The 530,170-nt window shown below is 46.9% G+C and overlaps 1 protein-coding gene across 2 annotated transcripts; it reads left to right on the top strand.

Annotated features, from left to right (window-relative positions):
* The first annotated feature begins 212,647 nt into the window (after positions 1-212,647).
* Positions 212,648-486,419, top strand: LOC138488387 (uncharacterized). Of its 2 annotated transcripts, XM_069615326.1 has the most exons (3): positions 212,648-212,772; positions 278,732-279,218; positions 482,787-486,419. In XM_069615326.1, the coding sequence occupies exon 3, from the start codon at positions 483,799-483,801 to the stop codon at positions 485,299-485,301; it is 1,503 nt and encodes a 500-aa protein (XP_069471427.1). In that variant the 5' UTR covers positions 212,648-212,772; positions 278,732-279,218; positions 482,787-483,798; the 3' UTR covers positions 485,302-486,419. The 2 variants fall into 2 exon arrangements, with proteins under 2 accessions (XP_069471427.1, XP_069471428.1); XM_069615327.1 differs by lacking the exons at positions 212,648-212,772; positions 278,732-279,218 and adding an exon at positions 297,415-297,567.
* The last annotated feature ends 43,751 nt before the right edge of the window (positions 486,420-530,170 follow it).

Raw genomic sequence — 530,170 nt, 5'->3', positions numbered from 1 at the left:
ACAAGGATACTAATGAACTCCAAAAACTACTAAAAACCTCTCCACTCCTCACACACCTCTCACACTCCAACCTAACACAACCACTCCTCCTTAAAGCCACAGTAACCTGCACACACTTCACCACACCGCAGCAACAACCACACCACAAAGACCCCCAAACAGCACACGTCTCAGAACTGAGTACACCAATATGCTTGGTGAACAGTGTTAACCGAACCGAAGCTGCCAACAGTACTCCACAGCTCCCTTGTTCTTCTCCAAACGTTGTCCTACTAACACGCCTAACCAACCTCCCCCTTTTTTGTTTCAGATCTGCCAGGTGACCACTCCGGTGGTGATCGTGGGCAGTACAAATATCCTTTAACATTATCAAATGGGCAGGGTGCAACACAATATTTTCGTCAAATGGGCAGGGTGTGACAATCAATATTTTCATCAAATGGGCAGGGTGGGACAATATATTCATCAAATGGGCAGGGTGCAACACAATATTTTCATCAAATGGGCAGGGTGCAAACCCATTTGGAATATGTCATTTGAGGATATCGACAAAATGTGCTGAAACTTTGGATTTCTCCACTGAGGAGGCATCGGCAATCCTAGAACTAATTAGTGAAACTGCTATAGGCGCACACAGCACCACAGCCAAAGATCCTGCAAAACGTATAAAACAACTGGAATATCTTATCAGGAAAGAGATCAATAGAAAACGACATGCAATAACATTAGGACGCTACTTTAAGAATCAATGCATCCCAAGAGGATTACGGATACAATTGAGACCAATTTTGTGCAAGGAAAGTAAGGAATTCATCCGAAAGTGGGAATCAATTCTAAACAGATGCTCATTAGACTTGATCCTTTTAACCATCCAGGAAATATCTAAGAATCTAGTAACACTTAGTACCGAAATCACAGAGATTGAAAAAGAACTAGTTGAAACTTTAGGGAAAAAAGAATGACACTATATTAACAGAAATTAACAGCAAATTGGAAAGTTATAAAATGGATCTTGAACAGAAAAGTCAAAAAATGTAAACGAGATACGTATGACTACATAAATGAAGAGATCTACTCATGGATGGATAAGTATGGACCAGCTGCACCAAAGAAACTATTCAAATATACATCAGACAACACATCCAGCTCAGATTCGGAACCAACAAGAGAGATTGACCCGACACGTAACAGGCAGTTGAACACAGGTAATAATACGGAGAACACGAATGCCCACACCACTACTGCCCCAACCACAACACCTTTTTTAGGGCACGCTCAAAAGAACCCACAGGGGGAGGAGGAAACCCAAGGGTAGGTGCACAAACGAGACTGCAGCAGAAGAGAACTTAGTAGTCAATATCTCCAGCAGACCTTTAACACGAAGAGGAGAAAACACTGCAGAAAGGGCTGAGTTTTGTTCCTACATATGGCACCACCCTATTTGACAGTAAAATAGAACTTTATAAGTTCATAAGAAAACTGGAACTGAAGGTGTTTTTTGACAAACTAGATACCAGTGAACAACAGAAAAAAGAAGCGCCTAGATGGAAAGAATTTCTAGCAAAGAGTCGATTCATACCACCAATTGTGGTACCATCAATAGAAATATTTCAAAGACAAGTCATGAAAGATCTGGAAAGAATCAGTTACAAGGCACCACAATACAAGAATTTAAAACCAAATTAAATGAAACTGATCAGAGACCTGTATGGCACAAAAGAAATCACCATACGACCGGCAGACAAAGGGGGAGCTCTGGTGATTATGGATACCAGCGATTATGACAATGAATGTAATAGACAGCTCCAAGACCGCACTGTTTATGCTTCGATGGACAATGACCCCACAACACTTATTAACCCCTTAAGTGCCACCGACGAGCCGGCTCGTCGGTGGCAATCGCTCCAGGTTGCCACCGACGAGCCGGCTCGTCGGTTTAGGCACTCTGTTTTGCTCGATCCCTGCAACGCAACGCAGGGATCGAGCAAAACTGTAATCCAACCCCCGGGCTATGTGAGGGGGAGGTCCCCCCTCACTGCCAGGCAGCTGGATTACCTTCAGTTTCACGTCGGCGTGAAACAAAGTAAATTCCCCGCAGCAGCCATTTTCGGCTGCTACGGGGAAGAGAGAAGGTAAGAGACTGTCTTGTTCCGCCTCGATCTCCGGCTGTATTTCAAGCCGGTGATCGAGGCGGGTATCATTGGAAAGGGGCGATCCTCCCCTTTCCAACGATACCCATTGTGTGGCATTGCTGCCCGCGGATCGGGCGCAGGGCGTGTCCCCACACGTGTCCCAATGAAAACGGTACCTCACATGTGTGGGTGCACCTACCGGGGGAGCAAAAGGAAAAGGGTAACCCACTGGTAACCCCAAGCCTTTCGACACTGCCCATTTTATTCATGTGGGCAACCTACAGATTTGGGCCTAGGGTGTCGAAGCCAGCAAGGAAAACAGAGAACTCTATGCATTTTCCAAAAGAGGACACCCGTGGGAACCCACACATGGCCAAATTGGAGGGGCGGCCCATCTCATGTAGCCCTCCCCAGGGGCAGATAATGGGGGGGGGTATCCTGCACTCCTCCCTGGGCTCAGGCGTCCGTTCCTAGGATCAGATATGTGGTCCCAGGGAGGGCTGCATGACATGGCACCCACTCCATTGCGGGTGGGGGGGGGTGGAGGTGGTCAATGCCCCATCCCATTAGAAACTTCCCAGACCCGTTGGGGTGCCCCACAGCCCCCCCTAAAAAGCGTTCCACCATTTTCCATTTTTTTTGTTTACGAAACTTGCCTTGGTGCAGAGGGGCACATTGGTGTGCCAATCTGGCCCTGGGGTGCCCAAACCTTACTGCCCCACCCACTGGGGGGCCTGTCCCACCATTTTTGGGGGCCCTCTCCCCCCTCACCCCAACTGGGTGGCATGGGCACCTCATGCAGGCCTCCCTGGGCCTCCTACAAACGGCTGTGTGAGGTACACCCCCCCTCCATTTGGGTGGGGGGAGAGGGCCCCCAAAAATGGTGGGACAGGCCCCCCAATGCATGGGGCATTAGGGTTTGGGCACCCTGGGGGCAGATTGGCACACTAATGTGCCCATCTGCACCAAGGCAAGTTTGGTAAACAAAGAAAGACATTGACAGGCTGCCCTTTAGGGGGGGGCTGAGGGGCACCCTAAACCTCCAGGTAATTGTGTAATGTGAAGGGGGGTGGCCCCCCCCCACACCAAATAAAAGGGGGGTCATCTTAATCAGCCCTCCCTGGGGTTAGATGCCCCTTCCTAGGAGCAGATAACTGCCCCCAGGGAGGGGTGCATACCATGGCCCCCAGTCCATTTTGGGTGGGGGGACACCCCCTTTCCATAAAAACAATTCCCTGGTGGTCTAGTGGGGGGGCACTCCCCCCAACACCATAAATTCATACATGTTTTCCCAAATTAATTTTACTTTTTTTTTTCTCCAAATATCCCCCACCCTGGGGGCTGATGATAACCCATCTGCCCCAGGGGGGGGCCTAACCTGCAGGCCCCATCCTTTGGGGGGCCTGCACACTTATTCCTGGTGGCCCTCCCCCCAACCTCTCCAATTGGATGGGGGCCACCTCATGTACTCCTGCCTGGGGGCAGAAATCTGCCCCCAGTGAGGGCTACAAGGGATGGCCCCCCTTTCCACTAGGGCCACCACCCTTTCGTGTGTAAAAAAATAAATAAAAATAAAATAAATCCCTGGTGCCTAGTGGCCCACCATCCCAGTTGCATTTTTTCTTTTTTTTTTTTAATTCAATTTGCCCCCTACCCTGGGGGCAGATAATCAGCCATCTGCCCCCAGGGTTATCCATATGTGCCCCCATGCTTTGAGGTCCGGGGGGCTGCTTACTGTAAGCAACCCCCACCTCCCCCTGCTTCTAAAACAGATCCCTGGTGGGCATTGCTGGGCGCGGACCGAGCGCTCTGCGCCCAGCAATGCTACAAGAAAGGTGTTGTTGGAAAGGGGAAATTCTCCCCTTTCCAACGACACCTCCCTCGATCTCTGGCTTGAAATACAACCGGAGATCGAGGGGGAGAAAGGTGGAGACTCGCCTTTCATTTTCACTGCGGCAGCCCGAAATGACTGCCGTAGTGAAAATTACTTTCACGTCGGCATGCATTACCTACGCCGACGAAAAATTGAAGGTAATCCAGCCCCCGGGCAGTGAGGAGGGATCTCCCCCTCACATAGCCTGGGGGTTGGATTACTGTTTTGAGCGAGCCCTGCTTTGCAGGGATCGCTCAAAATAAGGTGCCTAAAAGGACGAGGTATCTGGTCCTTGGCAACACGGAGGTAATGTCAAGGACGAGATATCTCGCCCTTGGCACTTAAGGGGTTAATTTAAGAGGGTGTAGTGATGCCTTATACTATTACGTCCCATCCCCTTTCCCCCATACTGTATGGGCCTCCCTTGCGAGGGTCGGGAGACGGAACCTTTTTCACCAGAAAAATCTTCTTCCCCTTTAAATTTAGAGGTACGCAGGGGTGCGGCCCTTGGAGCATGCGCTCGCCTGACTCCACCCACCGGCACCACTCCACAGTCCCCTTTTCCACATCAACTGAAATGAGCCGATTTCACCAGCGCTCCTGGGTTTGGCTTCGGCCATATAATACCCAATGCTCTTCCCCGGATATTCTTGTGTCTTGTCTTTTCTTTTTCTTTTAGATACTTGGTCCTCCAATGCCACGCTCCTCCCAGGCGCATGTCGACTTCAGCGGGTTTCAGCAGGTGTCCAGCCTGCGAGGGGCTCTTCCCCACTTCGAACCCCCATGCCCTCTGCCTCTGCTGCCTTGGCCCTGTCCACGGCTGGGAAGGTTGCTCTGCGTGCAACGCCTTGACACCTCGGGCACTGAAGAACAGGCTAGCTAGGTGGAGGGAGCTCTTCAGAAGTCACCTCCGGAGGGCCTAAAGGACTTTGTCAAACATTGTTCAAGGCCAAAGGCAAGGCCTCTATTCACCGTCGTGCCACGCAATGGCGACTCCTTTCCGAAGAAGTGCCCTACCGGGTGGAGCCTGTCATGCTCTAGCACCAGCACACGTACCGAGGCTAGTCCAGCTACCCGCCTCATGGGCGAGGGCTCTCTGGATCCTTCCGGTATCACTGCTGAGGGGCCGCAAGGTTCTTCTACCGGGGTTACTCCTGAGGGGCAACGCCCTAGTACCGGCATCATGTCGGAGGGGGCGCCTTCACGCAGCATTACCGGCAGCTCTGCCGAGGGCAATACGCCTTCCAGGCCCCGGCCTGAGGTGCGGGATAGGCCTTGCATTCCAACACCAAGCGTTTTGGACAGGGCTGGTTCCAGTGAGCCCAGGCACCATGACTTTGGCACGTGGCATGCAGCTCGACAAAATGGCCACCGCGCCACACAAGATGGCCGCTCGTTTGATACCTCCTCTAGCAGAGCGGAATGAGTCACATGGTGGGACTGGTGTCAACCAGGTACATGGCCTACAGCTTATCCATCAGCAGCACAGGGCAGGTCCCCCTGCGCCCCAGGCAGAGTGTGCCCCGGCCAAAGTATCCCATAGCCCCTCCATCAATATCTCCTGCCACCTCTTCAGCCTCTGAAGACAGGTTCTTCGAGAGGTTTCTGGCGCTGATGCAAACACCCCAGATGGGGGCTATCCTTCGGGATACTATCAGGGACATGCTTCCTCAGGTCACCCCACCGGTACCCATAGTCATTCCTCCAATGGCACCAGTGCCACAGTCCCCCTTGTTTCCTGCGCTACCTTTGCCGACTCCTGTTCCGGCCCCCCTGCCTCCGGCAGTACAGGCGGTTCCACACCAGCCTCCGCAAAATCCTCCGGTTCCCACACCGCAGCCCACGGTGCCCAGTGCCCCCTCTGCCAGTTCTAGATCCTCCGAGCACTCAAGTGGACACAGACGAGGAGGACGACCCCGACTGTGTGTGTATGGAATGCGTGAGGAATGAAACGTGTTGGGTTGAATGGGAGTGAAAGAGTGTGAGATTTAGTAGTACATGTAGCCTTGTTATTACTCTATATTTGATAACCTAATTTTGTTTGGTTGTGCTTAGGAGCTGGCTGATTTAGAAACTAGTGTTCACGTTATTGCTTTCTTAACTGTATATTTTTTCTATGGTTTCTGTATACTTCGACTCCCGGTGTACTTAAATTGTCACTATTGTGGTTGGTTGTTTTTCTCCCCTTTTTTCTTTTTGTGCCGATTTTTTATGGACTGTGCCTAAGATCTGTATGAAATAATGAATTATGCCACTTTGGCATGTTTATGATTTTTATTCATTGTTGAATACCTAATAAAATTATGTGAATTTTTTGGTAATTGTATATTTTTGTGTATCCACTCTCCACGGTACAATCGCTGCAGTGGTTGTCTACCACTTATAGATATGGGAATTTGATCCCTTTTCCCCTTTAGCTTTCCTGTAAGCAAGGTGGGATATCTTACCCTGTGACAACATGCTGTTGACCAATTCTTTAGTTTAAGATATTTAGGTGTACCTAAAGTTAGGGGGGCAGTTTGGTCAAACAGTTTAAATTCCCCCACCTCTTTCGGTTTGGTTGGAGGACCCCGACATGCCATCTTCAGCAAAGGCCTTCCACAAACACCTTGCGGCCCTGGCAGAATACCTGGACCTTCCTCAGCCCGAGGTCCAACAGCCCGAGGAGGGGGTCCTGGCAGAAGTCCTCACCCTAAGGCCTCCCTCTAAGACAGGGATCCCGATGCAGAAGGACATTGTTGCCCTGTCCAAGAAAGGGTGGCTCAAGCCGCATTCGGCCCAACCTCTCAATAGGCGCCTCAACGACAAATACAGGCAGTTGGAGGGGGATACATTCTTGCTTTTGTCTCATCCTCCGCCTCACTCCTCAGTGATTGCTGTGGTGTCACTCTATTCTAAGCCTCAGTCGTCCTCGGCCACCTCGTCCTCGGCACTGCTAGGCAAGGAGGAGAAGATCTTGGAAGGGAAAAAGCTGTACTCCAACGCTTCCCTGCACCTGCGTCAAGCCAACGCCTATGCCATGCTGGCAGCTGTTAAACAAAGGCTATGGCAGGAAATTAAGGACTTCCTCCCGGAACTTCGGCCACAAAGCCAGGCTCGCTTCAAAGCGGGATTAGGAGAAGCTAGGCTGGTAGCGCAGGACATCATGGAGTCCTCAGTGGCCCATATCGATACCTCTGGCGGACCATCTGCATTGCCACGGACATGAGAAGGATGCCCTGGCTCCGGGCTACCAAGTTTAACCCGGATGTCCAGGAAGACATATTGGACCTTCCATCTGAGGGTATTAATGTCTTCCACTCCACCACGGAACGAAGAATTAGATAAAAAGAAGAGTTAACAAACCGCTAAGTCCTTATTCTTACGAAGGACACAACCAAAGCGCACACCCAGTCCAATCAACGCTCCGACAAAAGGGTGGGCGTCTGGAGGGTTCTGAGAGCGGAGGTCCAGACAACCTGACCATTCCCTGAGTCGGCATCGGAGGAAACAACAAGGGGGGGGGGGAGCTTTTTCCAATCCCCCTCTGCAACAGCCTCATGGGGAAAGAAGGCATGACACGCCCCTCTGGGTCCACGTGTCTCTGGTGGGGCGCAGGCTTGCTTTCCACATGCAATTTTGGCACCAACATTTTTCAGACACCTGGATCCTCTGTAGTCTCCACGGGGTACCGCCTACCAGTCCCTTCCTCTCCTCCCTCCTCTCCCACAGATTGGGACACCAACTCTGTTGGCGGACATCCAGTAGTTTGTCGAGAGCCAGGCAGTGGAAGAAGTCCCAGCCTCCCAGAGAGGATTGGGCTTCTGTTCCAGGATTTTCTCCATACAGAAGAACCACCAGGCTGGCCTGAGAGTTGTGTTGGACCTTTCCACCCTCAACCTCTCCCTTCCGCTACAAAAATTCAAGATGGTTAAGCCAGCTCTTATTCTGGTGACACTGAACAGGGGAGTCTGGATGTACTCCCTGAATCTGAAGGACGCGTATCTACACGTCCTGATTTGACAGCCGCTTCGGTCCTTTCTGTACTTCAGGATCATGGGCTGCCATTTCCAATACAAGGTGCTACCCTTCAGCCTCACTTCAGCCCCCAGGGTATTTACCAGATTGATGAACATAGTCGCGGCTATCCTCAGGGCCCATGGCCACCACGTGTCTACCCATACCTGGACGACTGGCTCATCCGGGCCTCATCTCCAGAGGCGGTTCTGCACACCTCCATGCTTATGAACACACTCCATCACCTGGGGTTTACTATCAACCTCAAGAAGTCTCAGCTGCAACCCATGTAGAAGCTGACCTTCCTGGGCTTCATCTGGGACACTGGTTCCGAGAGGGTTTTCCCTTCAGAGGACAAAATCACGGCCATCAAGAGAGCCACTACTTACTTCCTCTCCAGGACTGTGGCCTCAGCCTGGTTGTACCAGCACTTACTGATTATTATGTGGCGGTCCTGTTAGCTTTCCCCCACACAAGACTCAAGATGAGGAGACTGCAGCTGCACTTCACAGCCTCCTGGAATCAGGAGAGGGGCTCACAATCGTAGCCAGTGGACATTCCCATGTCTCTCCACCCAGACCTCACCTGGTGGTCTGCAGACTTCAACCTCCGGCAGGGCAAGCCCTTCCGGCAGCCTCTCCCTCAGTTCACTGTCACGACTGACTCCTCCATAGAGGGCTGGGGAGCCACCCTGGACAGCCACAGCATCCATGGAGTCTGGACCCGACAGGAGTCCCACATCAATTGGCTAGATTTGAAGGCCATATGGCTGGCCCTCAAGGCCTTCCTCCCTCTCATAGAGAGCATGACAATGCTTATCCAGATGGACAACTCGACCAGCATGTACTATGTCAAAAAGCATGGGGGGTACCAGGTCCCCTCCACTATTCAACCTCGCTGTCAGCATGTGGGAATGGGCTCCGGAGAACAACATCTACCTCGCAGCCGTCAACCTCCTGGGGGAGTCCAACCTGGAAGCGGGAAAGGCTGAGCAGACTAGGGGCAGACAATTACGAATGGCAATTGAACAACCTTATATTGAAAGAGATCTTCCTCAGGTGGGGGCACCCCCAAGTGAATCTGTTTGCCTCCCAAGACAACACGAAATGCCAGCAGTTTGCCTCCTAGCAGGGACAGGCCACCGGCGCCATGGGTGATGCATTTCCGATACCTTGGAACTACATGACGGCATACGCCTTCCCTCCCACTCCCCTGCTCCACAGGGTGATCTGCAAGATAAAGCAGTCTTGGCACCTCAGCCTCATTCTGATAGCTCCTTGGTGGCCGGTGAGACTGTGGTTCTCAGAGTTGCTCAGCCTATTGGACAGGCCTCCCATTCACCTACCGCTGGGCCCTGCTCCCCTCCTGACCCAGCAGGGGGGCAGAGTACTCCACCCAGCCCCTCACAAACTAGCCCTCGCAGCGTGGTTCCTGAGCAGGTCACGCTGAAACAGTTAAACCTATCGCAGGCTAACCTGGAGATCATCCAGGGCACCAGAAGCAAAGCTGCCAGGAGCCAATATAAGAGCAAATGGTCTAGATTCTGTCATTGGGCCAACTCTAAGGAGATTGACCCCCTTAAGTGCTCTTTGGATGATGTGCTTTCCTTCTCGGGACACCTCTCCCACTCCGTTGTGGAGGTCGACACATGCTGCACTTATCTGGCAGCCATAGGTGCCTACAGGAATTCGGAGGAGGATCTTTTTTCCTCCTCTAACCCGGTGGTCAAGCGACATCTGGTGAGCCTCCACAGAATTTACCCGCCTATAAAGAAGCCACACCCAGTGTGGGACCTCAATGTAGGTTGGGCGCCTTGGCGCACAAACCATTCGAGCCAATGGCGTCCACATACATCAGGCTTGTCACCCTAAAAACAGCTCTCTCGTGGGCCTGACCTCTGCTCGCAGAGTCAGCGAAATCCAGGCTCTCGTGGCATCAGATCCTTATACCACATTTCACAAGGATAAGGTGGTCCTCCGGACACATCCTGCGTTCCTACTGAAGGTCTCATCCGCCTTTCACCTAAACGAGGAGTTAGTCTTGCCTACCTTCTGCGCCGACCCCCAGGATGAGCCTCGGAGGGTTTTGCATTGTCTGGATGTCAGACGCGCTCTGAAGTACTACCTGGACAGGACCAAGGAATTCCGCAAGTCGGATGCCCTTTTTGTCACCTTTGGTGGTTCAAGGCCAGGGTATCGGGCTTCCAAGGCCTCCATTGCTAGATGGATGGTCGCAGCCATCAAGGAGGCCTACGAGGGGCAGCACAGGCCAGTTCCGGTTAATCTTCATGCCCATGTCGTCGGAGCCACGGCCATTGCGTTCCAACAGCATGTACCGTGGCAAGTCATCAGCAGGCCGGCTACCTGGGCCACCCCCTCTGCTTTTGCAATCACTGCTGTCTGGATGCCGCCTCTAGGTCAAACGCGGCTTTCGGTCAGGCGGTTCTAAGAAAACCTCTTTGCTTAAGGAGGGTCTCCTCTCCACCCTAGGGCTAAACTCAGTTGTAATCGCCCATACAGTATGGAGGAAAGGGGACGTGACGTAAGAGTAATCAATAGTTACTCACCGTAATGACTGACATACTCTTAGTCCATAGTCCCCTTTCCTCCATACATCCCACCATCCTTCCCCCTAATACTGGTGTCATTAGGCAATGTTGTATATTGTCGATGTGTCAATGGGGACTGAGTGGCGCTGGTGGGCGGAGTCAGGTGAGTGCATGCTCCCACGGCCATGCCCCTCTAAATTTAAAGGGGGGAAGATGATTTTTCTGGTGAAAAGTTTCCGTCTCCCGTCCCTCGCGAGGGGGCCCTACAGTATGGAGGAAAAGGGACTATGGACTAAGAGTACGTTGGCCACTACGGTGAGTAACTATTCATTGCTTCACACTTTCAAATTCCTTCTCCAACGTTTTAAGGTTAGTCTCTATTGCTGTCAATTTTCTCCTAATAGTTTTCTGCATACCTCCTTCCATTCCCAGACAATTACCCCTGATATAAACCTTACAGGTTTCCCAGATCGTGCACATTAATGAAACCAATCCTAGATTTGTAGCAAAATGGGGTAACTACAGCGTACACTAAATCACTTCAGAAGGCTACTTTGGGAAGAGTAACTATTTAAACCGCCATGGAACTCTCTTGCAGCTAAAAGGATCATAATCGGAGCCTGGACTCTTGAGTACGTTCTAGACAGCATTACACAGCTTGTTGTTTTATGCAGCATGGGAGTCGATGCTGGGTGCAAATCAATCAATCAATCAATCCTAGAATGCAGATCCTGGACTGTGGAGCAATGTGGGAATTCTAAAGCCTCTGGATTTAACGTGAATCACAGATCCACTAGGTTGACAGATAAAACCTGCATCTGTGGATCTCTTTTTCTGCCTGTATAAGATCTGTGTGTTTTTATTTTTTATTCAAGATGTCCATAGATATATCAAAAATCACCAACCCATACATATGGAGAACACACAAACTTCATGATTTTCTCATCAATTGTGTTATTTAACTGTGGTTAGTCTACGTTAGGGGCATATACATCAACTAGCGTTCATTTAGTGCCTGCCAAGGCCCCAGGAATGATCACTAATCGCTCATCCAGATCCATCTCATGCCCTCATAGATTAAACGGGTGAGTTTATGGATCAATGTTTGCATTCCGTGTGAATTGGCGGAATAAGAATTAAAAGAACCGAACGGTCCCCAAACTCCCACAAACTGTAAATTGCTCAGGCACCTTAAATAGGAATCATCACTATTTAAGCATCCTGCCTTTGATAGAAGTTGTATCTCACGAGCTTTAGTGAACCTCTTTAGCCCACGTACGTTCCAGATAAGTGCATTGATCCATAGGAAGTTTCTTATCACGTTGTACCACTCTATGTTGAATGCCTATACAATATACGTGTCTAAAGCCATTTTAGGAACTATGCTGGGACCATTTATTTAAATGTATAATGCCAACAGTGCTTCCATAGTCCATCCCCACTAACTTACCCCAACTTTTGGAACGCACATGAACTTGTGTTTTTCTGCTCTGCATGAGATGGAATGATTGTCCACTATCATTTCTCTTTCGATTGTTTTTAGCCACCCATTAATAATAATTTTTCTAAAATGTCAAGTATATCACACATACACGTTACACACATACAGAACAGGCCTGTGATTGTTGAACATCTTGCAGAGCGGTCTGCCTTTGTCCGACAGATTCAGGTTTTTTTCCTCGTTTTTTTCTCGTTTTTTTCAGGTTAAGCTCTTTTAAAACAACTGGGTTAGCCAGAGTCTTTGCTTGATACCGTTGTTGAGTGTTTTCTTCAGCGTCCTGAGGCCTCATCATGGCCTGAGTGAGTGTAAATATCAGTTGGGGCATGATGTGTTGGCCAGTCTCTGGACTGAAGGTCGAGGACATGGTCATTGTCCGGGGTAGGAGGCGGGCATGTTGGCCAATGTCTGCTCTGAAGGTTAAGAAGAGGTTTTTAGATGTGACTGTGTACTTGATATACTTCAACAGTTGAGTAGGAAGATGGGTGCTATTCTCTTCAAGGTGGTGGTGTAGCGGAACCTTGGTTTCCGTTCGGGTTGAAGGATAACAGCGAGATTGTTGGTGTTGGGTGAACACTTCCCTCCCTTTCCCCACCCCAAATGGAAGCATCCACCAAAATAAGAGCACCTCTACCTCTAGGGGTTAACGATGAAGTGCATTCAATCCCTCCACATTTTGGTGCATGTTTTGTATGTTTCAAATAGTTCACCTGGATACATGTTTTTCTTTGACCATTTCACATCAATTTCTCATTTAGGTAGGGATTTTTATTTTTAAAATTGCTTTTATTTATTTTTATTTATGTATTTATAGAGCGCAGAAAGCCCGCAGGCATCGGGGTGCATGACAAAAAACTGGGTTACTACATAAGACATATACAACCTAACCTGAACTGATCACCTTACTCATGATGGCCCTCCTTTACTTGAAGATGAATGTTTTTAGCCTTACTCTGAAGGTCCTATAACTGGTCTCGGGTCTAAGGGCAAGGGGGGGAGATTATTCCATTCCTTTGCTGGCAGAACAGGGAAAGCACTGCCCAGGCCTAATGCTCCTCTGTGTGTTAGCACTATAATCCTGCCCAAAGCCTCTGATCTCAAGGCTAGATTGGGGTGATAACGTGCCATTTATTCCTTAGATATTCTGGTGAAGTACCGTAGAGACACTTATGCACCAAAGTTAAGGATTTGAAATTCACCCGATCTTCAATCTTTAGACAGAGCAGTGCTATCTGGACCTTTGAGATGTGTTAACTGTTGGACTTTCCTTTTATTGTTGTAATTGCGTTGTTCTCCATGACCTGGCCTTTATCCAGGCAGTTCTTACTGGCCCCGAGCATGAGTGCATTGCTGTAATCCAAATGGGACAAAATGGTGGCTCTTGCAATTGTTGCAGTGTTCTTCTCGCTCAGGAAAGGCCGAATGGCTCTGAGTAGGCGGAGAAGATAGGAGTTGCTCTTATGCAGATGATGTACCTGCGCATCTGTTCCCAACAATGCTTCCATGACGAGTCCAAGATTTTTTACTTGCCCCAACACCTTTATGCGGTTGGCCTTGATGACAAAGGCCTCATAATCGGGCTCTAGTTTGGCTCTCGCTTGATGGGTGCCAAAAATCATCATCTCCGTCGTCTTGCTGTTGAGGCACATCCAGTAACTCTCCATCCAATTCTCAATGATGGCATCTTGATTTTAGTGCCGTCCTCCAGGAGCCGTCGCCCAGCTCAACCACTAACTGGGTGTCATCAGCGTAGTTTGTGAAAAACGCTCCGAACCCTTCCAGTACCTCACACAGACATCTCATATAGAGGTTGAAAAAGAGTGGGGATAAACTCACCACCTGCGGGACTCTGTACTTTGAGAGCTGCCTTTGAGAATTCCTCCATTCCCCACCCCTCCCCCCCACCTAGTGAATGTTGGCTTCTCTGTCGGCCAGGAAAGACGCCAGCCATGCAGATGCTTCCTTAGAGCAGTTTGCCACTTTTTCTAGCAACACTTGGAGCAATTGGTGGTCTACTAGATCGAATGCTGCACTCGGATCCAGCAGCATAAGCAACCCTGTCTTGCCTTTATCCAATACACTGAGCATGTGGGTCTGCAGAGCCAACATGGCTGTCTCCGTACTATGTGCGGTACGAAAGCCGGATTGTTGGTCGTGCAAAATGTGATTAACTTCCACATGCTTCTCTAGGTGAGCTGTCACTACTTTATCCATGACTTTCTACAGGAAATTGCAGTTCGTAATTGGTCGCAAATTCCCCAGGTCCTTGGGGTCTAACCATGGCTTTTTTTTTTATAAGGGGTGTGATAGTGACTGCTTTAATGCTCTTAGGCACAGAGCCTTCTCTAAAGGAGGTGTTTGCTATTTTGGTCAATACTGGTGCGAAGATTTCCTTATTCTCAAGTATTATTATTGGGCGAGTTACATTCTCAGCGCATGAGGTTGGCTTCATTGCTGCTAAAACCTTTGTCATCTCTTCTCAGATATGGGAAGGAACTGGAAGTTCTCTACCTCCAGCTGACGGTATTCCCCTACCAATATGGGAAAGGGTCCCAAGAAACGAGGAGATAGTTTAGAAGGATGTGTCCATCGGGGTAAGAACTTAGTGGACAACCACACCCTGTCTCCCGTCTTCCATTCAGGACAAGCCTTGCAATGTTTATCTGTGTGTATATTTTTCTCCCTATTGGGGATTTCCCTGGCTGTTATAGTATCTCTGGCCTTCTGAATTCTCTGAGCGAAGGCCTTTTGCACCATCTCAGCCTTCCTGGGTAGGGGGGAAAGGAGGAGACGGGCCCTGTGGCTTCTCAAAGGATTTTAAGATGTCGAGTAGTTAGTAGAATTGGATGCTGATGTAATCTGCTTGTTATCAAACAATATCTTGGCTTCCCCGATTTCATTTTTATAACATTTGAATGCCCTTCCACAAATCTTTGTTTACCTGTGTGGGATGTTTAAGCCACCTACTTTCCATGCCTCTTTTCTCTTTCTTAAGTTTAACTAGCTCACTATGGAACCATTTCTGATGGTTACTGTTCTTTCTTACCGTCTTTGATTTTAAGGGGGCCTGCTGCTCCACTAGCTCTTGTACCGTGTTGGAATATTTCAGTAACAGGGCTTCACAGGTGTCAACGTTCTGAAAACTCTCGTATCTTATTCATACACTGTTCCAATTGTGTAGACCTTAAGTATTTAAAATTCCTGCTTAGGACTTTTCCTTGGCTATTCAACGTTTTCTTCCGAGGGTGGCTAATTTTTACCTCAGAAGTGACCTTATAGTAGTCGGACTAGATGCATGGGGATGTTTCCACCACCTGAATCTCCACATTCTGTGCTATGACCCAGTCTAACTGTTTCCCCGTAGCTGTTGTGGGTTCCTTGTTATTGACCCTAAAGTCAATATTATTCAGCATTTTTTCTAGGTGGAGGGCATCCTTATCTATCTGATTCCCTCGCAATCTGTTGAAGTCACCCACTAGCAGTGTTGCAGCATATGGGGATCTCAGATTGTTTAGCTGATGGTTAAGTTTGTTAGTAAAATCTGAACTTGGAGAGGGGGGTGCCTGTATACAACTATGATGTTAATACAGTCCTTTGTAGTGGGGGTGAATTTTAGGTGAAAAATCTCACATCCTGCACCTATAGTGACAGCCGGGAACAGGTGTATGGAGTCCCTTACCATCACTTCCACCCCACCGCCGACCCCAGTTTCTCTATTATGTATTGTGTATCCTTCTGGTACGCAATAGCACTCAGGACCAGTTGGGTCTTGAAGCCAGGTCTCTGTTAGACATATAATGTCCAATTCCTCCTTGATGATTAAATCATGCACGTCTAGTGCATGTTTACATAGTGATCTAGTATTCAGTAAACAAGTGCTCCAGACGGTCGAGTCTTTCCCCTTTATGTAGGTTTTAACCTGTGCTGCATTATTACTTGGTACCAAGTGTTTGTTAGCTTTCCTGCTGCTGTTGCGCAATTCTATGATAACCTTTGCTTGTTGGTCTGTATAAAGCTGGGCGGGGTTGCTTAGTCTAGCCTTCTCCATGGCCTTCTGCGCATGGGATTGGACAAGCGCGATGCTGCACTTGCCCTGCAGCCTGTCTGACAGTGCCTTCGCCCCAATTAGTGGTGCCAGGAGCACTGCTTTAAACCACCCTCAACAAGGAATGTGATGTGGCATTTTAGGCCTTGTCTTGCCTGACAATATTATCTGCTGCTGAAATAAATCACAATGTCGTCTTGCACCACAATTCCTCCCCATCTTACCTTTTGGGAGGAATTTGCTGCAAGGCTGGGAGTCGAAGAGTGGGGAGTGCCGCGAAATGCTGTGGACAGCGAGGACCGGCAAAGACTGGCTTGGTTATGAAGCGCCGGTGCTGAAGTTCCTGATGTTTTGTTTTAATGCAAGCCAGGACTTCTGGGACTTGTAGTTCCTGGCGTGCACCTGTTGGATAACGACCACGCCGTCCGAGGAGATTCCAAGTGTATTACCAGATGCACACAGACCCCACAGATCGGTAAAAGAGCTGAGGGGATACTTTCTGCAACACTTGAACAACTAAAGGCTACTCACGCAGGATTAACAGAACACGGCAGTTTTAAAAAGTTCACAGCATGTAGCTGCGTGTCAGTGAGTTACGTGGTTCCAACCTGATTCAATTCAATCTAGTTGACAATGTTAACAAATACAGTTCCCTTGAACCACCCAGCAATCATGTTACAAATACTATGCAATTTACAAAATATCTGTTTCAATATTTCTCGTAATGAGTATTTGCTATCGCGAGAATGGCTGGTGGCCACAGAAACAATCTAGCCTCTCACACAAGGAAGCATCGGCAATGCCTAGCAACCACACTTCCTTATGAGGCAGCCAATTTCAGGAGTTTATAAGCAGAGGCCGGCGGGACCGGCGATGACCAGTTTGCCTATGAAGCGCCAGCGCTGAAGCGCCTGACTTTTGTTTTATGCCAAGCCGGGACTTCTGGGACTTGTAGTTCCTGGCGGGTACCTGTTGGATAACGACAGCACCATCCAAGGAGGTGCCAAGTGTATTACCAGATGCACACAGACCCCAGAGCTCGGTAAAAGAGCTGAGGGGATACTTTATGCAAGACTTGAACAACTAAAGGCTCCTCACGCAGGATTAACGGAACACGGCTGTTTTAAAAAATTCACAGCGTGTATCTGCGTGTTAGTGAGTTACTTGGTTCCAACCTGATTCAATTCAATCTAGTTGACAATGTTTACAAATACATTGCCCTTGAACCACGCAGCAATCCCGTTACAAATACTATGCAATTTAGGATCTTTGAATGCGGGTGTGAAACATGTCCACTGTACTGGATGCACTCAGTGTTTAAATGTAGTTTATTTATTGGATATATTTGAATTGGGATAATTGAATATAGAATCAAAACAGTAGCAGCTTTGCCCGTGTGTGCCCTGGTATTTTAAATCTGAATTACATGTGTGCTTGGGCTTTGGCATTCTCACTGGGCGGAGAGGAGATCTAATCGGCGTGTAAGTGCGCTGCAAACCCTGTTTGTTCAGTTGGATATACTGCAGGACAGGCAGCTTTGCTCTTTATGGATACTTCTGACATTGTCCTCCAAAACTGCTTTTCCTATCTGTTTTGTACTGCTATTCTACAGTACCCCAATCTATAGTCAAATGGACACAGTGCTATGGAGTTCTGTTTTGCATTGGTGTCTGCAGTGAATACACATCAAGTATTACAGAATACCCCACTGTTACCTTTGCCCAAGCGTCATAGCCAGAGTCTTATCGGTACAACTGATCCATGGAAAGAGAGACAATATTCCCACCGCCTGTTTAAAATTGTTTAATCTTATCTAACCGTGTGATGTGCAAGTCATATTTGAGCAAATACTTCCACTGCTACAGGGAGTGCCAATCTGCTTTAAGATTGTCACCACCAGGGGGTACAGAAGCCTGATCCGGCATTTCCTCCATTGAGGCTTACTCAAACCGACTGAGATCAGTATCTACTACAATTTCCCAAGCCTGCACCACGCGTTCCTGCTCATGACGACTCCGGGCACCTCCTGACCAAGTTTTATCAAGAACCACAAAAGGATTCCCCCTGAACGCAGCTCTTGGATCACAGCCGTGTGGGTGCTATCATGGTCTCCCGCCTACTCAAGATCTAACGCGTTGGAGCGCATTCGCGCTCCACAACTCCTGAGACTTGCCTCCAAGCCCTCACAAGACCTGACAGTGCACGTTTGCTTGTGTACTACAACGACCGGCACCTCGCAAGCCCCTGCCACCCCGAGCCTGAACAACGCATTGAACTGGACAATTGAGCCTCCCGCTCCTAAGTGCATATTAACAGGCATTTCACCAGAGCCGATTCTGACGGCCGACGCGTCAGCCTCACCCATCTTCAGCTGACCCTCCTTCCGGTGGCCCCTTGGCCGAAGCACATCACCCTGGGTCCTCACTGTGGGAAATATGGAACGCTCCACTCCAGCTTCCAGCGACCTTGACGCCTCCCACCGGCTGAGGCTGGAACTCTATTCATGCGGCGTTGAGCTCCCAAGATCTCCCGGCTCCACCTCCCGCCCTGCCCTCAACTGCGGGCTAAGGTCTCAGCCACTTACCTCAGCTGACCCTCCTCTCAGTGACCTCCGAACGAAGCACTACACTCCGGGTCATCTCCACGGGCTGCACTGGTCACCCCTGCGCGTTAACTGCCGACGCTGCAGGCAGCAACTGACTGAGGTAGGAACACCACTCCTGACGTGTGGATCCCCTTCGCTATCTTGACTGCACCTTCTGGGAAAGCTACCAGTCCATGCTCTCTGTGCCACCAGCACTGCGGTTTATCCACTGTGACTATATAGCGCCAATACTGCACCTGAGCCACCAACTTGGAGCACTGTGCCCATATTAGGCTAGTAATTACATCTGAATTAGCAATTGGGAAACTGGGAAACCTGTAAGTCTTTATCTGCCATCACTGCTCACCCCTTCCCACCCGCCCCTCCTGGTTAGCTCTTCCATCCTACTGTCACCATCGAGGGCACTGAAGCATTGGAAGTCAGCCAGCGCACATTGACCTACTCCGCTGCGTCCTCTGCACCGACTCCCGCGAAGTCCTCCTCCTTTCCTCACTTCAGCAGCTACCAGTTGGATCCATCTGTGGCTTCTACATCTCGACTCAGGTCCGCGTCTACATCTCGACTCGAGTCTCTCTCCGGAGGTTATCCGCCTACCTTCCCACTCTGCAACCTCCGTAGCTACTACTCTGGCGTTATTCTGCCCATATCTCCTCAACGCCACCTGTCTGGCCTGCGATCTACGCACCCACCCTGCTACAGCCGATTCCATCTGTGGCGTCTACTTCCTGACTCACGAGTTGTCCACCTACCCCCCGTGCAGGAACCGCTGCACCTACTGCTGAGGCATCACTCTGCCTGCATTTCTTCAATGCAACCTGTCTGACCTGCGACCTCGCACCCCCCTGCTACAATCTCCTGCCAGCACCATTCCTGCCTCTCCCGTCTGGTCCCACTAGGTCCGGACACCCAACTCTCCCACTCTCTCTCTACTCCCCCCACCATCCCATTAAAGTCGCTCTTAAGCACTCCAGTGACCATACTGCAAGTGTCACCTCACTTCTCTTCTGCCCAAGCTTCCACCCTACCAATCCGAGCATCAAACTCCTGCTCTTCTACTATGCCTTCACCTGCTCCTATTGCTCCTTCAGGCATGTGCGACCCCCAACTACCACTTCCCTCTACTTTCTCATCCCACTCCTCACTCAACTTCCTGGTCTTTCCTCAAAACCCTCTGCTTCATCACCATGACCATCTCCACACTTAACCTCCCCTCCCCACCCCCGATCAACCCAACACCCATCTACACTAACTCGCCGCCTCAACCTAATCTATCCCCAAATCGTTGAATCCTCCAGCATCATCAACCTTGCCCTATGGAATGCAAGATCTCTCTGTAACAAGACAGCCGCTGTTCTGGACCTGTTTCTACAGCTAAATCTTAATTTCCTATGCATCACTGAAACCTGGATCCCCCCTTCAAATCAACAGTACCTGCTTCACTCACTTCCTCCTCCTCTACTCACGTCTACCTCTCTTCTGGCTGTGGAGGCAGCATCAGTCTTCTCTTTCACCCCTAATGCCTGTCTACCCCCTGTCCAACTCCTCTCCCTGTCTTCCCCTATTTTGAATACCTGTACAAAATCTTCACCTCCCCCCATGCTATATCCTTTCTCATCATGTACAGCCCACCTGGCCCCCTCGCATCCTTCTATGATGACTTTGACCCCCTCCTCTCCCTCATCTCCCCCACCCCTAACTGTACTTATCAACTTTAACCTCCATCTGTCCACCACCCACCAAACCTCCCCCCTCTTATCTATACTCTATTCCTATCTTCTTATCCCCCTCCCTACTTCCTACACACTCTTCCGGTTCCACTCTTGATCTTATCTTCGTCTCTTCATACTCCTACGTCCCGTCCCCTTTCCTCCATACTTGTGGGACATCTCTCCATCCTGTGGGACGGGACCGGAGCACTTTGTAAAAAGCATCCAAATTTTTTTCCAAATATATGTCCCCCCCTCTCTTTCCCCGCGCATCGCCCATCAGTCCTTTTCTCCGCTCGATCGGGGTCGGACGCACTTGCATCCTGGGAACATTTTCTTTCCTTTTTTCCTCTTTGGCTCTCGCTAGCGTTCGTTTACTAGTCTGTCTTTCAAATTAGACTTTCCAGATTGTTCATCGTGTCACTGTCGCTTCACGAGTGCGGATCCTCATCCTCTTTGTTTAGAGTGTTTGGGTCCGGAACACCGTTGGGACTCCTGTTTTTACTGTGACTACCTTTCGGTCCGGGCACTTCAACGTTGGTTGGAGCGGTGGGAGGAGGTGTTCCGACGAACTCCTCCTTCGCATTTTCAGGCGTTCATCGACGAGAAAAAAAAACACCCAGTAAGTTCTTTACTTTTCAGAGCACCCCAACCGGGGGATACCTTCCCGGGTTCCTCTCAGTCCAGCAGGGGCGTTGATCGCTCTGTTACCGGGGTTCGCCCTGAGGTGCCCGTTGGGCCTAATAATTCTATAAAGTTTTCTCCGAGGGTCTCCGTAAGGGGCCTGTGAACACCGGAGCACGCTCTGAGGCCCTTCCTGTGGGGGCTGTTTGTAAACCCAGTTCTACTGAGTCGTGGGGTACCGGAGTTCGCTCTGAGGAGACTCTTGTCGGCTTCCCTCAAAAACAAAACCGGGGCTTGTAGTTACCGAACGGATGTTCAAGGCCCGTGCAGAAAAGGCTTTTACCGGGCCTGGGTCCGAGGTCCCTCGTACAGAGGCTAAAGCTACCAACAGTTCTGAGAGGCTGGTCAAGGCTTTTTCAGTGAAAGCGCACCGTTCCCGCTCTTGTGCTGACACCAGATCTGTTGAGGGGGCAAAGAAGCAAAGTTCTTCTTTTACCAGCAGTGCCGAGGTCCTTCCTTCGAAGGCTCAGTTGGTGGTTGGTATGTCACAAAAACATTCCAGGCCTCATAGTACCGGCTCAGCCGAGGTTCTTTATGTTAAAGCTAAGATTAAGACCCCTGTTCCATCGACGGGGACCCCTGCCTCCCTTCCTCACGTGCCGCAGTTCCCCTCAGATGAGGACAAAATGGCGCCCGTTCCTGCCATGACCACGGCAGCCATTTTAGGTGCTACCCCTACAACTACGCCATCGGTTTCTGGTGTAGGGCTCGGTCTCTTGGGTGAACCTAAGGTCCCTTGTGCGCATCCTTAACGGCCGGTTTGATTGCAACGCCCAGATGCCTCTTCCACAGAATGTTTCGTTGCCCGCAGGGGCGGCTCCTTTCATTTATGTGGATACGTCAGTGGAGGGGCAGGTGTAGCATCCTTCCCCGTTACGGCCCTGGATTTGTCCACCTCATGAGAGGCCTCCTCAGGTCGCGAAACAATCTCCTGAGGATGCCTTTTTCGGTAAATTTCAAGCGCTTATGCGCACCGACCCCATGAGGTTTATTTCAAGGGCTTTTCAAGGAGATATGTCCACCGGCGCCTCCAGCTCCACCTGTTCCTCCGGCGGTTCCTCTGGCACCTCCCTTGCCAATGGTGCCCACCCCTGCTCTCCCGCCTTTGCCTCCATTGTCCCCAGTGGACAAGGCAGTGCCTGACACGGCTCAGCAGGATCCTGACCTGTCAGATGACCCTCAAGGCGATCAGGACAACAAGGACCTTCCCCGCTCTATCAGAGCCTTTCATGGCCGGGTACTGGACATGATGAGTTTCTTAGATGTTCCGGTGCCCGGGGCACACGCTCCGCAGGAGAGCGTGCTTTCTGGGGCGTTCACCCTGTCTCCTTTGGACCATACCGGCCTGTTCCTGCAGAAGGACGTTCTGGCCGGGGTCCGAAGAGTCTGGGAAAAGCCACACTCAGGACTTTTTGTCAATAAAAAGATTGACGCGAGGTACAGGCTGCATTCTGCGGAAGAAGTGGCCCGGTCGTCTTGTCTGCCTCTCTCCTCCACAGTGGTGGCTGCGGCCACCTTGCAGTCCAGGCCTGCAGCATCCTCTTCCACGACGGCTACTCAGGTTCTGGGAAAGGAGGACAAGCTCCTCCACTCCCTCGGGAGGAAAATCTTCGCCAACTCGGCCTTGCAGCTCAGGCAGGCCAACGCCGAATTGATATTGGCGGGAGCTAACATGCGGATGTGGAAAGGTCTGTCAGAGTTTGAGGAGCACATCCCGGTCGAGAAGCTGGAAGATTTCAAAGGAGGCCTTCTGATGCCAGGGGCTTGGCCCAGGATCTCCTGGAGGCTGCGGCTCATCACGTAGACACCTCGGCTCGGGGCCTGATGCTTGTGGTTGATACCTCACGGCAGGCGTGGCTGCATGCCACTAAGTTTTCTAAGGAAGTGCAAGACAAGGTGTTGGACCTTCCATTCGATGGTAAGGAGCTTTTTCATTCTTCTACTGATGTAGAGCTCACCAAAACCAAGGATAGCACTCAGACGGCTAAATCATTGTCTGTTCTGGTTAAAGCCCCTTTCAAATCCCAGAGACCGTTGTCGCAAAGTCGACCTTCCTCTGGGTTTAGGGGCTTCCTTGACCACAAATCTCGCAGAGTGGATACTCCTGCGGTGAATAATCGCCGTAGACAACAGCGTACGTGGTTTTTCTCCCGCTCCTCAGCCTCTTCTTCAGGTTCAGGTGGCACCGCCACCGATAAGCCTGCCAAATGAGGGTTTTCCACGCTCGCATGAGACCCCGGTGGGAGGACGCATTGCGTCTCATTGGGAGGCGTGGCAGACCATCACAGAAGACAGATGGGTCTTGTCAGTCGCTCAAGTGGGCTTCCGCTTACCTTTACCCACTACCCCACCCCTCAACCCTCCTTTTCAGCTGTCTGGCTCATCCTCCCTCAAGGCCAAGGTTCAGAAACTTCTGGACCTCAGAGCTGTGGAACCCGTTCCCCTTGGGGAGCGAGGGGAGAGCTTCTACTCCCGGCTGTTTACGGTGCCCAAACCCAACCAGGCTGGCCTGCGCACCATCCTAGACCTTTCCCAGTTCAATCTTTTCCTACCCCAAGAGAAATTCAAGATGATCCTGCCCGGCCAGATTCACTCCTCTTTGCAGATGGGTGATTGGCTCAGCGTGGTGGATCTTCAGGATGCGTACATGCATATCCTGATTTGGAATCCACACAGGAGATACCTCCGCTTCTCTTTGGCAGAGGAGCACTTCCAGTTTCGGGTGCTTCCTTTTGGCCTCAGCTCGGCGCTGCGTGTCTTCACGAAGATGATGTCGGTGATTGCGGCCTATCTTCGTCTCCAGGGTATCCATGTGTATCCTTATTTGGACGACTGACTCTTACGCAGCCGTTGTCGGTTGGCAGCAGCGGGCAACCTCCAGTCTCTCCTTCAGCTCCTGTTCCATCTTGGGCTGTCGGTGAACTGGCGGAAATCCTCAATGACGGTCTCACAGGACCTGATCTTCCTGGGTTTTCGTTGGAACACCATCGACTGCAGAGTGTATCTGACCGGGGACAGAATGGCGGATCTGTTGGTCACGTGTCAGATGTTTGCGCAGTCGGAGAGCATGTCGGCCTGGTGGTTCCAGAGGCTTATGGGCCTCATGGCCTCGTGTGTTCTCGCTCTTCCTCTTGCTCGTCTCAAAATGAGACAGACCCAGATGGCTCTTCGGAATTCATGGCGTCAGGCAGTAGATCCGGATTCCATGCGGATAATGATTCCGGATTCCATGAGAGTGGACCTGGATTGGTGGTCATCTCTCAGCAATCTGTCTGGGGGCGCGGGGTTTCAGGACCCGGTCCCCACGGTGACGATCACGACTGACTCCTCCCTCCTCGGGTGGGGTGCGACGTTAGATCTTCATCAGGTCTCGGACCTCTGGTCGCCTCTGGACAAGCTCCTGCACATAAATCATTTGGAGCTTCTGGCGATCTTCCTAGGGCTCAGGGCGTTCAGACCGCTCATTGCCAACAAGGTGGTCCGCATAAGAATGGACAATGTGGTATCAATGTATTACATAAACAAGCAAGGGGGAACAAAGTCTCCCCCCCCTCGTGGACCTGTCCATCCAGATTTGGGAGTGGGCCGTGCTTCATGGTGTCTGGCTGCTTGCAGTGCACATCCCGGGCCAGCTGAATGTCACAGCGGATGCCCTTAGCCGGCGAACAGTGGTCAGCTACGAGTGGGAGATGAAAGCGGAGGTCCTCTCATGGATTTTCTCGCTTTGGGGCACACCAGAGGTGGACCTCTTCGCTACGGCGGTAAACAAGAAGCTTCCTCAGTATGCCTCCAGAGGGGGGCTGGGAGCCTTCTCTCTGGGGGATGCTCTCGAGATTCCATGGCACAACATGAGAGCTTACGCCTTCCTGCCTCTGCCTCTAGTTCATCAAGCAATTTGGAAGTTGAAGAACTCTGTGAACTGTTCCCTTCTACTGATGACCCTGTGGTGGCCGGCCAGGTTTTGGATCTCAGAACTTCAACACCTGTCGTTGTATCAGCCGATCAGGTTACCAGTAACAACTGATCTTCTTCACCAAGGGGAACAGATGTGGCCCCCCTCCCCACAATCGCTCAGCTTGGCGGCATGGTGCCTGAGTTCAAGTCTTTAGAGCATCTGAGTTTGTCTGCGGATAACATACGCATTATCCAGGCAGCCAGGAAACCCTCGACCAGATCTCAATACAGGAGTAAATGGCTCAGGTTCTGTCATTGGTGTTTGGAGAAGAAGTTGGATCCGAGGGTGGCCATGATTGACACGGTGCTGTCCTTCGTGTCCTCCCTAGCAGAGTCAGGTGTTCATGTTCTGTCATTCAGGACTTATCTCTCAGCGGTTTCCGCTTACCTTTTTACAGACCTGTGTACTTATTTTCTAACTAACCCAGTGGTGAAGAGGCATTTTTCTGGCTTGACGCGCCTCTACCCTCCGGTTCGTAATCCGCACCCGCCATGGGACCTAAATGTAGTCCTGACGGCGCTTTGCCATAAACCCTTTGAACCAATGGCTACGGTAGACCTCAAGTACTTGTCTTGGAAAGTGTCCTTTCTGGTCGCCGTTACGTCAGCGAGGAGAGTGCGTGAGCTCCAGGCATTGTCGGTGGAGCATCCTTTCATGGTCTTTCACAAGGACAAGGTAGTCCTTCGGACAAACCCGGCTTTGCTACCGAAGGTGGTGATCGAATTCCATCTGAATCAGTCGATCTCCCTTCCGGTCTTTTTTCTAAACCCTGCCTCAGAGGCTGAAAGAGTTCTACACTGTCTTGATGTCTGAAGAGCTCTTAAGTTCTACCTGGACAGGACTTCCGAGCTTAGGAGTTCTTCTCAACTTTTTGTGACCTTCGGTAACCCTCAGGGCAAGCCAGCGTCTAAGGCAACTATTTCCAGGTGGATTGCCGTCTTTCACTGTCCAAAGGCTGAAACCTCCTAAAGGTATCCATGCACACCTGGTGTGGGGCAAGGCAGCCACGGTTGCTTTTCAGAAATATGTTCCCTGGGAGTCCATCGCTAGGGCAGCTACTTGGGCCTCCCCATCTGCTTTCTGTAAGCATTACTATCTCGACATGAGCTCTAGAGCTGACGCTCAGTTTGGTCAGGCTGTGCTGAAGAACCTGTTTCAGTAAGGGGTATTTCCATCCACCCGTAGTTCCTGTAAGGAGTGCTTGGGAATCTCCCACAAGTATGGAGGAAAGGGGACGGGACGTAGGAGTATTACCAGGTTACTCACCATAGTGACCACCTTACTCCTAGTCCATAGTCCCCTTTGCTCCATACGCCCGCCCGCCGTCCCCTCTAATAAGGTTCCTCTGTTATTGTTAACAGGTCTTTGACCCGGCGATAGAAAAGGACTGATGGGCGATGTGTGGGCGGAGCCAAGGTGGGCGGCGTTAGGGCCGCGTGCCAGGCCCCACGCAGGAAAGAGAGGAGGGACACATTTTTGGAAACTTTTTTAATGCTTTTTACAAAGTGCTCCGGTCCCGTCCCACAGGACGGAGAGATGTCCCACAAGTATGGAGGAAAGGGGACTATGGACTAGGAGTAAGGTGGTCACTACGGTGAGTAACCTGGTAATTCTCCCCCTCCTTGGTTTCCACCCTCCCCAACTATCTATCTGACCATGCTCTACTCTTCTTCTCCCTCACTCCCCCTGTCTCTCCGCTCCCTCCCCTCTCTTACTCCATCTCTTTCTCTCGATGTGACCTCCGTAACTTTAACCCCTCTCACTTCTATGATACCTGCGCCTCCTCCCCCCCCTCTCTCACTTTTCTTCTCTCTGCAAATGACGCTTTATTTTTATTTATTTTTTTTTTTTATACGGTTTATTCAACCTTTAAAAAATTTTTGACAGACAAATCACGTCCAATCAACCACATATCCTTTTAAAATCCATTTCTCTCACCGCCGTTAAAATCCATTTCTCTCACTGTCTGTACACAGTAAAACAAGTGGCCTGAGTCTTGACGTTTGGACTACAAGGGCTCATTCGACTCCAGGCACTTCAATTAATTCCTTCAAATCCAATCTTGTTTTTATGACCTGGAGGAAGGTTATCAAATTGAACAGTACAGTTCGGTTGGAGGCTTCAAAGAACATTTCCCACCAGTTTTCCAGACTCCTTGAACTAATATTATGAATAATCGGTGAAAAAAGCCGTCCTCGTTCTTTCCCAAGACTCGGGCATGACATGATCAAGTGCTTTAGAGATTCCATATCAAAATTACAGAAACGACACCTTCGATCAATATTTGCATACTTAGGCCAGGAGCCTAATCGCTCTTTTGTGTTTAGAGCGTTTAGTCTGAATCTCATGTACAAGGCTCTGGCATGCTGATTTGGCAGATGGGTTAGATAAGAATGGCGTTGATTGAAGGCTTTCGCTTCACCTGGGACTTCCTGCATTAGCTTACATTTTGTTCTTTGCTCACAGGTCTTGATCCAATCTAACCGCCAAATCTTCATCTTTGCTGCATCTGGGTTTTCCACTAGCAAGGCAGAGGTAATATCGTACTCGCCTAGCAGGTCTTGACAGAGCTGATTCCACTTTGAGAGTATTGTATACTCTTTCGCAATGATGCTTTATCCACTCTATCCTCCTCCCTCTCTTCCAGTCTTGACCAAATGTACCCTATCTCCCCCTTCCGCCCCTCACGTTAACCCGCCCAACCCTGGCTTGCCCCTCACCTTTTGTCAATGCGCTGCTTTGAAAGACGCTGGCTTAAACACTGCTCACCCGCCAATCAAGCCCCCTACTTCTCTTACCACTCCCTTCATGACACCTGCCTCAGCTCAGCCAAAAGATCCTACTTCTCTAACCTTCTCCACTCTCAATCTTCCCACCCCCATGAATCTTCCAAACCCCAAACTAATCTTCTCTCCCCTCCCGCCCCTGAGCACTCCACTGCCTCTCCTCTCTCACCCTCTGACTTTGCCGACTTCTTCTCCTCTAAGATACTCACCTTACGCCAAAACATTCTATGCTCCCCCTCATACTCTTCCCCTTCCCACTCTCCCACCACCCCATCCTCTTGCATGTGTAACTTCACCCCAGTCTCTCACTGTTTCCCTCCTCCTGTCCACAACTCACCCTAATACCGCCCCCTCTGATCCTCTCCGCACCCCTCTGATTCCCAAAATCTACCCTCTTCTCATACCTTACCTCACCACTTACTTCAACATCTGTCTCACTACCGCCACCTTTCTCTCTGCCTTCAAACATGCTACTATCATCCCTATCCTGAAAAAACCCTCTGCTAACCCCCTCCTGGCTTAAAACTTTCGCCCCATCTCTCTTTTACCCTTCCTCTCTAAGCTCCTTGAACGCCTAGCCTACTCCCAACTCCCAGCATTTGTCTCCAACCTCTCTCTCCTCCCCCTTACTCAATCTGGATTTCCCCCCAAACATTCCACTGAAACTGGTCTCGCCTCTGTTCTTAACGCCCTCCTCACTGCTCACTACTCCAAACACTCTTCCATTCTCATTCTCCTTGACCACTCAGTCACCGTTGACACCGTTTTATCACCCCTTACTCCTCGACAATCTTTCCTTCTTTGGTCTCAAAGGCTCAGTCCTCAACTGGTTCTCCTCCTACCTTTCCAATCGCTCCTTTGCCGTCTCTTGGGGCAGCCGCTCCTCCTCAACCCACTCCCTCAACTTCGGTGTTGCCCAAGGTTCGTGCTTGGCCCTTTCCTCTTCTCGCTTTATACTTCCTTTCTAGCCCCAATCATCTCTTCCTTTGTTATCTTTCACCACTTCTACGCTGATGACACCCAGCTCTTCCTCTCCTTCTCTTCCTTCACTCCTGACATCCACCTCAAACTCTCTTCCTGTCTCATTGCTATCAAATCCTGGATGTCCTCCCACTTTCTCACCCTAAACACTGACAAAACTGAAGTTTTATTCCTTCCCGCCAACAAACACCCCCCCCCTGCCATCCTCTTTCCCCCTGCACAACCCCCATCTCTGCCTCTGCCCGCAATCGCGGCCTCCACTTCAACTCTAACCTCTCCTTTACTCACCATATCTCTTACCTCCCGTGCTTGTTGCTTCCATCTCTACAATGTTTGCAAAATCCAATCCTCCTTCACCTTCCACGCCACCAAATTCCCTTATCTTTTCTCGTCTCTTCTACTGTTCAGCTCTCCTTTGTCCTCCCCGCCTCTCATCTCGCCCCCCTCAAATCCTTCTACCATTCTGCAATCTGCAGTCTCTGCTCCCTCTCACCTCATGACTCCATGTCCTCTTCGCTTTCCTCACTTGGTTGGCTTTTCTTTCACTCTCAACTCAAATTCAACTTGTTTATTTATTTGTAATGCGCGCCAGACCCAGGGGTAACCGGGCGCAACAGAGAGAATATGCAAGGCTTACAATGTTACAGGAATTTACAATGTTACATAATTTACAGTGATACAGCGATAAGGTTTGTACATGCTTAACACTAATGCAGATATAACCAGTGGTTTATGGCACTAATGTCAAACGAAGCAATGAATTATATACAGTGTTAATATAGTTATCTACATTTGTGGTAATAATACATGTATACAGTCCAGATATGCTAGCACAACAAAGGTAACTAGCGGTACATTACACGTTATTGGAGTTGATATGTTTGATGAAATTCCTTCTAAAGTGTGAGAAGGGTTGGTCTACTCAATTTATGTGGCAGGGCATTCCACCATTTAGCAGCTAACACAGGGAAACTAATACCACCAATTTTGGCAAGTTTAAATCTAGGTACTAGCAGGCCGTTAGAGTTGGTAGTTCTTTTTTTTTAAACATTTTTTTTTAGAGTTGGTAGTTCTTGTCGGTCTGCTAGAGGTTTTTCTTCTTTTTATTTTGTCGATTAAGTAGCTGGGAGCAGCATTGTTGAGAGCTTTATGTGTCGGGGAGATCATTTTTAAGTGGATTTTATTGTCGGTGGAGAGCCATTTATATTGGTGTCTGATGAAGGAGCTAAGTTCCCTTTTATTTATGCCAAGAGCAGCTTTTAGGGCATTATTTTGTAAAATTTGTAGCCTTTTGGTGATGGCTTTACTGGCACCGACGTAGAGGGCATTGCAATAGTCAAGTCCGGATAATATTAAGGCTCTCGCCAGGATCATGCAGCGATCATTGGATAGGAAGGGCTTACCTCCTCTTTGAAGGTATATGCTGTAGTGGAAGCTAAGGAGTTAACCTGTTTAGTGAATGACATGGTAGAATCAAGATAAAAACCAAGCATTTTTACTTCCCTGGAGACCTTAATACTGTTGCCGTCTATATTGAACATGGAGTAGTCTGTGCCTAACTTGTTGATATTGGCCTGCGTGCCCAGGATAATCAGCTGTCTTATCATTCAGGCAGAGGCCATGGGATGCCATCCATGCCTGAATAATGAGGTACTCCCTATTCACCAACTCCCTGTCCTTACTGTGATCCCCAGAAAGTGGGATGAGAATCTGTGTATCATCTGCATAATTAGTGTAGGTGATACCTAGAATGTCCAGATCGTCGAAGAGAGGTTTGTGAATATGTTGTATAATGTTGGAGAAACACAAGAGCCTTGTGGGACTCCACATGTAATTGGCGTGGGGTCTGCTGCTGCCGAGGGGGAGAAAACTCTCATTGTTCTCTCGCTCAAGAAGGATTCAATCCATCTGATAGCTTGGGTGGAAAAATGGGCGGTAGAGTCCAAGTGTCTACAGAGGACCTTGTGGTCCACAAGATCGAAAGCAGCTGAGAGATCAAGTAGAAGGAGGAGTGCTGTCTTACCTTGATCTCTCAATTCATCTATTTGGGTCTTTAAATCAATGAGGGCAGTTTCGGTTCCATGAAGGGGGCGGAAGCCAGATTGTCTAGCTCCCAATAATTTGTGTAATTCAAGGTGTCTTTGAATTTGTGTATATGCAACTTTGTCCAGTATCTTCAGTAAGAAAGGTACCGTAGTAATGGGCCGGTAGTTGGTAGGGATGAGGGGGTCTAGAGTCTGCTTCTTGAGAAGCGGAAGCACCCATGATTGTTTTAAATTAGCCGGGATGTTGCCTGTAGAGAAGGAGGCATTAATAAGTTTGGAGATGAAAGGTGATAAGTCTCTGGCAGCGTCTTTTATTATTTGTACAAGGCAGAAATTACCTTTACAATTGGAGGGTTTGAGGGAGAGGATCATTTTCTCTACCTCTATAGTGGTAGTTTTTGTGAAGGAGAATTTGTTGGTAGGGCCGTTAATGGTATCCTTAAGCCGAGGCTTATTTGGGAGGTTTAAAGATTCTTTTTTTAATTGGATTTTGTTTTGGAGCGTGGTTATTTTATTTGCTAAGGCATGTTGGATGTCTGCGCACCATGTCTGGTCCTTAGTACAGGTATCTGGTGTAGCAATAGCAGACTCAAGTTCTTTCATTATGGAGAAGAGTTCCTTCATATTTGAATTGGAGTTGGCGATGCGATCATTGTAGGAATTTCGCTTTGCCGGGCAAATTTCATTTTTATAGCGGTGAGAAATATTGGTTGAGTTAACCTTGTTCTCATCAGTTGGGCATAGTTTCCACGTCGATTCACATTTTCTTTTTGTTAGGCGTAGGGCTTTGAGTTCTGGCGTAAACCATTTGTTTAAGTGTGCCTTAGGTTTGCTTGTTCGCATTTTAAGTGGGGCGACTTTGTCCATAGTGTCACGCATGATACTATTGTATTCATGAACTAGTGCACCAGGGTCTAGGTTATCTGGCAGTGCATTTAAGGTTGGAAGGATAGCAGGAATAATATTATCCACTGTCATATTCTTTTTATTTCTGGTAGGGCAAGATGGAGCCGTGTGTGGGGCTGGAGTGGATAGTATGGTAGTGTCATGATGCCTACCCCCGGGCATCAGGACCAAGGCCCTCAGCTCTGGGAGCAGGCATCCAGACATTTGTTTAAACCTCAGCAGCCCCGGCTAGGGGCTGTCTGGGTTCAGTCCTGGCACCTTAGGCGCCAGGCTCATCATAGAAATCAGTCTAGGCGCCAGGCTCATAGACTTTACTTACCTGATGCAGATCATGCTGCAAAAGAGTCCAAGCCTACATGAGGCCTGGATGGGACTATTTTGTTACAGGGACTATTTTTTACTCGAGCGTGGCTCTAGGGACTTCTTACCTGCAACTACTTTGGAGGCTATTTAAACCACACCCGAACAGCAGCACATGATTTGCGTTATTCTGCATCCAGCAGCGTGACGCTCACCGTGCCTGCCGCCAGCATCCAGTCTTCTGCCACGCCCGCGTGCCTGCAGCCAGCATCCAGTCTTCTGCCACGCCCGCCTCGAATCCGGAGCTCCTAAAATAAAGAGGAAAAGGACAAGGTTAGAAAACAAACTTATTTTCAAATTCCTCACCTAATTCCAGAACCATTTCATCTCCGGACCGGGAAAGTACATCAGTTCTGCACGCGTCGCTTCACCAGCTCCAGCACAGAGCCATACTCAACAGTTCTCACATCATCTTTCGATCCGGCACTGCATCATTTCTTCGCCGTAATCCGGCGCCTAGGGGACACAAGAAAAAACAAGGTGAGCCAAGACAATCAACAAATACAACCTCTTACCACCATAGACTTACCTGATTTACCACCGGCGGTATTATTCCATAACTCTCCACATTTTCATATGCCGCATCTGTAAAGAGGGAGAAAAACGACAAGTTAACGCATGCAATAATTACTGGACAGCGTTGGGTAACACAGACTCTTACCTGAACGCCAGCAGCAGCTACGAGACCTTCTTCTCACAAACTCAGTTGCAACTTAAGGAAGGAAGGGGACAAGAGTGAACATCGGGCACATTGAACTCTTTGAACTTGATACTTACCAATCCCGCCTGGGACTTCAGAGTCAATACTTACCGGAACTCTCCCAACGCCTTCAAACCAGTGAAGTAACTGGTATATACGCGCCCCTGCAAGACACGCAGGATGGAGAGCTAATTTTTTACGAACATACGGTGAGGTTACTAAGGGGATATCGGAGGTGATTAGTGGGGGAGAGCGAGAACAGTTGGGCGGCCATCACTAAAACCCACAGGTGGTTAATCCCTGTCCCCACTTGCAGGAAAATACTTCTTTGGGTCCAGCAGACAAGACTAGGCGGGCCAGTCCAGACAGTCATCTCTGCACTACGCATCAAGTTGAAGGAGACTGCAGCTGTCCGGGTCTGATCGACACCCCTGTGGGGTCCAGGTGAGCGTAACAGGTAGTTAATTAAAGGACACCAATGAGTGGTCGGTCCAGGATAAAGGCGTAATAGAGGAGATAGTGACTGTGCAGTTAGAGTCAGCGATCCAGTCTAGTATTCTACCCTTCACGTGGGTAGGAGTGTTGACTTTTTGGGTTAGGCATCTACTTGGTCATTGAAGCCAGGGTTAAAGTCCCCTATTACCAGCAGTTGTGATGTAGTTTTGACATTGTTGGTTAATAGGCTGTGCAGATCCTCCTCAAAGGTACCGAGTGGACCCGGTGGTCCGTAGATTAGGTGTATGGTTAGAGATTGGGTATTTATGGGGATTTTGGCGGTGAGGGCTTCACAAGATTGCATGATTTGGGTAGGGGCTAGTCTTAGCGATAATTTAGTTTTGGATATAATGGCAATCCCGCCTCCACGGGAGTCTTCTCGGTCTTGCCTAGATATGGTATAACCGTTGGGGATGGCCAACATAAGTGATGGTCCTGCCGCGTTGTGTAACCAGGTCTCGGTTATAGCAATGAAATCCAAATTAGCTTCTGTGATTAAGTCAGCTAGATCAATGGCATGTGCCACTAAAGATCTTACATTAAGGAGCGCTCCCTTATCGGAATGCCCTTCAGATTCCAATTTATTTTGAACGGTATTCGATGATGTGTTAGCATTGGTCTTAGAATTGAAAGTTTGGGAATTTATGTTGGCTAGTGGGGTATGAGGGAGATTGGGAGCATTACATACCCTGGTATGTTGGCTTTTTATTGTACGCTTTATAGCAGGAAGGAGTCTTCTGGGAAGCTCAGATAGTTTGTTGAGTCTGGCTCGTAGTTTGTGGTTTCTATCATGAGTTGGTCTAGGTTGAGAAGCATGGGCTAGTGGACCTGGTGTGACATGGTGCATGGGGCTGTTGTTGAGAGTTGTTAAATACCTTTGGTAAAGTAGGTAGGAGAAGGGGAGCAAGTACTGACTTGCATGGGGGGACTTCAATGTGGCAATTCTGGTTGCTGGAGACATGGAATGTGGACATCGCCATTAAAAAATAGATACTAAGTAAACTTGACATAGTGCAAAGCTGTCACTAGCAGCAATCGGTGCCACTTAGGAATGTGAGCAGGCCGAGATTTCAGGCAACCTAGATATGATTTACTAGAAATAATTCGAATATAGTAAATTCTAGTCAATCTAGGTGTAAATGTGCTGTAATGGCAGAAGTGGTAAAGTTAACAGGAATCTAAATGCAGTATGCTAGTTAGCTAAAATAGTCCTGGTATGGTAAATTATTTAGTCATTCTAAATCCAAATTAGCTAATATGGCGAGGATAGTCAGGTTCACAGCAATTTAAATACAATTTGTTAAGATGGTCCAACAGAATTGGTCAACTTCCTCTGTCTTGTCTTTAACCCCTCCTTACATTTTCTCCCTTCTCTCATTCTATTCTCCATCTCGCCCCTTCTGTTCTGCTGACCACTTCCTACTCACTGTCCCACGCGCACCCTGCGCCCCTTCCCGCTTCCGCTCCTTCCAGCTCCTTCCCCCACTACACTAGAACTCTCTACTTCTCCCTATCCGCTCCATCTCCTCATGCTCTTCTTTCCGCTCCTCCTTAAAATCCACCTTCTTCAATCTCCCTCCTGACAGCTCTCCACAACTTCCTCCCCTACTTCTCCCTTACTGAGGTTTTTAATCTAAAGATCTCAGCAAATTGTATTGTTCTGCCTACTGTTCCTGATTTTACTCATGACTTGTATTATATTGCTTCTAATGTATTCATGTTGTTTTATGACAAGCGCTTTGGCTTAAAGTGCTATATAAAATTTAATAAATACAAATAAATGTATCTTTTGTTGTTTCTGCTCAAACTGCTATGCCTGGTAGTCTAGAAAAGCCAACAGAACATTGCACTTAGACTGAGAAGTGTCACTAACCTGCAGCAGTGATTAAAACAACTTTTGCCTGCAACTGTATGTATTCAGATGTGCCCCTGCCATACTACCCATTAAATATCTTATAAATGTCACATTTACTCAATGTTTGGTTTCCCCAATGTTATATAGCTCTTTTTGCCACCAATAACCCTATGTCTATTTCAGACCAGTGTTACATTGGGAGACACAAGTTCATCCTTTATCATTACCACACATGCCAACGTGTTCCGTTCTATTCGGGAGACACCAGTCAAGACCTGGATTTAACTTTGCATTCTGGGACTTGTAGTCCTAGGTTTCTAATGGGGCAATCAAGGACTACAAGACCCAGAATGCAATGTAGAAACTGGACTGGTGTGTCCTGAATGGAGTGGATAATGTTTGCATGAATGCAGTACTGCAAGGCAGATTCTGGTTCTCAAATACTGTGCATTCCCACTATCGCCAGTGCACAACTTCAGCAGCGGTTGCAATGCAAGCAGTGTGTTTTATCTCCCAGTTTCTTTTTCAACCCACAAGTTGTATTAAAAGTTTTTGTTTCACTTTCCCATTTGGGGTGGAAGTAAACCCAACTTCTGTAATACCGAAGACCCCTCTGTTTACTTGCTTCTGCTAGCAGCTTGACATTGGGCCGAGGCCTATGAGTCATCAATGTGTGTGGGATCCACCCAGGGTAGGCACCAGTCAATATAGTGGATTGCGCCAAATATTCTATATTTTCCTTGCTGTGGATTCATAAATTGAGGAATCCCTCTGGGAACCCCAGTATACAAATTTTGCTTTATCTAGGCCCATCCTCTAGGCAAACTTGTTTTAGTTTGTCTTTTGATCTCACTTTCCCTGTTTGACGTTTCTTCAGGGCGTCAATTTTCACATCTTTCACTGCTTGGTTTGTTCAACTCCTGAGGTTTTTGAGCCATCTTATTTAGCTAAAACCTCTCAGTACTCATCAGTGTGTCTGTTTGGTATTTCATTTCCAGGTTTGAGGTCATTGCTGATTTTTCAACTTCTTTTTCAACATTTTGGACCCTGCAATGAAAGCATTATGCATAGTGCAAACAGACTTCCACGTTTTTGAGTGTCGTTTCTGCAGACTTATACTTTGCGTTTGGGTATATTTACAATGGTAGGATTTCAGACATGGCGACAACAGATACATCACCAGTGTTTAACAGTCAAAAACAACATATTAGACCTAAGTGGGGCACTTGGTGTTTCGGACCTGCTGAAATCCCTTAACTTGCACTTGACGTATGGTTTATTTTCTTCCTTTCCAGACAGACAGCCACCAAAGTGCTGCATTTGCCATAGAACCAACATCCGTGCTTGCTGCATTATGGATAAATCTCTTTCCATTTAGTACTGCTCCCAACCTAAGAATTTTGTATAGATTCTGTGTATTATTAATTGACCCTGCCTAAGCAACAGGGCTATCCTATTCTCAGATATTGTTTTTTCACCTGCTTGACCAAGTATAGTCCTACTCATGTTAGGCAAATTTGTTGGTAGAGTTTTTCAAGATGATGTATGTATATTGTTTGCCACAAAACCTGGTTCGAAATTATTTCAGTCCTGTTACTGCACTACGTTTTGCTCTACCTTTACATGGATTGGTGAAATAATATTCTCCAGAATGGGATCCTTCATAGATTCACATGCTTTGAATATTCCCGGTTGTGAGGCTGAGAATCCTCTTGCACACTTTCTATTTTACATCAATAAAGGAAAAACAGGTGCGTTTTGTAACCTGTCCACATTATTATAGGTGCTTTTGGTTCTGTCCAATGGGAATCGAGTGTCTCAAGTGCCACTCCTAGAGGTCATGTTCAGATTCTAACCGCACCTTGTGCTGAGATTAGTCGTCACACCTTTCCCTGAGGAGAAATGATTTTCAACATATTTCTTTCAGATAAGTGATTTTCGAAATACTATCTCTCAGATGGAGAGGAAACCCCTATTTAGGGTTTGCCCCACCTGTGGTTTAAAGAACGTTTGAGGGGGTTAAACATGATGACTGCATTTATTGTTTATACCCAAATCATGCCAGTGAGGATTGTGAAATATGCCAGGGGTTCAGTGCTAAAAACAAATGCTGAGGGATCTAAGAGTCATAGGAAAGCCCTCTACTCATAAATCTGTCAAAAAAGAAAAACAATTGACAGATGAGTGGAACATTTCAATACCTAACACAGTATTAAGCCCGTCAACAAGACTAAAATCAAAGTCTAACCAGTCAATCAGAGGCCAACCAACACCATCGAGGACAGGACTCAAAAGCCAGTTGACTGATACGTGGAGCCAAAATACAGAAAAGGTGGAAAGGAGGAGAACAGAACAGGAACTGCATTCTGTGCAAAGGCCTGGCTCACCACCAGCGTCACCAATTCTATACTCCGAGGTAACGCCTGACCAAATATTGAACACCACATAGATTTTGAGTTTGAAGCGCAACAAGGGTTCTCACCAGAATGATCAAACTCTGAAGACTCAGTGCTAATGGCTGAGGATTACTCAACCGCCCAGGCCTCAGAAGTTGCAGGAGCCTGCACCACCACAAGTTGCAACACTGCAAATGCTGGTATCTCTTGCCCAAATGTTTGTACCGGGACCAGGTATACATCCACAAATGTTACTGTCGATGCATGCTTTTGTCATTGCAGTCCTTAGTCTTGCAACTGAATAGGTGGATGCTGATTCCCCAATTACCTGTACCAACAACAGGAGGAACTCGACCAACATCAGGGTCACCCAAGCGGCAGTCAAAATTGCCTAGACTTAAAAACCCAGACAGTGTGGAGGGCTCAGAACACCCAAGGTCTAGATCTGAGGTGACTGTCCAGGTCGCCTAGACACCCAGATAGAGAGCCCATATGTTTGCCAGTAGCCCAGACGACCAGGAAGCAACACTTCTGCAGGTTGACCGAGATAATGGCCAAGTGACCTGAGTCCTCATCTTTGATATCAATTAGGGATGACAACTGGGACACAGTGACTTTGCCTTTGAGGTTGGAATCTGCGTAACTGGCAAAGCAATTATCATGGGATAAGTTGGGAGTGGCTAACGCAATAACAAAAGCGTGTGAAACATTTGGTTTAATCCCAACTGAAGAAAAGGATGGCTTCTTATTCGACCATATGAGTAAGTGCAGAAAGTCAGTGAGCTCCATCACTATTCTAGATAACGTGTGGAAGGAAGGGGTTGTTAACATGAAGAGCCCATTCTCTGAGCTGGCATTAAAAAGATTAAAGAAAAATGTTAGAGCACCAGACTCTGCACCGAAATGCCTTTCCGCACAACTCGCACCGAATCAGCGGTCTTGGTTGCGGCTGGACTTACAGCTGATTGCAGCCACAAAAAAAGCTTTCTCCCATCAGATAATGAGGGAAGGCAAACGGACGCTTTTGGGGAAAAAAGATCTCGCCAGATGAGCAACCACGGTAAAAACAGCAAATGCACCAGCCATAATGGCTCGATATGACAGAGAAATATGGAACAGATGGCCCCGATATTGAACACTTAGCAGCGGAAAAGATTCCCTACTAATACTATGTGAAGGAGAAGAGGCATCAAACCATAGCATAAACATGGCAGTTGACATTGCAGAAAGAGGGTTCAACAAATGGGTAGCGGGGCAGTGCCTGAAAGTGCAGATTTTCACCCAGAAGTGCTGATGAAATTTCAGAATACGCCATTTTGAATGGGATAAATTGTATGGAATTACATTTGATGAGGCCTTAAAAGCCAAGAAAAAAGATGTGGACACGGCAAGATAGTTGTCACTACATGGGAAAATAAAGTTTTGTCCCTTTTCGGGGAGCCTCAGGCTGTTCATCCGTCAACACAAAAGGGGTAGGCCATTCCAGCGCCACTCATGCTACACACAAGGATTCAGGAAGCGCTACCAAAGCTATCAGAAGCCCAAAGACTACAGGATGGTGCAAAAACACAGGACCACTTCTACACAATGAGTTAGCCCTAACAAACAGCAGGCGTGACTTGCCGGAAAACAAGGGTGACACACAAGCAAAGGTCGGGGGCAGACTCCTACATCACCTAGAACTATGGAAGAACATAACCAAAAACAAGTGGGTGTTGGACATTATACAATGTGGGCATGTTCTGGAATTCAGCTGAAAGCCCCCACATATACTACCAAAAAGTCAAAGATCGTCTCACATAAAAATATTAAGACAAGAAATACAAAACCTGATCAGAAAGAATGCAATACAAGAAGTTTTGAGGTGGCTTCAGGGTAATGTTACATATTCTATGCAGCTCTTAGTTAGGGACCCAGACAGGAAATGGAGGCCAATTCTAGACTGCTGAGCACTAAACAAATTCTTCAAAAGGCCAGGATTCAAGATGACCAACCTAGGAGATGTCATAAAGGCAGTTCAACCTCATGATTTGCTGGTATCGTTAGACTTTCAAGATGCATACTTCCACGTACCAGTGCACAAGGTGCACAGGAAGTTATATGGTGGGAAACAAACTTTACTAGTTCAACGTACTACCGTGTAGCCTAACCTCTGCACCCAGGACATTCCCAAAATGCCTTGCCCCAGTAGCTGCCCATCCGCGGCAAAGCAGTTACCATTTATACCTATACCTGGACGATGCGGTGATATGGGCACCTACAATCTGGCAAGTGACACATTCCTTGACACATGGTGAGCTATAAAAAGTCTTGTATGCAGCCCTGGAATCAATTGATCGTCCTAGGGTCTTCCTTCTTGGCATTGGAGGCTCTAGTAAAACCATCGCTGGGCAGAAACTAGGTCCTCATGGTACCCATGTTCAGACGCTGGACGCCTGTATCAGTCAGGAGGTGCATGAGGCTGCTAGGGACGATGTCGTTAATATCTCTGATCCCCAATTGCAGGCTCCAAATGCGGCCCATGCAACAGTTGGTAGCTGACAGATGTTGCAAACGAAGGACAACTGGGGTGAGAAAATATCACTGCAGCTCTAGTACAATGGTTGAAGTGATGGATGATAATGCACAACATTTAAAAAGTAATGCCATTACATGAACCACTGTATCAAGAGACCCTTGTCTGGATGGAGAGGTCATGTCGATCAACTATGCGTGAAGGGACATTAGATGCAGGGAGAGGCGACACTGCATATCAATATCCTCAAACTGAGGGCAGTAAGGTGGGCACTCCACTCATTCCTGTCAGTTCTGCAGTGGAAAGCGGTGAGGATAATGACCGACAACCATCTATGACATAAGGAAGCAAGGGAGTACCCTTTCCAGGCAGTTGTCACAAGATGCCTAATGGCTGTGGCATTGGGCAATTGCCAACAAAATAACCCTGTAAGAACCTTTTTAACTCTAGTCAGAGTCCTATTGCAGTGCGCCAACTTGTATTTGTTTTATCTTTTAAAATCATTTACACTGATGCATTTAACATTATTTTTTCAATTTTATTTTTTTTCCTTTATTTTGTTTTGTATTTTCATATTACAGTCCACCAATACTTTAGAACTATATGTCTGCCAATACTTTAGAACTCATTTTCAGAATGTGCCTTCCACAAGTCAATTGTACCTTCATTGATTGCTTTTACATTATATTTCAATACTCCAGTTTTTGCAAATTAAACACCTTCCACAAATCAATTTCTGTTTCATCGGGTGCCCTTGACTTTGTATGGTTGTTCCCCCCCCCCTTTCTCAGCACCAATCCAAAATATTTTCCAATGTGCCATTCTCAAATCAATTTTCACTTCATTGATTGTTTCCTTTCCACAATTATTCGGGCTTCTCTTTTTTCTCAGCTATTCAAGTTGTTCTTTCTCTCACAAGTCAATTTTAGCTTCATTGACTGTTTCCTTTCCACAATTTGTTCAAACTTAGCGCGGTAAGGACGCTGAACTGGACAATCGTATCCAGGAATTCATATATTAAGGCAATTAAATCACCACAAGTGTAAGGAAAACAATAGAACTACACAAGAAGTCAGAAGAAAATCTTAGAAAATAACTAAATAGGATTCTTTCCTGAAGAATGATGGAGACCATTCCATGGGGGGAACACGTGTTGAGAGAAGGAAAAATGTCAATAGTTGAGAAGGGAGAGGGACAAATTTGAATAATTGAGAAAAGGAAAGGTTTGAACAAACTGTGGAAAGGAAACGGTCAATGAAGCTAAAATTGACTTGTGAGAGAAGGAAAAATGTGAATAATTGAGAAAAAAGAGAAGTCTGAATAATTGTGGAAAGGAAACAATCAATGAAGTTAAAATGATTTATGAAAGGCACATTTGAAAATATGTTGGATTGGTGCTGAGACGGGGGGGGGGGGAAAAACAACCATACAAAGTCAATAGCACCCAATGAAACAAATTGATTTGTGGAAGGTGTTCAATTTGTAAGTGTAAATATGATGGACACTTACATAGTAAATTTTGGCAACTTTGTCCATGATACGGAGTTCATAAGGGAACCTGCCTTCTGGCAACGCCTCATGAACACTCAGAGTATGCAGTTGCAGATCGCCACCTTTAGAGTATGGTCGGAAATTGAAAGAACTTTGAAGATCTCTATATGAATTAGTTAAACAGCAGGTTATTGATTACGGTAGTGGTTCATGATCTCTGTTATATGTGTTTTAGTATTCTCAGTATGTGCAATCGTTATTAAGTTTGAATGATCTGAAGAATTGTAAGTGTAATAAGTCCAAACTATGCTGAGTTTAATGGTATTTTAAACATTTTTCTTTTTATTTTGATCTCTTATAATTGATTAGTTGACTAGCTGATTAGAAACAATGTGTAATATGTAATAAGTAATATGATGAACTTATATAATTTATCAGTATGTGTAAAGTTTAAATATAAACTGTAACACATTATTAATAAATAATAATAATTTGCAAAAACTGGCACTCAATGAAGCAGTAATTGATTTGTGGAAGGTGTTTAATTTGCAAAAACTGGAGTATTAAAATGTAATGTAAAAGCAATCAATGAAGATACAATTGACGTGTGGAAGGCTCATTCTGAAAATGAGTTCTAAAGTATTGGTTGATGGTAATGTGAAATACAAAACAAAATAAAGGAAAACAATAAAATTGAAAAAATGTTAAATGCATCAGTGTAAATTATTTTAAAATATAAAACAAATACAAGTTGGTGCACTGCAATAGGACTCAGACTACAGTTAAAAAGGTATTGTGCATTATTGTAACGGTCACAATAAACTGAGCTCAAGCATGCTGACAATACAAATATAAACAAATAGAAAGGATTTGCCCAGGAACAACACCTTAATTTGACCGGAATGTTCCAATTATAAACCTGTAAGAATACCAGTTGCCAGGGAATCCAGAACACCATCACAGACAAGCTCAGAAAAGTGGTCTTTCTGTATCATGAGTGGGAACTAAAAAAACTAACAGCTCACAAAGGTGTTCAAATGCTAAACTGCAACATAAATATAATTGTTTGCTACAAAATAGCATACCTCAGGGAAGGATCATTGAGAGATACTTTCTCAATCCCATGGAAGGGCTTGTGTCTTCCCTCAAATCCTGACCATTTGCAGAGTGATAGAAATTATGCAACAATATCCCTGTTTCCTCATCCTCATAGCCCTGGCATGGCTAAAGCAACCATGGTATTTAGACTTAATACGTGTAACGCTCACCTGATTCCCACGGAGGCGCCGGTCTTGGCAGGATGGTGTCTGTGACTCAAAGTGAAGTGCAGGACTCGATTGGCTTCCGGGGCTGAGCCTCTTCGCACTGTGTGTCTAACTCGAAGAGTGAGATATCTGCAGGTGAAAGAATATGGGGTTAATGATCTGGGGTTGTCGGGTATCTCTCCCTTTCCCTTCCTCGCTTTTCCGTGGAGCCCCAAGGTCAACGTGCTCACCTTAGATAGGTGAATGCTGGACTCTCCATCTGCGTCTGGTGCAGGGTGCCGTTGCCAGTTCCTTCACTGGGTGAAACGTAGGCCTCTTGACATCAGAGGATTGCTACCGTCGGTAACTGCACGAACGGTGAGTTTCCGGACACCTTTTAAGTCCTTACAGTCTTTAGGTGCGTGGGCACGTTAATGTGGAACAGGGCTCTGTATAATGCTTTTTCTATTTGTCTTGCAGGGCTCTTGAGGTAGAAGATGGTGTGAAGAAAGCCGAAGTTCGAGCCAGAGTCTTGGAATGAAGCGCTTGGAAATGCGTAAGTAAATGCCGGTTGCCTGCTTTTCAAAAGCTCTCTGTCTCTTTTCCCTTGCAGTTGTGAGTTTGGGTGTTGAAGAGACACTGGAAACGCCGGAGTATTTGCAGGCGCCCTATTGTGGCGGGCGCGATGGCGCGTAAGTAAAATACCTGTCTAATGTCTCTTCTTTTGTCTTTCAGGTGCAGGATTGCAGCGTTGAAGAAAACCGGAATTCGCGGAGTGCCGGTAAGTAATTCCACACAGGAATAACTATGCTTTTGTCTTCACAGGCGGAGGAGCAGCGTGAAGAGATGGTAGCTGCCGATGGATCAGGTGAGGAAAGCGCTGCGCGTGAAGGTTGCCGTGCTAACCTGTTGTTTCTTGTCTTTGCAGGTGCTACTGAATGCTGGATACAGGAATGGTAAGTGTTTGTTCTTGCAGGTTCAGGATCGGAAAGAAGAAAACTGGAACAGACACGGTGAGCGTTCTGCTGCAGATGCAGAATAACGCGAAGCACGTTTCATCAATCGGGTGTGGTTTAAATAGCCTTGGAGTGATGAGGCGTCTTCCTCCACGGCCTCGCCTAGGTAAGAAAAGAGTTCCTGTTCCAGAAGAGTTCCAGTGTTGTATCCAGGGAGTGGAGCTTGCCCCACCCAGGTAAGAAAGTAGTCCCGGCTCACAGAGGATTCCTATGTGGCTGGTAAGTAAGCAGCATGGCCTGCTGCAGGTAAGTCCACCCAAGCATCTTCATACAAATTATGAGCCCGGCGCTTCCAGTGCCGGGACCAGTGACTTTGATGAGCCTGGTGCCACCGGCGCCAGGACAAGGTCCAAAAGGTCCCAGCGGGGACCGGCTGGTGCCTAGGATGAAGGTTAGGGGCCTGCTTCCAAGGACGTTGGGCTGGTCCTAGCTCCTTGGAAGCAGTGATCATGACAGCACCCCCCCCCCCCCTCCCTCAAGGCCCCTCCTAAGCGTGTCTTCTCCGGGGGTTTTGGCTTGTCGGGGTGATTCAGATGGAATTTCTTGACCAGACGAGGTGCGTGGACATGTTCTGAGGGTTCCCAAGACCTTTCCTGGGGGCCGTATCCTTTCCAATCAACCAGGTAATATAATTTAGATTTGGTGATTTTGGAGTCTAGGATGTTCTTTACTTCGAACTCAAGTTCTCCATCCACTAGAACAGGTTCTGGGAGTTCGGTCAATCGGGTTTCTGGTTGTACTGGTTTTAGTAAGGAGACATGGAATACTGGATGTATTTTCATATGTGAAGGCAATTCCAATTTGACAGCCACTGGATTAATTATGGCAGAGATGAGATAGGGTCCTAAGTATCTCGGGATGAAGGTGCGGGGTCCTTTTAGAGGCAGGTGCTTAGTGGATAACCAGACCTGATCTCCCACTGCGTAGTGAGGGGCCTCTTTACGGTGTTGATCCGCTCCTTTCATGTATAGAGCTTTAGCTCTTTGCAGATGGGCAGTGGCTTCTTTAAAAGTACGAGTGATCACCGAGTGCAAGTGATCCACAGCAGGTGTTTCGAATTCTTGGGGAGGATCCAGGTTAGAGGTCCTAGGATGGTTTCCGTATAATGGGAAGAAGGGAGTCTTCCCGGTTCCAGAATGGGTCGAATTGTTATAAGCGTATTCAGCGATCCAAAGGATATCCTTCCAAGGGTTTTCAGTTTGTTGGAGCATGCAACGTAAATATTGCTCCAGAGTTTGATTTGTCCTCTCGGTTTGTCCGTCAGTTTGGGGATGGTGACTGGTTGAAAGTCTCACATCAATTTGGGCTAAGCGACAGCAACTTCGCCAAAAGTGGGAGATGAATTGACTTCCCCTATCGGAGACCAAAACCGAGGGAAAACCGTGTAACCGAACGATGTTTTCTAAGAATTCTCTGGCTAATACTGAAGCTGAAGGTAGGCCCTTCAGGGGAATGAAGTGAGCCATCTTGGAGAATAGATCCACGACTACTAAAATGGTATTATACCCTGAGCATGGAGGTAAGTCCGTGATGAAATCCATGGACAGGGTATGCCATGGACAGGGAGGGATGTCCAGTGGGTGTAAGAGGCCGGCTGGTTTCTCCTTCTGACTTTTATTCTGAGCGCACACACCGCAGGAGATTACAAAGTCTCTAATATCCTTCTTCCATGATGGCCACCAGAAATGTCTTTTGACCTTTTCCATGGTTTTGGTAATGCCAGGGTGACCCTCCATTAATGAGTCGTGATAACAGGAGATTACCTGTTTTTGTATTTTCTCACAGGGCAAGTACAATCGTCCTCGGAAATATGGTAGGTCTTGGTCCACTGAGAAATCCTTCCCCTTGAATTGCCAGTCCTGTAATTCTGCCGGAGTCAGGAGTGATTTGACTGTAGTCTCGATGTCTTCAAAGGATTGAGCGCTGACCAAGCCCAAAATCCTTTGTTCTGGGATTATGGGTATTGGTTCAGGATTGGTCAAGTGTTCATCTATTCCCATCCGGGAGAGGGCATCTGCTTTTCCGTTTTTACTGCCTGGTCGATAAGTAATTATAAAGTCAAACTCAGCCAAAAACAGAGCCCAGCGGAGCTGCCTGGAAGACTGAGCTTTGGCCGTCTTCAGATATTGTAAGTTGCGGTGATCTGTCATTACGGTGACTGTGTGTCTGGCTCCCAAAAGATAATGCCGCCAGGCTTTAAAGGCTGATCTGATAGCTAAAAGTTCCTTGTCTGTAATTGAATAGTTGATCTCGGGAGCCGAGAATTTGCGGGACCAAAAGGCTACAGGATGTAATTGGTGTGTGACTGGATCTCTTTGTGATAAAACTGCCCCCATAGCAAGACTAGAAGCATCTGTTTCTACGATGTAGGGGAGTTCTGGGCGAGGGTGTTTTAGAACAGGTGCAGAGATGAATTTAGCTTTTAAGTCCTGAAAAGCTTGTTCCGCCTCGGTAGACCACTCAAAACGTTTGTTTTTCTTTAATAGAGCGGTGATGGGCTGGACTATTCGAGAGAATTCAGGAATGAACCTGCGGTAAAAGTTAGCGAAGCCTAACATGCTTTGAACTTCTTTTACAGAGGTTGGTGAAGGCCACTTGATGATTGCATCGACTTTCTTTGAATCCATATGGACTCCGTTTGGTGACAATATGAATCCCAGGAACTCAACTTCAGTTACGTTGAAAACGCATTTTTCAAGCTTAGCAAAAAGGTTATGTTGACGTAATCTCTCGAGGACCTCTTTAACGTGTTTCTGATGTTCCTCTTCAGATGATGAATAGACGAGGATGTCATCAATGTAGACAACAACACACACATCTATGAGTTCTCTAAGGACATCATTCATAAAATACTGGAAGGCGGCAGGAGCGTTGCATAGTCCAAAGGGCATAACTTGATATTCAAACAGCCCATACTTGGTGCGGAAGGCCGTCTTCCATTCATCGCCCTCTTTTATTCGTACCAAGTGGTAGGCTCCTCTGAGATCCAACTTTGTATATATACATGCGTCTTTGACTTGGTCCAGGAGTTCAGGGATCAAAGGTAACGGGTATCTGTTTTTAACAGTGATTTGATTCAGGGCGCGGTAATCTATACAAGTCCTAAGGTCTCCTTCCTTTTTCGGAACGAAGAACAAAGCCGAGGAAGCTGGAGATTTTGAAGGACGGATAAATCCGTTAGCTAGGTATTGGTCCAGATATTGTCTGAGGTGAAGATTCTCTGGCTCGGTGAGGGCATAAATCCTACTGCAAGGAGGAGTTGTTCCGGGTATCAGATCTATTTGACCGTCGTAAGACCTATGAGGAGGCAGGGTGTTAGCTTGGTCCTTCCGAAAGACGTCTTGGAATTCCTGGTATTCGGGAGGTAGTTTGGGAACCTCAGAAGAGATTGCCGCCAGTGAAACATCAGGCCGAGGATAACAAGTGGAGATACATTCTGGAAACTGAACCGTCTTTGCTCGCCAATCGATCTGAGGATTGTGCTTCTCTAACCAAGGAATTCCCAGAATGATCTGGAACTGAGGGGCCTTGATCACATCGAACACTATTTTCTCCCGGTGTCCCTCTTGGCTCACTAACGTCACTTCTTGGGTGGCGTGAGTTACTGGTCCGGAGGCGATATCCGTGCCATCCACTGTAGTAATGACGTCTTTTACTGCCTTAGGGACAAGAGGTAGATTCATCCTTGATACCATTTCACGGTCCACATAATTACCGATTGCTCCGCTGTCGATGTAAGCTTCAATTGCATGCAAACAATCCGGACGTTCAGGGCTAATGAGGACCATAGGCACCACGAAATGCGAGGTCATGGAACAGATTTTAACGCTCGGCAAGAGGACCTCTACACTTGTCGGGCTAGGTTGTTTCCCTGCTCAGAATTTGTGGTACAGGTATCTGTGGCTCCTACAGCCTTCTTAGCTGGTTTCACCGGACAGTCTCGAAGAAAGTGCCCCGAGTTTCCGCAATAGAGGCATAATTGCAGCGGTCTTCTCCTTTCTCGCTCTTTTTGGGTTAAAGGTCCTTTCATGCCCCCTATTTGCATGGGTTCCACGGTGTCAGCTCCCCTAGTAGAGGTCTGCGGTTTAGAAAACACTCGGGTATCAAATTTGGAACGATCAGCCTTTCTGTTCTGTAATCTGTGGTCCAATTGAACAACTAAGTCACTATAGTCTGAGCATTCTTGTGGAGGATTCACAACTTGAGCTAACACATCCTTGAGCTCTCCACGCAGGCCTCTGTAGAAAAGCGTTATTCTTTTATCCTCAGGCCATTGAGTTTCCACTATAAGTCTGTTGAATGAGGCAATGTAAGTCAAGAGGTCTTGATTACCCTGTCGTAACGAAAGGAGTTCATTGTCCAAGGCCTGCCCTTGTGCATGTCTTGCGAACAGTTTCTCCATGCTGGACTGGAAGGCCTGGAAATCATGAAGAACCGGATCATCCTGAGTGACTAAAGGGATCGACCAATCTGCGGCACTGCCACTGAGATAAGAAAGCACAAAAGCCACCTTGGCCTGATCTGTTGGGAAGGCAGCTGGTCTACATAAGAAGTGTAGGCGGCACTGGTTAATGAACACTGCAAATCTCTTTGGGTCACCAGAAAAGCGTTCGGGCGGAGCCAAGGGCACATTACCGGGTAGATTGATTTGCACTGGATTTGAGGAGGATGCTGAAGGATAATTTCCTCCTGGAGCGGGCAAAGGTGTTTGTCCTGCCTGCGTTTGTAGCAATTGCCTAGCGAGGTCCTCTGTTCGCTCCTTGGATATTATCAGCTCTCTTCTTAGAGCGTTTGTTTCCTGACGAGCTGCATGTACTTCTGCTCTTAGTTCCCCAAGCAACTGGGCCAATTGATCAGTATCCGAGGTTTCCATTGCGCCTGGGTAGGAGTTTTGCGGTGGGCTTCGCGTTCTGTAACGCTCACCTGATTCCCACGGAGGCGCCGGTCTTGGCAGGATGGTGTCTGTGACTCAAAGTGAAGTGCAGGACTCGATTGGCTTCCGGGGCTGAGCCTCTTCGCACTGTGTGTCTAACTCGAAGAGTGAGATATCTGCAGGTGAAAGAATATGGGGTTAATGATCTGGGGTTGTCGGGTATCTCTCTCCGTTTCCTTTCCTCGCTTTTCCGTGGAGCCCCAAGGTCAACGTGCTCACCTTAGATAGGTGAATGCTGGACTCTCCATCTGCGTCTGGTGCAGGGTGCCGTTGCCAGTTCCTTCACTGGGTGAAACGTAGGCCTCTTGACATCAGAGGATTGCTACCGTCGGTAACTGCACGAACGGTGAGTTTCCGGACACCTTTTAAGTCCTTACAGTCTTTAGGTGTGTGGGCACGTTAATGTGGTACAGGGCTCTGTATAATGCTTTTTCTATTTGTCTTGCAGGGCTCTTGAGGTAGAAGATGGTGTGAAGAAAGCCGAAGTTCGAGCCAGAGTCTTGGAATGAAGCGCTTGGAAATGCGTAAGTAAATGCCGGTTGCCTGCTTTTCAAAAGCTCTCTGTCTCTTTTCCCTTGCAGTTGTGAGTTCGGGTGTTGAAGAGACGCTGGAAACGCCGGAGTATTTGCAGGCGCCCTATTGTGGCGGGCGCGATGGCGCGTAAGTAAAATACCTGTCTAATGTCTCTTCTTTTGTCTTTCAGGTGCAGGATTGCAGCGTTGAAGAAAACCGGAATTCGCGGAGTGCCGGTAAGTAATTCCACACAGGAATAACTATGCTTTTGTCTTCACAGGCGGAGGAGCAGCGTGAAGAGATGTTAGCTGCCGATGGATCAGGTGAGGAAAGCGCTGCGCGTGAAGGTTGCCGTGCTAACCTGTTGTTTCTTGTCTTTACAGGTGCTACTGAATGCTGGATACAGGAATGGTAAGTGTTTGTTCTTGCAGGTTCAGGATCGGAAAGAAGAAAACTGGAACAGACACGGTGAGCGTTTTGCTGCAGATGCAGAATAACGCGAAGCACGTTTCATCAATCGGGTGTGGTTTAAATAGCCTTGGAGTGATGAGGCGTCTTCCTCCACGGCCTCGCCTAGGTAAGAAAAGAGTTCCTGTTCCAGAAGAGTTCCAGTGTTGTATCCAGGGAGTGGAGCTTGCCCCACCCAGGTAAGAAAGTAGTCCCGGCTCACAGAGGATTCCTATGTGGCTGGTAAGTAAGCAGCATGGTCTGCTGCAGGTAAGTCCACCCAAGCATCTTCATACAAATTATGAGCCCGGCGCTTCCAGTGCCGGGACCAGTGACTTTGATGAGCCTGGTGCCACCGGCGCCAGGACAAGGTCCAAAAGGTCCCAGTGGGGACCGGCTGGTGCCTAGGATGAAGGTTAGGGGCCTGCTTCCAAGGACGTTGGGCTGGTCCTAGCTCCTTGGAAGCAGTGATCATGACAATACGAATGTCGGAGGGTCAACCAATCCCATTGTAAGTGACGCCGGACCTACTGTCAATGCTACGGGAAAAAGTGTTCCACCACAACCGAGGACGCTCAGGATCACTGCGTGGCTCCTGACTTTGGCAACTTAGAGGTGCTAGAGGAATGTAGAAAAATCCAACAGGCAGCATGGGCTATATCTATAAAGAGGTCATACAAAATCAAATGGAAACATTTCTGCACATGGTGTAGAAAGCAAGGCCTGCAGTCGCTGGAGGTGCATCAACTCCTGCTGTACCGGTTTAGTTTGGCAAAAGGAGGGATGTCCTACTCCTCTATTTGGGTACATTTGTCATCCATATCTGCGTACAGTTGGAAAAGGAATTCCTCTCTGTTTAGTGGGTGGGTAATATTGGGGTGGTCAGGAAAGGTTCCCACAATCAAGAGTTTCTTTTTTTACATATATGTGACTTGCAAACTGGGCACAATGTTGCAATTTCATATGTACCCAGTATAGTTAAATGTGAATGGATATGTTACTTTTTGGCTAAACTGATTCATATTAGCTTTGCACACGTGTAGAAAGACAAATGCTAAAACGGCCACATAAAATATAAACGCGATTCAGATATAATGTGTTATGGAGTGCGCAGAAGCAGGCCGTGAGGAATTTTTATAATGCGCATGTGAGAAAGGGGGCCTGTACTGCAAGAATCCACTAAAGGAAATATGGTATTTATTAAACATAAATGCACATTGAGAAAACATATGAATCTAGATGTAATGGTTTTTTTTTATAAACAGATTAAAACACAGCAGTAAGAAGTTGACTTTCTGAAATTGGTTCTGCAGAGTCTCAAAGGCCAGAGGATGTGAGAATAACTACGACCTTAGCGATGGTCAACTCAGCTGAAGGAGCCAGCCATAGTTTTTATGGTCTGATAAGTATTGCGTATAGCAGATGTAATCTCCGGAATGCATGAGAGCTTGGGTGCTGCCATGGCACCTAATCTTGCCAATTTGTATGTAGAATATTTTGAAAAAATGTTCATCTATTCTGTTACCAATCCATTAAAATGGCTTCGGTACATAGATGACATTTTTATACTAGGGGAAGGTCCAGCTGTAGAGGCAGAACTTTTTGTTGAATGTACAGAACCCTTTCTTAAAATTTACTAAGGAGATCAATGCACAGGAGATTAATTTCCTAGACATTACCATATTCCACCATGAGGGTCATCTTAAAGTTAAACCCTATAACAAAAGAACTGACAAAAATGCTCTCCTACACTTCTCCAGCCACCATGCTAATCACATCAAAGCTAATTTCCCATTTGGGCAATTTTTGAGGCTGAAGAGGAATAGCAGCTTACAGCAGGATTACAAAGAAAGCGCAGCTCTCCTGTCCAGAAAACTACGTAGTAAGGGTTATCCAGCTAAGTTGGTAAAGAGGTCTTCCAAAAGAGCTTTTAATAATAATCTAGAGGCATTATTAGAGAAAAGACAGAGACGACAAAGGAAATCGGATTGTATTTGTCAATACCTTTTCAAACTTGTCATATAAAATCAAAGGCATTATAAACAAGACATGGAGAAAAGTTTATAATGACAAATTGACTCCTCCACCTCTGGTGGCGTTTAAGAAGAGCCAAAACATCAGAGAGATGCTCATCACAAATGATATATCTATCTAACAACCATCAGAACCCTGACAAACCACACTGTGGGGTCTCCCACCTGTTAAGGGACATTTTCCTTGCGGAAAATGTGTTGTGTGCCACGACTAAAGAAACCAAACATATTATGTTGAATCCAAATACTAAGTGGGTACTGAATGAAATGACTAATTGCAACACTGAGAATGTTGTTTATTTAATCATGTGTCCTTGCGGATTACAGTATATAGGTAAAACTAACAGGAAATGTCATACACGCATGATAGAACATCGCAGTTGCATAAAAATCAAGTAGTCTTAGCACCTATTGTTAAACATTTTGTACAAATGAAACATTCCCACGAGGATTTCAGATGGGTTATTTTAAAGATCATCTGTGGAAAAAATAAAACGGAAATAGATGGTAAGCTTATCCTATTCGAACAAAAAATGATTTATAGATGCCAAAGTCATATCATTGGCCTTAATGAAGAAATTGATTGGCAACATACACCGAGATAAGGGGAGATTTGAGAGATGTACAATCCTGATGCTATGCAGTCAAATTTGATATGTCATTTAAACTTATGAGGAATATGAAGTCTTTCATTGGTCTAGTGCATCTTAACATAAATGGTATTTTGTGAAATAAAAATGCATCTGAAGCCTGAAAATATTAAGTCATGGATCAAACATGCTTCAGGAATTGAAAATGCACTGCTTTGTAAATCATCAGATGTTGTTTCAGTGGCTCCATGTGTCTAGAAAATTTTTGTCTAGAATATGGTTCAATTATGGCTCCTTTGTATGTTGTAATTATATGTGCTTTTGTATTCTGCTAGGCGGTCTCAGATACTTGGGTAATGAGGTTCTCCATCATGGAATCCAGTGCCTAACATATTTGTTGTAACAGTTCTGTATGCCATGGTGCGTGCATGGGTTTTACCCGGTATTTGATACATACTTGTTTATGTCCTCGCCTTTGGTATGGCGGTTGTGCTTATGCTTAGCCAGCGAGGGTGCACTATATGGCGTATAGGGTGCACGTCATTTTTTGTGCCGTCATTATTGACATGCTCTAGCGGTTTCATCTAGGTGGTATTTATTTCCCCTTTTTTGTGTAGTTATAACCCATATGTTATTCAAATTGGAAATTATTAGATCAGTGGGCATGCGGTGCAACATCCACTTAGAGACTTGGTAGACCAGCCGGGGCAACTCGCTGTAGTGGAGCGTAGTCCGCTTTCTACTTCCATGATACTAAGGAGCGGAAATCCGCTGTCTATTTCACTGTAACATAGGTTTTTAGTCCCTTGTTGATGTCGCAATTAACGCGCACGGCAGTGTAACTCCCACGCACAGCGCAAGCAGATCGCTGGCAGTCTTACCGCGGTACTAACTAGGAATTGAGTCCTGGATTACCGGAGCTACATTGGTTGGAAGTTCTGTATGTACACAAGGTAATAGCTGCTCACTTCATTGTAGACGGCGCAGTACGAGATGAAAACACACGGGGCACTTCAGCACGTGTATTGATTTGGTTTCTTCTGTTGTAGGTTGTATACTTTAGCAGCATAACAACGCTGAGGGAAGTGTAATTAACACTGTGTTACGCAGCGTCTGTGCAGAAGTACTGGCGGTGCAGAGGAGGTGAGGAGGTACTTTCTAATCAGTGATATCACCAGGGTGAAGGGTGCAGTCTTAACAGCACGGTATTAGTTGCATATGGTGGCTGCAATCTTTTTTGAACCACATTGGGACACGGTGGTGCATGACATAGGCCGGCATTCTTTCAGCACGTTTAGCAAAGCACAATAGGGTGCTTTTGGTGACGTGGTGTTGGGACCTAGTGAGGACAGTAGTGGTTGTGTTCACACACCACGGTGTGTTTTGTGTTTCTTTACAGCAGCGATCAGGATCCTGGTTACTTAAGAACCACCGAGAAAAACATTTACAGACTTTATGAAAAGGGTCTGAAGTTACTCAGGTGCATTTTGGCACACATACATTACGGAAATCCTACTTGTGAGGTATGTAGTGGTTATCTTATTTGTATAATCTGGAATATTACCAGTACATTGCATATATATATCAATGTGACTGGGGTTCAGTTAGTAGTGTGTAGCTATCTCTGACTTATATATTGGGATGATGTTGATGTGTAGTGACACCCCCTCGTTCTTGTCTTTGTGTATTATATGATTATAGGTGTACAATTTGAAGAGTCTTTGTGTGGCCCTGGATTACATGGTGGAGAATAAGAACAAAAGAGATCTTCCCCTGAAGAAGGTTCATGCATTTAGCGCAATGAGGAACTGAAACATGTCAGGTCTGTTTAACCTGAGCTAATAACACTCAGCGATTGGAAGTGTTAAAACTATTACATAATTTTATATGTTGATGTACTGTATTGTAATGTTATAGAAATTCATGTGTGTGAAATTAGTAATTTGTATTGTATGTGTACCCACCTTGTGGGTGTTGGGTCTTTTTAAGAAAATTCTGTTTTTAGAGTTGGTTTTATAAAGAAAAATTGGGTTGTGATAAACTTTATTAAAATAAACTGTCTTTTCATACTGTGAAAAAAACAACAAAGTACTAAGTCTATTTTTTCAAGACTATTGGTACAAGGAGGGTATTTCCACATCATACCATATGTATAGATCAGTATATAGTGGAGGAATGTAACTTTTGTCTCCTTTTATATAATTAAAAAATAAAAATGCATGAGAGCTTGACCAGCAGTAAAATATGGGGTGAGTCAATGCTCGGGCTATAGTAATTGAAACCCAGGAGTTTCAATTGTATTCTCAAGATGTGCTGTCTGTAATAAAAGGGCAGTTATTTAGATTCCAATGTTCTAATGGAAATGGGGAACCGGGGGATGAGATAGTTATCGCTAGTTCAAAGAACTGGTTTATTCAGCCTTCTTCTCATCTCTTGACGTATTTATGCAAACTGTATGCAATTAAGAGTTAAGGTTAAAAGGGCTTAGGCCAGTTATTACTAGTAATGAATTATGTTTGCACACAAATGTTTAACTGTCTGGTATCATGACCTTCCACGTACAAATCCTAAAAGGTGGTGTATTTTACATATGTGCTGAAGATGATAGTTAAGACGAGGCTACCAATGAGAATGAAGGAATTGGAGAAAGATGGGATTTTTTTTTTAAGAGGTTTTGTCCAATCACATGTTGGGGTGGATTGTAATAAAGTATCTGGGAGTGTTTTAACTATTGCAAAAATGTATAAAATGTATCAACTGATGTGGTTTGTTGAGACTTGGGTTAGTTTGGTTCCATGGCACCATCTGAACTGCTATCCGGACAATTGTATAATAAACTTGCTTTACGTACAAAATGTGCACTTGTTCCTCAGGTGGTAGGCATGCTTGGATTGAGGTAATTAGGGGTTCACCCCCTCAAATTGGCAAGCCAGCCAGGAGCCCAGGCTTTCCGAGAAGCTGGGGGTCTTCTGTCTGCACCACTTGGCTGTGGCACCTTGCTGTGGGGACCAGTCTTCCATGCATGACAAAGGAGAGGTCTGCGGATGCCATATTGGTTAAAGGTCCGTCTGCTCCCTGGAGGTGTGGTGCCGTGGCCCAGCTGGGCAGGACAACTTGACAGAGCACCACATAGGAGAGCCTCGGGTTCATGCGAGTGCACGTTAGGGGGGTTAAGCAAATGGGAAATGGTGGTAAAAGAGGATTGTTTCTTTGATTTAAGGGGTTTGGTAAGCATATACTTGGAGTGCATGTGGGAATTTATTCGAGGTTATGAGGATTGAAAGGGTGAGTTTTGAAGGAGTGAGTGAACTGTCTTGCATTGTAAGTCCTATATATATATATATATATATATATTTGTTTTTTATACCTAGTTTGTTATTTTAGAGGTGCGAGATGGTATCCCACCCAGTACTTCCATTGTAAAGTTTGTCCTGATACCCTTTAGTTTGCTTGTGTGGTTGGAGGGAGCCCTCACCGAGATGTGAGGTGGAATCTTATGTTCATCTACCCGTAGATCCCTTCCTGAAGTATACCCTTGGCATCTTTCATATTGTATTGACTGTGTGGGTGGAGCCCTCACCTTGATTCTCTTGGTTAGTCGAAGTAGTTAAGAGGAAACTTCCTGTAGTCAGGAAAAGATGGTTTTGTAGTAGAGAAGGATGTACTAGTAATGAAGAGAGCGAGAGCAGCAGTTCTGTAGTGAAAAGCATTGCGCTCCTCCTATGCTCGTGTGGGGGAGATAACTGAGATATTGGCCGGCGAGCGTTTTTGATAAAATGCTGTCTTTTGTGTAAGAGTGAGAATTAGAATTGAAGCAAGCAGCTGAACCGGGTAATTGCAGTATAAACAAGTACAGTGAGTGTGTCCCCATATGGCGGCTATCCTTTATCGCCAGCAGAGCGGTACACAGATCCTGAATTCGAACCACCATTTCCCCGAGCGGCCACTCTAGTGGTTGCGAGATGGAAACAGGTGATGCCCCATCAGCTGCAACATTCATTAAGTGGCATCTCGAGGAAAGTGGAAGTGTAACTCCTTCAATGGTTAGGGCTGCAGAGAGGTTGCAAAGGGAGAGCGGAAAGAGAATAACTTCCCCGACTGCTAGGTTAGCAGATAGATTACGGGTGGAAGAACGAGAGAGAGAGAGCGAGAGCGAGGCCGGCGGCTGGAAGATCGGGTGAAGGATTGAGAATGAGGGAGAAGGGGGAGGTTATGCCTTTTTCTGCTAGGATAGAGGATAGGCTGCAAAGAGTGGTAGAGACACAAGAGCAGGAAAATATGAAAGAAACACTCAGGCTAGCGGATGAAGAGCTAGTGCTGCTACTGTGCCAAAGAGATGAAGGGAGAAGACAGTTAAGGGATGTAGAAGAAGGAAGGTGGAGGCATGGGCAAGTTCTTGTTGGGTTCGATAAATCAGTTATCAAAATGGTTGAGGTGAATATGGAGAACAGGGTTGTTGAAACAGGTACATGGTTTGAGCAGGAAGGACGGCAGGCAGCACCCTATGGTAGTGATTATGCTTCTGTGACTGAAGAAGGGTCTGGAGATGTGGTAACTGGAACAGCAGATAAAGAGGAATGGGAGTCTGATGTCGAGCAAGGAGAGCGGGGTGTAGTCGCACTACCTCCCTCTCTAGTAATGGACCCATAGCATGCGCCAGGGTACTCGCATGGCTGTAGCAAGTAGTAGGAGAGCAATGGGGGAAGCCCCAGTAAAAACAGGTGTTATTCTGTTTCTGTTGCCCAGAAGGGTCTGGGAAAGGTGTATTATGTCCCATGGTTACAAATGGACTGGAATAATTTAATGAAGACTCTCCCTTCGCTCACTGCAGAGGCAGAGAAGTGGATATATGCATTAGAGAAACACACTGCCGGTGTCATGTTGGTCATAGGGGACAAAAAGTGTGTTCACAGCCCTAATGGGGAAGAAGTCACATGAGCTTTATTGGAGATCGGGGTATACGGGAGTTCAGTTGGATACAAATGCCCATGATGGAGCAGCTTTTAGTACTTGCAGGGTTTGGGCATGTGCAGCCTTGCGGATTATGTATCTCAATATAAATTAAATTCTAGCCAAAACGATGAAATGTAATGATGATCCTGCCAAACACATCCAGTTAATTCAAGAAAAGTGGAGGGCAGAAATGGGAGAAGCGTGGAATAAGAATGTGTCCATTTTTTACCACATGCTAAAGAAGGGACTTCCCAAGGAAGTTCAGTACAATCTAGATAAGGTGGTAGGAATGGAGACCAAATGTTGGACAGAAATTCAAGCACATATTGTGCATTTTTGTAAAAGGACGCAAGAGAAGGAAAAGAAGAGTATAGAACAGGCACAAAAGGCAGAGGCCAAGCTTGTTCAGAAGAAATTATCGAAGATTTGTTTGGAAGGGGTAGTAATTACTAACTCTATGGAGGGACAGCAGGGCAATTAGTGCAAAAGGGACAGGGTGAATTGGGCATGACGGAGGGGTAGATGGGCGGATATGCTCCAGGTCCAAGGCAAATGAGAGGGCCTCAAAGGGGCAGGGGAGGATTTCCACGAAGGGGTGGGTCCTTTGGCGGGATTGGAGGAACTAGTCTGGATTTAATGGGCCAGTGCGAAATAATTATGGAGGGTTCTATGGGATTCATTGTTGGTTGTGTAGAAGATTGGGGGACGTGTCATGAGATTGTCGTGACCGGCCACTTTATTTTAACATGGGAGCTCAGCAGATGCAATCTCTGACCCTGCCCAATGCCCCAGGCTCTGAGCAATGGCAGCAGGCATTGGTTGAACAGAACCCAGCAATTGGGGGCTGCACAGACCTATAGGATCCCACCAGCACATACATTGGCGCAGACATGGGAGAACAATCTTTTATCCCAGGGAACGGTTACTCACCACACTGGAGCAAGTGTTTTTGGAGGGAGTGCTTTTTTTTGCTCCCTAGTGCTAATATGTTCCAGGAGTAGGTCAATTCCTGTCCATTAGCACTGATCTGGAAGAGGATTTCTGGATTGCTCTGCAGGTAGGTGATCAAACATTTTCATTCATGGTTGACACAGGGACTACAAAATCTTGCATTAAGGAAGCAGAGTTTCCCTTGTCAGGCAGAACGATGGACACACAGATTCCCTGGGGCTATCCTGTTGGTTCCTTATACTTAAGATCTCTGTATTAAGGTAGGTACTCAAAATGTATCTGCCCCTTTGTTGTATTATCCAGACATCCCAGCAAATCTTTTGGGAAGAGACCTACTGAGAAAATTATAGATGTCGATTGCTTCACGGAGGAGGGTATAGTATGCTCAACTCCAGGTTTGTATCTTGTAAGAGAAGCAGCGTGTTTACATGGCTATTGTTGCGACAGCGCAATCAGTGGGGCCCTGTACATTCAACCTTGTTTCTTTATAGGGTGATGGTTTTATTAAATTGAGTCCCTGGGATCAGAAATCAGACATGGCGGGTAACGAATTTGGCCTGTTGAACCACAGGAAGTAACACCAGGCACCATTTTAATGATTCTTAGAGGTAGTAGTGATCAAGAAGAAAATGATGTTTCTCTCAGGCACATATGAGGAAAGCGTAGAATGGCGCACAGGATCTTACACTAAGGCACGTGTCCAACAAGCAATTGTTTGAAGACACAGGAGAGATGGTCATGGAAATTGGGGTAGGTTGCCAGATAGCAATAGAGCAAAGTTAAGTACCAAAGACCATGCTCCTCGTTAAAAATACATTGCCATATTGCAAAGCGGATTTGAGAAATGTGTTAGACCATTTGTGGGCCAGCAATCCTCAAGAATTTGGGCTGCTAAAGAGTGTTGGAGCACTGCGAATAAAAATTAAACCTGGTGCGACATTACCACGGGTTAAGCAGTACCCCATGTCTAAGGTGGCAGATCAAGTGATTTATGAGACCATTATGGCATTAAGCAGGGCATAATCCAAGCTTCAGTGTCCCCATGCCACACAGCCTTCTACCCTGTGAAGTAAGTGAAGGTGTCCAGTTGAAGGATGGACCAGGATTTGGGTCCCCTCAATATTGTTGGGGCGGAACTTCCAGTGGTACCAAATCCTGACGCCATTATCTGCAACATTACTACTTGGGCGACCCACTTCATGGCGACTGATTAAAAAAGAAAAAAAAATGTGTGTTCCCTTAGACCCCGATTCTAAGTACCTCACGGTATTAACATAACGTGGTCAGCGATTTGAGCGCACAAGGTTGCCGCAGGGGTACTGCAAATCTCAGTGGCTCTTTAACAAGGTGATTCAAATGGATCTGGAGAATTTACATGTGTCCAGTACCGTAATTCCATATGTGAACAATCTGTTGGTTTGTAGCACTTCAGAGGAGCAGTGTCGAGGAGTTGCAGTGAGGCCAGACAGGTAGTATATTTGGGGCAAGTACCATCATCTGCAGGAAGGAAAGTAATGCCACAGAGCCACCACAGTTCAGAATACGCCTCAGCCAGCCACAGTGATACGGATGCAGCAGTTTTTGGGGCTCTGTAACTACTGTATATCATGGATTTTGTATTATTATTAGTACATGTGGCCCTTATTGCAGTGGCATGAAAAAGTGCATTAGGTGAAAGGTCCGATAGAGTGGTCTGAGGAAATGGGGATTTGCTTTCTGGAACTCAAGGCTGCAATCAGCTATGCTCCGATCTTGGTGAAACCGTATTACAAAAAGCCATTTCTTTTGTGTTTACAATCAAACAGGCAGGTGATGACAGCGGTCCTGACCCAGCAGACTTCGTTAGGCCACAAACCTTTAGCGTATTACAGCGGACTCCTAGACACATTGATGCAGGGACAGTTCCCTTGTGAGCAAACTTTAGCGGCAGCTACTTTTGCGATTCAAATGTCTTCAACCATTACTATGGGTTGCCTGGTGATATTGTACATTGAGCATGCAGTCTTTGTGATTTTCAAAAAGTCTAAGTCAATGTTAACGACTCAGAGTTTCAGGGTATGAGGCCATTTCAGCAAATGCATCGATAAATCCCTTGCGGTGTCACCTAGTCGATCCCGACACATTTGTAGCGGAACCAGTGCAGCCTGATGACATTGTTCATAATTGTGCCACTTATGAGGGAGAAGAGGAAGAGAGGATAAATGTTAGAGGATGCACTGGAGGGAGGTGAGGTACTTTTTGTTGATGGGTGCAACTGTTGTGGGCCTTGTGGATGAGGAATATCTGGTCAGATTTAAGAAACGATTGACTTCGCATTACTCTATGCAAGTGGCGGAACTAATGGCACTATGGAGGTGCTAGAAATGAGTAAGGGAAAGGCAGTCACTATCTATTCTGACTCTGCATACGTCACCTGCACTGTACATTTTGGGTTATCACAGTGGCAGAGAAGAGGGTTTAGGAGGTCTGACGGGTCCCCTGACAAGCATGCAGTGCTGCTATCCCAACTGATTGAAGTGTTAACTTTGTCCGCAGAGAGAGGTTTAGTTAAATGCGCAGCTCATGCTAGCTGTACTAATACAATAACTCTCTGGAATTATGCTGCAGACAAGGCAGTGAAGGAAGCTGTGTTCTTACCATTTACAGATTCCCAGAAAATAGAAACCGTGTCCCAGCAGGTACAGTTGCCAGCCCCATAAACCGCAGACCTGGTGCTTCAGATCATATAGACGCAACGGAGAGCCACTAGAAAGGAACAGGAGCTCTGGAAGAAGAAATGATATGTTCTCTCACCTGTGGATTTACTATGAAAGACAGGAGTTTACTGGGAAGGTAGTAATGCCAGTAGAGCTGCTTCTTTTGGCTTCAGAGCAACTACATTACCCATCGCACACTTCTCAGTGACAAATTGCAGCAGAGCTCCAGGAAGAATGGTTTATCCTGAATCTACAGGATCAGTTAAGTAGATGTGTAGGCAATTGTGTAGTGTGCAAAGAGTTCCGTCCTGGAAACACCATGAGGTCAGTAAGGGGGTGGGGGGAGTCTTGCCTGGGCCCTCTGGACCATTCAGGGAGCTCCATATAGACGTTGTGGACATGATCACAAGGTGCTATTACTGTAGGTACTTGATTGTGATTGCTTGCCCTTTCTCCAGGTGGCTTAATATTGGTCCCTATGTACATCCTGATGCTAAATCAGCAGCAAGATTTCTGGAGAGGTATCTTCACAGCAGGAATTGGTGAGCTCTTTTAGGAATCAAGCACCGGTTGGGCTCTGTTTACCACCTGCAGGCCAACAGAATTGTGGAGAGGATCAATAGGGCCCTTTAGGCCTGTTTAGTGAAATGGTGTAATGACTTGAAAATGTTTTGGCACTACTGCCTTCCTCTTGTTTTATTTAAGAAATCAGCTAGTAAAAGACCTACATTTGAGTCCTCATGAAATCTTGATGGGGTGTAGGACACACACACACACACGCACACGCACAGCATCACTCACACACACACACACACACATATATATGCATGGCATCAGACGCACACACACATCCTCTCTCACCTGCACGCACGGCATCAGACACACACACCCTCTGTCACCTGCACACACAGCATCAGACACACACCCTCTCTCACCTGCATGCACGCATCAGACACACACCCCCTCTCTCACCTGCACAGATGGCATCAGATGCGCACACACCCTCTCTCAACTGTATGAACGGCATCCGATGCATGCACACACACACGCACCCTCACTCACCTGCACGCACAGCATCAGACACGCACACACAAGACCGCAGAGGTCCTAGGAGGGAAGTTTAGGGAGTACCATAGGTCTTTAATGAAAATTGTTATATCTTCACAGATTGTGTCTTCTCACCAACAGACTTCAGGAGAAAACGGCAAAGAAACCAACAATCAACGCAAGCCACAGCTCCTACCTGGAGACCAGATCTTTATACACAGCTTTGTGTGCGGCTGGAACGAACAGCGTTTCCACGGGCCTCGTTGTGTGATCTATGCCACTCTGACTGCTTTGAAGGTGAAGGGCAACAAGAATTGGATTCACCTTAATTATACGTGAAGGGATACTGGAATCCCTCAACTATGTGCCTGCTCCTTCCTATGCTGGTTAAGTATCCGCTAGGAACCCGCTGTTGAGTCCAGTGGAAAAGAGGGGTGCAAAGGAAGATCCGGAACTTGAATATTTGTGCTTAGGAAAAGAAGCAATGTATAAATTGGTAAAAATGTGTGTTTTTAAATACAGAAGGTTTAAATGTATCTTATTTTGTGGAATTTGAAGAAATAATGTCAAAAGAAAATGGAGATTTTAATATTGATTTTTTGGATACTGGGGATGATGAACTGGATCCTACAACAGGATAATATATACAGTGGATAATATATGGCATATCCATATGAGGAAGGTTAGGAGAGGGAGATGAGTAGCATATGCTACATCTGTTCTCTCACCCCCAATGCTTCTGGAATCCCTAGGGTGTTTATCCCGAAAGAGGTAGCAGATGCATTATTCCTAGTGCATCTAGCCTTGTGCAGGGTTTGAGGGCAGTTTAAAGGGAAATCAGTCGCAGCATCAATCCTACCTGTTCATGAACACTGCTCAGTAGAGCAGAAATACATATGGTGTATCCAGAGAGCCCAATGGAGTCTAAAAGAAGCTATTTGGGGGCGTGGCTTGGTGCCATGGCGGTCGGTCTGGCTCCGAGAGAGCTCTCGACTGTGTCCACGCACCTAATGAATTATGCCCCAGTGAAAGCGATCACAGTGAAATTTCCTCTGAAGATTACGGCTGCGGATGTACCACAGCACAGGATGGTGAAGTACTGGCTGGTGGAGCCGAGCAGTCCAGGATCGGTGTTGTGGCCGGGTCTTCCCAGGAGGGGACTGAGTCACCAGCAGCACCTCCAAAATGGTGGGCGCAGCACCCTCATCCAAGCCCCGCGGAGACTACCTCCAGGAGTGAAGCCGGCCAAGCCGGGACGGCTGAGCCCGGGGCAGTGGAGTAGCGAGCAGGAGAACAGCGGGGTGCTGCCCCACATCACCATCAAGCTGCCCGGAACGAGCCATCTCAACATCAGCACCCGGACGTGAACCCCGACATGGCCAGCCGGGGGAACCGAGCGATCTTTGTTGCACGGGTCTCTCGTGAGAAGGAGAGGGGGATCAGTCGGGAGGGCACCCGACCCGGCCCCTCCAGGCACAACACGGCAGCGTCGGGTGAATCCAGAGACCGCAGCACGCCGGGGGGAGCCGCGCACTATGCCGTCCAGTGGCCGGGGGTAAGGAGAGAGACCTGTTGCCACCTCTACCCGGCACCAACACCTTGACTTAACCCTCCCCCGGGAGGGCCGAAAAGCAGCAGCGAGGCCCCGCAGCCGAGCACCCTGAAGCCGGTAGCAACCTGGCCGGTGGTCCTGTCTTGAGGTGGGGTGGGATTGGGGCCCACCCGGTACACAAGCGGCCGAACCCCCAAACACCGGATCAGCCACAACACGTTGAGGCCCCCCCCATTGAAGCCACTCCAGCGTCAGGGGCGAATCCAGTCCCATCCAGCGCAGAGGCGGTTGGGCCCCTCGGAGGCAAGATAAGACTCGGGGCGGGCGTCCCATCGCCACCACAGCCACAACACAGCCACCACAGTGGACCCGCCACCCACAGCACCCACAGCACACCGAAGGAGATCTGTGCACCACGCCATGCGGCCCTGGGACGCTCCGACTGAGCGGGCCACAGAGGGAGATCCAGCACCCACCTACCTCTCCCCATTGCCATTGGCGGGACCTACCTGCTCCCCCCACCCACCCGGTCGGCTGAGACCTCTGGCGGGCCAGAGGCGAGGGTCAGGACTGAAAAAGTGGCAACGCAGCCTGGCCCCCGCACCCCTGGGGGTTCGGCCTAGCTCTAGCAACCATCTACACCAGCAGAAGAGGCTCCAGGTGGTGCGGCGTGTGCCGCCCTCCTAATTGTCGGCCTCCAAGAGCCCAGAGCGGGGACCCGCCCCCCCTTGGGTTGGCTACAGTCAGCGCTGGGTGTCCCTGCACCCTTTCCCCAGAAGTGAACCAAGGCTAACAGCACACCCTGGCACCCCCAAGTGACCCGGAGATTTCTAGGGGGGGTAACAGCTGGCCCTGCTTGGCAGACACCCGTGGTGGGGGGACGCTTACCCACCAGGCGCTGAACCCACTAACACAGCCCGAAAGGCGACTGGGAAACAGGGGCCCCAGGGCCCACCTTGATGACCTAGCCACCACAGCCTAACACTGGAACCTGGGGACCCCTTTACCACAGCACGCCCGCAGAATACCCCAGCACTAAAAGCAGCCACTCCCTCCTCTCAGGAAATTTAAGTCTCAGGGCAAGCAACCAACCAGAGTGGAATCCGTAGGACCTCCCCATTAGAACAGCTCAGGACACCAGCACCTGAGGCCTGTCTGGAAAACGCCACCAAAACTAAGCAGGCAGGATGTCCAGAAACCCCAAGCCCACGAAGCAAACAGACATCACCACCCTACTAACGCCCGCGATGGGGGAAAAAGCAAAGAGAGGGGAGCGAAACGAAGACTCAAACCCGGGACTGAGCGCAGAACATAGCCCCGACCAACCAACACAGGCGATCACTAAAGAAGACCTTCAAGACCTCCTGGCGGCCATAACCAAGGGATACCAAAAAGGGACAGAAGAACTAAAAGACAAGATGTCAACCCTGGACAAGCGTGTGGGGGAAATCGAAACCAGAATGGCAGAAATAGAAACCAAACTATTCGAACAAAGCTTCGAGATTGGGGAGGGGGCAGACATACTAGCGGCGCTAGAGGCCAGATGTGAAGCCCTGGAGATCAAGCAGGAAGATGCTGAAAATAGATCCAGACGCAACATCATCTACCTTCGTGGAATCCCCACAACCATCTCGGACGAGGAATTAGGGGCCTACGTGAACAATCTCTTGCGCTTCATCCTAACCCTCCCAGATGGAGCACCGCTGGAACTTGATAGAGTGCACTGATCTAGAGCGAAGCTAAGCACTGGCTCACCCCTGACGTCCTAGTAAGGGTTCACTTCTACAAAATCAAAGAGGAGATCATGAGGGAAGCCAGAGGTTCACCCCACATTCACTTCCGAGATGCAGCGATATTCCTTTACCAAGATCTGGCCACGGCCACCCTAGCCAAAAGAAAAACCTTGAAACCATTGACAGAATGGCTCCGTGAAAGGAAGATCACACACCGTTGGGGGTTCCCCATGTTGCTTTCCTTCCCTTGGGAAGGCAGAATCCATCACATCCTCTCCCTCAAAGAAGCTGAGGGCTTTATAAACCCAGGAGAGGCACCGGGCGAACCAGACCAACCCGAGCGGTGCGGGCAGAGGGGGGGCGCGAGCCACCCATCCCCTGGACCAGGGTCGACAGACGCCGCAGACTCTGAGGTCCCCCGACCAAGAACAGGAAGAACAACAATAACTGAACAGGCATACCATCCTCGAACATACCAAGGCCCGCAGCCCACAGCTACCCTAAACCTTACATAAAATGGGTGGCATCAATATGAACCTGGCTGGGCTAAGAACTCCGAAGCCTCTGTAGTCCTCCCAACTGCCCAGCCCAGGGAATCACGCTCTACCCCCCAACCCCCGCACCACCCGTCGGTCCCAAGGGCCAACCAATCCCACCGGCACCCCAATGGTCCCGGAGCCAGAGATGTGTGAGATGTAACTTGATTCTGCTTCACCGGAATTTCAAGAGTCACTGTTGCCTCCAGCGAAGTTGGCGCATTGGATTTGCCGCCTGCCCCATTGGCTGAAGGCTGGTCCGCAAGTCCTGTTATCCGTTTGGGTGGAGAAATGGAGGGGAGGAGACACTACGGAAGAAAAACAACCAAGACGAGATGGAAACAACTCGGCGGGAGACACCAGAGCAGGGTACTATAGTTTCCTCGATGGGATCCCAAGTTGAAACAATCACGATAACGACCTGGAACGTCCAAGGCTTGAATTCCCCAAGGAAGCGAAAACTGGTGGAACACAGACTTTGCAAATCGGGCCCGATATTGCCTGCCTCCAAGAGATTCATCTCATTGAAGCTGATAAAAAACGAATTCAATTCCGTCACTACCCAAAACGGTACTTTGCCTCTGCAAACCAAAAGAAGAGAAGAGTGGCCATCTTACTCAGTGGCAACTTGCCCCTAACACAGATCACAATAAAGAGGGCCCCAGAAGGGTGATACCTCCTCATAAGAGGCCTTCTGGTGGAGCTGCCCATAGCCTTAATGGCATTATACACACCCAACAAGCAACAAGGACAGTTCCTCCACAAATTGCTCCCAAACATAGCAGCATTTGCCAAAGGACACTTACTGATTGGGGGCGACTTCAACCTTCCCCCAGACCCAAACCAGGACAAAATGCTCCCCCTGTTAAGGGAAGACTTCACCAATGCCCTGGCCATGGTGGAATTCCTGAGGGAAATGGAAACCATTGACACGTGGAGATTCCACAATCAGGGTGGGAGGGACTATACTTTCTTCTCTCATATCCACAAAGGATATTCGAGGATCGACCTGCTTCTAGCTGCAAGCTCCCTCTGCCCTTGCGTGGAAGACATCCAAATAGGGAACATCATCATCTCAGACCACGCGCCAGCCACGCTAAGCCTCCGAGCGCAGGGACTCCCGAAGCCCGCTCCAAGACGATGGAAATTTCAATACCTGGTCCTGACGGATATAGCGGTCGGCGCTGAACTCGCCGAAGTGCTCACAAACTACTTTAACGAGAACTCAACCCAAGACACCCCAATAGCGACAGTCTGGGATGCAATGAAGCCTGCCATTAGAGGGGTAGCGATGGAGGCTACGGCAAGTTTCCGCTGACTGAATCAGCTGCACCAAACCAGGCTGGAGAAAAAGGTAGTGGAATTGGAGAGCAACCTCAAAAAATACTTCTCTAAATCCATAGGTCAAGAACTTAAAAGAGCGAAAGCGGCACTGGAGATGCACCAAGCAGACCAGGTAGCCAAAGCCCTGACCTACACCAAGCAATTCTATTAACTCAATAGCAATAAAGCAAACTGCCTCCTTGCGCATAAGCTGAAGAACTTGCAATCAAGGAACCATAATCCAAAGCCTGGCTGACGAGGAGGGAACCCTGCACCACACAGTGGCGGAGAAACTTGACTTAATGACCCGACACCACAAAGGGATAATGTCCGGACCCCCAACAGAGGTGGCGGCCCTACTCAAATATCTGGCCGCAGTCCCAAGGCAATCTCCTCTCCCATCGCTAGAAGCACTGGAGCGCCCGATATCGGCGGAGGAAGTAAGGGACACGATTCGCTCCTTGAAAAATGCAACCCCGGGCCCAGATGGGCTCTCGATTCTATAAGAAGTTTGCCTACATCCTGGCGCCACAATCAGCAAGCCTATTCAACTCGTTTCCAACATCGGGCTCCACCATGGCCTCCATGGAGGAATCAACAACGGTCCTTGTCCCGAAGCCCGGAAAGGACCCTACACAATGCACGCCGTACAGACCGATTATCCTACTAAATAACGCGAAACTGTTTGCAAAAATCCTGGCAAACAGACTAGCCCCCATCCTCCCAGACATCATCCACCTGGACCAGACTGGCTTCATTCCGGGCCGAAATACTCTGGATAACATTCGAAGAACCATAAACACAATTGAATCGGCAAACCGATCTGGATCAGAGCTGGTAATCCTCTCACTGGACGCACACAAAGCGTTTGATATGCTGGACTGGGGCTATATAAACGAAACCCTACTCCACTATGGATTCGGTCCTAACTTCACAAAATGGGCACTAGCAAATTACCAGAATACATCCACCTGCCTCAGGCTAAATGGGGCCAGATCAAACAAAATCAATATCACCAGAGGAACCAGACAAGGATGTCCCTTCTCCCCCCTCGTGTTTGCGCTCTCCATGGAGACGTTCGACAGCAGGACTCGCTGCAACCCAACGATCCACGGCCTGTAATTCAAGGGAGAATTATACAAAGTGGTCCTATACGCGGACAACGTGCTCCTAACATTAACACAAGCAGAGGAACCCATGGAGGCCCTATGGCGAGAGTTGGAAGAGTTCAAAAAAGTTTCTGGGTTTACAGTAAATGTGACAAAATCCACAGCAATGGGCATTTACGTTCCAGAGAGTCTAAAGGAGGAATTACAGGCAGTATACCGAATCCCATGGGCCAAATCCCAGATAAGTTACTTAGGGGTCAAGATCACAAGCTCCACCAAAAAACTGTATAAAGCAAACTTTCCACCATTGATCAAAGAGCTAAGATGCTGGCGAACGCAGGAAATCTCGTGGTTTGGGCGAATCACAGCACTGAAGATTAATCTAACCCCGAGACTTCTGTACATGGGCCTAGCCCTCCCAATACCCTTTCGAAACAAAGCTATTATCAAACTGCTGGGGGAAATACTAAGATACGTCTGGGAAGGTAAGAAGGTGTGACTCCCAAGGCGTATTATGCTCCGCAACCCGGTAGTGGGTGACTTGGGGGGGTCCCAGACGTGAACAGGTACTGCCTCGCAGCTCAGCTTTCCCAAGCCTTTGCCTGGAAAACGACGCCTAATTGGCCCAGATGGCTGAAACTGGAAGACTGGTGCACGTCCCCGATCGAGGCACTACCCCATATGAAGGAGCTCAAAAACGACCGGGACCCAGGCCCACTGTCAGCGACTAAGAATACAGTGAAATGCTGGAAGAAGGCAGCTTGCCTATGGAAATGCAGGAGCTCAATGGGCCCACTCACACCAATCTGGGGCAACACGGACTTCACTCCCGGCACCATTACAAATGGTTTCAACAAATGGGGCAAGGGCGGACTAAGGACCATAACCGACTTCTTAGAAAATGGCAACCCATGAACTTCGAGGCCTTTAAAACCAAATTTCAGGTGCCAGAATCGGAAAGGTTCAGATACACTGAACTAAGGCACTGGCTGTCTAACACACTCGTTAAGAAACATGGAAGTAGAGACCTAACAGCACTGGAAAGAACTCTGACCGCGAACCCGCCCAAAGGGAAAATATCAACGCTATATAAACTATAAAATAGATCAGACCCGGCTAAAAAAAAAAGAGCCCTACATGTTAAAATGGGAGAAAGACGTGGGCAAAACCATCGAACAGGAAGAATGGAACCACATATGGGCCCGCGCGAGCAGAAGCACAAAATGCATAACAAATAAAGAAGGTGCATTCAAAGTGTGCTATAGGTGGTACGGCACCCCAGAAATCTTGCAGAAATACAATCCGGCCATCCCATCACAATGCTGGAGAGGATGCCAGGACACAGGCTTGTTGTTTCACCTACTCGGGATTTGTCCGAAGGCCTCTCAATTCTGGGAAAAGATCCTCGAACAAATCAAACTAATAACTGGTATCACGATCCCATGGGACTCGGGAATCGTCCTCCTTGGAGCCACCGGTGAGGGCCAATTCCCCCTAACAGGCTGCATGGCAGACTTATGCTCCCACCTCCTAACGGGCGCAAAGATTTCCATCGCCAGACTCTGGAAAAACCCTGAAGGCCCAGCCACACAAATGTGGTGGTCTAAGTGCTGGGAAATGGTGTCGGCTGAGAAAATCACAGCCATCAGATTCGGCAATTTAGCCAAGTTCGCTCAGACATGGGCCCCTTTTCTAGACTACACACAGAAATTCCCAGGAGTGGCTAGACAATCTCAGACCCTGCGATGGATGGGCAACCAAGCCTGAAAGGACAGCCCGAGGAGCACTAAATAGGGGGCCAAGACAGCCAATGTGAAATCCCAGGCACCAGTGCAGTCCACCGACTAGGGAACGATCCCCTGCTGTCATGCAGCCTGCCGCTTTCATGGGTCCCAGTACCTTTGCCCCTTCAGATGCTCGTCCCTCCAATCCCCCTACTGCTCACTTACCATCATGTACCCAGACAGGGCGGCGGCAGCAGCAATATGGCAGTCATGGGTATGGCATGCGGAGTAAAACGGGCACGAATGGGCGCCCGCGGTCTTTGTGATCGCTTTTTCATTGGCAGCTACCTTGGTGTTTTTCGATGGCTCGCCGTAGCCTCTGGCACAGTGTTGTTCCACGTCACATGACTAGAAAGTGCCCTCCTACTATTAACAACACGGAACACGTGACGCGGAAGCGCTCAGAGGGACGTTCGTTATGTGGCACCGTGGCGTGTATCACCTGATGGCCGGCGCTGTTATAAACAGTGAGTACACGCTTACACGGTGCTTCACAGCTGTTTTCTTCAAGCACTGTTTAGCGTTCTCTTGTTGTCTTGATTCTTGGTAACAAACTACAGACTGCTCAACGGACTCCTTCGCCTCGCCCTTGGATTACGTTCTGCTTTGTGTTGCTTTGGTCCTCCGACTCCTGGCTCTGTGCATTGGTTCTTCTTTGGATTGTCCCTCGGATTTGTTGGTACTTAATTTGGTTGCTGACCTCAGAACATTCTTGGATTTCTTATGGATTGCCCACTCCAGTTTTGAACTAATTCAACCACTACACGCACAGGTGTTTCCGCAAACCTCATCCAGAGTGCCGATCTCATACTCCATCACTTGCTGCTGCCTGCCACTCACTGCAAGTGTGGGAACTCTTCCTACCTTGTTCATTCAAACACAGGGTATGGTTTGACATTCCACCCCTCTGCCTCCTAGGTAAGCTTTGCAGTGATATCTCTTTACATATATGTTCTGCCTGACTTAAACTTGTTGTACTTAACCCTTGCTTGCTTTACAGCGGTCGGGGGGGTTTCCGGCGTTCCTGGTTCCTTCGGCACTCAACACCTGTGGCCTCAAGGGTCGCAGAGGGAGTTATTTCTATTCTCTCTGCATCACTTGGGGACGGAGGTTCCATAATCTTCACAACCATCAAGATATAACAGACTGTGGAGCCTGATTGGTTGTCTGGATTATGGAGGCCTCAGCCGGGGACCCGGTGGCCGCTTTGGTGCAAGCTATCACTGTCCTCTGGGCCGACGTGGCTGCCGCCACAGCGGCCAGCCATCATCGCCTTGATGTCCTGCAAAGTACACGCCACCCCCTACCTGTCGACTCTGAATTCGGGGATACCACACCCCAAGCCCTGGGTCCCTCAAGTACTCCACTTGCTCCGATACCAGTAGTGGTTCCTACTCCTTTCCCATTAGCTGCTCCCGAAAGATACCATGGTGACCCCAGGAAGTTCTGTACTTTCCTGAATCAATGTAAACTCCACTTTGTCTGCCGACCTCGGGCATTCCCTGACTCTACCACCAAGGCTGCCTTCCCGTTGTCTCACTTATCTGGTGTTGCGGCTACCTGGGTGAATCCATTGCTGGAAAAAGACCACCCAGTCCTTTATGACTTTGACTTATTGGTAGAAGAAATGTACAAGGTATTTGATACTAGGTAAAAGGCCCAGTCCCGGGACCTGGAACTACTTGATCTTGCACAGGGAAAACAAACACTTATTGAATACATAACCCGCTTCAATCAACTGTCTGCAGAGAGCTCTTGGCCTGAGAACAAGAAGGGCGTGGTATTCTATAGGGGGTTAAGTAGCTCCTTAAAAGATGCCCTTTCAGTAGTTCCGTCGCTACCGGCATTATACCCCGATCTGGTTGACCTAGTTTTGCAGGTTGATGCTCGAAGAACCGAGCGGAAAGCAGAAGCCGGTCTTTCTGGCATCCATTCCCCTACTCTAACTGACGCACCCAGTGAACCTATGCAAGTTGGTGGGATACGTAGTCCCATATCCCTCTCAGAACGGGAACGGCAGAGGGTGGACAATGCCTGTTTTTACTGTGGCATCAATGGACACTATGTCAAAGAATGTCCCCGTCGACCAAAAAACAAGAACCAGGGTTTTGGGGGCCAGGGCGAGCACCTATGACTCATCCCCTACGTTTGGTTCCATAAGACCCATCCTAGTCCATGCCCTATTGAGACCAGATCCGAACACCACACTTCTAGTTCAGATTGTCATTGACTCCGGGGCCACGGGCTGCTTTATTGATATTATGTTGGCCAACACGCTTAACTTGCCTCTGGTTACCAAGAAATGTCCTGAGCCAGTGCAAGCTGTCGATGGGGACCTCCCTTGCTTCTGGCCCGATCAGGCAACAGACCACCCCTCTTGAAGTAATCATTCAGGACACCCACAGGGAAACACTCACATTCGACCTAATTTCCACGCCCCAGTTTGGGGTCATTTTGGGCATACCTTGATTACGGCAGTATCGCCCACATATCAACTGGGGTACTGGCCAGGTTCTGTTTGAATCCAAGGTATGTTAACATTGTCTCGTAGACAACGAAGGGGTACAAACACCGGCACAAACTATTGCCCTCCTTGCTGTAGCCGGGGACAACGATTCGCCCGTATCAGCCCCGCATACTGTAGCGCAGTCTTGACTGGCATCTCTGCAGCTTATCATGATTCCCATGCGGTGTTTGACAAAGGGTCAGCAGAAGGTTTGCCCCCGCACAGACCATACGACTGTCCCATGGATCTGGTCCCTAATGCCCCGATACCCAAGGGTCGAGTTTACTCCCTCTCTGGTTCTGAAGATCTATCATTGAAAGAGTTCATACTAAAGGCTCTACGTTTAGGTCACATACGACCCTCGACCTCACCGGCAGCTAGTCCAATCTTTTTTGTTCCGAAGAAGGAGGGTGACCTTCGCTCTTGCGTAGACTACAGGCGTTTGAACGCCATCACGGTCAAGAACCGGTACCCAATTTCCCCTCATTGCTCCGCTCCTGGATAGGTTGACACATGCTTCTATTTATACCAAATTAGATCTCAGGGGGGCTTACAATCTGATCCGTATTTGTGAGGGGGATGAGTGGAAGACAGCATTTTGCACCCGACAGGGCCTATACGAATATACAGTCATGCCCTTCGGGTTGTGCAATGCCCCGGCCACGTTCCAACGGTTTATGGACGATGTGTTTAGTGACATCTTGGATGTTTACGTCGTGATATACCTGGATGACATCCTTGTATTTTCCCCTTCGCTGGAGGAACATGTTGTTCATGTCAGAGAAGTGTTATCCTGACTCCGCAAGAATGCCTTCTTTGCAAAGCCAGAAAAATGTCAGTTCCATACTAAAGAGGTTGAATTCTTGGGTTTCCATATCTCTCCAGGCGGACTGACCATGAACCAGTCCAAAGTCTGTGCAGTTGTGGAATGGCCGGTTCTGGTAAATCTCAAAACCCTGCAGTCCTTTCTCGGCATCGCCAACTTCTATCGGTGATTCATCCCAGGGTTCTCATCTATAGTAGCACCCCTGACGGCTTTGACCAGTCCTCATGTCTCCTTCACATGGACAGCTGAACAACAGTCGGCCTTTGAATCACTCAAGTCTTCTTTCACCATGGCACCTATTCTCCAACATCCAGACCCGGAACTCCCCTTCATTGTAGAAGCAGACGCTTCATCCTTCGCATTAGGGGCAGTACTTTCCCAACCATGCCCGACATCAGGCCGTCTTCATCCAGTTGCATATCGTTCACGGAAATTCACCTCTACTGAGGTACACTACACAGTCACTGAAAAAGAGCTCCTTGCCGTGAAAGGCGTGTTTCAGGTATGGAGACATCACCTTCTGGGGGCTAAACACCAGATCATTGTATACACTGATCACAGAAACCTACAGGACCTAGCATCCCTCAAATGTGTCAACAGGCGTCAAGTACGATGATACCTGTTTTTTGGGGCCTACGATTTTCTGATCAAACACAGGCCGGGGGTGACCCACGGGAAGGCGGACGCATTGTCTCGTTTACCTGGGGGGATGTCCCTGCCGGTCTTTCCTGACACAGTACTAGAACAGGGTCACGTAGTCTGACACCCGAAATCTAGCCTTAGAGTGGTCTCACGATGCTGCCGTCAACAGACATTCTGGCCAACAGCGCACTCTAGACCTATTAAAGCGATGGTGTTGGTGGCCGTCAATGAGACGTGATGTAGAGAACTACGTGAACACTTGCTCAGTGTGTGCCCAATGCAAGTCATGAAGAGGTCGCCCATTGGGTTTGTTACAACCTTTGCCTGTGCCCCCAAGACCCTGGCACACCCTCACGATGGATTTCATAACTGATTTGCCCCAAATCCATGGTCCCGACACGGTGTGGGTGGTGGTAGACTCTTATACTAAAATGGCCCGCTTCATCCCCTGTGTAGGCATCCCTTCTGACCCCGTTTTGGCCAAACTATTCTTCAGTTCAGTTTTTTGTTTGTTCGGGCTACTTACGGTCCTGGTGTCTGAAAGGGGATCACAATTCACGTCCTGATTCTGGCAAACCCTTACCAAGATGCTTGGGATTGATGCCTGGTACTCCTCTGCCTACTATCCAGAGACAGACGGGCAGACGGAGAGGGTAAATCAGCCTTGGAGTAATACCTGCATTGTTTGTCTTTACAATATCAGAAATCTTGGCTCAGTGTGATACACATTACTGAGTTTGCATACAACAACGCCTTGCATTCCTCCACAGGCTTCTCCCCATTTTTTTCGCTCTATGTCCAGCATCCCCGGACTCTCCATTTTCCTGGTCTATCATCATCTGATACCCCTGCCGCTACCGATTGTGCCCGTGATCTTGCCACAGTCCATGCCCACACCATTGCCCACCTATGCGAGGCACAATCGTCCATGAAGACGGCAGCTGACAGAAAGAGGGTTGAGGCTCCCACATACCATGTGGGGGACCGCGGTTGGCTGTCTACCTGTCATTTACGCATTCCTGGTTGCCGCAAACTCCTTCAACGGTTTGTTGGTCCCTACCGGGTGTCTGGGGTCTTGAATCCGGTGGCTTACCGTCTGTCTGTCCCTCTTGCCTGGCGCATTCATCCGGTGTTTCACACCTCATTGCTCAAACGCTGTCCTGTCCCTACCCATATTATCACGTCTCCTTCCCTGCTATCGGTTACGTCCCCTGATGAGTTTGAGGTTCGCGCCATATTGGGCTCCCATTTTCTTAGAGGGCGGTTGCAGTATCTGGTGGATTGGTTGGGTTATGGCCCTGAAGACCGCTCTTGGGTTCCCGCTCACGATGTGCATGCCCTTTGTTTGGTTGCCCAGTTCCATCGGGATTTCCCTTCCAGCCCACGGGGTCGTGGGCCTTTGGGGGGGCTCTGTCATGCAGCTTGCCGCTTTCATGGGTCCCAGTACCTTTGCACCTTCAGATGCTCGTCCCTCCAAACCCCCTACTGCCCACTTACCATCACGTACCCAGACAGGGCGCAGCAGCAATATGGCAGTCATGGGTATCGCATGCGGAGGAAAAAGGGCACGAATGGTCGCCCGCGGTCTTTGCGATCGCTTTTTCATTGGCAGCTACCTTGGCATTTTTCGACGGCTCGCCGTAGCCTCTGGCACAGTGTTGTTCCGCGTCACGTGACTAGACAGTGCCCACCTACTATTAACAACACGGAACACGTGACGCCGAAGCGCTTGAGGGACGTTCGTCATGTGGCACTGTGGTGTGTACCACCTGACGGCCGGCGCTGTTATAAACAGCGAGTACACGCTTACACAGTGCTTCACAGCTGTTTTCTTCAAGCACTGTTTGGCGTTCTCTTGTTGTCTTGATTCTTGGTAACGAACTATGGACTGCTCAATGGACTCCTTCACCTCGCCCTTGGATTACGTTCCGCTTTGTTTTGCTTTGGTCCTCCGACTCCTGGCTCTGTGCACTGGTTCTTCTCTGGATTGTCCCTCGGATTTTTTGGTACTTCATTCGGTTGCTGACCTCAGAACGTTCTTGGATTTCTCACGGATTGCCCACTCCAGTTTTGAACTCATTCAACCACTACACGCACAGGTGTTACCGCAAACCTCCATCCAGAGTGCCGATCTCATACTCCATCACTTGCTGCTGCCTGCCACTCACTGCAAGTGTGGGAACCCTTCCTACCTTGTTCATTCAAACACAGGGTATGGTTTGACATTCCACCCCTCTGCCTCCTAGGTAAGCTTTGCAGTGATATCTCTATACATATATGTTATGCCCGCCTTAAACTTGTTGTACTTAACCCTTGTTTGCTTTACAGCGGTCGGGGGGTTTCCAGCATTCCTGGTTCCTGCTCCTTCGGCACTCAACACCTGTGGCCTCAAGGGTCGCACAGGGAGTCATTTCTATTCTCTCTGTGCGTCACTTGGGGGCGGTGGTTCCATAATCTTCACGACCATCAAGATATAACACCTGCAGCCATAGGCCCTGGTCGAGAAAGAGGATTATGATGCCCCTCCGGAATAACTAAACCAACTGTGTGGACTGCAACCTCCCTCTTCCCACGTCTGCTTCACTCTGTGTCCTCCTCCAAAGACTCTGTTTGTTATTTGAATTATTACGTTTTCTGTTGTCTCATGTTGTCCGACTTTCTTTCTTTCATTTCTCACTTATAGTCCCCAGATAAGCCTTAAGTAATGCTATGTTAAGCCGGAATGCTTAAACTCTATGTACAAAACCAAATAAAGTTTTGAAAAAAAAGAGGCTCTTTATTCTAAATATTGATGGCAGCAAGAGGTGAAGAGTTGCAAAGCTGCTGGAATGAGGGGATTCTCCGAAGAAGGGGTGGCACGAATAAACCAAGAATGTGTGGCGGAATTACTTGCAGCATCTGACGTTAATCAAAGAGCCAGAAAAACCTGTTAAGATACAGACACCCATTTTTCTCTGTGTTTTAAGTGTGATGGCACGGTCCCTGTTGGCACAAATGGGAACTGCAGTTGCATGCTTTGCATCGCTGATCTGGCTAGAGGTATGGCTGCCCTTCGAGACAGTGTATTTACCTGTGAATCAAAGGCCTGTAGGCAGTTGCCTCCAGCCTGGTGAGGTGTGTGCAGCTTCTCTACACTCCACATGTCTGTCTTCATCCCTGAGGAGCACCTGGTCCTTGCCCGTCCAATGTCCAAAGCTACATCTTTGTCCCCTGTGGCCCCTGCGTCCTCGCGATCAACTTATATGGCAAAACAATTACTTTGTTTGACGACGAATAGCAGGCACTATTGCAACGAAGCAGAGAGTCCAATTGTCTTTCAGAATCATCATCAAAACTTCAATGGACATTCTAGGTAAGTACAGGCTGTTTAGCCATACTGCAACCTTCTCCACAACTCTTCTGGCACCGGGCTTGCAAGCCGTGGCGCATGCCAAGCAGCTTCAGGTAGCCAGATATGAACTTTTATTATTTGTGAACATGTCCGAGTCATCGTTTACTGCCATCAAGGAAGAGTTACGGGCACTGAGGCTAATGACTTTGCAGAACAGTTACATGACCTCCTGACAGCAATGAAGGGAGAAGTGTGTCAATACAGTGGGAGTGCTTGCTGCACAATTGTGCCTCTCAATGACCCAGAGAATGGTACCCTAACAAACTATTGCTGCTTTGCATAAACTTTGAGTGATCATGGAAAATCAGGCAGAAATTAACAATTGTTCGTAGTTTGAGTCTCTCTTCTCTTGGGTACCATCTTGGATGATCCTCGCTGTGGAGATCCTGTCACCCATTTTTCTTTTTTCCTATTCTTTTCCATTCCTGTCAAATGCTCTGATGGTGTTGTTTTTCCCCATGTACTGAAAGCAGCTGCCATGGTGACTGTGACCCTGTCCAAGGCTAGGACCACTACAACTTCATCCCATGTGGATATTCAGATGGAAGCTGTTTTAAGTCCTCCACCATGTCGTGATAATTTAATTGTGTGGAGCAGTGGGTAGATTGTGGATATGATGGAGGCATGAGTTGGGGTTGTTCAGTGGAGGAGTTTGCCCATATTGGGACCGGTATGGGAGATGGTTGTTACCGAAGAAGATTATTTGTTAAAGATTTACTAAGGGGGGGGGGTGTTGGGGTTGTCCCGGAAAGGTCCCCACAATCAAGAGGAATTGTAGTTGCACGTGCCATATGTATCCAGTATAGTTAAATGTGAATGGGATATGTTACTTGGTGTTACTTTTTGGTTAAACTGATAAATGTTAACTTTGCATATGCATAGAAAGCCAAATGCTAAAACCGCCACATGAAATATAAATGAGGCAATGAGGAGTTTTCATAATGCTCATACGAGAAAGGGGGGCCTGTCATGAAGAACCCACTGTAAAGGAAAGATAGTATTTATTAAATATGCATGCTGTGAGGAATTTGATCATCTGTATGGGGAGTCTGCACTTGCCTGGGTTTTTAAACAATGAAAAATGAATGATGGGAGACCCACCTCAGAAAAAGTGTGGGGCTAATCCGCACACATTTTCCTCTGCTCACCACTCAACAAGCAGTCATATTTACTCCGGGGGACATCCAGCTTACAGGCGCAATCATCCCTGTCATGTTCAGCTGGAATATGACAACCATGGGTACATCAAAGCATCTCAAGAAGGGGGAAGGCGACACCTTCCTCCGGCCATGGCCAGCCTAATTAAAATATCAAAGCCTCCATGGATCTGCCCTCTCTATTGTCTAAGTTCAGCGGGTGGCAGCGCATACTGATGAGTTCATTGAAGCAAGCCTGCGGAAGGGGCTTTTTCACAGAATGAACAAAAGGGGGCAGGAAACCCAACACCTCTTTGATATGCAATGTGTCCACTTGAAGCTAGCTCCCACCCCTCTGTATGAAGGGTAGTGAATGGCATGTCTGGGACAACTATTTACAGTAGGGAACCCCTGCTGGGGGAGACACCTCGACCATTTTTCCATTTCTGCCAACCAGCACAGAGATGATTCTTGACCCCGAGCTGCCGTGTAGGCCAGCATGCACCTGCCAGTCCAGCCTCGCTTGCTGAACTGCCTGCTGCCTGATACCTGCAGCTGTCTCCCAGCCCGAACTCTGTCACAGGAGCTGCAAAGCGTCCTGGAACCGACTTGATGCTGTTGAGCATCAAGATCATCTCAATCACCAGGTACATTGAGGATTTGTCCCCCTGGTCCTTCTCTCAAGGCTTCTAGTGACATTTACCACCCCTTGAAGCTGTAACCAAATAACTTTGAACAGTTAAGACTGATTGCTTTACCGACTACCCTCCTGTCAGTATCCAGAGTGCATCTCTTTCATTTGTGAAACTGTCTGTCCCCGGTGTTCCTTTACAGGGTGGGCTGTATTTTGTAGTTTGCTAGAACTGTCTGTTGTAATAATAATAAAGTAGATATGTTTATACAACCTTGACTGGACAGTCCCTTTTATCATTTGCTAATAATTGTATTGTTGCTGTGCTGCAACTAACCAACGATCCACAACCTTGCAGAGATAAGCCCGCTGTTCCGTCCACATTACCAAAACTGGGCAAGGAGGTTTATAATGTACTTGAGTTTCCAATCTGTTTGGATGACTTCTGCTGTACTAGAGGTGTGAGACTGATTGATGGTTTAGAAACCGATATTCATTCCGGGACCACTGGTGCCCCGGAAGTTTCATCACACTGAGAAACATATAAAGGGGATTTATGAATCTACATGTAGTGTTTTTTTAATAAACAAATTAAAACACGGCAGTCGGGGGTTGACTTTCAGAAACTGGTTCTGCAGGGTCTCAGAGGATGGGTGAAAAAGTAACTACGACCTTAGCAATGGTCAACTCAGCTGAAGGAGCCAGCCATAGTTTTTATGGTCTGATATGTAGCGCAGATAGCGGATGTAATCTCCTGAATGCATGGGAGCTTGACAGAGGGTTTTCGCTATTTGTTTGACCAGCAGTAAAACATGGGGTGAGTCAATGCTTGGGGCTAAAGTAATTGAAACCCAGGAGTTTCAATTGTATTCTCAAGATGTGCTGTGTGCGATAAAAGGGCAGTTATTTAGATTAGAATGTTCCAACGGAGATAGGGAAAAGGGGGATGAAATAGTTATCACGAGTTCAAAGAAGAACTGGTTTACTCAGCCTTTGTATAGCTTGAAGTATTTATGCGAACCATGTGCAATTAGGAGTTAAGGTTAAAAGGACTTGGACCAGTTATTACTGGTAATGAATTATGTTTGCACACAAATGTTTAACTGTCTGGTGTCATGACCTTCCACGGACAAATGCTAAAAGGTGTGTTTTGCGTGTGTGAGGAAGATGCTATTTAAGATAGTGGCAGAGAATGTAGGAATTGGAAAAAGATGGGATTTTTGTAAGAGGGTTTGTCCAACCACATGTGAGGGGTGGACTGTAATAAAGTATCAGTGTTTTAACTGTTTCAAAAATGTATCAACTGATGTGGTTTGTTGAGACGTGGGTTAGTTAGGTTCCACAGCACCATCTAACGGCTCCCCGGACAATTGTACAATAAACTTGCTTTATGTACAAAACATGCACTTGTTCCTCCGGTGGTGGGCCCGCTTAGGATGAGGTAATTAGAGGGCCGCCCCCCACAATAATCAAGCATTCAGGAGAGGTCTCTTCTGCAATTTTCCACCACTTAAAATGTCTGCCCCGAAGTGGAGTCTTAATATGGTGCTTTCCATCCTCATGAGATCACTGTTTGAGCAACGGTAAATATAAAATATGTCTCCTGTAAAATCGTGTTCTTGATGACTATTACATCATCTAGAAGAGTATCAGAAATCCAAGCACTGTCAATCGACAAACTGTTTCATAATAACAGGGTGGTGCTCAAAACAAACCATTTCTTCATTCCCAAAGTACCTACAGATGTTCATGTGAATTTAACCATCGTGCTGCCGACCTGCTTCCAAGAACAACCACACCTCCAGCGAAAATTGGCCTGCATACCCTAGATGTCAAAAGGGCTATAAAGTACTATTTTGACAGGACATAAACCTTCTGAATCATTACTCGGGTGTTTCTCTTTCGGCCCCTTGAACAAGGGGAAAGCCATCTCAAAGCAAGGCTTGACCATATGGATAACATCTGCGATATCCCTGTGCCACGCTAAGGCCAATAAACAGTTAACTAAAAGAGCTTAATCCCATTCCACAATAGCAATAGTTACCTCGGCAGCAATGTGGGTGGGGTCCCACAAGCAGACATTTTCTGGGTCGCAACCCTGGCAGTGCCCCCACACCTTTCTGAGGCACTACTACCTAGAAGAACTAAGTGTCAGAAGCAAGAATGGGGTGAGTAGTCTTGCAATGCCTGTTCTAGTAAGCTAAGCCTTTATCTTTACTACCATTGCTGAAAGTAAATTCTACAGCTGTGAATTCTAGTCAAATCTTGTGAATCTATGAAAGATCCAATGCTAGGGAAAAAGTAAGTTGCTACCCTGTAACTCCAGTATTGAAGTAAAACAAAAACTACCATAGTGAGAGAGTGATTGCTATGCCTGGAGTAAGTTGCTCACCTGTAACACCAGTTTTCCAGTATTGATATCTTTCATATATTCACCTGCACTAACTCTCACCCCCAAGATAAAGGCTTTTCAAGGCAAATTGTACTACACGCCTGACTAGTGTTTAAACATGGCCTTTAGGGCTGGAGCTTGACGCCCCCTTGGATGGGACCAAAAGCACCCAAAGGTGGACAGACAACAAAACACACCTGGGTTTCTTTGTTGATATAAAGTAGGACGTGTGTAACTGGTGATTCCCAGCCTCACGATGCATCATATTCCATGCAAGTGAATCTAAGAAAGATGCCAATGCTGGAAAACTGGTGTTACAGGTGAGCAACTTACTCCAGGCATAGCAATCACTCTCTCACTATGGTAGTTTTTGTTTTACTTTGCAAGAGGAGACCAACCGCCTGTCCTAGTCTAGTGTTTTACTGGACAAACCCTGGCCACCCTTGTGAATAGTTAATGTCGCCACCAGGTTTTCATTCGCTGATTCTCAATCCACTGTGGTTGTAGGACCACCTCAGGTCTTGCCAATAGCTGTGTGGGGGCCTGCTACCTCTCAAACTAGATTCAGTGCCATTTGCTGCACTTGTGGCATAACAGCAAACTCCTCCATGTGATGAAGACCCAGCAGTTGCTCAACTCTCTGCAACCAATCTGGTCACACCCCCCTCAACCCCCCCATCTCCCCAAACCACCCTGCCCCAGACCCATTCCAGCATGTAACCAGTGCACAGCAGAGGAAGCACTGAAGGCTGGACCTCTGCAGGGCTCCCCATCAGGGGAGTTGCTAGGTCTGGAAAGGACCCGGGGCTAAACTGATGTCAGAACTGTTGGGACTGGGGGCTAGCTAGTCTTTTGGCTGTAGCTCCTGAGATTCTATCCGGGGCTACAACCAAAAGATCAGGGGCTATAGCCCCCTTAGCCCCCCCCCCCTAGCAACGCCCCTGCTCCCCATGCATCTCGCCAAGACTCATTACGAAGCTGTGCATAAGCCTGGATTGTTCTGTAGAGTGAAACACAAATACTTGTTGCTAGTACCATGAGTGGCTATGTTCTGGCTTGTTGTCCTCTTCAGTTTCAGCTGCCCTCTGGGGCCACCACTGTGAATGCTAAATGATCTTTCTGATGTTTCATTTTGATGGAAGGCCCTGCTCTTCTCCTTCAGTGAGGTGTCCTGTGAATGCTAGAATGTTGCCACAATAAATGTCTTCGTTTGAAAGATGGGTGGTAATAAGCACCCCCCTGGAGTGTACATGAAATGTTTGCAGCACGGGTGATTTCCAGTAATGAGCCATTTCATGGCTGCCATGTTGGCGTTGCTCCTAGTGTGAACCTTGACCTTTGATGAGCTGATGTTGCGCGGCTCAGTATGGTGCTCTGGTAATGAAAGGGACTACCTACAGATATTACTGTGAATTCACGGTCTGTTATTTTTTTTATTTGCTAGAACATTAAAATTTCATAAAAAACATACAAACACTGTAGTGCTAGAATGCACAGATCTGCCTTTTATTCACCACGATTCAGAGCAACGTAGATGAAGAGGCCAAGCCATACAGGACCTCCGGGGGAACTCCACATCATCGGCCTCCTAAAGACAAATAAGTTACAAAATACAAAAAAGACTTTGCATAGGGATGGTTTTGATTGGACGATCTGCTCCGTGCACATGACCATGCGCTTCACGGTTTGATCTGGACAAGTAGCTAATACACAAACATGTTCTAACAATAAAAAGGCACAGCATTGCATAACAGGGTGTCGTTTAACATGGCTTGGGCTGCGGAGTGAAGCGGAACATCACACTTAAAAATATTATAATGCTCCTTGCTATGGTTCCTACATGTAAAACCAATTTTTGTTTTAGAATTTCTCATGAAATCTTTTGGATTCCTCTCCGTGGTTCCTCCCTCAGAGTCCCTTTCCTATGAACCCTTCTGTGAAGCCTTGCTCTGTATTGGCTTTCCTATAGTTTGTTTGTCCTTAGTCCGCCTTTCTAATGATCCATTCAATAAAGTAGGTCTCTTCCCCTCTAGTTAAGTGTCAGTCCTCTTTCTATTCTCACTCTGTCTCGTGTTCCTTCCCTCCTAAGAAGAATGCCTTTCCTCTAAAGGGCCGTTCTCTAAAGTGTTTCTCCGCAGTCTCTCTCCTCTGTAGTCCATCCTGTAGGTTTCTGTCCCTTCAGTAGTCACTCCAGGATGGTTTCTCCCCCTCCCCACTGCCTAGGTCCCGCTTTTAAAGTGTCACTGAGTCTTTATACCGCACTCTTTACTGTGCCTCCTCCATTTATATTCCCTCCCAGAGTATGTCTCCCCCCTGTATGTTCTCTCTTGCAATGTTTGATCTTTGGTGACGCGTTCATATATTGTCCTCCCTATGCTTGGCTCTATCCTTGTGTGCTTGTTTTGGCAACTGAGATCCAATCAGTCATACTTTGGCGCTGGCCTAGTGGTTCTTGATATTTAATAAGTTTTGATTTCCACACTTGGTAAGTGTTGCAATAGATATTGGTTTATTGTTTGTCATGTGCTTTATACATTGGTTGTCACTCATGTGACATGCATATCTAGCTGGTCACGACTTTCAAAGAATACCAAAAAAGCAATTGCTTGGGTTTCACTAGTGCCGACACGTGTTTCAACCTTAAGGTTTTTCTCAAGGCAAGTTTAATTGATGCGTGGTCCCGGTTGGCGGTGAAAATAGTCAAGGTATCCAAAGTACTGGATAATACCGAGGATCGCTTCACACAGCAGATCACTGCGGAACCTGAGACCACGAACTTAACCCATCCGGGAACAGGTATTATCCAGTACTTTGGATACCTTGACTATTTTCACCGCCAACCGGGACCATTTCAGTATTTTTTCAGTTTTTCTGGTGTTTCATTCTCCTTTGTCAAATAAATAGATGTGATGTGCATTAATTCATTTTCTGCAAAAATAGAGGGGGTAGCAGGAAGAGGTCACAAAACTCTACGAACCCGCTTGCTCTACAAACCCCTGGCACAGCAACACTACTCTTTTTATGGTTTATAGATGCCTTAGTTCTTTCTGTTATGTTTTCTTCTCTAGACTCGCCTTTTGGTTTTCTTTCCTGCAGCCACCATTGTTTGTTCTTTTATCGTTCTCTTTCCCTTCTTTGTTTTTCTTTTTATCTCTTACCTACTGATGCCATCTGTAGTTGTACTTTGTCATTCTTTATTTCCCCATTGTTCTGTCTTCCCTCCCATCATGTCTTCTCTCTGTCTTGCTCTCACTGTTCATTTCCTTTGTTCAGCCCCTCTTTCTTAACATTCTTCCATCATTCTATCTTTCTTATTTTCCCTCTGTGTGTCTTTCTTTTCTCTTTCATTCTTTGTATTGTCTGCTAACTTCCCCCCCTAGCCTTCCTACTTTCTTTTTTGCAACTGAAAAATAACACTGTGCCCACCACTTTAACCTTCTTCCTGTGGTCTCTTTTTCTGTGCAATCCTCTAGCCGATGAAGCATTAAAAGATCTGGCAAGCTGAACTGAAAGCTTTGGAAATCTTTTCAATAAATGAAGTCCCATCCAAGTTTACGTCCTGTCACTAAACATCACAATCCAAGCAATATATCACCAGCCCTTTCAGTGAATGGCAGCAAGTCTTTTCTCTCCTCCAACCAGGAATGACATAACAGCTGGCAGTGTCACCTTTGTTGGGAGCCTATTACATATGAGGACAGTTCACACTCTAATATCCTTTCCTGTTAACATTATGCCCCTTGCATTAGTCATTTCCCCCTCTTGTGTATGTGCCCTGTGTTGCGTATATTGTCGCTGTTATGTCATGGTGTGAACAGGACCAAGCGATTTCGTCATTGGTCTTTTGAGAGCCTAGAATGTGTATGAGGTTTGCAAGAAGTGCTCTCGTATTAAGTTACTCCATAGGCTCCTTAGATTGGAAGTGAAAGCGATACACAGAGATGGAATGCTGAGTTTCCCCCAAACTTCTCACAGTGGTGTTTGCCAACTTAGCATAGGCAGCAGCTAGTGGTATATGCTGGTTTAGTGCAGGGCCTGACCTACAACAACAAAAATAGAGAGAACACATGCCCATCCACTGACGCTGAAAGGAAAAAGCCGTGATGACTGATAGGAAATGATGATGGCTGATAGGAAATGAGGATGGCTGATAGGAAATGATGATGGCTGATAGGAAATGAGGATGGCTGATAGGAAATGAGGATGACTGATAGGAAATGAGGATGGCTGATAGGAAATGAGGATGGCTGATAGGAAATGAGGATGGCTGATAGGAAATGAGGATGACTGATAGGAAATGAGGATGACTGATAGGAAATGGTTTTGTACCCCTCTCTCTCAGGGCTCCTTCAGGCTTAATACTCCCAGCCCTGAACGCATTCAAGGTTGGAAGCGTGAGAATACTTTGCTAGCACTCACAGTAAGGGCTGATACATGATTACCCAGTGGTAAAGTAGCTCAGTTGGTTGAATGCTTGCTGCTGTGATCTGTGAGAGGTGTAGGGTGCAGGCTCGAATCCAAATCAGCCTTCCATCCTTCCAAGGTCGATATTTGAGTACCAACTTCAGTTGGGTGGTAATTACATGTAAATATGTTTTATGCACTGCGATTTGCTGAAAGCGCTATGTACATAACTTATCATTACTATGAGTACCATGTTTAGGGACAGCAAATGAGGTTTCACTTTCATTTAGGAAAAAAGATTGGGAAAGATGTCAGTTCCAGTCATCCACTAGATAACTGTCCGGATGACAACATCTGTAAGAAAGCTGAATGCGCCAGGCCTAGTGTTTAGAAAAAGAAATAATAGCGAAAAAGGAAAAAGTGAAGGATAGAAGGAAGCAAAGATAAGTGGCAAGATGATGAGTTACAATATCATTCCAAAACAGCATTACACATACATTATCTGAGTAAGCGCATTTCGGGATTGCATGATTGCGCTTCAAAGTTGAAAATGTTTTCCCTTTGGTCAATTCCAATACTCTGTAGCAGCCGCCATTCTCATTGTTGTAGTACGTGCCCTGTAGTTACTCGTTGAGTTTCTAAGTGACACTTTGGGGGTCATTCCAGCTTTCCCGGTATTCCGCTGGTAATGCCGGCGGGATAGCTGCATTACCGTCTATGCTGCCCTATATTCTGGTATTACTAGGATATTAGGGGTGGCTGAGTAACAGTAAGTTCCCATTCCCATGGAGTCACAAAGGATGTGAACCACTGGGGGGCCTGAACTACCGGCAGTTCACTGCCCCTACCGGCAGACCCACAGTATACTGGTTTAGAAAAATTGCTGCTGCTGGTATTACTGGCATTTTTTCTGGACCGACCTGCTCATAATGATCCCCTTTGTAATAGGAGCAGAGTAGTGAAAAGATTAAAACCAGAGGGAGTAAAATGGAGGGCTAATTGTTGGGGACATTTAAAGAATATTTACAAGTTAGGTTCGTTTTCTCCAAGGTGCCCCTTGTAATTACTACAATGTTTTAAAATAAAATATTTCAAGACAGGTCCATGCTAGCAGTGTTTTACATGGGTGACAGACACACTGCTACACCGGTGGACCCCAACCTTGAAACAGAAATCGTTCAGTAACTCACAAGCCTGTGGGCACTCCATGCAAAATGATAGTTATTCCGCTTTTCTGAGTCTATGGTGAAAACTGCACGGATTTGTGTCCTGCCTTCCATTCGTAGCATGTGGATTTCTAGTCACATGATAATGATGTGTTATTTATATAGCGCCTTTATTCAAAGTGCCTTACAGAGCACATATTTACATACAATATCACGCAACCAAAATTGATACTCATTTATCGACCTGCAGATCAGGCTCAGATTGCAGCAACGAGCGCTCAACCCGCTGAGCTATTTTACCGGCTTGAAGTGCAGGCTCGGGAAGGGTGAGTGACGTCAATTCTTTACAGTTCTGCAAAGCTGTGGCAGCAAGGCCTGAAAGGATATTGCAAGTCACTGTCGACTTCTGTGACCCTGAAGAGGAACCAACGCACAGGGCCAGTTTCCTTTGCAAGGTCACACAACTCCTTGTGATCCCAGAGCATTAACGAAGACTTGTTGAGCGCAGAAAACTCCATATCAGCGCAATTACACGCAGAAAGCTGTAGTCACTATTTGCACACAACATATCAGAGAGTAGCAACGTATAGTGTCTGCCTAGTGCAACCAGACGGACCAGAACAGCAGCACAGAGCGCAACACAGGCTATCTGACAGGAGAAACACACAAGGCCGAGCAGCAACAATGCATATCTGAAAGCACAGCCAACACATGCAGCCAATTCGAGAACAGCAATGCATACGGTGGGGCAGCAGCAGCAACAAACGCATAGTGAATGGGCAACAGCATCAGAGAGAGGCACCACGCTGAATAACATCAAGTAGCAGACCCACAGCATGACTGAGCAACACCACAGCATGACTGAGCAGGCCCACAGCATGACTGAGCAGCCCCACAGCATGACTGAGCAGCCCCACGCGCACATGTAAAGATGAGTTATGCAAATTCCATGCAACATAACACATATTCAGTAGTGCGTGTTGCTTCCCCCTGGTATGTTGCATGTTGCTGCCCTGCGGGGAAAAAGCACCGCACAAGCAGTAACGAAGTACTGCACGCACAAAAATATACGTGAACAGCAGCACAAAATCTCGAGGCACGCCAGTATGCATGCTAACAGATTAGTTGACCACAGATTAGCTGCAATAAGCAGCAGAACATTTCATGGGAGAGCACCCTCACACCATCAATGCAGCAGCACAAAATATCAGAGAGCAGCATACAAAGTAAAAGAGAGCAGCAACACAGCAAACCACTGAAAAATAAGAATGCAGCAACGCAAAATATCAACAGAATATTAGTGAGCAGCAACACATAGTAGAATGCAAAGCATGCATGCGACAACAGCAACATAGAGAATAACTGAAAATAAGAGAGCAGGAACAAAGCAACAACACAAAATATCAGCGAGCAGCATGCAAAGTATAAGAGAGAAGCAACACAGGGAATGACCCTGAAAATAATAGAGCAGCAACACCCTTTCAAAGCAGCAACACAAAATATCAGCAGAGTATCAGAATATCAGTGAGCAGCATGCAAACTACAAGAGAGCGGAGAGAACGACTGAAAATAAGAGAGCAGTAATACAGAGAAGGCTCTGAAAATAAGAGAGCGGGATCAAACTTTCAAAGCAACAACACAAAATATCAGTGAGCAGCATGCAAAGTATGAGAGAAGCAACACAGGGAATGACCCTGAAAATAAGAGAGCAGCAACACCCTTTCAAAGTAGCATCACAAAATATCAGCGAGCAGCATGCTAAGTATAAGCGAAAAGCAAGACAGGGAATGACCTTGAAAATAAGAGAGCAGCAACACCCTTTCAAAGCAGCAACACAAAATAGCAGAGTATCAGAATATCAGTGAGCAGCATGCAGTCTACAAGAGAGCAGAGAGAACAACTGAAAAGAAGAGAGCAGTAATACAGAGAAGGCTCCGAAAATGAGACAGCAGGAACACACTTTCAAAGCACCAACACAAAATATCAGCGCAGTATCAGAATATCAGCCAGCAGTGGCTGTAACATGCTGTGCAGTGCATTCCAACTGTAAAAGAGCAGCAACGCAGAAAACTACTCTGAAAATAAGAGAGCAGCAACATACTTTGAAAGCAGCAACACAAAATATCAGTGAGCAGCAAACTGTAAGAGAGCAGCAACACATAGAACGGCTCTGAAGAGAAGAGAACAACAACACAAAATATCAGCAGATCAGCAGGCAGCATGCAAACTATAAAAGAGCAGCAACCCAGAAAATATCTCTGGAACGAAGAGAGCAGCAATACAAAATAACAGCAGTGTCAGAATATCAGCAAGCAGCATGCAAATTAAAAGAGAACAGCATCACACAACCTATCAGAGAGCATCATCACACAGTCTATCAGAGAACAGCATCATACAATCTATCAGAGAACAGCATCACACAACCTATCAGAGAGCAGCATCATACAGTCTATCAGAGAACAGCATCACACAACCTATCAGAGAGCAGCATCACACAGTCTATCAGAGAACAGCATCACACAACCTATCAGAGAGCAGCATCACACAGTCTATCAGAGAACAGCATCACACAACCTATCAGAGAGCAGCATCACACAGTCTATCAGAGAGCAGCATCACACAACCTATCAGAGAGCAGCATCACACAGTCTATCAGAGAACAGCATCACACAACCTATCAGAGAGCAGCATCACACAACCTATCAGAGAGCAGCATCACACAGTCTATCAGATAGCCGTAACACAGGATGTCAGAGAGCAGCATCACGCAGCCTATCAGAGAGCAGTAACATAGGCTGCCGGAGAACAGTAACAGAGGGTATATAGGAACCCTGACGCTTGGAATGGAATGTCAGACCAGCAGTGCATAGAGCACGAGCGCAGCAATGTGCATTCTATAAGGGACAGTTGCGCAACATCGGAGAGCAGCCATTCACAGCGACCAGAGCAGCGCTTGCGAAACCTCCGCAGAGCAGAGAACATGAAGCGGAGCGACATGTTACAGGAACCCACAGAACATCACGCGGAGGCAGGGGTACCACAGGAAGAGTTGCTCCAAGACAACACATAGGACCACGTGCAAGCAGGAGCAACACGCAAGGAATCACGTGTTCACTGAAGGGATCTCCATCGAGAAGACCTTTTATGATAGAGCTTAGGGGGCGATAGTCTCTATCTCTCTCAACTTATACCCTGGGGCTGGAAGTGTCTGAAGGGAATGGGGGTTGAAAGCCAGCTTGGATGTATTCCGGTTACTTCTGGGAAAGAGCAGGTGACCCCTCATGCTACTGTACAGCGAGCAGGGGGCATCTTCTCTATAGCCATGTCAACATCCACAGGGAGGCCCACATCCGCTGCTCTGGTGATAATCCCACGGGAGTCGCAGGGCCACGAGCCATCCCCCAAGTGACTGACACTTCAGAGCCTGCTTAATTAAGGGCGGGAGTGGGCGGAGCCTAAAATGATTCCTTATGCGCATTCAAGATGAACATACACGCCCTTAGCACTTACGGGTGTTTCGCCTTCTGCCTGATAATCCCACAACACGCATCCTGCCATGAAAAGGGAAAGGGGCTGCTGTATATGACTACTGGACCCAACAGGTTTCAGGAGACCACACCTACAGACCTCAGATGCCACCTTTGAAGGCACAGACAAAGGCATTTCCGGGTGGAAATTCCAGTGGACCGGTTACAAAGGGAATCTGCTGAAACCAGCTGCTACCTTAGGGTTTCTCAGATATCTACCGAACTTCCATGGGGAACATTCTCCTTGATTCCAGTTGGATCGTTGAGCCGATTACTCGTATGTTGATGTCCTCTGTTGATTTCAGCTGGTACATTTGAATTTGACCAATATCATTTCTCTTGCTTTGGCTGGACTTGTATAGTCCAATTTTCAAAACCTTCAAGGCCACAACTGCACGCAGTAGAAACCATCTGTAACTGGTCAACTGGAATTCCCATTGAAGGGCGGGAGCACCCCACAACGCAATGGGGAGACTTTCAAACAAAACAGTGGCAGGGGCAGTCATGCCTGGCATGAGATTGAGCTCTGCCCGAGGCTTGTTGGACTTTCAGAGGGACAGGCATGTCAGTAAATCACACTCTTTTCCAACAGGTTAGTGCATCCCCGCCAGGAGTGGTGATGCTGTCTAAAGAAAGCAGAGGTTCGCCCGCTATCAGCGTGGTCTTTCTCACATGTCAAAGTGGGTGTCTTACACCCCAGGATCCTCCATGTCCAGCTGAGGTTTCTGTCTCAGGCGCTTCCTTCCCTTCCTGTCCTTCCTCTTCTTCTTCTTCTTCTGCTCTTTGGCCTCCGCTGTGGGCCCCACCGGAGTCCACACCACACTCTTCTTTGCAGGATCACTGGTGGAGGTCGTGGTGGCTGTTGTGAAATTGGGGCGGTGAATTTCGTCCCTACCAGGTTCATCGTTTAGGACGTCATTAAACACAACCTGCTTCCCTCCCAGATCCAGGGTGGAGTCCGTAAGGAGATCTTCTAAGACGCCATTTTGGGTTTTCCCCAGGTTGTCCACCCAGGTGTCCTTGTTTGGGATGGGAGGGGTAGCTGATGCCCCTAGCGATGTCAGGGTGAGGTCCCCACTTTTGGGAAGAGCCTTCTTCTTTCCTTTCCGGCCTTTGCCCTTTCTGTGCTTCTTCTCGTTCTTCTTCTTGTTCTTTCTCTGCTTTTTGGCAGGACTGTCGGTCTTGGCATCGGTGGCCGTACTTGGGCTTATTGTGGTCACCATAACTTTGAGAAGATTCTCTGTGGCCTGGATGACCTGGCCAATTGTTGGCTCCTCAGAAGGAGTATCTGGGCTGAGCTCCACAGTGATTCGAGGTGGCCGAGCTGTTACGCCAATTGACTGAGTTTCCGTTCCAAGTGGTCCAGCTGTGGGAGCAAGTGGCTGTGCTGTGGTGCCAGGTGACCATGCTTTAGTTCCGGGGAGCCAGGCTGGGGTTCTAAATGTTCTGGTCACAGTTCTGAGTGGCCGGGTTGTAGATGTTGCTGGCCGTGCTGTACTGCTGCCTTGTGGCAGAATCGAATAGTGAGTTGTTTCATTCTTTGGATGAGACGTTGGTACCCCGTCTATCAAGCTGCCACCATGATCATATAGTACTGGGGCTTGGGGCACAGCGACTGCTACTTTTCTGTATGTTTTGCACCTGTCAAAATGGAACAACAAGAAAAGTTAATGATTACTAGGGTAAAACTACACAAGGAACGTTAATTCTGAAGTACGCGACATAGTGTCCAACCTTGGAGAAGTTCAGTGTCTCATCAGTGAGTTATGAGTTTGTAGATTTCTTGCTCAACTGAATACAGTTTTTCCTCTCTGCTTCAAATGAATGCTAACAACGTACATCACCCCCACCTGATAAAAAAACCCAGGCCCCACTAAAATGATATGGCACATTAATACAATGGGTTTTCGCCCTCGATAGGTTGGATTGTCGCCTTAGAAAGATCCAGTGGTCACCCAAGATAGATTGTGTTGTCCCCTAGATAGATCCGGTTGTCATCCTAGATAGATCAGCTTGTCGTCCTAGATAGATCGGTTGTCATCCTAGATAGATCGGGTTGTCATCCTAGATAGATCACGTTGTCGTCCTAGATAGATCAGGTTGTCATCCTAGATAGATCACGTTGTCGTCCTAGATAGATCAGGTTGCTGTCGCTCTCATATGCTGAGTTACAGATCTTCATGCTCTTGAAATGGGGTTGGGAAGAACATTTGCTTAAAATGAGATTGTAATTTGGCAAAATAGTAAACGTATATATGCGTTATGCCTAATCTAAGAGAATTTGTAGACAGAGCCTTGGCACCTTATGGAAATTTGGGATGCAGAGGGCTTATTGTCTGGGAGAAAAGTACATCTTTAGTGCTTTAACCCATACTGGCATCACTGGACGGGCACATAATTTGTCAGCACATGCTGCTCTTATTTCACTGAATGCCTGGGTCCTAGTGGAAAAGCATGCTCCTTTGCGGAGTATGGGTGTTTTGGTCATAACACTACGCCATCTTGAGACCAGGAACCTCATGCATGAGAGGATGGCAAGTGGCCGGTGCTCTCGGCGATCACCCTTTGGGTCTCATGCCATCTTGAGACCAAGTCCCTCATAAATGAGAGGCTAGCAGATGCTCAGTTCTCTGGAGGGTCACGCCTCGGGTCCCATGTCATGTGCAGGAAACTCTTCTATTAGAGACTGGCAGGTGGATAGTTCTCTGGAGGTGTCACCCTTCTGATGCCATGCCATCTTGTGTCCAAAAAACATCATGGATGAGGGTCTGGCATGACCTCTTGGGGTGGGGGAAGGGCTCACCTCAGGAGCCTCCTGTTTAAGAGCCTGGCAGGTGGTCGGTTCTCTGGAGGATCAATCCTCAGGTTCTAAATCACTGTGTATCCAGGAGCCTCATGGATGAGTGGCGGGCAGATGGTAAGCTCTCCAGAGGGTCACCCTTTGGGTCTGATGCCAAATTGAGGCCAGGAAACTCATGGATGAGAGACTGGCAGGTGGTTGGTCTGCTGTGGCGGGAGTCATCCTTCGAGTCTCATGCCATCTTGTGTGCAGAAAACTCATGGATGAGAGGCTGACAGGCGCTCGGTCCACTCTGGGGAGGTCTCACTCCAGGAGCCTCCTGTTTGAGAGGCTGACGGGTGCTCAGTTCTCTGGAAGGTTGTCTTTCAGGCCCCATACCATCTTGTGTCCAGATGTCTCCTGGATGAGTGGCGGGCAGGCGTTGGGTTCTCTGGTGATCCACCCATCAGGTCAATTGCTATCTTGTATCAAGGAGCCTCCTCGGTGAGAGAGTGACAGAAGGTCAGTTCTCTGGGGGGGGGGGGGGGTCACCCTTCGGGTCTCATGCCATCTCGAAGCCAGGAACCTTATGGATGAGAGGCTGGCAGGTGCTCGGACCTCTTTGGGGGGGGGGGGGCTCACCCCAAGAGCCTCCTGTTTGAGAGGCTGGCAGGTGCTCAGTTCTCTGGAGGGTCGTCCTTCAGGCCCCATGCCATCTTGTGCCCAGGTGCCTCCTGGAGGAGAGGCTTGAAGGTGGTCCATTCTCTCGAGGGTCACCCTTCATGTCCCATGTCATTTTGTGTCCATAAATCTCCTGGATGAGTGGCGTGCACGTGATGGGTTCTCCGGAGAGTCACTCTTCAGGTCCCATGCAATGTGTGCAGGAACTTCCCATAAGAGTGCCTGGCTAGCAGGTTGTCGGTTCTCAGGCGGGTCACCCTTCAGATCCCATGCCATCTTGTGTCCAGGTACCTCCTGCAGGAGAGGCTGGCAGGTGGTCAGTTCTCTGGAGGGTCACCCCTTTCAGGTCCCATGGTGGTTGCAAACTGATGTACTGGGCAGTGACATGGGCACTTTCTTCTCATTGAGTCTACTGCTAAGATACTGATACAAGTTCCTATTTGGGATATTTCAATTTCATGACAAAGGCCAGGTGCTTCCCGGTAGTTTAATAAATAGAGCTTTGCTTATCATTAAGGTCACCTGGTCTTGGTGCTTCTTATGTTCAAAAAGATGACGCCATAACTGATGGCACGTTAAAAAGTGTTGTAACTTCTAAATCTACCAAATAACCTTCAAGCCTGGCAGGGGTTAGAACGATCAAAAGGTAAAGCAGGAGGTTGTTTCTGAGACCTCTTGGCGTGTGCTGACCTCCAAATCTAAGTGAGAAGGACCCTCAAAGTGCCTTTAGACGATTGCTGGAGGGTGAAGCCTCAAACTGCTGACTTTAAACGAGAAATTGAATACGATGTGGCCTCAGACAGTCGCAGGAAATAGCCACAACATATATGGGTTGCATAGCACACTTTGGGAAAGCAGAGAACACAGTCACAGATTATACAGAATGCAGTCTCAAAAGCTTTAGGTAAGTTTCATGATGTAGTGGGAACCATGCTGGAATGTACACAGCACTGTCTCAGATTGTACAGATCAGTCTCAACGTATAGGTTGCAGTCTCAGAATGTATAGAGCACACTCTCAGGATGTACAGGTTGCTGTCTCAAAATGTGTAGATGCCGTCTTAGAATGCACAGAACACACTTTCAGCATGCAGAAAACCGTCTCAGACTTTACCAAAGTGCATGCTGAGTATGTACAGAGTACAGTCTAAGATTGCATGCTTCATTTTCCAAAGTACAGAGCTCAGTCTCAGAATATACAAATCAGAGTCTCAGAATGCACAGTCACAAAATGCAGAGCACAATCTCAGAATGCAGAAAAACGCAGTTTTAGGATGTACAGAGCACAGTCTAGGATTGAATACGCCACAGTCCCAAAGTACAGATCGCAGCCTCAGAATGTACCTATCAAAATCATGACAGAGCAGAGACTCCGAATGTACAGGGCAAAGTCTCAGAATGTACAGTTCACTGTCTCTGAATACAGAGGGCACTCTTTCCCAATGTACAGAGCACAGTCCCAGAATGCAGAGAGCACAGTCGCAGAATGAAGAGAACACAGTCTCAGAATGTAGACAATACAGTCTCCGAAAGTAAAACTCAGAATATACAGTTCACAGTATCAGAATATACAGATCAGTCTCGGAATGCAGAGGGCAGTCTCAGAATGCAGAGGGCACACTTTTCCAATGTACAGAGCACAGTCTCAGAAAGTACAGAACACAGTCTCGGAATGTAGAGAGCGCAGTCTCAGAAAGTACAGAGCATAGTCTCTGAATGCAGAGAGCGCAGTCTCAGATTGCAGAGAGCAGCCTCGGAAAGTACAGGGCAGAGTCTCGGAATGCAGAGAGCACAGTCTCAGAAAGTACAGATCACAGTCTCAGATTGCAGAGTGCACGGTCTCAGAAAATAAAGTGCAGTCTCAGAATTCAGAGAGAAGTCTCGGAAAGTACAGAGCACTGTCTCAGAATGCAGAAAGCACAGTCTCGGGATGTACAGAGCAAAGTCTAAGATTGAATACGACACAGTCCCAAAGTACAGGGTGCAGTCTCAGAATGTACAGTTCATAGTCTCAGAATGCAGAGGGCACAGTTTCTCAATATACAGAGCACAGTCTCAGAAAGTACAGAGCACAGTCTTCGAATGCGGAAAGCACAGTCTCAGAATGAATACATCACAGTCCCGCAGTACAGATCGTAGGCTCAGAATGTGCGTATCAAAATCACTAAGCAGTCTCAGAATGCAGAGGGCACGATTTCCAAATGTACAGAGCATAGTCTCAGAATGCAGAGAGTGCAGTCTCAGAAAGTACAATGCAGTCTCAGAATGCAATGAGCACAGATTCAGAATGCCGAGGGCACATTTTCAAAACGTACAGAGCACAGTCTAAGAATGCTCAGAGCAGTCACAGAATGCAGAAAGTACATATTCCCAATGCGCAGAGCACAGTCTCAGAATATCGAGAGCACCGTCTCGGAAAGTACAGAACACAGCATCGGAATGCAGAGAGTACAGTCTCAGAAAGTAACGATCCCAGTCTAAGATTGCAGAGAGCACAGCCTTGGAATGCTGAGGAGCACAGTCTCAGACTGCAGAGGGCACAGTTTCACAATGCACCACGCACAGTCTCAGAATGCAGAGAGCATTCTCGGAAAGTACATATCACAGTCTCGGAAGGCAGAGAGCACTGTGTCCGAAATAGAGAGCAGTCTCAGAAAGTAATGAGCCCAGTCTCAGAATGCAGAGAGCACAGTCTCAGAAAGTACAGAGCATAGTCTCTGAATGCAGAGAGCGCAGTCTCAGATTGCAGCGAGCAGCCTCGGAAAGTACAGAGCAGAGTCTCGGAATGCAGAGAGCACAGTCTCAGAAAGTACAGATCACAGTCTCAGATTGCAGAGAGCACGGTCTCAGAAAATAAAGTGCAGTCTCAGAATTCAGAGAGAAGTCTCGGAAAGTACAGAGCACTGTCTCAGAATGCAGAAAGCACAGCCTCAGGATGTACAGAGCAAAGTCTAAGATTGAATACGACACAGTCTCAAAGTACAGGGTGCAGTCTCAGAATGTACAGTTCATAGTCTCAGAATGCAGAGGGCACAGTTTCTCAATATACAGAGCACAGTCTCAGAAAGTACAGAGCACAGTCTTAGAATGCGGAAAGCACAGTCTCAGAATGAATACATCACAGTCCCGCAGAACAGATCGTAAGCTCAGAATGTGCGTATCAAAATCACTAAGCAGTCTCAGAATGCAGAGGGCATGATTTCCAAATGTACAGAGCATAGTCTCAGAATGCAGAGAGTGCAGTCTCAGAAAGTACAATGCAGTCTCAGAATGCAATGAGCACAGATTCAGAATGCCGAGGGCACATTTTCAAAACGTACAGAGCACAGTCTAAGAATGCTCAGAGCAGTCACAGAATGCAGAAAGTACATATTCCCAATGTACAGAGCACAGTCTCAGAATGCCGAGAGCACCGTCTCGGAAAGTACAGAACACAGCATCGGAATGCAGAGAGTACAGTCTCAGAAAGTAACGATCCCAGTCTAAGATTGCAGAGAGCACAGTCTCAGAAGGTACAGAGCACAGACTCAGAAAGTACAGGGGCCAGTCTCAGAATGCAGAGAGCAGTCCCAGAGAGCGCTATCTCTCGTCATCCAAGTAGGGGCAGGCTTTTACTTATCGTTTGATACATTCTGTAGCCATATTACGTTAGTGAGCACAGGGGAAAGAGCAGAGTACATAGAGCGCACACGTAACAGATTTCGTGTTCCCTTGTGACCAACTAGGACCTGCGAGTGGGGCACTCACCAGCCGTACCAGAACCGCTCCACACACTGCTCCTCGTACATGAACTCGAAGCAGGGCACCTGAATCACGTTGAAGAAGGCCTGTCCGACCACACGAGACGCGGTGTCATTAACCCTTCGCAGGCAATCCTTCATCCTAAGGGCAAGGCACAGAAAGCATGGTTACTGCAGCATCAGTGATACATACGGACTGGGACGCTGCGCGCGTGCAGACCACGAGGCAGAGGCCGCGCGGAATGACTGCTCAGTGTTAAAGACCAAGAGGGAGAGTCAAGTAGGACAACTGCTGGACGCTTAATATGCCTTCAGTGAGCTTCCTCACCACCCAGCTGCTCTCAAACAGATGCAGGTGAAAATCACCCTTGAATTACGCTTCACTAACCCCTAGGTAGTTAGGCTGAGCTCTAACTTAACTCTGGCAGAGTTACTTGGGGCAGTGATCACCTCAGGGTGAGCTTTAGGCCAGTATTTTTTATTTATTTTATTGCGCATTTGTAAGGCGCTTATACAACAAGTAAATTGTGTTTCAAAGTGGCCACAGGTCAACAGGGAGGGGACATGGGAATGAAGAACAAATACAACAAGGAAAGCTAGAGGCGGTCCTACTAGGCCTTGTGAGCATTCAGAACATGCAAGTGCAGTAGGGATAACAGGGATGAGGTAATGGGAGTGGGGGTGAGTGCTAGGTGTATCAAGAGGGCAGTGCTAGGGAGTGAGCAGCTGTAAGTGCATAGGTGGAGTGGTCAGCCACCAAAATAAGTGCAGGCCTGCTGTGACATAGGTCAGTGGGTGCCAAGGCAAAGTGCTGGGCGGGGTGGAGGCTGACAGTGATTGGGTGTGGATGGCCAGGAACTGGGAGGACATGTAAGGGCCCTGGTCACCAATCTCAGCAACTGTAGGATTTAACAGAGGAGGGAGGAAGAGAAGCAGGAGGTGAAAAAAAAGTCTTTAGGAGCTTCCGGAATTTGAGGAGATCCGGTTCAAGACGAAGAAAAAGGGGGAGGCTATTCCATTGGAGGGAGGAGCCTGCTGAGGAAAGAGATTGACCACCCGCTCGCTGTTTAGCGAAGCACTTAACACACAGAGAGTTGGTGCCGGAGGAACTTAAAGATCTGGAGGGAGAGTATTTAGTGAGAAGAAGTTGTAGGTAGCGTGGCCCCTGGCCCCAGACAGCCTTGTGGATGATGCAGATGAATATGAATTTGATCCTTGCAGCAACCGGGAGCCAGTGGAGAGTTTTTAGGGCTGCAGAGATGCAGTCACTGGGCTTCAGGCTAAGGATAAGTCTTGCAGCCCTATTCTGGATTAGCTGGAGGGCTCGCACAGAAGAAGAGGGTATATTAAGGAAAAGGCTATTGCAGTAGTCTAGCATAGAGAGACCCAGAGCTCTAGAGACTTTGAGCTTCTGGGGGAAAGTGAGGAAAGGATGAATTCCTTTGAGGAGGTGGAGTTGAAAGTGGGACTTCTTGGCAAGGTCCTGAATGTGAGGGATGCTGGAAAGAGAGGAGTCAAAGATGACTCCAAGGTTTCTGGCTTCAGATGAAGGAGAAGGCGAGAGCCCATAGAAAATGGCCAGAGTGAGGGACAGAAAGAGGGAGTAGGAGTCCTGATGGGAAGGATCTCAGTCTTGCTCTAATTGAGGCAGAGATCATTCAAAGTACACCAGGACTGGATGGTAGATAGGCAGTCCGAAATGATGGAGGAAGTAAGAAGAGGAGGGAAGTTTGAAGAAGAGTTGTGTGTCGTCTGCATAACACTGGAAGTTTGGAGAGAAGGTGGAAATGAGCTGTGCAAGCGAGCAAGATAGGTGTTAAACATCCAGGGGGGGAAGGTTGTAGTCGCAGGTGGAGTGAGAGGCTGTTGGAGGAAAAAGAGCCCAGAATAACCTGCGACGGATGGTCACTGAGGAAGGAGGTCAGCCAGTCCAGTGCCCGCTCCGAGATACCTAGGGTATCCTGGAGTCATTTTATGAGGATGGTGTGGTTGACCGTATCAAATGCAGAGGAGAGATCAAGTGGAATGAGAACAGTTGGAGAGTTGGAATCGAGAGATGTGAGCAGTTCCTCACAGGTGTTAAGAAGAGCAGTTTCCATGCCTCTGGATGCTCGAAATCCAGATTGATTGTTGTGGAGGCAAACAACTTGTTCAGTGTCCTGGGTCAGTTGTGGGGAAGACCAGCTTCTCCAGGAGTTTCCCAAGGAAGGGGGTGATGGGTATGGGGCGGTAGTTGGCTGGACAAGTCCGGTCTGCAGAAGGTTTATTCAGGAGAGGGCACACAAATGAGTGCTTGAGGGAGGAGGGGAAAGATCCAGTAGCAAAAGAGTGGTTGCGGAAGTCAGCGAGTGCAGGGCAAAGGGAGCCAATATTGTCCTTAATGGTTCTGGAGGGGTAGGGGGAAACCTGTTTGGAGGAGACCTTCATGGAGCTGACAACTCTGGTGACCTCCTCAGGTGTGATAGGAGAGGAGGAGGAGAGAGAGAGGCAGAGGGAGGAAGAGAGGCCATAGGAGGCAAGGGGATGGGTGAAGGGGAGTGGGAGGGGGACACAAGGATACTCAGGACGTCTTCAGTTTTTGCAGTGAAGTGTGTGGCCAGTGCGTTGCAAAGGGCCTGGGACAGAAGAGGTGAGGAGGAGACTGTGGAGGGGTTTGCTAGTTCCCTGAAGATTTTAAAGAGTTAAGACGTGTTGTTGGATGCAGTAGAGATGCAGGCCTGGATGTGGATGGAGAGTCGGTATTGCCTTTGGAGCAAGCGACCGGCCAGTTTATCAGAGGGTGAGCCTGAGATCTGCCACTTCCGTTCCGCAGCTCTGCACTTGCGTTTCAGGGCTGCCAGTTCAGAGTCGTACCACATGTTATGCTTAGAGGCATGCTTTAGGCGGATCCTCGTGACTGGGAAAAGAATGTCAAGGGTATTAGTAATGGCAAGGTGGAGGTTGCTGAGAGCAGAGTCAGAGGTAAAGTCTAGTAGGGAGAGAGGGGGGATGAAGGTAGATGAGAAGGCTATAATAACAGAAAGACGCAGGGAGACTCTGTACTCTGGGCCAGAGTATTAATATAAGTCACAAATCTGAAGAAATGTCCAGAGAGCAAAACTATATTACTCGAAAGAGTGTATCAAATTTTATTCACCATGATACACAGTATTTCAAAAAAATCAATCAATGACATATTATTTAACATAGCTTCATAGTATCACATAACACGACAACATGGGAATACATAAAACCTGGCTAAAATTAGTCCATCACAACAATCATTCATAGTGCAGCATTCAAATCATACATCGCACTCAGGGACATTCAACCACACAACAATACCTAAAAACCATTAAACAATAGATTAGCAGTGGGGGGTGGGATAAGCATTCCTCACGTCCCATCTGATTATTTTAATATTTGAAACATTTTTTCAAATAACCAATAGAAACAATTAAAAACAATCTATCGCGAGGGTGGATCTAGAAAGGTGTTGTAGAGATCACATCCCTGGGGTAAACTAAACCGGTTTCGATGTAGAGTGTATATTGGACAACGTCTTCATCAGGAGATACAAAGCGAAAGGCTCATTTACAAGCAGGATGGTAAAGAGGGTCAAGGGGCTGAAGTCGGACTACAGAGAAGTCTGCAGTTGGAAGAAAGCTGCTATAAGCTGCCCCCTACAATGGTGGGTGTGCTGGGGTGGCCTCCTTGATGGTGGGTGCAGCAAAAATGAGTCGTGTCAAGAGGAGGTGGCCTGGTAAAATGCAAATTGGTCCGTGCGCCGCCTGGGCAGCTGTAAATTACTGGGACAGCCTGCGCGTGGAGCACAATGGACGTGCTGAAGATGAGAAGGCAGCAACTGGCACTCATTTCATCGAACGGATGCGCGTGAACGAGGTTGGCATTGCTGAGGGAGGCATGGTCAAAGGGTCGAGCGGACCCAGGTGCGGGGAGAGGAGAGAGTGGTCTGACCAGGAGAGTGGGGTGGTCAGTGGGGAGGAAAGGGGAGTGGGGAGGAAAGTGAAAGATCGGTTTGATAGAAGGCATCCAGAGTGTGTCCAGCCGAGTGGCTAGGACCAGAAGGGAGAATGGAGAGGGAGAGTGAGGTGCAGAGGTCATGGAAGAGAGTTAAGGCCATGATTGAGGAGTCCAGGTGGATGTTAGAATCGCCCATGAGAAGGAGTTTAGTGGTAATGGTCATGTAACCAGGATAATGGTCCTAGCAAAGCGGTGCAGTTACCAAGGACTGTGGTTCCTTTACCAGCCGTTCCTGCCATCCCTGCGGTCATTAATGCCATTGCCATCCTGGCAAAACTTCCAGGGTACTAATGGATCTTCTTTTTTGTTAAAAAAGATTTGCATGGAAGTGTAAACCAAGATGGCCACCATGAAAGGAGCAAAGGGAACTGTAGAAACATCACTTTTTCCAGATAGGAAGTGAAGGAGGCACTGTGGGCCCCAAGTTGGAACGGCTAAGACGAAAGACCAAGAAAGTGAAGACTTTTTTTAAATTTAAAAGAAATATGGAGAGGTCAGTGGTGCTCGAACTTTCTGAGTGGCGCAGGTGGCTGCCATGTAAGCTAATGGATTTTCATTTGAAGAAGACTTGAAGGAGACTGATTCCCTGAGGTTGGTTAATAAAGTCTACCTGAATTACCAATAAGTCTCAGCTGCCATTTTTTTGGATCTTGATAGAGCTGCAGAATGCAAGATGGAACATGCAAACAAAGGATTTTATGAACATAGTCAGAATGGTTTCCAAGTTTCCTATTATCTGGGTGGATAGCTCAGAAGTAAAGCGCTGCTCTCTGACACAGGTGCATCAAGCACTTTGCATGTTCGAACTCCCCGTGGCAGGGTCCATTTGGCATTTCATCCATCTGAGCCTGATGAGTTTAGCACCATCCATTAAAAAGGGGTATTTATAGCCAACTGCTATTGCAGTCCTATGAAGCACCATCTAAGAACACACATTTTTATTATCTTGGTATAGTTACCAGTAAAACAATCGGAGACGAAAATGGATGGAAAAAGAAATAAAAACACCTTAAGCATTATTGTAAAAGTTGAATAAAAATCAAAGAGAAAAAAAAGAATAATTTTGTAAAGAAAGACTGCAAATAAACAATATAATGATAGAAAAATCTATATTAAAGCAAGGTGCTATTATGAAGGGGACAAACTACAGACCAACAGCCACATATTATCAGATGATGATGGGCCATGCCAAAATTGAACATCCACCATTGGCTCTTTTGAGAATCCTGGGTTGGCTTTCATGGAAGTTGAGAGGTTTCCGGATGATGAGCCTCTCAGGGAAGTTTTCAGTTTTCGTTTAAGACCTCTGCGCCCCTGCAGTCCCTATTCATATGTTGAATGGAAGCTCTATCCAAAGGTGCGATTTATTACTGTCAGGCCTCCTGAGGGCGGTTTTGTTCACTGCTCAAGTAACCTATGTAGATACATATATGCACATGTCCTACGAACACCGGGGGAAGACACGGTGCAGACATCACGCATTATTTTGAGAGAACCTTTTGAAAATCACTTTTTCCTGTATAGCGGGTCGCTTTTGGTCCCTGTTTACTGTTGTATCATGGGTTGGAGATGACACGGAGCCAAAGGTAAGTTGTACGCTCCGTTATTAATCACGCCAACGAACCTGCGCTCCCTCCGCCATTCAACATCAACCGTCACTCTCTCACCTCACACTCCTTCTCTGCACGTCACACACACCAACATTCCAACATTCCCTTTCACGCACACTCTACATTCAAGCACAAACACACCGGAGGAAGTGCAGGTGATGATTACGAAACTCTACGCCGCCCCCAACCAAACAATAACCACAATAAAGCTTGAAGAACAAAGTTAACAAATCAAAAACAAATACAAGTGGATATTTTTCAACCTATAGAGAGTCACTTCTCCACTATTACTTCATGAAATAGTCTCTTGACCACGCCAGGGGTTTACTGATCCTTCCTCCCAAAACACCTGTTACCCCGGTGGTGTTATTACTTTCCTGATCACTAGAATTCACATGTCCTCCAGCCCTCACATCTCCAGCCATCTTCCATAACATCCATCACAAACAACTCATTACCATTGTGCACTCTTTCCTCACAACTTCCAACTCCCACCTTGCCATCTCCATCTACTCACTCAATCCAAATTCCATATGGATCCATCTTGAATCATAACAGCATTTTTTAACACTTCCTTAATCTTAACAGGCTTGGTGTACTTCAATTCCCCCTTTCTCATCACTCTTCCCTTCTTAATCCTGACAAAATTGCCAGGTGCTACCCGTATTTTAAACGGATGAACAGACCTCATGCACGCCAACCTCTTACCACACTCAATCTTAGGTTTCATCCAATTCACCCATACAGGGTTCAACAATGTGTTGGGTTATCTGCCTCTCATCAATTCGAATGGGGACTTCCCCAAATCAGCTCTAACAGATGTCCTACAACTCCATAACCTTTCTTCTAGAGCTTTTTCAATAGACATATTGTTCTTGATGGCCTGTTCAATAGTTTCTACAACCCATTGGTTTGTGGATGATAGCTAGCTGAGAATCTCCACTCAATACCAACTGACTTGGCATTCATCATTTCATTACTCCTAAACTGCACACCATTGTCACTAATGATCACCTTGGGATAACCTTCCCTTCTCAAAACAAGTTGCATAAACCTGAACACCTCATTGGTCTCTACATTTTGCACCATTTTGATCTGAAGCACCTCAAACAATAATCCACCATAACAATCAAAAACCGATTACCCCTGCCCAAACTACCATATGGGCCCACAATGTCAACTTCAACTTGTTCCCATGGTTGCTTTGGCCTACGCATGACAATAGGCTCAGACCTCTCTAATTAACTTTTGTCCGAATTCTGACAAGGCCAACAACATCTCAAAAACCTTTCCACCTTGAGATCCACACCAGGCCACCAATATTAAGACCTAACATTCCGTTTGGTGCCAGTGGATCCTGGATGCCCCTGATGCACTCTCTCAATCAACCCTTCTACAAGACTCTGTGGCGGTATCAACTTGTCTCCTCTCAGCAACAACTAATTCTCAATAGAACACTCATCTTTAACCTCCCAAAACGGAAGACATCTCTCATCAACTAACTTCTTGTTGGGCCAACCCTTTACTGTATACTCTATAACCTTGCATAAAACATCGTCTTCCTGCAACTCCTGAATCAATTTCTCCCTAGAAATCACATCCAAAACTACTGCAACAGCCTCCACATCTTCAACTTGCCCAACTCCTCCAACCTTAAAGGGCAATCTTGAAAGAAAATCAGCAACAAGGTTCTTCTTTCCAGGGACATACTTAACTTCAAAATAATAATCTTGCAATTTTAAACTCAACCTAGAAAGTCTGGGTGTTGCTCTTCACATACCTTGCACAGACAAAACTTCTACCTGGGGTCTGTGATAGGCACAGACTGTAAATTTACTCCCCCACACATATTTCCTGAAATAGTTTATTGCCCAAACACAAACCATCAATTCTCTCTCAATTACTGAGTATCTAATCTCTGTTTCAGTCACTGCCACAGACACATGGCATATGATTCTTTCATTTCCATTCTCCCCACTTGGGAAAACACTTCCCCCAAACTGACCCCACTCACATCAACAGTAAGTTTGGTTTGGTTTGGTTTCCAAACACAAATCCTCCCAGATTCATCGATTCACATAAACTCTTCTTTATGCATCCTGCTGACTTTATTCACTCTGCATCCCATTCAAATGTAACTTCCTTTTTGAGTAACTTCCTCATGGGTTCTGTTAGGTTAGCAAAATTTGGCACAAACTTGTTATAAAATTCACACAGTCCCAAAAATGATATCAATTCCTCTTTACTTGTGGGATCGGGTGCATTTATGATGGCTCTCATGGCATCAACCTTGGGCAAATAGCCCTTCCCACTAACTACATGGCCCAAATATTCCACTTCAAGCTCCTCAAACTTTCACTTACTCTTTTCCAGCTTCAAACCCTTCTCATTCAATCTCAACAGCACTTTCTGCAACCTTTCGTCATGCTCACATATGCCCTTTGCAAACACTATAATATCATCCTGATAAACTAATGTCCCCTTCAGTCCTTTCAACACTTGAGTCATAACTTTCTGGAATACAGCAGCAGCAGAGGCTAAACCGAACGGCATCCTCTTATAGCGGTACAAGCCAAATGGCACAATAAAGGCTGCTAAATCTCTGCAATCTTCAGTGAGACTAATCTGATAAGCACTCGATAAATCTACTGTTAAATATGTCTGCTTCTTCAATGCAGTTCAACATCTCCGATATAATAGCCAATGGATATTTGTCCACCAATATGTTCTTATTTAAATCTCTAAGATCTATACAAATTCTCAGCTTCCCATTCTTCTTCACAGCAACAACGATGGGGCTCACCCATTCAGATGATTCAATCCGTTCTATGAGTTCTTCCTTCTCTAGTCTATTCAGCTCTTGTTTAACCCTTTACACGAAGGCGAACGGAATCAGTCTGGCCTTGGTATGTATAACTGGACTTGCTCCGGGTTTCAAAACTATTTTATGAGCGTAATTCTTCAATAATCCTAACTCTTGCTGAAACACATCACTGGGTTCCTTTTCCACTCTCCTCTCCATACCCGGGTTTTTGCTCTTCACTAACAGCACTAGTTCTTTTTTGCAGGTATCCAGTCCTATCTTCAATGCAGCTTGATCTCTCCAACCAAGAACATTCAGGCCTTTTCTTACGACGTTAACTTTGACTTCTGCTTGACAACCCTTGAACTGTACAATGCTCTTGAACCAGCCTGTGATGTGAATCCTGGAACCCTCGAATCCTCCTGGGTTCCTGGGGAGTGAATTTTCGCTGTTAACCCTTCATATCTTAATTTCTCAAGGTATTGGCTGTGATTATGGTGTATGGGGAGTAACTATCCACCATGACTGAGAGCTTCCACTTTTCAATTAAAATGTCAAATCTAGGGCATTTTAATTCTCCACCAGCTGGTTCATGAACCACCACCACACGTTCCTCTTCCGAATCCGTGTCTTCCTGTACTACCGATACCTTTTTCTTATTCCTGCAGACCACCGGAAAATGCACTCTCATTCTACAAATTGCAAATGTCTGATTAATGGCTGGACAATTGCTTGAATTTGCATAATGTACTGCTCTGCCACACTTAAAACACTTATCTTTATATCTGCTTTTGTTTTTGAACCAGGTTTTCTTCATGCCCCTCTTATATTCTCTGCAATCCTGATCTTTTGATTCACCAGGTCTTCTAATCGCTTCCTTAGCCTCTTCTTTATCCTTTTTACTCCTCACAACACTGACTGTGGAAGTGTCTCCAGACTCTTGAGCTGGCTTGGTTTGACTCTGACTAGCAGTTTGAGCTTGCATGACTTCCATTTTCTTATTCTTGATTTCTTTCGAACAAAGATGGGTGTGTTCAACCTTTTTCGCAATTGCCACAGCCTCTGACAATGAGGGGTTACCCACCATCCACAACCTGTCCTGAACTAAGGGGTCTTTGGTGTGGATAATAATCTGGCCTCTTATCAGTTCATCCAGCGTAATGCCTGCACCAAAATGGCAAGTGTGAGCTAGCTTCTTCAGGGCCGATACATACTCCTCTACCGTTTCATCCTCCCTTTACGACCTAGTGTACACGTTGTATCTGTTGATAGCGACGTTCACCTCAGGGGCATAATATTTATCCAGCTGCCTTAAAGCTTGCACATATTCATCTATGTCACCGGCTTCATCTCCTGTCAGTTCTGGTAGCTCCCTTTATTTGCGCTGACCTTCGAGCCCTAACGCATGCAATAATAGTAGTTTCTTCTTCTGTGGAGACAATCCATCCTGTTCAACAGTCCTTATATAGTTTCTCCAATACTCCCTCCATTCTGGCCACAAAACACTAGGTTGACCAGGATTCAGTCAGAAACCTTCTGGAGGGTGTATTGTAATTCCTTGCACATTGTAATACATGTTCATTAAGATGATTGCTTCACTAAACTGGGAGAACAACACTTGGTTTTAGCACTGTGTTGCTTGTATTACAACATTCATGTCTTCCTTTCTTTTACAAAAAAATATATATTGTTTTTGTACTGTGAAGAAGAAGAATTCTAGCAAGAATGCTGATCCCTGCCTGGCCTCAGTCTTAACTGTATTCAATATGGCGGCACGTTTTCTTACCTTTTTATGTCCTTTCCTCTAAAATACATTTCTTCCATAGTGGCTGTGCCTACTTGACGAGATACTTCCTTATTTTACATGGATTGACGTTATTGCTGCTGTGCAAAGTCGCTTAACGCTACGCTGTGCCGTGCATTACTTGAATTTATTTTTCTTTTCTGCCACCTGATCAGCCTGGAGGGAGCCTCATGAAGCGTTGCTCTGGTGAGCCTGCTGCGCGGGTCCATAGTCGGTCGTTGGCCTTGTTGCCAAAATGTTGTATCGTGAGTTGGAGATGACACAGAGCCAAAGGTAAGTTGTATTCTCCTTTATTTATCATGCCAACGACCCTGTGCTCCCTCCACCATTCACCATCAACCGTCACTCTCTCACCTCACACTCCGTCCCTCACGTCACACACCAACTTTCCAACATTACCTTTCACGCATACTCTACATTCAAACACTCACACCGGAGGAAGCACAGGTGATGATTACGAAACACTACATTTACCTTTATCTTTTCCCAAGCACTTCTAGCTCTGGTAAAAGTGACGGCCGTGATTACTGCTACTTTTACCGAGCTGGGAGATTTTGCAGAATTTTTTAGGTAGAGTCCGGGAGCAGGTCAGACTTCATATGTCCACCCATTTCCTGTGCCACATGGCAAATCAGTCTCGTTTACCACCAACATGAGATTTTCTTGCAGGTGGTAAACCAATGGATTCACATGGAATCCGGATGAATTTACCACCTGGAAAAAGCAGGAGCATTCCATAGGAATCCATTGTAAATGCCTCCTGCAATATTTAATTGCAGGGACCATTTGTACTTTTCGGAACATAAAGGGGAAAAGTCAAAATTAATGGCGATTTTGCTTGTGGTTTACTCTTTACTTTCCCACTACGAGGTGGAAACAATACATATTAGACATAGGGGATATTTTTGCACAAAAGTGCAAATGGTGCTGGTCCTTTCCATGCAATTTCCACTTTGGAGAACATGATATGGCATTTATAATGCGCCTATACACAAGAGTTTCAAGGCACGACGAGGCAAGGAAGGGGGAACAGAGGGAGGACAGAGACAACGATCTTACTAGGCCAAGTGACATTGAGAGCGTGCAAGTGCAGGGGATAGGGGAGGGCAAAGTGCCAGGGGAAAGGAGAGGGGGCAGTGCTGTACATGGGACCAAAACCATAAGCAGAAGTGTGGCCAGCAGGTGGCAGATTCAAGGCTAAGTGCAGACAGCAGGTGTCCAGAAGTGCAGGTAGGGGGGCTGTAGGGTTACAGATACAGACCCAAGTGCAAGGGTTGCCGGGAGGCAGTGTGGGTGTGCAATTGGGTGTGCAGGGACCTGGGCCCAAAAATCCAGGTGACCAGTGCATTATCAGACAGGAAATCAGCAGGTGAGAGGAAGAGGGAAGGCAGAAGATAAGAGGAAGGTCTTGAGGTGCTTCAGGGAACCGGAGAGGGTTCTCCTCAAGTTTCAGAGCGACTGGGAGGCTGTTACAGAGGGAGGCACCAGCCAAAGAAAGAGATCTACCACCAACTCGTTGCTTGGAGAAGCAACTGACCCTGAGGGAGTTGGAGGTGGAGGAGGGAAGAGCTCGAGTAGGAAGGTATTTATGAAGAGAGAGTTGGAGGTATTGAGGACCCAGGCTTCAGAAGGCTTTGTGGACAATGCAGAGGGCCTTGAACTTAATCCTTGCAGCCACTGGGAGCCAATGCAGAGATTTCAGTGCTGGAGAGATACGATCCCTGTGCTTGAGGCCAAGGACAATTCTCACAGTCCTGTTCTGGATGAGTTGCAGAGGGCCGAGAGTAGAAGCAGGCAGATGCAGATTTAGAAAGAGGCTGTGGCAGTAGTCCAGCCTAGAGAGAACCAGAGCTCTAGAGACAGTGCACTTCTGGAGGGAGGAGAGGAAAGGAAGAATACCTCTGAGGATGTGCAGTTGGTATTTTGACTTCTTAGAGACTTCAGAGATGTGACGATAAAAGGAGAGTGTGGTGTCGAAGATGACCCTGAGGTTCTTAGCCTCAAAGGTGGGAGCAGGAAGAGGGCCAAGGGAGGTCGGCCAGAGAGTGACAGGAAAGGAGGGTGCAGGTGTGCTGATGAGGAGAATCTCTGTCTTACTTGCATTAAGGCAGAGATTGTTGGCGGCACACCACTCCTGATGCCCTGTCTTTGCTGCCTCAGTCCCATGCAGGTTCTCTACAGTGTTCAGACAGTTGACAGCTTCGCATATTTCCTATCTATGCCTCACTTAGAGGAACAGGTCCTTGTTCTCATCTGTTCTGGTTGATGGGCATCTTTGAGAAAAAGAAACCCAAGGCATTTCAGGATCTTTTTGACAACATTAAGCCAAAAGACAATGCAAATCCCATTATTTTGAGGTCCTTTAGCCAAGGAGATGTGTTGTTCCCAGTGCTTCTAAAACCAGTATCAGTCCTTCAAATATGGCGGTCTCATGAACCATAGAACCTTCTGCGTGCAGATTCTCTTGGTGTGACCAGCCTTAGCCATGGTCCTTGCACCGCCAGATGTTGCCCTGATATTGTTATGTTATGTTGATTTATACTGTGCACTGCTACCAGCAAGGAAAAGTATCTGCCAACATCAGCATGCATAATTTTCCTGCACCACTAAGCACTGTCATGGTCCGGTGAAGTAGAGCATCACATCATGGTACAATGCAAATGTTCCTGGGACGGCCACTGAATATTTCAATATTAGCAGTACTGAGTGATGGCACATATGGTGGTACACTGGAGGAGACGCCTGGCGCAGAGCAAGAGTTTGCATTTGCCAGCAGTTTCACAGTGCCTACTAGAGACAAGTTGCTGTCCCCTAAAGTACTCGGTACCAGCCAAGAGCAAATACCATCGACCGGCAAAAGGCCTTACTAGACCATGGCCACAGTCTCAAAAATCTAGTAGGGAAGCCGTTACCCTCAAAGGGTATTCTGCCTGGACTACAGATCTAGAGAAGGGAGAGTGCCAAAATAGCACTCAGATGAACCTACAGCCAGTAACGACATCTATGAAAATGAGCAGTCAAGAAAATGCATTCTTGAGATGGGTGTCTCTAACAATGAAATGGGGGAAGAGGACAATTTGAAAATCAACAACACTCCTCAAATGTCTCCATAAATGACGCACATTTAATTGTCTGCTCCTATTAAGCTTTTCCCTGCAAAAGAAAATACCAGGTGCTGCTGAAACAAAAAGATTGTGAAGGCATTGTGGACATTTGTCCTAAATACAGAAATAAAAAGTGGATGCATATTAAGATTTAAATCTGCAGTTGATTTGGGATTGATACAAATTCCCTGTTGCATCATGAGCGGGAGAGAAGAAGGCAACAAGGCATTCATTCAAGCACTATTCATGTGCCAATTTAAGGGTGTTGGGCAACTGAGAAGATGTTGGATAAGGTTCCACACTGATGAGACCACCAAGCCTTTGGCACAATATTACCGAGTGTACCCTTCCAATGTGCAAAAGCAGGTTGAGCCAAAGATACAAACTCTTTTGAATCAAGACATAATTGAGCCTGGCTCTGACCTAAATCCTTGGGTTTCTACCATCGCTCCTTCACCCATCAAAGGTGAAGTACAGGAGATATGCATCTTTGTAGACACACAACAGCTCAGTCAGGCTGTTACAGCATGATCAGCATATATCACCAAGAACAAGTGACATGAGGCATCTACTGAATGGGGTCACTGTATTTGCAAAATTAAATCTCAATAAAGGGTACCACCAACTAGAATTGTATCGGGAATCAGGTTACATAACACTTGCAACTCATTTAGGTGTATATAGATGTACATGTCTGCGTTACGGAGTATCTTCTGGTGCTAAAGCCTTTCAAGAGCAGATTCATAAAGTGATAGGCCACATTCCAAACGGTGTCAGGTCAAAAAAAAGTCGAAAACATTTGGTCGAATTACAAAAATGTCGAAAAAAGAATGTCGAATTTTTTTTTCAAATGCTTTCTTTTTTTATTTACATGTTTTTTTGGGTTCCGCAAGTAAAGAAAAAGGGTTAAAACAGAAAAAAAAATGTAAAAAGAGGGTTCGGGAGGAACCCCCCCATTTCGAACAAAAAAACGAACAAAAAAAGACATTCAAAAAAAAAATGTTCAACATTATTTTTTCGACATTTTGACTTTCGACAAAATGTTATTTGAAAATGTCACTATAAACCATTCCAAACGGCATTAACAATAGTCTTCATTTCCTGGTACTTGGAAAAGCACAGGATGTTCACAACAGCACACTGCAACCAGTGTACATGGCTCTATAAGAAGTACAAGTGATGTTCAAACCCTAAAAAGTGCCAATTCTATAAACCCATACCAAAGTTTTACAAACATATAGGGCCTCCATACCGGGTTCCAGTACCGGGTTCTGTGAATGAGGAATTACCAGGTCATTCCGACCTTGGAGGACCCGGTAATTCCTCATGCCCAAAACCATTCCCCATTCCCATTTGAGCCCCCACAGGGCTCAATGGGAATGGGGATGGAGCTAATAACGGGCCCGTTTATAACGGGCCCGTTATTAGCTCCTTGGTCCCCTCGCGGGACCCTGAAAGGACGTCTGGTTTTACCAGACGTCTGTTCCAGATAATGAAGGGTGCCGGTCCCGTACTGGCACCCTTCATTACGGGAGCGCAAGCCTCGTAATGAGGCCCATAGTCTCTATGTATGTAATGCATCCAGACACTTAGAAGGCAGATGCAGGGACGGTTGCTTTCGCTTCAAAACACGTTTGTGAATTACACGTTTCCAGGGCATGGCAAGCTACTTTGACGGATAAGTACAAGACTTTGCAATGCCGAGTGTCCGGCTATGGAAATTCATTTGACCTCAAGAATACCAAAGTGCTTTTATAGACATTAAAACCTGTATTGCCAGTGCAGACTGTATGGCTTCCTTTGAACCAGATGGGTGCATTGAGAAGATAATGGGGGTACAAGTCCAGTTGACCTGGGAGCAATGCTGGCGCAGCATGAACCAGGAGGTGACACGCCAAGGAAAATAATTCTATGTGCCAGCAAGTGTCTGCTGGATACTTAGAGAACTTACTCACAAGCAGAAAAGGAGAGCTTGGCTGTAATGTGGGCTTATGAGCACCATCGTCTATAATTCTGTGGAAAAAATCACTATCATAAATGATCATTAGGCACTTCTCACAGTCTATGGACAACCAAAAACAAAAACACCCCTCAGAATAGAAAGATGGCGCCTCTGGCAAGACTACAGTTTACAAACTGTTAATTACCAGATATTATGCCTTGCTAACTGCTTGTCTCTAAATTCAGTGGTCTGTCAAAGGCAGACGAATACACGCATTGCATTGTGCAAAATGCAAGACCCACAACTGTGCCTCTAAGTGACATAGCCCACCTGTCTCACACTGATTCCACATAATCTTTAGTTATAGACAGCATCAACTCACAGAGAGAGTGTTATGTTGTGCAGTACATAAAGACAGTGGTTGGGCTCAACTTGGAAGATGTAAACACTTTTCAACTGATACAAACTGAACTTTCAATTTCAAGGGATGGTGTCCACCTGCATTACATCACCATTGTTATCCCTACTATCCAAGGAGAGACGATGATTGATATCGCACATCAGACCACAGAGGTATTGTGTCTAGCAAATTACCCATGAGGCAAAAGGTGTGCTTCTCATGTGTCGATAATATTGTGGAAGTCCCCCTAAAGAACTGTCACATTTTCCATAGCATTACGAAGACACTCAGGGGGTAATTCATAGAATTTAGCGCACAAGTGGCGCACGCGGCTGGCGCACAGTGTGCGCGAGCGAATCTCTGCGCCAGCCGCGTGCGGTAAAATCCATTTCCGCGCACAGCGTATTCATGGATTTCAGCTACCAAAACCAGCCGTGGCGCACAGTGGCGCAGCGACCCTGCAGCAGCGCCAGTTACGCCCCCAAGAACGCCCCTGGCGCAGGGAAAAGCCATCAAAATCCCCAATCCAGCACAAAGGGCTGCGCTAACCCTGTACCAGCACGGCAAGCGGGGTACGTGTATTACTGGGGTTCGCGGGAAGTTTCACACGCGATTGGCCCTGTGCGAGCGGGGTACGTGTATTACAGGGGTGCGCGGGAAGTTTCACACGCGATTTCAGCAGGGTACGTGTATTTCAGGGGTGCGCGGGAAGTTTCACACGCGATTTCAGCAGGGTACATGTATTACTGGGGTTCGCGGGAAGTTTCACACGCGACTGGTCCTGTGCGAGCGGGGTACGTGTATATCATGGGTGCGCGGGAAGTTTCACACGCGATTTCAGCAGGGTAAGTGTATTTCAGGGGTGCGCGGGAAGTTTCACACACGATTTCAGCAGGGTACGTGTATTTCAGGGGTTCGGGGGAAGTTTCACACGCGATTTCAGCAGGGTACGTGTATTTCAGGGGTGCGCGGGAAGTTTCACACGCGATTTCAGCAGGGTACGTGCATTTCAGGGGTGCGCGGGAAGTTTCACACGCGATTTAAGCAGGGTACGTGTATTTCAGGGGTGCGCGGGAAGTTTCACACGCAATTTCAGCAGGGTACGTGTATTTCAGGGGTGCGCGGGAAGTTTCACACGCGATTTCAGCAGGGTACGTGTATTAATGGGGTTCGCGGGAAGTTTCACAGGCGATTGGCCCTGTGCGAGCGGGGTACGTGTATATCATGGGTGCGCGGGAAGTTTCACAAGCAATTTCAGCAGGGTACGTGTATTTCAGGAGTGCGCAGGAAGTTTCACACGCGATTTCAGCAGGGTACGTGTATTTCAGGGGTGCGTGGGAAGTTTCAAACGCAATTTCAGCAGGGTACGTGTATTTCTGGGGTGCGCGGGAAGTTTCACACGCGATTTCAGCAGAGTACGTGTATTTCAGGGGTGTGCGGGAAGTTTCACACACGATTTCAGCAGGGTACGTGTATTTCAGGGGTGCGCGGGAAGTTTCACATGCGATTTCAGCAGGGTACGTGTATTTCAGGGGTGCACAGGAAGTTTCACACGCGATTTCAGCAGGGTACGTGTATTTCAGGGGTGCGCGGGAAGTTTCACACGCAATTTCAGCAGGGTACATGTATTTCAGGGGTGCGCGGGAAGTTTCACACGCGATTTCAGCAGGGTACGTGTATTTCGGGGGTGCCGGGGAGTCCTACACGTGAAATACACGTACCCCGCTCAATCGCGTGTGAAACTTCCAGCGCACCCCCGAAATACACGTGCCCCGCTCGCACAGGCCCAATCGCAGTATGGGACATTCATCATTGCTGTATATTGCCACTTTTGTAATGCGCAGGGACGCTACCGCCTGCCTTCGTGTGGCGGACGTGTTTCGGCTTGTGCGTGTCTTTGACTGTGCGCGGCTTTGCCCTATTCGATTCCAGGAATACGTGTGGTTCGAGTGCATGTGGGCGTTCCGTCTGCTTCCCTGCAGTACATCCCCAGTTATGCCTTTATTTTCGCGCGTTGTTCCCCTTTCTGCGCATTACGCCCCGTGTTCCGCCCACTTTCTGGTGTATGCGCCGAGGTTGTGCGCTTTCACTGTGCGCGTCGCGCACGCCGTTCAGGATGTTGCAGTGATGTGTGCGTCATGCACGGGTTTGGCACACATCCCGAGGAAAACACGCACAGGGACTTCCATGAATTGTACGCGTGCGCGTGTGCCTGTTTTTTCGCGCTTGCACCAAGATTTTCGGCGCACGTTTGTTCCATGAATCGGCCCCTTAATCTGGAGCCATTATGTATGTTGCCACGTCCAGAAAACATATGGGAAGTAGTGGCAGTTGACTTCCTTGGTCCACTACGCAATGGTAATTACATTCTAGCTGTAATAGATGAATTTTCAATGTATCCTGAAATACAGGTAATTCAATATGCAGTGACAGCATCAGCGATTCCTGCTTGGGACACAATGTTTTGTGCATATGGCATACCCTCCTTTCCATTCAACATGAAAGACTTTAAAATGTTTGCAGTCTAGCTGAGTTTTTGTCATTGCAAGGTTACTCCCCTGAGGCCCCGAAACAACAGGCCTCATTACGAGGTCGACGGTAACCGGCTGTTGCTACTGGCAGGTTGCTGTCAACCTTGTAACACTGTTTCCGCCATCTGAAATCTCGGAGCCACTGGGATATTACAAGTCCCGCCGGCCGGGAATGTCACGGGCGGGAACTGTAAATCCAAATTGCCGTGCGGGAATGGGGACACGAAAGCACTGACACCATTGCTAAAGGTGCCAGTGCTTCTGTGAAAACTGTAGTCTGGCAGTACGTTGCTACCAACAGCCTTATTTCCGGACCGCTAGTCTTGTAATGAGGCCCATTCATGTCTGGTTGCGGAGCAGCATCAAAACGACAATTCATGGAAAACCCACACGAGGACTGATGCACTAGCTCTAGTACTTTGCCAATTCTTGCAGGATTATGGACATACTCTCTATGGTCCTACAAGCACATGTCTGGGTGAAATAGTGTTTGGAAGAGAGGTGTGAGTAGCAACTCTGCAGCACCATGTCACGCATGTGGATGCTGTTCCCGGGGTGAGGGGTTGATTAGGATGCCCACCAGACACAAAAGATTACGTCCTGTGCTTATCACACGCGAAAGCAAAAGTCTGCCCAGGGGGAAGACAATGTCACTTGGCCCTCCACCATTGTGCATGGTTACAACTGAGAGGCGCGACAAATCCATCTACAGCAAATGATCTCACTTAAAGAGGATTGGGGTACATGGTAGAAGAATCAGGGATACAATTTCTTAGTCTTCCAACATTTGTGGTGATGTGAGTGAGACGGATAAAGTGTCTTGAACAACGAATGAAAAGGTCTTCTTTTCTTAGGCGATCTCAGCTATCGGTTATTGTATAAGTTCGGGGGAGGTATCATGTCCTAACAGCATCATTATGTGGGAGGACCCCAGCAAGAGATGTGGGGCGCCAAGTTAGCAGGGCCAGGATGGGAAAGGAGTCATAATGAGAAGCACCTTTGCAAAGAAAGGTGAATGCATAGATGGTCCTGTGTATTTCTTTGTGGCGAGGTCACCAACACAGAAGGGTTTCTGTAGAAGGAAATGTCACTTTTATTGTCAGCTTGGAGTAGCTGCTGGCAGAGTGCAGCTTGATTGCCAGCCCAAAACTAGGACGTCTAGATGTGAGGGTGATTCATGTACTCATGTTGGCATCTTTTTCCACGATATTACAGCGATTGAATTGGCAGAGATTTAAAGTCTGTGGGCAGCAACATCACAGCAAGGCTTCAAACTTTACTGCAGAAAGGAATGGGTGGTGGTCTAAAGTCAAATTATACAGAATATTTGAAGAGGGGACAATTTAGTTACATAGGCTTATATTTTCCAAGAATATGTGAGGGCTTATATGATAACCTGCTACTGGGAGCGATACATTCTGGAACTAAATTTCCCAGGATCCAGGGTGGTGAGCTAAGTCACCTATGGAATTGTTTGGTGGGCGCCTCCATGGGAACTATTTGCAGATGTGCACCTGCATGGAACTTATGTGAATTTTGTGTTCTAGCTTGAAATTGCTAGTGTTATCACGGACAGGCCTATTAGCCCAAAATATTATTCACTTATGAAAAGTCCCGGCCCATTTCAATTTTAGAAAAACTGCTTGTTTAGAAATAACATTGGCATCCCCTTAACAGTACAGAGATAGCTCAAAGAGATCCCAGTGTGTGTGATTTGGGCAGTTAGGGGGTGTTTAGTGGGTGTGAAAGGCTACGGGGTTAACTTCCATGCCAATAGTTTCATCATAGAGGCATTGCTTAGAGCACCGCCTAACATCCAAAACTATAAATATGGGAACCTGATACAAGTAGACACCTATGAACCATCGAGATTGCATCCTCTGTCTCCAGCTCAATCTGATGCTGTGCCGGGCCAAGCAGTGTCCTTCTGCGTGTTGGCAAGTGTTCCCCGGAGAAAGGACCCTGGCAGGGGCCTGTGGTTGAGTCTCCTTCTCACACATTTTCTCATCTCACTTCCCCTTCCAGTTAATGGCCGGAGCATTCTGTTGCCTAAACTTCCACAGTTCCTCTCAGCCTCTCACGTTTCAATCACACGCTGCCCTCCTCTTCTAAAATGGATACCCCCACACCCACTTTTAACAATAGTCATAGCTGGCGGCTGTGGCGTTGCCCGCAGTGACGGGCTTACGCGGCGGCGTGACGTAGCACGCCGCCGCCTAATGTATAAATAAAGGGGCGTTCCCGGCCGCGAGCAGAGCGACCGGGAAGCCCGAACCGAAAGGCTGTGTCAGTGTCTCCTTTCGGGGCTGGGGCTTACGGGAACGCAGTGGGGGGGGCTCAGGACCGCCCCCCAACAGTGGCGACGAGCGAGTGCGGATGCACGGGCCCGGCGGTGCAGGCTTCCGAATTTTTTTTCTGCATACATGGAGCGCCTGGATGCTCCGTGTTACGCCGTGGCTGCGGCTCGTACACGCGGCCGACGGCCATTTTGTGTGACAGGCCGCGGATGTTCTCCGAGCTTTGGTTGAAAAGGGGAAGTGAATCCGGGCCTAATTTTTGGCAATTCTGCTTGCAGGCAGCTTGATCTGCACACCCATGTTTGGATTGTGGATTTTTATGTAGTTTTGGTGTAACTACGTCGTGTGAAAGCCAGGAGAAGGGTTAACATGGCTGGACCTGCTTAGCCTACTCCATGCTTACGGCTTAATTTTTGGAACTACCAAGGTATTGGTGGATGCCAGTGGATGGAGACTGCAATCTTCTTCGTCCCTTTCATCATCAAGTCGCTGTGGCTTCTTCTTCGTCCTCTTCATCATCGGGGAAGGCTGGGATTGGGAGCCATTCACACCTATATGCTGTGGTAGTGGTCTTGGGAGCTGGTGCCCGTCCCAGGTGTGTACCTGACATCGGATGTGACTGGTGAAGGCACTCATACTGTGGGTGGTGAAGCGTGGCTGAGTTGCGGCCCCCAGGGTAACTGGTGGGGGTGCCTGTGCGCTCAGACCTATGAGTGACTCTGGAGACTCGGATGACGGGGCAGGGGCTGCGCCAACTCCTCAACTGCTTGGGGAGCCTCCAGTGAGTCCATTGCAACAGCCGCCACCGGCTCCACAGTTGCCCCTGCCAGGACCTCCCGCAGTGGTGCCAGCTGCCCAACATGGAATCCCCATCATGGCTCAGGCGAGAGCTCCTACGGCCCACGCTGCTCTGCAGCCCATTCCCGAGTTTGATGCATCAGGGCCACCGTCGAGCATGGGCCCCCGGTGGAGAAGGTGGGTGAGTCGCCTGGACATGTATTTCAGAGCCTCTCAGGTGACGGATGATGACAGCAGAGTGGCCACCATGCTGTATTCCCCAGGACCTGTGGTCCAGGAGATATTTGAATCCCTCACACCTGCTAATGCCTCCTATGATGCGGCTAAGGCGGCGCTCCTTGCACATTTCCTCCCCCTTGCTAATGTGGACTATGAGAGATTTGTCATGCTGTCGGCCAAACAGAAGGACGATGAGACACTGGACACCTTCTATGGCCGTTTGCGCCGCCTCTCCCTTGGATGTGCATGGACGGACGCAGAAGACATGATGCGCACGATGCTTATCCAGGCATGCTCATCTGGCAAACTCAGAAGGCAGGTCCTCAGAGAGCCAGGCATCACTCTGCCCCGCATACTGGAGCTCGGCCGGTGCCATGAGGTGGGAGAGGCTCGGGCCAACAAGATGGAGGCAGGGTCCCGGTCAGTGCGGTCGGAGGAGGTGTGTGCTGTGTGGCGAGGCGGCAGAGGCATGAGACGTCCTGGTGGAGGACCCCGTGACAGGGCAGGCAGAGCCGCGGAGTCGTGCCAGAGGTGCGGATACGACCTCCCTCACCCGACAGAGTGTCCGGCGGTTGGAAAAACCTGTGGTAGATGTGGATTGGCCGACCACTTTTCCAGGGTATGCCGTGCAGCCCTGCCCGTGATGGTGCCGAGAGGTCAGCCAAGGACGTGGACTCCACGCCAGAACCCGCCGCCAAATGTGGCCCAGGTGGATCAGGGAGAGGTGGATCCCCAGGTGGAGGGTGCCGAGGAGGAGGACGAGGAGAACATCTTCTTCGTCTCGAGTGTGGAGGTTCTGAAAAGGAAGAGCCGGAGACAGCCCAGATGTGTGGTGGAGGTCAACCACTCCCCAATCCCGGTGCTCGTGGATACGGGGGCCTCCGTTAATGTAATGGCCAGAGGACACTATGACAAGCTTGATCCCCTTCCGGGGTCTGGACGCACCGAAAGCTCGCATCTTTGCGTTTGGAGGGCTGGAACCACTGGATGGTGCCTTTGTAGCCGTGTGGAGCATGACGGCGCACAGATTAAGGCTCGCTTCTATGTTACCCCGATGAGTGACAACACCCTGCTCAGCTGTGCGGCCGCCGAGGCCCTGGGGATCGTCAGCTTCGCCTATTCAGTATACTTGGAAGACATCAATGATCTCCTGGACAAGTACGCAGCACTCTTCAGTGGGATCGGGAAGATGACCGGCGAACCGGTTAGGCTTCACATTGATGAGTCGGTCCAACCGATCGCCCTGAAACATCGCAGGGTACTGTTTCATCTGAGAGAGCAAGTGGACAAGGAGTTAGACAGTTTGGTAAACCTAGACATTATCGAAAAGGTGGAGGGCCCAACCCCCTGGGTGTCTCCGATCGTGGTGGCCAGAAATCCGAAGCAGCCTGATTCGGTCCGCATCTGTGTCGACATGAGGCTCCCCAACAAAGCAATAAAGAGGGAGCGGCATCTCACCCCCACGATCGACGACATCATTGCGGAAGTGCAGGGGGCGAGGTTCTTCTCGAAACTGGACCTCCGAGCTGGTTACCACCAGGTCGTTCTTCACCCGGAGTCCAGGTACATAACGACGTTTACCACCCACCGGGGGTTGTACCGGTACAAAAGGTTGAGTTTTGGAGTGTCATCTGCAGCGGAGGTGTTCCAGAATATCATCAGGGGCGCCCTGGCAGATCTCGAGGGCATCCTCAACATCAGCGATGACATCCTGGTGTTTGCTAAAACGGAAGTTGCTCACAAGAGGAGGCTGGGCAAGACACTGGATCGACTCCAATCTCTGGGCCTTACCCTGCATAAGGAAAAATGCGAGTTCATGCGTACTTCCATCGAATTCTTCGGGTTCGTGTTTAAGGAAGGAGGGGTATCGCCTGATCCAAGAAAGGTCCAGGACATCAAGTCGGCACAGCCCCCAGAGTCAGTGTCAGATGAGAGGAGTTTTCTGGGGATGGTGACCTACTGTGGACGTTTCATCCAAAACCTCGCCTCCAGGTCGGAACCACTCCGGGCACTGACAAAGAAGGAGCCAGCGTGGCACTGGGGCCCACTTGAGCAGGCCGCTTTCGAGGACATTAAAGCAGCCCTCACAACGGAAGACACCATGGCGTTCTTCGACCCAGCCCTGGAGTCGGAGATCGTTGTTGACGCCATTTTGAGTGAAATGTACTCCCTGTTATTAGATAACCCTGCTTACATAACCGAGCAGCTGCAGCAACGTAAATTGACTGAGGACTGGGGGAAAGGGTGAGAGTGGCGCAGGAAGGCATAATTTGTGCTTGACTTTCAGGTTTTAAATAACACGCCGGTCCTCGGCCTTCATACAGTTAAAAGCAATTACATAAAACAGAAAGAGAAACAGAAAGAAAGGAGGTGGAGGTAATGCATTACCCCTCCTGGAAGCATGGTATCTCCCAGGCTCGAATCAGGCTGCTTCGGCTTTCTGGCCACCACGATCGGAGACAATGACCACGTGACTGGATTAAATAAAAAGAATGAGCAGCCTCCTGCTCATTTAGTCTTCAGGGTAACCGAACATGGTGTGCTGTGTCGTTATTGTGCAACACCATGCTGGTTCTGCGTAGCTGGCAGAGGGCCTTCCCTGCAGGGCCCTCCACCATGACAGTGCCCCTGCCGGGCAACACTGTACCTCGTGGCTATCTGCCATGTCAGTAGATAGCCACTGCTGGGCTACTCTACCTTTGGAAGCCGGTGCCCCTGCTGAGCGACGCCAGCATCATTTGGCATTGCGGGCCTGGCTTCCCCCAGGTCATGGAGGAGCCTGAGTGGCCACGGGCTGACCAGGTGGCCCTGGTCCCGAGATGCCTGCTGGGTGCCCTCAGCATTGACGTCATGTCGAGTGATCCCGACGTAAGCAGGGTGATCCCTGCCTGAAATCAGACTGCGTGACTGTGGTCTCTGTGTCGACTGGGTGCCCCAGTCTTGGTTCGCCTGGCCTGGGTGCCCCCCCATAACAGCGGATAGGAGGAAAAGAGAGCCAGTAAAAGAGGAGGGCCGTCGAGGGTAAGGCAGAAAGAAAGCCAATATGAATTGGGAAACACTGTGAAAGAGAACAGAGAAGAACATTGATGGAAAACACAAAGGAAAAATGAGTAAGATGATGAAAGAATGCCAAAAAAGACGGTAAGAAAAAAGAAAGTGAGATGGAAATAAAAAAACAATAAGGAATAACGAGAGGGGAGAGAACTATTGGAATGAAAGCAAGAGCCAAAGGAGACAGCGGAAAACGCTGTATGGAGATGGAGGCAAGAAGACGTCTACGGGGAAAGGAGCAGAATGAGGCAATGTAGCAAGAGACGGGGATTGCAGTGACAAACATAAAGAAGTGGATGAGAAATTGGAAGTAAAACAGATGGTGAGAGAGGTGGCAAACATGTGGTCAGAAAATAGAATATGCAGCAGTGACAGAAGCTTTTGTGGCAGCAACATCTAGAAGAGTGCCACACATTTAGACAATTAACATTAACATGGGATGATGACAATTAATTCCTGTTGGTAATATTGATGTCTACTTATTACTTTTAAGTGCAAGACAATCCAACTTTAACTTCCAATGATTTAATGATGTTGGGGGGATTGCATTGTGGGGTTTGCAGTACGGTAGCATGTCATCGGGGGCAGATGCTAGCATTTCACCCTGTGCGCAGGGGTTGTCTAGAACCTATTTTCTGGGTAAATATCCCATGCAATCCCCACTCATAATTATGTAGTTTTTGTAAAAAAAAAGGGATATTTAAAATCCAACTTGTTTTTACCGTTACCACCAAACTCATAACACAACCCAAGAGGAGGCACAACATTTTGTAGGGGAGGCAAGTGCCCCCCTGGCCCTACCCTACAAACGCCACTGGTAGAGACTCGTAGTCCTACAGCCAGATGTAAAGTCAACGGAATAACTGCGACACTGGCATCTTTAATCCAGGCCAATTCTATCCAACTCTTAAGAGTTAGAAAACTGAAGCATGTTGGGCTAGTCCTGTACCCTTGAGGAAAGAGACATGAACTTCCATTTGAAATGCTGGAGATCCAAAAACCGGCCAGGTCTAATGGTGGTAGAGCTGATACACGTCGGACAACATAGTCCTGCCCACCAAAACTAAAGGGGGATGGGTTCTTGAAATGTTGTGAATCCAAAGCCAGGTCACGTCTAGTAGCGAGAGAACTGAAGCATATTGAATCACGCTGTCCTGCGGCAAGTAAAGAGGCCAAGACTGGGTGATCTGCTCCACACTGCTTGTTCCCCTAGTCACTTGTAGATCCCTTTCTGTCAAATTGGCCATCCTCTCCTTCCTGTATAATTCTGCTTCCCTCACGGTCACCTTGCTCGTATGATTTGTAAAGCGCTCCGTTGCTTCTTGAAGCTAGATCCACGCTCAATGAATACAATAATAATAATATTTAAAGGCGGCTTCAATACTTGAAACGCTGGGAATCAAAAGTCAGGCCAAGTCTGATACATGTAAGAGTAGGAGAAGTGATGAGTGTTTAGACACCCAGTCTGGTGTCTTAAATTTACTTGAACACTTGATCGGCTAGAAATGACGTTCCTGGCCACGCATGAGAATTAGTGAGAAAACTGACACATGCTGGGAAAGGAAGCCCATTCAAAGTATACTATTCACTGACGGAAAACAAACTGAGATATGTTTATGCTGGAAGCCAAATTCTAGTCAGTGTATACTTCATTGAAGTAACAGGACACTATGCATGCCGTGAGACAATCTATTTAAAGTTTCATGTTTATTGAAGGTTTACAAAGTAGGTTGGAAACTGAAGCCAATTATTATCCCAACATTCACTAAATGAATATAAAATGATACAAGTTGTAAAGTAAATTGTGTTTAAGTAAAATGGAGCAATGTGATGTATGCATGAAATATTTTCTGAGTAAGATGTTAAGGGCCTTGATGAAAACAAACCTAAGACTAACTGAATGGACTGCACAGATCAACAATGGAATAGGGAATCAACTATTCATACATAAGGGGTCATTACGAGTATGCCGGTCCGGAAACAAGGTGCCGGTAACAACGTGTTCCGGCACCTTTTCCAGACCGGCATATTCCAAGTCTGCCGGTAGTGGCAGTGAACTACCGAAAGGCCCGACCTGCCAGTAGTTTAGGCCCCTACCAGCAGATAATTCACTGGTTCCCATCCCATGGAATGGGAACTTACAGTTACTCCGCCACCCGTAATATCCCAGTAATCAGGCTTGGACTGGCCTATAGGGCAATAGGCCCATGGGCGAACCAAAAATGTAAACTGCTGGTGTCGGGCCAGTTTTTGGGGTCAAAGTGGGCCAGTTTTATTAGTTACTTCACTATGCAGTTAATAGTTATGAACAATGTTGCTGAATAAATATTCTTTAAAATGCATAATTTGCATCAAATTGTATAAAAAAACTCCCCTTTGCGTAGAATTCAAACAGTTTTACAACAGGAATGAATTGCCATTTGCAACTGTGGGCCACTTTTTCATTGGTGTCCGAGACAATTCGATGGCCCAGTCCGACCCTGCCAGTAATACCGGAATATCTGAAGGCGGAAACGGTAAGATGAGTTTGCTGTTACCAGCAAACTCAGAATGACCCCAAACTAAAGGCTCAATGAGAAAGAACAGTACAGAATAATATTCTACAAGAGACTGAGGAAGCACACAGAGACTCGACCAATACGTGGAGCGGCGTGTTTCCAAGTATGGTGGGAGACTGGTGGAGGCTAAGGAAGCAACTAGCATCTTAAACAAAGTGACTATTGAGTTCCTGGTTAAAGACTCCATCCTGTGTTTCAATAACATGTTTTTCATTATGCTTAAAAAATCTAGTCCATCTTTAAGATTGACAGGGAGACTCAACACAGCTCATACATTTGCATCCAAATGTCACTCTTCCTTCTGGGCGTTTATCATGAAACAAATTCTGACTCCACAGGATGCCTTATTACAAATATGGTTTGTGATGAAATGACTCTACTGCAGGAGTACAGGGGTGAGTAGTGGCTAAACCCCCTACTCAGCCCAACACTACTTCTAAACCTGCAGTGATCCAAATCATAAAGGTGAAAAAGGCACAGCCGAAAGGTATACCTCCTTCGGTAACATGGGCCGAGGGCAGGATAGGTCTTCAAGAGGTGTGTGAGCTGATAACAATAGCAACCCAAACCACTTAAGTGAAATACTTCCAAAATAAAAGATTGTCCAATCAAGGTCTTATACAAATATAGTGCTTTAATCAAACAATAAAAAATGCAAACAACGAACTAGAATAACCCATCACTATACAAGAAACACAGAGAATCCAAACTTTTGTAAAACTGCACTTTGGGCAGACGTGCAAAGTTGTTCAGACAACAGATTAGCAACAATGTCACTGTTCAAGGATGTGTCTTTGAAGAAAAAGGTAGAGAAGGGGGGCTTAAAAAGACCATGGTCCAAATGTGGACCAGGGGGACAGGGTGTCTTTAAAGTACCTTTATTTCTGTCTTTGGCACTCAAAAGCATCCTGGGCTTATAGGTGCTTTTTCCACAGTCAAGCTTGCTTTGAGATGTTTGAGTCAATGCCATTCCAGTGGCAGTCAGTGTCGAGCCAGGTCAAAGGTGCAGGCTCCTGGTGGGTCAAGACAGTGAGATGATGGTTTCCAATAGTTTGGGGGCAGCGGTTGAGTCTGTGGGGAGCTGATGACTCTGCTGCCTTGATTCTGTGTTTGAGAGGGGCAAGTCGAATCAGCACACAAGTCAGTTGCTCCCACGTTGCCTGTATATCAGGTCAAGATGAGTCGTCTGCTTCAATGGGATGAGCTGGTGCTCGGATGGTTTAGGGATGCTCAAGGAGGATACCCATTATTACGAGGTATTCTTGTTGTGCACACCATTTCCATGACAGGGGATGGCAGCGAACTGGGGCAGTGTTGCAAATCCATATGAATTGAATGGAGTTCATTATATGTTACTTGTAGTGTTACAATCATTTAGAATTTATTAATATTAGATCTGCACGTACATAGAAAGATACAATATTAAATCTGCGAATGCAACACAAACACAGTCCACACAATGGGGTGCTTTGCTACACGGTTAGCTGTTACACATGAATTCTAAGTAGTAGGGGCATTCTTGAATGAGTTACCTAGTAAGAAGGTCAATGTACAAACAGGCCAAGGTTTACAATCCAGCAAGGGGATAGATGTTATCGCGCCCTTTGTATTAACATTTTTAGAGGGGGTTAGTCATATGTTTGGTGTTAATAAATATGAGGCCCGAGGCCAGGGTCTGGCGATTAAGTGTTTTTCTAGGTCATCAGAGGCTGTATGAGGTTGTATAAATTAGGAGGTCTTTCAGAGGCGCCATGAGTCTGGGGAATTTAGATCGCAATCAGTAGTTCAAAGAAAATCCTGTTTATGCAGACCTTCCTCTATTTACTAAAATACGTAAGCGGGCCATGTGCAATCACAATAAAGGCCTTGGGCCAGCCATTGCTGGCAATTATGTTTTCAATACCAATGCTTAACCATGTACTGACGTCATGACCTACTATGGACAAATACCAAGTTGAGGTGTGTTTTGAATATGATCTAAAGATAATAATCAAGTTCAGACTGGCCAATAAAAATCGAAGAATTGGTCAAAGATTAGATTTCTTTGAAAAGGTTTTGGCCAATAATAGTTGGGGGGTGGATGGTAATAAAGTATTTGGGAGTGTTTTAAATTGTTGCAAAATGTATATAAAATGCCAAATGATGTTGTATTGTTGAGACGTGGGTTAGTTTGGTCCTGCAGAACCATCTAACTGCTCCCTGGAGCTTTGTACAATAAACCTCCTCTATGTACAACTGTGTACTCACTTCTTAAGTCGTGGGCCTGTTTTATGTTAAGGTGATTAAAGGCCCATCCCCACATATGGCGAGCCAAGGTAGGAGTGTGACGAATCAACTTCCGGGGCACCAGCGGTCCAGGGATGAATATCGGTTTCTAAACCATCACTCTGCCCCACACCTCTAGTACACCAGAAGTGATCCGAATAGATTGGAAACACAAGCAAGTTGTGAACCTCCTTGTCCAATTTTCGTAACGTGGATGGAACGGCAGGCTTATCCTGCAAGGTCATGGATCATTGGTTAGTTGCAACACAGCAAAAATACAATTATTACCCAATGATAAAAGGGACTGTCCAGTCAAAGTTGAATAAAAATATTGGGCCTCATTACAAGTACTCCGGTCCGGAATGAACACTGCCGGTAAAACCATACCGGCACCGTTTCCATGTCTGCCCAATCATGACCCGCGGCCCCGGTAATAGCACCACCCTCAAACGCCACTGCGGAAAGGGGGTCCCGTTAAGTCTGTCTGCACAGAAACACCTCCGTTACCGTCAACACGAAACACCGTGAGCATCACAACTAGCGCGGACACGGAAATACTGGGAAAAAAATGGCATAAATACAGTGATCACGTGGGCGGAACCGCCGCCACCGCGAACATGGCGTTATACACTTCCTGCTGAACTGAATGAGGGCACAGGTGCACCAAATCAGCCCAGCTGGACCTAGCAGGCCACTGGGAGCCCACTAAAAGGGCCACACCCAGCCCAACACAACATAGAACCATGCAGGCAGCAGGTCTAGTAGCACTGGGACTGGGCCTACTCAACCAACAGGCAGCACTGCACATGGTGGCAGTAATGGCGCAGAGGAGGAGGCGTAGGCGGAGGAGGCGCAGGCGGCAACCAGCCAACCCTGCAGCTATGGCAAACCCCATTGCCCTGCCAGCCCGAACCCGCCGCCAGCCACCAATACCACACATCAGGGCCTCACCCTGGAACCTCATCCCAGGACAGATCCACACACCGGCTGGACCGTGCAACAATCCTGCACATCACCGCCATGATTGAGGACAACATCAGCAGCCAAATTGACACCCCCACCGCCACCCCCCCCTCCTGAAGGTTGTCTCAGTACTGCATTTCCTTGGCACTGGCACCTATCAACACACGGTTGGTGAGCTGCACGGCATATCACAACCCTGTTACTCAAAAATCCTGGTACAGGTACTGGATGCCCTATTGCGCCATGTGTCGGAACACATAGCCCTACCCCGCACCCTCCCCGAGGTCATTGCCACCAAGTTGGCCTTCCATGCCATAGCAGGCATGCCAAATTGCATACCTGGCATGCCTGCACCCACGTTGAGCTGACAGTACCACGTGCAATTGAGGCGGTGTTCCGCAATAGGAAACAGTATCACTCTTTGAATGTCCGGATGGTTTGTGATGCCATGCAACTGATTACACACTGCTGCGCACGTTTCCCCGGATCATCACATGACTCAATGGTACTGTGGAATTCCACGTTGCCACAGTACATGGAACGCTATGCCGGACAAAGCACATGGCTATTGGGTGAGTACAGCTGACGATGCTACAACCCTGTCGAAGTGGTGTGTGTGTGTCCAGGCCAATGAGCACTGTTGAGTGTGCCGCTGTGACCGCACATGCATCACCCCCCTTCATCTACCAAATACACAGCGGATGCCAAACATCATGAAGGAAGACATGATAGGGCACCACAATGTGCCCGTGCACACGCTGGCACATCCAATCCCGTCACTGTCCCATGAACCTTGTGCCACTGCAGACACCCACCCTCAACTGAAACACTGCCTCAAAAGGCACGAGAGGCGTGTAAATGAGACGACTTGTATTTACTATTTCCGTACAGTGAAGTCACTCTGCCATGTGTGGACAGCACTGCACCGTGACATGCACACAAACAAATGTTACCCGCAGGGCACAGTAAACATGCAAGTTAATGTGTAGGCCCATATCCAGTTAGCGACATACATCGTGATGCCCAAAACATACCTCCATACACTGCATGGTACATATGCATGAATGAATGATGACACAAGAATGCACAGCAGCAGATGAGGACATGATGCCACAAACACTGACATGTTCCCCCATCTACATCCCATGTAGGTGATGCGGGATATGCACTCACGCCATGGATGATGACACCTGTACGGAGACCAAGGAACAGGCTTGAAGAGGCATACAATAGGGCACATATCCGCACACGTGGAATGATTGAGAGGACATTTGGACTGCTGAAGGCCCATTTCCGCTGTCTGAGCAGATCTGGAGGATCACTGCTGTACAGCCCAGTGAAGACGGGTAAAATCACGCTCGTCTGTGCCATGCTGCACAATATATGCCTGCGCAGGAACATCCCAATGCCACCAGACGCAGATGAGGAAGATGCAGATGAGGAAGATGGGGATGGGGATGGAGATGGGGATGGGGATGGAGATGAGGATGGGGATGGGGCTGGGGATGGCACCGCCTCCCCCTGGGGGTCCACATGATGGCCAGAGAGCACGGGATGCCCTGATTCGCATTTACTTTTGAGTCACAGCACATTCACAGAAATGCACGAACACGGTGACGACAATGAATTAATAGTTGCACTGCAAAATAAATGATCAATGTCCACACATGTATGTCTTGATTGGAAATGGTGATGTATTGATGTAATAACAACAGGGAAGGAGGTGCATTGGTTAGGTAAGCTGTACACCCGGGGCGACCCACCACCCAAACGTGCCCACCCCCACCCAGGACCCATTGTTCAAACCCCCAAAACTACCTACCCCACCACCCAAACGTGCCCACCCCTCTCATACCCTTGTAGTCCACGTGTCCTGCACTGCCCCACACACATGCCATCACTTCCGTGTGCGCTTCTGTGCCTGTGCAACCTTGCCCGAGGGACACGTTAGCCTACTCGAGCGCCTCCTTGGACTGGCAGTAGTGGAGCTGGATGGGGTGGTTGTGTTTGATTGCGCAGAATCTGGGATTGAGGGCATCCGTGCCAGATTTGCATGTTGGCCAACCAACATGGCCTCTACAAGCCTGGAGGTGTGGTCGTTGCCCTCCCGCACATGGCTTGCAAGGGTTACTATAGTGCTCGCAAAGCGTCCGATGGACCTCGACAGGCGACGCACTGAGGCGCTGTAGCTCTCCCTCTGCAGCCTGGATTCCTCTAGCTGCCTCTCCACCAGCTGGGTGAGGGTAGCCTGCTGGTCCTCCATCTGCTGCATGCGGGCATTCCGTTCGGCCATGGATGGGGTGGGCGACCTTATGGGACTCCCCAGTGATGTGGGGCTGAACCCCAGCTCATGGAAGGAGCCCAGGTCTTCAAATGTGGGCATCTCCCCCTGTGGGCCCGTTTCCGAGTGCTCTTGCGGGGCACTGTTATCACTGCAGGCCGCCCCCTCTGCAGTGCTGCTGCCTTCGGTGTTGTGTTGGGTGGCCATGATAGGTCCCCGTGGCACCTGTCTAGACTCAGGCAGTGTGGAGACGGTGGGGACGTCGGTGGTGGGCGGCACATCTGCAGTGGCTGGTAATGTGGCCAGAGGTGCAGAACTGCCGGCAGCATCCTCCTGTGTGGTGGCGGTGGCTTGTGTACTTGCCGGTGCATATTGGCGGCCTCTTGTGCAGTGTCGCTGTCACTTGAAACGGCTGTGGGGACACAAAGGGCATGCAATTAGTGTTGTTGTGGTGGCAGATGGGTGCATCAAATGCGTCATTAAGATTGTACATTCAATAGTGTTAGTCACATGCATCTGATTGCTGGTGTATGCATTCTGTGATATTGGTTGCCATGCGGATCATGATGGGTCCTTTGGCCCACACATGCACTGCCTGGGGGGTGGGGGTTGTTAATGGGTCCTTTGGCCCACACATGCACTGCCTGGGGGGGGGGTTGTTAATGGGTCCTTTGGCCCACACATGCACTGCCTGGGGGGGGGGGTTGTTAATGGGTCCTTTGGCCCACACATGCACTGCCTGGGGGGGGTTGTTAATGGGTCCTTTGGCCCACACATGCACTGCCTGGGGGAGGCGGGGGGTTGTTAATGGGTCCTTTGACCCACTACTCACAACTGCATATTTACATGTGGCATTCATGTTTGGGCACCTACCGGCATCTGCAGGTGGGCTCACTCCTGCCTCAGCCTCCCCGATCCCATGGATTCCCTCTAGGTGGAGGACGCTGCTGCAACGCTCCTCCCATGCTTGCAGCCTCAGTGGGGAAGGGGGTCCTCCGCCTGTCCCACTGCTGCGTTGGCGGTGCGTGGAAATGAGGTTGCGTACCCTCAGCCTCACGTCGTCCCACCGCTTGTGGCAGTCCTTCACGCTCCTCACTGCCACGCCCACAGCGGTGCACTTGCGTGCAGCTTCAGGCCCACACCTCATTCCTCCGCTGCTGTGTGGCACGCCGTTGGTTGGCGCTGAATAGCATCTCCGCATTGTCCACGATGTGCTCCACCAAGACAGTTAGCTCTGCCTCGCTGAAGCGCTGTTTGCGCTGCCTCTGAGCAGGAATCCTGGCAGACATGCTGGTGGTCCCTTTTGGCTTCTCAGAGTTAGGATTGTGCTAGCTCTGGATGGCAATGGATTGTGCTTTTATATGATGTCCGCCTCTCTGTTTCCTGTTTTGGCGATCAAGGTATTTCCGGTTCCGTGTCCGTGGCGGCGGAGGCGGAAACGGGTTTTGCGCCACTTGTGGCTGCGTTATTTCCATTTCCGTGGGGTTTTCCGTGACGGCGGTAACAACGTTTCCGAGTCTGTGTGGTGCGCGCGACCGACAGCGTGTAATTGGACGGTTTTTCCGCAATCTTGCGGACACGGAAACGTTTTTACCGCTGTCGCGTTTTTGCACGGTCCCGGACTGGCAGGTTGTAATGAGGCCCATTGGCTTTATTATTATCAAAACAGACAGTTCTAGAACATTTCAAGAAGGAAAAGGGAAGCACTCTGGATACTGACAGGAGGGTAGTTTGTAAAGTAATAAATCGCAATAGTTCAAGAATACTTGGTTTCAACACAAAGGGAGAAATGGGTAGTAAAATGTGACTAGGGGCCTTCGGAGAAGGACCAGAGGGACAAACCTAAAATGTACCTTGTGCTTGCACTATTTATTGGTGCTCGACAGGGTCGCGTTGGTTTCAGGCTGCTTTGTAGCTCCTGCGACAAGAGTTCAAGATAGGAGACAGCTGTGGTTATCAGGCGGAAGTCAGTATGGCGAACAAGACTATATGGATGGCTGCAGGCTGACTTACACAGTGGCTCAGGGTCAGGAATCATTGTCTCATTGCTGGTTGGCGGGTCTGAAGCACTGGTTGAGGCGTCTCGGATGATGTTAGCGACTGCAGCATGACAACAGTCAGCGGTGCAGTCGGTTACAGTTCGAGGGGCTCGACTGCCTCAAAAATATCCTTTAAGGAGGACGCTGGTTGATGCTAGTCGATGCACTCCTCCTAGCTTCTCTACTGGGCTTGTGTCATCCTTTAAGATTGACGGCCCAAAGCTGAGGAGAGTGTTGCAGAGACCAGCCTTGTCCTGGGTTTGGTTCATAGATTCTCATCACATCCCACCTAAGGAGCTTGCTTGCAGAGCCTAGCAGGGCACTCGGTGTGCTGGCTGTGTACCGGTTCTGGAGCTCCTTGAGGGTCCTCTGGATTCAGTATCTCCCTCTGTTCCCTGGGAGATGTTTAGGGCAGGAATCTTGCTTCCCTCTTTGGAAATCCTGGCCGTCCTTCACTGGCGGAAGCTGTAAGGCAGACTGTACCTTCAGCCAGGGTCCACATGAGTTCTTCTTGTTACTCCTTGCAAAGTCTTCAGATGATCTGCCAAAATAGGGTGTTGGCCCTCCTGTAATGCCCAATTGGCACCAGTGATTGCTGTAGGTTAAGCCTACCTTAATGAACCAATCCTGGGTCTCCACCAACAATCTCCTGTTTGCGTGAGGTCATAACCAGGGAGCTTTTCAACATAAAATGTAAAGGGGTGAAAACATGTAATACTAAGTCCCACCCATCTTCCTGTCTGTTGTGGATCAAAGGGTCTCTCTGGATCCTGATTAAAGCGGCAGGTCTTCCTTGAAGCCGCAGCGGGACCAGACTTTTGGTCTCCGCCAAACCACATACTTGTACCTTCAGAATGGAGTCCCCCTGCAGGGATGACTACTGTAAATACATAGTCCCAGACATGACAGGCCACTGCCCTTGATACTGAGAGGCATTAGCTGGCTTCAGCTTGACACAGTGCGTATCAAAGGTTGTTGGGATATTCCTGTCCTTTGTCAGTCCTGTGACCAGGCCTCCTGTGTGCCTGTTTGAATTAACTCTCATTAGTATGCGAGGCTGTCACCAGCAGCTAACAAAGGAAAGGGCTGATCCATGGAGCCTTTGGTAGTTAATTAGGCTGGCCATGGCAGGCAGAAGGTTTTGCCCTCCCGCTTCTGAGATGCCTTGATGTACTCTTCACTGTCATATTCCAACTAAATATGATAGCGGGGACGGTGCCGGTAGGCTGTGTCCACCCAGAGTACACGGGTCTATGTGTATGTCATGCTGTGAGCATAGGAAAATGTGTGCGGATTAGCCCCACACATTTTCCAGAAGTTGATCTACCATCAAAAAAGCCCCAGCAAGCGCACACCCACTGTGCGGATGGTTGAAATCCTTTCAAGAACCCAGGCGTTCCAAGACATTAGGGTCTTCTGTCCACACCTCACAGCTATGACACCTCACGACGGGGACCAGTCTTCCATGTACGGTTAAAAAGAGGTCTGAGGATTCCATATTGGTTAAAGCTCTGTCTGCTCCACGGAGACGGGGTGCCGTGGCTTAGCTGTGCGGATTGATTTGACGAGGCACCACATCGGAGCACCTCGGGTTCACGTGAGTACATGTTTGGGGGTATAAAGCAAGGGGGAAATAAGGGTAAAAGGGGGTTGTTTCTTTAATTTAAGTTCTTCTTTTCTCTTCTGGGGCAAGGGAGAGTTGGAGTGTGGGTGCAAAATTAGTTGAAGTTGCAGGATTTGGAAAAGTGGATGTTTTTTATAAGAGCAGTTGAACTGCTCTGTGTTGTAAGTCCTTTGTATATATTTTTTACCTAATTTGTTATTTTAGAGTTGTGAGGAGGTACCTTACCTCACATGCACAATGTGAAGCTTATCCTGATGCCTTTTAGTTTGCTTGTCTGGAGCCCTCACCTAAAGGTGGGGTGGTATCTTAGGGTAAGTCCAACCGTAGATACCTTTCTGAAGTAGGCCTTGACATTCTTTTGTATTTGCCATGCTGGTGGATCCCCTCACATCGATTTTCTTGGTTAGTCGAAGAAGTGAAGGGAAACTTCCTGTACTCAGGAAAGGACGGTTTTGTAGTACATAAATTCATACCAGTAATGAAGAGGGCGAGGGTAGCAGTGCTGTAGTGGAAAGAATTGTGCCCCTCCTATGCTCGAGTGGTGGGGATATTTCTGAAATATTGGACGGCAAGTGTTTTTTGATAAGATGCTGTCATCTGTATATGAGGGAGAAATAGAATTGGAGTAAATAGTGAAGTGAGGTAATTGTGGTATAGGCAATTACGGTGAAGGAGTGTGAAGTGCGACTAAGGAATTGAGTACGGGTAAAAAGAAAGCTCTTGGGTGACATTTTTTTCATGCTGCAGGTTCGGTCTGGTATAGAATTTTTGTGAAACTATTTTTTGATAACTTGCGTTGGAGTATGGCGACTCTGTTGAATCATTTGTGCCATGTGTTGCCCGGCTAAAAGGTGCACATTTTAAAATATCGTAGGAAATGGTTGCGGAAGAGTAAGGGGAAAATGATAAATTCTTGGCCTATTGAGTGATCGTATCATATGGGGATAGTGGTGAACCTGCATTCCTTTTTAACTACAAAGCACAAGGGCTCGAAGTTAGAAAAGCGGTTAAATATCTTGGAATTATGGAGGATGCAAGAAAAAAGCAGGAAGGGCCGTAATGTTGAAATTGTGAGGGGAATGCCGAAAAAGGAGGGTGCAGGAATTTCTTCTGCACCACCTCCATATGTCTGCTATCCTTTATCGTCCGCAGTGGAGTACACAGGCCCCTAGTTTGTACAACCATTTTCCCCAGAAGTTACTCCAGTGGTTGCAAGACGGACACAGGTAACGCCTCAATCAGTTACAATTTCTAAAAACTAGAATTTTGAGGAAAGTGGAAGGGTAACTCCGTCAATGGTTAGTGCTGTAGAGAGGTTGAAAATGGAGAGCGGGAAGGGGATAACTCCCCAACTGCTAGGTTAGCCGATAGATTAAGGGTGGACAAGCAAGAAAGAGTGAGGGCAATAGTTCGAAGAGTGGAGGAAGGATTCAAAATGAGAGAGAAAGAAGAGGTTAGGGATCTTCCTGCGAGGATAGAGGATAGGCTCCGAAGAGTCGTAGATGCGCAAGAACAGGAAAAGATGAAGGAAGTGGAAGAAGAGGTAATGTTACGGTGGCAGAGAGACGAAAGAGCGGGAGGAAGTGAGAAGATAGGTAAGGGACGTAGAAGAACAAAGGTGGAGACATGGACAGGTTCTTGTTAGATTGGACAACTCGGTTATCAGAACGGTTAAGGTGGACATGGAGAACAGGGATGCTGCCATGGGCATAGAGGCTGAGTAGGGAGGACGGGAGATGACACCTTATGGTAGTGCTGAGTATGCTTCCCTGCCTGTAGAAGGGTTAGGGGATGTAGTAGCCAGAGTCGACAATGAAGGAGAGGAAGTGGATGTTGAGCAAGGAGAGCACGGTGTAGGCACTCTACCTTCTGCTCCAGTAGCATTGATAGAAAGCATACCATGGAGCCATAGGAGATAGGACACACCAAGGTATTCCCATGGCTGTAGTAAGTGGTAGGGGAGTGATGGGGTAAGCCCCAGTAAAACAGCTATAACCCAGTTTCCCTTGCTCCAGAAGGGTCTGGGAAGGGCGTACTATGTCCCATGGTCACACATGGACCGGAAAAACCTGATGAAGACACTCCCTTCACTCGCTGCATGGGCTGGGAAGTGGATTTATGAATTGGGTAAGCATACTGCCAGTGTCATGTCGGCCATTTGGGACATGAAGAGCTTATTCACAGCCGTTAGGGGGGAGCAGTCAGACAAGCTCTGGAATAGATCGGGGTATCCGGGAGCTCAGTTGGATACAAAAACCCATGATGGAGCAGCTTTTAATAATCTTAGGACACAGGTATGGGGGGCCTGGCAGATTATGTATCTCAATACGCCTGATATCAATTCGAGTTTAGCTAAGATGATGAAAATGGATGATGATCCTGCTGCACACATCCAGTTAATTCAGGAGATGTGGAGGGCAGAAATGGGAGAAGCATGGGACAAGAATGTGGTGATTTATTACCACATGCTGAAGAAGGGACGTCAAGCACGATTTCGAGTAGTAGGGATGGAGGCCAAGAGTTGGCCAAATATTCAGGCACACATTGTGCATTTTTGCAAGAAATTACTCGAAAAAGAGAGAGAGAATATAGAGCAGGCACAAAAAGCAGAGGCTAAGCTCATTCAAAATAAATTGGCAAACATTTGATTAGAAGGGGGAGTCATTACAAATTCTATGGAGGGACAGCAGGGGCAACTGGGACAACAGGGACACAGTAAACCGGGTATGATGCAGGGTTGGGTGGATGTGTATGTTCAAGGTCGAAGGCCAATGAGCCGATATCTGAGGGGTAGAGGGGGATTTCCACGTGGAACTGGGTCATTTGGTGGGGTCGGATGAATGGGTGCCCGGTTGAATGTTCTAACAGGAAATAATTATGGAGGATTTTACGGCCTATAGTGTTGGTTGTGTGGAAGGTTGGGGCAGAGTCACAGGATGGCCATAGTACTTTAACATGGGAGCTCAACCGATGCAGGCCCCAGCCCTGTCATATGTCCCAGGCTCTGTGCAATTGCAGCAGGCACAGGTTGAACAGAACCCAGCGACTGGGGCTGCACAGATCTTTGGGATCCCACCAACCATGCCAGCACAAGCATCAGTGCAGACATGGGACAATAATCCTTTACCCCATGGAAGGAACATTTGCGCTCTACACTGGAGCAAGTGTTTTCAGGGGAAATTCTTTGTCTCTCCAGGGGCTAATATGTACCAGGAGTAGGACATCCCACATATATCTCAGACGTGTCATGTCCTGTCCATTATCATTGATCCAGAAGAGGAACCCTGGATAGATGTGCAGGTAGGTGACAAAACATTTTAATTTATGGTTGACACAGGAGCTAGCAAGTATTGTATTAAGGAAGGTGAGTTTCCCCTTGTTAGGCAAAATGATGGAAACACATGGATTCTCTGGGGCTCTCTTGTCGGTTCCTCATACTGAAGATCTTCGTATTAAGGTGGGTAATCAAAATGTATCAGCCCCTTTGTTGTATTGTACAGATACTCCAGCAAATTGCAGATGTTGATTGCTTTCACAGAGAAAGGTATTGTATGCGCAACCCCAGGTTTGTATCCAGAAAGGGAAACAGTGCATTTTTAGACCTATTGTAGCAACAGTGTGATTCGGGGGGTCACCATGCATAAAGCATTGTTTCTCTATGGGGTGATGGTTTTCTTAAATTGGGTTCTGGGGAGATCAGGAATCAGGACTGGTGAGTACCATTTGAGTTTTTATTTCAGCCTCATGTGCCGCAGAAAGTAACACCAGGCGCCATTGTTACATTTCTCTTAGAGGCTGTTCTGATTAAGAAGAACAGGGTGGTTCTCTCAAGCACAGATGAGGAAGGCAGAGAGTGGCGCACAGTTCTGTTCATCAATCTGACCTTATCGCTAAGGGACGTGTCTGACGAGCAATTGTTAGAAGACACGGAAGAGACAGGAGAGATGGTCTTTGAAATGGGGGTGCTTTGCCAGATAACAATAGAGCAAAGGGAAGTAGCACAGACCATGCTCATAGTTACGAATACATTGTTATTTTGGAAGGGAGATTTGGGAAAAGTGCGGGACCATTTGTGGACCAGCAATCCTCATGATGTGGGTCTGCTAAAATGGGTTGGAGCAGTGAGATAAAATTGAAACCTGGTGCGATATTACCACAGGTTAAGCAGTACCCCATGTCCAAGGAAGCAGACAAAAGGATTTAGGAGATCATTATGGCATTGTTAAAGAAAGGCATATTACAACGCTCTTTATCCCCATGCAATACGGCTATCTAACCTGTGAAGAAGGCGAAGGGGTCAAGTTGGGGGATTGTCCAGGATTTGCGCCCCCTTAATAATATTGTTGAGGCACAATTTACGTCGGTACTGAATCCCGCCACCATTCTCTGTAATTTCCCTACTGGGTCGTCCCACTTCATGGTTATTGATTTAAAAAATGAATTTTTCTCTGTTCCCTTACACCCCGATTCTCAGTACCTCACGGCGTTTACGTATCATGGTCAGGGATTCAAACACACAAGGTTTCCCCAGGGATACTGCAAATCTCTGAGTATTTTTAACAGTGTCATTCAGATGAATTTGGGGAATTTACATGTGTCCAGTGCCGTAATTCAGTATGTGGACGATTTATTAATCTGCAGCACTTCAGAGGAGCAGTGTCGAGGAGATTCATAACGCTTCTTTTCCTGCTCGCAGAGAAGGGGTACAAAGTAGTCAAAGAGAAATTGCAATACTGTCAGATAGAGGTAATTTACTGGGGGCAAATAATATCACCCGCAGGAAGGAAGGTAATGCCACCCTGCCTTTGTGGAGGGCTTATAATGCGGAACTCTGGAAAGGTCAAGCAGAAAGCAAAGCCCTCAGTCGGAGGGGGGATGCTTCGCTCCAAGCCTGTTGGTTGCTGTGCACTGTGCCTGGCTGTGCTCCGGGGCTTTCCAGCCTCTTCTGGCAAGATGAGGAATGAAGTTGCACCAACAGTGATGTATTCTCTTTAGATTACTGTCTTTTCTGTGATTTATTTCTGTTGCAGTTTATTCACTTATTCTTTATAAATAAATAGCCGTACAAGAGCTAACTTATCTTCTAACTGTGTGTGTATGTGTGAATCATTGCATTGCCTACCTGCTTCCAAGGTTTGCCCTTCAGTGTACTGGTGATAAAAAGAAATATGTCTGTATGTGCACCTTTTGGCAGGCAATGTGAAAGGAAGCGCAGAAAGCAAAAAATCAGATAGCGTTGTGTGAGAAAATGGGGACCTGCTTTTGGGAACTCAAAGTCTGCAATCAGCAATGCTCCGGTCATGGCAACCCCAAATTACAAGAAGCCATTCTTTCTGTTTTCCCATTCAAACAGGCAGGTGATGACAGAAGTCAGGGCCCAGCAAACATCGCTAGGCCACAAACCTTTCACATATTACAGTGAAATCCTAGAGCCAGTGATGCAGGGACAGTTCCCTTGTGAACAAGCTCTGGCGGCGGCAGGTTTTGCAAGTCTTCAACCATTACTATGGGTTGCCCGGTGACACTGTACGTAGATGTGAGGGAGGCATGGTATCACAAGTGGACACTGACACAAGAGCTGCAAGTTTCAAAACCTTATTGATGGTTTAAAAGGAGTTGGAAACCTCCTATCTTGCCCTATAACTAAGATGGGAGTATTTTCGACCATCAAACAAAAAAGAAAATACAGTCCTAGGCAGTCCGTAGTCAAAATAAAATGGCCTATACTAATAAAACTAATGCCTGCCCTCTTTCGAATACAATAAATGTGTAAAGGGAATGTGTAATACAAACAGGAAAATCAGTGTTCACAAGAAATGTCAGTATGGCTGAGTAAATTCCTTTACCCACGTTTTGTAGCATGCGGTAAGGTGGCACTCTTGGACCTTGCAACACACTCTGGCTTCGTACACAAGGATGCAGTTTGTTTCGTGGACCAGGGCCCACTTGGCCTTCCACGAAAAGTGACTAGTCGCTCAGTTGGGCTCGGAGTTGCCAGTTCACCTAGGCTCTCTTCAGTCTGGCTGGAGCCTGCAACAGTTCACATAGGCTCCCCTCAGGGCTAAAGCCTCTCAATCACACATTGTTGGGTTCTCTTCCCCAAGCTTCAATCACACCTTCATGTGCTTCCTCCGTCGGCTCAAGCCTCCTTTCACTTTCCTTTCACTGTCGAAGACTTTTGAAACTGCAAGGCTTTTGCTCATGACCACTTCGACCTTCTTTCTTATAATGTTACTTTTTCTCTCCTACACCAAGGCCTCTTGGTAAATGTAGTTTCGAGCAGAGTACTTATTTCAAAGTTGAAAGATATCTCTCACATTGAGGTTTCCCTCTGCCGGGATCAAACCTAATGGTTCAAAGACCTCTCTCATATCCACTTTTCCCGCTGCCTGGATCAAACCTAACAACAGTTCAAATCTTGTATCTCAATTTCTTTCTATTACCGCCACTTCTATGGCTATGGCATCAGACATTTCACAGAGACGTTCAATTGGGCAATCTTCTTTCGCCGGACCACTCTGTTACTTTGTATCTTTAATTTAAAATTCTTTACAATGCTTTGCTTTCTCTCGCGTCTTATCGGCACACGCACAACCTTCATTCATCAGATACTGTTGCCATCAAGTTTCATGTAACACAGACCGGACTTTCATTGCTTTCATCAACTCCACGGATGTGTTAATTCATTTTTGCTTTTTGCAGCTTTGATCCTGAAGTCAAGGCTGATACCACAACTGCTGCTGCACCTCCCCAACTCTGCCGTTCACCCATGAGGGTGGCTGGTATCCTTGAAACACAAAAGAGGTTTGTCTCTTCACCCTGGCTGGGCTTCCTTGGACAACCCTCAAGGCCCTTCGAAGACAATCTCTTACCGGGCTGTCCAAGGTTTCTCCATACCTCTGTTAAATCCCTCGGCCTCGGAGAAATGCTCCTTCTTGTGCATTGCCTTGCTCAGAGTGTGTCTCAGTGTTCCACCTTTAACCATGTGGGGAGGGCTAATAGGTACCAGGTGTATGCTATTAAGATCAAGTGTCTGACCCTTCCTGATCTTTTTAGTGGGACATGTCCCATGTGTTGCATGAGTGGTACTGCTTTTAGCCTCAGACCTCCCTTTCCTCGGCTCAGTGTTTATGTAGGAAAGGTGGGGAGAGAATCTGGAAAGGTGAAATACCCTAAAAAATAGGATGGAACAGGGGTATTTGGAAAGGGGGGATACCATGTCTTGCCATCAGGCGTTCCTCCCCTACTCCGAGGACCCCTCACCCAGGTGATCCTCCCACACCTGTCCAACCCCAGGGGCTGGATCGAAAGGAGATGGCGGTGCCCTGGCCGCCTGAGTAAGGGATCCCTGGGGTCTAGGCAGTGAATCACCCCCTTGTTTTCCACATACAGCATGCACTCTTTGCGATTTTAGAAAAACCTACATCCACATTGACAACTCAGAGAGTGTTCGAGTATGAGGCCATCTTATTAAATTCATCAATTCATCCTGTGGGATGTCACCTAGTAAATCCCATGACATTTGTTCACGATTGCACCATGTATGAGGGAGAAGAGGAAGAGAGGGTAAATGTGAAAGAGGATGCCCTGGAGGGGGGTGAGGTGATTTTTGTTGATGGGTCTTCAACCATCAACCAAGAGACAGGTGTGAGGTATATGGGCGCAGCTGTTGTGGTTTTTGTGGATGGGGAGTACCGGGTCAGACTAAAGAGAAGGATGCCTTCTCATTTCTCTGCACAAGCGGTGGAACTGGTGGCCCTTATGGAGGCGCTAGATGGCAGAGAAGAGGATTTAGGAGGTCTGACGGGTTCCGGCTGATTGAAGCGTTAACCTTACCAGCAGAGATAGGTCTAGTGAAGTGTGCTGGCCATACTAACATCACTAATTCAATATCTCTCTGAAATGATGCCACAGACAGGGCGGCAAAGGAAGCAGCACAGGAAGCAGCATATTTTCCTTTCACAGATTCCCAGAAAAGGAAACTGTGTCCCAACAGGTTCCAACCAACCCCTTGCACTGCAGTCCTGGTGCTACAGATATTAGAAATCCAAGGGCAAGCCCCTACAGAAGAACAGGAGCTCTAGAAAAAGAGAGGATGTGTTCTCTCACCCACAGATTTGCTTTGGACACAGGAAGTGACGGGGAAGGTAGTAATGCCTGTAGAGCTGCTTCTTTAGGCTCTAGAGCAACTACATTACCCGTCACATACCTCTCGATGACAAATCACAGCAGAGCTCCAGGAGGATTGTTTTATCCCTAACTTACTAGAACAGGTAAGTAGATTTGTAGGGAATTATGTAGTATGCAAGGAGTTCAATCACTGAAATACCATGTGGTCAGTGAGGGGGGGGGTTTGCCGAGGCCCTCTGGTCCATTCAAGGAGCTCCACATCAATTTTGTGGACATGATAACGAGGTGCAGTAATTTCAGAGATCTTATTTTGGTGGCTTGTCCATTGATATGATATGATAGTTTATTTATATAGCGCCTATACACAATGTGTTTCAAAGCGCTTTAAGTCAAGGGAGGGAACAAGGGAAAATACAATGACATTCTTACAGGCCATGAACAGTAAAGATGTGAAACTAACTATTGTACTCAGCCTGATGACATTTCAGATAGTGCAAGAGTTAAGACATAGATAAGGAAGGGTGGGGAAGAGTGGGAAGGAAATGGAAAAAGGCAACGACCGTACTAGGCCTGACGATATTTCTGGTAGAGCCGGAGAAAAACAAAAGGTGAGGGAGAGGAGTGCAGAAAGGGAGGGGAGGAACAAAACAAGCGACTATCGTGTCAGGCTTGATGACATTTCAGATAGTGCTGGGGGGCAGGGTGGGAAACAAGTAAGGAGAGGGGGGAGGAGACAGACGAGGTTGCTATCATACTAGGTCCTGGGACAATTCTGATAGAGTAAGTGCATAGAAGTAAAGGGAGGAGGGGCGGAGATAGGAAAAGGGAGAAAGGGAGAGGAGGAGAGAACATTCTCCCGGTGGCTTGAGGTTGGTCCCTGCATACACCCTGATGCTTAATCAGCGGCAAGATTTCTGGTGAGAAAGGTATTTCCAAGTAGGGAATTTGTGAAATTCTAAAATCCAACAATAGAGTCCACTTCTTTAATGACTTGTTCGCAGAAATCACTTTGCTGCTAGGAATAAAGCCTGTTGCTAACGGTGCTGGCGCTTCCGTGAAGAGTCTGCCTACCGTGGCTGCTGTGCCCGGCAGGGTCTGGCATGTCAGGCGCAGCAGCCCTGGCAGGCAAACTCATAGTTTGCCAATCCAGCAATAAGGGTGCCGGTGAGCTTACCAGCACCCTTGTTTCCAGACCAGCAAACTTGTAATGAGGTCCTATGTTTGATGGCAAAAATCCGAGACAATTACAACGAAGGAAAAGGTCCAACTACCTCTCAGCTGTATCATCACAGGCCTTAGCAGACATTCATGATCGATGGTGGCTGTTTAACTACACCAAGGCTTTGTTCACTTCCCTCCTGGCACCTGGCGTCCAAGCAGCGGCAAATGCCAAATAGCTCCAGGTGGCCAGGTATGAGCTCTTGCTCTTCATGAAGACTTCTGAGTCAGAGTTTATTGACATTAAGGAAGAATTACGGGCACAGAGGCTCATAACTCTGGAAAACCAGGACAAACCCTACCTCTTGACAGCAATGGAGGGCAGAGTATGCTAGGATATCGGGTGCTGCATATTTGTACCAATGATGCAGACATTTCCATGCTCACAAGAACTATTGCTGCCCTACATAAACTGAAAGTAATAATAGAAACTGAGGCTGGGATCACCAACGACTCATGGATTGACTCTTTATTTTCATGGGTACCTCCCTGGTTGAGCCTTGGTGAGAAGATTCTGATGCCTATTTTTGTCTTTTTACTTGTTCTTTTTTTTCCTTCCAACTAATCCTATGTTATTGCTCTGCTCAGGTACAAACAGTTGCTGCCATGATGATGGTAACCCTGTCCAAAGCTAGGGTCACCACTACTTCATCCCATATGGGTACTCAAAATGAAGCTGTTTTGTTTCCTCCACCAAATTGGCATGCTTGTGTGGAGCTGCTGGTAGATTGTGGAAATGATAGGGGACGAGTTGGGTTGATTCAGCGGAGGAGTATACTCATATTGAGACCGGTGTGATGGATGGTTATAGAGGTGTTCCCCAAGAAGAGGATTATAATTTGTTAAAGTATTAACTAAAGGAGGGAATGTCGGGGTGGTGAAGAAGGGTCCCCATTATTACGAGGGATTCATGTTGCGCACACCAAATTGATGAGTGATGGAGGCGAACTGGGGCAGCGTTGCAAATCCATATTAATCGAATGGAGTTTGTTATATGTTACTTTTAGTGTTACAATCATTTAGAATGTATACATATTAGATCTTCACACAGGTAGAAAGATACAATATCAAAACTGCAAATGCAACACGAACACAATGGGGTGCTTTGCTCCACTGTTAGCTATTACACATGAATTCTAAGTAGTAGGGGCATTCTTGAATGTGTTAAAGGAAAGGAATAAGTGGGCACCACTGTATGATAATTCTTAAAATGAAGTAATAAAGTAAACAGAAGAATGAAGCTTCTCAAAAAATGCTTTAAGGGAGCTGGCTGTGAAGAGTCTGGAGACACCCTGACTCGAAAAGTAACAGTGAAGGAAAAGACTAAGTATGGCCAGCTTAGTCACACAGCCGCACTCCGTTATACCCAGAACAAAGGGTTATGAAGTTAAAAAGACTTTCTTCAGAATATTCCTGTATATAGGCAAACATGCTTGTATCCAATTTCAAAAATGATAGTCAAAAAGAGCCCAAGTCAAAGATGAATTGAATAATAGTTTATCAAAAATTATTGATAAGAGCACAACACTAATGGAATCTTAGTGAGGCTGCAGCTACACATCACATGCTAGGTATGGACTTTATGCCAATGCATTTCGGAGTATGCAAACTCCTTCATCAGGGCAAGTCTGTATTGAAACAATGTGAACACATAACATAAAAACACATGCATAAATCAATAAAGAAAATGTAAACACATACCAGAGTGTGGAATGTTCATTTGAGCGTTGGAATATATATTAGGAAATAAACGACAAAATAAATGCAGTAAGGAGCAAGTAAATAAACAACATAATGAGGCTAAAGGAGTGAAAAACAAATAACAAATGGTACCTCTATACCGGTATGTAGCCAGTGTAGCTTTTTTTGGGAGTGTCAAGCTGTCAGTAACACCCGTGGTCCAATAAAGGACAGCGGTCACAACGGCTTTCTAAAAGCATGAAAGTTAAAGTAATCAGAGGGCTACATGTGTTTAAGTGAAGCAATTTACCTATTACAATCTAAAATAAAATGCAAAGATACCTGTGAACGCAGCACGGCCTTATAACAAGCCGTCTGTACGCTGCAGTGCATCGCTGTGTTGTGGTGTTGCTAGGAAACGGGTTATTTACATAACCACGTGATCGCATTGCGTCTGGAAGACGGCGCGATGCGGGTGACTTTCAAATAGCTATGCTATCTCGATTTGTAAGTCCCCAATGTGTGAACTAAGTAATTATTTAGTCTAACGGTGGTCAAGTACAAATTCTAGAGTGCATAATGTCAAAAAATAATGTTATAGAATCAGCATGGAAATGACAAAAATACTGCGTAAAAACAGCTGTGTTGTTTAAATACAAAATGGCAAATATAAAAAGAATCAACAAAAGTGAAATCTGCCGCTAAAGGTGGCATTGAAAACAATGCCACCTTGGGTCCCAGACTGGACATCCGGGAGGCACGGCAGCGAAGTGTATACATCTATGTAAATATAAATAAACCAATTTAGCAGATTTAGAGCGACATGAACATTTCTCAATCAGGGAAACAAAAATAATATTAGATGTCACCTGGAGACCCAGGCATCAGATGCAGAAAAAACAACTTCTAAAGCAGCTGGAATAGCACAAGACAGTGGAATACTGTCATACGTAAAGCATGATGTCCATGTGCAACAAATCTGAGGTTCAAGGGAAAGTCTATAGAGTATACTGAACCTCCAATATTGGTTGCCACTAAATCACTATGCCATAGTTAAATGTAGCAATGATAGTTAATCTCTTCATTGAGCCCATGAGGAGATAAACTACCAAGTTTATCTATCCAAAAGGTTTCTCTCCTATTAATCCGCAGTCCAAGATCCTCATGTGGATTTCTTTTGCTCAATACCTCTATGATCAAAAACGTGATTTGGGTTAGGTTATGTCTATTTTCAATCCAGTGGTGAGCCACCGCTGAATTGGAATTGCAGTTCCGGATACAAGAACGATGTTCATTCCAGCGTACTTTCGCTGCTCTTGTGGACTGGCCTACATAGTACTTCCCGCAGGGACACTTAATACCATATATAATGTTCGTGCTATCGCAAGTTCCAAATGTTCTCAACAGGATTTTTTGAACTGTACAGGGATGGTGTATTGTGTTCCCTTTCAATATTAAATTACAGTTGGCACAGTGAAGACAAGGATATGTCCCAGTGCGTTGGGTAACAGGTTCTTTCAATCTCGGGCGTGTGTGTATGCAAAAACCGGAAGTTGGTCAAACAGATTCTGTACTCTTGTGTCATTTCTGAGGAGGCTCCAATGTTTCTTGATTGAATTTTTAATTTTATTGCTCTGTACAGAACATTTTGAGACATATACTGGTGATTTCAATTCCCTTAGCGATTTAACAGTGTCCGATAACAGAGTGCTGCGATCACATGCATTCACTCTCTGGGATGCAGCATCTAGTTCTGATGATTTGTAGCCACGACATAAGAATTTTTCTTTCATCAATAATTGTTGGGCTAGACAGTCTTCGGGATCACTCACAATTCTTTTCACACGCAGTAATTGGCTGTATGGCAGATTTCTCAGGAGACTGGATTGATGAAAACTCCATCTGTGCAATAGATTATTGCGATCAGTAGGTTTGCGGAAAAGTGTAGTCTTGTAACCAGTATCACTCTTGAGTATTTGAACATCCAGAAATGTAATCCTGTCTTTGGATATTGTGCTGGTAAACTGGATACGCTGGTCAATGCTATTCAAATAATTGAAAAAAGCATCAAAAGTAGCTTCTGTATTCATCCAAATTCCAAAAACATCATCTATATAACGTACCCATAGATGTATGTAGCACAGTGGGTCCTGTGGTGACTTGAAGTGCATTTACTGTGGCCATTCCGGCTCAAAAATGTCTTGAGGCATTGAAAGAGGATTCAAAGCTGCTTCTGGACTTGTGGATTGCTGGGAATGCCAAATCAGCCGCTCCACGAGGCGACAAAGTCCTTCTGTTGTGCACTCGCACTCCAGGGAGTTTGGCTGGCACCTACTGTGGATCGCTTATCAACAGTGAACAAGGACCTAACTTCAGTGTAGCCACACAGAGAGTCCCTGGTCCATAGCAGTTCACCCTGACTGTGCCCTGGGGATAGTGAGGGGACATATATCTCCTCTGCCTTGCTTTCCTTCTGTGTTCACCTGTAGTGTAGAGAACATTAGGACAGGCTGTACTCCCAACAGATGTCCAGTAAATCCTCTTTGTACTTGTAAGAATCCAAAGATGAATCACAGAAGAGGAGGATTTATTCTCCTTAAAACGTCAATATAAAACAGGGGAGGTACAAAGCAAGCCTGCTTAAAGGGATCCAATCCAGGCTGATTTAACACGTGCCATTTGCCTTCTGAGATCATAACCAGAGTGCCTTTCAGGCAATGGAGAACAGGAAGTGATAGGGGAACTAACAGAAACTAAGATGGTGACACCCCTCTCTCAGTCCCCCTCTTTTCTGGCTACTCTAACTATACTCCCTTCCCACGTCAGCTGACTTTAAAGGGTTACCACTGGTTAGCACGCTCATGTGATTGTGGCTTTGTTATGTCAGTGCTGCCTTTGTAGCACTGATTCCCAGGAGACTGCCTGGGGGAGGGTGTCTGTGCCCTGGGGACATGCGTTACCCTGCCTCTGGTGGATCAAAGAAGGCAACTTCCTGGTCATTGTCCCACATGGCTGTAGTGGAGACAACCAGGCCAGGCGCTGCTACACATCAGCCCTATCAGAGCTGCAGTCCTGCCCACAGAGCTGACACTGCATCATATCAAACTGCTGTGGCTGTATAATTGAGTGCTCTTATAAATCACCATGCTACAACCACGCATGGCTTAGATTTAAAGATGTGCATGCCAGCAGACTGGCAAAGGCATACTGTTATTAGGTTTTGTATGAGAGGTGCAAAATATTAGAATGCTATCCCTGCCTGATATCCTTTTGTGTTCCAGGGCTGCATGTGTGACTTTTGAACCTATCCTGTGGCACGGCATCGCTGATGCTAAGGGCGCCTGTAGACTCTCTGAACAAAAGCGCATGTTTATCCTACAATTCGGGTAAGGAACCTTTATGAAAGGGGTTCTGATTAACAGATTTCCCAATTGGGGGTGCTGTTGAGCAGCAACATGGAGTAGTCGCATGGAGACGTAGCCCCGCTCTGACAGACAGAACAAAGCACACACACTGTAATATCGGGTGTCTTAACCCGGACTGGCGAAGGACCGATGAAGGATATATCCAAGCAGAGGTTGGGCTGGTTTTCAAGTCCAGAGAAGAGGAGCGATCGGGATGCCGCAAAGAGAGAAGTCTGTGGCCATGGCTCCTAAGACGGCAGTGCACCGATGGATGCGAGGGATCGTGACGGAGCGCGGAGAGCGTGAAGAGGGTCACAGATCGCTGGGGACAGAGCATCTCACAGGGTAGCAGGCAGACAATCGGCCTGCACCACAGTAAACGGAGGGCTGCCGGGACAAGGGGCGGAGGGGGAGAGAGACTGCCCCCTCTGACTAGAGTAAAGGAGCAACAAGACCGGGAACCTCACCCGACAGTGACCGAGGGAGGAGGACACGAAGGGGGGATGAAACAAAGTACCAGCCCCTACCATCCTACACTGTGGCGGCAACCAGTAACCACGGGCCCTGAATGGGAAGCAGGGGCACAGGGAAAGCCACTGTCTCTAATATACAGTGGGAAAGCGAGGAATATCTACCCTCCTGGTTTTGCTGTGGGGGTACCTGGAGATTTCAGGCCCCGGTAAGGTGTCAATGTCGAAGGGAAGACCATGATCCTGGGCTATGCATGGGAGAGTGAAGGAGGCCCACCGCTGCAAAAGGAATGAAAACAAAGTGGGAGTAAAAGCCCCGGGGTGCAACAGAAAGAGAAACATTGGGGTATGTGGTAAGGTGACACATATACCCACAAATCTTAAAGCACTATAGAGATCAGGCAAAAGTGTCTCAGGGCAGGAAGGCTGGGAGAGAGAACAGCAGTAGAATGCCTAAGGAACGAGAAAAGAATAAAAAGACAAGCCTTCAAGTAAAAATGGACTCGTTCACCATGCCAGCCACTTCGGGTGCCTGCGTAAAAGACCTAGATAAAGGTGGCTTGACACAGCAGGAAGATCCCATCCCCATTCATTCGCTCCAAGAAATCCTGAATGCCATGAAGGAATCCAAAAACACACTGGAACTAAAAATGGACATGATAGGACTGGACATGGACCTCCTGAGGCAAGATCTGCATAAGTGTCTGCAAGAGTGGGGGAGACCGGGATCTCGGTAGTGGAGGATATTTTGGGCTCACTTAAAATGGATGTACGAAGCCTACGCTCCAAATTGCATTATCCGGAAGATAGAATGGAGGACGCAGAAGGTAGGGCAAGGCGTAGCAACATAAGGATAATGGACCTTCCAGAAAAAACAGAAGGGTCATCAATGGAACTGTATCTGGAAGGATGGATAAAGGACTGAGTGGGCCTGATGGGTATTTTCAATTTCTTCTCAGTTAGGCGTGCCTGGCAGGGCGCCACCACCAGGGACCTCTCCAAGACCAATAATAGCTAACCTGCTGAACTATAGAGATCGAGACATGATCATACAAACGGCAATGAAGAAAGGACCATTGAATGTGAACAGAGCAAGGGTGGGCATGTACCCCGGTTTTACAAAAGCAGTCCTGAGAGTACTTTAGTCATTCGAAATGGTGAAATGAAAGCTGTGGGATAGAGATCTGAAATATGTAATGCTGTATACCTTATTGATGAAGACTGGCATTTGTTTATTAGGGGTCACAAGGTGATTTTGCTTCAGGAACTTGGGCCCTGGAGCCAACACATTTGCAGGAGTACACAACCTTTTTTATACCAGCATCTAATGGATTAAGGGGGCGCCCGTGTGGAGGCCTGGTGACCTGGGTCAACAAATCCTTGTTTAAAGTAGTTACGGTGTTGGATATGCATTCTCCTGATGTTTTGGCGCTGGACTTAAAACTGTGGGATAACACCTCTGTCCTTGTTGTTTACTTTTATAATAGGGACATGCCAGGGGGAGGGGTACCACTTGTACAGAAGATCAAAAATGAAGTTATGACCTGGAGGGGTGCTCCACAGGACTCCCAAAAAAGTTTGATCATGGGGGATCATAATTCTCCGATTGAGCCGGTGTCTACACTGGAAGATGCCATGACAGAGGAGGATAACTTCTGGGTTTGCCGCCCGATTTCCACTCCCCCAAAGAGGTAGCATAAGGCAGCGGAAGAGATGTTTATTTTGTTAGCCTCTGTTAATCGCAGGGCGTGTAATAGCCGATTTCCCAGAGATTGCCCTGCAGCCCCTACTTTCAACAATGATCAGTCGTCTAGTCAAATTTACTATATGTTGGTTAACCTGTAGGCCTGGGGTATTTATCAGGGCATTTGAAGTTATTAAGAGGGTGGAGAGTGATCACCCTATAGGTATGGTGGTGAGTAAGGCCTTCTGGGGGGACCAAGGAAGGAGTAAGTTTGCTCATGATGGCCAAGCACCTGTCCCTGATTCACATGGACAGGTGAGAAAGAATGTGAGGTGGGGATGTTTGGATTTGGAAGAAGTTCTCCTGCAGGTGTATGCTGCCATTTGCCCCCTCCTCGAGGCCTTTGCAACGTCGGATCCGAGGGACGCCACCACCTTCATTAAATTTCATGAGGAAATCATAGCGAAAGTGGGAGCCCATTGTTCTAAACCTGTGAAAGTAGCACATAATCTAATGGAGAAAGTGACTCTGTTGTCCACAAGGCCTTCTGGGGCCTGGGGCCTCAATACCTTCACCTCTCTCTTCCTAAATATCTTCCTTCTCGAGCTCTTCGCTCATCCACCTCCAACTCCCTCAGGGTCAGCCGCTTCTCCAAGCAACGATTTGGTGGTAGATCTCTTTCCTCGGTTGGGGCCTCCCTCTGGAACAGTCTCCCTGCCTCCCAGAAACTTGAGGAGAATCATCTCCGGTTCCGGAAGCACCTCAAAACCTTTCTCTTTGCTTCTGCTTTTTCTCCTCCTCTCCCCTGTTGACTTCCTGGCTGAAACTGAAACTGCATTGGTTACCTGCCCACCCTGTGATCTTGGGCCCAGGTCCGCTCACCCCATCAGTTGCACATCTGCACTGCCTTCCTGGCAATCCCTGCACTTAGGGACCGCTTTCTGTATCCCAACAGTTCCACTACCAGCACTTGACACCTGATGTCTGCCCTTACCCTTGCACTTGCCACAAGCCGGCCGTACTTTACTTGTTTATTTTTCTTTATCCCATGTACTGCACTTTCCCTCACTCACCTTCCCATGCACTTGCGCGATCTAAATGACACCTGGCCTAGTAGGATCGTTGTCTGCCTTCCCTCTGTTCCCCCCCCTTGCCATGTCGCGCCTTGCAACACTTGTGTATAGGTGCATAATAAATGCCATATCATATCATATCCCTGGTATGATAGGGAGTGTCGGGAAGCCAAGGAGTGGCTCATAGCGGCCACTAAGTACAAAGGGCATCAGAAGTGTGTTGTGGTTAGGCAGGCAAGAGCCGATTATCTTATGATGCTGAATGAGAAGAAAGGGGGGTGGCATGAAGACTTATGGAGGGCTCTCCTGGAAGCTTTTGGCCGTGGCGATTCTCAGGGCTTTAGGTCTAAGATAGGGGTTGCCCATCGGGGGAGTCAAATCCAATTATATGGTTCGATTCCGGAAGCAGCATGGGCAGATTACTATGGTGACCTCTACCGAGAGGACTGTGGGACTTCGATGGAGTTGTGTACCAATAGGAATTGTTTTGCTTCAGCTCTGGACCCAACTTTGTCCCCTTTGATATTCACTGAGGCCCAAGTCGAGCTTGTGCTGGTGCGCCAAAAGCTCGGTAAGGCTCAAGGTCCGGATAGAGTATTGGCTAGCACGAAGGTCCTGGGGTATTGGACCACAGCCGAAATTGTCCCATTACACAAAAAGGGGGCGCATGATGACCTTGTTCATTTTAGACCCATTTCTTTACTGGATGCAGGGGGGGAAGATGTTTGCCAGGGCCCTCCTATTTCATCTGGATGACTGGGTTCTGAGCACTGGAGTAATAGACTATCGCCAGGAGGGGTTTTGTGAGGGCCTGAGTACGATCGATCAAAGCCTCCGACTGGTTTGTGAGAAATACTCTGCGCTTAGAAAGGTAAACGTGTATCCTGTGTTTGTTGATCGACGCACAGCCTTTGATACGGTCCCGCAGGCACGATTGTGGAAGGTACTTGAGGAGCTTGACATTCCCGCTGCTATGCTCTCGGCTATTCAGAGCACCTATACAGGGAATTTGGCGGTGGTCTGCTGGAGCCCTGATGGAAGCACTTCCCTCAGTATTGACATCCAGAAGGGAGTGTGGCAGGGATGTGTGCTGGCGCATAGGCTGTTCTGTGTCTTTATTAACAACGTTTTGAAGAGGTTCTTGGCTGTTCAGACTGATGCCCCTTCGTTAGCAGGTGACAAGTTACCCACATTGTTGTTTGAAGATGATGCAGTGCTTCTTTCTCTTACACCTGCCGGTGTGTATAAACAAATGGTGGTTTTTGTGTCTTTTAACAAAAGGAATGGGCTTTCCTTGAATATTAGTAAAACTAAGCCCATGATTTTCAATGCCAATCCCAGGAAGAAGCGGAAGCGTTGATCTCTCTCTCCTTAGAGGACGGTGTGATTGAGTAGGTCCAGTCATCCAATTATTTAGGCTTGAGAGTCATGGCGTCATGTAGTTGGAAAATGCAGGTTGAGAAGGCCAATCTCACTTTGGTCAGGTATAGCAGGGCCCTTACCAGATTTACCAATGAGCATGGGAATGGGGCGGTGCAGGTCTCGTTGGAGGGAGGCCTATAGAGCGCAAGCACACCAGGCAGCATTGTACGGTGCGGAACTCTTTGGAGATCCAGCCCCACATAGTGGCAGAGACTAAATTCTTAAAAAACATCCTTGGGTTGCCCACTGCTGCCCCGAATATCCCACTGCTTTTGGAAACTGGATTAGAGGGATTTCAAATGATTTGCAAATTGCGCCTGGTCCTTTACTGGGCCTGTTTGTGGTCCAATCATCACCTATGCAAATATAAAGAGGCAGTTATGGATGTTTTGTCCCAGCAAGGGAGCAGCTCTTTAAAGTGGGTTATTCACGTGAAAAGCTATTTGGGTTTGCTGGGTTTGGGGGAGTATTGGTCAAATCCCTTAGTGTTTACATCTGTTTCCAATGGAAGTGATTAAGAGTGCAGCAGGGGCAAAGGCCCGGCAGGACATTTTGGGAAAACCCAGGGCCTCAGAACAGCTGGCCCGATATCTTATAATTAAGAAACTGGCAGGTTGCGAAGAGTACCTGGATTACATCTCCCTAAGGTGGGAAAGGGCTCTATACCTAAAGATCCGTATTGGAATTCTGTCAATTGCCACATTTCGGCATAGATGGAACAATACCGCTTCAACATCATGTATTCTTTGCAGTGAACCAGAGGAGACTGTTCAACATTACTCATTACTGTGTGCGGCCACTAAGCCCTTGAGGAAGCGGTTTTTAAGCCTTTGTTTCTAAGTCGTGCCTGCAGGTCAATAGGTGATGCCATGGCAATATGCCTGGACAGTGCAGACTTAGAGGCTGTTCTTGCTACCAGTAGTTACTTGAGTTGGGCAGGAAAAATACACATGAGAAAGGCTAAGGTAGTAGAATAAAACCTTGGTGTAGAGAAACCCATTTGCATTAGCTGTCAATTTTGGTAAAATGTTGATCCTGCTTTCATTTGCTTACTCTGACAAAATGATGAATTTGTTTTCTGATTGGAAGTGATTTATGAGCCAAGTGATTACGATGTTGTTGCATTTGTGGTTTTGTTATGTGTGTATTGCTTTTTTGACTTTTTTGTCGAATTAAAGCTAATAAAGTAAAGTAATGCTGAAACCTGCAGCAATGAGAGTGATAGGCCTGATGGGAGTAAGATTCTTGACTGACCCGATGGAGGCTTGGGATTGGACGGAGTCACTGGGCTACAAGAAGGGCAAGAGGCTCAACACATACCCCCAGAACTCCGAAACTCTGCCCAAAATGCCCAAGAACGACAAAGGGAGGAAACGATAGGAGAAACGGGGGACGAGATTACATAGAGATGAATAAGAAATGGGACAGAACCAATATAAGTAAAATAATAAGTCCAGTAACATAAGGACTGATAACCACTATGCACAAGGGATTCCAGTGACCATCAGAGCAGAGCGGGCTGATTCTTGAAGTCGTCCACCAAGACTTGCCTACGGGTGATGTTGAAGGTTTTTGTGTTAACGGGTGACTGATGCTTCTAGTTGGGGGGGGGGGGGGGAGCATGGGGAGGGGAGAGTTTACAAGGTTAAGTTGAAAGATCCCATTTTGCATATCCCCGGATACCAGCCCCAAGAGTCCCCATGGAGATTGGTTACAGAGAGGAGGGGCAGCATTAGGGAAGAGCTCCTGAATTGGAACATATACTTTAGTAATAGAAATGGAAAATAGGGATATGGTCTCCCTAAAATGCCTGACACAGAATGCGAAAGGGCTTAACGATAAGATAGAGGGGTCTAGTTGGTAAATTCCTCAGCAGACATAGGGTGGACATAGTGATGTTACAAGAGACACACATGATGGGAACTGCATGTAGACTTCTGGGGAGATCATTGCACAATGTGGTAAAACATGCAGGGTATTCGAGCGGATTAAGGGGGGGGTTGCCATAATGATTGAACACACATTGCAGCTGAAGGTCTCTAAGGTTATAAGAGATGTGGAGGGAGATATATCTTTGTCACGGGGGAACTATCGGTGGGTCAGTGGCGTTCTTAAATGTATAAGCGTCACCTGCATTACAGGGGGGCATTATAAACATAATATAAACCACGGAGCGGACGTAACAGTGGTGTGGGGGATTTTAATGGCACTAAGCAACCCAAGCAGGATTGGTGCACACATAGAGGGAGGCCTGTCTTCATAAAAACCAAGCTCACAACATTTGAAAAAGCCATCTGGATGAGGGATGTATGGAGAGAACTTCACCCCACAGAGGCGGGATACTCCTTTTATTCTAACGCGCATAAAGCACTCTCACAGCTAGATTACCTTTATATCCCTGGCATACTGACTGGGAGAGCAATGAAAGCAGAGGTATTTCGGATCATGCACCCCTTCACATGAGAATCGCAGGACGGGCACCGGAGGGGGAAACGGTCTGGAGGCTAAATCCCTATTACATCAACAACCCCAGTATTATGAACAGGCTTAAGACAGGGACAGGAGAGTATTTTCGCTGAACAAGGGAATGGTATCTAGTCATAACACCATCGCCAAAGCATATAAATACAGGTATAAAGAGGGAAAGCAATGGAAGCAATCAGGCAGCATCAAAGAGAGAACACATTGTACACTGCCCACCTTTGTCTGAAGTAAAGAACTGGATCTCATAGAATGTACTATTCACTCAAAAATACTAAAAAAATACTGAAGGTGCAGAGGAGAAAAAAAACAATCCTGGCACATGGATTGTATCAATACACAACAGCAATTATTATTATTGTATTTATTGAGCGCGGACCTAGCTTTGAGATGTAACAGAACGCTTTACAAATGTATGCAAGTGTCCCAACTTGGGGGCACTGCTGTCCTCTGCACTCTATCAAAGGCTAAACGCCAAGAAGTTAAACATAGTTCACTGTTGTCTTCTGATGATAACTTAACAGAAAGACCGGATGCTAAGATATGTTCAGAGTACAGAGGATCACGAGAAGAGCAAGTCTAAAAGGTGACAATTAGATTGAACCTCTATATTATAAAGAAATCTCATATATTTTATTCAAAAAGTTCATATTAATTTAAAAACACACCACTTATTAATGAACCACATGGCAAACGTTAATCAAAGTTTGAAATCAATTATTTGCAAACTTGCAGTATTTAAATACAGTTCACCTAACAAAACACAAAGCAATGTAATTCACAAAACTCACAATTAATCAAAAAACAGTACATTAAATATTAAAATCTAATAACACATACTCAAGACTTCTAAAAAAGATTGCACAAATTCATAGTGCATGATTAATATGACTCAAAACAACCCAACATGTTTCATTCCCATATAGTCATTGAAATATGTAATTGGAGGGAAATTCTTCAGGTTTTTATTTTAGGTAACTGTCGTTACCGCTCTTTATCAACGGTGTAACTTGCTCTTTCACGGATCGTGGTACTCTGTAATGTGAACAAAGATATAAGCAACTTGTTACTGGTTGCTGTCAGTCGAATGACTGATCGACAAAATTAGAGTGCTAAATGTTTAAGCGTCTTAATCCCTAAACCCTGCACTCATCACTTAGCTATTGTAATAATTTTCAATGGTAATGCAACTGGAGGTATGAATCCACCAAAACAGCTTCCTACCTGTAGAAGCATAAAGTTATATTCTATCATTAAGTTAAAGGTTGTAATGTCCTGTTGTTAATCTCTTCATCCAGGCGTTTTATTCTTTAAAAAACATTAGTATCCAGCTCAACGTGTTTCGGGACTGAACCGAACCGTCCCTTCTTCAGGAGCAAAACACAAATGATATCTTATTGTAATTGTATTTGTAAAGTGCCTTAGGCCCAAGGGCAAATGGGCACACACATAATAAAAAAATAAAAAAAACAATACAACATGAAACCCTAAAACAGCTAAAAGCAAAAGCTAAAAACATTAACACATCAACATGCAATAAAATAGAAATACAATGAAATAAAAATCAATAGAGTGATATTGTTCCCATGGAACTCCCGAATTGATCCCAATAAAGATTTTCAAATCTGTGAAAATTGTTCCCCACAGTAGTCCTCCAAATTTGTATCTTCCAGGTAAGCCAGTTACCACAATCAACAAAGGCAAATTCAGAGTAAGATAATAATACTCTTAGATGTTCACCAAGTTCAAATCTTCCAAATTAAGGCTGACACCAGAAGTAGCAAATGATTATTAGCAGTATCGTGATAATCTAGTTGTGTTTGCAGCAGGAACTCACATAGGCGCTTGAATGCCACTATATGCGTTTAGACTTCGATAGACTGCAGGGGACAAGAGTGCCCCGAAGTTGGGACACTTTTGCTGTTGAGCACCAGTGAGAGAGACAATCGCAGTTAACCGATTTGGAATGAGAAGTTGGGAGGAAGGAGGGAGACCACATAAGAGATAATACGGAAGAATCTAGAAAGGAATTAGTGAAATTAATAGCGAGGGGGGCAGTATGGAGTGTAGCACACAATGTCTGGAAGTAATCCAGCTGTCCACTATAGGGGAGGAGGCACGACTGGAACTAGAATCTGAGATTAATATAGAAGAACTACAACCAACAATGATCCAATTACAGTCTGGGAAAACCCCAGGCCCAAACGGCCTCCTGATCGGATCCTGGAAAAGGGCAGGAGGGAGGGAGTTCCAAGAAAGCCTCCAAAAAGGAGGAACTGCCCAAAGACATGAGGCTGGCCATGATAGTGGTCATTGATAAGGAGGTTCATAAGGAAATTCAAGTGAGGCATCATGCCCTATATCCATCCTAAATGCTGAGACTAAAACACTGGCAACATTTCTGGGAAACAGGCTGATAAGAGTGATTGGTCACTTGATACACTAAGACCAATGTGGCTTTGTACCAGGAAGAGCAATGAGAATGTATCTACCGAGAGTGCATAATGAACTGGGGAAGAGATTGCTCTTGATCGGTCCATATTCCCTTATAGCCTTGGACTCGGAAAAGGCATTTGACTCTGTTAGATGGAACTTCCTGTGGGCAGTCATGAGAAGAAAGGGGTTTCGACCATACTACACCTCTTGGGTTAAACTCTTAGTTTAGTTTAGTTTGTTTATTTGTATAGCGCAGCCGAACCCTAGGGTAACTGGGCGCGTTAGCTTGTAGGACAGCATAGGTTACAGATGAATATATATACAATGAGCTGCCAATGACAATGATAAATACAATAAATAGCAAAGGGACCAGGTTACAAAATGGTCTGGGTCTTTTATCTAGCATAAATGTTACAAGAGAGGACATCCTAATAATAATTGATGTTACTGGGTCATCAGCAGCACCTTCACCTTGGCTCTGAACGACCAGAATGAGGGGTCAGCTCTAATGTCTGTAGGAAGTGAGTTCCAGAATTTCACAGCAAGCGCAGGGAAGCTTGTTCCTCCTGCTGTTTTCAAATTGAATTTCGGAATGTTTAGTTGATGCAGATATAGGGGATCGGTTAGGTCTGGAAGTACACGGTCTTGTAAATTTGTCTGATAAGTAACATGGTGCTGTCATGGAAAGGCATTTATGTGTGATAACGAGTGATCGTAGTTTGATTCTGTCGCGAATAGGGAGCCAGTGAACTTCCTTTCTATAGGTGGAGATGTGGGCCTTACGTGGTAGATTGAGGGCACATCTGAGGGCATTGTTTTGGAGAACCTGTAGTCTGTTCAGATTGTGATTAGTTGAGCCTAGAAAGAGTGTGTTACAAAAATACAGTCTAGACAGGATTAGGGCTCTGGCCAAGGTGAGGCAGCTGGTGGTAGATAAGAAAGTTTTACAAGCATTGATGAGTTTATTGGTGTAAGCAGTAGATGAGATAGTGGCGTTTACTTGTTTTTTGAGTGAGAGTGTAGAGTCTAAGTATGCTCCCAATGTTTTGACTTCTTTAGAGATTTTCATGAGGTTGCCATCAATGGAGAAGGACTGGTACCGAGGGTCCAGTTTGTTAAGACGGGCCTGAGAGCCCACAAACAGCAGTTCCGTCTTGTCGTTGTTTAAGCAGAGGCTATGGGTAGCCATCCAAGCTTGGATTTCGAGGTAGATTTCATTTAGTTTTGCAACATCTTTCTCATAACAACCTGTGAGGGTGATGAGAACCTGGGTATCGTCAGCATAGTTAGTGTATGTGACACCCAAGTCGTCAAGATGGTCAAAGAGGAGTTTAGTAAAGATGTTGTAAAGCGTGGGGGAAATACAAGACCTTTGGGGGACTCCACTCTTATATGGTCAGCAGATGGCTAGAGTCAGGATCAACGGGTATATGTCGGGTGAATTTCCAACAACAAGGGTCACGCGTCAAGGGTGCCTGCTCTCGCCGTTGTTGTTCCTACTGGCTATAGAACCATTGGTGGAGAGAATTAGAGGGGACTAGAGACTAACAGGCTTCCGATGGCCGGGAGGGGGGAAAGACTGTATCTCATTGTACGCAGACGAGGTTCTAATCTTGAGACTCAAAGAACTCTGGCCTCAGAGCAATGGAACTGATTCACAAACTTGGGGATCACAGCGGACTCGGGATTAATTGGGGAACATCAGTACTATTCCGGGTAAAGGGAGGGGCCAAAGTGATTCCTGAGGACTGCCAGCTGAAAATTCAAACAACCCCTTCTGGACCATGGGATTAATTTGGGCATGGAAGAGGCCAACCTTCTAGAAGGTAACCTAGAGCCAGTGTTATCCAAATTGAGAGACAGTGTCAAACACAGGGCAGCATTGCCTATATCGCTTACTGGTAGAATAAATGTATTTAAAATGATGGCCCTACCACAATTGCTTTACGTGCTTCAAAACACTCTGGTTAGAATCCCAGGAGACATCTTCTGGAAGATCGAGACTCTGCAGAGAGCACTGATTTGGGGACAAGGACCTCCAATAATAGCTCTTGGAACCCTGCAGATATCAGTCTGGGTAGGAGGTTTGGGGCTACTGGACATCCAGAAATACTATTGGACATCATAGCTGGTGACATGGAACAAATGGGTTTTTTCGGAGACCAGATGCAGTGCACATAAAATTGGAGACGGAATTGATGAGTGTCCATCCCCCACTGCAAATACTATATGGGAGCTCCCAGGGGAAGGAGCTTTCGTGCACGGGATGGAAAGTAGTTCACATAAGAAGGGAAGTGTTAAAAGCAATATGATGGGAGGGGAAAGCAACGTTGATATCTCCCATGTGGGAAAACACCGACCTACATGAAAATATTAAATTAGACAACCAGTCACGCTGGGTGGCGAAGGGGATTAAAATATCGGGGGATGTCATTCAGTAGAAGGCACTCGTGCCCTTCAGGTGCTTAGGTGAGAAACACAACTTGTGCAATAAAGACACATAGGGGCTCATTATGGGTCCGGCGGTAACGGTGCCGGTGCTACCGGCGGGTTGCCGCCGGACCCGTAAATATTTACCAGCGCCTGACTTCCCAGTGCCACCGGGGGATTACAACCCTGGTGGCCTGGAAAGTCAGGCGCCTGGCAAATTGTAAGTCCCCATTCCCAAAGAGTCCGATAGGACTCTATGGGAGTGGGGACTATAGAAGCACCAGCATCGTTGCTAATGGCGCCTCCGTGATTGGTCTGCCTACCGCGGCCGCTGTGCCCGGCAGGGTCAGACCTGTCAGGCACGGTGGCACCAGCAGGTAGACCTGTAATATGCTGGTGCAGAAACAACGGTGCCGGTAATCTTACCGGCACCGTTGTTTCCAGACGGGCATGGTCAGAATGAGGCCCATATACATATTTACGCCTACGACATGTGGTATTCTCCGAAACCCAGGAAATCTGGGATATTTCCGAACGCACTCCGCAGGAAACATATTTACTAACAGAAGAACTGCAAGACAAGGCCATCCCCCTCTTTTACCAGGCCATACATAGCTTCACCTTTGGTGAAGTTACAACTCAAGTGTGAGCAGACCTGGGCCCATTGGAAGACGAGGAATGTATTGATGGCCAAATAGCCACTAGAGAAGTGAACATGCCCAGCAGGATAAGACTAGTTCAATATGAAATACTACACAGAATGTATTACACCACGGAGGGCCTGTTACGCATGGGGAGGATCACAGACTCAAATTGTCTCAAATGGAAAACACAAAAAGGAACATTCCTTTTCATGACCTGTGGCTGCCCAACTTTGCTATCCTACTGGAACATAGTGTGCAATACAATGTCTGAGGTGCTGGGGCTCTGAATTCAAATGTGTCCAAGGACGGTGTTGGTGAATGTGTGGGGATAACAAGGTCTTCAGCGGTGCCAAATTTATTTTGTCAACAGCGTTTATGGTGGCCAAAATGGGGGGAAGGTGTCTGGAAGCCCTTAGCATAATAAGGTGGAGGGATGGAATAGACCAATGCTGTGCAATGGAAAAAAGGGTGTATAGATCAGGAGAATGAACATCTAAACACCTCAAGATATGGGCGGGGGGAACGGAGGAGAGGTGTGCTGTATCACCTTGAAGCATTTCATGTGCTAGATGGAATTATCTATAATGATCTCAGACCCAAATAACCGTATAGATTCAAAGAATATAGCAAAGTACTACTTTATTGTCAGCTTGAATAAAGTAGGGCAATCTAGTGAACAACAAACTGTAGTCCACACACTCACACTTCGATTTTGATTACACAAAGGTTTTATACCGCAATGTACGTCAGCTATGACGTCATCCTACGTGGCAAACTGTAAAACCTATTGAAGGAGGGATTGCTTACGGGAACATATGTACCTATATATCATAAGTATTAGTAATATCACTGGATGCTCTTTATCAAGTGGGCACGCCTTGAACCACCTCTAACTACGTATAATACAGATTATAGCAGAATAACAGCAGCGAGTTGGCCTTTGCAAAATTGTATAGCATGTTGCTATATAGACCCCCTGATTGGTTGGCGTTCTCTCCCAACCTTGCACTTTCGGCTTGTTAGCAGCACTTAAGCAAAACGAAACTCAGGTGCAGAGAGCAACATCAGACCACTACCCACTTGCCCAATTAGTTCATCATCTTTCATCGGTGAGGCCCCAAGTCAAGGATTCTTTATAGTTCACATTGCAGTTTGTTCTCTGTTCTGGGATGTTCAAGGGGGGTGTAGGTACACCATTAGCTTCACCTGAAGCTTAATGAATAACTCTTGTTGTCGACTTCTAAGTCATGTGTGAGAAGACCACTATTTTGTCCATTTTGTCCTTCTATTTAATGCTTGCTATTTGATTTAATTAATCTGGGTGTCATGGCCTCTGCAGACTTGCTCACTACACCTTGCATAGGCTTTTTGCATCTTTGATTGTCCAATACTTGGCTCTTACAGATGTTTTCTTCGTTGCTTAATCTAAGAGAAATATGTCTTACGTACATGGCTTATCCTTTTGACTCCTTTGTGCCTTGCAAGTATTCCTTGATGTGGCATCCTTGATCCTTAGTCAATAGACTCTTCTGTGTTCTTCACACAAAGCTGTGTTTGCAGTGTCTCATGACTCTGCAAGCATGGTCTGTCTCTAAGTTAGCTTGATTGGTTTCAAAACGAGCCTGTCGTCCATCTTTCCATGGCCGCCTTAGCCACATCATGTTTTCTTCTGCAGCAAGCTTCTATAAATCTCTGCTACCTTATGTTTCTGCGTATGTACATTCACTTCCTCTCTCCTCACTTATTTCTTTGGTGCATATGATTTCTTCATCTTCGATTACATGTTTCTCTTATTACTTCAGTTACATCCTTATACTTTAGGTATTTGCATATCGTTTCACTGCATCTGCTTGTTTTGCCCTCATGACGTCATTATGCTCTCATCGGATTTCACTTACAACTCTTTGAATGTCCAATGGTGTGTGCAGACATCCTTCCACCCTTTCAGTAGGAGGACACATTTGATATGGTTGTCTGAGTGCACATCGTCTCTCATACACTCAATCTGGTATTGGGACAATACCTGGAGTCCCACATAAGGCTCTTCTGCTACTGTTTCAATATTATGGAGGCGAGGGGGTGGGAGCTAGGGATGACGTGTCCACCTGTTCCTCTAAAGAGGGGATGAGATTGGGTGGGTTGGGAAGCAGGGGTTGAGGGACAGAACCCTTCCCTCAATCCTGGGGAAGTAGAACTGTCTCGTTTAAGGGGGAAAGCAACAGGCAATGCTATTATGAAGGAGACTAAGGGAAGGAGACAGAGTGTGGTTGGGGTGGTGGTATTGTGAGTAACCCGAAGGTATTCTCGCGGATAGGTCCTGGGGATCCTTTGTTCAGGTGGCCAGGAAGGGCCAACATGCTTGGATCTCATCCCTGTGGGCGGAAAAGCGAAGGCGGGTCACCTGGGCAGGGGGTCCTTGGGACTGAGGAAGGAATGCCCTTGGGTGTGATGCGGCATCCCCTTTCTTTTGACAAGTCCCATTCTACCCCAACCTTTTCCCATACAAAAGAGAAGGCGACATCATCAGGGAAAACAGACCACCCCTCAATTCCAACATGAGTTTTACCCCTCTTTCCTCAAAATCCACTTTATCCCTTCTTTTTTAGAACGCCACAATTGCCATAATCCCATTCCATTATTGAAATACCCTAGGAGTGGGACGAGGAAGAGAGGGACTGAGAGTATGAGGATTACTGAGGGAAAACCATTTGAGAGACAGACGACAGACTAGCCCATCCTAACAGTAAGTTTTCTCACTAATAGAGTTAGGCAAGTTCAGGCAGACCCAACCCTGACAAAACACCTGCACTCAACACCTCACAGGTGTACAAAAGGAGGCTGCACAAGGAGGGAAGGCAGTTGCTTTTGGGAGGGGAGGAGGGAGGCTGCAAGGCTGAGTCCAGCAGAGGATCCCTATCTAAATCTCAAGCACTCAGAGAGAGAGGCTGGAGGCAAGACAGGACCGGGCTAACTGAGCCGCTATACTTGAGAAAGTGGAACCTGGAAAGCAAGCTGTGGTAATGCTGCAAGAAGGCCAGGCGAGAGACCCACATTTCCAATTGGCAGCTGATGGAGTTAAGCAGAGATGGCCCTTCTAGAGGTACCTGATAAGAAGCCTGCTTCCCTCCCACTGACAGATGTAATTTGGGGAGGTTTGATAAACCAAAAAGCCTACAAATTCAATGAATAAAGTGAAAACTGAAGAACGGCAACAACCGGTGAGTAATGTGAGATAGTACAACAAAAGCCTGGTTGATTTGCCATGAAAGAAGCAGTATTGAGTACAATTGCATGTAAACCAGCAACTGCGTTTGAAAGAGGGAGGATTGCTTTAAATTGACAGGACGATATTATATTGTATTGGAGTGGTCATGCTGTAGTGAAGACCGTACACTCGAAAGTCTCAGAATGTAAAAGTGGACCTAAACCAGTGATACAGTATCCATGTAAAAAGCTTACACTCTATTGAGGGGAGCTTTCATGTACAAAGTCTGAAGAAGACCAAAAGAGCTTGCGCCCTGTCGAGGGGAGATCTCCAGAAAGAAAGCATTGCAGTGAAAAATGGACAGAAGAGCTTGAGCCTGATCGAGGGGAGCCTGTCAACTGAAAGAGTGCCAGATTGAAGGCAGCCCTAATCGACTGAACTACAACTACAAGAAAGCACTGCTAAACTAGAGGAAACAAGTGACTGTCGCGGTGGTCAGACGTAGTGGTAAAGTCAAGGCTATGCTGTCTCGAAAGCATGCAACACAAACAAAGCTTGCGGAAGGGAAACCGCAAGTAAGTTGAAAAAAACTGTGAATATTATAATTATTGTTGCTAAATATAAACCTTGCAACTTGGGAAAGGGAATCCTGAGTAAATTGAGAAAGAAGGAACATTGTACATTTATTTGAAGCGAAGAAGGTTGTTAGAAAGGAGACCTTTGCAGCTCTTTATTTTGAACCTTGAGAGAAGTTTTGTTTACAAAGAGACATTGGCAGTACTTTATTTTGAACATTGGGAAAAGCCTGATCTTGAAGATTGAGAGAAGCCTAACCTTGATACAGCCAGAAGCTGAACAAGCTGTTGAACTACCCCAGCCAACCAAAGGGTGCCTTACTGAAGGATATGGGGCTGCCTATCCCTACCATATACTATCTCAAGGTGAAATCACGGAGAAGGAGGTCACCCTTCTGTGAACACTTATCCACCCTGATTCTTTTGTTGAACACATTTTTTCTATTATTGAAGTACATTAACCTCACACCTTTTTGTATGAGCTTAGGGCAGATAATAGGTTTATTAGTGTAATTATTATTTTTTTGGACTAGACTGACTAGGACTGGTTTTCTTTTATTTAATGGTTGAGATTACTCCCATTCTAGCGTTAGGGCAAGGTAGGAAGTCTCCCACACGTTTGATGCTGTTTAATAAACACTCTTGAACTTGCATCTCTTGTGTTGTCATCTTACTGTAGATACCATGGCTTTCTCGCGGTATGCAAAGGGAATCGAGCTGGAAGCATATACTGTAAAGTGAACTGTGTTATGAGTTTTAAGAAAATAACAAATTGTTCATGACAAATTCTGTGAAAACTCTAAAATCTAGCTAACTATAACACTGTATTTCTTCAATTTATATTGTTTTTTTTACATCTTGTACAACTACTTCTGCAATGGAGTGTCAAAAGGATATACATGGTATAAAGTACTAATACCCTCAAGACTTGACCACGCCAACATAATTTACCAAACCCAGTGACCTGCAGCCTTTGGCTGTCAAGAGGTTTTGTACTACAACTACCATCAGCCCTAGTCAACCCCAGCACTCTGGACATTCACTGGCTCCAAGTCAAACGCACAAGCCACTTCAAAAGCCTCTACATTGCCTATAAAGTCTTTGATGACAGGGTCCCAGAAGCCACAGTAAAGAAATTCATGCCTTGCGTACTGGGCAGCACCACTCAGTCCAGTAATGTGTCTCCAGTAAGAGCACCGCGTTCTAACAGGAAATGCAAAGAAGGATATTCCTTCCCAGTAGCAGCAACTAACCAATGGCACTCCATACCAAGGCGACGATGCACACTGAATGACCATCTGACCCTAACGACATCCCTAAGAACCTTGTTATGCACAAAATGGAAAAGGGTGCTAATATTCTTGTTACGTAGGCTGGACCCAATTGGTTCAGAGGCTCACAATTGGCCTCCCAATGGACGTGTCACATCAAAACAAATCTTTGAACCTATCCTTTGCTATGGCATGGCTGATGCTGAGGGCTCCTGTAGACTCTCTGAACAAAAGCACATGTTTGCCCTATCATTTTGGTAAGGAGCCTTTAAGAAAGGGGTTCTGATTAACAGACTTCCCAATTGGGGGCGCTGTTGAGCAGCAACATGGAATAGTCGCATGGGGACGCAGCTCCGCTCTGACGGACAGAACAAATTACACACACTCCTATAATAGCGGGTGTCTTAACCCGCACTGGTAAAGGACCAACAAAGGATATATCCAAGCAGAGGTTGGGCTGGTTTCCAAGTCCAGAGAAGCCTAGGCCAAGACTGCATACTCTACTAATGCCTTCCACTGAATCCAACGGACAACAAAGATCTACCAGCCAGGTAACTAACATCAATGCAGGAACATACACCATGAACGAACAAGGGTCTCACCCATGCTTGTCACACGTGATCAAGGCCAATACGAAAACAGCTGGAATCCCATCTTCTCCAATCACCAAAAGACTAAACCAAGAAGAGCCAGGGCCATTGGACCTGGCAAACATCTGCATTGCAGGATTTTGCCAGTACCCTTCCTTCCCCCATTAACCTGTTCATCATTCTTTCCACCTTACCACACACACACAGTATCCCTCACCCAGCTCACACTAATGCCAGCCCAGTCAACCTAACTTTTGCACTTTTCACACATTGTTGCCCCACCCAAACAAGTTCACCTTACATAGCCCCACAGGGATACCCAACCCCTCTGAACTGTGTGGTGACACAGTCTGTGGATCAACATATGATTACATATTGAGCAGATAAGTATTTACTTCTTTGCACTATCACAGCAGATATAGAACCAGCTAAGGGTTTTTGCTGCATGCATTCCACTGGAAAGTAACTGCTCTGATTTCCAATAACTGTAAGTACACGCTAATATATGTGGACGCCAATGCGCAATATTCCCCAAAATGTTAATGAAATAGTACAACAGCATTCAATTGGTTTATAGATATATTGCAAGTTTAATCTTTCAAATTGACATTAGAGTGAGTTCCATATGAAAACCAAACCTACAATCACCAATACTGATCCATTGATACTTTGTGTTCCTAAATAATCTTGATCTTACTTTGTTGACATGTTCCTCTTTATACATTGATCTTCAATTCATCAACCTGTTGGAGGTCAACAAGAAGCCAGACTCCTGTACTCGGCATGCAGAGTGATGAGTGTCTCGTTTCAAAGATGGAGTTAGGATAACATTCCTATGTAATCTGTGTTTCTTTTCCCTAGGTTTGGGGCATCATGAATATGTATTTGGCATTGGTTGCATATATTGTTGGGACAGGCATCATGAAGTGTGCTTTACAGTGACAATGGTAGGATATATTGTGGACCAAAGGATCATGAAAAATGACTTGGAAAACTCTCCTGAGTACTATTGGTGACCTGGCATCTATTGGACTTTTTCATGCGTTTCCTTACAGAACCAATTGTAATTTGTATGGCGTTTTACCTTATTTTACCAAAATGTGTTCTCCCAAAGGCATCATTTTATCACATTAATTTAACAAATGTATTGGAGAGAACCATGCCCCTGAACTCTTCTTGCTGAGTTTAGGCGTTTCCTAACTACTTTTGGTAAATTAAATCAAGTGTCCTGATTTTTTCTGGAAATGTGGCAACCTAACTCTCCCTTGATGCTGGAGGAGGTCTTACTCCTTCCCAGCATTCATTGTAATTCTTCACTGTGTTTTCCCATAATGCTCTATGTTCCAGCAGGCCGTAACTCAACATCTAGGTTTTAGCATGGAATGTGTTTTATCAGTTTGCCTTTCTCCGTGAGCTCTCGGGACTCACATGTCAAGCTCCAGTCTGCAGTGGTCCATTTCAGTTTGTTTTTCTCAGTGCACTCTTGGGACTGGCATTCAAATTCCCACCATGCAGTGGTTTTTGATATTATGGTTTTCTCAGTGTACTCTGAGATGGGGATCTTGCTTACTGCCTTTCAGTTCCACAAGTTTTGTTTTCTTCTCTCTTTCTGGCATATGTCTGCAGACTCTCCCTGTAGCCCATGTTCAGACCATTGCCTGATATGTTTCTCTGGTTTGGGTCTATTTGACCTAAAACATTTGACCTAATCACATTTGATTTAATTTATATGACCATTTGTTCAGTCTAAAATGTGGGGAGCGACCCCCCGCAATCCACCCCACTTCCCTTCAACCTAATCTATACCCTTACCCACCATCATAAAATCTGACTGAAAAAAAGGTAAAAAATGTTTTAGGTCAAATGTTTCTAGGTCAATTATGCTAATACCGTTTCTCTCGCTCCACTCTCTTTGTTGAGTTCACACGTCTAGATTTCCTCTGGCAGCTTTTCTTGGCCCAGAGGCTGATGTGTCTTCTCTGTGTCCCACTCTCACATGCTCTTAGCATCACTCCACTCTGGCCGATTCCAGCAGGGGTTCTCTCCTCATCCTCACCACTGCTCAGTGACTCATTGTCAAGCATCCAGCAGGTCTTCATCCTTCTGCCTCTGTCATCTGACTCATTACAGTTCTTACAGTGGCAGCACAGCTCGTCTCGGATTCCCCTTCTTGTCAGCAGTGGTACACTTGGTGATGGCCCCAGGCCAGGCACAGACCCAGCATCAAGCCATGACACCATCCTCTTCATCTCCTGGCCTTCTTCACCCACCCGTGGTGCCATGGGCAATTTCAGATGACAGCAGTAGGTAAAACAGACTTTACATATGTTTTTTTTACCCTAGTTTCTCTATGACATTTCAAACACATTAAGTAACGTATTCTGTCTGGCTGTGACTACCTGGTGTATGCATTATGTCACACTGGTCATAGCTTTGGGATGTGTGTTGAGGTTTATCCACAGTGTTTTCTTTCACCCTTATCCACTGCATGCAGCCACAGGCTTGTCCACTAAATGGTCCAGTGTGCCTGGGTACTCACTTATTGTTGCAGGGGCAGTGGATGCCGATGTCCCCTTGGACCTGAGCAGCACTGTAAGAAGCGGTTGGCAAGTGTGAATGTATAAACCAAGCTTACACTAGCCATACATCTCCACACCCCACTAGGAATTATAATTGTTTCTTTCGTTCCTTGGTTTTCCTTGGAATGTACACAGGTGGACTCCCATAAATAAAACAGGGTGAAAACTAAATAACTTTATAATATTTTTCTGCCTATAAGGATAGAATTCATGTCCTGTGATATTTAGAATTGTTTTGTTTAAATGTAAAGTATTTTTTTCAGTGGTTTGTCCTTTTGAATTGTTTAATTTTTTGTATATTTTCTTTACTTTACATGTTTCCAATTATTATTGTTTTTTTACGATGCATGATTTATTCTGATGCCGTTAACATGATTATAATATGTTATGTGTTCAAAATTGAACCTGCTTCCAGATAATATTTTGTTAAATGACATTGAGGCACATGCACAAAAGATTGTTTTATGTTTTTCATTAAAATAACGAGAAATATTAATTTTTGTATGATCAAGATTCTGCATTGTGTCAAATGTATATCTTCAAAGTAATGATCTTCTGATAACATAATTATATGCAAAGAAGAGGTTTAACACACATAACTTAGGAGCAATAGATTTAGTCTGTGGTAATCCTTGCTTAAAACAGTTTAACACACAAACTTAGGTTAGAGAAAATAAGGTGAGCATCGGTAATGGATATACCGCATCACCATTACTTTATTCCCTGTGGGGACACAATTTTGTGATTTTTCCCTTGGACACCCAAAGCGGGTGAGGGGGTTGAGTGAACTATTGCATTTGTATTTTATTTATGAGGCATTATAGAGCACGGTCTAGGTTTCAGAAGGCATCATAGCACCATACAATGTATATCAAACAAAGCTAAAACAACAATGCACAAAGCATGAGTAGCAAACACATTGCATTATTGAAAGGGTATAAGATCTGTGATGAATCCCAGGGGATTGTCGCTGCTTCCATGAGGGAGGTCCCTTTCCATGCGGCCAGGGAGGTGAGGCTGCTACCTGATAGTAACCCTGGGGGTGGTACTCAGCAGGTGGATCTCGTGGGGAGGGAGATCCTTCATGGGGCCAGTGATGACGGCCCTGGGAGAACACAGTATTCACTTGACCCTTCTGTGCCCCCACTCTCCTTATCGCCCACTCGGGCCCCTTTGGTCTCCCATGCCTCTATCTGCTATAGTAAAGTAGAAAGTCTTAATTACAATACTGGGACGAGGAAGAGGGAGACTTACCCAAACTCAATACCAAATACCACTGGGACAAAGAAGAGGGAACAGGGAGGCAAAAGCCCACCACAGAAACAATACGCTGTACAGTTGTCAAGAGGCAGCCCAATAATAAAAAGGAAAGAAGTACTCAATGGGAGGTCGAGCCAGCACTGGAGAAGCAGGGAACGAGATACTCGATCCGTGGCAGAGGACCCGAGGGTTGGAAACCGAGGCACAGAGAGTCGTAATGGTCAGAGAGGTCCCAGCGAGGCGGTCCTGGCCGGTGACAGTGACAGGGTTAGCCAGACCAGTGAAATCCAGCCGAGAACCGAACCACAAGAAGCCGGAGATGTGAGAAACAGCATAGAGCCACTGAGCCGTGAGGGAGAGAACTCCGAACGCAGCAGCAGCAGAGAAGCTCCATTTCACCTCCCGAAGAGACCGAAGACCGCCCCACGACTTCCCAAAGGTAGGGAAAAGGTTGGGCCGATCGTGCAGGCATTGAGGAGCTAGAAACACTGAGAAGCCTTATAAGCAAATCCCGAGAAACCTGAGGGGATAAAATTGTGCAACTTGATATGAACTTTGCAAATCACATAAGCATATCCCAAAAAAAGCCCAAGTGGATAGAAGAGGAAACATGCAACTTAGTATGAACATTGTAAACTGGATGACCAAATCCAAAGGGTTTCAAGGAGAAAACAGGGGAACCTTATGAGCAGACATGAACATTAAGAACAAACCTAAATGGGATAATATCTTGCAGCAGAGTATTCCAGGTCTATCCAAGTGGACGCTAAATAAAACAGGGACAAGGATCCCACAGAAGCAGACAAACAGGGTCTGGGACCCATCTAAAAGTAGGGAATCCCTGCCAATGTGCAACAGGGTCTGGGACCCAAATGTCAACAAGCAAAGTGCATTAACAAAGTTTCTGAGTACTGAACACCCACTACAAGGCAGAGACACGCAGAACAAGTGGGCTGGAGCCCAGAAACAGTTGGGGAGATCCCGAGGAGGCATGAAAGGATACAATGGGGAAACCAGTGGAAGAGCAAATATATCTTGGGAACTCAAGTACTATGAAACTAAGTTGGGCAGGTTAGTGAACCTGACTTGGGACACCAATGGGAAAGTCTACGGTAAGGTCTGGCAGGTTAGTGGACCAGGCTTGATAAAAGACTGTGAAAGATCAACTGTGCTTCACAAACCATGGAAGAATTACCCCCCTGAAGACTGGGGAATTGTCTATTATTTTCAGACAAAGTTTTGTTCAAGAGGGGAAGAACTATGTTTTGTTTATAAGTGGAGCAAGAACCGAGGAAGAGGTATTTGCCAGGAAAGTGAGAATTTGTGTTTTCTTTTTGGCTGAACATTCTTCTTTAAATTCTTTTCACAAAGAACTGTGCCTTGGTATCTACCTTCAGAATGGAGAGGCCTCCTTCTGGGTGAACATGGCATCCAGTTTTCATTTGTTAGTTTGTAAGTGCAAGGGACGGAAATAGGCTTAGACAAAGGACGGTGGACATTTAATGTACGGACATCCTGACCAGGTCCTTAGTATTTTTGATGAGACAGGGCAACCCCTCATAGAAAGGGATGTACATTATAATATCGTATCCCAAAAGACAGAATTACAAAATCACGGAGCCCACTAGCCCGCATTTTGTAATTCGGTCTTTTGGGATTTTGGCCGTTTGACAGCCCTTGCACGGTATTATGGGTTTAGATCTTATCTACTATGCCGAACGCGCTCTAAACGTGCATTGGGAATTTTATATACAATCTTTTTGTCCAAACCCCGTAGAAAGTAGGGCAAGATAGGCTTTTCTTTTTCCTTTACTATTCTAAATAAACGTTCATACTAACCAAAATGCCACCTCTGTGTCAGACTCGTACTTCTGCACCCTTACAGGACACACTAATGAAAAAGGTGGAGTGCTTACAGCATTGCCAGGAATACATAGATGTCTATCTCACATATATTATATAGTTATTTATTTATAGGTCATATGGCTTTGTTCCGGAATTTAGTAATTTAAATAAAAGCAGCCACAGATTACCTGAAGTGGGCCCTCAACAGGATTAAGAGTCGGGGGAAGGCTCGACAGAGATCAGGAGACGGTAGGATGTGGGAAGAACGTGGGCTTCAATGTGTCATAGTTCATACTGCGTAATGTAGGTACACCACCAGTGGGGTGTTTCTTCTAAGCACCGCGTAGGGAAGATTGACATGAAGGGTCTAAGAGGGCTTCTTAAATCTGTGTGAAAATAACCTGTCTTTCCTCTCTTTCGAGTCAGGGGTGATAGAAAAGAGTGCGATTGTTAGTTTATAGCACCACTTCTGCACTAAGTGAGGGGGAGCATAGGAATAAGAGATGGGACTGGATAAGGGGGTCAGAGGAAAAAGGTAGCGGTTATGTTATTGGGGCAGAGGTTTTGACCAGAATTGAATGACTAGCTCTGAAATATTGGTAATGCCGGTACAAAGAGAAACATGCCTTAGACCCTCTCCAGGGTATTTTTTTTTTGAAGAGGTAAGCTTTCATATCCTTACAAAACATTATGAATTAAGGTATACAGGACAGTTCGGGAGATGGAGGTAGACAGTTCCAAAATCATGGAGTTCCACCTGAGAAATGTTATGTAATCAGTAGTTGTCAGGGCCATCTGGAGCTCGCTCAACCCAGGCATAGTGCCGGATGTTGTGCAAGGCAAGTTATTCCTTGCCGCTTTGAACAAGAGGCTGGGTGTTCACTCATAGTCCCTGGAAGTCTGGTACTCACTCATCGCAGGCACAATGGCCGATTCTCTGGTTACCGCTGACCCCCAACAGCAGAAGGTGGATAATGAGAGGATTATGAACTGCCTACTCCCATGTCTCGGGCAGTAAAATACTCCTTGTCGCAACCAAAATAGCTGATGGGGTGCCAAGGCAGTCTATCACTGACCCACAAGAGTGTGTGATGGGGGTTACCGGCTGGGTACTCACATGTCGCAGGCAGCTAGGTACTCACTCATTGTCACAGGCACAATGGCTGATGGTGTGCCAGCGCATGTTCCGGTAGCCATAGTTGTTGGTGAACGGGTGGATGACATGCTGGCAGTGGTCATGCTCCCGGCAACACGCATCAGTCTCTTTAAGTTCACCTGAAAAGGGGAGAATAAAAAGCAGGCTGGTGAGGGGGTTACAAATGGGGGCTGTAAGTGATTGATCGTTTTGTGAGGACATGGTTATTGAGGCCAGTGACAGTCACACAGGTCCCCTCCACGGCAGAGAGAGACACACACACACACACACCTCTCTCTACCTGGTAGTGTGTTTTGGCATCACGGGCTTGGTGGTGCTTTGCGTGACCTCAAATAATACAGAGTTGAAAAAGGAGGTGAGTAAATTGTGCCAATTTGTTAAGTGTTAATCTCATGTAGCACTGTTACATTTGGGAGAAAGCAAAGAGGAAAAATAAAAGTAAATTAAAAGGTTGTCAGGTTAGGTAATCCTAAGGTTTTGCGTCTAGCAGTTTGAAGGCTGGTGCTTATTAGCTCAAAGATGGCAGCAGGGAGAATGGGGATGAATAGGTGTTTGCGTGTTATTGTTTTATCTCAGGGATTGATGGCCCAGCATAAGAGTTCAGGCATTTAGTATGTGAGGGTTGGACCCCGAAATTCTTGCTTGGAGAGTGTAATAAGGTACAGAACGGGCCTCATTACTAGTCAGACGGAATGGGTTAACGGGGTCCGCTAATGGATGCGGACCCGTTATTCCCATTCCGCCTGATTACGAGGTCCCGCGAGGGGACCAGGGAGCTAACAACGGGCCGGTCGTAATCGGCCCGTTGTTAGCTCCCTGCACCCATTCCCATTGAGCCCTGTGGGGGCTGGAATGGGGAAGGTCCGGGCCCGGGTTCCCCGAGGGAGCAATTACCGGGCCCTCCTAACTCGGAATGGCCCGGTAATTCCCCATTCAGGGAACCTGAACCCAGTTTTGGAGGCATCCATGCCGCCAATAGAGGCATGGCTACCGCCAAAGCCGTAATGAGGCCCAACGTTTTTCAAGTTTTCATATAAAGGGTTTAATAGGTTGTTTAGGTAGATCAACCGATGTGTGTTTTAACCAATGCAGGTCTTTCTCAAGGCTGCATTTATTCTTGGCTGCCCATGGTTGATGGGCGGGTTGCTTGCCGTTGGGCAATTGAAGGTGGCCACAGGTATCTGTGGCTTGGCAATCCTATGAGTGCTGGCCCCGGTGGGCTTTGCTGTGCCTTTCGGCTCGTGGGCTTCTCGGCTGGTCTCTGGATAGTTACTTTGTGTATCTTAATACACTGACCAGCACAAGAATTACGAGGTCCAACCCTTACATGCAAACACAAGAGGTGTGGGCAACACCTCTCCCTCCTGTGAACTTGCTGCTACTTCAATTTACAAAAACAATGAACTAAGATAGACCATATGCTTAATTACGGAGTGCTCTGTGAGTTGATTCAGCCTCTAGTGCCCACTTTTGCATAGTAGCTTCATATGTGCAGGTGGGAGGGCACTTGTTTGGACAAGGTGGACTACTGATTCTAGGCGGGAGGCACCTACTCCGAAACGCATGTCCTCCAGGAGGGACCTTGTGTTTAGGGACTGTCAGCACTGAGGTTGAGTGGTCAGGTTTGCATGGCTCCAACCAATTTTGAGCGGGTGACGTTTTGTGCACTGTAAACAGGTTTTCTGTATGGATGGCACTATACACGATACACAGATATTTGAATTTCATCCAATTGCGGATGGAAGCCAGTGGAGTTGGTGAAATGGGCTCAGATGTGGTCCCCCAACCTTAGTCCAGGTACCAGGTTAACTGCGCATTCTGGGCTAGTTGCTGTGCTTGAAGATCGCAGTTTATGAGTCCTAGGAACAAACGGCTGCAGTAGTTGTGTGTGTGGCGAAAGCGAGGGCTTGGCTAGCCACTGGTGCTTCTGTGGTTAATGAGGGTTTCTGTTTTCTATAAAATGTCAGGCTGGCAAATCCGCATCCAGTGATGTTCTTAATGTGAGGGTCAATGCAGATTTGTGGGGGTCCAACAGATCTGTAAATAAGCACAAAAGGTTCTGCATATGTTATTTGCATAATTCGCTTAATACAACACTTTTTGCACAGTCCTCTTGAATATCTCTTAAAAACCGTACTTCCCGCCATCACTAAAAAAAAGAAGGTAAAGAAAAAGGGAAGAAGGAAAAAGAAAAAGCCCCCTAAATCCCCCCAAGCATGTTGAGTTGCCACTGTTCCTACCCCACGGTTCGAGACTCTGTGTCCCACCGGCCCTTGGCCCAAGCAGTCCTTTACATGTTTTGCTGCCGCGACCCCTCTCCGTATAAGCTGCCACCATTCGACAGCCTATATGGACACGCAGTCCTCCATGAATTTGGCAAAGTATTTCGCTTTTCGGTCAACGCTGGGCAAGAGGTGAATAGATGCGGTACGTTTTCTACTACTCCCTTGATTTTACAGAATCTACAGGTCACTTCCCCCGGCCCAGACGAGTTTTTACTGATGTGATCTCCCCAGTGTTACAGAGGTTCTAATGCTCATAAATTGGTCCCTTAGGTTGTGATCAGGGAATTTCTCTAGGTGCAATGGGATCTGGCCGAAAGCTCTTGATTCGTTCTCCAAGTGCAGAAACAACTTGTACCTCGATGCCTCATTGTGGGTGAGGATCCATTACTTTTTGCATAACTTCCTTTTTGCCTTGTCTGGGTTCGCCAGTAGCTCTTCAAGTCGTCCAGTAGAGATAGCTGATAAGATTTCCAGTGCGCCCCCACTACACTTTTGCCACACCAATTTCAGTTTTTATAGCGGCTAGTATGGGGGCACCTAGGTCCTTCAAGCATTTCCCGTAGAAAGACAAAGGCCCTCATTACGACACTGGCGCTAAACCATGGTGCTATTAGCACCATGGTTGGTGCCGGTATCGTAACGAGTCCGGCAATGTTCACATGGGAATTACCACCCCATTCCAAGGTTGGCAGGGCGGTAATTCCCCATTGAACATTGGCCCTTGCCCATTCCCATTTTTGCCCCGTAGGGCTCAATGGGACTGGGGAAGGCGCTAAGTATGGTACCGCAAATTGCGGTACCGTACTTAGCACCAAGGTCCCTTTGCAGGTCCCTACTTTAACGGCTGGTCTGGACCAGCCGTTCAGGTCGGGTCCCGCAAAGGGACCTCGTAGTAAGGCGCTAATGGGTTAACGGGGCCGCAGTCTTTTACGGCGCCGTTAACTCATTAGCGCCAGGGTCGTAATGAGGCCCAAAGTCTTCCAGTCCACCGCAGCTTTCAGCGAGGTAAAAGTTATTTTCTAATGACATGAATCGGCGCTGACCTTGGGAGATTAAGCACTCTCTTCCAAAATGACCCCTCCAGTCTGTTCCAATTATTTTTTGGATCTTTTAGGAGAGCATCTTCTACATAGGTCATAATTAGCACTACTTTTGCTCTGTAAAATGCCAGAAGGGGTTTGATGGAAAACCGTCAGAACCGGCGCTTCAATATTTGTGCTTGATTGACCAAGGCGAGCATTTTCTTTTTTTTTTTTTGTTGAGACGTTCTGGGCTTCGACTGAGCTGTTGCTGATCTGTATACCAAGATTTTTGAAAGAGTCAACTAGCTCGATTTTCTTTTCGTCCAAATACCATGTAAAACCCAACTTCTTTTTTACTGCACCTTTTTGAAATGTTAAGATATTAGTTTTCCTTGCACTGATCGTGAAGTTATTTTGCCTGATGTAATCTTCTAGGCAGTTTTGTTGGCGTTGGAGGCCTATCGGGTCAAATATATTAGGACCTGGTCATCTGCAAACAGTAATCGACCCACTCTTACCCCTCTAATTTTTTGGGGGAAGCCTCTAGTCTGATCCATACATCCTGCCAAATCAGATATATATAGGTTGAAGAGGGCCGCTACCAGTGCGCAGTCTTGTTTCACTCTCCGTGCTGTAGGAATCTCTTCGCTCAGAAGGCCGCCCGTATTCAGACGGACTCTGATTGAGATAGCTGCATGAAGCTCCTTTAACTGATTTACCAAATCTGAAGGGCAATTCCACGAAAGCAATTTGGCCCAACGCCACAGGTGTTCCCTGTTTATACTGTCAAAGGCCTACCACAAATAAATAAAGGCTAGGCGGATTTTGGTGGGTTTTGTCCTTCAAGAGTGACAGCAAGAAAATCGGTGGAGATGGCCCCAGCCCTTTTACAAAACCCGATTGAAAGGGGTCATGGCGACCAGCACTAACCTCCCAAGCTGTCAGCCTTTTCAGCAATAATGTTGTGTATAGTTTCCCCAACAAGTCTAACAGGTCAATTGGGCAGTAGTTGCTCTGATCCTCCCTATCTGCGTTCTTGAAGATGGGAATTATATTGTCAGTCTTCCATGATGGCGGTATACTAGGGGACATAATTAATGTTTACTGACCCTAGGTATTCTTCATTGGTCCAATTGATTTTTGAATAGTTGTCACACAACTGGACACGTCCAGGTTTGACATCTTCAGCCTAGAGCAGTTGTTCACCGATGCCACCACTTTTTTTGCCACTCTGTTAACCATGACGTGTTCAGCAAGTTATGATTGCTTGCCTTAGTTGAGACAACGTCCAATGTTAAAATGACGTCTTTCAGGTCCGTAGAGACAAAAATAAAGTTAATCACTGAAGATTGTAGGCCACAGTGCCAAGTAGGGTTGCATAGCTTATCCTTTTCAAAATAACCATTTAGCATATGGAGGTCACGAAACTCCATTAGATCGTTCCACAGGAGACCTCTGCGAGTCTGTGAATTTCGAATTGCACGACTTACGGTCCCCTTTTCCTTCACACAGTTTATGTTGAGTTTGCCACACATAATTATTGACAGATTCTCCAGAGTGTAACTTTCATCAATCGCCATTGTAACCAAGTCAATTATCTCCTCAGGGATTTTTCTTGAGGGGTTCCAATAGATTTTTGAATATGAACAGTTGATTAATGCAGGCCTTCATCCAAAGTGTGTAATCAAATCTTGCGGGACAGTATGGTTTGCTGCACGTATGGGCCTCGATTTGAGGAGCTGACCACTTTGCACCCATTGCCCATCTTTATCAAACGCAGGAGGCCAGCAGTAGGTCGACCAGCGCCCGTGTATATTGCCGGGTTCAAGAACGACGTGGATCCATCCATAATTGGTTGTGATCTTAGCCAGACCTCCTGGAAGCAAATAAAGTCTATCCCTTCCCAACTTGTCTCTCCGCTTGTAACCAGGTGGGATTAGCCTTGGGTGTTCCAGGAGGCTAATGACAAAGACTTGTTGTTGGCTTTTGGCATGTCAGCTATTTGTTATCATCAGTCATCAATGCCGCTGCTAGCCAGGACCACGATTCGTGCTCTGACACGACCAATGGGTTATGCTGAATTAGTTTGTGCGTCCTTTTCGGTGTTTTTCCTGCTATTTTGAGAGATTGCCTGTCTTAAGTTAACCCATTTCCTTGGGTCCGAAGCTGCTTCCAGAACCAGGCCTTGTGGGCCTCTAGGGAGTGGGCTTACTAACATCCCCCCCCCCGCGCCGACTGCCTTTTTTAATGACAGCCATTTAAAAGGTGATCGCTTTTTAGATATATTCCAGGAAGGATTTGAAGGGGCAAGTGTACCTTCGCTTTCTTCTTCCTGGTTGTGGAGGTCCGTTAGGTCGAATCCTAACAGGAAGAAGCTCGAAATCGATGCCAGCAGAAGCTTCTTCACCACAACTAAGCAGAGGGGAAGACAGACTAAATCCATACAATCCTTTCGAATAAACTCAATTATCAGGAAGTCGTCTGAGTTGATTTGATGCAAGGCAGGCACACAATGGCAGCGTTCTAAGACTTGTATCTGTTTAAAATACATTTGTCGCCTTCATCGACCAGTCTTTCCAACCTAACACATCTGGCATGATCTCTTCTACCAGGCTTAAGTACGTTGTTATTCAGTGCTTTGAATTTTGAAAGTCTTAAGTCCAATTTTAGTTTATTAGAATTGGGATAAAGTCCCCCCTTTTTTTCCTGCCGATTTAATTTAGTAAAGTTGACTTGTCTCGTTGTGCATTTTTCTGCTGCACTATGATGGTTCTATGGGCAGAGCAGACACTCATGTGGAGATCTTACGGACTTTGCAAATGGGTAATTCCTTCAGATGTTGTTTCTCTCGGGGTAGCCCACCTCGCCTCTTGGTACACGGGTGGCTCTGTGGTTTGCCTCCACTCTCTCTCTCTTCTCCGCTAGTGTCAAGAACTCTTTGCTACTTTGTATGGTTGTTGGAGGTTTTGGATATACAATCGGGACAGTGTTCCCAGCTTTAGACAGACTAACCACGTGGTTTTTTAATCACTCGTCGTCTCCCTCCAAAGAGTAGGTCAAAAGGTCCAACAGACAAACCTCATCTTCTGGTGAAACTTGGTTTTGGTCCTTTGTCGATAGTCACTTTGGGCTGCAGTCCCCGTTATGGCTGGGGAAAATTGAACTGTATTTGTAAGTATTGGCTGAGGCAGATGTTTCCTCAAGAAACTCCTTGAGTCCTTTGCTTTTACCATTGTTGTCACTTTGAGACCGTTGGATGCGCAATTCTGATGCGCGCCATTTTTTTCTTTTTGCTGAATAACTAATAGGTCTCGTCTGTGGGTGGATTTATTGTTTGTACATTATCGAACCGTCACACCTCCCCAGCACAGGACCACAGAGTTTTTTTCTTGAGGTACGGCTACCAACCCAGCCCCCTTGAAGGAATTGACCCCATCGCCTCCGGCTACACATGGTGTGTCAACGTCATCTATTCGCACTTTGTTGTCTTGTAGGTTGACCGTAGTGGGCTCACTACTGTTAATGAGTGATGTAGGTCATCAGGAGTCCCAGTCCTACTGTGTGTAGTTGACTTGGCCCCACCACTTGGGGCCAGCACAGGGGCTTCACAGCCACCTCCCTGATGAGCTCTGGCTAAGATAAATCCTTCTATGAAGATCATTTTCGTGTGAACCATCGCCAACAGTGTCGTGTGATCTTTTACTGTGTCATGTATGGCTTCATACAGCTTCATAAAGGGAGCCATTGCAATGGTTACAACAGACATCTGGGTTAGCGGATCAATGAGTCGCTTTGTGCCCTTTCCTTGAGGGGTTGATAGACCTGCAGTCTGGATTGGAACACTCCTGCCCTTTGCCAAGGGGAAGCTATTCCTTTAGTCGTTTTATCTCCCAAGAAGAGGCGTTTCAACCCCACTGATAACCTCCGACTTAGCCCCTGTGACTGTAGGCCAGGGACAGACCACCCCGTAGACAAAGGGCCTCCCTCTGAGCTTGTTTCAGCATCAAAACTGCCTATACACATTTGGGTAACATTAGTAGCAATAGGAACTGTTGATAGTTGCCATTCAACACCTCCATGCTTTCTTTTAAAGCTTCAATATCTTGTTGTAACACCCTGTCAGAGTCAACGATGGTATGAGTGTTTAAGGTTTTCTTTTTCGGTGTGGACGACAGGGCCTCCACCCATTCTGAAGATGGATCCTTTTGTTGTGAGGAAATGTCACACACTACGTTGGCACAGGCTCTTTTTAGAGCGGGAGGTTGGCCCCATAGGTTCAAATCGTCCGGGGATATCCAGCGCCGTTCCATGCTAGTGCTGCGGGGCCCTTTGCACCTTCCAATAGTTCACCATCCGTCAACTCTGTTGCGGGGCTACGGCAGTCATCGACATTTCCTGCCTGTTTCTTTGACAGGGGCGCTGGCCCGTCTGTGACCTCGCAGCTGGTCAAATCGAGGAAACCCTGGTTTTTCGGCCTGTGTCCAGACCACTGCCATCTCAGCGGTAGCTGTCTAGGCATTGGAGTATCTCGGTTCTTTGCAAGGTTCTGGCCCGAGGTTGTCGTTTGGTTCTTCAACTCGGTAAAAGAGGCTGTCGCCATGGGTTTACAATAGGCCTTTTTTGCTGCCTTCGGCGTTAGGACTGATGTACTCAAGAAGTCTGCCGGGTTACCCTGCGGGGTCAAGAAGATCACTGGGGGATTTTGCGCACCGTGAGAGCCTATATGGCCCACAGGCGCCCTTTTATTGCTTCCCGACCTTATTGCCCGCTCTGAGCACGGTGGTCTCTGGTATTTTCCCTGGGGAGGCAGATGAGTTTGTTCAGCGTGCACAGAGGTAGGGTCGATAGCGACACTACCCCCATCCTGGATCTGCCAAGATTGGTCTCTTGTTGGTTGTTTATCAAGCAATTCCCGCTCAGCCGCAGCGATCGCCTCACCACCCTGGCACTCAGGTCACTCAACAGCTGTTTCGGAGTTGGCAACCCCACTCCATTCACATGCCAGGGTTTGTCGGCGAATGCAGAGGTCTTCAAACTGTGGGGCGCGCCCCCATCCCAGGTAGGGGCGCGAGAGCCCAGCATGGAATGTTGGCACCAATGAAAAAGTGGGCCGCAGTTGCAAACGGATATTCATTCCATTAGTCACAGACTGTTTGAATAGTACCCAAGGGGGTGTTTTTTGTTAAAAAGTAAGCAAATTGTAATATTTACAGAATTATTCAGCAACAATGGTCAAAACTACTAGCTGCATAGTGAAGTAACTCATCAAACTGGCCAACATTGGCCAAAAAAGTGGCCAATTTTGAATGCCGTACACTAGCATTTTGCAATTCTGGTACGGCATTGACCTATTGCCCTGTAGGCCAGTCCGAACCTGCCATCTCATCCATAATGAGCAAGGTGGCATCCACCCAGTGGCCCCCTCACCTATTATGGAGGAGCCGAGGAGCCAGCCCAGTAAAACACTGAGCACTCCCTCAGCTGCTTTTTCCAGCTGAGGGAATGCTCCTGGGCTGGCTGACCCCTTTGACAGTTCAGTTCCCCAGCTGCACCTGCTCAATGAGCCATGCAACACTGGGAGCGTTTTGCTTTCCCAGCCTTACATAGCTCATTGGAAATGCTGGCTGGGGCACTGCATGTCTGTATGTGTGAGGGGGAGCTCCTGCGCCTCCTCGCACGTACGGACAGAGCAACCTGGAGTGGGGCATTTCAGCATACACGCGCAGGCCCCTGCAGAATGTAAAGTTATGTTCATTTATTTTTTATTTAAATATGTGTATGGATGCTTATGTTATGAGTGAGTGTATGTCATGGGTGCTCGTATGAATGATAGAGTGATTGCTGTGTGTGTGTTTGCTTTGGTCTGTTGAGCTGATTTTGGCAAGTGGGGGGTAGACGAGGGAAGGAGGGTTGTACAACAAAGGCATTTTAAAAACGTCTTTGTTGCACAATCACCCTACTCACCTGCCAAAATCAGCTCTCCTTTTGAGGCGCTGTGGAGCCCAAGGGCCAGGGATGCAGTGGTATCTTTTTACTGAATATCCATCATAGAGGTCCAGTCAAAAATACCCTGCTTTCCTCCTTGGCCCCCCAGCGCCATTTGTAAACTGTTTGGCCTTTTAAAGTATGCTCTAAAATGCAACATTTTAACCAATTCTTTTTAGAAAATTCACTGGCTGAAAAAAAAACCAAGAACACCCATTGATTGGTTCGGGCTCTCTTGCTGCGCTCAGTCGCTATGGCATTTTTGTGGGAAATATTTATGCCCCCCGCCACTAAAAAAAAAAAACACCTGCTTCCACTAGCCCTCGGACTGTGTTGGGAAATGGGTGGGGGGAGCCCGGGGACTGTGGTGGGAGCAGGATGGGCGGGAGCACTGGGATAGTGGTGAGAGCAGGGTGGCGAGAGATCAGGGTCTGTTATCGGGTGGGGACAGCCCATGGACTGGGTAGAAGTGGGATGAGGGAGCCCAGTGGCTGTGATGGGAGCAGGTGGGGGAGCACAGGGACTATACTGGGAGTAGGCTGGGTATGGCACGCAATAGTTCATAGCCATTTGTACATACTGTCCATTTGGCATTTGTTGGGGGGGCGGCCTACCCAAATTTTGCTGAGGGGGTTGCCCCGGCCTGGCATAGGGAGGCATGCGCAGTTGATCGAACTGTTTGGAAGCTGTCAACGGAGTCCAGTGAGACAATCATTATTGGGGACCCCGATTCCCCCGTTTGGGTCGATTGGTGACCAGTTTTGAGGTGTTAGTTAAAATCCCCCCAACTTCCACCCCCTCCGCTAACGGCAGCGTCGGGTGAGCACATTGAGGTGATAGTTGTATCTTACCCGTTTTATCGATCACCAGGGTGGGTTCACCTCGGGCTTCAATTTCCGTCGTAGTTGAGGCCGGATCTATCAGACGGCCACTTCGGAGACTACAAGCCGCTCAAAGGCCTCCTTTAGCCCACCGCCCTCTCTTCGACGGCGTTCTTAATGTTTTCCATGTGGCGGCCGGCTCCATCAACCTCTTCTAGTCTCACCTAATCTGAGTCAGTCGGCTGACTGGACTTGATGCCGGACTCCACGATGGTGCTCCGTGCCACAGCAGGAGGCTATATCATTTTCTTAAAGGAGCAGTGCTTCAGCCAACACCACATAGCACTCTCCTTCCTTGCAGCAGGATAATTACCTGCCTATTTATGCCTTTGGAGTACAAGGCTGTGCACACAGAGCTGTGCATCACGCTGCATCTCCTGCAACTTGCATAGCGTAGAGGCGGTGTGCTCTGACTGGTGCACCTAGCAGGTGACAGAATCAGTGATAAATGAGGACAATCCATCAAGCTCTGGCCTGTAGCACATGTCCACCAACTGAGAGTCTGTGGCCATTTAAGCCACACCTGTGTTCCCATGCCTAGAAAGCACCATTTCCTCTATGTTTTTTTTTCCATCTTTTCAAGGGATTGCTGGCAGTGAACTAAAATAATCAATGCAAAGTTAATATGCGGAATGCATTAGGCTGCATTGACTTTAATTGACTAAAAAGCCACATTGTATGCAGGTGTGAAACGCATATTTTACGCTCACACTAAAAAGCACAGGAAACCCCACTGTGTGCGTGAAATGTAGGAATCGAAGGAAGGTACTTTTCTAAGAAAAAACCTGGGAATTGCAAAAGGGCAAAAATATCACAATATGAAAAGAATTAGAACGAAATTCCAGTCTCTTCTACAAATATGTTAACGCCTCACTTTATTGCGATTAAAACAAAAGGGCTGCTTTGACACTGCTCTTGGATAATGTCATTAGAAACTTTCCGTCCATGACAGACTACATGTGATGCCTTTCCTTAAAAACGTAATGACAGCCTGAATTCATGACATTCTGATTTCACTGAGGACACTCTCCCCCTTTGGAAAATTCTCTATGCGGTGTAATTTTTCCCAACAGACAAGCTTATCTCTTTTTGAACTACAAATAATGGCAGATTCTGACAGGAGCTTGACAAGTTTTTCCACAGTAGCTGCTCCCCTCTGCTGTGCTAGAGGAGGAAATAGTGGGCAGGCAAACCCAAAGGTTATTGCCTCAGCCGAGCGTATGCAACGCTTGTGAGTGATCCTGTGGTCTGTGGTGCCTCAGGAGGTAAGAAGGAAAGAAAGTGGTGATAATGTCCTGTCATATTTTTGGAAAGCAATTCTTGCTTTCTAAATTGTCTGGAAATTTAGACTGAATGCCTGGACCTTTCAACAAACAGAAGAGCAAGAAGACACAAAAGGGTAGTGAAGGTTCTAGCTGTCTCTGCCTATCTTGGACCCTATCCCTGGTCAGTGCTGGTGTGCCACCTGTCTAATAGTGGATAGAAAAAGATTGAACCAAATTTACAGTATTCCAACTCAATTGTCTATCACTTGATGGTGCTTAATTGACTGACGGCTCAGGCACTATATCATTGGTAAATACTCATGGTATTGACAGGGTAATCAGCACAATCACAATACAAAAGCCCTCACCTTCTTTGGAATGTTAAAATACAGAGTGAAGCCTATTCCTGAACCGTATTTAGGCAAAAAAAATCACTTTCCTGGCCACTAGTGAGGGTGAATGAACCCCAATTAAAAAGTTAGCTCTGACTTAAAAACTAAAACCAACATGCTATGAAGACGAAGCCAGGGGGGTAGACACTAAGATTTCTTGGTCTCCCTGAGGCTATAACGTCTTGTGCGGCATCAGGCTTCCTGCCGTCTCCACATATGTGTCAACCGGTTTTGGTGGTCTGTGTGGTTCGTGCCACCTTCTTCAGGACTGCCTTCGTAATTAGTTGCAAGGCGTATCTGCTTATGAGACGAGGCTGCAATCATATTACCCACCTTTCCTTCCTACCTCCTGATACCCCACAGATCACAGGATCACTCACAAGCATTATATACGATAAGCTGGGCAAATAACTTTTGGGTTTGCCTGCCTCCCTGCTTGGGCATAACCCATGCTAATAATTGTTAAGCAACCCCTCCCCTTGTGCTTTTTCAGACTATATGACAAAATGCCAACATCCTTAACAGAGAGGCAGGGATATTCTTTTACTTACGGCAATCTATTCCACATTCGCACCTGGGGAAGGGCTATTAGCCAATCACGTGATTGGAACATCAGGCGAAAATATACAGGCCCTCCCTGGGTGGCACGATTTTTTCTTCTTTATCCCCTTCGGAGATTGGCGTCGCATATGGCAGTCAATCTCCAGAGGAAAAAAAAGAAAGCCATTTGCACCCCACCTTCGCTCAGGCCTACCATGGCTCGGGCTGGCGGGTCGTTACTGCCCATGTCCGCCCCCCTGCGGGGGCGTGAAGGTGATGGGAGCTGCTGCATATTCACTCATTAGATTGCAGTCCCTCCTATCAACAGAGGCTGCCTTCCCCTCCGAGAGACCCCCTATTCTTCATATGTCTATGTTCCGTTTGTGGGCATAAGGTATCATTTTTGGCTCCACGTTGAAGTGTCTTCTCGGGAAGCCCTGTTTTAGAGCTTTTGAAGGCTCTTCTCTTTGCAAATGGCTGTCCAAAAGACGGGCAACCCTTATTCATTGTTAGGACAGGGAGGAGAGCTTCTCTCATCCCAGCTGCTACCTAAAGCTGGCCATGAGTGATCTAACAACATTGGACACTGTGCTTATCAAGAAGAACGTCCTGTCATCTAAAGGCTTGGAGCTACATATTGCCTGATACTGCCCTAGGGTTTATGGTCATTTCATCTAAAACCATTGCATCTAATGCCATTCCATCGAAATGTTTCCATTTAAAAAATGTCCATCTAATGCATTTATTTTCTTTTTGGGGGGTGGGCCTCCCCTCCCCCCAAACCCCTGTATTTTACCCTTTAAAATGCACCTGAACAAAAATGAACCCTTTACCCCCCCACCCCAAAAACATGCATTAGATGGAACATTTTTAGATGGAAAATTTCGATGGAATGGGTTTAGATGAATTGACTAGATACCCTGCCCTAGCGTGCCTTGAAGCCTAACTTGTGAATCACATCCTTTCCTGCAAGCGAGGAGCTGCAATGCACCCAGTTTGACCTTGGGAACTGTTTGTGCCATCAGATGAGTCTTGCAACCTTCTGGGCAGGTATTTGCTATCCCCCTTTTAATGTGCATCGCTTTGTGTGCCTTGGCTGGGATGTTTCAAAATGACTACAAAGTTCTGCAAAGGGCCTCAGACTGTGTGAGATAACGGCTGACTTTTACACTGCCTGCAGACATGTAGCTCCTTGACTGTAAACTCTCCATCATGGTGCAATCCCAAGCCAGCTCACTGTGGGAGTGCCAAAATAAACCTTCATAGTCCACATCTTGTTTAAACAATTTCAACATCCCTAAAAAAAAACAAATTTAGTGCCTCTTTCCGTTGGAGGCCAGATGCGGGAAAAACACATTGAAAAGGGCATTCAGTCCACCCCATTCTGCCAGGTTTTCCTGCACCGGCCTGGAACTCTATGATGACCCCAGGGGGTGCACCATACCATGGGGGAAATTCTCAAGCCCCTATGAGGGATCAGGATTCTGATGATCGTGGAGAGGCTGGCTTCTACGCACTGCAACAGCATTTTTGTGACTGCTAAGCAACAGGCATACTCTCAAGAATTCGTGGTAATGACCTAGGGTGGGGGAGGCGGGTGACTGGGAACAAAAAGAGACACTGGAAATAATGTTCAAAGTGGCCCCACATTACACACTTTCAGCAATCCCAACCCTTTTCCTATGAGAAAATGTGGAAATAAAATAAGTTCCCACACAAAAAAGGCCGAGGGTGCAGAGGCCTACCGGGAAAATCTATCACATGTTAGAAACTGCTTTGTGCAGTGGGTCATGAGATTCCGGAGGTGAGAGAGTCCGGACCAAGGACATGGATGCAGTTAGGCTCTGTCTGAAAGATCATCAGGGTCCATTAGATCTGGCATCTAGGAGGGATATGTGCCCTACGCAGTGTGTGTTTGCAAGATCATCCATGTCTGAAAGATCACCCGGGTTCATTAGAGTTAACAGGTATGAGGCATATGTGCCTTGCACACTGGGTTTGTTCGACGTTTCCCTTTTCCTGGGTAGGATCATCTGTACGTTAACAGAAGTGTACCAAGGGGCCGGTCTGAGCAGCATAAAGATGGCCACTCAGGGATGGACTGGGGACCAAAAAGGGCCCTGGAAATGTTTTTCACAGTGGCTCCATATTACACACTGCGGCCAAGCCAAGCTCCTCTACGAAGGGGTTGGGAGGGGCCTCCCAGAAGAACATTTGGAAAAAAATGGCCCACACAGTGCATTTTAAAGCACACGTGTCCCTATATACGGATTAAAAAATAGTTAAACATAACAACTGACATATAACATGTTAGGAGTGAGAAATAACGTACTTAATCTTTTATATAAAATTCTTTACTTCAGAGGGATGTAGGGGACAAGGAGAGATTGAAGGAAGGGGCAGGCAGCATGGGAAAGAGGGTAAGATGATCGGAAACGGGGTACCTGCACCTTTTTCTGTGGCTGTTGCCTGTTTTCTCTCCCCGGATCAAACAGAATGGGGGCCTCCAGCAGGGTGCACCATCTAAAATGGTGGCCAGGAACAAGTGGCCCAGCAGAGAAGTGAAAGTCTTCCCTGGGGTATTGTGGGAGCTACCCCCCCAAATGGGGGCAGAAGATGGAGAATGCCATGCGGAGAACAGCTTCGTAGTGGCACGCTGCAGAGATGGTGGGTACTTTCTGACTGGAGAGTATATGCTGACTAAGTGCCAAAGGCACAGGGGGTCTTTGGACCGAGCCACGATTAGCAGATGTATCACGTACAAACGAAAAAGGGCGAAATTGAGAAACCAAGTAACAAACCCTCGAGTCAAGGCACTGACATTTCCAAAAGCTTTCAAGATGTAATGTTCGCTCTCCAACTGTTGATTGGTAGAGAAATCGGTCTCTTGGATAGAGGCACATTTCGAGGCTCTGGAGGGCCGACTGAAGGGGACAGCCCAGGAGATGCAGACATCAAACGAGAAGTTAGCCATTTGGCTGAAGAGTAGCCAGCATCATAGATCGGCTCCTGACAAGGTATCGATACATAACAAAGTGTCATTTACTGTGGCGATATTAGATGAGAGACTGGAGGCTGCAGAAATCTGTAGCAGGTTCTACGAATGCCTGGTATGCAGTAATAAAATCGCAGCAAAAATGTCGCCTTTACAAAAAAAAAATCTCAGCAAAAATGCAGTGGTTTGACCCGGTAAAGGTGTACCCCATTATACCATTTAAGGCGAGCAGGAGTTGTGAGGGTGTTCCCCCGCTCCCCTTAAATGGTATAATGGGGAACACCTTTACCGGGTCAAACCACAGCATTTTTGCCGCAATTTTTTGTTTAAACAGCCATTTTTGCTGCGATTTTAACACATGGAACCGAATGCCTGCGTTTTGGGTATCCCTTCCATGCTAACCCCTGACAATCTGGGTAAATCCCTTGAGCCATTTTTCAATGACCGGTTGGGACATCAAGAACATTGAGAGACTTTTGTGATCAAGATGCCTTATAGACTTTCTTGGAGGCATCCATATTGTTGGGTGAGGCCGCAGGAGGCCCAGTGGTGTTGCTCTTGGTAGTAGCTGATGCAAAAAAGTGACACAGATTGAGATATTGGGACTTGAGGGGAATAGAATAAGTTTCCACTCAGAAGCAAAACAGTCCTATTTCAGGCGAGGTTGAAATTGGCGGATATGTCGATATCCGCTTTGTTTTGGTATCTCGCCAGTTGAAAGCCTTGTGTTATGTGAGCACTGTTTTAACCCCGATGCTGCTGAATCTTTTTTAGAGTGTTAGCTCTATGCGAGGGGTTGGCTATGACGGGACCTCCGGCGATTGCTTGATTTGGGGGTTCAGCTTTCTTGCTACTCCCAGGGTTTTTTCTTCGCTGGCTCTAAATATAGTCAGGCTGATTTGGACCTTGTGGCTGAAACAAATGGGGGAAGGGGAGAATATTTTGTAGGTGCCTTCATGAACTTTGGTGGGGGCTCTTAGCTTGTAACAGGGTCATGTGCATCCTCATAATGAGTTAGCAAGATATCATATACACCCCCTTTTGACCACTGCCCCATGCCCACTCACCCATTTATTTGTCTACTTTCCATCTATTGCACTCTCTACCTTTTTGCGTTCCTTTCTTTCTTGTTTTTCTCTTGTTTTAAGTGTTTCCCTCTCTCCGTCTATTTCTTCATTATCCCCAGGGAAGTTGGAGGTGGTTCTCCCTTCTTCCATGCCGAAACACTTTCGTGTAACCGAGAATGGTGCTTCTAACCTGAAAATGGTTGAAATGCTGCTGGGGATCTTTCGAGTTAAATTAAGCGACTTGTATCCAATAGCTAAAAAAAGAGATGTTTTTTTTTTAAAATAAATCAAAGTGTGCCCGTTCTTACTAATGCAACACTCAGATTAGATGTGGTTAGAGGCATAGCCAGGATCGTCTAACAAGTGGGGCCTGAAGCTAATGTAGTTGGACCCACCGCAGTGGCATTAACATCTGCAAATGCCAACACAGGGCTGCTGAGTGGGCATTTGCAGATTTTGGGTGGCCCTTGCCCGCTCAGGCCCTACCCTGTCTGCGCCTCTGATTGTGGTACTGACAAGTGAAGTTTATGAAAATGTTCCAAGTCCAAGAGAAGGGTTCGAGGTGCTAGTAAATAAATGAATAGTCTAATTAGACCAACTATCTAAAGGGTGTAGCAGGATATTCCACCGTGCTAGAGGGGATTGATATATTCCATGTAATACATTCAATAATGAAGTTGTATTCCTTATTCATTCATTTGCATAATATGAGCACAGTGTGAGAAAATATCAAGTTGCAAGCTACTGGCCAGGCATAAAAGCCACTCATTCGCACCTGGCATTAATTACAGTTCAGTGGTGATCTCGGGGAGTTTTTTCTTTTATATTTTATGTATGCATTGATCCTATAAACAAGCCATAAAATTGCCATAATACATAATGACCCTTTAGAAGAACATCTGGGTAAAGCCAAATTCAGAAATAAACTGATAACACAAGATCAAACATGGAAGGTTTAGAAGGAATCTTGACCTCCACCATTGCTCTGGGCAACCCTCCAGGCCATTGCCAAGCCATTACAGAAAAGGGAAAGTCCATATGCAAAGCAGGCTTGGTCCCACCCCCAAAAGGGCAGTTCTGCCTGTACTACTTGGTCACATCCCTTCTGCACACGACCACAACCAACCCCAGACACGTTTCGGCCACATTGGGCCTCATCAGTGTGTTTATGCAAAACCTTCCAGCCATCACTCCTTTTGTTTTAATAAATTCCAGTTCCCCCACATGCACACAGCACACCATTTCTTAGTCTACCAATGGCTAGCGGTCAAATGGATTTTGAATGAAGTTGGTCAACTCAAGCACTGAAAATGAATGGCTTAAAAGCGGCTGCAAATCAGTTTCTTGGTTTAATCAAAATGCCTTACCCGTGCATTCCATCACCCACTTTATTTGCAACCAATATGCGCCTCCTTACATCTCTTCAATGCACTGAATTCCCGTGTAAATTATCATTTAAAAAAGCACGGACGGACATCACATGCCCACGCAGGCACTCTCTGGCAAACATGTGTTTTAACCTTAAAACACGCAACCAACCACCCACAGCTCGCATACGAACTTCAACATGCAGTGACATGATGCGTACTCACAGTCGATCACACTACGCACTCAGTGCACAGATGTGTTCACACACTGAAACGACCAATGGGCCGTGTCGATCATTATTCCGTGCACAAACTCAAAAGGCCGGCAGACGCGCCTCTGTGCCTTTCCAGAGCAGCTCCTTACAGCTGATGTATAAATGCCAGTGCTGCCAGGACCCAGGAGTGTGTGATATACTGCGGGTACCGCCCCCAGCAGGCATCCCACCACCTCTCCGCGCATGACCAGGGCCCAGGGAGGCCCTTTACCTCGGGCTTGGTCCCCTCCAGGGGTGGAACGGCCTATGGGGAACTCTGGAGATTTCCCAGTAGGCCTCTGCACCCTGTGGCTCTTCTGTGTGGTAACCTATTATTTTATTTCTAAATGTTCTCATAGGAAAAGGGTTGTGTTTGCTGAAAATGTGTAATATTGGGCCACTTTGTACATTATTTCCAGGGCCTCTTTTGGCTCCCAGTCCACCCCTGGACACCTCCCCTCAAATCTGCCATCACCACCCCCGGCCTTGAACAAAGCACTAAAGGACCTTGCCAGACTGTCTGGGTTAGAGAGAAGACGGCGGGCACTGGAGTCTGGGGGAAAGGGAGCGCTTGGGGGAGGGGAGACGCTCGGGGTGGGGAGGGAGTGACACTGGATTCGGCGAGGAGCGACATAACTTGAGGGAGCTTCCGAGAAAGGGCCTTCTACAATGATAGGACGGCAGAGAAGGCGGCACTGCCCTCTGAGAGGCGAACTGATGCAGCTTTGGAGGGCGGTGTGAGGGGAATTAAGGAATAGTTGGCAGCGCGAGAGCAGTTCGCCCCGCGTCCTATTTCTGCCCACAGTGACTCGAAGACCATATCAAGTTTCTCACGCCACGCGCGGTGGAAACTTACCCAGCTGGCGGTAGCTGTCCGCGCTGTTCCCAGCCCCACACCAGAGAGTCCCGGGGTAGGTGAAGCCTCTCCTGGACCGCTGCAACTGGGCAGGGGGCTGTGGCACGGCTGCCTCCAGCTCCTGCAGAAGCAGCTGGCATGCCAGCTTGGCTCTGGCGAACCCCACGAACGCTGGATCCTCGCTGCGCTTTCTCTTTGCGGCTGACGGCCCTGGGTCTCCGGTGCTACCTGCCCCAATTCGCTCTTGGCCAACTGCGCCGCCCAGCAGCCCTGAGAACTGGGTACTCGCTGCCACCTTGTTCCAACTGCCCGCCTGGCACAAGTGCATGAAGGACGCCACTACCTCTGGCGCTTCCTGAAGACGGCAGGACACAAGTTGCCCGCTAGCACCCATGACAGAGGTGACCAGCTGCAGCCCATCAGACACCCGCGACAGTGTGTGCCCGTGGGTGAGCTGAGCGGTTGACTGGGCACACACTCGGGTGTTGGGCTCGCTCGGCTGCGTGGACAGCGGTGCGGGCGAGGCGCGCGCAGTGGCCCCGCTCTCCCGGGGGCTGCCCGCACTTAGCTGCCCCCCGCCACAGAGGCCCAGCAGTAGGAGGACGAGGGCGGGCATCTCCCTGCCGGCTTCAGCACCAGCTCTGCAGACAGCACCCGGCCAGGGCGCGACGCCAATTTATAAAGAGCCTCGCAGGGAGGGGCCCCAAATACAGCCCCATCCCTGTCCTCATCTCACCCCTTCAGTCAACCCCCCCCCCCCCTCCCGCCACAGACCCACCCCCACAGCCCCTTCATGCGGCACGTTCATCACACAGGAGGCAGGCGGGCGAAACTGCATTGGCACAGTGCTGCCCTCTGCTTTGCCCGACAAAGTGCTGCTGCTTACAGCTCTGGCAAAACCCCCCCTAAACCCCCCCCCCCCGATCTACCTAGCAAAAGGCCCTCTCCTGTCCTGGCATAGTGCTACCATATTCGCTACACTTGCAATGCGTTGCCCTTTTCATTTCACTGGCACAGAACTGGCCCTTTTCGGCCACAGCACGCGGATGCCCCATGCTGACACAGTGCTGCACCCTGCTCTGCACGACACAGTTCTGCCCCCCCCCCGCACCGCCCCCTTGCATGCCCTAGCACTTTACTGCCCCTGCTGTACCCTGGCACGTATCTGCACCATGTTATGTCCCAGAACAGTGCTGTGCCTGGTTTACCTTGGCACACTCCTGCTACCCATTGCTTTGCTTGTCACAGTGCGTTCTCCTGCTCTGGCCTAAAGATGCCCCCATTTTGAATATCTTATAGCTTGTAATAGTCTTGCTATTCTAATTTATGTTTTCTTTGTATAAAGTTTTGTATACACCAATACAATAAAAAAGAAAAGAAAGATGCCCCCTCTTGCACCCTGGCACTGCATTGTCGCTTGGCACAATGCTACTAATCATTGCTTTTCCCCTTCACATAGCTTTGTCCTGCTCTGGTCTAAAGATGCAAATTCTTCTACCGTGGCACTGCTCTGCCCCTGATCTGCCTTGGCACAGTGGCACATTGCTGCCCATCCTTGGCACAATGCTGCTCTCTTTTCTGGCACAGAGTGCTCCCTCAACTGGCATAGTGAACCCCCTGCTCTGCCCCTTACTATTTTACAGCCCTGTGCTGCCTTAGTACAGGGCTGCCCTTGCTCTGCTTAGCTTACTGCTTATTACTGCTCTGCTGTGGCAGAGAGCTATGCCTGCTCTGTGCTGGCACACTGCTCCTGCTCTAGCACAATACTGCAGATCCCATTTCCCCTGTTACAGGGATAGTGGGATCAGAAGGTTGGTCCATAAACTGGAGAGATATTTGGGAAGCCAAGCATGACCTGCTTAAGTTCCCCAATACCAAATCCTATGTAATACTTCATCTAAGCCCAAACAATGGGTTTATAAGCATAATGGATCCCATTTTGGTAGCGAGTCCGAACGCTCAGGCTGCACTCTGTGGAAGGCAGAGGGCCAGGTTCATATTACCCTCCAGATGTTCTGGCCTTCAACTCCCATGAGCCCTAGCCAGTATAGTCAATGCCCTGTGATCGTGGGAGTCACAGGCCAAAACATCTGGATGGGCAGATGTTGCCCATCACTGATCAACACCGTGAAACAGTCAATAGAAAATCTGGACCAACACTTACCTGATCTTGGGACTTTTGCAGGTCTTCACGTTGATGCTGCAAAACCTTGGTCAATAGTGCAAAATCAATGGATCAGGTGGGAGAACTGGACGGGTCGCCGCAGGACATGGCCATATTTAAAGACTGTAGAACTTCATGGTTTAGGTTCCAGCTCCTTGATCACGAGCGGGGCTATGATGCATGAAGCAAAGCTGCTCAATAGCGTACCTGAATCGGTGTGGGTTACACTTTTTTCGTCCCTATACGACGATCCCATTATGAACTACTATAATTACAATAGCAACTCTGTAAATAGTTGGACTTTGCATTGTACAAAATGTACTATTCAAGCCTTTATTAAAGCTTCTTCATCGTCTAGAGTGGCAGGCTTGGATGGGTTTACCAATGTAATGCTCAAACAAAACATAATAGAATGGGCACTAATTTTGAACAACACTTTTCACCATATATTACAAACTAAAAATATTCCGCAATCATGGCGTTCTTCTGTGAACATTCCGATCTATAAAAAAGGTGATCGAATGAATCCCAAAAATTATCGTCCAATAACGTTATTAGACGTGCCAGGCAAAATGTTCTCCATGCTGGTGCTAAGAGATTTTAATGCTTGGTCAGATAAAGTAAATCAACGAGACCCAGCACAAACTGGATTCTTAGTAGGTTTAGGTACTGGCGTCAATTTAATTGCTTTAAATGCCATAAAACAACAAGCAATTTATAAGAAACAAGCCAGATACTTTGCTTTTGTGGATCTTCACTCCGCTTTTGATTCGGTCTCAAGACCAAAACTTATATACAAGTTAATCAAGGCGGACAGCCCATCCACTCTTATTGACATAATTTTTGCCCTCCATTCACAAACCAAGGTCTATGTAAGACTAAACTCTGAGGGTCTTCTATCAACCCCAATTCCAACGTTTAGAGGGATGAAACAGGGGTGCATTTTAGCATCTGCCTTGTTTAATTTTTTTATTAATGATGTACGTTGCATTTTTTAGCAAAGTAATCGCTGATGCTCCTAAATTGAATGATGTAAAAATTTGTGCCTTATGGTATGCGGACGATCTTGTTTTAGTATCAAAAACTCCCAGTGGTTTACGCAATCTCTTGTCAGCATTATGTTCTTACTTCAAAGAAAATGAATTGGTAGTAAACACGGGTAAAACACAAATTGTCTCGTATGTTCCCAAAGGTTTACGCAAACACTTGTTAAATTGGCAGATTGAGGGGACAACCCTTAAGATGGTACCAAATTACATCTATTTGGGCCTTATCTTTGAGGGTGGTCCAACGTTAGACTCACATTTAAATAAAATTAAGCAGGAGTTAACCACAGCAATCTGTCAGACATGAGTAATTGTTTCTAAATATGGCAAATTCTCCATCAAAGCTGCCATCACTTATTGGGACCAGAATATTGTAGCAACCATTCTTTATGGTTTGGAAACACTAATTGTCCCCCCAGGGTACCTCAATTTACTAGAAGCCAAGTTTTGGCGTGCAATCTTAAATCTACCACAATGTATTGCTGGTGTGTTCATACAATCTGAATTGGGACTAATTGCCTTAACTGCATTATATAACTGGCGCCTATGTGCCTTATTTCGCAAATGCTTATTATCTACACATGATAATTCTACATTATCAACCATCTCAAGTTACTTGCTCAACTCTACAGAAGTATTTCCGAAATATGGGTCTACGAAAATATTAACAATCATGGTGCATGCGGACATATCACTTGATCTTCTTACGGTTCATCCAGAGCAAGCAAAGAAGAAGGTGTATATGATGGCCTGGATTGATACCAGAACTCAGTGTTTAACTTATAAAGACTTTGATTCTACAATCTTTGGTCCAAAGCGTTTTAAAAACATTGCCTCTTATCTATGCTTGGCACCATCTGCTGCTTTAAGAACTGCCATTCTTCGCTTGAGGCTTAACATCTGGCCCACCCGTGAGGTTAAAACAAGAAGAAAACAAATCTCTTCTGACCTCAACTGGTGTAGGTTTTGTAAAAATGTACTGATTGTAGAAACTCTTCAACACCTAATATTGGAGTGTCCAGCACTTAGCACTTTAAGAAAATTGCACTTTGTTAATCACTTTGCATATTTTGCACAACTTGATCCGAGAAATAGATGGGTCGCCTTGGCAGCCACTGAATGTATGAGTATAAGAATTGCAACGATTAATTTTTTACAGGCCTTGAACTTAGAATGAGGGTTTTACAATATTCTGTGAATTTACTTGGTTTTTTCTAATGTGGATTTTATGTTTATGAACTTTCCTATTCTGTATAAATTGAAAAAGTTGATGTAATTTCAACTATATTCAATAAAAAAAAAAAGAAAAAAAAAGAAGCAAAGCTGCAAGCACCCTGTAGCGACCGACAAAACGTCATATGGAACATCAAATTGTCACCTGGCTAGACCGTGCTCAGTTAGCAGGACTTTGTTACCTTCTAGGAGATGTTCCAACAGTGGATTCTTGCAAGACAATTCTTTAGGCAACAACCAGTGGGAAAGAAGCTCTCCATCATGGTCCCAGAAAGAGATAGCAATTCCCAAACAACTTGCATGGGTGGTGCATTACACATAAGGGGGGTTTGCAGGATCTTCATTCTGCAACGGGAGCAGGTGCAGAGACGTCTTGGAATTAGAGAGTGTTCGTAGGCCACGCGGCATCTGTCAATGGGAGGGATTGCACTCTAGCAAGTGGACAGCAAGCAAACTCTCACAAAAGATGATGCTCCGATTCACGCATGCTTTAATTTGGAAGCAATGGGCCTCATCACGAGGTTGGAGGTAGCCTTGCCGGTCAGAGCGGCAAGGTTACCTCCATACCAGCATGAAATTCTGGCACCCGCGAATGGTCAATTACCTGGGTATTGCGACCCCGCTGGACCCGGTAATTGCCCATTTGCGGTTGCCGGTATATGCCCATTCGAGCCCCATAGGGGTCAATGGGAATGGGGATGCCTGTAGCACCGGCACCGTTCATGGGTAATGCCGCTGGGCAGCCCTAGGCAAGGTTAGCAGGACTTTGTTACCTTCTAGGAGATGTTCCAACAGTGGATTCTTGCAAGACAATTCTTTAGGCAACAACCAGTGGGAAAGAAGCTCTCCATCATAGTCCCAGAAAGAGATAGCAATTCCCAAACAACTTGCATGGGTGGTGCATTACACATAAGGGGGGTTTGCAGGATCTTCATTCTGCAACGGGAGCAGGTGCAGAGACGTCTTAGAATTAAAGAGTGTTTGTAGGCCACGCAGCATCTGTCAATGGGAGGGATTGCACTCTAGCAAGTGGACAGCAAGCAAACTCTCACAAAAGATGATGCTCCGATTCACGCATGCTTTAATTTGGAAGCAATGGGCCTCATTACGAAGTTGGAGGTAGCCTTGCCGGTCAGAGCGGCAAGGTTACCTCCATACCAGCATGAAATTCCGGCACCCGCGAATGGTCAATTACCTGGGTATTGCGACCCCGCTGGACCCGGTAATTGCCCATTTGCGGTTGCCGGTATATGCCCATTCGAGCCCCATAGGGGTCAATGGGAATGGGAATGCCTGTAGCACCGGCACCGTTCATGGGTAATGTCGCTGGGCAGCCCTAGGCAAGGCCATGTAACTGTTGTTACAGGGCAGCAGGCGCGGAGAGGGGCACAGCCTTCCTCCAAGGCCAGCGCCCCTCTCGGTCTCACAGATAAGGGAGACAGCCAGCAGAGTCTGGCACATGAAAGGCAGGAAGGGTGAGGTAATAAATACCTCACCCTTCCAAGAGGATATATGGGTACAGTGCACCCGGGAGACCCTGGATGCTTAGGCAGGTTAGTCAGCTGCAGGCTGGCCTTGGGGGGGTTGGTGCACAGCCCCCCACACAGTACAAAGAATAAGGGCCTCTTGGGGCCTGTATAATGAGCTGTGTGCAGCTCCTAAAACCCAAACTGTTTTGTCGACCCTGCACGGGGACCCAAACAGTCCCTGGGAAGTTCACCGTTAACTCAGTGTCTTCCCATTCTTTTTCTTTTCTTTCTTTCTATCATTTCCAATGTTTGCTGTGCACTCAGCATCATTGGTATTCTAAGAGGTGTTCGCCGTATACGCGGTGTCACAGCTTAAATAACTCTTGCCAGAACAATTCCCGTCATTGGACCTACGCCTTGAATTGTGCAGAGGAAACAGTATAACTTTCCCTCCGCTTGCCCGAGGAAGCCGGCAGTGTCGGTGTGGCGAGACGAGCGTTTGTGCTGGCCAGGTAAGGTGTAAAGCACACGCCAAGCCCCCCGGGGAGTGAAGCGCTCTGTGACGTCCCAGTTCGTTTGTGCGCGCATGCGCGAGCCTCGTTTTGGGCCCCACGCATGCGCAGGTTAAATAAACTGCGTACCACGGCAGTTGCCGCCGGGACGCGTAACTATCACCAGCGCGTCCCGTGTCTCCGTTGATGTATGCGTGTGCATGCCTTATGTGAGTGCGTGTGGGCCACCCGAGGCACGGGTGGCCGCCCTCAACGTAACAACTGGCGACGAGGCGGGATACCGCCGTAGCGTTCGACCCATATACACGGCAGAGAAAAAGAAAATCAGCGACGCTACGTCGGACGGAAGCACGGACCCGGCGCGAACATTCCGGTAATGTCGAGAGGCAAGCACACAGCAGTAGCGGCCTGAAAAGGTGCTCGTGCGCTGCTGTTTAAGTGCAACCAATTAATTTTTGGAACTTTTGGTCGCCCCAGAGCCCTGAGGACGATTTATTTCAACACAGACACCCTGTGGAGGAGTGCTGGAAGACACGACAAGGTGGTGGATTAGCAAGCAGCAGTCTGAGGTACGTGTGGAACCCATCCCAGTCAGGTTTGCGGCCTCTGAGACATTAAAAGGTGCCTGTGCGACCTGTAAACATGGCAGAAAGTGATGGCGAAGGAGGAACTGCGGCAGTAGTGACGAGAGCACAGCAGGGGTCGTTGCTACCAATGCAAGAATTTGATGTATCAGGTTCCCCGTCGAAGTTAGGTCCAAAGTGGTTACTATGGATAAAGAAACTTGATATGTATTTCACAGCAACGGGGATAACTGACGATGATGCAAAAAGGGCGACCCTGTTATATTCCGCAGGTCTGGACGTCATTCGCATTTATGAATCTCTTAACCTGCAAGTAGTCACCTATGCTGCCGTCAAGGCTGCATTGGAGAATCACTTCATACCACTTTCCAATGTGGATTACGAAAGATTCCTGTTCTGCAGGGAAAAACAGAAGGAAGAGGAATCCCTGTATCAATTTTGTGCTAGACTGCGGCTGATGGCCACCACGTGTCGATGGGACAATGAGGAGTTGATGATACGTAATCAGGTTATCCAAGGGTGTAGATCTGGGAAACTACGGAGACAAATACTGAGAGAGCCAGGGTGGACTCTACAACAAATACTAGACAGTGGCAGAACGTATGAGCTGGCGGAAGCGAGAGGTGCCAAGATGGACGCAGCAGTGCGACCGGGCACATCTGAGGATGCGTTTGCCATCAGCAAGCGAGCCGGATCGAAAGACAAGTGGGGCCAGCGAAGGCAATGGACTCAGTCACCACATGGGTCTAATTTGATTTGTCAAGACTGTGGATATGACTTGCCTCATTCAGAGGAGTGTCCGGCAAAATCAAGGTCGTGTGGCCGGTGCAATGGACCGGGACACTATGCGAGAATGTGTCGTGCCCCTGCTCCCGTCTCTGTACAGAGAGGCCCGGCTAAAGTTCGGGGTAGCGGGTCAAGAGGACAACAGAGTATTGCAGCCCTGCAGCAGGAAATGCAAAGACTGCAGATGGCCGAGGAGGAAGAGGAAGACGAGGACGAAGTGTTCTTCATTTCAAACATTGCCTCTGGAGTCAAGAGAAAGAGACAGCCCAAGTGTGTAGTGAACATACAAGGAGTACCGACACAAGTGCTAATTGACACCGGGGCCTTGGTCTGTGTACTGGCGGAAGAACACTATCAGAAAATTCCCGGCCCTCCCACACTGGACAGGTCAGCGGCGAAAATCTTCACGTTCGGCGGGGAAACTCCTCTGCCAATCAAGGGCGTGTTCATAACTCCTGTATCCAAGGGAGGAAAAACGATTAAGGCAAGATTTTTTGTCACGGATGTGAGTCCCCATTCGTTACTCAGCTGTGCAGCATCTGAAGCACTGAACCTGGTTCATTTCGCATTTGAGGTTTATCAGACGGACATTGAATCACTGCTTGTCAATTTTGGGGGCATTTTCGAAGGGGTCGGAAAGTTGAAGGCGCCCCCTGTGCGTCTGCACATTGACGATTCAATTAGGCCAACAGCCCTGAAGCATAGGCGGATCCCATTCCATCTAAGGGAGAAGGTGGAGGAGGAGCTGCGGTCGCTTGTCAACATGGACATCATTGAGGGTGGAAAGGCCTACGCCCTGGGTGTCACCAATAGTGGTCGCGCCCAAGCCGAAACAGCCTGGCGCGGTGAGAATCTGCATAGATATGCGCCTCCCTAATGCCGCAATCAAAAGGCAAAGACACTTGACGCCAACCCTGGATGACATTGTAGGGGAGCTACAGGGAGCAAAAGTGTTCTCTAAATTGGATCTGGGGGTGGGCTATCACCAGCTTGAGCTCCACCCGGACTCGAGATTCATCACCACATTTACGACGCATGAGGGTCTCTACCAATTCAAACGCCTGAGTTTTGGCATTTCGTCGGCCGCCGAGGTGTTCCAAAACACCATCAGGGCAGCTTTGGCAGGCCTAAAAGGTGTGTTGAACATGAGTGACGATATTTTGGTGTTCGCCACCTCTGAAGCTGAACATATGAAAAGGCTTGAGGACACACTAAAGAGACTGCATGATCTGGGCCTCACTCTACACCGTCAAAAGTGCAAATTCTTTAAAGACCGAATTGGATTTTTCGGATTCATCTTTCATGCCGCCGGCGTGTCGCCTGACCCGGCAAAGATCAGAGACATTCGGGAAGCTGCCGCACCACAGTCCCCCACGGAGGTAAGGAGTTTCCTGGGTATGGTGACGTACTGCGGGCGCTTCATTAAGAGTTTGGCTTTGCTGGCGGAACCACTCAGGGCACTGACGTGAAATGATGCTGTGTGGAAGTGGGAAGCCCGAGAACAAGAGGCATTTCAAGCTCTCAAAAATGCCCTGTCCGATGAAGACACAATGGCGTACTTCAATCCATCGTTGGAGTCCGAGATTGTAGTGGATGCCAGCCCTGTAGGGGTGGGGGCAGTGTTGCTACAGCCTGATGAAAGGGGGGACATGCGGCCAATTGCATACGCGAGTAAAGCCCTTTCCAGTACCGAAATGAGGTACTCGCAAATTGAGAGGGAGGCCCTGGCCATCCTGTGGGGCTGTCGCCATTTCCGCCTTTACATCTTGGGCAAGCCTGTCGGAGTGGTGACAGACCACAAACCGCTATTGCCCATATTGGCGGGGGTTTCGTCAAAACCGCCCCAAGAATTGAGAGGTGGATGTTGGCCCTCATGGAATACGGTGTGCGGCTAATCTACAGACCAGGAACCAACAACCCAGCGGACTATCTGTCGCGCCATCCAAACAAAGAGAATGCTGAGTTGGAGAGCGGTGAAGAGGACTGCCAAGGTTTGCTCTGTCAAGTAGTGGAAGGAGCACTGCCAATGGCTCTCTCGAGACTGGCAATAGCGACGGAGTCCTCCAACGATGAAGTCTTTGGCATTATCGGAGCCGCGGTGAAGAGCGGAGATTGGAGGGAAGTGCTGCGCAATAACTCAACGCCACGAGGAGGCACGGAGGGACCTGCAAGCGCTCTGGCGAGTTAGAGACGAGCTATCCGTCTCTGATGATGGACTACTCCTCAGAGGGCGACAAATTGTCATACCACAGGCGCTAAGTAAGCGGGTGTTGGAACTGGCGCACATTGGTCATCAAGGGGTCGTCAAGACCAAGGCGAGGTTAAGGCCCAAGGTCTGGTTTCCAGAGTTGGATGGTGAGGTTGAAAATTTCGTGAGAAGATGCCTGTCCTGCCAAGCGGCAACCCCAGGAGACAAGGCCCCACCAATATGCTCGATGGAGCGCAGCACGATGCCATGGGGGACTGTTCACGTGGATTTTGGCTTGACTGGTCGAGGCATGTACTTCCTGGTGGCCGTTGACCAGTGGTCGAGATACCCTGAGGTAGAGGTGGTGGAGTCGACTGCAACGGAGTTCACCACCAGAGCGTTGGACAAAATGTTTGCAACGCATGGCTTCTCGGACATACTGTGTTCAGACAATGGACCCCCATTCACTGGCAGCCAGTTTGCCCAATTCCTCCGAAAAAAGAGGGATACAACACCGCCGGGTGTCTCCACTATGGCCACAAGCTAATGGAGAGGCCGAAAGGATGATGCGTACGCTCAACAAGGTACTAAGGATTTCAGCCAGTGGGGGTGAAGACCTGCTGACGAAGCTCGTGGAATTCCTGCGAGAATATCGAGCAACGCCCCATCAGTCCACGGGTGTTGCTCCCGCCGAGGCGCTATTTGGGCGGTGCCGAGGGGAATGTTACCGGAAGTGGAGGGCCGAGGGCCCGGGGTCATTGATGACGGGAAGGTTCAAGAAGAACGGGTGTTGCGCAACAAGAAGGAAAGTGAGAGGAGGGGTTTGCGAGAAAAGGAAATGCAAGTTGGAGATTCGGTGCTGGTTCGGAACCGGCACCCGTAAGGCAAATTGTCTCTACCTTTTGAACCTCGCCCCTGGAAGGTAACGCATGTGAAAGGGACAATGGTGACGGCAGCGTGCGAGCGTGGCACCGTCACCCGCAACCGGTCCTTCTTCAAGAAAGTGGACACGCCGGATGAAGCCCAGACCCCGGGTGAGACATTAGGTCCGGAAATGAGCCACAGAGCGCAAGATGACGTGCCATCGAGCGAGAGCACTCCCGCTGGAGACGGTGACCGCCCCCTGCCGACGGTCACTCCACGGTATCCCGTCTGCCAGGACCGCAAGCTACCGGTTCGTCTCAAGGACTACATCCTGGACTCAGGGGACTGAGCCTATTGCAAGAGAGGCCGTTCCAGTTTGGTGAGACAACGTGTTCATGTTTACAAGTTCAGGGGAGCCTGCGCACCCTGAGTGTTATACTGTTTGTCGTTAAAGAAAAAAAGGGATGCGACGTCCCAGTTAGTTTGTGCGCGCATGCGCGAGCCTCGTTTTGGGCCCCGCGCATGCGCAGGTTAAATAAACTGCGTCCCGTGTCTCCGTTGATGTATGCGTGTGCATGCCTGCTGTGAGTGCGTGTGGGCCGCCCGAGGCACGGGTGGCCGCCCTCAACGAAACACGCTCCAAGGAAGAACCCGGCGCCGCAGCGACTTGCTACATGCTTTCAAGTAAGTGTCCACCGCAGGGCCGGGCATGCACAGCCCAAGGCACTGCAAGCGAAACAGACGTTTTCGTTAGATTAAAATCACGAAACAGGGCAAAAGAAACTGACGCTTCAGTAAAATAACGTATGAATACGAAGCAGGCTCTGCGTGAGCAGCAATTGACACGGCATGGAAGCAAATTAGTCACAAAGCGGGGCTAATCTTTCAGCAGCAATATGCAAGCCTTTTTAGCTGTGAACACCATAAGATGGTCACGGCAATAATACTGACGCAGCTTTAAATAAACATATAACCACGAGGCAAGCTCTGCGTGATCTGCAATTGACGCGTCGTGAACAACAAATTATTCACGAAGTGGGGCGAATGTTTGGAACTATTACAAGCTTTTACACAATCGAACCCCCAGAGGGAAGTGTGCAAGAGAGAAACCCGGCGCCTTGCTACTTTGGTTCAAGTAGGTCAACCGTGGGGTTTTTGCACGGGTCAAGGCTGCGAGCAGCGGGGCCAAATGAAAGTAACTAGCTTGGAATTGGAAGCAAGTCAACACAAAGCAAAAGGCCAGAGCTAAAGTGTAATACTGGGAAGCAATATGGACAATTATAACCGCGGCTAATTAACATTTTGCATGTTGAAGTGTTGTATATAGGAACACGTAATACTGTTCATGAGTTACAATGAGCGGTTCACAGCATACCGCGTTTATTGAAACAAGGATGGAAGACACCACATAAGACTGCTAGGTCATTCAAAGCCACATTAACATCATGAAGGGGGCATGTTGGGAGGTCAAGATATGCGGAGAAAGTCCTGCCCTTGAGCGGAGGTGGCCATTATTTATAACCGTTTTTAATCACAATTGCGGACAGAAATAAATATCAACATAGAATAACAAAGCAAGGCGAGACGTAATGGTGCAGTGGCTGAGGAGCAGGGCCCAGGATCACGAGGTCCAGAGTTCAAGTCCCGCAGCAGTATGCCTTTTAGGCATGCACGTGATGATGCCAAATGGAAGTTAACAAAATATTGACTAGCCAGTCCGATAGCACAGCAAGATTAGTGCTTGCGTTGACAGCTGTGTGGAGCCTGCCGATGCAGGTTCGAATCCCGGCAGGGTCAAACCTAGCCGGTCATCCATAAACAAACCGCATTTGGAAATAGGTTTAGGCCATATTTGCGACACAAAGGCATATAATGCGGAATCAAAATACATGTTCAAAAAACAATGGTTAAAGCACGTTTTGCTAGGTTTAACAGACATAGCGTGCATAGTTTAAAGGCAATGTTTGAATGCAAATGACAAAATACTGCCACTGGGGATAGTAGGCATATGCATGACAAGGGCAAACAATAGTTAACATGGTATAAATTGCAGAACTTGCCCAAACACCTATGCCAGCTAATATGGCGAGTGTCTAATTTCAAAAGCTGATACCGCAAAATCCAACCTTCCAAGGCAAAATGTTAATTACACGGGTTATTGTGCATAGATACAATACAAATTCGAATGAACAAAAGACAAATACTTGCAGCCCCACGAGTCTCATGCACATGACGAGGGCAAACAAAGGTTTTGGAGTAAGGTATGAAGCCTGGAACTGGCACGTACATCTATGCCAGCTAATCAGTATCAAAATACAAACTCTCATGATAGCAAATAATGTTCTAACAGCCTTCCAAGGCAAACTGTTACTATATACGGGTCACAGCGCCAGGCAGTTACCCAAAACGGGTGACAACCCAAATCGCAGCATGGAGTTTCACTGCATTTTAAGGCAGCCATCAACACAGGTTTACCAAAAAGTACAAGAATAAAAAGGTTTTTGTTTCTATTCTACGAACGGACAAGACGAATGGCTCCCAAACGAAAACCGCAGGAACCCATAAGCGTGAGGCTTACTATCCACAAGACAACACGATAAGTAATTATCACATAATGAAGCACGGGTGGAAGAAACAATTGTCTGGCAATTTTTCAAAATACAAGCAGCCAAACGAGCTTCCCAAGGTCACATCAGTTAAGGAGTAAAAGTGGACATCTACCCATGCCTCTCAGAAATTAAAAATGGCAAAAGCTCCGAATTACACCCTGCTGCGTGGTCCAGCGTACCGGTTGCAGACTACTAAGGGGCAACCAGGCATGAAAAACAGTCTTCCCTGTTCTATTAGGGGGAAAATTGCAGCAACAGTCCCCATGCACAGAGTGGCGCACAAACTGCACTAGAGAGGGGGGGGCAACACCCGGTACAGTGCACCCCCTAAAAGAAAACTGGAAGCATGACCAATCACGGCAACCCAACCTTCACTTAAAAATGCTAGGGAGTTGTCCAACAAAGCAACAATCAAAAGAGGGGTCGATCAGTAGCAACATGCAGGTGGCAAGCCACCTCAAGACAAAGGAAAGCAAAAAAGGACAGTACAAATCTGATTTCAAACAAGAATAATCACATACGGATCAGGTTCTTGTGCATGCACTACAAATGGTGTAACCAGCCATGTGACAGGTCTATAGCTACAACTCAGTACCCCGCACGGGGCACAGCAAGGTTGAACATGCCACCCACAAACAGGGGGTAGATCATGGACCACGCAACAAGCTAAAGGTATCACAAACATAGCAGTCTTTCGAATTGCCAATGTGATGGGAAATCACCTGTACAAAGCCGGTGTAAACAATTTTTGCACACCCGGACAGAGCCGACTATTGCAGTTTGAAGCATGGCAGAGCCAACATACAAGCCAATGAGTAGCTGCATCAGCCAGAAACAAAGGACATGAAAAGGAGAACCCGTTGAAAGGGAGCTTCAACAACTAGCAGCTATCCAAAACGGAGCTTGCCAAATATTACTACATGCAGCTATCCAAAACTGAGCTCGCCAAATATTCCTGTGTACACAGAATAAACACAGAACCCTGAACGGGGTTTCGAAACAACGAGCATTCAAACAAGAACAATCACAAATGGATCAAGTTGCCTGCGCATACACTACAAATGGTGAAACCAGCCATGAACCCAGTTCCCCGACTAGCAGAGCACATGGCACAGCAAGGTTTGAACAGGCCAACCACAGACAAGGGGTAGATCATGGCCAGCACGCAACAAGCTAAAAGTATCACAGACATGACAGTCTTTCGAACTGCCAAATTGATGGGAAACCACCTGCACAGAAACCGGCGCAACACTCAATTTTGCACAGCCGGACAGAGCCTACTTGATGCACTTTACAGCCGGGCAGAGCCAACACACAAGCCAATGCGTAGCAGCATCTGCCAGTAGCAAAAGCCATGAAAAGGAGAACCTGTGGAAACGGATCTTCTACTACAAGCAGCTATCCAAAACGGAGCTTGCCAAGTATTACTACAAGCAGCTATCCAAAGCGGAGCTTGCCAAATATTTCTGTGTACGCAGAATAAACATAGGGCCCTGAACGGGGTTTCAAAACAATGAGCAACTGAGGAAACCTATGCTCAGGGGACCTAGTTGCAACAACACTACTGAGGTAGTGAAGCATGCTGGACATCCGGGGCTAGCTATAAGGAGCCAGGTGAAGAGGGGGCGATGACATCAAAGTCACCACGGCAAGGTAAGTACGAGAGAACCCCCACAGGACACCAGAAGGACACCCACCTAACCAGGGTCCAAAATAAACACAAACACAGGCAGATAAACAGCGAGCCACCCCCACTGACGTTGCAATGAACTGGAACAAAGAGCGAAGACAGGCCATACAATCAAACAGTCAGGTCTGCACAGCAGACAGAGCGTTTTGCAGCTTGCAAACCGCACCAGAAGGTGGTTCCAGGGATCAGTCTAGAGACATAACAAACACAGCTCAACTGACGCATAAGTTCAAAGACGCATCCCCCGCACATGTCAAACCCGCACAGACAAGAGCCGGGCCTGTGAGCGCAATTAGCTGAGCCCTCCCCTTAACATCGGCCCCACCTGGCCACACAGTTTCAAAACCCGGCCGGGCGAAACTTCAGCTTTCACCTCTTACAAGGGCAGAAAAACCAGTGCCATAGTTCAGGGGCGACAATAGTACACATAAGCAAAGTGCGAGCGAAGTTTAGCAACAAACCCAGAGACTATGGCGCCCGCAAACGCGAAGTGTTCCAGACCATCAGGACAACCAGCATGCAGGTAATACTCGAGCGGGTGATCAGCTTCCAGCGGTTTGAGGTGGCCGAGGCAGGAAAAGAAATAACACCCCACAGATAACAGGCCAAAACAAACGCAATCAGGGCCAGAATAAAAGCCCAAGCTTGCCGCAGGTCAGCTAGGGACCAGATAGAGGATATATTTCTAAAGCATAGTCAACACCTCCAATAATGGTGCAGCTAGTTGGATAGCGAAGCAAACGAGGCGCTCATTCTGACACCAGGGCTGAGCCTGCTGACGCAATTTCAATCCCTGGCAGGGCCTAGCCCAGGCTGTCAATTCTCCAAGGTCGATAAATGAATACCACACACTGTGGGTACTTAGAAGTGTTTTGCCTGAGAGACGGTAGCGCCATAAAAATAACAAAAACAGAACATGCAATACATTCGTTTGCAGAACGGAATAGAGAAGGAAATATAAAGAGGTACTGGAAAATACTAGATAATAAGGAATATGTTTTAAAACACAAGGAAATACCAATAACACACAGGTAACATCCCAAGCAGGCAGCAAGATGCCAGAGTCTAGGGCGACACGGCCTTGAGGCAGCAAAATACACCAGAAGGCCGGGGCTAGGGTGCTTGAATAAGCACCAAACCTAAATACGGTCCCAACATAAGTAAAAGCAGTGCGGAATAAAACCACACAGCACAACAGACCAGCGCCCGAGGGCGGGGGCCAGAGTGCTACAAGTAGCACAGAATCGGAAAACCGGTTCAACAAAAATGGTATAAGCAGGGTGGGGGAAAGCTCCACACAGCACAATACAACAGGTCAACAAATGGCCAACAGCCTGGGCCAGGGAGCGGCAACATAGCTTGGGGCCTAAAGGCAGGCAAAACTTTTGTTTCCAAACAAGAATATCACAAGGGGGACCGTCCCTTAGAAGGCCCAGGAAATTCCACAATGGTTACCGAACCTCGGGGCACAGGGGGAAGTTACCCACCGATATAAGATAAAGGTGCCGGAGTAATTGGAAGCAGGTTCGAGGGTCCAAATTTGAGCAACTATCCACAGGGCTATCCCACCCATATTCGCAAATGCTAGAACTCTCAAACCTATACAAAAATCTTTTAAATAGACAAACAGGCCAACGCCACAAAGGCCAGGGCCAGAAAGCTTTGGGGCTCCCCTGGAGCAGGCGCTAAAACCAGCTTAAGGAGGGGATAAAAATTGTCCCAAACAAGCAGGGGTTTTGATTGCGGCACAGGAAAGAAAGCAAACTTAGGGCAGCCATACATAGGCAATTCTGAGGCCAGCACAAGATGCCGGCTCACACATAACTTCAAACAAAACCCCTACAGGGGCTAAACACCAGGCAGGATCCGGGGAATGCCAAACCAAGGGGAACACATTATGCAGCTAGGAAAGAACAAGCAACACCTTTTGGGGGAAACCTGGACAGCCGGTAACCCATCCAGGTCGTGGCGGCACGGGCCAGAGGGGGTAACCTCTGGACCCGGTGCCCAAAAGTATGATTTATTAGGATATGCGATTATTGTTTATGTTCCCATAACCATATCTGTAACAATAAAATCCTACAGCCTTTTATTGCCAACACTTGACCAAATTGTTGTAGTGAAATCTTTTAGGGGGAAGGGGGCAAGGGCTGTGAGGCATGATGCCATCCCGCACAATAACATAGGTATGCCTGCTGCATATGGGTTCAACAGTTATGGGTAATGCCGCTGGGCAGCCCTAGGCGAGGCCATGTAACTGTTGTTACAGGGCAGCAGGTGCGGAGAGGGGCACAGCCTTCCTCCAAGGCCAGTGCCCCGCTCTGTCTCTCAGATAAGGGAGACAGCCAGCAGAGTCTGGCACATGAAAGGCAGGAAGGGTGAGGTAAATGCCTCACCCTTCCAAGAGGATATATGGGTACAGTGCACCCGGGAGACCCTGGATGCTTAGGCAGGTTAGTCAGCTGCAGGCTGGCCTTGGGGGGGTTGGTGCACAGCCCCCTCCCCCCCACAGTACAAAGAATAAGGGCCTCTTGGGGCCTATATAATGAGCTGTGTGCAGCTTCTAAAACACAAACTGTTTTGTCGACCCTGCACGGGGACCCAAACAGTACCTGGGAAGTTCACTGTTAACTCAGTGTCTTCCCATTCTTTTTCTTTACCTCGAAAACCCTCCCACCACAGAAAAAGGGGAGAAGAACAACGGAAAGAAACTCAGGACACCGTATGGTGGCCACAACAAGTCGTGGGACAAGAAAGGTGGCACGGGCCAGAGGGGGTAACCTCTGGACCCGGTGCCCAAAAGTATGATTTATTATGATATGCGATTATTGTTTATGTTCCCATAACCCTATCTGTAACAATAAAATCCTACGGCCTTTCATTGCCAACACTTGACCAAATTGTTGTAGTGAAACCTTTTAGGGGGGGTAGGGGGCAAGGGCCGTGAGGCATGATGCCATCCTGCACAATAACATAGGTATGTCTGCTGCATATGGGTTCAACAGTGATAACGGTGCCGGTGCTACTGGCTTGCTGTGCTTGCGAGTGCCTTTCATTGGCCCTGGGCAGACCTGGTGGAATGAAAGGCACCAGCGAGCACAACTTGGAGTCTGCCGGTCCGGTAAAAACGGTACCAGCAAGCATACCGGAACCGTTGTTACCGGACCAGCAACCTATGTCTTCTAAGAGCCAGATACTGAGTACTCATCCTGCCTCTTGGTCAGGGTGCTGGAAGTCCACCACTGGAAGAAAACCATTCCCGCTCCTAGTGAAGCAGATGGTCTCCACGCTACTTCAAGCCTTGTTCAACCATTTTCAGCGTCCGCCCACTGTGAGAGGCACAGCACAGGCATCCAACAGTTTGCATTTTAACTGACTGACAACCTTACACTCATGTGAAGTAATTTCCATAGGGGATGTTAAAAATCCCCAACTACTATGTACTGCCCCTAGGCCGTTGTGTTCTGCAGATCTCCAGAAGGAAGTGGGACATTATAAGTTGTAAAATTCCTCTGGTATCTAGCTACTGAAATTCCAGCCTGAATACTTTATATTATGTTAACTTCACCGAAAAGTCGCAAATACTCAACTCGCAGAGATGTCCAAAGGTGCAGCCGTCAATCCGAGAAGCTACCATAAGGAGCCAAGCCTAGATCACTATGTCACAAAGAAAGGCTGGCAGTCTTGCGCAAAGGTGTGTACCGGCTATCGGATGGGCCAAGACCCATTGACGCCAGCTGTTGGGTGATCAACAGTGCCTGATATCAAGCAGCGCAGGGCTAGTCTTTTCATTAGGACTTGGTTCCAGATTTCCAATCCGGTAGCCCAGCGCATTGATCAGCTCTACCTGTGAAACATAATGTCAGTGCCTCCTGTTCTTGAGGGCAGAGTGCTGGGAAATGTGGCTTTCTGTTTCCAGGGGCTTTGTGCAGACCTTTCACCAAGCACAATTCTTTAATTGCCCCAACTGGCTCCGTATTTTTCACTCACGGTGAGGAACTCGGTTCAGAGCCACTACTCTTCCAAGGATAGCTCAAGCGAGCCCACAGCAGTCATAGGTACTTGGGGAACTCGTGCAAACGCAAGACTCTTGTTGACTAGTCACTGTTTCTGCTACTCCTGGCGACTTACACCTTCGTGGGCATCTGCCAACTCTCCTCCTAGTTGGGCCATGGGTACTCACTTCACATGGTCAAAACCCTGTGTAGCCAAGATGGCCGCTAAAAGCGTTTCTGAAAAAGCTCCCACCCTAAAATCATGTCACCTACTTGACAGGGTCCTAGCTCGTGGTCTCCATGTGGTATTTCACAGCGAGGGCGTCCAGGGTCTTGATGGGCCCACATTACCTAAGGTCTCACACAATGCAGGCCCTACATTGCCACTTCAAGGGGGCAATTTTCTCCATTCTATAAGAACTCTGGCTACCCCTGGAAGTGCAGAGCTTGGTGGGTATTTTACCAGACTGTACAACAAATATTCTAGCTAGGCTCTACCAAATGCTTACTTTCTCTTTTAGTATCAACGCACAATTTGGGGCTGTTCACAGACCTGATGAAAATTAGTAGGGTCTACTGTACCTATTAGGTCCCGAAATAAATGCCTAGGCCGCATTAAAACATCACACCGGACTGCACGGACACGGAGGTCTGAGATTCTATGGTATATACAAGGAAATAGTCCATGTTTGCCATATAAACACGAGAACACCGCTCCCATCAGACGTGCCCTAAGTAACAGCACCACGTCGTTCCTACGGCCTCTTACCGCGCGCACGTACGCACCACGCAGCCCTTGTGGAGGCCTAGACGCACGCCGGCCGGCCGGCCGGCCCGCCCCCCGGCCCGCCCCCTTTTCCCACAGAACGAGTCCATGGTTACTCCTCCTGACCGAGGGTTACCCCGTGCGTCAAGCCTCTCTTTCGAATTCAGGGACTTGGAAGTGGTGGCGCGAGGCGGGCCCGGTTGGTTGCCCGGCAGCTGATGGGGTGATGCGGCTGGGCCGGTAGGATTGGGTTTCTCCTCAGCACCCACATGTCACTGGCGTTCCCGTTTCTTTTATTTTCCGAGGCCTTTTGTGCCGACGCATTCCACGGACGCCGACCCAGCTGACCTATTTTTTCAGAGTGATCCGGGGGAAGATATAATAAAAGGTTCTTTTATTCCGACACATTAATCAAATATGTATTAAGATGCCCCGAGATCCGAGGAGGATTAAATAAAGCTCCTTCGCACATTCCCTCCAGCGGCACAAGTGCCTTTGTGCAAGATGTCCGGCCTAATTGTAGACATGGGTATAATTATGGGGTAACTTATTTCTCGTTATAGGGTCGTTCTTGCCTGAGAAGTCGTTTTTCTCACAGGTGAGGTGGCGATGTTAGGGGCAAACAGCTCGCCATTGCTGTAGCAGCAATGATAGGTGACTGACTCCAAATCCCCATATGCCTTCCAGGGGCAGATTTGAAACGTGGCCGATGCGGAGCACTTTCCGTATCCACGGTGCCGCGTGTTCTGTTTCAAAGGGACCTGGTCTCCGGTGGTGCGGGAGGTCGGGGTTGCACCTGTAGGCCTGCGCGGGCCTCAGCTACGCAGCGTGTGAAAGGATGAGACGAGACAGTTGTAGGCTGCATAAACCCGTACTGACTAATTTCCAGTGATTCCTTTATTTCCTTTTCCCCGCCCACATCACGTGACCCCGGTCTCCTGTTGTACACGTGACACCACATTCCTCCCAAACTTATAATGTTGAACAACATAACTTTTCAAACACATTGGGCCTCATTACGAGTTTGGAGGTAGCCATGGTGCTATTAGCGCCATGTCTGCCTCCAAACTGGAGTCCGGGTTCCTTGAATGAGGAATTACCGGGCCATTCCAACCTTGGAGGACCCGGTAATTCCTAATTCAAAATACCCATCCCCATTCCCATTGGAGCCCCCATAGGGCTCAATGGGAATGGGGGGGGAGCTAATAACGGGCCCATTAATAACAGGCCCGTTATTAGCTCCCTGGTCCGTTAGCGGCTCCTGCTAAGGGACCTCGTAATGCAGCGGTAAGGAGTTAACGGCACCGGCATCCTTACTGGCGCCGTTACCGCCGCACTCATAATGAGGCCCATAGCCTCTTACTGGTGTATCTTCGCCTCTCCGGCAATACATCCCCTGCACTACGTACCTGTGGAGACGGGAAGATGGTTTTGGCTTCTCCCTCAGTTGGTATCGCGGATGGGCCCTTTCAGTCTCTTCTGCTCTGGGGGAACTTGGGGTTGTCATGTCCAGTTGGGGAAGCTGTTCTCTTGCCGTTTGTGATAATGAGTCTTCTGCAGTCTGCTCCGCTGCTTCGTGCCTTGTTGGCCGTCATCACTTGTCGACTGGTGTTCCGGTTGTTCTTTCCACATTGTTCCCGTAACTTTCCAGAAGTGAGACACATTTCTGGTCACTACTTCAGTCCCTCGGGTGGCGGTTATCATGCTGTGCCTGGTGTCTCGAACTGTCCATGGGCGGGATTCAAAGTTCAGCGTCATTTTCTTTTGGGGCGCCCAGTTCTTTACTTGCACAGTGTCGCTGGGCTGTAGCTCTCTGTGCCGAGCATAGCGTGCTTGGCTCTCTTGCTGGTTCCTCTTGACTTGTCTTTCTTCAATGAGGAGTATGTCGGGGTCTGGGGTTTCCCAGCTTGGGTGCATAGGGAGCTCTGCTTGGATCAGCACTCCAAACATGAGTGCTGCAGGGCTCACCCCTGTTGACATGTGCAGAGTTTGGGAGGGGGCTCGTAGGAACTTGTACACAGCTGCCAGCCACGGGTGGTTGTGTTCTTTTGCAATGCGTATAACTTTATTCTGGAATCTCATGAACCATTCTGCATCGCCATTGGCTTGTGGCCAGTAAGGAGTCATTTTCTTGTGTTTGATGCTCAGGTCTTGGCGGAATTGTTTAAGATCTTGACTGGTGGACGGTGGGCCATTGTCACTTTTCAGTTTGGTGGGTATCCCATGCATTGCAAATATTTTCTCGAGCGTAGTGATTACGGATTCTGCATTGGTGGATCTTACATGCTCGACTTCTGGGTAGTGGCTAAACTCATCGACCAGGACCAGGAGATACCCCTCTCCGGCAATGGTACAGAAGTCCATTCTTCAGATTCCCATCTTGTGGTGCTTCGTGGTGCGCTGATTATTGGTTCTGGTGCTGCTAGCCTCATCGATGATTGGCATGCTGCACACAATTCGTCCAGGCTTGTCAAGCGTTGATGCATTCTTGGCATCCACATTCTGGATTTTAGATTGTGTTTTCACTATGCCCTGGTGGCCTCGATGCGCTAATCTCAGCGCCCTCTCCTCCAGCGTAACTGGTAAGATGATTCTGTGTCCTTTTAGCAGAACGCCTTTACTAGGTAGTGTGAGTTTGTGGCGGATCCCAAATAATGCCTGTAGTTTATCTTGGGCTGCCGCTGTGCGCTGCGCTACTGCTGTCAGATAGTTCTTCCAGTTCCACGATTGCACTGTTTGGATGGTTCGTAGCAGGCAGGTGTCCGTTTTCATTTCGTCCACTATCTCTTGCAGCGTGAGTGACCACAGTCACGCGCATGCGATGACATGGCACACGTGCTCCTCTCTTTCTGTTGCATGCTGTTCTTCCAGCTTCGTGGCGGGGCGCGGATGGCGGGAAAGGTAGTCTGCTGGATTGTCTGCTCCGGCGCCCCTGTATTCCACCTCCTATTTTGAAGGGTTGTAGTTGAAGCATCCACTTTTCTAGCCTCGCAGTGGGATGTGGTGCAGACCTTTTGAAGATGGGGATTAGTGGCTTATGGTCAGTGAATACCTTGGCCGGTTGTCCTAAGTAGTATAACTTGAAATGGCGGTAGCCCCAGAGAATTGCCAGTGCCTCCTTCTCGATGTGTGCACAGTTCTGCTCTGTTTTTGTCAGAGCTCGGCTGACGAATGCTATGGGGTGGACAATGCTGTCTCTGCCCACCTGCGTGAGGACAGCTGCTAATCCCACTGGGCTGGCATCTACTAAGGGCCTCATTACACGGAATGCGGTAAGGGTTTACCGGTACCGGTAAGGGCACCGGTACCGGTAAACCCATACTGCCTTACTACGAGGTCCCTTTGCGGGTCCCGACCTCAACGGCTGGTTTTACCAGCCGTTAAGGAACGGGCCCGCAAAGGGACCTTGGTGCTAATTACGGTACCGCAATTTGCGGTACCGTAATTAGCTCCTTCCCCATTCCCATTGAGCCTTATGGGGGTAAAAATGGGAATGGGGAAGTGCCTTGGTGAATGTAGAATTACCACCCCTCCTCACTTGGATTAGGGTGGTAATTCCACCATCCACTAAGGCGGACACAGTAAAATACCGGCGGCAACCATGGCGCTAATAGCACCATGGTTACCGCATATGTGTAATGAGGCCCTAAGAGTTCAGTTTCTTGTTCTATGTTGAAAAACACCATCGTGGTGGTGCTGGACAGTAAGACCTTTATTTGTTGGAATGCTTGTTGATGTTGTGTTGTCCATTCCCACTTTTTGTCCTTCTTTGTTAGCTCTCGTAGGTGGCTTGCAAGGGTGGCAAGATCGGGAATGAATCTTGCACAATACGTTGCCATGCCCATTAAGCTTCTCACCTCGGTTGCTGAAGTTGGAGCTTTGGAGCCCTTTATGTTGCTTACTTTGGCCGGGTCCGGTGATACTCCGTCTGAGTTAAAGACATACCAGAAGAAGCTGAGTTCCTCCTTGCAGATCTCTCCTTTTTTTGGCATTTAGTGTGAGCCCAGCTACTTCCAGCCATTGTAGGACTGCTGCAAGTCACTCATGGTGTTCGCTGGTGTTAGTGCCATAGACAATGATGTCGTCACTTATGTTAGTGGTTCCCACGAGGCTGTTCAGAACACTCCGGATCTCGTTTTGGAATGCCTCTGCTGCTGAGGATATTCCGAAGTTCAATCGTTTGTACCTTCATAGGCCTAGATGGGAAGAGAATGTTATTATGTATCTTGATTCTTTTGCCAGGCACAGCGGATGATAACCGGACCAGAGGTCTAACTTGCTGAAAATCTTGGCCCTTGTCAAGTCAACGATTAGCTTGTCGATGGTTGGTGTCACACATCGTTCTCTCCTGATTTCCACATTAGGTAGCCTCATGTCTATGCAGATCCTTACGGCGTTGGGCTGCCTTGGCTTTTGTGCGACAACCATCGGTGACACCCATGGGGTTGGCCCTGATGTCTTTTCAATGATTCCAGACTTTTCCAATTTCTCTAGCTCCTTTTCAACCGCCTCTCTCATGTGAAAAGGGACACAGCGATGTTGTTCCACTTTTGGCTCAATCGTCGGATCAATATGCAGCTTGATGGTTCTGCCCCAGAGGCATCCAATGCCTTTGAACACTCAGTGATGCTTTTTGAGGAGGTGGTTGGACGCTGAAGGCAAACTGGATCAGATGCAGCTTCTCTGCTGTTCTGCAGCTCAGTAGCGTCTGCGTAGATTCTCGTTTGGCATGAAACACTGTCGTATGACAAGTCCGATTGGAATGACCCTTGTACCGCTAGTGGCTTCTTGCAGCCATATGTGAACAGTTGCACTCGTTTGTCTTGGAGTTTTGATTTCGGGTCGAATTTGTTGAATGTGTGCGCACGGGCATAACGTTGACCGTTGCTCCCGTGTCGATGACTACCTTTGTGGGATTTCCATCTGCAGGATGGTCGTTTTCTCTGCCTCCTCACCTTCCTGTGTTTCGTTCTATGTGGTTCTACAGCGGCTATCATGTGCACACAATGTTCTTTCTTGCCTGACCTTTTCCGTCTTTCTTTTCTGCGTCTGTCTGGTTATGCGCTCTCACCTGATGATTCTTCACTTTCGCTGCTGATAGGCGATCTTTGTGCGCTGTCGACTGCTCTTCCTCCTCCTCTTGGTTGGCGGGATGGCTCGTGTTGGGTGAAATGTCTTTGTCGTTCTTGCAGTTCACTTCTTTTGGGCCAGAGGGTTTTAGGCATACAGCCGCAAAATGATTTAGGCGTTTGCATTTTTGCCATGTAACGCCCCATGCAGGGCACGGTTCGCCACAGTGCTATGGGCCGCCGCAACACTTGCACGTAACGTTCCACTCTTGTGTGCGATTGGGTTTCAAGTACTTGAGGAATTTCTCTTTTTGTGGCCGATTGACCTGCCGCCTTTTGATGGCTGAGATTTCTTCACCCTTTTGGGGGCTGTCTAGTGGAAGGCGTTGGATCGCGGCTTCCATCACTGTCACTTGGTCGTGTGTTCCCGGGGTTGCCTCATCGCCAGTATGCAAGTCAGCGGAATATTTTTCTCAGACAGTATGGCATTTCGCAGCTTCTGGTAAACGTGCTCTGTATTATCATTGTATTGTAGTGTTGTTGCAAGTGAATTAACTGTAGCGTTATGGGCCCAGGCTTGATAATGTTGCAGCAGGTAAACTGAGCATTCATTTAGCAGCTAATTTATGGGCTCTTGGAACGTTGCAGTGGTGATATCGCTCACCAGCGTATGGAGCGTGCCATAGTTCATGTTGCAATGCGATGTTCAAACGCTTTGTAATTGTTTCTTCCTCAGCATATGGAACGTTGTGTTGTTAGCCGCAGCGTTCGTTTACTTTTCTGATCCGTGAGCACACGTGGTTCAGGGATCCTCATCGCCAGTGATCTATTTCAAAGGAACCCGCCTCCAGTGGTGCGTGAGGTCAGGGTTGCACCCGTAGGCCTGCGCAGGTCGAAAGCTAAACAGTGCGCGAAAGGAAGACACACGACATGCTTGTAAGCTGCATAATCCTGGACTAATTCCCTTTTTTCCTAATTTTATTTCCTTTTCTCCCATCCACATCACGTGACCCCGGTCTCCCGTTGTACACGTGACATCACATTGTGTACCATGCATGTGAATTAATTTGACCCCGCTTTATTGCTAGTGCATATTTGCTTTTTAAATTTCTATAGCGCCTCTATACTTACTTTCTAGCTTCACCCAAGCGCTTCGAGACACTGCAGCATGCTGCAATGGACAAAAAGCCAAGAGTCCGCCTCAGTAAATAGATCAAGCATGAGTGCACCACAGGGACTGTGCTGTATTGGCCCCAAGTACTGCACCCCCCCTTAGAAAGCAATAGCCCCACACACCTTTGAATGCTCTGTTCTATAGCTGCTGGCCCTGAGTATTCTCTCAAGTGAGGTTGGACTTTAGGTTGTAAGTTCTCAACTGAGCGCAGTGCTTTGTTCCTGCCTTCCACTTAACCCCCCCCCCCCCGCCACCACGCACCCATTACATTTTTTTGTATTCCACTGGTGCTGTTAAATCATGTTATTAGGTTTTATACCACGTTCTGCTGCCACGTGCATGGTCTCTTGGCGCTAGGGCAAATCTGAAAGAGAGGGAGACTGGAAACTTGCATGGAAGCTTTGCTGTTGTGTTGGTGCGTTTAGTTTAAAAGTTACTCAGGTATTGCGGTAGGTTTTGGCTATGTTATTTGTGTTGAGAGCAGCTTAGGTTTCTGTGTCCTAAGAGGAGTCTTGTGAATTGACGTCTCTGTCTTTGGCTGGCACTGTAGAAAAACCCAATAATAAATTAATAAATAGGCATCGGGTTATAGGGCACATGATGGCTAAACCCCACCAGTAAAGTTCTGCTGGGGATTGAGGGGTTTGGTAAGGGTGAAGCTTCATGGGGATGTTCACCCTCGTGCTGGGAAAAGGCTTTCATTGTGCGCCACATCGGTCATGACTGGGAGGGATCACAAATGTCTTGTACTGTGGGGTGTAATCAAAGGCCCCAAGCCAACAGAACTAAAAAACCCACTGGAAAAATGACCTGACCACCTTCATAAAAAAAAAATAACAGAGCTTTCAGACTGCAAAACGGGCCTAGTAAGACAGACTGGGGGGTTTCTGCAAGTAGCACAAGGAAGGGCCATGTGAAGAAGGCCTACTTGTCATTGCAAAAGGAAAAGCAGCATTTTAATACACAGTGGCAGAAGAAGGTCCCATTCACATGAAAAACAGCATTTTTAAACACTGACACAAAAACGGCTTTGCATGTGTGTTTGAAAGTTAAAGCCATATATTATTATACCGAGGAGCAGCAAATCCCCACTCTCTGGAACAGAGAATTACCACATCTACGCTAGCAGAAGGGAGATCCAGAGGACATCATTTTATAAATCAGTATCACAAATATTTATTTAAGATGATACAAAATAATTGATGACAATAAATTATAAATGAATCAAAGAAAGAAACTACAATTAGATGCAGGTAAAATCACAACTAGAAAATGCAGATGACACCATCTTTCCCACACAACAATCCTAAATCAATCATTCAGCAACAATTCTTCTCCATTCACATTTATACATATCACAAAATGACATATGACAACACCAATTAATACACAATATCCCAAAATGTATGGTTGTTGTCTTTTTGCAGTTAGTTAATCTTAGTAGCTGTTTAAGGGGACACGATCACATATCCAAAACTGTTTCAGGACCGACCGGTTTGGACGTGTAGGTGTAGTTTCACCACGTCTTTGTCAGGGGACTAATAGCACTCTACAAAAAAGTATACATGTTAAAACATCATGTGTGATCAACCAATCACTTGGACCTGCAAAGGCCATATAGTAAGGCTACCTATTCATGCACGTGGATATCAGTAACTACCAAAAACAATTCCCCACCTGCTGGGAAAAACACAGTGAAAGTATGCGACTCCACAATAACTGGTGCCACAACCAACCATGCCCTCAGTAGTCAAATGCTCCCATAATTGGGAGAAATCTAACACCAACCCGTGCTCAAGAAAGGACAATTACATGATGCTGGAGCTATCCAATATGCTGGGCAGTCACTACATCAGAGACAGATAGAAAGCAGTATTTCGTCTGATAATAACAACCTGTGTAAAAATTAGAAGTTTGTTTTGTGTGGATAGCAAAAATTTACAGAAACAGCTCAATACAATGAGAGCAAAGATTAAAGCGGGTCGGGCCCAGAAATTCCTAGACTCACCTCACAAATCTTATTTGGGAGGCATACTGCAGGTACAGTCATTGGAATTGGCGCTGCATGTATTGGGGATCCAGCGGTGTGACCACCCTAATCCTAAGGGACCAAATTGTTCAATATTACTGTGTGGCATGTCATTAAAATGTCAATGACCATAATGTGCTGGCCTGCCGGCCATTTGTATGGGCAATAATTAGTTCATTCAGCCCAGTGACAGGCTGGCTGGTGAATAACCGCCACGGATATAGGGAAGATTTAATTAAAAATGAAACAAATCCCTCATGGCAATATATACTTGTTCGCTCACCAAAGAGGAGGGCAATTGCTCCAGCGAGAGCTACAACTAAAAGGCAGCTTCTAAAGCTGTGTCCCCCCATTTCCCTCAAGTCCACAGATGGAAATAGAATATAGGTAGTACACACGCATAAGGCAGTTTACCTTGCAAGGGTCATGGATTTCCTCAGTGTACAGCCAGCAACCAAACTGCCTGAGTCCTGATTGGACAACTGGATGCCGTTGTATTTCTGCAAACGTGCAGAGGTCATATGACTGAACACTTGATGTATGTGACCCCGACTTCTTTCAGTTTAATTATTTCTTGAAGGGACATTTGTAGAAAGTAAAGAATTGTGATTTGTGTTGTTTTCAACCCACTTGTGGGATTTATTTATGTTGAGAGAAGTTTGTGTTGTGCCACGGATAAAGTGGTGTGTGAAATACTAGTTCGATTTCTATTACCCACCATCCAAATAAATACAAATATTTTTTTGAAAAAAATTGTATATGGTTATAAAAACAACCTTTACAAAATAGAGCCATTAAAAAAAGACTTCATACTTAGTTCAGCAACAAATTCATCATGCTATTACAGAATCAAGAAACCAGGAATAAGCAGATGAGTGAAAAAGAAAGAAGTGTAAATAAAAACAACTAAGAGGAAAACAAACAAAGGAAAACAAACACTTTAAAAAAATTACATAAAGAGGCCACAGTTCTATTAAAATATAAAGAAAAGGAAAATACGGTTGCAAAACAATAACAGAGCGAAACATAGCAGCATTTCTTTCAATCAGTGTTTTCCTTTGGCATTAACATTTGCAGTTGTCAATATTTAGACTACTTCTCTTTCAGGGGCAAGCTATAGCAGCACAGCCAAAACAGTCCACCAGAGCAATTGCTGTGCTGGTGCAGATGTTATTGACTCAAAATTCCGCTCCTCTGCAAGACTTGAACCACTGCTATTGTTATTGCTGTGTTCTGGCCTGAGATCAATCTATTTCAGAAGATTTCCGAGCGCATCCACTCTTCCCTCTCCACGAATCTGGAAAAATTGTTTAATCTTGTTTCCCACGTGCCCTCACAGTACATCAAAAGATGTTTCAGGGTCTGCTTGGCTGGATTAACGCATATGCTGCATAATTTAATTGCTGTTTCCCCTTGCCCCCTTTTACTCAATATTTCCCCAGTATGAATAAGATTCAGATGCACTCTCAGAAAATTCCTTCTGATTTTCCAATCCGGAAATTTGACCAGATAAATATATTTCCTGTACACCAGCCTGGTTCTTGGCTCATTTGTAGCTCAGGGGGCGGGATACAAGGGGTATTAGATTAATTGGAGATAGGGCTGAAGAAAAGAACTGAAATTAACCGTTTATTGTGTGACCCTTAGCCTGGGGAGGGAAGGAACTCCCTGTGTTGAGGGTGGCCTCTCAATAAACCATTACAGTGCTGTGCTTCAATTAGAGTTTCAATCAGGCGATTTGGGCGGAGCCTTACAGTCCTTTTACAGTTTGGGGCTGCTCAGCAGGCAGCATTGACTGGGAAAAGGATTCAAAGGTCAAGACCATTTGAAGTACCCTTATATGTGAAATGCTCTAAATCCTTATGAAATGTGCTAATATACTGTTGTTAACACTGTAAGATGGATTTTCAGCACCCACATGGGGGTTGGGGGGCTCTGAAAGTATTATGGTGAACTGGAAAGCCACTGATGTCTACCCAGTCAAGAAAGGGTTGCAGAGTGGTAAGACTTAGACTTAGGATGGTGCGAGAGTGGTGTAGGGCTACAGTGAGACACACACACAGAGCCCTCCAATAATTCCTGATAGAGAGAGGATGTGTACACATATACAACTATTAAGCCTTTAAAATTCACTCTAAGCAATGAAAACCTCACATAAGTATTATCACACATCTACTATCATATAAATATATTCATTCAATATTGGGCTGTTCTGATAACAGAACAACAATTTACCTTTAGAATCAGTTATTAAATAGTTGGTAGAGTCAACATCAACACTGTAAATAACCATGTGTAAAGAATTTTAAAAAGTTTAATAATAGTAATTTAGAAACAGTTATGGCAGATAAGTAAATTGGAGAGAACAGTCACAGAAAAACCCAAAACAAGGTTCCTAGTCCTTAATAAGTTCAGTCCTAATAGGAATTGGGGCTTAGGGCCCAAAAGCCACAAGTTCCACAATATATACTTTGCAGATAAGTTTACTATTGGATTGTGAGCAAGAGTTTCCAAAGCCAACGGTTGAGAATAAATGTTCCAGAAGATGAATTACAAGGTAAGTAAAGTTCTCACAAGTTTGTCTCCCAACCCCACCACTCTAGGGAAAGCCCAGGGAGGGATCCTTCACCATACCACGACTGATGTAAGGCAAGGGAGCGATAGGGTTAGCACTTTACACCCATGCAACCCTATGGCGGGAGGGGGCAGCAGGTATAGCTATGCAAACTCACCTGCCTTACTCTGATTTCTTCAGCAACCACTTCAGGGATTACCGAATCCGCGGGCCCTTTTTTGCGCTTTGTCCGGTCGAGGGAGATATAGTGTACATGGGTGCAGAAGTCCCTTTTGGCTTTGGGATTGGGTCTTTCTTGTCTGTGGTTCCGTGTTACAGTAATATGGTGGTCAAGACTGGATTGATGGATGCCAATGGCACAATAGGATGCAGACCTCAATGAGGCAGGCAACTGCAGGAGACCTCCAGGACACAATGAAGATGGTTTGCAGAGAGAGTCACCATGATTAGGTGGTGACGGCGATCCTCGTAGTGCGGAAAAATGAGCAGGTCTTGCACTTCTTTTCTTCGTTAAGAAGGCTGAAACTGCAGGAGCAGGCGTCTTGTTACACAAGTTGAGGATCCACAAAGAACCAAGGCTGCACTAGAAATGGCGACAGCTGCAGCGAAGTAGCATGGGAGAGAGCTGGTCAGGTTGTTTCCACCAGTCCAGGGGTCGAAGCACCGAAAAGGGTTTTCTTGATATCAAGAGAGAGAGGTGTGGGGCTTTGCCGGGACTTGGCTAGAGGCAATGCTGGTTCACTGCAACGGTCGTCCTTGGGTTTTCAGTTGGCTGCACTTCTCTGTAGGAGTCTTGGCTCCAAAAATGACGGCTGCAAGATTCCTTTTATCCAAGATTCGGACTGTAATCGCCACCAGGCAAACCAATGGTAAGGCTCTGCTCCATTTAAACTGGCAGGGGCTGTCTAATCATGGTCAGCCTCTGACCAACACATTCTGCCTAGTAACGGACACTCTGTGGCTCAGATGTCGACTGGGTCCTGAGAGAGCCAGGCCCCACACACACACACACAGACCACCACTTTGCTTGGAAAATCAGAAGCTTTGCACGGAAAAATGCTTTTCATATGTGGCAATACTGGACCTGAGAGGTCAGGAAGAAGGCCTAAGTACAAAATGGCCAAACGACAGACAACAGTCTTGTGGCACGGCCATTTTAGATCATATGGTACTCTTTATGGCATTATGTGGTAAATGGCAAACATGCACTAGTAAAAAGTCAAAAATATGGTAGAAAAATATCTGTTGCCTCTAGCCCATCCTAGACACATTGTAACCATGAAGTTATAAGGATACAAATTATTCTAACCACACTTCACGTTAAGGTGATCTATGCAGCTTAAACAATATAAGAACTACATTGAGAGGCACAGTCCCCAGCACTGATAGTCTTAGGAATTGATCACTTTCCCCATAAAAGTGAGCACAAAGCAACTGAAGTAACACTGAGGGCTTTACTTACCTTCAAAAAGTCAGGTTAGGAAGCAGACAATAGCAAAAAGACGGCGTCCCATAGAGGTCTATGAGGTGAAAGCAGCAACATGAAAATCTCCTAACAATCTCTCCCTCCTCCCCCCACACTAGGGACATGGGGTCTAATTCACCCCTGGATGGGTTTTCTGTTCCCGGCGGTTATACATCCTGGACATCCTATCAGCATTGCTATGTTGGGACCTGGCCTATGCTGAATAGTGAAGTCAAAGCCTTGAAGACGTATGGACCTCCTGATCGGTTTTGAATTCTCTGCCTTCATGTTCATCAGCAGTTTTAAGGGCTTACTGTCAGTTGCTATGGTGAAGTGAGTCCCAAAGAGGTAGGGTCTCAGCTTCCTTCAGGCCCCACAATGGCAAAACACTCCTTTTTCACTGGCTCACCTTAACTCCCAGTACTTAAGCCGATGACTGATAGAACATATAGGACGTTCCCTGCCTTTGTCATCTACGGGAGGACTGCTCGTATTCCAGTGTCGGTGTGTACAACAAAGTGTCTCTGCCAGGTGCCCTGAGAACGGGTACCTGGCATAGAGAATCATCTATTCCGTGGAAGGCCCTCTCACATGCCACACACTACATACACTTTTAAGGTTTCTTAAGGGTGGTGAGTGCTGTCAAAGGGGCAGCTATGGCCAAATAATATGCAATTAAATGTCTGTAATATCCAATGAGGCGTAGAAAATCTCTCACTTAGATTTGGGTTTTAGAGGTCTCCCAGTCATGTACAACTTGTACTTTGCCGGTTACAGGCGGAATCTTGCCCCCACCAACCTCATACCCAAAGTAGGTAACTGAGCCTTGATACATTTGGCATTTGGTAGACTTTATGGTGAAGACGGTCTGTTGAAGGGCCGGCAATACAAGCCCAAGGTGTTTCACATTTTCTTTTCAATTAGGCCTGAAGACTTTAATGCATTCAAGGCATGCCATGCAGTATTCATCTAGCACATTCAGGATATGATTAGCCAACCTCTAGGAGGTAGCATGTGTGTTTTCCAACCCAAAGGGGATTACCTTGAACTGGGGGAGACCCACAAGTGTAGAAAATGCAGACATCTCCATGGCATTTTCTGTCAAGGATATTTTCCAATACCCTGAAGTTAGATCAAAAGTTCAGAGATACTTGGCAGCACCCAGTTTGTCCACTAACTCATCAATTTGTGGAAGGTGATGAGCATTGGTCTTGGTGTCAGCATTCTGAGCTCTATACTTCACACAGAACCTCAACACTGTGCTGCCTTCATTTGGTGCCAGAACCACTGGACTGGACCATGGACAATTGAAGGGCTCTATCACCCAAGATCAAACATCTTAGTGATGTCTGACTTCATGTGTGAGCTTACTTTGTCTGACATTCTCTAACTTCTACTTTTAGTAGCGACCCTATATCCAGTGTCTATGTCATGCTGGCACTAAAGTACCAGGCCTGGAGTAAGTGAGAAGGGGGGCAAATTGCCTAAGCAAAGTTGGCACCTCATCTTGCTATTGAAGATTCATTCGAGGGGGTATTGTGACACCCTAAATGGAGCCACCTGAAAGACTGCTGTGAAACAGATCATGGAGAGGTTCACAGTCCTCTTCTTTCCTACCCGAAGACAGCTTCAGGGCTCTCATTTAATCTCTTGGGATGAACTCATTCAACCTTATGAAAGGTAACATTTCAGGATGCACTTTGGGCCTTCACAGTTCCACTAAGAAGTTATCCTCACCCAGTCTTTAACTATCTGCTAGGGAGCTTCCCATTTGAGACAAAAGGCTGTAGGCCTTATAGGGTCTATGATTAGGATTTCTTAGCTAGGACTGAAATTATCAGGAGAAGCTTTCTGGTCGTACCACTGTTTAATCAGCCCTTCACCAGCCTTCAACTTGTCATTAGCCTCTGCCATCAAGAGAGCCATCCTCTTTCTTAGTTCCATAATATAGTCTACCACATTTAAGGTAGCTAATGTACAGTGGGTGTTTTCCACCCTTTCCTCACTATAGCCAAGCAGCCTCTTACTGGATGACCAAAAAATAATTTCAAAGGGCTAACGCCAACCCCTCCTTGAGGCTTCTCGATGTAGGCAAACCATAAGCATGGCAATAGAAGGTCACACCCCCTTCTCTGGGTCTAATCGAGCACTCCAGTCATGCCTTTCACAGTCCTTTTGAATCTTTTAATAAGCTTATTGGTCTGTGGATAGAAGGCAGATGAAAACCTATAAGACACACCACACTCATTCCACATGGTCTGCAAGTAATTAGACATAGATGTTTTGCTTCTGTTAGACACAACTTCTTTGGGGTAGTCCATAATAGCATTGCAGCCACTCTAGGAAGTCTGCTGAGAAGCGTAGCCATTTTGTAGGCTCGTCCACTTCTTGTGCCTCACAAGTGAATTCAAAGTCAACCATTCTATATCATTCTTGTCATCATAAACATCAACAGATCCTTTGGAAATTGAATGCACGGAGGACCCAGAACACCCCCAGACACTCTGGATGAGCCTCTAGGCCAATTACGCCTGTACAACTTTAGTTGAAAAGCTCTGTCCCTTGTCAACTTTGTTTGACTCCATTACATCATATGCTTAAGTTCCATTTCTTTTAGCCTAAACTCCTCCTTTTGTAAGTCGTATATGTCCTCAGCTTCAGAAGTATTAACAGAAGATTGAGAAGATCTCTCATCAGAAAAACTCATTCCCCCCTGTGGTTACAACAGCAACATGACCATTACTACTGCTAAATCCTGCACCTGCATCATCTGCACCACTACCAACAGGTAAAGCACACTTTCTGGACACTTGAGGATCCATCAGATTCTGTATTACGTCACTTTTGTTACCAGAAGTAGGCAGACCCTTCTCTAAACACAATTTCTTCAAATGGTTAGCCTTCTATGGATAAAGTAATTCACTAGTGTAGGTTTCCATAACATAAGATAGGATAAGTAACTTTTACAGGCCTAAAACCATTGTAGCGCAGATTTCTGTGTAGCAAGGACTATTTGATCACCCTAATGGATCTACTCTGTGCCAAAGACCTTATACCACCGCTGCCAGCAATCTTTAAGATGAATTTCCAGAATCCATCCCGGGGGTGGATTATGAGAGACCGACTTCTTTTGGTGAAGTGGAAATACACTGATGTCTAGCCAAACCCAGTCCTGGTAGAGTAGCAGAGCAGTATGGCTTAGACTCAGGTGGGTTACATCTATGCCTACAATGAGACACATAGAGTCCTCCAATAATTCCTGTCATGGTATAGAAGATGTAATATTAATTTATTTATTAGGTCTTTAAGATGTACTCTAAGCAATGAAAACCTCAGGTAAGTATTATTACAAACATATCATATAATATATACATTCACCATTAGGGGGATTCTGCTAACAGACCACCAACGTTTTACCTTAAGAAACAGTTATGAAATAGTGATAGAGTCAAGATCAACACTGTAACTAACTGTGTGGCAAAGTAAGTAAAATAAAATATGATTACAGAAATTTAGAACCAGTTTAGAAAGGTAAGTAAATTAGAGAATACACTCACAGGAAAACCTAAGATAGGGTAGGGTCCCCAGCCCTTAATATGTCCAGCCCTTATGAAAATTGGGGCCTAGTTTCCAAAAGTCACAAGTTCCACAATATATACTTTGCAGCTGGGTTTACCATTGGTTTGTGAACAGGAGTTGCTAAAGCCAACTATTAAGAGTAAATGTTTCAGAAGATGAATGTAAAGTTCTTGCAAGTTTCAGCAGGCGCGGATCCTCGAGCAGGGGTCCGGTCATGTTGTTCCCACCAGTCCAGGGGCAAAGCACCGACGAGGGGCGTTCTTGAGACAAAGAGAGAAGAGCAGGGCTTCATCGGGACTTGACTGAAGGCAATGCTGGTCAGCTGAAATGAAATGGTCGTCCTCAGATTTTCTGCAGGCTGCATTTTTATCCAAAATTGGGCGGAAGGGGCCACCAGGTTTACCAGTGGTAAGGATCTGCACCATTCAAACTGGCAGGAACTGTCCAGTAACGGGCAGCCTCTGGCCACACCTTCTGCCCAGCAACAGGCACTCTATACCTTGGATGTGGATTGTGTCCAGACAGACTCATAGAGGTTTATGGAAGGAAAGCATCAAAAAGAAAATCTTTCCTAACAAAAACTGCATTTTCAAGCTAAAACCCGCCATTGATTAATTTTGTAAGAAAAGTGAACTCAATACTGTAACACTTTTTTGAAGCAGTTTGACAAAAAATTAAATACTTTTTTGTCCAAAACATGCATTTTAATCACATAATACGTAACAATAAATAGTTTAAAGGTGGTCTAGATTACTCAACTGACAGCAAAGTATGCAAAGTCATCAAGTAGGTCAGTGTGAACAGTCCATCGACTTTACCACCGTTCCATGCATCCTGTCACTTGCAGCCACGCAGTTGCAAGGGATAAGCAAAACTACATGTATGGGAATGCAGACAAACAGCACAGTATGCATCACTCACACCTGGAATGTGGCTGTCTTAGATATCTTGGGTTATTCAGCGGTGGAACGCAGTCATTCTAATTGTGATCTGCACCATGATCTGCCAATACTAAAGTCAATGGCCGCTGGTCGAGTTCAAGTCCATGTAGTGCAGGATTTCAATTGTCTTTGAATTGTGTTACGTATAGTTCTGCCCGTATAGTGAGCGACACGATTGCTAAATACAGATGCAAGGAAACAAACAAGGCAGGATGAACACTGTCGCGTGCCATGGAAGAAGGGAATATATTGTTTTTTTCACAACTATTGTGTGGGTGCGCTGGGATGGAGAGCACAAGAGTTCTGCAGTCTTCAGTTAAAAAGACATTTTGATTTTCAATGAACTTCCACTAGTTACAATCTTTTTTTTTTGGAGGAGAGTATGATGAGAGTGTGAAGGTGGGATACACACAGATGGAAGAATATGTCAGTAAGGAGGAAGCTCCCTTCCTAGCAGAAGTCTAAAAACGATGGTAGTGTGCATCTTTTTTATATTACATTTATTTCCTTTTGTGAGACTTCAAAGGTAAAATGCCATCACTCCCTGCAAGGTCATTACGATCAGGGGAGCATCATGTTACTTCCAGCTCCCCGGCCATTTTGTTGATTTCAAGTCACTGCTTAGGTACCACCAATACATTTGTGAGCCTGGCACCCTTGGCCCTCGTATATATACGTGGTGGGTGGATGCTTTTGTCGGGACTGTGATAGGTTATAGAAGAGTAGCATTCTGATGGTACGCAGTGATTTAAACACATTGAAGATAACGAATAACATTAATATCTAAACATGTATAACTACAAAAAAAAAAAAACCTTTTCTTTTTTTATATATGAGGTGAGGTAAGGGGTTGAAACGGGTGGGGAGGATGCTGGGGGCTTCTTTAAATGAAGAGAAACAGGGTGCTTGATCGATATTTTGTTTTTCGTTATAAATGTTTAGATATAAATGTTATTGTTATTTTCTATTCGTTAAAATCACATGTAATCGTATTTATTAGAATATCGAATTTGAAAGTGTTAATGTGGACAGCTGTCGGTAGAGATCCCAATGGGTCTTTGGAGTATCCATGCAGCATGGCCATGCCAACGTCCTGGTTATGGTGCAACTCGGATCGGGCAAGTTAGAGCAGAATTCCTGAAGCACTCTACAGTAGGCTAGTATTTCTGACAGCGGGCGGCGCCTGGCCCTAAATCACAGTGGAGAAAGACGCGGGAAGACCTAGGGGAGGAGACAGCAGTGGGTACCATTTTACAAGTGGGGTGGAATTGATTCATGGAATATCATAGCACGGACAATTAGAAGCAGAATTAGAGTATGCGCCAAATGTGGGAACAATTACAGAGATACATCTAGGAGCAAAATCACAGCCAGGCAACATTGCACTTGGGCACCTCCGAGAAACTATAGTGTGAGACCCGAGAGCAAAACCGCAGCAAGGAAACTTACAGTTGTACAACTAGGAGCAAAATTATAGTGGGGCACCTTGTGTCAAAATCGCAGTAGGGCATAATTACTGTACATTACTGCACATGACGTGTACACTGTCCACTTGGTGTTGTTTATCCCGTACATTGTGCTCTGGACCATATACTGGAGGCTAGGTGGTGGGATCAGGAGGACACATGATGCATGCCCCATAGGGGGTACACAGAAGATTCATTGAGGCTTCCCAGTCCATCACTAACGTCATGGGTGTTGCCCAAACAAACAACCCCAACAACCCTTGGCAGGGGAAGGTGGACCAAAATAGGGGGCTAACAAACCCACACTGTGAGTCCTACAAAACCAACTCCCCGGGGGTTTATGGGGTAGTCACCAGTGGATCTGGGACCACGGAGAGGCAATGGCTAACAAGTCTAGGCCATAAGTGGGTCCTAGAGGAAGGCACGTACCACTTTTGCGTCAGCTGGAATTTAATGTATTTGGCGAAGGGACTGACAAGGGCAGCCTGCAGTACCTGCACGCTGTGTTGGTGCATGAGTGACTCTTCCTGTTCTATTGTTGGAGGAGTGTGCTCGGAGGCGTGGACCTGAGCCCTCCACCCTTTTTCTTCTCAGTTTTCCGCGAAGCGGACTGACAAGTGCAGTCTGCAGTACCTGCAAGCTGTGTTGGTGCATGAGTGACTCTTCCTGTTCTATTGTTGGAGGCGTGTGCTCGGAGGCGTGGACCTGAGCCCTCCACCCTTTTTCTTCTCAGTCTTCCTCGAAGCGGACCGCGAAGGGACTGACAAGGGCAGTCTGCAGTACCTGCACGCTGTGTTGGTGCATGAGTGACTCTTCCTGTTCTATTGTTGGAGGCGTGTGCTCGGAGGCGGGGACCTGAACCCTCTACCCTTTTTCTTCTCAGTCTTCCGCGAAGCGGACTGATAAGGGCAGTCTGCAGTCCGCGGGCCCGCGTGACTGTGTGACATTTTCAAACAAACTTCCACTAACTTTTAACAACGGAAACTCTGCCTTCTAAATCAACTCGATTGGACAGACCTTGGACGGAGCCGGCGGGCCGGCGCATGGCACCCCAGGACGAATCCGCAAAGCGGAAACTTGGTCTGGAGGAGCAGGAAAAGCGCTCGCTCAGAAGCACCAAATCCCGCCTGCCGAGCCGTACCAAGGACTGTGCGATCTCGCCGGAAGGTGTGGAGCAGCCAGCAACCCAGAGACTCCAGCGCAATACCCGCACTAAGCACGCAGGTAAACTGTCACAGGCAAACGTCATGCGACCAACCAAGCTCAACGAAGTAAGTGACTTCATGTTTCCCCCGATAGAATCTTTTGGCCTGGATTGTTCGCCGTCTCGCACGGCTGTTAATACGGGACAGGATTTACCTATTTCTCAGCGAACTTCTCCAGTGGTCGCTTGTCCCGCCACTCCCCGTACTCCCCCCTTACCTTTAACTAACCCTAAGGTCGAGGTCTGGATACTGATCTGGGCCGCCCTTCACCTTTGGAGTCGATTCCACCGTCCAGTCAGGTGGTGCAGGAGATTGAGTCTGGACAGTCTAAGACCCCCTCATGGGTTCCCGAGGGGGACGGGACGCTGCCCAGTCTATCTGGTCCTTCTTTGGACCGTGTCTCGAGTCTCAGCGACAGGGAAGTACCCCGGGCAGGCCCCGCAGCGCTAACACTCCCGGGGGTGCAGGTCGTGATTATGCTTCACAGCACTGAGGGAGCAGAAGATATAAAGACGCCCCCGGGATCAGATGTTCCCCAACCCTCTCCCCAGTTGTTTGATCCTGCATGTGTAGAGGGAGAGGAGGAACATAGGGTGGTAGCGAGCGCGGGGCCCGCTTTGGAAGAAGGTGGTGTCCAAGCTATTTTGACTCCTTCCCGGTCTGAAAGTCCAAAGCGAAGCCCTAGACCCTTGATAACCCTCCAAACTTCACCAAGTGTTCCCCCCCATTGCCTCACACGATACTGTCGCTTTACCAGTAAGTGGTAACCGGAACCTTGGCAGTATGCCGAAAACTTCGGGAGGCAGTCAAAAGATGATTTCCCGTAGGACGGTGAGGGCTAAAGCCCCGTATAAAAGAGGGCAGGCGGGATGTAAAAGACCAGCAAACCCTCACAGTGTGAAATCTATGTCAACACTGAAAGAGTTCTTTGGCAAAAAAATACGAATGGAAGGGGAAGGTTGTCAGGACGTATCAGACGCAGAGCTATTGGCCACAGTCGAAGATACCGCCACGCACCTCTCAATCTTGAACTTTCCACACAAGACGCCTTTTTTGACAGAAAAAACTGCCAGTAAGTCATCGCAATTGATCCCCCGGGGGAGCTGGTGCCCTAAAATAACAAAGATGGGATCTGATGCCCCGACGGGGAGGAGCGTAATAGAGCCTATCCTTTGTGGTGGAAATAGCAGTCCGTAGAGCATGAGGCCTATCGCACTCCAGCCGGACTCTGATGCAGCTCATCCAGGGAATGGGGTCCAGAGGAGGGTCCCCCAGGTACCTGGACCCATACCCTGTACGGACATGCAAGCAGGGGGATTAGGGCCGCTTGGGGACCCATGGGGGGTGATATTTTTGCCCCCGGCCTTGGAGATCGGCTCCCCTGTGAAACCTAAAGTGGCCGTACCCATCCCTCTCCGGCCTTTAAATGCCAGCCTGGAATCGCGTACGGGGGGATGGGTCCTCCTCATGACAAAAGTTTGGGGCACACCCAAAACTGTGGCTCCCCCTTGCCCCCAAGACGTTTAAGTGAAATTGCATCCAGAGCAGCGATCGAAACCCCCTCTAAAAAAGTGGACCCTATGACCATTTTATCCACAGTCACTATCGCGTTGGCCCCGTTTGGGAAACTATATGAAGCAATTAATGACACCCTAAAGGATCAAACCACTATGATTGCATACATGCACACTAAACTGAACTATTTAGAGGGGTTCATCTCTGCTTCTCAACAGCATAGGGGTAAAGACACGGGGTGCTTGAGTGCTGGGAGCAGTGGAATCTCATTGGCCCAAGTAGCCACCCCCCAACTGGGTTTGGTAACTAGGCCTCTAAGTGCCCAAGGTACACAAACGATCGAATGGCCTCGCCGGAGGGAATCCTCCGCGACGGACCCAGGTTCTAAGCTCTTCCTGGAAGAGGAGCTAGCCGGACGGCCCCCAGAACGGTCTCCCCCTCCTGCGAAGCGCACAGTGCAGATGGAGCGGTGCATAAAGGGGGATCAACCTCAGAATGGCCTGACAAGTAAACCATCAAAGAAAAATGGATCGGTGGCCTTTGCCCTTCCAGAAAATGCAGCTATTCAACCTGCCGCAAAAGTAATAGACTTCTCTACAGTGAAAGTTCCTTCTACTTTTGAAATCTTTTGAAAAGTGAACCGGTCCGTAAACGTAAGAAGGCCTTGAAACACAATTCCTCTCACCAACCCTCGCATACAGATAAACCCGAGATCAGAGGGTCAAGTAACCGAGAAAAAGATACTCCACCAACGCAAAATTGTCAAGTGTTTAAACTAAAGCCTCCGGACAAGGTGCGGGCGGCCCCTCTGAGTCCAGATAGGTCGCGAGAGGTCTCATGTAGTTCAATTGATCTAATGAACATGAGTATATATACGGTTGAGGAATCCGAATCAGAAATTCCGCTGGCCTCCCAGCAAAAAAGAAAAAAAACAGAAAGTCGTGATAATAGAGAAGTGGAAGAACCGAAATCGAAGGCCCTGCTCCTTGACTCTCCCTCGACCTCGGCGCGGGCCTCGGAAAAGGCGAATTTGCCTCAAAGAAGGCCAAGCAGGATGTTGCCCCCGGGGCAGGGTAAGGGGCAACAGGGGAGAAATCAAGGTGAAGGTCACCTCTGAGATGCACAGCAAAGATCCAGCCCTCCAGCGGCGAAAACACCTTGGGCACAGCAAGATAGAAAAAAGGACAGGAGTCCTTCTGTGGATAAAACTAGATCCCGTTACAGATCCTGGGTGCACGCTCCGAGGGGGCCTACAGGTAGGCCGGTCGACAGAGAAAATTGTGCAAATTGCTCCCCTCCATCCACGCAAAGAAAAATGACGTCAAGAACATTCAAACTGCAAAGGACACAGGAAAACAGGATAGTTGGACATTGAACCGTAAGGCTTTATTCAAACTGTTCCAGGAGAGTCGTCTGTCCCAAATTGACATCACAAAAGATATAAACATCTTGGAACCTAATCCTAATGGAAGAAAAGACAGTTTGTTTCTACATATAGGGTCAAATCATATCCAAGAGCAAATCTGGAAAGCAAGAGGCAAACTATACAACCTTGGTTTTGACCTGATAAATGTAGTAGAGGGTAAAACATTGCCCTTGTCTCCCCAGGAACGGGCTCCTCAGCGCCCTTCAATATCCCGGTTTAGACATCAAGAATTTGAACGAGGCTCTCCCCTTCATAGGAATACATCCATGGATAAAGCTCACAGTGAAAATGTTGAAAACTGGACTTTTAGAAAAACTCACATCCCCAGTATTCGACGTGATGCGCACAGGAGAAGGAGTCCGGAGAGGTGGTACTCTCCGGTAGCACACTCTATCCCCAAGTCCACTCGTAGAATTTTTCAACGTGTGGATAAATCGGATGAGGAAACGAAGCATGGTAGAAGCCCCGCAAGAAAAACAGTCCCCTGCGATGAGGGAACTAGACACAACAGGGGCTCCCTGAAATCTCATGTAAGAAGGCAGTAGCCACCAGACGGCCTTTTCTGCGACTCCTCCCGGAAGGAGTCGGTTTCCTTGGAAGCTTCCGAGGTGATTTTGAAATTGGGCTCGTGGAACACCAGAGGATTTGCTCACTTAACCACTACATCAGACGTGAATTTTGGGAGTTTCGACGCCCTATGTTTGCAAGAAACATGGCTAACCGAGTCACCTACGTTGGACGGATTTTAAATGGCTCATTCACCGGCCCACAAAGGTGAGAGGGGTAGGCCTAGATCTGGCCTTATTACTGCCATAAGAGTGGGATCCGGTTTGTCACTGTCTAAGGTACTTATGGCATCAGAATTTATTCTGGCGACGATACTGGAGTGGGAAAGGCCGGAAAGCCCCTCGGAGCCTAATCAATGTGCAGAGATCCTGCTGATTAACGTTTATTGGAACCCGAAACGAGTGACAAACGACTACTTCCTCGCTCAAATCGAGTTCCTAATAGATGCTTTCTTGATTTCATCCAAGTCCAGCTACGTTATCATTGCCGGAGACCTGAACATCGATTTATCTCAGTGTTCCAATGCGCCCCAAAGCAGAAACAGCCTGCGGAACAATTCACTGAATTCAAGAGAGATGCACACCCTCAAGCAGTGGGATGCTGTGGTGACCGAAGTCATCCCCACTTGGGAGAGAGAGGACCAAGTGGCAACAATCGATTACATCCAGGTTTCCCGGAGTCTACTGCCGGAGCTTACATCTTTTACAGTTAGCAGGACGCAGCATAGTGATCACAACTTGCTAACCTTCTCGTGGTATTCACGAAGAAGAGAGGCGGTTCACGGTACTCCGAACCTAGTAGTGAACCAGAGCGGCATAAGGCTAAGATTGTCAGAAGCAGCCATCACCAACCTTACCAAGCAATACAGGGAACGAAGTACGGTTGACCTCTCTAACCCGGCAAATTCAGTCGACTACTCGCCTCTCCTGACAGTGTACCAACGGAAAAAAGGAGTGGTGAAACCGGGAAATAAGGCTCCACAACATGCATATAATGTACAGCTGGTGGCACGAAGAAAATGGGTCAGAAAATTACAACGGGAGGCTGCAAAATCAATCTCTATAAAAAAGAAGGAAGAAGCTATCACTGCAGCAAAATCCTACAAATGCTGGTTGAAATCATCAAAAGCACAGAGGACCCAGGCAGAAGCGGAAAATATGCTCCGCGCTATCTGTGGTCACAAGGCACGAGATTGTGGTCATTAATAAAGGGCAACTCTAAAATAGTGAACCAGGCTCTGCAAAACTCTATTGGTGAGAAAAAGTGGCTAGCTCATTTCGAAAATCTCTATGGAGTCCTGGACAAGAAGAAAGAGAACTGGGTCCCAAGTCCAGGGGAAATGTGGGCAATCCCTCTGGATCTGAATACAATCAAATGGAAAATAACCCATCTTAACGGGTCTAGGGCGGAAGGCCCGGATGGAATAACCAATTTTGACATAAAAAACATGGAATTCTGGGCCCCATTCATCAAGGAGGTATTCGCAAATTGTGCCCAGTTCTCGACCATTCCAACTTCCTGGAAAAAGCGATCATGGTACCCATTTTTAAAAAGGGAGCCAAAGCCAACCCATCATAATACCGGCCGATCGCATTACTTGATTCCATAGGAAAACTTTTTGGTGCTTTTATCCTGGACAACTTCAGCAACTGGATCTCCGCGACTGGCCTGTCGGGTCCTTTTCAGGCTGGATTCGTGAAAAACATTGGAACCATGGTTAACATCCTGGCGGTGAGTACATTTAAAGCTAAAGTGTTCGAGGGCAGCCTGAAAATTTTTATATGGCCTTCATTGATCTGGTTCAGGCCTTCGACCGGGTAGACAGGCAACTACTTTGGTCAAAATTACAGCGCCATGCCTGTCCACAATGTGTGTTCGGTTGAACAGCCAAGGCCTTTTATCATCTTGGATCAAGACGGGAAGAGGGGTAAAGCAGGGGTGCCCCCTAGCCCCCGCCTTATATAATGCATATACGGCTGATTATAAAGACTATGAAGCAAGAGTTCGTATGTTCCCCCACAACATTGGGAACCAGCAAAATTTCACGTCTATTATATGCGGACGATATAATACTTATGGATGTAACACCAATTGGCCTCCAGAGGCAGATAAATAACCTCGACTCCTATCTTAAAGAGAACCAGCTCCTGATGAACCTGGAAAAAACTAAGATCATGACTTTGGGTGGAAATTAAAGGGAGTCGGAGAAATTTTCATGGTCGGTAAATAACACCCAAATCGAACTGGTGGATAACTTCAAATATCTGGGTGTTATCATTAACAAAAGCAGAAAGGAAACGTTGATGGTGGAGAGCATCATGTCAAAAGCGAGATTGCTCATCTCACAATCTCGGGCTATGATAAACAAGCACGGCAAGTTCACTATGGCGTCAGTTCTGATCTTTTATAAGTCGAAAGTGATTCCAAGTCTCACTTATGGGGCAGAAGCCTTACCTAATCTTCCAGCATCCTTTTGGTTAAAACTAGAAGGTTTTTACTGGAGAAAGGTTCTCAATCTTCCTGACTCACTCCCAACTGTGTTAATAAGAAGGGAAACTCTCATTACAATCTTTGGGCTTCATTGTGATTCGCAATGAAATAATGCTATTCCGAAAGATTCTACTCCCAGGACCCCCATTGATCTTGAAAAGAAATACAATCTGGGTCCTGTAAAATGTTAATGGAATGGGCAGTAAAGATCAATTCATTCTTAGGTAGGGCTGGCAGCTCCAAAGAAGAACTAATCCATAACCCTTCCAAGGTCAAACAACGCCTCCTAGAGAAAGATTGGATAGACACTTTGGAAAAAGCAGCAGCCTCAAAACTGATGAAAGATCTTCCTCTGCAGCTGTCAAAAGTGAATGAATTAAAATCTTATTTGACAAAAGGCCCAGACTCAAAACTCCGGGAAAACTTTTTAAGAATCCGTCTCAACATCCTTCACACAAGGGAAGTCCTTTCAAGAACAAAATTGGTAGCGGATGCAGCCTGCACATTTTGCAAAAAACCAGAGATGGTGGAAACTATAAGACACCTCCTGCTAAACTGCCTAGGGGTCACGGGCCCCCGTTTGACACACCTGGGACACTTGTTTGAAAATCTACATTTCTATGATGAAGAGGAATGGTGGTGTCGGCTCCTGAGTGGGGAAAAGACCACTTGGGTTGTTGCGGTGGTGGGCTTCTTCCGAGACATCGGACTACTGACATGAAGGTCGTGATTGTCGGGTCCGGTTGAAAGAAAATGCTATCACCTTAACACCTCCCAGGGGGACTTTGATTTTGAATTTGAATTGAATAGGATTTTCTTCTTTTCTTCTTTTTCTCCTTCCTCTTCTCTTTCTTTCTTCTTTCTTCTTCATTTCTCCTCTTTTCTTTTCTTTAATTGGCATCTGGTCTGGTCTGAATTTGGAGGCGAATTGGGAATGGGTATGAGGAGAGAATGAGCGGGGGACCGAGAACAGTTAATGTGGGGATTTTTGTTTTGTTTTGTAAAAATTGTTTTATACAATTAAATCAAATAAAAAATTAGGAAATTACCCTGATGCCGAAGAGAGAGCGGCCAGCCAATGCAAGCCACCATTTTGACCCTGAAACCCTACAGTCAGCCATAAAGAAATGGTCCTTGAATACAAGAGAGTCACGGGTGCAGAAGCCCTGGCAAACCACAGACCTGCTGGAATTGTAGCATTAAGGCAGATGAATGATTTTGTAAGTGACACAAGTCAGTGGGCCTATCTCACCAGATCAATGTGCGTCTAACATGTCAGCAGGTAAGGCCCAACACTGGGCAGGAAACCAGCATCTTTCCAAATCCTGAAAGCACAGAAACCTTGCTATCGCTATGAAGCAGGCCAATGACATTGCAGAATCCAAATTCAAGATGGCAGCTGCACTACACTTGCCTCCGCCCACGGAGCAGAAACAAGCTCCAGTAGACAATTACATTCACTTGTGAAACTGGTATTTCCTTGGCATGAAACCTATTAGAAACGCACGCTCACGTGTTTCACACAAATGGAAGCCCTTGAAAAACCACCCGGCATTCCATCCCAGCAGGGAAAAAGCAGGAAATATGACATAGAGGAGTGTGGGAGTCAGGACCATGAAGTGTGAAGCAGAGGGTAGTGTGTGGTGGCACAGTTAGAAGTGCAGAGAGAGAGATAAAACAACATTGAGGACTAGGAAAGGGTTGGAGAGAAAGTTAAGACCAGGTTCAGAGAAAGCATCCGAAGAAGGAGGAAGCGGAGGGTGGGGGTGGGTCAAGATCAGAGGAGAAGAGGAGTCTAAGTGTCTGAAGGGGAGGAAGAGAGAGTGTAAGAGAAAGAGACATGAGCAGAGCAGCAGCATCCTAGAGCATGCACGAACATTGAGGAGGAAAGACGGAAAGGAGATAGAGAGAGAGAGAGAGAGAGAGAGAGAGAGAGAGAGAGAGAGCGAGAGACTGAGATGAAAAGCGGAGAGGAAGAAGGGCAAAGTAATAGTAGAGAGGAGTTGGTACCCAAAAAGAGGGTCACTAATGCACGGGGCTTGGTAAAGGCCAAGTCCCCGGACAACCTTGTAATTGTTAGAGGAGCAGCACCCAGGGAAGTTCTCGGCAGCCTGCAGGAGGGTTTAAGATTAATAACCAAAAGGTCCAAAGTGATGTTAAGCGTCTGGTCCCTGACACCAAGTTCATTCAACCACAGATACCAGGGTTGGTTGTGCCAGGTGCTGCCATAGCAGAAGAGAAGGAGCGTGACATCTTGACAATGTCTACGGAGGACAACAAATATATCACACCAGGACAAAGAAACTGTGCAGGGCAGTTAAACCCTCAAAGACTGCGATGACACTTTTCTCACAAGGAGGGCAGAGCCTAGGGCAGAAAGTGAAAGACGGTGGACTATGGTCCCAGGAGAAGCCTGGCTTGAGCCCATCCTTTGACCATTAGTTAAAACCAATGCCTTAATTTTCTGTTGTTTGTAATAATACCCTTGAATTATATATCTTTGCTTCCAGCCAGTACTGTGTAGTGTGCAAAGTTAATTTCGATGTCAGTGCCTTGGGACTGCAGTACTGTTTATATGTGCTATGTGCATTTCTCTATGTACAATCTGCATTAATGTTGTATATCCTATGCTGTGTATGACACTGTAACCCCCCTGAGGATACTAGGCTGCCCACCGTGCACCCTAGGTCTGGGTAGGCCTCCCATCCTCTATATTCTCAGTGCACAGCCATGCTGCTCACATGTCGCTCCTCGTGGGTTGACATCATAGGCTATTCTGGGACATTCCCCTTTACACCGCGCTACACGTCCTTTCTTATCTCCTTCGCCTTCCCTGGCCCCCAAATGTGGTCAACCACGATGGAACCAGTTCTTCAAAATGTTGCCCTTGATCATGAAGCGATCACATCGTGGGGGTGCCGGTACCAGGGCGCATAGGTATTTCCGCTCCAGCCATCTTGACAACTATGTGAGGAATGGGCCTCTCGTAAGTCACTGCTAGGCTCTTCTGGGAATTATCTGCACGTGCCACTCCTTCTCAAACACCCTCCCTTTGCTGGAGCACTGAAATATCTTTTGAGGTTATCGATTGCTCTACACACAGTTACCCCCTTATGTTAAATGGGAGTTGCAGGAAGACGAATGTCAACCTAAGGAACTAAATCAGAATTGTTGGGAGCCCCTCTCTTTACTTAAAAAGCTGCACGGTCGCGGAGGTTCCAAGTCTTCTGAGAGATGGCACCAGTAGAACTATGAAAGTATTAGCATCCACCTTTTAATGAATGGCAAATGTGTCAGCGTGTGGAATTTTGGAAGGCTACCCAAGACAAAGCAGCACCCTTCAATCAGATGGATTCATCTGAATGTAAGCGAATTTGAAGGCAGTCATGCCTTCTATGGCATTCTGGGAAAAGAAGATGGACGACTGTTATAAAAGTTTCCAAAAACCTTTCTTTTTGTTTTAAATGTAGCCTTTTGCATTCTCCTTGTGATATGGGATTCAGTCTCACAGCGGACAGTAATTGTTTGAATTAGTGTGCTTCTTATTTTGTGCTGGTCAGGGAACCCCAGTCTTGCATACATGCAACATGTATCTCCTTACTGGTTTGCCCATGTGTGAAATTGGTGTCTCAGGATGTACCCGCACATCACAAATTGGCAGTTGTAGTTCAGATTGTGTAGTTACACCCATTCTGTAGTGGATTCTCAGCAAGTAATGCTCTCCTTGAGAACTTGGACTCAATGTCCCAGTATTCAAAGGGTTTTCAGCAAGTAGCTTCATAAATTCGCTCTAAGAACATTAGTTTACTGTTCTAGTGTGCAGCAGATGCTCAGGAAATAGTTTTTCCAGTTCACTCTGGGAACTTGGGTTCAGCATCTCAGTCTGCAGTTTGTTCTCAGCAAGTAGGTTCTTCAATTCGTTCCGGAAACTTGCACTTAGAATCCCAATCTGCAGTGAATTCCCAGCAAGTTATGTCTTCATCTCTCTCGGGAAACTTGGACTCATTGTCCCATGATCCAGCACATTCTCTCAGCAAGTAGCTTTGTCAATTTCAATCTGCAAACTTGGGTTCTGTAGCCCGCTGTGCAGCAGATTCTCAGGAATTCGTATTTTAAATTCAATCTGGGAACTTGGACCGAGTATCCTCGACATAGAGTGGGTTCTCATTAAGTGGTTTCTTCAGATCACTCTGGTAACCTTTGCTCAGTATCCAACTGTGCAGCATTTGTTAAGCAGATAGTGTCTGCTGTTTGATCTGGGAACAAGGATCCAGCATACCAGTTTGCAGTAGGTTGTCAGCAAGTTGGATCTTCACTTTTCACTGTGAACTTGGACTTCCTATCCCAGTGTGCCACGGGCTCATAGCAAGTAGTTCTCAGTTCGCTCTCGGAACATGGACTCAGTGGTATGGAGCAGGTTATCAGCAAGACGTTTCATCACAAATCGAATGCTTTCTTTTCTCTAAAATGGCTGATAGACGATTGTTAGCCCCAAAGTAACCCGGGCAAATTAGACCACCACAGACCCTAGATGTAAACCCTGCATGCTGTTGTTAATGGGTTAAACTGTTTTGTAGTTATTGACATGTTAAAATCTGCAATGTGCAATTGGGATTATGATATGACGGCTGTATGACTGATAGGTCCCACTACATAAAAAATAAAAAGATTTAAACAATTTAAAAAAATCTAATGCCCTCTGTGCTTTTGCCAGGATGTGGTCCTACCTGACCAGGAGCTTTGCTCCTTGGACTTCCCTTCTAAGGATTGCCTTCACAGACCACCTTCTCTAAGTAGTCATCACTGTGACCTTTCCACCCCCTCTGCTGCTCTGCTTGGTTTTCTCGGGCTTCAGCTCAAGAGTTTGGTACTTCCACACTCTGGCTCTGTCCATAGTGGTTCTCAATCCTCCTTCCCGCTCAATGTTTGCTGGCTGGGAGTAAGTCTCGCTCATCTGGGGTACCTACTGCTACTTTGTCAGTCATAGTGCGATCAGTAGTTGACATGGGTTGTGCTGTTGGTTTCAGCCTCGCCCATTTGATCTGTCCCAATATAGAAGGCAATATGACCGCTGGTCTCAGTATTTCCCCTCGTCTCAGCCACAGTTGTTGCAGTAGGCAGACAACAACCCACACAGCTAGTCTCCTTCAGGATAAGTGTCCTATAGGCTGATGCGGACTCTTTACTTTTCTAAAGATGGAATCTTTCAATCTGCCACATTGCTGCGGTAAGCGTCACATGACGTCAACAGAGAATACAGACTACCGCCAGCTTCCCTCTCAGGGCGATCTAGTGAGTGACACGTCACGCTCCTCAAGGCTAGATGGCCACCAGCAGAGAACTATCTCGACCCCCGAGTTTGGGTGCTGGTCGAAATAGCACTAGAAGAAGAATCGTTCATTTTTAAAAAAGAAATTATTTAAAGTGCCATAGCCACAACAAAATTATGACTTTAACACATATCACTTCCTTCTTTCTAGCAAAATAGAATTAAATGGCTACCACTACTTCAGTATCTGACAATTCCAAGTCAAGAGTGGGCCTTATTTAAAGGTCATACAGAGTTCATACATGCAGACATTGGACCTAATAAGTCACAGACATTTGATTACAATATTTTCAAGAGGGGAAAATCCGATGACAGTAAAGTTGTGATATTTATGCAGGGTTATAGTAGGTTTTCCACTGGCAGGTAAGCATTCTTCTATTGAGGCAGGGTGAGATTACCCTACAAACACCCCCAAACCAACGTATCATTAGTCCTTGCGTTCACTGGTTGGCACAATAGAAGTAGTCGTACACAAGGTGTACATTCTCTTCTTGCAATACTGACCCACCGTGTTATCTCTGTGGGATTTCCCTTTAAAATCCTCTCATATCGTCCACGCCTCACTTACATTGCTTTCCAAAGCTTTTTCAAAGTGCATGAAACATGTTGCAATGGGGCTTTCCTCAACATCAGGTCGCTGATTCCAAGAGATTTGACCTCTCTTTAAAAAACGCATACCGTAATCCGCATCTTGTCTGTTCCCTACCAGCAGCCCATTGGAAAGGAAGTAGTTGAAACAAATGGGAGCTATTTATCTTATTCCTGCAGCCTAGGAAAGCTTTACACCATCTGCTACCAGGAACTGCTATTGACTTTCCAGGTCAACTGGCACCATACAAATGCAACTTTCTGACTCTATCTGCTTGGTAATCTGAATGGCAGTGGAGAAGGAAACCTCTAGAACAAATGTGAAGCCTAACAGATCATATATCATGAATAGTTTCTTTTAGCTCTTGCTCATTTAATAGTTATTTCAAATAAAAGAGGCATTATGCACGCAGGTTATTTCAAATAAAAGAGGCATTTTGCACTCAGGACTGGGCAAAGTTGTAGGTCTCTGGCATGCGATGTCAAAACGCACATGCAACTCTTCCTGGCAGGCCAAATCAGAAAACTAATGTAGGCACTCATGCCAGCATCTCAGTAAAACCAGAGGAAGAAATAAAACCTTCTAAGGGATATCACGACAAAGACCAACAAAACACTTGACACATCAGAGCGAGGTAAAACTTATTTTATTCTAAATCACAGGAAGGGTTAGATGAACGTGTCATGGTAAGGGGTTAAAGAAAAATATACTCAAGAATGATATCTTTGGCTCCGCATCGGAGTATGCAGGATAACCAGACAGTGCAGGCATCTAAGATGAGAGGGCATAGTGTACCAGTCCAACTCCCCTTTCCCTATTCCACAAGACACAGTTCCAGGTGTAAAGCCCCTGCTGTCTATTTGCAGGTCAGGCACAGATACAGGGTGTTTATAGTGCACCTGCATACATTCTTTGCTCTTTCACTGATTGCTCCTTGGTCCTAATCTGGTCTACTTGTCTCCTGATGTAGACTGGTCATGCCTACCAGGCAATATATTGTGATTCTCCCTTGCTTCAGGGCATGGGATTTGCACCGTTTGACCCTCTGGATGTTTGGACTTCAGCTCCCATCAGCCCTAGCCAGAATAATCAATGGTGAGGGCTCTTGTGGGTTGTAGTCTAAAATCTCGGAAGAGTTGAAAGTCCCTGAGTTCTGGATAACCAAAACTCTGTGCCCACCAGCAAGAACCTGTTATCCCCCCTTGCATTAGGGGATGTACACATGATTACATACATGTATTTCATCCCCTACTCTCCTGGGTGCTTTTCAAGAGTCACCTTTCTAGGCTGAACCCCTTACAGGCCCCGATTGCTCTCCTTTTCTTTATGGTTCGCTGGTCCTTGCTAGGCTGTGGACTGTAGACTCCATCAGACTTGTAATCAGCCCCTTTCTCTTCAGAGGTCTCCTGGATGTTAGTAGGACCTGGGTGAGAGTCCTCCAGTAGACTCCTGGCATTCTACATCACCTCAAAGTTCTCTGTGTCTTTCCAGTCATTGGGTGGGAGTCCTCAATAGGCCCTAGCAAAGTGGTTCAAAGTCTGTGCGGCTTTCTCAGTAGCCTGCTCTCATCACTTGCCTTCTCTTCATCTACACTAACACTTCCGATAGCCTTACAAACTCCAGCATTCTCTGTCTCATTCTGCCTCTTTTCATCCTCTTTTTGTCATGGGTTCCATTCCTGGTCCTGTGCTTAGAGGCAGGTCCCCGGCATGAAGCATGATATAAAAGCTCAATTTAATTTTTAATTTTAATCGATTGAAAATTGTTTGTGGTTGGTGGGATTGTTTCCTACTTACCCCCATTTCACATGATTGGTCGTATCCCCGGATCTCACATATTTCCTTCTTCCTTCTCATGGTGCCCATGTGTTGTAACTCCTTTTGATCACCACATCTACTAACTACATAATTGCACACAGGAGTGCGGGCAAAGGTTTTAAAGACAATTGCTACCAGTTTGGGGATGGGTGGCTCTGTCATGGTGGTCCTGTACTTGCACTTCTCCTTCACCTTGCATATTAATTGTTTACCTTTTTTCCACCTGTGTACATAGTGAGCCGCCTGATCTTTCTTCTGTTTTCCACTGAAGGCGAGCGGTTTCAAGAAAGCATAAGCGGGATCGCAAACTGCTTGCCCGAAGTGCGTTCTGCCCAGAATGCAAGAAGGTTCCCAGGTCTCCCACTCGCTTTGCTGCATCACATCACGCACAAATATATACAGTCTGCAGGTATATCGTCGTTTGGCCCCAGATATTATTTTGGCCCTTTCCAGATGAGGCTGGGGAGGTCTGAGATGGTCTGGAGATCCACCTCGTACCCCCTCTAGCAGACTCATGACACAGTGGGGGGCCCCAACCTGCCCCTCAGAACTCGTTGGCTCCACACAGGGGACTATATTACAGATGTCAGGTAGAGTCGTAATCTGGCCACATACTGGACCTCTACGAATTGTTATTGGAGAGTCTCCTTCAGAATTCACTAGGAATTGGTAAATCACTTTAGCGACATTAAATTAGTGTTAGCACCGCGGGTGAGAGCGCTAACACCACTCATTTTCTGGCAGTGGTCTTGGGTAATAATAGGGCTGTTAATAAGGATTTAGAGGACCAAACTGAAATGAAAAGTAATGTGCGGTCCATTCACATAAATGTTCTTGTCATGCCTGCTCCAGATTTAGGAGCCTCAAGTGAGGCTGTACCTGCTGGGTACCACTTTGAGTCAAGATCTTAGAGTGACTTACGGTCCCTCTACCCACCCAGCTCATGTGCTGGTACCACATATTATTATTTACTTGGCAGAATTAGTGATGTATGCATCCATGTACTGGAAATCATCCTTTACACTTCTTTTCAATTTGTTCATCTGCTTAGTGACAGTGAAGAATTTAAGATTTGGTAATTTGGTTGCTGTAGTGACAGGAGTTAATTATTGTACAGAGGCTTGGGTATATTAAGAAGAACCAATTATCGTAATGCTGAGAGAATGACAAAATAAAGAAAGCAAAATATAGAAAATGTAGCTATAAGTGCAACTGCTAATTTATCTGTGTTTCAAAGGACCACATGCATTCGGTGTTCCGCAGGCCTGAAACGTAAAGCTTTCAACATTTTTTTAAATCCCATTTTCCTCTTGTTTCTGTGCTGTTTACGAAAAGTTAATATCTGAAAAATAATTTGTAAAACAAAACGGATTCTTTCAGCATGCTTTCTTTGTTAGCTTCTACAAAAAGAATGGCATGCCAATGGCAATAAGGACTCTTTCGAGGATGTAGCAAGACTTCGGATTACCAAAAAGATTGGTAACAGTGACGTTCCAGGATCTCAGAGCAGGGTAGGAATTTACTATGTAGGAGAACATTGCTAGTAGCAGTGTTTGTAGGGGCAACATTGGGTATCTGGTTAAACAATTGCAGTTGCTCTTATTCGTGTAGGTAAAAACTTTTGGGAAAAAGTGTTGTATCTATTTCTCGTCTTTTGTTGGTTAGTGATAGTTGTTAATTTCTCTTTCAGTCTTCAAATTGCTGCCTCCTTCTGGTGGCTGATCTGGTCTGCATACTGGTCACCTCTTCTTCACTTTCAGACTCAGGGAGTTGCAGCAAGGGGTCTCGCCTTTGTATGATTTGATCTCACTGAGATGGATCCATGCTCCCTTCCCCTACACTCGGACTGCAGTGGGCGAAGCCTTCTCAACGTGATAGGGTCCCTCAAAATGAGGTTTGTGCCACCGGCGCACAGAGTTCTTTGAGTACCAAATCTTTAGGATATAAGGTGGGGGGCTAGAGTAAATCCTTGAGATGGAGTCATTCGCTGTCTTCCTCATTCTTCTTCGACCTCCCCTGCTGGTCCCGAAGCTGTTGGGACATAAAAGAGACACTCGCAGTCATAGCCACCAGGTAGTCATGCATTTCAGAGCCTAACGCATCAGCAGTCTTATAGGCATCAGTTCACATTCGTTCTTTGAGAAGGCCGTTAAGGCGGTGACAAACCCTGTATGCCTGCAGGTGATAAGCAGAGGAGAAGTTATGCTTAATACTCAGTAAGATCGTGAACTGCTTAAAGATTTGATTTACAAAATGCAGTCCATTGTCAGGCCGGAGGACTTTGCATGCTCCCCATCTTGGGAAGACCTCACGTATGAGGAATTTTGCAGCACATGTGGCATCAGGATGTGTGCATGGACCAGCTTTTATCCAGCAGGAAAAGGGACATATGACTACTAGCAAGTACTTGTAGCTGTTACAATATTGAGTCATATCTACATTGTCGATATGCAAATGCTGGAAGGGTCAAGTAGGACAGGGTATTGCTCCTCCCGCTGTTCACAGTGTGTGCCCTGCAGTAAACTTCTGGCAGACTATGCAACTTACAATAAATGCTGCAACATGCGTGGCTAAATTTGGCACAGACCACTCTTCCAACATCAGGGCTGCAAGACTCTCTCGTGTCGTATGTGCTGGGTAATGAAGCTGGTCTAATTTAAGTAAGGCAAAGGGCATAACTGGTTTACTGGTGCTGTCCTGTGGCCACATTGCATTTGTGGGGGACAGTGAGAACCCCTATGTTTCCAAGGATACTGCTCTTCTGGTGGAGCACGTCCCCGTAGTTCAGAGATCTATGCTATAGGCCGGGTGTTAAAGCCTACTTGCAGTACCATGCTACACGCTCGTGTGTACTTATTAGGTGCTGTGTCAAATGCAGATATTTCAGGAAAGTATGCTGCTTTTTTGGCCTCTACATCGGTGGCTTTGATGCCGTGGGAATTTAAATCTGCACCCTTAGTATGGGCAGCGCATGCCACAAAGGCGATGGCAGTTGTAGGGCATCTATGTGCCTGTCCAATAATAGCGTATGTTGCACTGGCATGTCATCTGCGCGTAGGAAGCCCCGCCTTTTCCAATGTGATAGTCCTGTTTGTACTGTTGACATCATGTAGGCGTAGTCTGAGTATACTGTTACATTCTCATCCTCATGCATTTCAAGTGCCACGATAAGTGCTACTAGTTCTGCTGCTTGTGCTGAGAAATGTAAAAGCAATCTTGCACTTGCCACTGTCTCAAAGTTGACATTCTGCTTTACTTTTACCACTTTGGACCCAGTGTGCCTTTCACCTGTGCTCTGATCGATTGACAAGGAACTATCAAGAAAGAGTTACCCCACTGGGCATTTTCATTGACATATGGTAAATCATTGTACTGTTCCGTGTACTTGGTGCAATTATGTACATCTCCTTCCTCTGCTGGTTCTGCTATGAACATTGCTGGGTTCACTACTCTCACAGTGGTCTTTTTTCAGCCTTCTTGGGGATATTAGCTGCCCTAAAAACAAGACTGCTTCCTCACAATATTGTAGCTTTTCCTAGTCCACTTTGTACCTCTTTTCTGCCAATATTGTCAGCAATTGTATTGGTGTCTTTATTGCACTGTTCCTCTGTCTCACAGCACACCAGAATATCATCTATGTACTGAATTACTACGCTGTCAACATGTACATTTCCTTTGTCCATTTGGAGGACCCTGTTGAATATTGAGGGGGACTCACAGTACCCTTGGGGCAAACGAGTGTGTTTCCACTTTTGGTCTCTATACAAAAACAAAGTCAAGTCTTGTAACTCGTGGTGAAGGGGGATTGAAAAGAATGCATTCTTTAAATCAATCACTGTGAAATGTTTGGCTGCCGCTGGGATATTGCATGATATTGTAGCTGGATTTGGGACCAATGGGAATTCTGCTTCAACAATACTGTTTAGGGGGCCTAAGTCCTGAATAAATCTCCATGATGCCCCGTTGATTTTTTCACTGGGTACACAGCCGTGTTCCATTGGGACTCTGATGGCACTAGTATTCCCGGTTGCACTAATGTGTAAAGTGTGCCATAAATGCCGTCATCTACTTCTTTTGGCATTAGATACTACCTCACTTGTGGTAGTATTGCTCTTTAATTTTGACTGCACCCACTCCTTTCGGTAGGTGAACATCATATGGGCTGTTGGTCCAAAGTATACTTGGCACCTATGCCAAGTCTTCTCAGAAAAAAGATGTTTTTTATTAAATCAATGCAATTCTTTGTGCTACTTCCCTGCCCTCAATTTTCATCCAAAACGTAAGGCTTACAAAGAACACTATATCATCATCTGAAGCATCATCTCTGAATAGTTCCTCATCCGTATAATTAGTCACCCTATTTCCTTTGTCGAGGGCTATCACTGCTCGCCATGCTTTTCCCTCATCATCGGTCCCATGAAAAATCACCCACTATGGGAACCATCCGAGCCGCTACCAATAGCAGGGTGTAAATAACCAGTTCTGAGGGGAACAGATGGGCCAAGAACTCTCGGTCCCAATAACGGATAGTCAAGGTAATTGACGGCCTGTTTCTATTAACAATCAGCATAAAACAGGGACAGCAGCAAACACCAAATGTCTTCGCGCTCTCAAAAAAATTCTTACATCAACCAACAGTTGATATATAAAAACTGTCATAATTGACGTTGCATTTACAAAACCTATGGCAAGATGGGATTGGCCACGGGATTTGGCTACACATAGAACCTATACTGGTCAGTGTTTCTATTGGCTATAGAACTCTGGTGGCCCCACCTCAGGCCAACCCTAAAGTGATAAGGTAAGAAATACATAATTGTAATAAAAATGTATTGTCTCCTGCCACATTTACACCGCAGCATTATCAGAGAGCAATAATTGGTTAGTATTGGCTTCACCAACCTTGGATGCTTGACAGGTCATCCGCACATGAGCAACAATAGTGGTAGAGGGAGAGACACTAAGGACTAACCTCTTCTAATTAACTGAAATACCACCCCTGATTTCCCAGACCACAATGCAGGGCTTCTACCTTTGAACTTGGCCTTGCTCAGTGTCTTCATTCTGAGAACTTCGAGGGAGTCGAGGCAGGTGCATATCGCGGTCTGGTGTTGATGAATGGGCACTGTCCTTCCAACATGGGTCACGTGTGAGGAGACCACATTTCAAACTATTCTGTTCAGCTTTTACCATGAATTTAGCTCCTATTGATATGGTTGCTATTGCTTTCTTTGGCCTCCGGAGACTTGGTTGAGCTACTCTTTATGCAACTTTAAGCTTTAAATAGTTGGCACCTGGCATCCGAAGGTTGTTTGTTCTTTTACTTAATCTAAGAGAAATATGTCTTGCACTTGGGAATTGTTATCTTCTGGGTGCTATTACCGGCAATAGCTCTGCAAATGGTTGGAAAGTGACGAGATTTACCAAACTCGGGATTGGGAGGAGTGGTAATAGCATTACAGCCGCATTTTTGCTGCTCCGCCCAACCCGTGATGACCTCCTTTCTCTGCAGCATCAGGCCATCCTTGGATGCTCTAGTCACTCTAGCGAGGCAGCGCTGTCCATTTTCTCCAAAATGGCCACTTGTTATTGTTGAAGTTCTGTTCAAGGCATGTGTATTCTTATGCATCTGGCGTTTCAGTGTATACATTGATTAGGATACCTTTTCTAGTGTCTATTGACTAACTGCTTCATGCCTAAATGCAAGTTTGACCTATTGTCTATGTATCTTCATGGTGAGTGCATATCTGCTTCGCGTCTCGTGAGTCTACGTATTTCAGCCTAGTAACGAGACCACTTGCTTTGTCATCTTCGGTCACAACATGTTAATTTCTGCTAGTGCTTGCTAATCCATCTCTTCCTCAATGGTTCCAGGATAAGGTCGGTAGGTTGTCTTTGTGAATAGCGTCTCTTGTGTTTGCGATATTTAGGCTAGGAGGGGGCTGACACTATGAGTGATGTACTTCTCTCCTTTCTATGGTATGGAGGCAAGGGAGGGGCAGACGCGATGAATGGCATATTAATTTGCCTCTCGACACAATTGTATTGCTTTTTCTAAACAATAGACTCAATTACAAAATAAAACCAATGACTGAAACTGAAAAATCCCCAGATGATTTTCATGACTAGATGTATTTTTTTTGATTGGAATGCAATTTGTATTCACATCATGTATAACATTAAAATTGATGATTGTTTCAAACAACTACTAAGAACGACTAACTGAGAAGAGAGAGATTAAAGAGATCTCGAGTTGGCCCATGTCAAGTGTGAGAGCTGTGGTGGGTTGGAAGAAGGAGTCAGACACATTAAGGACTTGTTACTTTTCTTTAATGAAATTATAGGTAAAAAGCTCTATCGTTCCCTATTACTAAAGGGATCACCGTACCTATCTGAATCCACTAAAGGTGCTCATCTGTAGTCCAGACGTCCAAATATAACTATCCACCGTCCTAAACCTAATTGTACCTGACAGTTCCACTAATGTGAATAACTCAAAAGGGGCCAAAATAATGTACATCTTGGTCGTTTCTCTTCTTGCCTTCATTGCAGCTGCTTTCTTGTTCAATCAGTATCTTATATCCTGGGGTTCTTGCTACTCAAATGTCTCTGTTTAGAATATGTGCTTCTTTCAGTTATCTTCCCTAACAGTCTCTTGAGACTTCCTTCATGAGCTCCTGTACCTCTTCCCATAAAACTGTGGGATTTGTACTTTCTTTAATGCCAACTATGGTTTCCCAGTTGTATACTAATTGACCTTTTCACAATTGACCCTTATATTATTTTAGTTATTTTATACATTTATTTTAATACGCTTAATACCCAGAGGTTTCTAAGCGCAGATCAAGGGATCGAACCTGTGTTGCTTCCAAGGCGAGCATGTTGCCCCTGAGCTATCCTCCCGGACTTCAGCTATAGTAGAGTCAGCAAGTTGGGTTTACCGCAACTCATATCTTGAAAGGCGAAGTAGTTTAGGCATGTGACATCATGGTATTTGGAGGGAACTCCATCAACTCCACAAGACAGCCTATCATCCCAGTGCAGTCTGGATATCTGTGTTCTTCAGTTGCACAAAGTACCCCCGCTGCTCTTTTACCGGCAAGGCTACCGCCAAACCTGTAATGAGGCCCAATGTCTCTTTAAAAGGAGACGTGTACATAACTGGGACAAGTAGCTCTTGGGAGTAGAGAGAACATTGTACGCAGGGGAAGCCCTCTGACATAATTACGCCTTGGAGAGGCAGAACAGAGCAAAGTCACGGAGCCCACAACTTATGGACCACCGTGGATTGCTATATTGAGACACCAGAGAGCTGAGGAATCCTGCAATGGGAGAGCCATTGCCTAAACGGGAACCAAAGTCCCATAACAGGTGTTGGTGTGACCGCAGCAGCATTGTGGTGGATGAAGGGTCCAGCTAACAATGCTGAGACCACCCGAGGAGGGAGTGCTGCAAGCTCACTACTGTCCGTAGATGGAATCCTGTTAAAGAGGAGCCGAGAACGAGACGCTGACGAGACCAGACAAAGAGAGAAGAAAGATTCGGAAACAGAACACCCGACTGCGCGCTGAGCCCGCAAGGTTCCCCTGCCTCAGAAGAGGTAACGAAGAACGGGAAAGGGGGGAGGCTACAGGGGCAACATATGGGAAAGAGAGAAACTTTGCACAATTACAAGTATGAAAGTTAAACATTAACAGGCCGATTCATGGAATAATTAGCGCGGCGCAAGTGGCCAAAAACGTGTGATTCGCAGTGGAATAGCGAAAATCGCAATGCAAGTGCGAAAATCGCACGAAAAGCAGCGCACATCGATTCATGGAAGGCCGTGCGCGAGAAAACCATCGGATGTGCGCTAAAAAAGTGCGCGGCGCACGTTGGCGCACAGGCCATCTAACGGCGTGCGCCAGGTCACAGCGAAAATCGCACAGGCCACAGCAAAAATCGCACACAGCGCGGCGCACACAACAAAAGTAGGCGGAACACAGGGCGTAACACTCGGAATGGGGAACAACTTGCCAAAATGTGGGCGTCACGGGGGAAGTACAGGGTGCAAGTGCGCGGAACGCCCACACGCTCGCCTACAACACGTATTCATGGAATCGAATAGGGCAAAAAAGCGCACGGTCAAACCAGCGCACAGGCACAAACACGACCGCCACAAGAAAGCAGGCGGTAGCGTCTCTGCGCCTGTAATAAATGTGCGCCAAAAGGTGCGCCAACAAATAGCACCTATATACAGCTATGATGAATGTCCTATACTGTGGCCCTCCAGGACAAATGACGTGCAAAGGGGTACCCACAAACACGGACACCCGCTGACTGAAAAATAACGTGTGCGTGTATTCCGGGGTGCACGGGAACTTTCACACGCGATTTGGCAGGGTACGTGGATTTCAGGGGTGCGCGGGAAGTTCCACATGCGATTTGGCCGGGTACGTGCGCGGGAATTTCCACACGCGATTTGGCTGGGTACGTGGATCTCAGGGGTGCGCGGGAAGTCTCACACGCGATTTGGAAGGGTACGTGGATTTCAGGGGTGCGCGGGAAGTTCCACACACGATTTGGCCGGGTACGTGCGCAGGAATTTCCACACTCGACTTGGCTGGGTACGTGGATCTCAGGGGTGCGCGGGAAGTTTCACACGCGATTTGGCATGGTATGTGGATTTCAGGGGTGCGCGGGAAGTCCCACACGCGATTTGGCCGGGTACGTGCGCGGGAATTTCCACACGCGGTTTGACTGGGTACGTGTATTTCAGGGGTACGCGGGAAATTCTACACGCGATTTGGCTGTGTGCTCCCAGGTATTCCCTGTACACCCTCCACGGCCCCTGCAGGCAGCCGACACCACAGGGGACTACCCTGCACACCTGCTCATGTCACCCAGCACCCCCACCCCCCAGCAGTGTGGGGCACCCTCCACCAGGCCCCCACTCATGTCCCCTATCACCCCCACCCCCCAGCATCCAGGGGCACACTCCACCAGGCCCCCACTCATGGCCCCCTGCACCCCCACCCCCCAGCATCCAGGGGCACCCTCCACCAGGCCCCCACTCATGGCCCCCTGCACCCCCACCCCCCAGCATCCAGGGGCACCCTTCACCAGGCCCCCACTCATGTCTCCCATCACCCCCACCCCCCAGCAGTGCAGGGCACCCTCCACCAGGCCCCCACTCATGTCCAACTCATGTCTCCCACCACCCCCACTCCCAGCATCCAGGGGCACCCTCCACCAGGCCCCCACTCATGTCTCCCACCACCCCCACCGCCAGCAGTGCAGGGCACCCTCCACCAGGCCCCCACTCATGGCCCCCTGCACCCCCACCCCCCAGCATCCAGGGGCACCCTCCACCAGGCCCCCACTCATGTCTCCCACCACCCCCACCCCCCAGCAGTGCAGGGCACCCTCCACCAGGCCCCCACTCATGTCCAACTCATGGCCCCCTGCACCCCCACCCCCCAGCATCCAGGGGCACCCTCCACCAGGCCCCCACTCATGTCTCCCATCACTCCCACCCCGCAGCAGTGCAGGGCACCCTCCACCAGGCCCCCACTCATGTCCAAACCATGTCTCCCATCACCCCCACCCCCCAGCATCCAGGGGCACCCTCCACCAGGCCCCCACTCATGTCCCCTATCACCCCGACCCCCCAGCAGTGCAGGGCACCCTCCACCAGGCCCCCACTCATGTCCAACTCATGTCTCCCATCACCCCCACCCCCCAGCAGTGCAGGGCACCCTCCACCAGGCCCCCACTCATGTCTCCCATCACCCCCACCCCCCCAGCAGTGCAGGGCACCCTCCACCAGGCCCCCACTCATGTCTCCCACCACCCCCACTCCCCAGCCACCAGGGGCAGCCTCCACCAGGCCCCCACTCATGTCTCCCACAACCCCCACCCCCAGCCACCAGGGGAAGCCTCCACCAGGCCCCCACTCATGTCTCCCACCACCCCCACCCCCCAGCAGTGCAGGGGCAGCCTCCACCATGCCCCCACTCATGTCCCCTATCACCCCCACCCCCCAGCAGTGCAGGGCACCCTCCACCAGGCCCCCACTCATGTCCAACTCATGTCCCCCATCACCCCCACCCCCCAGCATCCAGGGGCACCCTCCACCAGGCCCCCACTCATGTCTCCCACCACCCCCACCCCCCAGCATTGCAGGGCACCCTCCACCAGGCCCCCACTCATGTCCAACTCATGTCTCCCACCACCCCCACCCCCCAGCAGTGCAGGGGCACCCTCCACCAGGCCCCCACTCATGTCCAACTCATGTCTCCCATCACCCCCACCCCCCAGCATCCAGGGGCACCCTCCACCAGGCCCCCACTCATGTCCCCCACCACCCCCACCCCCCAGCATTGCAGGTCACCCTCCACCAGGCCCCCACTCATGTCCAAATCATGTCTCCCACCACCCCCACCCCCCAGCAGTGCAGAGGCGCCCTCCACCAGGCCCCCACTCATGTCCCCCTGCACCCCCACCCCCCAGCATCCAGGGGCAGCCTCCACCAGGCCCCCACTCATGTCTCCCACCACCCCCACCCCCCAGCCACCAGGGGCAGCCTCCACCAGGCCCCCACTCATGTCTCCCACCACCCCCACCCCCCAGCATCCAGAGGCACCCTCCACCAGGCCCCCACTCATGTCCCCTATCACCCCCACCCCCTAGCAGTGCAGGGGCAGCACCACCAGGCCCCCACTCATGTCCCCCATCACCCCCCCCAGCAGTGCAGGGGCACCCTCCACCAGGCCCCTACTCATGTCCCCCTGCACCGCCACCCCCCAGCATCTAGGGGCACACTCCACCAGGCCCCCACTCATGTCCAACTCATGTCTCCCATCACCCCCACCCCCCAGCATCCAGAGGCACCCTCCACCAGGCCCCCACTCATGTCCCCTATCACCCCCACCCCCTAGCAGTGCATGGGCAGCACCACCAGGCCCCCACTCATGTCCCCCATCACCCCACCCCCCAGCAGTGCAGGGGCACCCTCCACCAGGCCCCCACTCATGTCCCCCTGCACCGCCACCCCCCAGCATCTAGGGGCACCCTCCACCAGGCCCCCACTCATGTCTCCCATCACCCCCACCTCCCAGCAGTGCAGGGAACCCTCCACCAGGCCCCCACTCATGTCCAACTCATGTCTCCCATCACCCCCACCCCCCAGCATCCAGGGGCACCCTCCACCAGGCCCCCACTCATGTCCCCTATCACCCCCACCCCCTAGCAGTGCAGGGGCAGCACCACCAGGCCCCCACTCAAGTCCCCTATCACCCCTACCCCCCAGCAGTGCAGGGGCACCCTCCACCAGGCCCCCACTCATGTCCCCCTGCACCCCCACCCCCCAGCAGTGCAGGGCACCCTCCACCAGGCCCCCACTCATGTCTCCCACCACCCCCACCCCCCAGCAGTGCAGGGGCACCCTCCACCAGGCCCCCACTCATGTCACCCTGCACCCCCACCCCCCAGCAGTGCAGGGGCACCCTCCACCAGGCCCCCACTCATGTCTCCCACCACCCCACCCCCCAGCAGTGCAGGGGCAGCCTCCACCAGGCCCCCACTCATGTCTCCCACCACCCCCACCCCCCAGCCACCAGGGGCAGCCTCCACCATGCCCCCACTCATGTCTCCCACCACCCCCACCCCCCCAGGGGCACCCTCCACCAGGCCCCCACTCATGGCCCCCTGCACCCCCACCCCCCAGCATCCAGGGGCACCCTCCACCAGGCCCCCACTCATGTCTCCCACCACCCCACCCCCTAGCAGTGCAGGGGCAGCACCACCAGGCCCCCACTCATGTCCCCCTGCACCCCCACCCCCCAGCAGTGCAGGGGCACCCTCCACCAGGCCCCCACTCATGTCCCCCTGCACCCCCACCCCCCAGGGGCAGCCTCCACCAGGCCCCCACTCATGTCTCCCACCACCCCCACCCCCTAGCAGTGCAGGGGAAGCACCACCAGGCCCCCACTCATGTCCAACTCATGTCTCCGACCACCCCCACCCCCACCCCCCAGCCACCAGGGGCAGCCTCCACCAGGCCCCCACTCATGTCTCCCATCACCTCCACCCCCCAGCATCCAGGGGCACCCTCCACCAGGCCCCCACTCATGTCTCCCATCACCCCCACCCCCCAGCAGTGCAGGGGCACCCTCCACCAGGCCCCCACTCATGTCCAACTCATGTCTCCCATCACCCCCACCCCCCAGCATCCAGGGGCACCCTCCACTAGGCCCCCACTCATGTCTCCCACCACCCCCACCCCCCAGCAGTGCAAGGCACCCTCCACCAGGCCCCCACTCATGGCCCCCTGCGCCCCCACCCCCCAGCATCCAGGGGCAGCCTCCACCAGGCCCCCACTCATGTCTCCCACCCCCCAGCCACCAGGGGCAGCCTCCACCAGGCCCCCACTCATGTCTTCCACCACCCCCACCCACCAGGGGCAGCCTCCACCAGGCCCCCACTCATGTCTCCCACCACCCCCACCCCCCAGCCACCAGGGGCAGCCTCCACCAGGCCCCCACTCATGTCTCCCACCACCGCCACCCCTCAGCCACCAGGGGCAGCCTCCACCAGGCCCCCTCTCATGTCTCCCACCACCCCCACCCCCCAGCAGTGCAGGGGCAGCCTCCACCAGGCCCCCACTCATGTCTCCCACCACCCCCACCCCCTAGCAGTGCAGGGGCAGCACCACCCGGCCCCCACTCATGTCCCCTATCACCCCCACCCCCCAGCAGTGCAGGGCACCCTCCACCAGGCCCCCACTCATGTCCAACTCATGTCTCCCATCACCCCCACCCCCCAGCAGTGCAGGGCACCCTCCACCAGGCCCCCACTCATGTCTCCCACCCCCCAGCAGTGCAGGGCACCCTTCACCAGGCCCCCACTCATGGCCCCCTGCACCCCCACCCCCCAGCATCCAGGGGCACCCTCCACCAGGCCCCCACTCATGTCTCCCATCACCCCCACCCCCCAGCAGTGCAGGGCACCCTCCACCAGGCCCCCACTCATGGCCCCCTGCACCCCCACCCCCCAGCATCCAGGGGCACCCTCCACCAGGCCCCCACACATGTCTCCCACCACCCCCACCCCCTAGCAGTGCAAGGGCAGCACCACCAGGCCCCCACTCATGTCCCCCTGTACCCCCACCCCCCAGCAGTGCAGGGCACCCTCCACCAGGCCCCCACTCATGTCTCCCACCACCCCCACCCCCTAGCAGTGCAGGGGCAGCCTCCACCAGGCCCCCACTCATGGCCCCCTGCACCCAGGTCCTCACAATCCCCAATCATGTGCGTTATGGTCAGCCTCCACAGCCAAAAGGCCCTACCAAGTAACCCATTCACCCACATGGAAATGGAAATTACATGTTACACCCCCAATGTTCATAAAGCAAATGAACCCATGTCCGTCACACACAATGGTTGCAATTGAATGGGAAAACACCCAACATGACATGCATGAAACCAATGAGATGATACCACACAGTGAAGTATGAAAACAAAATTGTATTAAAAAAAATTGAATGCAAATGAAATGAAACAAACTACAATGGCAATGAAAAAAAGAAAAGCTGCATGTCCGTCCAAAAAAATCAAAACTACAAATCCAAATCCAAAAAAATGTTGTTCAAAGTCACATTAAAATTAAATCAATCCGAGAGAGAAAAATAAATGCAAAGACCATTGCTCCATGGTGAATAAATAAAAAAAAATAATAAAAACAATCCAATGAAGAACTATGTACAAAACATCCAAGGGTCCATGAGCCCAACTGAACAAAGGAAACCTACAAAAAACCCTAACTAAAATGCAACTATATACAAAAAGTGGAGCAGTGTCCGTCGACTCCAAATCATAAGAAGAAACAAAGGAAACCTAAAACTAAAGAACTATATACAAAGGCGGCGGGCAAGTCCAGCGGCTCACTCCGTGGTGTTCCGGGCCAGGGCATCATCGAACTCCTCGTCTATGTCCCAGAGGCGGTCCTGTTCCATGGCCCCGAGGGTCCGCAGGGACGACGCCATCTGCTCCTCCAACCCCCTGCAGATTGCCTCGAGGCACTCGGCCCGCCTCAGGGCCCTCCGCATGGAGTTCTCCGCCCTGACCATTGTGAGCCGCGCCTCTTGCGCCCGCCGCCGCTCCGCACCTATCTGCTGGCCCAACCGCAGCCACACGGAAGACACTTCCTGTCCTGGGTCCTCCTGCCCTCCGGCCGATGCCTGCCCCTCCGATGTTGACGGCCCCGAGCCATGATGCCTCCCACGTTGACTCTGCTGCTGCCTCCGACGCAACTGCCTCTGCCAGCACGACGGCATCCAGGCTGATGGAATCCACCGACGCCGTCGTGCACGTGCCCTGCCTGATGATGCCGGCACATCCTCCATCTGCTGGGGTACAGGTGCTGTGGTGTCCACCCCTGCTGGACCTCCGACTCCCGACTGTGGCAGGGATGGGATCCCCACCGAGCTGGCTGCATTGGTCAGGGCAGGTCACCAGGGGGCCCTGGTGGCATCTGGGCCGGAAGACGGCAAGGAGAACGACCGGCGTATAGCCTCCACAGAGGAGGAGAGGGCCGCCAGATTGGCCGACACATGCAGGAAACCCCCGAACATGGAAGATCCCAATTGGGCCATGTCGGCACGGTGCTCTTCGTGATGACGTGCGTGCTCCTCCCGGGAAGCACGCACGTCATCACGAATTGCACCCGCGTGCATCGCAACCCCAATCAGGACCTTCTCCATACGGCCACGGGCCCCTCGTCCACAGGTGGAGGGGAGTCAGGTGACATGGACATCCCCTCTACCTGCGGACGGGCCTGGGACGGGGCATCCCTGCTGGTGCATGGTGGTGCACTCACAGGGTCAGGGACAGGCACATGCACAGGCCCCTCCACGGTGACCTGTGCTGCCTCCTGCCCCTGCCCCTGGACTACACCACTTGCACCAGCAGGGATGCCCCCACCAGGCCCCAGGTGTGCCTCAGTGGCGGCCTCCTCCTCCTCTGTGGAAACCACCAACCTGGATGGCTCCTCACCGTCTTCTGCCGTAGCAGGCCCCTGTGGGGGCTCACCCACCCCTTCCACTGCAGCCGTGGGGGCATCCCCGCCGCCTTGCTCCACAGCGCCGTCTCCGCCCTCTTCTTCACTAGCCGCTGCGTAGAGGGAGACATAGAACACAAGCATCAGGGTACTGTACAATGGTCCCCTAGACAGGAAGCAATAGCAGATGAGTACCACTGTCAAAGTACACTTCCATCATGTCCCACCACAACACATGGGTCAGTCCAGGCAAAACACACACAGTAACAGACATGGTGCATGCCATGGACATTTCCATACATGTCCAATGGACTCTTGAAACATACAATGATATGGAACTCACATGCATCATGGGTCATGCCTATCACATGCACACACTTCACCTCAGTCACATCCATCTGGCCTCATACACCCCAAACACAGCGGATACAAGGATAACTAGGCTGCATCAGTGAATCTGTGCATTGTCACACACATGTGTCATGCATCCATGGTATTCACAAGTCACAGACACACAGGTCAGGCACACAGACATGGCTACCATATATGTACCTGGCATCAGCACCCATCCCTCACCCCCACCCATGTCCAGGAACAGAGACTGACATGCTCTCATGTGTAAAATCTGCATAGGGCTCCCCATGTCGCATTTAAACACATGCAACAACCATGTGGTTCACACATCACTGGTCGCACATGCATTACCATGATGTCCCTGCACACATACATGCGTACATGGCCTATGTCACACATACAGGCAAGTATCAGACAACCAGCACACCGCAACATGCCCTGTCTCACACAGCAATGCTTGGCCACTTACCGCTGAACTCCAGACGGGGCTCCCTCTCAAGGATCTGGGCGTGGAGCGCTGGGCGTACGCGTTCCAGGACCCTCATCTGGATGAACTCATGCGGCCCCGGCCCCCCTCCACGAGGCGCCGGGCCTTCACGAGGGTCCTGGACCTCAAATCCTCCCAGCGCTTCTTGATCTTCTGGACATTGCGGGTTGCCACCCCCTCCGCGTTTATGGCAACCACACAGTCGGCCCAGATCCTCTCCCGTCCTTCCTTGCTGGCGCGGGACGATCCAAAGAGGGCATCATACTGCCCCAGGACATGCTCCACCAGGACACCAACTTCGGTGGCAGTGAAGCTGGTGCCCCTCTGCCCCTCTGGCCTGGGGTTGCCACTGGTGCCAGATGTCGAAGTGCCCGACATGGCAACCCCAGAGGCAGGAGTGGGTGGGCAACTGGGTCCTGGGGCTGGGCTGTGGAGTGATGTTATCCCAGTCGGGAGTCTTCTGTTCCAGCAGGGGTGGACACAGCAACTGGACCCCTGCAGATGGCTGATGTAGATGGCTGATGCAGATGACCTACCTCTTTAGATAAGAACCCGTGGACGCAGGTCCTTAGTTAGAATTCGTGAAGCTTTTTTAGCTAGCTGTACCGTTTGTCCGTCCCATACGTGTTGTTTGTCTTTGGTCCTGTAGCAGCAGTGTTTTATGTACAAGCGCCCTGATGCCTGCGGGCTACCGGCGCTATATAAAACTAAATACATACATACACATACATACATGTGCAGGCACCAAATGGCAGGGCACGGTGGCAGCAGGCAGGCAGGCAGCAGCAGATGGCACGCGGGAGGCTGCTCGGGGCACTGGGGGGCAGTAATTCGGCCTTCTGGGCAGGAGCGTGGTCTTCCGTGTGTTTTCGCGTGGCCAGCTTGATACGGAGTGATTTGGCACGTGAAAATCCTGCACGTCAGTGTGAAATTCGAGGAAAGGCCCTTAGCGCGTAAGCGCGTCAGCACGCATACGCAATTCTATTGGACCAAAGGCCCTCAGCGCGTAAGCGCGTCTGTGACGTGACCTGCACGGGTGTTTCCCTCATAGCACGTGATGACGGAGCACACGTGGAAAGACTGCACGTCAGAGTGTCATCGCGTGTAATTGGACAAAAGTGCGCGTACACGCGATTGGCCTATGTACGTGTATTTCAGGGGTGCGCGGGCACTTACACACGCGAGTACATCAGCGCACGTGTATTCCGGGGTGCGCGGGAATTTCCACACGCTATTGGCCTGGGTACTGGATTTCAGGGGTGCGCGGGAAGTTTCACACGCTCGCCTACAACACGCGCAAAGAAACACGTACGCCAGTAGGAAGCAGGCATACGTCGACCCGCGACGCATATATTTGCGCGCAAAAAACAAACAATCTCAGACGCCAGGATGAACATACCGTTCCTAGCAGCAGTGGCCGTGGGCTACCAAAGGAGGAGGAGGAGGATAGTCAGGGCCAGAATTTTCACACCCAGAACCAGCCTTTTCGGGATGCCTGATGACCAGGTGTATGGGAGGTACAGGTTTCCACCACACATAATACTGGACCTGGTGAGTGAGTGGGAGGATGACCTCACATCACCCACCCTGTGCTCCCAAGCACTCAGCCCCCTGGAGAAGGTCCTCAATGTACTGCACTTCTTAGCCACTGGATCATTTCAGCGGACAAGTGCCATAGTGGGTGGGGTGTCACAGGCCACGCAGTCACGCTGCCTACACCAGGTCTTGAACATCATCACTGCACGCCCATCAGTCCGCAGGCACATATACCTGCCCAGAACACCTGCAGAAAGGCATGCTGCCGCCCTGGATTTTTACGGTGTGGCACGATTCCCCAAAGTGGTAGGTGCCATCGACTGCACCCATGTGGCTCTACGTCCCCCCAGGGCATCTGAGCACATCTATAGGAACCGCAAGCACTGGCATTCCATCAACGTGCAGGTAGTATGTAATGCCAAGGGAATCATCACCTCAGTATATGCCAACTATCCCGGGTCCACCCACGACAGCTTCATTTACCGAATGTCCACCCTAAGCCGGGACCTAGAAGCTGGGCGGCATGGCGATACATGGCTGCTTGGTGAGTATGAATGCCACTGCACATGCATGCATGTCAGATACTGAGCAAGGTCACAACCCCACCAATGATACCCATCACCACCTCCACAGGGGACAGTGCCTACCCTCTCAGCCCCCCCATGATGACGCCAATTCGGAACCCCACCACGCCACCCGAGGTAAGATCTAACACAGCCCACATTGCAACCCGGGGAATAGTGGAGCGCACATTCGGAGTGCTTAAGTCACGCTTTCGCTCCCTTGACCATTCTGGCGGGCAGCTGTTATACGCTCCCCCAGTAGTGTGCAGGATCATAGTGGCAGCATGTGTCCTGCACAACGTTGCAACACGCCGGGCCTGGCCGTGGACATGGTGGTGCCCCCACATCCCCAACCACATGCACGCCCGCTGCGCATGGGAGGGGAAAGGGCACGGGGGGAGGCAGCCCGTACACAGCTAGTGGCTAATTACTTCACATAGAAATCACACCCCTGTGGAGTGCACACTGCCCTGGCACATACCATCTGACAATCAATGATGACTCAACCTGACACTGATGCTGAATGTCTTGAGAATCAACCATCAAAACCATATCAGCCTGAGATTGTTCACCTGGAAGTGTTACAATGTGTGCATCCCTACCTACACAGACACCACCAATGCAGTTTCGTGAAAAAACACATTCATGCAGCTAAAATGAATACCCACTTGCAAAATGCAACATGAGGACAGTGCCATGTCACCCAACCCATCCCCAGCACCGCCACACGACACACCATGCCATGTCATGCTATGTGCAGGTAAACAAAGTAATCCCCACAACATGACACAAGTGTCACAAAGTACAGTGTCCCTAATTGAAACTCGCGACACCTGAAATGCTCACAGTAATGCAGGACCAACAACACACTTGAGCAGGTATTTAGCAATAACACTTATCAGCTACTGACCCTCAAAACTACCATTAACATGACATTACGAATGTAAGGAATTAGTAGTCTCATCACCTGGAAATGCCTGCACTCCCACCACTTCCAACTGTACAGTGTTGCCGCCATGTAGAGTTGTAGGTGCACTGCTGCCAACATGGAGCCCATCTCCAAAGTAGAGGGCTTTGTGTAGACATGAGGAAAGGACCTGCAAATTGGGAGGTAGACATGGATGATGAGTTACACATCAATGCAACATGCAGTGTACAACACAACAGCAATATGCACTAGGAATGTATACACAGTATTGACTAGACTACCCACACATGTAGTGGGAGTCCAATGTCACCATGTACGTCAATGTAACTTGGGCACACCCTTTGCAAGCCCATGGAAACGGGAAGCAGGAGGGGTGTGTGTGACAAACACCCAAGCATCTGAACCAAATACATGACAATCCTGCATGTGCCCAGCCACAATGCAGCGTATGCCCACTGGAGCCACACAAGGCAACACACTGTCCCAAAAAAAAATGAAAAAAAATAAATAAATAAAAATAAAAAATGGCCATTAATGGGCCCGGTGTGGGGGGGGGGGGTTGGGGAGGCCACCCAGGAGGTCCGAGGACAGGGTGCACACCAAAACCCACCTGTGTGGATCTTGCGAGAAAAAAAAAAACACCTCCATGGGCTCATGGCTCACACGGCTATCCTATTGTGGGAGTATCACTGCTGTCGCTATTATCACCCTGTGCAGCTGCATCCGGAGGTGGTGGCACTATGGGAGGCAGCCCACGCAAGGCCCTAGTCTGTTCCTCCATGGCTGCAAGCATGCGGGTGTGGTAGGTCTTGTTCTGGAGGATGAGTGTGCGGAGGTCCCCATGCAACAACTCACGGGATGCCCGGACCTCCGCCCTAGTTGCCTGCATCTCAGCTGAGAGTGTACGGGTGAGACGCTCCAGCTGCTGTTCTGTCCTTCGGTTTGTTGAAGCCTCAAGCTCAACAAGAGTCGTCCTGAGGTGAAGGAGTTCCAGCCTCAGGGCTTCCCTGTGGCCCTGGGACTCTATGGAGATGGCTTCCTGCAGAGTCGCCAGTGCCGCCCGCCTGTCCCTGTTCGACGCCAACATGTCCTCCCTGTGTGACTGGCAGATGGAGTTGGTTGCCTGCTGTAGTCGCTCCATCAGCCTTTCGGGGGGGACAATGGAAGTGGCCTGAGCCATCATCTCTGATGATGCTGCCTGTTGGGTTGCCATACCGTAAATGGATTGCTCCCATGCGGTATTGCCAGGTGGCGTACGGCCACCACGTCGGCGGGCACCACACCTGTCTGGGGCAAGGCGAACTGCGCCTTGCTGTGCCGGCACTGCCTGAGGCTGCAGGACTGCATTCCCCCTCTGATCTGCTGGCCCAGGAACACTGTGAGACACAGGATCAGATGTCGCAGAGTGTGACCCTGCATCCGTAACCACCAAAGGCGTAGCTGCCAACACTGACATCCCCATTGAGGGTTCTGACCCTGGTGCAGGTGGGTGTGACAGAACAGAATCCCTCCCAGGAACACTCACCTGCGACGGCACGTAGGTCTCATCATCCGAATCAACACCTGAATACAGCTCGGGGGAGGTGCAGCCAGAGACACCCCTTGAGAGCACGACCTGCAGCAGTTGTGGGTTCTCACCCACCACCACACCACGTCCCTCACTGGTGGTCGGTCGGCCCTCAGACCCCTCCTGGGTCTGCACCATCTCCACAACCCCAGCAGTATCAGGTGCGTCTTCCCCTGCAAAGACATAAAAGCAAACAAATGGAAACAGGCATTAGCACCATGGCACACAGTGAGGGCTGAGAAGCAACAGAACCAGTACTTGATTGACACATGTCCCACATGACTAAAACCCTCCCATGCATGCACCCTCACTGCGTATGAAGGGTAGGCAAATGGCACACACTGATGACACCAAGATGGAAGATGAACACATTTTCTGCATGCTGCCTAGCAGTGGCATCACACATTGGCCTGTGATTGCCAGGTGAAATACACATGCCATCACACAGATGGCATGTACCATTGCTATTGAGTGAAGATGGAGAGGAGGGCAGCACTTATTCATTCAGTCCAGATCCCTCATGTAATAGCTTTTCTAATTCAAACAGGTCTGATTTTTCACCTGGAGCTGCCAGTCCAAAATGGTACGATTGCACAGGGACATGTCTAAACAAATGATATCCAGGTAACAAATTCACTCCACTTTACCATAGCCATGTCAGACATGTGACAAGAGGACTGAGAAATGCCTAGTAAAAGTGGTGGAATGCAAACAATCTGCCTGAATGAACAGAGAAAAATAAGCAACAATGTTGTGGCAAGGTGACACTTCAAGGGCAACTGGCGTGCTGTTGGGCTAGATGTCTACTGTTGGCAGAAGGGATACTGCTATGGCCAAATGCTGCTGCGCAGAATGTATTGCATGAAGCACATGGGTGACCCAAACGACTCAGGTGCACACACCCTCACCTGGCACACAAACAGAAGCCCTCACACACACACCATGCACATGGATGACACACACATGCATGTGCACTCACCGGACAATGCCTCATAATCAGGCAGATCTCCCACGCCTTGGATCTGTTCCTCCGTGACGTAGGTCCCAGCGACTGACTCATGTGGAGTGAGTTCCATGTCTTCTACTGGAGACCCACCTCCAGTCACTAGAGTTGCGGCATGACTTGAGGCCAGCTTATTCTTTGCCCTGCGCTTTAGGTCATTCCAGCGCTTATAGCAATCATTGGCTGTGCGCCTCACAATTCCAAGGGCACTCACGATGTCCGCAACGGTCTGCCAGTGTGCCTGGCGTTGTGCAGGTGTGGTCTTGGATCCTGCAACAATGACCATTTCGTTATCATGTGCGGACACATACTCGACTAGTGCATTCAGTTCGGCATCCGTGAAGCTGGGCTTCCTCGACGGGCCGGACTGTGTAGCCGTGTCTAGGGCATCAGCCTGTGCCGGACGAGCACTCTTCCTCTTGGAAGGTGGTGGTGATCCTGAGTGTCCTACGCCGCTCTGGACACTAGGGGCAGGAGCCCTGGTGGACTCTGTATCAGGAGTGTGGGATTGCACACTCAGCATGGGAGTTGGTGCAGGCATTGGCTCAAGTGTAATGGTGTCAGGGGGAATGTCAGCAGGATGGACTAGGACCGACACTGTCCTGGCTGGGTGTGTGAGAGCTGGGGTGGATGGAGCCGCAGCTGCCCCTGCAGCCTCTCCACCCTGCCTACTTGGGGCAGCAGATGACCTTGCTGCCCCTGATCCACGTGGCCTGATGACATCAACGTGCACCAGCGCACGTGTCATAGGCCTGCTGACCTGGAAGTCCGCCATGGAGTCAGCCAGGTCTGGTGCCACAATGGGCTGGTCCAACAAGGGCTGAGCATGGATGGTGTCAGCCACATCAGCCTCAACCAGTGGGGGGGGGATTATGGGTGCCCTTGACTGGTCCTCCACACATGGGGGGACAGGGTCACCCTGCAAGTAACGACCACGTCCCCTACCGGATCCACCACGGCCACCACTTGTGGCTCGTCCACCTTTGCCACCCTTACGGATTCCTCGCCTCCCAACCATGGCACTGATGTTAATGTGTGTATGGGAGTGGCTGTAAACTATTGTCCTGGGCAATTGGGGGTCAAAGGGGTTGGGTACCAGATGGTAATTGTACCCTAGTGCTCTAGCAAGGCTGAATGTGACCCCTGGGGAAAGATGACGGGTCACGCAACGCACAGGAAGCCCAAAAAAGGGAGATCACGTGCCCGCAACCCCTCCTAGACCACGTGTGCGGAAAAAAAAACCTGCACTACGCTGTGGCACCCAGTAACACAAGAATGAACGTATGCGTGTCACACGCAGCCTAGAATGACCTCTGAAGGGGTAGGCTACACACGGGGCAAGCACAGATGTTAGATACGTGCGTGACTCACCGTCTGCCAGGAAAAAGAGCGTGAAAAAGGAGCGCGTGTGCGCGTTGGCAACACCCCCGCCAAAAGAAGAATTGTACGCTGTCTGAGGAGACAGGACAACAGTAGAAGGGAACGCTGTTTGAGGGAACAGGCCCAGGAAAACCAGAAAAAGAGAAAAAAGAGAAAAAGGTGTCAGAGGTAACAGGGAGTACGACTTGAAACGCTGTGAAGTAAATCGCGTGTGAAACGACAAGAAGTACAGATTTCACCCACTCGCTCTCCACGAAAAGCACGTACAAGGAAATGGTGTTCTACACGTACCTTTTATGCAGGCCCACACGTCCAGCGTCACTTCCGCGCGTGTACGCGCTAGGGCCATTTCCACCAATGACACGCTTTGTCACTTCTGCGTGTACGCGCTAGGGCCATTTCCACCAATTACACTCTTTGACACTCGGACGTGTCTTTCATTTTTTTAACACGCAACATTTCAAACATGTGCCATATTCAACGTGCACGTGACTTCATAGACACGCATACGCTGGTGGCCTTTGGGCCAATGAATGTACAGACGTGTGCTGACGCGCTTACGCGCTAAGGGCCTTTCCTCGAATTACACGCAGACGTGCTGGATTTTCACGTGCAAAATCACTCCGTATCAAGCTGGCCACTCGTTCACACACGGAAGACCACGCTCCTGCCCAGAAGGCCGAATAACTGCCCCCCAGAGCCCTGAGCACACTCCCACCTGCCATCTGCTGCTGCCTGACTGCCTGCTGCCCACGTGCCCTGCCATTTGCTGCCTGCACATCAGCCAGGGGTGCTGTTGCTGTGACCACCCCTGCTGGAACCGAAGACTCCCGACTGCTTTTCCATCGCCCCACAGCCCAGCCCCAGGACCCAGTTGCCCACCCACTCCTGCCTCTGGGGTTGCCATGTCGGGCACTGCAACATCTGGCACCAGTGGCAACCCCCGGCCAAGGAGGCAGAGGGGCACCAGCTTCACTGCCACCGAAGTTGGTGTCCTGGTGGAGCATGTCCTGGGGCAGTATGATGCCCTCTTCGGAAGGTTGCGCGCCGACAAGGAAGGACGGACTCGGATCTGGATGGACATCATGACTGCCATCAACGCGGAGGAGGTGGCAGTCTGCAACTACGAACGTGTCAGGAAGCGCTGGGAGGACTTCAGGTCCAGGACCCTCAACAAGGCCCGGCGCCTCCTGAAGGCAGCGGATGCTAAGGGGCGCCGGGGTGACTTGTCGGAAGATCAGATGAGGGTCCTGGAACGCATATCCCCAGCGCTCCACATCCAGGTCCTTGAGAGGCAGACCCGTCTGGAGTCGAGCGGTAAGTGTACATGCATACTGATTGCAAGCTGTGCGTGTGGTGGTGTGTCAGGAGTGTGCAGGTTGAACATGTATTTTTATGTGGGCAAGTAGGAGGGTGTACATGGCCGTGAGGGTGACACATGCGAGGGGTCTCATGTGTGACACATGGATGGTGCTTGTGTGTATGGGCTTGCATGGCACAGGATGTGGAGGAAAGATTGTCAGGTGTGACATGGATGTCGATCGGAACACTGCGACAGTTGGCGGAGGTGTACACATGCATGCAAGATTGGTGGTGTGTGTGCATGTGTAGTGTACTCCCTATGTTGCATGTGATGTGTGGATGACCTTTGGCTGCTCATGCTTTTGTATGTGAATGGATGGTGCTGGCTGTTGCAATATGGCTGTGGTATGGCTCATGTGTGCAAGTTGAAATGACATGTGTGTTGGGAATTGTGATGCCATGTTTGAGGTTTACCAATGCCACTCATGTATAACTGTCATGTGTGTATGAGTCCATTTTACAGTGCCCTGATGCCTGTGTTTTCTTTCTCCCTGTCTGCAGCGTCAACTGATGAAGAGGGCGGAGAAGGTGCTGTGGAGCACAGCGGCAGGGGTCGCACCACCAGCCGGAGACGCAAGGCCCGGATCCCCTCCCAGGTTGTGATCTCGTCGGGGAGTGAGGAGTCCGGTGCCGTGTCCCAGGCCGCAGCTGCCGAGGGGAGGTCCAAGAGGCGGAGGTTGGAGTTGGACTCCTCGGCAGCAGAAGGGGCAGCTGGGACCCCACAGGGCCCAACGGAGGAAGATGGCATGGAGTCATCCAGGTTGGTGGGGGGTTTGGAGGAGGAGGAGGCCGTGCAAGCGACAGAGGCGGGGTCTGGAGGTGGGGATTCCACTGGTGCTAGTGGTGCAGTGCAGGATCAGGGACAGGAGGCAGCACAGGTCACCGCGGAGGTGCCTGTGTGCAATCCTGTCCCTGCTCCTGTCACTGCATCATCTTGCACCAGTGGGGATGCCTACCTCCAGACCCGTTCTCAGGGAGGGGATTGGCTTACAACACCTGGCCTTCCTCTCCCTGCGGATGTGGCTATCCTGCACCAGGTTGAGCCTGTCCAGGGTGGGGTGGCGTTGCGTCAACGGGCCATGCGAGCTGACCTGCAGTCTTTTCATGATGGGTCTGCACGTCTTCTCGCATGGCTCGTTGACCGCGTTGACCCACTGGGACAGCTCACCAGGGCTGGATTCCTCCGTTTCCTGGACCTTGTTCCGAACCCCTTCTTCACAGAACCCCCTATGCCCCAGTCGTCCTCCATGCCATCTTCCCACCCATGTGTCACCTGGGTGCCCTGTGGAGCTGCCTCCGACCGTGCGGCCAGGCTGGTGGACAACAGATCCCTGCCACAGTCGGGAGTCGGACGTCCAGCAGGGGTGGCCACATCAACGACTGCACCCCAGCTGGAGGAGGATGTGCAGGCACTATCGGACAGGGTACATGGACAGCAGCAGCTGCAGCAGCAGGAGGCTGTAGGTGGGAGCCACAATAGCTCGGGGCCTTCAACATCGGAGGGGCAGGCATCGGCCGGAGGGCAGGAGGACCCTGGACGGGCAGTGACTTCCGTGTGGCAGCGGTTGGGCCACGCCATAGATGCGGAGCGGCGGCGGGCGGAAGAGGCGCGGCTCACGATGGTCAGGGCGGAGAACTCCATGCGGAGGGCCCTGAGGTGGGCCGAGTGCCTCGAGGCAATCCGCAGGGAGTTGGAGGTGAACATGTCGGCGTCCCTGCGGACCCTCGGGGCCATGGAACAGGACCGCCTCCGGGACATAGACGAGGAGTTTGATGATGCCCTGGCCCGGAACACCACTGAGTGAGCCGCTGGACTGGCCCGCCGCCATTGTATATAGTTGTTTAGTGATAGGTTTCCTTTATTGTTTATTTTTATTTGCAGTCGACGGACACTGCTCCACCTTTTGTATATACTTCCATTTTAGATAGGTTTTTTTGTATGTTTCATTTCTTCTGTTGGGATGATGGACCCTGAATACTTTGTACATAGTTGTACTTTGCATTTGGATATTTATTTTACTATGAATATTTTTTTCCATGGAGCAATGGTTTTCTATTTCTTTTTTCCCTTCATTTCCTTTTTATGGACTTGAACTTTGGAAGACATTTTTTTGGATTATCATTTATTGATTTTAATTTGAAAAGGGACAGCCAGCTTAATTTTCTTTATTTTATACTGTGTATGTTGTTTAATTTTGATTGCCATTACTGTTGTTTTTAATACATTATTTTGATTTTTTCATTCTTCAATGTGTGGTTTCATCTCATTGTTTTCATGCATGTCATGATATGGGTTTTCAGGTTCACTTGCAACCATTGTGTGTGTGTGAGACACATGTGTTCATTTACATTGTTTCCATTGGAGTAGTATCATGGGCGCATGTAATACTTGGTTGTGTCTTTGGGCTATGGTGGCTGGCCATGAGGCCCATGCTTGAGGATTGTCAGGGCCTGTGGGCAGGGGGACATGAGTGGGGGCCTGGTGGAGGCTGCCCCTGGTGGCTGGGGGGTGGGGGTGGTGGGAGACATGATTGGGGGCCTGGTGGAGGCTGCCCCTGGTGGCTGGGGGGTGGGGGTGGTGGGAGACATGAGTGGGGGCCTGGTGGAGGGTGCCCTGCACTGCTGGGGGGTGGGGGTGATGGTATACATGAGTGGGGGCCTGGTGGAGGGTGCCCTGCACTGCTGGGGGGTGGGGGTGATGGGAGACATGAGTGGGGGCCTGGTGGAGGGTGCCCTGCACTGCTGGGGGGTGGGGGTGATGGGAGACATGAGTGGGGGCCTGGTGGAGGGTGCCCTGCACTGCTGGGGGGCTGGGGGTGATAGGGGACATGAGTGGGGGCCTGGTGGAGGCTGCCCCTGCACTGCTAGGGGGTGGGGGTGGTGGGAGACATGAGTGGGGGCCTGGCGGAGGGTGCCCTGCACTGCTGGGGGGTGGGGGTGGTGGGAGACATGAGTGGGGACCTGGTGGAGGCTGCCCCTGGTGGCTGGGGGTGGGGGTGGTGGGAGACATGAGTGGGGGCCTGGTGGAGGGTGCCCTGCACTGCTGGGGGGTGGGGGTGGTGGGAGACATGAGTGGGGGCCTGGTGGAGGGTGCCCTGCACTGCTGGGGGGTGGGGGTGATGGGAGACATGAGTGGGGGCCTGGTGGAGGGTGCCCTGCACTGCTGGGGGGTGGGGGTGATGGGGGACATGAGTGGGGGCCTGGTGGTGCTTCCCCTGCACTGCTAGGGGGTGGGGGTGGTGGGAGACATGAGTGGGGGCCTGGTGGAGGGTGCCCTGCACTGCTGGGGGGTGGGGGTGATGGGAGACATGAGTGGGGGCCTGGTGGAGGGTGCCCTGCACTGCTGGGGGGTGGGGGTGATGGGAGACATGAGTTGGACATGAGTGGGGGCCTGGTGGAGGGTGCCCTGCACTGCTGGGGGGTGGGGGTGATAGGGGACATGAGTGGGGGCCTGGTGGTGCTGCCCCTGCACTGCTAGGGGGTGGGGTGGTGGGAGACATGAGTGGGGGCCTGGTGGAGGCTGCCCCTGCACTGCTGGGGGGTGGGGGTGGTGGGAGACATGAGTGGGGGCCTGGTGGTGCTGCCCCTGCACTGCTAGGGGGTGGGGGTGGTGGGAGACATGAGTGGGGGCCTGGTGGAGGCTGCCCCTGGTGGCTGGGGGGTGGGGGTGGTGGGAGACATGAGTGGGGGCCTGGTGGAGGCTGCCCCTGGTGGCTGGGGGGTGGGGGTGGTGGGAGACATGAGTGGGGGCCTGGTGGAGGGTGCCCTGCACTGCTGGGGGGTGGGGGTGATGGGAGACATGGGTGGGGGCCTGGTGGAGGCGGCCCCTGCACTGCTGGGGGGTGGGGGTGATGGGAGGCATGAGTGGGGGCCTGGTGGAGGCTGCCCCTGCACTGCTGGGGGGTGGGGGTGGCGGGAGACATGAGTGGGGGCCTGGTGGAGGGTGCCCTGCACTGCTGGGGGGTGGGGGTGATGGGAGACATGAGTGGGGCCTGGTGGAGGGTGCCCTGCACTGCTGGGGGTGGGGGTGGTGGGAGACATGAGTAGGGGCCTGGTGGAGGCTGCCCCTGGTGGCTGGGGGTGGGGGTGGTGGGAGACATGAGTGGGGGCCTGGTGGTGCTGCCCCTGCACTGCTAGGGGGTGGGGGTGGTGGGAGACATGAGTGGGGGCCTGGTGGAGGCTGCCCCTGGTGGCTGGGGGTGGGGGTGGTGGGAGACATGAGTGGGGGCCTGGTGGTGCTGCCCCTGCACTGCTAGGGGGTGGGGGTGGTGGGAGACATGAGTGGGGGCCTGGTGGAGGCTGCCCCTGGTGGCTGGGGGGTGGGAGTGATAGGGGACATGAGTGGGGGCCTGGTGGAGGGTGCCCCCCACTGCTGGGGGGGTGGGGGGTGAGAGACATGAGCAGGTGTGCAGGGTAGTCCCCTGTTTTGTGGGCTGCCTGCAGGGGCCGTGGAGGATGTACAGGGAACACCTGTGAGGACCCACCCAGCCTAATCACGTGTGTAACTTCCCGCGCACCCCTGTAATACACGTACCCAGCCAAATCGCGTGTGTAACTTCCCGCGCACCCCTGTAATACACGTACCCAGCCAAATCGCGTGTGATAATTCCCGCGTACCCCTGTAGTACACGTACCCTGGCTAATCGCGTGTAAAACTTCCCGCGTACCCCTGATATGAACGTTACCCGCTTTGCGTTTCTTGTTTGGAAGCCCTGTAAACTGGTCCAGGGTTAGCGCAGCCCTTTGCGATGATTTAGCGATTTTGATGGCTTTTCCTTGCGCGAGGGCGTTCTTGGGGGCGTTACTGGCGCTGCTGCAGGGTCGCTGCGATACTCTGCGCCACGGCTGGTTTGGGAGCCTAAAATCCATGAATACGCTGTGCGCGGAAATCGGTTTTGGCGCACGCGCCTGGCGCAGACAATCGCACGCGGACACTCTGCGCCAGCCGCTTGCGACACTTTTCTGCGAAATTCTATGAATTACCCTGTATATGAGTAGAATTGGAGTTATATGAAATCAATTCAATGCGTGACCAATAACACTTTATGGAAAACTTCTAAGAAAGTGGAAGCAAATACCCTGGGAGGAAAGGAGAAACCACCAGGTACAGAGTCTTAAGGAGAGGAGAAATTCCACCACACATCAGTGTAACAAGTGTTGTGAAAAGAGACTGTTAAGGGAGCAAAATTACAAAAGAAACAACCCAGTAGCAAGAAACCAGGAGCGGGGAAACCAGGTATTACCCAAATTGACCTTTTAAATGGACCTTTTGCACAATTGACCTAACTGACCTTCTGCACAATTGACCTTTTATATTATTTGAGTTATTTTATATATGTATTGGGTTAGTTTTGGATTATAAATAATATAAGGGGATTGGGTGGGGGGTTGCAGGGGTTTTTGGATTGGGTGGGGAGGTTGTGGGGGTTTCCCCCCGCATATATGTCCTAATTGATCTTCTAAATTAGGTCAATTCTCTCGAGGACAATTGTGAAAAGGTCAATTAGTATACAACCTTATAAATAACCTATCATATCCTGAAGGAGAAGGAGAATAGGGCTGAAGGGCCCCTGAGCCTTGGTGATCATACAGACCATTGGGATTAGACCAAAGAATGGAAGAGAATGTTGATTTAAAGGTGGTGCTCCGTACAAAGAAATCCAGACTCCAGACCGGCGACTTCATTGCCTGGTGCTCCCTCACCAAGCCACAATCCATATACTTCATGACCAACACGGCCACCTGGGAAGTGAGTGCACCCTTGACCTAGCAAAGAACTGGGTCTTCTGGCCTAGGCTGGGCCCGGAGGTTGACAGCTATTGCAAAACATGTGTCCAATGCATCACCAGTGAATCACCCACTCGTCTGGCAGTAGCACTACAGCATCTGCAGAGCTATGGAACAATGGATTTAGTCTGTGTTGACTTCCTGAGCCTAGAACAGGACATCAGTGGGATACAAAACACCTTGGTCATAACTGACCACTTTACCAGATAAGCTCAAACCTGTCCCACAAAGGACCAGAAAGCCACCACCATAGGCAAGGTCTTGTGGGAGACATTCTTCATCAACCATGGCTGGCCTGCCCGACTCCATTCTGATGAAGTTCCTGACTTTGAGTCCAGATTGATAAAAGAGCTTATGAAACTAATAGGTGTGAGAAAGACCAGAACCACCCCATACCACACTCAAGGTAACACTCAAGCTGAGCAATTTAATCGCATACTTCTGAGCATGTTGGGCATCTTAGCAGCCCGAGAAAATGTTGCCACCATGTTCCATACATACAATGGTACGGGAAATGACAGCACCCGATTCACCACTTACCAGCACAAGTTCGGGTGAGATGGCAAATTACCCATAGACCTGTGCTTTGACGTCTCCTCTGATGCGACAGGTGTAGAAAATGCTGAGAACAATGCTGCCTGTAACAAAATAAGGTATGACGCTAAAATGCAATTTCAAGATCTAAAATATGGGGACCACGTCCTTCTAAGAAACCTGGGAAGAACAGGAAGAAATAAACTGGATGACCTTTGGGAACCCCAGCTGCACATCATTGATCACCAGATCCATGGATTGTCTATAAAATCACCTCCTACTCCTTTGAGATGATGTAGAGTTGAATCTGGAAGCTGCTGAAGCTACAACTTCCACAAGAAGGATGCTTTGTCGAAGTAGCCATGAGAAACCCGATGAGGGACCAACACTTCTCCAACTAGCAGGAGTACTGTACTGTAACAAATCTCCAGTACAGAGAAAAGGGACAGGGTTTTAGATAGTAAAGCCCTGAGACAGGAGATCACCCATAGCCCACTTGGACTCCTTCCAGAGCACTAAGCGGAAGACAGTGAGCTTCTGGGGGAAAGTGGGAAAAGGAAGAATACCTCTGAGGAGGTGCAGCTGATAGTTTGACTTCTTAGAGATGTCAGAGATGTGAAGAGAAAAGGAGAGGGTGGAGTCGAAGATGACACCAAGGTTCTTAGCCTCACAGGAAGGAGCAGGAAGAGGGCTCAGAGTGGGCGGCCAGTGAGACAGAGGAAAGGAGTGAGCGGATGTCCCAATGAGGAGGCTCTCAGTCCTACTGGCATTAAGGCAGAGATCATTGATGGCACACCATTCCTGAATTGTGGCCAGACAGTCTGGTATGAGAGAAGAAGCAGATGTGGCTGAGGAAAGCCTGAAAGAGAGCGGAGTGTCATCCACATAACATTGAAAATTGGAGCAGAAAGTATCGATGCAGTGCGCAAAAGGTGCCAGGTAGTGGTTGACGAGCCAGGGAGAGAGGTTAGACCCCTGGGGAAGACCACAAGTAGAGAAAGAGATAGAAGAGAGGAAAGTTGGACTTGGGAGGGTCGGTTGGTGAGAAAGGAGGTCAACCAGGCCAGGGCCTGATCAGTAATACCAAGGTTGTCCGGGAGACTATTGAGCAGGGTAGCATGGTTGACCATGTCAAAAGCAGAGGATAGATCAAGGAGAATGAGGACAGAAGGGAGATTAGAGTCATAGATTAGAGTCAGTATGAAATAACTGAAACGTCACCTTGCATTTCAGCACTATACTTTTCTTAAAGATTAAAGAATAGAAAAACAAACACAGGCCCTGCACGTTCCTTGGAGCTCTGTTTTGAATGATGTAACGCTCTGTCGTTTCACAGCCTTTTTAATTAGAGAGGGGGGTTATCTATAGGGGGCTGTTCCTCGTTAGTCACTGTTAGCGTAATGGTATACATTTATTCCTTAATTTTGACCTAACCGTTTTTCTCACAGAGGTGGCTGGGTTGACAGTGTGTGATATTTGTTTTCCCCTCTCTGTTACGTTGGGGATTTAAGAAGGGAGAGGGGGTACGATAAGGCATGTAAGCCTGCCCTTTGGTGCCTTTTCGACATCTTTACAAGTAGCACATTTTGTCAGAGGCTAACTGCCCATAAGCTGTTTGTTTGCATTACTGCTCAGCAGCTGTTGGGAAGCTTTTCTGTTCGGAGCGCCTAAAAGAAGTTTATTAGTCACTCTTCATTAGTGACTCAGTGATTCTGTGACTAGAGAGAGGGAAGGAGGGAGAAACCCTGTTATGTTGGTGTCTTTCCAATTGTATATCTTTTCTCCACTCATTTGGGGCCTCCCTTAAGTTTTCCCCCCTCTATTGGTTCGGAGAGAGAAAGAGCTGAATGCACCACAAGATTTTCATGAAAGGAATAACACAAGACTCAAGGGTTTTGGCTACCACAGTGGAACACCCTATTTTCAAGGAGACCGATTTCTATACCTAGAGATGTGTTGTTGGGAAATGGTATTGACTGCCATAATATTAGGAGGGCCCAACTGTTTCCGCACCCAATTCACCTAGGGATCTGGTAAAGCGGTACAGAAAAGGAACTTAACTAGTGGACCAAAGACTGTTTACCAATGTGTCCATGGGTTGATTAAGTGATTTACACTTTATAATGGCACCTGTGACGAATCAAGGGTATTTGTCCCTAGCCCTTTAGGGTGAGCCACCCCTTTGGAGGATAGGGAGGGTAGCCCACCCAGCCAAACCCTCCATACTGGTTGGGGCAAGTGGGACCTCAGTGGGAGTGACTCCCTTCTCAGAGACAAGGACTCCCATTCAGATAAGGAACTCCCTGCACATGAACACGCTATTTACCTACATTGGATGTAAAAAGACTGTTGTTACTTCTGTTGTTGTGAATACTCCTCTTTTAAACCACCAACCAGTGACACTTCTTTTATGTCTTTACCATCAGATAATGCCGAACAGAGTCTGAATGCCCTGGTCAACAAAGAGGGACACTGTTCTATTTATCCCTGTGATGTGTATAAAATGACAGATTGTAAAGTAAAGGGACTCCTACTGAGGGAGGAGAACTGCTATGCAGAGTTAAGCCTCCAAAGAATCAATGTCCTTATATGTTGGCGTTCTACCCGACCAAGAAGCCGAGGTTGGAGGAGAGGCAGAGACGGAAACACAGCTGTCTCATCTGGTGCTGCGACCACGAAAAGCTGTGGTGGACCAGTAGGCCTGTAACAGACACCAAGACCAGACCACCTGAGGGAGCCTGGGTCCCTGAAATCCTCACACATCGGACCATAGCTACTGAGCCAAATAGCAACAGGGAGAGGCGGTGTGGTTACGGGAGCCTGAGAAACCAGACAGACATTGAGTGAAATCTATGCACGCCGACAAGGTTAAGAGAGCCTGAGAAACCCTGACGGAAAATATACCAATACAAGGTACGACATTGTGTTTATTTGTTTGTTTGTTTATTTATACCGCGCGCCAAACCCTGAGGTAACTGGGTGCCAGAGACTTAAAGCAGGTTACAACAAATTATAGGCATACATGATAATAACAATAAGTGCAAGTGACCGGGTTACAAAGTGGTCAGAGGGCAGAAAACGGAAGAATACAATGTTGAGACAATGGTTAATAAGTCAGACAGTGGAGAAGTTCTTGTTGGTGAGCCAGGACTTAGTTTTGACTCTGAAGGTCCAGAAGGATGGTTCTGCTCTAATGTTCACAGGTATAGCAATGCATTGTTTGGCGGCTAGGACCGGGAAGCTAGAACCGCTGGCTTTTTTTAGGGTGAATTTGGGGATGGGTAGGCAGTGAGAATATAACGTTCTGGTTGGTCTGGCTGATATGTGTTTGTTAAACTTATCTGCCAGATACTTGGGGCGTCGTTAGAGAGGCATTTGTGGACGATGACGAGAGATCTAAGGGTGATTCTGTCTCGTGCTGGGAGCCAATGGGCATCTTGTCTAAAGCTGGAGATGTGAGAGTGCCGCGGGATACTCAGAGCTGCTCTGAGGGCATTATTCTGCAGCACCTGAAAGAGTGTATTGAATTAGTCGATTTTTGAGAGCACTAGCACTCTGGCTAGGGTAATGCAGCTAGAAGGCGAGAGGAAAGCCTTACAGGCATTGATGAGCTTATTTGTGTAGGCCGTGGAGGAGGATGTGGCGTTTACCTGTTTTTTGAGCGAGAGTGTGGAATCCAGGTAAACCCCCAGGGTTTTGATTTCTTTGGCCACTGTGATTAGGTTACCATCTATGGTGATAGAAGCGTAACGGGGGTCCAGTTTGTTGGGAGCCGACGAGAAGAAGCTCAGTTTTCTCGTCGTTAAGGCATAAGCCGTGTTTTGCCATCCAGGCTTGGATCTCCAGGTAGAGGTTGTTAATCCGTATGGAGTCCTCTTCATAGCAACCTGAGAGGGTGATGAGAACCTGGGTGTCATCAGCATAGTTTGTGTATGTGACACCTAGATTATCTAGGCAGTCGAACAATAGCGTTGTGAAGATATTGTATAAGGTTGGCGAAACGCACAAACCTTGGGGGACGCCACAAAGGATGGGAGTGGAGAGGGCTGAAGCCCCCCGGTGAAAAGACCTGGGAGGTTCGGTTGGCTAGGCAGGATTGGACCCATGCGGTCGCCTGACTGGAGAATGCAGCTGAAGCCGTCAGATGTTCCGTAAGGATCTGGTGGTCAACGAGGTTGAAGGTTGCTGAGAGGTCGAGCAGCAGGAGAATGGCTAGATTGCCCTTGTCCTTTGCCTCGTCCATCTGAATTTTTAAGTCCAGAAGGGCTGTCTCTGTTCCGTGCCTTGGCCTGAAGCCAGATTGTCTGAGGCCCAAGAGGTTGTTCTCTTCCAGATGCTTATGGATTTGCAAGTAGGCCACTCTGTCTAAGATCTTTAGGATGTATGGGGACAGTGGTGATTGGCCTATAATTAGTGGGGTTGTTAGGGTCTATGTTCTTTTTTTTTTTAGGAGGCGCATGACCCACGGCTCCTTGAGGCTGCTAGGTACTGAGCTTGTTTTGAAGGAGGAGTTGATTAGGGCTGTTATGAAGGGGGGCGCAGATCGTTGGCGCCTTCCTGAATGATAGAGGCTTTGCAGGAATCCCCTTGGCATCTGGAAGGCCTGAGGCCTTTGATGATGCTTTCCACTTCTTTCGTTGAGACAGGGGCGAAAGAAAAGGGAGGGCAAGTTGGAGTTTTAAGAGTGGATGGTCGTGGAGAGTTTGCTTTTTTGGCTAGGCTGGTCTTTTTCTGTTTGATTTTCAATTATAGCATGGCAATTTTGTCTGCCAAAGCTTTTTGGATTCTCTCATACCAGTCTGCATCTTTCACACAGGTTTCTATGGTTGTGGAAGGGGACTCAAGTTCCCTGAGGATAATGAAGAGCTCTTTTGTTCTTGATTTGGCATTGTCAATTCTGTTGTCATAGGTCTCTTTTTTGGCTACAAGGATAGCTATTTTGTAAGTGGTGGCCGCTACCGTGAATAGTGTTTTGTTGGCTGGGTTAGGTGTTTTTCTCCAGGCTGATTCTGCCGCCTGTTTGGCGTTCCAAAGGATTTTAAGCTCAGGAGTGAACCCTTTGTTCAGGTGGGCTGCCGGTTTGGCTTTGGTAAGTTTGATGGGAGCGATGATATCTACTGCTGATTCAAGTGTTTTGTTATAGAGGTCAGCAAGTTTATCCACATCTAGGTTAGTGTAGTTTTCAGGGGTGAGGATATTGTAGATTAGAGGTCAAAGGCTTTGCAAGGTGATGTTACGGTTATTCCTAGAGAGGGTTTGTGGGATGGTGGCTGTTATGGTGTTCGGCTGCACCTTCCCTTGGATGGAGAAGGAGATGACGTGGTGGTCCGACCAAGCAATTGGTTAATTTTTAAGGATGGTGGTGTTGCAGTTGTGGTCCGCCAACCAATCCAAGGTTCTGCATTTGTTATGTGTTGGGGCTGTGATCCTGTGCTTGAACCCTAGTTGGGAGATAGTATTTCCAAGGATAGCGCATTAGTCATTGGGATCACTGAGGCCTAAGTTTAAATCCCCAAGTAGGATGATTTATGATCCTGTTTTGGTATTGTTAGTAAGGAGGTCGGATATATCTGTGTAATGACGATGAAAGCTTTCCAGGTTACGGAAGCCTGAGACACCTGAGAATAAAAAAAACCTGTGAAAAGGGGACCAGCGGTGGTATCAAAACTGTGAATATTGGCTGGAAAGCTATCAACGTTACGGGAGCCTTAGCGACCTGAATATGTAAATACCCTATGAAAGGAGAAATTATACTAAGATGAAAAGTGTGAATAAGAGCTGGGGAAGCTATCTGGATCACGGGAGTTTGATAAACCTTAATGCACAAATACCCTAAGAAGCAGAATTAAGAAAGAAAGGACACATTGAATCAAGGCTAAACAACGAACAGAAAGAACAGAACTTAGATAAAATAGGGTGAACAATCACCCTACCTGAAACAACTTGGATACACGAAAATAACATAAATGAGGATCAGAGAACCTTAGGGAGAACCCAACATCTTGAAGGAGGAAGCATTTGGTTTTGTTGTTTCCCGGACGAATGGAGAGGTTACAACAAGAGACAGTTTTCTTTGATACCAGAAGAAAGTGAAACCCCAACTTGATACAAAGACTGTGTTGTTTTTGAGACCCAAGCACACCAGATAGAAATTGGACCAAGCACACACCCGGTTGAGGCTATTGAACAAAGCCTCCCATTTCCCTTTTTTATTTTGCTGTTTTTCCTAAAGTGGTAGGGCCAGTTAATCGGATAGGATTTAGACTGGAGATCTTTCATTTGGACTTTAAAGCCCACTTTAGCTTTTGCTTTTCTAGATAGGGAGCTTCCCTCATAGAAGTAGGGTAAGTTAGGTGTTGTATCCCTTTTTATTTATTAAAAACCTTAAAAATGACTCCCACTCGTCCGAGTCCTTCTTCTGGATCGCAACATATGGTGTCAGAGTGGGATATGGACAACCACGAGATACAGTCCATCAAACCGATATGTAGCTTAACACCTGAGATGGGGTTGACCCACTTCCCAGTAGAGTTAGGACCACAACACCCTGTTTGGCCAGACTCCTGCGGTCACCCAAATACTGATAGAAGTAGGTTGGGCCTCACTATTCACCATTACTTCTAAAGCGATCCTACCGATTTGGCAGTACGTAAAGAGGAAAACTATCAGATCTTTAGTCCCTGTGACCAGTGTATGCCTGTGAGGGACAACGCTATTCTTAGGGCCTCATTACGAGTCCGGTGGTAGCCGTGCTGGTAAAAACAGCAGGCTGCCGCCAGACTCGTGCATTTTTCCAGCACCTGGCTTCACAAAAACACTGAGATATTACAATTACAAAGGCTTACCGGCACAGTTGCTTACCGGACCGGCACACTCGTAATGAGGCCCATAGTCTAGGTACTCACATAGACATCCCACCAGGATTCTGGTTCTATGTAAGCCCTCTGGCAAACCCTTGACCGGAAACCAGATTAGGAGTGTTTCCCTGTGAAGGAGAGTTTCAACTCATCCTCCTAAACTACTCTCCCCAAATCCAGTGAAATCCAGAGAGGGGAGTTGGTGGTGCATTTTCTATATGAGGTCCTCCTACAAGATCCATCAATCTCCCACTGAGTTAGAGAGACAGTTATGCCCTAATGGAATCCAGATAAGACTTACCACCTTCTTGGATAACATGCAGGCCTCTGATCAACAAAGGCCCTGTGAACCCTCCTCCACTGAAGAGAAAAAGAAACCTGAGAGTCCTGTGTCCACGTTCCCTCTTTTTGTAATGAAATAGCTTTTCTGGGGAACGTGAAGAAGAGGAAGAACGACTCAACCATGAGGATGTAACAAACTACTCAGAGGGGCCTGATACATACAAGGAGTTGGGTGAGATACATCAGAAAGAGATTACCCGGGACAGAAACCCCTCTAACGGTAGTCCAAATGGAGAAATCATGGGGGATTATGAAATTCCACATCTGTCCCTACCTTCCCCAGAGGACATGCATGTTATTCATGCAGGAAATTCAGACATCTCACGCAATGTTGTCCCCTAAATTTGAGATCTTCTTCCCCATCGCAACCACGAAAAGTCCCAAAGATGGCTCGGTATACTAGAATTGAGAATCTCAGAAAGAAAGGCACCCCTAAATCTCTCCCTAAGAACAGGAGGCCCCAAGAAAAAACTAAAATAAATAGCTATCTGCGAATTACAGAACCACTGCTACCATCAACATCAGAAGGTTTGGGCTTATCTCGACACTCGGAGTAAGGGCTGTACCATGCACCCGGGACTAATACCCTTGTGATGGGAAGGGTCACCTAAGAGGGCAGTCCAATGTATTAATGAGAAACACGAATGTACAAACAGCCAAAGAAAAGGAGACACTTTGAATCAAGGCTGAACAAGTAACAGAAAGTACAAAACTTTGATAAAATAGGGTGAACAGTCGCCCCACTTGAAACAACTTGGATACAAGAAAATAACATATATACGAGGATCAGAGAAACGTGAGGAGATCCCAACACCTTGAAGGAGGAAGTGTTTTGTTTTGTTGTTTCCCAGAGGAATGGAGATGTTACAACAAGAGACCGTTTTCTTTGATACCAGAAGAAAATGAAACCCAACATGATGTTGTAAAAGGTTTGTTACAAAGACTAGGAAGAATATCCTGTGTTGTTTAAAAGAAACGTTTGAAACCCAAGCACACCAAATAGAAATTGGGCGAAGCAGAAACCTGGTTGAGGCTATTGAACAAAGCCTCCCATTTCCTGTTTTTAGTTTGCTGTTTTCCCTAAATTGGTAGGGCCAGTTAGTAGGATAGGATTCGGACTGGAGAATTTTAATTTGGACTTTAAAGCCCACGTTAGCTTTTGCTTTGCTAGGTAGGGAACTTCCCTCATAGAAATAGGGCAAGTTAGGCGTTTCATCCCTTTATTTATAATACAAACTTAAAAATGACTCCAACTCATCCTAGTTCTTCTGCTTCGCCACCCACCCTAGGCTTATATTATTATTTGTTTATTGAATACTCATTGAGACTGCACTTCAGGCCTTTAAATAAAATGGTATTTTTTGCAAAGAGACCCTGCGTTTGGGAATGTTATTTGTTGATTATTTATTTAATGCTCATCAGAATTGTAATCCATTTTATAAATGAAATGGTATATATTGCAAAGAGACCCTGCATTTGAGGCTGTTATTTATTGATTATTTGTTTACTTAATTCTTATCAGAGCTGCACTTCAGGCGATTAAGTGAAACTGTATTTCATTCGTTTAAGGGACTCCACAGTTGGGGCAGTTATATATCTGGCAATGATTTATCTAAGTTCTTATTATTATTATTATTATTATTATTATTATTATTATTATTATTATTATTATGTAATGGTTGCCTTTTATGGGCTCTGGACAACAGCTGTTGTTACAGGAGCATATTTTTCTTTTCTGGGTACTCCTTCCAGCCAACCGACCCTTCCGGTGGGATTTTGTGTGGGGGTTGTTCTTTGTTACAGGAAAGAAGTGGGATTCTGGGAGCACAGCCCACATTCACTTCCAATGGAAGCACTAGCTCTAGAATAGGTAGGAACAGAAAGGTATTTCCCTTGCTAGGCCTCCCCGGAACTCTGTAAAGCGCATGTGCGTGGTGAGATGTGTGTCAGTCTCCTGCAGGTCTGGAGGTTGCTTTAGCAAGTTACACTGTTAGAGAGAGGCGATACATCTACCTTCTGTCATGCCGCCGGCGTCTAGTCGCCGGTGGGGGCTATGGAACACCTGGCGTTGGCGGCGCCGTTAGGTCGTCCATTGTTTTCCTGTCCATTTCCGGGTTTTTTGCCCGCTCTAGTCTTTCTCTGTATCCCTGGTTTTGCTACTTAAGCACCGCCCACTTCCGGGTTCGGTGCGTTGCAACTTTGTTTCTTTCCCTTGTTGCTTGCTCCGTGTGCTTTTTCCTCCGTGCTTACCTTGCTGACCCTTGGGCCACCAGTCGGGGTCTCTTCGCCGTTCTTTCTTTTTTTCTCGCCCGCAGCGCTCCTTCGCCGTCCTGGTTCTCCTGTCTTCCTTTCCTTTTCTCTCTTTGCCACTTGCCCTCTTCGGCTGATTTTTCCTCGTCCACCTCTCCTGGAATCTTCTAAGGACTTACCTCGCCTTCCGACACCTGTCCAGGATCCTTGCTCCAGTCATCCTCCTTCTGACATCGGACCTGCAGATCTTCATCACTTCTCTCTCCGGACCTGCTGGACTGTTATCTTGTTCACCGAGGTTTTTTTTAAGCATCCGCTTTTTTACCTCATCTATTCGGTCCCTGCGGGAAGGAAGCCTCTTGCTTCCCTGCTTGGCAGGGAATCAGGGTGGCTTCCCACCGCGGACGGCCCTACCTCTTCTCAAAGAAGAAGAAGATCGGAAAGAAGGCTAACCGCCGCAAAACTTCTCCAGAGGACTCAGGTGAGGAGGAAGGGGAGGAGGTAGTGGATGTAACTGATACGCCTTCTAAAGCTGCGGAGGTTGACACCTTCATTTACTGGGCAAAAGCACTTGCCTAAAAGGAGAATTTCAGTCTGGATTTCTAAGCCCCGAGCCCTATGCACAGTGCCCCAACCAAGCACCTGCATGTTTCTGCCTTGTGCTCAGGGGCTCCTTTGTGGTTTGAATCTAGACTATACCCGGTTCTTCCCCAGGTATCTCACCAGGGTCCCTCTCCTTAGTGTTGTACACACTTGTATTTCGGGAGTGGTTGCTCCCATTAGTGGAAGGAGCAAGACTGGTTTATATTGGCAGGCTGCCCAGAGAAATGGCAGTCATTATAATTGAGTCACAGTTTCCCCTCCATCACTTCCCATATGAGAGAGTGTGGTTCTCTGACGTGGGTCCCGTACTTTCCACGCCTTGGTAGTCCAGTTGCAATTCACTGAATGGGGCCAATAAGGCCGAAAAATGTCTTAGGATGTTTGTTGTTGCCTTGCAAATACATGGCCTAGCAGTTCTGAGCAGACAGCTCTCATATTTGGCAGGTCCAAGAGTAAGGGCACCAGACGTCCCGGTTTTGCTGGGACTGTCGCGGAATTTGGTGCTCTGTCCCCCTTCGCAAGATTATATTTCCATTGGAAACTGCAGTGGTCCCGGTTTTTTGTAGTAGGTCTTCATAGCTGGCACAGGCAGGAATGCACAATCTCGCACAGAAGAAATGGTGCATTTTACAACTTAAGATAGTGTTCGTTTATGATCAATTAATTATAACATGTGTTTGTTTGAACAGTAACACTTAAACCCCCTTCTCCTCCAAACGCTACTGAAGTGTGTAGTGGCTTGACAGCCACTTTCAAGAGTTAGTCCTATTTTTATGTTAGTTGCCAAGTCCCAATTTTTCACTTTTTAAATCTGTTCACCCTATCCAAGAGTGGTTTTGAAGTGGCTGTTCCCCTTCTTTAATGGCGAAGAAGGGCTAAAATAATTATGGGCTGGTAGGTTGCCCAGAGCAGTGATTATGATAATGATTCGTTATTTATATAGCACTTACGCTTAAGCGCTGTACTTAGAACATGTTTACATACATCATCGTCATCCCAACCAAAGTTGGTGCTCGTTTATCGACCTCAGAAAGAGAATCCCACGAGAATCCGGGCCGAGTGGTGAGGCTGGGCTCTGAACCGAGTGCGGGCCGGAAAAGGGGCATGGCCTAATAATAATAATAATAATAATAATAATAATTTGGCAGGTATCTGAGCGCTACTTATTATTACCCACGGTGTTTGGTGCTCATTTATCGACCTCGGAAGGATGAAAGGCTGAGTTTGGCCCCACCGGGATTCTAACCTGCGTTAGCAGGCTCTGCACGGATGTCAAAGCGAGCGCTCTACTCGCTGTGCCACTTAATTGCGAGCCTCGGAGACAAAGAAAAGGGGAGGAGCCTGGAGCTCCGGGCCCACGGATCACCTGCGCATCTCATCAGAGCGGGGAGCAAACCCGCCTAGCCCCGGGCTGCTGACGGGTGAAATCATTTGTGTTTTGAAAAAAAAAAAACGGCTGGATGATCCATCTGCAGCAGAGCTACACCAGCAGTGCGGCTCACCGGGAGGCGGGGCCTAGAGAACTGGGCCGCGGCGGAGTGCAGGCCCGGAAAAGGGGAGTGGCCACAGCGAGCCCCTGAACAAAGAAAGGGGGCGATGCCCTCTCTCCGCCTCGCCCGCGGGTAAGGGGAGAAACATTCCCACCGGGACACGGCAGTGAACACCCTGAGCAGGCCCGGGGCCACAGTGAAAGAAGGCCTATCAACACCCAGGCCCGGAAGGAAATATTAATTAACTTTTGAAAGTGGATTTCGAGGCTGGCCAAGCGGCCCAGAAAAGGGGCATAGCCTACCACACCCGGCAACAGCAGTAAACAAGTAAACGGAGAAAGCTGTCCGTTGTGGGCAGGGGTGAGGAAATGGAACATCAACCCCTCCCGCAGGCCACATCTGTGCCAAACCCGAGGGTAGCGGCTCCACCCGGAGTGCTTTTGCGCCCTCGGGGGAATTCCATGCTGGGTGGCACCGCTGAGGTCCATCACCAGTGAGTGCCAGGGGTGTGGTCTACAGGGGTAGGAACTTGTAGGCCCAGTCCAGGGAGCGCTACAATAGGGATGGACCCATCCTGACACCTCTGCTACCATCAATATCCCCAAAAGTAGCAGCTGCCCGGGGAGCACTTATGCGCCTTCAAAAAGACCTCCCCACAAGGGGGCAAGCCACCTGAGGCCCAGTAACTGCGAGCACTCCCCAACACTCAACACCAGTGGCCACATCCGGCATCCTGTACAGCATTAATCATGTCGGATGACGAAGGGACATGTCGAGGTCAGCTCGCACCAATACCCCATTTAGATGTCCTGGGTGCGCCTGCAAGTCTGGGGGCCCGGTGTACAGCCTGGGTAGAGAACCTGGAGTTGTACTTCGAGGCGGTGGAGATCAAGGACACGGCCAAACGCCAAACACTCCTCTACTCCGCCGGACTGGCTGCTCAGACGCTGTTCAAGACATTAAGGCTTGCAAATCAGACCTATGATGCAGCTATCGCGGCCCTGAATGAATACTTTAGACCCATGGTCAACAGGGACTATGAACGGTTCAGAATGAGGTGTACAAGGCAGGAGGAAGGGGAGAGCTTTGATGCATTCCCCGGGAAGCTGTGCGGCATCGCACTGTCCTGTGCCCTAGGATATTTCGAGGAGGACAAGGTCAGGGCGCAGATCATCTACAGCTGCAGTTCTTCCAAGCTGCACAAGCAAATCCTCTGCGACTGCAGATACTTGGGGTGACCCCTAGAATGCGGAGATCCGGCCTGGTGATCCGGGCCTTGTAGGGTGTCCCCTACCCTCAGTCCGCTGGGTGCTCCCAGCGTGCCTGCCGTGTCGGGTGATCCCGACAGCAGTTGTGGCCCGCTACCAGTGACCGGAGGAGGGCCACTACACCCCCTCGCTGCACAACATCAATGCATATTTCTACTAAACCCACAACAAACGCCTCCTTGTTTGTGGCGGTAGAGGGTGAAATACCCCACTCTCAACATCTAATGGAAAAAGGATTACGAGTCGACCGGCTACTTCAGTTGTGTGCTGTGGCCACTTGAAGCCTCAATGGGCAACTGCAGGTAGTGATATGGGTGGTGAGCAAAGGTACTGCCTTTAACCTCCACCGTCCTACCATTCATGTTGTTTCGCCCGTCTACCGCCAGTCCTATAGCAGTAGCTTCGGATGCTACCCGGATCCTGCAAGACCGAAACCAATTTTTCAAAGATGTCATCTAAGGAGAAGCACCTCACTCCACAGCACACTCCTGAATTTTAGGTTGTCTGCGCTGTGCCTGGCGTCAGGGCCTTTCACAATGATAAATCCGGGTAAAACACCCAATGAAGTTTGCATTCAGAAACATCTCGATTCATATTTACGCATCCCACACAGCTGCTAGGCAAGGGGCCCCAAAACATAATTTTGAAATTTGCCTCACGAGACCCTGTGCATCTTTAGTGGGCCTTGCGTGCTGCCTGACAGAAAACAGTCTGAGCAATGTAAAAATGTGAGGCCCAATGGCTAATCCCCCACACTAACGTGAGATGGGGGTTTAGATTCTAGTAAAGACAAGGAGGTGAGTATTATGCATAACAATCTTTACTCTGAAACCACAGCAGCAAAGAAAAAAACTTTTACAAACAAAAAAGTTGTAAAGAACAGAACTAAATAGAGTTCAATGTCAATGTAAGGGAGCTCTCCAATCCATCATGCCCTGCAGGAGACCAATGAGCAGGGACCCTTCCTGATATAAATCCATTACTCTAATCTCAACTCCTCTTTCTGTAGCTGTCTTGAACCAGACGTCCACTGCACAGATCAGATGATAAACGAATATGACAAATCCAGTGAAGCTCTCGTACCACACACTCCAGATCTTGTAACTGATCCACACTCCTGATCAGAACCTCAACTCGTAGCTGTAAGAACAACAAGCAAGAAGGGTGGGTGGATGGGAATAACAACAAACCAAGAATGTTCTCTCTTGAAACAGCTGTGTATATGCGTGCCATAACTGCCATATCATATCAAGGGTGGGTGGGTGGGATAATACTCACCTCCTTGTCTTTAATAGAATCTAAACCCCCATCTCATGTTAGTGTGGGGGATTAGCCATTCTATGACAAGAGAGGAGGCTCATATTATGCAAGTTCGAAGCCCTTGCATCCCATTAGTACAACATTATCAATACAATAGAGACAATATAATAAAATAATAGGAGAAGAAAATGTTTTAAATGCTTTCATTAAATCAATCAGCTGACCGCAAGAGAATTTCCCAAGACTAGGCTGCCCGAATAACTGTCTTATAAGGCATAGCCAAATCCACTGCAAGAAAAATCAACTGGAAGATGTGCCAATTCCAGCGTTCCTTACAGGCCACCAAAACCAACTGGTTAAAAAGAGGGGGGAAAACACTGAACAAAGTTTTCCAATACTAATAGGTTAGGAAAAACCCCATCGGAACAATAAATTCCTCCATTGTCCAATCAAACATTTAAAACACTTAAATTCATACCATCTTTGGGAACCTAGATAGCAAACCAAAGAAGATAAGCACTTAGCTCTCCTGGAGATAAAGAAAAGTACCCCATAGGGGTGAAAGCTTTGTAGGTTCCATCCCCATGCGTTAAAGGAAGATATTGTATTAGAAACAGGATATGTCACATAACTACACTGGGGAACCAAGTGGGAAAGACAAATCTACATAAAAGGTAAAATGGGAGTAAAAGGTCATATTATTAATCTGTAATAGGACAACCTATCCTGAGCGGAGCTGAAAAGCAATAGACTTAACACACAATTGTCCCCAGACATATGTGTATACTATGAAAGGCATGTGCTCCGGAGGCAGAAGCAGAATGGAAGAGAGGGCCCCACCTGAAAAGTGAAACCTGCCAAACCGCCAAGACAGAGACCTTCAGATCTCCCGAGCTCTTGAAGAAGGATCCTGCTACCATGACAAAAGGAAGATATTTACAAAACCTGACCCTTAAGAGACCGAACTTGGCAAGGAGAAAAAATGCATCTTACATCCAATCGCTACCATTATAGTGATATCTGAACCCCCTAGTAGATGTGCCAGGTGCTTGGACCTTGTTCCTTCCTTCATGGTTGATAAATCCCCTAGAGGATCCTATACTAGCCAAAGGGGGACCACTAAATTCCATAGTGTTAGCAAAGACTAAACTGCAAAGAACTGATCACTAAACAGTTAAAATGAAGTTGCTCACCACAAGAGGGCTAACCTCTATTTTAGCCAATCTGAAGAACCTTGAAGCCCCCAGCACCCTGTGCTGGCACCTTATTGCAAAACAATCTCTTGTGAAAAACCCAAAAGGTCTACTTGCCATGCAGGTGACTAGGAGAACCAAGTCATTAACTAAGTATATATCCCAGCTCTCTGGAAATTGCACTGACAGACACCTTCTGAGATAGTTAATGTAGAGACGTTGGAACACCTGGATAGAGGGCTGTAATAACTTGGATGGAAGATGAGTAGCACTCCCAGACCCCTCTATCCCACCAAAGGATATTGTGCCGTCCAAAAAAGGAGGAGAAACCTCCCCTACTTATCTAAGGAAAACCTTGCAACCCAGAAGAACGCTACCTGAGGACCACCCTAAATCCCCGCTTTACACACTTAAAATAAATACACTCTTGCACTTCTAACCAACCCCTGACTGTGGAAGGGGGCTCCACTTAACTTAGTGAAATACCCAGATGATTGGCTCAAAGGAAATAAACTGGCGGGTGGGAAATGCTCAGTGCGAGTTGGCACTGGTCATGAGCCAGAACTCCTGTAAAAGGAAAACGGAAACCAACAGGAGTTACTCCAAGAGGTGTAATATTATGATACAATCTCTCCCAAGGATGGCGGGAAGGGGAATGAGGGGGGAAAGGACCTTGAATAATTATCATGCCCCGAAAATGAAAGGTTGTGAAAGAATACTGGGACCACTGTCCCTTCAAACACTGAGGCCTGTGCCTCCGCATGCATGTAAGGCTGACTGGCCTTTTTGGGGATCAAGGGAAGGACAAAATTAAGCACATTGGCCATAGCAAAAATAGCACTTGTATAGTGCTACAAACCCTCAGGTATACGAGTGTTGCTCATCATTACTACCAATGGTGTGTGGTGTGAGGTGTTCTCTTATCGATCTCAACAGGATGAAAGACTGATTTAGATCTTACAAAATTAGGAACCTACATAGGTAGGCTCTTTATTCGCTGCACTGTATTCAGAATATGGTGGAAAGGGGATTAACCGCCCCATTCCAAGGTTGGAGGGGCGGTAAATCCCCCTTCCACCATTGCCCTTCCCCATTCCCATTTCTGCCCCATAGGGCTCTATGGGAATGGGGAAGGCACTAATTACAGCACCGCAATTTTGCGGTGCCGTAATTAGCTCCGAGGTCCCTTTGCGGGTTGGATTTTAACACCTGCAAAAAGCAGGCGTTAAATCCCCCAACCCGCAAAGGGACCTCGTAGTAAGGCGGTAAGGATTTACCGGTACCGGTATTTTACCGGTACCGGTAAATCCGTACCGCCATCCGTGTAATGAGGCCCATAGTAAGTGAAACACGCCACCCTCTAAAGAGATAATCAAGCCCCGCAGCCCTCAATAGGGACATAAAAGTGCCACTTTTCTCCTCCTCATGTCGAGAGAAAATATTCTGCAACTTAATCAACACGGGTACTGAGTGGAGCAATTGTTATTGGGCAAGGAAATGCCTAAGGAAACGGACTGAGTTGTCCTGAAACTAACGTAAAGGGTGACACAATTTAACTAAAAACCGAAGGTTAACACCTGGGAGATGGCTAAAGAGGAAGGTACAACCCCCTCACATGGGTCTGTTTACAACTATCTCCACACACTCTTTTCTTTAAAGTACTTATTTTATATTATTTTATATTATCATTAACATTAAATTATATAAAATGATATAAAATGCCCAAGGAAGTGGGGTTAAGTCACCACAGGGGTCCGAACCCGGGCTCCTTATAGAAGCAGAAGCTTACTGAGCTATGCGGGCTACAGACAATCCTGAAAACGTAAATGTGCTCCAGGCCCCTTAAATATATTGCTTAACCAAAAGGTATAATGAGCAAGTGCACCTGCACTGCTCACCCCAGCAGGGTGTGGGACCAGCAGTACACAAGGGGTTCACCTCGCAGAAGAGCACAGGCAAAACCTGCCACCGAGCAGGTTATGGCACACATACCGTGAAAGGTAACAACCAATGCTATTGGTCGCACAAAGTTGCCGACCTTAAGCGAGGAATACACTGAGCAAGTGTACCTCAAACTGTTCACCCTAGCAGGGTGTGGCAACCAGCAGTGCACGAGGGAGCACTTCGCAGTAGAACCCAGGCCAAGCCTAAAACCGAGCAGGTTATGGCATGCTTACAGAGAAAATAATGACATCTGCCAAATGTAGCACCTAAACAAAGCTGCTGACCTAAGGGAGGAATACACTGAGCAAGTGTACCTCAAACTGCTCACTCTAGCACTAGCAGGGTGTGGCAACCAGCAGTAAACGAGGGAGTACCTCGCAGTAGAACCCAGGCAAAGCCTGAAACCGAGCAAGTTATGGCACGCTTACAGGGAAAATATTGACATCTGCCATATGCAGCACCTAAACAAAGCTGCCGACCTAAGGGAGGAATGCACTGAGCAAGTGCACCTCAACTGCTCACCCTAGCAGGGTGGGGTAACCAGCCGTACACGAGGGAGTAACCTTGCAGAAGAACTCAGGCAAAGCCTGAAACCGAGCAGGTTTGAGTATACCTAAGTGAAGGCAAATCACCTATGCCATGAGCGACGCTCAACATAAAGCTGGTAGGTAGCGCATCAGACTCTTGAGCATGCGGGTCCCCAAAAATAAACTGAAAATATCAATTTAAAACAGCCAATTTAAAACATATATCCATTTTTAACTATATATATAAACCATACATATATATATACACATACACACGTGTGCACACTGGACATGGTGGGAAGCGAACCCAGATCCTCTTGCATGGTAACTTTTAGGTTTACTATAGAACTATCCCAGTTCTGGGCTGAAACAGAAGCTTTCAATACGCTTCAAAACCAATTGAGGCCCATGGGTGTTGTGTTAAAATCAAAACCTATATATATATATATATGTCACAAGCCACACAACTTACTGACTGTGCCACAGAATTCGAATCATAGATTACCTTGCACGGCGGGTCCGAAGCGAAAGCTTCCATCCGACCGGCGCACAACGGAACATGGAGGGCGGCAGCGACCCTACTGTAGAAGTAAAAAAGAAAACATTATAGCGCTCGCACGCGCTGGGTCTGGACAGAGGTGTCATAAAATGGCTGGAAGCCGTGCAGGCTTATTCCTCATAAACCCTAACAGGGTGACCACCTGTAACCAAGCACAGGCCTAGCCTGTGTGCACCTGACTAGATACGCGAGCAGCGTATAGTCAACAAACACACGCGACGCGTGTAAAAGAAAAAAAATTAAAGTAAAACCAAATGCCAGCATTACTATAGTGACGCGCGTCGGTAAGAAGCTAAGCTTCTTCAACAAGCTGCGCGCGTCACTAAACAGGCTGAAGAAACTGCACGCCGGCTCCGGCGTAAATATAAACAGACTTCTCCCGAGGGAAAAAAGGAGTTTACGCGTCGCTGCCTGCGTTATGTGAGGCCGTCGACGCAACCTAAATGCTAAATGAAACACAGCGGGAGCGCCGCTTGAGGCAGGAAAAAATAATTCTTCAAAAGCGGAATGTTCCCAGCCCGCAACAATGTAACAGTGAGACCAGGAGCCGAACGTTCTAACGCGAACGCTGCTCCTAGCGAACTATCAATACCAATATAAAATACCAATGAAAAAATGACAATTTCACCGTCACAGAGCCAATAAATAACAAAACTCTTTCTACACGACACAAGTAACACTCTAAACTCAATTTATCAAACACTAAGGCAAGAACTAGGAGGAGTGACTTAGCTGTGGCATCAGCAGCAAAGAAAGAGGAGTTGGGATTAGAGTAATGGACTTATATAAAGAAGGGTCCCTGCTCATTGGTCTCCTGCAGGGTATGACCTGTCCTCCATGATGGATTGGGGAGCTCCCTTACATTGACATTGAACTTCTGTTCTTTACAACTTTTTTGTTTGTAAAAGTGTTTTTCTTTGCTGCTGTTGTTTCAGAGTAAAGATTGTTATGCATAATATGAGCCTCCTGTCTTGTCATAGAATTTAATGACATCACTGCACATGCGCGATGATGTCACAGCACCGGGTGTTTGTCGGGATGGCAATGCTGTGAGGACTGGTGCATAAGGGTGACAAATGAGGAGTACAGTCAGAACACCGCACAGGCACATGGGAGGAGAATGACACTTATTGGCCTCCCACCGCCCAGCACACCACCCCATCCCCCAGAGGGTAAAGGTTAAAGCGTCCCCGAACGGGCGAGGTTTTTTAAACTCCCTTGACTCCCAAGACAGGTCAAGGGGGCTCAGGGCCTCTCCAGGAGTGGCGCATGGTAAGCACACCAGCCCAGGAGGTGGGGAATTGTGAGGTAGATCCCATATAGCATGGCAGGCTCAGCACCCCCCTTTCCATTCCCTGAAGTGGCGCAGGAAGTTCTTTCCCACAACAGCCAACGGATACCCTCATAAAGCTGGCAGGTGGGTCAAGTTAGGCTTCATTCACTGAGGCCACAGGAATGATGAGAATAACCGCACAAAAAGGATGCTTGTAGGTTGATTACTTTTTACCGCTAATAATATTTTATAGAATTCACCCATACTCTGTTGGGGACCAACCTACAAGTGAGTTAGACATAAGCGGTGGTGGATGGCCTATCAGGAACTGGAGATTTCCCCAGGGGTGCAAGGGGGGGGGGTCTCTGCATTATGAACCTCTTTTGTGTGGTTATCTATTTTATTTCTAAATGTTCTTTTGAGAAAGGGGTTGTGCTTGCTCACACTGTGAGTGTAGCCGATGTATTGCATTTAGCTGACTGTTGAGTGTAGCCACAGTATTCAACTTAGCTGAATCTTTGAGTGTAGCCACACTGTTGATTTTAGCTGAATGCTTGAGGGTAGCCAATGTGTTGCATATAGCTGAATGAAGAGTGTAGCCACTGTATTGGACTTAGCTACATATTTTAGTGTAGCCACTGTATTGCATTTAGCTGAATGTTGGGTGTAGCAGCTGTATTGAACTTAGCTACATTTTGAGTGTAGCCAATGTACTGCATTTAGCAGAATTTTGATGCAACTGCCGACTAACCCTATTACTGATAATTCTCCAATATAATGATAATGATGTGTTATGTATATAGCGCCTTAATCCAAAGCGCTTTACAGAGCACATATTTACATACAATATCACCCACCCAAAGTTGGTACTCATTTATTGACCTCTGAAGGATGAAAGGCTGAGTTGGCCTTGCCGGGATTCGAACCTGCGAGCTTCAGATCACAGCAGCGAGCGCTCAACCCGCTGAGCTATCTTAAACACCGAACAAACATACCCATACTCCTACCGCAACAAATCCTAAAACCACCACAAACTGCATAAACCACGCAACACACATTAAAGCACTAAACCAATCACACATAAATCTCCCTGTACACATTCATACACCGCATAGCGTAAACCAGCAGAGACCGTTTTCCGAACTGAAGCTACCAACAGCACATCAAAGCTCTCTTGCACTTTTCCCTCTTAATCTCACTAACTGTTCTGAGCCCTCCTTTCCTTTCTGATCCACCAGAGCAACTGCAGACCATGAAAATGGCAGAGGTGCACGGTATAAATCCCAGTAACATAACATAACTGTGTAACATGGGGCCACTTCAAAAAGCATCTCTAAGACCCTATTTGGTTCCCAGTCCACCACTGAAAGTAACAGAGTAACAGCGCAATGTGCACATATTGTTTTGGACAGTAAACCTGTAGCCTTAGATTGACAGCTCATCTTAGTCACCTGAATTCTTGGCTGCGTCGCGTGCACGTGACTGGTGAGGTGCATGAAGGGAGAACGGACTTTCGGGATATCGCACTCTTTCTTCACTGCCCATACGATTGGAATTCTTTGGCATGTGGAGAAGTTATGCCCACGCGGTGTTGGCATTTCGTCCCAATCCGCGAGGGGCTTGTAAGCAGCTTTCCGGCCTCCTGCACAAGTAGACGTACCGCTTGGATGTCATGCGGCCTCGGCCTCACACCAAGGTGACTAGACCGACTAAGCCCGATTGTGGGTGGGGGGGGGGTCTAGTTCAAAAGACTGTGTAGAGAACATAGTCTGCAATCGCAGCACCCACCCCCAAGAGCGGGTAGCTTGAGGAATTCCAACCGCCAAGAGAAGTTTAGAAAATGGACCCCACGTAGTATTTTTCTGCACACATTTCCAAATGTATATATTTTTATTTAAAGAGACTGCAGAGCATTGCATGAAATATGCCAGCACTTCAATGTCTGCTTCAGCAACCAGGGACCTTATCCCTTTTGTACTGCAAATACATGTATGTGCCTATCATTCATGTGTGTTCGTTGCAGAAACACTGGATACACGGTAGATTAATGCAGCGGTTCTATGTGGTTTCGTCGAGCACAGTTTGTAAGTGGACATTTAGTTCGACCTATTGAGGATAGTTCAACACTTTTTCTTTTTTTTTTAAATCTTTTTAAAAACATTTTTTAAATTGGGGGTGGTCCTCATACCCTTCAAACTCCGCCCCCCCCTTACCATACACCCTCCTGCTTATACATACGTATATTTATGTGTCAAACTACCCAAGCAGGTTGAACTAAATGTCCACTCACAAACTGTGGTCAACGAAACCACTGTAATCCCAGAGCAAGTAGTGCCTGATGCATTGTGAGCCCCAGGAAAATTGGTTAACAAAAGTCTTGTGCCAGGAAAAATAACATGCACTTAAAATATTGGGCCCAGAGATACAATGCCCAACACAAGTCCCTTACTGACCGATATCCCAGCTAAATTCCAATATGATTACTTTACATCTATAAATGCATCCTTTTAAATGCAATTATGGTACCCTGGTAAATGACATTACCAATATAGCCATGTGAGAGAGTAAATCATGGACACAACTGAGGGTATGAATCATATGTTCTGTTATCCTATATTTGTATAGTGCCTGCTGCCATATGTAATGGTGTCAAAGCGCCATAGGATATATGGCCCTTAAGGAGATCGTGAGTTGAAAAGACGAGGGAGTGGAGCAACCAATGCACGGGACAGCAGAAATTGTAGTTTAGGTATTGGATGGAAAACACAAATGTCTAGTGTGCAGACATTGGAAACTGAAGACTTTATACAGAAGATGCAAAGACTGTATTGAAGATGATAGAGACTACGTGACAGCTAGAACACATTTTTGTTGTGGGACTCAGCTGTATGCTATGGTGTGCAATGCTAAAAGAGGAAAGTAGTGGGAGTGAAAAGTGTATAATTCCCTAAGTCAACTGTACACAGTTGAGGGATCTGCTATACTTTACGTGCAATATATATGCATACAGTAGAGACCATGTGGACTCAGCTGTGTGATATGGGGCGGAGTGCTACATGCAGTGTACATGCACAAAGCAGTGGCAGAGGCAGGGATAGGGTGGGGTGGCTGGCTCCCCCTTAGTGCCGAGTGCGCCTCTGCCTACCGCAGATGCCCTATTATCCGGCCCCCTGGCATCACAAGCTGCCTCTGCCACTGGCACTGTGAATGATATGTAGTCACATGCAATAGATATTGAGCAGATCTCTTACCTTGAGTCAGCAGCTCTGTTGCAGCACACCTTACCTGAGATATCATCCCACTTCAAGCTTCCATATCCCTCTCCCATTGCTGGGTATCCCATACTCAGAGACATGGAAGTCCTCCTGCCACACCGATCAGGTCACTCCGCTGTTCTCAGGGAAGCCAAGGCCCTGTGTGCAAAACACTCTCTCTGGCGATCTCCCTCATCTCCACTGCAATCCCTCAAAGAATAAGCATTGGGAATGAAAGAGTCCATGATTATAGGCACCCCTGGCAGAGGGACAAAGAACGGGTACCTGACCTCAACTCTCAAGCCATTGTAATGGCAGGGATGGAAATGCAAGCCCTTAAGCATGCCGGTAGGCTGGGAAATCCCAGACCCAAAAACGGAAGAGTCAAAGTAAATGACAAAAGGTGTGTTTTATTTGTCAGGTATATAAAACAGGGACAGCCACAAGTAACAATCCTCAGAGCTCTGAACTCTTTCAATGCAGGTAACAGATTATAAACGCCAACCGCGTCATCTTCAGCATGGTATGTGTTAAGATGGATTTCTAAACTCTGACCTGGTGGGCAGAGGTTTAGGAGGCCACCATCGGTTTAATGAAACAGGGGAACCTTCTGGACAAGCCAGACCAATCTAGGTAGCTTGGCAGGTGGTCAAGAATAAGGGCCTCATTACACGGAAGGCGGTAAGGGTTAACGGTCACCGATAATGCTACTGGTGACCGTTAACCCTTACCGCCTTACTACGAGTTCCCTTTGCGGGACCCGACTTTAAAGGCTGGTTTTACCAGCCGTTAAAGTAGGGTGCTGCAAAGGGACCTTGGTGCTAATTACGGTACCGCAATTTGCGGTACCGTAATTGGTGCCTTCCCCATTCCCATTATGCCCTATGGGGGCAAAAATGGGAATGGGGAAGGGCCTTGCTGAATGGGGAATTACTGCCCCCGCTCACCTTGGAGTAGGGCGGTAATTCCGCCATCCACCAAGGCGGACACGGTAAAATACCAGCGGCAACCATGGCGCTAATAGTGTCATGATTACCGCCTACCGTGTAATGAGGCCCTAAGTCTCAGGAGGAACAGGCCAGGTAGAGGTTCTGATTCCTCCTCTTCCATATCTGAAGCCTGTAGCAGTGCAGCTATTTCAACCATATGGATGAAAGCCTTAAGCCTATTTATGTGAAACACTTCTCACTTGCCTGAGCCATAAGGAGGGCCATTCTCTTCCTTAACTCCAACACATAATCCACTACATTGGTAGTGACAGGTGGAGTGGGGAGCTCCCACCCTTCCTTTACTATGGCCAGTGGCCCCCTTACAGGGTGACCAAAAAGAAGCTAGAAGGGGCTGAAGCCAACCCCCTCTTGAGGTACCTCTCTGTAGGCAAAGTGTAAGCATAGCAACAGGAGATCCCTTTTCTCCTTTGAGGTTCTTCCAGAGCCCCAATCATGCTTTTGAGAGTTCTATTAAACCTCTCAACTAAGCCATTGGTTTGTGGATGATAGGCTGATGAAAACATATAAGTAACCTCAGACTCCTTCCACATGGTTTGCATACACTTGGATATAAAGCTGCTGCCTCTGTCAGACACAACCTCTTTAGGGAAGCCAACCCTAGTAAATGGCAGGTAACACTTTAGCAACTGACTTGGCAGTCACTGGGCCTCATTACACGGATGGCGGAGGACCATGGCGCTATTAGCACCATGGTTCATGCCGGTAAAATACCGGCACCGCCTTGGCATGGGGCGGTAATTCCCCCTTCCACCATTGCCCTTCCCCATTCCCATTTTTGCCCCATAGGGCTCAATGGGAATGGGGAAGGCGCTAATTACGGTACCGCAAATTGCGGTACCGTAATTAGCTCCCTGGGTCCCTTTGCGGGTTGGTTTTTAACGCCTGCAAAAAGCAGGCGTTAAATCCCCCAACCCGCAAAGGGACCTCGTAGTAAGGCGGTAAGGATTTACCGGTACCGATATTTTACCGGTACCGGTAAATCCTTACCGCCATCGTGTAATGAGGCCCACTGTCTTCAGAAAGATGGCTTCAGGATATCTGGTGGCATGGTCGACCAGTACCAAGATAAACCTATTGCCAGAGGATGTCTGAGGGTCAAGTGGACCAACAATGTCAATCCCTACCCCCTCAAAAGGCACTCCCACCAAAGGGAGTGACACCAATGGAGCCTGGATTGTTGAGCCACTTATTCCAGAAATCTGGCAAGTGGCACAACTCCTGCAGTGACTTTCTACTTGCACCCCTATCTTGGGCCAGTAGAAGTGCATGGATAACCTTTGCTTGGTTCTCTTGATCCCAAGGTGAACAGCAATGGGGACTTCATGCACCAGTTGCAGGAGGAAGGGTCTTACTTGGCGAGGAACCATCAACCTCCTATGGTCTCTTTCAGTAGACTCTGTGGGCTCACTGTACAGGAGCCCACCTTCTCAATAAATCTTATGCTTCACAGGAGGTCGAACCTCCAGCTGGGAACAGGCCTGTCTCCTTAGGCCTTCTAAAGATGGGCACTCACGTTGGCCCTTACTAAACTCTTTCCTATCAGGACCACCTTCAATCAATACACTTTGGAATTCAGGATGGTCATGTGGGTTGAGTATTTCGGGCAACACCTCTTCCTCGTCAGTTTCAGGTGCTTGGCCAACTACCTCCACCTCAGTGGTAGGTCAGTTTGGGGGGAATATTTTCTTTCCCTCTTTTTGATTTTCTGACTCCCTTAGCCTTGGGTTTCCCCTTTGGCTCAGCCTTGGTCTTGGCAAGGGCAGCTCTTGTTTGTGATCTTGTGCATGGTCTTTCTGCTGTATCCCCCACAAGACCTAAGTATCTGAGGTCATTCCCCAGCAGAACATTTCCAGGGACTTGCCTCTGAACACTCACAGGAATGCTTATTACTGTACCATTAGTAGTCAGATTGACAGGCCTTACTGGTAACCTGAGAGGGGCCATCAGCTAACTTGGTGGGCATCAGGGGAGCTCTGGAAAGCTCCATCTGGTTGACCAGGGTGGCATCCACCACAGTTCTGCTGACTCCACTATCCCTATGGGCAGGGGTGTCTACTCCATTGATCAGCACGCTGTCTTTAATGTAGTGCTTGGTGTTGTGAAAACTAAAACTACCTCAAATTCTATCCACTGGGAAAGGAGTCTGAGGAGAAGGATGCCCCTGTGATCATTTCTTCCTCCTCATAGGAGGGAAAGGCCAGACTCACAGAGAGGACCCCCAAGGTTTTGACCCTATATCTGGGGTCCCCCTTCACATGGTCACTTGCTCTACAAGCCACACAAGATCCACTGGGTCTGTGCACATAGGGAGGTTTTCTGTAACCTGAGCTATACTTGGGAGAGTTCTCCCACTACTCTGACTGTTCTCAGGTGACTTACCTTTTTTAAACTTCTTTTGGCCCTTCTGGGAAGAAGATTTTTCTGATCCCCAACCCTCATTATCCTTGTTCTTTTTTCCCCTCCTCCTGCTTACCAGAAGCATGCTTGTCCTTATGGTACACTATATGTAACACACATAAATCTGCTGCAATGGCTAACCTCTTAGGACCTATCTCCTTAGAGTCAGCCAACTGCTGCTTAAGCTCAGGGGAACAAGAAGTAAACATATGTTCAAGCATGACTAAATGTGTCATACCCTCAAAGGTGGTGACCTTGTATCCTTCAACTCAACCAGTCAAGTTTTTAAAAGAATCGGCAACATAAGAAACCCAAGTATTACCTTCTCTCTTCTTGTGTCTCTGAAACGTTTCAAGTGTTGGACAGGAGTCTTCCCAAATTTTAAAACCAGAGTTTGATTTAATTTTGCAAAGTCTTTTCTGTGAGCCTTTGACATGTCCATAATAGCACTGCAGCCAGAATGGGGTAGTCGACTGAGCAACCATGTAATCTTGTCAGCATCCACTACTTCTTGCACCTCACATGCATATTCAAATGCAGTCAACCAGTCCATGATGTCATTCTTGTCATCATACACACTAAGCATATCTTTTGGAAATCTTGGATGAGAGGAGGGGCCAGACCCATTACCAGGCCGTCTATTGGAACCATTGGTGCCCTGCAATCTAGCAAGCTCCAACTGTTGGTCCCTGTCCTTCTGCTTCTCTGGCCTCTCCAAATCCAGTTTAGCCATTCGAAATTCAAGCTCCTTCTGCTTAAACAGCAGCTCTTGCTTCTTGAATTCCAGCATGGCTTCAGCCCCAGAGACGGTCAGTTAAACAGAGGACACATCATCATCAACATTTTCATCCTGGCCTCTCTCTATGGTAGCACTAGTAAACACATTACTGGTATGTGGGATAGCCCAAGTATCTTCTGTACTATCATAAGAAGGTAAAGCCAGAATTAGCATTTCCTGCCAATCTGTGATCCTTTGAATGATTTCGGATTTAGTACGAGTGGCTGAGAAGCCCCTTTCGGTACAAAGCGTTCTTAGTGTCTCAGACTTAGAGGCACTCAAAGCAATACCTGTAATTGCTTCCATACTATAAGATAAGGCAGGTGGCTTACAGTTTAAAAAAAATGTTTTTATTGTTTTGTAACACAAAAACGTACATATATTGCATTGTACATTACATAATATCACGGTACATTTCTCGTCTGTTAACTCCCTTAACCCCCAACAACACCCTCCCCAGCCCTGGCCTGCTTTACGCTGCACAACCCTGCAAGCTTTTGCTTCCTCTCCCCAAGTCACAGTGCTATCCGTCCCTCCTTGTGCATGACTGTGTTCCAATTCCTCGTTATCTAAAGTGGTCATGGCGAGCTCTGCAATCAATTGTCTCCAGGCTTCCACCCCCTACCCCTCTTGGTCCAGGTTTCTGGCCACTGCTTCTTGTCACACCACCGTTTCCACGTTAGCCCATTTCGGTGGGCCCTCCTGGCTAAATTGTGCTATTCTATTCGGGGCCAAATATGCTCTATGTGTTATATATAATTGGAACTGTTGGAGCCTTGCATTCCTGGACACCTTCTTGTAGTACACCATTGCTTTATTCCACGCCTCATCTGACATTGGTTCTTTCATGTCTGCCTCCAACCGCTGTCTTGTCTGCCCCAACTCCATCCCCACCTTGGACATTAACAGCTTGTATATCTGCAAGACTTCATGCCCACCTTCTGAAAGATCATAAAATGTCTCAATTGCCTCTACTGGCTGCAGTAGCACTCCAGTCTCCGGCCATCTGGTACTCACATTCTTCAGTACGCAGGAGTATGTAAGGTGTTGCCCAGGGTGTATCCCAGTCTCCTCCATCAATACCTCAAATCTTTTAGGCAAACCCTCCTCTATCAAATCTACCATTGTCGCCACCCCTTTAGATTCCCAATATTTCCTCACGTTCAACCCCAATTGATCGCTCATCCCTTCTAGCGCCACCAGCGGAATCTGCAAGGAATACGGTGTGATGTTCCACATTAGTTGGCAGGTTCTGCTGCAACCTGGGCACACGGGGCATGTGAGAGTCAGCCATACATATAACTTTATTCAAAAAGAACTGGGTGTTCGCTCTCTGTAACAGTTTCGACTGATGTGTTTGTTCATCAGATAGCCATTTGGCCACAAATTGCAACTGGCTAGCCACGTAGAATACTTTAAAGTTGGGTAGTTTTATCCCCCCTAGCTCATATGTGTTTTGAAGCTTCCAAAGTGCCACTCTGCACCATGAGCTATGCCATAGAAAGTCCCTACATATGCTATGTAGTTTGTTAAAGAATGACCTCGGTATTACAAACGAAACATTTGTGAAAAAATATAGGAGCCTTGGGAGTACCACCATCTTCAGCAGTGCTACCCGTCCCATCATGTGCAACGGTCATCTGGCCCAAAAGGACATGGAGTTTTTAATGCCGTTCATTGCTCTCATTGTGTTTCGTGTATGCTCTGTCTGAGGGTCATGATAAATGTCCACCCCCAAGTAACGGAATGGGTTCAATTCCCACTTAATTGGCAACTTTGGCAGCGTGCGCACTGTCTTCCCGATATATCCTCCTAGTGGAAATAGACTCGATTTCTGTGGGTTTATAATTATACCTGACACAGCGGCGTAGCGCTCCATCACGTCTAACACATACTGTATATTCATTTCAGGGTGTTGTAAGTATAGAAGCATTTCATCTGCATATAATGAGATAAGGTGCCTTCCCCCCGGCATTTCTATTCCCGCCTCACTATATTCGTCCCTCAGATAAACTGCCAGCGGCTCTAGCGCCAAAATAAAGAGCATCGGAGACCACGGACCCATTTAATATATGTCAGTTCCATCCCAAATCTTTCCAACACTACCAGCAGCCATGGCCATCTAACCGAATCAAATGCCTTAACTGCATCCAAGGAAGCCACCACGCATTGTTGTGTATCACCCTGGGTACAGTCTATTATGTGGTGCAATCTACGCAAATTGATGGTAATATTTCTATACAGAACATATCTTGTCTGGTCCGAGTGTATAAGCGTGACTATGATTGGTCTGAGCCTCATCTTGGACCAATAACGACAGAGGTCTATACAAGCCACGGTCTGTCTGCGGCTTGTTTGGTTTCAGAAGGCGGACGATCAATGACTCCTGTAAGGATCCAGGCAGTCTGCCCGGTTCCAAGGATTCATTCAGCATTTCCAGCTGTGGAGCCAGGATTTCTGCCTTATATTCTTTATAGAATTTGCTGGGGAGCCCATCCGTCCCTGGGGCCTTCCCTGTCTGTAGTTCTTTAATCACATGTTCTAGTTCATCTATTGTAATTGGGACTTCCAACCTATCTCAGTCTTCTATACTAAGCTTGGGCAGGCCAACAATCTCAGACAATGCCTCCTGTATCTCTACCATATCACACTCTAAAGTTTCTTCATACAGTCACTTATAGTATTCGTAAAAACATTTATTTACCCCGTCTTGTGTTTCGCATAACTCCATCCATTCCCACCACTGCTCTAACTGTCTCCCGCTTGTCCTTGCGTTTGTAGAGCCAGGCCAGCAGCCACCCGGCTTGTCCCCTTCTGCATGCTGTCTCTCTACATACCTCCTATAGCTTAAATTACTTAACCTATCCCAATGCTTCTGACAGTCTTGCTGTAGGTGGGCCACCTCTTGTGCTTCTTCTAGGTGCCTTTCCCCTGCCTGTGCTATAGCCTCTAATTTGCTTTCTACCTTCTGTAAATCTTGCGAAATCACTTCCTGCATGCCTTTTGACTTCGATATAGCTGCTCCTCTTACTACCACTTTAAAGGCCTCCCATAGTGTACCTGAAGATCTTACACCTCCCTTGTTATGCTGAAAATATTCCTTCGCATTTCCCCTTAGATGTTCACAGAACCCTTTGTCTCTGAGTGCCTCCATCCTAAGTCTCCATGTTGGAATCCTGGCTCTGGGGGGCAGCGCTTGCCACGTGACCACTAGAGGCGCATGGTCTGAGAAAACCCTTGTTTTGTATTCAGCTGTCATGAATTCCCCCAGTAGTTGCCCTCCCGCAAACACATAGGGCCTCATTACGAGGTGGGCGGTAAGGGATTACCGGCACCGGTAAGGGCATCAGTGCCAGTAATCCCTTACCGCCCTACTAAGAGTTCCCTTTGCGGGTCCTTCCTTAACGCCTGGTTTTACCAATTAAGCAATTAAAATCTCCTCCCCATAGTAGCGTCCCATCTCTGTATGGGCCTTTCTTGGTATACAAGGATCGGAAATATGCAGCTGTGTCATTATTTGCGACGTATGTGCTAATCACGCATATTTCTCTATTTTACACCCTCCCCCGTAGTACAACCATCCTGCCATCCGTGGCTAAGTAGGTATGGAGAACTTTGAATGGAACCGTTGGTGCCACCCAAATCAGCACCCTCCTGGCATATGGCCGAGTACGTGGAACCTAGGGTTACCCCTCCCCATTTCCATGCCAAGGTGTCTTGTCTCGCCCTGATCAAATGTGTTTCCTACAGGAGGGCTATATCTATTTTTTGGCGTTTCAAGTATGTCATTACCCTATTTTGCTTGCTATAACTATTCACACCTTTAACATTCCAGGTTGCTATCCTTAACTCACCCATCTTCTACGAGCCATTCCACCTTTACCCTCCATTTGTTACCTCCCCTCTTCTCTAGCCGTGCTTGTCTGCAGGCCAACTTCCCGTGAACTATACAAACTCCCCTATTCTCCACTTCCCCAACAATCCCCAACAATTGGCCAGCCTCGAATCCGAAGCTCAGGCATCCCTCCATCTCACTACTATTCCGCCTCTACTGCCGGTGTTCAGAGTGCACTGGGAGGATACTGAACTACTAGTATCCTACCTAATCTAACATACTGAGGGAGATAGTACGATTCCTAGCACCGTCTAGGACCTGCCGGTGCTTCCTGCATTTGGCTAACAGTAAATAATTGTACATATTCCAACTCTGATGCCATTATCTAATCATTACATTACAACTACTTCACAGTTTAAATGTACAATATGCAAATGATGCAGGTTAACTTATCCCTTCCGCTACTCGTCTGGTCTTCCTTCTCCGAAAAAATTCAGTGTTTACATCCAATTGATCACAACCTCTGGGGTTTAAAAAAAAAAGCTTGATCTTTGTGTAGGACCTTCATCTTTGCCAGGTATAGCAACATGTACTTTAGATTAGCCGCCCAAAGCAGTCTCTTGACCGATACATAGTTCATCCTCTGTTTTTGCACTAAGAACGTGTAATCTGGGTACACTGTGATGGCTGCCGATGATCTGCTTATCGTTCCTCCCTTTCGGAAGTGTTACAGGATCCTTTCCCTATCTTTATAGTTAAGTATCTAAGCAATGATCGTCGAGGTGGGGCCCCAGGCGGTGGTTTTCTTGTCAGGACCCTATGCGCTTTCTCAACTGTGAACCCCTGAGTGAGTGACTCCTCTCCTATCTCTTGCAACAACATGTTTTCGATACAATTTGTCAGGTTTAAACCTTCACCTTCTGGAAGCCCTACAATGCGTACATTATTCCTGCTGGCCCGTCCCTCTGCCTCCTCAGCTCTGTTTTCCAAATTTCGCACCTGCTGTTGCAGTATGGTGACCTCCTTGTAATTGTCATTGCAACTGCTTGTGTTAGCCATCACCTCTTTCTCCAGCACACCCGTGCGTTCTGCCTGCGCCTTGACGTCCAGTCGCAGGAGATTCACATCAATGCTGATTGCATACATTTTAAGTTCCAGTGACGACTTCACTCCGCGATGGTCTCTAGGATCTGTTGATCGCTTCGCTTAGGGGCTTCCTCCCCACATGCTTCCTGCCCTGTTGTTTTCACGTCGTCTGTTGTTTGCGCTGGCTTGGCAAATACGTCCATTGATGACTGCTTCGCTTTAGTCTTGTTAGGCTTTGCTGCCATTGTTATGTCTGTTAGCCCCTCTGTATTCTTCCGGTTTCAAGCTGTATTGTACGCAGTCTGTTCGATTGTAATAAGGCATGGAACTGCGTCCTGGTTAGCTTACTCGTTTAGCTCACCGTGCACACTATGCTCTCCTGTGGTTGTGATGAGTACCAAGTCTCTTCTTTGCACTGGTGTCCTTTTGAAGCACCTCTCATAGTAGGTTGTAAAAAAAGGGGGAAGGTGAGGCGCACACTCCAGTTCCCAGTCAAATATACCTGGTGTAAGGTAACTGGGTTAAATCCCAAAAATGTACAAGTATTAACAGGGGTGAATCCCATCTGCTGCAGTTCAGTTGCTCTGTTGTTCTTCTCCTCCAAGCGCTTTCTTGTCACAAACAATCATCAGGGATGCTGTATTTCTTTTCAGGTGTTAATAATTAGTTGCTCTTTCAGTCTCAAAGGATTCTGGTAGCTGTAGTGATATCATTTTTACAATTCAGGTGACCAGGAACCAACACCCTTCCAAGAGCACAAATCTTTCCCACAATTGGGGCAGTGGAGAAAACCATCATTATGGCTCTCTCGAGTGGGGCACAGTAACCCCAGTGTTGCTGCCTCTGGAGCCCGGGACTCCCATAGCATTATGTAAAAAAAGGGGGAAGGTGAGGTGCGCACTCCAGTTCCCAATCAAATATACCTGGTGCAAAAAGTAACTGGGTTAAATCCCAAAAATGAACAAGTATTAACTTGGTTAAATCCCAAAAATTAACAAGTATTAACAAGGTTGAATCCCATCTGCTGCAGTTCAGTTTCTCTGTTGTTCTTCTCCTCCAAGCGCTTTCTTGTCTCAGACAATCATCAGAGAGGCTGTATTTCTTTTCAGGGGTTACTAATTAGTTGCCCTTTCAGTCTCAAAGGATTCTGGTAGCTGTATTGATAACATTTTTACAATAGTATGGGTTTACCACCAGCCTCTTGGCGCTCCCGTGCCTTCCACCGTACCCGATGTTGCGGGCAGTTCGATGATCAGCCTCGGTATCTCACCAGACTGTTCTGATGTCAACAATGGACTGCCATCCATCCATCCTTTCTTGTGACCCTTTCTGGATCTCACCGTCAACTACTGGCTACACCCATGGTCACCACCACTCGCAGTTCAGTGCAGGTGTATGTGAACCTTTCCCGTCTCTGCCCACTCAATCTGTGGTCCTGGGGAGCTAATCAGCCAACATCCGCCTGTAGTGCCTGTGGGCTCTCTCGGCGTCCACCTGGGGTCGTAGTGCTATCAGGCAACTACTCGCTTCACCCCACTGTATGTGCCTGTCTTCTTGCTTTTGTCAATGTTATTCGCCTTATTTTCTCTCTGGGCATAAGTGCGGCCAGTGTTGTCCTGTCCCAAAGGACTATATGCTGGTATGGCCTGTCCCATGAAAGTTTGTGACCCCGCAGGTCCGGGTACTGTCATACGGTCACCTTTGGCGTATTATTCTACCTTTCATCACCCAGGAGCCTCATAACGTGTGCTGCATCCTCCGTTTTGCCAAACTTCCTTCTGCTTCCTACCGGGCCATGTCATTCAATTCTATAGCCCCTTCCTGGTCCACATATTGTCTTCCGCACCTTCCTCGGCTGCCCGCAATGTATGCTGTGCTCTTCCTTTGTTGTGCCCCATTCTTGTCCTCGGTACATATGCGATTTCCTGTCTCCACAATCACCCCCTGCTGTGTTGTTCCGAAGGCTCAGCCAGTGTCCGTTTGGCCCTTCTGGGATCTGCCTGTAGCAAACCTCACTATATTTTACACCCAGGTGTCTTTGCTGGTATCACTGAAGTGCTGCTTATGGCTGTCTGATGCCCGTGTCCCCCAGCATGCGTTCAATATTGTGGTCCACTTGGCTGAACCCGTTGCTGTTCAGCATGCCCGTGTTGTGCACACATTTCATATCCGAATTCTATGGGAGCTCTGGCATTCTGTGCATTCGTCAGTTTCAGCAATACAGAAAGCCTGCTTGCCGTCAGTTCTGTATGAGCTACAGTAACCGCCAGTAATTGTTGCAATGCTCTCGATAGTATCCTCGTGATTCCACCCCATAATCTTGTATACGGGCTGGGCCATAGCCCTTGTCATGGGATGGTTGTTTCACTCATTTGATGGTGCCATATTCACTTATTAGACGAGTTCCGTCCGTGTGGCGGGGGCTGCACTATCAATCTTGCAACAGTGTATACCATGCAAGTCGCAATTCAGCGATGCAAGCTTTTTCTCTCCGCTCATCCTTCCCAGTCCGTGTCGGGTTCACTGTGTGTGATTTTCCGGCTCCCAGGACCAGACCACACAAGCCGCCTGCATTTACACAGCTCTCTGCTGTACTTCTCTATGGCCCTTATACTCGGCTCGGCAGCCCGTTCCGGAGCCTCTGCTTTCCACGCTTCACTTCCGAAAGCTCGCCCTTCACCAGTCACGGACTGCTTCACCTTTGTTCACAATGCAGCTCCTCTTCATCCACAGTGGCTGCCCAGTAATGCAGTCCTCGCCAGTAGGATGCTGTAACGTTCTTTAAGCTCGTGGTTTTCTCTGCTTGCTGTTATTCATCCCGAGATTCCACTCACGACGTTCACTGCACCTTCATACCGTTATAAGTCCATAATCACGGCTCCTAGTCGGCTCAGAGCCAACTATATTGTCAGGATCACTGAAGGATAAGCAGGAGTTCCTCGGAATCCTACCCTATCGAGTGGCCATGAAGCCACACCCCTGCAGGTGGCTTACAGTTAACTTAAGCTAAGAACACTGTGTCTCTCATGTAAGTGTAACCTGTGTACCTTACCATTGTGCAACACTGGGTACCTCCGATTTTATCCCACCGCTGCCACCAATTTAAGATGGATTTCTAAACTTTGACCTGGTGGCATAAGTTTAGGAGGCAACCCTCAGTTTAGTGAAACAGGGGAACCTTCTGGACAAGCCAGACCAATCTAGGTAGCTTGACAGGCAGTTAAGACTACGTCTCAGGAGGGATGAGAGTGATTGGAAGCCCACAATGAGCACACGCAGCAACAAACCACAAATTACTCTTAGACAAGTGTATAAAAAAAAATACATTTGTCAGCCGGACCAAATAGACAAAAATAACTTTAGCAGTGAGTAAAACAACGATGACACAAATCCTTAAACTATACAATATATATACATTACATTTCCTAGTGCAATTTAATTACAAGCTACAACCACAACCTGCGGAGAAAGGGGGGAAGTTTGGTACACAAATGGCAATAGGTTATTCTTCGGAGTTTGTTCCCTAACTTATGTGTCTGACCCTAAGAAGAGGGGAGCCTTGTGCTCAATAGTACAGTTGTGCGTAAAAACGCACGATCACGCAGATGAACAAAAGAGCGGGTCTTCTTTGCAGGACTGTAGCAAGCCAGGAAGGGGCTTGAGGCAATGAAGAAGAAGTTCCCACTATTCGAGTACGCCCAACCAGTGGTGGCAAAGCAGTATTAAAGTTGAGACAATAGCTAGGGACTGCAGGCTAACCCAGCCAAGTTTGAATACCTTTAAAGGATACTCGTGTGTAAAAACGATCGGCTGTCCCAGGGGGACACTGGTAAGTTATGCAAGTACTCACCGACCCTCAGCACAGTCTGGACAAAACTTTGCCAGTTTAGTCGAGGTCACAACTAGGTTCGAGTCCTGCAGTTTCACGGCGCTCTGGCGCTCTGGCTCTCAGCGGCTGCGGTGGATAACGATCGTCTGTGAGGAGGTTTGAAGAAAATTCCAGTGCAGTGGGCTTCAGGGCACAGGAGAGCAGAACAGCAGGGGAACAATAATGACCGTCACCACCAGGTAGTGATGCCGGAATCAGGGATGTGGGTCGCAGTACGCACTCTCCTAATTCAGGACCCAGAGGAGCAAGGCCTGTGAAATGTGGTGGGAGAATGCACAGGACCAGAAGCAAGCAATGTCCCCAGTCTCGGGTCTGCACTCCAGATGGCAGCAGAGCTGCAGGATACCCTGTGGTAGAACTGAGCAGTTCGCTGGATGGCCCAGGAACACTTCTGAAGGGGCTTGTTTGGTGGGTAAGCAGGGGCGCTGAGAGTAGTTGTTCCCACTACTCCAAAGGGGCAAAGCGCCTTGGCAGGCCTTCTTGATTGAAGAAGAAAGCAGGGGTCTGACGCGACAGCAGAGAGCAAAGGGAGCCAAAACCTTCCAAAGCGTCTCCGGCAGTTTTACAAGTCTGTTTCTTGGCTCCTTCTGTAGTTTGGTGAGAAGACACGTGATCAGCCTGGAATGGTTGCAGAGCCACTCTCATATCCAAGATTAGCTTTGTACCAAAATTGAGGCCTTCCAATAGAAGATTTGCTCTCTTGCAGGCATCCCAGACGTGGACCAATCACGGCCCACAGTGGTCTCAGTCATTCAGGCACTCCAGACATCCTGGCACCAGTAGTGTGGATTGGAACTAGACAGTTCCAGCCCTCTTCCTTGGCACACTAACGTGACAGGCGGTAGCCTGCGAAAGAGATTGGCTTTCGCAGGAGGCTACATGCCCAAATAAGGAAAACCCGGGTAACTCGACCTGGGTGAAGGCAACAAATAAAATGGCCATGGGACGGGACAGAACAAAAGACGTCGTGGCTTGGCCATTTTCAGACCTGGCCACAGCCTTGAGCCAAAAGCGGTAAACGTGGTTTAACACAATAAAAAGAAGTACAAAATTATAAAAAGCAACTGCCACCAACTTGTCCACGGCACACTCGTACAATCACCAAAAATTCCTTTGAGGGTGTCTTAGGCCATAGAACAAAAAGGGACCCCAGCGCCCTGTACTGGAAGGCACAATGTGCACTGTTAAAAAGTTACCAAAAAATGACAACAGAGTCAACGACTAAGGGAAACATAGTTTCCCAGTACTGACCGTCTGAAGGATGTGTCAGATTCCCCATAACAAGTGAGCAAAAGCGCTGGGGAGTTCAGCTGAAGGCTGAGCTCTGCTGGAAAAAGTCAGGTTAGGATAGCCACACAAAAGCAAAATGTTTGAGGGGGTCTATAAATGGAGGGAAAATTACACCTAAATGAAATCTTTCCTAACACTATGACAAGCTTAGTTACAAAAACCTATGAGGGAAGGGGATTGGCTATGGGAATATTCTACATGAACAATATATAGGAGTTATTGTTCTTATTGGTTATGCCGTATCTGATGGCATCACCTGGAACCATGTCTAAATTGAGAAGGTTGACTACATGTCATTTCTTTACCTCAGGATTGGCTGGTCATTAATTATGAATTGAGGCTAGAGATTGGTTGGCATGGACTTCACCAGCCTTGATTATTTGGCGGACCATCAACACATGAGTAACTGTACTGGACGGGGGGGGGCGAGACATCGAGAGGCCACTTCCGAATGAAAACTTACCATCTCTAATTCGCTAGGCCATGAGCCAGGTCCTCTATCTTTGAACTTAACCTTATCCTGTATCGTAGCTCCGAGAACTTTTAAGGAGTTGTTGACGGGTGCATTCCTGTATCTCGCCTTAATGAATAGACATTGGGCCTCATTACGAGGTAGGAGGTAAGGGATTACCGGCACCGGTAAGGGTGCCGGTGCCGGTAATCCCTTACCTCCATATTCCGAGGTCCCTTAGCGGGTCCCTTCCTTAACGCCTGGTCTGACCAGGTGTTAAGAACAGGACCCGCTAAGGGACTTCAGAGCTAATAACGGTACCGCAAATTGCGGTACCGTTATTAGCTACTTCCCCATTCCCATTCAGCCCTATGGGTGCTCAAATGGGAATGGGGAATGGTTCTCAGAATGGGTACTTACCGGGTCCTCCAAGGTTGGAATGACTCGGTGAGTACCCATTCCGAGAACCCAGACCAGGTATGCGGTAAGGGGTTAGCCATGGTGCTAATAGCACTATGGCTACCTCCTACCTCGTAATGAGACCCATTGGGCCTCATTATAAAGTGGGCGGTAAGGGATTACCGGTAAGGGCACTGGTACCGGTAATCCATTACCGCCCCATTACGAGTTCCCTTTACGGGTCCTCCCTTAACGCCTGGTTTTACCAGGCGTTAAGGACGGGACCCGCAAAGGGACTTTGGTGCTAATAACGGTACCGCAATTTGCGGTACCGTTATTAGCGCCTTCCCCATTCCCATTGAGCCCTATGGGGGCTCAAATGGGAATGGGGAAGGGCCCTGGTGAATGGGGAATTACCGTCCCCGCCAACCTTGGAATGGGGCGGTAATAGCTCCATTCACCAAGGCGGAATCAGTAAGGGTTTGAAGGCAGCCATGGCGCTAATAGCACCATGGTTACCTCCAAACTCGTAATGAGGCCAACTGTCTTCAACTCTAGGTCAGGTGTGGCGAGACCACGTTTTGAATCATTCTGTTCGCCTTATACTGGGATTTTTGTCTATTTGGATATGGGCGTCTTTACCCTTCCTATCCTGTAGAGACTTGGTCGAGCTATTTTTCTTCAATATTGCCTCCTAATTAATGAGCATCTGGTCTTCGATGAGTTTTTTTTTTTCCCTGACTTAATCTAAGAGAAATGTTTTTGCCCTTGGGCATTATCTTCTGTTCTCCTTGGTGCCGGCATAACACTACCCTTTCTACTGTAACCATGGCAGGGGTTGAGTAGCTGGCTTCTGTGTTGCTCAGCCCAGTGCTTTTAGCTAATTCAACAAGTATGTTCTGCTTGTGGACTCTGCATCTCCTCTAGGGCCTTCCAATCACTTGACTGTAGCCTCGCCGTCCATCTTGTTTTACATGGCCGCTCATTCTTGTTGCTCCTTTTACATTTTAAGCAGGCTTTTATGTGTATTTCTCATGCGTCTTGTGTTTCAGCATATAGAGTGTATATTTTCTCCCCTATTGGGGCGCAAGTATGTCCTTTATGTCTAAGTGCGGTCTGACCTATTGTTTGGGTAGCTTCATGGTGAATGTATAGCTGCTTTGTATCTAATGTGTCTATGTGTGTCAGCTCAAACAGGGACGCCATTTGCTTAGACACCCTGGTCACACCACGTTCAGTTCTTCTTGATTCTTCATGTTCTCCTCCTCTCTGATTACTTCAGGATAGGGCCGGTACGGTGTTCTGAGCGAATGCCGCCTTTTACTTCCATGATAGAGCGGTGGGAAGGGGAAAGGTTCCATGAATTATACTCTTCCGTCATTCCTTTGATATGACGGCAGGGGAGGGGCCGACGCTATAGATGACGTATTCATCTGTCTCTTGACACCACTGTCTAAGTGCTTGTACTTTTCCACCAAGATAGGTACAAAGCCCTACTCTTTGGCCTTTCGAAATGCCATCATCTAAGTGATACCCTCTGACCTCTGGGGCAATCACCCAAATGCTCCTGGGTGGAGACATGGTAGTCCCACAGGATCCCTGACACAATGTCTGAGACCACCAGACAGGAATCACACAGACACACACACGTCTTCCACTATTCCAAACCAGTAGGTCAGGAGTCTGCAACCTGCTCCTCTTCAGATGTTTATGACTGCGACTCACAAAATCCCTCACCACTGACTCTGCTTAATAGACATGATGGGAGTTGTAGTCCAAAACATCCTGAGAGAGAAAGTTGACGGACATCTGCAGTAGGGGAAGTGGAGGGTCTTCAGACCACCTGCTCTGGACTGCACACTTGCATAACGCAGACTAGAAATTGAATGGTAGGGCTGTTAGATTTCTGTTCATATATATACACACACATCCACTTTCTCACCTCAGGTCAACAATTCAGCATCATGGATGTTGTAAAGGACAAGGTGCACCTTAACAATCCTACATAACAGTCAGCGGCTCATTAAGGGGCAACAACAGTGATACTCAACACTGACTGCAATTGAGCAGTCCCCACTTCCTGACTAGAATTCATCAGTCTTATCTATCATGCACTGATTACCAAAGGAAAGGTGAGTAATCTGTGGCAGAAACCCTTGCATAAGAAGTCACACTGCAGCCGGACTGGAAGCCTACAACTGTCAGAAAAGAAAGGCTTTTCAATTGACACCCCTAGACTTTAGGACAGGGGTCTGTAACCTTTGGCTCTCCAGGTGTTTTGGACTTCAATTCTCGTAAACTCTAGCGAGCATAGTCAATGGTGAGGGGTGTGTGAGTTCTGGTCCAGAACATCTGGCGAGCTGCAGGCTACAAACACTTGCACTAGGGCAACACCCTACTTCTCATCTGACTTGCACCATGCATTCATCATTTAAGCGAGTGCTTCCCTAGCAATCACTGGTTCTATGTGATTTCATCAAGGAGATTCGGTTGAATCTAAATCCATCGATTCTTATTTTTTCTTGCCACCCACACCTTAATTATTACTCTTACCCACCCCCCACATATATTTGTAGCCAAATTTGGCCAAAATAATTCTATGAATTTGGCTTCGACAAAATCTGCGATGAAACCTCCCTATCCCTAATCACCCGCTACAACACAACCGAGGGCATGTGTGGTCATCTGCACTGATGCTACCAGTGTCCCTGCCCCATACTACTCTTACTCTACTCACTTGGCTCTACCCATGTGCACAATCTCTGAACTTCATCCATTGCAGGCACACTTCAAATGCACTTCTTCTGTATTGCTACCACTTTCTTTGCGCTTTGCTCTTCAACTAGCAGTTGATCGGTCCACAACATCAAAATAATTGAAAGAAATAGACTACTGCGTAAAATGCGCTTCCTTCTGTTCTAGTATTGAGGAACCAGGAAGCCACCTTTACTTGGATGACGTGAGACTTACTGTATCATCTTTGAACCTAGGAATGCTGGGCCTACTCCCTATCAATGCTTTTGCACAACGATAGTGATGTACAGTGAATTTGCTTAGCCACTGGAACCAATGGGGTTCGTTCAGCACCACCCCATAAGGCAATCATAATTCCCGTTATGTTATGTTATGTTATGTTAATGGGCATTTGTATAGATCCTTTCACCATTGGTATGGTCTCAACGTGCTGTAGGTTGAACGCATTCAAGGACCGGAGTCCAGGTCAGTGGAGATAGTCAGAGCAGTAAATAGTGTGTGAGTGTGCACTCTGCATAACTTTACACAATACAACATTACATGGCGACGGACGTAGCTCCTTTTATTGGCTACTCCGACTCTAGAAGGAGCTTCAGTGTTCCGCACTCATATAGGCATCTCATCTGGTAGTTGGCGGAACCCTGGAGACCATCAACACTTCAAAGGAATATACCCATTATCACGTGAAGCCTTTCATCACAGGAGCAGTCCTGGCATCAGGGCCTTTCATTTTTTTTTAAATTGAAGTGGGCCTTCTATATATTATATTGACTGTGTGATATGATATGTGCTCTAGGGGTCTAACACTGTACCACTTGAAACTGCTTCTCCCTCCCAAAAAATATATTTACCTTTTAACACTGCCCTTTTGAATTTGAAAACCTTAAATTGCACCAGTGCAATGCCTTTTTCTTGCTAGCTTGCACAGACAGCTTACTCAGTTTAAGGCAAGGGGAAGGAGGTGGGGGGCAAATATAATTTGGCAACTTGCCCCTGCTTATCTTCTGCTGCTCTGCACAAGAGGGAATGGGAACACTCTTCTATTTTGCCAGGCATGCTGTAAATGTGGCATTAGAAAGGGGAGGTTGTTTATATAGGAGAAACACAGGTACACAGGTGCTTATTTGAAAAGGCTCCGGGTTATCTTAAAGAAAGGATCACCTTATAGACACCTAGAAGATCCCTAAGATCAGAAGGAAAGAACCAGATAAAAAGCACCCCGTTCAAAGGCTCACAGGTCATGGGCAGAGCTTTCCCAGTCAGAGTAGCCCTGATATGGAACAATCTCCCTGTCAAGCTAAGACGAGAAAGGAACTACCACAGCTTATTGAAATCAACTCACAATCCAGTGCAAACCTGGAAAAAATGGAAGATTCGGATAGATTTCCCAAAGAGTTTTGTCTTGTTCGCCTTGCCCCTGTTGCGCCCTGATGCCTGTGGGCTTCGGCGCGGTGAAAACCAATAAATAAATAAAATAAAATAAATGAAACAATAAAGTCTCCATCTGCATGACTGGGTTTGGGCATGTGCCCATGACAGTAAATCAGAAACCAGGGGGGCTAAGTGACTTTGTGCCCACCCACCACCAATAACTCAGTCAGTGTGTGGGCCACACGCCTCCTGGGGATGAATTAAAGTGAGTTTAATACCATAGACTCACTGACTGTGGCTAGGAATTCTGCCACCCTGATAAAAGATGATTAAACAAACGATAAAGGGCTTCATTAGGCTGGGTGTATTTTCTGTGCCATCCCAACCAGCAGTAATTCCATTACCACCGGAGGTAATCTGAAAAAACAATCTGCCTAATTACAGGACTTCCACTGTACAAGTGGTAATGGTGGTGGATTTTCTGAAATACCAGCGGCTGTATTTCAGAAAATCCACTTAGAATATATGTAAAAGATGCTGGAACCGGATTGCACACCACAGCGGTACATTTTTCTAATGCACAAATGCGTAATTTCTGGCACTTTTATACACTAGGCCGGAAAGGTACTGAGATGGTGGGCATTAGAGATGCACCCCTCTCTAGTGCCCCTGTGAAAAGACTTGTTTTTCTCTACTGATGGGAAGTGCTTGTACTTCTAATCCCTTTGCACCTTGCGGTCCCGCCAGCAGTATTTACTGCCCTTAGTATACCGGCGCCTGGGGTATACAATACCCAGCGTGCAATATGGTGAATGCTATAATAGGCAGACAAATACCGCCTGTTTTAGAGTTACCACGAGGCTGTAATGAGACCCATGGTGTGTGCATGCTGAAAGTATGCAATGTAATCTTTGCCCTCTGAGACTATGGGCCTCATTACACGGATGGCGGTATTAGCACATGGACCAAGGTGCTATTAGCACCTTGGTCCATGCCGGTAAAATACTGGCACCGCCTTGGTGGAAGGGGGAATTATCGCCCCATTCCAAGGTTGGCGGGGCGGTAATTCCCCCTTCCACCACTGCCCTTCGCCATTCCCATTTTTGCCCCATAGGGCATGATGGGAATGGGGAAGGTGCTAATTACGGCACCGCAATTTTGCGGTGCCGTAATTAGCACCAAGGTCCCTTAGCGGGTTGGTTTTTAACGCCTGCAAAAAGCAGGCGTTAAAGCACCAACCCGCTAAAGGACCTCGTAGTAAGGCGGTAATGGTTAACGGTCACCGTTACCATTAACGGTGACCGTTAACCATTACCGCCATCCGTGTAATGAGGCTTTATAACTCTGTCCGCACTGGATTTTAACAGTATGCCTGCAGTGCATACAATGCGTTAGTTGCTTTTGTTAGAATTTATGGTTTTATGAAGCATGAACCTAGCTAGGAAGGAAGGATGGAAGAGCTGCAGAGAAGGATTGGCTGGGTGGTGGGCTATACAGTGGAATGGCACATGGGTACAGGACGCAGGATAGGCATGATAATTCAGGACCACGCCCAAGGAAGGGGGATGTTAGTCAATTTAATTTTGTCCGGTTTTCACCATTAACAAAGCTAAGAATATACAGTATAACATCACACTACAATTAGACACTTGTATGTTATAGTATGTTATTGTGCATTTGTATAGTGCCTTATATACCATTGGTATGATCTCAAAGCGTTGTGGTTTGAATGCCCTTGGAACTGTAGTCCAGGTCATTGGAGAGAGTAGGGTAGTACATTGTGATTGGGTGCAACCAGTATGTGTGCAGTAAGTGCGCTTACGCAGTGTTTGGCTGCATTCCAATGCTAGCGTGGTACAGTGGTGGTGTGTGATCAGTAGAATGTGTGCAGCACGGCTGTTGACCTTGGAGTCTGCATTCTGGTGGTGGTGGAGCTTGTGTATGAGATAAACAATAAGTACAATCATTCAACAAATTCTGACTACTAAAAATAATGAATACTGTCTTCCATATCTTCTAAATGCTGCTTTAACATAGTTACATATATCTACTACAAAACTGATGTTGTTACAATTCTAAGTCAAGACCCGAAGGCTCGGATTATGCTTTTCTTCTTTACTCAACTCGAGCAGCATTACAATAACAACTTTCAAACAAGAAAGTGAAAAAAACTACAAGTTCCATGTAAAACAAAGTCTTTAGTAGTTCTCTTGTTATTGGTGTTCAAATAAACATGTGATCCTATTCCTCCAATAGTCTCTCAACACTTCTATAAATCTTTCCACCATCTTAATAGCCTCCTCTTTCTTTGCTGCTCAGGCAGCCACTTAAGTACCAATTTGTTTACATTTTGGAAATATCTGAATAATAAAATGTTTGTTTATATAAGGTAGCGCGAGAATGGGGAATTCAGCGCGAATGCGATCGTATCATAGTTTAAGGCAGTGCATATCCGCATATCCGTAGGGAAATGTTAATTTCAATCGCCGGGCTCATACTCCATCACAGGAGTTCACACCACCATTAGGGGGCTGAATAGACACTGCGCCGGAGAGGAGGCGCGTCGGAAAGATGTATTTCCACCGTATCCCTCTCCGTTTAGCTGTGTCTACTTCGAGTGCCCGCATTGAAGGTCGGGCTATATCTCTCAGGGAATTAGATATTCAGTCTGCACTAGCAGAACGTTCAGCGCAACATGCGCTTGCAGTCTGTGACAGAGACTTCTGTCAAGAGACCGCTCGACGGAACGGAACACCGCCACCTGGTGTTTAAAAATTTAAAGCTGCAAAAAAGCAACGAAATTTACAGGCACAGACCCAAGAAAAACCTGATAGGCAAAAAAGCTGAATTAAGACCACTGCTCACATGGTAAGTGTGTTTGCGAGAGGAATGCAGGCCAAAGAAGCCTGTGAGTGAATATTCCCATTCCTTATTCATACCTGTGGCAAATAAGAACTTCACTTAAAATGTCCAGCTCCAGCGATGAAAGCAGGGCACAAGTGAGCCAAAAAAGGAACTCTACAGAGATGGGACAGATTATATAGAAGGCTCTGAGAGCCAGTATGGGGGACCCCCACCAGATGACCATTATGGAAACAATTCTCTCAGGGCATGCAAGAGCTCAGGAGAGCTAAAGGACATAGACAGGGGAAGAAAGAGAGCCTGTAAGGTTAAACATACTAAGACCCCTCCTCCCCCTGGGCATGCCAGAGAAGAAATCGAAAAAAGCAGGGAAATCTAAGAGGAGAGTGCATAAATGGCATGACTCATCCTCAGCGAGCTTGGAAAAGGATGATTGGCAAGAGCAATCCTCAGAGGAAGTAGAAGTGATATCTTCATCTGGGGAAGAGGGAACATCTAAGAAAAGGAAAACAACCGAAATAGAGTAGAAGGCTGGGGACGCTTTGACCTGGATACTTTAATACACCCACGTTCAGCGGATTGGGAACCACTGGCAAAGATAACCGCTTATTTGAAGAAAAAACTGAGGACGCCTTTGTCGAAAGTGGTTAGAAACAAACTTAGAGCAGAATGCCCAATACCACACCTATCAGAAGGTTTTGCCGAAACACCTGAAATTGATAAGAAAATGGTGAACTTTATGAGCAAATATGCCAAGGACATGAAAAAAAGGTCTAGATAGGTCCTGGCAGTCATGTCAGGCAAAGATGTTAGAAGTGGTGGGACCACTCACCAAGATACTGCAAATGTCAGCAGAGGCCAAGGAGAAAAAGTAACCCATAGACCCTGTTATTCTGTAAGGATGGGCACAGAGAGCAGTATGTCTCAGGAAATGCAAATAGTGCACTTCTAACAGAGAGACGCAAGTCAGTTTTGCACAAAATTGACCCCACGGTAAGTGAACTAGCAAATTCAGAGGCAGCAGCCGCAGCGAAAGGGAAGCTCTTCAGTCACTCTTTTATAAAGGAGCTTACAAAGTTCACAAATTCCTAGGCGACTATCGACAGGGCACAAGCATCCCTAAAAAGGTTGTTTGGGAGCAACATTTTTGCATGGTCTGGCCAAGGAAGGGGGCGCTTAGCCAGCCGGTACAATCATCAAAGGTCCTAGAATGACAGGAATCACTGGAGGCAGGATGACCAAAGACCCAACCCATTCTTCCCATCCAGGGGACGAGGGAGGGGTAGAGTCTGGAGGCAACCAGAATGTCAGCAACAGCAGAACACAGGTGAGAACATTGATACAGAAAAGCTGTACAACAGAGAGAGTATCCACTGTGGGCGTGAGGCTAGCACAATGCGTAGAACACTGGCATGGTTTATCTTCGGAAATCTGGGTCACGAATACAGTTCAAGGGTTTCAAATGTATTTCCATTGCAACCCATTTCAGACAAGATGGCCAAATGTATCAATACAGAGCACAGCAAACAAAGATCTGCTAGACACAGAAATAAAACCCTTAATGAAGAAAGAAAGAAGCCTTAACACAAGTGTCAGAGCAGTCAGACAGCTTTGTGAGCAATATGTTTTTGGTCAAGGGAAAACACAAGCTGAGACCAGTTATAAACGTATTCACCTCCTGAGGGACTTATTACAACAGGACGATTGTTTGGTAAGAATAGATCTCGGGGACGCTTACCTGACAGTCCCAATAGCTATAGAACAGAGGAAATATCTAAAATTCAGATGGAAGGTACGAATGTGGGAATTCACATGTCTACCATGGAGTTTTTGAGATTCTTGGTAAACAGTGCACCCTAAGTCTACTAGTTCACAAGGTAAACAACATGAAGAGAGAGATCAAGATTGCTCTAACAAAGGAAACGTTGTTGATTCGGGAAACAGCCAGTCTAGTGGGACGATTAGCATCATCAATACAAGCAATCTTTCCAGGCCCACTCCATTACAGAGCCCTCCAGAGATTGATGATTCAACATCTCAGGAGTGGGGCCTCTTACGAACAGAGAGTACTTCTATCTCAAGAGGTCAAGGAAGAAATGCAGTGGTGGCTATAGCATGTGGAGGCATGGAATGGGAGAGCGATATTTGGCTCATCCCGGACATAATAATAGAGTCAGACGCCAGCAGATGGAGCTGGGGAGCGCAATGCGGAAATATGACGACCGGGGGAGATGGCCGAAAAAAGAACTGGATATGCATATCAGCTGCCTTGAGCTTCTAGCAGGCTTATTCGCAGTCCAATGCTGGACACAGGAGAAGGCACAATATTGCATTCTCCTCAAAATGGACAACGTGTCAGCAGTGAGATATATAAACAGATTAGGAGGAAAGAGATCCAAGATGGTATCAGATCTAGCGAAAGAGTTCTGGCACTTATGAATGATTTCAGTGACGGCAGAATACCTACCGGGCAGTCAGAACGAGGTAGCAGATTCAAATTTCAGGTTCCTAAGGGATGCCAGCGACTGGAAGCTGGATGAGACAGTGTTCTAAACACTGCAGGGAAAAATGGAGCCCATTTCAGAGGGACCTATTTGCATCGAGACTGAACAGACAGTTTGCTCGATTTTTCAGCTGGAGACCAGACCCCGAAGCAGAGGCGACATATGCTTTCCTGCAAGTATGGGGCCCAGAAATAGAATATGCCTCCCTGCCATTCTCAATGATAGCAAGAACACTGGGACAGTTGAGGAGACCAAGAGTATCGTTAAAATTAGTGACTCCAGCATGGTGGAGGGGACAAGCATGGTTCCCAGATCTGCTGGAAATGTCATGCAACAACCCGATCGCACTACCGACAAGCAGTTCAATCATTCGGGACCTGATGGGGAACAACCATCCTCTAGTGGAGTCAGCAGCCTTAACCTCATTGCGTGGGCAATATCAGGGGAGCCTGGGCCAGGCCAGGACTATCGAACGAGGCTGAGCACATCATTGAGTAATCCTGGGCACCAGGGAACAGAAAGACTTACAGGTCTACATGGTCGAAGTGGCATAGCTGGTGTATGCGGGGAGTGTTAATTCAGCTAGAACAGATGTAGTACATGTAGCACATTTTTATAGCACAAATGGCAGAGCAAGGCAAAGCATACAACACCATCAATACCACTAGATCTGTGATATCAGCAGGACACATGCATTTAGAAGGACGAACAATAGGGGAACACCCCTTGGTATGCAGGTTACTGAAAGGTATCAGACTGATGAGACCCCCAGGGTTAAATATAACCAATTATGGGATGTAGACAGAGTATTAAAGTTGTTCACAACATTGCCAGACAACGAGGATCTATCCAGGAAGGAATTATCAGCTAAGATGACAATGCTATTATGCTTATTGTCATGCAAACGGGTAGCTGATGTAAGAGCGTTAGAGGTTGATAAGAAGACATTTACACCCAATTGGGTGACGGTCTATATAACTAAACAAACTAAAACGAACATGAACACTATAGGTTATCCATCATTCACTGAACAACCAAAAAGGTGCCCGGTACGGTGCATACAGACGTATAAAAATAAAGCAAATGAGTTACGGCCCGCAGGGGTATCCCAGTTGATTATTGCACTGAGGAGACCTTTTGGAGCAGTAATACCAGCCTCTTTAGCAAGATGAATGAGATGGGTGATGTGCCAAGCGGGCATTGACATTTCACAATATGGTGCACACTAAGCGAGAGGAGCCTTTGCATCCAAAGCTTTTAGTGTAGGAGCATGACCAGAGGATACATGGAAAGCAGCAGATTGGACAATTTAGTCCACATTTAAAACTTTCTAATTCAAGCCAGTCGAAAAGGTAAAATCGTTGGTGTTAAGTAAACTTTAAACAAGCATAATACAAACCTCCAGGTCTTGACATAGAATTCAGCTTTTCAACACATTTGTTTAAGGAAGAAATAAGGTTATTTAAGACACAGAGGCGAAGGATTATCCCACCCATCCTAATCGTGAAAATGTACAATATAATGTCATAATTATGATGCAATTATGTGATGTATTTTGTCATGCAACCCGATTACCCAGCCCCGAAGACCAGGAACCTAAAAATATTCAGTGCTTACCGGTTGGGACGCAAATTGGATGATCAGAGAAAGAAAGAGGAGGATATTAAGGTGGTGGACAGATTTATAGAAGTGTTGAGAGACTATTAGAGTAATAGGATCACATGTTTATTTGAACACCAATAACAAGAGAACTATTAAAGACTCTGTTTTACATGGAACATATCGTTTTTTCACTTTATTGTTCTACGGTTGTTATTGGTTTTTTTTCAAAACTTTATTTATACATTTAGAACTTTACAGAAGCAATAGAACATAATACAATATCTCAAATGTACAAGGTGATACTTATTCACCCATCATTTCCTAAATAAATCTTTAACAAGTAACAGAGGTGAACTGAATACAGGGAGTAAGGTGACAGATGGTAAAGGAAAGAAATAAAATGAAAAAACAAAAACAAAGCAAAATAAGAACCCTAGAACGCGATCAAATATTTTAAGCGTAGAGATCATTAAATGCACCCCACATCCTCTCATATTTATCAAGCTCATCTTTTGCTTTAAAGGATATTTTCTCCCTCTTGGACAAAAGGGACAGACTCTGCAGCCAGTCATCAATGTTAGGAGAGGTATCACTTTTCCAAATTTTCAAAATCTGCTTCTTGGCTAGCAAAAGAGCTCTATATATCCAAAACAGTTTACTTGTAGTTAAACCAATATTTGAAGGCAGTAAACCTAACACAGCAACAAGTGGATCTCTGGGTATACAGAGATCCAGAACCAACTCCATCCTCTGAAAAACACCATCCCAGAATAATTGTATTTTACCACATAACCACAACATGTGGAGTGTAGTGCCCACCTTCCTATTACAGTTCCAACAACAGTCCACATTACTCAATTTACTCATTCTCATCTTCCATGGGGACCAATATAAATAATGATTAATTCTTTGTTGTGTATATGTCAAGTCTAAATCCACTTTGTATTTATCTGGACCTGCACATATGTGGCTCCAATCAATATCCAACAATGTGCAACCTAAATCTGAATCCCAATTCCCTCTACCACACTGCGATGACCACACTGCGATGGTAACTTAGATGCAGAGGGTGCAATCAATTCATACAGAGTAGATGCAGACAAGGGCACAGTCTTTGAGAGAACAAAAGTTGTAGGCGAGGCATGCATTGCAGCATTCAACGGCGAGAAAAGTACAAAGAAAAGGTCCTGTAGAACATTATATCGACACATTTCAGACGCTTTCAACTTGCACTTAAAGCGCAGAAACTCAAAATCAACCATATTCTGACCATCATAAACCTGTCCTATCTTCCATATACCAGTTCTCTGCCACGAGATCCATGACAAGACACGGTTATTCTGTTTCACAGCCTTGTTTCTCCATAAGCTAGAATCTGCACACAATAAGTATTTCTCTTCACGAATCTCATTACTTTTACGCCATTCCTTCACAAAGTGCTTTACAAAAGGCGGAGTGGTACCAACAGACAGTCTCTTATCCATGAACAAAAGAACATCCGATGGGACGGGAGAGACAGATTCCTCCTCTATTTTAATCCAACCTGCACAAGTACTGCGATCAGACATCAACCAATGATGCAACGCGCGCAGCGTAAGTGCAGAGTAATACTGCTTTATGTCGGGAAAACCAAAGCCGCCTAGCTTCACTGGCTTATAAAGAACATCTTTTGGAACTCTCGCTCTACTTCCTTCCCCCCACACAAACCTATCCAAGGATTTATTGATGCTACCCAATACATTTTATGAAAGCGGCAGAAGGAGCATGCTAAAAACATATACACTTTTCAGAAGAAGGGACATCTTAACTATGTTAACCTTCCCCCATAAGGTTAGTTTTAACTTCGCCAATCTACAGCAAAGACTGTCTACCTTTGCAACTTTCAAACGGATATTGTATGCAAGCAAGGACTCCACATCCCTATTTATATGAATACCCAAATATTTAAGACCCGAACCAGCCCACATCTCCCGATCCACCTCGAACAACCCCCTATGACACGATGCTGAAATCGGATAAATCAAAGTCTTTGCTACATTAACTTTATAATTAGAGAATTTGCCAAATTCATGCAGAGTTGCTAGAAGCTCCGGATATGAACGCTCTGGGTTCGAGATTAGGACTAAGAGGTCATCTAAATACAAAATTACTTTGGACACATATTCCCCAAACGGAATACCCATTATATTAGGATGATGCCTAAGCATAATGGCAAGCGGTTCAATGAATAAGTCAAACAATAGTGGAGACAGAGGACAACCTTGCTTAGTTCCATTTAAAATATGAAAGCACCCTGACCGACTGCCATTAACAATTACGGCAGCTTTTTCATCTCCATATAAAGCTCCAAAAAGTCTAAGAAAAACGGGCCCACAATTGATTTTAAGAAAAACCTGATGCAGAAAAACCCAACTCACTCTGTCAAATGCTTTCTCAGCATCTATACTTATTGCTGATAGATTACATCAAGAAAATCTCACAAATTATCAGAACTATTCCTACCACTCACAAAACCAGTTTGATTTTTGTGAACTAACTTTGGAAGCAGGCCCTTTAATCTTCTGGTCAATATTTTCGCCAGAATCTTCATGTCCACATTTAAAAGCGATAAGGGTCGATAATTTCCACAATGTGAAGGATTCTTACCTTGTTTAGGAATAACCGTTATTAATGTGGTCTTCACTGAATCAGTAACCTCCTCATTATTCAAAATGTCTGTAAAAAGTTTACAAGAAAAGGGGACAGAATCTGACTAAAGGTCTTGTAGAACTCTATTGGAAATCCATTCAGGCCAGGGCATTTACCTTTGGACAATGTTTCAATTGAGCTCTCAATCTCCTCTACCGTTATTGCTGCATCTCGGCCTAATCTCTCCTGCTCATGTAGGCTCGTCATTTCTAATCCATTAAGAAACGTATTAATTTCCACCTCAGAAATTGTCTCATTACCTCTGTAAAAAGAGGCGTAATATTGTCTGAATTCTTCACAAATGTCTGCATTCTTCCTCTTCACCATCCCCTTTTCATCCACAATAAAGAGCACTTGTCTATTGTTTTCTTTCTGTTGCATACGACTCGCGAATAATGACCCTGATCGTTCACCTCTTTCCCAAAAAGCCTGCCTCAAGTAAAACAAATGCATTTCTGCCTTCTGATGAAGCTCATAATCTAAGGCTCTCTTCGCATGGGCCATGGCCAACATATTTTCTGCACTCGGATGGTCACAGTATCGCATTTCACGGTTGTTATTGTAATGCTGCTCGAGTTGAGTTAAGGTAAGAGAAGCATATCCATGTCTTTAATAGAATTATTACTTTCGTAAATGAATGTGTTGAAAATCTGAATTCATTTAGAGAGACATCGCCTCTTTTGCAGTCTACACGTTGTAGCAGATAAAATGACTCCTAAGCCGCTGTCGCCTGAAGTCCGTTAACAGGATACAAATCAACATTGAATAGGTGGATGTAGCCTTACCAGCGATGCAGTGACAACCAATTGCTTGCATCGGTGGGTCTTTGGCCGCTTTCTGAAGTGCATGATGGAAGGGGTAAGTCACACATTTCTGTGGCTCGATGGGAACGTGGCCAGATTGAGGCGGCCATGCATGCATCTGATGCAGCTTGTTTGAAAGATAATTCCAGCTTGGATGGGAAACCAAAATGGGACTATTAAGGTGGGAGCAATATGGCCGTGCTTTCCCAGTACTTTCAGGAGATAGACAGCTACATGCTGTATATTCTCCAGGGGTGTCATTGTGGTTTCTAGGAGTCTTGCAGTGAGGAGTAGCCACCACCTGTGTGTAAGAGAACTAGTGCTTGGACCGAAACTCTGATGTTTGTGTCATTGAATAAGACTTTTTTCAGCAGGTTGAGCTGGCACCAGGCTTCCTGGGTTTTCTTCATCATATAATGCGTGCAGTCAATGAAAGGTCCTACTTTAGTGATCTGCCATGGCAGGAAAGCTGTGGTGTGACACCACCTAGCCTCTTGCTCTTGAGCCAGACTTGCAGCTAGGATATAGTATTGCTGCCTTATAGTTAGGATAAACAGAGTTACATAGGAAATAAAAACAATGAATTGATAATAACTTTTGACTTGTCCGATGGATTTGGCTGACGTTTGCAAAGAAAGTGCCACGTGCCCCCAGACTGGACCGTTTCAGAAAGATTCTTTGAAAAATAAAAAACAGTATTAAGAAAACAAAAAAACACTGTTTTGACCTAGTCCCCATTCATTACCCCATAAACAAAAAGGGTAAATGTTTTCCTGACCACGCAGCCCAAACCGCTGGATGGATTTGGACCAGGTCCAAAACAATTTAGGCACGAAGCGTTGACTTGCAATCCTTTTGCGGTTTGGGGTTATTCTGTGCAGTACCTTTAAAAATATTTGACAGGGAAGGGGGAGCCCCGTTCTCCAAAACGAATAGCTATATCTTGGGTAAATGGAGAAATATGCCGTGTTGTTAAATGAAACATCCACCATCTTTTTTTATTCTCAATACGAGAGATAGCTGCGGTTATACGGCAGGTTATACCCGACGGTATCGGAAAATGAAACACAGACGAAAGGCTTTTGCGTATCAAAGAACATACAAATGCCATCAGACTAGAGGTGGGGGGTGGAAGCACGAGGACACCAGTGAAATTTGGGAGTTGTAGGGGGTTAGGTGGTCAGGTTTGCAACACAAGTTCAAACATTTTTCCCACACCCTCGGCACAGAAGCACTGAGTGTTGTGGGGGAATGGGAGAGGGCAGGGAGGTGAGGAGGCCTTCAGGGGAGTGGGTGGAGCTGGCACAGATGAGGGGGGTGCTTGGTGAGGGTCTGAGGGCTCAGTTCTCCTATATTCGCAGCAATAAAATTACACATACCCACGACTATCTGTAGTCCATACTAAAATAGTAATCTGGGACTCCCATCCATGGTGTAACCAAGACTGACCCTGCTTAGCTTCAAAGTGAGGAAGCGGCCAGCCCCCTCGGGCCATGTTACCTAATACATGAGCACAAGTTACAAGACCACTTAGAGCAACATGGCCTGAGGGGGCTGGCCCCTTCCTCGCTTTGAAGCTAGGCAGTGTTGTCCCTGTTACTGCATGGATGGGAGACAGTCCTGGATGCCGTGTGTTTTCTTCGTTTTAAACATCTCCTAACACACTAAGAAAACACACGGCATCCACATTCTTTTTTTTTAATACCGGGCTACCGTCAGCCCTTGAAAATATTGCACACTTAAGGTCAAGCTGCCATGAGGCCCACATGAATAGACAGATATCTCAAGCGTCGACACAGGGCGTTCCAGTAATACTATCCTTAGTGTGACGTCCCCTGTACCCATGATCCCTCACGCGTCTAGGACCCTCACATTGTTTTTTTCCGCCATACTGGTCGGAAGCATTTCGCGGACTTCCTGGCCTAAGCCATAATTTTGCAAAATATTGATCATTTTACCCCTTTCTCCACCCCAACGTCGAGATACCGAATTTCTACACTCGATGCTGGATCGGAGAGGATTTTGACCGTCGACTGCATGACGGATTTGGGCCTCGAGGCTTCCGTCTCAGCCCGGGACTGGGCCGCTGGCCTCGGCCCTGCAAGTAGGGAGAGTGGGGGGTGGTCATACTCTACACTCTTGTAATATATAGATACACTTATATATTCCTACATTTACCAGCCCGCTGCCACAAGGTGCGTATGGAGGGTACCCCTTTCCAATTCTGCCCCAAGTGCAATCGCAAATACCCTTGGGTCGACGGGCACGCCACGTGCAACCTCTGCTTGCTGAGGGACCACCCCGAGGCAAATTGCAGAGCCGGTAGTAGGTTTAAGCCTAAAACACTTAAGGACCGTTCAATCAAGCGTTGGGCCCACCACGCCAGGCGTCAAGAGGAGGGCGCCTTCAGCGATGGCAGCGACGCCGTACTTTCGGACGGCGGGGGCTTTTTGGCGTCGAAAGACAGCCGAGCGCAAGTCCCCAACCTCGGAAGGTTGACCGGCGCTTCCCATGACACTTTCACAAAGCACATAAAGTCCAACTGAGACTCGACGCGCACGCCGAGTTCTCGGAAAGAGGCATGTAGAGAACGGTCCGAATCGGCGTCCTCTGGGCGCTCTCGATCTAGATCGCCGCACAACGCCAGGAAAACATCCACTATTGCCAAGAGTGCCTCGCTCCCTAAAGTCACGGAAGCTCGATCCTCGGAAGACGAAGCCGACTTCCACCCTCAGGCCGCACTCCAAGAGTCGGCGCCCGCAGACCGAATTACTACAGATCACGAACCCCTACCTCCACGCTCGAAGGATAGGGTCAAGACCCCCGAACCTCGACGCCAGGCGTCGAAAAGCTCAGAGGGCCCTAAAACACACGGGAACCACTCCTCCAGTCATGGGGTGGGAGGGAAACAGCAAAGGAAGCATTCTCTACCCACTTCCAAGCCCGTAGAACACTCCACTCCTCAAAAACAGAAAGACAAGTCCAGGTCTTCTGATAACACCAAAACCCCTGCACAGGCTCCAAGTCTAGTCAGGATAAATTTGAAAAACTCCCATAAAGGGTCATTCCCAGTTCCAGAGAATGGCCAGTGTTGACATAGATAGGGTAATGTCAAGAATGTCATCTTTGGCAGATTTTTATGCAAAAAAACCCAGAGCACTTTCTTGCTTATACTCCCGACGGGTCAGCACCCTCTGGCTCTAAGGATCCTATACCTCCAAGTACAAGGTCCCACTTTGAGACACCAACAGGGTCTTCAGACCCCTTCTACGTCCAGCCCTACTCTCATTACCAGGGAGAGACATCCTTTGTGGAGGATACAGATTTGGGCATGGGGGAGGAACAAACTGGGACAGGCTACTATGGGGATGATGAGGATCAAGATGACGAGGAGGAAGACCCCTACAGGGTAGACTCCCCAGTAGAAAGAGAGGCCCCGGTTACCGACTCCCCTGTCGACAACCAGCCGCTCCTGAATGAAGTGCTGTCTCGAGCAGCCGAACATTTCCACATTGACACCCAGGGTGCCCAGGAGGAAAGAGACTTCGCAGAAGAGTTAGTGGGGGAGAGGAGGCCTGTTGCTCAGGCCATCCCTATCCTAAAATCTATTCAAAGAAGAATAGACCCGTCACTCCTCAATCCTAACCTCACCAGAGCAGTGAACCCTAGTATTGAAAAACTTTTCAAGGCGGCCCAATCAGACCCACTATATATAAGGGGGCATCTGAAGCCGGACTCCCTGGTTGTTACTAACACCCGTAAGAGGGCTGGAACATCCTTATCATCGTCCGAGGCTCCTCCCGACAAGGAGAGCAAAAGACTGTTCGGGTTAGGCAGGAAAGTGGCCTCCACTTCCGCCTACCAGGCAAGGATTGCCAACTCCACCACCCTGTTGGCCAGCTACAACTGCCATCAGTGGGAAGAGGTCGCAGCACTCATAGACTCCGCACCAGAACCCTTAAAGAGCCAATTGGCACGAGTTTCAGCGGAGGGAAGAGCCGTGTCCGGTTGCATTTTAAAGGCAACCTTTGATGCTGCGGATAACGCTGGCAGATTAATAGCAGAAGGAACTGTTATTGAGAGACACGCTTGGCTACGCCAGTCTGGTTTCAAGGCTGAAACACAAGCGTCATTATTGGACAAACCGGTGGAGCCGGATCTGTTGTTTGGTAAGGCGGTCGAGGACGCACTAAAGAATGCTAAGGACGAATATAAAACACTCAAATCCCTAGGCCAGCTAACCACTAAACCCCAGAATCAGAGAGGGAATGGCAATTTTCGTCGCCCACGCGGCTAAAATTCCCAGAGAGGTTCTAACTATTCCCAGGGGCAGGGTACACAGTGGAACAATAATAACCATCAGTCTACCCAGGGTTACGGTAGGGGTAATAAGAGAGGACGTGGTAGAGGTAGAGGCAGCCCCAATAAAGGAGGCGGCACGCCTCCACCGAAACAGTGACGCTCCGTTCAGGGTCCCTTCTCACGAAACCCCTGTAGGGGGACGCATTTCCAACTTCACCCAAGCTTGGGAAGGGATCACATCAGACAGATGGGTGCTGTCAACAGTATCCGCGGGGTACTGTATAGAACTACTAGAGCGTCCCCGAGACCATCCTCCACGACAAAAAATACATTCTTTGGAACACCAGAAGATCCTCCTAGAAGAGATCATCAATCCGCTAGCAACAGGACGCGAAAGAACTCGTCCCGGGACACCAGGTAAACAAGGGTATTTATTCAACTTACTTCCTTGTGCCAAAAAAAGATTTGACAATGCGCCCAGTATTGGACTTACGGCCTGCCAACAAGTATGTCAAGCCTCAAAAGTTTTGCATGACCACTCTCCAAGAGGTAATCCCCCTCCTAAAAAAGGAGGATTACATGGCAACATTGGACATGAAAGATGCCTATTTTCATATTTCCATGTTCCCAGCGCACAGAAAATACTTGCGCTTCAAGGTGGACAGTCGGCACTACCAGTTCAAGGTACTGCCCTTCAGGATAGCTTCAGCCCCAAGGGTATTCACCAAGGTACTGGCGGTGGCAGCAGCACACCTACTCAGGGAGGCAATCCCGGTGTACCCTTACCTGGACGACTGGCTCATCACGGGGGAAACCCCAGTAATTTGCAGAACAAACATTCAAAGGACTATTGACCTCCTCTTCGAATTGGGCTTCTCAATAAACGAGAAAAAGTCAAGTCTAGTGCCAAGCACATCCAAACAATTCTTAGGAGCTATCCTAGACACTCAAGAGGGGTTGACATTTCCTACAGAGGAAAGAATTTGGAATATACTGCTGCAAATTCCGCAATACCAGTCCGGTCGCCAGATAACGATACGCAAAGCAATGCGTTTGCTGGGCATGATGGCGTCATGTATTTACCTGGTCCCCCACGCGCGCCTGCGCATGCGTCCCATGCAGGAATGGTTGGCGAAACAGTGGTCTCAGGCAAGTGGTCAGTGGGACGATCTAGTGGTCGTTTCGCCAACACTGGTACAAAGCCTTCACTGGTGGACAAGAGAGAATCTGTCCAAGGGGAAACCCTTTTACGATCCCGAGATACAGGCGGTAGTCACAACCGATGCATGTCTGACGGGGTGGGGAGCTCACCATCTCCACCACACAGCTCAGGGTCTCTGGTCTCACGCAGTGGCCAAGAATCACATCAACCTGCTAGAGCTTCTGGCAGTATTCAGAGCACTTCAAGCTTTCGAACCCTACCTTTTAAACCTGTCAGTGCAAATCCGGACGGACAGCACTACAGCCATGTTCTACCTGAACAAACAAGGAGGGACTTGCTCGCCAAATCTGTCCAAGCTTGCCCAGAAAATCTGGATATGGGCACTCAGACGGAACATCTTCCTGTCATCGCAACATGTTCCAGGGGATCTCAATTCCCTAGCGGATGCTCTGAGCAGAGACCCCCTCCCAGAGGAACACGAGTGGTGTCTGCACAGAGAAGTCGTAGAAGATATTTTCTCTCAGTGGGGTTTCCCCACTATAGACCTATTCGCCACAAGCGAAAACAGACAATTCCCAGGATTCGCATCCAGGTTCCCCCAACCAGACTCCCAGGGGAACGCCCTGTGGATGAACTGGTCAGGGATGTTTGCATACGCTTTTCCACCAACTCCTCTAATCAGGAAGGTGGTCAACAAGATGAACAGAGAATCGATGACGCTCGTCCTGGTTGCTCCCATGTGGGCGAGACAACCGTGGTTCCCACACTTACGCAGACTGGCGGTGTGCGAACCCATCAGACTTCCGAGCTGGTACAACCTATTGTCCCAGCACCAAGGTTAAACAGTGCACCCTCAACCCAACTCAATGAACCTGGCAGCATGGCTCCTGAGGTCATAGAGTTTGGACATCTCAATTTACCACAGAAGTGTATGGACATCCTAAAAGAGGCTAGGAAGCCCAACACGAGGCACTGCTACTTTGACAAATGGAAGAGATTCGTAATCTGATGGCAGAGTAAGCAAGTCAACCCAGTTGATTGCACTCCTTCCACTATTGTTACTTACATGCTCCACCTGCTGGATGCGGGACTGGTTTTTAACTCACTGAAGGTACACCTGGCAGCCCTGTCAGCATACACCACTTCCCATAACAAGGTGTCGTGGTGGAAAGTACCAGTAGTTAAGGCCTTCATGGAAGGAATAAAGAGACTTCACCCTCCTATTTCTAACCCACCTCCAGGATGGGACCTTAATGTGGTGCTATCTAAGCTCATGGGCCCCCCATTCAAGCCCATGCATAAGAGCAGTCTCAAACACCTGACTTATAAAACTGCCTTCTTAGTAGCTATTACCTCCTATAAGAAGGGTCAGTGAAATTCAGGCTCTGTCAGTGCAAGATCCCTTCTTTACTGTCCATAAAGTTGAACTGGTTTTACGTACACACCCTAGGTTCTCACCTAAGTTTATTTCTAAATACTATGTAAGCCAGTCCATCGAGCTTCTGGCTTTCTTCCAAGTCCCCAAAAGCTCGGCTGAGGTGAAACTACACACACTAGATGTGCGTAGGACGGTCCTCTACTATGTAAACAAGACCAGACCGCTAAGGAAAACAGATCAGCTGTTTGTCTCCATAGCCACAGGCAGAGAGGGGGATCGCGTCTCTAAAGGTGCCATCTCTAAGTGGATTGTTAATTGTATCCAACTGTGTTACTCACTTTCTGAAAAGACTCTGCCTTTCACGCCTAGGGCCCACTCCACAAGAGGCATTGGGGCCACCCTGGCTTTTATTGCAAATGTGTACCCCTTGACTCCATTTGCAAAGCAGCTACTTGGAGCTCTATTCACACTTTTACTCAGCACTACTGCATTGACGCTCATTCCAAGACAGATACACAAGTGGGACAAGCGGTTCTAAAACATTTATTTGCTCATGAGCCTTCTCACATCCCACCTCCTTCTTCAGGTACTGCTCGCTAATCTATGCACAGCATGTGATCTAAGCAGATTCCACAAGCCTCAGAAGGGATACATTACTCACCGTAATCATATTTCTGTTGCTTGTATCTGCTTAGATTCATATGCGACCCTCCCTTCCTTCCCTCTGAGAGAAGGTGCATGGATGCTTGTAGTCTTACCTTTCTACCTTCTATCTGCTTGGACTATCTGTCTCAGGCTACTCCTCATGCTACCTCATGTCAGAAAAAAACACAATCTGAGGGTCCTAGACGTGTGAGGGATCATGGGTACAGGGGACGTCACACTAGGGATAGTATTACTGGCATGCCCTGTGTCGACGCCCATTTTCGAGTTTTGAAAAACAAACTGTAATACTCTGTAGCTTCCACTAGATGTCGGCCTATGCACAGCATGTGAATCTAAGCAGATACAAGCATCAGAAATACGATTACGGTGAGTAATGTATCCCATATATATATATCAAAGACAAAGAAAAATAAAAGCTAATTACAGCTTTTTAGGCGGCACTCTCCTCAATGATAAAAATCAACCAGATGCAAACCAGGGAACTCTGTCAAACGTCCTTTATTTTGCAAAGCACGGTGGCCAGGTAGCTCAGGAGAGAACATATATATATATACTAAAGGAAAACACTTTAGTTGCAGGGACGTCAAGGTGAGGAGAATACGCAACAAACCCCATTAAATTCAGCTAAAGCCACCTTAAGTTCGCGCTCTGTCTTGCAGCCTGTGACCACAATGATGACATAACAGATCACATCACTGATGACACCACTAATTACATTACAACAGTCGCTAGCATTAAGCATGGCCTTCAGCCCTGGTCTGTGTCAATGGCCAAATATATTTTAACACATGAATGGGTACTTGTCATGGCCTTCAGTTACGGACAGTGGTCACAACCTTCACCCACGTGCACTGAATATTTTAAAACACTAACAGGTTACCAACCTTAGATTTTGGCCTTTACCAGTGGATACAGCTTTCCACCGTGTCCACTGTATATTATATACACTGATTAGGCACTAGCCACTGACTTTAGCACAATACTGGCCAGTGGCCACAATCTTTGGCTGTTCCCACTATATATTCTAACATATAAATGGGGCACTAGCAATGGCCTTTGTCTTGAGCAGTTTGTATATCTTTTGGCCATTTCCACTGTATATTTTAGAATAATAAAATACAATAAGCAATGGCCTTTTGGCCGTGCCCACTGTGGATTACACAACACTAACCAGCCACTAGCTATGGCCTTTGTCCGTGCCCACTGTACATTATATACACTAACCAGCCACTAGCCATGCTCTTCAACACAATACTAGCCAGTGGCCACGTCCTTTGGCTGTGTCAACTGTATATTCTAACATATTATTGGGCACTATCTATGGCCTTTAGCCATGGCCACTGACTACAGCTTTCAACCTTGTCCACTGTATATTTTAAAACGGTGATGGGCTACTAGGCATAGCTTTTAACCATGCACATTGTTTTTTTTTAACAGTAACTAACCCCTAGCTATGGCCTAGTGCTTTGAATTTCAGGGGTATTGTGGCGATACGTTTCTTACCTTTAATGATCATTAACTAAAGATTTTTCATTGAATTTCAAGGGTTTTGTTATTCAATAGATTTTATCCGCACCACTGGCCACGGCCTTTGGCCGTGCCCACTCTATATTCTAGGACTCTACCAGCTGTGCCCACGGATCAAGGCCATGCCCACTGTATTTTTTAAATCACTATCTGGTCACTAGCCATGGCCTTTGGCCGTGCCCACAGACCATTTTAAAACACTACCCGACCACTAGCCATCCCATGGCCAGTGATTTTTCACCCCCGACCTCACTGTATCTGTTAAAATTACTAAAACCTTTTTTTAAGTACTTTTTTGCCATAGCTGCGGGTATAATTATAATTAGGGTTTCCTGTTTTCAGTGTTTATTTGTTTTTACTTCTGGTGATGTTTTTCCAGTGTTTTCAAAGAATTTCAGAATCTGTGTTTATCAGTGTTTCCCAATGTGCCCCTTCAAACAATCACAGATAACTGTTTTTTTCCAGTGTAAACACAAACATATTATTTTATTGTTTCATTGCGTGCGTAAGTAGGGTAATATCTCTCATGACCGGCTGTAAGAATAACATATGTCCAGGTTTGAGAGGTTAACCTCGAAATCCACCCCAATGCAACCATCCCTCAAAGACGTTCATCAATCACAGATGGATTTTGACTTGTTTTAAGAGTGGTATTGGTTTGTATAATAGATGGCAAGCTTTGAGAATTCACACTTTTTTTAGGCAATGCGAAGTGAGATTATATTATTTGCCAAAGATCACACACTTTAGTTAGCAGTGTGCTAAAACCACCTTGTTTTGTGGCTGGTCCCTTGGTGACTGTTGTGATTCATCGTACAACCCCAACTAAGCGCATTTAAGCAGCACGGAAAAGGGAAACAAGTGACCTGCTGCAAGAATAATAAATGCCAAGGTACTTTTGCCCTCATAGCTGGCATCCATGAATAAACGCAGAGTAAGTGACCATATATTTTAAAGTGACATATACAAATATAGTTCAATTGACCATCTCATTAAAAGAGAAAATGCCCAAGACAAAATAGCATTGGACTAATAATAAACACCAGAAAAATGATGCGGATGCCGTGTGTTATGAGATATTTAAAACTAAGAAAATGCACAGCATTCAGGACTGTGGACTGTCCCCCATGCATGCAGTGACCAGGACCAACCCTACTTAGTTTCAAAGTGATGAGGGATCCAGCCACCTTAGGCCATGTTTCTCTAAGTGGTATTGTAAGGTAGGCTCATGTATTAGGCAACATGGACTTAGGGGGCTGACCTCCTCCTCGCTTTGAAACTAAGCAGGGTTTGTCCCAGTTACGACTGGAATGGGATACCCACTGTTGCTGTAAATATATCTATTTGTTTTATTATTATTGACTGGGGGACTACAAATACCAGAATACAATTCAGTAAAAGGCAGACATGGTCTCCGAGTGCAAAGCTTTCAAGGACTGACAGTAGCACGGTTTAAAAAATTAAAATAATTTGGATGCCCATTCTGTCGCCCATCCATGCAGTAACCGAGACTGACCCTGCTTAACTTCAAAGCAAGGAAAGGGCTTGCCCATTTCTTTAAGTGGTCTTGTAACGTTGGCTAATTTATTGGGTAATGTCGCTTGAGGAGGCTAGACCCTTCCTCACTTTGAAGCTAAGCAGGGTCTGTTCTGGCTACTGCATGGATGGGAAACCTGGATGGCAATTGTGTCACTGGTTTTCACTCCCTGCCATCATTATAGCTGTAAAATATCTTTTAAAAAAATACTGTAACTGTGGGTACTAAACTACACATACCCTTGCCTAACTGTAGACCTTAATTATAGCAGCAAATATCAGAAGAAAAATGCTTTCCAGGCCCTCACCAAGTGCCCCCCTCATTTCTGCCAGCTCCCCCACACTGCAGATGACCTCCTCAACTCTCCCTTTCCCCCCCAGAACACCTGCTGTTTCTGTGACGAAGTTTGCTTTGAGATGTCGGCTATGCGGGGAACCCCACCAGCTCCCAAATTTCACTTTGTACCCCCTAGTTACTCCATCCCACCTGATGGCATTTGCATGTTTTTTGATCTGCAAATAGCTTTTTTTTCCTGCATTTCATTTTCCCATATGCTTGGCTAGAACCTCGAATATCTCTTACATCGAGAGAAAAACAATATGGCAGCTGTTTCATTTCTAAAAACACCCAGTTTAGGGTAAATCCCCATGATATAGCTATCTATTTTTGAAAAGGGGGCACCCCCTTCTCCACCAAATATTTAAATAACTATTGCACGGAATAACCCAAAACCACGCATGGATCGCTAGTCAACACTTCATGCCCAAGTAGTTTTGGATCTGGTCCAAATCCTTCCAGCGGTTTGGCAAAAATGTACCTTGTTTGTCTATGGAAAAATGAATGGGAAGTAGGCTGCAACTTTCGAAAAAACAAACGTTTGTCTTCATAATAGCTTTCTCACTTTTTAATGTATCTTTACAAAACTTTGCAGTCTGGTGGGGGATGGAGGGGTGCGAGTCCCTAATCGCTTTCGAAAATGTCCGTCAAATCCGTTACTCAAGTCAAAAGTTATTAACAATAGAATTTTGAGAGGTTCCTATGGGAGTCCGACTCACCTCAACTATAGGGCAGCTATCACTGCCCTATAATATATATGTATATATATAAAATGTCCAAATTGTAAGGAAAATGTAAAATAACAAAAATGACAACTCTAAAAAGACAATGCCACAAAAAATTAAGCCTTCTCTCTGAACCTCTCTAGCATTTCTGATGAGTCTTCCAAAAGAGTGATTCGGTGCTACAGGTGTTTCAAGACTCTGGCTGTTGCTAGCAGCACCGTTAATGGGTGGAGATTGATTCTGCACACCCACCGCTCACACTTACAATGAACAAGTAAGGCCACATCTAAGCCAACAAAGGCTGCAGCCTAGTATGGGCCAGGCCATCAAGAAGGCTTTAGGTGCTAGTTTGAAACATAGTTCACAGCATCTATCCCTCATGCAGAATTGGTTAAAGTTCTCCCAAGGCATGGATAAGATCAGGCGTACAGGTGACCATAGAAGAGAAAAAGGGGAAGAAAGAAAGCCCAGAGGACACATGATGGCCACACACCACCGAGTACACCACAGAAGGAGAAAAGTGGAAAAAGAAAAGCACTGAGATCTAGGATAAAGGAAAGCACATTGCAGAAAATATCTTCACCCAGCTCGGTTGAGGAAAACAACAGCTGGCAGGAGCAGTCCAGTGAAGAGAAGGCAGAAACACTGTCATCTTCCAGTGTAAATAAAGACAATAAAGCTCTCAAGAAAAGAAAGACCTAGCAAAATCAGAAGGAGCATGGAGACAACTTTGACCTAGACACACTTATTCATCCCTGATCATCAGAATAAAAGGCGTAATGTAAGTTGGGTGATATTGTGCGGGGTGCGTAAAGTTTTGTTGGTGGCGGTTAAACAAGTGTTGAAGGTCTGGAAGACACGGAAAAAGCCGACAGTGGAGGAGTGGATTTTGGATGTTAGAGCTTTATCAAGATTTGAAAAAACTATGTTTAGTAAACAAAACAAGGCAGAACTTTATGATGAAATGTGGGAGAGTTTTAATGACCTTTATGGATAATGCTAGGTTGAATTATAGAGTGGAGTGAAATGGTTTACTTTCAGGTACTTTACATATAGGGGGGGGGGAATTGTGTTGTTTATGTGGTTGTTTTGTGTAGTCTTGTTTGTCTGTTGTTATTTGTTTGATATATCTGGTTTGGTTTTAAGTTAATTTTACATTTTGATATGGTGGGATATGGGGTCATGGTATGAAATTCTGCTGTATTGCTTCCTGCTATTGTATATTTTGCAGTTCAATGACTTATGATGATGATACTGCTTGTTGAATATTGTTGAAAATGAGAAATAAAGAGTTTAAAAAAAAAAAAAAAAAGAATAAAAGCCACCAACAAAAATATTGGCGTACCTGATGAGGTTGAGAACACCACTGGCCAAAAAAGCCAGAACCAAACTACGGAATTAGTGTCCCAGACCACATCTGGCAAAATTAATGGCTAAAACACCTAAATAAAGACACTATAATGCTCGCCTGCATGGACAACACATCAAAAAACAACTTGATGCATCTTGGAAATCATACCAAGATAAATTACTGGAATGTTGGGACCAATTTCAAAGATACTCCACATGGCTGATAAAGTAAAAGAGAAAAGGGAGGAGCATACACCCTACGGTTCTGACAAAATGGGCCCCGAAAGCCATATGCCTACCGCATAATACCAACAGTACAATGACAAGAGAAAGAAAAAGGCCCTCATAGTATAAATTGATCCTATTTCGAGCAAGCTACCAACACTAAAGGTAGCAGAAGCCAAGGGCAAATTATTTGGCAAACCCTAACAAAAAAATGTTCATTTGTATTAATTCTTTCTTACAGACTTTGTCCGTGCCCTATTTAAAAAACACCAATTTGGTGATAAATAAACATTTGTTACTTGTTCTGTTTTGTTTGATTTCTATATAAATCACTAGCTTATAAATCTTCAACTACATATCCTGCTGACATATTTCAACAAATAAATAAAATAAACACCAGGGATGAGTCTAAGTTGCATTGCACATTGTCACTTTCTTGGGGAATTTGCGAAGCGCTTGCTGAAACCTTACAGGAGACCTGTTCAGCACAGAGAGGAAAAAGCAATGAAAGTTATGAAGATGTGCAAGGCTATGCTAAATATTCCCCTTAACTCCATGGAAGAATCAGCGTGCCCAGAAAACTGTCACTGACAGCTGGTAGTATTTCTGTGTCAAGTAGCGTTAGAAGGACATTAAAAAAGTTCAGTGTATTTCCTATTGTAAGCTATTGCAGATGGAAGCTTCCAATAAACCATCTCAAAACTTGGCAACCTCTAATTTGATGAAGCACCTCATCCAGTCCCATTATGACGATATAAAAGAACCCTGTACAAAGGCCAACTAACATCAAAATGTACAAACCCATGACCTATAATCGGCACACAGATATCTGCTGTAGAAATGCACATCTGTGTCATTGTCTTCCACTTCTATCGCTTCCTCTGTTCCAGCCACCTCCACCCAACCTCATCCTATCATACCCATACCCAATCTGCATGACCGCAATAAAAGAAAGTTCTGAAGATGTGCATGGGTATGCTAAATATTCACCTCAACTCCATGGAAGAACCAGTGTGCTTGGTGTGTTGCCAGCTGCCAGTATTTCTGTATAAAGTAGCACTAGAGTAACAAGAACATTAAAGAAATTCAGTGTGTTTCCTATTTTAAACGGTTGCAGATGGAAACTTCCAATAAACCATACCAAACTTTTACAACTTCTAATTTGGGTAAGCACCTCATCCGATTCCCTTTAAAAAATGCGGAGAAACCCTATAGGAAGGCTATTTTCCATCAAAGTGTACAAACCAATGGCTTATAATGTGTGCGCAGGTATCTGCTGTAGAAAACAACATCTCCATCAAGTTCATTGACTTTTCTTAAAGCCCCGGTTACAATATGAAACTTTTGCGGGTAAGTCACATAGATTATTTATAAAAATATATACAAAAGATCATTCTTAGAAAGGACACTTCTGGGTGCAAACGGAGTACTTTTTAGCACATTGGGACCTATAGATGCGGATATGGCCTAATGAATCTGCCGCTGGAACCCTCCTTAGTCGTTGCAGTGGTTAACCGCGCATCCAATTCTCAAAAACCCATTTGGCTACACTCTAGCTGTGGTTATTAAACTATGTTTAAAAATAACAATAATATCCTTCTATCTGAAAAAAAGAAAACATGGGGCCTCATTACAAGTCCGGCGTTAACCGAGGCTGTAAAACCGCCTGGTTAACGCCGGACTGGTATTACCATTCCGCCTCCGTGATTCCCGGTTTTCCAGGAATCACGGAGGCGGAATGGTGTAAATCCCCATTCCCATTGAGTCCTATGGGACTCGATGGAAATGGGGATCATGGAAACACCGGCAGCATCTCGTAATGCTGCCGGTGTTTCCTCGTCCGCCTGCATGCGGGAGGTGTTAAACCCACCAGGTCAGACCTGGCGGGAACATCACCTCCCGCCTGCAGGGGTCCGACTCAGGCGGTCCGGAAACAACGGTGGCGGCGGGTTTACCGCCACCGTTATTTCCGGACCGCCTGGGTCGTAATGAGGCCCATAGTCAGTTAAAGAACACACACACTGTAAGAAACACAATTTAATATACCACAACCTTTTATGACCCTCATATCTTGTATGCAGTGTATCACATACACTATATAAGATACATTTGTGCGTACAACACTGTTGTTCTCTTTGCACACACTAATCATTGGGTCATGGGGAAAAATCGAACTTGCATTAATAAGAACCTACAATAATATAAACAAGGGTTCCATGTGTTAAAATCGTGGCAGAAATGGCAGTTTAAACAATAAAATGGTGAACAAAATGCTGTGATTTTGCTGCTGCAATCCATGCAAAGGATGCAGGGGTCACCCCCGCAATCCCCCAGACCCATTATACCATTTAAGGGGAGCCGGGGACAACCCCGCAACCCCTGCTCCCCTTAAATGTTATAATGGGGTACACCTTTACCAGGTCAAACCACTGCATTTTTGCCGCAATTGTTTGTAAAGGTGACATTTTTGCCACAATTTTATTACTGCATACCATAAACAAGTATAAGAAAAACCACTACAATAAAGAAAGAGGTATATATAAACTGGCTAAGAATAAAAAAAGGACATTATACTAGGTGGTTGCAAGACAGAGGATGGGGAAGGTGAAGTAAACTTGGAGAACTAGAGAGAACAGGGTGGGATAAGTAAACTTGGAGAACACGGGATAGAAAACAACCAAACAGGTAGATAGCAAGGGTACGACGACGTTTCATCGCCTCCTGTTTCATCGCCAGGCTTTTAAACGTGCACATTACATCGTATGTGCTCATCGAATTTTTTAGGTGGGGGTGGGAAAGGGCAAATAAGGGTTTGGGCGGGTGGGCAATAGTAAAAAATAAGTGTGGGTGGGGGTATTGGGGGGACCCCCCCCCCCCAAAAACAAAAAACCATGAGCACATTCAATGGAATGTGCACGTTTAAAAGCCTGGCGATGAAACAGTAGGCGATGAAATCACATGGAACCATACACAAGTACTTTTTAAAATCGAATTGTTGTTCATATTTTGTGGCAAAAAAGAAATGGAGAAAGTCCAATGAACCTTGTGCAAAAAAACACCAAAATGTGGACCTTCAAATGTTTCTACCTGGTCTACCCCATACTAGCCTTTGCCTTTTTTTTACCTACACGTGGCCTTCCCTCATCACTGGAGCTGTGAGCAGTGGTTGTTCACAATCAACCTACACACGTTAAAGGTGCTGCCACCAACAGCCAGAGGCTTAAAGCCCCTTCAGCACTGGAGCACTCCATTTGAAAAATCATCAGAAATGCAAAAAAGGTTGACAAAGGAGGGTTTTCATTAACTGACTACTGACTACAGAAGTACTGCTCCCATCTCCAGCAGCACCACTATGTTTTTAATATAGTTGGCCTTTCGCAGGAGTTAAATATACAACAGTTGGTGCAAGTACACTTGGATGATGAGAATAATGCACCTACAACATAATACAAAAATAGAAAAAGATTGCAAGTCAATGCTTCATGACCAAGTTGTTTCACACCTGGTCCGACAACGTCCAGCGGTTTGGGCTGTGCGCTTTGCCTAAAATCGACCATTTTTGTCTATGAGAAAATTAATGGGAAGCAGGCGCACATTTGGAAAACATTTTTTTTACGCTTAATACCATTTTATTTTTTAACAAATCTTTAAGACACTTGCAGTCTCGGGGGGGGGGGGGGGCGCAGGTTTTTAATCACCTTCGGAATTTCGGCCAAAACCATTACTCAAATCAAAAGTTATTAACGATAGAATTTTGATGGGTTCCTATGAAAGTCCCACTCACTTTAACTATAGGGCAGCTATCGCCGCCTTATAATATGTATGTACATATAAATACACACACATACAAAAAAGGTTGCGGGCGCCCCTCTCTAGAAAGAACATGGCATGATAACCTGTTCTGGGTTTTTTCCCACTTTAAGAGTCTGCAGCCATTGCTTTTTGCTCACTGTACTTTTCACAAAGGAGGAATATCCATTTGCATATCAGTCTTTGTCCTGCCCACAAGGGCAATCCAGCACTGAAATGCCAGGCAAACCTCCTTTGAACAAGAGTACCAACAACAACCCCAGACACGTGTTCCAGCCTTGTTGGGCCTCATCAGTGAGGTGGAGCTGTGCCTCTCTGAGCACAGTGAGCAAGGGGTCCACGCCTGGGTTCCCCCAAGTAACTTAGGGTGACCAAGCCCAAGTTCCTTGCAAAAATACAAAAAAAGGTAGCAGGCGCCCCTCTCTAGAAAGAACATCGCACAATAACCTGTTCTGTGTTTTTTTCCGTAGCCATCGTGCGTTTTGCTCACTGTATTTTTCAGAAAGGCAGAATATCCATTTGTATGGCTGCGGACTCTCAAAGTGGGAAAAAAACCATTGAACATGTTATCATGCCATGTTCTTTCTAGAGAGGACTGCCTGCTACCTTTTTTGTGTATATATATATATATATATATATATATATATTGAAAAAAGTAACTGATGTTAATCGGCTCGTGGCGGCACTCCTCCATTCATGTCCAAAAAGTCACACCGGAATCCAGGAAGTTTCTGTAAACGTCCTTTATTCAATACATGGTGGACAGGAAAAAGCACGGATATATATGCAAAAGTTCTGTTGTAATTACAACGAAAGTCGAGGATCACTCTTCAGCGTCACCTTAGTGCATTGTAGCCAGGAATTAAAGTCCACAAAAGCAGAAAAACATAATTTTAATAGTGCATCATAGACATTCTAAAAGCCATGAACATATACAGTTCCCACAGGCAAAACTTGCCGGCAATTCGGCAATATTACGTTTTGCGACTAACCTGTCGCTTGATCACATATTTATATATTTTCAAGGAAAAACAAGTATTTGCAGGGACGTTAAGGTGAGAACTTAATGCAACAAAACCCCTGAAATTCAGCTAAAGCCACCTTAACTTCGTGCCCCCTGTTGGCAGACTATGACCACAATGATGACATTGCAGATGACCTCACTGAGGAGTGTACAATTGTGGCATTATGCCGCCTGTCTTGACTGGGAAACTACAACTACCATAATGCAATTTATCAAAAGGTAAAAGAATGGTCTCTAAGTGCAATACTTTCCAGAACTTACATTCGCTCATTTAAAAAAGAAATAATGTGGATGCCATAACCGGGACTGATCCTGCTTGTTTTCAAAAGCGAGGAAGGAGGCTTCCCCCTCAGGCCACATTGCTGTAGTGGTATTTTAACTTGTGCTCATTTATTCTTTTAACGTGTGCTCATTTATTAGGCAACATGGTCTGAAGGTGCCAGCCGCTACCTTGCTTTGAAGGTAAGCAGGGCCAGTCCTGGTTACTTGGCCAGGGATTTTTCACCCCGACGTCACTGTGCCTGTGAAAATATCTTTTATATTTTTTCTAACTTCTTTTCTATAGCTGCGGGTACGAATTACAGATAACCTCAGCTATGTGTAGTTATTATATGTACGAACTGTAGATAGCCGCAGTTATCTGTAGTTTATTATAGCCGCAATTATCAGAAAAACTGCCACAAAATGCTTTCATTCCCCCTGGGCCCTCACCAAATGCTTCCATCATCTGTGCCAGCTCCCACCACTCCCCATGTGGCCTCCTCACCTCCCCTCTGCCTTTTCCTCCACAACATACTCTGTTTCTGTGAAGCAGTTTGCTTTGAGATGTCGGCTATTCGTGGAAATAGCGAAGGTTACATTAAAGCTTTGTGTTTCAAACCCAGTCCCTAGACCCCCTCCAAATCCCAAATTTCACCTGGTGCCCTCTAGCCACCCCCCACCTCTAGACTGATGGCATTTACATGTTTTTTGACCTGCAAATGGCTTTCGTCCTGTGTTTCATTTTCCGATAACTTTGGCTATAACCTCGGCTATCCTTCTCTTCATTCCTAACCAATCACGAGATTTCAGCCAAATCATTTACTCAATTCAAAAGTTATTAACAATAGACACTAGAATGCTTCGATTTTCCTATGGGAGTCTGACTCACCTTAACTATAGGGCGGTATATGTATATATATATATATATATATATATATATATATATATATATATATATATTGTATATGTAGTGGCCGTGTAATTATGGTTAAGTTGCTAAACTCCGAGGATGACCACTTTTTTGGCGGTTTATAACTTCACTAGTTATCCTCACCAAACTTTGCATAAAAAGTATATGGGCCGCTCTGAATTCTCTTGGAAAGTTTGGTGAGGTTTTGTGCAGGGGGAAAAAGTTATAGAGGGGTCCCAAATTATTTTTTTTCCCCATAGACTGAATGGGCGAACATTTTGCGCACGGCTAAAGGCCGAATGGCTGGACGGATTTGCACCAAGTTTGCAGCAGGAGTGGGGGCTTGGGTCAGAAAGCGTGCTTGTGTGTGTTTAGTGGAAATTTGACCGGTACTTTTGTTGCAAATGAGGTATCGGAGGACAGTGTGCCGCCGAAAGGGACTGACAAACATAATGTACGGCATGTGGTGGTGGCAAGAGGGGATGGAAAGGGTGGGGGAGAGAGAAGTGGTTCATCAGAGATATTTGATTATTAGGTGGACGAAGATGGTGGTGTGCCTGCAGTATCCGTGCGTACTGCACCAATTCGCCGGTCCCTGCACATGCCCCAACCATGTGTGGTGAATGCAGGCAGCCTTCGTTACTACCTCTTACCGTGCTGACCAGTGGTACCTGAATATCAGACGGGGAGTGCATTGCAAAACATATATTAGGGCATGCGCTGGTGGGAAGAAGGGATCGAAAGGGTGGGGGAGTGAGAAGTGAATCATCTGAGATATGTCAATAGGTGGACGAAACGTTGATGGCCTGCAGTGTCCTTGCGTACAGCGCCAACTTGTGGGTCTCTGCACAGCCGCCTCCCATGTGTGCTGCATGCAAGCAGGCTTCGTTACGGCACGGTAGCTGGTGTGGAGACCTATTTCCGTGGTGACCGGTGGGAGCTCAATTGCAGCAGGGGAGTGCATTGCACATGACATGCATATTATAAGATAGCGTGTACTCCGGTGTGTTGCATGGATGGAGGCCTTGCAGCGACAACTATGTGCCGTGGTTGGAATTAGGTTTCACATTGTTCCCTTCTGCGTGTGGTACGTCAGCATTGCATAGATGGTTGATTGCTTGGGTGCGGTGCTTCTTAGCACATCCTACAGTGTTTAATCCATGGCTGCAGCTACTGGAGTGAACAGTTGTGCAGTGAGTCCCCTGAGTGCAGTGTTGCAATACTGACATTATTGAAGAGGGTAGGAATGAAGTGCACCTTCTGTGTGCATGGATACTGCAGTGTGTGAAGTGGGCGCAATTCTTCATTAGTGTGTGCATAGAAGTGGAGACGGACTAAACTGCTTATCGCCTCGGATTGCCTAGTGTCCATTGCGCCGAGTGGGGAAATCTGTACTGCAGTAGGACGTATTGCTTTTCTGAACTGAATAGAGAGCTGGGAGATGTACTATGTGAATGAAAGTGGGTATGGGTGCCGGAGGCTGTGTTATGTTTCCATGAATAGCTGTATTACGGTGTGGAGTTGGGTAGTAGTGGCAGTGGCTGTGGTACGTATGCGCAGTGTGGTACGTGAGCACATGATGTTATGCATGGCTGCATTATGTTGCCTTGGGTGTGGGCAAGGCCTAGACTATTGAGTGCATGGCCAATGGCCGTAGGCCGTAGGCCATGCATCCAATAGTCTAGGCCTTGCCTACACCCACTGCAGCAATGCAGTTTACACTGCATCTGTCACAGACTCCTCACATTTACAGAATGGTTGTGGAGCACATTGTACACTTGATAGAGCACCAGAAGTCAGCTGACATGCAAATACTGTTGGTTGGTTGGGGTGGCATTAACACCATTGTATGTGAATGAAAGTGGATAGGGGTGCCGGAGGCTGTGTTATGTGTGTGGATTGTGGTACTTGATGACATGTTGCCATGCATGGTTGCATTATTTTGTGGTGGGTGTGCCAAAGGCCTAGACTATTGGGTGCATGGCCAAAGGCTGTAGGCCACAGGCCATGCACCCGAAAGCCAAGGCCTTCACCACACCCACTGCATCAATGCAGTTTTGACTGCATCTCTCAGAGGGTGGTCACCTTCACAGAATGGTTGTGGAACACATGTTACTCTTCATAGAGCACCAGAAGTGCTCTGACATGCATACATTGTTGGTTCCATGGGTTTGGTCATTGTTGGAGCATCCTATGGTTTTCGGTGTATGGCTGGAGATTGTACAGTGAACAGTCTTGCCGTGTTCCCACTGAATGCAATGTTGGAACACTGTCAGTATACAAGAGGGTAGTGTTGAAGTGAATGTTCGATGTGTTTGGACATTCTGTTTAGTGTAGCTTCCTGGAAGTAGGCCAAATTTTGTGAGAATTGTGCGGTTTGTCTGCCAGTGACATAATACTTTGTGCATGGAAGTGGGTAGGGGTGTTGGAGGCAGTGGTATGTTTGTGGAATCTGCTAACTATTACATGTTTCCATGCATCGCTGTGTTATGGTGCTGGGGTTGGGTAGAAGTGCTGCTGCCTATGTTACGTTTGTGGATTGTGGTTTATGGCCACATGTTCTCATGCATGGCTCCATTATGTCGGCAAGCAGTACACTCTTCTGTGCATGGTCAAAGGCGTGATGGGTGCCGCTCTGGACAATTATGGATGCTGACATCGTGGTTTTTTCCCCACATCTTAGTATGGAAGGTGCTTTGGCAGCACATGCGACGTGCACTCAGACTGTTGAATGAAAAATATGGACGGCTGTACAGAAATGATAGTATTGAATGCAGACTTTTTAGCTGTGATTGGTGCATGCATGCGTAAATATTTCACAATCCTCAATGAGGGAGTGCTGGAAGAAGAACAGTGGAGAGGGGAGAAGGACTGCCCTGCTTTGCTGGGGTGCAGCTCTAGCTGTAGCTGGGAAAGCGCACACAACACATCCTGCCATTCTCAGCTTGGTGGGCATGCATATGGAACTGTGGGAATTATGGAATCATGTGTCAAAGGTGTAGCTCACAGGAAAGGGCGGTACTACTTTCTCCCAATACTCTGTGTAATGAGGTTGGTGGACATGGAGAGACGCACAGTGCTGATCGTGGGTGATACATGTGTACAAGATCGTACAGGTATGCCGTCCAAAGAGGCGTTGCTGCTAATTTCGGGTTGTAATGAGTGGATGCATTGTGGGCCAGTCTCGATGCGTGCAGTTTTGGTGGGATCGTTCGCCTTTGCAGATATGTGGACTCTATTGTTACTGGTGAAGTTGTCGTGGTGCATTATGGAGGTCTACATTTGGGTTACATGTCGTATGGATGTTTGCCCCGTCATCTGAAGAAGTTGATGACTGCAGCGATGCATATTTTTCCCACTGCTGAGGTCGTTTTCTCACCCATTCCCCCAAAAGGAGTATAGGACCATGCCTGTGTAATTTTTCCCTAGCCACAGCTCGGAAGGTATCTTATGAACAGAAGCATGTCTGCATTTATGTGCACTGATGGCATGTTGTCCACCCACTATGAGAGCATGAATTTCCAAAACATACACTGCTTTCATGCAAATGGCATTTCTTTGACCGCCATTGGCAATACCATTTTCTTGTACACTGCACAAAGCATTGCCCTAAATTCAGCAAAAAATGAAGGAGAAGCAAACAGAAAGTCATACAAAGAGAAAAAACAAAAAAGGTGGTTTGCAAGCACGTAAAAAACATGTAAAAAACACAAAACAAAGAAAAAATAACACCTTTTCAAGGGAACACTAAAGACCCAATCGCCTACCCCGTTTCCCAATCCACCCCTTCCTAGCATGAAAACTCTGTGGATTAACCTATACTTTCAGGATTACATGTGCCGCATCCTGCCATTTTCAGGATGGGAGCCATGGAAATGATGTGGCTCCGTTATTTTGCATTTGCTCCGGCAATGCAGAAAGCGCAGTACATTTTGAAGAAGTCTATTTCTGCCTTTTCACGACATGTGCCAATGTCGTACTTCACAAATTGGGAATATGCCGTTTCACAGCTCGAAGAGTTTTCCCCAGAAATAGCGTTTCTCTTACTATTCCTGCCCTTCCAATTTCTGCATGCACTATCCAAAATGCCTTGCTGCCCTTCTTGGAAGTACAGGAAGAATTTTTGTACTAGGTTTTGTGCACTTAAACTCTTCAAAATGCACTGCAACACGTATAAACACCTCTTTTTACAGCGAGCCCTCTCTACCCGATTCCACTACAGTGTTTTCCACAGTGCCACACCTCCCTTTATTTAGCATACATTTTGAGCAGCGTATATGGTGCGAGGCGCCGTGCATTCGTCCAATGGCAATTCCATTGGTGAACTCTGAAAGGAGCTTTCTTTACTTACCTTTTCTCCTTTTCCAGTTGATTTCTATTTAGTTTGGTCTTGTAACGCACAACACCGAAGGAACGGAAGGCAAGGGCCGGTACAGAAGGGCCAGCACCTACAGGGATTACATAGGTACGTGCACAGAGAGGTGAATGTTGGGTGGCCCTCACTTAATAGGCGGCAGCCATTGTCATGCTCCCGGACCGACCCTTCCCAAGCACTTCCAAGTACCTTCCCTCTGTACAGTAGCGCCTCGCAGAACATGCACAATACAATGCCATTTGCCCGGGAAGGGTTCGTAGCGCAGCATATGGTCTGCAAGGATGTTGTAAAGATCAGCTGCCCTACAGGAGTGTCCCTGTTGTTGGCCGCAGCAGCAGTGGAGATTGCTATACATGAAATTACCCTATTGCATTGTTGGAAGGGCAGTACCATGCCCACTAGTTCTTTGTATTCGATTTCAGTTCTCATCACATGCAGTACAGACAATTCATGGTACGCCATTAGCCGTTGGACCAACATTGACGGAGATGAATACATTCTGAAATACAAGAATGCTTACAACAAGGAGAAACACAGCTTCATTACGTGGAGCCGGAAGAACATTATTCTGCGAGACCCATGCGCCTATACTACTTTTGGTTGGGTGATATTGTATGTAAATATGTGCTCTGTAAAGCGCTTTGGATAAAGGCGCTATATAAATAACACATCATTATCATTATTTTTCAACCCACCACTGATGCGCCCGAGGAATCTGCTGTTTCCTTACTTCTCTTTACATGCACTACTATCTGAGTGCCCAAGCCGCACCAGCTTTGCCATTTTGCAGACTCACTACAAATGGTGACACCTGCAGTGAAATGTTTTCTCCAACTCTATGACCCGCAGGTGAGCCCTTGACACTTTCCATCACAGTGCTCTTTGCAGAGACGGTGTGTCTGTTTCACGGGTCATGGAAAGGCAAGCAGCACATCAATCAAAGTAATGGGACATTTAACACGCCCACCGTACATGGAAGGTTGCTGTTCCTTGTTTTTCAGTGGGACTCATACAGGCAGGCGTGCTGCAGCCATAAATTGGTAGGTTTGCATAGCAACCCACGTACTCGCCAGGACTACTTGAAATGCGGTAGCCTACCGTATGAATCTGTAGGGCTGGCGACAAGGTCGGTGTTACCAGCACACAGAGGATGCCCTACGCATGTGCATAGCTTTGTAAAGGACAGACATGCGCTTCCACAACTAATTAAAAGTGCATTAGAAGATGGGTCCATGCGCCCGATTACAAATACGCTGGCTAGGTGCAGTCTCCCTAGGAAACTCCATATTGCTTATCTGCACTGATCTCAGGCAGTAATGTGCTGCACAGACTCACCATGCAATGTTAACACAAAAAGAAAAACCTCACACACACTCACCAACACTTAACATGTACACCTTCAATTTGTAAGATACACCGACACTATTAGCAAAGGGAAGGCGTAGCACAAATGGATACATACACAGGGGAATGTGGGCTTGCAACAGGTTCGTCATGAGGCCAGCCAAGGAATCCATGACAAAACGTTGTTAACTGCATGTTATGGTTCAGTTGCGGTACCAAAAACCTATCACCTTTACAGAAAACACTATGCTAAAGGAACTTCCGGTTACAGTGCCCTACTAAAACCGATCAAATTCACTGACAAAAACGGTCTTAAAGGGACGTTATGGTTAAGTTGCGCTACAAAAAACCTATCCTCTTTACTAAAATAACTATGCTAAAGGAAGGTTATGGGTAAAGTGCCCTACTAAAACCTTTGAAATTCACTGACAAAACACGTTTTCTAAAGGGACGTTATGGTTAAGTTGCCCTAAGACAAACCTACCAAATTCAATGCAACAACTATTTCAAAGGCACATTAGTTACTTTGCACTAATAACAACCTATCCATATTATGGTTACAAGTAAAACCGAAAAACCCCAGAAATTTGCCACTTATGATAAGCTAAGCAACCATAACTCACACCACCACAGTGCACTGCTAAGACTAACACCCAGGACATCAAAGATGACATCACAAATGCCATTGATGACATCACAGATGACATCACATATCTGGTACTCTTGTTTTTGTTAACTGACATATGTAGACCAGGTGGTTCTGTTCACTGACAGTCAGAATACTAAAAATCAAAAGGTGCTATATATCTAGACGTTAACCATGTCATATGTTTGCAAACTACTTTCCTTAGGGTTTGGTCCCAGGTCATGGGGCACATACATGGGGCAATAAGCAGGCCTGAAACACACAATGCATTTGTATACATGACGATAAAGTAATGTTTTCAGCATTTTCTGAGGATGCTGATTTTCTGCCTTACTTTAAGTTCCCAGTATGTGCCTCTGATTTGAATGCATTGTGCGTCTTCATATGTATTGTTTGTACTAGCACAAGTGTGTAGTAAGGCTTGAATCGTTATCTAGTTATTACATGTTTAACATTACTCAAAAGTCTGATAAGGTAGCATTCATGATTGTACTACCTAAATTACAAGCTTACAAATATTGTACTTCTATGGTGCATGCTGCAGCCATTGCCTATGGTTTTGTATGATTAGGTTTCTGTATTACCAACAACACTGCAATACAATGGTGTTTAGATGAGTACATTATTTAATAGATTAAGTAGTTCATGATAGGTCTCCCTATTACCCCTGACATTGTGTTACCAACATTATAAACACAACCCGTTTTAGGGAGTTTTCATCAAAATTAATTGCACATGTGATGTCCTCAGTGATGTCATCAATGGCATGTGATGTAATCTTTGATGTCCTGGGTGTTAGTCTTCGCAGTGCACGGTGATGGGGCGAGTTATGGTTGCTTAGCTTGCCATAACTGGTTAATTTCTGGGGGTTTTCAGTTTTACTTGCAACCATAATATGGATAGTTAACAAAAGGTAGCTGGCGCTCCTCTCCACAGAGAACATGGCATGATAACCTGTTCTAAAATGAGAGTTTGCAGCACACGCTTTTTGCTCACTGTACCCTTCACAGATGGGAAATTTGCATTTGCATATCAGTCTTTGTCCTGCCCACATGGGCAGTCCAGCACCGAAATGCTATGGCAATTCCTCTCTGAACAAGAGTACCGACAGCAACCCCATACACGTGTTTCAGCCTTGTTGGGCCTCATCAGTGAGGTGAAGCTGTGCCTCTCTGAGTACAGTAAGCAGGGAGACCACGTCTGGTTGCCCCCAGGTAACCTAGGGTGACCAACCCTAAGTTCCTTACAAATATTTAACAAAAGGTAGCTGGCGCTCCTCTCCAGAGAGAACATGGCATGATAACCTGTTCTAAAATGAGAGTTTGCAGCACACGCTTTTTGCTCACTGTACCTTTCACAGATGGGAAATAACCATTTGCATATCTGTCTTTGTCCCGCCCACATGGGCAGTCAAGCACCGAAATGCTATGGCAATTCCTCTCTGAACAAGAGTACCGACAGCAACCCCATACACGTTTTTCAGCCTTGTTGGGCCTCTTCAGTGAGGTGAAGCTGTGCCTCTCTGAGTACAGTGATCAGGGAGACCACGTCTGGTTGCCCCCAGGTAACCTAGGGTGACCAACCCTAAGTTCCTTACAAATATTTAACAAATGGTAGCTGCCGCTCCTCTCCAGAGAGTACATGGCATGATAACCTGTTCTAAAATGAGAGTTTGCAGCACACGCTTTTTGCTCACTGTACCTTTCACAGATGGGAAATTTCCATTTGCATATTAGTCCTTGTCCCGGCCACATGGGCAGTCTAGCACCGAAATGCTATGGCAATTCCTCTCTGAACAAGAGTACCGACAGCATGTGGATAGGTTGTTATTAGTGCAAAGTAACTGTAATGTCCCTTTGAAATAGTTGTTGCATTGAATTTGGTAAGTTTGTCTTAGGGCAACTTAACCATAACGTCCCTTTAACAACATTTTTTGGTCAGTGAATTTTAAAGGCTTTTAGTAGGGCACTTAAACCATAACGTTCCTTTAGCGCTGTTTTTTTAGCAAAGGGGATAGGTTTTTAGTAGCGTAACTTAACTATATCGTCCCATTAACAATGTTTTTTGTCAGTGATTATTTATATATATACAAACTTGTGTCCAGCTTTTTACCTCCAGCGGGCAAGATTCAGTGTTCTAACACCTCGCTTCCAGCTTCAGACACGGGATTTACCAAATGCATGAAGTGTAAATATTCTGCACATGCCATTGCTAAGAAATCCTTTATGCATCTTATTACACAACCACAGCAAATGATACGTCATTCCATCAATTGTGATACCACTTTTGTTGTTTATGTACTCTCTTGCCCCTGTCTGCTTTGGTATGTTGGCAGTACTACATGCAAATTGAAACTCAGAATTCTGCAACATTTGAGAGCCATTAAGAATTCTGATCCGACATACCCCATGGCAAAACCTTTTAAATCTGAACATAACAATGATGTGAAAATGTTAACGTTTTTGCTGTGGCACATGTACCTCCTCATCCAAGGGGTGGTGATCGTATTTTGAAGCTGAGACAACTCGAAACCAGATTTATTTTAGATCTTGACACTAAATGTCCCACAGGTCACAATGTAGACGAGGAGCTTTATACTTTTTTGGGTACTTAATTATTTGCCTCAGTTACTCCATTGTCTCTCCTGCTATTTTGCTTTATTTTCCTTTGCTGGAGTTCTCTTGCTTTCCCAGTAGGACACTTCCTTAACTTAATATTTCCTGTTTCACTTTTGTTGGTCTCATGCAGCTATTGATTTATTAACCTTTTTCACATTTTGTACAATTTTCACTTTTCTTTACCTGCCCGTTTTAGCTGATTATTTTGCATTATAAGGTGAGTGCTTTATTAACCATGTTTAGTTTATCTTAGTGGTTTACATGCAGTCTTCTTATATATCTATGTCTTTCCTTTCTCTCCTCGGTATTATTTACCTTTTGGCTTTAATTTGTCATGCTGCTTATATAGCTTTTGCCTTTGCGTGCTTTTTACATCATGGCCTGTTATTACTGCTTATGCACTTGCACTTTGACGGAATAGCTGCTATTTTTTGCATTTTGCACAGTCAACCATGTTGATGCACTTGCACTTTAAGACATCTTCAATTTTGAAGTTGGCTAGACACATTGTTGTCCTGCTGTTCGCTATGCTTTGTTGCACTGTACAACAGACATTCCATGGTTTAGCTGCTTGCCTTTTTGCACTGACATTTTTAACATTGTTGGTCCAGCCCTATCTTTGATCTATTTTTACTTCTAAACTCGGCTGGCCTGTTTTTATTGTAATTTTACTTGAGTGATGGGAACACATGACTTGTTTATTTACCTCATGAGGTTGATTGAACATTTGCAGGCATTAATTTGTATGCTTGGGCCTTGGTATTATTGCCTATTTATACCAGTGATTCCCATGTGACATGATTTTACTACTGATGTTAATCATTTTTTCTCAACAGGGAGTCCATGGGTCACTTAGGACACATATGTTCACTTGAATGCAATTTGACAGATCTGGCCGTTTTACTATCTATGTAATTCTAATTTTAATGCGGGTACATTGTTATTCTGAGCGTGGCTATTATAGTTCACTACATTATGGTGGTCTGCCCTGTGGTCATTACACTGTAATATAATGCACTGTGCATTTATATTTATCATGTCCCTCATATTAATATTTTTATTTTTTTGAGGTTTTGACTTTATATTGGGACTATTAAGTTCCATACAGTGTCTCACTTCGTGGTCAGGGCCACTTTCAACTTGCAGATAACTTGCAGAGAATGTGTTAATGCACTGTGCTTTCATTTCTCTGACTTTGCCTGTATTTTTACTACCTTCCAATATGGCCGCCTTTGTTTTCTCATGTTGTCTTAACAGTTGTTGCCATTGACATAGTTAAGGGACTGCATTTATGAAGTGTTTTTACTTTTGCTAAACCCACTCCCCCTTACGTGATCAAGCGCTCAGTATAGCGTGAAATGCGTTGTTTGCAGGCTGCTACACCTAGGCGTCCTGCTGTTGTTTTGTTTTCTATGTGCTGCTCATGTGTTGTGCATTTGTTTCTGCACGATGCATTTTTTTAAATTTTGTAAAACATTAAAGACATCACTAATCTTTCTAGTGTGTCCTGTGTGTTTTGTCCGGCCATTTTTGAACTTGGCACTACTTTATGTGCCTGCGCGAGTGCGGTTCGCCTTTTCCTCCTTCTTTTGAGAAATATATATATATACATATACACTATGCCCCAATACGGTTTAAAAATCTTCTATGGTCCCAGTTCGCTCTGAGAGACTATTTATTTGCCCTTTGCTGAATTGCATTCTGGTATTTGTAGTACTTTTCAAGTTATCTTTACAAAGCAGAGTAATGTTGAAAGCCAGACATGGGGGTGAGGAGGGAAATGATGAGGGGGCAAGTAAGCTATGAGTATTTTCCCAGGATGTGGCAAGAGAGGTTGCAATCCTGGACACTGGTGCTGCTATTTTCCCCTGATTGTGGCTGTTTTTCAGGGCACAAGTAAAGGACAAATGTGGGTGGACAGTGTAATTTTTTTTCAGAGGGCAGACGCAACCCCTTGTTTTTTTTGAGGTTGGAAAGCTTTCTCAGGTATTTTGCGACCAGGATTTTAGTCAGATTGTCATGTTCCCAGTTCAGCCGTTTAGCCACAGGAACACAAGCACTTGTTTCGTATTGGAATTTTGTTTTCCAGGGAATATTTCACTGCAGATTTCTGGGTTTAAAAGGTGAACACCTTTTATAATTTGCCAGCATATTTATAGGAACATTTGCGCTCTCAGGTTATTTTTCTGGTATTCATTACTTTTTTTTAAAGTCCATTGCTAATTTGTCTTGCACACTTTCTTCCGAAGGGGAAGGTCAATTGAGCTACATTTCTATATTTCTCTTTAGGATATATGTTCACGTACTCTGTGTTTATCTATGGGTGCCAGCTTTTGATTTTCGCTATGGGAGCAAAAGTACCTTGGCATATATTATTCTTGCAGCAGGTCATTTTTTTCTCTTGTCCTTGCTGCTTAAATGCGCGTAGTTGGGGTTGTGCGACGTATCAACAGTCACCAAGAGACTGGCCATAAAACAAGGTGGTTATAGCACGCTGCGTAACCAAAGTGTGTGATCGTTGGCAAATGATGTAATCTCACTTTGCATTGCCTAAAAGAATTGTGAATTCTCAAAGCCTGCCATCTTTTATACAAAACAATGCTATCCCTACATATTATCCCCACCAAAAATATCTCCGACATATGGTAGTTTGTCTCGCCATAGGCGATATTTTTGGGGGGATAATTTGTGGGAGCGGGAGTTGCAGGGGTGTTCCCCGCACATTTCAAAATAGTGCAGGGGTTGCAGGGGTGTCCCCTGCAGGGTCCATGGCTCAATATCGCCACAAAAATATGGCCATATTTTTGTATCGCAATATTTTTGCGGGGATATTAATACATGGAACCAAAACAATCCCACTGTCAAAACAAGTCAAAATCCATCTGTGATTGATGAACGTCTTTGAGCGATGGCTGCATTAGGGTGAATTTCGAGGTTAACCTCCTAAACCTGAACATACGTTATTCTTGCAGCCGGTCATGAGAGATATTACCCTATTTATGCACGCAATGAAACAATAAAAGTATATTTTTGTGTTTACACTGGAAAAAAGTTATCCATGATTGTTTGAAGGGGCACATTGGGAAACGCTGATAAACACAGATTCTGAAATTCTTTGAAAACACTGGAAGTAAAAACAAATAAACACTAAAAACAGGAAACCCTAATTATAATTATACCCGCAGCTATGGCAAAAAAGTAATTAAAAAAAGGTTTTAGTAATTTTAACAGATACAGTGAGGTTGAGGGTGAAAAATCACTGGCCATGTTATGGCTAATGGCCTGGTTGTGTTTTAAAATGGACAGTGTGTACGGCCAAAGGCCATGGCTAGTGACTAGATATTGATTTTAAAAATACAGTGGGCATGGCCTTTGGCCGTGCCCAATGGCCATGGCCAAAGGCCATGGCTTGTGGTCTGGTAGTGTTCTAAAATATTGATTGGGCACAGCCAAAGGCCGTGGCCGAAGGCCATGGCTAGTGGTCTCCTAGTGTTTTAAAATGGACAGTGGGCACAACTGGTAGAGTTCTAAAATATACAGAGGGAACGGCCAAAGGCCGTGGCCAGTGGTGCAGAAGAAATCTATTGAATAACAAAACCCTTGGAATTCAATTAAACATCTTTAGTTAATGATCAGTAAAGGTTAGGAACGTATCGCCACAAAACCCCTAAAATTCAAAGCAATGGGGAACTCGGAACCGGCTTAACTTGGCGCATTACTGTTGCAAAGCCCAAGAGGACATATTTTTTAGAAGACCATGGCTATTGGTCTGGTAGTGTTCTAAAAGATAGAATAGGCACGGCCAACAGCCCTGCTCACTGAAGGCCATGGCTAGTGACCAGGTAGTGATTTAAAAATACAGAGGGCACGGCCAGAGGTCGTGCCCAATGATCATGCCCAAAGGCCATGGCTAGTGGTCTGGTAGTCATGGGCGGATCCAGGCATGAAAAAAGTCCTCCCAATTTGAAGCTGCAGACATCACGCTGCTTGGATGCCCAGCCCGTTGCTCAGACAGCAAGCAAGAACCTGTCAAATTCCCCACCTCGGAGAGCAGTTTATTTACTAACTTTTAAACTTTAAATGTAAGCGAATACATCGCTCTCTGAGATGAGAAAAGTGTCACTGACGTTTCTGTGGCAGCAGAAAACGAACCGATGCAGAGGACAAAAGACTGCCATGGCAGTATCAATAGACCCCCCTATGTTAATGCTTAAGGCTTACCTGCTGCGCTCACCTTTTAGATGGCTCACGCCTCCAATAATTAGCATTAACTAAATAGCCTGTGAGTTGCAGAGGCATAGATAGGGTAGAGCCTGAGCGGTCCTGCGGAAAGCAGGTAAGAAAACCAGCGTTGGCAATGGCAACAGTTTGGGATTTTGTAGTGGCATGGGTAAAATCACTTGCCAGGCACTGATGTAATGGTATTGACTAGGCATTGATGGAAGCCACTGCAAAATGGTCTGAGTACCTGGGCATCTAATAGCAGTGCCTGACAAATGCCTAATACTTGTACACAAGCCAAAACTGTTGCCTTTACCAATACTTTTTTTTTTTTTACCAGGTCTTAGTGAAGGACATGCCCATTGCTAATTAATAGAGTGGCTGAATGTGCACCGAGATAAGACATTTCTATTACACCAGAATTGTTTTTACAGCTCCAATTAAGTCATTAACTGCAATGTTTGATGGTGAGGCTTGATTAAAGTGCGAACAAAGAGTTCCCATGAGGAGCTGTTTTGGACGGGGAGGGGCAGGAACTGGGTGGGAATGGCCATAGGGATTGGCATGGCCATGGGCAGCCAATGGGTGGGCAAACAACCAAACAGCTTCATGCTTTGTGCCCCATCTCCTGAGCCATTCTCCCTATTTGTACTCTAATGCAATAGTTTCGGCTCATAGGTGTCTCTGCCACCTAATAGCACAAACTTAAAAGGGTTTTGCTTGTGTGCATGAAAGGTGTGTTTGCATGTATGTGTGCATGCATACGAGGGAGTGTGTAAGGTCGTGTATGGTCCAAAGTAAGCCTAGTAGGACCATTTATTGCTGTTTTTCCACTGTCCCCCCACGCCCTTTTTTGTCTTGTGGTGCCTTGAAACACTTGTGTATAGGGGCCATACAAGTCCAATAAATAAAAAAATAAATGTTTATATGGAGGAGATGTCTGAAAGTGCATGCATATGAATGAATGCCGTGGGAATGGTGTACATGGGTGCTAGTGCGTGTGTGAATGACAATGTAGTGTGAAGGTTCTGGGTGCTCGTGTGAATGGAAGATAATCTGTATGGGTGTGGGATTGGTGGGTGAATGTGTATGAATGTGTGTGTATATATGTGTGTGTATGTGGGTGCATTCGCGTGCATCTGTTTATATGTGAATCTGTGTGTGTGTATCTGTAGGTGTATAGGTGTGTGAGTGTATCTGTGTATGGGGCCTGGGGAGGGGCATTGGAGCATGAACATTTTTTGACTGGAGCATGGCATGTTTTACTGGTTTTTGTGTGCAAAGCAAAGTCAACTTGACTGTTAATATGTGAAGCAGGGGCTGTAGCGTGGGGGAGGGTACAACAATGGGGCTGGCTGGAAATGTACTCGTATTAAGACCAAAGCCAACATGTTGAGCATATTTACATGGGGGAGGGCATGTTTCCTTACTGTGGCATGGCATTTTATTTACAAGTGTTAAGGTCAAAGACAAATGGCAACATCCTAACATGGGGCAGCATGACATTTGTACTGGCTGTAGGGGGTAAATACAACATGAGTGTTCTTATATGGGGGAATGTGTATAGTGATACGTTATTTATATAGCGCTTTCGCCAAAGCTCTGTACAGAGAACATATGCACATCACACAAGCAATTATCACGGAACCGAAGTTGGTACTCATTCGTGAACCTTGGCAGGATGAAGGGCTGAGTTGGCCTTGCTAGGATTTGACCCCGTGACCTGCAGATCACACTTCGATTGCAACAGCAAGCTCTCAACCTGCTGAGCTATTTCCCTGACTACCCAGCAATGACACGTTTTCTTACCGTGGTTGGATTTCTTTTTTTTCACTGGCATTAAGGCAAAGCCAACAGGAGTATGTTCTCACATGGGAATATTGGCATATATTGGCAGAGCCAGCATGAGCATGTGTGCTATAGAATCATTATTGCCATTCAGGGCAAAGCCAACAGGAGTATGTTCTCACGTCGGAATACTGGCATATATGGGTACACCAGAAAGGACATGTGTGGGCAAAATCAATATGAACATGTTTCTTTACACTGGCAGAGAGCACTGGCATATGGCGGGCAACGGCATTGTAAAAATGCCTTGCAAATTGCTCCTGTTCGTTGTTGATGACTTGGCATTTAACAGACTTTTTTTCTCATGTCTTACCCTACAAAACCGATTGAAAACTGTGTGGGTTGTTACCTAATTTATCACAAAAAGTGCACTGAAAAATGTTCTATTTTAACCCATTATTTCTCAAATATACTCAGGGGGAGAATCCTACATTAGTTGCATGCCCCACTTGTTACACAATCCTGGCTAGGCCTCTAGTGATTTGGGGTGAAAGATGCATCTGTTAGGCCTAAGAAAGGCATAACATCCACTCAACCTTCTGGGTTTGGGGGACAGGGTTTGAGGGGGGGGTTCCATAGCACAATAGGTTTAATGCCCCCCCTCACTACCAGCTTTCACAACTGCCATGCAGCCCCCCCAAAACTTTGAGGTTGTCTCCGCCCCTGCTGGTTGTGTTCTAAAACATACAGTGGGCACGACCGAAGGCCATGGCCAGTGGTGAGGAAAAAATCTATGGACTAGCGAAACAAATGAAATTCAACGCGAAAACTTTAGTTAAGCAACAGTTAAAGTAAGAAATTTAGCGCAACAACACAACTGAAATTCTACACATTGGGGAACTCAGGAGAAATTCTACACATTGGGGAACTCAGGACCAGCTTAACTCAGCGCGTTCCCATCGCAAAGCCCAAGAGGACATATATATTAGAAGAGAAGGGATTCACAATGCCATAGATAATGGCATTATGGGGGATAAAGTATCATAGGGGAGATCAACAGTAACGCGCCCAGTTAAGCCACTCCTGAGTTCCCCAATGCGTTTGAATGTATACATATATATATATATATATATATATAAATAATATTTATTTATTTATTTAGACAAATTGACCAAAAGTAGTGAACCAAATAGCAGACTACCAATTTCTGAAACATGGGCATACCGAGCAACGCATGAATGTCTTTTGACAACCCAATTTACGAGGAGCTTTCCCAGGAGCATCTCGTATAAGCTGACGCCTCCAGCTGGAGGGTGGTGCCTTGTGGAACCTTCCATGAGTTTGATGGTGTTCCAAGAGGTCTGAGTGGGACCCTCACGGGACGGCTTACCTGAGTCGCATGAGAGCCGAGAGACTGTTGAGGAATATTTGATGGTCGAACACCTCAAAGGCGGCTGATCAATCGAGTAGGAGTAGGGTGTATGGGTCGCTATTTTCTTACTTGTCCCCGTAGAGGGTGTAGTGTACCTGAAGAGGGTGCAGTTCATACCCATGGACGTATTAGTGTGTACCTGCTGAGAATAGTCTATACCAGCTGAGAGTATATACTTGCAAAGCACACAGTGCATGCCCAAATTGGGCCTACTGTATGTCTGCTGAAGGGAGCGTACTCCCACAGATGGTATATAATATTCCATCAGAAGGTATACATTGTGCCTGCAAGTTTGTAGTGCATGCCCACAGACTGTGAAATGGATGGTAAGCAGTGAGAGTAACACATGAAAAATAGCACACAGAAAACAAATCAAATGGGACATTTCTTTCACATAACACAAATACAGTCAAAATTAAGACAGCGGCTTTAAAATTACGTTATTTTCTCGAAATAACGCAGCGTTCATGAAGAGAAAAGCAGCATTTCAGAGGTCTTAAATTACAGTATTTACAATTTCACCTTTGAAAAGGTGCACGGAACATAATTCCCAGGCAGTCTCCATGGGCAAGGCTTCTGTTTCCTAAGAGACAGGAGATAGGGAGCAGTTTAGAAGAAGGGCAGCCCGAGGTACTTCAAAATAAGTGTGAAACAGTGGACATTTCTAGTTGTCATCGTGAACATAATGGGAAAGAGCGGGTCCCCACGTTTTCATTGTAACACTATATTGTTTGACAATTGGGGTCGGGTTCATGGAATTCTTTGCACGGTGCAAAATGACTTTTCACTGGTGCAAAGTGACTTTGCACTTCCAATAAACATCCTGATTCATGGAGCAGTGCAAAGTGTGTTTTTACAGGGCAAAGTCAGTGCAAAGTCAATTTTGCAGTACCAACTGACTGCACTGCACAAATACACTTTGCACAGTTCCATGAATAAGGGTTAGTGTCGGCAGTGCAAAGTCACTTTTCAGCAGTGCAAAGCCACTTTTCTGCCACTTTGAACCGTGCAAAAAATTCCACGAATTGGGCCCTTAGTCTTTTAAGGTACAGCTTTATGGTACGGAGGGTACGGGTGAGGAGAGTTGTGTTAACATGGAATTTACAATGGCTGTGTCCCTGTGTTTTAAAAACAAAAAGGTTTGCACGCAAATACATTTTTAAAATTTAAATATGGGGGCTACATTTTCTATTTTACATGATTTTATAAGTCTTTATTATTAATGATTTAATTACGTTTTTTTTATATGGGCCACTTTTCAATGCGTATTTTAGCCTATAACCAAATGTGTACCCTTAGAGAGCGTATTGTTTACCCGCATAGGATATGGTGTGTACCAGCAAAGAGTATAGAATGGACGATATGAGCGTGCGGTATGTACCACACTGGATATGGACTAGAAGGTGATATATTGTGAACGGGCCAGGCAGGGGTATAGTGGGTTTTTGCTAAAACCACAGGACTGGAAGGTGTATGTGTAACTGCTGAGGGTTAGTTTGCCATTGACCCACCCCCACCCTCATCCCCCCCTGCTCTTTGGTTCAAACCCCGCTCCCAGCACATTAACCCTAGCTGTGCATAACTGCAGCCTGAGAACAGCCCCTCCATTGAAGGGGTGTTGGAAGCCCTCGGCTCTCCCCTACTCCCCCTTCACCCGCTTTGTCTACTCCTGGGAGCCTGTGGATGGGGCTTGACCTTGACTGCCAATGAAAGGGGGCTTGATCAGACGATAGGGGCTCCCCTTGCCCGCTGACAAAGTGCAAAGGGGAACGAGTGAAGGGATGGGGATCAGTTCAGCCCTTTGGTAGGGGCCGAGGTCAGGTCCCGTGACGGTGGGTCACCAATTGTATTCGATGACAGTAGCATTGCTCATTTCCACGGCCTTACTTCTTGGGAACATGGAACTTTCCAGAATGTTCTGCCTTTCCGAAGACAATATGTATGTTTATTCGAAAATATGATAGGATGAGAGTAAGTCCTGAAGTAAGTCATGCCTGGTGTGACATATCCTGCCCAGTCCCTACTGGCCATTGAAGAAAACGGGCCTGGAATATGACGTACTGACTGACAGTTCTCCACCTGCCTTTCAGTCGCACCTGCCTCGACACAGATACCCCAAGCTCTACTGATATGTGACGGATTGGCACAGCCATACCAGCCTGCTTTAGGAACAGGACCATAGGTGTGACAGGTTGGGTCCACTCAGCTCGTCACCTTTTCCAGCTTTCCAGGATGATAATTTGCGTACCGCATTGTGGGTAATACGCGCTTAACAGAGACGGTTGACGACTCCCCTCACTGTGCTGCCACTCTTAAAGGGGCACTGTATGAACTGATACGGAGCACTACGCCTTACAGAAGCCACGCGTTAACCCGACTTCTCCCCAGCCCTACATGCCTTTCAGTGGCACCTCCTTGTAGTGTGTGTGAATGCACTCGCTACCGCCTCTTCTTACGGGTTGCCTATGCCTGAAATCAAGGGGACTGGTTTTCAGCGAGTAATTAGCTGCAGAAAACCCACCTGGAAGTGTACACAAATACAGTGGAGGAATCACAGCACTGCACAGAAGATTGCATAATGGCCGCAATGTACTACACATTTCCCCAACCCCCTGGCTGCAGGCTGCAACATTGCCCAATGACCAATCCCCCTCACTAACTTGAGAAGGGGGTTTAGATTCTATTAAAGACAAGGAGGTGAGTATTATGCAAAACAATCTTTACTCTGAAACCACAGCAGCAAAGAAAAGACGTTTACAAACAAAAAGTTTGAAAAAACAGAACTAAATAGAGTTCAATGTTAATGTACAGGGAACCCCCCCCCCCCAATCCATCATGGAGGATAGGTCATGCCCTGCAGGAGACCAATGAGCAGGGACCCTCCTCTATATACGTCCTTTACTCCAATCTCCAATCTTTCTGTAGCTGTCTTGAACCAGATGTCCACTGCACCGACCAGATGATAAATTATGAAGACAAAATCCAGTGAAGCTCCCGCATCACACACTCTCTACATCTTGTAACTTTGTCCATCATTCCTGAACAGAACATCTCAGTCTGAAGCTGTAAGAACAACAAACAAAGAAGGGTGGGTTGATGGGAAGAACAACAAACCAAAAAATGTTCTCACTTGAAACACCTGTTCATGGGCGTGCTATAAATGCCATATCATATGATATCAGGGGTGGGAGGGTGGGATAATACTCACCTCCTTGTCTTTAATAGAATCTAAACCCCTTCTCACATTAGTGAGGGGAATTAGTCATTCTATGGCAAGACAGGAGTATCCTATTATGCAAGTTTGAAGCCCTTGCATCACATTAACCCCAACATTATTAATATACTTGTGATAACAATAAAAATATATTCCAATTATTATTCCCCTGACCAATCAGCTGCATGATAACTCCCGCCCCCCACACCCCCTCAGGAAACGTCCTGAACACCATAGCATCTTTAGCTGAAGCACCAAAGGAGAATTGCTTCCCTTTTTTCCGTATAACCTACTTAGTCCATTTGGTCAAAGGGGGGGGGGGGCAAGGGACCCCGCAAAAGTGTTCCCACAGTAAAAGCAGCTGAGAGGTATTAGGATACTAAGACCCTCTGTATTCCACTGAAACCTTTAAAAAATACTTAATAAATCATACATCAAAATGTTGTGGAAAAAACCTGATACTAGAAAGAGGAAACCCTAGGCTACCCCTACTGTCAACAAGGAAAATTGACCCTGCCCCTCAGGGAGACATTAAACTGTCCATATCTAATGGCTTGACATCGGAAAAACATGTTCACAGGAAGAAATATACCACCTGGATAACTTGGAAGAAACAGTTGCAGCCCAGACAACCCTTCCTTATAAACAAAATTCAGTAGTCAGACACAATGTAAAGATTCCCTGGAAGAAAAAAACACCTAGCTTGAGTGGAATCCCAAAGCTAAAGCACCTGAAGGCCCTGCAGACCAAACACTGCCTACCCACTGTTTACCCCCTTCGGAACAGAGATAGGCCACGGTACAGAGGAACTATACCAGTAAAATTCACTGTAGATTCCTATAAGGCTGGGAACCACCCCCAGCGAAGGGCCCCCACTAGCTACGTCAACTGCATGCACAGCTGAACCAGAACTATTGCTATCCTGGCAAAAGGAGGAAACTATACTACCAGGAACCAACCAATCCAGTAGGAAACAGTCTGAAGGAAGGGCACTGGGATCCACATTCTAACCGCAAAGCCGGGGAACCTAGCATGTAAGGGACAAGGGAAAAAAAACACAAAATTGTAACCCAGATGTTCAAGATCTTGGCCAAGAGAATCATGTCTAACCTTACGTTGTTCCTGTACTGGAGATGTGTGACCTAGAACCTACAGAAAAAACTCCTGACTGCAAGAGAGTTTGCTATCAATTCCAGACTGTTGATATGCAGTCCCTTCCCTAAAGAGGACCACCTCTGCCTGTGAAAATATGTCCTATCCTTACATCCTCAGCCCAAACTGTTGGTATTTGACCCAGGAAAGATACCCGGTGAGGGAACAGGAAAAGAGTTGAGCCATTCTAGGCCTTCATGAGCTCAAGCCACTGAAAGAGCACCATGTGACCTCAAGGAACAGAAACCAAAGTGCGAGAAGACAGAGTCTTGCGAGGATATCTGGAACTATGACTCGACTGGAACTGACCATCTGCCCATCCATGTTAGCTAACTGAGGGAAAAAACTCCCTTCAATGGAAGAAGATGGATTACTTTCTTACAAAGGAGAGACTGTCATCCGGAAGGATGAAGAAGCAGAGCTTTCTAATCACTTTTATTCATAACCAAACAACCCCATCATTGTAAAAGGGACACCGCTAACTGTCGTCAAAGAAAATTATCCGAAAACCCTCCTTGGAACTGAGGTGAGTTATCGACCAGCTTCATTAACCTGGTGAAGCACCAGACCCATGGGAAAAAAGCCAAACCAAAAGGGAGGACAATGTTAAGTTTAAACCCATCAGTGGAACCAAGATGAAACTCCAGATGAGGAGGAAACAGAGAAACCACCTAGCCCTCATCCCTGAGGTCCAACTTTATCATACAGCCCATAAGTATAATAAACCCTTCCATTTAAAGATGTAACAAATAGATGTTAGAGCTTGCAAGTTATTTATTATTGGGCAAAAAAAACCTCCCGCACCCCCACCCCCCCCAAGTAGCGGGAGCATAGTTATTGGATCCACAAATGAGAACGTATGAGGTCACTTACATTCACACTATCATATTCCACCTGCCTTACTAAACTCTAGGGAAGGAGGCACAGGAAACGGACAAACGAGAGAGGAAATACTGAAAATGAACCCTCCAAGAAAAAACTCTGGCCATCACATGAGGCATTAAGGAGATACTCTAGGTCTAGCAAGACCCCTGCTGGCACCAAAGGAGCCAAAAAATTCTGTTCAAACCCCTCGAGCAGAGGAGTAATACTGCACACCTCTTGATGCGCTTTGTCGAGGACGGGAAGAGCTCAGGGAGAAAAAACAGTGAAGGGAGCTGCCTCTATTCCTCTGAGGGGCAATATCCCCATGAATGCAACCTTGTTTAATGGCCAATTGGGATGAAGTCACATGAGAAAAGACCTTACTCTATTCCGTAGAAATAAAGGCATTAGTGATGACGAGCAGGCAAACCATCCCCAAAGTCCAGCTCCACAGGTACCTACACATCAACAGGCCAAGCCAGAACCAAATTCTGGGTGATCTGACTCCAACACATTCGATAACCTGCCTTGACAATACTCAAGGCCTTATTTACCCCCTTTCATGGGGCCTGCCCCTTTATTTGGGACCCAAAGGATACCATGAAGTGGTCTAATCCAGGAAAAGGGCCACCCAAAATGTGAGATCTAAGTTTAACTAGCCCTTTTCTGGAGGTGAAACCCCCAGGCCACTAGGTTATCAATAGAAGAAAAGAAAAGGAACTGCGGGTAACAGCTATCAAATCCAAGAAGGGACATACAGGGACTGTCAGTATTACTCCTACTCCTTTCCCTGCTTAACCTGGGAGGGAAAACGGTCGGGGGAGGGGAGGGCACAATGATGAGCGAAGGACTGATTTGTCCTGTAACAAAATTAGTTAGCCAATGTATGTAAAGAGAGCTTAAATCAGAAAATCTCCTAAGGCTGAGACTAGTGAGGAACACAAAGGTTAACCAACAGTGTCCAATGAAGACTTACTGCGGTACCAATGGCTGAACTCTCACTTTTATTAGAAGAAAAATAAAAAATTCTATTATTTGCCCTTAATATATAACCACAAACCCAGCAGGTAAGGGTTAAAATCCGTCCAACAACTCATATTCTCGCTGCAACAGAGGAGAAACGTAAGAAACACATACTCTGCAAGCGCACATCCAAGTTGCTCAGCCTAGCAGGGTGTGGCACTCAGCAGCACACGAGGGGTTAATCTCGCCATATAATTCAGGCAAAACCAGAAGCCTAGCAGGTCATGGTATGCCTACAGCAAGACGAACCAGCTGTGCCGATAATCTTCCAGAAAGAAAAAAAACCCATAATGATATAGATACATTTATCTTCTTAAAACATGCTTTAACTCAACCATTTGTGTTCCTAAGCGCGATTATGGTATTCACACCTCGTCCTTGCGCTGTCTTGCCACCGAGACCTGATGTTGCTTTAGAAAAAGTACCCCCCGTGTGATAAACCAGAAGCAAAGCCTCTGATAGGTTTGCACCTGGGGCAGGGTGGGCGGTACACCTTAATGAATTGAAACAAATTTAAATAAACGAAAAATAAACTAAAAAACATTGAGAGGTTCCACAGAAAAATCCCACTCAGGACCTCGTGTTGTTGGGCCCAGCTCCCTACCACTTCCTAAAACCCATAAAATATATATATATATGTATATATATATATATATATATATATATGTAAATATGTGAAAATAAATGCCCCCTCTCTAACACGCATCACTGAAATGAGGGAAAGCTAAAATAAACACACGAGCAGCGCGCCATAAATCCACTTTGTATTAGGAAATGACCGAGACACGCTGCGGGCTTCTAGCCTAGATTCTTGGCAGGCAGCGTGCGTCATTGATAATGGAAACCAAACAAACAAACATGCGAGCAGCGTGCAATGAAGTCCCTCTTTATTACAAATTCACATTGACGCGCTGTGGGCCTGAAGCCTAGCTTGACAGGCCGTGCGCATCACTGATAAGAAAATCCAGTCAAAAATAAACACGCGAGCAGCGTGTGACAAATTCCTTCTGTACTAGCACATTATAGTGAAACAAAGCAAAAACAAACAGGCGAGGCCGCAGTGTTATAAAAGGGGGGGCCTGGCAGACAAACAACACCCGCCCGCGACCGCCTGAAGCGAGGGCTTCAAAGGCACGGCACGCACGGCGGGCAGTTGAGAGGAACAGAAGTTCTGAGGCAACTGCGCTGGAACACTTAAACAAATAAATATTTCCTGGTGAAAAGTGAAAACAATGGTACACTTCCTCACAAGAGGACGCTATGAAAGCAAACATTCCACAAGAGAACATACTGAAAACACAATAGCCAAGGCAGCACAGTAATGAAAGGACTATAAGGAGTGACTTAACTGTGGCATCAGCAGCAAAGAAAGAGGAGTTGGGATTGGAATAAAGGACTTATATAGAGGAGGGTCCCTGCTCATTGGTCTCCTGCAGGGCAGGACCTGTCCTCCATAAGGGATTGGGGGGTTCCCCGTACATTAACATTGAACTCTATTTAGTTCTGTTTTTCAAACATTTTGTTTGTAAAAGTTTTTTCTTTTCTGCTGTGGTTTCAGAGTAAAGATTGTTTTGCATAATAGGAGCCTCCTGTCTTGCCATAGAATCCTAGACTTCCCCATTTCCAATACTATGTAGCCCCGAGCCCCAAGATTGTGCCACCCTTTAACACCCAGAATGCACCATATTCACACCACACACAATGCTTCAATCCCCAGACTAGGTGCTCTCCAAGACCAAATCAATTTTATTCGGCAATTAAAAAGTCATCAACGTTCATCACACAAACATAAAAATTACAGATGGACATAAAAACAGAAATACAAATTCCAAAAATACTCATGAAACGATGTGAGACAGTTCAAAACGTGAAAAGAAAAAGTTTCGGGAGAGTAAACTCGCAGCCCTACTACCATTATTTAGACTCTTTCAGCCCTGTAAGCATTACAACAGTTTACCCGTACAGGGTTTCGTGGAGCTTGGCACTGGACAATGGGCATACTCTTACATTCAATAAAATGCTAAAATATTTAAAAAAATGAATTGAAATTTTAAACAGAGGATGTTAAAAGATATAGGGAGAGGGTGCTCGCAGCCCTAATTCTATGGCAAGACAGGAGGCTCATATTATGCATTACAATCTTTACTCTGAAACCACAGCAGCAAAGAAAAACTTTTACAAACAAAAAAGTTTGAAAACTGAACTAAAAGAGTTCAATGACAATAAAAGGGGGAACTCCCAAACCATCATGGAGGACAGGTCATGCCCTGTAGGAGACCAATGAGCAGGGACCCTCCTCTATATAAGTCCTTTACTCCAAGCCCAACATCTCTTTCTTTGCTGCTGAGACCACAGCTAAGTCACTCCTTTCAGTTGTGTCTTGCATGTTACTCAGTAGTATGCCTTAGTAGTACATTAGGCTCTTAAAATGTGTAAATATAAATGTATTTGTTAATTTATATTGGGTTCCCCTATCATGAGAGGAAATTTGACTGTGTTGCCATGGTATCTGGAAGGCCGCATGCGGCCGTTACTTTTGCTAATGTGTTTCTTTTTGATAACAATGCTGCGATACCTCTGGCTATAACATGCGTTTTAAATAACGTTCTTTTCCATACTATGGATTATTTAGTCCTGCGCAAACCGGTCTAATGGAGGCTTCTGCTTCACTCACGGTGCGCGTGGGCCTCTTTGATTAAATTCTTTATGGTCCCGGTGTGCGCTGGTCTCATAGGAAGCTGGTGCTTCAGACACGGCGCGCATGGGCCTTGCTGTTGTTTTAGAATGCCTGGGAGTTCCAGGTGCTGTGCACTGGGCTTGCCTGCCTTGTGTGGTCTCAGTGCACGCCGGTCTCGTAAGAAGCTGGGGCTTCAGACACGGCGAGCACAAGCTTTGTTGTCGTTTTAAGAACGCCTGGGAATTCCAGGTGCTGTGCACTGGGTTTGCCTGCCCTTTATGGACATGCGCACAGGCCTCCTTGATTTACGAGACACTGGGAATATCAGATTGCTTTGGGTTAGTGGGCTTGCCTGCCCTTTATGGTCCCGTTACGCGCTGGTATGCGAGAAGCTTCAGCTTCAAGCATGGCGCGCACGGACCCATATGTTTCTTTTTAAGTGACTGCATTTATTTAATATAGCAAAAGCTTCTGCTTCTTTACAGAAGCAGGATAGCTCAAGGACAGAGCTACATGTTTACCATGCAGGAGGACCTGGGTTAGATTCCTGCCATGTCTAGTACATATTTATTTATATTTATTTTAAGACTGATATATTTTTAATTTCATATTTTAATTAATGATATTTTGCAAACAATATATTTGGCGATGTCCCACTCCCGCTCAAGAGCATGATGCACTGCCAATCTGCAGTTTTGTTTAAGCACTGCATAGGTCATAGGTGCCTCCTCGATATGAGTGCCATAACCTGCATTCTAGTGCGAGGTTGCCCCCTCGTTTACTGCTGGTTACCACAGCCTCCTAGCATGAGAAGTTTGAGGTGCACTTGCTCAGTGTATTCCTCTGTTAAACAATATTTTAAGTTATGTGTGCAACACATTAGCGTTTCCTGTTGGCAGTAGCCCGGGTGGCTCAGTAAGCGTCTGTTTTTATATAAGGGCCCAGGATTTGGGCCCCTGTTAGGGCGTAACCCCACTTCCTAGGCAAGGACTACTTTGTATTTATTATTTATTAATTATTTATTTGATACTTCAAAGAAAATAGTGTTTGAAAGGTAGTTAACAGACATTAGGGGGGCCCTACCTTCCTTTATAGCCATCACTCAGATGCTATCCTTAGCCTTTTAGTAATTCTGTCGGCCCCATACATTAGTTAGTTACAGAACAACTCAGTCCTTTCGCTTCCTTAGGTAGTTCAGTCCCTTTTTTCTTATACAAATATTTGGAGATCTATAATATACTCGCTGAAGAGGGAAATAACCCCTAATATCCCTATTGACGTGCAAGAGCTGCGCAGCTTGAGGTACAGATGGGTTTGCCTGCCCGGCAACATCAATTCCACTCCTTAAAGGGTGGCGTGATTTCCCTTACTATTATCCCAATATTGTATTGATCAATACAGTTTTATCTATTGGCGGGGACAAGGTTTGCTCAAAGGTAACTGTTTCGTCTTGTTGGCTAGAAAATATTGAGCTCTCAGGTTCTGACCCTGTTGCATTGTTTAGAAAACACTTGCTGGTATCAGAGGGAAAGGTTATCAAATAATAACATTCTGGAGCACGCCTCCATACCTTTCCTCCCAAGGTTTTGTCTGCTCCCGCTAACACGTCTAGCGGTATATACAATTTCTCCACTGCTCGAGGAGTACAAGCCCAGTTTTGCCCTCAAGGGAGTTGTTTCTCGTTGTAGTATATTTTTATTCTTTTTACCCTTCAGCGCAGCGAATAGAGTGCTTAATTTGACATTTGTGCAAAGCCTGCTGACGCAGGTGTCGAATCTTGGAAGGGTCAAAATAAACGTTTCATCCTTCCGAGGTCAATAAATGAACACCACACACCATGGATAGTAATAATTAGCAGCGCTCAGATGCCTGAGGTTTTGTAGCACTGTATAAGTGCTATTTTATTTTATTATGTGCAATTTGCTTCTTTTTTCCTTTTCCCTGATCTCCAGAGAGGCCAGTCAGCCTTGCATGCATACAGAGATCCAAGCCTCAATGTTGATGCAACGGTGGTCCCAGTATTTCTTCGCAGCCTTTCCATTACTGGACACGATAATTATCCCAAGGGCATTGCCGTCCCACCCCTCCCTTTTTCCCTGACACCCTTTTGGGGGGGTTGCACCATAAAGTTACACCTCTGGGAGGATCACCTGAGGTTTCCTGTGTTTTCCTTTAAACAGGAGTTCTTGCTCTTGACTAGTGCAGAGTTCGCACTGGCCGTTCGCCTCCCGTCTATTGGTTTTCCTCTTCACCATTTTTCCTGGTATTTCGCTAAGTTAAGCGGAGCCGCTGCGGGTTCACCTCAGTCATAAGGGGTCCGGATGAGATACTTGTTCCTTATTTTGGTTACGTTTTTGAGTTTCCAGTCCAGTGGAGTTAGCGTGCTCCCTTTACGGTCTTGGGGATGGGTTTTAAGTGCAAGAATATATAGATTGAAGAGGTGTAAGCATATCAACCTCTGGGCTTCAGTGTGGTCCTCAGGGTTTGCATCCTTCTCCTTCTGTTTTTTTTTTTTCCTTCGATAGGTGAAGGAGGTTTATCTCCTCCTATAGGATGGGGCAATATCCCTCAGTGGGATAGAGGGGTCTGGGAGTGGCCCTCATCTTCCATCCAAGTTATTACGACCTCTCTATCGCAGGGCGTTCAGCGACTCAGCATTAGCCATGCCCACAAGTGTCTGTCAGTACGATTGCTCAAGGGCAGGGAGACAGTTAGTGACTGGGTTTACTTAGCCGTCTGCATGGCAGGTAGGCTTTTGGTTCCCTCTGGAGATTGTTCTGCAATAAGGTGCCAGCACAGTGTGCTGGGGGTGTCTAGATCAGATTTACTAAGAGAAAGGTTAGTACTCCTTCGTAAAGCAGCTTCATATTAGCTGTTTTGTGATCAGTTTTCCTGGCAGTCTAGAGTCTTTCTCAAGACTATGGGCCTCATTACACGGTAGGCGGTAACCATGGCGCTATCAGCGCCATGGTTGCCGCGGTATTTTACCGTGTCTGCCTTGGTGGATGGCGGAATTACCGCCCTACTCCAAGGTGAGCGGGGGCGGTAATTCCCCATTCACCAAGGCACATCCCCATTCCCATTTCTGCCCCCATAGGACTCAATGGGAATGGGGAAGGCGCTAATTATGGTACCGCAAATTGCGGTACCGTAATTAGCACCAAGGTCCCTTTGCGGCACCCTACTTTAACGGCTGGTGAAACCAGATGTTAAGGTTGGGTCCCGCAAAGGGAACTCGTAGTAAGGCGGTAAGGGTTTACCAGTACCCTTACCGGTACCGGTAAACCCTTACCGCCTACCGAGTAATGAGGCCCTATGGATTTTAGTGGGTCATCCTTTCGTTTGATTTATGTTCCCCTAGGAGGTTTATCAACCATGAGGGAGGGGATAGGTCCAAGCACCTGGCGCTTCTAGCAGGGAGTTCAGGCATCGCTATGATGGGAGCAATTGGATGTAAGATAAGTTTCTCTTTGCCAAGTTTGTCTCTTAAGGGTCAGATTTATGTAAGTATCTCCCTATGGTCCTGATAGCGGAGTCCTTTTTCAAGGGTTCAGGAGATCTGGGGGTCTCCGGCTTTACGGTTTGGTGGATTTAACTCTTCCTGCTGTTTTCAAGGATTTTTCGGGAATATGTCTTTGTCATCAGTGTCCCCTGGTTGGGCTCTTCTTAGTCAGGAGGTTATTTTGCAGCTATCTGCTGGGTTTCAGGTGTGGCCCCCCTCTTCCATCCCACTTCTGCCTCCAGAAGACGTAATACTTTTCTTGGTTTGGAAAGGTTACTGGTATACAGGGACTATTGTGTAGTTAGGGACAGGACTTGGAGTAGACACTTCTGGGTGCACAAGGCCCTTAAGTCTATTGCATGTTAGCTCGACCTAAGCTAGGTTGTCCTATAACATGTTAATAAAAGGTCCCTTTGACTCCCGCTTTGGCCTTCTATGAAGATCTGCCTTTCCAACTCTGTTCCCCAGGGTAGTCATGTGATAAATCCTGTTTCTAATACAATGTTTTTTCATCAACACATGGAATGGAGCCTACAAAGCTTTCAACCCCTAGGGGGTAATTTCTTTATCTCCAGGAGAACTAAGAGTTTAGCTTCTTTCATTTATTATCTAGGTTACCATAAGATGGTATGACTTTAAGTGTTTTAAATGTTTGATGTTGAACACAGAGGAGCTTATTACTCCTATGCTTTTTCCTAAATATTACTATAAGAAGACTTTTACCAAGTGTCCACCTGACCGCCCGCGGCTTTTTCTTTTTTAACCAGTTGGTTTTTGGCGGCCTGTGAGGAATGCTGGAATTAGCACATCTTCCTAGTTCTTTGCAGCTAAGACTGCTGTGCCTTACAGGCAGTCGTCGAAGTGTACGAAAAGAAGTAGTGGAACTATGTTCCCTGCTGGCCTGCACCACTCCCCACAAACCCCATCGTCACGCCCTCTCCCACACACAATACAAACCCCCAAACACTTGCACCTGCTGTTTTAGGGAACGTTCAGTGCAGTGCACTGAAAGTCCGAGCTGCAGCGTCTTCCTACACTTTTATTTTAAAACGAAACCATTCCGGAACGGTTTCTTTTTAAAATAAAAGTATAGGAGCTGTAAAACGTAATTTTAAAAAGTAGAGGAGCACCGCTCCCGCTCACTTCGACCACTGCTTACAGGACAGTTATTGGTGCAGCTTAGCCTGGGAGAATACATTTTGCAGTCAGTGGATTGGTCAAAATAAAAAAATGTAAAACACTTCTCCTATTATTATTGTATTGTCACTAAGGTATTGATCATGTTGTAATTAATGTGATGCAAGGGCTTCAAATTTGCATAATATGAGCCTCCTGTCTTGCCATAGAATTACTAATCCCCCTCACTAGCGTGAGAAGGGGGGTTTAGATTCTATTAAAGACAAGGAGGTGAGTATTATCCCACCTACCCTTGATATGATATGATATGACATTTATAGCGCACCTACAAATGGGTGTTTCAAGAGAGAACATTCTTTGATTTGTTGTTCTTCCCATCCACCCACCCTTCTTTGTTTGTTGTTATTACAGCCGCGGGCTGAGAGGTTCTGTTCAGGAACGTTGGTCACAGGTACGAGATGTGGAGAGTGCGTGACCCGGGAGCTTTGCTGGATTTTGTCTTCATAATTTATCATCTGGTCTGTGCAGTGGACGTCTGGTTTGAGACAGCTACAGAAAGAGGATTTGGGATTGGAGTAAAGGACTTGTATGGAGGAGGGTCCCTGCTCATTGGTTTCCTGCATGGCATGACCTGTCCTCCAGGTGGATTGGGGAGTTCCCCCTTTCATTGACATTGAACTCTATTTAGTTCTGTTTTCAAACTTTTTTGTTTGTAAAAGTTTTTCTTTGCTGCTGTGGTTTCAGAGTAAAGATTGTAATGCCTAATATGAAGCCTCCTTGTCTCTAATAGAATCTAAACCCCCTTCTCACGCTAGTGAGGGGGATTAGTCATTCAGGTCCTAATACTTCATCATACCTTATGGTATGACTACGGGGTGCCATCAGCTCTGCAGGAGCATGAAGAAACTTAAGGAGAGTATAGTGGCAGCCCTTAGTGCTATTCTTTGTGCAACATCAAACCTTGAGAACTAATTACGATAAGTCGTAAATTTGTCTAATAAACAGTTTCCTTCGAATGAACCAGGTTCGATGGACATAGTTGGCTACACACGTTGGTCTGTGGTATTTTTACAGAATTGGAGTGTAGCCTGTAAAGTAGGGAGGCCTGTTTCCCTCAGGGTTGATCTCAGATACTATACTCTTAGGGCCCGATTCATGTAATTTTTTGCATGGTTCAAAGTGACTGTACTGCCGACACAAACCCTGATTGATGGAACAGTGCACAGTGTTTTTTTTGCAGTGCAAAGTTATTTTGTACTGCAAAAATGACTTTGTACTGCAACAGTACACTTTGCACAGTTCCATAAATCAGGGTTTGTGTCGGCAGTGTAAAGTCACTTTTCAGCAGTACAAAGTCACTTTGGACCATGCAAAAATTCCATGAATCGGGCCCTTAATGGTTTCAATGCGTTGCATAACAATAGAAAGTGTGCAGGTGTCTCCTCACTAGTGCCACATAAAGGGCACACACATTATCCGCCCCAACCCCAGGGACCAGGACTTTGTAACACTTGCAACATGTAGAGTGCCCACTCTGAAACTAATATACAGGGTTCTTGCATACGGTGGGCTGATACAATCGAAGTACTCCTCCTGTCTAAAATTTGGTTTACGTGCCAAGTAACCAGGGGCTGATTTCAGCATGGTGGCTGCTTCTATCATTCTCCTCCTAGTAACAACAGTAGTAAGATGCTGTCCTCACGATGCTATCAGGATTCTCCCAGATCGAAGTACTCCTCCGGTCTAAAATTTGGTTTACGTGCCAAGTAGCCAGGGCCTGATTTCAGCATGGTGGCTGCTTCTATCATTCCCCTCCTAGTAACCTTAGTAGTAATATGCTGTCCTTGCGATGCTATCAGGATTCTCCCAGAGATCCATTTTGGTTGTATAGGAATTGACCTTTTCACAATGGCCCTCGGGAGAATTGACCTTGGGAGAATTGACCTAATTTAGAAGGTCAATTAGGACATATATGAGGGGGGGAAGCCCCCCGCAACTCCCACCCAATCCAAAACCCTCTGCGATCCCCCATCCAGTCCCCTTATATTATTTATAATCCAAAACCAACCCAATAGATATATAAAATAACTAAAACAATATAAAGGTCAATTGTGCAGACGGTCAATTAGGACCACCATAATTAGGTCAATTGTGCAAAAGGTCAATTGTAAAAGGTCAATTTGGGTAATACCTCCATTCATCCATATCGAATAGTATTCCTTTCACGTGGGCAACCTAAGGCATACATTGCCCCTCAGGTAAACTCAAAAGATGTCTTAGAGCATCCCGGTACCTGCCCAACCCTTCTGTGCATCACACACGTACCCAGTATGAAACTGGGAGCAGAGCAGCCTGGTCCCTGATTGGGCAAATGCCCAGTTCCGGGTGAAGAAGTGCATTGGGAGAGGGTGTGGAAACTTGAACTAGGCTTTTTAAACGTTGGTTTTCCAACATTTCCAGATTGGCTATATTTGCATATCCCCAAATTGCTCTGCCATATAATGAGGCTGGGATGGCTTCCCTGCAGTATCATTATACTTCTCGACCCGAGAGGGTAGCTTCCACGGCACCTGGACGGGTGACACCGGATAGACTGGAACACAGGCGGCACGCACGAAGACTGAGCCAAATCCCCCAGACAATCCCACCAACACTTTCGCCCGTCCCTTAGTTACCGCCAGGTACCACAGTGTTGTGGAATTGTCGAGATATTGGCAATCACCACTCTACCTGAGAGGTTGACATTGCCAGGTGCACTGGCCACAGGAGAATGAAGGGAGGATAAGGGGAGCTATGAGAGAGCTTGTTAGAGGTGGGGGACAGAGGAGTAAGGAACCTTGTATGCCAGTCGGACCCAGATCAGGACAGAGCCGCACCAGGGGAGACTACGCAAGCCGAGCGCCTGAATTCAGCATAGAGACGCAAACTAACCAACCCTACTAACAATTTCCCTTTCTGCACACACCTCTCAAACTCCAAACCAAACACAACCAAAATCTACAGCACAACAAACTGCACAAACTTCACTACATTGCAACAACAAAACAAAAACACGCATAGTCTTGCACAACAGTACACGACGACTACCGGCCGCAAACACCCCAGGCCCAGCCAACGGACCCACCGGGCTGAGGCCGCCAACAGCACATCACTGCTCTTTTGCACTTTTCCCGCCTCCTCCCACTAACTCAACCTCCCCTCCTCTTTCAGAGCCGCCAGAGCGCCAGGGGACCACTCTGGTGGTGATAGTGCGCGGTACAAATGTCCTTTAACATTAACATTATAAGGCAGGGCTGATGGCCCTCGCCCATGTCTTCTAAAGAAACTCCTGTGTGCACTGCTGTATTTCCCTAGAACAGCACAAGCCTTAGCCAGATGTGTAACCCAAGACCCATTATCATTAAACCTAATCCCTAAATAATCGTGGGGCTGCGCTTGTTCCTGCAGAGGTCCACCCACGGACATATGTATTTTAGAATATTTGGAAAACTGAGGCCTAAAAACAAGCACCTTTTGCTTTCCTCATATTCAGGCTTAGTTTTAATTCATTGCGTTTTTTTACAAAGATGTCCAGATCATGTTTTAAACCTTTGGGGGGAGGGGAGTGGACAAATGGACTGCGTCGCCGGCACCGAACGACGCGGGGGCCCTTGACTTTTCCCATTACCACTGGTGCCAGCCCTTGGAACGGATTGTTAACGCCATATGATTACATCATTCCATTTAAGGCAACGGTTTGAGATTTACCTTGGCCTGAAAAGCACCCCACAGGAATGAATCTGTTTATGTAATTAGAATAAGTATTATCACTATGGATAAACAAGACCCGCTTATTACTCTGTTTTGATTGCAATTCATTTAAGTAGCAACATGGATTGCTTATTCGAGAACATTTCTTTTATCATAGTATATTTTAAAAAAGTATCTAATACATATTTATTGTACAATTCGCTATTAAAATATCTCAATCCAGTTTCCAATGTATTTTGTAATATTGATCTATTGTATTAAAATGCATGTACATTATACAGTGTAAAAGGTTCCTCTTCAAACCAGATGCACCGGATAAAAAAATACATTAAAAAAAGGAGCCACCAGGGGCTTGGAAAGCAGGTTTTTTTTGTTGACTCTGGAAGTCTGTGTGTACAGAAAGCAAGCCCCCATCCCCAATGATGTCATCTGCCTTTGAACATTCACGCAAAGGGACACGAGCATTTTACCAGGAGTGTACACACACCATGCCAGCATTTGGCCTGCAGATAGGTCCTAGGGAAATGACCTCTGCTTGGCTTAGGCAAATAGGTAGAGGAGCTAAATGTCTTAATTTAGAGTAACACAGGCAGTGCCATGATAGCTTAGTGGATTGAGCGCCTGCTGACAAAGCCTGTGTGTAGGTTGGAGTTCACATTCAACACCTGCAAGGCTTATGCAGACTTACATCCGAGGAGAAGCACGTGTTGGGTGATAATAACTACTATTAAAATGCCAGGAGACGAGTCTGTTTGCAGTTTGTGCAATAACAATGATCTGCAGTTGAATCAGTCATAGGTGTGAAAGGTCCAGATGAAATCGTTTGCAAAAGAAATGTACTGAGCTGCTTTCAATTATTTCTCATTGATACCGAGAGGACTTCTTTGGATCAGCAACACTGTTTTTATAGCACCAGTCACCAAATGTGTTTGGCATTTCATATCGCCGCAAATACGCCGTTTCACCATTATCCAGGTTGACGGTACTCAAGTCAATCAACTTCGGAAGGATGAAAGTCTGAGTCGGCATTCCACTCTGTGACCTGAGTTTAAGATTTTAGCAATACGAGCTTCGCTCACTGAACTTCCCGAGCATGCGCATCCCAGCAGCCTGTGCAGACATGGCGGTACATTTAAAATTGTGGGCAGCGTTGCTATCCCAGCAGCTGACAACCAGTATCTGCCCCACCTACTCTGCCGGCACAATGCCCATTCCTGCACTCTCCTTCCTACGGGGAAGCCCTCCACGCGCTCTCCTCCACTCTGCCAAGTCACGCTTCCATGGCAACAGCATCTTTTCTTTTTGTTCTCACGTCGGAGTGGCCTAAAGAACATCCACCCCGTCTCTCCCGAGCCTCCCCTTTGCCTGCTATCCAACACTCCTCTTTCTGCTCAGGACTTTGCCTGCTACTTTTCCACTAAAATATTCTCACTGCTCCCTACTTCTACCCAGCACCCCACACTTGCACCCCCTTCATGCTATGATTCCCCACCCGACCATCTGAAACAGCACCCATGTTCCTGCTCTGCCAACCCCTCTTGCGCTCCTGTAAATCATTATGCACGCCAAACCATCAGTTAAGTGGCACCCATTACCTGCACCTACTTTCACTCTCTCTTCAACCTTTCCCTGTCCTCCCTGGTATGAGGAGGCCAATGTCGTACCCCCCTTAAACAACCTACGACCAAACCCATCAACACTGCCCTCAACTTGTTTCTCTCCCCACTATCTATTCCAAAATAATAGAGTGTGTGGTGTTCAACCACATCACCATCTACCTGGTATATATTGGACTCGGGAGGATAGTTCAAGGGCAACGCGCTCGCCTTGGAGGCAAGACGATGTGGAGCAACACAGGTTCGATCCCCGGGTGCGTGCTTAGTAACCTCTGGGCGTTAAGCGCGTTCTAAATAAGCGATTACAATCGCTCCACAGAGAAAGCCCTAACCCTTGTCTCTAACTTCCTCACTACTGCTCCTCAATGTCACCTAACCTCCATGCCCGTCGCCCCCTTGAACTCTGCTGCCTTTGACACTGTCGACCACTCATCTCTCCTCCTGGCTTGCTCCCTCCTCGGCTTTCAGGGCACCACCTCTGCTTGCATTGGCTCTTACCTGGCCGGTCGCTCGTTTTCCATCTCCCGGATCAATGAAACATCCTCTGCCATCCTTTACCAGTCTGGTTCCTCATGCGTCTGTCCGGGTTCCTCTCCTACTTGCTCGCTACAATTTGTCCTGTGGCAAGTTCATTCCTTTATTATTATTATAATTAGGGTATTTATTGAGTGAAGTAAGAAGACCAATCTTTTGGAAGCAACAGAACACGTATGGTGGGGAAGTATGTAGCCCGTGGCCCCACAGGGCCCGGTTAGTAGGGGCTACATGCTTGTCCCCTAATGGAACGCCTAAGAAAATAAAGACACCGACACCAGGGTAATAGAGGTATTTTTGTATGAATGCGTATTTTGCCTTATTTATTTATGTGTGTGTGTTCCCTATGCTTGTTTATGGATCAAACCATCCATCCCACCATGGGGGTGGATGGAATGTTTAAAAGAAAGTAGTAGTAGTAATAGTAGTAGTTTGTCATATATATAGCGCTTTTATCCCATTAGTATGGGCTCAACGCGCTTGTGGGGGGGAACACATTTGGTCAAATAGGGATTTAGGTGGGATGGCCGAGCCTCAGTAAGCTACCCATGATGGCCAGGTATGTGGATGGTTGCTGAGGTGATCAGGAGAGTGCGTGAGTGCAAGAAATTCCTAATGTGTCCAGCAAGACTGACTTTTCTGTCATAGGACGTTGCTGCATTCTGATGCTTTGTGTTTTAGTCTGATGTAAAGTAGGTAAAATAGGTAAAGTAGGAAAGTGAAAGAACAATAGGACAGTACTGCCCTGCCCAAGAATGGGCTGGGCAGGGATGAAAAGAATCCGGGAGGATTTAAAACAAAAGGCAGTTGAGAAATGACAGTTGGAGGAGAGAAAGGAGAGAAGCAAAGAAAAAGACTTACCTGGGGGGTTTCTGCCTCGAGCGCTTCCCCAATGGCCTGGCATTGCAGCGAGTGGGGGAGTCCCACCAGAGAGTAATCCAGGGGGCCGAGCTGCTAATGCAAGGGGCAGCTCAGGCTAACCCGGGACTGTGGCAGCTGTCGGCCCGCCTAGGGGCCAGACCGGATGGACCAGGCAGTATCCAGGGCCCAGGAAGTGTGCCAGGTGCTGCCTGGGCCAAAGAAGAACAGCCTGGGCCGCATGTATGTGTCGACCCAGACCAGGCTGCCCAGCCGTGCCCCTGACGGCCCGCTTTGTGGTCAGCGAGGCAGGCACTTCAAAAATGTCCTCCCAGGCTGCGTATGCCAGGCGCATCCCGGGAGGCGAAGATTGGAGAAGCCTGTTTCGCCCAGGAGGTTGGAGTGGCGAAGATCAAGTCCCATGTTGGCCTCACCGGCCAACTCGGATGAAAAGGAGGAGGAAGTCCCGTGCCGCTCCGTTGATCAGCCCTGGTGAAAGAGAACCCCGGGATGCACAGTGGAACCTCCTGCCTCCCTCGTTTCATTATGCATTGCTGAAGGGGCAGGATAGAAGCCTCTACCAAGTCACAGGCACGTGGCAGTGATCGAGACAGCATCCCCTGTTCCCATGGGGATGCTGCCTGACGTAATAATGGCCACTGGTGCAGCAGTGAAAGCGGTGGTGTCCCCATGGCACAGGGGACGACGCCAGAATTAAAGATGTTGTCACAGGCCGCATGGTGATGGGGGCGGTCCATATGCTAACAAGACCACCCTGAAGATGTTAAGTAACCTGTGGGCTAGGCGGTAAGAGCGGGTGGGCCCCCCAGCTGATGGGGCCTACCAAAAAGAGAAAAGGCCACCCCTAACTCTCATACTGGACATGTGGTTCTGTTTTCCCCTATCCACCTTTACTCTGGTATGAAATCACCCCTTTTCACCCTCCAAATGTCATTCTGAGCACTTATTTTCCGGCATCCTTCAGGATTTCTGCAGGAATCGATAGCATCAAGGACAAAAATATGGTGGCTTTTCATTTCTGAAGAGGTTCATTGATGCAATGCACCCTTGGAGATACGATGTTTTTGGGGACTGGGGCACCCATTTCTTTGTTGAATTATTTGAAAACTACTGCACGTTTTAACCCCGTCCATCAAAATGTACATCTACATTGCTTTGTTGTTTCTTATTGGTTGCAAAACCGTTTTCACGCTACATGTGTTCAACAGAAGCACCCTTTTCTCTATGGGAAAAGGAATGGGAAAGCAATGAGTTTTTTGGTGTTCTTGATAACTTCTGAACCGTTTAATACATTTTCCCCAAAATGTCCAGTTGGGAACGGCCCATGACAGGCAGGTTTTAGTAAAAATGCCCTCCAAATCGGTCTAGAAAGTCACAAATGATTAGCAATAGCAATCAGGGGGAGGCCAATGTAAATCGTTTTTTATTTCAGCTACAGGGCAGCTATTGCCACCCTATTATATGTATAAGATACATAAGTGTATTTTTTTTATATAGAATTCATACGTTTTACTTGTATAGGTTTTTGGCCTAATTAATTATTTTTATATACCTCTATAACTTGGCTATCTCTATGTGTTGTTTATTGTACCTAATACCAAACCCCTGATCTCATGAGCCTGCCTTACTGCTCAGCCTGCGCTACCCAAAGATAGTTTGGTAAGACCAAGTGTGAAAAGCCCTTGCTCATCTGCTAAATTGGCCTTTCAGAGCTCCCACATATTGGCACTTGTGAAAATCCCTCCTAACAATAGCTCAACTCTATTATACATCTATTAAACATTGAACCAGAAAATAGGATATGTTACAAGGTGCAGAAATCAATTCTGAGTAAATAATTGAAATCTTATATGTGCAATTATTGCCTGTATGAATTGAAATGTGTTAAAATGGATTTCCAAAATCAGCCCCGGTGGGAGGATTTTGGGAGGCCACCCTATTTATGGTAAACAGGAAAGACACTGAGAGGTTAGCCAAACCCAGTCAAGGTTAGGTAGCTGAGTAGTCAAGGCTTAGTCTCAGGAAAAGTCTAAGAGTGATGTAGGGCTACTATGGGCCTCATTACAGGTTTGGTGGTATCTCAACAGTAAATCTGCTGAGATACCACCAAATGAATTTACCTTTACCGCCGCTTGGTCTGGTGGAATTACCACCAGTGGCGGTATGGCGGTGATAGTCGCCATTTATGGAGTCAATAGAACTCCATAGGGATTTTGATGGAATGACCACTGGTGGTAGTTCCACTAGCAGTAATTCTGCAGAAATTACCATTTTTGGGTGGTAAGGTGGCAGAATTACCACCAGCATTTTGCTGAAGAATTTTCCTCCAGTGTACCTCAAAACCCATAGTTTGCAGTGCAGTAATGTGGTGGTGTTCAGTGGTAACTTCATCATCAATGCATTACCACCATTTCTTGCCCACACCGCCCAACTCATAATGAGACCCAATGAGTCTACAGAGAGCAGCACCAGTTATTCAAGTTAGAGATTAAGTGCATACAAGTACAATTATTTATTGGGCCTTTAATTACACACTAAGTATATAAAAATGATAGGTAAGTATTATTACTTAAAACCTTATAAAGAAATATATACACATGCACTATTAGTAGAATAGAATTGCATATGAATCAATTACCAGTGCAATACAGGTGAGCAGTCAGATGCAAGAGCAAATAGGCAGGACTCTTCAGAATCAACACCAATGCGGCTTCCCTCAATTTGAATACATCCAACCCTAGGATGGTTTGGGGCCTTGTGCCCAAAGGTCACCAGTTCCAAAGTATAAACAGAAAAGGTTGATGTCCTTGACCGTTTGCGCATACACCAATTTCAAATTGCCCAGTTGGCACTATTAAAGATTAGCTAGATATTATCAAGATCTTTTCTCTTTTAATGATGGTGCTTTGGTAATATGCCAACACGTGTTTCGACCCTCACACAGGGTCCTCTTCAGGGCTACCAACAGAGCAATTCAATAATACAATACCATTCAATGTTCAGGCATAATCCATGAAATCATTGTCCATGCCTTATCAATACAGAGTTTTTGGCATTAAAGGAAACACAAATCGAAATCATACATTACCATACATGTTTGTAAAAGAAGTTCCACTAACATGTGACAGTATCCGCATTGTCCAATGGTTATACATAATGAAAAGAAATGAGAATGGAAATATCTTAGCCTATTGGTTTATTCTGGAACAGTACATCCCACCTACAGTTCCAAAGTATAACTTTTCAGGTAAGTTTATATTGAAAAGAAGGAAGTGGGCTGTGGTGGTGATTATATCAAGTGCTGAAAGTTAGATGAAAGTTCAGTAAAGTTCATGTGAGTACTCAGCTCAATCTGATACACTAGGATAAGCCTAGGGAAGGATCCTTAACCTATGTCCCACCACTGAAAGTCAGGTGAGAGTGAGTAAGGGCCAGGACTTTACACCCACTGTTAGCCTGTGGAGGATGGGGGGGACATAAACAGGTATGTTAACGTTCCCACGGACTCCGATTCTTCTAGATCCCATTGCAGGTGTTCCGGAATCCATTGGGGACACAATCTTCTGTTCTTGCTCCAGGCGAGGAAGGTCCAGGTGCTGTGGGTGCAGACATCACTTTCGGCATCAGGAGTCTGTTGTGGTGCACAGCAAACAGTTCCAGACAGTTTCCAGATGAAGACCCAAAATGAGTAAATATGAAGACTTCTGCTGTGCAGACTCCATCAGGACACCTCACGGAATTGAAGAAGGAATGTTCCAACAAAAGGTCTCTGCGGTCAGGCGTTGACAGGCGATCGTACAGCGAGGAACACAAAAGCAGCCCTAGTACAGCTCTCCTTGAAGTGTGACGGCTGTACATAAGGGAGCAGGTGGCTTGTGCCATAAACTGAAGATCTGCAAAGGTCCAAGGCTCTTCATGGAATAACAACAGCTGCAGTGTGGTAGCACAGGATGAAGCTGTTCAGTCCACTGGTTGGTCTGGGACACTTCGGAAGGCTCAGAAGGCACGGATCGTTGAGCAGAGGATGCAACTGGTTGTTTCCACCAGTCCATGGGTCAAAGCACCAACAAAGGCCTTCTTGGGATGAGGACAGAGGAGCAGGGCTTCACTGGGACAACACTGGGGTCGATGCTAGTGAGCTGCAGTGGCCGTCTTCGGGTCATCAGTCGTCTGCTGCAGTGATCTGAAGAACAGTTGCAGGAGTCCTCCTGTTAAACAAGACTAAGGTTGGGAGCAAGCCCACCAATGGTAAGGATCTGCACCATTCAAACATCCAGGGGTTGTCCACTCATGGACAACCACTAGTCATCACAGCCGCCCAGCAACAGACATTCAGGCACCAGAGGATGTGGATTTGGACTAGGCTGTCCCAGCCTTTCGCTCTGGCTCACAATGCCCCTTATCCCACAGAAGCCACAGCAATGAACAAGCGAAAAGGGTACTAGTCATCTTTAGGAGTCACTCACAGTAAATGCAAAAGTGCATAAGTAAAATAGCATTTAAAAAACAGTACAAATCACAAATCTGCCACCAGCTTGCTTTAGGCACATTGTCAACGTAACCAAAAAAATCATTATATTCAAAGTTATAGGGAAACTCAGTACTGACAATCTTAGTGACAAGCCAGTTTCCCCACAAGAATGAGCAGAACACAAAATAGTAAGGGGATTAAGGCAGAAGGCTTTACTGACCTCCAAAAAGTCAAGACAGGTTTCAAAACAAGCTAAATGAAATGGGGTCCCGTAGAAATACATTTATAGAATAAAAGATGCAAAAAGAAAATCACAAAATGTGTTACTAATTCTTTTGAAATGTGTATGGTTTCTGTCTAAATCGTAACTATCTATCACGTATAATCACTTATGCCAGTAAACGCACACTTCTAAACACCAATGTACACACACAGACGTTTACCCATGCACATTCTCTATCACACAGATCGGATTAGCTTCACGGTTTAGCCAAAGAGACGGGGCGTTTCTGTCAAAAACAATTCTCTTTTATTTTCAAATGTGTTTTTGGTGTGTGTGCCTCCACTATATACACCCAGTGTTGCAGCTGTTTCAAGTTTCTTTGTTTTGGCAAATCAGAGTTAAAAACAATCTGTTTAAGCAACTGTCCTCTTGACAGTTTTTAGATTTATTTACTGTATTTATAACTTCAACATTGTTTCTGTCATGCAATGATTCCAGACATTCACCAGGATGAAATATGAAATTCTTAAAATAATACATTGCACTGCATGCTCATTTTAACATATCAGGACACTCAAAATAATGCTCCGCCATCTATTTCTCATCTCAGCATATGTCTTGGGTATAGATAACCAATTCAATCATTCTGAATTTTGTATAAAAGGTAACCAAGAAATAATCTAATCTAGAAAGACATACAAAGCATACAAAGCAGGTCTTATTTACCATCAGTCCTCACATACAGGTGAGAAACCTTTTGTGTGCACAGAACGTGGGAAAGGGTTTGCTCTGAATGGAAATCTTATTGTCCACCAGAGAACACATAAAGGTGAGAAATCTTATCAGTGCACTGAATGTGGGAAAGGGTTTGCTCGTAAGAAAGCTCTTAGTATCCACCAGAGAACACATACAGGGAGGAAACCTCAAGTCTGCACTTAATGTGGACAAGGGTTATCTAAGAAGGGAAATCTTATTCTCCACCAGAGAACACATACATGTGAGAAACCCCATGTGTGCACTGAATGTGGGAAAGGGTTTGCTAAGAAGGGACATCTTATTCTCCACCAGTGAACACATACAGGTGTGAAAACCTCATTCATGCACTGAATGTGGAAAAGCTTCTTTTTTGAAGGGACATTTTATTTCTCATTAATAGACACATATAGGTAAGAAAAGGTATTGGTGCAAATAATGGTGCAAAAGATATAGGTGAAAATAAATAATAACTACTCTACACAGTTCTACTCAGAACCATCCTCTATTTGACCACCCTTCACAATATGAACTTATCCAAGCAACAGAATCAACTACCTCATGGTAGTGTACCCCAGGAGCAAGCCAACATGGCCACTAAACCTTGTAGCCTCCAACAGCGAAACCTAAAATTACGCACCAGACTCCCAAGAATCTATGACCCTCTATCTAAGGCCCAACCTACTTCTAATCACGATAGGCACACTTGGCACACCACCAACACTCCACCACACACAGACAACATAGGGCAACACAGACAACAACTCAACAGTCGAATCTTTAGAGAATCCACCTCCCCCCCGAAATGCCAACACAAAGTCCAGCTGCCATACACCCCACCTACCTTACCTGGAATAAAAGGCGCCTTAATAAACGCCCGCTCTATGGTAGCCCATGCAACTGAAATAGCGGACATAATCCTAAATGAGAACGTAGATCTCCTGGCCATCACAGAATCCTGGCTTCATCCCGCAGCAGGACCAGCCATTATGCTAGCCATCCCAGATAAATATACCCTTATTCGCATGGATCGCACTACGTCTAGAGGTGGCTGCCTTGCTATAATCGTCAAAAATAACCTAGCCTTAAGACTCTCCTCACCCCACAATACCAACTCCTGTGAATCCCTCACTGCTAAACTTACCATTGCTAACAATCAAACTATCACCATCCACCTAATATACCGACCACCAGGCCCCCTAGGCTCCTTTGAGGAAGACCTTATGAACTTACTATCTAACAATTTAAAAAACTCGACTCAATGTCTCATTTTAGGTGACTTCAACCTTGGATTCAACGACTCTCGCGACCCCAGTGCCCTACAAATCAACAACACCCTTGAGGAATTAGGATTCACCCAAAAAATTACAGATCCCTCCCACATCAAAAGTAGGACCCTCGATTGGATTGCCGAACATAACTGCCCTATCACTATTAACTCTATAATGCCTCAGCTATGGTCCGACCACTACATGGTATCCTTCACCTTAGAAGCCACCACACCCATGAACAATAGTATCCTAGCTCCCACCGCACCTACTAGAAATAAAAAAAACATCACCACTGAAAATCTTATCCCCCTCATTCTCCCCACCCTAAACTCCATCTCAGATCAGTCTGACCCAGCCTCTATGGTAGAAAAGTACAATGAAGTGATGCTTGCCTCTTTGGACACTATCGCACCTCTGAAAATTAGAAAGAGCAAACCCCGCCAACACCTAAATACCTGGTTCACACCCCTACTGAAAGACATCAGACAAAGGAAACGCCTCCGTGAAAAAACCTGGAGATCAGACCCCTCAGACACTAATAAAAATAACCTGAAGAAACTAGCTACCCTTTACAAAAAAGAAATCATCCTTGCAAAACAAATATCCTACAACACCCGCATCACCCAAACCAAATCCAACACCAAAGAATTGTTCGCCATCCTAAAGGAGGTAGAATCCCCTATCCAAGCTCCTGACTCCTGCCTCAAGGATAAGAACTGGTGCACAGGCATAAAAAATGCCCTTGCAAACAAAATAACAATGCTTCAGGCAAAGATCAACAACAAAAAAGCGTCTATAACCTTCCCAAATATTGTCACTTCCAAGGCCACCACGAACTCACTACTTACCCTGAAATCTACCCCTTCCCCACCTACACTGGACATCCCTCCCTTCTATTACCGCAAAGTCTCCACTAAAGAAGATGAGAAAGTCATCCTCACTCTCAAACCCTCCAACTGCCAGGGCGACACATGTCCAGCCCAAATCATAAAAGACGCCGCCCGGGAATTCTCACCCTTTATTACTAAACTCATAAACGCCTCTTTCACATCAGGTACCATACCTAGCAACCTGAAACATTCCTGGGTCCTTCTCCTCCTCAAAAAGCAAACCTTGGACCCCTCCATCCCAACCAACTACCGCCCCATAACTACCGTGCCGTTCTTACTGGAAATCCTAGACAGAGTAGCTTATTTACAAATTCAGCACCACCTGGAACTAAACCATCTCCTAGGATTTCGACAGTCAGGTTTCAGACCACAGCATGGGACTGAGACTGCACTCCTAGACCTTAAGGCCCAAATAGACACACTAAGTAACAAAGGTACGACATCACTCCTACTTCTCCTCGACCTTTCTGCCACATTCGATTTGGTAGACCATGCAATACTCTGCAATCACCTGGTCACGGCAGCCTGCTTCTCCCATGAAGCAGTCGCATGGATCCAGTCCTTCTTAGATAACAGGACAATGCGAGTCTTTTCTCCTCTAGCAGCTGCAGACCCCACACCTGTTTCATGCGGCGTACCACAAGGATCATGTGTATCCCCTACTCTTTACAATATTTTCACAAAGCCCCTTTTTGATGATCTAGACGGTCTACGTATCACCTACACGAACTACGCAGATGATACACAGATTCTCATCCCGTTGATGGGAGATTATGACAAGGATTTGGCCTTTGTGAATAGAATCTACCTCGTCATCCAGGCATGGATGGCCTCTCACGGTCTATGACTGAATGATGACAAACCTGAACTCCTCATCCCAGGCACCTCATCCAACATCAAAAAACTAGGCCCCCATTATGATTCCTTCATAATTGACAATAACACCATTATGGTGGCCAAAGTAGTTAAAACCCTCGGCTTCTATATAGACTCCACGCTTACCTTTGGTAAACAAGTGAGTGCTATGGCCTCAACCACCTCGTACACCTGCAAGTTAATTAGAGCAGCCAAGCCCTTCCTCTCTCCTAATAACTGCTCACAGTAGCAAGAGCACTAATCCTGTCGAAACTTGATTACTGCAATGCCCTCTACGTAGGTAGCAACAAACACATAACTGCCAAAATACAGACACTTCAAAATAATGCCCTGAGAGCCGCCCTAAATTTCCCTAAAAACGCCCATATATCAGACCTCAGGAGAGCGAATAACTGGCTTTCCACAAAAGACAAAATTCTCCTTAAAACAGCTTCCCTCACACACAAATGTCTCAACCAAGCAGCCCCGCAATACCTCATAGACAGATTCACCAGACAAACAGCCTCTCGCCCCTTAAGAAAAGCCAACTCCAACCTTCTACTAGTACCCAGATTTAAACTCACTAAATCTGGTGGGAGTACCTTTGCTGTCAAAGCAGCACAATATTGGAACTCCCTTCCCCCTGTCCTAAGGGAAGATCTCCCCTACCGGCAATTCAGATCTAAGTTGATCCAACGGCTAAAAGAACATGATGCCTAACCTCTCCCCACTGACATCTGGGATTTCATGTATATTTTGTATTTCTGCTCTGTTTTACTCATATGTCACTCCTGTCTTATTGTAAACTTACTGTATATTTTTTGTGACTCATTGATACTACAGGTCTACAGCATTGTAACCGTAGCTGTACCTCTATGTTTTATCTGTAACATGTAACCTAAACCGAACAATCCTCTTGTTGCCTTCGCACCCGAATACCCCTGGGTCTGGTGCGCTATATAAATAATAAAACAAACAAACAAACAGAGAAAGAAAAAAGAAAACAAATCAATTACAATATCAAATTCATATTCACCATACATTTGAAAAAAGACACAGAGCTAAAATTAATGAAACCTCTAAAGTTTCAAATGATTTTTGTAAAAATTGGCATGAGGCTAAGATTAAGGAGGGTTGGTGACCATCACAAAATCTATCCCCCACCCAGGCCGCTGAATCACTTTAATACACATGTGCAAATCTTTCAAAGTGTATATCTCTTAAATTCCATCTTCCAGGACATTCAATAGGTGTTTCATGGTTTCCATAATAATTCCAATTTTACAGTCTACAAATGCGCAAATCCTGTGTATCTTAGCTCCTAATACTTCTAAAGTTGGTAAGACATTTAATTTAAACCTAAGACGGCACATGTGTAACTTACTAGAAAGAAACCTTATCAAATATTTTGGTAAAGACTTCCTAATTAATGTATCTTTTATAACACACTTAATATCAGAGACCAGTCTCAGTGCAGGACCACGATTTAAACCTGTGTTGTTCTGTGGTGTCTTGCTTCCAAGTGCGGGTTGCCCCGGAGCTATTCTCCTGACCCTACTCCATGGAATGCCTGGCAGATCTTTGTACAGTCTCACTTACTGATTTCGCACTTCTGGGGTTAAATGTATTTGGATGGACCAGCTTATCATGGGTCTTATGACATGCATACGATGAAACAATTTTGTTTTTATTCAAACAGGTCTTTATGAGAATGTGGCAGGTACTGTTGTGTGTTGCTTGTGAACGTGCAATGGGATGCTCCATTATGAACTGTTGACTTGCATCAGATTCACATGTATTCATATCACTGTAAGGTTTACCTAAACAATACAAAGTCTTTTTATTATTGTATTTTTTGGTTTATACAACATTTATACAAAAGATAGACCAACAATGAAATAATCCATGAGTTTAGAATGTTACTAAAATGACAATACTCAATCAATCACTATGACAATCCTCCAAAATGAACCCTAGTGCCTAAAAGAACTAGGTTTCACCTAACAATAAAAGTCTAGAAACACACAAAACAATGTTACAACAATCAAATCAAACACACACGCAATAACACAACAACCCAAGACAAAATATTCCCATACAGTCCAGAAGCTAAAAATCACCCCTCAAAGCAATTCCGGTACCATTGGCAGAGGGGGGTTGACCTGGATGCAGGGCTGGCCTTCGAGGGAGGTTTCCCCGAAATAGGGAAGTACTAGTAGGATGTTGGCCTGTGGTTACTTTCAGGTTCTAGCTTGGCAAGGTTTAGCTTGTGTTGGGCATCTGGATGTTGTGGCTTTTGTTTCCGGGTGGGACTTTACACCTGAGGAGGAAGGATAGCTCGGGGGTGACGTGTTTATCTTGGAAGCAAGACAAAGGAGCGCAACACAGGTTTGAATCCCGATCCCGTGGTATTAAGCGTGTTAGAAAGGGCAGGTGCTTGAAGGAGGGCTGTGGCTTATTCTCTCTTCCTATTCTGTCTCCTCTCTCGAAGTGAGTCTGAAGAAGAGCTTGGAGGGGCGAACTTTCTTCCGCTAACCATACAATTTTTCCCCATACCCCCACATACAAACAGATTGGACATTCTGGAGGACCCAAATTATTTAAGTTTTTGGGCTTTGGAAATATATAATTGTGATGTCTGGGTACTCCAGACATGTAGTGTACAATATTGGATACTATTAATAAAAATACATTAAAAAAAATCTCATTGTCAATTCCCAATAATACAATACCTTCACATACATATATACTGTAAATAATCCAAGCAAATTATTTGGTTATAGCCAGAGTTACATGTGTAACAACAGAATGTAATGAAATTGGGACCCCGATGTGTGTGTGAGCAAGAAACACATGTCTTACTGGATTAATGAAGGGGTCGTTATATGGACAAGTGGATGCGATGCTCAAAATAAGAGGGTCCTCCTAGATTGACTTTTAAATTTTGTTCTCTTCATTCAATCCAGATTTCAGTTTAGATTTAGCTGTTCTAAGCACCATGGGAGGTTCTCCCAGTCAAATTCTAGAACTTGAGGAAAATGTTTGGTGACAATAGATGCATACCGTGGCGAGTGTGTGTTTCACCACTTGGAGCGCATATTTCCCAAAATAACACCTTTTAAGTAGAGCTTGCACATTTCTGTCCTACTTACCAGCTCAGCTGAAGCCCATGTGAAGTGATTAGCTTTAGTAAGCCTATGAAATCGAATGGAATGGCATGCTTTCCTAGAAAAAGAACACTTCTGGAACTGTGAAAAGAGTTGTAAAAATTAGTGGAGCTCAGTTCTCCCCAGTGGCGTAACACAAAATTTGGGGGTCCCCTGCGAGCCATGCTGAGGTCCCCACACCCCAACTCGCCAACAAATCGCTGGTCGCGCCACACTCTGGGCTGGACTAGATTACCCCGCTTGTGCAATACTCACGAACGTGCTGCTGCAGGGGTACGCCGCACACTGCACTAGAAGAAAGATATAAATATGTGTTTTAATGCATTATACAGCACACTTGCTGCGAAAAATTGGCTAAAAGGCCAAAGCGTTTGCAATTGTTTTGTAGGATAACACCAATCCAAAGATCCAATACATGCAAGTCATCAACAGTGCACAGGAACATTAATGCTTTAATAAATATAATGACTTGCTATTAAAAATGCTATGCCACAATGAAAACATGTCCAACTGGCTGCACAGCGTAGACCAGTCTATACACATAATAACATATTACAGTAAAGCATGGCAGGCCACATTTAGACATACCTAACCTGGTTGCAGCAAAATGCCAGTCGAAGCAATAACACTTATCATGGTTATTTTATCACAGAAGCCCAGAAAAATATACAATGCCGCAGTAAGAAATGGCTAGACTGGCAGCACTCAAATGCCAGTCTAGCCCGGTAATTACACTTATCAGGACAGCTTCATCAGAGATGCCCAGTTAAAAAAAAAGTCAAGCTAAACTAAGAAATAACTCGACTTGCTGCACCAAAATGCCTCTCTAGCCACTAATGCCACATATCATGCCTGCTTAGCCTGGATATGGATGACCATTACGATTTATCGCACAATTCCTGTCCTAACCCCCGCCCCCTGCCCCAAACCCCAAAATCAGCTTCTCGGCCTAGAATTACACCAGCGTCCCTTTTCCTTATCCCAGTGCTTACGTATGAGGCTCCTTGCGTCATAGGTAAGTACTGGGATGAGGAAGAGTGTGACTAGGAGTAATGAAGATTACAGGTAACTAAGCCACACATTACCTCCATGTCCTCTACTTCATCCCAGTACTTGTGTATGAGGCAAAGTGCCTCAGACACAAGTACTGGAACGCGGAAGAATATGACCATGAGTAATGAAGATTGCCAATAAGTAACCAAGGGATTAAACACACGTAGTGGCGCAACACCATTGAGCTGACTGGGCTTTACCCCTCTCGCCTGAAATTATGGGGCCGGAAAGAACAGGACACAGATGTTAAATGGCATCTGGGTTTCGCTGTTGACAAAGGCCCGGCAATTACTAACGTTAAGCATTTCACTGTTAGTACCTGCATTCAAATGCATCATTTTTTAGGCAATTGAAATCTTGATGTGGGTTTAGTACTTGCATGCCAGGGAAGTGATTGGAAGGGTAGACAGGGGACAGAAGTCCACTTATTCTCACAGCAGTCCATAAGTGGGTGCTTTTAGACTTAAAGGAGAGAGTTAACTGCTTGTAACAATGAAGCTGCACTAGAATAGTCTCATTAGAATGCATATAGAAGTTAGATGCCCCCACACAAATACGCTTGCCCCTCCCCCACGGCCTATGAAGTTAGCACCTCTCCCAACATTTGAAGGGTTTGCCCTCCCCCAAAATGTAGGTTTTGTTGCACCTCTGAACACAAGCACACCCTCCATTCACCATACACACAAATGCACACCGAGCCACTCATACATGTAAGTGGGCACCCTTTCACCATACAGGCACACAGGCAGCCACCTATACATTTAAGTGTGCATCCTTTCACCATACACCCGCACACGCACACGCCATGGGGTTGAGGGGTGCCCTACTACTTCAAAAGAAATGGTTTCTTTTTGAAGTCACTTCGACTTCATAAAGAAATTATTTCCGTTAAGGACCAACCATAATGGAAAACATTTCTCATTGATACCGAGAGGACTTCTTTGGACTCAGCACACTGCTTTTATAGCACCAGTCACCAAATGTGTTTGCCATTTCATATCGCCGCAAATACGCCGTTTCACCATTATCCAGGTTGACGGTACTCAAGTCAATCAACCTCGGAAGGATGAAAGTCTGAGTCGGCATTCCACTCTGTGACCTGAGTTTAAGATTTTAGCAACACGAGCTTCGCTCACTGAACTTCCCGACCCGAGCATGCGCATCCCAGGAGCCTGTGCAGACATAGCGGTACATTTAAAATTGACTTTGCCTGCTACTTTTCCACTAAAATATTCTCACTGCTCCCTACTACCCAGCACCCCACACTTGCACCCCCTTCATGCTATATGATTCCCCACCCGACCATCTGAAACAGCACCCATGTTCCTGCTCTGCCAACCCCTCTTGTGCTCCTGTAAATCATTATGCATGCCAAACCATCAGTGAAGTGGCACCCATTACCTGCACCTACTTTCACTCTCTCTTCAACCTTTCCCTGTCCTCCCTGGTATGAGGAGGCCAATGTCGTACCCCCCTTAAACAACCTACGACCAAACCCATCAACACTGCCCTCAACTTGTTTCTCTCCCCACTATCTGTTCCAAAATAATAGAGTGTGGGGTGTTCAACCACATCACCATCTACCTGGTATATATTGGACTCGGGAGGATAGTTCAAGGGCAACGCGCTCGCCTTGGAAGCAAGACGATGTGGAGCAACACAGGTTCGATCCCCGGATGCGTGCTTAGTAACCTCTGGGCGTTAAGCGCGTTCTAAATAAGCGATTACAATCGCTCCACAGAGAAAGCCCTAACCCTTGTCTCTAACTTCCTCACTACTGCTCCTCAATGTCACCTAACCTCAATGCCCTTCGCCCCCTTGAACTCTGCTGCCTTTGACACTGTCGACCACTCATCTCTCCTCCTGGCTCGCTCCCTCCTCGGCTTTCAGGGCACCACCTCTGCTTGCATTGGCTCTTACCTGGCCGGTCGCTCGTTTTCCATCTCCCGGATCAATGAAACATCCTCTGCCATCCTTTACCAGTCTGGTTCCTCATGGGTCTGTCCGGGTTCCTCTCCTACTTGCTCGCTACAATTTGTCCCGTGGCAAGTTCATTCCTTTATTATTATTATTATTATAAGTAGGGTATTTATTGAGTGAAGTAAGAAGACCTATCTTTTGGAAGCAACAGAACACGTATGGTGGGGAAGTATGTAGCCCGTGGCCCCACAGGGCCCGGCTAGTAGGGGCTACATGCTTGTCCCCTAATGGAACGCCTAAGAAAATAAAGACACAGACACCAGGGTAATAGAGGTATTTTTGTATTAATGCGTATTTTGCCTTATTTATTTATGTGTGTGTGTGTTCCCTATGCTTGTTTATGGATCAAACCATCCAGCCCACCATGGGGGTGGATGGAATGTTTAAAAGAAAGTAGTAGTAGTAATAGTAGTAGTTTGTCATATATATAGCGCTTTTATCCCATTAGTATGGGCTCAACGCGCTTGTGGGGGGGAACACATTTGGTCAAATAGGTATTTAGGTGGGATGGCCGAGCCTCAGTAAGCTACCCATGATGGCCAGGTATGTGGATGGTCGCTGAGGTGATCAGGAGAGTGCGTGAGTGCAAGAAATTCCTAATGTGTCCAGCAAGACTGACTTTTCTGTCATAGGACGTTGCTGCATTCTGATGCTTTGTGTTTTAGTCTGATGTAAAGTAGGTAAAATAGGTAAAGTAGGAAAGTGAAAGAACAATAGGACAGTACTGCCCTGCCCAAGAATGGGCTGGGCAGGGATGAAAAGAATCCGGGAGGATTTAAAACAAAAGGCAGTTGAGAAAAGACAGTTGGAGGAGAGAAAGGAGAGAAGCAAAGAAAAAGACTTACCTGGGGGGTTTCTGCCTCGAGCGCTTCCCAAATGGCCTACCTTCCATAAATGGGGCCATGCAGCGAGTGGGGGAGTCCCACCAGAGAGTAATCCAGGGGGCCGAGCTGCTAATGCAAAGGGCAGCTCAGGCTAACCCGGGACCGTGGCAGCTGTCGGCCCGCCTAGGGGCCCGACCGGATGGACCAGGCAGTATCCAGGGCCCAGGAAGTGTGCCAGGTGCTGCCTGGGCCAAAGAAGAACAGCCTGGGCCGCATGTATGTGTCGACCCAGACCAGGCTGCCCAGCCGTGCCCCTGACGGCCCGCCTTGTGGTCAGCGAGGCAGGCACTTCAAAAATGTCCTCCCAGGCTGCGTATGCCTGGCGCAGCCCGGGAGGTCGAAGAGTGGAGAAGCCTGTTTCACCCAGGAGGTTGGAGTGGTGAAGATCAAGTCCCATGTTGGCCTCACCGGCCAACTCGGATGAAGAGGAGGAGGAGGTCCTGTGCCGCTCCGTTGAGCGGCCCTGGTGAAAGAGAACCCTGGGATGCACAGTGGAGCCTCCTGCCTCCTCCGTTTCATTATGCATTGCTGAAGGGGCAGGATAGAAGCCTCTACCAAGTCACAGGCAGTGATCGAGACAGCATCCCCTGTTCCCATGGTGATGCTGCCTGACGTAATAATGGCCACGGGTGCAGCAGTGAAAGCGGTGGTGTCCCCAAGCCACAGGGGACGACGCCAGAATTAAAGATGGTGTCACAGGCCGCATGGTGATAGGGGCGGTCCATATGCTAACAAGACCACCCTGAAGATGTTAAGTAACCTGTGGGCTAGGCGGTAAGAGCGGGTGGGCCCCCCAGCTGATGGGGCCTACCAAAAAGAGAAAAGGCCACCCCTAACTCTCAGACTGGACATGTGGTCCTGTTTTCCCCTATCCACCTTTACTCTGGTATGAAATCACCCCTTTTCATCCTCCAAATGTCATTCTGAGCACTTCTTTTCCGGCATCCTTCAGGATTTCTGCAGGAATCGATAGCATCAAGGAAAAAAATATGGTGGCTTTTCATTTCTGAAGAGGTTCATTGATGCAATGCACCCTGGAGATACGATGTTTTGGGGCCTGGGGCACCCATTTCTTTGTTGAATTATTTGAAACTACTGCACGTTTTAACCCCGTCCATCAAAATGCACATCTACATTGCTTTGTTGTTTCTTATTGGTTGCAAAACCGTTTTCACGCTAAATGTGTTCAACAGAAGCACCCTTTTCTCTATGGGAAAAGGAATGGGAAAGCAATGAGTTTTTTGGTTTTCTTGATAACTTCTGAACCGTTTAATACATTTTCCCCAAAATGTCCAGTTGGGAACGGCCCATGACAGGCAGGTTTTAGTGCCTCCAAAATCGGTCTAGAAAGTCACAAATGATTAGCAATAGCAATCAGGGGGAGGCCAATGTAAATCGTTTTTTATTTCAGCTACAGGGCAGCTATTGCCACCCTATTATATGTATGAGATACATAAGTGTATTTTTTTATATAGAATTCATACGTTTTACTTGTATAGGTTTTTGGCCTAATTCATTATTTTTATATACCTCTATAACTTGGCTATCTCTATGTGTTGTTTATTGTACCTAATACCAAACCCCTGATCTCATGAGCCTGCCTTACTACTCAGCCTACGCTACCCAAATATAGTTTGGTAAGACCAAGTGTGAAAAGCCCTTGCTCATCTGCTAAATTGGCCTTTCAGAGCTCCCACATATTGGCACTTGTGAAAATCCCTCCTAACAATAGCTCAACTCTATTATACATCTATTATACATTGAACAAGAAAATAGGATATGTTACAAGGTGCAGAAATCAATTCTGAGTAAATAATTGAAATCTTATATGTGCAATTATTGCCTGTATGAATTGAAATGTGTTAAAATGGATTTCCAAAATCAGCCCCGGTGGGAGGATTTTGGGAGGCCACCCTATTTATGGTAAACAGGAAAAACACTGAGAGGTTAGCCAAACCCAGTCATGGTTAGGTAGCTGAGTAGTCAAGGCCTAGTCTCAGGAAAAGTCTAAGAGTGATGTAGGGCTACTATGGGCCTCATTACAGGTTTGGTGGTATCTCAGCAGTAAATCTGCTGAGATACCACCAAATGAATTTACCTTTACCGCCGCTTGGTCTGGTGGAATTACCACCAGTGGCGGTATGGCGGTGATAGTCGCCATTTATGGAGTCAATAGAACTCCATAGGGATTTTGATGGAATGACCACTGGTGGTAATTCCACTAGCAGTAATTCTGCAGAAATTGCCATTTTTGGGTGGTAAGGTGGCAGAATTACCACCAGCATTTTGCGGAAGAATTTTCCTCCAGTGTACCTCAAAACCCATAGTTTGCAGTGCAGTAATGTGGTGGTGTTCAGTGGTAACTTCATTATCACTGCATTACCACCATTTCTTGCCCACACCGCCCAACTCATAATGAGACCCAATGAGTCTACAGAGAGCAGCACCAGTTATTCAAGTTAGAGATTAAGTGCATACAAGTACAATTATTTATTGGGCCTTTAATTACACACTAAGTATATAAAAATGATAGGTAAGTATTATTACATAAAACCTTATAAAGAAATATATACACATGCACTATTAGTAGAATAGAATTGCATATGAATCAATTACCAGTGCAATACAGGTGAGCAGTCAGATGCAAGGGCAAATAGGCAGGACTCTTCAGAATCAACACCAATGCGGCTTCCCTCAATTTGAATAAATCCAACCGTAGGATGGTTTGGGGCCTTGTGCCCGAAGGTCACCAGTTCCAAAGTATAAACAGAAAAGGTTGATGTCCTTGACCGTTTGCGCATACACCAATATCAAATTGCCCAGTTGGCACTATTAAAGATTAGCTAGATATTATCAAGATCTTTTCTCTTTTAATGCTGGTGTTTCGACCCTCACACAGGGTCCTCTTCAGGGCTACCAACAGAGCAATTCAATAATACAATACCATTCAATGTTCAGGCATAATCCATGAAATCATTGTCCATGCCTTATCAATACAGAGTTTTTGGCATTAAAGGAAACACAAATCGAAATCATACATTACCATACATGTTTGTAAAAGAAGTTCCACTAACATGTGACAATATCCGCATTGTCCAATGGTTATACATAATGAAAAGAAATGAGAATGGAAATATCTTAGCCTATTGGTTTATTCTGGAACAGTACATCCCACCTACAGTTCCAAAGTATAACTTTTCAGGTAAGTTTATATTGAAAAGAAGGAAGTGGGCTGTGGTGGTGATTATATCAAGTGCTGAAAGTTAGATGAAAGTTCAGTAAAGTTCATGTGAGTACTCAGCTCAATCCGACATACTAGGATAAGCCTAGGGAAGGATCCTTAACCTATGTCCCACCACTAAAAGTCAGGTGAGAGTGAGTAAGGGCCAGGACTTTACACCCACTGTTAGCCTGTGGAGGACGGGGGGGGACATAAACAGGTATGTTAACGTTCCCACGGACTCCGATTCTTCTAGATCCCATTGCAAGTGTTCCGGAATCCATTGGGGACACAATCTTCTGTTCTTGCTCCAGGCGAGGAAGGTCCAGGTGTTGTGGGTGCAGACATCACTTTCGACGTCAGGAGTCTGTTGTGGTGCACAGCAAACAGTTCCAGACAGTTTCCAGATGAAGACCCAAAATGAGTAAAGATGAAGACTTCTGCTGTGCAGACTCCATCAGGACACCTCACGGAATTGAAGGAGGAATGTTCCAACAAAAGGTCTCTGCGGTCAGGCGGCGACAGGCGATCGCACAGCGAGGAACACAAAAGCAGTCCTAGTACAGCTCCCCTTGAAGTGTGACGGCTGTACATAAGGGAGCAGGTGGCTTGTGCCATAAACTGAAGATCTGCAAAGGTCCAAAGCTCTTCATGGAATAACAACAGCTGCAGTGTGGTAGCACAGGATGGAGCTGTTCAGTCCACTGGTTGGTCTGGGACACTTCGGAAGGCTCAGAAGGCACGGATCATTGAGCAGAGGATGCAACTGGTTGTTCCCACCAGTCCATGGGTCAAAGCACCAACAAAGGCCTTCTTGGAATGAGGACAGAGGAGCAGGGCTTCACCGGGACAACACTGGAGTCGATGCTAGTGAGCTGCAGTGGTCGTCTTCGGGTCATCAGTCGTCTGCTGCAGTGATCTGAAGAACAGTTGCAGGAGTCCTCCTGTTAAACAAGACTAAGGTTGGGAGCAAGCCCAAGCCCACCAATGGTAAGGATGTGCACCATTCAAACATCCAGGGGTTGTCCACTCATGGACAACCACTAGTCGTCACAACCGCCCAGCAACAGACATTCAGGCACCAGAGGACGTGGATTTGGACTAGGCAGTCCCAGCCCTTCGCTCTGGCTCACAATGCCCCTTATCCCACAGAAGCCACAGCAATGAACAAGTGAAAAGGGTACTAGTCATCTTTAGGAGTCACTCACAGTAAATGCAAAAGTGCATAAGTAAAATAGCATTAAAAAAACAGTAAAGATCACAAATCTGCCACCAGCTTGCTGTAGGCACATTGTCAACGTAACCAAAAAAATCATTATATTCAAAGTTATAGGGAAACTCAGTACTGACAATCTTAGTGACAAGCCAGTTTCCCCACAAGAATGAGCAGAACACACAATAGTAAGGGGATTAAGGCAGAAGGCTTTACTGACCTCCAAAAAGTCAAGACAGGTTTCAAAACAAGCTAAATGAAATGGGGTCCCGTAGAAAAACATTTACAGAATAAAAGATGCAAAAAGAAAATCACAAAATGTGTTACTAATTCTTTTGAAATGTGTATGGTTTCTGTCTAAATCATAACTATCTATCACGTATAATCACTTATGCCAGTAAACGCACACTTCTAAACACCAATGTACACACACAGACGTTTACCCATGCACATTCTCTATCACACAGATCGGATTAGCTTCACGGTTTAGCCAAAGAGACGGGGCGTTTCTGTCAAAAACAATTCTCTTTTATTTTCAAATGTGTTTTTGGTGTGTGTGCCTCCACTATATACACCCAGTGTTGCAGCTGTTTCAAGTTTCTTTGTTTTCGCAAATCAGAGTTAAAAACAATCTGTTTAAGCAACTGTCCTCTTGACAGTTTTTAGATTTAATTACCGTATTTATAACTTCAACATTGTTTCTGTCATGCAATGATTCCAGACATTCACCAGGATGAAATATGAAATTCTTAAAATAATACATTGCACTGCATGCTCATTTTAACATATCAGGACACTCAAAATAATGCTCCGCCATCTATTTCTCATCTCAGCATATGTCTTGGGTATAGATAACCAATTCAATCATTCTGAATTTTGTATCAAAGGTAACCAAGAAATAATCTAATCTAGAAAGACATACAAAGCATACAAAGCAGGTCTTATTTACCATCAGTCCTCACATACAGGTGAGAAACCTTTTGTGTGCACAGAACGTGGGAAAGGGTTTGCTCTGAATGGACATCTTATTCTCCACCAGAGAACACATAAAGGTGAGAAATCTTATCAGTGCACTGAATGTGGGAAAGGGTTTGCTCGTAAGAAAGCTCTTAGTATCCACCAGAGAAACCATACAGGGGAGAAACCTCAAGTCTGCACTTAATGTGGGGAAGGGTTATCTAAGAAGGGAAATCTTATTCTCCACCAGAGAACACATACATGTGAGAAACCCCATGTGTGCACTGAATGTGAGAAAGGGTCTGCTAGGAAGGAACATCTTATTCTCCACCAGAGAACACATAGAGGTGAGAAACCCTATGTGTGCACTGAATGTGGGAAAGGGTTTGCTAAGAAGGGACATCTTATTCTCCACCAGAGAACACATACAGGTGTGAAAACCTCATTCATGCACTGAATGTGGAAAAGCTTCTTTTTTGAAGGGACATTTTACTTCTCATTAATGGACACATATAGGTGAGAAAAGGTATTGGTGCAAATAATGGTGCAAAAGATATAGGTGAAAATAAATAATAACTACTCTACACAGTTCTACTCAGAACCATCCTCTATTTGACCACCCTTCACAATATGAACTTATCCAAGCAACAGAATCAACTACCTCATGGTAGTGTACCCCAGGAGCAAGCCAACATGGCCACTAAACCTTGTAGCCTCCAACAGCGAAACCTAAAATTACGCACCAGACTCCCAAGAATCTATGACCCTCTATCTAAGGCCCAACCTACTTCTAATCACGATAGGCACAATTTGCACACCACCAACATTCCACCACACACAGACAACATAGGGCAACACAGACAACGACTCAACAGTCGAATCTTTAGAGAATCCACCTCCCCCCCGAAATGCCAACACAAAGTCCAGCTGCCATACACCCCACCTACCTTACCTGGAATAAAAGGCGCCTTAATAAACAAACGCCCGCTCTATGGTAGCCCATGCAACTGAAATAGCGGACATAATCCTAAATGAGAACTTAGATCTCCTGGCCATCACAGAATCCTGGCTTCATCCCGCAGCAGGACCAGCCATTATGCTAGCCATCCCAGATAAATATACCCTTATTCGCATGGATCGCACTACGTCTAGAGGTGGCTGCCTTGCTATAATCGTCAAAAATAACCTAGCCTTAAGACTCTCCTCACCCCACAATACCAACTCCTGTGAATCCCTCACTGCTAAACTTACCATTGCTAACAATCAAACTATCACCATTCACCTAATATACCAACCACCAGGCCCCCTAGGATCCTTTGAGGAAGACCTTATGAACTTACTATCTAACAATTTAAAAAACTCGACTCAATGTCTCATCTTGGGTGACTTCAACCTTGGATTCAACGACTCTCGCGACCCCAGTGCCCTACAAATCAACAACACCCTTGAGGAATTAGTATTCACCCAAAAGATTACAGATCCCTCCCACATCAAAAGTAGGACCCTCGATTGGATTGCCGAACATAACTGCCCTATCACTATTAACTCTATAATGCCTCAGCTATGGTCCGACCACTAGATGGTATCCTTCACCTTAGAAGCCACCACACCCATGAACAATAGTATCCTAGCTCCCACCGCACCTACTAGAAATAAAAAAAACATCACCACTGAAAATCTTATCCCCCTCATTCTCCCCACCATAAACTCCATCTCAGATCAGTCTGACCCAGCCTCTATGGTAGAAAAGTACAATGAAGTGATGCTTGCCTCTTTGGACACTATTGCACCTCTGAAAATTAGAAAGAGCAAACCCCGCCAACACCTAAATACCTGGTTCACACCCCTACTGAAAGACATCAGACAAAGGAAACGCCTCTGTGAAAAAACCTGGAGATCAGACCCCTCGGACACTAATAAAAATAACCTGAAGAAACTAGCTACCCTTTACAAAAAAGAAATCATCCTTGCGAAACAAATATCCTACAACACCCGCATCACCCAAACCAAATCGAACACCAAAGAATTGTTTGCCATCCTAAAGGAGGTAGAATCCCCTATCCAAGCTCCTGACTCCTGCCTCAAGGATAAGAACTGGTGCACAGGCATACAAAACGCCTTTGCCAACAAAATAACAATGCTTCAGGCAAAGATCAACAACAAAAAAGCATCTATAACCTTCCCAAATATTGTCACTTCCAAGGCCACCACAAACTCACTACTTACCCTGAAATCCACCCCTTCCCCACCTACACTGGACATCCCTCCCTTCTATTACCGCAAAGTCTCCACTAAAGAAGATGAGAAAGTCATCCTCACTCTCAAACCCTCCAACTGCCAGGGCGACAGATGTCCAGCCCAAATCATAAAAGACGCCGCCCGGGAATTCTCACCCTTTATTACTAAACTCATAAACGCCTCTTTCACATCAGGTACCATACCTAGCAACCTGAAACGTTCCTGGGTCCTTCTCCTCCTCAAAAAGCAAACCTTGGACCCCTCCATCCCAACCAACTACCGCCCCATAACTACCGTGCCGTTCTTACTGAAAATCCTAGACAGAGTAGCTTATTTACAAATTCAGCACCACCTGGAACTAAACCATCTCCTAGGATTTCGACAGTCAGGTTTCAGACCACAGCATGGGACTGAGACTGCACTCTTAGACCTTAAGGCCCAAATAGACACACTAAGTAACAAAGGTAGGACATCACTCCTACTTCTCCTCGACCTTTCTGCCACATTCGATTTGGTAGACCATGCAATACTCTGCAATTACCTGGTCACGGCAGCCTGCTTCTCCCATGAAGCAGTCGCATGGATCCAGTCCTTCTTAGATAACAGGACAATGCGAGTCTTCTCTCCTCTAGCAGCTGCAGACCCCACACCTGTTTCATGCGGCGTACCACAAGGATCATGTGTATCCCCTACTCTTTACAATATTTTCACAAAGCCACTTTTTGATGATCTAGACGGTCTACGTATCACCTACACGAACTACGCAGATGATACACAGATCCTCATCCCGTTGATGGGAGATTATGACAAGGATTTGGCCTTTGTGAATAGAATCTACCTCGTCATCCAGGCATGGATGGCCTTTCACGGTCTATGACTGAATGATGACAAAACTGAACTCCTCATCCCAGGCACCTCATCCAACATCAAAAAACTAGGTCCCCATTATGATTCCTTCATAATTGACAATAACACCATTATGGTGGCCAAAGTAGTTAAACCCCTCGGCTTCTATATAGACTCCACGCTTACCTTTGGTAAACAAGTGAGTGCTATGGCCTCAACCACCTCGTACACCTGCAAGTTAATTAGAGCAGCCAAGCCCTTCCTCTCTCCTAATAACTGCTCACACTAGCAAGAGCACTAATCCTGTCGAAACTTGATTACTGCAATGCCCTCTACGTAGGTAGCAACAAACACATAACTGCCAAAATACAGACACTTCAAAATAATGCCCTGAGAGCCACCCTAAATTTCCCTAAAAACGCCCATATATCAGACCTCAGGAGATCGAATAACTGGCTTTCCACAAAAGACAAAATTCTCCTTAAAACAGCTTCCCTCACACACAAATGTCTCAACCAAGCAGCCCCGCAATACCTCATAGACAGATTCACCAGACAAACAGCCTCTCGCCCCTTAAGAAAAGCCAACTCCAACCTTCTACTAGTACCCAGATTTAAACTCACTAAATCTGGTGGGAGTACCTTCGCTGTCAAAGCAGCACAATATTGGAACTCCCTTCCCCCTGCCCTAAGGGAAGATCTCCCCTACCGGCAATTCAGATCTATGTTGATCCAACGGCTAAAAGGACATGATGCCTAACCTCTCCCCACTGACATCTGGGATTTCATGTATATTTTGTATTTCTGCTCTGTTTTACTCATATGTTACTCCTGTCTTATTGTAAACTTACTGTATATTTTTTGTGACTCATTGATACTACAGGTCTACAGCATTGTAACCGTAGCTGTACCTCTATGTTTTATCTGTAACATGTAACCTAAACCGAACAATCCTCTTGTTGCCTTTGCACCCGAATACCCCTGGGTCTGGTGCGCTATATAAATAATAAAACAAACAAACAAACAGAGAAAGAAAAAAGAAAACAAATCAATTACAATATCAAATTCATATTCACCATACATTTGAAAATGACACAGAGCTAAAATTAATGAAACCTCTAAAGTTTCAAATGATTTTTGTAAAAATTGGCATGAGGCTAAGATTAAGGAGGGTTGGTGACCATCACGAAATCTATCCCCCACCCAGGCCGCTGAATCACTTTAATACACATGTGCAAATCTTTCAAAGTGTATATCTCTTAAATTCCATCTTCCAGGACATTCAATAGGTGCTTCATGGTTTCCATAATAATCCCAATTTTACAGTCTACAAATGCGCAAATCCTGTGTATCTTAGCTCCTAATACTTCTAAAGTTGGTAGGACATTTAATTTAAACCTAAGACGGCACATGTGTAACTTACTAGAAAGAAACCTTATCAAATATTTTGGTAAAGACTTCCTAATTAATGTATCTTTTATAACACACTTAATATCAGAGACCAGTCTCAGTGCAGGACCACGATTTAAACCTGTGTTGTTCTGTGGTGTCTTGCTTCCAAGTGCGGGTTGCCCCGGAGCTATTCTCCTGACCCTACTCCATGGAATGCCTGGCAGATCTTTGTACAGTCCCACTTACTGATTTCGCACTTCTGGGGTTAGATGTATTTGGATGGACCAGCTTATCATGGATCTTATGACATGCATACGATGAAACAATTTTGTTTTTATTCAAACAGGTCTTTATGAGAATGTGGCAGGTACTGTTGTGTGTTGCTTGTGAACGTGCAATGGGATGCTCCATTATGAACTGTTGACTTGCATCAGATTCACATGTATTCATATCACTGTAAGGTTTACCTAAACAATACAAAGTCTTTTTATTATTGTATTTTTTGGTTTATACAACATTTATACAAAAGATAGACCAACAATGAAATAATCCATGAGTTTAGAATGTTACTAAAATGACAATACTCAATCAATCACTACGACAATCCTCCAAAATGAACCCTAGTGCCTAAAAGAACTAGGTTTCACCTAACAATAAAAGTCTAGAAACACACAAAACAATGTTACAACAATCAAATCAAACACGCACGCACGCAATAACACAATAACCCAAGACAAAATATTCCCATACAGTCCAGAAGCTAAAAATCACCCCTCAAAGCAATTCCGGTACCATTGGCAGAGGGGGGTTGACCTGGATGCAGGGCTGGCCTTCGAGGGAGGTTTCCCCGAAATAGGGAAGTACTAGTAGGATGTTGGCCTGTGGTTACTTTCAGGTTCTAGCTTGGCAAGGTTTAGCTTGTTTTGGGCATCTGGATGTTGTGGCTTTTGTTTCCGGGGGGGGGGGGGGACTTTACACCTGAGGAGGAAGGATAGCTCGGGGGTGACGTGTTTATCTTGGGAGCAAGACAAAGCAGCGCAACACAGGTTTGAATCCCGATCCCGTGGTATTAAGCGTGTTAGAAAGGGCAGGTGCTTGAAGGAGGGCTGTGGCTTATTCTCTCTTCCTATTCTGTCTCCTCTCTCGAAGTGAGTCTGAAGAAGAGCTTGGAGGGGCGAACTTTCTTCCGCTAACCATACCATTTTTCCCCATACCCCACATACAAACAGGTTGGACATTCAGGAGGACCCAAATTATTTAAGTTTTTGGGCTATGGAAATATATAATTGTGATGTCTGGGTCCTCCAGACATGTAGTGTACAATATTGGATACTATTAATAAAAATACATTAAAAAAAATCTCATTGTCAATTCTCAATAATACAATACCTTCACATAGATATATACTGTAAATAATCAAAGCAAATGATTTGCTTATAGCCAAAGTTACATGTGTAACAACAGAATGTAGTGAAATTGGGACCCAGATGTGTGTGTGAGCAAGAAACATGTGTCTTACTGGATTCAAGAAGGGGTCATTGTATGGACAAGTGGATGCGACGCTCAAAATAAGAGGGTCCTCCTAGATTGACTTTTAAATTTTGTTCTCTTGATTCAATCCAGATTTCAGTTTAGATTTAGCTGCTCTAAGCACCATGGGAGGTTCTCCCAGTCAAATTCTAGAACTTGAGGAAAATGTTTGGTAACGGTGCCAATAGATGCATAGCGTGGCGAGTGTGTGTTTCACCACTTGGAGCGCATATTTCCCAAAATAACGCCTTTTAAGTAGAGCTTGCACATTTCTGTCCTACTTACCAGCTCAGCTGGAGCCCATGTGAAGTGATTAGCTTTAATAAGCCTATGAAATCAAATGGAATGGTATGCTTTCCTAGAAAAAGAACACTTCTGGAACTGTGAAAAGAGTTGTAAAAATTAGTGGAGCTCAGTTCTCCCCAGTGGCGTAACACAAAATTTGGGGATCCTCTGCGAGCCATGCTGAGGTCCCCCCACCCCAACTCGCCAACAAATCGCTCGTCGCGCCACACTCTGGGCTGGACTAGATTACCCCGCTTGTGCAATACTCACGAACGTGCTGCTGCAGGGTTACGCCACACACTGCACTAGGAGAAAGATATAAATATGTGTTTTAATGCATTATACAGCACACTTGCTGCGAAAAATTGGTTAAAAGGCCAAAGCGTTTGCAATTGTTTTATAGGATAACACCAATCCAAAGATCTGATACATGCAAGTCATCAACAGTGCACAGGAACATTAATGCTTTAATAAATATAATGACTTGCTATTAAAAATGCTATGCCACAATGAAAACATGTCCAACTGGCTGCACAGCGTAGACCAGTCTATACACATAATAACATATTACAGTAAAGCATGGCAGGCCACATTTAGACATACCTAACCTGGTTGCAGCAAAATGCCAGTCGAAGCAATAACACTTATCATGGTTATTTTATCACAGAAGCCCAGAAAAATATACAATGGCGCAGTAAGAAATGGCTAGACTGGCAGCACACAAATGCCAGTCTAGCTAGGTAATTACACTTAGCAGGACAGCTTCATCAGAGATGCCCAGTTAAAAAAAAGTCAAGATAAACTAAGAAATAACTCGACTTGCTGCACCAAAATGCCTCTCCAGCCACTAATGCCACATATCATGCCTGCTTAGCCTGGATATGGATGACCATTACGATTTATTGCACAATCCCTGTCCTAACCCCCACCCCCCACACATCCCCTATCCTTCCCACCCCCTGCCCCAAACCCCAAAATCAGCTCCTCGGCCTAGAATTACACCAGCGTCCCTTTTCCTTATCCCAGTGCTTACGTATGAGGCTCCTTGCGTCATAGGTAAGTACTGGGATGAGGAAGAGTGTGACTAGGAGTAATGAAGATTACAGGTAACTAAGCCACGCATTACCTCCATGTCCTCTACTTCATCCCAGTACTTGTGTATGAGGCAAAGTGCCTCACACACAAGTACTGGAACGCAGAAGAATATGGCTATGAGTAATGAAGATTGCCAATAAGTAACCAAGGGATTAAAAACAAGTAGTGGCGCAACACCATTGAGCTGACTGGGCTTTACCCCTCCCCCCTGAAATTATGGGGCCGGAAAGAACAGGACACAGATGTTAAATGGCATCTGGGTTTCGCTGTTAACAAAGGCCCAGCAATTACTAATGTTAAGCATTTCACTGTTAGTACCTGGATTCAAATGCATATTTTTTTAGGCAATTGAAATCTTGATGTGGGTTTAGTACTTGCATGCCAGGGAAGTGTTTGGAAGGGTAGAGAGGGGACAGGAGACCGCTTATTCTCTCAGCAGTCCATAAGTGGGTGCTTTTAGACTTAAAGGAGAGAGTTAACTGCTTGTAACAATGAAGCTGCACTAGAATAGTCTCATTAGAATGCATATAGAAGTTAGATGCCCCCACAAAAATACGCTTGCCCCTCCCCCACCGCCCATGAAGTTAGCACCTCTCCCAACATTTGAAGGGTTAGCCCTCGCCCAAAATGTAGGTTTTGTTGCACCTCTGAACACAAGCCCACCCACCATTCACCATACACACAAACGCACACCGAGCCACTCATACATGTAAGTGGGCACCCTTTCACCATACAGGCACACCGAGCCAGACACCTATACATTTAAGTGTGCATCCTTTCACCATACACCCGCACATGCACACGCCATGGGGTTGAGGGGTGCCCTATTACTTCAAAAAGAAATGGTTTCTTTTTGAAGTCACTTCGACTTCATAAAGAAATTATTTCCGTTAAGGACCAACCATAATGGAAAACATTTCTTTATGAAGGTAGAGTGACTTCAAAAAGAAACTGTTTCTTTTTGAAGTCATAGAGCTCCCCCCACCCTATGACATGCAGGCCTCCAGCCTAGAGGCTTCCATGTCATGGTCTGTGGGGAGCCCTCAGACTTCAAAAATTTCTTTTTGTGTTTAATACGTTTTTGTTAAGATTTTAACAGTAATACAGCATAAGAACAAAGCAGATATTCATGATAGAAATATCAAAATGCGCTTCATAGCAATTCTAGATATATAATCAACAGATGAAATTAGATAGAATAAAATGCAACAATGAATAATGGAGAAAATATTCAAACAGTGAGATCTGCGGAGGAAATAAGGTTAATTTGCAGAGACAAACAATGGGGGGCAGAAGGGGGACAGACAGAATACAAACAAGAAAACAGAAGGAAGGAGAGGGAGAGATAATTTCTTTTAGTAGTCACTCTGCCTTCATAAATAAATTATTTCTGTTACACCGTAACAGTAATCATTTCTTTATGAAGGCAGAGTGACTCCAAAAAGAAAACAAATGTTTAACATTTTTTTAAAGACCCAAGTGGCCCCCCTCCCAGCACATGCAGGGGTCCCTGTTATGCCAGTGGTTCTCTCTCACTTCAAGACCTTTTTGTTCACATGGCGGCAAGGGAAGAATACAATCACTCTGTACTGCAGGTCAACTCTTTAGTTTCATTGCATTGCACACGCCCTATAATTTCATGCTATACTGTATGAGCTCCCTTCTTGGTAAGTCAGAGGGCATATGATCCTGTGCATGGCACAGATAGAACTGGGCAAGCCCGGCCCCTCTCAGGCCAGTGCCTGCCCAAATCAGCAGCCAGCCACGAGGCCCACCAGGTGCTCGCCCACGCCTTCAAATTACATTTTTTTAAAAAAGGTGTGCTCGCTTCTCTGGCCGCCTGACTGCCAGCATCATGAGGGTCTAGCGAAGGTACGATATAGAGCAGACTCACGGCACTGGCATACAAGTGAGACACAACATTAGAAAAGAGGCCCTTTTTGCTTCGCGTTGAAACATGTCTGCTCAGCATTCTTCCAAACGCTTAAGTGAGTAGCTTTCACTGTTAGGCATTTGTAGAGAAAGGTCTGTCTTTGATATTGTCCTGTTCTCGATATTCTGTTATGTGTTTGCTACATTGCTTCAGTTGTCTTACACGTTTATGCTTTGCACATGTGCTTAGAAATTCAGGCAAGATGTTTGTACAAGTCAACTCCACGCAGTGGCACAACCACATTGAGCTGACCAGACTTCAGTGCCCCCCCCCTGCAAAATGTTGGTCTATGTTGACTCGACCTGGCTGACGACTCAGATGTTAAACGACTTCGCTGTTAATGTAAAGCATTTCATTATTAGCACCTGCATTCAAATGCATAATTTATTAGGCAATTGAAATCTTGATGTGGGTTTAGTGCTTGTAAACCAGGGGAGTGATTGGAAGGGTAGGGGGAGGCAGGAGACCACTCATTCCCACAGCAGTCCTTAATGGGTGCTTTCAGACTTAAAGAATAGATTTAACTGCTTGTAACATTGTTATTCCCTAGAATAGTCTCTTTAGAATGCGTAAAGAAGTTAGATGCAACCCACACAATAGGTTTGCCCCCCCACCATCTCTGAAGTTAGTGCATGGCTCAACATTTGCAGGGTTACTCCCCATTCCCTTTAAATGTAGGTTACATTGCACCTCTGAGCCGATGCCACAATAGTGTGTGCTCAGCCTTCAGGATGCATCTTGGAATCCTTAGCCCTTCATCACTCCTAGGTTAGTAAATTTAAGTATCATTTAATTAGGCAATAAGAGCACTTATTAGGCACTGTCAAAAGCTCGAGCACTGACCCTGCTTACATTCATTTGACATTGAAGTAGAAAATATTGGATAAGAGACACTCAGAAAATCGATCTTCATCTTTCTTATACTTCATTTTATACCATAGCTGGTAAAATAGCTCAGCAAGTTGAGCGCTCGCTACTGGAATTTGTGTGTGACCCCTCCCCCTCGTTTTGTGCACCATTTCCCAGGCTTCGGCTTGGCTGGGCCCAACCCATGACATCTCTGGCTCCCCCACCTTTAGTCACAGAGTGAGTAACTCTGGACAGATGCACTTTGCAGCTATATACACCCCTCTCCCACTATCTCTCCTTCCTGCACTGCATCCCATGGAAAACAGCTGAGTCACACTTCGGTCCACTGTGTCCTTCTTTCCCACGACTTCTAGAGCCGCCTATCTAACCTCCCTGTTATCGCAACGGCACACAATTATTGGCTACTCTTTACTACTGTTGCATGCCCCTTCTTACTCCTCTTCAAGCCTCACAGACACGGACAGTGTTTCGGCACCATGAATTATGACAGGAGGCGCTATAGAAATGCAAATGAAAATAGCATAACATAACTTCAGCTTCTGTTAATATCCAGCATATACTGGCAAGCACCGGAAACATTGCCCACCCACAAGAACACGCCCTTGTCATGGCACCCTATCACTAGCGCATTAGACACAGACCAAAGGTGTCCTTCACAGCCAGAGGATGGTTGTTATACTGTCGTTTGGCATGGTGTCTGTTCTGGCATCCTCTAGGAATTTTTTAAAAATATTTTATGTGCTTTATATAGCGCCTTTGTCCAAAGCGCTTTACATAGAGAGAATCATCGGTACATAAAATCAGCAGTGCAAGTCCACATTCAGATACTGCCGGTTACAATCAAGGGCACTGAAGCAGGTGAGTTTTTAGGGAACAATGGAACGAAGAGTAAAAAGTAATGGAGCGGAGAGACAGGGGGAGCATGTTCCAATGAAGAGGAGCAAGGAGCTGAAAAGAACAAACGCGAGATTGAGCACAAGGGGGACGAGGAACATTCAACCTGAAAAGACCGGAAGAACGGAGAGAGTGAGAGGGAGTATAGAATGAAAGAAGAGACGCAAGATTGTCAGGGGCAAGTCCGTAGAGAGATTTAAAAACTAAACAAAGAAAGTTAAATTAAAGTTGAGAATGGAAGGACAGCCAGCCAAGTGAGGCAAGAGAAGAAGAAATTGAGTCCCGATAAGGAAGGAGACAATAACTGATTACAAATATAGATGGCCCCATAAAGTGCATACCTAGTGCTTTAAGTCGGTGCCAAAATAGACTGGGGGTGGCGGCTATAGTTAGGGTAGGGTACCCCACAAACCCGTACTTAGGCCACACCTCCTAACAAGAGTCGCCCTCGCCTGTGCAGGGTTAGGGGCCTGGCAATTGCTTGGCTCCCAGGAGGGCTGGGATGTACTGCTATCATACCTTTGGTGTCCCCAGCCTCTCCTTTTTGTTCTTAAATCACAGGCTCCTAGACCCACTTGAAGGCTGCATTTGGGCGGGGGTGGGTCAAAGCCTGTGATTAAGAAACAAAAGGAGAGGCCAGGCACACCAAAGATATTATAGCAGTGGGCACCAGCTCTTCTATTGTTTCTTAATGAGAGGACCTAACCCTCGGCAGGCAGCCCTTTCATTTAAAGGAGCCTCGGCGGTTAAAGGACTGCCTGCAGGTATCGGCGACCCCCAAGGACTTTCCCCAAATACCAAGATATGCTCAACATCAAGAGTCACATTCTCTCCTCTGTTTACATTGATAAATGTAGGCTCCACCATCTATGTATTACGGCACGTGGCAGTGTCTACGTTGGAGAAGGAAGGCAAAGCCTTTGGGCCTCATTACACGGACGGCGGTAAGGGTTAACGGTCACCGTTAATGGCAACGGTGACCGTTAACCCTTACCGCCGCACTACGAGGTCCCTTTGCGGGTTGGAGGATTTAACGCCTGCTTCTTGCAGGCGTTAAAATCCAACCCGCTAAGGGACCTCGGAGCTAATTACGGCACCGCAAAATTGCAGTGCCCTAATTAGCGCCTTCCCCAGTCCCATAGAGCCCTATGGGGCAGAAATGGGAATGGGGAAGGGCAATGGCGGAAAGGGGATTTACCGCCCCTCCAACCTTGGAATGGGGCGGTAAATCCCCTTTCCGCCAAGGCGGTGCCGGTATTTTACCGGCATGAGCCATGGCGCTGTGGCACACAGGCAACAGCATTGTTGCACTTCTCAAGCAACATACAGACGTAAAAGGTTGGTATTTATAGAGCTAGCAAGTTTCCCTGTTCCTGGCAGAACTTTGAGCCAGTTTTTTTTACCGCACCGCATGCTGGGACTTTTCAGCCCACCCTTACAATGGTAAAAACAAAACTACAAGTTCCTGCATGCATCTGGAAGCAAAAATCAGGACTGGCTCGTGGTGTCAAGCTTGAAACTGAGAAACGTAGCAGGGAGGCATTTAAACACTAATGGTCCTACCAGAAACATGAGGTCCTTGGCTAACGAGCCATAATTATGGCACAACACAAAACCCCCACCCATCAGCAAATATTACTGTCGCTATACAGAATGGGCACTCTAACCTAAAAAAAACTCAGCCCCAGCTACGATGCGTTCAACATCGATGGCAACGTAATCAAAGTAGTAACCGAGGTAAAAACACTAGGCTTTTACCTCGATTCTACACTATCACTAAAAAGACAAGTCAGTTCAATGGCCTCATCTACAGCTTATACCTGTAAACTGTTTAGAGCTTGTAGACCCTTCTTATCTAAAGCTAGCTGCATTACATTCGCCAATGCATTAATATTGTCCAAGCTAGATTATTGTAATGCCCTCTGCGTAGGGGCTAACAAAAATATTCTGAACAAAATGCAAATAATACAAAATAATGCCAGCGCTGGCTAAAAATCAGCGATAGAATACTGCTCAAAACGTTATCCCTCACTTTCAAATGCCTTAACAATGTTGCACCTCCCTATCAATCTGCCAGACTGACCAGAAAAGTCTCCACCCACCACACTAACTCATCAAACCACATCTGCTTAGAAATTCCTAGATTCAGAGCTGAACAGCCATACTCTAGATTTAGAAGTACCTTGTTGAGCTGGTTCCGAACCAAGGACATCTGAGAAACGACTCTACCATTCCTCCCACCTTTCCTTGACCTTAGGTCTATCTGCCTGCTTCTTTTGTACCATACTTTTTGTCTGACTGTAAATTCATATTATGTAACCTGTTTGCCATGCCTATTGCCTGTACTTTTCATGTTGTAACTAAGTTTTAAATATTCTTGTACTGCTGCGCCCAGCTACCTGAGGGTTTGGTGTGCATTACCAAATAAACAAACAAACAAGCAGGTGTTCACCATCTTGGAGATGACAATTTAGCATTAGCGAGACAGAAATATCCCACTTGGAGCACAGCCAAATGTGTTGACACGTGCATTGTGATAAGTAACTGTCGCCACCTAGTGGCAGACTAGTGACATGCAGCTATTTTATAAGAATGAGGGCAGATGAACAACGGGAAGACATTCATTAATGTGAGCTCGATCCATGGCGAATCTGTGTGATCAGATTATCTAACGTTTACCAATGTGCAAAAAAAATGCAGCAAACTCATTTAGCACTAATTTTACTCATTGTATAAAACGTATTGGAGCATGCAGGTTTTGCCCCAATCCTTATCTAAAAAATGGTTTACTAGGGCACACATATTTGGTGTGTGTTATAAAAAGAAATGAACACATATTTGTTTTCATTTTACATAGAAAACATAGCACGAAAAACAGCCGGTCTCATTTTTGCACTAGTGCAAAGGTTTTTATTGATGCAGAATGGGACAAAACATGTTTGCACCGTCCATTATTATCTAAGAATGTGCTTAATTTTAAGCACCAGCGCAAATATAGCAAAATCTGGCCTCTGTTGTATCACCAATAAAAGGCATAATGCGCGGGAAACCTTCATAGGCTGTGGTGGAGAGTAGGGATTGCAGGGGAGGGCGTCAAGCAATTCATATACATGACCAATGTGTAATTGTAATCGGATATTTATAACGTGCTTAATAACCTGAGGTTTCTAAGCGCGGACCCGGGGAACGAATCTGTGTTGCTCTGCGTCATCTTATTTCCAAGGCGAGCGCGTTGCCCCTGAGCTATCCTCCTGAGCTAATTTGTGTGGGCGTGTCCACCTGTTCAAATTAGCCCAGGCCTTCAGACGAATGATGAACCAGACATCCTGTTCTGTAACAGTGAGACTTGAAAGCACGGCTGCAGCAGTACAGACCCCCCCCCCCCCTACCAGACCCTGGTGGACTTTACACGCACTGTGGTCAGACGGAATCAACTATACACCCAGGTAGAGGTACTACTTTTATGGGGAGGGCAGGGCTGTCACAGGGTTCGGTGAGTCCCGGGAAAATACATTTGGGGAGGCCCCCTTGCTATATTTTGGACTGCACCAGCGGCACCGCAAATAGGAGATGTAAACACTCTCCGTTTGCGGGCCTATGTGGGGGGCATAGATATTTTGATCAGGCCCTTGGATGCAGATGGACTAAGCTAAAATCCTGATGTTGGTTCATTGCATTTACCATCATAGCGATTTGTAGGGTAAAGCTGAGGACTGACCATACGGAAGATCTTGAAAGATAATGCCATGGTCGATCAACACATGTTATTAAAACAATAAGCAGCCCATTGCCAGACACAGAAAACATCACCTTTTGATTGTATCTTCAGGGTGTCACAGGAAAACAAACCCTTTGGCACTCAGCCCTACTCTCAATGAAAACCTCTTATACAAGCACATATACCGTTTAATATTAAATTGTTTTAAAACTATTTTACACAGACACAAAATGTGTAAATGACATGTGTGCTACTCTAAGACATGACAGGTGCCTATAAACAATAAAGTGTGATCGTACAATGCAATTCAAACTATTAATTTCAGGCTAGACTATTGTAATGCCTCACTTCTGGGCATCGCTAAATATCAATTGCAGCGACTAGAGGTTGCCCAGAACTTGGCAGGTGGACTCATGTTTTCCTTACCTAGACATTGCTCCATTCCTCATTATCATGCAAGCCTTCATCGGCTCCTGGCACAACAGAGGATACGGTTTAAGGTTCTCTGCCTGGTATTCAAGTGTATCCATGGCCTTGCCCCAGGCTTCCTGACTGTCAAAATCAGGCAATAGTGCCCTACTCGGTCTCTGCGCTCATCGGGACAAGGCCTGCTGTCAGTTCCTTCAGCAAGATCGACCTCATGGGTTGCAGACGGTTTTCCTGCATGGGTCCTTGGCTCTGGAACTCTCTTTCTCCTGACTTACGTAACTCTGCCTCATTGACCATGTTCAGGAAAAAGCTGAAAACATATCTCTGCTTAGTGGTTTAATATGTCTTTTGAATTAATGGTTTCATCTGCACCCAGATGCAGCTCCTGCTTGGCTCCCTCAGGATTTGCGCATTATAAATATACAAAATCAAATAAAAAATCAATCTCCTGATGTGTCACATATAGCACCAGTGAATACAATGAAAACATTGTGTTGTATTGGAACCTGTTGATAACGTTTCTTGGGTCCAATGAATGCTTGTACATTGCGTAAATATCTGAAGTAAACCCTTTATGTAAGCCCTACATGTTTCATTCCCTTCTGGTTGTGGGGATTTTCTTCAGGGGCTGCTGGTCTTGTCATGGTGCAGGGTACATAAAAACCAGCCCTTGGCAGCATTCTAGTACTCATTAATAGTATTGAATTTTATGGAGGTGATTTAATAATTCTATGGGTGCCATGGCCACATTATTGTGAGGGACGTGTGTTAGGTAAGATGTTCAGATTTGTGTTAAATCTTCCTGACCTGTGTCAACCCCAGAGCTTTCTGCTTGGAATTGGGGATTATGTCACCTTGTACCTAGTCCTCTCACCTGGTCTTTTGCTCTTTTTATGTGTGACCTTTTTATGTCCTTCCATAGTGTTTGTTTGGAGTTGTAGTTTCCTAAAACCTTTGGGTTTAGGCTGGTTTGCCACTTTGGGCTCCTCTGTTAATTTCTCTTTAATGTACTTGGGTGAACTACTGTTCCCAAAAGGTAAATAGGGATTGTCACCCCATTTACATTTTATATAGTGTGCCAGCACACCCCACCTTAAGTGAAGTGCTGGGGAGGATACAATGCATCCCCTTTCTTACTTACCTGGTGACATTTTTGTTACAATTGCAAGTTTCCTTGAATGGCTGGTGGCAGTGGTTTTATGTTAGTGACTTTTTAGTCTTATTGCCTGTGGGCTGTTAATTCAGCTCCATTAATGCACAGAAGTGCCAACATTCTGCTAAAATGGCAGATTCCTTCTTTTTCACCATTTGTAAGTATCCTTATTATTTTTGAGGTCTTCCCCTGCCATATTAGCTGGGAACAAGCTTAGTGGAAGTTTTATCTTTGACGGGAATCCTTTATATGCCACCCCCGGCTCCAGAATGTCTGAGAAAGCAGAACATGAGGGAGGAGTCCAAAACTCTGCAGCCCGTTGTCTTTCGCCTTACCTGAATGGAAACACGTCCCTCTGGGGGGGGGCTGGTTGTCCCAATTGGACAGCCAGACCGCCCCTTTCTGTAAACTGCAGGGAGAGATTGCAGACGCTGTGCTGTAGTACCTGATAAACACTCTGACCTTGGAAGCTGGCAACAAGTCGACCAGTGGAGCTGAATCCAAAGAGGAAGATGAAGAAATGACGTCTGTAGCAATTTCCACCGACCGAAGAGCCATCTGTGTAACCGGAGTCTGATGCAACCCTTCCTTCCAATCAACCTGGGGGTCTCGCAAACAATGGCTCCTACCAAGAGGCTTGTGATCACCACTGGTCTACAAAAGGCCTGCATTTTGACCCATCCCACGACATGCTGCGACCTTGCTGGGCTGCAAACCGCCAATACCCTGGGACCTCAAGCCATTGTGCAGTGCATGGTCTTCCAAAGTCCAAATCCAGCTGAAACTCTGGTAGACTCCTGTTGGACCTCCAGAGACATGATTCAAATCCCCTAAATCCCCTCACCAGAGTGCAGGTGCGAGAGAGTGAAGAGACACCGACCGGTGATATTCGTTCTTCATCTGGCTGCTGTAAAAAGGTGACAAATCCACAGACCCGCGAGAATCCATGAAAAAACCTTTGCTGGAAGCCTCCTCTGATTTCTGCTGCATATTCCTGTCCAGTGTCCAGTTCTTTTTCGTCTCCAAAGAATCCAGGGTCCTGTGCTACTGCATCCTGAAGGCATCCACTCTGAAGCTCTACTATGTTGGCTTGTGTAATACTTACCTTAAAATTGGGTGTGTATCCTGTGAGGCTGAGTGGGTGATTTGTGTGGGTGGACGTTTTCCCATATCACTTGCCCAGGCCTAATGCTGGAACGCATATAGGGAGCATTCTCTGAACTGCTTTAGAGCACTTTCAAAATAGTCATAAAAGCTCTGAATTACCTTAGAACTGTGTAATACACTTCTGAAAAGTATATCAAGTTACTTACTGACCTTGAATAGCGACTGCTCTTCTTAAACTGTAAGGTTGCTGAGTTAATTCAAATACGTACTCTTACTTGCCTGACTAAAGTCACTCTGTGTGTGTGTGTGTGTGTGTGTGTGGTTACAAGAGTACATGGTAAAGTGCTCACCTGTTGGGTTGTGCTTTCCCTGAATTGCTTCTGGGTACTTCTAAAAATAGTTTCATTGTATGCATACTTATTATGAGTAGCTTTAGGCCTCAAGGTAGTATACAAGTTAAGTTACTCCCTCTGAACTGTGTTCTAAAAAGTAACATTGGTGTGGTAACAGTATCCCTTCTTGATAGAAGAAAGTTACATATGTTGCAAGATATACTTGTAACAGTGTTGGTATAATTAAGTGTATCTATAGGAATAACACTGTATATTCTGACCAATAGGGCCTACAGCCCTTGAATTACCTATTATATTCTGAAAGTATACCTAGTATACCTAACCTGGCTTTACTCCCCAAGAACAGCTTAATGACATAATGAATGTCTTGTAGGTTTGACTCACCCTGACTGCTTATTGTAATCTAAATAAGGTTATCCTTTGGTTTGTATACAATAAGTATTGAGTTCGTTTTATAACTTATTTCTTTGTACCAAGCTACAGCCCTCTCTCCATCCTAAGACAAGCCTGGCTGCTCTGTCTAGGCTACCAAATGTTCTCAGGCAGTACAGCCTTTTACTAAGAGTGGAGTTTTGTACTGCCTAAAATATGGTTTTATGAAGGTCTTAGTTGGACTTCAGAAGAAATTTCCTAACAACCGGTATGCCCAGATGTGGGTCCTGTACCTTCTGGGCCTTCAGACTCAAGCTACTCCTCACTGATGACGCCCAATAGGCTGAAACATGCCTGTGGATGCTTGTGGCCTCGTGCAGAAAGAAGGGATGCGACAAACAATTTGGCCTGGACTACCCGTTTTGGGGTCGGACCAAGCGTGATTTGCATATGGTCTTTCCCCTATTGTAATGGCTTGGCAGGTGAAGAACGATGGTCTGGAAGGTTACCCAGATCAATGCCAGAGGTTAAGATTCATTCTAAACCTTCCAGCCATCACCTCTTTTGTTTTGCTTTTCACAGAAACTAACCTCTTCCTCGACCCCACCCAATCCAGCTTCAGACCCCTACGAGGAACTGAATTGTGCCTAGTTTCCATCTGGGATGATCTCAAAAGAACCTCAGACTCGGAAGATTGTGCTGCACTAATTCTTCTTGACTTATCGACAGCCTTCAACACCACTGGCCATCGCACCCTTAATGACAGACTCCCCTCTCTCGGTATTAGGGATGCAGCATTGAAGTGGATTTCCTCCTCCTTCCTCTCCAACAGAACATAAAAAATACACATGCCCCCTTCTCCTCGACTCCGCACCCTGATACTCAACAGGGCTCCTCCCTCTCTCCCCTCCGCTCTTTAACCTCTACCTGAGTCTCCTTCCTGCTATCATTAACTCACAATCCTGTCTTGCTACAAATATGCAGATGACACCCAAATCGTCTTCAAGATCCCCAAAGACCCTTCCATTACCTCCCTCGACCTTGCTTCATGCCGCACAGAAATCGACCACTGGATGACCGTTAACCACCTCCTTCTCAACGCCAGAAAATCTGAAATCATGATCTGCGGGAAGACTGCTCTTTTCCTGAAAACCCACCTCTTGGCCCCACTTCCTAGGCCCACCCCCCCTCGACCTCCAATAGAGTAAAGAACCTTAGATGTACCATGGACTCAGATCTGATACTATCACATCACATCAACTCTGTGTCAAAATCCTGCTATCTACACCTACACATTCCCCTGAAGCATCTTCCTGACTTTCCCACACAGAGCCGCTGCAATCAGAGCCATCATCCTATCTTGTCTAGACTATGCTACTGCCTGTACCTGGGAGCCCCTGCATCTCAACTTAGAAAACTCCATCGGGTCCTTAAACTGTAACAAGTCTCCGTCTTGGCCTAGGACCCCAAGAACACATCACACCCACCCTCCATGTTCTCAACTGGCTGCCAATCGGACATTGATCCACCTTCAAGGCTGTGTGAATCACCCACCATGCTCTGCAGAACTCGGGTCCTGAGTATTTACAACTCAAGCTCACTCCCTGCAGAAACCTGAGATCAGGCACAGCGCACCTCCTTGTCATCCCAATCACCATCTCAACCAGACTAGGGGGATCCTACTTCTCCATTCAAGCACCCACCAAATGGAACTCTATCCCTTTTAGCATCAACTGCATAGAGATCACCTTTCCTTATGGAAGGCACCCAATACCTTCCCGTCTGCATCTTGACTAACCTAGTCGAACTCATGGGTGTACTATCACCCTCTATCAGGTAGGTAGGGGTATTGATGAGTCACGTGAGAGACAACAAGACACGACTGAGCATGCACAGAATGGATTACAGTTGATCCGTATGATATGATCTAGATTCACTCATCGCAACTACATAACAGCATTGATTCTCTAGTACGTATCACACTCCATCACAATGGAAGATAGCCATATCCCTCCTGAGGCACAACCACCCACCCGCACACATCTGCAATAATCCACGTCTCAAACTCCTAATGCATATCACCTCTGCCACTAGAATGCAGCTGAGTCCCGTGAAATAATTTGCTTTAGCTGGGTACATAATCAGTCTCCTTGACTTGCATACTCTCCCGACATCCTATCACAGCACTCATCCACTAGCCAGATTTCCATGGGTTGCTAGAAGGGACTTAGCCGCCCCTAGCTACTTTCGTACTGGTTATATGCACACACACATTCTAAAATTCACTGATCAATTCTCACACCTCTGACTTCCGTTCTCCAAAGGCGTTCACTCATAGCGCTTTGAGGCCGTACTAATTCCATTAGGTGCTATACAATGCCATATAATAGAACATAACATAATTGAGTACCACACTGTGGGATAATGATATCAACTATTATCTCAGCGCTCAGATGCCTGCGGGCTTATAGCGCTATATAAAACTAGATATAGATATTATACGCAAAGGTATCCCTGGAGAGTAGTGTTTGTCTATATAGGCCATGCAGACTGGATGCCCCAGAGCCAGAGCTTCAAATTTATAGTCACCTTGGTTGTTTAATGTTACTGAGGCCTATCATTTTCTGATAAATACTCCACATTTTGATGTTGCTGTGACCTAGATTTTCCTGTAGCTAGGTATTATAGTTGGTAGTATATCAAATTTGTATGTATAGAGATTCATGTTTGTCTCCGCCTGCGCCTAAGCACTTTAAGGATGACGGGCTCATTCAGCCCTGCTGAAATAGGAACTTGGAAAGTGCAGTCAGGCACATGTCAGAGCTGAGCCTTTAACTCGCTGAGCTATACAATTGCAACACGATTATGCTGTTTAATAAACTGTGTAGTTACACAGAAACATTGATTAGGATACCTACCCACAACCCTCTCCTGTCCCTTCCAGTCCATTTAAAAAATGTTTAACACTGCTATTATCACATGGAGTAGTGGGTCATGACACTTGCTTCTCGTACTGTAATAATAATTGTTATATTAATAAGAAATGTAACTCCCAGAGGCAATGTACCAACAAACGCTCGGGTATGCACTTTGAAGGAGGAATAGCTGGTAAGATAGTGTAGCTGGTTAAGTGTTCAATGCTGGAACCTATATATGATCTGTAAGACACAGGTTCGAATCATGGCAAGGCCTTCTCAAACGTTTATCCTTTGGAGGTTAACAAATGAGTGTTCATTTCGGGTGCCCGAGTTTTTTTAATGTAATGTGCTTTGGCAAAAGTGCTATACAAGCAATGAATTATTAGAAATGCCGAAATTTTAGCATCAATCAATCCAAGAATATGCTCAGAATATTGACATAGGGCCTCATTCCGAGTGTGGCGGTCTGGAAACAAGGGTGCTGGTAAGCTTACTGGCACCCTTGTTTCCGCAACACCACACAACAAGTCTGCCTGCAGGGGCCATAGCGCCCGGCAGGTCTGACCCTGCCAGACGCTTTGGCCCGGGTAGGCACAGTCATCACAGAAGCACAGGCACCGTTAGCAACGGTGCCGGTGCTTCCGTCTTCGCACTCCCCCAGAGTCCTATGGGACTCCACGGGAATGGGGAGTTACAAATCCGCCGCCTGACTTCCCGCGCCACCGGGACTTGTAATGTCCCAGTGGAACTGGGAAGTCAGGCGGCAAATTCAGTGTTTTCCGGGTTGGCGGCAACACGCCAGTCACACCGGCGGGTTACCGCCAACCTCGGAATGAGGCCCATAGGGCCTTATCACGACTTCGGCGGTAACCCTTAAATCCGGGGGTAGCGCTATTACCGCCGGATTTAAGGGTCCGCCGAATCAGGGCTTCGGCGGATTTCGCCCCAGCTCTGAGCTGGGAGGAAATCCGCTGAAAATTCACGCTATTACCGCCGGCGGGAAATCCGCCGGCGGTATTAGCGCAAAGATTCCCCATTGAGCCCAATGGGGAATGGGGCATTCCCGAATGGGCTCAGTGGGGAATGGGGACTTACATTACCGCCAAACTCGTGATCCGGCGCTATTAGCGCCGGGGAGTTAGGCAGTAGGGCTAATACCGCCCACGCTAATAGCGTTACCGTTACCGCCCAAGTCGTGATGAGGCCCATAGTCTTAAATTAGCGTCACTTTAAGTGTGACTGCTGTGACGTTTATTCAACTTCAGGCACGTCTGTATCAAAATCCTATCCAAGTGTTTCTTTTCTTCCTTGAGGTATGTGGGAATCTTATTTTGTACTGGCACGTCTGAAGCTGAATGACATTATTAATGCATTGGCAGTGACATGATGGCACCAAGCTTTGTTAATGTTATCAGCAACTTCAAGTGCCCCTATCACCAACTATAACTCCTGGACACACCACTGCTCTGCCTCTCAACCCATCTGCTGGTCATGAAACACATGAGAAATATCTAAAAAATAACTCCCCTGGTCATGCTTCCTCCTGAAAACTGGATAAGGTATTTGGGGTCGGGGTGGTGAGGGTCTCAGATAGAAATACGGCCTGAGATCATGCAGGAAGTAGCTGGAACATCTCGGTCAAGGAAGCTGCAGAGAGTTCAGGTGGTAGGGAGGCCATCCCCGTGTGCATAACACAGCAGGCAAAAGGGCACCAAGGAGGCCCCACTTACACTCCTTTTGAAGCCAGCCTCTACCCTGCCATGCCCCTGATGGGGGGGCAGAGCGTTAAAGCAGAGGGAGTGGACAGGAGCGCCTACCTTTGAAAGTATGCGAGCTAAAGCACAGATACATTCAGAGGTAGTTGATAACTGAATCCACTCTGCTGGCAAGGGGGTGAAAATAGGGCCCCCTGCCTGGCCCATGTGGAGAACGAGGCATGGGGAAGTTTGCCCCCTCCGCTCCCCCTGTGACGGCCTTGGGCGCGAGGTAAAGGAAATTGCATCGGTTCCTATCTTCCTTTGGATTTCTATAGGCTGAGTAGTGTGGGCTCCCCCCCTGCTCTCGTACCTGAAACCTGTCACCTGTGATAGTGAAATGATAGTACAGTCCATACCTTGCTTTGTGGAAAAATTGTGGCCGTAGGCCTTTTTATTTTTTACAGAAATAATGCCACACAATAATCATGACAGCAAAAAATCCTTATCAATCGCTTTTGGGCACCTCGTGTCCAGGGTTATGGATGCTGAGCCTTCCCTCAGGCTATTTTTCGTTGCCCTGTGGCATCCCTTCCTGGACACGTGCCGCCGCCTACGACTTTTTCTTCTACCATGTACCGATGAAGAGTACTTGGCGTTCTTGATCCTGTTCCTTTTCCTTTTGCCGGGTGGGTTGGGTGGTAAGACGTTTCTTTTTCCAAGGTCCGGGAAGCCTACCCGAGTGAGGTGAGCTCCGGACCCGTTTGTGCCTCCTTGGTTCTCGCAGGGGTATTTATCCTCCCTGTCCCCTTTGATGTGTTGCTGGGGGCCGGGCTTCTTCCTGCCCCCCCTGCTGTTTTCTTCACACCTTTTGGTGCGTTCTCCTGGCAGCACAGAGGGTGGGGGCGCCGGTTTGGCTGCCCCTCCCTCTTTGTTTCCCGCCGTTTGTCGCCCCCACCCTGCGCCTAACCCCCCAGCCCCCCCATCGTGTCATACTCTGTATGACACGGGGCCTGGGGCATAGGCTGAGTAGTGTGGGCTCCCCCCCTGCTCTCGTACCTGAAACCTGTCACCTGTGATAGTGGAATGATAGTACAGACCATACCTTGCTTTGTGGAAAAATTGTGGCCGTAGGCCTTTTTATTTTTTACAGAAATAATGCCACACAATAATCATGACAGCAAAAAATCCTTATCAATCGCTTTTGGGCACCTCGTGTCCAGGGTTATGGATGCCGAGCCTTCCCTTAGGCTATTTTTCGTTGCCCTGTGGCATCCCTTCCTGGACACGTGCCGCCACGCCTGAGTGGGTGTTGCCTAACCCGCTCAGGTCCCCCCAAACAGCGAACCTATTTGCATCCGCGTGCTGCTAATGCTTGAAAGATGTTGTCCGTAAATTTGCCCATCCCTTTATTGGATAAGTGCACCCCGTCCTGATGAAACCACTCTGGGTCATTTTGTGACAGCCCATGCCTTATGAAATGGAGACCCGTGCCCTTACAGTATTTTTCTAGTTTTGTTCAGTTTTTTCCGCGCTGTCTCAATGGCCTGCCGTCTGCGTGCCCCATACCAAATTCTGCTGGTAATTATCTCTGACATGAAGATTTCGGTTTTCCACCAACAGTGGGCTATTGCCCTTAATGATTCGCATATGTTGCGCATCAGCTCACCCCTATTTGTCTTGACCAAGTCGTTTCCCCCTAAGTGGATGACCAGGTATTCAGGAGGGTCCCTGAACCCGATCAGGTCCGATAGCCGATCGTGGATGTCCTCCCAATGCATTCCTTGGAGGCCCCACCAGGACGTTATTGTCCGCTTAAAATGTAATCCTTCTCTGAAATCCTCGATCCACCTGCCTGCTCTTGTCACGAATGAATGGCCAACTATCCATGCTGATTTGTAGGGGGTCTCATCTGTGTGGATGGATGGGAGATGAATTATATCAAATACTCTCGCACATACTTCTTGAAACATTGTGACTTCCATCCCCCAATTTTCTTTACCCCTTTTGCCCCTAGCCCCCCCTGCCCATGCAGAGGTGGCTGCCCCTATCCGAAAGGAGTGGGTCCCAAACTCTGCTGCATCCCACCTCGCTTTTGCTATGGTTTTCTTTAGTACAGCCTGGAATTGATACCTGCTGAGGGCCTTGCCGTCCCTATGTATCAGAAGCTGTCCCCCGACCTCAGGTCGAACCTTGAGAAACTGTTTGGTAATACACCTGGGGCAGTGATCCTTTTCCCTAATGCAATTTAGCTCAATTATCCGCCCCTTCCCGCCTTGGTCCGATTTTGATCTCCTTAGAAATATTGACATACCCTTAGAACCTAAGCTGACGTCGCTCCTCGCTAGCCCGTTTCCTGCCAACGTGTTACTTGCTACGAGCTCCCCGACCCTGAATGCACCGTAATATGCCAATGCGAATGCTGCCCTGAACAACCTACTCTCATAGCTGTCACTACATGTACTATGCAATAATTGTAACAATTTTATTACTTTCAAAAAATTCAAGGGCCTCCTGTTGTCTGGTTTCTTACCCTCTAACCTAGCCCACCCCTTCATTATGTATTTTAACCGTGGGCTCGTTGTTGGGTCTGCCAACCCAGCAACTTTTGCCGTATATGCGACTGCGGCCAAATGTGCTGCCGCCCAGCTTTTCTTCCTCCCTTGTGTGAATGTTTTCCCCAGAAAGTCACACAAATTGGAAACTGTGATCTCACCCACATCCTTCACTTTTGATTCTTCCAACACATTATTCACATGCTTTTTATATTGCTCACCAGTTTTGTACGTTATGGCATTTCTGGCCAATCTCTCCACTACTTGTTCTTGCGGCTTTTTCTCCTTTTCTGAGTTAGCCTTGTGGCTAACCGACCTTTTTGCCAAGCTTCCAGTGGTACCCATGCCTTCTTTGGCGTGGGCGTTTTGATCCTTCTTGCATCCGGCCGCAATTCTCTGAACCTGTGCCACTGAAAACGAGACAAGGCATCAGCGACCATATTTGCTTCACCGGCGATGTGTCTCGCCCTTATGCTAACATTGTTGTTCAGACAAGCCAAAGTTATTGCCCTCATTAGTTCCAGGACCAGCGGGCAGGCAGCGTTTCCGTTATTTATCACATGCACTACTGCCATGTTATCTGACCACACATTTAAATCCTTGCTGTTTAGCTTTGTCTCCCATGCACATAATGCTACCCAGATCGGGAATAACTCCAGTAGTGTAATGTTATTTGTCCATGCAGCCTCGTGCCATGCCTCTGGCCACCTTTCTGCGCACCATTCTGTACCCAATATTGCACCAAAGCCGAAACCCCCAGCTGCGTCTGTGAACAGCACCCTTTCGCTTTCTTCGTTTACAGGTGTGCGCCAGATTACTGAACCATTGAAAGATTTTAAGAATTCTTCCCAGACCTCCAAATCTTTCTTTATTGCTCCACCGATCCGCACCCTGTGGTGTCCCACCTTGGCGCCTTTTGTTCTTTGTTCGACCCTTCTCTGGAATATCCTCCCTTGCGGTATGACCCTCCCTGCAAAGTTCAACTTCCCCGCTAATTATTGCAACTCTCTTACTGTGGCGTTGTTTCTCCCTTTCAGATCAGTGATAGTATTTAGTAATTCTGTCACCTTCTCTTCCGGGATCCTGCACACCCCTACCTGGGAGTCAATTTCGATGCCCAGAAATTGTATTACTTGGGTTGGCCCCACCGTTTTCTCTTCTGCAAGCGGAAAACCCCACTCCTCTGTTAATGTCTTGAATTTCAGCAACGTATTCATACACAGCTCTGAACCTTTAGGACCCACAAATAGAAAGTCGTCTAGGTAATGGACTACCTGCGCCCCCTTCAATTCCTTTGTAAGAGCCCATTGCAGGAAGGAGCTCACCTTCTCAAAGTACGCACAAGAAATGGCGCAGCCCATGGGGAGCCATTTATCTACGTAGTATTTGCCCTCCCAGTGCATGCATAACCATCTCTGTGATTCGCTCCTTACGGGCAATAGGCGAAATGCTGATTTAATGTCTGCTTCCGCCATCCAAGCTCCCCGCCCTACTTTCCTCACTAACTGTACGGCTTCCAGAAAATCTGAGTAGTTTACCGACGACGCCTCTTGCATGATGCCGTCGTTAACCGAGGCCCCCGGAGGGTATGAAAGATGGTGAATCAGCCGAAACTCCCCTGCCTCCTTTTTTGGTACCAAGCCCAAGGGTGAACATATGTACTCCTTAAAAGGGGGGCGATTATAGGGGCCCCCCATCCTCCCCAGCTCAATTTCTTTTCTGATTTTTTTGCCCACCAACTCTCTATTTTCCAACGCAGATTTCAGGTTTTTTGGAGTGTCCTGGGAACCCTGCCCACTAAATGGAATTGTGAAACCTTCTTGAAAACCTTGTCTTATGGTTTCTGCACCTTCCTGGTCTGGAAACACCCTTAGCCACCTTTCCATATTCTTGATCTTTACTGGTGTTGACCCTTTCTCTTCTGTGCTCCTAGTTCCGTTTCTCTGGGACCCTGTACTTGCTGGAAGCTGCTCTGGTACATTTGGCGGTAATATGTTCTCCTCCGCAATTCTCGCATCTGTGATTGAATTTACATTTCTTCCCCCAGCTGCATGATATTCCCTTCTCAAAGTTACGGCATTGCGCTGGCTCTGACCTTGCTGTCCCGTTACTCCCTTTACCCCCCCCCCTGTGCTGTCGGGAGTATGTTGCTCTGCCACCCTCTCTGAGCCTCGTATTGTCTACTCCGAAAATTCTGTTCCCTTGATCTGTCATAGGGGTAATCGTATCTCCTGTTGTACCTATACTCGTTTCTATATTCGTTTTGACCATATTGTTTCCTATAATAGCTCCCCGAACTATACTGATCCCTGGTATCCCATTTTTCCTTAAGTACGTTAAATATGTATAGATTGTAATTTTCTTCATCCCACCCTATGTCTGGAAAGCAATCCATTTCTTTCCTGAATTCATGGTCGTATTCCTTCCAGGCGTCTCCCCCAAATGCTTTGTACACGCTCAAAACTCGCTGTTGATATGTTACAAGCGATGGGCCGTCTTCGGGAAATTTCTGCAAGATGATTGATGACATTATCTGGAAAGCTGCTGTCCAATTGTCAAAATTCCTTGGTACAGCCAGTCTTTTTAATAGACTCTTTTCATCCTCTTTTATGTCTTCCTTTGATATACCGTGGCCCCTTTTCTGTACATCCAGCAGGGAGAAGATATCTATTAACTCTTTTCTCCATATCTTCTCTTTCACTTTGTCACTGATGTACCAAGCTTGTGCCTTTAAGGACTGACCCTGAGCATCTTTGCCTATCGTTGGCCTGCCATACTTAGTCATAACTGTGGTAGGCTCTGTTATTTTCCCTACGGGGGGCTCTGTCGTAGCTACTGCTGTATTGGTAGGTGACCCCTGGGTACCAGAATTTTGGGGAAGCCCCTGTGGTATGGGGGCCCCGGTATCTGCTGGCCCCTGGCCTCCTGCCCCAGGATCTATACCTGCTTTATCGTTTTTCTTCTTTTCTTTACTTATTACCCCCTTTATTTTCCCCCATGCCTGCAGATGATCCCTCTCCTCATCTTCACTACTATCTGTATCCAATGCCACATTTTTGCACTCCTTCATTTTCCCTTTGCCGGCTCTGGGCGACCTACCCTGGGCCGTGATACATGCATTTAACACTTTTACCATTTTGTTAATATTGCTATTTAATTTTACGATACCTTTCTTGGCTCCTTTCTTCCGTTTTATTTTTGGCAACTCCGGCTCTTGTGGCTCCCTTGAGATTTCTCTTAACCTCTTTTGGCCTTGCGGTACTGCAGCTTCTTCATCGCTGCCATCGGATTCCTCCAGCAGCAAAGGCGACATTGCCCTAGCCCTTTCCTTCGACTGTACCACGTCCAGTACCCATTGCACTCCATATTCCTTTTCAGCCTTTTTGGCCCATGCACTAAATTCCTGTGCTCTTCTCGCTCTTTCGTCTGCCATTCTTGCCTTATCGCCCCCTGCTTTTCTTTCCTGGCTGTTGATTCTGGGGATTTACTTTTTTGGCCCCCCAATGTGGAGGGGACGCCTGGTTTTGCACTGGGGACCTCTTGATCTGTCGTCAAAATGCTCTACCACAGAGCTATATCCCTGTGTAGCAATCCGCTTCAATGTTTTTTGCTCCTCTTATTACACCAAAATGTTGGAGTTTGGTTTTGATTCGAACCCCCAACCTTTCGCGAACAGCTGAGCCTCCGCTGGCTTTTGTCGGCCGTAATAACCAACACAGCGAATAATTAAATGCACGCCAAGGAGGTTCCGGAGGTTGTATTAGAACTCAGGTCCCCAGCATTCCCAGACCAAGCATTCAAACGTTGAGCCACTGGGCTATTCGTGACTGTACTTTCTTTCCCAGTTCTTTTATGTTGACGGTTTGTCAGCTCCAGCCCGGGCTACGACTTTAAATCGTAGCCCCGCCCCTTTCTCTCCGTAATGAGCCCTCTGCCGGCTCGCGTTCTCCTGTTGGCGCCGGGCGGGCGTGCCTGTAGCTGCTCGCGCCGCGTCCCTGTCCCAGCTGGCGCCCTTCTTCCTCGCTCGAAGCTGCTTCTGAGACCGCCCGACTTCGCGTAATCCTCGTCGTAGCTCGCTGCTCCTGCTCGACTCCCGCGGCACCACGTCTCCTCAGGCTCTTTCGCGCTGTTCCGACGGGCTTCAGCTGCATCCAACGAGCCGCCACCTAAGAGAGGGGAGAGAAACACAGAAACGGTAAGCCCCCAGAGGCGAAACGTTTCTTTTTCCAAGGTCCGGGGAGCCTACCCGAGTGAGGTGAGCTCCGGACCCGTTTGTGCCTCCTTGGTTCTCGCAGGGGTATTTATCCTCCCTGTCCCCTTTGATGTGTTGCTGGGGGCCGGGCTTCTTCCTGCCCCCCCTGCTGTTTTCTTCACACCTTTTGGTGCGTTCTCCTGGCAGCACAGAGGGTGGGGGCGCCGGTTTGGCTGCCCCTCCCTCTTTGTTTCCTGCCGTTTGTCTCCCCCACCCTGCGCATAACCCCCCAGGCCCTCCATCGTGTCATACTCTGTATGACACGGGGCCTGGGGCATTTTCATTAATGTTTACACTGACCTCAGGCCAAGATCATCATGGCCAGAGGTTAGCCTTCCTCTTAGTTAGCCATTGATTTACAACTGACCCAGCGGTTCATGTTCACGTCTTCAGGCTGACGTGGGAATGGAATGGGTAGCGAAGGGGAGAATGAAGACTACTCAGGCAATTCTGAAAGGATAATTAAGATCATGTTATGGACACAGTGGGGACCTGTATACAGCACCTCTTTACTTCCTGCTCTCCAGCGGCAAGAAAGCCATAACGACTGTTCACCCCCGAACATGAAAATGGGACATTCCAAACCATTTAAGCCTGATCATCCAACCCCCAGGGCCCCAACCCAAATTTTCCTCTTACGTCCTGATCTCAGGTCATGTAAACATTCCTTAATTGGTTAAACCTTCAAGCAAGCCATATATTTATTTTCTTATTTTTAGTTTTGGCTATTTGGTGGGGTGCTGTGGGAGTTTCCTATAAGACAAAACGATGTCCATGGGAAATTATGCGAGAGATGGGATGTGAGAAGCGACACACAGCCTGCGGGTGTTTGGCTTTCTACCCACACACTGACTTGGTGGAGTCATGCTAGTGCTTATGACCTTTCACACCAAGGACCTGCCCAAAAGCACATGCCCCTGGGATCTCGTTCAGCTGTCGCATTCTGGAGGACACCCCTGTAGAAAAGAACATCCATAGGCTCTGCCTCTGGATTTGGTCTACAATGATAAAACCACTTTATTTCTATCTTCAGACGAGAAGCACAAAGATCCATCCAGCATTTCACTAATGCCCAGAACAGCCCCTTCTGGAACATCCAAATCCCTTGAATGTTGTAACTGTCGGAAATTCCAATCTACTGCTCTATTGCACCTGACTTAGGCAATAAATCCCGAGACTGCGGGCCGTGTTGGCAGAAGCACCAAACGAGCCCCACCCCACCAATCCCTGACTGAGGCTACGAATGAGACTGTGGGCGTCCTTTTGGCCCTCAGCTGAGCTCTATACGGGGCACCGTTGCCAAGGGCTACTGAGCGGGTGTATTGTGTTGCTTAAATGCCTGATGTAGCTTCGTGACGTCCCGTCCGTCCGGTTCACCCTTGAAAGCCTTGCATTGGTTCTTAGCCTCCCTGTTTTCCATTTTTACAGAATTCTACACATAAATACAGACGGAACTTACTCTGGTTCCTGTCACTTTGTATTTATAAATACTGGGGGGAAAAAGGAAAAGTTTGCTTTTTGTTTGTCTCCATTGGCTGTCAGTCATGAGTGGTAGACCAATGACTCTGCAAACTGTGAGCATGCAAAGTGCACAAACATTAAAAATATTTAAATGCAGCTTTTTTGGTTGGAAAAAGTGTGCACCTTTATTATACCCTGCCAGCAACCTTATAGGACACGTTCCTCTCCTGGGTTATTGTGCAGGTTTTCATGGTTCATCTTCTGAGAGACAAACATGTTTAGCCAAACACACAAAAGCTCAGCGACCCTGACCCTCTCACTACTCCTTACCCCAGACCCACCGTCGCTGGTGGGATCCCACAGTAAATGATTTCCATTTCCAGCACTGGATATAAACTCTGCTCAAGACTACCTGTGAGTACTCAAGAAGAATCGAACGCGGAGTGTGATAAATGCTCTCCTAGCAGGAGGAAAATACATTGTTTTAGCAAGTGCTGTAGTGTTTTAGCAAGTGCCTGTCACCATGGGGTTTATAAGAACATAAACGTTGATGAGTCCGTGATGAATTGCCTTTAGTACATAGAAAGAATCGGATAAGCAATACTTGAACACCCTGATCTCATAGAAAGAGAAAAGAGTCAGCAAGCAACAAACGTATCCCTTGATGGAGCTCTCTAGATGGTGAAGCCTGGCAGAAGTGTTGTGGCACTTTGGCATTGCCAAGAATGGGGGCTTGACCAGTGGCAGTGTGGACTGGAAATGCGATGTTAGGCATATGATGCAAATTGGCACGTCTCACACACACTAAGTGCAAACGAGCTCGAGTGACAAATTCCCCTGTGAACTGGAGCTCCCAGCCCTTTAAAATGAGGTAGCAATACCATTGAGATAAATGGTGGATGCAGCAATTATTCAAACATCAATAATTGGAACGACTCAGGTAGTTGGCAAAAGGATAACTGTTTTAATATCAATTATCTAAAACAGGGAGTACAACAGACATCAGCAGACGTCCCTCATCACGATCTGAACGCATTTCATAAAAAAGCTAGTTTATATAACAAAAAATCATCATAGGTGACGTTAACCCACATACTACTAACCTCATCCTACGCGGCAAACTGCAAAAACCTAGTGGCAAGTGTGATAGGGTCTAACAGGATCATCTAAGTATATAATCCATACTTGTCTAGGGCAGTGGAATAATGTGATTTGCTTCTTAATATCAGGTGGGGCAACTATGCCCTCCCTTCATACAGGTCATTATGAAAGGGTTCCATGTAATAATGTCGCCACAGAAATCTCGCCATACAAAAATATCGCCGAAAAATGGCTGCTTTTTGTGGCAACATTATTGCATGGAACATGCGGGGGACACCCCGCAACCCCCAAATGTATTATTATTATTTTTTTTTATTTTATTTTTTTGCCTCTGTCCCCATATATATGGTCACCCAAATAATATCGCCACAACCTTTTCCTGGCGATATTATTTACGGCGACCATATATATGGGGATAATATTACCTGATACCTATGAACGTCACTAAATACACAACGTTCTATTGGCTAAATAACTATAGGACCCTTGATTGTGCGGTCCCCTATCATTGGTTGGCTTCTAACCTCCGTCAGTAACTTCCCACCTACGTCTAGCAGCACGCAGGCTGGGTGTCCAGGTCAAGGTGAGCTCATTTTAACCATAGCTTCCCACCAATTAATATATCCGTCCATCATCACCGCAGTGGTCTGCTGTCAATTAGGACTTTGAACGTGTCCTTGGGAGTGTTCTTTGCTCTGGGAAACTCAGGGGAGTGAAGGCATGCTGTTCCCTTATGCGTAGGTGTGACCATCATGCTCGTCCAACTTCTTCTCCCCAAATGACTGAGGACCAGAAAATCGAGCTTCTAGTGTATTAAAAATACTATTTTCTAGTAGACCTCTGACGTCTTCTTATTTTTGTCCATGCCTTCTGAACAGGAGCTTCATTCTTTCACACGATTTGTATCCAATGTCTGCTCACTTCCATTCTTTACTGACTCATATATATATATATATATATATATATATATATATATATATATATATATGCGTGTGTATATTAGCGCATGCCGCAATCTATTCACTATAAAGCTAGCCTCAAGAATACTTTGTCTGCTTGCGTTTCATTGCATCTGTACATGTGTAAAACAGCTTGACATTTTCATCTATCTTGTTGCATAAGCTTCTTCATCTTGTTCCCAAAATGACACTTATCTTCGATAATTTCTTGATGCCTTTTTGAGTATGCATTCTCTAGTCCCCGCATCTTTTCTTATGTACATCAGTCTTGCTTTGTGTGACGTCACCATTCATCTTCGCCATTCATTTGTCCTGTTTCTTTTGGAATTTCATTCAAATGACCATCGTATTGTCTTGTATGTAGATATGGCTTTCTTAATGGGAGCCCTGCTTCCCAGATTCTCCTAGGTATCAGTATTTTCATTGGTACTGCACGTGTCTCACACTGTGGCTCCCAACAGATAGGCACTATGGGCGAGGTGGTTGAGGTGGGGGTACTTGACTCCTTCTCTACACCTCGGTGACGTAATCAACCGCCCTGAAGAAGGCTGTGTTGTTTTGAGTCAGAGACCCGTCAGCCGAAACTCGAGTTGGCCGGGCATTTACTATGTCCAAAAAGGGTTTTTTTTGGAAAACTATTTCATTGGCTTAATTGACAAAATAACAATATATCACACGCCTATATATATTTATTCACTTTGTGGAAAAAGGCCATAGGCATTTGGGTCTTTTAATTAAACCTGTTTTTGATTCATGTTTATAGTCATTAAAAAAAAACGTTGAGTAATTATGGTTTTGTGTGAGTGGGACACAGTATGACTGGGCTATGTGTAGTATGAGCTGATGTGATTGAATGTGTTGGCCAGCGGTCACCATTGTCTGGGGCTATGCTCTTGCACTTGCAAATGCACTATTATGTACTGCATGACAATTGTTGATTTCAAACTTTGAATTGTCTAGATGTTCTGTCTATAAATTAATTCTTTCAATCCATCTATTATTTTGACAAAGGCATTAGCATGAATTCTTGCATAGATACATTGTAAAAAGGACTTGCTTTTGTTTTATTACGTCTGCCGCACAGCATATTGACTTTAGCCTAAGCTTTGGCAGTCATTGGCCACTTCCACCTCTAACTGCTGCAGTGCCATGCCAATGTCCCCTTTTGTTCCACTGTTAGAGTCCATGCAAGTCAGCTGGTCAGAGTCTTCCGGGGTTGTAAACTGTGAAGACATGGAGAAACCCAAATAAATATCAACTCACCTAAATGTCTAGCAGACCTCAGGATACACAGTGCATTTATGCCTCAGGGAGGTTTAAAGGGGTAAAGGAGGGATATAGAACATATTAAACAAAAGAAAAGAAAATGCCTTTATGGATTCCTTTCCCTAGAGGGCAGAATATATAGATATATTAATATGGATGCAATCATCCGACATGCTAACCCTTAATCAGTCATCCACCTGAAATGTCCCCACCCTGTGATTAATTAGCATATTTTTTACCGACTGTGCATGTGTTTGCTGTATTTTGAGTGATACTCAACAAGAATGTTCTAAGGTGCCGTGCGCTAGAATCCCTGCTTCATGGGTTCCGGTTCCCCGGTGCTTGCTCGTAAAGCTTTTGCTTCTTGAGGTCAGCCAGCCTCCTTTTCCCAAGTCTCGTCATTTTAACCTGAATGCTTATTTTCTCTCTCGCAGCAGCTCATTTTTCTATCTGGGGGGAGGGGGTCCATGGTGGTACGTGGATTGGCTGATCCTTGGGGACTGGGTAAAACAAACGCAATATTGCATACTTGCACTTCTCTATCACCTGTTTTTCTGCACTTAACCCTTGCACTGCCACCTACTGGCTGCACTTCTTGTTTTCGATGTCTGATCCTATCTCCTGCACTTGCTCCTCCTCCCCTTACCCTGGTACTTCTCCCCTTCCCTCTCCCCTGCACTTGCACAATCTCTGTCACTGGGCCTAGTAAGATCGTCTTGTCTTGTTCCTCCTGTTCCCCTCCCTCGCCTCATTGCGCCTTGAAACACTTGTGTATAGATGCGCTATAAATAAAATATCATATCATATAATTGAATGGCTCCACTGAGCACCAGTAGAGGCATGTTTAGCTGGTCCTGCTGCACATGCCACCAGGAGCGTAAGTGAGGATAGCTCAGGGGCAATGTGCTCGCCTTGGAAGCAAGACGACACAGAGCAACACAGGTTCGATCCCCAGGTCTGAGCTTAGAAACCTCTGACTATTAAGCGCGTTATAAATAACCTATCATGTCATGTGTCATGATGCGCACAAATAGAGCTCGTACAAGAGAAAAGCAGGCCTAGAACTGAAAACGGTTGAGTGGGACCATTTTTTACTCTTGGGTAATGGGTGTTAGCTTACAAAGTGCACGTTTGCCAAAAGTCATACTGTTGCTAGCTGAAAGGGGCAACAGAGAAAAAATAAAGCAAAAAACAGAAAATGGACAATAGAGGGAAATGAACCATGAGGAAAAAGGTGGACCTTCAGAGCCTTGTGGCAAAGATAGGCATGTATTCAGACCACAGTTAAGAGACCGGGAATGGGAAGCACAGAAACAAAATGGCCACGTAAGCAGGCCCGAGAAAAACAATGAACAGGAGTGGGTTTGCTGAAGGAATGGGATAGGCTGAGACATAAGGGATGCAGCTTGTCCCTAATCAAGCTTGGGCCTGTCCCCTAAAGTGCCCAGTAGACGAGACGTACGACTTTCAATCTAATATGCTGTGAAATAGAAAGCCAGCCAAATATGGCTGACAACAGTGTGGATGAGGTGCCACATGATGCACTGGGGGGCCTGTGCGGCGCCCGCCAAGTTTTGCATAAATCTACAGAAGCCTAATCAAACATGCAAGCAAAGCCCAATAGGGAGAATTGCCATAGTACAATGGGTCAGAGTCCTCCGCGAAAACCACTACTGCGCAAGTATCATTGGGGAGAAATGAAAGGGCATTTTCATAGAGAATAATCCACTGTTTGAGGCAGCTCCAGTCTGGGCTGAAAGTAACAGGTTTTGACCAAATTCAAAACCCAGGTTGCGTACTGAGACTACAGGAATTGGAGCTAGATTTGTCACCGTGTATCAAAACTGCCTCCCTGGACCATGAGCAATGTTTCATCCGTGTTAAGCATCAACCAGTGGCCGGCCATCCAACCCTTCACAGCACAAAGACCATAGGAAACAATGATGTTCCTCGCTCAGATCCCAGCCAAGGCGGATCAGTATCCGGGTATCACCTGCACAGAAAAAATAACAAGGAAAGCTGGGATTGTGGTTAAGTTGTGGGAGAGGTCAAAGCTACATGTTAAACAGGATGGGGCATAGAGCAGAGCCCTGTGGTACTCCACATTCCAAATGGGGAAAGTTGGGCAGACGGAGCCAGTCCTTCAAAAAAGACCAGAACCAAGCACAGGCCAAGACCCGATGCCCATACATGCCAGATGGGCTACAAGAATGTTATGGTTGAAAATGCCAAAAGTAGGCAAAATATCTCAAGGTATCAGTGCTGAGACACTGCCACCATCCGAGGCTAGTCATAGGTCATCGAGGGCAGCAACTAAAACAGACTCTGTGCCCCTATTGGACCAAAGCCTCTGGTGTGACCGCAAACTCCATCTCTCCTGACATGGCTGGAAGCAGGTGATCAGCCTATAATTGGTCAAAGTAATAAGGGCCTGAATTCTGTTTTTTAGCAAGGGGAGGAGTATTTCTCTTGAGTAAAAAAACTCATCAAACGGATCAGAAACAAATGGCCCTTTGTTACAGCTGGCAGCCAAACTGTGGGAGGTCCCTCTGTCACCCCCAAAAGAGGCTAGTGCTTGAGACAAAAGGTTCCTGGCTCATACCACAGACACGATGTGCACAATCACAAAGACATAGGGCCTCATTACGAGTTTGGAGGCAGCCAGGCCCTTAATAAGGTCATGGCTGCCTCCAAACTCGGGTCCGGGTCCGTGGTCCCTGAATGGGGAAATACCGGGCCATTCCGACTTTGGAGGGCCCCGTATTTCCCCAATCAGGGAACCCGAACCTGGACCATCCCCATTCCCATTTGAGCCCCCATAGGACTCAATGGGAATGGGGAGCATGCTAACAACGGGCCCGTTAATGAGGGGCCCGTTGTTAGCATGCTTGTCCGCTCGCGGGGCCCGCAAAGGACGTCTGGTCTGACCAGACATCAAGAGCGGGTCCCGCAAGGGGACCTCGTAATGAGGCAGTAAGGGGTTAACGGCACCGGTAAAGGTGCCGGCGGCGTTAACCCCTTACCGCCTCACTTGTAATGAGGCCCATAGGGTTTACCTACAGTGATAGCACATCCAAAATCCACACTTTGTCTTATGTGTCGACTCACACACACCATCAAGAGCTTCACTTACAACAATGCTATGCATTCTGTAAAAAGCATAAATATTGTAAATCATCAGCTGTCTTTTATAGCCTCCTCTGCCCTTGTAAATTTTTATACATTCACAGGACTGAGAGAAAAGTCCAAGTACGCATTAATCATTCATTTGTAGAGGTGAGACATTAAAACCCTTGGTCCAAAGTTACATTTAAAACATGCATGCAATGAACTGAAATAGTTTCCCAATGGACACATTCCCAGAGGAGGCAATTACAAGCAGCATCTGTTATATAAGAAGCAGAAAAATAACCTTTCATTTGAATTCTGCCGAAAATGGCCTTAATATCTATATATAGTGGTCCAGAGTTCAGAATGTATTTAATCTTCATTAGCCGCTGACAGGACACTCTTAAAATCAGTGACCTGTTTGTTTAAAGGCAGTGTTTGCAAGCCAACGTCTTATGTCTGTCCTTGCATAATTGTAAGTACATGCTTGCTTGCCTTACCAAGTTGGTGGCAATATATTTGCTTTAGTTTGTGAACAACTACAGTCTAGCGTCCAGGCTGTTGGCGTGAGGAGGCATCTTTCAGCCGCCATCCACTTTAAAAAGTGCTTCAAAAGTGCTCTGCTTGTACTATATGACTGACAGATTTAAATGATTCCCAGATGAAAGTATTCCGTTGTACTGTATCCTCTTTCTACACCATTTGCGTGCTCTATTATTTCAAAGAGATGCTAGGGTGTAATTCGCTTACGCCTCCTGACTTGCAACTTTTACATACTGTCTTTCTTACTGATTCCGGTATTCATATAGAAAATCTAAACAGTCATTTGTGTTGGTATTATTTTCGGTTTTGACCATATTTCTATTTCTTTCACTAGAATACTCGTGTGGTTATTATTTACATTTACATTTTTCTAAGTATCTAGAAAAAGACATGAAAAAAGTTCTGGTGGGATTAAAAAGGCTTCAAAGTAGGATAGTCCGTTTGGGCCATGTCACACATTCCACAACCCCACCTAATAGCCATTGCTGGAAGTTCACCTTCAGTTCAGAGCCACATCAGCAAGGCATTGTGGGTATGCAAATTAGACCCAAATGCAAGCCTTTTTCTCCAGGAAATTGTCTTTGCCTTAGAAGGCAGTGCTACTTTATACATAGCTTAATCAACCTGAGGCAGACATTTTCCATGGCTGTCACATTGTTATACATAATGATCTATAGAGTTGAAACAGTCTATCAAAGGAGTGTCGTGACATATCACCATCCCTTATAATGGCCTCTATGAGAATGACTTAAAAAATGGGATATTGTATCAATAAAATAAGAAGAAAGAAAACATGAACAAAAAGAGAATATGAAAAAAGAAATTAAAACCTAAGTGGGGTCTTGTGACGAACTATCCTGCCTGGCTGTTACGGTGAAGGGTGGTGTGAACATGGCAGAGTACCGCCACCCACTAAGTGATGCAAGACCCAGTGTCATTTTGAGAAGATCACCTGGTTCACCCCGCTACGCCCCAGCCGCATTGACAGAGATTTGTCACGAGGGCCATGCTTATGCTATCAGAACTTTAAGAGAACCTTATGGCCCACACACTGGGGGTGCTTGAACACGAACATAATATATTGCCAAGCAACCATTAGGTTAAGAACAAACACAAGTGCCCAACGATTTATCAAATGGGGTACCAGAGCTCCGCTGTGCAGACAACACTGAGCAAAGTAAGGCAGAACAGGGACAGGTGAGCGCGAGTCTGTGCACGCATGTACGTCCAACCTGTGTGAATGCCGGTACAAAGTAGTGAGAACAAGGTGGTTTTTTTAGACATGTAGTGCTTGTTCCCATGTCAGGAAAGTTTTCTCTTTTGGCAACTTTCCCTCCCTATTCTTTGGACCCCCAAAGGTTTTGCTTTTGTATTTAAACCTGTCTTGACTTTTTAAGGGAAGTGAAGCCTTCAGCTTCACTCCCCTGGCCTTTGCTCGTTTTTCCATGGGGAACCGATCAGTCCTTCAGACTATCAGTACTGGGCCGCTATGTCTCCCTTTTATCGTTTTACCTTTTATCTTTTTGGTAACTATTTGACAGTGCACACAGCCTCCTAAAATGCATCACCCTACTCTTTTACAATTGGGATTTTCGGGTACTTTTATATGTGCCTAAAGACAAGTTGGTAGCAGCTGATACCTTTTTACTATTTTTACATTATTTTTAGTGTGCACATTCGCGGTTACAGCATCTGACTACTTAACGTGGCTAGTGCTGTAAAATGGACGTCCAATGAGATTTTTCGCTTGTTTTGGCCATATTGTTGTTTGGCCTTCTACCTGCCTTCTCAGGTCAGGAAATCCCCTATATGGGCATGCATTCACCAGTGAAAGTAGCTGCTTTCGTGGGCTACTGTTGGCTTGGTGTGGGTGGGACTATCTGGTCCCACTCGACATCTGGGGTGCCAGAGAGTTGGGGTGTGTGGCACGAGAGAAACCCACAGTGGTCCCTGGTTAGACCACTGCTGGCTGTTTGACTGCTGCAGATCCTTACCATTGGTGGGCTTGGACTTGCTTTCAACCAACTAGGATTTAGGATATGAAGTGGACTCCTGCAGCCGTTTCTTCAGATCAGCATTGGAGCCAAGTATCCTGTGTAGATGAGCAGCCGACTGAAGATCCGTGGACGACTCCTGAAAAGGCCTGGCATCCCCTTCTCCCCTTCCTGCGTTTGGCCCGGTGAAGCCCTGATGGACTACCTGATCTGTGAAGGCCCTGAGTGGTACTTCAACCCTTGGACTGGATGGACAAACTTGTCTCAATGCATTCATGAGGATCCCGCTATCCTGAGTCTTCTGAAATGTTCCTGGACCACCGGATGGACTGACCAGCACTCCAGTGGGCTACCTCGATAGAACTGTTGCCATTCCGCGTTTGGCCGGGTGAAGCCCTGCTCTACTACCTGATCTACAAAGGCCCTGAGCAGTGCTTCAACCCTTGGGCCGGTGGGACAACCAGTCTCGATGCATTCACGGGGATCCAATGGTCTTTAGCCATCGAAAGTGTCCCTGGACCACCCAGTGGACTGACCATCTCTCCAGTGGGCTACCTTGGTACAATCGTCATCGTTCCATGCTCGTTGCTGGAACTTTGGCGGTCACTAGCTTGTGCCACAAGTCACCTTCATGCAAAGTTTCAGCTTCCCATCTTCAAGGGATCCTGCTTTGGAAGGTCTTTTTCGACCATGACCAGAGAGATGCCCGCCATTGTTGCCATGTGGTGACCGTCAGTAGAAGTTGCTTTCCTGTGTCCTCTGAGGTGTACTTCTTTGACAGGCGTTGCATTCTGCACCAGCAGCCGACCAGAGAAATCCTTGGACCCGGAACCCTTAGACATCCTGCACCAGAACAAATGGCGGGAAAATTTGCCTCAAGTGACCCCCAATTGTCCCATCTAGTCACCTGGGAAAATCAGAGTCAGGGGGGTATTTATTGCAATGCATTCTCCTTCCCCTGTTCTCCTTAGAATAATGCTTAGAATAAACATTGGTTATTCCATTCCATCACTTTTTGATTGTTGTATGTAAAGTATCTAAAAGATAGGAATATAATGGTACTGACCTGTAAAGTTGTTGAATATCTTCTGGAACATTTCACCATAATAGGAACTCTTCCTACATCAGCCGCCTCTCTTAAGAAGAAGCTTTGTTACTTTTGGGCACACGGCCCCACCCATGATAGGGATTGGATTTATAAAGTTAGGGTACATTTCCTGTGCTTTGGTGTCATTCTATTGCATCACTACTTACCTTCATTCTGTTGTCTGAGTTATTAATTGCATTTGTATATGTTTTATAACTGAGTATTGTGCGCTAGTACTACCTGCTTATTTCATTTCTTAGTGTGCAGTTTTGGGCCTATAAAAAATATAGGATTGTACTTACCTCTCTCAGTTGAATTATTGTGTGCCTCACTGTGTTGACTCACTGTGGATCCCTGTCCCCACTCACACTCTCCTGAGACGAAGCCTTGACCACTCTCCACGCTTACCTTGATTGGGTTTGGCTAACCTCTCAGAGTTTGCTTGTTCATTATAACTAGGGTGGCCTCCTAAAATCTGTCCACCAGGCCAGATGCTACGAATCCATCCTAGCATCCCACACATGTGCAGTGTATGGAGCCAAGATGGCAGCTTGCCTACATAAAGGTTCAGTCCTCAGATTCAAGACCAGTGCAGCTAAAGCACCTGGGTCTCCGTGCACACATCACGAGTGACCTATCCAAAGCCAAAAGTAAAAAAATACATGCACTTGAGAGTAGTTGGAAAAAAAAACAATCATCGGGGCTGGCGCAGGCCCTTATAAAATAAGTTAGCAAGGCCATAGAGGTGAGGAGTCCTGGGGAGAGCAGTGGAGCAGTGCAGAGGAAGTTTGGAGAATGAAGGAGCTGGAAAGGAGAGGAGGAGACTGGTGATGAAGAGGTTGGAAAGTGAAGGAGTTGCAGCCGCAGAAGGGAGGTGGTGGTTGGAGAAAGAAGGTGGTGCTGATCCAGGAAGTGGTGTGAGAGGAGTTGGCGATGATGCAGGAGGAAGAGGCGAAACAACAGAAGGAGATGGCAAGGCAGTTGAAGGTGGTGACAGCCACCCACCACCCAGTCCAAGAATGAATAAGACTGGGTGACAAGTCTAACCACTGCATACTGTGCACCCCTCTAGTGAGTATGCATATGGCGTTACTTTTAGAGAACACGCGTGCTCTTATCGAAGACCGTGGGTGAGAAACGATCTGTCTCGTCCTGTAATTAATACTGTCTTTAGACACCTGCTCCTCGGCTTCCTGTTTCCCAGCCATTGGCTCAGCCCTAGAGCGCTGGCATTCTCTCTTATTTTGTAGGGTTTGCTGGAATGCTGCAATCATGCTGGGCTTCTGCAATGCATTTTATGGGGTGTGACTGCAGCCCGGAGTATAGTGGAAAACCGTTGGCTTGGCAGACAACACTCATCCCAAACTTGGGGGGGGGGGGCACCGAGAGGAAAACAAACTGGCTGCACCCAGGATACGGGGGGCACTCGGGTGGCTTGGAGAATGCGGGCAGTCCCTGGCAGATTCCACCCACATTCCCAGCTACCCAGTGGCGTCACTAGGGCGGAGTATGGGGGGGTTCGGCTCCCTCTGAAATCCTGACCCCGCCTTGTCCTCCCCCTACCTCAGCTGGTGCACTGTCAACGCAACACAACGCAGGAGCTGAACAACAGGATAGTGTACCGTTGTGCAGAAATAGTGAACGGTCATGAGCACTAGGTTTGACTCATAAGCACAATCAAAACAGTTCAGTTCCCTCTGCAGCTAAGACCAGCCCCTCCAATCAGAATGTAGCACACAAAACTGCTAATGATGGGCCATTAGTCACTGAGTGGCTTTGTGCCTGCATTCTGATGGGAGGGGAAGTGCATGGGGTGTGGGTAGTTAGCCTGCACAAAAGCCTCTCTGCAGGAGTGCATGTGATGTCACATATTACCTTTCATAGGCAGCCCCCGCACTTTTGTCTGTCCCTCCCCTACTTTTGTCTTTTGCCCCCTCTGTGCGCCTCCTAAATTTGATTCCTGACGACGCCACTGCAGCCATCTGATTGGCTAAGCGCACTCCCCTGGGTGCGAATGTGACATTAGCACTGAACAAAAATCCCCCCATGCAGTTTGTACACTAATGTATTATAATGAAAAAAGTGGAATGACATAGAAGATATACAATACACAAATCCAAGCGCATAAAGGGCGAGGGTGTTGTTTTTTTTCTTCCTATCACACCCCTTATGCACTGCTAGAGTCCATGGTGCTGAGCTGGCAGACAGCTGATGGCAGGCCAGTGGTGACAGCAAGGCCTTCCTGCTGGCAGCATGCTCTGGTCGTCAGTCTGCCCCTCCCTGCTACAGAGATCGCACTTTACACATTCAGGTGACGAAAAACCTGACGTCAGCATTCAAGAAAGTACCACTTTCTATCTGTGTGAAGTGAGAGCTTAGTAAGGCGCTCGATTTTCATAAGTTGAGGACTGTTTTCTGCTGGAAAAACCCAACTAAGAAAAGCCATCGTGGCAGCCACAAGCCATCTTTCCAGCAACATCCAGAGCATTCTGATACAGACTAACACCTCTGGAGAAACCTCTTCAAGTCAGGGTAGCAGAGCACAGCTAAAAACCTACATATTGCTGGATTTCACACTCACCGAAACCCATCTAAATTAATCAAATTACCATCCTCATCGGTCAGTTACACCAGTACGACGTTCATTCATCGACAGTTGTGTACTTACGTTAACTTATAAAACATATATTAGCACTATTGGTGCTGCCCGCTTCAATATCTCTTTGTCATATATGTGTGTGTAGAGCTCACACACGGGAGATGCCAGGCACCCTTCAGAAGGACAACATTTTATAAGAGCCCCCGGCGAGTGGTGCAAGGCCAACCCCCGGCCACCCGTTTGGATCCCGCTGAATGATTTGCCCCATAACCCTGACAAGAAGCGGTCAGTGCTCCCAGAAGGAGGGACCCTTTGTCTGCCTGCCACATGGCCCTAGGGCAGCACCTGCCTTCAGCCTCAAATGTTGTGCATAGCTCTTCTAACCAAGACAGATTGATGACCTAATCAGCCAGTGTACTGGACAATGTGGGTTGCCGGAGGAAGCCCTCAGAAAGAGACAGTTTCAGAGAAAAGAAATTCTGCAAGGAAAGTTTGGAGTCAACTTGACTTACCTAAACAAAAAAAAGTCCTAAATATTTTTCACCAACAGACCGCAGAGAAAATCACATCAAGAAATAAAGATGCACAAATTTGCCTCCTGACAAGAAGGTTTTTTACTCCCAGATCCTAAAGGCCCACCTTCCTAATTTCAGTGGCAGAATTAATTTCTATTTAATTGTTTTAAACTTGCCTACCTTTTTGTGTTCTAATTCTGATGTATAGACCTCCAGAGGTTGATTTATGGAATGTAGAGTTTGTTCTGGTTCTACGTTGCCAATAAAGCCTTCCAATTCATTCTGAATAGCATTAATCTCTTGGTTAATGGATTCCACTGTTTTTGCTAATTCTTGTATGGTCAAAAGAATAAGGTCTAAGGAACATTTATTTAAGATGTTCTCTCATTTGGTTAAAACCACTTTTCTTTCTGAATATAGTGTAGGTCTCAATGGCATACACAATCTCCTAGGAATACGAGTGCTTTAAAATATCTTCCCAAAGTGACTGTAGCTAATTTCCTATTGATTTGTTTCTGAATTAGATATTGTAATGGATACATTTTTCTATCAGGATCCCCTTTTAGGGATGTGTTGCTTGCATCACTGATGAGATTTAGGGTAGCATCTGCTTCCTCGCTGGAGAAGTCAAATGTATCAGCCTTTTTATCTGTTAAGTGTTCAATGTCTTTGTAAGACATACTTGGTGTGCCTATGCTTGAGGTCTGCCTCAGGAATCGCTATGCTAAAGAGATATCAAAGCGGGCACCACCATTGGTGCTCAAATATGTTTTATAAGTTAATATAAATACACAACTGTGTGCAGAACACTGCAGCAAAAGACTACTCTAGGAACTAGAGCAGAAAGACATAGCACCACAAATAAACCAGGAGAGAACCCGTGGTACTTTGTGCCTATCCCTAGGTCAATAAGACCTTCCTTAGATAGGGCCTCATTACACAGAAGGCGGTGAACCATGGCTCTATTAGCACAATGGTTCATGCCGGTAAAATACCGGCACCACCTTGGTGGAAAGGGGAATTACCGCCCCATTCCAAGGTTGGCGGGGCGGTAATTCCCCCTTCCACCATTGCCCTTCCCCATTGCCATTTTTGCCCCATAGGGATCTATGGGAATGGGGAAGGCGCTAATTACGGTACCGCAAATTGCGGTACCGTAATTAGCTCCACTGGTCCCTTTGCGGATTGGTTTTTAACGCCTGCTAAAAAGCAGGCGTTAAAGTACCAATCCGCAAAGGGACCTTGTAGTAAGGCGGTAAGGATTTACCGGTACCGGTAAAATACCGGTACCAGTAAACCCTTACCGCCTACCGTGTAATGAGGCCCATAATGTTTATTATATCAGGCTGATAGGTAGATCACATGTGGATATATGGACAGTAACAAAGGAAATAGGTTGGTGTTTATTTGTTCATGGCATCATTTTGTATTCTCTTCTTTTTTCATTTGTATTTGTTCACTTTTGTCATTTGTATAGATTTGGCCCTGACGACGGATCTTGTCCGAAATGCATTGCCTTCTATTTATATATAAATCTGTATTCCTCAGTATGCACTTATGTGTTTTTATATTAAAACATTGAATCATCAAAACATAGGTCCTCATTACAACTTTGTCGGTCCAGAAACCGGTGTTTCCGGACCAGCAAAGTACAAGTCTGCGTGCTGGAGCCACTGTGCCCGGCAGGTCTGACCCTGCCGGGCACAGCGGTCACAGTAGGCAGACTTTCACAGAAGTACCGGTACCGTTATTAATGGTGCCGGTGCTTCCATGGTCCCCATTCCCATTGGGTCCAATGGGACTCAATGGGAATGGGGATTTACAATTTACTGGGGCCTGACTTTCCTGAACGCCAGGGTTGTAATCCCCTGGTGTTACCGGCAAGCCAGGCACCGGTAAATCTTGCAAGTCCGGCGGCAACCTGTCGGTTTTACCGGGACGGTTACTGCCAAACTAGTAATGAGGCCCATTGAGTGTTTGTTGTAATTCTCACCAGAATGGCATTTACATTGTTTAACATTATGTGAGGAGGGTCTTATTGACCTAGCATTGAGCATGCAGTGCCAGGGGGTCTCTCCTGGTTAATTTGTGGTTCTCTACACACACATAGCCAGTTCTTGGAACCACCCTGGCAATGTGAACAGCTCTGAAACACAGCTGGCATCTACCCCCTTCTTATTAGCTCCCTCTGGAGAACGTATGGCGCTGCCTGTAGTTACAGGAGAGGGACACGTCATAAGTCATCTGTGGTACATGTATGTTAATCTCGTCATGTAATACTGGACTAAAAAAGTAATAGATATGTGCCTCCACCTACCTAAAATAAAAGACAGATAGGAGCCCCAAGAAGAAAGAACCCGACAATAATGTGGCTTCTTCTTCTGAAGAACACCACCCTTTATGAATAAACACTGAATACAGTCTACACCACAGACTTAACATCATTCAGGGATCTGCATTCCGCTGATATTTTAAAATAAGGCAGGCTTTAAAATTAATAAATTGTGTAGACAAACTATTTGCATGAATAATTGATAGCTCTTGAATTCCTTTTAGCAATATCAAAGCTACACTAAACTGTCCACCACACTGGAAGACTATGGGCCTCATTACAAATCAGGCGGTAAGGAAATAACGGTGGCGGTAAACCCGCCTGATCCCGACTCCTGCAGGCGGGAGGTGATGTTCCCGCCAGGTCTGACCTGGCGGGTTTAACACCGCCCGCCTGCAGGCGGACGAGGAAACACCGGCAGCATTACAAGATGCTGCCGGTGTTTCCATGATCCCCATTCCCATTGAGTCCTACAGGACTCAATGGGAATGGGGATTAACACCATTCCGCCTCCGTGATTCCTGGGAAACCAGGGTTGTAATGCCCCGGTAATTCCGGGAATCACGGAGGCGGAATGGTAATACGAGTCCGGCGGTAACCAGGCGGTTTTACCGCCTCGGTTACCACCGGACTCGTAATGAGGCCCTATGGCTGGTTCTTGATAGGAATGCAGTCAAAATCAATGAGAGGAACATACAGTAGCGCCCTCACCAGCCGTCTGGGGCCCGGCCAACACTGTCTCCATTTCTACAGCACTTCGCACCTTTCATTGCTTTGAAGTGTTGAGAGGGCCTGCAGGTGCTACAGGGAACACTGATGCATGTATTTTCTTCTTCTAATCATACTATCACTAGATGGGGTACCCCAGAACACACCTGTACTGCTCACAAGAAACACAGAGCCTGACATTTTTTTTAGATTATTACAGCTGGATAACCTTCATGCTTTAGCAAAATAGAACATAAATAAAGGGCATTATGGGTCCATCGAATTCTAAGCCTACTTGAACTCTTAAAAGGGGGCGCTTAGGAGGTGGGTGCAGCGCTTGGGCCCTCACCCTCTGAGGACAGAGCAAGGGAGAGCTTTGAGTGCTCCTGGACTCACATCTTCTGAAAACATAAAACTAGTACTTGCACACATATCTGCAGTACTTTAAATTGACAACCGACCTTCCATCTGAGCTAATTAAGAGGATCTCTTCTTCGGTCATCTTGCCAATCAATCTGTCCAGTAAGAACTCACAGTAAACTGGCATCAAAATTCCTCCAGGCGAAGTGCCCAAAGGGCCCTTTGCTAAGACAGTGGCCCCAAGATATGTTAAAGTGGGTGGCGGCAGAAAAGGCAGTAATGCAAGAACAAGGGAAGAGTGAGGAATTGACAGCTTTGGAGTTAGAATGGAGCTCTCTCCTTAACGGCTTGCAAACGTCCCTGGACGATTTACCCCTGTGAAGGAATAAACGTATGAACAATAGAACGAGCTGAAGGCGATGTAGAACTATACAAACAAGTCTCCAAGAAGTTTGTGATTTATGCCGAAACACCCTCAGAGAAGTGGAGTGTGATGGGTTTAGTGGGGAATCCGAGTTGGAACAGAGGGGCGGGCACAGGGAGGTGGTGTGGGGGTGGGAAGTGATTGTTATAAAAGATCTGAGGAGATGGAATGGATTTCCAGCAAAACTAGAGCATTCCTATCCTTTTCCAATCCAATGGTTCCTGTTTCTATTTGCTCCCTAAAATACACAAGAGATTGGATAACCCTTCCCAGGGAGACCAATTGTGACGGCCACTGGTGGGTTACTTCAACCACTGGGAACATACACAGATTATTTTCTCCATCCATTGATTCAAAACACCCTCACATACGAGGACATATTATTCCCTGTCAATGTCAGCAGCCTTTATACAAGCATGCCACATGATCTTGGACAGGAGGCTGTCGAATTGCTATTGTTCCAGGCCGAGACCAAAGAGCGTTCATAATGAATCTGTTAAAGTTCATTTCACACAGCTTATACTTCAAGTACAAACAACAACATTACCTACAGACATCTGGCACCTCAATGGGAGCCACCATGGCCCCTGCATATGCCAACTGCTTTATGCATCAATTCGAAACAACACACATACTGCAGCATCCCGTTTAGCGCAACTGTTTTAATACACAGACTGTTGTCAGCACATTAAGTTGATTCGTTCAGTGGTACAGTTTGGTGGTTTTATTACAGCATTAAACTATGCCATTCTATACTGGGCACAACATAGGCTGCTTAGTAAGTACGAACAAAAATGATTACAATCATGTGAGGCACACGCTCAGTTCTCCAGTGGTTACTTAGTAGGAATCGCTATAGGTTTAAATCCCAGACCAGAAGTAAGTTGACCAGAAGTAAGTGGGCAGCTTTGTTTAGCTTCAGCAGTGGCCACGCATGGTATTAGGCTCCGACTATATTACAGAGTGATTGGATTGCTATGAAAAGCATTGCTGCTACAGTAGCATATTGGCTACCACTATGAAATGATTACACAATTCAGTAGAGGAGGCACCAATGCACCCTCATGACCACATGGGACCACGTCACATGACACACGGATGCGAAAAAGGAAATTAATAAAACCCTATTCAGAGTCACTGATGGCTATGCAGGAGCACAGCGCCGAGATTGTGGGGAGGAGTTTAGTCCCAGGGGTCTGGCAGCAACAAAGCAAACAAGTGATAGCCTGCTATTGCCACCGGTTGTTCAATATGATGAGATGTTTTTATTTCTTATTCATACAGCAGAGCTGCACATTATATGCATTGTGCAAGTTTATTCTACCTGCAGTAGACACCGGTTATACGCCGGTTTTCTAAAGCAGGTATGGGAACTAGTAGCAACTTCTGTATTGTCTGCTTTTCTTGAGCAGTTTTAACTAGGTGTGTTCTTTTTAGCACTAACCGCAGATTGGAACGAGTTTTTTTTGTCAATATTAGGTGATTGTTGTGTTCACCCTAGTATATTGCCAGGTTGGCTTCTAATCCCTATTTTTAACTGGTCGCTAGTGCTGTTAAATATGAAGCTTGTGATCACTGTATAGGGGGTGTTTAGGCACAGTTTCACCATAAAGGTTGTATGACCATAAGGATTGGGATGGATTGTTGTTCCACTGCAAAGAGCACTTCACACTAACAGAGTTGATTACCGTGCTTGTCTTTTCAAGGTTTGACACAGCATCACTCTGGGACCAGTGGGTCCCTACGTAGGCATCCAGTATCTTGGGAAACTAGTCATAATTGTGACTGTTGACTACTGTGAATACCTACTGACCCTATTTTCCTTTTGTCTCTTTCGTCTTCCATCTACTTAATCATTTTTTGTATGGTACCGTCTTTAGTACCATGAACAACAATTGCGCATTTAAATATGTTGATTGCAATGATGAGTACACTCAGGACTGTCACGATGGCTCAGGAGAGGATTTAGGAGAGTGGACAGGACTCCAGTACAGCATGCACTTCTATTGGGCAGACTGATCGAAGTAATTACTTATCCAGGACGGATAGCAATAGTGAAGTGCCAAGCACACACTAAAGGGGAAGATCCCATCTCAAGGGGGAACTAAGCAGCAGACTTTGAGGCAAAGTGCGCAGCATATTTTGGGGAGCTATGGGAACTAGAAGGGGCTCCAAATGTGTGAGAGTGCACCAGAAATATGGTATTAAAGGAAGGGTACAATGTATTGCCAGAAGCACTAATTATGGAACTGCAGGGAGCTGCACCCAGGAAAGAAAAGGAGTTGTGGATGAAAAAGAGGATGTCTCCAACAGATGCCCTATGGCGGCAGAATAACACAGGGAAAGTGGTCATGCCACTAGCGCTACTGAACACTGCACTAGCACAATTGCACTATCCAACACACACGGGGAAGGAGGTCATTGCTGCCCGCATTGGAGAAACATGGTTCTGTCCTAATTTGGCGGAACACATGGCTGAATTTGTGAGCAACTGTTTGACTTGCCAGCAGTTTACAGCAGGGCATACCTTGAGAGTTGTGAGAGGAGCCATACCTAGACCAGTAGGCCTATTCCAGCAGGCCTATTCCAGCATTTACATGTGGATTATGTAGACATGATCCAGGTTTGCAAAGGATACTGCTACATGATAGTGGTTGTGTGCCCATTTTCCAGATGGATAGAGGCTGGTTTCTATTCTCATGCAGACGCCCTAAGAGCGGCTACATTCTTGGTCAGGGAAGTGTTCCCAAGATGGGGCGTGTGAGAGGTCCAGTGGTCTGACAACAGCCTTCACTTCGCCAATGAGAATTTTCAGCACATCAAAGCGATGTTGGGCATCCAACACAAATTTGACTGTGCGTACCACCCACAAGCTAATGGGGTGTGTGCACGTCTGAATGGCCTCCTGAAGGAATTCATAGCCAAAACACAGCATAGCACAAAAAAGCATTGGCTACACTGCTTACCTCTTGCCTTGTTTGCATTGTGCAATAAGCCTGGGTCCGACCACAATTTAACGCCCCATGAGGTGGTGATGGGACGGCACATGCATTTCCCCTTGGCTCATCCCACAAGAGCACTGAAAGACTGTGAGAACAGATGTGTTAGGACAGGAAATGCACGAGTATATTACTTCCTTGATTGCTATCGCTTCTTTTATCTCTCGCCAGATACGACGACACCTGGGAGGCCCAGAAGACAGTGAAGAGAGCATCTGCGACAGCGAGCCACACAACTCTGGATTTAAAAACCCTGTGAATGTGGGGGACATTGTCATCCTGAGAAACTTTGTCAGGCGCTGGAATGTGCCACGGTTCACAAGTCTGCACGTCATTGAGAAGGTGGCCGACCGTGTTGTCAAACCTGAGGGGAAGCAGGTCTGGAACCACCTGGCAGACATCAAGCCCTACAAAGCAGCAGCCTCACCAGGCAACAAGATCACATTGATCGACAGGGCCAACGTTCAGCACCTAGAAGTACTACAAGCGCGTTCTGAATTTACACGACCAGGAGAAGGACATTCAGTGGTCATCCGCTTGCATGCAACAGAGTTAGGGACAGGACTGCTCATCGACTTAGAGTGAGGGCACACTGTTTGTTATTTTTCCTTCCGCAAACAATCCACGAGAAAGCCGATGCAATTGTTGATGATTGTTCATGTTGCCCTCTGCCCATCACCCAGATACTTTTTCAAACCAATTTGTCCATATTGTGAGGAGACCCAGTAGATTCAGAGAACAGTCCCCCAGAGTATACTATCTTGCCTTTATATAGTATCTGGCCCAACCATACCCACAGCTTGAGCATGGCAAGACCCCTGTTCTCGCTACACTGAGAGACCCATCCCTAAGAAAAGTATAGGAAGAAGTATTTGCCTTTGCTATCAGTGATTACTTGGTCTGCGGGGCTTAAGAGCATTTACAATACTAACCAAATAATGCATTTCTTTGCACATTTCAGGCAAGCAACTATATCTTCAAGCTGCAAGGATCAAGCAGCAAAAGTGAAAATGAATGACATATTAAAAAATGTAATGGTTCTGTTGGTCTTATTCCTAGTGGTGCTAATGTGTTTGGATTTTGGAAAATTACATGCGTCGCTAGTGCTACTGCTGTATCCTCCACTAACATTCCCCCGACCCAAGCAGGTGGAACGGCCATGTCAGGTGGACAGGAGAACACTGCTGATAAGATAAGGAGAGGTAAGCGCAGTGTTGACACAGACATGAAAGGGGTAGACATGTATCTCACCGAAACTGCTCGAGTGTCCAATGACATGTGGTACAAACACATGACCAATGTAGGTAAGGAAACCACCGGGGAGAGCTGTTATGTCTGCTCATTAATCCCCCATGAATGACATGAGTGCTTCCAGAACATTCATAGCAATTGAAATACCCGCGCAAGAGCACAATGCTTAATGTATCCCTCGATGGTGACAACTCGAGGAAGGTTCTTGGGGAAGACGGCGACACAAAGATGGATGTCCAGAGCAACATTCCCATATGAAGACAATTACATAAAGACATTAGACATGATGAACAATTATTGGCAGCTAGATGAAGCTATACAGTACATAACTGAAGGGCCTGACAAAGGAGAAACTAAGACTATCCCCCTGAAGGAAATTCCATGTCCATGGACAAGAGTGAAGGAGAAAGGAGGAGAGCTTGGCTGCTGGGAGAGACTGCAGATACTTGTGTATGGCCAAGAGTACACAGAAGATGGATGGATGGAAGGATGGAGTGGTAGGGAGCAAGGCACTGACACTAGCACAATCACCAGTGAACAAGGTACAGGAAGAAAATGACAAGTGCCTGAAAGAATGGGTGGCGAGTGCAAGGCTGCTGACATGGGTGGAAAATGAAGCTGGACCAATGAAGACACCAGCACTGTGCTATCAGGACAAGTGTGAAATTGATGTTGGCGAGAATGTAGGAACATTGAAAAACACACTGCTATGAAGGCAGGAACAACAGTACTGATGGATCATTACTCGTCATGCGGATCGAAGGCATACGAGAAGCTGCCACCGAACTGGGGAGGAGTTTGCTCGTTAGTGCGCATCAACATGCCGTCATTGGTCAAACCAAAGAAAGATGTGAAGCTTGATGAGTTCCCAAAGATGGATAATAATAAGAGAAAGAAGAGGTTGATTGAAGAGGTACCAACAGCCAAGGAAGAGAAGCCAGCTGGATTGAGCAGAGTTAAGAGAGGAGGAAATTACTTCTCAGAAGCATCAGATGAAGTGCCAGCAGAACACAGATTGTTCAGCAGGACGCAGATGTTCTTTGCATCATTTATACCATCTGTACAGACGTACACAAATGCGAAATGATTACAAATTACCCGTTGGGAGCTGATGGTGACAATTAAATCCACAGTTAATGGATTTAACACAATGGGCCTCATTACGACCCAGGCGGTAAGTTACCGCCTGGGTCGTACCTTTACCACCATGGCGTAAACTATGTTTACGCCATGGTGGTTGGCGGACTTACCGCCCCATTCCGAGGTTGGCGGGGCGGTAAGTCCCCATTAACCCATTTACCCTTCCCCATTCCCATTTTTGCCCCATAGGGCATAATGGGAGTGGGGAAGGCGTTAATTACGCCACCGTAAATTACGGTGGCGTAATTAACAACAAGGTCCCTTAGCGCCATGGATTTTAACACCTGCTAAAAGCAGGTGTTAAATCCTCCATGGCGCTAAGGGACCTCGGAATCAGGCGGTAAGGGTCGGCGCTGTTTACGCCGCCGTAAACCCCTTACCGCCTGGGTCCTAATGAGGCCCAATAAAAGAAGAGCTCTGAGTTTACGCACACATTGGGAGTTCCTGTTGCACGTTCATACCTGCCAACAATGAGGACAATGGTACCCTGTCAGAAGCGTTACTACATCTATCGCAGATGCATGCCAAAATGGAAGAAGAAGCGAAGGGGGATGGAAAGTACCAAAGCTGGATAGCATATATTTTGATCATGGATGCTGACATGGCCGTCGGATGTACTAAAAGTGATAATGGGTACATCAATACTAGCAGCAATTTAGATCAAAATCTGGATGGCAAGTTGCAAGAAAACGGCAGAGGAGGCCATCAGAATGCAAGTACTGATGTATGTAAATATAGGAGGAGCAAAGGACGAGATTGTGGCAGAGAGGAACAAGATAAGGGAGAGAATTGCTCAATGTGAACTGTTCCTTCTTGGAGCAATGAAGCTGGATAACCCATTTGATGCAAAGTACTATGAAGGAAAGTGGGTATGGTGTAACCCCGAAGGAGTGTGCTGTTACATGAACTGGTTGTTCGATGATCATACAATCTACGATGGGCACCTCAGAGGAATAACGAAGATATGGCAGCCAAGAGTAAAAGGACTGTCGTATAAGGATGTAGTCGACAGGTCGACCAGAGGCAAGACTGAAGAGGGGGTCGGGATCCTGCCACCACCCCCTCACTAAATTCATGACAAGACGAAAAGCCAGAAAACAGTGCAATCATCCATTCTATTTCGGACGAATTCATAACGAGCCAATGATTGATAAGTGCATTGAGAGGTATCCCCTCAGCCAGCCATACAGACCAGGAGTGGTACAGATCTATCCATGTGTGAATGAAGAGTTGCAGGCCATGGGCAGAGACAACTATATGGACAGTCTGGACTAGAGCACCAAGAAGCCATGTTGCTGACGTCGATAGAGACAGCACGACATACCAGCGTTAGACATGAACACACGTGCAATCCGCACCTCAGGACACAAACACACACACGAATACATGAAGAACATGAGCATACAGTTCTATAGTTAGTGGACAGATACATATTAATACTGGCATTGCTTTTATTATTTTTGTCATTAGCCAAATGCAGCAACGCAGAAACCGCAAGACACAAAATATCCTGAGCAAAGCAGGCAGATGCTTAAATGCGAATAACCCTATGGAACTGCAGGAGCACCTATGGGACCTGACAGAGCCAAGTGTGACTAACCTATGGAAAATATAGTACAGCATGGACACTGAGGAAACTGCATTATTAGGTTTAGGAAAATTACAGCAGGCTTCAGGCCTCTGAGCAAGTGACGAGCTGAGCTGATTCAGGCTGGACAGAGAGCAAGACATGTGAGACAGGACCCACAGCCAAGGCCAAGAGATGCGGATGACACTCCAAACCCCAGATGACAAAGGGAACAGCTGCAGAAAATACTAATAAATCCACCTAATTCAGAGCTGCAGTGCTCATAATCGTGGTGTCTGAAGATGTGACGCGGCTGAAGCAGACAATGGACAGTGATTGGCAGTGGGAAAGGAGAGCTGGTCCCAGGCAGCCAGAGACAGACTGCAACAAGTATGCAACAAGAATTGCGCCGGACAGGAGAGCATTCTCGTACGGCAAAGGCGGTGCACACAAGTCACAATACAGACACAGAATCGTTCTCATCACCTTGAAAAGGTACACAGTAAGCTGAGAACCATTTCGGGTCCCAGGCCTGCGGACGTCAGCTCTAGCCAATCACACTTTAGTACCCTGGGGTGGGTAGCAACTGGCAATCACCAATGGTATGTCCACAACACTGCAACAATGTTATAGTTAGTGAATTGGGGATGGAACAGGCCAGCCATCTGACATGCGAGGGCCAGTAGAATAACATCTATAGTGTCTTGCATAGGTTATAGAATGATCAGTACCCAATCACCTGGCACAATAGGTTTTCTGGAGAAGGGCCCAGGCTGTGACAAAGTGCTGACACCATTGAAGGGTAAAACCGGCCTGCGAGCCGAGAAAGAGCGAGATGTGCATGATATTCTCTGTTCCTGTGCTGATCCTTGTTGGTTTTGTCTGTAGTAAACTGCAGTTTGAACTTGCCATTGACTGAGTCCTCCATGCATCCTGGGGGAGGGTGTTGGGCCCTCCAAGTCCGTGAACTTCCAGTGTCCCTCTGTTCTACCCAACAATAGTCTCAAGAGTTACTCTATAAATAATTTTAACAATGTATGTTAAGTACACTGGTGAGGAGGCAGGATGACAAGTGAGGGTCTTATCTTGTGGGGAGTGGGTACTGTGAGAACCTGAGTGTGTCCTCACTTCTTTTCCCCCTTGGATCCTCCCGTGGAGGAGAATTGGGGAGTGAGGAGAGGACATTCTTAGGTGAGATATGGTATCCCTCATTTCCCTTTCACCATGAACCCCCATCCTGCAAGCCTTCATAGGCTTTTGTCAGCTGTGTCACTGTGATTCCCCTACAAAATCCCCCAAAATGCATCATTATGGTACTGGGACGAAGAAGAGGACACCTGGACCAACACATTCTCATTTTGTGAAAACTAACAATTGTCAGCCCCAACTAAGTACTGGGATGAGGAGGAGGACAACAAGATCAAGGCAGGACTACTGCTTTGCTGGTTTAGTCCTTTTTGGCAGGAGTTTTAAAAGCTGGAAGCCCAAAAGAATTGGTGCTAGTTGCAGAAGCACGGTCAGCTGCGTGAGCATAGTCAGCTGTGTGCATTGAGACCTCTCCGGTGTGGCGGCGTAGCAGGAGGAGTACTGGAAGCCTGTGAAGCAGTGCAGAGTGTATGCAGCAGGAAGCGGTAACAGAAGAAGCTGTAGACCAGTAGCAAGCCGGGAGACGGAGGCCGGCAGGACCGAAAGAAGCGGTCGTATGTATCCTGCTTCACCGTGGAAGCATTGCTGGATGTGCGCGAACCACAAGAAGACCGTCGGGAGAAGACGCGACCGACCGCCTGGCGAACCCGGATCCAGTGGCGGCGGAAGGACTTGAGACGGGCCATAAGACTGACCGGTCAGTTGAATCAGAAAGGGGGAACACCAGGCTGGCAGGTGGTGATAGAAATAAAGTGAATGCAACTTTCAATACGGAACTAATTGAAAACCAGTTAAGGCAAAAGAAAAGTATTTTGAATATCGAACGAATTGAGAACAAGTTGAAAACACTGTCATCCAGAAAGGAGTGAACTAAAGAGTGTGACCTTTACTGAAAGGAAAGTTGTGAACTGCATGAAAATAACAAACTGCTCTAAGTGAAAGCAATACTCGCAAAGCCAAGAGAGCACCAAGAGTTGCATGCAAGATATGAGAAATCTAATACTGCCCACAACCAAGCAAGGGTAAGGAACTGTGCATTGTAAAGAAACCTAAGGAGGTGTAATACGCACAATGTGTTTGAACCAAACATAATACACTGTCAGACGAGTGTGACACATTTGACTGAGGCAAATCTCACTGCTAAGGAGAAGCAGTGGACTTGAATTCAAGGAGAACAGTCAAGGAATGGTAATGGTTGCGTGACCTGTAATGGATGGACTGTGTGGTCCGACAACTGCATGTAGACCGCGAACCCCTGAATGGAAAAGACACTGAAAACACCTAGCAAGAAGCTTGTGTTGTGAAAAAGACCTTGTTGTAATATTGAAGCCAAGTGTTGTTTTTAAAGCAGGAAGCTTTTAACGACTTTGAGGTTGGCTAAGAGAACCGCAGTATTTGATATATTACTTTGAACTTGGGGTAGGGGAGCTGATGACAAGCCAAAGAGCCAGAAGAAGCTCTAACTTTAATTTGAACACTTCCTTTTTGACGCTGACATCCGTAAACATTATATGCAGTTAGTTCTGAGTGCAAGTATAGGGTTTGCACACAGAGTGATGGTCTATTTTGGACTTCCTGACATGGACTATCCTTAGTTTTCTTTAGGTAGAGAAATTACACCTTGGCACAGGGCAAGTTAGGCATTCATGCACCCAGCTTTTTAAGTTAAAATAAAACTTTGTTGAGAAACTTGAACCTGTTGTCTGTGTCTGACTCATGATGCCTTTACAGTACAAATGGTGCAGGTATAGGTTTTGTGTTGTGGACTGAGGAGGCAGGAAGCCAGGTATGGGTCTTTTGCATGCCACCTCATGTATGGCTCTGAGAGCAAACCCAGACACTGTTGTTCAGCAATAGCTCTGCTCTACCAATGAATTCACTAGCTTCGCCACCTCTTTACATTGTTCTACAACTAAAGATGAGATGGGAGAAGATGTAGCCTGCTGTCAAATTACACAGTATAACATACTGGAAACTTGAAAACACTGGAAAACACCACAGAGTCTCTCTTCCACCTAGTGATGAAATGTCCTGCCTTGACTGAGAAACGAAATCTATTCAGAGACTTTTTTGACATCTCGTCAAAGCAGATAGACACGCACGAAAGATGGACCCAAATTCTCGGTGGCACCAACAAGGCTCTAATTTTTACAATCATAACATTCTGGATACCCATTTCGAAGTAAAATCAACACCGAGAGACAAAAAGACAGTCACACTCTGAGAAGATAATGAAAAGTTTGGATACAAACATATCATTTAAAAAAAAAAAAAAAAAAAAAAAGAAGCAGTGTAACACATTGAAAACCGGGCTTAAATCCTCGTTTTCACATTTCACCAATGTTGTTATCCTGTTGAAATAATTGCACAATGTTTATGAAGTGGGTGAATTTCTAAGGGACAGGGGTCCTCTACAAAGCCACAAACATAACTGAAAATGATGTTGCATAAAAAGAAAGTAATGCCAATGCTATTTACTATATATACTTGAAAATGTGCGGAAGGGAAGAGGTTGGTATTGAGTTTACTTGTTCTTGAAGTTGGGGTTGCTGCACTATGGGCTAGAAAAGTCAATATGCCCCCCAGGCCAAATGTTGCCAGTCCTCCCCTGACAGACACATAATGGGCCTCATTACGGGTTTGGCGGTAGCCATGCCGCTATTGGCGGCATGGCTGCCTCCAAAACCAGGTCCGGGTTCCCTGAATGGGGAATTACCAGACCATTCTGAGTTTGGAGGGCCCGGTAATTCCTCCCTCAGGGACCCCGGCCCCGGACCTTCCCCATTCCCATTCGAGCCCCCTTAGGGCTCAATGGGAATGGGAGAGGGAGCTAACAACGGGCCGATTACGACCAGCCCGTTGTTAGCTCCCTGGTCCCCTCGCGGGACCCGGTAAGGATGCCTGGTTTTACCAGGAGTCCTTAGCGGGTCCCGCGAGGGGACCTCGTAATCAGGCGGAATGGGAATAACAGGTCTGCACCCATTAGCGGACCCCGTTAACCCATTCTGCCTGACTCGTCATGAGGCCCATAATGTGTTATTTATAAAGTGCTTTTATAGAAAGCGCTTTACATAGAACATTTTGATGTACAATTATCAGTACCCAAACGAAATGATAATCATTTTCTCGACCTTAGAAAGAGGCAGGCTGAGCCGACCTTGCCAGGAGTCGAACCTGCAACTCGCAGATCACACACAGATCGCAGTAGCGAGTGCTTAACCCACTGAGCTGCCTTACCAGCTTATATAACAGCCACGCTCGCTGCCAGTTAGCTATTTCAAGAGAAAACAAGGTGCCAGAAAACTCTTGCCAGGGGAGGCTGGCCAACAGACAGCGCTCGCCCTTGAAAGCTGGGCATAGAAAGCTCTTGTCTGGGGAGGCTGGATTCAGACAAATCGTACCACGGGTTGCTGGAGTTCATTCACCTCCTCTGAGAGTTTCCCACAGTTTCCCTCTTCATTCTGTCTTTTTACAATTCCGCGGGAATGGGGGTGGAAGGGAGTTGCTGGGATACAGAATCAACCATTGTTTTCAAGGATTAGGGGAGTGGGAAAAATGACATTCCGTGAAAAGGCCCACAGAAAGGCAAAGAAAACCCCAAGTATCTTTCACCATCGCCCCTTCAGGCTTCCGTCGTCACCTCCTTCTCCTATTCCCACAAATTTCTTGTTCCTTTTATTTCTCTGATGCGTTCCTGCTTTCATTAACTTTTCCCCCCCTCCTTCCCTTTGCTATTTCTTCCGGCTCCTTCCACCTTCTTTCTTTTCATCCTTCAATCCTGCACTGCTTCATTTTGTTCATACCTCCTTCCCGTGTTCAATGTATTCTTTCCTCCTCCCATTTTCCTCTACTTCTCCCCTCTCGTTTGTTAATCTCCGTCTTATGTTCTCCTTATCTTCTGCCGCTCTTTCATTTACTTCTCTTTTCTAAGTTCCCTTTCTCCACTTCTCCCTCCCTCATTTCTTCCTAACCTTTTCCATTTACTTCTTCCCTCCTCTGCCACAGAGGCCAATTTGGCAGACAACTAAAGGGTAAGACTTCCTTTACTTCTCAGCAAAATCTTTCATCCTTCCCTTATGCTTTGTTCCCTTACTTTATGTGACCAGGAGTACCATTGCAGGAAGGAAGTAAAGGCCACCTTTGTTTTAATTTTTTGTTAACTCTTCCCTCACTGGAGATTCGAACATAGGGCCTGACAGCAACAATCCAGTGTCACTTCTGATTGTACTATCCCAAATTTGCGGGATTGGGTTGTTCATTTCAGTAGACATCAAGTCCATTCCCAAGCAGTTAATAAGCCCAGCTGGGCAGTGATCTGCCTATGAATTGCGGTAGGTGCAGGGATGTTTGCAGGTAATGGGAGGTGGGTGTGTGGCTATAGTCCTGGGCATACGCCATAAGAGGTGCGAATGGTGTGTGATTGGGTGGGCAGGCTGCATCCCTCCTGTGCTCAATACTAACGCTTCAGGCGTTGTTCTCCTCCACCTCAGCCCCATTTGGTGCCCATTTTGCCCCGAAACCCCTTCCCTGCTCTCACTTCCTTACTCCCGGCCTTCCACCTACCATCCCACCCCCGGCCCTGATTGGCGACTATTTGCCGTCTTGTTTTTGTTGCCATAACTCGGCACAACACGCTGCTCGGCATGCAGATCCCGGTTAAGCAGGTGAGCGCAAGCGGACATGAGACCCTCCTGGGCTCAATACTAACGCTTCAGGCGTTGTTCTCCTCCACCTCAGCCCCATTTGGTGCCCATTTTGCCCCGAAACCCCTTCCCTGCTCTCACTTCCTTACTGCTGGCCTCTCGCCTAGCATCCCGCCCCCCGGCCCTGATTGACGACTATTCGCCGTCTTGTTTTTGTTGCCGTAACTCAGCACAACACGCTGCTCGCCATGCAGATCCAGGCAAAGCAGGTGAGCGAAAGCAGACATGAGACCCTCCTGGGCTCAATACTAATGCTTCAGGCGTTGTTCTCCTCCACCTCAGCCCCATTTGGTGCCCATTTTGCCCCTGAAACCCCTTCCCCGCTCTCACTTCCTTACTCCTGGCCTCCTGCCTACCATCCCGCCCCCGGCCTCTGCCCCCATCCCGCCTCTGATTGGCGACCAACTCGGGTTCCCGCTTTCCAGGCTTGGCTGTTCCTCCCGGTCCAGCCCCCTCTCCTGATTGGCTGACTCACTCTTCATAGTCTACCAGCCCAGGGCAGCCCTCTACCCAGCAGCCCCTGCGGCTAAGTGCCCCAAGCCAAAGGGTGGCTCCTACATTCAAGGCTACAACCAGTGTCTGCAGGTGTCAGCAGGAGAAGCAAAGGAAGCCATACCTTTCCATAATGTAAACTGCCATAGACTTACACCATGCATACTTGGAGAGATTTGTGACCACCAGCCTGAATCCAGTCCTGGCTGGACTGTAAATGTTGCAGTGCATTACACATTAACATACTCGCCAATGTTAACTAGTGCCACAACTATAGAGAACGGTCAAGATTAACCTGCGTCACACTTGGACAGGTGTAACAATGTTAGCATGCACCACACTTGGATTGAATTCTTAACCTTAGCCTGCGTCGCATCTAGATAGAAATGTGAATGTTAGCATGTGCCACACGTAGATGGAATTCTTAACCGTAGCCTGCGTCGCATCTAGATAGAAATGTGAATGTTAGTATGTGCCATACTCAGATGGAATTCTTAAGCTTAGCCTGCATCGCATCTAGATAGAAATGTGAACGTTAGCATGTGCCACACTCAGATGGAATTCTTAACTTTAGCTTGGTCACATCTAGACAGGATTATGAATGTTATCATGCGCCACACTTAAGTGAACTGTGAATTATGGCAAGTGCCACACTCAGATGGAATAGTGAATGATAGCAAGCATCACACCTAGACATAATTGCAAGGAGCGCAATGCCAACTAACCAATCCACTAACTTTTTCACCCCTCTGCATACACCTCTCAAACTCTAACCAAACACAACCACAAAACCACAAAACACAGCAATCTGCACAAACTTCATTACACTGCAACAACAAAACAAACCACACATAGACTTGCACAAGAGCACACGACGACTAGCGACCGTAAAACACCCCAAGCCCAGTTAACGGACCCACCGGGCTGAGGCCGCTAACAGCACATCACTGCTCTCTTGCACTTTTCCAGCTTATTCCCACTAACTCACCCCTCCTCCCTTTTTCAGAGCCACCAGAGCGCCAGGGGACCACTCCAGTGGTGATAGTGCACAGTACAAATATCCTTTAACATTAACATTACATTAACATAAAGCTGCATGCTGTGAGGGACAATAACACACTAATGGTGGCCATTTAAATGTATAATCGTTCACTGTGCTTTCTTCAGTCTTGCTAGAACAGTTGCAAAAAACAGCATTGTGGGGTGGTGTGGAGGAAAGGTAGAGGGGTCTGAATTGAGGGGGGAGGGGAGCAATACTGGGTATGGGGGAGGGGAGGGGACAGAAAAGTGGGCAGGGCAGAAAAAGGGTCTGCGTAGAGGGAACATCGTTCCACTACTTTTTGTTTTGTAACACTCCGACCACTGTTCTGCCTCCCATTCTCTTCTTTAGCTTCTTTTTTGTTGACCTATGTCCTAGACCCACCTTGGCATGTTGGGTCTTTTCACCATTGTTACAGGGGAACGGAACGTTGCTGGGCCATTGTAAGCAATGGGTCAGCACAGCACCTTCACCACAGTTACAAAGCTTGACGTTTTTCACCCAGCATTCCACGTGAATGCACAGTGCCTCCCTACGCCAGCATTCTAGCAGGACAAGGCTCACTGAAAGGTTCCAAGCACCTTCTCCAACCACTTTTCATTTGCTTCAAACCTATTTTAAACCTGTTTTTGTGATTTTACCGTATTACAATGACATTACAGCCCTGGTGAAGACGGTTTAAGCAGTTGTTATTGGCCCTTACCCTTGTTATGTGTCCTCGCCATAACTCAAGTGTGGGCCAATAACATCTATTACAGCCCTCTCAACCAGGGCTGTGGGCTGTAGGGACTCATTATTACTTGGCTATGGAATGGTGGGGCCAAATGACTCCTTTGTCTCTCTTCCTTGACCTTATTTCTATTGCATGAATCGCCTTTGCTTTCAAAGGCAACACATTAACCAATAGATTCCTATTCCAAAAGTAAACTTCTCCCTCTGAGAGCTACAAACACTTCCTCCACCAACTCTCATAACCCTGTTTAATTTTGCCTGCAGCTTTAAAAAGTTACGTTTGCAACCTCGCTTTTGTTTCTGTGGAAGTGCTTGCAGAGGAAGGCTGTGCAGTAACATGCCTTGCATTGGTGTGCAAACTGAGACCTTTGTATTCCCCCTAGTGGGGGAAGATATCCTCGAGGGTAGTTTTCTAGAACTTGTAGCTCTTTAACTATGACTCCCATGATCTCTCACCATTGACTAGGCTGGCTAGGCTGATTGGAGTTGTAGTCCCAAACCTCTGGAGAGGCTAAGGTTGCAGAATGCTGCAGGGACACCAGTGTCCGGGGCTTGGCCAAGGTGGGCACACCCTTGAGTCAAAGCACCCCACAATGCAACCCCAATCGGGATACTGAAGTGACCCCTTCAAGGCAGTTGTCGAGGTGCTCTGGGTGAGGGACTGCCTGGCCTGGAGTCACGCATATACACTGCGCAATAAAGGGACCGAGACAGGTGTGCCTTAACACCTCTTTATTCTTCCACATCCAACCGTAAACTGACTGCGTCACTTCCCCGCCCCTTTGCCAAGGAACACATCGTCAATGTGACATCCCCCACCTCAAATTAAACAGTTACCCCAGTGGGGGTACAGCGCAGCCTGGGATGATGCGGCTCACCTCATCTTTTCAATGAGTCGTCGAGGCTTCTCCTGCGCTCTTTTGAGGTCTTGAGTGCTTCATTCAGGCTCACACAGGTCCTCGATGTCTGAGGCGTCTGAGTCTTCTCAATCCCCTTAGTAAGAATCGCCCGTGAGATACTCATCAGTCACATCTCCTCTTCCAAGTAGCCGCCTTGGGCTGGTTAGTGGGAACATCTTAAAGTGTGACAAGTTTCACGTGGTGGATCCACTGTCGCCTTGGGCCGTTATCATCAAACAGTTTTTTGCAGTGATGACCAACTGTTCACCCTTGAACACTGCATTGTGTGTTTGTTGGTCTGTGGTTGCTCCACTGTCACCACTTCTTCTATATCAAGTTTCGAGTCCCGAGCGTTCCTTCGCATGTCTGCGTACTCTTTCATTCTTTGTTTGGCAGTTCGGTTGTGATCTCTCAATTCTGCGTCATCAGGCCGTGCGGCATCTTGGGGTCCATGCTGGGGTAGCCTGGTACAAACATTTCTCCCAAACATTAATTCTGCTGGACTTTTCCCTGTGGAGCTATGTCGGGTGCTCCGATAATCCGTTAGCAGTTATTGGAGGACCTGTTCATAGGGTTGTCCTGTAAGTCGGGCCACTTGTAGCACTCGTTTGAGGTTTGCCATGAAGCGTTTGATCATGCCATTCGCCTGTGGCCAGAGCTGCCTGATCTTCTGGTGATGAAATCCCATGCATTCGCTGAACCGTTCGAAATCCTGGCCGGTGAAAGGGGGCCCATTGTCTGTTTTCACTCTTCTGGGTATGCCATAGGTGGTGAAAATGCGGTCCATTACAGTAGCTGTGCCTCGGGGTAACGGGAGTACTCATCCATTACAGCCAGGACATATTTTCCTCCTCGATGGGTCCGAAGAAATAGGCAGCTATTGCTTCCCACACTCCTTCCAGTAGCTTAGCTCGGACATGTGTAGCGGTTCTGGGTGTGTATTAGGTGTGATGAGACAGAAAGTCCGACACACTCTCAGGATCTCATCCACCAGCGAGTCCAATTGTGGGAACCACACCTTTTGGCATAACATACGTTTGGTGGAGACGATAACCCAATGCCCCTCATGGGCAAGTTCCACCACTTTTCTTCTGAGGGAAGTCAGAATCACCATCTTGTATCCTTTTAGTAGTATGTTGTCCTTGGAGAGGGCTAATTCCTCCTTCACTTGTATGAGCATGTCCACCTCTCTCCTGATGTCATATGACTCGAGGCTCCTTGAGTCCCTTGCTGATTATTTGGCATGCTATGTCCGCCCCCATCTCTTGAGCAAGGGAAACCGGGTCGATACCCTTGTGTATTGCTTGTTGAATGAGGTACCGAATATAGCCATCTGCTACAGATGGTTCAGGTGTACCTCTACTCCTCGGATGACGGGACAAGAAGTCGGCAGGGTTTTCTTCTATTCCTGGCCTGTGAACAATTTCAAACAAGTAGTCTTGTAGTCTGATTCCCCATCTGGCTATGCGGGGTGGTATTTTGGCCCGGTGTTACCGTAAAGGAAGAGTAGGGCCTGATGGTCTGTTACTACTTTGAAGGGCTTTCCGTAGAAAAAGCGATAGAAATGTTTGCACGCCCATACTACAGCGAGATTCTTCTTTTCAGCATGGGAGTACGCTTGTTCTGTCGGTGAGAGACTGCGACTGGCATACAGAAAAATGTGAGTGCGTGTTGGATCGTCAGGGTCAATTTCGGCTAGTATTTCTGCTAACCTGAATGGGCTTGCATCTACTGTCAGTTCCGACTCACGGTTAGCATAAAAAAAGGCCATGTTCTCGGCACATGCTACACTGTCACGGATTGTAGTGAAGGCCTGCTGGCAATTAAAAGTGGTGTTCTGTTTGGTTAGAGCTCTAAGTGGTTCACTGATGGTGGCAAAGTCCTTGATGTACCGAGTACAATAGCTGGCAAGACCGAGGAAGGATCTTAATTTGGAGATGTTTGTCGGCGGGATGTTTCATTGAGCGCCGTGACTTTGTCTGGATCTGGGTTCATGCCTTTCTCCGAGGATATATGTCAGAGGAATTTCAGCGTACCCCTCCTAAATTCAAAATTTTCTCAATTAAGGGTGAGGTTGGCCGCTTCCAATGCCATGCACACTCCGGACAGTGTCTCATCATGTTTTCCTGAGTCTGTGCCAAACACCAAAATGTCATACAGTTGGGGGCGTGTTTGAGCACGTTGTGAATTTCTTCTTGAAAAAGTTCAGCTGCGGAAGACATGCCAAAGCTTAGCCTTTTGTATCTATAGAGTCTGAGATGCGTGACGAATGTCGTTATGTTTCTGCTCTCTGGTCTCAGCACTAGCTGGTGATAGCCCTTTTGAGAAGATCTTGGCATCATTTAGTAAGTGTATCATGTCCGTAATGCGTGGTGCCATATGTCTCACTCTTTTAATGGCCTGGTTGGATCTTTCCATATCTCCACACATGCGGATGGCGTCTGAGCCTTTCCTCGGGACGGGGAAGATGGGAGATACCCATGTTGTGGGTACCGTGGCTGGTTCGATTATGTCTTGCTCAAGTATTTAATACAGTTCCTCTTCTACCTTCCTTTGTATGTTAACAGGTATGCCTCTGTATGTTGTGCTACTGGCGGGATGTCTTTGTCTATGTGTAACTTGATTTATTTTTTGCATAGTGTTCCTATTCCTTTGAACAGGGCCGGGTGCAGTTCCTTGATCATGTTCATGAGGTCGATGTATTTATGCACCATTAACTTTTACAGCACATGTATCAGGCGCATGTCTATAGCTGTTTTGAAGCTGATTATGCACCCGGTTTCGCTCCTGGTGGCAAGCACGTGTCTGAGTACCTTCTTTTCCTGTGACTTATATCTGCATGTGCCTTCGAATTGTCCCAAGCAATTTAGGGGAGATGTTGCCCCATATGGGTAAATGTCTACAGGTGCTGGTTTGAGCTTTCGGGGGCGCTGCAGTTTGTTGTATGCATGTTCGCTTACCACTTTCACTGTGGCGCCCGTGTCTATCAAGAACTCTGTCGGCCTTTCACTGAGCCCCATGAGCAGGGTCAGGCTGTGTTCTATTGCTGCGGAGTTGCCCATAGAGTACAGGAACCCTAGTTTCTGTGTTCACCTTCCGACGAGCTGATATCTGTGTCTTAAGGAGATTGTTCTACCAGATACCGCATATGGCGTCTCAACCTTCTGTCTGGTCGTGTGCGAGTGACGTACCTCCTTCTCTCCTTCTTGTCCTTCTTGTGCTTGTCATCCCCCAAGTCCGGCTCTCTTGTTTCTGCCTCTTTTGGTCTGTAGTGGGAATGGGCGGCTGCTTGAGACGCTTGTGTCGCCGTGAGGGAGGGCCTGGACCAGTAGCAAGCGCTGGACTCTCTCCCTCTGTCTCACTCTTGTTCTCGCGCTATGCGACATGCCGATTTAAAATGTCCTTCATCGCCACACGCGGAGCACCTCTGTCCAATTGCTGGACAGGTTCCTTCGTGGGGATATTCATGCCCACACCGATAACAGAAAGGTTATTCCTGTCTGTGGTAGTTTTGCAGGCTGTGTATTGTCTCTGAGGGCGTGGCTTTGTAGAAACTCTCAACCTGTGTATCCACCGCCAGTTCTACCTTTGCAAGTGTACAGGCTTTTTGAAGTAGTTTGCGCCAAAACATCTGAGATTCGCAGCCCGCAATGATTTGGGGCCATAGGGCCTCCGTGTTTGAGTAATTGGTGAAGTCACAGTGCTTCATTTTAATTCATAGGTGCATAATGTAGGCGTCCATTGTTTCACATTTTGCCTGTTTTGTGCTATGAAAGAGGTGATGTTCATAGTCCACATTACTGTGCGGTGTGAAGTAGGCATCCAATGCACCCTTTAAGTCTTGAATGGAGTCAATGGATGGTGCTGGCATTTCATCGATGATGCCCCTTGTTGCAGGCCGTACTGCTACTTAAACAGGTATTTTTGCCTTTCCTCATCCACAGGCCCTGTTGCCCCCATGTAGAGATCAAAATCTCTAATCCACGTGGCCCATCTCGGGCCCATATTGCTCGTGTCTGATACGTCAAAAGCCCCTGGTAGCTGTGTGTGGGAGCGAGGGGCCAATGGGCCCCTCTCTACCATCACTTCTCAGTACCGAACTTGGACCAAGTGCCTCTAAGTGGTGGGTACACCCCTTGCCCTTATGCGATACTAACTTTTAGTTATAGTCGCGTAGATGGGACCACCGAGCAGGACACAGGGCATCCATTTTCTGTACCTCCTTTCGACTCCATCCTGGTAACTAGGCCTCACTGCGACAGTACAAAACGCATCTCTCCCCTTTGCCGCTGCCGCAGCCTGGAGCACATAGCCCCCACCCTCGTCCCCACACCAACTGGAAAACTCTGCGAGTCCATTCTCACGCTGAGGCCGGAGTGGCTTGCAACAAATAATGAATGTAACATATCCCTTTTCCTGTGAGATCACTGTCCTGCATGTGAACCGACATGAGCCAAGCACAGAGCTCGTCCATCTCCACAAAAGTGTCCTTGCCCTCTTACCCTCGCCAATCGAAACTTATTACCATTCTAACCCTGTGTCCTTGCAAGGCATCCCTTTCATGTGCCAGACTGCCAACCTCCCTATGAAGCCCACCCAACAGACCCCCAGCTAGCATTAGACCCCGGTGCAGTATATCGTGCCTAATACTAACAAATGACACATACCTGAGATTCTTATGAGACTAACCCTATAGTTCAATGACAGTATTGTAGTGGTCAAGGCTCTAAACCTGTGACCTGTGTAACCCAAATGTGTAGCTGGTGTAAGCCCTTGAGTGATTTGTATAACGACATGATACACTACTAAGAGTCTTTTGATCAACTGTTATTTAGTGCATGCATTATTCAGAATGTATTTTCTTAGCTTAGATAGTGACCACCGTGTTTCACAGCGACCTGACCTTCACCCATCCGGAGCACATTGTCTGATGTCAATCCTCCCACCAACCCAGCAACCAACCCGGAGGAAGAGATGATGCCCACACCTAAGTCACCACCACAGCTGACCAATCCTGGTCCAACGTAGCATCATATGTCAAAAATGTAGATGTACTATATAAATGTGTTGTAACTTTTATGTGGTCAGAGCGCTCTCAGAGATCTAGATAAACCTTCCTTGGAACTCTCGCAGCCTGCGCTTTTGTGTCTGTCTTATTTATTTTACATGTGTTAGACAGGGTGGGCACTAACATTTGGTGACCCCCTGCGACGTGATCGGAGAGGTGCCTCGAGGCCGGCGCCGAGTGGGAAGATCCGGGACGCCCCCAGCAAAACCATTGCCTCCGCGGTCGACCAGCCTGTGCGCACTACGAAGAAGGGTGAAGGGTTCCCGGTTGACGAATACCCGACTGAAGGGCTGCTCGCTGAGGCGGGCCACGGCTTTGTTGGGGTGCGAGCCTGACTGGGGTCGGACTGCGAGCGGCGATCCTCGGGTCACCTGACTGAACACATGAGTGCTGGTTGCGAAGGTTATGAAGGAAAGGTAAGTGGGAAATAGGGGGGGCAGGTGGTAACGGGTAGCAGGGAAAGGGTAGGGCCTGTGTGAGTGATGATGAGGCTTTTCTGATCTATCCTTTATATGGCCATTAGGTTTTGGTAAGAAGTGAAGAGAAAAAGAGAAGTGGTATCCTAGCCGAACGCGGTAGAAGGCGGCGCCGCGTAGCATTGTCTCGTCCAGTGCAGAATAAATAAGTGAAGTTACAGAGAAAATAGTAGGAGTCTCGTATATTGAGTGGACTCGGAGTAGTTATTTAGAACATTCTTTTTCTGGGTACGAAAAGATTCTTGGAGAAGAGTAAGAGGGTGTAAGAGGTGGGGAGTGAATGAGAAGAGTAGGTGAAACGGGAAAGGGAGTGGGAAAAAGGGGAGCAACGGGGAAGAAAACGCGCGCAGGCAGTGCATGTGCATGATAAGTGTTATATGTGCTTTCGTGTTCTGTCCATTTTTTGTCAAGGATATCCAAGTACTGTGGTTAATTTGTGGTTAAAGTGGCAAACTATGCAACAATGAACTGTTGAATTTGAACATGCAATAACTAAAGGGTTAACGTTGAAAGGGGGGATGATATATATATCTTGATACACATATATACATACAAATTACCAATAAGTGACAAAGTTTGTGATATATTATTCAACTGGTGAAGAAGTGATTGAGTGGAAAGGGAGGTCAAAAGTTAAGTACAGAGGGAGGGAAGGAAACACATTAACATGGGAGGAATAACACCACTAGCACATATTTGTCAGCACCTTCCCTTATACAGTGAGAAAATACAAAAATATCATGATCAATGGTTGACGGAGATAAAAGGGGACAGTGTGACGCCAATCTGGCCAGAGGGTGGGTCATTCGACAAGAGAGTATTGGATCTAGTATCTACACACTTGTTAGCAAGGTATAAGGGGAAACAACTGCAAAACAGAAGGGAAGTACTAGACCTATGGCGAATGTTTGAGGAAGTTTCACCTGCAGCAGAGGTAAGCAAGGAGAAGGGGAATGAAACACAGAAAACACAGGAAGAGGTAAGTGGAACACCAAAGGGCGAGTGCACAACCACTACAGCTGAAGGCGATACAACAAAAATATACCCTCTAATGTCCAGACCAGCAGTAGGATATAGTGAGCCCCTGTATGTACCAGCCTGTCCAACTCCTATACCTACAACAGGAGCAGTTGCCACAGCACCACCCCCTTATGATAAAGGAGGTTAGTATGGCCCAACAAGCGAACCCCCCGTGAATTTAGCACATATCACTGGAGAATTAGACCGCCAGCTAGCGCATGCACAGCTAGAGATAACGCGGCTACGAGCATTATGCAATAGGAGCCAGATGCTGCCAGGAGGAGGAGAGGTGCCACCATTATCTATAGCGGATCTAACACCAACATTAAGCACAGCAGGAGAAGTGGCGCAAGCAATCTCAGAGCCAGCACGGTCAGTATCATCACAAGAAACACGCACACCACAAGGGCAAGAGAAGGAGTGGCGGACGGGGGAGTTCCTATTCCATCTGAATGACAAGCCCGTGAGAATTATATGCCCACCTACCCCAGAAAGTTAGAGGGGAGAAGGATGTGAAGGGAACAATGAACAGGTGTCAGAAATAGAAGAAGTGTGGAGTGACTTAGACGAGTATGAAGAGGCAGCTGCCGAGACAGGGTCCCCACTGCCAAACCGCCAGTACCCAGACACACCATCGCCACCACTATGGCAGGGTAGGTTAAGACAGCGAGAGGGAAATATGATGGTAAGTAAGAGAAAGAAAGGTGCGGTAAGTAAGATAGGGAAGAAACACAAGTTGCAAATGCCATTGATACATAAAGGAGCAGGTAGGCCACATTACATTCCGTGGGCACAAATGGCCAAAAACAACTTGCTAAAGGTCCTCCCCCCACTGTCGGGAGGGGCCGGAAAATGGATACACGCCTTTGAGAAAAACACAGCGGGAGTGCCGCTAGCAATAGGGGATGTGAAGAGCTTTTAGTGTCAGTAATAGGTGACCAAGCAGACACAGTGTGGGAAAGAGCCGGATTCCCTGGAGTAACGATGAGTTGTGATCGCCACGATGGATCAGCGTTCAATAATGTTCGAGCACAGGTATGGGATGCATTGAGGCGCACGTTTCCCGATATTCCGGATTTACATTTAGTGATGCAGTGTACAATGGAGGAGAACGAGGATCCTACGCAATTCATACTACGGGTGCAGGATTTATGGAGAAGTGAAACTGGCACGGCGTGGAACCAGTCCACCGCCTTGTTTTATTTTATCATCAAGAAGGGGCTCCCGAAGGAGGTGCAGAAGGCCTTGGACAAAATATCTGGGATAGAAGCCAAGGGCTGGCCTGAAATACAGAGTATAATTGTGCACCACTGCAGGAGGATCAAAGAAAGAGAAAAGGAGATAGCACAAAAAAGGTTGGCAGACGAGGCGAAGCTGGTACAGACAAATTAGTGAAGGTCACCGCCGTCAACGCCAGCGCAACCACAGACCGAGAAAACGAGGGGGACGAAGGAGCAGGGAACAGACCAGCAACAATAGCAGCACTACGGGCTACAGGAGGGCCAGGACAGTGGAACGGAGAAGAGCAATACGGTGAACAACAGTGGCAAGACCGAGCGGCAAGAGGAAGAGGTGGGTACCGTGGCCAGAGAGGGGGGTTTGGAGGTATGGGAAATAGAGGATTTGGCGGCCAAGGAATGAGAGGCGGACCACAAGGGTCATGCTGGAACTGTGGGAGATGGGGACAATACTCTAGAGATTGTAGAATGCGGCCTTCAGGGTATTTCCAGGGGCAACAGCCCATGGAGAACGAGTAAGGTTGGGGATGTCCGCACCCAGATAGCCCCTACGGGCTACCAATGGGAAGTGGGAGACAACAAGACTACTGCTATAACGAACCTCAGGTACAGCAAGGACAGCAACCACCACCACAACAAATGGTAAGGCAAAATGCAGTGGGAAGCGCGACCAGTAATTGTTATGCAACATCTGCAAACGGTGCTCCTGCACCGTACCGCGGCGTAACAGTGATCGGAGATAATGTCTTCTCCATGCCAGGGCAAGAAAGACATTCAGATTAGGACAGCCCACAGGGAACACTTGCGTGTCCAGTCCTATCTACCACCCTATGTGCAGAAGAGGAACCACTAGTGGGGGCAGAGATAGGAAATGAGCAGTTTATCTTCATGGTAGACTCTGGAGCAGAGAAATCATGCCTTATGGAAGGCCGGTTTCTGCTCTCAGGCAGGAATTTAGAGACGCAGGGGTTCTCTGGGGCTATTTTAAAAGTTCCTTACACTAAAGATCTTGATATAACGGTGGGGGGTAAAACGGTGCGCGCACCCTTACTGTACCACAAAGACGCGCCAATAAATCTGTTGGGTAGAAATTTGTTAAGCAAGTTGAATATGACGATCTCTTTTACAGAACGAGGAATAGTGTGCTCAACACCGGGAGTGTGCCTAGTACGAGCAATGTTGATGATCAACACAGTGATGAATGAAGTTGTGGTGCGAGGGGTACCCATTGATATAAGCATGTTCATATATGGTATCAAGGTGTTGGCACGGGTGGTGCCAGAAATAACAAGAAAAGAATGGAGAACACCATCAGATTTCATATTCCGCCCAATTGCACACACAGACATTGTACCAGGCACGATAATGTCCATAGACATTGAGGCAGTTCAAATATCCAGTAAACTTATTGTGGTCATAGGACTGGACGCGCAGGTGTGCGATTGGAGGACTGTGTTATACATAGACCCAAATGTAATGCTACGAGACATAACAGATGAGGAATTGTTCACCGATGGTGAGGATGATGGAGAAATAATAATGGAAATAAGAATAACATGTGATATTATGGTCCAATACAGAGAGGTACACAACCCATTGATGGCTAGCGTTAAAGCGCCACTGACTATATTTGAGGAAGACATGACAAAGGTAGCACCTGAAATTTGGACTACTGGGCCCCACGATGTAGGGCTGCTGTATGAGGTGACACCAATAAAAATAAAACTCAAACCAGGTGCAATGCTGCCGAGAGTAAAACAATATCCTACATCAAAGGAAGCGGAGGAGGGAATTAAAGAAACAATAAATGCACTCCTGAAACAAGGCATTATAGTGCCATCAACCTCCCCATGTAATACAGCGATTTTTCTGATCAAAAAAGCAAAGGGAGGGGCGTGGAGGATGATCCAGGATCTCCGCCCACTCAATGACATCATTCAAAAAGAGTTCCCTCTAGCCCCTAACCCGGCATCAATACTGTGTAGTGTGCCAAAAGAATCAACATGTTTTATTGTAATTGATTTGAAAAACGCCTTCTTCTCAATACCCCTTGACCCAGGATCCCGATATCTGATAGCATTCACATTAGGGAGCAACAGGTATGAACATTGCAGACTCCCACAGGGATACTGCGAAAGCCCCAGCATTTTTAACAGGGTATTGCGGGAAGACATTGGAAACATAGATGTAGAAAGCACCATCATTCAATATGTAGACGATTTGCTTGTTTGTAGCCATACAGAAGAAACGTGTCGAGAAGACTCAATAACACTACTGAATGTGCTAACTGCCAAAAGATACAAGGTAGACAAAGGGAAATTGCAATACTGCCTTGCCGAGGTTGTATACCTCGGACAGTTGATATCAAAAGATGGGAAGCGAATACTCCCAGACCGAGCAGCTGCTATACGCAACATAATAATACCAAAAACTGTGAAAGACATGCAAACATTTCTTGGCATTTGTAATCATTGCCGAGCTTGGATCCTTGATTATGCGGTATACACACGCCCCTTACTACAAGCATTAAAAGAAGCACAGAAGAGTAGGGCGACAATAAAATGTACGCAGGAAATGACGCCCCAGTCCTCACAAACCCAGATTATGAGAGGGAGTTTTTCTTATTTTCACACTGCAATGGGACACTGATGACAGCAGTACGAACACAGAAGACATCACTAGGTCACAAACCATTGGCTTACTACAGTGGGACACTAGATCCAGTAATGCAAGGTCATTTCGCGTGCGAACAGGCCCTCACAGCTGCAGCCTTCGCGATTGAAAAAAGCACCACCATTGTCATGGGATGTTCGGTAACGCTATATGCGGAGCATTCCTTGTTCGCCATCCTTGAGCAAACAAAATCAACACTAACGACCCAACGAGCAACAGCGTATGAAGTAATAATATCAAGCCCCATCGTACACGTTGTGAGGTGCAAGACAGTAAACCCTGCAACATTTATTACAGAGCCATGCACGACAGAGGACATACAAGAACACGATTGTGCCACGTATGAGGGGGAAGGTGACGATATCCCTAAAGCAAGTGAGAATGCCCTACAGGAGGGAGAAATATACTTCATAGATGGGTCAGCATCAATAGACCCCGAGACAGGAGAAAAACATGTCCGAATGGCGGTAGTGCGCCTGGAGGAAGATGAATATGAGACAATTGTGCAAAAGCGCCTTCCATCCCATTATTCAGCCCAGGCGGCAGAATTCCCTGCATTGATTGAAGCACTGCACACTGCTAAAGGCTCTGCAGTGACAATATACTCAGACTCAGCCTATGCAACTACCACAGTGCACTCAGGACTGTCACGGTGGCGTAGAAGAGGATTCAGGAGGGCAGATGGTTCCCCAGTACAGCATGCAAAATTGTTAAATGAGCTGATAGATGCATTAGCAGTACCATCAGTAGTGGCAGTGGTGAAGTGCCAAGCCCATACCAGCAACACAGACGCAATCTCATTGGGAAACGCGGCAGCCGACGCAGCCACGAAGGAGGCCTCGTATTTCAATATGACACCAACACTTGAGTGCATCACAAAAGCAACTACAGTAGACCCACGAGAAGAAGCATACACTAATACCCCAATAGCACAGATAATAGAGTTACAAAAACGTGCACCCCAAGAGGAGCAAGAGCTGTGAAACAAACAGGGATGCACACAATCAGCCACAGATCTCATTTGGAGACAAGAGACGACAGGGAAGGTTGTAATGCCCATAGAGTTACTGGAAATAGCATTCCAGCAGTTGCATTTCCCCGGCCATATAGCAAAACAACACATTGCTGCAGATATCCAAGAACACTGGTTCGTTCCCAACTTACAAGAGCACCTGTCAAAATTCATTGTAGAATGTATAACATGCCAAACATATAATTATGGAATGACATTAAGAACACTGCGTGGCACTTTGCCCCGACCAACAGGACCATTTAGAGTGCTCCACATAGATTATGCTGATATGGGAGAGCGGTGTAACGGAGCGAGATATCTGATTGTGGTGGTGTGTCCCTTTTCAAGGTGGGTGGAAGCAGGCCCGTGCCCCACCCAGACGCAAAATGTGCAGCCAAATTCCTCGTGTGGGAGGTGTTTTCGCGATGGGGGATATGCGACGTCATTAGATCAGATAATGGCACGCACTTTGTGAATGACCTCTTTAAGGAAGTGACATCACTTTTGGGGGTGAAACACAAATTATGCTTGATTTATCACCCAATGGCGAATGGGGTGGTAGAAAAGATCAAAGGGTTACTGAAGAGTAAGTTGTCTAAATTGTGTAACACATTGAAGAAGAACTGGGTTTGTTGCTTGCCCCTAGCACTGTTCCAACTCAGGACGCAGCCGTGCAAAGACCACCACCTAAGCCCCCACGAAATTGTGACTGGGAGGCGAATACACACACCAGTATCCCCAATTAGAAGAGCTTTGGATGCGCACAGGGCTGCCACAGTGCTGGGGGAAGAGTTCAAGGAATACCTAACTCAGTTAACACGTGCAGTACGTAGCATAGCTCGACAAATAGCACCGCCTTTTACTGAAAATGTGATGACTGATACTACTACACCGGCCGCAGACAGTTCAAGGGGGCACTAATGCCGGGGGCACATGTGTATGTCCGCAGCTTTGTGAGAAGGTGGAATTCACCCAGGTTTCATGACCCGTACGAAGTCATTTATAGTACCCCCACAGCAGTGAAAGTGAAGGGATTGAAGTATTGGGTGCACTTATCCGATGTGAGGAGGGCACACAGTAGTACAATCCCCCCAGAGGAGCAAGACATCGCCACTGGGACCACAAACAAGGTCGTAGGAAAATAACAAAGAGTCAGTAAAAGAACATGCAAAGATAAAAATGATGAAATGTATTTTGTTCTGCACAACTTGCGTTCACCTTCCTTTTTTTCCTGCCTCTTCCCCACTCTCCTCTTCAATTGACCAAGCATCCTATCTAACCTCACCTATCTCTCCCCATCTATCTCCCACCTTCATTTTTTTTATTTTTATATGGATGTCTCTACAGTAAAAGAACATGATCAAAAGAGTAACAGAAAAAGCCTGACTGAAATAATGATTAAATGTGAAGTTGAACAAGACTGTAAATAATTGTATATATTATGATGACTTAACACATTTTTATCACCCCTCCAGGTGAACAATGGCCCAACGACCCACGATCGGAGAGAGCGAATTAATGTTAGATAGCGATAGGGTCGCCATTAGGGCTAAAAGTTTCAGTGATGTTGAATGCATTTTGAAGTGTGCTGCAATTTTTATGTCGGTAATGGTGTTTTTTTTTGCAGCATGGTATTACACCCTTTTATCTCTTGTTGATGACCTGCAAAGGGGAGGGAGCGGGGCTAACTTGATAAGAGAAGGATCACAAATGATATGGACTGGTGTAAGGACAATATGGCAGGAGTCACATTGACTTAATGTTAACCAAACAGATGGAATGCACCCCTCAGAGTACATAACTGTGGGATCAACAAGTGTGTCAATGTCACGTTTCAATGTAAATACGAGCAATGCTTATCGATATAACAAATATGATGGAGATTATTATTGGACAAATGATTTAATTAACACTAGTATTAATGCACAAACAACCATACACTCTACCTCGCACAAAATTGCTGCTACTGATGATGATACATATGCCATATTGAATAATAATGATACAACATGGGCTGGGATGTTTCCGATACATTACAAAAGGGAGAAAAACAATGATCAGGAAGGGAGGAGGAGGAGAAAAAGGGGGGCGGGAGGGAAAAGATACGACATCTATCACGATTTGGGATTAGATGAAATAGAAGATCCCCGCCACCCTGATCAATCGAATAAATGGTATTCTGACATGAGTGCCACAGCGAAGCAAGCAACAAATGAGAGTTGCTACGTCTGCTCACTCATCCCGCACGCATCAGGAACACCTAAAAGGTTAGTGCCGCAGGAAGTGCCCTTGTCAGAGGCCCAATGTTTGATTCATCTGGTTCTATGCAGAATAAAGAGCACATTCCAGGTGCACGCTGTCACATTGGAAAAGCTGGAGAACGAGAAAACATGCACAAGCCGACGTTAAGGAGTAGTTTGCCTTGAAGAACCATTTCTTGTCATCAAGGGGACATGATTTGCAGACAAAAAATGGCACGAAGAAACAATGCAATGCAAAGCAGAAGCGCTTCGAGGCCTACCAAATGACACTTTCCAATGGATGAAAGGGGCATGTAACCACATCTGGTCACAACACGTCGCAAAGCTAACATGGGTCACAGCACTAGAAAAACCTATCAAAATACAAAAAGAAGTGCCACATGAACTGTGTTTCCGCGGGGAAGGAAAGGTAAACATGGGGGAAGCAAGGAAATGTAACAAGACGGTAATAATCCCCGACATGAAGAAAGGCACAGCTGCACTAATGGACATGTATTGGGTTTGCGGCAAGCAAGCTTACCTGCACCACCCCGCATCGTGGAAAGGAACTTGTGCTTTAGCGACCCTCAACACAGCCCTGATGGTAATACCGGAGAGCCACATCCAAGGGTCAGCAGAGCAATCGGCTGGCATATCGGCAGCAGAGCAATCGGCTGGCATATCGGCAGCAGGGCAATCGGCTGAACCATCGACATCGCCCCAACTAACGCTAACAGAAGGTCCAGCATATGAACTATTGTCAGAATATGAACTAAAGAAAAGATTGACACAAAGTAAAAGATCCTCCAATTACATCTCATCCGAATCATCGAAACTACTTGCTGAGATCCCGCAGAAATACAAGCTCTTTTCATCAGCAGAGACATTCTTTGCCTCACTTCTCGGCCCTGATCTACAAGCACGAGCAAACGCCAAATGGTTACAGATCGTGCGCTGGGAGCTCATTCAATTGGCTAACGACACTGAAGAGGGGTTGAACGTGATAAAGATAGAACTCCGGGCGCTGTGCCTAATGACAATGCAAAATCGATATGTCCTTGATCTCCTCACGGCAATGGACGGTGGTGTTTGCCGAAAAATTGGGGGGGCGTGTTGCACATTCGTGCCAACTGAAGACGCTGATAATGGGACACTCTCCCATGTGATAAGTGCAGTACACAACCTAGGGGAGAGGATGAGAGTGGAAGGAGGAGCAGAGGAAAGTACATGGTTCGACAATTTGTTCAGCTGGATACCATCATGGGTAAATGTGGCAATGAAAATACTGATCCCCATCATCGTTTTTATGCTCTTGTTCTTTTGTGTGTGCCAACTGGGACTGCAGTGTTGTGAGAAAAGCATGCCAACCTTGGCTATGATGATGGTGACAATGGGCCGACTGACAACGGTAACTACCATGATAGATGCACAAATGCAAACAGGGGAGTACACCACACCACAGTACAGGATGACAGCAATTTACAGGCAATATGGGGACATAGTGGATAATTTGCATTACACGACAATAAAGGAGCCAAAAGAGTTGCAATGGTACCAAGAAGTATGGGTAGATCTAGACGGGGATGGAGGTATTTACTTAATGTGCACCCCAGATAAATATGCCAGAAGAGGGAACAGCCTAAGAAGCATCTGCAGAGCTTGGATGCCCATAAAAGGTACCCCTGCGTGGGACGAGGCGGTGGCAGAGGTTGAGTACTACCGAAGGGAAAATGAAAGGAATAAAAAGTAGAAGAATTTGTTACTTTAGATGTAACGAAAGGGGGGAATGTGTGGGAGCGAGGGGCCAATGGGCTCCTCTCTACCGTCACTTCTCAGTACCGAACTTGGACCAAGTGCCTCTAAGTGGTGGGTACACCCCTTGCCCTTATACGATACTAACTTTTAGTTATATTCGTGTAGATCGGACCACCGAGCAGGACACAGGGCATCCATTTTCTGTACCCCCTTTCGACTCCATCTTGGTAACTAGGCCTCACTGTGACAGTACAAAACGCATCTCTCCCCTTTGCCGCCGCTGCCGCAGCATGGAGCACATAGCCCCCACCCTTTCCCCACACCAACTGGAAAACTCTGCGACTCCATTCTCACGCTGAGGCCGGAGCTGCTTGCAACAAATAATGAATGTAACATATCCCTTTTCCTGTGAGATCACTGTCCTGCATGTGAACCGACATGAGCCAAGCACAGAGCTCGTCCATCTCCACAAAAGTGTCCTTGCTCTCTTACCCTCGCCAATCAAAACTTATTACCATTCTAACCCTGTGTCCTTGCAAGGCATCCCTTTCATGTTCCAGACTGCCAACCTCCCTATGAAGCCCACCCAACAGACCCCCCAGCTAACATTAGACGCTGGTGCAGTATATCGTGCCTAGTACTAACAAATGCCACATACCTGAGATTCTTATGAGACTAACCCTATAGTTCAATGACAGTATTGTAGTGGTCAAGGCTCTAAACCTGTGACCTGTGTAACCCAAATGTGTAGCTGGTGTAAGCCCTTGAATGATTTGTTTAACGACATGATACACTACTAAGAGTCTTTTGATCAACTGTTATTTAGTGCATGCATTATTCAGAATGTATTTTCTTAGTTTAGATAGTGACCACTGTGTTTCACAGCGACCTGACATTCACCCATCAGGAGCACAATGTCTGACGTCAATCCTCCCGCCAACCCAGCAACCAACCAGGAGGAAGAGATGATGCCCACACCTAAGACACCACCACGGCTGACCAATCCTGGTCCAACATAGCATCATATGTCAAAAATGTAGATGTATTATATAAATGTGTTGTAACTTTTATGTGGTCAGAGCGCTCTCAGAGATCTAGATAAAGCTTCCTTCGAACTCTCGCAGCCTGCGCATTTGTGCCTTATTCCCTGTCCAGGGAGTGTCTGTCTTATTTATTTTATACGTGTTAGACAGGGTGGGCACTAACAGCTGTACGGCAAGAGAATCCGGAAGCCTGTCTGGAGCTGCAGCTGGTGGAGCCTCTTGACCCTGATTAACTGCTTGGGGGATATCCTGGGCAGACATTTTGGTTCACTCTTGTGTGCACTGTTTCTTTTATGTCATTGTAGCTCCTCTGAACACCTTGTTTAGCTTCCTGCAGTGGCACAGGCACTGTGGTCTCAAGGAAGAAGGAACGGGGGAAAGAGAGACTGTGTAATACGGCTGCCACATGGCATGAGCATCGTCTGTCCCTTCTCCCAACTGCCTCACTCACTGATGTGTCTGCGAGGATCACTGCCACGGCCCCAGGCTGATTCCGACATCAGTCGGCCTTTCCGCTTATGGGCAGAGTAACCTCTCACCGCCACAGCCACGGGTGATGCAACCGCACACATTTTTAGGCCTTGCGGTCTAGCAGTTTAGGAAGGGTTTATCACATTAAAGACAGGGCTAAGGCTGATTTGCAAACAATGGTATGGAAGGCAAAGCCGGTGGTTATAATTGATTCAGAGGCTTTTGACTATCAGGTACAACCAGCACTCATGCAGTGGGACCCAGATAGGGTGGAGATAAAATGTGAAGAGAAACACACATCCTATGGGTGTGTTTGGTCATTTAACCACCCAATGACAAGCTGTGGCTATGTTTATTTATTTATTTGCATTTATAAAGCGCACAGAACTGCCCTGGGGCATCGTGGCGCTGTTACAGCAGACTTAGTCATGAACACAAGCATAGGAATGTGTTTACAGATGTAAACCGAGTTACAGAGTACATTTCACATTGGTAATAAACATTGAGCTTAAAGGTTATGCTATGCTGTGGTTACAATGCAAGCATGAGAGTGCATGTGGTAGACTTTAGCGGAATAGGAGGGTTTTGAGGTTTTTACGGAAGGTATGGTATGATTTTTCGTTCCTTAGTGAGGTAGGTAAGGAGTTCCAGTTTTTAGGTGCGAGGTGTTGGAAGCTGGTTCCTCCCGCCCTGGCTCTTTGAAACGTAGGGACATCAATCATGTTGGTGCGGTGAGCTCTGGTGGGTCTGATGGAGGCTTTCGGTGTGATTCTTTCTGCGAGATAGGGTGGGGCATCCAGGGATAGGCATCTATGTGTGATGGTCATGGCTTTGAAGAGTATGCGTTCCTTCACGGGTAGCCAGTGAGCATCTTTCCTTGCTTGCGAGATGTGTTCTCTTTTTGGAATGGACAGTGCTGCCCGGAGCGCATTGTTTTGCGTGATTTGGAGTTTTTTTAGGTTGTGGGCGGAGGTGCCTAGGAACAGGGCATTACAGTAGTCTAGTTTTGTCCCTATAGTGGCTCTGGCGATGGACAGGCAGTTTTTAGCGGAGAGAAAAGGCTTGACAGCATTTATCATCTTGGTGGTAAGTGCCGAGGAAGAGGCTATGGCATTACCATTAACTACCTGTCCTACGCCATCAAAATGTAACCTTTCTGGAACTCTTTGAGCAAGCTCCATCACAAAGTAGCACCAAGCGTGTTGCTATATAGGGCCTGCCAATGTCATATCTAAACATTCTTTTCAGTGTTGAATTACTTAATTGCCTCTGTAAATGAGCTCCTGGTGTTGGTCTAACAAGGCCCTACCTGAAAATGATAAGGCTAGGGTGACATGTATGGACGAGTTTCAGATCTTCTTATGCCTACTTACCAGTGGGGCTCTGACCTAAATAGAATGTATCTTTGTCTGTGTGGAAGCCTAGTCCACTCTGCCAGAATGTTTCATGATTCTATGATTCTAGTACTGACTTAAACACCTCATACTGTTTGAGTAACTGACCAGAGTCTGCGTGAAAAAAGAATACATCATGGACACGATTCATAGAAAAGTGCACATTGATCCCTCAAAGTCCCCATGCCGAGAATTACATTGCGTGTTCCTATGTGCAAAGTTTCCTATGCGTGCTCCGCATATGCATGGAATTTAGACTGCAATGTAACCCTATGAGCAAGTTGCAGCCCGAACGCCCACAAAATGCCCCCATGCAAAGCACATTCAGCCACATATACTTATGTTTGCACTCTTCTCAGCTGCGAAGTCAAGCACTGCGGTAATACTGCGTGGGTTCACCCGCAGCCAAGCCAGCAACCCGGAAACACTTCGTAGGTTCCCCCGAAAATGTTACCAGCACCCTAACAACATGCATACCATTTTCCATTACTCGAGTGATTCTCCAGTCAATCTGCATGCAAACCCCCGTAAACCGCATCTGCGCCCCGCTACTCTGCATATGTGCACCCCTAACTGCGAACGGGATCCCAACTGCGTCCACATACCCCTAAATTCCCGATCGCACCTTACCTTTCCACAGTGATTCATATGAGATTGGGGTCTTGTGCGTGACAGTGCACGTGGCAGTGTGAACGGGAGCTTTGCATGCTGATTTTGCAGATGTGACGTTGTACGGTCAGTTACATAAATGCCCTTGGTTTCGTGCAATGCCGAGTATGCAATTTCCTCAAGCAGCCCGTCCTTAAACACGCCCACATTATTCCTCCTCCTTCCTCATTCTGCGTGGAGAATGGGGAATATGCATGTTCCACCCCCTATTTAAAACTCCGCGCAGGCCCGACTCACACTCTGTGTGGAGTCTCATGCAAGGCGCTCGACTGCTCTCAGAGTCGTGCCGGACCTGCGCTAAGTCCCTGCAAAGTCAAAAAGTCCTGCAATGTCAATTCCATGAATCGGCCGCAGGTTTATTGCATACTGAATGGCCTGCAAAGTCACTATTTTCCCTGCAAAGAATTCCATAAATCAGGCCCCATGTGGATTGTGGGTTTTGTTTGGAAAGGATGATCTAAGATGTAAATCCTGGGTGCTGGGTGTTTAGGCAGTGCTGGAAATGAAACATGAACACCCGCAAAATAACCTGAGAGAAGAGTGTTTCCTATAATGATGCAGGCAAAGTATAAAAGGTGTACATCTTTTAAAACTAACAAATTATATTTAAATATTTCCTAAAGAGTGCAATCAGAGGTGGATTCAATGTTTGGTCAAGGGGCAAATGATCATGCCCCCCTGCTCTGTTTCTCTCTCTTCAACAGACAGGCCCTTCCAGTGTGTTCTTGTCCTTTTAACGTGTCTCAGGCGCAGATTATTTACAACAGGAATTGATTAGAGATCGGGAAAAGGTAACAGGCAGTGACCATTGCTGTGGCACTTTTAAAAAAAAAAAAATTATACAGGGTTTTAAAAAGCTATTGAAGTGTGATTGTTGGGTAATTAGATATTAAGGGGATAGAGAACAAGTTGTGTGAAACAATGACTTTGTCATGCATTTCAGTTCACATTGTGTTTGTATGATATTTTTTGTAAATGCTCATTAATTTCTATACTGGAGCTTGTAGGATTCCGTTCAGGATGGGGAAAATAAAGCTACAATCATGGGAGTCAAGTGAGGTGGAAGAAGTAGCACTAAATGCATTTATCGCCATTTTTTATGAGTTGCAGGATTTTATATAGTTTGGCATACAAAGTTGGAGAGCAGATCAGACTTAACAAGATCCCCCTGCCCAATCCGATTGGTTTTCCACCCGCACTTATTTTTACGTTTGCGGGAAACCAATGGATTCCTATGGGATCCACCTGGCATTTACACCTGATAAAAGCAGGCATATTCCAAAGGAATCCATTGTGGATGGCTCCCACAATCATTAATTGTAGAAGTGATTTACACTTTTCCAGACACGTAGTGGAAAAGCGAAGAGCAAAGGTGATTTTTGCCTGTGTTTTACGCTTTACTTTTGCAGTACTTGATGGAAACAATTAAAATTAATGAATGGCTCTTTTGCAAAAGAAGTGCCAACAGGAGTCGGTCCCCTCTGTGCAATTTAGGATTCAAAACAAAATGCCTCCCTTACTCTTTTCATCAACATTTTTCTGCAATGATGAATACATTGTCAGGTTGGTTTATCATGTGCCTTGTACATTTTTATAGTAATCTGTATAAAATTGAGTAATTTTAGGTATTCAAAACAAAACTTTAACATGTATTTGTACTAGACTGACCCCGAAAGAAGTGTGGTTATGTATGTACATTTCAGGCTAGGCTCAAATTCTCGCTTTTCCACTTAACCAAATTGTGTGTTCATGGTCAAATCACTTAATTTCACTATGCCCTACCTGCTAAAATGAGGTCTCCCTAGCATTAATTCAGTTAGCATTATAAGCTATTACAAAAAAGCCTCACTCATGGTTTGGTAGATGGGCAGCACAGGCATTAGTACCCACCAATAAAACACACACACACACAAGTGCCGCACACTGTTGCCACTTGCGTGGTCTCGTGGCGCTCTGGGACATCTGCAATGGAAGGAGGGTTGGGGGTTTGTTAGGTTAGGTACATGGGAATGGTGATTAGGGGAGCAGAAGGAAGGTCACTGAGGGGTGAAAGGTGAAGGAAGATGGGATATGTTAGAAAAGGAAGAGCAGATGGGAATGGAAGATAGGTAGATTGATGTTGCAACATATTTTCCTTGCTTCTATTTTGCTCTGTACTGTTTTTTTTTATAGAGGGGTGCAAATTTATTTTTCCAGATCTGGGAAGACTTTTTTGCTGGATCATGGATCTAGGAAATCTGGATCAACCCCAGCACTTTCTTTTTAGGGCACACCTAGATCCATGCCCAGTGGAATTTGAGCCCCCCAGGTCACAAACCTGGCCCACTCAGATGAAAATTCCTGGAGCCGGGCCTGCTGTCAAAGGTATTGTATCTTGCTTTTAAAGTTCAGTCACTCATCAGCAGTTCAACTTTACTTGCGTCTTTTATAACACATGTTTTAACTATGTTCGTTCCAGCGTTCGCCATACAATGTTGCTGCATGGAACCTTGGCTTCAGCACAGACCGGTCTTGTATCGGTCTCCCCAACTCACCGGCTGTGTTGATTTCACTGATGCGGCTTTGTTCTTGGAGCCAAGGACGGTACCACCGCGGCTGGTGATACTCCCCCTGCCTAGATTATTGACGTGGGAGGGCCCCAGGTATATCCGACACACAATGCAGGATTCTTTAGCATAGTTTCCTGGTCTTACGCTTTCTATTCTCGAGGTTTCTGGAAAGTAATGGTTCCTTGTCAAAAAGGTTATGGGAACTTCCCTCCCTGCGATCCCATTCTGGCTTGCCGTCTTTCCTTTCTCGCTCAGCTTCCGTCTCGAAACTACTGTTTCCTAGTGTGCTTTGCCTCACTCAGAGTGTGCTCTTGCGCTCCGCCTTTTATCCGTGTGGGGAAGCTTAATGGAAGTCAGGTGTCTGTGATGGTCAGTAATTCCCTGACCTCGCCTGACCATTTTATCGGGACACGTGTGTTAGTCTGTTTTCTCTCATAGCGGGCTGTCCGTTTGAAAGTGTTTGTGTTGTAAAAGGGGGGGGGGAGTTAGAGTTCCTAAATATCCTACCTGCCAGGATGGGGTAAAGGTGTTACAGGGAAGGGAAACCGTGTCTCACCATCCGGTGTCCCACTCCCACCCCCTGAAGACCCCCTCACCCAGGTGATCCTCCCACACTGGTGTACCCCCAGAAACTGGATCCAAAAGCGATGGCCACCTGGATGACAGATCCCCAGGGACTAGTGGGTGAAACACTTTCTGGTTTCTCACATCGGCCAGAACAAAAATGGCCGCCACCAGGTTTTTTGCAGGACTAAAAGATAGAGCACCCCCTTCCGCAGATTTCGCAGTAAAAAGGCCCTGATAGGGTGTAGAAGGATAAAGGCCCTGCAGGTTGACGGCAGACAACCTCTAGATACTGAAAAATTGGCTACAATCATCGGCACCTGGGAGATAATTGCAAGGGATGCATGGGAAGTGGGTTTGTTCAGGGCAGCATTTGTTACAGCTTTCTTTGGAGCATTCAGGATAGGGGAACTGGTGGGGGCCTCCAGTACAGACAGAATGGGGGATTGGCCCATGAGGCCCTGTCATGGGATGGGGATGACCAGATACATCTATGGCTGAGAAAATACAAAACGGATCAGGAGGGAAAGGGAGTTGGGGTCTCATTAAGAAGGCAGGCCAGAGCGGAAATCTGTCTGGTAAGGTTGCTGGGAGCATTCTTGGCCCTGAGAGGGGAAGAAAGAGGTCCCTTGTTCCAACATAGGGATGGGTTGTGCCTCTCTAGATTTTAATTCAGGAAAGTCTTCAAAAAAGCGCTGGTGGGAGCAGGGCTCGGGGGGATAGGTTTCGCCCCTCATTCCTTCAGGATTGGGGCACCCACAACTGTGGCCAGGTTTGGGTGCAAGGAAAGCGACATTAAGAAAATTGGGTGGTGGAAGTCCAGGGCTTACAAAGGATCCAACAGTCCTCACTTGGCATGTTGACAGGGGGCTGGTGAGACATAAGTAAATGGTGGCGGGGATGGGGCCAGGACGGTGTGATTATGTGGAGGGCCGAAGAGGCAAGGGCCTCCGCCAGCTGTGATATTACTGTCATGTCTAACATACTCTCTTATGTCTACCTGCATAGGCCGATGGCAAAACCAGTGGTGTGGGTCGTGGGGCACTCGTTCATCAGGAGAATGGAGCAGAGAGTGGCAGAGTGGCTGGAGTTGTTGTCAGGCACGACAGAGTCTGACATAAAATGGATTGGTGTGGGGGGTTTGCGGGTGCACCAAGTTGGTCATGTGTTAGAGAAGCGAAAAAGAGAGAGGAGGCTGCCAGCTCTGCACTTGGTGATTTTACACGTGGGGGCAATGATATGGTACAGTGGGGAGAAGGGCGCTGATCATGGACCTGTTGTCTCTAGTTTGTTGGTTTGGACAATTTGGCCCGAAGGCATTGCCCGCGTGGTCACAAATTATACCACGGGTGAACTGGCGGTCAGTGGTGCCTTCGTCCCTTTGAACATTGCAGCACAAAAAATGAACAGGGAAATGGCCCGGCTTGCCAAATGCAACGAGCGATTATGGATCATTGCAAATGGACTATTAAGAGGACCAGAGACTTGTCATTGGGACGGGGTGCACCTGTCGCAACGGGGCACTGACCCTTTATGGCACCATTTTTTGCAGTGATCAGAACTTTTGTGCATGTTGGGAGGGGCACAGACCGGTGGGTCCGCACCCCTGTGACAGTTGGGGGAGGCTCACAGAGACATTTGGATCCCCTTCTGGAGGACTCCAGAACTGGAATAAGGGGAAGGGTAGGGTACAGTACACCACCCTGTGGAATTCATGGACAGCTGCCGATGGGTCCCAGTGGGGGAGAGGGTGTGGGGGGTGGGGTCAGAAGGCAAGTTGGGTAACGAAGGGTTGACCTCCTGGGATCACCCCACCACACACAGCAGGGCATGGTGGGGATGGGATAGGGCCTCACCACCATGCGCCACCTTGAAGGGCAAAGGGTGTGGTCCACCTGGACCACCTGTTAGTACTAGGAGATTTATTGTTAGTGGTGATGTGTGGTTTTTAAGACACATTTTTTGTTATGATATGAGGAATACAAATGTTGCCGATATGGCATCCAAAAAGAGAAGGTGTGAAAGTGTATTTCTCATACCCAGGCATGTCCCCCCTGCAGAGCCCAATGTACTGTGATTGCTGTATCGACCATCGAGGACCGAGTTTACTTTAAGAGCAAGAATGACACTGGATGACAGCCCGCTTCCTGGCACACACCCTTCACTGAAGCCAGCGTGACATCGTATTTATAAAGAGACATGTGAGGAGTTACTGTTTTACATCACAACATGTACCAATTTACCTGAGGTGACAAAGCCCTCAACTTCAGAGGAAGTTCCGTTAGTGAAGTTTCCGACCCCGTAGTCTTCTGGACTGATAGTGCTTGAGCAGGTACTAAATGTCATGTCCAGAGAATGCAAGACCCCAGGCAGAACAAATGCTCCGAGGTTCCTGACCTAGAGAAAACACCAGGGATTCTGAGGTTCCTATTAAGTTCTGGACAAACAAGCTATGCATACACAACAACTTCAGAAGGTAAAAAATGAGAAATACATAGTTTTAAATCAATATGTTGGGGCCAGAAAGTCCTCCATAGAAAAGAATGAGTGTAGGTTGTCGCATATAACACAGGTGTATTTATTCAACAATGTATTCACAAGACAGAAAATCAAACTGTACATATAAAACAGCCAACACAGTACATAAAAACATATAACCACATTTCTTTTGTGTTTAGCAAAAGTATATTAGTAGAAGAAATTTGAATATGCTGAGTAGGCCGTGGGTTTCTGGCCGACGTTGAGGATTCTCACTTAAGCTGTCATAGTGTGCCATCAGAAATCCCAGGAGACATCTTTAAAAAAGGTGAACTCTTCCTCCAAGCTCATGATAAGAGCTGCATGTCTAATCCCTCCTCTAGGGCTAACAATGGATTCAACACAGAAGGCAACTTTGTTAGAGCTCTCTTTTCTTGGCCAGAAGCTGTTTAGGTCTACGCTTGGTGAAATGGTTAGGCTGGCCATAGAGGATTTTGAATTTAATGTAGACTATGTCCCCTTATATCTGGTGGGTTGTATGCCAGTCCCAGTATAACAACATCAATAGTTGCTTCTGTTCAGTGTTCTTGGAACCTGACACAAAGTAGACCCATAGGGGTATGGGCTCGCTATGTCAAGGTCCATGGACCAGTGGTCACTTATCGTCCTCAACATCACCAGCCATCCGGGTGTCTTCCGTTCTACCCTGTCTTTGGTTTACCAAGCAGATTGTTCAGTGGGGTGAGAGTGCGGTTTGAATTCAGCTGTTCTCATCAACCGTAGAAAAGGCAATTTCGCACTTTTGGGTCTTTCAATTTACTCCAATTGGCTCTTTGCTCTCTCCTCTCCTAGCTCCTGTTCCGAGCTCCCCTTAAAGAATATCTTCTATCTTTCGTGGTTGTATTGGTTTTCTCTCTTGTTGACATTTGTTGTACCATTTCAATGTGGTACATCGCTTTGGCGTAAAGCGTTATATAAACACAAATAAGGTGAGGTGGAATTCCTACAGTTTCCTGCTCAGTCGGGTTCCATCCACTCTATTCCTGAAGGAAATGTGGAAAGCGTAAGACCCTTTGGTTGGAATGGATGACTTTATCTGTAAGGGGGCAATTTCACCAATTTCTCATATAGAGAGGCATCTGGGATCCCAGTCAGTACCATTTTTGGGACAGTGGAGTGGTGCCCTGAAAGAGATCACCTTCAAAAGAGTGTCAATTCCTTTGATTCCTCTTCTCCTCTCTCCAGGAGGCTTCACGGTATCTATTGGCTTGGAATTCCATATCCCAATCTTGGTCGGACCATCAGAAGTTTCCGGGATTCTCAGTTCTCAGTATTGAAGTGACACTTCCTGTCTCTGGCCCTCCCATTTGCGCCTCAAGTCCGCTCCTGGTGTGTTCACCACCAAAGTGCTAGCCCCCTAAGTGGGTCTACTTCACACAGAGGGAAATCTCATTGGTCCCTTTGCACCTTTTATGTTTGTGTAATGGCACTACCTTTGTGTCACAAAACGGAATCACATGGCTATCGGAATGTCTTTCCCATCTTTCCAAGCAACCCTTCTCAATCCACTGGGCTATCACTTCATTACATGAAACAGTGTCTCTCCTTCCTACAATTAATTTGGTGGGGAAGGAAAATCAAACATAATTTCCCATGTAGTCACAAGGGGTTGTGCTTGGCTCCCCTTGATAACAAGAAGATTTCTATTTAATTAATAATACAAAGAGCACACTAAAACACCACACAACCAGTACGTCTCGGGAGGATAGCTCAGGGGCAACGTGCTCGCCTTGGAATCAAGAGACCGCAGAGCAGCACAGGTTTGATCCCGGATATGCGCTTAGAAACCTCTGGGTATTAAGCACAAAATAACCTATAATCGTATTTGAGTACCGGGCGTTTATTATTATTTCATTACTATGTATTTGCTTACATTTTTTGATATTCCTTCGCATACATTTCACCTTTTCAGCGGACGTCCTATGGTGGGCAGCTAAGCATTGATGCTTCTAGCTGAATACGTTGCTTCCCTTTCAGAACTACTCTCTGGGGGGACTGTTTCCCATGGTGACTCTTTTTTGGGAGGCCTGGGGCGTTTCCCTTCTGCAATGGAACTAGATTGCCACTCACAGGCTCTTTGGGAGATCCTATTAGCCGTCAGAACTATGTGTGGCCCTCATTTGGTAGGGTCAGTCCTAGAACCTTTTTTTTAAGACTCAGTTCTGAGAACTAAAAAATGCAGAGGCCAATGACAGTGTTATTCCAATTTGCACTGTAGGGCTGTGTGTGATACATATTAAATTGTATCTGAGCTGCATAGGAAGCCCTTCTGTCATTCCTAATCCAGTCTTTATCAGCCCTTCTGACCTGTGAAACCAAACTCTCACCCGAAAAACTGATCTTCTGTGTGAGCTCTTATTCGCCCTCTTGGGGGACTTACATAAATAGTCTGGGGAGCCTATTTCTGTTTAGAAGGAAGAATATTGTGTTGGACCTTCACCTAACACTAGAGATAGAAGCTCCCAGAGGAGTACCTCAATGAGGGAACCTCCTCTTTGGTGTTTTGGTGCAGGGAACCGCCCTACCTGATCCTCCTGGCTGCCGTAAGAAGCACCAACATCACTACTTATTTCTTTGGAAGCAACAGTTTCAGAAGAACGTGTCTCTTGCTGGCATCTAGATCACCTCCTCTGCCTACATGTTATTGCCCAGACTAATCAACATCTCCAGGGGGGTGCACACTGACCTGCTGACTAGTGCAGCCAGGCCCTCACTGCACTTCTCTTAAGCAAGAATGTGGAGCTGAGCCCACCTTCAGTCCTGACCTTATCACTGCAGCTTGGAGAGGTAACTCCTGAGGAGAAAGCAGGCCCCTGCCCCTCACTTTTGTGATACTCACTGCTTTGCAGTGTAAGGAGCATAGTCCTTGTTTAGTAACCTACCTCCACGATTGGTTGATTCACAGTCCATCTCCTCGACAAATGAGTCACACAGTGTCAGGAAGGTCGGTAATCTCCTCTTCCTCCTGAGACTCCCCTTCCTCCCCTTCCTCCTCACCTTGAAGTCTCCGACGTTGAGTTAGCGTTGGATTGTCCTTAGTTCGAGCCTTCCCTCCTTGTTTTTTTTTGAAGAGAGGGGCGACCAAGGTAGGACGCCAAAGTGACACCCTTTGGGTGATCTGTGGCAGCCCTCCTCAGTCGCTGTACAAAGGGGAAAAAGCCAAAGGCACAAAAAACCCCGGAGGATAAAGATCTTCAAGCGTAGTGATGTAATGGACTCTCCTGAGGATGCACTAGAAAGAGGAATCGGGAACGAACCAGAACGATGAAAGTTCTTAAATAGTAGACTGTAGAGGATGAGGCGAGGCAATCCAATTGGCAGACAGAGGTCGGTACACAGTAATCATCAGCAGACTTAGCAGAAAAGGGCTGGACGAGGCAAACCTTGAAAACAGACAGAGGTCGGAATCCGGGAATTCACAGAGAGGCCAGAGGGGGGTAACTGGAGGAACAGCGAGGAGAAAGAACACAGGAGGAAAACAAGAAAAGACGGGAAAAGAATAGACGGAAAAGATCAAGGCGGAAGGGGGGGAAGGAAATAGATTGGAACGGAATAGAACAAGGGAGAGAGAGAAAGAAGGCGAGAAGAATTTACCGGAGCAGGTAAGGAGCGAAAGGACTGGAAGAGGGAAAGAAACTAAGGAAGCGGAAGGGAAAAGGAATTAACTTCGAAAAGTAGCAGCGGCGCAGGAACAGGACGAAACACTGTACGTTGCAACGCACCTGAACCCGGAAGTGGAAAGGATTAAATACCGGTTCAGGTACGTCGCAACGATGACTAGACCTGCACCGCAAGCTCAAAACACAAAACGTAATGGAATCCGCTATGGCGGTCGCAGCTTCCACTTCTTCCAAAGCCGCCAGTTTCCCCGCGGCGTGACAGTATGCCCCCTCCTAAGGGTCTCCCCACCGGGTTTATTGGGATATATGATATGATATGATATGGTATTTGTAACGCGCCTATACACAAGTGTTTCAAGGCGCGACGAGGCAGGGAGGGAGGGAAACAAGGGGAAGACAGACAAACGATCCTACTAGGCCAGGTGTCATTCAGATCGCGCAAGTGCAGAGGTAAGGGGAAAAGGAGAAAGTGCAGGGGGAGGAGGTGGGGGGGAAGTGCAGTACAAGGTAAGTAGCGTAATAAAATAATAAATAATAAATAAAAGGGCCAGCTGGTGGCAAGTGCGAGGTAAGTGCAGAGCAAGTGCTGGGAAGGGGGCTGTAGGGATACAGTGACAGTCCCACAGTGCAGGGGGAGCCAGGGAGGCAGTGCAAGTGGAGAGTGGCTGGGCCCTGGACCGAGGTCACTGAGAGTGGCCCAGATGCAGGTTTAGTGCAGACTTCAGTGGGGAGTTAAGCAGGTTTAGCAGGGGAGAGGGAGAGAGAAGGCAGAAGCGAAGAGGAAGGTTTTGAGGTGCTTCCGGAACCGGAGATGGTTCTCCTCGAGTTTCAGGGAGGCAGGAAGGCTGTTCCAGAGGGAGGACCCTGCTGCGGAGAGAGATCTACCCCCAGCTTGTTGCTTAGAGAAGCGGCTGACCATGAGGGAGTTGGAGACGGATGAGCGAAGGGCTCGTGAAGGAAGATATTTAGGAAGAGAGAGTTGAAGGTATTTAGGCCCCAAGCCCCAGAAGGCCTTGTGGACAATGCAGAGGGTTTTGAACTTAATCCTCGCAGCCACTGGGAGCCAGTGAAGAGATTTCAGTCCTGGAGAGATACGGTCCCTGGGCTTGAGGCCAAGGACAAGTCTCGCAGTTCTGTTCTGGATAAGTTGCAGAGGGCGGAGAGTGGAGGCAGGCAGATTAAGATAGAGGCTGTTACAGTAGTCCAGCCTTGAGAGAACCAGGGCTCGGGAGACAGTGAGCTTCTGGGGGAAGGAGAGGAAGGGAAGAATACCTCTGAGGAGGTGCAACTGGTAGTGTGACTTCTTAGAGACGTCAGATATATGAGGAGAGAAGGAGAGTGTGGAGTCGAAGATGACCCCGAGGTTTTTAGCCTTGCAGGTAGGGGCAGGAAGGGGGCCAAGGGAGGCCGGCCAGAGAGCTGCAGGGAAGGAGGGAGTGGGTGTGCCGATGAGTAGAATCTCAGTCTTACTGGCGTTAAGGCAGAGGTCATTGGCGGCACACCATTCCTGGATAGCAGACAGACAGTCGGAGATGAGGGAAGGAGAGGAGGAGGCCGAGGGTAGCCTGAAAATGAGCTGGGTATCGTCCGCATAGCACTGGAAGTGGGGGCAGAGAGCGGCGATGCGGTGGGCAAGGAGTGCCAGATACTGGTTGAAAAGCCAGGGAGAGAGGTTGGATCCCTGGGGGACACCACAGGTGGAGAAAAAGATGTCAGAGAGGAAGGAGCCCATTTGGACCTGGGAGGGTCGACCGGAAAGGAAAGAGGTCAGCCATGCCAGAGCCTGACCAGTGATACCCAGGTTATCACGGAGACGGTTGAGCAGGATGGCATGGTTGACAGTGTCAAAGGCAGAGGAGAGATCGAGCAGAATGAGAACACATGGAATGTTGGAATCGAGGTTCAGGAGCAGGTCCTCACGGATGTTCAGGAGAGCAGTTTCCGTGCTTCTGGCCGCTCTGAAGCCGGATTGATGGTCATGAAGATTACCAACATATTCAGCATGGAGGTTAAGCTGGGAGATGGCCAGTTTCTCCAGGAGCTTGCCCAGGAAGGGAGTAATGGAGATTGGGCGATAGTTGGCCGGGCAGGAGGGGTCGGAAGAGGGTTTCTTGAGGAGGGGGTGCACAAGGGAGTGCTTGAGGGGGGATGGGAAGACTCCAGAGGCGAATGAGTGGTTGCAAAAGTCAGCCAGGGCAGGAGCCAGGGAGTCGATGTGGTCCTTGATGGTTTTGGAGGAACAGGGGTGAACCTGTTTAGACGAGGCTTTCATGGATCGGACTTGTCTGGAAACCTCATCAGCAGAAAAAGGTGGAAAAGCAGAGAAGGAGGGCGGAGGGGCGGCTGCAAGAGAGCAAGAGGAAGAGCCGGGAAGAGAGGGAGGGAGGAGAGAGGAGGAGAGCGAGGACAGGATGTCCTGAGTTTTTGAGATGAAGTGCGAGGCCAGTGCAGTGCAGAGGGCCTGGGAGGGGACAGGAGAGGTAGAGACTGCAGCAGGGTTGGCCAGCTCCTTGCAGATTTTAAAGAGTTCGGCCGAGTTGTTAGATGCCTCAGAGATGCGGGCTTGGATAAGTGCTCTCTTCTTGGTGAGAACGGAGAGCCGTATTGCCTTTGGAGCAGGCGGCAGGCCAGTTTGTCAGAGGATGAACATGAAGCACGCCATTTCCTCTCTGCCACCCTGCACTTGCGTTTTAGGGTGACGAGATCCGAGTCATACCAGGAGTTACATTTGGCTTTGGGCTTCAGGCGGATTCTCATGACGGGAGCAAGGATATCGAGAGTATCAGATATAGAGGAATAGAGCATGGAGAGGGCTGTGTCAGGGTGGGAGTCAGCCGAGGGGGGAGAAGGGGGCGAGAAGGTAGCAGCGAAAGCCTCAACTGACACGCGCTTCATGGGTCGGATGACCGAGAAGGTGGGTGGCAGTGAAGAGGGTGGCTTTGCCTGTGGGGTAGGGAGGGAGAGGTGGGAGGATAGGAGAAAGTGATCGCTCCAGGAGAGAGGAGTGGAGAGAGGGAGGGAGAGGGGAAGGTCAGAAGAGATCAGAGCATCAAGAGTGTGCCCTGCAGAGTGAGTAGGCCCAGACGGGAGAATAGAGAGTGAGAGAGAGTTGCAGAGTTCGCGGAAGAGACCAGTGGGGGGACAGGAGGCATCGAGGTGGATGTTGAAGTCACCGAGAAAGAGGAGTTGGGTGGTTGAGGACAGGAGTGAGGAGGAGAGGTCAGCCCACTCAGAGAGGAAGGAGGAAATTTGACCAGGTGGCCGATAGATAGTAGCCACGGTAAGGGAATGGCTAGGAGAGAGAGAAAGTCGGCAGACAAGACATTCAAAAGAGGAGTAGGTCTGCGTAGAAGTGACAGTGGCAGGAATCCACTCAGGGAAGATAAGGGCAACACCACCCCCTGAACGGTTGGGCCTGGGCACGGAGAGGATCTTGTAGCCGTCAGGTAGGAGTGTGTCGAAGCTGGTGGCAGAGCTGGCAGTGAACCAAGTCTCAGTGAGACCGAGGACGTCGAGGTCCAGTTCCTCAAGAAGGCGACAGATATCAGAGGAGTGCTTGATGGCAGAGCGAGAGTTTAGAGTGGCAATGTGGAGAAGGTTGCCACCCTTGAAAAACTTCCGGGGAGGGGTACAGATCAGAGGTACGCCCTGCAGAGGTGTTAGAGAAGGAGTTGAAGAGGGAGCAAGAGAAGGGGCAGGGAGGGAGGGGAGAGGCAAGGTAGCCGAGGACAGAGGAGGGGGGACAGCGGGAGCGGAGAGGAAGTTGATGAGGCATGGGAAGCGTCTATCAAAGAGGTGAAGGTTGGCCTGAGGGCCTTGGACCAAGACGGTCCCGTTAGCATAGACATTAATGATGGCTTTAGAGGAGTGGAAAGGGGCCAAGAGGACATCCCAACGGGTGCCACCATTAATGGGAGAGGTGGAGAAAGGAGAGAGCACAGCGACCATGTGAAGGGTCCATAGGTCAGGTGAAGGCACGAAGAAGAGAATGTCAGTGAGAGTTTCCTTGGAGCAGGCGCTCGTGTAGGTGTCAGCGATAGGGAGGCCTGGGTTGGAGACCAGGATGTCCTTTTTAAACTTTTTCCTACCGGATTTAGTGAGGAGAGCAGGATAGTCAATGGAGAAGCAGTTAGAGTAGATAGGTGAGATAGAGAGCACCATGGAGTAGGAGGGGAGGCGGACGACACGAGTATGCAGACAGGAAGTGAGTGGAGGGCACTAGTTTACCACAATGCAGATCAAACAGTAATGCGTAATAGGTCAGGGCCACCTAAGTTTGAGAATCCTGCGAGGGGAGAAAAACACCCTAGTTTAACACAATGCAGAGCAAACCGTAATGCGTAATAGGTCAGGGCCACCTAAGTTTGAGAATCCTGCGAGGGGAGAAAAGCACCCTAGTTTAACACAATGCAGAGCAAACAGTAATGCGTAATAGGTCAGGGCCACCTAAGTTTGAGAATCCTGCGAGGGGAGAAAAGCACCCTAGTTTAACACAATGCAGAGCAAACCGTAATGCGTAATAGGTCAGGGCCACCTAAGTTTGAGAATCCTGCGAGGGGAGAAAAGCACCCTAGTTTAACACAATGCAGAGCAAACCGTAATGCGTAATAGGTCAGGGCCACCTAAGTTTGAGAATCCTGCGAGGGGAGAAAAGCACCCTAGTTTACCAAACAATTGGAATAGGGGGGCGAGGCATCATGTGGATGAGGTGAGCAAGGTGAGGAGGGGTGGGCCAGAGAGCGGAGGAGCTGGCGCCTGGCGTCCCCTGCGGACACCTGCAGACACACAGGGAGCCGCACTGTAGGAGTCGCCCTTGGCCTGGGGCCCTTAGCCGCGGGGGCTGCAAGGGCAGAGGGCTGCCCAGGAGGGGGGAGGTTATAGGCAGAGGGAGAGGAAGGGGGGGGGTGTGGGCGGGCAGGGAGGCGGGGAGGGAGGGGAAGACCAGGAAGTGGGAGGGGGGAGCAGGAGCAGGCCAAACACCGCGCTAGGAGCGCGAAGGAAACAATTCAACTTTCCTTTTCCCTTATTTATTAAAAAAAAAAAAAAAAAAAAGCACAAAAAACCACACAACACTCACGGAGGCCCAGGCAGGGCTTTCCAGGCCTGCTGATCCCCTCAGGCCACCGGCGACCGCTCTCCACGCTCAGCTGGAGAAAAGAAGCGAGCGTGGGGAACGGCCGTCGAGTAGGCCAGAGGGGAGGCAGGCACACAGCCAATCAGAGGGGGGGGTGGGCGGGCAGGGAGGCGGGGAGGGAGGGGAAGACCAGGAAGTGGGAGGGGGGAGCAGGAGCAGGCCAAACACCGCGCTAGGAGCGCGAAGGAAACAATTCAACTTTCCTTTTCCCTTATTTATTAAAAAAAAGCACAAAAAACCACACAACACTCACGGAGGCCCAGGCAGGGCTTTCCAGGCCTGCTGATCCCCTCAGGCCACCGGCGACCGCTCTCCACGCTCAGCTGGAGAAAAGAAGCGAGCGTGGGGAACGGCCGTCGAGTAGGCCAGAGGGGAGGCAGGCACACAGCCAATCAGAGGGGGGGGTGGGCGGGCAGGGAGGCGGGGAGGGAGGGGAAGACCAGGAAGTGGGAGGGGGGAGCAGGAGCAGGCCAAACACCGCGCTAGGAGCGCGAAGGAAACAATTCAACTTTCCTTTTCCCTTATTTATTAAAAAAAGCACAAAAAACCACACAACACTCACGGAGGCCCAGGCAGGGCTTTCCAGGCCTGCTGATCCCCTCAGGCCACCGGCGACCGCTCTCCACGCTCAGCTGGAGAAAAGACTGGAATGGAACTTGCGCAACAGGAGAGGTGTATTTAAATGGGCTTTGGGTTCAGACTTAGGGTAACCTTTCCAGTGTACTAGGTATTCTAGACGACCCTTATGAAATCTAGAGTCACAAATTTGGGATACCTCATAAACGTCTCCAGTGGGGTCTGAGGGGATCTGAGTGTTCTTCCTTCTTCGGAACCACTTATCTTCTATGAAGGTCTTCAATTGAGAGGCATGAAACACCGGATGTACTCGACTTAGTTGTGCAGGTAGCTGTAAGCGAAATGCTACAGGGTTGATCATTTGTGTTATCTTGTAAGGTCCAATAAATCTAGGGGACAGTTTAGATGGGTGTACCCAACGTGGTAGAAATTTAGTGGACAGAAGTACCTTAGATCCAACTTCCCAATTCGGTACTGGTCTTCTGTGTCTATTTGCTTGGGATCGGTTCCTTTCATTTGCCTCTAAGAGTCCTTGTCTAGCTTTGGTTTGGGCTTCTCGAATATTAGATAGGGAAGCTTCCACAGAGGGCACCGAGGACTCAATGTTGACCAAGGGAAGAAAGGTACGGGGATTATATCCGTACATACAGAAAAAAGGGCTAGAACCCAAGGTAGAGTGGCAGGTGTTGTTATATGAAAATTCGGCCGTAGGAAGCAATTGGACCCAATCATCCTGCTGTTGGTTGACAAAACACCGGAGATACTGCTCTAATGTACCATTAAGACGTTCAGTTTGTCCATTTGATTGTGGATGAAATCCCGAGGTCAAGGCCCTTTCAATGCCTAATCGCTTGCATAAAGCAGACCAGAAATGAGAAGTGTACTGGCTGCCACGGTCGGAGATGATCTTAGTAGGCATTCCATGTAGCTTAAATATGTCGCTCAAGAAGACTTCTGCCATGCGAGATGCTGAAGGTACACCCGGTAGAGGCGAAAAATGTGCCATTTTGGTGAAAGAATCGATCACCACCATTATACAGGTACAACCCTGAGACACTGGCAACTCTACAATGAAGTCGGTCGAGATTGTGGTCCACGGACCTGTGGGTATGGCGTCGGATTCTAACAAGCCCAAAGGCTTTTGAGTGGAATATTTGTTACGAAGACAGGTAACACAAGACTGAACGTATTGTCTAGTCTCTTCCTTCATCCGAGGCCAGAAAAAATATCTCGATAAAAGTTCTTGCGTATTCCGAATTCCACGGTGGCCCGCAATCTTGGTATCATGGCACCAGGATAATGCTGTCTTCCTTAAAGACGTAGTTGGCAGATACAACTTGTCCTTAACCATATATAAACCTTCCTTGATTACATAATCGGTCTTGACGTTATCCTTTTCTGCTTCAAACCTCCCTCCAGAATCGTCCTTAACTTGTTGCAGGAATGTGGACACCGCTCCGATTATCCGAGATCTTGCAAACATCAATTCAGTAGTAGTTTCTTGTTCTGACAGGTAATCACCTCGTCGAGACAGGGCATCTGCCACTAAGTTTTGTTCACCCGGGATATAAGTAATGTTGAAATCAAATTGGGCAAAAAAATGTGCCCACCTTGCCTGTCGTGTGTTGTAACATTCGAATTGACGCAATACCTGCAAATTCTTGTGATCCGTTCGAAGTGTAAAAGGGTGTTCTCCACCTTGGAGGAGGTGTCGCCACTCTGTGCAAGCTAATTTCATAGCCAGCAATTCTCTCTCTATCACAGAGTAGTTACGTTGGCTGGGGTTAAGTGTCTTGGAATAATAGGACACTGGATGTTCCTTCCCTTCATGCTCTTGTAGTAACACTGCTCCGATTGCAGCAGAGGATGCATCAGTTTCCACGATAAAAGGATGGAGCTGGTCAGGTTGTCTTAATATGGGAGCTGAACAGAAGGCTTGCTTGAGTTGTTGAAAATTCTCTTCGGCATGCGAAGACCACCGGAAGGGAGAGGAAGACTTCTTAAGGAGTGAGGTCATCGGGAGTACTTGTTGAGAGAAGTTGGGTATAAACTTCCGGTAAAAATTCGATAACCCCAGGAATCTTTGGATGTCTTTCACGGACTTAGGAGACGGCCAATCTAGGATGGCATTGACCTTCTGAGGGTCCATGGCAATACCCTCAGAGGAGAGTATGTATCCCAAATATGATATGGACGTGGCCGAAAACACACACTTTTCCAATTTGACAGAGAGATGATTTTCTTTGAGTCTGTGAAATACCTCCTTGACATGAGTGTTATGCTCTACTTGAGAGTGGGAAAAGACCAATATGTCATCAAGATAAATGATGACAGAGTGTCCCAGAATATCTGAAAAAAGTCTGTCCATGAAACGTTGGAAGATAGAAGGAGCATTTACCAGGCCAAAGGGCATCACTTGATACTTATATAAGCCAAAAGGTGTCCTAAAGGCAGTCTTCCACTCATCTCCGGTTTGGATCCTAAGTAAATGGTATGCATTGCGTAAGTCTAGTTTAGTAAACACTGTGGCCGACTGGACGGCATGAACAATTTCAGAGATGAGAGGCATAGGATATCTGTCCTTGATGGTTACCTTGTTTAATCCTCTGTAATCGATACAGGGTCGTAGTTCTTGCGTGTCTTTCTTGGGAATGAAGAATAGGGAGGCACCAGCAGGAGATTTAGAAGGTCTGATTAACTCATTGGCTAAGTTCTTGTCTAGGTAATCTCTCAAATAATGTCTTTCTTGCAAAGTCAAGGGATACATGCGACCAAAAGGGACTAAAGCCTCAGGGTGCAAATCAATGCAACAATCCTCAGGTCTGTGAGGAGGAAGCTCTAATGGAATCTTCTCTGCCACCACTTCAGCGTAACTGCTCAAATAGGATGGTAAGCAATGTATGGACTTCGATTCCATCCCACAGGAAGTCTGTATCGTAGAAAAGTCTGGTTTCGGCAAACAGCTTGCTTTACAGAAGGTTGAATGAAAACTCAACAGGTTCCTAGACCAATCAATGGTAGGGTTATGACGACGCAACCATCCGATGCCTAGAATCAAGGGGAAATGAGCAGCTCTGATGATATCAAAAGAAAGGCGTTCAGTATGTTGCATGATACGCATGGTGAGGACTTCTGTAGAATGGGTAATAAGGCCTGAGCTCAAAGGTTCGCCATCAACTCCCTCCACCGTCTGATCCTCGGTCTTAGCTATCCGAGTCAGTCCTTGACTCTCTGCCCAGTGGGTATCGATGAAATTTCCTGCGGCTCCACAATCCAGAAGAGCCTGAGTCTGGATTGAGGTCTGGCCATACAGAAGAGTGACTGTCATTACCATAAGACGATCATCGTCAGAGCATTCCAAAGAGGTGACTGAGAGGGTAACAAAGGGACTGGACTCCTTCCCTCGGTAATATGTCCCCAAATTTACCGAGGGTACTCGTTTCCCGAGCGTCTAGGAGGCACATCAGGACATTCTCGAAGCAGGTGATTAGAAGATCCGCAGTACATGCATAGGTTTCCTTCACGCCTCCTCTTTCGTTCTTCTGCAGAGAGAGGAGAACGGGTAGTGCCGATCTGCATAGGCTCTTCACGCGAGAGACGAGTAGGAGGAAGGGGTGCTGAAGAAGGAGTAGCTGGGGGCATCGGAAGACCACTCTTAATCTTACGTCGCTCAGCTCGCCGTTCAGACAGCCTGAAATCGATCCGAAGTGTTGCAGTGATAAGATCGGCAAAATTTAAGGGGCGTTCGATACGTGCTAGTTCATCTTTTAGCTCTTCTCGTAGACCCCTCCGAAAGATGGCGTACTGAGCTTGTTCTTGCCATCCAGCCTCCGCAGCGATCTGTTTAAAGGAGGTGATATAGGACATTAAGTCTGCATTCCCTTGTCGGATGTCCAATAGATCCTCGGAGGCTAAAAAAGTGCTCTCTGTTCGAAGGAAAGTTTGTTTCATCATGGTCTTGAAAGCCTCATAATCCAGAAGCACTGGATCTGTTCTATTGACCAGAGGGGTGGCCCAAGCCAAGGCATTGCCAGACATATGGGTTATCATAAACCCAACCTTGGTATGGCCAGAAGTAAAGGCATGTGGACGAAATGAAAAATGTAGGTGACAAGCATCTAAGAACTCTTTTAGCCTTTTGGGCGTCCCATCAAACTTCCCAGAGACTAACGGTAATGGAGGCAAATCGGTTGTCGGTAGTTCTCGCTCTGCCATCCTCTGTTGTAGAACTGCGTTAGTGCCCTTTAAATTCTGGACTTCTAGGCTCAAGTTTTGGACGGCTGCTACCAGTTCCTGAACTTGCTGTGGAGTGGCCATGTCTAGATTCGGGCGTTGCAAACTGTCAGGAAGGTCGGTAATCTCCTCTTCCTCCTGAGACTCCCCTTCCTCCCCTTCCTCCTCACCTTGAAGTCTCCGACGTTGAGTTAGCGTTGGATTGTCCTTAGTTCGAGCCTTCCCTCCTTGTTTTTTTTTGAAGAGAGGGGCGACCAAGGTAGGACGCCACAGTGACACCCTTTGGGTGATCTGTGGCAGCCCTCCTCAGTCGCTGTACAAAGGGGAAAAAGCCAAAGGCACAAAAAACCCCGGAGGATAAAGATCTTCAAGCGTAGTGATGTAATGGACTCTCCTGAGGATGCAGTAGAAAGAGGAATCGGGAACGAACCAGAACGATGAAAGTTCTTAAATAGTAGACTGTAGAGGATGAGGCGAGGCAATCCAATTGGCAGACAGAGGTCGGTACACAGTAATCATCAGCAGACTTAGCAGAAAAGGGCTGGACGAGGCAAACCTTGAAAACAGACAGAGGTCGGAATCCGGGAATTCACAGAGAGGCCAGAGGGGGGTAACTGGAGGAACAGCGAGGAGAAAGAACACAGGAGGAAAACAAGAAAAGACGGGAAAAGAATAGACGGAAAAGATCAAGGCGGAAGGGGGGGAAGGAAATAGATTGGAACGGAATAGAACAAGGGAGAGAGAGAAAGAAGGCGAGAAGAATTTACCGGAGCAGGTAAGGAGCGAAAGGACTGGAAGAGGGAAAGAAACTAAGGAAGCGGAAGGGAAAAGGAATTAACTTCGAAAAGTAGCAGCGGCGCAGGAACAGGACGAAACACTGTACGTTGCAACGCACCTGAACCCGGAAGTGGAAAGGATTAAATACCGGTTCAGGTACGTCGCAACGACGACTAGACCTGCACCGCAAGCTCAAAACACAAAACGTAATGGAATCCGCTATGGCGGTCGCAGCTTCCACTTCTTCCAAAGCCGCCAGTTTCCCCGCGGCGTGACACACAGTCAGAGGGGTCTATAGCTCTTCACAGATGACTGGGTCATAAACCTTGGGAAGACGCATCTCACTCTATCCCAAAATCTGGAGTTTATTGATGCTGTTGTCAACACCATTGAAGTGAGGGTCTTCCTTCCTCCTCAGTGAGCTCTCGATCTTCGCAGCCATCTCTGGTTGCTTCTTTTGGGAGAGGTGTGCTCTGTGGCTCTGTGCATGGGGATATAGCAGCCTTTGTGTAGGCGGCTCCTTGAGCACCTGATGCCTTTGGTGAAACACCTCCTGAACTGCTAGTTCCCATAGTCCTGGGACTACTCCTGGAAAATATGTGTCTGACCCTTGGACTCTAAGATGGCGGGTGAATGAAGTAAACCTTCTCAAGGGACCAGATCTTGATCCTCCACCTCCCTTAATGGTGACAACAAGTACAATTGAGACTGTCTGGGGACCATTTCTGGAGATCCGGTCAGCCCAGGGATTTTACAGAAAGTGGGTCAAGTGCGGGTTTTCCAATTGGAGGGATTATCCACAATCCCATTGCCACTGAAAACCTTTGCTTCTGGTCTCCTGTTTTAAGTGGTTTTTGTCCCGATTGACATGCAAGTGGCAATGGCGTATGTGAACAGCAAGGGTGGTACGTTCTGAAAGTTGCTAGTGGATGTTGCTCATCAGCCAGGCCCTTTTGGAAGAGTCTCTTCTAGAGTATCTATCAGTGGCTTGCATCCTGAGAATAGAGAATGCAGTAGCAGGCTCCCTCAATTGAGTCTTTACATCCTCTCTCCTCCTATTGAGGGAGGTGTTCATCCCACAGGCCCTAAGATTCATGATCCCTTGGCAGAACTGCTCTGCCTTGAAACACTGCGTATTTCTGTCCCATTAGTGCTCCAGTGGTAGGGGTCTTCATTCCTGGGTTATATATGCTGTGATATATGCTGTGTTCTCCTGGTTGCCAGAAGGTGTACGTTGGTCATTCCCTACTGTTCCTTTGTTACCTTGCGTTCTATGCCAAATCTAGAGGGAGGATGCCCTGGTCATGTTAGGAGTGCCTTCATCATGCTAGACACCAGGCCTCTTTATCTGCACGATGTGTGTCACGTGGTGGTTTACTGCTTTACTGTGAAACTGCTAATATGTTTTATTCCCACAGTAAAGTATGTCTTGTCCCTAAGAGCCCAATTGAAATCCGTTCAGTCTTTAGATAGGCACAAAAAAGACACAAAAAAAGAAATAGAACAGCATCCTTCTTGGATTTTCCACAGTTTTCTCCTCTCCTGTCCTCTTGTTTTGCCACTCATTCCAAACTAGAGTCTTCCATTAGTACACAGGGCCACACAATCTTCACCTTTTGAGTCACTTAGGGAAGTGGATTTGGCATTTCAGTGCTTCCAGTTCTAATTTTGTGTGTCAATTACCACTTCATGTCACTTGAGTGAACTGGGTTAACTACTGCCCTCAAAGCCGTATTTATGCATCTTGACAGAAGGATTTGTTCAGTGTTCCTCTCCTGCTTTTGTGCCTAAGTTTATATTAGAGTTTCAATTATGTCAAGAGTCATAAAGCAGAGGGAGAAATCAATGGGACACATAGACCAGGCAGAGGCAGGTTGAAAGCATTTTATTTGGAAATAACCACAAGTTACGGCGATCGACTCAAACAAATAACAGGATAGCTTCTCCTAGAGTTGAAACAAGTGACAAAGAAATAGTACGATGCCTTCTTCTTGGCTTGGAAACAAATAAACAAAATGTCAGCTTCTGGGTTGAACAGTCTCAAAGTCTAGGTCCTCTTTCCTGGAAATCCACAGGGGATGATAGTTTCTCATAGTCTGAGATGTTTTGAGTGCCCTTAACATTTCATTCCACAACTCGGGTAGCTGTCATCCTCTTCTTCACTTGTTCTGTAGGCCCAGGATCCAGTGATTGCTGAATGGTTCGGCCCAATGATAAGTGACTACTGGAAGGCGGTTGAGGGTCACCAACTGTAGTACACAAGGTATCTGCTCGGTCTTAGGAAGATTAGCTGGTGTCCTGGAGAGAGGGACTTTTTACTCTAGCTGAGGGGTTCCCTGACTAGCTTCCAATCTCCACTTTGGGTTCTCCTTTGTGTATAGCAATGACAATCAGGTTTAAAGTGGGTCGCTCCCTCTCTCTCTCTCTCTCTCTCTCTCTCTCTGTGCCTTCGCTAATCACTCCTTCCTCGCTCTGATCTCCGATTGTCTCCTTGTTGTTGCACCACATGCTTGTACCTCCTTCCACCCACACTGGTCGGTCAGATGTAGGGGTATCTGAGGAAACTGAGCTCCCTGTTTCTGTCTTTCCAGGCACTCCTCCTTTTTGTCTTCTGCTTCAACAGAGTGTACAGTGACTTCTTCCTTTGGTCCTTTCTCCTCTCCTTCTCCCTCCTTTCTTGCCGCCTCACTCTGCTCTCTTCCCACTTCATCGTGCTCTTGATACACTTCTGATTTTACCTGATTATTCACCATGTATGTCCCTCTTCTTTACCTTCTCCTTTTCTGCTGCTTTTCACCTTTTCTCTTCCCAAGCTTCTGTGTGGGAGAAATTAGAAATAAAAAAATAAGTATTTGGATGAAGGGTAACAGGGGGGACATTTCTCTTTCAGGAGGAATTTTGAACATGAACTGGCATCAATGTGTCCCCTGCCCCTATGATGCCATATACCGCCCACTTCCCATAGATTTTCTTTTTTGAGGCAGATTTTTTAAGGCCCTCTGCCCCTTTTTGCTTTTTCCAATTCTTGTTCAGACTATGGACTCACTCAAGCATGCGCACTACAAATTGGACTACAGCCATCGTTAGGCTGGGGTAACTGGCTCAAGGATGAAGACCTGTACACGGCAGAAGGAACTGGTACAAATTGGTAAGCACAATAAGGCCGCTCAAAAGCTACCGGAAGTCGTTTTGGGGGTGGAGATCCAATACCCCTCGAACAGGATTGGCAGGCTGTAAATTGTCATATTACATCATGAGCAGAAGTTGATGCAGAGGACAGACTTATAGAAGTCTTAGCAGTAGAGTTATAGATCATTCCATGGTCAGGTGACAAGTGGTCTATAAAAGTACAGCGATTGGAGGAGGAGTCAGGTCAATCATATGGTGTCCCGTTAGGTGCAGTATGCTCTTTTTCATTGACTTGCAAGCCATTCAATAAAGGTGACTTTGATATTGATTGATATTGATATTTTATTTCTATCGCGCTCGTACACAAGTGTTTCAGAGCGCGACAAGGCAAGGAACAGGGGAGAACAGGGGAGAACAAAACAGCGATCTTACTCGGCCCAGTGACATTGACAACGTGCAAGTGCATGGGAGAGGGGGAGGGGAAAAGAGCATGGAAGGGGGAGAAGTGGAAAGTGCAAAGCAGAGGAGAAACAGATAAATAACAATAAATAAATAATAAAGGCAACAAACAGTGGTAGTGCAGCCAGCAATTTGCAAGTGCTAGATTAAAGGCAGCAGACAGGGTAGGTCTGATAAGTGCAGGAAGAAAAAGGTTGGGCTGTATGGGTACAGATACAGACCCCAGTGCAAGGGGTGGCCTGGAGGCAGTGCGGGAGGGTGGCGGGGTGAGCAGGTACCTGGGCCTAGAGGGCAGAGGGTGGCCAGGTGCACAGTGCCAAGAGAGAACAGATCAGCAGGGGGTGGGGGAGCAAAGGCAGAAGAAAGGAGGAAGGTCTTGAGGTGCTTCCGGAACTAGAGATGGCGCTCCTCAAGTTTTAGAGCTGCAGGGAGGCTGTTCCAGAAGGAGGCACCAGTCGAAGACAGAGATCTACCGCCAGCTTGTTTCTTTAAAAAACAACTGACCCTGAGGGAGTTGGAGGTAGAGGAGAGAAGAGCTCGAGAGGGGAGGAATTTGCAGAGGGATAGCTGAAGGAATTTTGGACCCAGGCCCCAGAAAGTCTTGTGGACAATGCAGAGGGTTTTGAATGTAATCCTTGCATCCACTGGGAGCCAATGGAGAGATTTCAGAGCTGGAGAGATACGATCCCAGGGCTTGAGGCCAAGGACAAGTCTCGCAGTCCTGTTCTAGATTAGTTGCAGAGGACGGAGAGTAGAGGCAAGTAGATTTAGAAAGAGGCTGTTACAATAGTCCAACTTAGAGAGAACCAGAGCTAGGGATACCATGAACTTCTGGGGGAAGGAGAGGAAAGGTACCTCTGACTTCCATTACCCAAATCCATGCTTGTACTTGATTTCTCCGACAGAGCCACCTCAGTTTTAGATCATGCCCAATTAAGCATCAAATTTGCTGAGGAGCGAGAGTTACGTACTGTTTTGATCTGGCTTTGAAACTGTTTAAGCGGATGAGCTTTTATTTGAAAAAACCCAGGAACTTGGATTGGACGGTGGAATCAGGTGACTCTGATTGCACAGTTTTCAAACCTCAATGCCATAACAAAGAGGAGGAATGAATCGGAAACACCATACATTCTCACTAACTCTAAAGTTTCCAAGGTGAAATGATGATATTGGGAAAGTGTGGGGCATGACCACTTTGGACCCTTATACTTTGACAATACATCTGCTTATCATATAGCATAGTATCCTGAGATATTGACCTGGGCAGTTAACCATTGTCTACATCTAAACTTTCGGCTAGGCATTCTACCCCTTAATAAATCACTTTGGCGAAGTCTCAGGAAGGTTTGGCTGGCTTCTTCCACTATAAATGGCTGAGATTGAGGGGGCTAAAACCTGGGCTGAATGAGGCAGCTTTCTAGGGTGTATAAGAGGTTTGTAGGAGCTAAAAGTACTCTGTGTCCCGTGGTAGTATTTTCGGTTGTACATTTTATTCGGGGGGCAGGAGGGAGGTGTTAATTACTCTAATGTGTTGCTCTGCTTTGTGAAAACATAGTTTTTCTATGTGGCTATATGAACTGATAAGAAGTGGACATGGCTAAAAGTTTGAGAGTGGTGAGGGAAGATGAAGGCAGAGGCAGACCAGTGAGGTGGTGAGGGAATATAGATCCTCACAGGGACATCAAGGACTGGAATGTGGGTGACACTCTGCCTGGTTCCTACTGTGCATTCAGCACCTGGGATTGTGACATTTTGTTCTAGAATGTAGAGCACATGCAGCATTTGGTGGACGGAGATCCCCATGAAGGATCTATGCAAATGCAGTGGATTGAGATCCATTATATCTTTTCTGCTAATCCTGTTGATTAGCTTTGTATTCAGCCACTTATCCACATGTTTGCACTCAGCACCAGCTTGATGTCAAGACCACCTTTTTGTAGTCTTGTTTCTCGAGGAGGACAACAGGTGTGCTTAGTGTTTGCCTGAATTGTGTTCCCGCAAGTCCACGTCTATGCAGACAGCCTTGAGCTCGGGCTTCCCAAACAAGCATTGCAGTTTTATGGGATGTACTCCATCGGCAGACGGCCACAAGACCAACTTCTGTGTCTGCTTTAAGCCTTACTCTCGGGAGCAGGAACTACGACTGATCAGGGACTGTCCGTCCAGACACAGGAGGAAGTCCTCCCAGGTGAGCAAACAACCTTTAATGCAAACTCTTCCACATATGTTAGGGTCTCATGCCCTTTAGGTCTCTCTCTCTCTCTCTCTCTCTCTCTCTCTCTCTCTCTCTCCCCCCCAATCCTTCACTATATCACTTGCTGCATCCCTCCAAGTCCACTCACTAGCTATGCACAATCATGTCATGAACCAACACGTGTTGGTAGTCAATATTATCTTGGACTATCCTAGTGCCCTTGCCTTCACTGAACACACTTGTACAGTATGTATGGAACTGTTATTAAAATCACTATGAAGGTATGTGAAAGGATGTCTTAAAATCTAGCAATTTTTCTACATACTTCTTTAGTTATATAGAAGTGTGATTTGATTAGGCTCAAATTTCCTGGAGTTAGTGTATCCATTATCGGTGGTTGCTGTCACGGTAAGACCCATATCTTTGTATTTCCATTCCTGACCAGGCCACTTAGGGTCTATTCCTGAAATTCAGAGTCTGTGATTACTGTTGGCTCAAGGCAAACAAGGTTTTCCCTGAGCATAAGGACGGAAGGGCATCTGGTCATTGCATCTAATGCCATTCCATCAAAATGTTTCCATCTAAAAAATTTGCTTTGAATGCATGTTTTTTGGGGGTAAAGGGTTAATTTTTGTTCAGGAGGATTTTAAAGGTAAAAAACAGGGGTTTGGGAGGGGCCAAAAATGCATTTGATGCACTTTTTCTAGATAGAAAAAATTTGATGCAAATGCATTTAGATGCAAGGAATTCGATGCAATGACCATAATCCTGACGGAAGGCATACTGATCACATTATTTATCTAGTACCTTCCACAAACAGGTTAGCTCGATGGCATCCTCCACGGCCTACACATGTAAGCTTATAAGAGCAGCCAAACCCTTCCTCTCCACCCAGAGTTGCACTACACTAGCAAGAGCATTGGTATTATCCAAACTGGACTATTGTAACGCCCTCTACATAGGAGCCACCAAGCAAATCACCAACAAAATTCAGACTTTACAAAACAACGCTCTTAGGGCAGCGCTCAACATTCCCAGGAGGGAACACATTTCTAAATCAGGAAAGCCCATAACTGGCTCAGCACAACAGACAAATTCCTGCTTAATGTAGCATCGCTCACCCACAAATGCCTGAACAACGCTGCCCTCACTGTCCCCAGGTTTAAACGCACCCAAATGGGTGGCAACAGCTTCCAGGTGAAAGCACCTCAACACTGGAACTCCTTACCACCATCGCTCAGAACTCCCCAATCTTAGGGCCTCATCACACGGAAGGCGGTGAGCCATGGCGCTATTAGCACCATGGCTCATGCCGGTAAAATACCGGCACCGCCTTGGCGGAAAGGGGATTTATCGCCCCATTCCAAGGTTGGAGGGGCGGTAAATCCCCCTTCCGCCATTGCCCTTCCCCATTCCCATTTCTGCCCCATAGGGCTCTATGGGAATGGGGAAGGTGCTAATTACGGCACCGCAATTTTGCGGTGCCGTAATTAGCTCCGAGGTCCCTTAGCGGGTTGGTTTTTAACGCCTGCAAAAAGCAGGCGTTAAAGCACCAACCCGCTAAGGGACCTCGTAGTAAGGCGGTAATGGTTAACGGTCACCGTTACCATTAACGATGGCCGTTAACCATTACCGCCTTCCGTGTAATGAGGCCCTTACTCACTTTTTAGACGCAACTACATCCATTGGTTAAAGAACACAAACCATTAACACCTCTAACACCACACGGCTGCTCTCCGCATTGCATGCTTTAAGTAAATCTGTAAATTTGTAATATTAAATTTGTAAATATTTGTAATTCTTTAAATATATTTACTGCATTATCTCCTGCCAAACTGTGCACATGTTCCTTCATTGTCACACCGTAATTATGTAATGTAAAGTATAAGCAACCTGTAACCAAGCTTTGAATAACCTTGCTGCTCATGCGCCCTCATACCCTCGGGTCTGGTGAGCAATACAAATGAATAAACTAAACTAAACTAGTAGCTCAACAGGGACTGCAGTGAGCATTGACCTGAGATAGGTGGCAGGTCTCTCAAAGTGTGTTCTAGAAAGTGGGTGGAATTAAAACACAGGATGTGATAACCAATTAGGAATATGAATTGAAACACTCCACACAGGAAGGAGGGGGTTGGAGTTCCCTATGAGGCATTCTAAAGAGATAGATGTCTGTAAAAGCTTTTTCTAATTATAGGCCCATTTTATTACTTCCCTATGTCAGTAAGCTAATGGAAAGCCTAGCTGCAGAGCAATTACAGTCACACGTTGACTCACAGGGATGGTTGTATGTTGCTCAAGCCGGTTTTAGAGCAGGTTATAGTACAGAGTTAATAGTATTGGCAGCAGTGGACGACTTGAGATGGGCAGTTGAGAGTGGTGGTGTTGGGATATTAATTTTATTTCAGCTGCATTCGACACAGTCGATCATGCTCTTATACTATCCAGATTAAGCAGCAATGTGGTCAGAGATAGTGCCCTCAATTGGCTTGCCTCATTCTTGTCTGATAGATCACAGGTGGTGATCTGCCCTCCATTTGATTCAGGCGTACAATCGGTTTCTTGTGGAGTTCTGCGGGGCTCCTCTCTAAATCCCCTGATTTTCAATCTTTATATGAGAACTTTGGCTCATGTAATGGGATCGCTGGGTGTCCGCTTTTACATCTATGTGGACGATACTCAGTACATTTTTCAAATTGATGAGGATGATAACTTTTTCGGTAGCAGGAGATGCTGATTTGTTCAGCACCTACGGCCAGTTCCATGGCCGGTAACCCTGGTTCACATGAGGCGTCAAGATGGATGTCTCAATTCTGGACCCCCTCTCTTGGAAGTTGCCTGACCCTGCTTCAAAAAAGCTAAGAACTTAGGCTTCTTGTTCTACTCTTTTTTTATCTCTAGAGAGCCAGATTTCTCAAGCTTCCAGTGCCTGTTTTTTCATCTGCAGACTTTAACATTTCTTCTGGATTTCTGTGCTTTTTCTCATAAAATCCAAATTGCGCACGTCTTCATTTTGAGCAGGGTTCATTTCTGTAAGCATCATATCAAGTCCTGCCGAAGACTGCAATTGGCCGACTTCAAAGAATGCGGAACGCAGCTCCCAAAGTATTACTGAAAGCAGGACGGAGAGAACACATACCGTTGGTGCTGCGAGTGCTCCACTGGCTTCCGGTAGAGAAATTAACAAAGTTTAAGCCATTGTGTATCATGCATCATGCTCTGTACAGTCAAACTGTTAACTTTATTAATTTCCTAAATTTAAATAGGTAAAGTGGGGAGGCCAATCTTTCGCCCTGCAGGCTGCACAGCTGTGGAACGTACTTGTGACAAATCTGCGGGAGATTGAAAGCCATTCAGATGTGAGTAAAGACATGTTTGTTCCCTCCAATAGCTAGTTGGGTATGGGAGCCCAGGGAGTGGGCATCTGCTTTGCTTCTGCTTGGGTTGGTGTGTCTAGTTCTGTCTGTGCACATGATGGCAGTCAATATTCCACTTTGGATTGCCATTGTGTGCAGCCATTGAGAAGTGACTGTTAGCAAGCTGTAGCTGTTGTGGAGGGACCTGCGTTGGGGTCTTATTCTTGTATAACACTTCTTTTGTTTGCTACATTCTGTGTATTGCCATCCTTACTGCATTAGTGGGTGTGAGGGAGATGAAAGGAAGACCCCAACAGTGGAGCATAGTGCAGAGTACCTGTTAGCCTTCCTGCCGGTCGGAGACCCTTTTGGGGTTTGTGTGGTGGGTCCTTTAGAGGCGGAGGTCGGTTGCAGCTAGTGCAATGGCATACCTTTTGGCTGTTTGAAATCACTGTGTCTAGGGGCCAGAGCCCATGTCGGGGCTATTGTGAAGAGCGTGTGTCGAGGCTAGTGTGGGAGCCTCCAAACCCTGCCTGGTGGTCGTTGGAAGCAAAAGCCTGTGTCGGGACCTGTGCGGAAACCTGGTAGCCTTATTGTTGGCCTGTGGGAGCCGGTCTGATGATACCACTGCCACATTTGGCCGGGTGTCTGGACCTACCTCTGAGGTAGTCATTGGCTAGTGGCCAGCTCTGGTGTGCCGTACTGTCAGCCAGCTGGAGCAGGTGCTGGAGGGCTGTTGTTTCAGTGTAGCGGATCCCGGTGCAGAGTGCCACTCTTCAACGGTGCAAGCAGCCTTGCCGGACGAGTGCAACTGTAACCTGCAGCAGGTAGGTGTTGGGGGGATGGCCCGTCCAGCATGAGAAGTTCAAGAAGTGCTAGCTAGCTCGTGGATGCAGTGACCCGTGCAAATCCATCGTGGTGGCTGGCAGCATCAGGGAGATGCGGAGAGTCAACGGGTGCATTTTGTCAGTGCTAGAGGAGAGGCGTGTTGCGGCGGCTGAGCCGTTGGAATTTACAGTAGATGGGGAAGTGGGCTGGGCCAGCCCCTCTGACATGTTGTCTGTGGGGCACAGTAATCTGTGTTACTCATGGTCAGGCTGTTCTAATCAGACATTGTGCTTTTTGGCATACACTGCACCACCTAAAGGGCAGGTGAGACTTGCATATTGCAAAGGCCATATTAAGGTCAGGCAGACCAACACCGGACATTGGCAATATTTGACAGACGCTGCACCCTCTTTAATGTTAGACAGTAATTTCCAAATTGTTATTTTTTTTTGGTGTGTCCCATGATTACTTCAGGTGCAGAGGATTGTGTTCTGCAAGACATTATAAGGTGGCATTTGGAAGTTATCTATGCCTTATTTATTTAAGGGGCAATGGGAAATCGTCCTGCCTGGGACATTTAGGTTGACCACCCGGCAGAGACATTTAGGGTGGCATTCAGAATTCAGTCCTGCCATGGACATCGGAGCCAGCAGTGGGAGATCACCCCCGCAGGAACATTTCCTGAGGAGGAAGAGTTGGGGGAGGAAGGGGGAGTGTGATTTGGATTGGGGGAGGAATTAATTCTTCCTCAAATTTGTTTCTATTGATATTCGCTCTTTTGCCAAGGTTGTAAATTCTTGTTATGCAGAATTTGGACCACCCACCCACCAAAGTTTGTGGCTACCCCTGGTGAGCCGCCTGTTCCATGTGAGGACTGGAACAATCTTTTTATGTTATATTTTGAAGCATCAGTTTTTGAGAGATTCTCTGATGAAAGCACATTTTCAACTCTCATGGATTGTGAGGGGGCATAGGCGGTTAGAGTGATTAAAAAGTTACTGGATGTTCAGGGGGTTGGAGGTGGGGGATGGCGTGGTTTGCATGGAAAGGCAATGAGGACATTGAAAGCACAGTATGGCAAACAAGTGAATGTAGTGTTGAAGAGATATAAGTTATTTTCAAGAAAACAAGGGACTGGTGAATCAGTGGATTAGTTTGTGGCTGATTTGAAGGTGCGTTTGGCGTCATGCAAATTTACAGGGAGGGAGGATGAGTACATCTGGAATCAGTTAATGATGCATTCATCCAAATCCTAAGATACAGGAACGGTTATGGCAAGCGAGGAATCCTCCTCTACACGAGGCATTGACCATTGTTAAGCGTATCGAGTTGACAAGCAAGTGCTTAAAGGAGAAGAATGTGCAGCTGGTGAAAGATAATGGGAATGATGAAAAGACGGTCAGGGAGGAGTCGAATGTATGTGGGCTAAAGAGGTACAACAGAGCGAGGGAAGCAGTGAAGTACCCCAACAAGCATTGAGATAGGGCCATTGTCAGAGATGTTTTGAGAAGCATGCAATGAATCCCAAGGGGTGTTCTGCTGTGAGAGTGAAGTGCAGGAAGTGCAGTAAAATGGAGCATTTGCCAGATTGTGTACATTGAACAATTCAGTCTCGAATGTTGAAACAAGTGTGTGGGGAGCAGGAGAAACCAAACTCGTCCAATAAAATTGTCCACATTGGAGGAAAAGTATAAGGAAATCTGGGAGACAAAGGTCATACATTGCACACGTCGAACATCCAGCCTAAAGTGTATGTGGTGGCAGGATTGACATCCGGGGTTTTGTTTGGAGTAAGATCACTTATGGTAACAAACAAATTCATGGCAAACTGTTTTTAGTGTCAAATGATGATTGACTGTTGGGGTGGAATCACCAGGGCCAACTTGGTTTGGAGCTGCAGCCAGGGAAAGAGTTGCAAGTGAGGATGGTTGGAAAGGATGAGTCAGAGAAGTTCATGGATGAGGCTGGAAGAAAATGTTGTGATGTATTCCGCAAAGGGATTGGCAGATTATGCAGGTATTGCCACAAGATCCAGTTGGTGGTGAATGCTGTGCCGTGTTTGCATAAGGTTAGGAACCTGCCATTGGGGGTTGAGAGAAAAAGTGAGGTTTGAGTTGCGTGTATTGAGTGTACAGGGTGTCATAAAACCTATAAACTATTGAGTGTAGTGAATGGTTATCCCCTATTGTTGTGACTCAGCGTCTGGATGGCCTGATCAGGTTGTGTGTAGATTTAAGGTTTCTGAATCATAACATTTTGGTCAATAGACATCCTTTACCCAGAGTTAATGAGATGCTAACTACCATGGAGGAGGCAGGGTAGTATACCACGCTTGACCTATCATCTGCGTATCACCAGGTGGACTTGCACCTCTGATCCAGTGCCTTCACAGCTTTCGTTAATTCAAAGTGTTACTGTTCGGGTTGTTTTCACATCCGCTGTTTTACAGAAGATCATGGAAGACTTGTTAGTCAATGTTCCTGGAGTAAGATGCTTTCAGGATGACATTTTGGTGTGAGAAATGTGGAGTTGGAACATTAAAGTGGTGAGAAGATTGGAGAAGGCAGGATTGACAGTCAAAAAAGAACAAAATCAATTTAAGGTTCATCAGGTATCATTTTTTGGTAACAGATTGACTGGGAAAGGGTTGGAAATGCACCCAGATATGGTAGACACTATTTTGCAGATCAGATCACCATCAAGCAAGGATGAGTTGAGGTAATTTCTGGGTTTGTCTGGAATATTATGCAAAATGTGTGGAAAACCGTTCTGCAAATTGTGCTACATGGAGAGATCTGTTAAAAGTGAGGGCAGAGTTTGTGTGGGGAAGTAGGGAAGTGGAGGTGTTCAGGAGGGTGAAAGAGGAAGTGGCCAATGGGCCCACTTTGCACAGATTTGATCCCATGGCAGGGACAATTATAACTGTGAATGTTTGTGGCCTTCATTTGGGCACTGATCTTAGCCAGTATAGGAAAGGTGTAGAAGCGCTGGTGGCATTTGCATCACATGCTTTGACTGTGGTGTTTGCATCACATGCTTTTGACAGTGATGACATTGAGATATTCTACAATTGAGTGCAAAAGTCTAGCATGCTATTGGGTCTCAAATTATGTTAAAACCTACGTGTGGGGAATTCCTTATGTAATCAGGAGTAATCATAAACCGTTGACGCATTTGTTTTCCACCAGGGGGTCTGCTTTGGCAACTCCAAGGATAGCCATATGGTTGTCTGCATTGCAAGAATTCAATTTTTTGGTGACATTTGTACCAGGTTGCTGCAATACTGTAGCAGATTGTTTATCAAGGTCTACCAGAACAGACACTGGTGAGGCAGATGTGGTGTGTGACGAGTGGTTTGCGCAGGTGGAAGACACAGTGAACAGCGCATTTTCTAAGGAGGCTTGGTTGTCGGCAATCGAACGAGATGTGGAATTGAAGGAGGCTGTTGTTAGAACCAAGAATTGATGGCGTTCTGGAGAGGAGATCGGTTCGCCATACTGTAAGGTAAGGGATGAGTTGAGCAGTTTGGTATGGGGTTTGACTATAAGTTAAAGGTTGATTCTACTGGTTTCCCATCGGAGAGAGTTGGTTAAGCGTGCTCATAGTGGCCATTCAGGTAAAAGCCAACCAAACTTAGATTGAGGGCAAGGTTTTGGTGGCCAGGAATGGATACCACGGTGGATGAAGAGGTAGGATTTGTGTTCCCTGCTGTGCAACTGATAAGACATTAAAAACTCAGAATGTGGAGATGGGGAGTGTGGATATTCCAGAGCGGGCATGGGAGAAGATAGCTATTGAATTCATGGGCCCCATGAGTTTGCTGGGTCAGGAGCATAGATGTGCTATTCTAGTGGCGGATTACCGGTCAAGGTGGTTTGAAGTGGAGTTCGTGGAGAGTTTTATAAACAAATGTGTGATTGACTATTTGGAAAGGTTGTTTACCAGGGACGGATATCCCAAAGTTATTATTTCAGATAACTGCGCTCAGCTGGTGTCAAGGGAGATGCATGAATATTTGGAGTCAAATGGCATCGAGAATCACTGCACTGCTTTGTACAATCCCAAAGCTAATGGGCTAGTAGAGTGCACCAATGGAATTATTAAAGAGACCATTCAGTTGGCATTTGCCAATGGCATAGATTGGAAGAAAAGCATGCATCAAATTATGAGAGCATACAGGGATACCCCACATGTTTTCACAGGAATTTCCCCTTTTGAGAAGATGATGGGTAGGATGATGTGGATCTGAGTTGTTTGCAAGTGGGACAGTGACAGAGCAAGGGGTTGTGAACGGGAGGAAAGTATGTGTGGGCAATGTGGTATGAGTGAAGAAACTGTACAATGCACCAAAAGGCTATTCCCGTTTCTTTGAACCCATTGAGGTGGTGAAGGTGGGCAGAAGGCACATGGTTATCAGTGATGGGAGGCAGTATAGTATGGACTGAGTAGCCATTGTAAGGCATCCTGATTTGAAGCAACACACACGTGATGTGGGAGATGAATGGTACACAAAGTAGGGGGTGATGGTGCTGTAGTTGTGGTTCGTGATGGGGGAGCTTCTTCTTCATCCAGAGATGGTGATGCAGATGGCTGTATGGATGATGTTCAGGAAGCCACACCTTGTGATCATGATGAATTTTCATGGGAAGATGTTAGGAATGAGAGGGAAAATCTGGGTAACAAGACATCTCGTGTGAGAAAGAGACTGTGCAAGCTAGATGATTATGTTGTGTACGAGTAGTAATGGTTTTAGTGTTTAATGTTCAGGTTTTTTTTTAACTCATTACCATCTGTCATTTTTATACACTGTTACAACATTTCCTTCATGTATGTACTTTTTGTCATTGCGTAGTATAACTTCTTCAGCTGTATATCCTGTTTTGTGCAAGAAGGAACATATTTTGTATCTGGTGCTGTTTATGCACGCTATGGCAGCCAACATTCTACTTTGGAATGCCTTTGCGTGCAGCTGTTGAGAAGTGACAGTTGGCGAGCTATAAATGTTGTGGATGGACCTGCGTTGGGGTCTTATTCATGGAAAAAAACGTCTATTGTTTACTACAGTATACCTTCTGTGTATTGCCATCCTTACTAGATGGGTCTTCTCTTACCCACTTATTCAACTATGAGGGACCTGAGGGCATCATCCCATTTACTCCCCTTGGATCTTCCTCTTTGGTGGCCAGGCAAAGGCCATCGCTTTTGGATCTCGACACTGAGGGTTGATATGCGAGGGAGGATCACCTGGGTGGAGGGACCTTGGGGAGTGGGGAGAGAATGTCTTCAGGTGGGACATGGTATCCCCCTTTCCCATATGAGAATGAGTCCTACCCTCCCCGTGCCATCACAGCATATTGTCAGTCTTTGCCATACACACCATCTGTCCCACAATGAAATGCCTTTAAGACTGGGACGAGGAAGAGGCAACTAAGAGTGATGCACACTTCTAGTCAATTTCACTGCTTTGGTACTGAGACAAGGAAGAGGATTATGGAGGAAAGTTTATGAAAGGGTCAGGCACGTCCCATTAATAGGTATAACTATCGTCAGGCAAAGGACTTGAATCTGCAACCTATTGAGAGGCTGCAAGTGCATGAATGGAGATACCGGCAGAGGCAGAGCCTGCTGGTGGGAAGGATGCCATTGCGAGGTGAGGAGCAGGCTGGAGAGGGTCCGGTAGAGAATATGCTGTGTACTGCAGAAGGGTGACAGAGACACTATGATCCGCGCGGGCCGTGAGAAGGTCAGAGCCCCTGCAGTCCCCTAACCCGCGTGTTCCCAGCTGGAGCCTGGGAACACAGAAGACTATGAATTGCTGTGGGCCGCTGGCGCAAGGTTCACAGGTGGCGAGCGCTGCTCACTGGAGCTCCCGACGCGTACCCAGAAAGCAATTGGAAGCCGGAGACAGGAAGGAAAATGCCCGAAGGAGCAGACAAGCCCCAGTGAGTGTGAGAAAGGGAACACTCATACTGGGGTGCTCCAGGGGCGGGAATTGGACATTTACAAGTACTGATTGAACTGAAACTTCTCAGAAGGGGGTTGAGTGAAAAGTAAGTGTGATGGGCAAGTTGCTGAAATTGAATGGACAATGTGAAAGCAAGGTGGTGGAAGAGGATAAAACACCACAGAATAAATTGAATACAAGTGGGGCAAAGCCAAAGGACTGCCAATGAGAAAACCACAGCAACTGTTCATTACTGACACAGGTACAGGGTGGAAAACATGTGTTGGCCAAGGAAAACCAAGGACATTACACGGTTCCAAGGGTTATCGTTTGTATGACCCGTAATGGGTGGACCATGTGGTCTAACAACTGAGTCTAAACCGAGTAGGCCCCACTTGGCAAAGAGCCATGAAAAGCCAAGATACAAAGGCTGTGTGGTATGAGTGATGAAGTGAAAGAAATCATCTGTTTGAGCTGTTAAAGAGTTTACAGGATTTTAAAGTTAATCTGGAAGCATCATTGAAAGCTAAGAGACTTGCACTGTGTTTAAACTTGGGCAAGGGAACCTCAAGATATTCTGGAACTATTTTAAACTTGGGGAAGGGACCCTCAAGACCTTTTGGAACTATTTTGAACTTGGGAAAGGTGAAGCTGAAACACACCAGAGCTGGAAGAAGCGCAGAACTTTATTTTGAACATTTCCTTTTAGCGTTGGCATCCCTACACATTGTTTAGCTTTAGTTGTGAGGGCAGGTATAGGTTTTGGACACAGACAGACTTTTAAGATGAACTTACTGACTCTGGCATTCCTTAGTTTCTGTAGATAGGGAAATCCCACCTTAGGATATGGTAAGACAGGCCTTTCCCTATCCTGACAATTAAGTAAATAAAAGTGTGTCATTTAACATTGAATCTGTTTTCTGTGTCTTGCTTCATGATGCCCTCAAAAATTGTGTCACAAGTGGGATGCGGCTCAACCGATACAAGTTGGGGAAGTTTTAGATTTGACAAGTTAAGTACCAGAGCACCAGACCCCTCAGTAGCCACAAAGGGCTCTATTCGGTTTGATATTCATAGCAGTAGGGACAAGACTATTCCCCAGGTGAGAGAAGACTGATACCCACTGATTTTATTCTATTTCCAGCCCCTGAAACCAATATTAGGCTGGCCCCCAAATCAGGACTTGCATGGAGGTTTAGAATGAATGTGCTAGCTGGGGTTATAGACACATACTTTTGAGGAGATCTTAAAGTTTTGTTTCTGAATCACAGAAAATATCCCTTCCACGTCCATCAAGCGGATATGATTGTTCAAAGGGTGTTTGAAAGGGCAATGCTCAGCAGGATCAAGGAGGAAGGTGGGCTTATGTATTGGGGAGACACCACTTCAGAAGGTTTAGTAAGAAACCAATTGGTTGTCCCTAAGAGACATATGCAAGAGTTCATAGAAATAGCTCACTCACATCTGACACAGGACCTTTTAGGACAAACAAAAACACAAGCGCAAATCACTAATATGTTCTGCTGGCCAGGAATACATGTTGACATTAAAACCTTTGTTCAGGCTGGTGAGATTTGCCAAAAGACCAGTACTCATATGCCAGCACCTGTTCCCTTAAATCCATTGCCAACCATTGAAATTCCATTCTCAAGGATTGGTAGGGATATTGTGGGGCCCTTAGAAATATAGTAATTGGTGAACAAGTATATTGTGGATAATGCAACACGATACCCGGAGGACTTTCCCCTGAGAGAAAACACCACCCAGCAAATTTTGAAACACCTACTCCCTTTCTTCTCCTGAGTAGGGTTCCAAAGGAAATACTGAAGGATCAAGGCTCTATATTTATGAGCAAACTCATGGGGGAATTAAAACAGTTGTTACATATTACCACCTTGAGGACCTCAGTATACCATCCACAAAGAGATGATCTTGTTGAAAGATTTAATAAGACCTTGAAAACCATCCTATGGATGTTAGTGAAAGAAGATGGCAGAAACCGGGATCAGATTATTCCATGGGCGTTATTTGCAGTTAAGAAGACACCTCAGGCCTCAACAGGATTCTCCCCTTCAGAATTACTTTATGGCCGAGAACCATGGGAGGCCCTATATATGCTAACGGAAACCTGGCAAGAAAGTGAAGAGGCCCCAATATCATTCTCCCAAACTGCCACTAGGGTGTAGGAACACATGAGGGCAGTTAGATATTTGGTATAGACTCAGATGGCCAAGGCACAAGAACAACAAAAATCCTCCTTTGATAAAAAGGAGTCATTAAGATTGTTTTCCATGGCCAAAGGTTATTTGTCTTGTTACCCACTTCAGACAACAAGCTAATAGCTAAGTGGCATGGACCATTTGAGGTACTAGAACAAATGGGACCTTGTAACTATAAGATCTACCAACCTGATCGCTGCCTAAAAACCCAAGTCTACTACATAAATCTTCTAAAGCAGTGGAGGGAGTGGAAGCGGGACACCGACGGGTGAGACGCGGTATCCCCCTTTTTTCCCCATCCTGCCAAGTAGGATACCCAGACACTCTACCCCCCCTTTTCCGACACAAACACTTTCGCACATCACGAAAGACAACGGACTAACACCAGAGCCATTTACCTGACATGTCCCAACAAAAGGGTCCAGAAAAGAAAGCCAGGCAATTGATCAGAATCCCACACACCTGGCGGTCGAAAGTCTTTGACCTACATGTAATTGAAAAGCTAAGGGAGGTGAATCCCACTTAGTGATAAAATAGAAAAGTTGGCAAGAGCTAACCTGACGTAGGGATGCCGATGGAAAGGGGTGAAGTCTGAAGTCCCAATGAACAGTGTGTTGACAAAAATGAACCCGACAGAGGCATGTCCACAGTGAACTGTTTAAAAGACCTTAAGACTTTTGTATGCAAAGGTGAATTTGTTTTGGACACCAAGCCATAGTGAACCAGATAGAGAGAGGCTATGACATTAAGATTTGTGAATGTCAAAGGTGAAATGGTTTTGAGGAAAAGCTGTAGTGAACCTGACATAGGGAGGCAAACAGTCGAGAAAGGGTCTAAGGGCAGAAGAGGAGGATCCAGGGGTGAAAAGCTATCACCACCTCAACACGTGAATACAATAGAGAAATCTTTTGAATACAAGTCAGAGTGATCCCGATGGAGGGAGGCTGATATTCAAATAGGGTGTGAGCCGGAAGAGGGGAGCCCAGATATGAAGAATCATCACCCAAGTACAATCAGAAAGGAACTTTTGTTTATAATTTTGAACATACTAGGTCCTCGGAAGCAAGAGATAAAACCACCGAAGTTCTGATATCATGAGGAACTTTCTGTTGATCTGAGCCCGGAATAGAGGGCTCAGGTTTGAAAAGTCATCACCCAACATAAATGCGGAAAGGAACTTTTTGTTTATTATTTTGAACGCATCAGGTCCTCGGAGCCAAGAGATTTTTTGTAGAAAAGTGACTTAACCACTGAAGGTCCTGATACCTGCGAACTGAACTGTCGTCTTGTGCTTGGAAATCTTGAAAGTGTACTGTGCCCAGGAGTCCCGTCTTGTCCTGTGCTCAAAACATGGGGAAGGGAGACCCCTGGCGACCACATCCTGACTTATTTGTGAACACTTCTTTCTTTCTTGTGAACACTATCCCACACTCTTTTTGTATTTAGTTGTAAAGATTGGCAATAGTTTTTTTGTATAGACCCTTTTATTTGACAAGATGCCACTAGGAATACTTTATTGTTATTTGATGGTCATTCTTGCTCCCATCTTAGATGTAGGTTTAGATTAGGCATTTTTCCAACCTACCTATACAGTTTAATAAACACCCTTCAACTGTGATCACTTGTGTTTGTCTTTGTCTTTACGTTGCCACCATGAGTTACTTACAGAGTACACTGTCACTTCCTCATCCTCATGTCTCTGAAGTGTGGCCACTAATAAGCGCCACTAATTCTGCAGCCTGTGCTGAATAATGTGAAGGCAATCTTGCACTTCTCACTACTTCAAATTCACCATTCTTTTTTAAATTCACTACTGGCGATCCTGTATGCCTTTCTCCTGTCATTTGATCAATTTTTGAAGAACCATCAATCAATAGAATTTCCCCCCCTTCCTAGAGCGTTATCTGTAATGTGCGGAATATTGTCATAAAACTCAGTATATGTTGTGCAATCATGTACATAATCCTCCTTTTCTGCTGGTTCTCCTAGTAATGTTGCTGGATTCACTACTCTACATCTCACAATTGTGATCTCTGGGTTTGAAATTATCACATCATATCCTGACACTCATTGTGTAGTCAACGTGCTTTTAGGTTTCTCCAAAATGGCGATTTAGGAATGCTCAATGTATAGCGCCATTGAGCACCCCATTGAAGTACTTGCAGCTTTTCCAATTGTGAAAGTAGCAGCAGCTAATGCTTGTTCGCAGGGGTAATGCCCTCTTATCACTGGGTCAAAAATCCCACTGTAATAAGCGAATAGCTTATGTCCATGTCCTAATGCTGTCTTCTGTATAAAAACTGCTGTCCTTACCACTCCATTTGAATGCTAAAATAAATAAAACTCCTCACTATAATCAGGAATCCCTAACACTAGGCTGTACTAATCTCCCTTTTTAACTCTTCAAATCCTTCTGTCATCTCATCTGTCCATGTTATGTCGTCTTTACCTATTTTTGCTTCTTTAAGTCCTTTCCAAAGTGGTCTAATATATGTACTGTAATCAAATTGCTGCATTTCCCTCACTGTCATAGGTCTTAGCGTTTTCATGATCACCCAGGTGTCACCTTTCTCCCCCTCTTCAGAGATTAGTTGTCCTACATACTGGACCTCTTCCTGGAAATTCTGTAGTTTCTTTTTATCTGCTTTATATAATTTTCCTGCCAATGCTGTCATTAACTGGACTATGTACTGAATTATTGTGCTCTCAAGTTGTATATTGTATAGGTCCATCTGAAGTGCCCTATTAAAGTTGTGATCTTGTATGTTTCCAACGCTGATTTCTATACAAAAAGGAGGTCAAATCTTGGGAGTCCTCATGAAGGGGCATTGAAAAGAAAGCGTTTTTTAAATCTTTAAATCTACTACGGTAAAATATTTAGCTGTAGCTGGGATGTTTCATGTCATAGCTGGGTTCGGAACAAGAGGAAAATATGCTTCGACAATATTGTTTAGGGGGCGTAGACCCTGAATGAATCTCCACAACCCCGCCGTTGATTTCTTTACTGGGTACACAGCCGTGTTACATGTGGGGTCTGATGGTACGAGTATTCCCTGCTGTACTAAAGCGTAAATGGTTTCAAATATACTTTCATCTGCTTCTCTGTTTTGCTCGTGGTAAAATTGCTCCTAGCTTAAGCTTAATTGTAACTGCTCCTGCTCCGCTCA

Source organism: Ambystoma mexicanum, chromosome 9 (assembly GCF_040938575.1).
Source record: "Ambystoma mexicanum isolate Mex_15411 chromosome 9, UKY_AmexF1_1, whole genome shotgun sequence".
NCBI lineage: Eukaryota > Metazoa > Chordata > Amphibia > Caudata > Ambystomatidae > Ambystoma > Ambystoma mexicanum.
The sequence above is the reverse complement of the archived record's forward strand: the minus strand, read 5'-3'. Positions and strand labels throughout refer to the sequence as shown.

Coding starts and splice junctions, on each gene's coding strand:
- LOC138488387 (XM_069615326.1), top strand. CDS start 483,799: ATGCAATGCAAAGCAGAAGCGCTTCGAGGCCTACCAAATGACACTTTC.